This window comes from Callospermophilus lateralis, chromosome 2 (genome assembly GCF_048772815.1).
Source record: "Callospermophilus lateralis isolate mCalLat2 chromosome 2, mCalLat2.hap1, whole genome shotgun sequence".
NCBI lineage: Eukaryota > Metazoa > Chordata > Mammalia > Rodentia > Sciuridae > Callospermophilus > Callospermophilus lateralis.
This window is the reverse complement of record NC_135306.1, coordinates 192050163-192611522: the sequence shown is the minus strand read 5'-3', so window position 1 is coordinate 192611522 and position 561360 is coordinate 192050163. Positions and strand designations below refer to the sequence as shown.

Below are 561360 nucleotides of genomic sequence, written 5' to 3'. Positions count from 1 at the left end.
AAGGGCCTCTGCGGTGGGGTGGTGGCGCACGCCGGTGATCCTAGCGACTTGGCCGATGCAGGTGGATCTCAAGTTCAAGGCCAGCCTGGGCAATTTCTCTAAATTAAAAAAGGCGGGGGGGCAGGGATGTAACTCAGTAGTAAATCTCCCTGGGACAGTACAGGAAAAAGGGAAAGATGGGCTGGGGGTTTAGCTCAGTTGTTAGAGTGCTTGCCTCCCATGTGCAAGGCCCTGGATTGAATCCCCAGCAACACACACACACACACACACACACACACGCACGCAAACAAGGGAAAGGGAAAGAGAAAGAAAGAAAAGACTCATGGTCTAAGGGTGTAGTTCAGTGGTAAATCACTTGCCTGGCATGTGCCAGGTCCTGGGTTCCATTCCTTGTGTGGCAAAATCAAAACAAAAACCACCTTTTATAGCAGTTTTATTGAGATACAATTCACGGGCTGGGGATATAGCTCAGTTGGTAGAGTGCTTGCCTTGCATGCACAAGGCCCTGGGTTCAATCCCCAACACTACAAAAAAAAAAAAAAAAAAAAAAAAATACAACTCACATACTATAATAATTCAGCCATGGGCTGGGGTTGTGGTTCAGCAGTGGAACACTGAAGTGCACGTGTGAGGACCTGGGTTTGCACCACCTAAAAAAATAAATACATAAAATAAAGGTATTGGGTTCAACTACAACTAAAAAACAAATATTAAAAAAATTCACCCATTGGGCTGGGGATGTGGCTCAAGCGGTAGTGCCTGTGCGGCCCAGGTTCGATCCTCAGCACCACATACAAACAAAGATGTTGTGTTCGCCAATAAATAAATATTAAAAAAAAATTAAAAAAAAAAAATTCACACATTAAAAGTGTACAGTTTAATGGGTTTTGGTTGTTGCTGGGTTTTTATTTATTTTTGTTTGTTTGTTGTACATGGGAACAAATCCAGGGCCTTGAGCATGCTAGGCAAGAAAGCACTCTACCACTTAACTATGTCCCTAGCCTTAAAAGGTGAAAGATTTATGTAATCTAAAGACAAACCTGAGTGTTCAAAGGGTTTGGTATATTTGTAATCATCACAGTTAATTTTAGAAATTTTAATTTTGCCAGTCTGGTGTGGTGACACACCTGTATAATCCTAGTAACTAAGGAGGCTGAGGTAGGAGGATCGAAAGGCCAACCTCAGCAATTTAGTGAGTCCCTGGCTCAAAATAAAAAATAAAAGGGATTAAACATCTGTGTTTAATCCCTGGTTAAATAAATTTATATATTTTTACAATAAAAATTAAAAATAGGGACTGGGGTTATGGCCCAGCTGTAGAGCGCTCGCCTCGCACATTCAAGGCCCTGGGTTTGATCCTCAGCATCACATAAAAATAAATAAGTAAATAAGATAAAGTTACAAAAATTAAAAACAATTTTGGGGTGTGTATGTGGTGCTACACAAGCGTGCTGTACCGCTAACCTATGTTGCCACCCCCAACAAAATGGTTTTTATTTTTTTTTTTTTTTGAAAATTTCAATATTTATTTTTCAATTTTCAGTGGACCCAACATCTTTGTTTGTATATGGTGCTGAGGATCGAATCCAGGCCGCACACATACCAGGCGAGCACGCTACCACTTGAGCCACATCCCCAGCCCACAAAATGGTTTTTAAACACATAAATACATATACTTAATAAAAATAATGAATAAAACAGGTGGTCTTTTATGACTTTTTAATTAAAGATTTAACCACATTGTTGTGAAGTATATATTGGTCATTTATTTATTTATTTATTTTTATTTTTAGATACAGATGGACACAATACCTTTATTTATTTTTATATGGTGCTGAGGTTCAAACCCAGTGCTTTATGCATGCAAGGCAAGTGCTCTACCACTGAGCTACAACCCCAGCCCCTGGTCATTTATTTATTTATTTTATTTTATTTTATTTTTTTTTTAAAGAAAGAGTGAGAGAGAGAGGGAGAGAGAGAGAGAAAGAATTTCTTAATATTTATTTTTTAGTACTTGGCGGACACAACATCTTTGTTTGTACGTGGTGCTGAGGATCGAACCCGGGCCGCACGCATGCCAGGCGAGCGCGCTACCACTTGAGCCACATCCCCAGCCCGTCATTTATTTTTAATGCTCTATAATCATCCGTGGGCTGGGGATGTGGCTCAAGCAGTAACGTGCTCGCCTGGCCTGTGCGGGGCACTGGGTTCTATCCTCAGCACCACATAAGAATAAAATAAAGATGTTTTGCCCACTGAAAACTAAAAAAAAAAAAAAAAAAAAAAGAATGAGCGAGCAATCTATAATCATCCGTTTTATATGTATATATATATTTTTTAATTATAGTTGTAGATGGACAGCATACCTTTATTTGTTTAGTTTTTTATGCAGTGCTAAGGATTGGACCCAGTGCCTCACACATGCTAGGCAAGCGCTCTGCCATTTAGCTACAGCCCCAGCCCCCATTTATGTCATGGAATATTTACTCATTCTCTTGAGATAGAAATTTAGGTTTATTCTAGTCTATTTTATCAATTAGGAATGCATCAGTGGTTTCAACTTTTTTGAGGGAGAAGGGAGGTTATCAGGGATTGAACTCAGAGGCACTCAACCACTGAACCACATCCCCAGCTCTGTTTTGTATTTTATTTAGAGACAGGGTCTGACAAGTTGCTGAGGCTGGCTTTGAACTCCTTATCTTCCCGCTTCCTCCTCCCGAGCCACAGGGATTCCAGGCATGAGCCACTGTGACTGGCTGTTTCGACTTCTATGCAATTTTTTGTTAATTCCTCCACGCCTGGTTTTGTTTTATAAGTTTTTATTATAATGGTGACAGGTTTGTTGTAAAAAATAGAAACACATGATGGCACATGCCTATAATTCCAGCAGTTCAGGAGGCTGAGGCAGGAGTAGCGCGAGCTCAAAGCCATCCTCAGCAAAAGTGAGGCGCTAAACAACTCAGACCCTGTCTGAGATGTGGTTCAGTGGTTGAGTGCCCCTTAGTTCAATCCCTGGCATGCACACAAGCACGCACACACACACACAGAGACAGATAGACAAATGGAAGCACTTCAAAATTACATAGTGTAAAATAAATTAAGGCCTCCTGAATCTTACCTCAGGAGCTATCAGGAGTAGAGTTAGGTGCATATTCTCCCAGGGGTTTTTCCTTTTGCTTTCAGGGACTGTTGTTAACTGTCCTCCAGAATCCTTTATCTACTTCTTCTGTAGTATCTGAGTAGCCATATGCTCAGTGTCCCTTGTAGTTAGAGGGAACAGTGGACTCCACTTTCTCCAGTAGAAGGTGAAAGTTGCAGCCCTCATAGGGCTAATAAGCCTGGTCCACAAAACCTCCACCAATGTCCATGCCTTGTTTGTCTTCCTGTGGGCTAGAGTGGGGATTATAACGCCTTGAAGAATCTCAGTAGGCATGAATAACAGATGGCACTGTTCCCTTTGGTCTGGGTCACTAAATAACTGCCTAGAGAAGCTACTTCTTTTCATTTCTCTACTAAACTGGGAACATCCACCCTCATCTGTAAAGAGAGAGAGAAATGGATTTCTCATCAGGTGAAGTGGGGCAGATCTGAAATAGCAGGGACTCAAGGGGCTGAGACAAGAGTTTGAGGCCTGGATGTGCAATTTAATGAGAACCTGGCTCAAAATAAATAAAAAGGATTTGGGATGTAGCTCAGTGGTAGAGTACCCCAGTACTGCTAATTAAAAAACTTTCTATTTTGTTGCAGCTATTGAATTTAGGGCCAAATGCTACAGTAGTTTAACCTATACTAATATATTTGTGCATTAGTCAGGATCTGAGTTGTAATGTGACACCAATTTAAAAACTTGTAGTAGGTGCTGGGGAGATAGATCAACTGGTAGAGTGCTTGACCATGGGCTCAATCCCCAGCACTACACACACAAAATTAATAATAATAAAATAAAAAATAAAGACTTGTAGTAAAGGGCCAGGCATAGTGGCATAGCCTATAATCCCAGTGGCCCCAAAGCAACTCACTGAGACCTTATCTCTAAATAAAATATAAAATAGAGCTGGGAATTTATTTAGTTCAGTGGTCGAGTGCTCCTGAGTTCAATCCCCAGTACCAAAATAAATAATAATAATATGAAAATAAAAATTGTAGTAAAATACATATGTTACAATATTTTTTATTATTATTTTCTTTCTTTTTTTTTTAAAAAAGAGAGAGAGAATTTTTTTTTTTTAAATATTTATTTTATTTTAGTTATCGGCGGACACAACATCTTCGTTTGTATGTGGTGCTGAGGATCAAACCCGGGCCGCACGCATGCCAGGCGAGCATGCTACCACTTGAGCCACATCCCCAGCCCCATTATTTTCTTTCTTTGTGGTGCTGGGGATTGAACCCAGGGCCTTGTGCATGTAAGGCAAGCACTCTGCCAACTGAGCTATATCCCCAGCTATTATTATTATTATTATTATTATTATTATTAGCTCTGGGGTGTTAACCAGGGGTATTTTGCCACTCAGCCAGTTCTTTTTATTTTTATTTTATATTTTCAGACAGAGTCTAAGTTGCTCAGTCTAGCCTCAAACTTACAATCCACCAACTTCCACCTCCCGAGTTGCTGAGATCATGGGTGTGGACCACCATACTTGGCTCACAATTGTTTTGTGCTAGTTTTGATCTGCCAGCATTTAGTTATTGAGTTGTACCCTCACTCCCTTAACTGTTTCCTTATTGATGGGTGGTTAGGTAGCTACTGCTGCTGCTGCTTTTCCTTCCTCTCTTTTGGTGGTGCTGGGGATGGAATCCAGGGCCATGCATGGGAGATAAATGATCTACCACTGAGCTATACCTCAGCCCCTCCCCCCCTATTTCTTTCTGTCTTTCTCTTTCTTTCTTTCTTTCCTCTCTTTTCTTTCTTCATAGCAGTTCCCTACAGGCAGAGGCTCTGTCTACTTATGCCTGTAACCTCATAGTCTAGTGCAGTATGTGACATACTCAAGAAACACTTGGCTGAATCAAAGAGTGCTGCAAAACAAACAAAAAACATCCTTGGACACACTTCACCCTATTATTTGTTTGTTTGTTTGTTTCTTTTTTTTTTTTTTTTTGGCACTGAGGAATGAACTCAGGGGATCTTAATCATTGAGCCACAACCCCAGCCCTTTTTTAGCTTTTAATTAGAGACAGGGTCTTTCTAAGTTGCTTAGGACCTTGTAAATTGCTTAAGCTGGTTTGAACTTGGAATCCTCCTCCTTCAGCCTCCCAAGCCATTAGGATTACAAGCGTGTGCCACTACACCTGGCTAGGATTTTATTAATAAGTCTGCTACAAGTCATTCTTCATATATATGTGTGTGTGTGTCTCTATGTGTGTGTGTATGTGTGTGTGTGTATCTTTTAGTTGTTGATAGAATTTTATTTTTATTTATTTACCTGTGGTGCTGAAAATCGAACCCAGTGCCTCACACATGCCAGGCAAGCACTCTACCACTGATCTACAACCCTAGACCCTGTAAGTCATTCTTTGGGTGAAAAAAAGTACTCTTTCTGTCAGGAGTATAATCGCTGCATCATAGGGTATTAGATTATTTTGTGTGTGTGTGTGTCACTGGGGATTGAACCCCAGTCACTCTACCACTGAGCTGTATCCCCAGCTCTTTTAATTGTTTTATTTTAAGACAGGGTCTCCCACTAAATTGCTGAGGCTGGCGTCAATTTTGTGATACTCCTGCCTTAGCCTCCAGAGTTGCTGGGAATATGGGCATGTGCCACTGTGCCTGTCTAGGGTATAGTCTAGTTGTTTAGCTTTTTAGATGTTGTCAGGTATCCTTCAGTATTGGTTGTACCAGTTTTTCTTCCTAGCAACAAAATGTAAGAGTTAAGGGCTGGGGATGTGGCTCAAGCAGTAGCGCGCTCGCCTGGCATGCGTGCGGCCCGGGTTCGATCCTCAGCACCACATACAAACAAAGATGAAACAAAGATGTTGTGTCCGCCGAGAACTGAAAAATAAATATTAAAAATTTTTTTAAAATGTAAGAGTTAAAAAGAAAAGCTTCACTGTAAATCTTAATAAGGAAATAATGATCTCTTCAAATAGTGTATCCACTATCACTATCAATTGGGTATCCACATGAAAAGAAGTGAGAAATGCCAGTGTGATGGCTCATACCTGTAATCCAGCAGCTTGGGAGGTTGAGACAGAAGGATCACCGGTTCAGAGCCAGCCTCAGCAACTTATCAAGGCCCTAAGTAGCTCAGTGAGACCTTATCTCTAAATAAAATACAAAATAGAGCTGGAGATGTGGCTTAGTGGTTAAGCACCCCTGGATTCACTCCCCATTACTAAAGAGAGAGAGAGAGAGAGAGAGAGAGAGAGAGAGAGAGAGAGAAAGGAATGAAGGAATTTGACTCCTATATCATACATAAAAATTAGAGCTACATCATGGATGTAAACAATTAAAATAATGAATTTTTATGACCTAGGCGAACAAAATTTCTTAAAGGGAACACAGAAAACACTAACCACAAAATAAGGATTGAGGGCTGGGGATGTGGCTCAAGCGGCCTGGGTTTGATCCTCAGCACCACATACAAACAAAAGATCCTCAGCACCATATACAAACAAAAGATGTTGTGTCAGTCAAGAACTAAAAAATAAATATTAAAATTCTCTCTCTCTTTAAAAAAAATAAGGATTGATAAATGGGACCTTGTTAAAATTAAAAACCTTGTTCATCAAAATAAACCATTAAAACAAGAGAGAGTAGAAGGTAATCCACACACAAGAAGTAGATATAAGTAATACAAACACACCCACAGAACTTGTTTTCAAAATACATAAAGAGCCAGAAGTGGTGGCAACACTAGTAATCCCAGCAATTTAGAAGGCTGAGGCAGGAGGATTGCAAGTTCAAGGCCAGTCTCAGCATCTAAGCAGAGCCCTAAGCAATTTAGGGAGGACTGGGGATATAGCTCTGTGGTTAAGCACCCTTGGTTCAAACCTCAGTACCAAAACAAACAGCAACAACCAAAAAACCTGAAGGACAAAACAAAATGCATAAAGAATTCCTACAAACCTCTGAAAAAAGGAAGACAGCCAGTAAAAATGATGATGAGTGTATGGAAAAAAGGTTTGAGCAGGCATCCACAAAAGAGAATGTTCACATGGTCAATAAGCTATGTAAAGGTAATGAAAACCATTGGCCATTAGGGAAAGAAAGTTAAACCACAATAAAATGCTGCTACATCTCTATCAGAATTACTAAAATTAAAAGGGTTGATGCTGTGATTTGGATATGGCTTGGGTGTGTTCCCCAAGGATTTTTGTGTTGAAATTTAATCCCCACTGTGAGGTATTAAGAGGGTGGAAACATAATCTGGTTTTGGTGTTTAGAAATGGGGCCTTTGGAAGTGATTAGTATTAAATAAGGTCATGGGCAGAACCCCCATAATTGAATACTAGTTACTTTCCAAGAAGAGGGTGAGAGACCAGAATGCATGCCTCCTGTCTCTTGCTGTGTGAGACCCTGTGCAACCTTAGGCCTTTGTCAGCAAGAATGCCACCACCAGATGTAGACCCTCTACCTTGGACCAGAACTGTGAGCCAAAACAACTTCTCTTTGGAGGGTGATGCTAGAAATTGAACCTAGGACCTGTGCATGCACCAGCTCTTTTAGTGAGCTCTACCATCAACCCAACCTCTTTTTTTTATAAAGTTATTCAGCCTTGAATATTTTATTATAGTAATGAAAACCAGATTAATAAAACCTAATATCAAAGATATAGAACATTTTTTGCACTTTTTCTAATATATATTCTTTCTGTTTTTTTTCCTCTTTCAACATATATACTCCTTGTATACCTATTAATACCACCTGTTTTATTTACTAAGCTTGTATCACAAACCTTTTCCTATAACTAAATTTTTTATTTGTCATTATTTGAAATTACAGTGTCCTAGGCCAAGAATACACCATAATTTATTTTATCAATCTGCTTTGGTATCAAATTTTATGCTATTTAAATTATGTCTAAATAACAATCTCTGCAAGCCAGGTGTGGTGGCACATATCTGTAATCCCAGAGACTCGGGAGGCTGAGGCAGGAGGATCACAAGTTCAAAGCCAGCCTCAGCAATTTAGCAAGACCCTGAGTCTCACACACACACACACACACACACACACAAAAAAAAAAAAAAAAAAAAAAAGGTTGGGGATGTGGCTCAGTGGTAAAATATCCCTGGGTTCAATCCCTAGTAAACCCCCTGCCAATAACAATCTTTTCACTTACATGATTATTTCCTTAAGATAAATTCCTATAAATGTATGTAAAATTCTAAATTTATCCTGATAGATTATCTGAATTTTATTTCCACTCATACTCAGAGAAGGCTTGTTTCCCTGAACCCTTAGCCACACTGGCTATGTTTCAAAACAAATTTTAATCTAATCCTTTTTTTTTTTTTTTGTACCAGGGATTGAACTCAGGGGCACTCAACCACTGAGCCACATCTCCACATCCCTGGTCCTATTGTGTATTTTATTTACAGTCAGGATCTCACTGAGTTGCTTAGTGCCTCACCATTGCTGAGACTAGATTTGAACTCATGATCCTCCTGTCTTAGCCTCCCAAGCCACTGGGATTACAGGCTTGCACCACCGCACCTGCACCTGGCTATGTGCTCTTTTTAATCTCACAGTAGATTTTTTTTTTTTTTTTTTTTGGTATTTGGACTGAGTATTTTGTTTATACTGCTGAAACCCTTTGAAGTTATAACTCATTAGTGCTTTTCATGTTATTGTTCTGCTCCCCAACTTTGGGCTAATACACCTTGACCTGCCTTGGTAACTAGATACAATAGTGATACTAGTTCCTTGCAAGGAGCTCCTTTGCTGCAAAGGCACTCCTTAGCCAAGGGGCAGATAACATAGGGAAAGGTTTTTGGTTGCCCTTCAAGAAATATCTATTGAGCCAGACACAGGAAAGCACTGGAGATAAGAGAAAATAACAAGATGGGTGTTCTCTCTGCCCTTATTTACTTCTTGGATGGTAATTAAATAAAGAAATGCTTCTAAAGTCTAAACAATTCATTCTTTCTTTCCATACCCAGTACCTAGATATGCCTGTTTATTAATTCAACAATATCAAGCACCTAGTATGGATTAGGCATTATCTATGCCCTGAGGATACAGCAGTAAATAAATGGTTGAAATCACTATCTCTGTAGAATTTATCTTCTAGTGGGGGGGAGGCTATAAATAAAACAAATAAATAAAATATGTTAATAAAATTATGGTATGCTAGATGGTGATTAGTGTTTTGATTAAAAACAATACAAGAAAGGGAGATTGGAATTGTGTGTATGCATATATGTGTGATTTTAAGTAGGGTGGTAAGGAAAGGCTGGACTAAGAATGTGAAATTTAAGTTAAGACCTGAAGGAAGTAAGCCACACAAATATCTAGATAATTCTATGGACCACAAAAGAAGACAGATTCTTGGCTTGGACATTTCTACAGCTGGGAGATAAATATATAATTAATCATGGTCATGTTTGTGATGGTATTCTGTAAGACTTAATGGTCTATAAATACAGAATGTTTTCAGTATATTACACATATGACTATTTACAAGAATACGATCATATATTGGCACTATGAATATATATTAAACTATAACACAAGGAACTATGATAATGTGCAAGTGGGGGGCTAATTGTTCCATTCTATACTACCAGAAAAACTGTGGTTAGTATTTTTTCCTTAAAGGGGGAAAGGATGCTTCTCCCTTGAGGCTTCTGCTTGGGAGCCCACTTTTTGTTGTTGTTGTTTTGTTTTGTTTTGGTGTGTGTGTGTGTGTGTGTGTGTGTGTGTGTGTATGTGTGTGTGTGTCTGTCTGTGGGTGTGGTAAGTAGGGTGTAATCATTATTTGTGGGTATAAAACTTCCTTGCTCTGGAAGCCAGATTATGTTACAGAAAAATCATTTGCAAACCCATGAGTTATTTGTAAATGGATGGAGCCCAAAAGTACCAAAAGTAAGTTTTCTTTTTCAGTGTGCATTTCACTAAGTCTAAAAGCTGAGGGATAAACTGCTGTTTGCAATCCGTTTAGACCCCAGCACTCCGAAAGAGGTCTTTATTTATACCTGGGATTGAATCCAGGGGTGCTTAACCACTGAACCATATCCCCAGCTCTTTTCATTTTGGATTTTGAGACAGGGGCTGGCTAAATTGCTTAGGGCCTTGCTCTCTTGCTGAGGCTGGTTTTGAGCTCGAGATCCTTCTACCTCGGGCTCGGTAGTCCGAAAGAGGTCTTTAAAGACCTGGGTTTAAAAAAAAAAAAAAGTTATATTATTATTATTTTTTCTGGGAAAAGTAGGTTAGCTTGGGCAATCAGTCTCTTAACATAATCCATATGAGTTCCTGGTGTTGCAGGGATTTTGCCAGGTTGTGCGTGCACACTGCTGATCACCATGCTAGAAGACACTCACCAAAGTCTGAAAGCTTACAACACACATTCTACATGCCAACAAAGAAGGAAGAAAGCCTGGATGCTGTTGCTTGTGTGGTGGTGCAAAAAGGAGGGCGTGCCCTGTGACCAATTCTGGCCAAACACTATTCATTCATTCATTCATTCATCGGATATTTTATTAAGTGTACATTCCATGTATGCACCGCTGCTTGCCCACCGGGGTCATTCAAAGCCCTGCGGGTGCGGTGCACAGAGGAGAGAACTGTATATTCTCAGCCTGGGTCTACCTTCCAGTAGAGCTCCTAGACAAAGAGATGCTACCCTGCAGCTCCCTAGGTTGAGGGCTCCGCCCGCGGTGGCGAGGGGGGGTGGGGGTGGGAGTGGGGGTGGCGGTTCGGCGCGACTGCTTCTCCACTCCCCAGCCCGAGGGGGCGCTGCAGCGCCGACTCTCGGCCCGCCCCTGAGCCGCGCTTCACTCGGCCCGCGGTGGTACGTTCCCCCTCGCTGTCCTCCCCCTCCTCTCCGGCCCTCCCCGCTGGTGGTAGGTGCCGGAAGTGCCGCCATTTTGGGGTGTTCTGCTCTGGCGGCAGCGGCAGCGGCGGCGGGACGCGGAGGCTCCCCCGGGACTCGGCCTCAGCAGCGAGGCGGCGGCGGCGGCGGCGGCTGCGGAGGCGCAGGCAGCAGCTGAGGCAGCGGCAGGCTCAGGTGCAGCCGCTGGTGAGTGTGGGGGCTGGGGAATAACGGGCCGCGGGACGGAGGGAGGGAGCGGAGGCTGGAGGGAGGCGCCGTGGGGCGGGTCCGGTTCGGGCGGCAGCGGGTCACAGGGCCCTCCGGGTGCGGTCGCTCCTCTTTCCCCGCGCCCCGGAGGCAGGGCCGCGATCTCCCGCGCGTCGGGGTCCCTGGCATCCCGGGTCCCGCCGCGCTCGCCTGGCGCGTGCCCCTTCGCGGAGAGAGACCCGCCTTCCTCGTGGCCTTACACCTCTCCCCGCGCCCTTTGCCTTCATCTTCCCAACCTACAGCGGTTAGTTACTTGCCCAGGAGCAGTCCCGTCCTCCTTTCCAGCCGCCTTGCCGGATTCAGGCTGCTTGCCCCGCACACCCCTTTCCTGACCCTTCCTCCCCACGTGTTCCTTGTCCCCTGCCATGGGGCACCCCAGGATCCTCCCCTTAGAGGGTAGCCCTTCTCCGAGCCTCGAGAGCCCCCTGTTCCTTGCCCCAGATCGGCTAGCGCCTTGGCTCGCCCTCCCCCCAACATCAGGTGCTCACCCAGTCATGGCCTAGTAGTCGAGCTGGAAACTCGCACCCGGGGACGTGGAGAGCACATTAAAGCGCTTTCTTTGCCAGGGACCTGGCTTTGGATATCAAGTCGGGGCTGTCTTGGTTGTGGTCCTTCGGGCAGGATGTTGTTTTAATTCTCTGAGATCATTGCATATTCTCTAAGGAGCGTCTTATTGGTTTGGGTTCATTCCCATAGTTGAGGGGAAGGTGGTGAGGTTTTGATCGGAGCCTGTTTGAGCAAAATGGAATCGCTTTCTCGTCAGCAGAGTTGATGCTGTACGTTCATTACTGTGGGGTAAAAAGGCTGTTTAACAGTTTTTGAGAGAGCATGAGATGCTTGATGATATCTGTAGTTTGAGAGGTTACAAATACCCAATGAATCTTTTATAGGAACTTCGCGTTTTAAAGGTCTTTTCACTGTCTTTGGTTCTCTGTGAATTGGAGAGGATTTAATTGCATTCTTTCACGTTTTTCACAAGTGTTGTACTCTTAAGTTTCAGGTTCTCTGCAAATCCTTGACGAGAATGAAGGGGTCTCCTTATAGAATTAATGATGGTTTTTTCCGTTTTAACATTAAAGTTCACTTTGAAAATCACGGAGTTAAAATAGCATGCACTAACTATTGCTGTAGTGATTTTTCTCCCCAAGGTAATTTTTATATTTTTCTAGATTTACTTAGGGAGTGTGGGGTTTCTAATCATGACTTTTAGCCAGGATAGAAGCAGTGCTGTTGGTAAAGCAAATCTGGAGCTTCCAGCTGTTGCTCTAACTAGGAAGCTTATGGTTCCCCTAGTGGTTCTTTCCTCATGACTGTCCACCACCTGTTTCCATTAAGAATGGTCCTTGGCCCCAGAACATAGGCCTCCACTTCTCTTTTAACATTCATTTTTTCCCTTTGGGTTTTCTTCTCTGAAGATAGCATCTATATTTGCGATCCATTAGCAGGAGGACTATTAAGAGATGTTTTCCAAACCTTTCACTTTTCAGAGGAGGAAATTGAGGGCTTCAGAAGTAAGGGACTTACTTGCCCAAGGTTACATAGCAAATGTTCTTAAAACAGTCTTTTAGCAGAGGTTTGTTTTGCCTTTTGTTTTTAAAGTATCATGAGAAATAATGCAAATTGCCCTTTGAGATATGATGGAATGGAAAGGGCTCTGGGCTTAAATTTAGAAGACATGCATTGTAATCTTATGTCAGTTACCCCAACCATGTTAGTCAGCTATTTGGTTTATTTTAATATGCAATATGAAGGAAATGGTGTCTGTCTCATGGTGCTAGTTCCCCTTCCATGCAGTAACATGTGAAAGTATCTGTGTTATGATAGGCAGACATTGAAATTGGGAGCCCGAATGATTTTTTTCTTACTGCAGAAGTTACAGGGCTGGGGCTGTATCTCAGTGGTAGAGCACTTGCCTAGCATGTGTGAGCACCACATAAAAGTGATAAAGTAATAAAGGTATTATGTCCATCATTAAAAAAAAATTAACAAGTTACAGATTCATTATAAAAAGTAGAGATAAGTCAAAAAGGAAACTCAGCCATAGTCCCACTACTCAGAGGTGATTGTTAAAATTTGGTTTTTATCTTGTTCATCTTTTTTATATGCTATAGATGTGTTACTTACCAAAGTAGGCTTTAGTCAGAGTTTCATGGTGGGTTTTAAGATTTTTTTTTTTAGGTAGTGGGAAGTGAACCCAGGGGCACTTAACCATTGAGTCACATCCTCAGTTCTTTTTATAATTTATTTAGGGACAGGATCTCGCTGAGTTGCTTAGGGCCTTGCTAAGTTGCTGAGGCTGATTTTGAACTCATGATTCTCCTGCCTTAGCCTCCTGAGCCCTTGGGATTACAGGTGTGTGCTACCACACCTGGCATGTTTTAAGATTTAATAATAGATATTAAATTTGTTTATTTTTTAATTTGGTTCTGGGGATTGAACCCAAGGGTATTTTACCACTGAGCTACATCCCCAGCCATGAATCTCCCCTTTTAAATTTTGAGACAGGGTCTCACTAAGTTGATGAGGCTGGCCCACAACTTGGGATCCTCCTGCCCCAGCCTCCTGAGTCGCTGGAATTACAGGCATGTGCCACTGTGCCCTGCTCTGTGGAAGCTATTAAATATAGAATTCCATTTTGAGTGGTTGCTAAAACAAACCATGCCATACCTGGGCATGGTTGCACATGCCTGTAATCCCAGTGACTCCTAAGGGGCTGAGACGGAGGATTGCAACTTTAAGGTCAACTTCAGCAATTTAGCAAGGCTTTCAGCAAGACCTGTCTCAAAATTAAAAAAGGGATGGGTGTGTAGCTCAGTGATAAAGCACCCCAGGGTTAAATCTCCGGGACTAAAAAAAAAAAAAAAGATCCACATATGAGTGAGGTAGATGGGTAAAGCAGCACAGGAACAGAGAAATCCTTTTAAACATGTGATGGGCTTCAAGAGGAGGAAAAGAAAGTGGCACAGACCTTATTGTGTATATGTGTTGTGTGTGTGTTTTTAATAAAGATTTGGGCTCTGCTACTAAATGTAAAGCTTAAGTACTGAATTCCTTTCCCCTTTCCTTGACTGCCACCGCAGCTTCTTTAACTATTTTCCTGTGAGTCTGAACCTAAATAGGAACTGGGCAGTTAAAAGATGATAGTGGTGGAAAGAGAAGAACTGTCACCTGGAAGAAGCAGGAGCATAGGCTCCTCTAAGCAGGGTTTTGTGTACTTATGACAAATTGCTCTGTTCTCTTTGAACCAGTGAATGATAGCATTTTGTGAAGCACTTTTTTTTTTTAAGAGTTTTATTGAGGGCTGGGTTCGATCCTCAGCACCACATAAAAATAAATAAAGGAATTGTGTCCAACTACAACTGGAAAAAAACCCAAACAGCTGGGGATGTAGCTCAGTTGGTAGAGTGCTTGCCTTCCATGCACACAAGGCCCTGGATTCTATCCCCAGTACCCCACCCCCCCCACCCCACACACACACAAAAAAAAAAACTTTTGAGATACAATTCACCCATTTCCTTGGAGTGGTGAATATGCCTGTAATCTTAGCAACTTGGGGTTTATTTATTAATTTGTAATTAATTTATGAATAAAAATGCTTAAGAGCACGATGTGCTTTATTTTATTATTTGATACTGGGGATTGAACCTTGGGCACTTAGCCACGGAGCTAAATGCCCAGCCCTTTTTACTATAAGACAGTGTCTCCTAATTTGCTTAGTGCATTGCTAGGTAGCTGAGACTGGCTTTGAACTTGTGATTCTCCTACCTCAGCCTCCCAAGTTGCTGTGATTATAGGTATGGGCCACTGCACCTAGCTTTCCTAATCATTTTAAAGTGTACAGTTGTGTGGTATTAAAGTATATCCACGGGCTAAGGTTGTGGCTCAATGGTAGAGCACTTGCCTAGCTTGTGTGAGATCCTGGGTTTGATCCTCAGCATCACATAAAAATAAATAAAACAGGCTGGGGTTGTGGCTTAGTGGTAGAGCACTCACCTAAGCACATGCAAGGCCCTGGGTTCGATCCTCAGCACCACATATAAATAAAGAAATTAAATAAAGAGATTGTGTCCAACTATTACTAAAAAATAAATATTTAAAAAAAATAAATAAAACAAAAAAGATGTTGTGTCCATCTACAACTAAAATATATATATATATATATATGTATTTTAAAAAAAATACATTCACATTGTTGGCAAAAAGATTTCCAGAAGTCTGGAAAGATCTTGTAGATCTGAAATTGTATATCCCTTTGAAAAAAACTCTTTTCCTTTGCCCTTCAGTCCCTGGTAACCACTTTTCTTTTTGTTTCTATGAATTTGACTACTTTAGATACCTTATAAGTGGAATCATAAAATGCTTTTCTTTTTGTGATTGATTTATTTCACATAGCTTGATATCCTCAAGGTTTATCCATATTGTAGCACTTGACAGAACTTTTTTCTCTTTGAGACTCCATTATATGGATATATCACTTTTTGTTTATTTGCTGCATCCATTGATGGAAGTTTGAGTTGTTTTTGCCTCTTGGCTATTATGAACAGTGCTGCTATGAGTTCTTGGTGTGTGCCACCACACCTGACTTCTTGTTTTTTAATCTTTTTGGTTACAGGTTCGATATTCCTTATGTAAATGCTTGGGATCAGAAGTGTTTTGTGATTTGGACTTTGGATTGATATTTGCATACACATAATGAGATGTCTTGGGGATGGGATGTAAGTCTAAACATGAGATTTTTTTTTTCCCCTTTTGGTACTAGGGATTGAACTCAGAGGCACTTTACCACTGAGCCACATCCCCAGCTCAGTTTTCTTTACTTTTTATTTTGAGTCAGGGTCTCACTAAGTCACTTAGGGTCTCGCCAGTTTGCTGAGGCTGGCCTTGAACTTATGATCTTCCTGCCTCAGTCTCCTGAGTCCATTTATGTTTCATATATACCTTATCATATAGCCTGAAGATAATTTTACACATTTTTAAAAAATATTTTAGTTTTAGGTGGACACAATGTCTTTATTTTTATGTGATGTTGAGGATCGAACCCAGTGCCCTGCGCATGCCAGGCGGGTGCACTACCGCTTGAGCTATATCCCCAGCCCAAACACATTATTTTTATAAATAAGGTGTGCCTGCATTTTGATTGTGATTTATCACACCAAATTAAATGTGAAATTTTCCACTTCTGGTGACATGTTGGCACTCATAAAGTTCACAGTTTGAGCGTTTTGGCTATTTGGATTAGGGATGTTCAACTTGTATATGCCAGAAAATGAAATTGCTGGGTCATAGGGTAATCCTACTTGAACTCTCATACTGTTCTCAATAGCAGCTATAGCATTTTATGATCCCACTATCTTGCACAGGGCTTCCTAATTCTCCATATCCTCTACTTATGTTTCTGGCTTTGTTTTGTTTTGATAGCCATCCTAATGGGTGTGAGGTAATCACTCTGTGCAGAATTGCGGAGACTGGCCTTGAATTTGCAGTAATCTGGGTTAGCTTCCTGAGTCACTGGATTACAGGCATGTGACACTCTCTTATGGTTTTGATTTGCATCTCTGAAGATAAGTGATATTGAATTTGAACTTTTTGTTTGACATCTTTTTCTTAATATTTATATTTTAGTTGGAAGTGGACACAATATCTTTATTTCATTTTTATGTGGTGCTGAGGATGGAACCCAGTGCTTCATGCGTTCTAGGCAAGTACTCTACCACTGAGCCACACCCCAGCCGTTTTGTTTGACATCTTTAGAGAAATGTCTGTTCAAGTCCTTTGCCCATTTTTAAATTGTATTATTTCTCTGGGGATATAGTAAGTTCAGTGATAGAGTGCTTGCATAGCACGTGCAAAGTTCTGGGTTTGGTCCCCGTCACCACAAGGGTGTTTTTTTATTGTCGAGTTTCAGGAATTCTTATTTTCTGAGTATTATATTAACCCCTTATGGTTATATAACTTGCAGATTTTTCCCCCCATTCTTTATTTTTGGTATCAGGGATTGAACTCAGGGGCATGGACCTCTGAGCTCTATTTTGTATTTTATTTAGAGATAGGGTTTCACTGAGTTGCTTAGTGCCTTGCTTTATTGATTGATTGATTGATTGATTGATTAATTGCTTGATTGATTGATTAATTGCTGAGATTGGCTTTGACCTTGTGAACCTCCTGCCTCAGCCTCCCTATCTGATCTGAGCCACTGGGATTACAGGCTTGTGGCTACTGCTGGGTTTTTCCCCATTTGGGGGGATGGGGGTGAACTCAGGGTCACTCAATCACTGAGCCACATCCCCAGCCCCATTTTGTATTTTATAAGAGATGGGGTCTCACGGAGTTGCTTAGTACCTCTCTCATTGCTGGGCTGGCTTTCAACTTGCTACCTTACTGCCTCAGCCTCGAGAGCCCTTGGGATTATAGACTTGCAGAGGAGGCTGTTTCCCCCCATTCTTTTTTTTTTAAATATTTATTTTAGTTGTAGGTGTACACAATGACCTTTATGTTATTTTTATATGGTGCCAAGGATTGAACCCAGAGCCTCACATGTGCTAGGCAAGCGCTTTACCACTGAGCCACAATCCCAGCCCTTTTCCCCCTTCTTTCAGTTGCCTTTTCATCTGTTGATTTGTCTTTTAATACACATAGGTTTTTAAGTTTTGTTCTGTTTTTTTGGTCCCTAGGGTTTAATCCAGGGGCACTTAACCACTAAGCCACATCCCCCGACCTTTTTTATTTTTTATTTAGAGACAGGGTCTGGCTGAGTTGCTTAGGGCCTCACTGATTTGCTGAGGCTGGCCTGGAACTTGGGATCCTCCTACCTCAGCTTCTTGAATTGGGGGGATTATAGGCTTGTGCCACCACACCTGGCAAGGTTTTAAAATTTAATGTAGTCCCATTGTTAATTTTTGCTTTTGTTGTCTGTGTTTTTGGAGTCATATCCATAACAGCATTACCAAATCCAGGGTCCTGAAGTTTTTCTTTTTGATTTTCTTTTCAGGGTTTTATGTGTTACATTTAGTTCATCTTGATCATTTGAAATGTACAATTCAGTGACATTAATTAAATTCAATTGTAAAATTATCACCATAAACAGAAACTCTGAAACCATTGCACAGCTCACCGTCTTTCTCTTACACCAGCCTGTGGTAACCTGAAATTTATTTTCTTTCTATGAATTTGCCTTTTCTAAATATTTCATGTAACTAGAATCATGCATATTTGTCCTTGTTGTGTTTGGCCTGTTTCATTATTATGTTTTTCGAAGGCCTGTGTATGTTGTAGCATGCATCTAGGCACATTCCTTTTTATGACTGTGTTGCTTCTTGAAGTCAGGGAGTTTTTTTTATTTTGCTATCTTGCTTTCTTTTGTAGAGTTTATAAAGATTATTGAGTTGATCAGAATTAATTGTTTTCGTATGGATTGCCAATCCCAGAGGAATGTCCACTGACATATTCAAACCTGAAAATTCAAGTGTGTCTGTGTAGAAGTACATAACAGTAACCCAAATAATAGTTTATAGCATACTTTCTAATTTCTGTTTCAATGATAATTGCCAATCTTTGAATGTGTAGTGTTTTCAAAAAGTATCAAGAGAACAAGAATTAACAAGTTTCTGCCTTTGTTTTATAGCTGTGTGAATGGAATTTATTTTATTTTTTGGTTCTGGGGATTGAACTCGGGGCCTTGCATATGCTAAGCAAGCTCTCTACCATGAAACTATAGCCTCAACCTCATATGAATGGATTTTGTAGGAGGGGTGGACTGATCTCAGGTATTCCATGTTATTTACAGAACCTTGGCATTAATGGCCTAGTTAGAATTAATAATACTTCTAGGTTAAGAGCATTTTGAAGATAGTCATAAGCTTCTGTTTGTTGTAGTATGAACAAAGCTGTTCAGAGTATCCTCCAGTTATGTAAAAGACTTTGGTTTTTTTTGGGTGGTATTGGGGACTGAATCCAGGAGCATTCTATCACTAAACTACATCCTCAGCCCTTTTTATTTGTAACAAATTTTAAAAAATTCTTTTTTAAAATTTTTATTTATTTTTCTATTAGGGATTGGATCCAAAGTTGCTTTACCATTGAGCTGCTTTCCCAGTTCTTTTTTATTTTTTGAGACAGGGTCTCCCTAAGTTGCTGAGGGTCTTACTAAATTGCTGAGGCTAGCCTCAAACTAGATATCTTCCTGTTTTAGCTTCCCAATAGGCATGTGTCACTCCACCCAACACCTTTTCTATTTTTTTTTTATGTTGATGGGCCTTTATTTTGTTCATTTATTTATATGCAGTGCTAAGAATCAAACCCAGTGCCTCACATGCTAGGCAAGTGCTCTACCACTGAGTCGCAACCCCAGCTCCTTTTCTTCTAATTTTTATTTTGAGGATCTTACTAAGTTACCCAATCTGGCCTTGAACTTTGTAGATCCTCTTGCCTCAGTCTCTGAGTAGCTGAAATTACAGGGGTGCATCACCATAAAGAGAAAAAACTTTTTTTTTTGGTACCAGGGATTAAACACAGAGGCACTTAACCACTGAGAAGCACGAAACCACGAGTCACATCCCCAGCCCCTTTTTTTGTTTGTTTAATATTTTGTAGATGGACATGATAACCTTGTTATTTATTTATTTATTTAAAAATGGTGCTGAGGATTGAACCCAGTGCCTCACATATGCTGGGCAAGCACTGAGCCACAACTGCAGACCCCCAGTCCTTTTTATGTTTTATTTAGAGACTGAGTTGTTTAGGGCCTTACTAAATTGTGGAGGCTGGCCTTGAACTAGAGATCCCCCTGTCTCTGCCTCCTGAGCCACTAGGATTACAGGCATGCACCACCATGCAAGGCTAAAATAAGACTTACTTCTGGTTTTGGTCTGCTTAATTGTTAATGCTTTTTGGATCTGGATTCCCCTTCCAGTTTCCTCCTCTGTAGTAATAGTGGGAGTTTAATATGAAACCTCAGGTCTTGGAAGTTTAATTTCATTGACCCTTTAGTCCCATAGAGGTATTATAGCCCTTAGAGTACTTAACACATAAGTCTTTATTTTAGTGTCAGGAGAACATAATACCCTTTTTTCAAATAGCCTTTGGTTAAAAACTATTCTTTTATGCCTGATTATTTTTGGTAACAGTTAGAATGTATCATGGAAGTTCAGGTATTTCACAAGTTTAATTTTGACTAGAGATTAACTTTGTAGCCTTTCTTTTTTTTAGGGCGGGGTGTACCGGGAATTGAACTCAGGGCCACTTGCACTGATCTATATCCTGAGCCCTGTTTTGTATTTAATTCAGAGACAGGATTTCACTGAGTTGTTTAACGCCTCACTTTTGCTGAGGCTGGCTTTGAACTCATGATCCTCTTGCCTCAGCCTCCTAAGCTGACTTTGTAGACTTTCTGGGAATGTAATATAATCATAAATTTATGTATGTATTTTTGCTACAGGTGCTGAGGTATACTTGACATGGTCAAAAGGCAAGTCAAGTAGAAACAAGAAAATTTTTATTAAAAATCTGAGGAATTATCAGCTGGGATTGTGGCTCAGTGGTAGAACATTTGCCTCGCAAGTGTGAGGCACTGGGTTTGATCTCAGTACCACATATAAATAAATGAATAAAATAAAGGTCTGTCAACATCTTAAAAAAAAAATCTAGGGAATTAGCTGGACACAGTGGCACATGCCTGTAATTCCCAATGGTTCTGGAGGCTGAAGCAGGAGGATCACAAGTTCAGAGCCAGCCTCACCAATTTTGTAAGGCTCTGAGTAATTTACTGAGACAGTCTCTAAATAAAATATAAAAAGGGCTGGGGATGTGGCTCAGGGGTTAAGTGACCTTGTGTTCAATCCTCAGTACTTAAAAAAAAAAAAAGATATGACTTGAATGGGGTTTATAAACATCTGAGGAAGGTTAGCATAGTAGGTTTAATGATTGTATTACCAACGGGACCTTAACATTTCTGGGTCTGTTTTCTTCTCTTTAAAGTGGAGATGCTTACCTGACATGGTAATGGGAGAATTAATTGGAGGGAATTTATGCTAGGCACTGAATACTGGGACAGTGTTGGTACTGCTATTTTCTTTTTCCATCAGTTACAGTAGACATACTGCTTACCTCATAGGTCAGTAATGTGGTCAACCAGGTAAAAAATAAATAACATTTTTAAAAAGCCTAGCAGTGCCATATAGAAGAAGTAAAATTTCCCTTTTGGGTGTTGTGTGTGTATGGATTAAACCCAGAGTTACTGGCCCATTGAGCTATATGTTTAAAGGATACTTGTTTCTTGAAGTCCAATACATTCATCTGAAATATTTAGCTAAATAAGTTATTCTTCCCCATAGAATCTTTTTTTTTTTTTTTTAAAGAGAGAGTGAGAGAGGGAGCGAGAGAGAGAGAGAATTTTTTTAATATTTATTTATTTTTTTAGTTATCGGCGGACACAACATCTTTGTTTGTACGTGGTGCTGAGAATCGAATCCGGGCCGCACGCATGCCAGGCGAGCGCGCTACCACTTGAGCCACATCCCCAGCCCCCCCATAGAATCTTTTTAAATTTTTTTTTATTAAATTGTGGATAGACACATTACTTTTTTATTTATTTATTTTTATGCAGTGCTGAGGATTGAGCCTAGTGCCTCACACATGCTAGGCAAGTGCTCTACCACTGATCTACAACCCCAGCCTTCCCCATAGAATCTTTTATCTCATTGTTCTTTGTGGAATACTTGATGATATGGTTTTCTAGATTCATCATCATTGTGTCTTTTTTTCACGTGAGAGTCTACTAAATAAGCTTCTGTGTTTAAACAAACAAATGAATGAATAAATAGGGTTTCTAATAGAGGCTGGTCTCAAACTTGAAATCTTCCTGTCTCAGCCTCCTAAATTGTTGGGACTACAGGTGTGCACCACTATGTTTGTTCTTTTTTATTTTTTATTTTGAGACTAGGTCTCTTCCTAGTTTAATTAGGTGACCAGAATTAGGTCACATTTAGAGTTCAAATGTAAATGAAAATTTTAATTTGTTTATTTAAATTTATTTGTTTTGTAAATTGTATTTTATCAATATTTATTTTCCCTCAGTATAAAGATTTGAACCCAGGGGCACTCTACCATGGAGCTGTATTTCCAATCCAATCCTTTTTGTTTTGAAACAGGCTCTCATTAAGTTTCCCAGGCTGACCTTTAATTTGTGATCCTTCTGCCTAGACTTCCTGAGTATCTGAGATTACAGGCATGTGCTGTATCAAGAATCTTTATCTGAGTTGTGTAGTTTACTAAGGACAGTTTTTTCTTTTTTATGTACCTGGGGTTGACACTTAACTACAGAGCCACATCCCTAACCCCCGACCCCTGCTTTTTGTTTTTATTTTCATTTATTTATTTTTTAGTTGTAGTTGAACATAATCTCTTTATTATTTATTTATTTATTTTTATGTGGTGCTGAGGATCGAACCCAGGACCTCTCACGTGCTAGGTGAGCGCTCTACTGCTGAGCCACAACTCCAGCTCCCCACCCCTGGTTTTTTTTTTTTTTTTTTTTTAATTTGTAGTTGTAGATGGACAGAATGCCTTTATTTTATTTGTTTATTTTTATGTGACACTGAGGATCGAACCCAGTGTCTTACACATGCCAGTCAAGTGCTCTGCCACTGAGCTACAGCCCCAGTCCTCCAGCCCCTTTTTAATTTTTTGAGGCAGGGTCTCGCTAAGTTGCTTAGGGCCTTGCTAAATTGTTGAGGCTGGCTTTGAACTTGCAAACTCCTCCTGCCTCAGCCTCCTGAATTGCTAGGATTACAGATGTGCACCACCACACTAGACTAAAGACAATTTTCTTTTCTTTTTTCTTTTTTTTTAGTTGTAGATGGACACAATACCAATTTATTTGCATATTTTTTTATGTGGTGCTGGGGATTGAACTCAGTACCTCATGCATGCTAGGCAAGCGCTCTGTCCACTGAGCCACAACTCTGGCCCCTAAAGACAGTTTTCTTTTTCTTTTTTTTTTTTAATATTTATTTTTTAGTTTTAGGTGGACACAACATCTTTATTTTTGTGTGGTGCTGAGAATTGAACCCAGTGCCTCAGGCATGCTAGGCGAGCACTTAAGCCACATCCCCAGCCCCCTAAAGACAGTTTTCTTAATAAGATCTTTGTGATTGTAACTTTGTTCTTGTCATAAAATTAGTGCTGAATGTTTTCTCTGATATAAGGGGGGTGACTCATAGTGGGGTAAGGAGGGAGAGCATGGGAGGATTAGATTAATTCTAGATGGGGAAGAGGGGTGGGAGGGAAAAGGAGGGGGAAGGGGATTAGCAAGGATGATGGAATGTGATCCTTATACAATGTACATGTATGAAGACTTGAATTGAGTGTCAACATACCTTATATACAAACAGATATGAAAAATTGTGGTATATATGTGTATTAAGAATTGTATTGCAAAAAAGTACATGTATGATGGCATAAATTGACGTGAACATACTTTATATACAGAGATACAAAAAATTGTGCTCTATATGTGTAATAAGGATTGTAAGGCATTCTACTGTTGTTGTGTATTTAAAAAATAAAATCAATAAAAAAATAAAATTAGCTATTAGAACCTCCTTAAACTAAAAATTTTCATATGGAATTAACTAGCAGTACTGTTCTGGAGTATTCTGTAGTTATATGCTGTGGAAGCTATGTGTTTATATTTATTTTAAACTTAAGTGAGTTCCAGACTCGTAAACAGTTTTAGTTACGTTTTATGTCCAGTAGACATGCCATTTTGACTTTCCATATTCTTTTTAAATACTTTTTTAGTTATTGATGGACCTTTATTTTATTTATTTGTATGTGGTGCTGGGAACTGAACCCAGTGCCTCACGCATGCTAGGCAAGTGCTCTACCACTGAGCCACAACCCCAGCCCATGACTTTCCATATTCTTTCTGCTAAGGAACTTCCCCCGCCCCTTGCAGTACTGGGAGTTGAACTTGCGTGCTTTATCATTCAGCTGTATCCCGGGGCCTTATTTATTTATGTATGTACGCACAGTGCCAAATTGTCAAGGCTGTCCTCACTTGAGATCCTCCTGCCTTGCTGGGATTATAGGCATAAACTACCATGCCCAACTCTAAGGAACTTCTAAAATTTTCTCTGGGAAGTAGGTTATGGGTGATTTTTTTTTCCCCTTCATATTTATTTTCTAATTTTTATACAGAGACCATGAATCCCCTGAATGAAAAGTTGTATTAAAATCGTGGGGGCTGGGGATGTGGCTCAAGCAGTAGCGCGCTTGCCTGGCATATACGGGGCGCTGGGTTCGATCCTCAACACCCCATAAAAATAAAAATAAAGATATTGTGTCCACCTAAAAAACTAAAAAATAAATACTAAAAAAATAATCGTGGGCTGGGGCTAGAGCTCAGTGGTAAAGCACTTACCTCGCATGTGTGAGGCACTGGGTTCGATCCTCACACCACATAAAAATAAATAAAGGTACAGTGTGTTCATCTACAACTAAAAAAACATTTTTTAAAAAATTGTACCTTGGGCTGGGGATGTGGCTCAAGCAGTAGTGTGCTCGCCTGGCACGCGTGCGGCCTGGGTTCGATCCTCAGCACACATACAAACAAAGATGTTGTGTCCGCCGAAAACTAAAAAATAAATAAATAAATATTAAAAAAAAAAGTCGTACCTTTTTTTCCCCTTCAAGGCATAAGAAAGCCTAATTAAAGGAGGCTGAATATATTTCAGTATCCTAAATTATTTAAAGCATTTTAACTCTTAGAGCTTTATGAAGTTCTATGTGACACTGAATTGACCAACCTTGTCTCCCTGCCTTATTAGAAATGGACTGATTTTTCAAAACGTCTTTAATACGTTGATTTTTCTTTGCCTCCACTTTAAAAAAATGGTAGCTGGGCTGTGGTTGTGGCTCAGTGGTAGCATACTTGCCTGGCATGTGTGAGTTACTGGGTTCGATTCTCAGCACCACATATAAATAAATAAATAAAGGTCTTTTGACAACTAAAAAAAAAATTGTTTTAAATATGTCAGCAAATGTGAAGTAGAATGGTGAGTTCTAGTTTAGTGGTTGCATTGAGATACTGGAGGGATTTCACTTAATTGGTTTGAATGTGCCATCTTTGTGATGTGTTCATAGGTACAAGAGTGTGGCTTTAGAAAGATCTGTTCACTAACTTTGTGATAGCTATATTCACCTTTGATGAAATGGGGTTGAGTAATTTTTACTTACCCTCCCAAATTAACATTCCATTGAAACTTTATTTTTGAGGGGAAATGACTTTAGTTTGGAGGTTGTACAAAATGAAACTTTTTGGTTTCAAATCTGTTTAATTTTGTAGTGTTATACTTTTTAATTTTGAAAGGTCAGTAGTTTAGATTTACAAGCATTACATTTTGTGTTTAGGAATGTTCTTTACCTCCTCTCTGCTCATGGTTCAATTCCTATTTGTCATAGCTATTTTTTTTTTTTTTTTTGGTGGTGCTGGGGATCGAACCAAGGGACACTGAACCATTGAACCCAGTCCTTTTTGTTTTTTTAAAAATTTTATTGTTAGTTTTTTTTTTTTTTTTTTTTTTTTTTTTGGTACAAGGGATTGAAAGGTCAGTAGTTCAGATTTACATCTAAACATTGCTATTCTTTAGCAAAAGATTGCTAAATGAGAAACTGTCACCATTTTTTCTGTTCTTTTACCTGTTAGACTGATGCAGGCTCTTGCAGAGACTGTGGGAATGTGTAATGTTTGGTAATAATGTGAGTAGACTTTGTTTTGACCCAATATTATTTGGACATCTGTTAAAGTTTTTGTTAGTTTATATTTTGTACAGATAATTTACTGTAGGCTTTCCCCAGTTTTATTTGTGTTTGCAACTTTTGTGTGTGGGAAACAGTCTTTTTTCTGCACCAGTGCCCTTCTCCCACAGTGCAGGCATGTAGTATAGTATTTCTTTCTGTCCTGGGGTGATGCTGCTGCTGACTTACCATGCTAGGTTGGATGAGTTATTACTAGTGAGAAACCTTTGCCATTTGTTGGGTTGCCTGATTCTGAGTGCTGTCTGAGTAAGAGTTCTGTGGGGGCCAGGGAGAGAAAGGAAGTCAGAGTGGTGGTGACAACTTGATGCTTATAACTATTTGACATTTGTCTGCTAGCTGGTTATTTCTGCATGATGAAGTAGGACTGTTTTGTAGCCACATAGTCATTTTAAGCATTATGGCAGACTTTCAGCATGGGTATTTAAGGTGGAAGCTGATTGTGGTGAAAGATTATATTCCTTAGGTCCATATTTCTCAGATGGCTAAAAACAAAAGGAGTAAGCATTAACATTTTGTGTTTAGGAATGTTAAGAAGCCCCTCTCTGCTCATGGTTCAATTCCTATTTGTCATAGCTAATTTTTTTCTTTTTTGGAGGGGGGATCAAACCAAGGAACACTGTACCATTGAACTAAATCCCTGATCCTTTTTTTTTAATTCATTCATTCTTTTCCTTCCTTCCTCCCTCCCTCTCTCTCTCTCTCTCTCTCTCTCTCTCTCTCTTTCTTTTTCTTTTTTTCTTATTTTTGGTACCAGGGATTGAACTCAGGAACACTTGGTCACTGAGCCACATCCCCAGCCCTATTTTGTATTTTTATTTAGAGATAGCATCTCACTGAGTTACTTAGTACCTTGCTGTTGCTGAGGCTGGCTTCGAACTCTCTCAATCCTTCTGTCTCAGTCTCTTGAGCCACTGAGATTACAGGCATGTGCCGCTGTGCCCAGTTTATTTTTTATTTTGAGACAAGTTCTCACTCAGTTACCCAGGCTGGAGTCAAACTTGTGATCCTTTAGCTTCAGCCTCCCAAGTCTTGGGATTACAGGCCTATGCTCCCATGCCCTACTCAGCTTTTCTGTTCATTAATTCCACTACAATTTATAGGACTTAGTATTTTATTTTATTTTATTTTTATTTATTTATTTATTTTTTTAAAGAGAGAGTGAGAGAGGAGAGAGAGAGAGAATTTTTAATATTTATTTTTTAGTTATCGGCGGATACAACATCTTTGTATGTGGTGCTGAGGATTGAACCCGGCCCGCACGCATGCCAGGAGAGCGCTCTACCGCTTGAGCCACATCCCCAGCCCGGTATTTTATTAATAATATCTCTCTTTGTTTTTTTTTTTCAGTGAGATTTCAAGCTTTTTGAGGATGGAAATAACCTTATTGCTTAGTGTATTTTGCATCTTTTTGGGGAAGATAGGCATAATCCCTACCCCTATTATACTCTGATCTACCCCCACTTTTTTTTTTTTTTTTAAGTTTTGTTTTAGTTGTCAGTGGACCATTTTTTTTTATTTTTTTATAATATTTTTTAGGTATACATGGACCCAATATCTTTATTTTTGTTTATGTATTTTTGTGTGGTGCTGAGGATTGAGAACCCAGTGCCTCACACATGCTAAGCAATCACTCTACCACTGAGCAATAACCCCAGCACCTTTTCCCTACTTTTTAACATCTTACTGGACCTGGAGTGGGCACCTCAATGCAGGCTGGGCAACTCAGATTCTTCTAGGAATTTGAGATTGGAACTGAGATTCAGGTCTTTAGGGAACAAACAGGTCCCCTGAATTCATAGAACTCAGGACACAAATTTAGATGGTGTGCTCTAACATCCTTTTAATTAATTTCTGTTTTTGGTTAAGCTAGTTTGAAGGAGGTTTCTGTTATTTAAATCCAAAAGACCTTTAAATAAGATTTAGTACAGAGCTCTGCATAACCCTTCTTAAATTCATTTGAGTTTAGAATAGTGATGTCAGAGATCATGGTCCTTTGGACGGGAGCCCCCTTTCCTCTCACAGTCTCCTTATTGCCAGGCAAAAGGATGCTGGGGATCTTGGCTTCAGTAGTGTAGATATTTGCTTGTGTTGTTGCTTTTGCTGTACAGAGTTCTTTTCTTTGATGCTTTGTCAAATCAATATTTTGAGTTTTCTTTATTTTTTTAATAAAACAAATTTTAATGATTGTTTATAACTAATTTTCTTTTTAATTTTGTTTTTGTAGTTGTAGATGGACAGAATACCTTTATTTGTTTATTTTTATGTGATACTGAGGATCATATAACCCAGTGTCTCATACATGCTAGGCAAGCGCTCTGCTATAGCCCCAGTCTTTTTCTTTTTGTACCAGGGATTCAACCTAGGGGCACTTTACCACTAAGCCACATCCTTAGCCATTTTAAAAAAATATTTTATTAAGAGATAGGGCCTTACTAAGTTGCTGAGGCTGGCTTTGAACTTGTGATCTTCCTGCCTCAGCCTCCTTAGCTACTGGGATTATATGCATGCCTCACCTTGCCTGGCCTTTTCTTTCTTTTTTTGGCAGATAAGACTGATAAAATAATACTGCTCTTTCAGATAGAAAACTTAAATGAGCCATCACTTTAAAAGAATTTTTGTTTGTGAGGCAAATGAATTTGGTCTTTTCTTCATTTCTAGTTAAGCAACACATTTGTTTTAGTTTCCTGATTGTTTCCTCTTAAAAAAATGTTATGGGCTTGAGTGGAACACAATAATGTGGGTTGAATGGCAGTTGAGACTTTAAACAAAGGGTAATGGTGAGTGGCTGTGTGCCCAGTTGATGGAGTCTGTCTGGTCTGGCTCAGTTGGTAACTTCATGAATGATCTGTAACAGGAGCATCACAGTGGTATTATTCCTCTTTGAGAAATGTTAATGAGGAAGAGAGGCAAGCACCAAGAAAGACAGTTTAGTACTTCTAATTTGATTGTTTTTCTTCCTGTGATCATTTGGTTTTTGTCAAGCTGAAAGACTTTAATTCAGAGAAATGTAAAATTTCCCTGTTATATTAATGAGCAAGAATTAAAAAGAGTCAAGAGCTAGCTTTGAAATGTGGATTTGTATACAACCAGGAAGAATGTTTGTAAGGTAGAAAAATTATAAAGTTGTTATTTGATATTAGAAATCAAATTGTGATTTCATGTATGTATGTATGTAAACAGTATATGCCTTCATATGAGTGTATGGTATTGATGTGAATGCAGTACACAGAGGACATTTTATAATCCATATTGTTTACCCATCTTGGGGCCTTGCATAAAGTAGATACTTAGTATTTGTTGAATATTCTATCTGGTCCAGTGGTATTTTGAGTTTTGTATTAAGGACTAGGAATAGGAAGAAAACCTAAAATCGAAATTCTGTGAATTTGTTTGTCATTATCTTTTTTTTTCTTTTAAGTTGTAGATGGACACAGTACCTTTATATTTATTTTTAAAGTTTTAGAAAAATTTTATATGTGGTGCTGAGGATCGAACCCAGTCTGTGCACTTGCTAGGTGAGCACTCTACCACTGAGCCACAACCCCATCCCTCTGTCATTGACAAGGAGGTTTTTTTTTTTTTTTTTAAATGTAAGCAGACTTCCATTGAAATACATAATGTTGGTAAAGATTAAGCTTTGTGAAGCTCTGTGATCTTGAAACAGATTGTATATTGCTTGAACAAAGAAGGCTCCTAGACAATCCTGATTTTGGCTGTTTTCTGTAGCTCAAAAGAAAAAGAGAATCCAATACTGCTGGCAGTCTGGTCTTTTTAGTTTTTTTGGACCAAGACATGCTTTTCCATGAAATCAAGGAAATTGGAAACTAGTAGTAAAAATGAATAAAGCACCTAGGAATTTGCATTCTCTTGTGTCCTGTGGTATATAAGTCTTTCCTTTTTGCCTCTAGGCTGTCTGATATTAAACTAATGTAGCAAAACTATCCTCTGGGCTTTGTTTCCCACTTCCCTTTAAAAGTTTATGAGAAATAATCATGGAAAGACACAATGTTTGTTACATAGTCATTGTTTTTATTTTATACTGTTTCTATTTAATAGCTTCTGGGTACATTATAAGTGCAATTAACAGAAAGCTTGCAGGGCTGGGGCTATAGCTCTGTTGGTAGAGTACTTGCTTTGCGTGCACAAGGCAAGGTTTGATCCCCATCATCAAAAAAAAAAAAAGCTTGCAGATCCTCTTTATTGAATTAATTTAGGTTACAGGCGGAGTTAAGGAACAAAAACAAATCCTTATGGGCACATAACAGGAAAGCTTAGGTGAGTAAATGTCACCAAACCAGATATAACATCTTGTGGACTCTTCCAATGCCTGTTGCCTATCTTACGTTTGACCAACAGTGTATCCTATCTATTTAGACTCATTTTTCCCTTTTTGGGTTAAGATTACTGTTTTGCTTTTATAAAATGATTAAGAATTTGATTTTCAATGTATTTTCTTATGGTATTTCTATTTAGGCTTTGCAGTTGTTAATTTTTGAGGTCAGTGGAAGACTTTTATGAATACAGGGACGTTTTTTGAGCTTTTTTTCTGGAGCTTTCTAGGTCTCAAGTTATTGTGGATCAGCCTAAGAGAACTGATTGTTATTATACGATCAAGTGCTATTTTTGTTTATTAATGTTCATTTGTCTGGTGTAACTTTGTTTTGGGCTAAGACTTTTTCATATAATGACTTCAGTCTGTTCCAGGAAGCTTACAACTTAGAAAAATATTTTCAATTCTGACTGATTCCCTTCTCTGACAAACCAGATCCACATATCAGATTTGTAAATGATTTTATCTTTCCTTCAAGATATCTGCTTTTATGGGGGGGCGGGTCTGGGGATGGGAAGGACAGTGGAATGAGCTGGACATTTTTATTCTGTATATATGTATGATCACGCTACTGGTGTGACTCTATTCCATGTATAGCCAGAGGAATGAGAAGTTGTGTTCCATCTGTGTACAGTGTCAAAATGTATTCTGTCATGTGTCACTAATTAGAGCAAAATTTTAAAAATGTTCATTTGAAAAAAGATATCTTCTTTTGGGGAGGCACTGGCAATTGAATTCAGAGGCACTTATTCCTTTATTTTTTATTTTAAGGCAAGATCTCACTAAGTAGCTTAGAATGTCACTAAATTGCTGAGGCTGGCCTCAAACTTGGAATCCTCCTGCTTCAGCCCCCAGAACACCTTGCCTAACATATCTTTTAACTCTGGTCTCTGGTGAGATAAGTGGCTACACACTAGCAGAGTGACCATTCATCTTCCTGAATTATATCACCTTTATCTAAATTTGATCTTAACTTCTATATTCCAATACTGTCAGTTTTGTTTTTTATAATTTTGTGTGTCTAATATATTTCTAATGTAATAATGTGGGAAAGCCCAATATTTGTTAAAGTTCGGAGAACTTTTAAATCTTAATTAGAAGAATACTAAATAATAAAATTTATACAGTTTGGTAGTTTAGAAAGAAATAACAGCATACATAAATTCTTGAAACTTCATTTGAGTTTGTATTTTAATTGTTTACGAATAGAGAGGGGACTATTTAGCTTTTTCAAGAGAGAACCAATAAATGGTTTTTCACATTTATTCAGAATTGTATATGGGTATATGGTAATATTTCCTGAAGGCAACTTGCTGAAGAAAAATCAGATCATCTTTTTTTTTTTTTTTAATATGTTTTTAGTTATTGATGGACCTTTATTTAATTTATTTATTTGTATGTGGTGCTGAGAATTGAACCCAGGGCCTCACACATGCCAGGCAAACACTTTCCCACTGAGCCACAACCTCAGCCCCTAGATCATCTTTCTGAATTGTCAGATTTAGAATATCAGAAAGTGTTTTGACCAAAAAAAAAAAAAGAAAGAAAGAAAGAAAAAAAGAAACAACTCTGCTGGATCCACCCCAGAAATCCAAGTGAGTCCCTATGGTAACATACTCCTTGCTTACAACTTATCACTGTTAAAACTGTCACTGGAGTTCAAAGAAAAGCCAGTATATCAAGAACTATGTGGCATTAACTACTTCTTGATAAAATGTTGCACATTTTGCAGTGAGCAACAAATAGAAAAGAAAGTTTAAGGTTTTAATTTCTGTGTTTCATTAATTAGAGGCTTAAAAAAAGCTGCCTAATTATGGTAAGGTATAGCAGTGGGAAAGTGGTGGTAGGTGGCATAGGAGGAAGAGGAAGTAAGCCATAGGATCAGAATGTTTGAAGCCTCAGATTTTCCTTCTCTCATTTTGATTTTATAAATGAGCGAAATATAACTCCTTAAGTTCACTTTAGAAGCAGAAGCCCAGGCCTTTACATTTTCCCAACTCTGTTCTGCTGCTTCCATCCACACATTGCCTCTACTTTTTAAATGAAATCTCAGTTCCTGAGGTTAGGAAAGGACCGGAAAGGTCATGGAGGGAAACTTGTCTACCCAATGAAAGAATCCCTTCTGCATCATCCTGGGCAGGCATCTGGTGCCTCTTCCCTCATGTGGAGGTACATGTCTAGTTGGCAAATGCCCCATTGATGGAGTTCTTGGAGAAGATGGTTTTACAGTAGATTTCAAATTTTAAAGAGATGACTCCCCGCCCCCCATCATTTTATAATGATGGTTGTAAATCAAAACAATTCCCGAATGTTTTTCATTGGCCTGTTTGTCTCCATTTAAGTCTTGCTTATCAGCCATGACAAGACAGATCATTCCTTCAAGGCATTTTATAGTGCCTAAACCTTATCTTTGAAAAGATAATGCCATACTTGGAACAAACTAGTCCTTTAATAAGTGGGAGAGAAGAGATAACAATAAATGCTATATTGGGTCTGACGTACTTTAAAATGTGCTTAATAAGGAGAGATGATTGTGAGTTAAAGAATATCAAAGATTTCAAGCTTGGTGTGTTGTGACACATACCTGTAATCCCAACAGTTTGGGAGACTGAGGCAGGAGGATCACAAGTTCGAGGCTAACCTGAGCAACTTAATGAGATTCCGTCAAAATAAAAAATTAAAAGGAGCTGGGAATGTAGCTTAGTGGTAGAATGCCCTAGTACCACCAAAAAAAAAAAAAAAAAAAAAAAAAGGCTTCAAAAATATTTTGAAAGAATCAAAAGCCAAAGAGGCAGGTTGTTTTGTGGTGTATTTGTGAATGCTTTTGTCATTGTTTAGAGTGGATACATGGGCTAGGGCTGTAAGCTCAGTGGCAGAGAGCTTGAGTAGCATGTGTGAAGTGCTAGGTTAGATCCTGAGCATCAAATAAAAATAAACAAAATAGAGTGGATACATTTATACAAAAGTGAATTTGGGGATTATACTAACATTATTTTGGTAATTATTCTTTGTATCTACTCACTGAAAAAGGATTTTTAGTTTCTTTTTATTGTTATTGTTGTGTTCTACCACTTAAATTGGCCCTTAGCTATTTTTATTTTATTTTGAGATAGGGTTTCCTTTAGTAGCCAAGGTTGGCCTTGAACTTAGAATCCTCCTGCCTCAGCCACCGGAGTATTGGGATTATGGGCATGTAGGTCCACTTTTTTTTGAATGTCACGTTGCTCAGTGTTTCAGTTATTTAATACTAGTGAGTATTTAATTACCAGTGAGTGCTTCAGTTTTTATTTTGTGTTCTTTCAGAAGTGCTTGAAAAGTAGTTGTGGATTATTATAGTTAAGGTTATTAGCTAGAGGTTTTTAAAAGTACCTTTTAGTTTAAGTCCACACATACATTTTCTTTTTTCTTTTTTAAAGGAAGAGTGAGAGAGAGGGAGAGAGAGAATTTTTTAATATTTATTTTTTAGTTTTCGGCGGACACAACATCTTTGTTTGTACATGGTGCTGAGGGTCGAACCCGGGCCGCACGCATGCCAGGCGAGCGCGCTACCACTTGAGCCACATCCCCAGCCCTACATTTTCTAATAAGATATGCAGAAATGGGCTGGGGTTGTGGCTCAGAGGTAGAGTGCTCGCCTACCAAGCGTGAGGCACTGGGTTTGATCCTCAGCACCATATAAAAATAAAAGAGAATCCTATAACTAAAAAATAGATATTAAAAAAAGATATGTAGGAATGTTTTTAATTTCTTATAATCACAGATTCCTTTCCTTGAAATGTCCCTAAAATGGGACTTTGGTTCCCAATATTATTTTTTATTTTTGTCTTACTAGAAAATTGCTGTTGGCAATGTTTGTAGTCTTTGCTGTCTTGTCTTCAACACAATAGAGAATGCTATAGTGAAAATGTGGCTGAGTTTTTAATATTATAGAATTCCATAGCCACCAGTGCTATTTGTTGTACATCCAGGGTAATTAATTGAATCAGATATTTTAGTCATTAGCAGATATGATATGTTTCTGAAAGAAATATTTCAATCCCAGCATTAATCAATACCATTCCCTTTTCCTCATTCATTCTAAAACATTTAGTCATTATTCTTGGTGTTAATTTGATGAGTACATTTTTGCATAAAAATTAATTGTATGGGGCTGGTACTCAGCCGTAGCGCACTTGCCTGGCACATGTGAGGCACTGGGTTCAATTCCCAGAACCACATATAAATAAATAAATAAAGGTCTATTAACGACTAAAAATATATAAAAATAATTAATTATACATATTTGTCATTGATAAGAAAGTATGCTAAGGTATAGTGTGATGAAAGAACTAGCACTAGCTCTGTTGGATCTCACATTGACATAGACGTACACACATATACACACATGTATAAGCAAGAGAGTAAGAGATGGCTGCATACCACCATTTTATAGACCGAGGAAACTTCAAGTTAGGAACCTCAGCAAAGATAGTAACTTATTTGAACCTCCTTCTGTTAAGTAGCAGGACAATGCTATGCTCTTTTTTTTTTTTTTAATGTTTATTTTTTAGATGTAGTTGGGCACAATGCCTTTATTTTATTTAGTTATTTTTATGTGGTCCTAAGGGTCAAACCCAGGGCCTCACACATACTGAGCCACAACCCCAGCCCCAATGCTGTGCTCTTTTCCTGCTTTTAGAGACTCAGTCTCATGACAGTACTGAAGTAATTTTATTTTGTAAGCAATTCCTTTCATGTGGTAGTATGACTTTTTTTTTTTTTTTTTTTTTTTTTTTTGTGATACTGGGGATTGAACCCAGGGCATCATGTATATTAGGTAAGTGCTCTACCACTGAGCTACATCCCCAGCCCTTTTATTTTTATTTTTGGTAATAGGGATTGAACGTAGGCTTGCTTCACCACTGAGGTACATACCTATCCATCCCTTTTTTAAATTTTTAATTTTGAGACAGGGTCCCAGTAAATTGCTCAGGGCCTCGCTAGGTTGCTTAGGTTTGTCTTAAATCTGTGATCTTCCTCGCTGGATTGCTGAGGCTTGTCTTAAATCTGTGATCCACCTTCCTTGGCCTCCCAAGTTGCTATGGTTACAGGTGTGTTCTACCCTTTATTAAATTTTGAAACAAGGTATGGTTAAGTTGCCCAAACTGGCCTTGAAATTTGTGGTCCTTCTGCCTTAGCTTACCAGGTAACTGGGATTACAGGGATATGCCACCATGTAGGCTCATGTAGTAGCATACATTTTTTTTAAGTTGTTGATGGACCTTTGTTTATTAATTTATACATGGTGCTGAGAATAGAACCCAGTGCCTCACACATGTGAGGCAAGCACTCTACCACTGAGCCACAACCTCAGCCCAGTAGTATACTTTTTAACAAGTTGTTAATCAGCGATGTAAACTCAGTGTCTCATTTCAGAAATTCTTTTAGAGAGTTAGGAAGATAATCACATTCAAAACTATTTTTATTTCTTATTGAAAAGTAGAAATTTAACAGAACAGTTTAACAATTTAACAGAAATGGCCTGGATATGTGAATTGTTTTGTTTTCTTTTTTGATACTGGGGTTGAAATCCAGGGCATATGCTAGGCAAGTTCTCTACCAGTGAGCTAACAGAAAATGTGTTTTTAAGGTAGGGAGCAGCCGTAACATCTTAAAATATTTTCAAAAGAGATGCATGGGTCAAAACGGAGCTTTTATGGGCAGATAGGTGGAGGTAACCTTCCCACAGGTCATTTACTGTCTGAGAAAATTGGGTATTACATCTTCTTCTTTTGTGTGTGTGTGTGTGTGTGTGTGTGTGTGTGTGTGTGTGAGACATAATCTTGACATCTCTCTACTAGTAGGTTTGTAATTCTAATTTTTCTTCCTAAAGTCTGGTTTTCCTCTCACAATCCCCAGACACCACAGCCATCCTTTTGTTCTGATATTGCTTCTTAGTTTTAAATGGCCATGTTCTATGAACTCATAGAAGAGAGAAAGAAAACACTGTTCTCTTTAGACTGCTGTGCAATCAGTGCCACATTTGCCAAACTGTCAGTTCTGTGACCATGTCCTCTTTAGACTAAGCTCACATAAAGGAAGTTCCCAATGCTATCTTGATGTATGTCTTCAGAAATCTTACTTTTTAAGCCTTTATTTACAGGTTGATTCACAGTGGGAGACATGTTCACATTTTTTTTTTCCTGATAGTCTGAATTTTCTTCTTGTCTTTCATCTCTTTGTTTCTATTTATATTCTTTGTACCTTTTTTTCTTGAGCTTACACCCTCTCCATAGTTGACTCTATTATATCATCTTTGGGACTGCAAATAAAATTTGGAAGATTTTAAAGTTAAAGTTCCCAGAATAATGTTGTCGCCCACATTGCACATATGTCACATTTTGAATTTACTAGTTAAGCCTCTAAATATGTGCTTTATATACAGTATGTGCAGTGTGCTGACTTAGGTTGCCATGAGAACCTAAAAATTTTAGACTTAAGTGGTTCAGTGATGGGCACTTTTTTCCTTAGGTGAAGGCTAGTCTTTTTTTTATCTAATATTATTTTTTATCAATTGAGGTATAGGACAGTAGCCATTCTCATGTGCCTCTCTTACAGCTTCTTTCTTTGCCTGCCTTTTATCAGTTTTCTTCATTTTAGTCTGCATGCTTTAGATCTCTTCCCGCTCTGTACCTGCCTCCTGTTCTTTAGGTACAAAGTAGGATTAGAAGTAGGACACTGGAAGCTTTACCTTTAAAAATAAAAGAAAATAAAAAAGAAGAACCTGGCAAGAAAAGAAACTGTCTGGTGGGATATCTTTCAACACACTTAAGAAATTTTTTTTTTCTTTCCAATAGTGGGGATTGAACTCAGGGGCACTCTACCCCTGAGCTACATTCCCAATCACCACCACCATGCTTTTAATATTTTATTTTGACTTATGGTCTCAGTAAGTTGCTGAGGCTGAGATGCCACCGTCTCTGGCTGTGCTTCCACTTCTGGAATCCTGCTGTGTTTCTTTTCTTTTCTTTTTTTTTTTTTCTTATAGGGCATTGCCAGGGTTCTCTGTCTTGCACTGGGAGACCTGGGTAGTGTAATTGAGAATTCAAGTTTGCTGGGTTTTTTTGGGGGGGGGACAGGGGTTAACCTGGGATTGAACTCAGGGTACTTGACCACTGAGCCACATCCCCAGTCCTGTTTTGTATTTTATTTAGAGATCTCACTGAGTTACTTAGCGCTTCACTGTTACTGAGGCTGGCTTTGAACTTCCTTAGCTTCCCGAGCTGTTGGGATAACAGACATGTTAAATTCCTGGCTTTATCTTAATACTTTTTTCCTTTTAAGTTTTAAGTAGTAGCCAGGCGGCAGTGGCGTATGCCTATTATCCCAGCAGCTTGGGAGGCTGAGGCAGAAGGATTGCAAGTTCAAAGCTAGCCTCAGCAACTTAATGAGGCCCTAAGCAACTCAGTGAGACCCTGTTTTTAAATAAAATATAAAAAAAGGGCTGGTGATGTGGCTCAGTGGTTAAGTGACCCTGGGTTTAATCCCCAATACCATAAATAAATAAAATTTAGAATATATTGTTGGAGCTATTCAGGATATTTGTGTGTTTATGCCCCCATGAACTTGGGATGGTGCACACACAAATACCGCATGCTTCCCTTATTGAGAGGAGCTGATCAATGCTTTTTTCTCAGGAGCTCCCTTTGATGACTGGATGATGTAGCAGTATTTCCTAATCAAGGATCACAGAGTATATCAGCATCATTTCTAGTCCCACCATTTGTTTCCCTATGGCATATTTTTGATTTTATTATTTTTTAAGGAGTAGTTTAAAATTTGTTGAAAAGGCTGGGCAGAAATGTCTGAGATAAAAAAGTGTTTTCCAAGGAATGTAACGTGAGAGATGTTATAGTGGATGTTAGTTATGGTCTGAATATTTATTTATTTATATTTTGTGCCCGAGATTGAATCCAGGGCCTAATGCATGCTAGGCAAGCACTCTACAACGAAGCTATATCCCTGATCCCCGTTTTTTTTTAATGTGGGGGCGTGAGGTTTGAATGAACTCAGTGCCTCACGTGTGCTAGGGAGAGCACTCTACCACTGATCCCCAACTCCAGCCCCCTTGACCCCAGTTTTTAACATTCTTTAGAATATATTTTCTCTAAAGTAGGCAGAAGTAGCCCTGTGATATTAATTTTATGCCACATGAAATGTTTTATGTTGGAATTACAGAAATTGGGAGACCTTAAAAATGTAGTCCAAATCCTGTATTGATGATGTCACAGCTGAGCTTAGAGTGTAAGTAGTTAGGACCCACAGAAGGTCTGGGTCTGAATATCCTCACTCTCCTGCTCTTAATATGCATAGTATTGATAGTTTGTGCTCCACAGTTTAGCACTAGTCATGTATTGTGAACCATTATTATCTAATAAGGTCATCTTATGGAGGAACAATTTTAGAAATATTCATTGGTGCTGCAACCCCTGTTCTATTGAATAGATACATAAATAGCACACACTGAGTATTTGATTAATTTAGTTAGAACTGGAAAACAATCCTTTTAGCCAATCAACTGATTTTTCTTATCTTTGAAGAGCTTAATATGGTCAGAAATTAAACTTTTCATGTATTTCTCATTGAGATGAAATTCCTGAATTGTTCTAAATAAAATAATTTGGAACATAAATTATTGACTTTTGGTTACATAAGCCAGTACCTGGGAAATAATTTTAAAAGTTATATCAGAATTTATTTTAACTTATACCAACTGAGAGGTTGGGAGGGGCCCCCAAACATTCTGAATTGGAATGAGACCTTCATTCTGGAGGCAGCAAAGGATCAATAAAGATTAAGATTGCTCATACAAATGAGGAACAACTTTTTTTGCACATTAAATTGTAAGATTTAAATGATAAATTGAATCTCATGGCTATTGCTGATCTAGTAAGAATCTGACCTAGTAAAGTTTTTCCATTTCCCATGGCTGAGGTAAGTGACTGAAATTATTGAGATATTCTTTGACTGAAATAGATTCTCTCAAACCTTCCTTCAAGTGCCAGCCTATGTGTTTCTGCTTTTTGTCCAGAGCATGTGAACAGAATGCATGTGTGTGAGATAATTGGGCTTTCACTAATGGCCCCCTTTTAGCAACCATGTATGGGAAAAGCTGTTTGTTCCCTGCTCCTCCCTCTGAGCATGGAGCAGAGTCTGTTCTGCTGAAGCTGCTGTTCCACTTTTTAGCTTTCTATATTTGTACAGCAACAGCAGGAGCAGCCTACCAGCTAGGCCGTGCGGCTGCCCTGTGCACCCACGTTGCCTCAGACCTGCTCAGGACTCATCCAGGGCTCACAGTTTGTGTTCTTATGTGCATCCATCTGTCTGTCTATGTACATTTCTGTGGAGGACTAAGTTTTCAAGTGAGAGAGGTGACCTACCTGTTTGTCTTTTTTGTTTTGTTTGGATTCATCATTTGTAAATTATAGAAAATGTCTCAGAATCTAGGGATGAGCTGGAGAGGTGAAATTTGTATTGTTTTAATAAAATAACAACCTGGGAAGACAGTGCCATGCTGTGTCAGAAGTGGTCTTTGGGGATGGGTTGAGATTGTGGCTCAGTGATAGAGTGCTTGCTTAGCACTTGTGAGGCACTGAGTTTGATCCTTAGCACCACGTAAAAATAAGTAAACAGAAAAAAGGTATTGTGTCCATCTACAACTAGAAAAAGAAAAAAGAAATGGTCTTTGGGTTCCCTTAGAAACCATTTCATTGAAGTGGTAGTGTTTTTTCCTTTTTTTTTTTCTTTTTTACAGTTCACAAATAATTAGCTTTTGAGGTAGAACTGAATTCCTGGCATATAAATTTCATGATATAAAACCTGAGGTAAAAAAAAAAAAAGATAACTCCTCATTAAGAAGATTTCTTTTTTTTTTTTTTTTTAAGAGAGAGAGAGAGGAGAGAGAGAGAGAAATTTTAATATTTTTTTTTTTTTAGTTTTCGGCAGACACAGCATCTTTGTTTGTATGTGGTGCTGAGGTTCGAACCCGGGCCGCTACCACTTGAGCCACATCCCCAGCCCCAAGAAGATTTCTTAAGAGATATTAGTGTACTTTTTTTTTTTTTTTTTTGAAAGAGAGTGTGTGCAGTAGGGGCTATTGACTGGGTGCTTTTCTGGGAAGGGAATTGTGGGGAGTGCCCTTTTTGGGCTTTGTAGCATCCTTTGCTTTTTGCTCCAATTTGTATGCCTTGTCAAGTTTGGCCTTATAAAGGCCTTTTATTGCCCTTTGGTGTCCTGTCTATGTAGGGGATATGACAGATAGATTTTAGGCTGTTTTCAAATGCTATTGTGTTAGTTTCTGTATTTTAAAAGGATACTTTCTTGGCTTGTGAGATTTTCTAATTCCATTTAAGTCTAAAGTCAAGTTTGCTTGTTTTAAGTTTCCTTTTATTCCCCTCTCCCAGCCCCATGAGTCACAAGCATGCAGAGTGGAATAGAACTTGTCATCTGAGTGGGGATGAAACATGTTGGTAACTTTGGTGGTTAAGGAGAAGAAAGGACTTTAAATGCTGGAGAAGCAGCTTTACTGAGGCAGGTCCTGTGTCTGTGTGATATGGATATGGGGTTCCATGGTATTACTTGCTGATGTATTCTGGCTCTAATGAACAATTAGGAATCTATTCTGTAACTTGCTCATTGTTGGCTTCAGATATAATGTGTTTAGGGCCTAGGGTCTGGGTAGCATTACCTTCAAGAGGCAAAAAGAGTATTTCAAAATTCCAAAGAATTAATTTGCTGATAAAAACATTAAGTAAGGGGCTGGGGATGTGGCTCAAGCGGTAGCGCGCTCACCTGGCATGCGTGCGGCCCGGGTTCGATCCTTAGCACCACATACAAACAAAGATGTTGTGTCCGCTAAAAACTAAAAAAATAAATATTAAAATTTTCTCTTTCTCTCTCTCTCTTTAAAAAAAATATTAAGTAAACACTTAATAGGTAGGCCACTTATAGCTTAAGAATTTGAATTTTTTTCTTTGTAAGTTTTACAGAGAGCATGTTGGGAAACTGTCCAGGATATTTGTGTATTTATGCCCCCTGAGCTTGGGATGGATGGGTTCTGCACACTTAAATCTTTTGTTTTCCCCTCTGGTGCTGGGGATTAAACTCATGCATGCTGGGCAAATACTGAGCTACATTCCCAGCCCTTTTATTTTTCATTTTGAAACAGGTTGGCTAAGCTGGCCTTTGATTTAAGATCCTCCTGCCTCATCTTCCCAGGTAGCTAGGATTATAGGTGTGTGCCACCATGCCTAGCATCTCCTTAAGACTTACTAAAACTGGGCTGGGGATATAGCTCAGTTGGTAGAGTGCTTGCCTTCCATGCACAAGGCCCTGGGTTCGATCCCCAGCACCACAAAAAAAAAAAAAAAAAAAAAAAAAAAAGACTTACTAAAACTGTTGAGTGTGGTGTTGTGTTAGCTTCATCTTCTGGACTGTTCTTAGTACTTGACTTATATGCTATGAATATTGTATGTTCTAGATAGGGCTGTCATTGATGGTTAAATTGAATGACAGCCTTTTGATTTTGTAGCTCAAGCAAATGACACTATGGCTGACACATCTATATTTCAGTTTTCCCTTTGTTCTTGTTCTTGCCTAGCACTTGTGAGGCACTGAGTTCGATCCTTAGCACCACATCTTGGGCTCATTTTATTAGTTTATGTTTTTCTACTATATCCATTTTGAAAACATATATAGATCTTTTTTGGTATGATGAGGGGAATAGATAAGTGTTTATACATAATGTTTTTAGAATAAGTGGTTCAGTATTCCATATTGAAAAGTTCTGTATATTTATTTACACTGGCCACTGAAAAGGCCAGTGGGAGGTTGATCTGTTATCCAGTCACTGCTTTATTACCTCCTTTAGGAAATACTTCCCTGATATTTTAGGTGACACATTTTGAAGAGGTATAATCATTTCTAAAAGAAAACTCTTCTTTGGGACTCATACTTTCCCAATATAGGTACCAAGCTTAGTGCCTGGAATTACAATAACAAAATGTTTATTGAACACTTTGTTTGCGCCAGGAAGTGTTCTAAATGCTCTTTACCCATATAAATCCTTAATCCTAAGAAATATCCTGTGTGGTAGGTACTCTTTTTGTAACAATTTTTCACACAAGAAAACAGAGATGTAAAGTTTTAATAGTTTGTTTAAAGTTACCTGGCTAGTGAGGGTTAAAACTGGTATTAGAAAGCAATAATAATATGATTCCAAATCTGGGTTTGGGTACCTAATAGACTTGGAGTAAATATTTGTTTTTGTTTTGTTTTGTTTGTTTATTTTTGGTACCAGGGATTGAGGCACCTAACCACTGAGTCACATTCTCAGCCCTTTTTATATTTTATTTAGAGACAGGGCCGTGCTAAGTTGCTTAGGGCCTCACTGATAGCTGAGGCTGGTTTTGAACTCTCTATCTCCTGCCTCAGCCTCCAGATCTACAGGTATTACAAGCATGCGCCATCATGCCTGGCTAAGATCATAAACTCTATAAGGACAGGAGTTGCATTTCTGTATGTATATGTGTGTGTGTGTGTGTGTGTGTGTGTGTTTTCATCCTCTTTACTTCTGGGATTATAAATGTGAATTTTTTTGGTTGATCTTCCATTTTCTAAATATCTTGTTTTTGTAAAACTGAAATCAAAGCACGGACAAGTTCAATTTTGTGAAACAGTTAAGATTATTTTTTTAGACGTGATTTGAAGGAGAAGATGGAAGTCATATAAGTGGGTATTTAAATGTGAGAAGCTCTTTTATGAGCACAATTGGAGAGTGAGGAAAGCATGATAATTGAAATCACTTTTTTTTTGGTTAATGCCGATTGAGCCCAGGGCTGCTTAACCACTGAGCCACAAGCCCAGCCCTTTTTATTTTTTATTTTGAGACAGTGTCTTGCTAAGTTGCATAGGGCCTAAGTTGCTGAGGCCTGGCTATGAACTTGCAATCCTCTTGCCTCAGCCTCCCCAGACACTGGGATTACAGGCATGTGCCATCGTGCCTGGCTGAAGTCATCTTTTTAAAAAAGTGGTAATATGTAGATATTTAAAATTGGTCCTTGGGAGTCAATGAAGCTATACTTAGGATACTCCCTGACTGGCTGAACCAGAGGTAAGTTTTTACTTTCTGACAAATAACCTGTCTCAAAAAAGTATCTGCACAGAAAAGTAATTTTTGGTTTTGAAGTATTAAGAATATAAAGAGAGGGCTGGGATCCTTGCTCAGTGGTAGAGTGCTTGCCTCATGTGTGAGGCACTGGGTTCTGTTCCCAGCATGGCATATAAATAAGTGAATAAAATAAAGGTTCATCAACAACTAAACAAAAAGAAGAAGAACAACAACAACATAAAAGAGACTGAATGAAGTTTCCTGCTTTTCAACACAAGACAAACCTCCTGAGATAATACCATATGGATACATCCTGCTTGAGTGGCCACGTGTTTGGGGTGAAGTTGGGGCAGATGGTACAGGCAGGGTTCTTGGCTGCTTGGTTAAGGATCTTGGAGATGGAAGATAGATAGGTGCTAGGTGCTATGGAAGGACTGGTATATATTATCTGTGTTAGTCATGTCTTTCTAAGAGGTGACTGAGCATTTTGCAGCAAATGTTGGGTAGTGTGGGGGTAAGATAAGGGAAGAGGCAGGGGAGATGTGGTCTTGGAGTGATAAATTCTACAATTGGATCAAGCCTCCTTCTCAGATTAGGGAGACGGAGAAGAGATACAGTGTGAGAAACAAGATTCCAGATCCTGGGCCTCTTCTCCAGAGCTGTCAAGTAAGACATTGCAGGACTGTAGGATTTTTCTCTTTAAGCTTGAAGCTGTTTTGATTCCTTTTTGAGATACTAGGCCAAAAGCTGTATTTATAGAACTTGTTTTGACATATTATCTCACCCTGTCCCCCTCCTTCCTTACTGGAATCCAGCTAATGTTGCACTCTGCCTTGGCAGAAAAGGTTGATTGAAGAAAATGTACACATAGATATGCAGCTGAGTGATTGAAAATAGCCTTAAACTTTTAAAATAGGCCAGACAAAAGATTTGCAGTCTGAGCTGCATGAACATCATTTGAGTTGCTTGGGTAATTTTAAATGGTATGATATAATTATCTAGCTCACATGTAATACATTCCTGATTTACCTGGTCAGTAGCAGTTCCATAAAATCATTTAAGGCATAGGAAGAAAAAAGAAATTACAAAAGTAATCCTAATGCTTGTTTTGGAACAGAGCACAGGTTGAGGTGGGGGGTTGTTTGTTTTTTTGTTTGTTTTTACTTAATGCTTTGTAGTTTCAAGAATTTTCTCTAAGAAACTTATGTAGAATGGTAACATCCACATGTAAAAAATTCAACCAATACTCTATGTATAAAACTGTGGTGCAGTTATTTCTTTATTCTTCCCAAGATTATTCTGTTCCTATACAAGCCATGTGTAATTCCTTTCTTATTATGTAAAGATACCCTGATAAACCGGCTGCCATATTCTCTTTAATAGCTACAAAGTGTTCTGTTGTATGGTTATAATTTATTTAGCCTCCAATCAATAGGCATATGTTTCTCGGTTTTGCTATTACAATCTCTCTTCTTATGAATGCCCCTTTACATTCTTTGTCTATATTATATACAGATTTACTTGAAGTCTGTATTTTTAAAACTGGAATTGCTGTATTCAAAGGACATGTTCTTGGGCTGGGGCTGTAACTCTGTGATAGAATACTTGCCTAGTATGCAGGAGGCACTGGGTTCGATCCTCAGCACTACATAAACATAAGTAAATAGAATAAAGGTATCATGTCCATCTATAAGTAAAAATATTTTTAAAAGGACATGTTCAATATTCAGTGTTAATGAGTACTTACAGTCCCTTTAATATTTTGCAATTGATATTATCCTTTGAAGAATATTATTATTCCAGAGGGAAGTCTTAATGCAACAACAACCACCTTGTAACAGTTACTAGAATGAGCATAGGACCTGAAGTATCTGGATAATTTGAGAAACCTTCTTTGAAATTTTTTATTTCTTATTTTTACTTATACATGACAGTAGAATGTATTTTTTTAAAGTATTTATTTTTTAGTTATAGTTGGACAAAATACCTTTATTTTATTTATTTTTTATGTAGTGCTGAGGATCAAACCCAGGGCCCTGCACGTGCTAGGTGAGCGCTCTACCACTGAGCCACAATCCCAGCTCCTAGAATGTATTTTGACATATTATACATACATGGGGTATAATTTCCCGTTCTTGTGTTTGTACATGATATGGAGTTACATTGGTCATGTATTCATAAGTGAACATAGGAAAGTTATGTCTGATTCATTCTACTGTCCTTAGTTTCACCCATTTCTGATTTCTATCAATTAGAAAAATATTTAGGGCCTATGGGTCAATTCAGTTGTTGTTACCTAAGCTACTCAGGCAGATATCATGAAACCATTTGGTCATAATCACCTTGAAAACAACAGCTGAGCAAAATGGTGAATACCTATAATCCAAGCTACTTTGGAAGGCTGAGGCAGGCTCTTTCAAGTTCAAGGCCAGCCTGGGCAACTTAGGGTGACTCTGCTCAAAAGGGGTGGGGATGGATATAAAGCACCCCTGGGTTTAAATACCACTGCAAAAAAAAAAAAAAAGAGTGTGAGAGTGTGTGTGTACGTACACACACACACACACATATATATATATATATATAGAGAGAGAGAGAGAGAGAGAGAGAGATATTCCCAATTAAAAAAGTATTTTATAAACTGTGACTTATTTTGCCTTTTTTTTTTTTACTGTGATTCAAGAAAGTCCAAGTTGCAGTGACTGGTTGTGGAATTGGGATCAGTTAATCTATTCTCTTCATTTTAGTTTCCTTATCTGGAAAATGGAAGTGGAAATACTGAAGAACCTCTTTTGAGCACCCAGAAAAATAATTATAAAGTAATTTCTAGAAGGTTATGTGTGATAGTGACTCTTCAGAGGCATCAAGATTGTAAGGTAATTTTAAAAGTAACTCTGACAGTGTTTTAGGAAGAAAATTAGTCACATTCTGCCTACATAGTACTAACATATGGTGCATCCCTGATGAGATGCACAAGTGGGCTGAAATCAAAATGCAGTTGGAGAGAGGAACAGTAGTGACTCACTAGAGGAGACAGATTTGGCCTTCTGGCAGGGCAGTGAAGCTGAGGAGGAATTGGTGGCCTTAAAACATGCCAAATTTGAGCAAGTGGCACATGAATATTATGGAAGAGTTGATTAACCACTCTCTCGTGTTTAGATTAGGTGCCCTATCTGGTGTCACAGTTCCTCTGTGGCTTTAGAGCCTTTACTTCTGTTTCCCCTAGTACTAGGGATTGAATTTTACTCATATGAGGCAAGTATAGAACCCCTACTACTGGAACAGTAGGTTTAAACTAGAAAGATACATTCTATTCACAGTTCTATCCAGAGATAACTGCACATTAGCTTAGCTACCACCACTTATAAATTGCTACTGCTACATCCAACAATTTATTGCTCTCCACCAATAGTGCTGCTGTGGGAAGGAAACAGGAGGAGCTCTAGAAAGAAGGAGATTGCTTTCCTTTTCCTCTTTTATCACCCTTAATCCAGCAGGGAATTGTGTGGGGAAGAGAGGAACTGCTTAATAAGGATTTGAGAAATTATTTTGAGAGTATTTGAGAAAAAGTAGGAAAAGAGACTTTTTTTTTAATAGGAAAAGAGGTTTTATTTTATTTTTTTTTAATTATTGTTTTTTTTTTTTTTAGTTGTAGTTGGACACAATACCTTTATTTTACTTATTTATATTTGGTGCTGAGGATAGAACCCAGGGCCTCACATGTGCTAGGCGAGTGTTCTACTGCTGAGCCACAACACCAGCCCAGAAAAAGAGGTTTTAAAAATGTATTTTGCATTCCCTGACTGCTTCATCTGAGCACTTGCGAGGCCTTGGGTTCAATCTTGGGTTCAATCCTCAGCACCACATAAAAATAAAGATATAAAGCAACTTAAAAGGGCGGGGTGGGGAGAGTTAAGTATGTGGTTCAGTGGTTAAGCATCCTTGGGTTCAATCCCCAGTACCGAAAAGAAAAGAAAGATTCTGGTAGGAAATAACACAAAATGTGTTTCTCTATAAAAATAAACAGGCCAGGCTTTGTGGCTCCTGACTGTAATCCCAGCAACTCAGGAGATTGAGGCTAGTCTCAATTTAATGAGGCCTTGAGCAACTTGGTATGGCCCTGTTTCAAAATAAAAAGAGCTGGGATGTAGCTCAGTGGCAAAGCGCCCCTGGGTTCAATCCCTATCACCTCCAAAATAAATAAATAATAGGACTGGGATGTAGGTCATTGGTAGAACTCTTGCCTAGCATAAGGCCCTAGGTTTAGGTTTAATCTCTACTAGTGAGGGGGCAGCATTTTGTTTTAAACATGAGGGCTATACACATGCTAGGAAAACCATTGAGCTGCACCCTCAGTCAACCCCCTCACCTGCTTTTTTGCAGTGCTGGGGGTGGAACCAGGGTGCTCTACCACTGAACTACATCCCTGACTTTTGTAAATTTTATTTTGAGACAGAGTCTTACAAAGTTACCCAGGCTGATTTTGAACTTAAGGATCCTCCTGCCTTAGAACTGAGGTTAAATAGTTGTAGCTATTTGGAAGGCTATGACAGGAGGATCGCTTGAGTCTAGAAGTTCCAGATCAGCGTGGATCACAGGCCACATAGCAAGACCCTGTCTCCAAAAAAAAACAAAAAGAAGATGACAAAAGAAAAAAAAAATGTCTATATCCTGGAAAGTTTTAAGAATTAGTAGGTGAGTGTGGGGGTTAGGTTTAGTTCAACAATTGAAGGTCTAATGTGTGTTATCTTTATTCCTGGTGTTCTGGGGATATAAATATAAAAGAGAGGAGAAACTTGTTGCTAGTTTACAAAATTGTAACAGTTGAAATTTTCATTTCATTAACAAAAATTTAGAGCTGAGGTTAATACTGAGTCTTTTCCAAGTGTATCATATATATTGTAGGCACTCAAATAGATAACTGTTTGAAATCTTTTCAGAAAAAGCATAGTTATATTTTTAGATGATTTAGTGATAGTCTAGTCCTATACTCTAGGGAAGGGAGGGAGTTACAGGGATAAATCTAACATTGGTCATGAGCCCCTAAGAGAATCTGAAGAAAGTTGTGAGTTTATATTTGTTTGTTTATTTGTTTATTTTCAGGAAACCTTAGTGTTCATCTTCACACTGTTTAGATTAGATAAGGTCATAGACCTCTTCCAGTTTCAAAGAGATGAGAGTAGCAGATTAAGAATTTTTGTGAACCAAGTGTGGTGGCACACACCTGTAATCCCAGCAAATCTTGGAAGGCTGAGGCAGGAGGTTTGCAAATTCAAAGCCAGCCTCAGCAAAATCAAAGTGCTAAGCAACTCAGTGAGACCCTGTCTCTAAATAAAATACAAAATAGGGCTGGAGATGTGACTCAGTGGTCGAGTGCTCCTGAGTTCAATCCCTGGTACTTAAAAAAAATCCTTGTGAAAGAAGAATGCTTTAAAAATTGTAGCCACATTGCACAACAGTGTGATTATCACAACTTTTAAAGAAGCTGAGAAAAAAAAAAAAAGTTGCCACTACAGACAGGTTCAGGGTTCTGAGCAGTGTGGAGATGAGGTTAAGATCTGTTTTTACTAGGGTCATGGAGAGGACACACATAGATGACTCATTAGTCAATAAGGAGTCAAAGCCCCAAACTTAAATCTGAATCATGGAAATTGACTAGGTAAGTAACTAAAGAGCAAATACAAGGAAAGGGAAGGGGATTATTTTTGGGGGGTGGCACTGGGGATTGAACCCAGATATGCTTAACCACTAAGCAACATTTCCGGCCCTTTTTATTTTTTATTTTGAGACAGGATATCACTGAGTTTTGGGGGGCCTTACTAAGTTGTTAAGTTTGTCTTTGAACTCACGATCCTCCTGCCTTAGCCTACCGATTCGCTGGGATTACAGGTGTGCAAAGTGTTAAGTCTTATCCCTGTTGACCAAGACAAGTCAGAAGCCTGATACAGTTCAGGACCTAGATTGTTCCAACAAGCACAGCTTACTACAGTGGAAGGGGGTATTCTGGAAATGGTGGGACAAGAAAGAAGGGAATTTATTGTGTGCTTTATTGTACCTGCTTAACTTACCCATTCTCTTTGGGAACCAACAGTAAGGGTATGGGTGTTGCCATCAGATTCTAATCCAGGATACTAGGTGCACACACTACCACTAATAGCAGATTGACTACCTCAAAGGCTGATATAATAAATAAAATAAGATGTGTAAAAGCGCCAGCACTAAATAGGTGAAACCCAGAACTAAGCATGCTTTTTTAAAAAAAATTTTCATTTCTGTTTATTTTAAAAATTGATATTTAAAAATAAACTAAACCTCCACAACAAATGAGTTATACAAAAAGTAAAAAAAAGAAAAGAAAAATTGCAATGAACTAATGATTAAGAATTTACATACATAAGCATATTTTAATCATTTGGGAACTTACTCTGATTAGTAATTTCCTTACACTTGCATAATGAAAGACACACATTGTGGTTCTAAGATGTGTATATTAGTTTATACTATGAATTTTGGTATTGTGTCTACATATGACAGCTTATTATTGGAATCAATAATCACTCCTGGCTTTCTATGTAATACAACAATATCACCTTTTTATAATTTGGCAAAAGCACAAGTTTTTGTTTTTTTTTTTAAGAAGAGACAGAGAAAATTTTAATATTTATTTATTTTTCTTAGTTTTTGGCGGACACAACATCTTTGTTTGTAAGTGGTGCTGAGGATCAAACCCGGGCCGCACGCATGCCAGGCGAGCGCACTACCGCTTGAGCCACATCCCCAGCCCCACAAGCACAAGTTTTAAAAGGTCATTTCTATTGCTTATTTCTCTGTTCAAAGTTTGTAGTGGCTAGATTGTAATTTAGGCATCTATCTGGTCCATATATATATGTAAATGTACATATATACATATATATGTAAATATAGTTTAACTCCTTACAGGTAAGGGAACTGACACAGGTGCTAATTAACTCATTGTAAGTCATACCTCTACCTTGTAATAGTAGGAGTTTCGCTATCCTTTTTTTTTTTTTTTTAAAGAGAGAGGGAGGGAGGGAGAGAGGGTTTTTTTTTTTTCAATATTTTTTTTTTTTTTTTTTTAGTTTTTGGCGGACACAACATCTTTGTTTGTATGTGGTGCTGAGGATTGAACCCGGGCCGCACGCATGCCAGGCAAGTGCGCTACCGCTTGAACCACATCCCCAGCCCCGAGTTTTGCTATCCTTAATCATATTTCTTTCTTTATTTTTATACAGTGCTAAGGATACCATTGTGCCTCACACATGGTAGGCAAGCGCTCTGCCACTGAGCTACAGCCCCAGGCCCTTAATCATATTTCTTGAAAAGACTTATAATATTTGAGATTTTGTATATTTGTGTACTTGGAAGATTCCCTTAGAAAAATAGTCAGACTCAACTTTATGGTCCTTGCCATTTAAACAGTCTTTTCTTTGGTTTATATGTGTGAACTTTCTTGGCAATCGCTTTGGAGTTTTTTCTTTTCTATTTTTTTGGGGAAGGGGCCATTCAGTCTGCCAAAGAACTATATACTAGCCCCTGGAGAAAGCTTTTTTTTTTGGAGGGCGGGGGGAGGTACTAGGGATTGAACTCTGGTGCTCAACCACTGAGCCAAATCCCCAACCCTGTTTTTATTTTCTTTAAAGACAGGGTCTCACTGAGCTGTGCTCAGCACCTTGCTTTTGCTGAGGTTGGCTTTGAACTCTTGATCCTCTTGCCTCAGCTTCCCAAGCTGCTGGTATTACAGGCCTGTGCCACCGTGCCCCACTGGAGACAGTTTTTAACCCCGAAGCAGGCTTTTCACCCAGTGGACCTGACTTTATATACCAACTCTGTGATTGCCTGGATCTCTGTGTTCTTGAAAAAGTTACTTCATCTCAGGGCTGGGGATGTGGCTCAAGTGGTAGCGCACTTGCCTGGCATGTGTGCGGCCCGGGTTCGATCTTCAGCACCACATACAAACAAAGATGTTGTGTCCTCCGAAAACTAAAAAATAAATATTTAAAAAAAAATTCTCCCTCTCCCTCTCCCTCTCCCTCTCCTCTCTCTTTAAAAAAAAAAAAAAAAAGTTACTTCATCTCTGTTTTTATTCATTTGAAAAAATGAGAATAGATATGAGAATGAAATATAAAATACCCAAATAGATCATGGCATACGCTAAATGCTCATGGAAATTTCTGAAAATTTCTCCTTACTTTTAGGTGATAAGGGTATACAAACTTTAAATATCATATTCTATCAATTAGAAGATATATATTTATTGATGATATATTTACATTTATTGATGATAAAGATAGAAAAATGTACTACTAAAAACTCTATTCTGGGCTGGGGTTGTGACTCAGCAGTAGAACACTCGCCTAGCACATGCAAGGCCCTGGGTTTGATCTTTAGCACCACATTAAAAAAAAGAACAAAATAAAGGTATGTGTACAACTAAAAAATAAATATTAAAAAAAAACAAAAACCAAAACCACTATTCAGCTGGGCTCAGTGGTGCATGCCTGTAATCCCAGTGGCTCAGGAGGCTGACGCAGGAGGATCGTGGATTTAAAGCCAGCCTCAGCAATAGTGAGGTGCTAAGCAACTCAGTTAGACCCTGTCTCTAAATAAAATACAAAATAGGGCTGAGGATGTGGCTCAATGATTGAGTGCCCCTGAGTTCAATGCTCAGTACCCCCCCCCCCCAAAAAAAAAAAAAAGGAATGTTCATCTCAACGCTGGATATCAAATTGGTGAGTTATCTATTGTTTTGAATTATCCATGTGAGTTTTCACAATTCTCTCAGGAGACTTAGCCCTGTGAACCTGGAGAAACAGACAGTTGGGGCCTGTCTTGCTCTTCTTTGTCTTCAGCCTGAACAGCCTCATGTTCATGTTTCAAAATCACTTCTGCTTTTGAAAGTATTTGAGGGGCTCAAGCGGTAGCACACTCGCCTGGTGTGCGTGCGGCCCGGGTTCGATCCTCAACACCACATACAAACAAAGATGTTGTGTCCGCCGAGAACTAAAAAATAAATATTAAAAAATTCCCTCTCTCTCTCTTTCTCTCTCCCTCTCCCTCTCTCTCTCTCTCTCTCTCTCTCTCCCCCACTCTCTCTTTAAAAAAAAAAAAAAAAAAAGAAAGAAAGTATTTGAAAATCTCTAAACGGGATAGTTGTTAAATCTTCATTGGCTTCCTATTGCAAATCAGAAAAGCTTTTCAAGGAAATTATTGAGAGGGCACTTACTAACATTTTGATATGGGGGAAGGGGGTGGACTGGGGATTGAATCCAGGATTTTTTATTTTTTTATTTTTTTTTAAAGAGAGAGAGAGAGAGAATTTTTTAATATTTATTTTCTAGTTTTCAGCGGACACAACATCTTTGTTTGATCTTTGTTTGTATGTGGTGCTGAGGATCGAATCTGGGCCGCATGCATGCCAGGCGAGCGCGCTACCGCTTGAGCCATATCCCCAGCCCCAGATTTTTTATTTTTAGACATGGTCTTGCTAAATTGCTTAGGGCCTGGCTAAGTTGTTGAAGCTAGCTTTGAACTTGTATTCCTCCTGCCTTGCTGGGATTATAGGCATGTGCCACTGTGCCTGGCTCCAACAATTGTTAGTAAGAATAAGTTTCCTTAATGAAGCCTAGGTCATAGGTTCAGGACTCTCATGTGGTTCTTTTAACTATTACTGTACCAGCCTTGTCTCTGGAGTTTGTGATCCAGTACATGCTATCTAAGAGCTGCTGATTATGACTGAGTCAGTGGCTGTCTTCCCAGGGACTTTTTTTTTTTTTTTTTTTTTTTTTAATCAGGTGCAATTTAAGAACTTCTGTATGAGGTCTTATTTTAATTTTCTTAAAATACTGTTTGTTAACCTTTGGCTAACTTGTCTTCTTCTACCCCACACCCTCTTTCGGTGCTTCTTTTCCACCTTAGCTTTTGTACCCTTCTTGGGACATGCCTTTATACCTCTCCATTTTTGCATGATAACATTAATGGAAACAGACATCTTTGGGGCTCTAAGGAAATAAAGCATAAAAAAATGTAGTTCAGTTCTCCGTAGAAGTGAAAGGAAAGATGTGTTTAAAAAAAAATTAAAAAAAAAAAAAACTTCAAACATAAAGCTTTTCATTTCCATTCAGCTCTCCTTTTTACCCAAAAGCATTTCTGTTTTCTTACAGAATAGGCAACAGAATGTAGGGTAAATCAAAACTGAAAAATAAAGCTTTTAAAGAAAATACCTTTTAGTGTTTTAGACTACCTACTGTTGTTGTCTTCCAAGTGACAAGGGCCACTGTGGAGGAATACAGTATTGTTCATTCTTTTTTTGTATGTGTGTTTTCCTTTAAAAAATCTTTGGAATTGGTTGTGGTGGTGTACACCAGTGACTCAGGAAGCTGAGGCAGGAGGATCTCAAGGTTGAGGCCAGCCTTAGCAAGACCTTGTCTTAAAATAAAATGGATTGTGGATGTAGCTCAGTGGCAAAGCACCCCAGGATTCAATCCCCCCTAACCCCTTACCCCCTGCCAAAAAAAAAAAAAAAGTTTTTGGAACTAGGCATGTTGGGACACACCTGCAATCCCAGAAACTCTTAAGGCCAAGGTAAGAGGATCACAAGTTCCAAGGTAGCTTAGGCAGGTTAGTGAGACTCTGTCTCAAAAAAGGGGTGAGGGTGGGGCTGGGTATGTAGCTCAGTGGTAGAGTTTGTCTAATATGTATGAGGTCCTGAGTTCAGCATGGGGTGAGGGTGTCTTTGGGCAATTTAGGAGTAGGATGATTACTGTCCTATTGATGTGGATTTTGTTGTTGGAGGTGTGTAGGATCAAACCTGGGGCTTTGTGTAATGCATGCTAAGCAAACACTTTATCTTGAGACAGGTTCTCACTAAGTTGCTTAGGGCTTTGCTAAGTTGCTGAGGTTAGTTTTGAATTTTCGAACCTTTTGTCTCAGCCTCCTGAGTTACTAGGATTATAGGTGTCCACTACCACTCTGGACCCTTCTTCCCTTTTTAAAGGCATTCATTTATCTCTTTCTCTTGGCTAGGCAACTAAGGTGTTCCTAGTCCCTTAGGGGCTACAGTGTTCTTTGAGACTTTAGTCTATGTTCTTTACCGTTTCATATATTGGCCTTCCTTAACAACTCCACACCTCCTTTTTGCTCTCCTAGTCCAACGAGATTCCCTGACCAGCATGCAATCTGAGTCTGGTTTCTTAGGGTGGAAGAAATGATGCCAATAAAAACTAATCACATAGTGGCAACGTTTCTCAAACTTTTCAGTGCAACATAGTTCCCTGGTCTTCAATTATTATTTTTTTTTTTCTCTTTGGTTTGGGGTTTGTGGGGTTTGGTGGTGGTGGTGGTGGTGGTGGTGGTGGTGGTGTTTTTTTTTTTTTTTTGTACTGATGATTAAACCCAAGTTCACTTTACCATTGGGTCATACCCCCAGCCCTTATTTATTTATCTATCTATCTATCTATCTATCTAATTTTTCATTTATTTATTTATGTTGGTGCCAAGTATTGAACTCAGGAGCACTTGACCACTGGACCTCATCCGCAGCCCTATTTTGCATTTTATTTAGAGGCAGGGATGCTTGGTGCCTCACCATTGCTGAAACTGGCTTTGAACTCCTGAGCCACTGTGCCTGACTTTTATTTTTATTTTGAGACAAAGTCTTGCTGAGTTGCTTAGGACCTTGCTAAGTTACTGAGGTTAGCCTTGAACTTGTAATCCTCCTCCCTTAGCCTCCCAAATCACTGGGATTATAGGCGTGCACTACTATACCCAGCTTCCATGGCTTTTTACTAATCTTCCAGAACAACTGTTTTAGTAGAAGTGTAACTTGCTTTCTATGCTGCACTGTAACCATTACTTAGAGCCCTATCAAGACAGATATACCATCACAATAAAAGTTGGTATCTCCTACATGATGGTCATATTTCTTGAGAGACAAAATCATGGGCTCTGACTCCCATCTGGCAGACCATGTCCAGATTCTCTTCCTTAGCATCTGAATCCTTAGAGTAGTCCTTACCTTAAATGGTGATAATGATAAAGGATCATTGTGAATTCACACTGTGAATTAGTTAATGAAAGTTCCTTTTCTCTAAATAACTGTTTTAATATAGTTTATTAATAGCATGCACATGCTGAGAATTGAACTTAGGGTCTCACACATGCTGAGCATGTACTCCAGTCCCCACTTAATAATTTCTTTTCCCCCTTCCCGATGCTGGAGATGGAACCCAGGGCATCATCATGTTAGGCAAGTGCTCTACCACTGAACTACACCCCCAGTCTTCTTGATTACTTTTGATGGTGTAGGTAGTCCATAGTAAAGCTTTTACAAGTTTTTTGTTATAGACTTACTACCAAAATTGGAAACCAGTTAGGACAATATGAAAAGTCAGTTAACTGCTTATCCACCTATTTTATGCTAGTTGAGAAACATTCTTGGCTTCAGGGAGGGTTTGTGTCATTGCAGTTAGTTCTGGGTCTGACTTTGTCTTTCAGAATTCTTATTCCTTTCTAGTGTGGACCTTGTCCTTATGACTTTGAGTAGTTGTCTGAGGTTTGGGCCAGACAGAAGTAACAGCCAACAGGAGTTGTTAATAGAAGTTTGTAGGAATTTGAGTGGCTTTATAGAATCTTTCCTTGCAAGATCGTTCAATAATGTTTAAAAATAAAACAAATTGGTTTTGTGGTTTCTTCCTTTGCTTTTACCTTCAATTAACTTCCCCATCTTCTGTTTCTTTTTGGTTTCAATGGTTTACCACCACAATATGGCCACCAAGATGCATTTTCAGAGGCAGGAACTTAGTTGCCTTTGAAGAATTTCATGCCTAGTACCTACCTTTTCAGAAAGATGGCTTTGGGTAAAGAGTGTGACCTCTCCACATTAATAACAATTCTTTTTTTTTTTTTTTTTAAGAGAGAGAGAGAGTTTTTTTTAATATTTATTTTTTAGTTTTCGGCAGACACAACATCTTTGTTTGTATGTGGTGCTGAGGATCGAACCCGGGCCGCACACATGCCAGGCGAGCGCGCTACCGCTTGAGCCACATCTCCAGCCCCAATAACATAATTCTTAATTTTATACACCCTTCAGCTTTTTGTAGTCTCTTGTCCCAAAGCAGATATTACAAATGATTATTTTTGTTACCTGAAATTCAGCCTTATAAATCGTAAGTCATTATTTTGCTCTTTGTTGTGATATTTGGGGGCAAACATTTTTAAGCCTTTGAGTACTTCACTTCTCCATTTTTTAAATTGATGGTGTTTTAATATTAACTTTGAGATGTTAAATGCAGATTATCTTTAAGGTATTGTGTATTTAAAAACTGAGAGGGAGAAGTCTTTTTTTTGTTGCGGTGACATAGGGACCTTTCTTTGGAAAGAAGCTGCATATCTGAAGTCCTGATAAGAATAGGCATGACCCATTTACTTTTCTTTCCTTGGATTTTTAGAGTGAAGACATAGTCCAGAGAGGGAGGTATAAAGCTACAGGTATGAGCTAACTGCTGAATGGGTGTGCTGTGTGGCTTTTTAACCTTATTGCATGAGGCCTGTTGTGCAGATATATATATCTATATATATCTATATCTTTATCTATCTCTCTCTCTCTCTATATATATATATATGAAAAAGTTGCTTTCATAAAGGCAATGGCTTCTTTACTACATTATGAGATACAATTTGCAAAACATCTGTTCCAAGAAAGCTAGAAGTATTTTCTTGCTTGCTTGCTTCCTAAACTGGTTTGGGACTTGAAAATATGACTTGATTTGAAAGGTGGTCACAATTTGACAAGTCTATTATGTCAGGGTTAGTCACAGAAACTCCAGGGGAGGCTCTGAGCTTCTGCTTCTGCTGAGGAGACTAAATCACCGAAGAGGGTCTGTTTCTGGGTCTGTTTCTTTTTGCTAGTCGTTCTCTTTGGCACTGATGGGGGTAGGTAGGAATGGTTAAGCATGGGGAAAAGTGTAAAACTTTTTAGCTTTCAAGGTAGATCCTGGTTTTCCTTCCTTTGACCTTGTCATGCCCTCTCACTATACCATATGTGATAATTTTACTCGAAAAGCAACTTACAACAGATCACTAACACTTACTGCTTTAAAAAAATATATATATATATATATTTTTTAGTTGTGGTCGGACACAATACCTTTATTTATTTATTTTTATGTGGTGCTGAGGATTGAACCCAGGGCTTTGCACGTGCTAGGCTAGCTCTCTACCACAGAGCCACAACCTTAGCCCATAATTACTGCTTTTTAATACAGTGATTTTTTTTTTTTTTTTAAGATTTAGGAGAGAAAAAAATTTTATAATGTTATTTCTATACTTTTTACCTGCTCCCTTCAGGTTCAGAAATTTTTTACATTGTCTAGATATACTGATAAAACTCATCAGGGTTTTTTGGTTTAAGTTTTTCTTTCCTGTCACATTTTTTGCAACAACAAAAACTCCTACAAAGCAGGTCTTCACAAAGGTGATTACCAATTTGGGTCATTATATTTTGGCATATACCACAAAGCACTAGGTTGGGAGCTCTATTGACCCACTAATTATGTTAAAAGTACTCGATTTGGGGTGCTGGGGATATAGCTCAGTTGGTAGAGTGCTTGCCTAGCATGCACAAGGCCATAGGTTCAATTCCTAGCACAACAAAATAAATAAATAAAGTACTACATTAAAAAAAAATTAAGTTGTCAATGGACCTTTATTTTATTTATTTATATACAGTGCTGAGAATTGAACCCAGTCCCCTGCACATCCTAGGCAGATGCTCTATTACTGAGCCTCCACTCCAGCCCCTGTACTCAATTTTTGAAATGAATTCAAGTTCATAATTTTTAAAATGTTTTTTAGTTGTCAATGGACTTTTATTTCATTTATTTATATGCGGTGCTGAGAATTGAACCCAGTGCCTCACACATGCTAGGTAAATACTCTACCACTAAACCACAACCCCAGCCCCTCAAGTCCATAATTGTTTTAAACTAAAATTTTAAGTAACTCTGGTTCGTTATTTTCAGCTGGATATCAATTGCTTACTTTTCGGTATCCCATCTTGCATCTGTCAGCACCATCAGGGAAAAAATACCTAGTCTGTGGTTCTGACTATTCCTCCAGGTTTTTGCACTTTTGGTTTCCATATCAAACTTCTTTGATACTGGAGGTTGAATCCAGAGGCACTTTACCACTGAGCCACATCCCCAACCCTTTCAATTTTGAGCCAGGATCCTGCTAAGTTGCTGAGGTTAGTCTTGAATTTAGGATCTTCCTGCCTCGGTCTCTCAAATTGCTGGGATTATAGGAATAGGTCATTGCGCCCAGCTCATAGGTTCTCTTTTATAATTCAGTATTACACTCTAATCTCTTCTGTTCTCATATAACCAGACTTTGTTATTTCCCTTTACAAATGCACTTAGATTATTTGGGTGGATATCTAAAATCTGTTCACCTGTAATTGGACTCTGGTTACTTTAATCAAGACAGATTTTTGCACATGCTGCGTAGCCTTTTTAACTCAACATGCTTTTCTCTGCTGTTTCACCCTTTTGGCAAAACAAATGCCATAATTTCTAGCATTTCTCTCTTCTAGTCCAGTTTTACAACATTTTCCTGTTGAGTGTATTCCATTCCTATCTTCTAAATGCTATCTTACTTATGCTAGTAAGTGTATTTCTCATATCTATACAGTTTCTTTTTGATGACTTCCATATACACTGAACTCATAGTCTTGGGCATACTAGGCAAGTGCTCTACACTGAGCTACAGACCCAGCCCAATGATTCAGGTTTTTAATGTTATATCAGGCTTTTGTTCCTACCCTCTCATAATCAGGCTTTGAATTGTGATCCTTAAAAACAAGGTGGAGAATATTCAAGAAAAAAGAAAACTGAGGTAGATAACCAGAGAAAGAAGAATGAATTATGAAATTAAATTCAGAGCAAAAGGAAAGGTAAAAAGAGACTAATGGAAAGTTGAGGCCGCCTTTTGCAGCAAATCACTGGTTATAACTACTTCTGCCATCTCTTTTACTTCTGCCATCTCTTTTTTTCTAATGTGTTCTTTGTGGGAAAAGCCTGGAATGTATATCTAATTAAGAAATTAAAAAAAATCTTACAGGTAATTTTCTGTGTAACTGGCTTTTAATTCTACTTTTAAATTTCCCTTAATAGCTACATTTTTGTATTCCCACAGTTGTTTTTATTATTACTTAACTTTATAATCCTTTTCTAAAATTGAGTGACTTACGATTAATTTCTGTGGTTTCTTATCCCACAAGCATGCTAAATTTAATTTTATACTGAGATAACCCCTGTGATCTGCCTAAGAGATGTACTCTTCTTTATGTAATAACATTTTCATCTTATAGGTCTTTAAAGCAATTTTGCTTTATAAATTACAAAGTGGATTTTTTATAGCAGTATAAACACAGAATGTGTGGAACTCTATTCCCACTCTTTTAAAAACTTTTGTTTTTTTCCCCAGCAACCAAAAAATTTTATTCATTATAAGTAGTTACTCATAATATTGGGGTTCATTATGACATAATCATAAGACATGGAATATAATTTTCTACCCTTCAGTCCCTATTACTTCCCCTTCCCCTCCCCTAAAATGGTTTTATAAATTGGTGTTTCTGGAGTTTGAACCCATGCTAGGCAAGTGAACACATGAACACATGCCAGGCAAGTGAACACATGAACACATGCTAGGCAAGTGCTGTAGCTATATCCCCAGCCCTTGTAAATGTCTTTTTAACAAAAGTTCGGAAGGAGAAAAAGAAATGGCTTCAGTTTTCTTTTTTCTCTTTTTGGGAGTAGGCGGGGGGATTACAGGGAATTGAACCCAGGGAGTGCTTTATAAACATTGAGCTGCATCCCCAGCCCCTGTTTAATTTTTTTATATTAATATGGGGGTGTCTCACTAAGTTGAGGAGACCGACTAGTCTTGAACTTGCAATCCTCCTGCATCAGTTTCTGGAGTTGTTGGGAGTACAGGTTTCACCACCACTCCTGGCTTGAAAAAAATGTTTTTAAAATTTTCCTCTAAATCAGTGTTTCTCAGCTTGTGGCTTAGTAAATTATTTTTTTAAAAAAATATTTATTTTATTTTAGTTATCAGCGGATACAACATCTTTGTTTGTATGTGGTGCTGAGGATCGAACCTGGGCCGCACGCATGCCAGGCGAGCGCGCTACTGCTTGAGCCACATCCCCAGCCCAGTAAATATTATTATTAAGAAGTTTGCATCCTTTTATACACTGGGCATTGCCTGGTGACAAGAGTTAAGTCTCCCATGTTTATTCTTTTGTTATGATGTGATTCTGATTAATAGAGATATGATTAGAATTTAAGTGTTTTTAGTGAATAATTTAGGAATTCTTTTTCCAGGGCCTTATGTGTGATAGGTAATGCTCTACTACTGAACTACTGGGGCTCCAGCCCTTTTAAAGGAATTCCTAAATAAAACTAAGTTTGTTTTTGACTCACAAAGTTACAACTTGGTCCAGGTAGCTTTCTATAAGAGGGGTTATATCATCACCTGCAGTGTATATAGAAGAAACTAGGACAGACCTACTAGTAACCTAACCAGTCCCAGCTAGGGTTACCACCTTATGCCTGACAGTCAGGTCTGGGTGAATTGTACCATGTGTTGATCAGTTTCCTCTCATTTGCAATTTTTTTGTTTTTGTTTTTGTTTTTAAATAGAATGGAGGAGAGTTCTTCCTGTTTCTACCTCCACAGCAGCAAATCAACTGGGCCCAAGTCTCTGATAAAACAGAAAAAGCAGTTAACCTTCTCTTATAGTTCTAAATTCTGGATGTTGGAGAGAAGAACCAGCTGGTACCTTCCCAGGTCAGGTGTAGACAGGTGTCAACCATTGTTACACAGACCAGAACTTTTAGGCCTATGCCATCACATGTTGCCTTTTATTATTTTTTAAATTGTAACTCTGTATAGAACTAGGAATGTAGCTTTATAGCCTGCTTGCCTAGCATGCTGGAGGACCTTGGTTCTATCCCCAGCAGTTCAAAAAAGAAAAACTAACAAAAGTTCTATATGTTTAGGAGTTTTTTCATTACTTTTAAAATTATATATATATATATATATATATATATATATATATATATATATATTTAAACATATTAATGGACCTTTATTTTATTCATGTATTTATATGCAGTGCTGAGAATCAAACCTAGTGCTTCACATATAGTAGGCAAGTGCTCTACTACTGAGCCACAACCCCAGCCCTCATTACTTCTTTATAAAACTGAACATAACTTTGTTTTTGTTTTTTTAAAGTTCCCTATGTTGCAAACTGAGTTTGGGTCAAATGAAATATTTGCAGTAAGGCAATCCTGTGAATAAAAATGGAAAGAAAGCCTATGAAATTTGGGAACCTTCAGAAAGTTTGAAGTCACTGCCTAAATATTGAAATGCCACCATTTGTTGTTTGGAGGGATGTGGAGCTAAATTGAGAATGGGAGCACACATCTGCCTTGACTGCTAAGTATATCCATCTCTATTGCTCACCCATAATAGAATTTTGATGTGTACATTCATTTGTCTTGATTTTAGCAACAGTTCCCCCAATTTGGTGCTAGGGATCAAACCCAGGGCCTTGTCCATGCTTAAGCTCTATCACTGAGCTATATACTCTGGCCCTTAGCAGTAGTTTAAAGAGGGAGAGAATGAAGAGACTTAGCCTATATTTCTTTGTCCTTCCTGTTTATGTTTGAGTGTCCCTAATAGATCCAGTTCTTTTTCATTATTATTACTGGTGGCTTTTGTTTTTTGTTTCTTTAGAAAGATCAGTGAAAAACTGAAAAGACATTATTTTCTAGTATATTGTCAAGAAAGAGGAAGAATATTACTCTTCCCTTTTTACTTTCTGGCAAGTAAAATGATTTAGTAAAGAAATTTTTGCCTGTACCTGTTACTGAACCAAATAACACTGAGGAAACAACCATCAGGACACTTTAGTCTCAACACTGTGGAGAAAACAGGGTCAGTCCAGTTAGAGGTAGTTGTATGTGAGCAGCAAGTTTCTGGCAGCCAGTTTTACAACCAGCTTGGCCTCTATCCTGCTTCTCATGGCCTTACCTTCTTATGTGACTGTTCTGAGGTTAGTTTGGATCCAAACACTGTGCTCATTGCTGTCTTTGGCACATGGAAACTAAGTTTAAAGCCAAGCCAACAACTCAGTTCTTTAAAAATGTTTTCAGACCACACAAGGTGAATTGTTCATTTTCTTCAGGTAGTTTTAGGCTTTAGGGGACTTCATAAAATTATTCGCAGGGAGGAGTTTGAAGGATGTGGAACAAGTTTATTTCTTCTGCTCTGTTGGCCACTGCTATCTTCATGGATCTGACACTCTATTTATCTGACAGTGCACTTAGTACTGCTTCGCCAGGGAAAATCACACAAAACAACCCTGGCGCATCAGCACTTTCATTGTGTGCTGGGCTGAGCTTCCCTTCACATGGTCACATCCCCATTTTAATCCAGTACTCCCTTTCCGTGTCCCTACCCCAGACCTGTCTCTGTGGTACTTATTGCTGGCTTCCCTGAGCTCCTGTTTCCACTTTGTGTTTTTTGTGGAGCCCAGGAAGCTAAAGCTGTGTGTATTTGTGGATCAGACAAGTGCAGCAAGTTAATATCATTGGCTTCTGAAGGGGAGAGTGAGGTGATGGCTGCGTTTAAGTTGGATTTCCTTCCAGAAATGATGGTGGATCATTGCTCTTTGAATCCCAGTCCTGTGTAAGTATTTTTGTTGTCTAATTTTTATCATAAGCAGAGGAAATGGGCTGTTTTCCCCCCTCCCTTTCTTTTTAAAAATTTGATAAAAATGGTCACTTTTCTTAAAAGAGGGAGTAAAAATTTGGGAAATAAGCCAAAAATCTGAATTCTCTCATGCTATTATTTTCTATTTTAGTCTGATTTTGTCTCATAACTGCTAATTTCCTCCAGGCTATAACTAAGTTCTTTGTATATGACTAGCAACATCAGCTCAAGTGTTCTGGCTCCAATCTTTCAAGCTGTGTAGTGTTTCCACATATGATAGATTTCAAGGCTTTTTATTGTTTTGTTTTTTAACTATGGCTTTATTGCTTGGTAAGGGCATGCAGTTTCATTTTTGGGGGGAGGGAAAAGAAGAGTTTTACTTAAAACTTTTTAATTATCAAATTCTTAAACTCCTGTCACAGGGGAGACTAGTAGTTAGGATGTTTTTAGTACTATATATAGCATTCTGTATTGAGATGCAAAGTGTAATACTAGACCTTGATATCCCCCCCAAGTTTAATAGAAAATAAGGCTTATTAGCACATGATTTCAGGAATCTCAGATTTATCTCTATCTTCCAAAAAAAATTTTTAAAGTGGATTAATCTCAGTTGTCAGTTTGCCAAATAAATTGTGAATGTGGGAATGAGAAACTTTGTTAGTTTGTAAGAGTGCAAGAACTGCATTGTACAGAGCTAAAATGCTCACTTGATCCTGAGTTACAGGGAACCCGAATTCTGGACTTGGCAGAGAACTGTCCATTTCCAATCCCCTGAGTTTGGTCAAAGTCTATCTTTAAGATTTTACTCACTTTAGGCTCAAATAAATGAGCTGGAGGTTATTCAAAGCCAAAAATATTAAATGATAGATCATTCCCTAAATAACAGGTGTTAGGGGGCTGGGGTTGTGGCTCAGTGATAGAGCACTTGCCTAGCATGTGAGAAACACTATGTTTGATCCTCAGCACTGCATAAAAATAAATAAATAAAGGTATCATGTCCAACTACAACCATATAATATAAACAGATGTTAGTGCAAGTCTGTGAGGTTAGGTTTCCATGTGTGAATCAGTCTGACCTGGGACTAGGAATAACAAGTGTGGTTAATAGCAAGATATGTTGTGGAATAATTTTGTGGGGGTCTCCAAGTTAGCCATCTTGCTCTTTTGAAATGGATCCTGTGCCTTCTCTGCAAGTTTCCTAAACAATGGTAATTTTAATGTGTCTTTTATTACAGGTCTTTACTACCAAATGCTATTTGGTAATGAAAGTACGGTATCATCATAAAAACATAGTATGTAGTAAAAGGATATTTGATTCCTAGAAAGAGGATTTTGTGGCTCAAATTGTCTTTGCATTGTAACACTTTTTCTATATGCTTTGCCTCTGTCTGGTGTTCAGTCTCTCAGATGCAGTTTTTTTCTCATCCAGTTTTCTCATCTTTTAAGAATTTGGACTGATTAAGTATCCCTGAGGTCTGGACCATGGATCACTGCATGAATATCACCTGGAACTTAAAAATCTAAGGATACTTATGTTAGAGTAGGATTCAAAACTCTGTATTTTATTATTTATTTATTTATTTGTGCTGGGTATTGAACCCAGGGCCTGGTGTATACTAGGCAAGCACTCTACCAACTGAACTATATTCCCAGTCCCTAAAACTCTGTATTTTAATAAGTATAATGTGAAGTTTTAATGGACACTACAGTTTGAAACTAATGGCCTTAATACAGGGATTCTGAGTTAGAATTAACTGAGAATGGAGTGTCAATATTTTCCCAGTGCATTTGCATCTGTTTTAGTCCTCCATTTTCACCAAAACTTTGTTAGATTAATTGGGCTTAGTCTGTTGCTTCTGTGTTAAGGAAGAGGAAACCAGTTAAGAGAGAGACCCAGTTGGCTCGTTTTAGAATAACTGATATCAATTTTTGGCCTAAAATATAAGTTTAATGATACCTTTTCTAAAATTTTTGCTCACTGGATAGGTTAACCGTCAACTCTTCCCATTGTCACAAGTCCTTGGACCCACCCACTCCCACAAGAATAGTACACAAAACCACCACAAAGACAGTAAGTTGCCTTCAAGAAGAAAGTGTTGTTTTGTTGCTTGGGGTTGAACCCAGGGCCTCATGCATGCTAAGCGAGCACTCTACCACCATGAACATCCCTAACACCAGAAGAAGGTTCTTGAGGATGATGTGTGCTTACAATCTCTTGGATTCTCTTTTTTCTCTATTCAGTAAAGCACTACTTTAGCTGTAAGCTAAATCAGAGTTTTTATTGCTGAAATGATTTTGTTGGAAATATAATAGAGCTTGTGTCTTAATTCAGAATTCCTTTACAATAAAGAAGCAATGAAGGAGCTCTAGAAGCTCCTGGGAGCCTGGGCCCTTATTCCTTTCTTTTTTATAATCAATATCATTGATTCTACTTTGGTAACTCTTAAGCTTCCACTGATTCCTCTTACTTTTCTTACACCCTAGGATATGGATAGTTTCCAAAAGTTATATCTCAAGCCTCCCCCACCCCCCCCAGCTCTCCCACTGCTCAAAGGAGCACTGATCTGTTTCTCTGCTTCTCAGATCTATGACTTTTTATAAAAACCAGTGGAGTGGAGGATGGGGATAAGGGAGAGGGAAGAAGGGGGGAAAATTAAAAAAAAAATTAGAAAAAATGCCTTGTGCTGGGGATGTGGCTCAAGCGGTAGCGCGCTCGCTTGGCATGCGTGCAGCCCAGGTTCGATCCTCAGCACTACATGCAAAGATGTTGTGTCTGCCAAGAACTAAAATAAATAAATATTTAAAAATTCTCTCTCTCTTTAAAAAAAAAAAAGAAAAAGAAAAAATGCCTTGTGCTGGTAAGAATATATCACAATGAAGCCCACTGTTAATGTATAATTCATCAATAAAAAGAAAAAAGAAGAATTAAAACAGCTTATCAAACATTTCCATCAGAAGTCTTCCTCTCAAAAAACAATGTCCCAAAGTGCCTGAACTAGAACCCAAGTTATACTGACCTCTTACTCTTCTCAAGTCTGTTTTTTCCCTTTCTAATGTACGCTATCTCATTCCTCCCCTCTGCGCTTGGACCTTATCAATTTTTCATCACCCTTTAGGCTTTCATTTCTCATGCCATATAATGCTTCCCAGTTTCCTAGACCATTTGGCTTAAATGCCCCCACACACCTTCCCCCTCCTCCAAATAAAGTAAAACTATATTTGTCACATATTTCACAGAATTTTTCTACATTTGTTAAAGGATTCTTGGAGTCTTATAGTTGTGTCCTTTGACTTTTGCAGTGCCATTGTCTCCAGGGTAGGTATTGCTCAGTTTTTTTTTTTTTTTTTAGAGCTTAGTAGTGGGTAGAATCTGGTACTATAGTAAGAACTTGGAAAGTACAGTTCATCTGTCTACCCTTTGAGGATTTTGTTTTGTTTGGGTAGTAGATGATTGCAAAGATTTTCTTTTACCTCAGGGGAGAAGGCTGAAAACCTTCAAACGCATGTAGTTGTGCTGTTATTGGATGTGAACTTAAAAACCTATGTGAACTGGGCATATAGCTGTAATCCCAGAGGTTAGGGAGGCTGAGGCAGGAAGATCGCAAGTTCAAAGCCAGCCTCAGCAACTTAGAGAGGCCCTAACTCAGTGAGACTCTGTCTTTAAATAAAATACAAAAAAAAGGGTTTGGGATGTGGCTCAGTGGTTAACTGCTCCTGAGTTAAGTCCCTGGTACCCCCCAAAACAAAACAAAACAAAACAAAACAAAAAAACAACACCCTATGCCAGTAGCATTAACGTTATATCCCACATGACAGAAAGGTCTTATCCAAATAAAAATTACTTTTTTTATAGAATATACAAATATTCTGTCTTGTTCTCACTAGAGAACATGTGGAAAGAAACCTGGGCCTGTGTTTCTGGGGTCCTTTTATTTGCATGCATTTCTCTCTCAGTTTTTTCACAGCCCAGTATGTGAGCCATAGGGATATATCTGGTGGTAGGTAGTAAGTGGAATCTGGAATGCAGTGAGTGTTATGCCTGTAGGAGGTGGAGCGATTGGTTGCTCTCTGAAAATTTTCTGTGTGAGTAATGAGTAAAGAGAAATAAAAAGTTAACAAGAGAGTGGCAAAATAAATAATGAAAGGTCTCAGAAATTTTATGTATTTATTTAGCACTAGGGATTGAGTCCAGGGGCATTGAACCACTGAGCCACATCTTCAGTTCTTTTCATTTTTTATTTTGAGATAGGGTCTCACTAAATTACTTAGCACCTCGCTAAGTTGGCAAGGCTGGTGTTGAACTTGTGGTCCTCCTGCCTCAGCCTCCTGAGTAGCTGGGATTACAGGCATGTGCCACTGCATCCAGCCAGAAATTATTTTTAAACAGGTGTGAAGGTCATATTTGTTAACCCTTTGTCTGGAAGGAGGACAGATCAGACACCCACTCAAGTTGACATATACCAAGGGATTTTTGAAGGACGCATGTAGAGTATAATGTAGAGTATATGTAGAGTAGAGTATAATGTTAATTAGGAGCTCTGCATCTGGAAGACCTGGAAACCCCATGTATCTCACCCCAGGATACATGTTCCGCTCACTTTGCATGTGCTGCTGCTTCTACTCTTTTTTTTTTTTTTTTTTTAAAGAATGTGAGAGAGGGAGAGAGAGAGAGAGAGAGAGAGAGAGAGAGAGAGAGAGAGAGAGAATTTTAATATTCATTTTTTAGTTATCAGCAGACACAACATCTTTGTTTGTATATGGTGCTGAGAATCGAACCCGGGCCGCACGCATGCCGGGCGAGCGCGCTACTGCTTGAGCCACATCCCCAGCCCCTGCTTCTACTCTTTACCCGACTTATAACTTCAGTTTACATTATGGCTTGGCTTTGCTGTCATCCTTCCATCCTGTCTTAGGGTATGGAATTCACATACCGTAAAAGTTACCCTTTAAAAATTATTTTTTAAAAAAGTAGGTTTTTAAAGTGCATTTACAAAGTTTTAAAGTATATTCACAAATTCAGCTCTAATTTCTTTCTTTCTTTTTTTTTAAAGAAAGAATGAGAGAGAGTGAGAAAGAGGGAGAGAGAGAGGATTTTTTTTTAATATTTATTTTTTAGTATTTGGCGGACACAACATCTTTGTATGTGGTGCTGAGGATTGAACCCGGGCTGCACGCATGCCAGGAGAGCACGCTACCGCTTGAGCCACATCCCCAGCCCCAGCTCTAATTTCATTCTCATCACCCCCGAAGCCCTAAACCCATTAGTAATACTGATGTAAAAATCATTAATTTTCCTTCCTCTTTTTTTTTTTTTTTTTTTTTGTACTAGGGATTGAACCCAGAAGCACTTTACCACTGAACTATATCCCAGTTCTTTTCATTTTTTATTTTTGAGACAGGGACATGGTATATTACTGAAGCTCATTTGAACTTGTGATCCTCCTGGCCTCAGTTTCCTGAGTTGCTGGGATTACAGGTGTGCATCTCTTTGTACAGCCTCACTCCCCTCTTCTTCCCATCCCCCGTTCCTTGAAACCACTAATGTATTTTCTGTCTATACATTTGCCTGTTCTAGACATTTCATGTAAATGGAACCACATAATACACGTTATTTGTCTCATTTATTGCTTCTGCTGCTAGAAGCAGAAACAAAAAGATGGGGGTTGCTGTCATGCCTTTCCTTTCCACCTTTTCTTCTCCCTTCACTGTTGTAGAGCCTGATTTTCCTACATCAGGGCTGGCACTACTACCAAAGAAGATAAGAATTTCAGTCTTGCCTCTTAGAAATAACAGGGACACTATAAACACATCTCCAGGGGTTGCTAAATTCACTGACTCTTAAATGGGCATAATAAGTACACATAATCCTTCACTCTGTATATTCCATGGAGTGAGGAGATAGGCACAAATTTGAGAATGTATCTATTGAGAATATATCTGGTGATATATAGAGTAAATTGGCGATGTGGAATTCTAGGCAGTATCATACTCAAGAGTCTTATCTCCAGTAGCTTTTTTATTTTGTGATTACTTTGAACCTTAACAACATGTATACTGAAAGTATGTGGAAGAGGAGAATGGAAAGCATTATTGCTCATCTCTTTATGCAGTTGAGGTTTGTAGCAGTTGAGAAGGTTTGTGGCTGTTTATACTCTGTGCGTGTACAGGTATGCATGTGGTTGCTTCTCTCTCAGTATGTCTATTGCCTGTAATACTAATATAAAAATCGTTAATTTTCCTATATCGTCTTTTTTTATCTTGGTGTCACCTTTATTTTTTAACCTCTATTTTATTTATTTCCATGTGGTGCTGTGGATCGAACCCAGCACCTTGTACGTGCTAGGCAAGTGCTTTACCACTGAGCCACAACCCTAGCCCATCTCTTTCATTTTTTTTTTTTTAAAAACAGTACCCGGTGCATTATTATTTTTTTTCTATTTATTTTTCAGTTTTTGGTGGACACAACATCTTTATTTTATTTTTATGTGGTGCTGAGGATCGAACCCAGCATCCTGCACATGCCAGGCGAGCGTGTTACCGCTTGAGCCACATCCCCAGCCCCTTTTCATTTTTAACTCATGAACTCCCAAGAAAATACTGTGTTTTTCTTACTCAGATGTATACCACATCAACCAATGTATAAGTAAGTGCCCAGTATTTATTGGAGGAAGGTATAAGTCAGTACCCCAGCTGCATAATATTCACAGCATCGTGAGCCTGTATGATTTGCTGCATCTGGGCAGTGCTTATCAAACTGGTGAGCCATCTCATTTCTCACACCCTTGTAAAATAAAATGAAAACGATCAATGCATGAGCTTTTATTTTGTATTTATTATCATTAGATTGAATAACGTCTAAAATGTCTCACCAATTTTTATTAAAAATTTTCTAAAGGATTAATTTGAAGATTATTTCTGTTCCTTGGACCTAGCTTTGAATAACACTGCTCTAGGGGATTCTTCTGACTGTTGAGTTGGCATATCAAGGTGGAAGGGTGGTTCATAGAGTAGGTGGACTTTAAGAAATAGAGATTTGCAGAGTAAAAGAAGAGAAAATGAGAACACATGTCTAGAATCCTGAGTCTTCATTGATTTTTGAATAAACTATTACATTGTCTTTCCTTTTGCACTAAACGAAGATGTAGAAAATTTAGAAATAACACACAAACACAGAAGCAAAGGACAAACCAGGAGATTCTGCCTACAGTGTAATACAAATTAATAAATTCCTGCCTAGGGCTGGGGTTATGGCTCAGTGGTAGAGCACTTGCCTGGCATGTGTAGGCACTGGGTTCAATCCTCAGCACCACATTAAAATAAATAAATAAAATAAAGACCTATCAACAACTAAAAAAGCAAAACAACAAACTCCTGCCTCTTTCGAAATAGCTACTAGCTTCCTTATCATTGTAATATATTTGAGCACCGTTGGGATTCTCTGTTATCCCTCCCTAGAATAGAAATATGAAGAAAGAATAGCAATATTTAATAAAATGCTATTAAAACTAGTAATTAAAGTTGTTCAGGGCAGTTTATAGGAAATGATACCCATTGTGGTTTCACTAGTCATGGGGCTGTTTTCATCAGTGTAGCCTGGTTTCTTTTGGAACATTAAAATTAAACTTCTAAAAGCAGTTACATTATATTTTTGCAGTGACTTCCAATACATGGGGTGGGTTTTTTGTTTGTTTTGTTTTTTCTTCCGTGTGTGTGTGTGTGTGTGTGTGTGTGTGAGTGATTTAGTTATTTGGTATCAGGGATTGAACTCAGGTGCTTAACCACTGAACCACATCCACAGCCCCCTGCCTTTTTGGTGGGGGGATACCAGGGATTGAACTTAGGGGTACTCAACCATTGAACCACATCCCCCCAAGCCCTATTTTGTATTTTATTTAGAGACAGATACTCATCGAGTTTCTTAGCACCTCGCTTTTGCTGAGGCTGTCTTTGAACATGCGATCATTCTATTTTGAAACAGGGTCTTGCTAAGATGCTTAGGGTCTCACCAAGTTGCCTAGGCTGACCTCAATTTTACAGTCTTCTTCCCTCAGGCTCCAGAGTTGCTGGGATTACAGGCATGCACCACTGTGCCTGGCCAACACATAGTTTTTAAAAACAAAAACAAAGGTGCTTTGGTCCTGTGGCAATCAAATAATCACAAGATATGATCACTTCTTTTAAATTTGAGAGTCCTCTTTGTGTACAACACTCATTTTGGCAGGTTTAATTGCTTAAACAGGGAATTGTGATGAGTAACAAGAAATTCCTCCCTTCCTACATCTGAATGCTAACTTTGAACCAGGCCCCATGCCAGATGTGCTATAAGAATGAATAGGAAATAAGAACCTTTCCTGCCTTCAAGGAGCGGACAGTCCTTGGGAAAGGTGAATACAGGCAGATAATGCAAAAAAAAAAAAAAAAAAAAGCTGTTAAATATATATAGTAAAGATGGAAATTTAGTGCTGTTGAGTCCTAGGATGCACCTAACTAGTTAACCTGCAAGAATATGGGAATCTTCACAGATGTAAGAACAAGAGTTGATCTACAAGCCATTTATAGTATTTGACATTTAGTTAGTGCTAGATTACTAGCAAAGGGGATGTGAGAATAAACCCTGTGGGTGTTCAGTTATATGAGATCTGGCATTTATTAAAAGAGGTTGAACTACTTTTATAGATTCAGCATTCTTAAGGATCTTCAAATACTATTCAGAAGATAACAGTGGTAGAAAAACTTATAAAGAAAACTAGCATTTTATTTAAGATTGGGTGTTGAAACCTGAAAAATTTGAATATAAACTACATAGTTTCTGGATTAAGCAGTAAATACTAAAAGGAAAGCTTTTTTTTTTTTTTATTTAAATTGTTAATGATTTGGAAAAATGTTAAGAGTAAGAAAGACCTCTGAACAGTGGTAGGAGGACTTTGAAATAGATGGTTCCTTTTTTTTTTTTTTAAAGTGGTCCTGAGGATCAAACCCAGGTCTTATGCATGATAGGCAAGCAAGAACTCTACCTCTGAGCCATATCCCCAGCCCTTGAGTTGGAAATATTTATAAAACAAGAAACCTCCTAGGTTCTTGGCAGTGGTAGGAATAGAAGTGAAGATAGGAAAACAAGATTGTTACTAGTTTGATGTAGTAGGATGCAGGAGGAATTTATGGACTTGAAAATGGTTGCAGTTGGTAAGCAAGTCCAACTTGTAGGAAGAGTACTATGTTCGGTAACTTCGGAAAAGGCTAGGATGATAGCAGCTTTGTTTATATTACAATCACTTTTGGAAATTTAAGATGCAGAGCTTTGTTTTGGTCCAGGAACCTAACTCAAGAGCAGTAGGATTAAGCATAAGACAGCCAGCTTTCTCCTTTCTTCCGTCCTTTCCTTCATATTGAACCCAGGAGTGCCCTCTTTATATTTTAAGACAGGGCCTCACTATGCTACATAGATCTTCACTACATTGCTGAGTCTGGCTTTGAACTGGCGATCCTCCTGCCTCAGCCTCCCAAACCTCTGGGATTAAAGGCTTGTGCATTTGTGCCCAGCTTTGAATGCTGGTATGTAGTCAGTTCTAGTTTCGGCCTTAGAAATCAGGTGCTTCTGTTTTAACATCTCCTGAAAGAAGACTTTAACCTGACATTTTATACTTTGAAGAGACCTTACTTGTATCTGTAACGAATAGGCTTTTGTTTTTTTATGGACATTTTAAAAATGCTTCTGTTTAACTATGCTTAAATGTTATTAAAACTGGATTTTGCTTTAGGAGCTTTACCTGGTAAGTTCTTCTGAGAAATGTCATGCTAGATCAAATATAAGTGATGTTTCAGTTCCTAGGTTTTAACAATCTAGAGGGTCCTAATCAGAGCATTGACTTAAGTTTGGCATCTAATGTAATGGGGTAGCCGTGTTGAGGGTGGACCAGGGAGCTCTAGTAAGTTGAATAGAGGTAGTGAACAAAGTAGAATTTTTTTCCTCGTGCTTTTTCATAACGTAGTTGAGATCTCTGAAGAAAAGATAACTCCCTCCTGAAAGAACTTGAATATTTAATAGAAATTTCATTTTTCTCTCAATGTAGCTCCAAGAAAATGAACGGCACCCTGGACCACCCAGACCAACCAGATCTTGATGCTATTAAGATGTTTGTGGGCCAGGTTCCGAGGACCTGGTCTGAGAAAGACTTAAGGGAACTCTTCGAACAGTATGGTGCTGTCTATGAAATCAACGTCCTAAGGGATAGGAGCCAAAACCCTCCTCAGAGCAAAGGTGAGGGCTTTGGGTTTTTACATGTAAGTCCCACCATGTGCCTTTTATCTCTCATTGCCAGAATGCTTCTGTGATCATTTAGGGGAAAAGACTGTCCTTTTATTAGGAGATCTATTTTCCAATGCAAACACATTTAATAGCTTATAAATAATATTAAGGTAACATCATGAGAATAAACTGAATTTTAGGTCTGTGCTGTCCTTTGTGAGAACTCTAAATTCAAGAGACAGATCTGTGTGTCTCATTTGATCAAATAAAAGTCAACCAGCCACGTAAATTTTTTTTAGTGCTTTGACTTGAGTAAGCTGAAAGATACTGTCCATGTACCCAAGGATTTCTTGTTAGTATTATAGAGGCCATTCAGGAAGAACTTGTTTAGGCAACTTGTTTGTTGTAGCTTATAAATGTAGAGGGAAAAAAAATGGCTACCAGAAATACCAGCAGAATGAACATAAGACTGATGGTAGATGGGCATTAACTTCGCTTTATACACACAGACATTTCTTATTTTCCAAATGATCAATTTCAGAGTAATTTTTTGTGAAAGCTATTCTGTGGTGCAAATGCAAGCAAGCATGATTGTCATGTTTGAAACTAGCTTACTATATCTTAGGATCTTAGAGCAGAGGAATTATTTCTCTTTGTGACATAGTTAACAAAAATATAAAGTATTGTATTTTCTGAAAATGACTGGCAATATAACATTCAGTAATTTTAAATCTTAACTACACCATGATTTCAAAAAAAATCTTTTTTTGTATTTTGGCTGTACTGGGGATTGAACCTGGGATGCATGCTAGGCAAGCACTTTTCCACTGACTGAGTTATATCCCTAGTTACTCTGTATTGTATTTCATGGGAATATGGGAGCATCAGAACATTGAAGCCCAAGATTTCCAAGATATACCTTCCCACTCTCCAATAAAAACAAAGAACAAAATTTATAGATTTACAGACAGCATCAAGTGCTATTAAAAGCTTAATTATATTTAATGAGAACTAAGAGTCCCCCTGCCCCCCCTCCCCCCACCAAAAAAATGTTACGGGGTCCTTGCTCTTAAGTCATTTTAGAATTTAATGAATGTATGAGGCATGTGGTAGCTACTGGCGATGATGTAGGGAGAATGACTTATTCTTTTTTTTTTTTTTTTTTGAGAGAGAGAGAGAGAGAATTTTTAATATTTATTTTTTAGTTTTTGGCGGACACAACATCTTTGTTTGTATGTGGTGCTGAGGATCGAACCTGGGCCGCACGCATGCCAGGCGAGCGCGCTACTGCTTGAGCCACATCCCCAGCCCCGAGAATGACTTATTCTGAGAGTGTAAGGAGAGGAGTTCTAGCACCCTACAAGCTTTAGGAGTATGGGTTCCTGCCTGTCTGATTTATGCCTAATTCTTCTTGCCCAGCTTACTACCCAGAGCTCCCAGTAGGGTGGGTTAAGGGAATGGATATTACCTTTGTAAGGCAAGCTATCTTTCCAGGGTTGTTGCACAGGCAACTAAATAGAAGACTTATTTAATATTATTATTGGGAGACTAAATGAAGGAAATAATTAAAAAATAATTCCAGGGCTGGGATTGTGGCTCACTAGTGGAACACTTGCCTCACATGCATGAGGCCCTGGGTTTGATCCTCAGCACCACATAAAAATAAATAAATAAGTATAAATATTAAAAAAAAAAAAAATCCCAGTGCCCTAGGTTCTCCTCCTTTCTCTCCTTGCCAGTTTTACTAGACCCAGCCTCCTCTTAAAGTTTCACCCTGCCAATGGAAGGAAGAAGTGCTTTAAGAATTGTCAGTTTTCAAAGCACTAGTTTGATTCTGTAAAATCTTGGTTAATTGCAGGGTGCTGTTTTGTTACATTTTACACCCGTAAAGCTGCATTAGAAGCGCAGAATGCTCTTCACAACATGAAGGTCCTCCCAGGGGTAAGACAACTTCTAATACATGACACTGGTAGTTTTGATGCATAGGACATGGTTATACATACCAGGAACACCCTGAAAATCATTTTGGGGATAAGCTAGTTGCTGTGGAATTTAATGTAAAGGAGTACTTAAAGGGAGCATTTCAAAGAAGATTAGACTGAAAGTACTTCTCTTACAACCAGTAGTCTTGGATATTTTGACTACCTGACTCATGGTCTTTCTGTTCTTACATTTTGCCAGAAAAGATCATGTGTTCAGAGAGAACTCTTATGGCCCTAGTTTTGGCATGTCTTTTAGAGTCTTCATTTATATTTTTGAATGCATCAGTATGGATGTATGGATGTATGTATGTATGTATGTACAGATACTCAATAACATTCATGCTATGACTTTTTAGATGCATCATCCTATACAGATGAAGCCTGCCGACAGCGAAAAGAACAATGGTAAGAAAGCATACCAAATTTTCATGTATTTATTTCTACTTTATTTGCTGTTATGTTCTCTAGATTGAATTGTGCTCCAAGAAACCTAATTTGTCATTGTCTGTTTGTTTTTCCCTTGTAAAATAAGTATAAATAGAGAGATGAGAGGCCTGGGGTGTGGCTTGGTCAGTGATAGAGCACTTGCCTAACACATGTGAGGCCCTGGATTCGATCCTCAGCACTGCATGAAAAATAAAAATAAAATAAAGGAATTATATCCATCTACAACTAAAAATATTTTTTAAAAATAAATGAGACTGGATTTAAAAGTAGGATATCAAAGTAGGGTTGACTGGAAAACATTACAATAACATATTAGAATGATCTGGAATGTCCTTCAAAAATATAATTTCTTATGGGCAGGAAAGGGGAAAATGAACAAATTGGGAAGGAGAACTTAATTTTCTTGATATCAGAGTTTTCTTGATATCAGAGTTTCCTCAGCTGGCACTCAACAAGGATAAGGCCATGTTCAGCTCTCTCATCAAAATCCCATGGGAAGAAGCTGGACAGACAAATTTCAGTCCTCTGGCATGTCTCGGGCATGTCTAGAGATGCACTCAGACCTCAACCCTCAGCTTTAGGAGCTGAATGTCACAGGAGCCATAGAAATTGAAGTTAGTGAGCTGGGGCTGTAGCTCAGTGGTAGAGCTTTGGCCTAGCATATAGGAGGCATTAGGGTCGTCATTACCATATAAAAATAAATAAAGATATTGTGTTCATCTAAAAGAAAACAAAAAGAAATTGAAATTTCTCAATTTAAATCTTTCCAGAAAATCTAAGTGAAGCCAGGTACAGTGGCACACACCTGTAATTTCAAGGATTTAGGAGACTGAGGCAGGAAGATCACAAGTTGGAGACCATCCTCAACAACTTACCAAAATCTGTCTCAAAATTAAAAGGGCTGGAGATTTAGCTCCATGGTAGAATGCCCCTGGGAATAGAAAATCCAAGTAGTACATGAATTTGAGAAAAAGTTCAGTGGTAAATCTTTGATCTTTTTATATATATATATATATATATATATATATATGTTGATGGACGTTTTATTTTATTAATTTATTTATATGTAGTGCTCAGAATCAAACCCTGGGCCTCACACATGCTAGGCAAGTGCCCTACCACAGAGCCACAACTCCAGGCCATCTTAATTTGGCCTTACCCAACTTGAAATAGCTGAATGAAAATAAGCAAAAGAGTCATGGGTAGCTGGGAGTGGTGGTGCAAGCCTGTAATCCCAGCAGCTCCGGAGGCTGAGGTAGGAGGATCACAAGTTTAAAGCCATCTGCAATGGCAAGGCCCTAAGCAACTCAGTGAGACCCTTTCTCTAAATAAAATACAAAATAGGTCTAGGGATGTGGCTCAGGGCTCAGTGGTCAAGTGCTCCTGAGTTCAATCCCTGGTACCCCCTGCCCCCCAAAAAAGAGTCATGGGTGGTGTAATCCTTGTGGACTTGGACTTACCAAATGAAATTGTAAGCAGGAGAATCTGCATGAAACTGGATGGCAGCTGGCTCATAATTTCATTTGGACAAAGCATAGTAGCACAGAGCAGAGCACAAGGTCAAAACTTATTTATTCGTTCATTCATTTACGTGCTTGGGATTGAATCCAGTGGCAGTTGACCACTGAGCTACATCCCCAGTCTATCATAAAAATGTTTTATTTTGAGACAGCGCCTTACCAAGTTGCCAAGCTGGCTTCAAACTGGTGATCCTTTTGCCTCAGTCTCCTGAGTTTCTGGGATTACTGACATGTGTTTACAAGTTGAAACCTTTTTATCCTTGCTCAAAGTCAGGGGTATTAATTTTGACTTTGCAAAGTTTGAGTTTGAAACTCAAGTGCTAAAGTAAAAAAATAAAGTCCAAAAAGGTAGGTAGACAGTCTGTTCACTGAAAAGTTGATCTTATTCCTCTGGTCACATCAAAGTTGTGATGTTCCTCTTTCTGTAGTGTTGTAGTATTGCTAGAACAAACATACCAAAGTAGTCATCTTTATTAATCAGATAAGGTAACTGACACAAATTAGTTAAGTAACTTCAACAAGAGCATGAAGCTGTTAAATTTCATCTCAGTACTTCCAGTTACATATAATTTTAAGATGTCTTTGGTTAGAAGAAATGTAAAATTATGGGGGTGGTGGGATAGTATGTCTTGGGATCTGAAATGTGGTATGAGGCACAAAGCCAGGTTTCACACCCAGATGATCTAGCTCCTGAGTGTGTGCTCTACTGCATTTTAGTAATAACATTCAAGCCTTTTTGTGTTTTACTCTCTTAGCAGTGGAAGACAGGAAGCTGTTTATTGGTATGATTTCCAAGAAGTGCACTGAAAATGACATCCGAGTCATGTTCTCTTCATTCGGACAGATTGAAGAGTGCCGGATATTGCGGGGACCTGATGGCCTGAGCCGAGGTGGTACAATTTAAAATATATGTATCTATCTATCTATCTATCTATCTATATATATATAGTTTTTAGTTTTAGTTGGACATAATACCTTCACGTTATTTATTTTTATGTGGTGCTGAGGATCAAGACCTCGCACATACCCGGTGAGAGTGATCTACCGCTGAGCCACAACCCCAGCCCCCAAGGTGGTACAATTTTAGCTATTAAAGATAATTCTCTTAAATTTGGAGTTTCTTTTTAATTGGCCCAGTGGAAATCAGATTCCTAGCCACTATAGACCTGTCACCATGAAGAAGTTAGGCCTGCTGCTTTGTTCTGTACATCTGGGTCCTATCAGCCTCCTCCCATGAGTTGATCCCCTTTTGTTTTCCTATCCTCCCTAAGGAGTCAAATCCTGCACTTCAGTGTCATGTATTAAAATTTTCTCATTTGGTGCTTAAAGATCTTGATACCAAAATAGAAACATTTTCTTCTCTCATTTTCTTTTCTTTCTGTGGGGAACTAGGGGATATGATTCCTTCTTTCTCTCTCAAACACCTTTTTTCCTATCTGTGGTACCCTGATTTTTCATTAAATCAGTTACTGCACTAGTGTGGCATATCTGTCTCTTCACCAACTCATGAGCCCCGCCAAAGACAGGGACCACATTTGTATCACTATCATGATAGTTGGCATCATAATAGGGGCTTAGCTAGTTATCAGTAAATGTGTAAATGAATGAATGAGTTATTGACTCTTCTCTTATCAGGTTGTGCATTTGTGACTTTTACAACAAGAGCCATGGCACAGACAGCTATCAAGGCAATGCATCAAGCACAGACCATGGAGGTAGGGAACAGATAGGTGTAAAGGGGAAATTCCTTAGCCTGTGAATACTAGGACAGTTCGAACAAAATTCAGTTACATGTTCAGCATCCAGTTGCCCTAAAACTTAAACAAATTGGTTTCTTTACAGTTAATATGTTGGGGAAATAAATAAAATTAACACATTGGAGAAGGGTGTAGTGATATGCACCTGTAGTCCCCTTTACTCAGGAGCCTTGAGGCAGAAGGACGGCTTGAACTTGGAGGAGTTTGAGTCCAGCCTAGGCAACATAATAAGATCCCATTTTTAAATAAACAAGTAATAAAATCAACATTGGAAACAGTTGCTCTTTTAAATTGCCTTTGTTTGCCAGCCTCTATCAGGAAAGTCAAGTGAAATTAGAATACAGTCTGCATATCTTCAGAAAGGAGGATTTTCCCATTCACTCAGAAGGAGGAGTTTGACGCTTTGATCTTTGGTGTTTTCATAGGGTTGCTCATCCCCCATGGTGGTAAAATTTGCTGATACACAGAAGGACAAAGAACAGAAGAGAATGGCCCAGCAGCTCCAGCAGCAGATGCAGCAAATCAGCGCAGCATCTGTGTGGGGAAACCTTGCTGGTCTAAATACTCTTGGACCCCAGTATTTAGCAGTGAGTCTTTGTGGTTTGCTTTCTGCAGACTGTGCAAGCTCCCAGCTGTTTCTTCTTCTGCTATCCCTAGCTAACACACACAGTGGCATTTACAGTTTGTGGCATATAGAGATTTTGAGTAAAAATTTAGGCAAAGTGATATTTTTTTCCTATAAATCAGGTTAGTCTGTCTCTCTTTCTTGGTCTCTCTCTGGTCTTGTGTCTTTGCTTATTTCTTGAGGCTTTTCCCAAAACTAAAGTGAAATCCTAATTATCTGACTTAAGATTGAGATGTTTCCCTGTCTCCAAGAGCAAAATTCCTAAGGGAATCTTAACTACCAAGCACCATTTTCCATATATCTACCAGATGTAGAGGGGATCATTAAAATCCTTATTGAGGGCTGGGGCTGTAGCTCAGTGGTAGAGCGCTTGCCTAGCATGTGCGAGGCACTGGGTTTGCTCCTCAGCATCATATAAAAATAAATAAAATAAAGGCACTCTTGTCTATCTACAGCTACAAAAAAAAAAAGTTATTATTGAATCTTAGGAGAAAGCTTGATAAATGTTTTCTTCAGTGAACTGAAAGATCAAAAGATTAACATTATGAAGTGAAAATTATAGGTGCATGCTTACTCACCATATTGTAATAGATTTCCTTTTATTTAATGTTGAGTCTGAATCATATAATCCAAAAAAGTGTCCAGTCCTAGTTTGTTGTTTAGAGTAGGTCTACAATATGTGTTACAGGGAGTTACTACTGCTTTAACTCTTAAAATAAGACTTTTAAAACTGTCTTATCTGTGAGTAACCAAAGGTAACGTCTACAGTTATAAATGATAAAACCACTATATTCATATGGATAGTCCATTCATATGGATATCCACATAGAAATAACTAGTGTACTTATTCATTCCTCCTGTTTTTTGTATTGCTGAGGATTGAACCCTGTGCCTTGTGCCATATCTATATGAATATAGATGCAGAATATAGTACCACTTCTGAGCTATATTCTGAGCCCTCTTTCAGATATTCTTAATTGAAACAGAGGAAAAGCAGTGATTTCTGTCCCTTAAATTGTTTCTTAGTGTTAGAACATTGCTTATAAGTTCAGATGATTCAAAGAGATTCATCTTGTGCCAAATGATGATGTTTTGAAAATAAGCATGATAATCCATTTGCTCCTTACAGTGTTTGATCCACATTTTAGGGAAAATTCCCACTTTTGCTGTCATTGCCATACCCAGCAAGTGCATAATGGTATTTGCTGAGAGCTGTGGTCTCTTTATTTCAGTTAGACATGATCCCACCCTAAGAGCTCTTCTCATTTAGGGAGGAAATGGAGGTGCCAAGTACAGTAGAACAGTTCACCAGTTAGAACTGTACACATTGACCAAGGTATTTAAGAAGAGAAAAATGAAGACATGTGGGTGCTAATGGACTGTGTAAGTGATAGTAAATCATCATTAATTATGAGGGTTTTTTCCCCTGGAATATGTGGATTTGAACCAACTGAGCTATAATAGACTAGAATAGTGGTTCTTTGTGGAGTTATGGACTCCTTCGAGAAGTAGTAAAAGTTGTGTGTCTTTATTTTTTCTTCTTCCAATTCTCTTTCTGGAAGTTTGTCAACCCTCTGAAATCCATCCATGAACTCTGCCCTAGAAGAATTTATGATGACAAAGGAACTAGGTTGGAAGTTTATAGGAATGGGAAAGGGTTGAGTAAAGGATCTAGTTCAAGAATACTGGTTTTCTAGGAATAGCAATTGGATTTGAATGGAGGAAAAATTTCCAGCAAGTTGATGAGAGAAAGGTTGTGGTTTGCCAAGATACAGAGTATACAGGATAAGGCTGTAGAGTTCCATAAACTCACATTTGTTTTGATGATCACTGAAAGAATATACAGTGAACCTGGTCATGAAATGATCCATCAATCATTTGATCATCTGCAATAGTAAAGACCAATTTGAAAGGAAGAAAATAAATAGGGTTGGATAGATACATAACTTGGAAGCGATTGATTAGTTATGAAATACTTGTGCAGTGGTAGATAATGATATTTGAATAGTTGTATGGAGTAGAAATCGAGTATCCATATGGAAACACTTTTGGAATAAGATATGTTGGCCTCACTAAGGAGAGTTTAGGAGAGAAACTAGAAATGGCAGTCATTTGTACAGACAGTAAGTGCTATCAACCTTGCAGCTGCTTCAATTTTGCTTATTTCTGTGCACTACTTCTTGCCTTTGCTGTGCTTCATTCTCTTGCCCAGGAACTTGAGTTCAGCTCAGTATCAATGAATATATTATCTTCTGTGCCAGGACTTTAGCTGTGTTGTATTGTCCTATGCTGCCATAAGTCTTTTATTTCTGTTGTGTTGGCTTGGGATCTTGTCTTCAACTTTCTTCTCTCTGGGGGCCTCTGCACTCTCGCTTTGCTGTGCTGTAGAGTTATCCCAGATGCAGAACCAGCCCTCACTCTCACTCTTGTTCTGTTTTTTGGTGTAATGTCTAGCTTTATTTGCAGCTCCTTCAGCAGACTGCCTCCTCTGGGAACCTCAACACCTTGAGCAGCCTCCACCCAATGGGAGGTAAGTGTTTCACTGCTGTGGAGGAGCAGCAGCACCCAAGCCAACAAACCCAGCTGCCAGCAGTCTTGAGAGTTTTGCCCCATTGATGCAAAAAAAAAAAAAAGTTTACTCATATATAAAGCCAACCTAAGGTGAACATTCTAGAACTCAACTGCCTTGTCTCTGTAAGGTGCCTGTATTGTCAGTACCACATTACTCCTGAGGTTGTCTGCTGTCTCCCATCACTTTGAGTTACTGTTGAGGAGGAAAATGTGAAATTGCAGCTGTTAGCACCTAGGGACTATCTGTGGCCATTCTGTCTGATAAGGAGAAAATTGTAGGATCTCTTGATTTCTACAATAAAGTAATTTTCAGTGACTTCGAAGAAAGACCAAGGATGGCTTCCATGCAGATGACTTAATCTGAGACTGCTAGAACTGAGAAAGTTAGTTGACCTGTGTGGTCCTATACATGTTATTTTGTAAGGGAATTCCTGTTGTTTTTTTTGTTATGGTACATGGAAAACTTAAATGAAAAATACCGGGGTTTATAATGACATGGGGCCCTTCAACACATCTGAGCCTGCGCCTTCAGAAAGGTCAGTGAAGGTAGGGAGTAGGGCATTTCCAAAGCTTCCTATGCTATATCTTCTGGCAAGATAAGGCTGAGCAAGTACATTTGAGAAAGGGGTAGTTGTCAGAGAATTGCATTTTGCATTTGAAAATTTTTTATGGTGGTTCACATTGTCCTAGGGAATACTATGTTTTGAAAAGTTAGTAGATTCTAATTTGTATTGTGTTTTTTTTACTTCTTCCACCTCTTCCTCTGATCTACCTTTCCATCATATAGTAAATGGTTGGCAACATTTACACCATGATTCAGGTTTCTCCTCTCAACTGCAATATCTGGGTTCTGCTTTCAGGTCTTTCCATCTTCTGATAATGATTAATCTGCTATGGGAGTGACAGTGGGTTATTTTTTTTATTGTCGTTGTTGTTGCTTTCTCCTCTTGATGTTTTCTCCTCTTGATGTTTTCATACATGTTCTCTCCTGTCATTCCTCCTGGGCCTTTTGGGTCTATTCTATGTTTTCCGCTTATTCCTTGTTCCCCTCCATTGCACAGAGCAAGTCCCCTGTAAAGTTTGAGCGATGGATTTAGATGCAGTCCTATTCTGTACCATGATTGGCATTGTTGTTTCCTTGGGTTCCTGGCCTCATGGTAGGCTGCACACACATTCTTCTTTCAGTCTCCTGATTGCCCACCCCTTTATTAATGCTTACATGGGGTGCTATGCCATTGAATTAATTCTTCTCTGAATAAATTATAAAGTATTCAAGTTTCTTTCTTCACCATCTTCTGTTTATTTATTTATTTTTATTTTTTGGAGGTGGGGTATGGGTGTTCTGGGTTGAACCCAGAGCCTGACACATGCTAAACATGCCATCTACTACTGATTTACATCCTAAGCAATTTGTTTTCTTAATGAGTGGTATCCTGGGCACAGTGGCACGTCTGTAATCCCAGCTACTACGGGGCTAAGGCAAGGTCAAGGTGAGACCTGTCTCAAGTTTAGAAGAAAAAAAGATGGGGTTGTAGCTTGGTTGTAAATGGTTTCTGGGTTCAGTCCTTAGTACCTACCTGCTCCCCCATCCCAAAAAAAGGATATCTGATTTTTTATTTATTTTTTTTTTTTGAAGCCCTATAATTTTGCTAGTAAGGCTTATCTAGTTCTTTATCTGGGACCAACTTTCTGTCATTGCTGAAGTAGATATCAGAAACCCTTATCTGCTGGCTAATCTCTTGCTTTGGATGTTGCAGGGTTAAATGCAATGCAATTACAGAATTTGGCTGCATTAGCTGCTGCAGCTAGTGCAGCTCAGAACACACCAAGTGGTACCAATGCTCTCACTACATCCAGCAGTCCTCTCAGCGTACTCACCAGTTCAGGTGAGCATGATATAGGAACTATTGTGCCATTGTGTGCCTTGGGCAGATCTTCTGTTTTGAAAGCAGAGTCCAAAGAGAAGGCTATATCATCCTGGAAAAGAGTTACTACCTATATTCAGAGGAGTTGGATTATGAACAACAAATTCTCAAATGTCTTTTTCTGACTCAAGAAAAATCTTATAATTTTTAATGTGCTGTAACTATCATTTGTCTTTGTCCTACAAGGACAGTTATCAGTATTAGTGACTGAAACCTTTGCAAATAGAATAGTTGAATAGTATCCCTTTTGTGATTCTATTTACAAAAATAGGCAAGTAATGGCTTGAGCTTAACTTCTGAATTTCTAATAGCAGGGTCTTCACCTAGCTCCAGCAGCAGTAACTCTGTCAACCCCATAGCCTCACTTGGAGCCCTGCAGACATTAGCTGGAGCAACAGCTGGCCTCAATGTTGGCTCTCTGGCAGGTAAGGGGCAGCCCCTGGTTGTCATCAGGCCATTTCTTGTGTAGTAGCATATCTTAAAGCAACCCTGGTAGGGGCACCACTAGAATTGTTGGAGTGGCTTAAAAAGGTTAGAAATAACCATGGGATTTCAAATCTGACATGAGTAAAATCCCATCTCTGTCCCTTACCTAGCTGTAGTCTTGGACCACCTTTTTACTTTCTCTTTCTCTTCTATGAAATAGGAGTAATAAAATATTTTGAAGGATTCTTAAGAAGTTAAGTGAAGACGGGCATGGTGGCATACACCTGTAATTTCAGCTACTTGAGAGGCTGAGGTAGAAGGATATGAAGTCAGAGCCAGCCTGTTCAACATAGAGAAACCCTTTCTCAAAATAAAATATAGATTCCTGGGGATGTAGTTCAGTGGTAAAGCACTTGCCTAGAATGAGTGAGGCCCTGGGTTCAATCCTCCCCCTAAAGGGTAAGTAAAGTGCTAATGGGCACATTGCTTAATGTAGTGCCTTGCAACATAGAATCTACCCAGTAAACAACGTTACCTGCGGTTTTGATGATAGGCTTTACCCACATCTAATTATAGATCACATGTAATCCTTTTAGTCCACAACCCTGGGATTCTTGTTTTACTAAATTCCAGCTCTGTATTAAAAAGTGGCAAAATAGCCAAAGAGTCTGGCATGTTTAGGTGGCATCAGAGTTCTTCCAAAGGTTGGAAGAAAGTTATGGGGAGAGCCACGCCTAGGTATGGTATATTTTAAATGTTCACATTAGCTGCAACAACTGACAAATGTCCTAAAATCAGACCAGTCAGTTGAGTATTCCTCAGGGAGAAGCTAAGACAGAGAGGAAAGGGCAAATTTGGGGTTTTCCCTATTCTAGGTGTCTCTAAGTATACCTGTCTTTGGCATCAGTGGAGTCTTTCTTGTATATTAATCCTGTTTTTCTCCAACCAAGGGATGGCTGCTTTAAATGGTGGCCTGGGAAGCAGTGGCCTCTCCAATGGCACTGGGAGCACCATGGAGGCCCTCACCCAGGCCTACTCGGGTATCCAGCAATATGCTGCTGCAGCGCTTCCCACTCTGTACAACCAGAATCTCTTGACACAGCAGAGTATTGGTGCTGCTGGAAGCCAGAAGGAAGGTAAGTGCCAAGGGAAATTAGGGGCGGGGCTGAACATATCACTCCCTCTGCACTAGAACTAAAAGGCAGGACAAAGGTTGCAAGGTGTCAGAACACTTTTCTGACCAATGACAAGAGTAAACTGAAAAACATTGCAATGTGTGATGTTTTTGGAGTGTTTTCTGGGTGTAACTTATGTCAGATCATCTGTACACCCTCCTGGGGTAAGGGTTATAGTTTTTTAACTAAAGAAACAAATACTGGCCTTATTGCTTCTGAAATAATTTGACAAGAATCTGTTTTTGTTAGGATGTCATCTCTCTGGGTTGTACATCTGTCAAAGTATCTTCTGTCCAGGTGTCCCTTTTAGTTATATCATTTGGTATTTTTTTCCTTCACTTTCTGATCAATGCTTGTTCTAATTGAGGAGAAACTGAGAGGTGATGGGACCAAAGAAGTTATAGCCAATGGGTTGAGAAAGTGGCAAGTCTGTACTTTGACATAATGGAAGTAAATTTGATTTCAATGAAATTAAATTTAGAAGCTTTCCAGACAGAGGCCTGATGGTGATTTGTAGAACTAGAAAGTTCTGCTGTCTCCTTAGTGCCTGGATTTGGCAGGGTTTTTTATAATCACAAGCCAGCAAAGTTTAAGCACTAAAGTAGGAAAGTAGGAAAGATAAAAGTATCATCTCGCTGTAGCCCCAAGGAGTTCTGCTCTAAACCCTCCTCATCACCTCCTCTGAATTAGATACTTCTCTGCCCTGGAGATGTGGCAGTGGGGAAATACTCTGAAATTAGAACTAGTATTTTAGTGGAAATTACAGAGATAAACAATAAAAAAGTTGAAAGCATGAAATGTTTTAGATGGCTTTATGAAGAGTGACCAATAGAAAAAGGGATAATGAGTGCCAGAAGCATTGCATGTTATGATGAATAGCCAAAGAAAGTCTCTAAATTGACATTTAAATAGAGATCTGAAGGAAGTGACCAAAGGAGTACCTAGAAAAAAAATAATGGGGAGAGGGAAAACTGCAAGTGCAAAGGCCCTGAGGCAGTCACATTCCACCTTATTCTATCACAACAGTGAGGAGGCCAGGATCATTGCAGAATGCAATTCTGATAAAATCTGTTTGGTTAGAAAGTCACTAAGTGTAAATGGATGGATAAAGAAAGCATGTTCTATTTTTTAGCTTAATGTTAATCAGGCATATTTTTAAAAAATTCATTTTACTGGGCTGGAGATGTGGCTCAAGCAGAGCGTACTCGCCTGGCATGCGTGGGGCGCTGGGTTCGATTCTCAGCACCACATAAAAATAAAATAAAGATGTTGTGCCCACTGAAAACTGAAAAATAAATATTAAAAAAATTCTCTCTCTCTCTCTCTCCTCTGAAAAAAAACTTTTTTTTTTTTTTTCATTTTACTGCTGAGTACAGTGGCACGCTCCTGTAATCTCAGCTACTCAGAAAGCTGAAGCCGAAGGTTCACAAGTTCAAGGCCAGTCTTGGCAGCTTAACAAAACTGTCTCAAAAAATAGAATGGGCTGGGGCCATAGCTCAGTGGTAAAGCACCTCTGGATTCAATCTCTAGTACAGAAAGTTTATTTTTACATAGGCACAATTTATACATGGCTTAGTTTACCCATATTGGTATATAGATCTGTGAACTTTGACAAATACATATAGACATACAGCCACCACCATCACAAATGTAAGCCAGTTCCATCATCCTTCACGCGCTTTTGTAGTCATTGGCTGCTTGCACTCTTTATTCTGACAACTACTAGTGTGCTTGCCCTCTCTATAGTTTGTAGACATAATTTTGCACCTTGTTTCAATTATAAGTTTTCTGCCTCCTTATCTTGTTCCTCTGTGGCCTCAGTCTCTATTTTTCTGCTCCACAAAGTTCTTCTCTCTAGTGATTGCCCTTTGCTTCCCTGCCTTATGTTTGGAGAATTTGTTTAGCTCCCTCAAAGAATCTCTGTTTTTTGGGATCATAATTGTTTTGACATAGGTTAAAGGAATGAAAGAACATTGATGCAGGGTGATGAGCATGCTTGACACTGACACTTTTCTAATCATTGGGTATTTTGAAGGTCCAGAAGGAGCCAATCTGTTCATTTACCACCTGCCCCAGGAGTTTGGAGATCAGGATCTACTGCAGATGTTTATGCCCTTCGGGAATGTCGTGTCTGCCAAGGTTTTTATAGACAAGCAGACAAATCTGAGCAAATGTTTTGGTATGTTACTTCCCTTCTGGTGTTAGGGTGGGATTAAATTTTTCACCACTGAGAAAGACAAGGGGAAAAGCTGGATTTGAGTTTGGGCTGGTGTTTAAGTTAGTCTTGGGCAGATCACCTAATCACATTTTGAGCTTCAGTTTTCCCATATCTGTTAGGAGGTAATGATTTCTGCCCATAGTACTGCTCCAAAAGGAAAACTAATTTATGAAAAATGGCTTGCAAAAGATCTTAAAGTACTATATAAATATCAGATGGTACTATTATTAATAATCTAACTTATGGGCCAGATGTGGTCATGCTCATCTGTTATCCCAGGAACTTGGGAGGCAGAATCAGGAGGATCTTTAGTTCAAGGCCATCCCCAGCAACTTTCTCAATAAAATTTATCAAGGGCTGGGGATGTAGCTCAGTGGCAAAGTGTTCCTGGGTTCAATCCTCAATAGCAATAAAATTAAAAAATAAACAAGGGCTATGGATATGGCTCAGTGGATAAATACCCTTGGGTTCAATCCTCTGTACCACCAAAAAATAAATTTAAAGAAACCTAATTTATTTCATGTAATATTGTTTCCAGAGTGTATGTCCCTGCTGAGAAAAATTGGGACTTGAGACTTAAGCACATAAAACATCTCTTGCATAAGGAAGACTGAGACTCCTTGCCTCATCGTGTCCCTCACTTAGATTTCTTCTTGGACACACAGGTTTTGTAAGTTACGACAATCCTGTCTCGGCTCAAGCTGCCATCCAGTCCATGAACGGCTTTCAAATTGGCATGAAGAGGCTTAAAGTGCAGCTCAAACGTTCGAAGAATGACAGCAAGCCCTACTGAGCGTGCTCCCCTCTTAGACTGGAGTGAGAGGGTCTTCTGGTAAGTGGGGGAGGAGCACCCTTAATGATTCGAAGCCCTAAGGCTGTGTGTTGACAGCCCTGGACCCTGATCCCTGCCACTCTCGCAGGCACAGCTTGCCCTGAAGACTCGGCTACTGCCTTCTGTGGGAGTTTCGCTTCGTACAGAGGACAAGTTTGTGCTTTGGTTTCCAGTGTTTTACTTTGGAGTTTAGGTGCCATATCCTGAGTTTCTTTTTTCTCCCCCCTCCTTTATTTAAAGTTTGCCGTGTTTGTAACCAGTGTGTGTTGAGAAGGACCAACACCAAACCAGCCTGGGGGAAAGGGAATGGGGAAATATTTTTAAAAGATAATGATCAGAATTTTCCCCAAACCACCCCAACAGAAGACTAAAAGTAAAACAAAAAGTTGACCCTCAGAATCTCCCCAAGTGCAAGGGTGAGTGAAATGAAAACTGACATCCAAGAGTTGCAGGGGTGGAGTGGTGGGTTGGCTTTGGAGGAGAGGGGGTGATTTGACACCTAATGCTTTGGCAGCTGGAGCCAGAAACACTTCCACAGCTGCCTTCTGTACAAATATTTTTGCCACCTTTTATTCAGATTCTTGTCCTGGATTTCTGCCTCCTTTTTTTCTAAAAGGTGTCACCAATTCTCTGGAAATAAAGCACCTCTTAAATTAGCCTAACATGCAAAAAGTAGGGAGACATCACTCATTGCTGTTCTTCCCTGACCACCACTGCTGTTGGATTGCCCTACCTAGCTGGTGGCCATTTGGGATTAGCAGCCAAAGAGGTCATTTTTATTTTATTCCAACCTCAAATTAGACAGGGGCCCATTTCCAATAGCTTTCTTGAAAGAAGGCCTCTGTGGAAGACATTGCCTGGTTTTCTTCTTCTAGTTCACCACAGCAAGGAACATCACCCCCATCCCAAGCCACAATTTTCTCATGAGGGCAAATCCAAAAAAGTCTTGCAGCATCTTGCTGAAGGGGGCACCTCTCCTGGGCAGAGTGATCAAAAGCCATCTAGTTGGAGGAGGAGGAGCCTGCTTCTTAATATACCTGAATCAGAAGGTCCCTTCAGATCAGGATGTAGCATTTGCCAGTGGCCAGAACTTAATACTTAAGAACATGAAGAGGTCCATGCTTGCCTCTTTGAATGAGGTGTCCCAAAGGTAGTATTCCCACAGAGGTCTGGCAGGCCCCTCTTCTAACCACTCCAGCCCTATCTTCTGCCCTTGGGGACAGAGGAGACAACAGGATGTTTACAGCCTCCATATGGATTTAGTGTTCATTTACCTCAGTATTACTGTGTTCATTTTGTCCTCATGCTTATAGTTAGCTCCCTGCTGCCTCCCACAGGTCTCACTCCAGCTCTTGCCTATGACCCACACAGCCTCTGGGCTCTGCCTCTGCTCTATGAAATGCGGTGGGGGTGGAAAGCCAGGAAGGACATGCTGTTGGGAATGTGCACCTGGGCAGAGGTAGCCCCATTAGGATATGACTATCAGCCACAACCAGGGACTGGATCCCTGAGTCCCTGGAAGCTTACACCTCACAAATAAGAGTCCTGACCCCTAGAAGCAGAGATCAGAGTAATGTGGTTGGTTTGCTGTTAAGTTGGATGGGGGCTCTCTCATTGTCATGCTGTCCCTGTGGGTAACAGAGATTGACTGTCTTGCTGTTGTACAGTTAGTTCGTGCTGTTGGATTATCCCATTGAAACTGGGATGGCTGTTCCCTTCTCATAGTGATAACTTGGGTCTGTTGTCCTCTTAAGAAATGAGAAACATACACTTCTTAAGCTGAACCACGTAAACTTGAATTCTGCGCACTGGGAGAAATGTGTCCTGTGTTTCAAAGGATAAAACTGTTCTAAAGGCTTCCAGGGTCATGATGGGATTTTTTTAAATAAATGCAAAAAATAAAAATAAAAAGAAAAAAGAAAAAAGAAAAAAAAAAGAAAAAATGCTAGGTTGGGGAGACGCTGTTCTGAAACCCAACCGGCTGGAACCAAGAATGTCGTTTCTATTTTTATAGAAGTTTTATACAGCTCCGGGGTGGAGAATATTTATTACCTAAATTATATCTCTGGAAAAGGCCAGGATTTTGTAGAATCCAGAATGTGATTGTTGTACACACAGGGTGCTGTGTATGATTGAAACTACTGACTTTCTGTGGCCGATTGCAGCCCAGCTAACCTGCCCGAGGGGAAGGTGTTAATGCTGTGAATTGGCAGAGGAGAGAGCTGTGCTCCACAGGGTGCTGCCGGTGCTGTGCTCCCTAACCTTCTGTTCTGTCTTCCTTCTTGGCCAGAACTCCACTCCCTTCCCCCTTCTCCCTTTTTCCTTATCCCTGCCCCTCCCACATTTCATCGTTTGTCCATGGATTTGTTCTGGGCTCTGGGACCTTATGAACCGACTTTGCTAATGACATGAGGCAAAGGTGCAATCCACTGCCTTTGATACAGGACCCTGAGGCTTCATACCTGGTTTTGGTTCTCTTTTTGTAAGAGGAGCACATGCCCCAGCAGGGTCCTGGGCTGCTAAGGCAGCCAACTGGTGAGATCATGCACTTCTGTTCTCTCCTCCCTCTGCCCAGTGCGTTTGCACCGCAGCAGCACTGCCCTTGAGTACAGTTCTTTCCCCAGGCCAAAGATGGTTTTGTGAAGAAGCTGCTCCCCTACAAGTCTCATGGTGTGAAAGGGCTCGGCTCAGCTCAGCTCGGAGAGTGGAGACTCGCAGTCAAGTCTTAAGCAATCCTTTTCTGTTGTGTGGAGGTTTCACTTACAATGTGTTTTTTGTTTTGTTTTGTTTTTTTGTTTTGCTGTTGTTTTGTTTCATACTTGGGTTACATCATGAAATTGATTTGCCTTGAATGCAGCCAGACCACTGTCTCTCCTGGGTTCCATTTGAGTGGCCAGGACCTGTGTGGAAGCTAAGGGCTTGGATTTCTGGGAACAAAGGCGGTCCCCATAGGTTTCAAGCAGAAATCCTGTGCCTCTACCATAAAGAATCTTCCCCACCCCAGCCAGTGTCTTCTGCTGCCCCCTGCCTCACTGAGTTTTGGCCCGGGAATGGGAGAAAGGCTGAGAGGCCCTGTTCCCCAAGAGACTCTTATATGTTCTCTTATATGTTGAGTGCTTCGTGGGAAATCCAAGCCTTAGGTTCCCTTCTGTCTCTGGCAATTGGATGTTTTCTTGGTGTTCTCCATGTCCTTTTTGACTTTTCCCTGTGTCCATTGTTAGCATGTGCAAAAGTTCCCTGTCATTACCCACCCCCTGCCCCGCCCCGCCTCCTCATTTCAGGGCTGTACACACAGTGAGTGTCCTGTTCTCTCTCTCTGTTTGGATGTATTGCTCTGTGTAACTCAGTGGGTCTCCCTCTTTCTGGTTTGTTTTTTTTTCTAGATTCCTGCCGTTTGTTCATCGTTGTGCCTAAAGCATGTCGATGTGGCGTCAAGTACATCGTCCAAATCCCTGTCTCTTCAGCTTCTCTGATGCTTGAACTCTCACCTTTGACCTTGTGTTGACCTTTGATGCTGACGTGTATTTTTATTATGTTTGTTTCTTTCTTTGTTTTTTTCTTTTTTCTTTCCTTTTTTTTTTTTTTTCCCTTTTGTGCTGCCAAAATTGGTTTTGCTAGAACGACTGCTGAAGGGGAAATATTTAAACTTGCATTTGAATATAAAAAATCTATTTTTCTAGAACTTCATAAGATAACCACTTGATTTTGTGATTCCAATTCTTTGTAATTGTCTTCAGAGCAGCCCTACTAGCACATACCGCGTGGTGTTTGTATTTCTGTGAACACACAGCCAGTCCGTTTCTAGGCTTTGTTTCTCTGTGTGCTTAGTTTTAAAGACAACTTTGAAGTAAACAATGAAATAAACGATGTCACTAAAACCTTTGAGGCTCCTGAGCACATTTTGCTGACATAGTTTGTGGGGCTTGAGGAGACGCATGTGTTGCTTTTATTTTTGTTTTTCTGAGTTCTCAACTGCAGCAAACACCTGAACCCCCCCACCCCTTCCTTTCTGACTGCAGTTTGGGCCCCAGCCAGCCCTTTTTCTTTTTCTTTTTTCTTTTTTTCTTTTTCTTCTTTTGTGGTTGTTTCCTGGAGCTACCCTGCGGGGAGCTTTGGCTCCCTCTTGCCCCTTCCCTCAGCCCCACAGGGCTCTCCTCCATACTTGTACCTACAGTCTCCACAGCAAAATGTGATGCTTTTTGTTTTGTTTTGTTTTTGTATTGTTTTTGTTTTGAAATTTTTTCTTTCCTACTAAGATTATGCCCAGAAAAAAACAAGTTTTGCATGTGTCCTGCTGTTTCTTCACACCTTCGTATATATCACCTTCACCTCTCTGTTTTCTATAGTTTGTGCAAAAACTGACCGATTTAAAAGGGTTTCAAAGAAGCTGTTTTAAATTGTTGTGGGGTTGATTATTATTTTTTTTTCCAAGATTGTACTGTTTTATTTTGAAGTGGCAACTTTCTCCTCTATTGCCCTTAGAGTGTTTGCCTGTGCACTTAGACTGTCACCTCATGCGGCCTCCAGGTCTCAGCAGGGCTCCCAGGAGGGCTGCTCTGCTCAGGAGTGGGAAGACCCAAGAAGCAGAGCTGGAACCCGAAGGTGGCTATGGGTGGACAGGAGGCTTAGCACAGTAGGGCTAGCACCCAGCAGAGGGAGGGTGCTCCTAACCACCAGAGGATACCGTCTGCACACTAAGCGGCTATACATCTGCTGCGCTTTTCCTAGGTGACAAGCACAATACTACAGTCTTCACACTGTTTACAGCCCTGGGCACAAACCACCCCACACTGGCTCTTCACCATAGCTCTGCTCTTGCTTAGCTAGTGGGGTGGGGATAAGGGCGGGGATTTGTTTTTTAAATTGGGTGAAGAGTCAAATAGCTACTGTCCCTGGGTGCCAGGCCAGCTAGTTCTTTGGTTCCCTAAGGGGAACTTTCCCTCTTCTCTTGTGGCACCATCCAGCCTCAGGGTCTTGAGGACTTGGGGAAGAATGTGAATGGAGGGGGAGAAGCCAGAGGAGATGAGAGGGCAGGGGTGGATCTGTGGAGGGGAGAGGTAGCAGGGAATGAGTTTATAGCAGATCCCACCCAGACCTACATGCTGGTGGGAGGAGGAGCTGGGAAGCAGAATTGTCCAGGAAAGGGTGGCAAGGGACCTGGGGGTGGGTGGGTTAGAAGCACTGTTTAGCATCATTCACACTGGGGTTGAGGGAGGAAGGGATCCTGTCAGAATTTCTGCTCTGGGACCCAGCAGTTTGCCCAGTATTATGCTTGAGGCCACTCTTACTAGGAGGAAAGGGCAGCCAAGCGGAGGCCCAGTGTATGGTAGGCTGCTTAATTTCCTGGAAGGGGTGATTGGATGGAAAAGGCCAGAAGCCCCAGCCTGAGAGACTGCTGTGCACCCCACAGTCTGACTGCACAGAGCCGCCTCTGTTGGCAGGAGGCACTGAGGCTCCCCTTCCTGTGTATTGAGAAGCCTTGTTTGCCAATATATTTTGCTTTCAATTCCAAGAGGAGCTCTGGGAAAACCTGTGGATAAAACCAAATGCCAAACGTTGGACGTTGTTTCCTTTTCCTTTTCTCTCTCTGATTGTTTTAATTGTTCTGTGGTGGTTTTAATGGATTTGAGACCCTGGAGCGGCAGCTGCCTTTCTGATTTCCAGCTGCTTTTTGTGAATAATTTAAAAAGAAAAAAAAAAAAAAGAAACTTTACATTTTGGAGACAAACCTGTGTGAGTTTTTTATTGGTACAAACGTTGTATTTAACACTAGGGGTTTTGTACAGTTTTTTGCCTTTTCTACTAGAAAACAATGTAAAGTGATTTCACAATGTGAAGAGAAAAAAAATTGCCACTATGACCAAACGCACAGTCTGTTCTGCAGCAACAACGGGATTCAATCAACTCAAAGTCGTGATTCAGCCGTAGAAATGCTTTTCCTTGACCTTGTTTGAGCTTTCCTTTCTTTCCTGTTTGATTTGCAAAAGAAAATGTCTTTTTTGTGTGAACTTGTGTTGTACTCTGTAGAAAATTATGGATTTTACTTTAATGGTTTAAATAAAGGCAAGAAGAGCCCTTATTGCTTTTCTTACCTAATCACAGAGTTTGTGTAGTGGATTAAAAAAGAAAAAAAATTGTTACAAGTTTGGAGCAAGGGAGTATGTGTTTAAAAGGACTCTCCTTCCTTTTTTTGTGTGTTTTTCCTTTTGTCCCAATGGGGAACCTAAATCTGTTTTAATTGCACAGACACACGGACAAAAAGTCATTTTGTATCTGCCAAGTGTGGTACCTTCCTTTGTTTATTTGCTATTAAACTGTTTGAGAAGAACTGATGTTGTCTTCAAGAGTTTTTGATTGCTGGGGATGGATGGGGATCCCTAGAGGGCTGGGGTTGGTGGTGTTCCTTACACAAAGCAGACATATGGTTTTATCTTGATGGTGTGCAGCTGAACCCACCAAAGGTCCTGAAGGAAACTGTAATTTATCTTAAGAACACTGCCTGCTTGGTATTCTTTTGTGTTCTGCAGGATCGCTGCTGATATAGAAACATCTTTAAAACTTTTGGGCAGCCTTAATTCTCTTGTGCTTCTCCCATTCTCAATAGTGGCTCCCTATCACAGAACTGGTCTATACCTACTATTGCCGAAGTCTCTCTTTTGGTGCTTCATAGTCCCTGAGAGTCAGTAGTGGCCAGCACAAATCCCATACCTTGGCTGCCTGGGCCTTCCTCTCTAGACCTTTGAGGCACTGGCCCAAAGCAGTTACTCTTCTTTTATTCCTTCAGTTTATAACTTGGTGATTCCAGATCTCTCCCCAATTAAGGTCCTACACCTGGGGCTCCCCTTAGACCTCTGAGAACTCAGGTTCAGTTCTCAGGAGTCTCAGGCCTTCTAGCTAAGAATAAGCCTTCTCTTCCTTGTCCAGTCCTTTATTGCCACTGCTGTCCTCACGTGGAGACCTCTGGGTAGGCCAGGCCTTACCCCGTCCTCGCTGTCCTTCCGAGTGGGGTGAGTCTGTGGAGTAGCATTCCTCGGTGGGGGTGCATCACGCTCTAGCTGTGATGTGTTCTGTGAAGTAAGGGTTCTGACCACAGATTTGGGGGATATTCTCTTGCCTTCTAGCACCTAGTGGCATATTCAGGACTCTGAGAAATCAGACACTGAAGGAACCTCTTAAGTTTGATTTAATGCAGTATCTCCCAGACTGAACCCTGTTTAATATTGTCCACTTGCTCCCCTCAAAAATTTGATGGTTGTGGACCTTAAAAGATCTTGTCAACTGAACTGGGAATGTAGCTCAGTGGTAGAACACTTACCTGGCATGCATGCATGTGTCCCTGGGTTTGAGTTCCAATGCTGCACACACATACACACACCAAAAAAAAAAAAAAAGATTTTTGTCAACCAAACTTTCTCTTTAGTTGCTGTTTTATTCATGTCACCATTTTTGTTTTGTGTAGATTTTATTGCAATGCTAGAGATCAAACCCATGGCCTCATGACTGCTAGGCCTTTGCCACTGAGCTTACATCCCATCCTCATATCTCCATTTATGTTTATTAAAAATGTTTAAAATTAAAACTTTGTATTAGCATTCAATGCATTTATCTTAGCTAATGTCCATTGATAGTCTACTACAGTCTTGTGCTCTGTGAAAGTGGGGATTGAACTCATGGATGGTCTACCACTGAACTTCATCCCAAGTGGTTTTTTGTTTTGTTTTGTTTTAAATCTTGAGAGAGGGTCTCACTAAATTGCTGAGGCTGACTTCAAACTGGCGATCCTCTTGCCTCTGCCTCCTCAGTTGCTGGGATTATAGGCATACACCACCACCCCCAGTCCTTCCGAAACTTTTTATACCATTCCCCATTCCTGGGAGATGGCTATTGTTCCCCTCCCTATTTTATGGATGAGCCAGCAGGTTAGAAGTTAGGTGGCCTGCTACAGAGTGCTATATTTGAATCCTGAGTCCATTCTCTTAACCACTATTGGTTACAAATTACTTATTGTTTTCAGTAACCTGCATCTTCTCATAGGTGATTGCACTCTTTAGCTGGGGATTGAACTCATGGCTTTGTACATACAAGGTAAGCACTCTACCAACTGAGCTATATCCCCAGCCCTATTGCACTCTTTAGCAAAAAAGGATTTAGGGGGTCCTGTGACTCTCGTGGCTCCCCCAGGTGGTGACTCTTTGTCTTTGCCTCCTACCTGAGGCCGTTTTGGTGTTGGAGCAGCTCGCTGTCATTCAACACTCCTACAAAAGTGCTGCCACCTGTACATAGTGGGGGCTCCTCAAAGGCACCCCACTCCATACTCTCAGTTCTTTACTAGATCTGGTACTGACTCAGCTGTTGTTTACCTAATGTTTATTTTTTATTATTAATTTAGGGGCATTAAGTTCATTTACAATATTTGTGTCTCTATTACCACTTAGATTTTTTTTTTAAGAGAGAGTGAGAGAGGAGAGAGAGAGAGAGAATTTTTTGATATTTACTTTTTAGTTATCGGCAGACACAACATCTTTGTTTGTACGTGGTGCTGAGAATCGAACCCGGGCCGCACGCATGCCAGGCGAGCGTGCTACCACTTGAGCCACATCCCCAGCCCACCACTTAGATTTTAAATCACCTTTTCAACTTCATTCTAACCACTAATAATTTGTAAAATCAAGTTTGATATCCTAATTATTATATTTTGGAACATACATAAAATTACAGAACTATTAACATGAAATGTCCATTGAATGCCTTTATCTGGGACTGGGGATATAGTGTGGTAGAACACTTGTCTAGCATTCACGAAGCCTGGGGGTCAATCCCCAGCACCACAAAAAAGAAAACCCCCAAAAAAGAGTATGCATGGGGTACAGTAGTGCACAGTGCACACCTGTATTCCCAGCAACTCAGGAGTCTGAGACAGGAGGAATAGTAGGAGGACCCCAAATTCAAGACCAGTCTCTACAACTTAGCAAGACCTATCAAAAAACAAAACCAAAAAAAAAAACCTGGGGATGTAGCTCAATGATAGGGGTATCCCTGGGTTCAATCCTCAGTACTGAGGGTAGAAAAAGAGAGGAGGAAGAGAAAGAGAGTATGCCAAAAGTAGTTATTTGAGCTTTATGTATTTATTTATTTGCAGAACTAGGGATTGAACCCAGGAGCACTACTGTACCATTGAGCTACTTCTCCAGTCTTTTTTTTTTTTGGAGATGGTCTTGCTAAGTTGCTTGGGCTGACCACAACAGATTTGACTCTCCTGCCTCAGGCTCCCCTGAGTAGCTGGGGTTATACTTGTGCACTGCACGTAGTCATATCTGGCAGCTTCTGGCAGGGGGATCATGTACTAGGGATTGAACGCAGGGGTACTTAACCACTGAGCTACATCCCCAACCCTTTTTATTTGTTTTAACACAGAATCTCTAAGTTGCTGAGGCTGGTCTTGAACTTGCAATTCTCTGCCTCAGCCACCTGAGTCACTGGGATCTCAGGTGTGCCTCCATGCCCAGCTTAACCTTTTTTAAATTAGACTTTTACATCTTTATAATCATAAAACTGTACCTTAAACAGTTTGTATTCCTCTTCAAAGCCTTTCTCCTTGCTACAGATGGATCAGCACTTACTTTTTGCCACATTGCTGTTTCCTGTCTGCAGTGACTGTAAGTACATGGCTTTTTATAACTCACATATTGTATTCACCTGAGCGGCTCAGTCTCTGATGAGGAAAAAGAATGGCTCCGATGGGAAAGGAATTAAAGACCCGGTTGCTTTCACCTCTGGGAACATCAAACTCTAATGTCTGGTAACATTTTCCTCAGGAGAAGTCATAGAGGGCTTTGTCTTGCACCTTTACCTTCTTCAAGCATTTTCTTTCCTTCAGAGGAATCCTCTCCAGCCCCTACCATCTGGTGTTAATTTAAGGTTCTTGTTTTTCTAAATCAAGAGTCAGTCTTGGGAACGAAAATTGAATATATTCAACTCGGAAAGGCCACCCTGACACTGCTGAAACCTTTCACTGTCCCATCCCCACTCTCTGAGAGTTCCACTAACTTGAGGTTACTTGAAATGTGGGGGAAAAAAAGAAAAGCTTTACAAGCCAGGCGTGATGGTGATGGCACACACCTAAATTCCTAATGACTCAAAGGTAGGAGGATCACAAGTTTGAGGCCAGCCTGGGCAACTTAGCAAGAGATCCTATCTGAAAATTAAAAAAGAAACAACAACAAAAAAATGCTTTACTGAGATAATTTACATACACCTCAGTACACCAATGGATCACCTATGTAAAGCATATCATTCATTGGTTTATAGAGTGATGCAGCTATTGCCATAGCCTAATTTTTAGATCATTTTTGTCACCAAAAAGATTCCATATCCCCTTTCCCTGCCCCTGGCAATCACTAATCAACCGCTGGATCTATTCTGGATGTTTTATGTGAATGCAGTCAGAAGACCTATGGCCTTTGTCTGCCTTTCAGTTTGCCTACCTCTTAAGGCATTTTCTCCTTTCTTCTCCATCCTGAAAACGAATCACATCATGGTCCTTGTACCATCCACCTTTCTGTTCCTAACCCTTCTGAGCTGGTCTCCCTGATCTCATCTCGTTTCTGCAGCCCTTCTCCCACTTCCTGAGCTCCCATCTCTTCCTTATGTGACATGTTATCTGCCTCATCCTGAATCTTGCAGCCCTTGTCCCAGATGATTATCCATTAGCCACTGAAGCTATTTAAGTTCAAATTAAAATGTCAGTAGCTCATGTTCACTAGCCACGTTTCAAGTGTTCAAAAGCTGCATTTGACCACGCTATCTTATTGGACAGGGCCAACATAGAACATTTTGATCATTGCAGTGGTTAGGACCATTTAGACAGTTGGCTTCCTTTTAAGAAAACAAAATCACCACTATTTACTGATCTTAGCCCCAGCTCTGGTACTCCCAGTGGCTAGGAGCACAGAAAGGTAGAGACTGAGGCACAGAGAAGATGCAGCTCCTTCCTAACACTTGGATAATAGTAGGAGAGTTGGATTTTTTTCTTTTTTTAGTTGATGGATCTTTAATTAATTTATTTATTTATATGTGGTGTTGAGAACCAAACCCTGTGCCTCACATATACTAGGCAAGCACTCTACTACTGAGCTTCAACCCTAGCCCCGAGAATTGGATTTTAATTCAAGAGGCCAGGCTGATTCCAAAGTCCCTGTAGAACATGTCCCTTTGGGGTCTCATGATGGGCCCTGGGGTGCCCAACTTAAACTCTACCTTCAGAATGGAGCTTCAAGAAGGCAGGAACCATGTTCCTACTGGCTGGCAGCTGAGTATTTAGTAAACATTTGAAGAGTGAGTAAATGAACAAACACCAGAAGATGATAGGTGCTTTGTCCATGAGCTTTCTGGTGGCTTTTCTTCTCAACCATATCAGAGTTATATGCAGTTTGATCTTTTAGATATTGCTATCTTCATAATGACATTTTTGCATCCAGTTTACAGATTCTTAGCTACCAGTTAGTATCTGAATTCATAGACCTTCTGTGGCCTTGAAACAGAAATGACGGCCACGTCCCTCAAAGGTGCTTTACAAGAATTCTGGAACTACAACTTTGAAGGCTGGCAAGGCACCTCACCAGGGTCTCTACCCTCTAAGGAAATTGATGCTGGTCCCATCCCCTGTTTTTCAGGGCCTTGCGCAGTTGGTAGTTCCCCTTGGCAGTCAGGGAAGTCCCTGAGAGAAGGGAGTTTACTGTGGCTCTTCAGCCCCAGGAGTACTAACAATAAACTGTGTGGATGGCACATGCCTGCAATCCTAGTGACTTGGGAGGCCGAGGCAAGAGGGTTGCAAGTTTAAGGCCAGCCTTAGCAACTTAGCAAGGCTCCAAGTAACTTAACAAGAGCCTGTCTCAAAAAATTTAAAGGGCTGGGGGTATCAATGATAAATCATCCCTGCATTCAGTATCCAGTAACACACACAAACACAATTCTCCATCTTGTAGCCCACTGATAACTTCAAACAAAGGGGCCAGGGTGAGGGCAGTGGTTATGCTGTCGGGACATTTTCTTAAATGTACAAAAATCTGTACATACATAATTTTTCTTAATGAGATCATAATACAGAATGTTTTGTAGCTTACTGTTTTCAGGTGCTGGATATCATCTCTTGCCAGAGAGGTAATATCCCCCATTTTATAGCTGGGGAAAATAATCTAGGAAGGAGAGACTTTTCCACATATCTCACTAATCTTGGTGGATAGGTGGCTGGCTGGGCCAGTGAAAGGTGACCAATGTAAGATGAAAGTTGGCGTGTGACTTCAGTGTTAGGTTAAGAATAGGGAGTGATGGGGGCTGTGGATGAAAGAGACATTAATTAAGTCTCTTAGGGCCAGACACCAACAACTTGAAGTGTTAAAGTGTAGCCACACGCCCAGGGTTGTGTGAGCTTCTGGTCTTGAACTAAAGCAGGAAATGCACATTATACATGAAATATCTCGGTAAAAAGTGTTGCAAGATCATGACCCCTGCTTCAGGCCTGAATTTAACTTTTTTTTTTTTTTGTCCTGATTTATAATTTAATGGGGGTACGGGGGCGGGGATTGGTTTTGTTTTCTGAACTTCTTGCCTCTTATTTATTTATTTGTTTGTTTGTTTGTTTGTTTATTGGCAGCCCTGGGGATTGAACCCAGAGCCTCTTGCATGCTAGTGAAGTGCTCTACTTACTACTGGGCCACACCCTCATTGTTACCTTCTACCTGAGCAAGGCATGTACACAGTGGCCTTGAATGAGACAAAATTCCTACTTTTGATTCTAAAACAGGAGTCCAAAATGTGAGCTTTATGGCTGGTATTTAATGCAGCAGATAATTAAGAGCCCCCAAGGCCCCAACTGTTCTGCAGCCCTGTGAAGTTAAATGGCCCAGAAAAGATCATTTTTGTGGCTTTCCACCATACAATTCCCAGTGGCCTTTTGTCCACTGGGCACTGGTGAGCAAGTCTTGACAATTTTCACCTCTTCCCCTATCCATGCTGTTGGCTAGAACCCAGAGCCTCGTGCATGTCAGGCAAGCATTCTACCCTCTGAGCTACATCTCCAGCCCTGCTTCCCTAATACAATTCTGCCCCCAGGCCACAGTTTTGCCTAATATTCCCAGTGACTTTATTGTGTGTCAGGCAGACATCGCTATAAATTCTCAAAATGTGTCCAGCCCCACTTTTCACTTTTCTCGTCCTTCTCCGTTTTCCTCTAGGAAACCGTATCCTGGTTAGGAGTGGGACTCCTAAAGCCACGTTACTTCTGTTCTAGTACCAGCTGTGTCTCTAGATTGCAGTGTGTTCTTTCACTCTCTGACTTGGGTTATCTATAAAGTGAAAGGAATGCTTAACTCAGAACATGTAGTTGGATTTCTTTTCTTGGTCTCCTCTCAGTCTGCCTGTGTTCAGTAACAGAGATAAACCACAGCCCCGCCCCCCCAAAGGAACATGACCTCCATCCAACTAGACCGTAGCTGAATTCTGGAAAAATTACTCAGAAGTAAAATTTCTGAAGGAAACAAGGTATTCTATCTAGAACAAGCAGGTGTGGCAGTCCCTATCATGGAAGTCGGGGGCAGGGGAAGCCTTTATCCTGTCACTAGAGTTCCCCAGGTACCTGGAAGGACAGTACTGGCAGCCCATCCTCTCCTTCCTGCCAGACTTGTGCCTGGACTGCTGAGTGGAGGGAATCTACTGGCTCTGCAGCACTTTGCTGTGGGCTCACTAAGATGAAAGGAAGGTCCAGGAGTTCTCTTGCCACCAGCAGCTCCCGACCGGCCTCTGAACCTCCCCTCTTGCAATTTCTTTCTCAGCTTCCAGTGGCCCAGGCCTAAGAGCACTTTCCTCATGGGGAGTTCCACTTTCCTCATGGTGAGTTCCGGTGACCAGGCCAGCCACCTGACCATGAGCCTGCTCTGATGTCCTCTCTACTTCTGCTTGTATAGGGACTCTGGACCATTGAACCCTGAGCCATTCACTTCTGGCTCCCAAATTACCCCTCTGAATCTGTTTTCCTCAGTTTCCCTGAGATGGTGCAGGCCATGGAAGATTCACTGCTAAGCCTGCAGCATTTGCTTCCACTTTCAAACTTAAAACAGTGCTTCCTTCCCTTCTCCCCCATTCATTCATTCGGCGTATTTATTGAGTGGCCACTATGTACATGCCTTGCTCTGGGGGTACAGTCCTTGGTGAATGAGACACTAAGTTCCTGCCCCTGCATTTGAGTGGGAAAAAAGACATTAAGCAAATACATTTACTAATGAATATATAACTAGAGATAATTTTATAAGAATGAAGTAGAATTCTGAGAGAATAATAAGCTGATTCATCTTAAGTAGGACTCTCACTAGAGCATATGTATGGAGGATGAAGGGAATCAAGAGGTACGGTTCAGCAATTCTTCAAAAAGGTCATTGTACAGTTACCATATGACCCAGAAATTCCCCTTCTAAGCATATATCCAAGAGAAATAAAAACATGTCCACACACAAATTTGTGCATGGATACTTATGACATCATTATTCATGACTATTCATAATGGCCCCAAAAGTGAAATAACCCAAATACCTATCAGCTGACACAGTGATAAATAAAATGTGATCTATCCATACAATGAATATTAACCAGCTCAGTGGTAGAGCACTTGCCTCGCAAGTGTGAGGCACTGGGTTCAATCCTAGCACCACATAAAAACAAATAAAGGCATTGAATCCATATACAACTAAATAAGTAAGTAAGTAAGTAAGTGAATAAAGAGAAGTGAAGTATCGATACATAAAACATACATGACCCTTGGAAACATTTTGGTGAATAAAAGATCCATGAACACTGAGTGACTTAAACAACAGAAATGTCTTTTCTCACAGTTGCAGAAGCTGAAGTTCAAGGTGTCGGCAGCGGTGGTTTCTCCTGAGGCCTCTCCTGGGCTTGGACATTGCCATCTTCTACCTTCATGTTCACATGGTCTTCTCTTTGTGTCTGGGTCCTAATCTCTTCTTATAAGGACACCAGTTATACTGGATTAAGGCCCACCCTAATGACTCACCTTTCTATTTCCAAGTATAGTCACATTCTGAGATTCTGGAGGTTAGGACTTCATATGAATTGGGGTGGAGGCACAATTCAACCATAACCAATGGGATGAGAGTAACTGCCACCAGACTCAGGTCATCTTCTGGGGATGATGACAGTGTTCTGAAATTTCTGGCACACCTTTGTGGATACACTAAAAAAAACATGGAATTATCCACTCTGAAAACAAACAAAGCTTCGCCCTGGGGCAAGAAGAAGCCTGGGAACAGAGGAGAGAAAGTGGGGGGTAAGCAGAGGCCCTACCACTGGGGCTCCTCTTTCAACTCAAGAGCATTAGTGCTTCAAATATCTGCTCCCTCCCTAAGACCTCACCTTTCTCCATATTACCTGGCATTAAAGCTCACTTTTAGGGACCCATTCAAGAGAATGGGACTGGAATTGGGATACTTTTCAAACTTCAAAGTGGCCTGTGTGCCAGGTGCTAAATCCTTGTCAACTAGTACATCATTTAGTTCTAATGATCCCATAAGCTCTCTGCTGGCACTCTTCCTCCACAGATCCAGGTAACTTGCCCAGAGTCACACTGTCCACATGGCTAGCACAGAAAGCAGCAGGATCCCAAGGCTGCCAACTTGGCCACATTTTGTGGAACTACTGCGGGGATTGAACCCTGGGGCACTCTTCCACTAGCTACATCCCCAGTCCTTTTTATTATTTTAATTTTGAAACAGGATCTGGCTAAGTTGCTGAGGCTCGCCTTGAACTTGCAGTCCTTCTGCCTCAGCGTCCCAGGTTACTGGGATTACAGGCGTGCACCACCTGCCCAGCTATTATCCTTACCTTGTAGTTGACATAACGGAGGCCTGGAGAGGTGAATGACTTGGCTAGGGTCCTACTGTGAGTGAGATCAGGCTAGAACGTAGGCCTCTAGCACTGGCTCGATGTTGGGAGTGGTGTGGACACGTGCAGGGTAAGTGACCACAGTGCCCAGTCAATCAGGAACAACACCAGGAGAGGGGCTGGGGGTTACAGTGTGATGGGGAAGCAGGCAGGACACTTGCCCCAGCCTCCCTGATGCCTGTGTGTCCAGCCTTGTCCCTGTTTCCTCCCCACTGGCAGCCCCTCCTGGTGCGAGGCCTGCCCAACCCCTCAGTGGCTTCTCCTTGGCAAGGTTTCAGGGAGGGCCCGCACTGTCAGAAGGGTCAGGGTCAGTATTAGAGGTGCTGAAGATGCCCAAGGGGGTGCCCAGGTGGCAGGGTGACTATCAATGGGGAAGCCGCCTTCCAGCTTTGGGTGGGTGCCGCAGAGGCCCGCGTGACCTTGCTGCTGACATTCCTCAGAGGCCACGTGGCCCCAATTGGCAGGGACAGCTGCAGACAGGGGCCGAACCAGCTTTGTTACCAGGGTGGCGCCCGCTCTCCATCCAGGCCCTGTTCAGCTCCTGCCCAACTCTGCTTTCCTTCCCGGGGCTCAGTGGGCAACCGGCACTGTGGGTCCTATGCCATGAGGGCCTAGAGGCACAGAGAGCCACCAGGGTTCCCCCGTGAGCCTCAGGGCTTTGAGAAAATGGGGCAGGACCAGACAAAGCAGCAGATTGAGAAGGGGCTGCAGCTGTACCAGTCCAACCAGACTGAGAAGGCGCTGCAGGTGTGGATGAAGGTCCTGGAGAAGAGCTCTGACCTCGTGGGGCGCTTCCGTGTGTTGGGCTGCCTGGTCACAGCCCACTCGGAGATGGGCCGCTACAAAGAGATGCTGAAGGTGGGCATACCCTCCCGGGGAGGTGTAGGCTGGCTGGGGCCAGGGCTGGATGGCTACCAGGGCCCCTCGCAGCCTCCTTAGGCTCCTCTGTGTCTCATAGGCAAGTGGCTGGAACCTGAGGCTTGAGATCCTGAGACTCAGATGTGGGCCTGTGGCCTTGAACTTCAGTTTTCTAACCCTTGAGTCTGAGGTCTTCAGAGATCCCCCAGACCTTGGCTGCTGGATTTCAGCCTGCTGTTGGGGGTACTAAGTGTGCGCCTGGGGCTGTGGGCTCTGAGTTTGAGGCGAGGGCTGGTGGTCAGTAGAGACTTTAGACCTAGGCAGGGGGTGCAAAGCTGAAGGCCCTGAGTGAACTGAAGAGCTGAAGCTACTAGGCTGTTGCTGGGACCCAGGATCGAGTCCGAGGCTGATGGGTGGGAGCCGGGGGTCTGTTGCTTTGGCTGTAAGGCCAGGGCTGGGTGTGGAGTCTGCAGGTCTGAGGGTATGTTATGTGCCTGCCACCCCGGTGGACAGTTTGCCGTGGTCCAGATCGACACTGCCCGGGAACTGGAGGATGCCGACTTCCTCCTGGAGAGCTACCTGAACCTGGCACGCAGCAATGAGAAGCTATGCGAGTTTCACAAGACCATCTCCTACTGCAAGACCTGCCTCGGCCTGCCTGGCACCAGGGCAGCCGCCCAGCTGGGGGGCCAGGTCAGCCTGAGCATGGGCAATGCCTTCCTGGGCCTCAGCCTCTTCCAGAAAGCCCTGGAGAGTTTCGAGAAGGCCCTGCGCTACGCCCACAACAATGATGATACCATGCTCGAGTGCCGCGTCTGCTGCAGCCTGGGCAGCTTCTACGCCCAGGTCAAGGTGGGCCTGGGCCCCAGGGGGAGGGTAACGGGGATTCCCTGAAAGCCTCCCATGAGCCACATGCTTGGCTGCACTGTCTTGTCCAGCCATTCTTTTAGGTAGGGATTAGGGGAAAGAAAGTTGGAAAACACTGAGCCAAGAAGGGCAGAGCCAGGATTCACACCATGACTGACTTCCTGGGGTAGTGAAAGGTCCTGTGGGAGGACAGCCCATGGGCCTGCACGACCACAGATTTGCTGTGTGATCCTGGGCAAGTCACCACTCTCTGAACCCCAAGACATATGTCCATCAACTAGGGAGACAGAACTCAACAGCAGGGATGTAAGGATTGGTCCGTCAGGTATTTGTTGAGCATCTACTATATCCCAGGCACTGTTGAACTGTTTCTCTGTGGCAGTGGAAATAACAGCAAGGTTCCTCATGAAGCTTGCCTTCTGGCTTGGGGGAAAAGGACTGTCAACATAATCTGGAAGTCAACTGGATGGCATGTTAGAAAGTGCTTAGGAGAAAATAAAGGGCAAGGAGGTGATAGGAAGGGGGTGGGGGACACAATTTCAAATACAGTGGTCAGAAGGCCTCAGGGAGTGACCTCTGGTGATATGAGGTAGATGAGAGTGTGAGCTATGCAGAAATCTAGAGGAAAGTTCTCCAGGCAAAGCCCTGCCCTGGGTGGGAGGGTGGGGACCACATGCCTAGGGGACCACAGGTGAGGGAAGCTGAGGGTCAGTGACTGCAGCTTCTCAACATAACCTTCCCAGCAACCCGGCTGCGTGGGCCATCAGGGATTTGAGTGCCTGGCACATAGTAGAAACGGTAAATCTGGGGGTAACTGACTGTATCGATGCAGCTGGATGAGGAGTGGGGAGGAGGAAATGAGGGGCATCGAGGACTCTGTTTTCAGGAACTAGATGCCAGTCAGTGCAATGAGATAGGACTGGGGAGGGATAGAGGTTTTTAAAAGCAACCCTATGTGAAAGCAATAATATAATGAAGTCTTGTATGCGCCCACCACTTAGGTGGAAAAATTATTCCTATTTTTGCCATGTTGGCTGTACACATTTTAACCTAAAGTGTTGTGACCGAAAATTGTAGTGATGACATTTTTTACATCAAAGTAGTTCAGATGCAACCTTAAAATTTTAGAAGCCATTTTGTTTCGTAAGGACACTTTCTAATGTAATCACAATATTATTATCACACACTCCAGAATTAATAGTAATCTCTGAAGAGCATCTAATGCCCAGTCTATATTTAAATTTCTCTATTTATCCTAAAAATATATCCTCACCCTCCTCAGCTTGTTTAAATTGGAACACAAACAAAAGCCACACAGCAGAGTGACTTATTGTGTCTTTCATGCCTCTCTCAATAGAAAATTCCTTCCCTTCCTCTTTATTTTCCATGACTTGTTGAAGAAACCGATCAACTAACCGCCTTGGAGAGTGTCTCTCTCTCTCTCTCTCTGTTTTGTTTTTGGGGGGTTTTTTTTTAGTTGTAGTTGAACTCAATACCTTTATTTATTTGCTTTTATGTGGTGTTGAAGATTGAACCCAGGGCCTCCAACTCCAGCCCCTCCCTTTTATTTTTGTTTTTGTTTGGGCAGGGAAGAAACTGGGTACTGAATTAGGGGCACTTTACCTCTGAGCTATATCCCCAGCCCTTTATTATTTGTTTGTTTGTTTGTTTTGAGATAGGGTCTTGGTAAGTTGCTGAGGCTGGCCTTGAACAAGTGAGATCCTCCTGCCTCAGCCTCCCAAGTCACTGGGATTACAGGTGTGTGCCACTGAACCTGGCTCTTTGTCTTTATAAATATTGTCGTACTATGGATAAACTGTCCTGGTACTTTTGTTTTACGGTCTTTCAAAATATGGTTATATTGGTTCTATCCTGGGTTTCAGCACCAAAAACAGAAAGAAAGATGGTTATATTAATATGATGTTCAGGCAAGGTGGTTTATGCATATAATGCCAGCTATTTGGAAGACTGAGGCAGGAGTATCACAAGTTCAAGACCAGCCTGGACATATAAATAAATAAAAAGAGCTGAGGATGTAGCTCAGTGGTAGAAAATCCCTGGATTCAGTCTGTAGTATCTCACACACACACACACACAAAAAAAAAAAAAAAAAAAAAAAAAAAGAAAGAAAGAAAAAGTTAAAAAAAAAAAGTAAAAATAAATATAATATGTAGTCTGAATCATTTATTTCCATTTTTATGTTTTTTTGTACTGGGAATTGAACTCAGGGGTGCTTAACCACTGAGCCACATCCCCAGCCCTTTTTATTTTTCATTTGAGACAGAGTCTCACTGAGTTGCTTAGGGCCTGAGGGCCTTGTTAGGTTGCTGAGGCTGGCCTCGAACTTGCAATCCTCCTGTGTCAGCCTCTGGAGCCACTCAGATTATACCACACCTGGCTTTAGTTTTTAAATGAAGTAAGAAGTTGCACACTGTCGAGGATGATTCAGTAGAAGAAGAACTCAGTGATGCAGACACTGGGGTCTGGGATGTTCTGGCGTTTGGAGCAAGGACAGAATGGAGGCAGAGTGGGACCAGGTGGTGGGGAAGGGGACTCCTGTGATCCTCCCTTTTTCTAATGGCCAGGAGGCAGGTTGCCAGCTGATAAAAGAGAAGGAGAAAAGGCCTTTGGAGGTTTGAGGAGAAGGTGTGAGAAAATTATCTCATTGCCTCGCCAAGTCTGTTCCAATGTTCTTTTGAGCCAGTGGTCCTGGAAATCTGTCATTGAGCCCTCAGGGAACAGCTGCTGCTGAGCACCAGCAGGCAGACTCTAGAAGGGGGCTCTAGTATCCCTTGTCCTGTGTGGCTGTGAAGCTGAGGAGGCTTTGGGGGCTGGGTGCAAAGAAGAGCCAACTGTTTCCTTATCTTTTCATTCATTCATTGAACAAATATTTATTAAGCATCTACTAAGTCCAAGAACAGTGCTAGGCTCTTGGGATGCAACAGCAATCCCAGTGAATCCCTCTGCTCCTGGAACCCACACTTTGCACTGGCCTTCCTCTACCTGCATCCCTCTTCCCCGGGAGCTAGAATAAATGAATGAATGAATACTGGGACTCTTGGCAGCCAGAGAAGCCAGCCCTGGAGCCCTCTGCTGGGAGCAGTTCCTGCCTGCCACTCAGTGCGACCCCCTCTCATTCTTTGTCCCTGCAGGACTACGAGAAAGCCCTGTTCTTCCCCTGCAAGGCCGCGGAGCTTGTCAACGACTATGGCAAAGGCTGGAGCCTCAAGTACCGGGCCATGAGCCAGTATCACATGGCCGTGGCCTACCGCCTGCTGGGCCACCTGGGCAATGCCATGGAGTGTTGCGAGGTGGGGCAGCGGGGAAGTGGGCAGGTGGTGGTGTGGACCAGGGTCTGAGGGTTGAGGTGCAGGACCTCCTGCTTCCAGATCAGCCCGTGGAGGCCCTCGAGGCTTGCCTGTGGCCCAGCTCTCTATGTAGCCCCTGAAGGATGTGTTTCTTACCCCCAATCTGTTCTCAGGCCTCATTCTCAGAGGAGCGTGTTCTCTTAAGTTTCCTCTGAGTTGGGCTCAGATATCAGCTTTGCCACTTACTAGCTGGGTGTTTTAGGCCACTTCTCTGAGCCTGTTTCCACCTGTCAACTGACAGCTGCCTCGCTGGGTAAAGTGGCCTCTGCGGTTCGATGCAGGAAGCCTCAGCACCATGATAGATGTATTAGGCTCTGAGGATACTGATGATCCTTGGGTTGTCCCTTCAAGGGGCCTCCGGGTGGAGGGTGTCCCAGTGGTGGGCTCAGATGAGCAGGCCTGAGCCACCCACTCTCTCAGGAATCCATGAAGATCGCTCTGCAGCATGGGGACCGGCCGCTGCAGGCACTCTGCCTACTCTGCTTTGCTGACATCCATCGAAGCCGTGGGGACCTGGAGGTGAGGTTACTGGGCTGGGGGCCCAGGGGGTCTCAGGTCTGGCCCAGCCTGATGCCCCCTCCCACCTGGCTCTGCAGACAGCCTTCCCCAGGTACGACTCTGCCATGAGCATCATGACTGAAATTGGAAACCGCCTGGGGCAGGTGCAAGTGCTACTGGGTGTGGCCAAGTGCTGGGTGGCCAGGAAGGCGCTGGACAAGGTGAGGTCAGGCCCTTTTCTACGCCCCCAGCACTCCCCAGCGCATCCTGCTTGGAGCCACTCAGTCAGCTGACAGGCCGAGGTCTAGTGCCTGACAAGGCATTGTCTGCCCCTGTGTCTAACACCAGCCTCATCCTGTTTCCCTGAGGCCAGTTATTTTCCAAGTTCTAAGAAGGCCTATAACTTGCCCAGGGGCCCACAGTTAGTAAAGGGACAGGGCTGGGGTTTGGACCTGTGGTAGCGTGACTGCCTCCATGCTCTCATTAGCACCCTGTGAGGCATTTTCCACCTGTTCCATATTTGCACAAAGAGGCAGGAGGTGACTCGTCACACAGTCCTGACACAGCCCTGGCAGCCATGCATGTCCCTTCCCACTACCTTCACACATAGGAGCCTGGCCCTAGCCCTACTGGTCTCTGCAGGCCCACCCTCCCCACCCCTTTCTTTGCTGTCAGCCAAGGCCTCTGTCAGACACTCTGCCTGCAAGCCTGACCTCTGCTCTCCTTCCAGGCTCTGGACGCCATCGAGAGAGCCCAGGACCTGGCTGAGGAGGTGGGCAACAAGGTCAGACCTGCGTCTGTCTCCTAGTCTATGGTCAGCAGCCAAGTGGTGGGGAGCATGGGTCTGAGGGAAGGCCCCTGGGCCTGCTGGTGCCCTGAGCCCTTGCTGATCCTCTTGAGCTGCCTGTGGCGGTCCCCAGCCTCCTGTCTCCTTCCTACCCAGATGTCACTTCTGGGGGAAGAGCAAGAGTTGCATTATTTGGAGGGTGGCAGATGCCTTAGACCCTTTTTGACATTCATTGAAACTCCTCCACTCCCTAAGAGCTGGGCACACCCAGGTCCTTGTAGGTATTGGTTCCGGTTCTCTTTTTTCATATTTTTTTTAGTTGTAGTTGGACACAGTACCTTTATTGATTTATCCTAATGTGGTGCTGAGGATCAAACCCAGGGCCTCACACATGCTAGGCGAGTGCTCTCCCGCTGAGCCCCAGCCCCAGTTCTCTATCTTCCTGGGAGGTGGGCACAGGGGCCTCCTTGGAGAGGTGAGGAAAGTGAGGCTCAGGCTCAAGGTCTCTCACCTACTAACTGGTCTATCTTAATACCAGGACCCATGTTCCCTCCATAGCATAATGCAGCCTCTCCAAATTTATAATCACACCCAGGTCTTAAAATATTGGAAACAGGCTCAGCATTTCTCAGGGTCTTTTAGCAAATATGCATTTCTCTGGGATCAGATGCACAGTCCAACTAAAATGTCACATGTATTTGCTTTGGACTAGATGATGCCCACTCAGGTTTATCCAGCTATCAGGCTGATCAGAGATCCTTTTTTTTTTTTTTTTCTTTTAAAATCAGAAATGCTGATGAGATGTGTATATTACAAAAAAAAAAAAAAAACAGGAAAGCAAATCATTAGGGAGACAGTGCAGTGAATTTGGTCAATAAAGTTGCTCAAAACATGGAGTCCCAGGGAGATCTAGGCGTGAAGACTGTGATCTGATCTCACCAACTCCTTCATTCTACTCCAAGGGAAACAGGTTCCGAAAGAGCAGGACATTTTTCCTAGGTCCGTCAGCAGAGCAGGGAAATGGCTGGGACTGGTCCTCACCAGTATGTGACTTTGGTCTCTGTTCCCACTCTGTTCTCCTGTCTCCCATGCCCCAGCTGAGCCAGCTCAAGCTGCACTGCCTGAGCGAGGGCATCTGCCGCAGCAAGGGGCTGCAGCGGGAGCTGCGAGCCCACGTTGTGCGCTTCCACGAGTGCGTGGAGGAGACGGAGCTCTACTGCGGCCTGTGCGGGGAGTCCATAGGCGAGAAGAACAGCCGGCTGCAGGCCCTGCCCTGCTCCCACATTTTCCACCTCAGGTGAGGACGCCTGCACGGTGGCCAGGCAAGGGCCCCACTGACTGCGTCATACTAATAATACTAACAGCAGACACTGGCCTGATGCTTTCTGGGGCCCAGGTGTGTTCTAAGAACTCCCCATCTGACTCCCTGAATCCTTCCAGCAGCCCTGCGTGGCAGCCATTGTCATTATCCTTATCCCAAATTTCTTCAAAGGGGTAAGAATAAGTTTTCCAGTTATCCCAAAGGGAAGTGAGAGGCCTCTTAAAGGTCATCGGATCAGAGAAGGAGGCCAGCCCTGCCTCCGCGTCACGGCCGATGCTAGCTCCATCCCAGTCTTGACCCTGCCCACGCCCTCTGCCTTGAAGTCTCCTGGGGCAGAGCAGAAGCTTGGGGACCAAGGACCTTCTGGGGACCTTCCTCTGCTGCCAAATGGCCGCAGGGATACCTCCCCGCCCTGCAGCAGGAAGGGGAGGAGGAGACAGGGCCTAGGACCCGAGTGGAAAGACAGGTCGGGGGGTGAGTGGACAGAGCCCTTTGCCTCCTCAGATGCCTGCAGAACAATGGGACCCGGAGCTGCCCCAACTGCCGCCGCTCATCCATGAAGCCTGGCTTTGTATGACTTGCAGCAGCAGCAGTCTGGTCTTCCCCACAACTCCCTTTGCCCTCTACCATCAGACTGAAGGCCCAGGTTTGCTCCTGGAGCAGCCACAGGCCTCTTCAGTCATAGCCAGGGCCTGGGCCTGCCCACTGCTGCTCCTTCGGGCCCAGCTGCCCTCCCCTGCCTCTTTGTACTTTGCTCTTTATAGAAAAATAAATGGTTTGTACCTGATCCCACTGATTGGCTTTCCCTGCCCACGGTCTGAGCCGGTGGGGAGAGGGGGAATGAGGCACTCCATGTGAGCTTCCTGGAGCACCTTCCCTCCATTCAGGACTCCACAGTGAGCCTGCAAGGAGATCCCTGCTGGTGGCACACTGATGTGCAGGGGGCGGGGTATACTGCACATAATGAACATGATCAGTGTGGACGGTCTGTTAGGACGCTCAAACTCACCTTTAAAGCCCTAGTCAGCAGGGCTGCGAACACCAAATGCCATACACTGGGTGGCTTACACACAACAGAAATTTATTTCTTACAGTTCTAGAGGCTGGAAGCCCAAGTTCAAGGTGCCAGCAGATTGGATGCCTGGGGACGGCCCATAGTCTGGTTCTCCATGAGACCTTCTCTCAATGACTTCACACAGTGCCAGGGCAAGATAGCTCTCCAGGGTCCCTGACTAGGGCACTGTCATTTGTTCCATCTTCATGGCCTAATCACCTCCCAATGTCCTCATTCCTAAAATAATCACACTGAGGATCAGAGTTGTTTTGTTTTTTTTTTTTTAAGTTGTCAATGGACCTTTTTATTTTTTATTTATTGATACACGGTGCTGAGAATTGAACCCAGTGCCTCGCACATGCTAGGCAAGTGCTCTGCCACTGAGCCACAACCCCAGCCCTGGGGATCAGGTTTTAATATATGAGTCTTGGCTGGAGGGGTGGTGAAGGGTAGGACAGGTGTTTGGACTATGGCAAAACCTAATCCCCAGTCTGAGTGTCAGGGCCTTGAAGGAGATATTAAGGCCAATTGAAGTCATTAGGGCAGGAACTAATTCAATGGATTGGTGTCCTTATAAGAAGAGGAAGAGGGCTGGGTGTGTGGCTCAGTGGCAGAGCGCTTGCCTAGCATGTGTGAGGCACTGAGTTTGATTCTCGGCACCGCATATAAATAAAGGTCCATCAACAACTTAAAAAAAATTTTTTAAAAGAGGAAGAGGCATTAGACACTAGAGAGTTGGGTTTTTTTGTTTGTTTGTTTGTTCTGGTAACAGGGATTGAACCAGGGGTGCTTAACCACTGAGCCACATCCCCAGCCCTTTTTCATATTTTATTTAGAGACAGGGTCTTGCAGAGTAACTTAGCACCTCCCTAAATTGCTGAGGCTAGCTTTGAACTCGCAATCCTCCTGCCTCAGCTTCCCAAACTGTGATTACAGGCGTGCGCCACTGGACCCAGCTAGAGGTCAATATAGTTATAGATGTGAGTGTTCACCAGGCTGGGGCAGTGATGTGCACACCTAGCTTCTAAATACTGTGGCTTCTAAATACTGTGTTCCAAAAAGGAAACAAGGCTGTCAAAGGAAAAGTTCTGATTCTAGGCCTGGGCCATGGAAAGTAAGAGACTGGAATATCTTTTATCAGAAAGCCAGGAAATAAGGAATGATGAGGATAACAGGAGACATCTTGGTTGGGCTCCTGCAGCTCGTGAGTAATGAGTGATCACGATTGTCTCATCAGTACAGGCTGCCATCACAGAGGGCCACAGAATAGGTTGTTTGACAACCACAGTTTTGGAGACTCAAGTCCAAGATCAAGGTGCTAGAAAATTGTAAAATCTGCCTTTTCACTGTCTCCATACCTGACCTTTCCTCTGTGCTCCTGCAGAGAAAGAGCTGCTCCTTCTCCCTTCCTTGTCCTATAAAGGTATTAATTCCACCCCGAATGCCCCATCTCATGACTTCATCTAACCCTAATCACCTCCCAAGGGCTCCATCTACAGATAACCATCACACTGAGAGCTGGGGCTTTGACATATGGGTTCTGGAACACAAATTTTCAGTCGAGAGCAATGATACTAACAGATTTTGTTGAACTAGAATCCATACTGATATAAATTTATTATTTATGAGAAATGGGATATCTACATAATCCCAAAATTCTCACCCACAAAATACATCTTTTAACTTTAAGAGAAAAAGAGAGCTAAGACTTGGTTGGAAGGTTGACAGAGTCCAGCTTCATCAAATGAGAAAGGATAACACCTCCAGGAATGAGTCACGCTCCACCTGCAAGAATGCAGGGCAGAACTCCACGCTGCTGATGGGAAATGCCACCAAGGATGTATAGCCCAGGACCGGGATCAGGAGAACACTCGAAGTGAGAGCAGCCTTAGAAACATCTCAGAGGAACTGTGGTCTTCAGACATGTCAAGGTCACGAAGCCAAGGAAAGTCTGAGAAATGGTTCCAAGGGAAAAAAAGACTTGATACTGTTTGTTGTTGTTGTTGTTTTTAATGAATGAATAGCTGGCTTTATTTATATTTTTAAATATATTTTTAGTTGTCAATAGACTTCAAATCCCATACCTCACACATGGTAGCAAGCACTCTACCACTGAGCCACACCCCCAGCCCTTGATAATGTTTTTTTATTTTTTATTTTTTCGTACTGGGAATGGAACCCAGAGTCACTTTACCACTACGGTACGTATGAAGGTCCTTTTTAAACATTTTTTTATTTCGAGACAGGGTCTTGTGATTTGCTTGGCATCTTCATAAATTGCTAAGGCTGGCCTTGAACTTGCAATCCTCCTGCCTCAGCCTCCTGAGTATCTGGGATTACAGGCAGTGACACTGTGCCAGGTTTATACTGTTTTTGTTTTGTTTTGTTTTGTTTTTAAGGTTATAAGGGTCATCCAGTGGATAATTGAAGAGATTTTAATGAGGATCATATCTTGGGGATAGGGATATAGCTCAGTTGGTAGAGACAAAAAAAAGGATTATATCTTAGGTATTACTTCATCAATATTGAATTCCTTGGGTATGACCATGTATTATACAATGCATTGCAGTTATATATGAGAATGTCTTTGCTCTTAGGACACATAGGCTGAAATGCTTAGAGGTAAAATGTCATGAAGTCTGTAACTTATTTTTTGAAGTGGTTCCAATAAAAAAGTTCATGTTTACACACAGTCACAGCAAAAGCAAATGTAGCAAAATGTTGTCAACTGGCAAATCTAGGTGAAAGGTACAGAGGTTTTCACTGTTTATTCTTTCAATTTTTGTATCTTTAACATTTTTCAAAATGCAGTTTTTTTTCAGAAAGATTTTAGAAAGTATTGTCTAGAAACAAATTGTGTGTGTGTGTGTGTGTGTGTGTGTGGAGAGAGAAAAAGAGAGAGAGAGATTTGTTATAAGGATTGGGCTCACAGCCCAGGTGATTATGGCATCTGGCAGGTCCCGGGGTCTGCAGGGTGAGTGGGTAAGCTGGAGACCCAGCAGAGAGGGCATTTTAGTTCCATTCTGAGCATGAAGGCCTGGGAAACAGCCAAGCCAGTAGTGTAGTTCCCCTCTGAAGGCTGTCCAGCTCAAGACCCAAGGAGATTTGATGTTTCACCCAAAGACAGGGGGTAAAAATCCTTTGCCTAGTTTGTAGGTAGTACAGCAGGAAGATCTCTCTCTTACTCAGTCTTTTTGTTCTATTGAGAACTTCAACTGATTGGATGTGGCCCTCTCCCACTACAGTTGGCAACCTGCTTTTCTCAGTCTAGTGACTTAAATATTAACTTAAATATTAATCTTTTTTTTTTTCATACCAGGATGCTTAACCACTGATGTGCTTAACCACATCCACAGCACCTTTTTATTTTTTATTTAGAGTCAGGGCATCACTAAGTTGCTGAGGCTGGCTTTGAACTTGTGTTCCTCCTGCCTTAGCCTTCTGAGCTGCTGGAATTACAGGTGAGAGCCACTGTGCCTGGTTGTAAATGTTAATCTTACCTAAAAACAAAATCAGAATGATGTTTGGCCAAAAAACCTGGGTACCCGATAGCCCAGTCAATTTGATATACAAAGTTGACCATCAGAGGAAGGTTAAGATAGAAACAGGGAGGCCCAGGAAGAGGCCTCTGTGATAATTAAAACATGTACTCAGGGTTTTGTTTTTTTTTTTATATCAACCAAATAATCACACAAGAGCCTAGTAATCAAATCAAAAAAATCTAAATCTGGTAAGTGTCCCAAGGGGAAGGAGTCGGGGAGAAAGAGCAAGACTTGACCTGGTCTTTGGGAGTCAAGGAGAGCTTTGGAGCTGACTTAAATAAGTCTCTGGTTTACAGTGGGCCTGTGGCTTTCTGGGAAGAGCAGATGTCAAGCCCTAGAAGCAGGAGGTGTTACTGGGGCCTGGGGGTTCCCAGCACTGTGGGAGGGCCTGTGTGCAAGTTGCACTATAGCTGCTGCCAGGGGCCTGACCACAGGACTTCAGTGTCTGACCTAATAACAAGGGGGAAGTCTTCAAGAGGGGCCTTGGGGTGTTTCTTATTTGTTGAGAGAGTAGGGTACCATGGTCAGATTTGGGTTTGGACTGATTATTCTAGGGAGAATAAATTAGAGGAGGGGGCTCTCACCCACACTTGATGCTGAGACAGAGCCTCCATGTACTTATCTAGAAGTGAGAGTCATGGAATCTGTCCCTAAGGACAGGATTTTTGAGAGGATGGAATAACATACCGCTACCTCAGAGGCTTTATCAACCTAAATGAACGGCTATAAACGTTGATACCTACAGAAATAAATTTCTGCCTTCAGCTTAATTCCAAGACACCTTTTCACCAATTTTATTGAGTGTGATGGTTTGATTTACAATATAAACTATGTGGCTTATGTGATTTTCATTTTAAGGGGGCTCCAGGGATCTCAAAGAAATAAGGAGAGATCCACGTAGGAGACACAGGTACAACAAATCAGTGTTATATGATCCACAGACCTGCCCTGCTCACTGAGTTAATTAACCACGGATGAATCAAAGGACGGATTAAAGCCCCGAGTTAGGTTTTTAACTGTACAGGCTAATTGTTAACTGAACTCTTCCCACGTGCACAATTCCATGCATTAACATTGGTAGTAGCAGCAACTTCTCTTTAAAACTGGTTAATGAACCTGGCGTGGTGGTGGCTTGAGAGGCTGAAGCTGGAGGATCGCGAGTTCAAAGCCAGCCTCGGCAATTTAGCGAGTCTCTAAAACTCAGCAAGACCCTGTATTTAAATAAAATACCAAAAAAGGACTGGGGATGTTCCTCGGTGGTTAAGTGCTGTGAGTTCATTCCCTGGTACCAAAAAAAAAAAAAAAAAAAAAGGAAAAAACAAAACTGGTTAACCTTTCTTTCCAGTAAACCTGGGTTTAAATAAATAGCTGTAGATATGAGTCCGAAGTGGTCATGCCCTTTGCACACGGCTCGATATGTTGTTTACGGTTTGGAGAGCAGTGCCAGGGTACAAAACCTCCCCACCCCTGATCAGGCAAGATTCTGAGGAAGGAGACCCGGCTTCCAAACAAATGCCCTTTCAGTTACCGACCAAATTAGAACCACATTTCCCACGGTCCCCAGCGGCACCCGCCTTTCCCCCGCCCCTTCCGGCTTTATACCAGGCCCCGCCCCCTGCGCTCGACGGCCAATAGCAACTCAACCACGCCCCCGGCACAAAAAGGACGAGGGCGGGAACATTTCAGGAAGCTGGGGTGTGTTCTGTGGCCCGAGTTTGGTCTGTAGGGTCGGAGCAGCAGATTCGCTCCGGTGGCGTGGTTGGAGTTGACTCGACCAAGAGAAAGGATTTGCGGGAGACGTTCGCCATTAGTGACGAAAAGGCGTTAAAAGGAACGGTATTAATCTCCCGCTGCGGCTCCTGCCCTTTCCCTTCTTCGGCCTTTTCCTCTAGGAAATGAATGTGCTGCCGCAACTTGAGAGCCCAGTGACTCGGCAGGAGAAGATGGCGACCGTGTGGGATGAGGCTGAGGTGGGTGCCTGGAGAGTTAGGGGTCGCGGAACTGGCGCCAGCGGGGACATGTCCTTGTCAGGAGGGGAGGTGGTGGCTGGGGGTCAGGCCTGATCCGAGGATGGGGCCGGGGCCGCTTGGAACGTGGCAGTGGTCCTGACTCCATCCTGGAATCAGGAGGCTCGGGGATCGCGGGATGCCCCCCGTGAGTAAAAGTAAATAAGTAAATAACGTCAGTTGTTTTTTCTTGAAACAGCAAGATGGAATTGGAGAGGAGGTGCTTAAGATGTCCACGGAGGAGATCATCCAGCGCACACGGCTTCTAGACAGCGAGATCAAGGTGGGCGCTGGGCCCCCGTGCGGCCAGTGGAGACCTCATAGGCAGGCCCTGGCCACTCTGTGCCCTTCTGCTCCTTCTTCGCCTCGCTGGAGGAGACATGGGGCCTGTGGCTTTCTCCTGGGACCAGGAAAAGAAGAAGAAAACTAAGCCTTAAAAAGGACAAGAGGAGGGACTGGGAGGTGGGGAACCAGGCCTGAGATGAGGAGTTATCAAACTGCCTTTTCCAATGAAGTCTTTATTCCTCTCAAAGATCGTCCTTTTAGTAAATCCCCATTTTACAGGTGGGGAGACTGAGGCTCGGTGAGATTTTTTTTTTTTCTTCCTACCACCACTGTGGCAGCCCTTTCCAAGAGATGAAACTTAAAACCTATTTGCCAGTTTCAAAGGCCTGGTCTTTTCCCAATTCTACATCAACCTCCCTGGGAGGTTTCCAAACTGACCTCTTGGCTTGACTTCTGTGGAATGTAAATATAGACAGGCTTAGCCTTCAGAAAGCCTTTGATTTGGGTGGAGAGATTCAGGAGGGTCCCCATGGGCAGCCTGGACCTCACCAACTCCAGGGCCTGGTGCAGGCAGAGCCAGGGTTGAACATTTGCTTCCATGCATCCTCAACCCAGATCATGAAGAGTGAAGTGTTACGAGTCACCCATGAACTTCAAGCCATGAAAGACAAGATCAAAGAAAACAGTGAGAAAATCAAAGTGAACAAGACCCTGCCATACCTTGTCTCCAATGTTATCGAGGTGTGTGTGTATGTGGAGGGGAAGAGGAGGTCAGTGGGCCATGGAGATAGCCGGAGGTGGGGCCAGGGATAGAATAGGTAGAAATTCGGAGGCCAAATTGCATGTTAGATCTGCATCCCCCAGTCTCCTTTTGTAGATTTGGTCCTACAAAGACCCAGTAAGTCTCAACATGGCTCCTTTTTTATTGATTTTTCTTGCTGGAGTAGATGAGCTTTGTGCAAAGAAGTAGCACCTAAACTCAGATCTTACCAACCTTCTGGCTTATCAACCACCCATTTGCTAAGCTCAGGGCTACTTTGAGGAGTAAGGTAAGGGCCAGGCAACCCTGTGAGTGTTGGGAATTGTCTCAGCTTAGCTTTAGAAGCACTGGGCTCTGGGAAGTTCAAGGGGCTGAGCTTTATCCCTTCTCAGCTGCTAGATGTTGATCCCAATGACCAAGAAGAGGATGGTGCCAATATCGACCTGGACTCTCAAAGGAAGGGAAAGTGTGCAGTGATCAAAACCTCCACACGACAGGTAAGGCTGGCTTAAAAATAGAAGAGCAGAGGATTGTGAGGCGTGGGTGTGGGACAAGACTTTGGGGCCTTATCAAGTACAGTAACAGAGACTGCACCTTTAATCTTTCCTATAGACATACTTCCTACCTGTGATTGGGTTGGTGGATGCTGAAAAGCTGAAGCCGGGAGACCTGGTGGTAAGGATTGCCTAAGCTTAAGCAAAGCTTTTCCAGAGTTTTTCCAACTAAGTAGCCCCTCCTCAATTCCAGGTCTCTGTTGCCTCTGAGTCTCAGTAGAGCAACCCTGAGAGTCTGAGAATTTGTCTGCTTGCTCTTTGATTCTGTGTTGCCCAGTCCTGTAACTCTCCTTTCACTGTACAGACTGTCACCCAGCCCATTAGGTAGGCCTAGAGATATATCTGAATCTCCCATGCTGTGTCCTCAGGGTGTGAACAAAGACTCCTATCTGATCCTGGAGACTCTGCCTACAGAGTACGACTCACGGGTGAAGGCCATGGAGGTAGATGAGAGGCCCACGGAGCAATACAGTGACATCGGGGGCCTGGACAAGCAGATCCAGGAGGTAAGAGAGACACAGCAGCTGCCAGCAGCCTCACCAGCCTTTTGTGTTTCTCCATCTTGTTGAAAGAATGCATCCCCTTACTGTATATCTCCTCTTCGCAGCTGCCTAGGGGTGGGGGTGGAGGGTGCCATGTGATATGTTAGGAGGCCGAGGTCCAGAGAGATCAAGTGACTTAGCCAAGGCCCAGAAAGTTAGAGCTAGAGATAGGACTGGTACTCGGTCCCCTGTTCTTGGCTCAGGGTCTTTCTACCATATCCTGTGTTCTGAGAGGCCAGGGCCAGCCTTGGTGAGGATGAACTTTCTGTGCTTTCTAGTTATGGGGGAAAGAGGGCAGTGTCCCTGAATTGCAATAGGAGGGGTAGAGATGGGGGTTGAAGTCATTTAAGGGTTGGGCTGTGTGGGATCCCTCAGGGCTTCACTCTCCTCACCCAGGACTTCTTCCTGGCAGCTGGTGGAAGCTATTGTCCTGCCGATGAACCACAAAGAGAAGTTTGAGAACTTGGGGATCCAACCTCCAAAGGGGGTGCTGATGTATGGGCCCCCAGGTACAGGGAAGACACTGCTGGCCCGCGCCTGTGCTGCACAGACCAAGGTGTGTTCTTTGGGAGGGATGAGGAGGTGGTGGGTAGGAGTCCACCCTCTCCCAAATGGGCTCAAGGCCTGATGACCCCCACCCTGCCACCTCCTCTTCAGGCCACCTTCCTCAAGCTAGCTGGCCCCCAGCTGGTACAGATGTTCATTGGAGATGGTGCTAAGCTGGTTCGGGATGCTTTTGCCCTGGCCAAGGAGAAGGCACCATCCATCATCTTTATTGATGAGCTGGATGCCATCGGCACCAAGCGGTAAGGGAGTACTGGGGGTTTCAATGGGACTCTGTGGCAGACTTCAACCTCCCAATTGCACTAAATTTCATCTCTTTCCCACTCTACCCCTTCCTCCCCTGGGACAGTAGCTACTCTTAATGTGGTTCTGATTTCTAAATTCTCAGCTAAATAACCTGTTTTCTCTTCATAACTGCCAGCATGTTCCTTTGTTTTTTGTTTGGTTTTGGCAGTACTTGGGGTTGAACTCAGGGCTTCATGCATGCTAGACAGACACTTTACCACTCAACCACAACCCTAGCCAGAAATGTTTCCTTACTCACATGCATCCATGGTCCCTCACGAGATCTTATTTAAAACCCTTCCTGCGGGGCTGGGATTGTGGCTCAGCAGTAGAGCACTCACCTAGCACGGGCGGGGCCCAGGTTCGATCCTCAGCACCACATAAAAATAAAGGCATTGTGTTGTGTCTATCTACACCTAAAAAATAAATATTAAGAAAAAAGCAAAACAAAAAAACCCTTCCTAGACCACCTCATTGCTCCTTGGCATTAAGTGTTGGACTGAACCAAGGCCTTAAGTAAGGTCTCACATGTCTCTACCTCCCTCTCTTCCTCCTTCACCCTCTTCCTCCCCCACCAGATCCAGACTCCCTCCTCAATTTTCAGCCCCACTTGTCTTTTCCTGTTTTCCACTTGGGGTTTGCTTAGCTAGTGTGTTTGCAGTCTCAGGGATGCTTCTTAGGGATGCCTGCCTGGAATCCCCAAGAGTCCGAGCCCAGGCCAGGCCCCTGCATTTCTGAGCTCTAGCTTAGTGGGCAGTCATACGTTCCTCTGTGACAGCCCATGCCATGGCTGTTTTTTGCTCACTGTTTATCTTCAGCCTGGCATCTGATCCCAGGAGTCTCTACAGGCTCTGAATGTGTAGTCAACAATTAGCGACTCCTTTTATATGTTAGTCTCTAGGCAGGTTTGGTTAGGGTTCTTGTGGGTAGAGAGGGGAGGGGTCTGCTCAACCTGTGGCCTCACGAGTGTCTTGGCCTCCTGTGCACCCCAGCTTTGACAGTGAGAAAGCCGGGGACCGGGAGGTGCAGAGGACCATGCTGGAGCTTCTGAACCAGCTGGATGGCTTCCAGCCCAATACCCAAGTAAAGGTGAGTGTTTTCATTCTTTCCCAGTGAAGAAAATGAGGTTCAGAGGTAAGTGGCACCTTCTGAGGTCACCCAGCTAATTAATGGTTGAGCTAGAATTCAAATTCTGATCTGCCTGTGCCTTTAAGGTCCCCTGCTTACACACACTCTGGGCTGCCTTTTACCTTTTATGACTGTGCTTGTACCCATCAGTTCAAGTTGCTGCTTCTCCCTTTCCTCAGGTAATTGCAGCCACTAATAGGGTAGACATCCTGGACCCTGCCCTGCTCCGTTCAGGTCGCCTGGACCGCAAGATCGAGTTCCCTATGCCTAATGAGGAGGCCAGGGCCAGAATCATGCAGATTCATTCCCGGAAGATGAACGTCAGGTGAGCAGAGCCGTGAATGGGCAGCAGGAGAGCATCTCTGACTGTCCATTCTCCTAACAGCTGCCTGTGCTAAGCTTCCCCAGCCTTCATGCCACCAGTCCCTCCTGCAGGCACATGCTAGCTGCCTGAGGTCCAGGCCCTGATTCTGGTTGCTCTGCTCCTAGAATCATCTGCACCTTGCCCTCTCCTGCCCAGGGCATGCTGCAGATGCTTTTTCTTGGCCTCCACAGCCCCACAGATGAGCACAGCTCAACCAGGTCCCAGGGAATCTAGGCAGGGGCCAGATGACCTGTGTTTACTGTTGTAAGACCTTCAGCATGTGGCAAGACCTCTCTTTTTTGGCGGGGGGCGGGGTCTGGTTTTGGTACTGAACTCAGGAGCACTTGGCCATTGAGTCACATCCCCAGGCTTATTTTACATTTTATTTAGAGACAGGGGTCTCAACTGAGTTGCTTAGCACCTCGCTTTTGCTGAGGCTGGCTTTGAACACACAATCCTCCTGCCTTAGCCTTTTGAGCCAGTGGGATTACAGGCATGTACCACTGGGCCTGTCTGTGTCTCAGTTTTCTAATTTGGGCCTTGTGGATAGTAACCCTAACTTCATGGCCTTGTGGGAACGATTAGATGTGACAGTGTCAAGTATAATGTGTGGCACATAAGGACGGTGGTGCTAGCACAGTGCTGGCCGATGCAGGGCTGGCTCTCTGGGGGAATGTAAGGCCGTCTTTTGTCTCCACCCACCTCCTGTACCCCTCCCTCAAGCCAAGTTGGTCCCTAGAAAGCTAGAGCACCAGAGGTCCTAGAAATAACCTGGTTTGACTTGCTCCAGTCCTCTACCTGTCTTGTACTGAGAGGAAAAGAAGGCATTTGCTGTCACAGGGCCAGTTGATTTTACTGCTGGGTGGCATGGTGGGACATCTGCTATCTCCTGTCCCCTCATGAGTAACTGAGCTCTGTGGTGTGTCTCTCCTCAGTCCTGATGTGAACTACGAGGAGCTGGCCCGCTGCACTGATGACTTCAATGGCGCCCAGTGCAAGGCTGTGTGTGTGGAGGCGGTAAGTGGCGGAGGGGTGAGAGGATGTCTTCAAACCTTCTTGTCCCTTCACTAGACAGGATGGGGTGTTTGGCTGGTGGAGACTGCTGGGGGAAGGGGCTGAGAAGGCCCACACCTCTGGGAGCAGGGCTAAGGATGTGGGGAGGCACCTTAGTCCATTTGTCTTGGCTGCAGGGCATGATCGCGCTGCGCAGGGGTGCCACCGAGCTCACCCATGAGGACTACATGGAGGGCATCCTGGAGGTGCAGGCCAAGAAGAAAGCCAACCTGCAGTACTATGCCTAGGGGCCCCAGGCCCAACCCTTAGTGCTGCTGGTTAGAGTTTGTAATAAAAGATGGTTTGGCTCACTGCCGCCTGTCTCACCTTCCCTGGGCTCTGGGTAGAAGATATAGGACATACACAGGAGGCCCCTTCCCCATGGGCTGCAGCCTGGGAATCTCTGAGACAACATCAGGGTGAGCCCCTGGTGCTCTGCATGGCGCCGCAGCTGCTGCCTAGTCTTCTGCCTCTCTCATCTCAGGTCCCAGCACAGCCCTCTTGGTGTGCCCTGCCCTTCCTCTCTGAGCTCTTACAGATTGTGTCCCTCCAATTCCACAGGGCAGGGCCTAAACAGAAGCCAACCTTTCCCTTTTCCTGTATTTCTGGTGCTCTGGCCCTAGTCCTTATTGCTGTCCATGTAAAGCCTGGTTTGGGGTCCTGGGTCCCTGAGACTTCCCCCTTGTTTGCTGGCTTGTGTGCCTCCTGTTTCTCTATAGGCCCCTCCTGATTTTTCCACGGGTCCAGTAGCTCTTTCAATCCATTTCTTCTGACTGAAAAATGAGCCTTAAGCAATATCCACTCTGGGAGCCTTCCTAAGCCTAAGATTCCATCAGACTGTCCTCTCCTGCCTCCATCTGCCCCACACCTTTCAGTTTGCTTAGGATCTTGCTGGGCCTGTCCTACTATAAGCAGCTTCCCACCTCTCAACTGAGCTAGTATGGTGGCTTCGTGGAGGGCGTCCTGGAGGTGCAGGTGTGATCACTTGAGTGCTTGTCCCGGGATGTGTGCTTTATAGGCCTTAATGCATGTGTTATCTCATCATCAGATAACCACCAATAGGGCACCCCCACTTTATAGATGCAAATGAAGCGCCCCTGCCTGCTCCCTTTTCTCTTCTTTCTTTCCCCATGTGACCACAGCAAGCTATTGTCTAACTTCCCAGACAGCCATCTCCTTTCCAGCTCTTTTTACCCTCTTGTGTCATCCTCCCCAAGTGTCTGAGTCACCTGGGTATCATCCTCTGCTTGGCCTTCCTGCTGACTTCCTGTCCCCACTGCTCCAGTGGCCCAGCAGCCCAGCCTCTGAAGTGATTTTGTCTTCTGCCTTGACTTGGCTGTTCCCACTCCTTCATACCCTGTTTCCCTTCTAACTAGACAGGATTCACCCTTGGCCATGACACCGATTGAGCCCACAGGCACTATCCTCATCCATTCTTGGTTTCTTCATCTATAAAATGGAGTCCCTTCCTCTGCCTCTCTCAGTGGACTGAGATGATCACATGTATCTGTCTGCTACCTCACAGGGCTCAATACCACAGCTTGTAGCTAGGGGCATCTGCTGAGCTATGGGTGGGGCCAGAGAGGCAACTGTGGGTCTATTCCTTGGATCCTTCAGGCCTGGACTAACTATAATTAGGTCCTTGAGACAGTTTTCTTATTGGAGAAGAACAACCAGGTAGAGCAGATATTAAGTCCCTTTTAAATGTTTTGCCTGCATTTCCAGGTAAGCAGGTGCTGACTTGGGTTCCCACTCATCTGCACCAGGCTCTGGCCGCCACCACTGGTTCTGGCCAGCAGGCTGCTGTAGGCTGTGCTGTTTGGCTTGGAGAGGAAAGAGGTGGACAGGACTCCTTCCCCCTTCTGCAGTCAGCTGGTGGCACCATGGGGAAGCCCTCTGTGCCTGACTTGTTCTTTTTTTTTTAATCTTTATTCATTTATTTATTTATTTATTTTTATGTGGTGCTGAGAATCAAACCCAGGGCCTCACATGTGCTAGGTGAGTGCTCTACCACTGAGCCACAATCCCAGCCCCCTGACTTGTTCTTATACTCAGCTCATTCAGAGGAAGGGATGGTTCCAGTAAGGATCCTCTCTTTTTCTCTTTGAAATGAACAGTAATTTCAAGTGGGTCAAACTTGGAAATGATTTTGTGGAGTTCCTTCCTTGATTAAATTGTTAAAGAGTGCAGAGGCAGACAGTGAAAAAAATCCTTGCTTACAGGCCCATAAAATAAAAACAAAAACAGGGCTGGGGTTGGGCTCAGGGGCAGAGTGCTCACCTTGAGGCCCTGGGTTCAATCCTCGACACCACATAAAAATGAATAAATAAAGGTATTATATCTAACTATAACTAAAAATAAATATTAAATAAATAAAGAGAACATACTTGAGGGCATTGAGGAGCTAAAGAGGCCCTGGGCCAGACTCGTGTCAATGCTCAGCTGTTATTGGGTTAGAAGCCTAACAACAAAACTGAAGAAAATAGGAGCACCATGAGGGTAACAGGCAAGGACATGGCTACAGCCTTAGCAGAAACCCCGGTGTGCAGAACAGAGGCGGCCCTTCTGTGAAGAATATTTATTCATATCTATAGAACAGGTATTTACAGATACAGATGGTACCACAGTACGATAGCTGTAGGACCATGAGAGACCCTCTCCACGGCCACTTCTCTAAATATCCACAGTCTAGCAGCAGGATTGGATCCTGGCTGTGGAGTGGGCCAGCTGAGTACCTGGGCGCCAGCCAAGGGAAATAGCTGGGGATTATGGCTTCAGCATTCTCCCAGAGCACATTCCTGAGCGCTGACAATGTGGAGCCTTCGCCACGCCCACCTTACCTCCATGGGCAGAAGAGAAGGGGCCAAGCAGGGAAGGGCAGCCTGGCTCATTCCTCCTGCCCCAGGCATGTCTGTCAGAGCCTGTGTTGGCAGGAGCATCCCTGAGCTGGACTGGGAGGCCTCTGGCCAGTTGGGGCTGCTTGCTGCCCTGCAGGCTGCTGTTTGGCAGCTGGAGGTGGCAAGAGCTGCCAGCACTGCCAGGGAGCATTCACCGGGGAAACAGGAGCTAGTCTGGGCAGGCGGCCCTGAAGGAAAGGTCCTCCAGCTCCCTGCTCAGTGCTTGGAGGGGTAGGATCATCAGTGCTAAGTGGGGTTGGGGGCTACAGGAAAACCTGCCTCCCCTTTCTTTGGCTGTCGAGGTGGCAAAGGCAAGGCCAGGAAAATGGACACAGCAGAGAGAAGCTACCCCAGCTTAGGCCCCTAGGCTTCTTGGGGCTGGGCTGCATGAGCACAGGGTTGCCCCCTCAAGCCAGAGGCCCCAGGAGGCCCCAGCAGAGGCAGTATAGCTTTGGGGTTCCTTGCAGCCTGGGATCCTTGGGCTGCTCTCACTCCTTTTGGGGTCCTGGCAGGGAAGGCCTCTGCTATTCCTCACTGTTCACTCCAGCTGGTGCAAGACAACAGGGTGGCAGGGAGAGGAGGCTGCAGCAGGGCAGGGGTAGGTGCAATGCTGGGCCCTGCGCACGGAGATCACAGTGTCGGTCTCACACACACACCTCTGACCACATGTGCACACCACACGCACCCTCCTGTCTGGTCAGAGGCTGGTTCTCTCAAGCACTCGCCTTCTCTGCTTCACACACAAGGTCACAGAGTGAATCCGAGTCTCTTATTGCTGTATGGGGTAGGGCACCAGCGGAGGTTACTCGACGCAGAGTGAGAGCAGCGCCATCACCGTGATGCCAGAGCATAGCAGGAGCACCTGCTGCAGGGAGCGCCTGTGGGGAGAGCAGCTGGCTCGTGGGCAGCTCAGAGTGGGCAGCAGAGGCCAGAAGCCCCCCCACCCTGCGGCCCCACTGTGACTGCCAACAGTGGGTCACTCACCAAGGGTCATCTTCCTCCAAGAGATCAGGCAACACGTTCACCAAGGCGATATAGAGAAAGCCACCAGAGGTAAAGGGCAGGATCCAGGCCACCGTTTCCTCTGCAGGCGAAGAAGATGCCTGACTGCTGAGCCCAGGGGACTCATCTCCCATCCCTCCAACGGGCTGTGGAGGGAAGATGAGAGAGACCCCAGCCCCACGCCTGCAAACCCATGGCTGGCCCTCCTCTGTCCACCACCATCACCCACCAAGCCCGTACCTACTCCCTTGGGGGACTGTGTACAGATGGCAAAGCAGGCGCCCAGAAGGCCCCCCAGTGCTGTTGAGAGCTGCAGCTTGGCTGCGCTCCATCTGTCAAAGCCGGCCCGGAGCAAGATGGCAAAGTCGCCCACCTGGGGGGAGGAGCAGATGTTTGCCATGGGCCTCAGCTGGGCCAGATCACCTGAGTGCCTCAGGTTCGGACATGCACACCCAGTCCCCTGCTCCCAGGGCAAATCCTGAGGAGGCTGTAGTCTCCAGCCTACCACTGCAGGGCAGGCCCACCCCAAAGCCTTTCCCAAGCTCCAAGCAAGCCCCTGCTGAGCATGGGAACCCTTCAGACATAGGCCCTTGAGGTAACCCTCTGGGCACTCACCTCGTGGGGGATCTCATGCAAGAGGATGGCCATGGTGGTCAGGAGCCCGATCTGTGGGGAGGGGAGGGTCTGCAGGGTCTGTGCTGAGGGTCTTGGTACTCCTCATGCCCACCCACTTTACAAATGTTTGCTCTAGTCTGGGCAAACGCTACTGGAAAGACAACAGTGACTAAAAGCAACAAGGAGTCTGCCTCTTGAAGCTAACGGTCTAGGGGGAGAGACAAGGACTGCACACATGACACCTGTGTGGCCCCTCCCAGAGCAGCTCTGTGAGGGAGAGGGTGGACCAGGTGCTATGGGGCTGGGAGGACAGGGACCAAAGTGGACTGAGGAGCTGGCAGCAAAGGCCTCTTTGAGGAAGTACATCTAAGCCAAGGTCCTAAAGATGAGGAGTCAGCTAAGAGGGAGGAAGAACATTTCAGGCAGAGAGCAGAGTGTGAAGTGGGAAAGAGTTAGGCCAGTTCAAGAGTAGGCAGATGAGCACTGAGGCCAGATCACCCAGGGAGGAAGTAAAGGAAGAAGCACCTAGAAGCAGGCAGTGGCCAAGCCTAGCAGCTTGATAGAGGCACCCCAACAAGGAGTGTGGGCAACAAGAACACAGTAGGGGCTCATGAGTGAAGGCGCTGGTAGATGAGGAGGCGGCCATGGCAACATCCAAGAGAGCCACAGTGAAATCGGAGGCTTAGATGAAGGTACTGATAATGGAAAACACAAGGAGACAGACCTGGCATATTTTGGAGGTGGAATCACACTGCTACCATCATCCCCCTCAAGCCAGAAATACATGAGACCTGCTGCCAAGCCTCAACTCACCTTCTTGCTCACAAGGAAGCTGGCAGCCACGGCCAGCCCGTGAGTGAAGTTGTCTATGGTGTTGGCCAGCAGGTTGAGATAGCCACTGACCTGGGTAAGGGGAGAGAAAGCCAGGCTGAGCCAGGCAGGAGGGCTGAGCTGGGCTGGCCACTCAGCTTTGTGGCTGTAGGAAGGGGGCCCGGAGTGGGCCACTCACTTTGAGGTTCCGGACCACGGCTCTCAGGCCGGGCTCTGCAGCCGGCTGGGCCAGACAGTGGCCTCCATTGAGCGCGGCAGCAGTGGGGTCTTTGCTGGGGGCCTACAGCCAGGAGGAGAAAGAGGTGATATTAGATGCCCCCCACTCAGGGCAGACAGAGGGGAGAGTGAGATGGAGAAGAGACAGGGAGTAACTCTTATCTGGCTAGGCTTCTCGGCCATTTGATCCACTAGGTGCCCAAAACAGCCAACCCTCGCTCCCACCCGCCTGTCACTATCAGCACAAGCCAGGGCAGGGGTTGATGCTGGCACTCCCCAGATCTTCCCAAGGTTGGTCCAGCCTCCCTCCCCAGATCTTCCCAAAGAGGGCCAGGAGACCACTATTTTGAAGGACTTAATTCAAAATTTGGTCCAGGCCCTGAGCACCACCCCAGAACAGGCTGGCATATCCAGGCTCTAGGATTCAGGGCTCACCTGGTTGGCCCCCTCCTTCTTGCTGTCCAGGAACATCTTCTCCAATGCGAGGAAGGTCAGGAAGCCAGCGATGACCCATAGTCCTAGTTGCTGTTGCTGCTGCAGGCTCTGGCCCTCACCACCTGCCGGGGGAGCACAGACCATGCCAAGGCCAGCACCATCAGAGGGGGTCATTTGGAATGGGGCCTAGTCTGGGACAGTGACAGGGTCCGAAGACTAACTGGCCAGGCAGCTGATCTCAGGACTCCCATACATGCCAGGGTACTGGGACCAGGGCAATGACCTTCCCTCTCCGGCAAGTTCCTTGCCAAATCCCTCTCCCAGTCACTCTGACAGCAGGCAGAGCCTAGACCAACACTGGGCATTGGCACCAGCTCCCTGCTCCTGCCCTCTTGCCCCCAGCCTGCAGCCTCACTCACCAGGGCTGGAGCTGCATGTGTAGGCCCATGCCTCAGGCAGCAGGTGCAGAAACACGTTGCCTAAGAGTCCCCCCAGGGCAAAACTGAGCAGTTGCTTCAGGCGCCGGGCCCCAGCTACAAGACAGAGACACGGGGTTCTGAGGCCGAGCCACTGACCTGACCTCTGTTTGCTCAGCATATTGGGCTTTCTGTTGTCTTGGCCAGACTGCAAGCTTCAGGAAGGCTGGCTATGGGCTGCTGTTCTGACAGGCACAGCAAAAGGCTGGGTGCTCAGCAGAGACACACTGTGATCTGTTGGCCTACCATGAGTCAATAGTGCATCATGATTGCAAGGCTGGGCTTTGGAGCCTGATAGGTCCCAGCTCCCCAACCTAATACCAGGTGTCCTTCAGAGAACTTCTGAGACTCAGTTTCCCTGTCTGTAAATTGAATCTTGTGGTAATTAAAATGACAAATGCTTATTAAGTGGAAATTTCTTCTGTGCTGACACTCTCATAAGAGTTGCAGATTTGGGAACTTTTGCAGACTTGCAGCATCCAGATTTGGAAGGGCCCTACAGGAACCACATTCAAGTCCTTGGTTTGATAGAGTAACTGAGGCCTAGAGGGCAGAGGCAGCTGGATAGTCGGGTGGCATCCCCAGGAAAGCTGCTATTCTAAGCTGTGCAACCTTGAGCTGGTCAGAGAACCTCTCTGTGCCTGTGAAATGGAACCCATAATCCAAGTGCTCCCTATGTTGACCTTGGATGAGCTGATACATGGGCATGATAGGGCCCCACAAGGATTCTGTTCACAGGTGTAGTGCCAACCCCCAATCCAGAACCTGGCACAGAGTTCTGGAACCATCTGGTAAATAAACTGTTCCTGAGCTTAGCAGGCAGCACAAACCTAATGGGTGCTCTTTTCTAACAGTCTCCTAGGGCCCCAGTCCTGCTCTAAGAGGTCACTCTTGGGGTGCTTTTTTGTTTTGTTTGGTGTCACTGGAGCTTGAACCCAAGGACACTCTACCACTGAGCTATATCCTAGTTCTTTTTTAATTTTTTAATTATTGCCAAGGCTGGCCTTGAATTTGTGATCCTCCTGCCTCAGCCTTCTCAGTAGCTGGGATTACAAGTATGTGTCACTGCACCCAGCTAGGTCACACTCTTGGGCTGGGAAATAGGCACCTCCATTTTTTTTTTTTTAAGAGAGAGAGGAGGAGAGAGAGAATTTTAATATTTATTTATTTATTTTTGAGCGGACACAACATCTTTGTTTGTATGTGGTGCTGAGGATCGAACTCGGGCCGCACGCATGCCAGGCAAGCGTGCTACCGCTTGAGCCACATCCCCAGCCCATCACCTGCATTTTTAGTAGCTTCCCATATAATCTTTTAATTTTTTTTTTAATAGGGGATTGAACCCAGGGCCTTTGTGCATGGTAGGCAAATGTTCTATTACTACCACTGAGCTGCATCCCCAGTCCTTCTTATCTTTTATTTTTGTTTATTTATTTTAGTTTTAGATGGACAGAATACTTGTATTTTATTTATTTATTTATTTATATGTGGTGCTGAGGATCAAACCCAGGCTCTCTTGCATGCTAGGCAAGCGCTGTACCACTGAGCCACAACGCCAGCCCATTATCTTTTATTTTGAGTCAGGGTCTCACTAAGTTGCTCAGGCTGATCCTCCTGTCTCAGCCTCCCAGTTAGCATGACAAGGCCTGTGCCATGTAACCTTTTAATTTTTTAATTATAACATGTTATCTATGAACAGGCAGGCAGTGCATATGGAACAAAAGTGTAGTTTAGCGAAAGCCCCCCATCCACGCCTGGCCTCATCTCCCAGGTCCCTTCCTGGAGGCAGGCCCTGCATCAGCCTCCTGCATATTCCTGGGAAAGGCAGTTCCTGGCCTAGAACTCTTCCACACCATGAGCTGAGACTGAAGGGAGAGGTGACGCTTCTCTCACCACTGCATCCCAAAGTTCAGCATGAGTCATGTGAACACCCAGCCCTTTCCCCACACCAACCAATCTGAGTGCTCTATGTGTGACAGTTCATTTACTCTTCAAGGTAGAAACAAATACTATTATCCTCATTTGGGGGAAGTTGCTGGAGATCAAACTCAACTACTGAGCCACATCTCCAGTCCCATTACCCCATTTTTAAGATTGGAAGACTGAGGCAGGCGGAAGTGAAGTAAATTGCCCTGTACTATTTAGCTGGTAAGTGGCAGAGCCAGGACTTAAGCCCAGGTAGCCTGGCAGCCATATTTCCAACCACTGTTCACATTGAGTCTAGTAAATGTTTGCTGACTGAAATAATAAACAGATGCCTGGATGAATGAACAAATGAACACAACACCCTGTGCCCAGAGGACTGAGGTGACCCTGCCCTCCATCTCAGTCACACTGTGACCTAGTACCTGAGACCAGGGGTCTTCCAAGAAGAGCAGCAGCACATTTCCCACCTGCTGGCTGCCCACTGGTGCCCCTGGAGGGTCACCCACCTTCTGAGCGAAGCATGGTCCCCATCTCCAGGGGAATAACAAGCAATGGGAAGACCCCACTGAGTCCCACCATGAGTGAGCCCAGGAGGGAGCAGATCCAGGTGTCTAGCCTCTCTGTGCTCAGCAGGGCCCCCCAGGACTCGCTTTCATTGTTGTCCAGGCGACAGGCTGCTGCAGCTCCCCAGCTCCGGGGGGCTGGCTGGGACCCCCCAGCCCTTCCCAGGAGCTCTAGGGCAAGGGCAGTGAGGAAGAGGAGCCTTTGGCCCTCCATGCCACAGCCAGAGTAGGGACATCCAAGCATGCCGCGTGCTGAAAAATACAAAGCCATTTACATGAGTTGCCACCTGCTTAGGAAACGTGGCATCTCCCTCCTCCTGTCCCCTTAATGGCCATGGCATCCACCTTCTTGCTGGCTCTACCAAAGGCATTGGAGGATCCCTTTGGTCAGAGCAAAGGGGCTCTCTCTTCCATACTTCCTCTCCTAAGGACCACACATTTTTTCCTTCTGAGCTGATTCCAAACTGTGTGTCAGCACGTCCGCCTGAGGCTAAACTTTCCCTAATGACTGGGTGAGGTGCTGGCTGGGCTCCCTTCAGCCACCGGCAGGCCCAGCCCAGCCGGGTGTCTCTGGCTGCCAGGAGAGGCTTTGCAGTCAGGATGTGCGTTGGTGAGGACACTCCAGGAACTGAGGCCAGCACTGTCTAGGTTGATGGGATGGCACTGGGGGCTCAGGTGGAGGATCAGAGCAGAGGAGCTAGAGAGAACCAACACAGCCTTTTCCTAGGAAATGAACCCAGTGTTCCTGGGGCACAGGGACAGACAGGAGATCTGACTAAAGGATGCTTTAGTCAGGAGATGCACAGATGAGGGGCACTAGCTGTGCAGACTGGTTAACTTGGTGCTCTGCACTTTCAGCTGTCTGACTATGGGCAATTCTTGAAGCCCCCTCTGAGCCTCAGCGTCCTCATTCATGGGATGGAGCTAGATCCTGCCTCCCTCACAGAATTGTGAAGACCAGCCCAGCTTGATAATGCAGGTGGATTCCTGGCAGGAGGCAGCACAGGGGCCCTCCTTATACTGGGGGAGGAATGTGCCCTGCTGGAGGATCACAGGATGAGGTTGTGAGTCAACCAATGGAAAAGTTCAATCTGGAAACTCAGGCATGAGGTTTAATGTGGTCTGCCCTGCCTCATGCTGGCTGTGACCTTGGGTTGCCTCAGTTTCCTCATCAGCTGATGGAAGTGGGAGGGAGATAAAGCAGCTGCTTCTGGATGGTGGGAAAGATGCCCACCTGGGATCTCCTGGCCTTAACTAACCTAGACCCCCTGGAAGCAGCTGTGCTCCACTGGGACCAAGACAGGACTGGCCCAGGCCAAGTCCTTGGCAGGTCATATAGAAGGGCAAGGACCACAGGTTGGGAGAGGGGCTGGGGCTCCAGGGAGTGTTCATCAGAGAAGAGAGGGAAAAGAGCCAGAGGCAGGGGGTCAAGAGAGCCGGAGTGGATGGTGGCGGAGACAGCGCCCAGGAGGGCAGCGAGGGAGAGATGGGGGCCAAGTGTGGGACGACAGGGAACAAGAGTCCAAGACGGGCAAGTTCAACTCCCAGGTTCTGGGAGAGGGGCCCATGTTTGACCGGGACCAGAGGGACGGGTCAGGGGATTAGCCGGGTCCTTCCCGCCCGGACGGAGCCCTGAGGGTCCGGAGGTCACTCACCGTGCGGCGGCAGCGGCGGTGGCGGCGGCGGCGGCAGCTGCGGCGCTCCGGGCGGGCCCGGCCATCCAGCAGCGATGCCGTGCCCCGCCCCGGCTCTGCCCCGCCCGACCCCGCCGCCCGGCCCCCGGCCCGGAGCCGCCCCCGGCGCGCGGCCACGTCACACGAGGCCGTCCGGAACCCGATGCGCCGCGCTTCGCGGGGCCAGAGGGAGTAGCGGCGGGGGGCGCTTCCGCCTCATGGCCATGGGGGACCGGCGCAGACAGTGCACTTCCGTTCGGGCCGGACGACGGGGCGGCAGGGAGGGCCGGGCGGAAGTGGGAGCTCCACGGTACCGCGACGAGCCAAGTTGGGCAAGGGCGAGGGTGGCGGCCCGCGGGGACCGCGATCGAGTGGCGGCTGGGCTTGCCGGCGGGGCCGCCGCTTCCTCTCCAGTGATGCAGTCCCGCCCGTGGCCGCACGGGGGCGCACTCGACTGCCAGATCGCGCTGCCCGGGCCGGGCCTGGGGCGGGGATGGGAGGATGGTGGATGGCTGTGGCTCTCCTGCTGTGAGTCAGCCGAGCCTGGCTCCTCCATGAACAAGGGAAAGGGGAAGTGCCTGCCGCAGGGAGGGGCCTGGCCCCGGGAACCTCAGAAGAGGGAATTTTATTCTTACTCATCGAATTATTTTTATGCTTTGGTTTTTCACTGGGAACCTCAGGCCACTGTCTCCAGGACTTGTAACCCTTTGGGGTCCAATGCATAGTGGCTTCTCAGAAGTCCAAACCTACGGGACTCTGCTCCCTTCACCTAGCAGCCACTAGACCTGAACTCTGAAGTCTTGTATAGCAATGATTATAGTAATTATTACAGCAGTTATTACAGTAACTAAGATTTACTGAACATCTACTCCGTGCCATTCTCTCTGCACTGCCTCACCCAATTCTCATTTGATCCTCGAGGTGGGTACTGTTAGCTTAAGGTAACACAGTGGCACTGATGGCAGAGCCAGAATTGAAACTTGGGTGTCCGTCAACCCAGAGCATGTAATAGCACGTCTAACTTCTCAGCCTGAACAGCAGTGCAAGTGTGGTCTGGCTGTTCCACTTTGCATCTTTCTGGGCATAAGAGAAAGCATGGGAGAGTATTCAGGAAGGGGAATGTGGGTACTGCATTTTGGCAGAGATTGTGACAAAGTTGGGGTCTCTTGAGTCTCAACCTCATTAACCTCCCATGGGATCTCTCAGCCTCCCTATTTGTTGTTCCCCACTTTTTTCTCTGCTGAGGGACTCTGAGGGCACACTCAGCTCCCATGAGTTGGCATCTGATGCCTGTCCTACTTCATACTTTTAATGTCTGCCCTTCCCAGACCCCCAGCTTCTTCCAGGTGGGCAGCTTGTCTTCTGTAAGTTCCCTGTCTACCCCTCCCAGGCCTATAGCTCTGCCAGGACATCCTTCTGAGTTCTGAAATGGAAGCCCGGATTAGATTCTTGAGAAGAGGAGAAGACACTCAGTGATGCTGCCCTGGGACCTCTAAGGTGCCCCTCTATGCAAATCACTCCGTCCTATGCAAAGCACTTCACAATATGCAAATGATTTCACAATAACATTGTCAGCATTCCTGCCTCTGGGGGCTGAGGGTTTCTGGTCATCAGGCAAGGGAGTGGGCAAGACCCCCACAGAAATGCCACTTGCTGCCTACTCACTACCCTTTCCTGGGACTTCCACCATCAGACTCCCTAATGAGTTAGAGAGACAAGCACGAGAATCAGGTGAAAAAATACAGTTGGCAGACCCGTGTGCGGCTGTTTAAAATACTGACTTGGACATGGAAACTCAAAAAGCTGACCTCACAGAAGTAGAGAGTGGACTAGAGGTCCCTAGAGACTGGGAAAGGGAGAGAGGCACAGATAAAGGGAGATACTAAACTACAGTTAGAAGAAGTTCTAATGTTCTACACATAGCTGGCTTTGTGTACAGTTTTTTAATATTTTATCAAGACAGAGTCTAGTTATGTTGCTCAGATTGGTCTTAAACTCCTGGGTTCAAGCAATCCTCCTGACCAGGCCTGCCTAGTAGCTGGGTCTAAAGGTGTGCCCCACTGTACCTTAATGATGATGATGATGATGATGATGATTTTGTGGTACTGGGGATTGAACCCAGGGCCTTGCATATGCCTGGCAAATGATCTACCATTGAGCTACATTCCTAGCCCTTTCTATTTTTTGTTTTGAGACAGGGTCTCACTAAATTGCTTTGGGCCTCACTAAGTGGTTGAGGCTGACCATGAACTTGGGATCCTCCTGCCTCAGCCTCCCAAATCACTGGGATTACAGGCATGTGCCACCATGCTTAGAAAATTTGTTTTATATTTTGGTACTGGGGATTGAACCTAAGGGTGCTTTACTACTGAACTCCATTTTGGTTTTTTTGTTTTTTGTGTTTTTTTAATATTTTTTATTTTTGAGGCAGAGTCTCACTACATTGCTGAGACTGGCCTCAAACTTGTAATCCTCCTGCCTCAGCTTCCTGAGTCACTGGGATTACAAGATGCACCACCACACCCAGCCAGAAATGATAAATTTTTAAAAAAAAATATTTATTTTTTAGTTATAGGTGGACACGATGTCTTTATTTTGCTTTATGTGATGCTCAGGATTAAACCCAGTGCCTCCCACATGCTAGGCAGGTGCTTTACCTCTGAGCCACATCCCCAGCCCTATTTTGTATTTTATTTAGAGACAGGGCCTCACTGAGTTGCTTAGCACCTCACTGTTGCTGAGGCTGGCTTTGAACTTGAACTTTGAACTTTGGAGCCTCTAGGTTTATAGGTGTGTGCCACCATGCCCAGCATGTTTTATCTTTTATTTTGAGACAGGGTCTCACTAAGTTGTACAATCTGGACTCAAACTTGAAATCCTCCTGCCTCAGCTTCCCAGGTATCTAGGATTACAGATGTGCACCACCATGCCAGGCTCAAAAGAAGAAATTCAAATGACAATAAATATGTGAAAAAATACTCAACGTCTTTAGCAATCAGGGAAATGCAAATCAAAACCACACTGAGATTTCAGGATTGGGGGCTATAGCTCAGTTGGTAGAGTGCTGGCCTCAAATGTGCAAGGCTCTGGGTTCAATCTCCAGCACCACACACACACACACACACACACACACACACACAAACTACACTGAGATTTCATTTCACTCCAGTTTTAATGGTAGCCACCAAGAAAACATGTTAATAATAAATGCTGACAAGAATGTGGATTAAGAGGAACACTTACACACTGTTGGTGGGATTGTAAATTAGTACAACCATCATGGAAATCAGTATGGAGTTTCCTCAAAAGAACAGGAATGGAATCACCATATGACACCAAGGAGTTTTAATTCAACACCACATATAAATAAATAAAATAAAGGTCTATCAACACTACAAAAATAAATAAATAAAGGAATACATTGGAATAATCTGCCTTTTTGTACACTACGGAACCATTCAAAGTGTAATGGGAAATAGGCTTTTCGGAATATCCACAAGAATGTAAAATAGCTAGAAGTAAATTTGTTAATAATTATTCAAGACTCCTAATATGAAAGAAAATTGTAGAGCTTTTTTAAATAAGAAAAAGCTAAATCAAACAAAATATTGCCTAAACATACATATATGTGTGAGAAAACTCAAAAAGAAGATCAGCCCGAGGGTGTGACGGGGTCCTTTGCCGGCTCTGCTGAATGGTGTGCCATTGTTTGAGTAAATCTACTGTAATAAAGAGGAACAAAATTATGCCATTTGCAGGAAACTGGATGGAACTGAAGAGCATCATTTTGAGGCAAATAAACCAGACTCAGATAGTCAAGGGTTGTATGTTCTCTGTCATATGTAGAAGCTAGAGGGAAAAAATAATTTTAAAAGGGCGTCCATGGAAACTAGTAGAGTAAGGGATGGAGGTCAGGGGGAGAGAGGAGGGAAAGGAGGAGGTTACTGGGGAGGGAAGTTGACCAAATTGTGTTATGTGCAAGTAGAAATATGTCACCATGAGTCCCACTGTTATGTATGATCATAAATAAAAATGTAGAATAAATTAAAAAATTTAAAGTACAACAAAAAACATTCTGGTGTCAGATTTCTGGGGGGCACATTATTTAATGTCTATACCTCACCCTTCTCATCTATAAAATGGATTACTGTATTAGATTGTAGTGAGGATTAAATGAATGAATACACACAAAGCATTTAACACTGACAATGGGAAGTTTCCTAGAAAGGTTAGATATTAATAATAATATCTTCTCCTTCTCCTTCTCCTTTTCCTTCTTCTTCTGAGATTGAACCTAGGAGCACTTAACCACTGAGCCATATCCCCATCCCATTTTGTATTTTTTAATTTTGAGACATATTTTCATTAAGTTGCTCAGGGCCTCTCCTAGTTGCTGAGGCTGGCTTCGAACTTTTAATCCTCCTGCCTCAGCCTCCAAAGTCACTGAGATTACAGGCCTGTGTCACTGCACCTGGCAGCATACTAATATTCTTTAGGTGTGTGGATATATGGGTATAAAGAAAATGTAAAAGTAACAAAAAGAATAGATAGATCCATTAGTCAGGGTTGGGTCACCATCTCCTCTCCCTGCTAAGCACAAATGAGCATTTTCTGAAACATTTATCAAGTGATTTGGGGGCCTCAGGGATTTCCTGGATTGAGGTGATGGGATGGGCCTAGACATGGCGTGACTCTGCATGGTGTCTGGGATCTGGAAGTTGGAAATCCATTTCTTCACTCCACTCTGGGATGCCCGGATCTGAATTTAAATGCTGTTCCTTTCTCCGGCAGCTTTACTGGGGATCTCTGGGGGGCAAGAAGACTTCTGCCCTCGAAAAGGTTCCCAGAAGGTGGACCACCCCTGAGCCTGCTGACCAGACAGTGGCTGTGAGAATGCTTCCGGAGTATAGCCTCCCAAGAGAAAGCAGCCCACCTTCTTGTCTCAGGGCTTTCTGTGGGATCAGCAGGTAGGTGGCAGTCTCTTACAGAAAGGCACCTGGCTCTCAGAGAGGTGAGCCAAAAAGAGGCACAGGCACGCTCTCCCCCAGGACTCCGACTCGGCCTTTCTGAAAGGGATAGGCCTTTCTGGAACCTTTCTCAGGTTGTTCTTCTTGGAGGGGCCTGGCCATCCTCCTGCATTCCTGGGGTGCTTCCTCTCCTGAATCCTGAACCAGACATTGCCCAGTGACTCTGCAGGCCCCCGCCTCTCCCCCTGCCACTCAGCAACGGTTCCATGATGCCTAAGACCTCACACTACTTGCTAAGGCAGGCTCTCTGCTTTTGCAAGTAGTGGAACCCCCATCTCACCCCAGGCAGGCCTGGGAAGTGCTCTTCCAGCTCTGTGAATTGAAATCCTGCCTCTCCCTGAAGCCTTCCTGGTCCACGCAGCCTGAAGACCCTCAGTGCCTGTGTGTCTTTAGGGCCCTGTATCCATAGGCTTCCCCTTTGTCCTGCCAGCGTGGGCTCTTGGAAAACGGACAAGCTTTTGCCCACACTCTGAATAAAAGTCTATACACATCCATTCAGTCCTCCCTTTCCCAGGCGCCTATCACAGGTAGGCAAATTGGTGTGACATCCTTGTGCATCTATGCCACTCTCATCTTGGCCCTTGCGGGGCCCTTTTTAATTTAATTTCTGTGTTTCTTTACATATTTGCTCACTTGTTATTGGCCCCCACCCCCAATCTCCTTGACTCCTGTTTGAGGGAACCTGAATTTTGGGATGATCTGATTGGTCCTTCACTTTCTTTTCCAGTTCTGGAGGGGGGACCCATGCATCCTAGGCTAGTGCCCTGCCACCGAGTCACACCCTCATGCTGTTTTCTCACACATAGATGTATGTTTAGGCAATATTTTGATTTAGCTTTTCTTATTTTTAAAAATAACTGCTCTGCAATTTTCTTTCATATCAGGAGTCCTGAATAATTATTAACAAATTTACTTCTAGTTATTTTATATTTTTGTGGATATTTTGAAAAGCCGATTTCCCATTACACTTTGAATGGCTCAGTAGTGTACAAGAAGGCAGATTATTTCGATGTATTCCTTTATTTATTAATTTATTTTTGTGGTTGTTGATAGACCTTTATTTTATTTATTTATATGTGGTGCTGAGAATCAAACCCAGTGTCTCACACATGCTAGGCAAGTGCACTACCACTGAGCCCCAGCCCCAGCCCCTTGATGTATTCCTTTTATACCTTATAAATCAATTACATTTTCAGGGTCTAATAGTTTCTCAACAGTTAGCCTTGAGTCTTTTAGACTCAAGATAATCATCTCCTCCGCTAATAGCAAAAGTACTGGAAGGAACCACACTATTATTCATAAAGATACGATTTGGCTTGGTTTTGAACTTCACCAGAAGGAGACCTGTCTTCAGGAACTGACTTTCTCCCCTGCATACTATGGTACTGGGTCACTCCTGATGTTGTGTGCCACGTGGGTCCTTTGCTTGCTCTGCTGAATGATGTGCCATTGTTTGAGTCAACCTACTGTAATTTATTTATCCACTCTCCTTAATGGGCACTTAGTTATTTCAGACACTTATTCAAAAACATGCAGCTGTGAACATTCTGGTCTGTGTGTGTTTCTCAGAGTATGTGCAAGAGCCTCTTTGGATTTTATGCCTGGGAGAGTTTGCTGGGTGACAGCCTCTGCTATCTTTCAGTTTTGTAAGGTACAACCAGATTGTTTTCCCCAGTGGTTATCTGGAGTTGCGCTCTGACTGGCAGCGCAGGGCCCTCCTGTGCCCCGCCTCTTCTCCAGCTCTGGGTGCTGCCAACCTGATTACTCTTGCCCTTCTAATGGTGTAAAATAGCATCTCGAGGTGGTCTTCATTTGCATTTCCCTCCTCACTGGGACGTTGAGCATCCCTAAGATGTTTATTGGACAATGTGTCTCCTCTTCTGTTTCTGCCTCCTCGTGGCTTTTGTCTGTGCTTCTCTTGGATCCCTTGCTCTTTTTCTGCAAGATGGGCAAGAACTCTGCATGGATTTCGGGGTGGACCCGCCCCCCTGGTGCAGGGCTCGCATCCTAGTCTGTGGTGTGGCTTGCTTTTCACTTTCTCTCAGGTGTCTTCACCTTTCTCTTTCCCCTCCCACTCGGAAGACCTCGCTAGTGGACACAGTGTGTGTGTGTGTGTGGGGGGGGTCTTGGGCCCCGAGAGCAGGTATAGACGGACCCCCTCCTCGTGTCCCTGGGGCTTCAAGGGACCCCTCCCACTCCACTGGGGCGGGCGGCCTGGCCGGGAGCCCTCGCGGGGCTGGGGTGGGCATCCCGGGCAGGGAGGGGGCGCCCCGGGTGATCACTTCCGCTGCCCACCTGGGGGCCGGCGCTGTGCGCTCGGCTGGGCAGCAGCGGCCGCAGCTCGGCTCCCCTGGGCCCTGGGTCCGGCTCCGGAGGCGGGGGCGGGGCCAGGCCTGCGGCGGGCGGGGGCGGAAGCTGCCGGAGCAGATAAGGGCCGAGGTCGGTCCTGCGGCGAGACGGTGCGGGGCGTCGCCTCCCCGCCCCCGCACCTCGCCCGGCGGAGTCCCCCCACCCCAGCTGGGCATCCTGGCCCGGGAGCCAGGGGAACGGTGGGGGTGGGGCCAGCCTACCGCCCCGCTCGCCCCGCTCGGGACAAGTGACAAGTGACAGCCGGGCTCCACGCCTCGGTTATCTCGGCGGGAAAATGGGGGTAGGAGCCCTCCCCCACGCCGCTGGGATAGAACAGGGGCCGGCGAGAACAGGCCTCTGATCAGGGATGTGGTCCTGTTCTGCACGCGAGGCACCAGCCACTCACGGCCAGCCGCCCCCTCCTGGCTCATTCCCAGAAGGCCCTTGAGCAGCTCCTTCCCCGACTCCCTCACCCGTGGAGTGGGAGTAATCCAGGTCAGAGCTGAGAGTGTACAAGGAGGGGGACCAACCCTGGGCTGTTGGAAGCCAATGTCCCTCCGGCAGCATCTCCACACCAGGGCGCTCACTTTTCTCCTCACATTAGGGTCAAGTCCCCCATCCAGTGACTCTGACATCCAGATGCAGACCTGGGATTGAAACCCGCGAACATTCGTCCCCCGTTCTAGCCACAGGGAATGCTGCTTTGTCACTTTTGAGGTTAAGTGCTACTGGCCCACTGTGTGCATGCCCAGGGTGGGGAGCCAAGGGCATAAACCAGCTCACCTCATAAACAAGCTCACCCTTCTGGATTTTATACTCTGTTCTCATGGGCACCTGAGGCTGGAGTTTTTCCAACTCTGACATCCTCCAGCTTGTATCAGGAGAAGTCGGAGAATCTGGAATGAGTGCTATGGTTGAGAAGCGGAGTGGCCAAGGGCCTGGGTGGTAGTGACCCTCCAAAAGTTCCAAGTTGCTCTCCAGATGAGAAGAGGCACCACTCTACTTATGGTTCACATAGAATCTCTGTGCGGCTGGCTGACTGGAGAACTGAGTTCTCATTTGAAAACTGCTCCTCTCTAGCCAGATGACCTGGCACCAGCCACTCTGAACCCCAGTCTTCTCATTTGAGAAAGGCAGATAATCTTGCAGATGCAAAAATTAAGACATTGCCTGATGAGTCCACCAGCTGTTAAAACAGTCCTGGCTGAAAGGGGCAAGCCCTTGCCAGGGCAGAAGTTGGGGCCTCCAAAGTTTTTGTCTCAAGGAGGGAGTCTCTTGGGTGAGAGCCGAGAAGTTCAGCTCCAGCATTGTCCCAGACTAGGAAGGGTCAGGGTGAGGCCAGGGGCCCTGGGGTGCTAGAGAACAGAAGGGAGCCAAGGTTCTCACCTGACTCAGGCAGGTGAGAGGGAGCAGAGGGAGGAAGTGGGGACTTCTGGGAGGAGGCAGGAGGGGGACTGTGGTGTGATGCTGGCCACACGATCACCCCAGGCCCCATTCCACAACCTCTCATTTGTCCCTCATTGCAGACTTTCAACTTAGGCATTCGAATGGGGAAAACTGAGGCTCAGACAGGTGAAGTTGTTTGCCAGGGTCACCCACTACACATGCTCCAGAGCCTGGACTCCTGTAGTCACTGCCTACAGTGGTGTGCTCCCTGTCCTCGACTAGGAAACAGAGCCTCAGGGTGTCCTCATGCCTGCCACACCCTCCCAAGAGCTTCAGGCTGGTGGCACTTAGGAGATATCATCAGGAGGAGAGGTGGCTCAGTGAGAGCAGAGAGCTGGAGTGAGGGAGTGAGCTCACCATCTCAGGACAGCTTCAAGTAGAGGCATCTGGAGCCTCCATCTTTGCTTGCCAATAGCCAAGGAGCAGGAGGAATGTCTCAGGGGCATAGAGGACATGGTTCATAGTGGTCCTAAAACTAGCCAAAATTTGTCTGAAATTTCTGATTTTACCTAGAAACTCACACACGTTTTCAACCTTTTCTTTGATAGTGGGATCCCCCGACCCCTTTTTAAAAAAATTTCCCCTCTCCGTCTTCTACCTGAGTGGACGCTCCAGGCCAGGGCAGCAGGCCGTGGTTCTGTTCTGTAGCTGTGTATACCCCGTGTGAGCACTGTGGACCACAGGCCCCCAGGGCTTGGGAGAAGAAGAGGGACAGGGCTGAGGCAGAGACCCTGCCTGTTGTCACAGTCCGGGGCCAGCCCAGCTTCTGCTCAGAGAAGTGCTCTCTTCTCCCACAGACACAGGTTCACAGCCCCGAGAGTCTCATAGCAATTCTCAGATGCCCCTCCCCTCCCTTCGTCCTCTGAGGGTCTTTGGTTCATAGTGGTCACTATCTTCATACCTCTCTGCTGGGCAGCCTACATTCATGTCCCCTGACCAGCACGACCCAGGGATTTTTGTGTCTCTCAGGAAGAAAACTTGAGCACAGAGGCACCTGGTCCAGGGATCACCGTGAACAGGTCATTGGATGCCCAGGGAGGGTCTCTGGGCAGGTGGGGCACCTGCGCCAGAGGAGAGATCTCGGTGCTGGATAGGGAGGCAGGAGGAGGGAGGGAAGGTCTTGGGGTGTCTGGGGGCTGCTGCCTGGCAGGCCCCTGTGCCCAGGCTAGGGAAGTTTCTTATTTCTCCTGTTCTGACTTCCCCCTTTGATTTATTATAGCCATGAAATGCTCTGCTCTCTTCTCTTTTCCTTGCTGTCCCCCGGGGCTGGAGGAACACAGGCCTCCCAGGCACCCGGTCTCAACCTTGCTGGACTCCTATCTCCTTCCAAGGGCTGGGCCTAGGGGCCAGAAACAGAGGTGAGTTGGGCAGCAAGGGGAGGAAGGGGAGGGACCCAGCTCTCAAAGGCAGGACCTTCAGGGGCAGGCAGCGTCTTGCCTGGGCAGAGAGTGAGGCAGGTGTGGATTTGGCAGCAGCAGGCTCCCTAGGGTGCTGGGGGTGGAGGGCTGTGGGTCAACGCCTCAGTAAGGCTTGGGAACAGGCCTTGTCATGTCTGAAGGCCTGGCAGCCCTCAAATGCCAAATAGTAGGTCACAGAATGGTTTTTCTGTGACCCCTGACCCCGTATTTGGATTAAAGGGTAGCCAAAGTAGGCCTGGCTTAGGCCCATCTGGGGATTGGGCTGAGAATCCAGAGGAAGGAAGGCCTGAGGCTCTGGTCCCCAGGTAGATTCCGGGCTCCTCCAGGTGGCAGCTGGACAGCGCTCTGAGGCCTGGCCCACGGGGGGGAGTCTGTCCAGCTCCTTGGCAGGCAAGGTGGCAGGAGCATTTCTCCTAGCCCCTGTGCGGTGCCTGTGGTAATGGGGCTGTTGGCATTTTGCAATGGGCCGGGGGTGGGGAGGCAGTGCACACATGCTTCCTGTGGTGACTTAGCGCTTCCTGTTTTCTCAGGCGCCGGCCTTGCTGCTGCCGATGTGGAAACAGGGGCAGCTGCAGCCAGGGCGGCTCCAGGCTGGGCACCCTGACCCTGCCCAGAGGAGCCTAAGTGGGCCCATAACCCCCCAGGCCCCAGACCTGGGCAGTAGATGGCCTGAGTTCCCCCCACATGAACCCCCTAACCCTCCCTTCCCCAACAGCTTCCACCAAGGGGAAGGGGCCAGGCAGGGCCGAGCAGTGGTCCAGGAGGCCAGAGGTCCAGGGGTGAGAGCTCCAGGCTGGGAGTCAGGGCACGTGGCTCTGGGCTCGACTTTGTCTGGAGCTGAGCGCCGCTGGCCACCTCTCACCCACTCAGGCCTCTTTTTCCTTTTCCAGTACATGGCACCAGGAGGTAGAATCCTAGCCCGTTTCTGCCCACTCATTGAACTTTACTTCCCAAGAGGCGAAACTTTGGGGATGGCACTGAGGCTGGGCCTCCCAGGTGGGGTGTGGGGAAGACCTAGGGAGGGGGACTGGAGAGGCTGGAGGGGGTAGGAGAGCACATGCCAGGTGGGGGCCAGGCTGAAACAAGGCTTGGCAATGGGGGCCAGGACCAATGTGAACAGAGAGAGTGGAGGGACAGAGGGACATAGCGGGCGACAAGTTGATTCAGGACTCAAACATGGGAGGAAGGTTGTAGGAACCTCTTCATCCCTGCAAACCCCAGGAAAGGGTCTGACACCCCACCAAAGGAAGACTGGAGGTCATGTGCAGGGTGGGGGCAGGGCCAGGCCCCTGGAGTGTGACAAGGGGGCCTTGGAAACCTGTGCCTTCCCCACCTGTCAGTCTGCCTAGAGGGTCATCATTAGGGTCAGGTCTTGGGATTCAGTGCTGCCGTCTTCCTGAGTCTGTTTTGTTTTGTTTTAAGCTGATATTGCAAGAAAGGGAGGGGAGATGACTCTGCTTCTTATTGAGTTTGCTGACGGCGTCTGGCCTTTGGAGGAGGAACATCTTCGCAGAAAGGCCAAGGCCCCAGCAAGCCCCTGGGGCCTGACCAGTCCACTGATTGAGTCAGCCACCCCTTTGGTCCAGGATGTTCTGAGATGCCTGCCCCACGAGGAGCTCCCCCTAAATCCCAAGATCTACCATCATAGCACAGGGACCGGGCCCAGCCAAAGAGGCCTCAGAGGTCCCACAGATCCTGAGGCCCAGGCTGAGGGGCCATTGGGCCAGGCTGGCCCTTACCATCCTGTGCCCGCGGCCAGCCTGAGTGCTGAGTCTGCGGCACAGCAGCTGCTTCTGGCCACAAAGGCCCAGTTATAAATAAGCCCCATGTGGCCAAGTCATCAATTCTGCAGAACTCTGGCCCAGCTGCATCACTTCAGTGACCACAGGTCGGGCTGCCCAGGGTGGACCCCAGAACCCACCCACCCAGGCCAAAGGCTAATAGACTCAAAGCCTCCTGGGGTCCTCAAATTTCTGTTTGAGCATCTGCAGCTCTTGAAACTTGGGCCTCCCTGGACACGGGCCACAGAAGGGACAGGGCCCATCCTGCCTGCATAGAGCCAGCAGCTATTTACAAACCGAAACCCGGAGAAGTGAAGTAGCTGTGGCCAAAGTGGCTCCAGGCCCCCAGCCCCCACTCCCACTCCATCCCCAGCAGTGCCCCCCCATGGCTTCCTCTTTCCTTCCCACACAGCACCCCAACCTCTTACTGCCTAGCCAGCTCTGGACAACCTGAAGCTACCCCATGGTGACCCCCAACCCCACAGCCACCTGCCCAGGGCTCCCCTGCTCCTCTTTACCCCAGGACCCTGTAAGTGTGAGCTCCTTGAAGCAGCTCCCCCCCGCCTCCCCCCGCCACACACACTGGACCCAGCCCACCCCCGTCTGCACGAGGCACATTCCCACAGTTCTCAGTTCCCCTTCATGACTGGAAAAGCTCCAGCCCCAATGGGCGCCATGCTGCTGGCCCTTGCCTGAGGGCGGCTCCTATGGCTGCCTTTGACCTTCACAGCAGACAAGTAGGGGGTCAGGAGATGGGGTGTGCTTCTCTGGTATCTGAGGGTTGCTTCTGGCGGGAGGCCATCACCCTACTCGTTGTCAGCCCCCTCATCAGGCAGGTGTGGGTTATAGGCCCCTGTGCAGGGCAGATTAGGTGGGGACAGATGGACACGGGTGGAGACCACAGCTCAACACTGCTTAGGAGCTGGCGGGTCGGCTGGTGCTGCAGCAGCGACAGGGAGAGATAGCATATGACCATCCCTGGTGGCAGTGTCCCTCGCGTCGACACAAGGTTGACAGTTCCCCTCCATCTGTATTCCCCTCAGAAAAGGCCTGTCCTGTCATCTCCGTCATAAGATGGAAACTGAGGCTCAGGGGGGGACTATGGGTCTGCGGCTAAAGGGTCTGGACTGAGATTCTAGATTCCACAAGGAAAATCTAAACCCACGGCCTCGCTCTTCTGACCCCTGGCTCCACTGTGTACCTCAGTCTCTCTCCCAGAAGGGTGGACACTTCCCAGCACTGTGACAAGGATGGAGCAGAGGGGTCTGGAGCTCAGGCCTCTGGCCACATGGCCTTCCCTGGCCCCGCCATCAGTGCCCACTGGCCCCTGCCTTTGCCACAGGCCCTGCTCCATTCCTTCCCTCTGGCCACATCCCAGCCGAGGGAAACCCATGGGTGAGCGCCTCCTGCCGCAGCCAGCTGGCCCACGGAGTCCCACCTCTCCTCTCTGAGCCGCAGATTTCAATTTTGTGAATTGTCACAAATACCTGGAGCCAGGCCGGTCCTGGGTGTGAGCTGTCTATACAGCTAGGGCTCAGCCCTTGCCCTTGGGGAACCCATAGTTCTATGGGGACTGCAGACAAGTCCTGTGAGCTTCAAGGGAGAAACTGAGGCCGTGGGACGCTGCCTGGGAGGGGGAGCACTGCTACTTGGGATGGGCCCTGAAGGACAAGAAGGAGTTCTCCAGCAAGAGCAGGGTGGATCGGGGCTCAGTGCTGAGTCACAGCCCCGTGCCTTGGCTTCGTAGGCTCCCATGGCCTAGAGGGCCCGTCCCTGCTGTGAACTCCGACCCATCTGTCAAGGCCCATGGACATGCCATAGCACGACCAGGCTTCGCCTGGCCTGGTGGCTCCTCACGTCCACTTCTCTCCTAGGGCCTGGAACAGACCCAGAGGTGAGGCTTCCTTGGTCCTAATACACTTGCCAGCCCCACCCGGCCAGGCGTCTGCTCCCGGGCTCCAGCCCCCGCTGTCCTCTGCTCCGAAAAGCACCGTTTCCCTTTTCTGGGTGACCACACACGCCATGCACAGGGAATTTCCATCGCAGCCTGCGGAGCCTCTGATTCACTCAGGCCCCTCATGCAGTTAACTCCTCCAGGTCTGGCCTCCTGCTCCAGCACCCTGGCTGCCCCCAGCCCTAGCCAGACCTCTGGGCCACTCTGCACTGACCTTGGGCCCTGTAGACTCCAAGATGAACTCGGCAACCAACTCAGTGGCCCACTAGAGTCCGCTCACCTCCTCCACACACATAGACCTAAGGCAGCTTTGGGCCGCACTCAGGTTTGCGGGTAAGACAAGCCTGGGCTTAAATACTGATTCTGGCCCTTAGTCCCTGTGTGGCCTGGAGCACATGGAAGCACCCACCCTGAGCTGGTTTCTTTCTTTAAAATGGAGCTAACTCCTGCCCGTGGACTCCGAGCCTACAGCGGAACTCAGTAACTCTTAGTTTTTTTTTTTTCTTTTCAAAGAGCTTTGCTTGTCCTACCACAGGGTCCCTACCCTGGGTCCTTCTCCTGGGCTGGCTCTCTCCTCCCAGTAGCTGGTTGCTCAAGGAGGGCGAGAGAGACGTGCAGCCTTGACCCCCAGGGTGGTGGGGCCTTGTCCAGTGGCAGAAAGGCTGTCTCAGGCCTCTGCTCTACCAGCTTCCTGGCTCCCCACATTTCTGCTTTTCCCAGGAGCAGTGGAGAGGCCTGGGGTGGGAGCTCCCAGGGGCTGAGGACTGAGATACTGAGCCCTGGGGACAGGGCTGAGCTTCCTTCCCTCTGGCAGGCACCTGGTCACACACAGACATCATACCTGCGTTCTCACAGGCCCATGAGGTGTGTCCCGTTATTGTTCCCATTTTGCAGATGAGGAGACTGAGGCCCCAAGAAGTGTCTTGCCCTCAGCCACAGAAAGAGAGAGGAGGGTCAGGGATAGTATTTAAGGTCTTCAGAGGTGAAGACCTACTCTCTGCAGGGCTCAGTAAGCATTTGTAAAGGCCAACCGAGGATGGACTTTAGTTCCAACATGCACTAATTGGAACCCTCCTGTATACCAGGTAAAGGCTTGCACAGAGTAGCCTTTAGCTGACCTAGCACCGCTCCAGGACCTGTAGAACAGGGTGCCTGAGCTCTGGAGAGAGGGACGAACTCCCCAGAGGCCTTGTGGCCAATCCCTGGGGGGAAGATCCTGGTGAGCATAGAGACCAGGGGACCTAGAGGGCAGAGGAGGGCAGAGGGGGCTCCACAGAGGAGGGTCTGGGTGGGGAAGCAGCTCCTCCTCAGTGAGCTGGTGTGGTGCTGCCCGTGGTGAGCAGACGGAAGTCGCTGTGGGTGGCGGTGGGTTTGAGGTGCCGGAGGCTGAGTGATGTGGCCAGGAGGTGAGCGCCCCATCTGTAGGCCTGGTCAGCCCGAGACAAGGGTGTGGTGGGGGGGGGGCTTCAAATCCCAGCGCCTGGACTCTGAGGAGGCAGGACTCTGAGGAGGCAGGTGCTCTGAGGGTTTGTGCCTGGGGCTGCAGGGCTGGGGCACCCGAGTGGAAGGAGAGACTGAGGAAAGATGGGGCAAACCGGGAAGGGGGCAGTCTGAGGAGGCAGCCTGAAGGAGGTGAGCCTTGAAAGAGAGGTCCCGGGGTGTGGAGGGCCGTGGGCCTGTGAGCCAAGGCTGTGGGAGATTGAGAAAGAGGTTCTGGGAATGTTGAGCAGCGCCTTCTGGCTGGGGTGGGGTTGGGGCTGCATGGGGTGGAGGAGGGGGAGGCCGCCAGCTCCCGTGTTGGAGGCCCAGCGCAGGCTTAGAGGCCTGAGAGCTAAGGAAGACTGCTGGGGAAATACCCGCAAGAGACCCACAGGCTCAGCTCGAGAACACAGGCCCTCGGGCCACTCTGCAGCAGCTCTGGCCCCACTGCCAGCCACGTGCCCTTGGGCAAGCCCCGCCACCTCCCTGGGCCGCATCTCCCTCATCTGTAAGGTGGCACTAATCAGGTCTGCCCCCCAGGAACAAGGAAGGGGAAGGAGCCAAGGCAGGTAGGCAGCAGGGGCTCAGTACGGGCCAGCCTGGCTTGCGCTTCAGGAGCATCTGCCGTGGTTGCCAGCGAGGGTCAAGGTCTCAGGCAGACCTGAGCGTGCATCTCCCTGAGGCCTGGATTGACTGAGCCACTTCTGAGCCTCGGTGGCTGCATCTGTACCCAAGGGATGATCATGGCACCAGCTTCAGACTCGGATAGGAGCGAACACACCCTGCAGTGGGCCCTTTTACCTGGAGTTAAAACCAAATCCCACACTCCCCCCTTCAAGGTCCTACCCGACCTGGCCCTGTCTGGCCTCACCCCCTGCCATTTTGGCTCTGTTCCCAGGGACCACCTCACCCTCCTGGGACATGGGCGCTAGCTGGGCCCTGCTTGGAACGCTCCTTCCAGACACGGCCGGGTGCCCTCCCCCAGCTGCCTCTAGGGTTTGCTCAAAGGTGACCTTCTGTGCCCCAGCCCAGGCTTCTCCCAGCTGCGAGGATCCCCCTTCCCGTCATGGGGTTCCTCTCTAGTGGCATTACTTTCTGGCGTGCGGGGACACACGCCATCTACTGTGTCCCCGCTGGAGAGCAGGCACCCTGAAGGCAGGGAGGCAAAGACCTTCCTCCCCCGTCAGCCGGCATGTGAAGGCCCTGCCAATACCTGCTGGCTCCATCTAAGGAGCCAGCCCAGTGCTGTGACCAAAGTTTGGGGAGCGCTGAGGGGCCCTAGTGACCCAGGCTGGGGCCCCAGGGTCCTTTTCCCAAGTGTCTCAACCCTGAGAGGAAGTTGCAAGACAGCCATCTCGGTGCACGCCAGGCTCAGCTCGGTTGGGCCGACTTTCCCAGCCCTGGGTGTGAGGCCTGCGTTTTTGAACATGCGCCGTCACAGCTCCTGGGGGACGGTTCATAGGAAAATGGGAGGGGTGACATTTCCTCATTTCCCAGCTCTTTTAGGCCGAGGGTGAGGGGTCTGTGAGGTCCGGGGTCAGGTTCCCCTCTGTGGACTCAAGCTCTGGGGACGCCTGCCCGTTTCCGGTTGCTTGCCTACCCTGCAATTGCATTAGCACCCAGCCAGCCCCCATTGGCCACCAGCCCAGTGGGGGCAAAGGGCCACCCCACCCCAGGCCTGCCTGGCCTCCAAGTCACTCTGCAGGTCACCCACTTGTCCAACAGGGTGGGGAAAGATCACCGACATGCACTGCTGGTAGGAGGGTAAGAGGTGCAATGTTATTAAGGTCATATGACAATAGCTATCTCCTTACCTGTCATCAAGTTAGAAGTGCACAGCCCTTCAACCTGGTGATTCAACTTTTGGAAATTTATCCTAAACATAAGCCTGTTATGTATAAACCTGCACGTGTGTAATTCACCACATTTTATTGGTTGCAGCCTTATTTGCAGCAGCAGAAGACTGGAGACACCCACGTGCCCATCAATAGGGGACTGATTACAGAGATTATGACCCTGGAAAAGGGTCCAGCAATGAGAGTGGAACACAGCAGGTTGTGACAGAAGAAGCCGGACCCCAGAGGCTGTGCACACCATCCTTCTCTTCCTCTCAAGATTCAAATCTGTTCAGATAAAGACTAAGATACAACGTTAGAGTTGCTCATAAAGAAAAATAAGGGGTGGGAGCGGAGGTGTAGTTCACGGGAGGGCTCCCGGCTGGCACGCACCAGACCCGGGTTCTGCACCGTACCAAGGGGGGAAAGTGTAAGGAAATAATTTCTAAAAAAAAAAAGTTAGGACAGAAGTAAGGGGATGTTTGAGGTGCTCTGGGTCCTGGCAATCTTTAATTTCTTTCTTTCTTTTTTTTTTTTTAAAGAGAGAGTGAGAGAGGAGAGAGAGAGAGAGAGAGAGAGAGAGAACGAATTTTAATATTTATTTTTTAGTTATCGGCGGACACAACATCTTTGTCTGTACGTGGTGCTGAGAATCGAACCCGGGCCGCACGCATGCCAGGTGAGCACGCTACCACTTGAGCCACATCCCCAGCCCAATCTTTAATTTCTTTTCCTAATTTATTTTTTAAAATTTTATTTATTTTTTTCCTTTTTTTTTTTTTTTCCTTTCCCCAGTGCTGGGTCAAACCCAGGCCTTATATATGCTAGACAAATGCTTTCCCATTGAGTCACACCTTCAACTCTTCTTAAGTTGCTTAGGGTCTTGCTAAATTGTTCAGACTGGCCTCAAACTTGAGATCCTCCTTCCTCAGCCTCCTGAGCTGTTGGGATTACAGGTGTGCGCCACCATGCCCGGCAATGTTTTCTTTCTTTCTTTCTTTCTTTTTTTTTTTTTTGGTGGTGCTGGGGATTGAACCCAGGCCCTTGTGATGTGAGGCAAGCACTCTACCAGCCGAGCTCTATCCCCAGCCCAATGTTTCATTTCTTGACCTGGATAATGTTCACATAGTGTTAGCTTTATAATTAAATTATACATAAATATTTTATGTGCCCTTTTTTATGAATGTGTCTTTCATGATTTAAAAATCTCACAGCCTAAGGAGGGGACACACACTTATAGTTCCAGCTACTTAGAGACTGAAGCAGAAGGGTCTCTTGAGGTAAGAATTAAGAATAGCCAGACAATACAGCAAGACACTGTCCCCCAAAAACATCACAGCACAGATGCTCCTCCGCATCCTAGTAAACTAAGTCAAAAATGCAATTGTCCTAGCTCCGCAACACAGTGCACTGTAGCTCAGCCTTCACCCTCAAGATCCTGTGGTGACCGAGGGCTGTGGTGGCTGTCACTGCAGCATCTGGAGAACCTCGGATTGCGTATCACTAGTCCTAAAAACGATTCCAAATTCTGGGGCTGGGGTTGTGGCTCAGGGGTGGAGCGCTCGCCTAGCACATGTGAGGCCCTGGGTTCGATCCTCAACACCAAATATAAATAAGTAAAATAAAGGTATTGTGTCCACCTACAACTAAAAAGTAAATGTTTTTTAAAAAAAGATTCAAAATTCAAGCTGAGCACCGTGCACACCTGTAATCCCAGCTATTCTGGAGGTTGAGGCAGGAGTATCACAAGTTCAAGGTCAGCTCAGCAAATTAGCAAGATCCTGTCTCAAAAACAAAAAGGAACCAGGGATGCAGCTCAGTGTAAAGCCCTCTTGATTCAATCCCCGACACAGGAAAAAAAAAATAATCAACATTTGAAGAACTTCAGTAGAAATTTCTACTGAACGCACATCCTTTTCATACCATCGTGAAGTCAAAAAATCCCAAGTCGAACCATTAAATCAAAAAATCCTAAGTTGAAGCATCATCAGGAAGGGACCTTCTGTACATCTAAATAGTGAAATACTATACAGTCCTTAAGAAGGGCAAGACAGCTCTGTAATCATTAATGTGGAATGGATTTAGGGGGGAAGAAACAAGGAGAAGTGTAATGTGTTTAGTGTGATTCCTTCTGTATAAAATAGAAAATTGACTTTATCTATCTACATGCTTATGTCTGCTTAGACCATCTCTAAATGGACACAAGAGGACCAGGTAACGGGAGACCGTCTGTGGAAGAGGAGCTGAGCACTTGCTGACCTTTGTGCTCTTGGTATTTTGTACCACGTGTCTTATTATCTATCCCAAAAATAAAATAACGAAAACATTTTTTCCTCCTCTGTTCCCTGGAGACCCCAGGATTCTTGGTTCCAAGCCAGTTTCCTTCCGACCAGAACAAGTCAGAGCCACATTCTGGCAAGGTGTACCCGGTGACGTCTGGCGAGTCACAGACCCCGACTCCCACTCGCCTCACTGTACAGGAAGGAGGCTGGGGCCCTGCCCTGGGTGCCACCGCCTCCTGGCCTCTGCTGTCCGTGTCCCCCACCTTGCCTCTTGTCCCTTTCCTGCTCTCTCCCTGCCTCGGCTTCTCTTCCTTCTGCCTGCCTCCCTCCCTCCCCGGTGAGCCCTGCCGGAGTCTCTGCAGGCTGTGGGACTCTGCTGGGGTCTCTCATCTCCTGGGCCGTGAGGTCCTGAGGGTGGACGCACTGGCCTGTCAGGCATGCAAACAAGATGCCATCCTTTTAAACCCTGGGGTGGTGGATTGCCAGAGTCTCCTGTCTCTCAGGATGAAAAGTGTCACAGAATAGTGTTCCAGGGTGTAGGATGCGGTTACGTCCCGACAGACCTAGCCGGAAAATATCTGAAGTCAAAGAAGCTCAGCTTCGTGGGCTCGGGCTGGGGGTGGCCCTGAAACCCCCCACGTCCACCGCCAGGATCTACTCGGAGTTCCTGGGAATCTGGATCCTGCCCTTCCCAAGGATTTGAATAGGAAGGAGCAGGTCCCCGGGGATATGGGGAAGAGGCCTCTGTAGTCCTCCAGGAGGCAGGAGCTGGAAGAGGGCAGGAAGGTTGCGTGGCCACAGGGGGGAGCAGCTCGCAGGGCGCAGGGCGCGGGGCATTCTGGCCCCTTCCAGAATGTTCAGCCCTGAGCTTCTCTCTCCCAGAACCTAGGGCCGCGTGCCTGCTGAGCTCTGGTCTACCTCAGAGCCACCCCGGCCACCTGGGTGTCTCTTTGGGCTGCCTCACCTAGGCTCCTTGGGCTTGGCCAGACTTGGGACAATGGACTCTTTCTTCCCCTTGGACCTCTTGAATCTTAATCCTCCTGGAAACGTGGCCTCCTGTCCACACCTACGGGGGCAGAGCTCTGCCCTCGCCCTGCATGTAACGAAGCCGCTGGGCTTGGCCCTCGAGGCTGTTGGCCTTGCTTCCCGCCACAAGGACCGCAGCTCGCTGTCCCCATGTTCTTTTCCGACTGCTTGCCCCCACCCTCCCCTGGCCACCCTACCTGTGACAGTGACCGCACTCACACCTCCCTCTCCTGTGCTCTCCTCCACAAAGACCCCCAGTGTGCCACCACCTCTCCAGGCCCGCCCAGCATGTGGGCGACACGTGATAAAAGCGAGTGAGTAGATGACAGGCAGGAACAGATGAATGGATGATGGAGGGGACGACCTTATCCCCCACCATCTCCTCGCCTGGGGCTGGGCCTTCCTGATGAGGAAGTGAGGAGCCAGGACGGACGGACGGACGCCAAGCCAGCTGTCCCCCTCCTGAGAGACAGGGAGGGGCCTTGGTCAGGTTCCTAGGAGTTCTGAGGACTTGTGACCTGGACCTGTGGAGAGTCCCAAGTGCAGATACCAAAAAAAAAAAATCAGTGAAGATGGAAGGGAGGTTGACCTCGCCGTGAGCCCCAAGCCTGACCCCGGGTCTTTGCTGACAGTGAAGGAACTTTCAGGGCCCTGGGAATCCATGGGCAGGAATGAGGCAGGCTGTCCCCAGAAGGGAGGGGACCTAAGGTAAAGGATGAGGTTACACAGGGGAGACAAGAATACTCAAGTTCTTTGCCAGCAGAGTGGACTCACCAGAGGTCACTGGTGAAAATCGAGGCCTCTGTTCATCATTCTGCACCCCCCAGACTAGATCTCTGAAGGCAGGAAGCTAGAACAATGCCTTTCTGTTTCCTAGCACTTGGCACGGAGTCTGGAACTCAATTCACATTGGGAGGATGAATGGACTCATGGCTGATGGGTTGGATAAGTGGATGGATGAATAGGTGGATGAGTGGATGGGTGGATGGGTGGATGGGTGAATGGGTGGATGGGTGGATGAGTGGATGGGTGGATGAGTGGATGGGTGGATGGGTGGATGGGTGGATGGGTGGATGGGTGGATGGGTGGATGGGTGGATGGGTGAATGGGTGGATGAGTGGATGGGTGGATGGGTGGATGGGTGGATGGGTGGATGGGTGGATGTATGGATAGGTGGATGAGTGGATGGGTGGATGGGTGGATGGGTGGATGGGTGGATGGGTGGATGGGTGGATGAGCGGATAGACCAATGGATGACTAGATTGGTAGATGGATATATGGTGCTAATAAGTTCTGATACATAGTAGGTGGATGGGCTGATGTATAGACATATAGATGAACAGATAGATAAACAGATGAATAGGTAGATGAATTGACAGATAAATCAAAAACCTAGTGAACAGTTGGATAAACAGGTAAATAAATTTATGGTTGGCTTGATAGGTAGATAAATGAATAGGTAGATAGATAGATAAATTAGATGGATGGGGAAATAAATGATTGGATGGACAGACAAGAAAGGTTTGTAAATGCTGGGGACAGTGGCACATGCCTATAATCCCTGTGACTCAGGAGGCTGAGGCAGGAGGATCACAAGATGGAGGCCAGCCTCAGCAACTTAGCGAGACCATGTCTAAAAATAAAAAAATAAAAATGGGGACATGGTTTGGTGGTAAAGTGCTCCGGGGTTCAATTCTCAGGAGAGAGAGAGAGAGAGAGGAGTGTGTGTTAGTTCAATTTTCAGTACAAAAGAAAGAGAGAGAGAGAGGGAGAAGGAAAGAAACATAAATGTAAACTAGGAAAACCAAACCAATATTCAAGCATTGACCAAGGGTCAGGAAACTGAGACTCCTGGGCTGGAATAGAGCCCTTAGGGATTTGGGAGGAGCTGTGGGGCTCAGGAAGCTGGCAGGAGACCCTCGGGATGGAATGGAAGTCAGGTGAAGGGACTCCGAGGGAAGAGGGTGAGCAGCGATACCCTGAAGAGCCTGGAGCCCAGCCCCAGGCCAGGAGGAACCCGGCGGCCGGGGTGCAGGCCACAGGGCAGCCCGCCTGCAGTCAGGGGCTCAGAGTCCAGCCCGCCAGTCTTACCCCAGAAAGTACAGGCCCCAAGATGCCACCCCCTGGCCCCAAGGAGCTAAACGTCGGCCACATAGGGGCCTCACAAGAAGTAGACGGACTGGGCTGCGGGACAGAGAGCCTCCGCAGGGCCTGAGCGAGGGGCGGCCGGGCCTCTGGTGGTGGCCAGGCTTTCTCTTTCCCAGCCCCAGCTTCCTCTGGGCAGGGGGCCTGGCCCCCATGGCCTCCCAAGCCAGCCCCTTGAGCACCACCTGCCCCAGCAGGCCAGAGACTTCCTGTAGCGCAAGAGATTTATGCAAAGGGCTGGGGTGGTGATGTCACCCCAAGGGGACTATCTCCCAGCGGCAGGCCCTTCGATAAAATCAGGAACTTGCGCTGGCCCTGCAATGTCGAGGGAGGGGGCTCACCCAGGGCTCCTGTAGCTCAGGGGGCAGGCCTGAGCCCTGCGTCCGCCCTACGGCCATCCAGCCCCCCGACGGGGCACCCCGTCCTGAGGGGCCCCGCGCTGGCCCCCACCGAGGCAGGGGATCTGACAGGCTCCGAGCTCGGCTGGATGTTACAGGCGTGCACAATGGAAGGGTTTCCCCTCGTCCCCCCTGTGAGTACTGGGACTCCTCCACTGGCCCAGCGGGCCCTCGGAAGCAGCCCGCCAGCCCACTCGAGGGGGCCGCTATCAGTGGGAAGTTGGCGTTTCCTCCCTGGAGCTCCTGGCCTGAGACCTGTGGGGGGCCACTGGCTTCCTCTGGGCCTGGCGGGCTAGGCTGGCCCACCGTGGGCTGTGACCGGTGGGGCCTGAACGGTTATTTATAGCAGGGCTTGGGTGGCAGGCCCAGCTCCAGGGCAGGGGACTGGGCTGAGGATGGTGAGGGTGGCAGCAGAGAAGTACAGAAGGAGATGGGGACACTGGCCTGGGGGAGGCCAGCCCCCCAGGCAGGAAGGGGTCGGGTGCCTGCTGGAGGCAGCAGGCAGAGGTCTCAGCCCAGGGCCCACCGACTTCAAGAGACCAAGGATCCTGGAACTCTGGGCCCCCAGTGAGTCCCCAACGCCTAGTCTTGGGCCTGGCCAGAGGACGTATCTGTTGACCAAATGGTCTGGGCCTATAGGTCCCTGAGAGATGGGGGTGGGGGCCTGGACTGGGCCAGGGGCTTGGGGCTGGGCTGGGCAGGGCAGGAGGGGCTGAGCAGTGACACCGTAGCTAGGGTTGAGCCCGCGCTGGAGTTAGGAAGAGGCAGGGACAGGGCTGGGACCAGGTGGCAACTGAGATTGGGTCTGGGGTAGGCCTGGATGAGCGTCAGATTGGAATTAGGATGAGCCCTGGGTCTGGGGGTGGAGGCGCAGAGTCCCAGGAGACCCAGGGAAGCCAAGGGCAGCGGGAGAGCCGGTCTGCAAGGCTCCCCGCTCTCAGTGACAGTTGCCCCCGAAGACAGGTGTCAGGGTCCCTCTGAGAGGACCCTTCTCCCTTTTCCCATCTCCTGCCCGATGGGGAGGCCCAGGGTGGGGGGACTGGGAAGGGCAGGGCTTGCCCCCTGACTCAGCTTTCCCGGCCTAGCGGCAGTGCCCCTCCCCCTCCCGCTGCGGCTGGGAGCCCTGGAGGCACCCCGGCCTGACATCACAGCCAGCATCCTGGGCTGGCTGCCTGGGACCCGGGAGGCAGGCTCAGGACTGGGCTCCCCTTTCTCGGCCTGAGGCAGATAGTGCCCAGGGAACTCCTTCCCCAACCTGGGACTCAGCAGGTGCTGGGGGCAGGGAAGGATGGAGGGGGTTGTCCCAGCAAGAGCCCATTCTGCCTCAAGAAAGCCCCAGGCCCAGGGGCTTGGCCCTACTGTCTCTGACCCTTGACCTCTCAACCCTGGACTCCCTGACAGAGCTGGGTAGGGAACAGATCCTGGGTTTCCACCTTAGACCCCGGCCCCTCTCTTCAGCCCCAGGGGCCACTCTGAGTGTCTCTGGGGACAATGGGTTCTCAAGACAGCCCTGGTCCCCCATGCCAAGCCCTAAGGGTCACGGTAATTGTTGTGCAATCCTTGGGCACAGGCTGCGGGGGTGGGGAGAGGCAGAGGACTTCTGGGGAGGCAGCTTGTCCCTGTGCCTGAGCCAGTAAGCTGGGGGTGGGGAGGGGGGGAGAGGAAGAGGAGGAGGACTGGGAGGAGGGGGGGAGGGGGAGGAAGGTGAAGGAAGGAGGAGGGAAGGGAGTATCCAGTGAGGGGAGGGGAAGGGGGGATCCAGGCCTCTGTCCCCTGTCCCCGAAGGCCGCCTGCCGGGATGACTTCTGTACAAACCATTAGTAAGATGGTCATCACGGTGGGCCTGAGTCTGTCTGGGACCTGGACACAGGCTGTGAGGGAGAGTTGGGGTGGGCAGGGAGACTGTGATAGGAGGACCCCAGTGTGGTGGGGAGCATGCTGGTGAAATGTGGGAGGTTGTGGGTGTGACCGTCGGTGGCTGGAATGCAGTGGGTGTGCATGTGTCAGTTCATGCAACTCTGCGTGTGCCCACAGGGGTGAGTGTACAAGGGTGCATAGGTTGTGTGAGTGGGTGTAAAGGTGTGTGTGGGTGCCAGGTATGATGGCACGTGCCTGTAATCCCAGCAGCTTGGGAGGCTGAGGCAGGAGGATGTCAAGTTCAAAGCCAGCCTCAGCAACTTAGCCAGACTCCTGTCTCAAAATAGAAAAATAAAAAGGGCTGGTGAGGTGGCTCGGTGGTTAAGCACCCCTGGGTTCAAGGTTCAATCTTTAGTAACAAACAACAACAAAGATGAGGGTGTCAGCCTTTACATGCATGGATGGGTACAGTGGCTGAGAGAGTGAGAGGCTGAGCCGTGAGAGTGAGCCCCCAAGTGGGATTGGGGCTGTACCAGTGTCACAGGGAGTGTGTGTGCGTTTGGGGGAATGGGTGCATCTGTGTGGATGTGAGAGGTGAACATGTGAGACCATGATCTGGACCACACAGGCGTGAACATGAGTGTGAGCGTGAGGGGACTTTGTTAGCTTTTCATTGCTATGACAAAATACCCAAGAAAAACAGCTTAAAAGAAGAAAGATTTATTTTGGCTCACGGTTTCAGAGGTTTCAGTCTAGGGGTGGCCAACTCCGTTGCTCTGGGCCTGTGGTGAAGCAGAGCATCATGGGGAGGAGGGTGTGGTGGAGCAAAGCCGCTCACCTCCTGGCAGCTGGGAAGAGAGAGAGCTTGGAGGAAGGGACTGGGAACAAGGTAGACTCCCTAAGGGCACACCCCCAAGGACGCACTCCCTTACAGTTTCTATCCCGTCCCCAAAGTACAATCAGCTATGAATCCATCAATGGAGCAATCCTGAGGTCAAGTCCTACCTCTGAACACTGCTGTACTGGGGACCAAGCCTCCCACATGAGGCTGAGGGGGACATTTCAGATCCAAACCAAAAAGAGTTGTGGGGCCCAGCCAAGCGGGGCGGGGGGCTGCACCTTCTCCTCTGTCCTCCTGTGATCTCTGACCTCTATGGCCCCCATCACTGCCTTTAGCTCTCCAGTGGTCCCGCCCCTCTCCCTGTGGCCCTGACCTTGTGGATTTCAGGCCGAGGGAGAGCTGCGGGGCCAACAGGGTGGCTTGGTGAGGGAAGGTGTTGTGGACTCAACACACTGGGGGCCGCAAACCTGGCTGGGGCCTCCCCACCAGCCCAGGCCTTGACACCCTCCTCTCTCAGCAGCCGACAGAAGACCTGGTTCCCTATGACACGGACCTGTACCAACGCCAGACGCATGAATATTACCCGTATATCACCAGTGATGGAGAAAGCCACAACGGTGAGTTCAGGGCCTGCCGCCCCTTCCAGGCGTGGGTGGGCGCCTGAGCGCCTGGGGGGCCGGGGTGTGGGGGGGAAAGAAGAAATGGCTCCGGGCCTTCCTTGGAATTCCAAGGTCAACTTAGCTCTGGGGGAAGTGAGCTACTCATCCCTGCATCCCCCACCCCTCGTTGATGAGCCTCTTCCGTGTGGACCAGGTCAGCTTCTTGCACATTTATGTCAGCCAACCGTGGACTTCAACACGAGGATGCTGAGGCTTAGGGAGCAAAGTGACCCAGGGAGCAAAGTGACCTGCGCAAGGCTCCCACCCGGCCAGTGGGGCCCGGGTCGGTTGGACCCAAGGCCGGCGCTCTGCACACACGCCGCCACTCCCCCAGACCCCCCACCCCCCGCCAAGCCCTTCCTCAGTTCTTCACTCTCTTTCCCTCAAACTCGCCCCCACCCACAGTCCTACTCCCCGCTGTGTGTGTCTAGCAGCTTCTCTGCTGATAGTTCTGTTTGGGGACTGTCCTAGGCACCAAAAGAGGCTTAGCAGCATCCTCAACCCAACCCTGCTCCATGCCCGTACACTGCCAATCATGACAACCAAGTCAGTCTCTTTACGTGTTGCTAGTTTCCCTGGCAAAACCGCATCCATCTGAGCACTGCTGGATCAGGGGGAAGCCTCTGAGGACCCTTGCTCAGCAGAGGCCGAGGGTCCCAGTTACCGCAGAGACCTGGGCCAGAAGATTCTTTTGTCTGTCTACCCCAGGGTCCAGCATCCTTTCTGGAGCAGATTGGCCCCAGGTGCCTGGGACCTGACAGAGGACTGTGGAGGTCACCCAGAGGGAATCTTGGTGTGTTGATGTAGACCTCCCTGAACCAAAGGTCAGGTGCCCAGTTAAGGGACTGAATCCTCAGTGGGGGTTCCCCAGGGTGTCTGCGGCCCCTTGAGGCAGAGACACGGAGAAGACTGGAAGCCCCGGCACCCAGGGATGCCCTGTGCAGGTCCGTTTAGAACCCTCCCATCGGGGTGCCTGAACTCACAGCCGGCATCTATTAAAGGACTCCACCTGGAAGCTCTCGAGGTAGGGTGGCGTCCCCTCAAGACCAACTTTCAGGCCCCAGGGCCAGAAAGGCCCCCAACCCAGGAAATACCATCTTTGGTTTTGTTGCTGTGTTTCTTTTGGTGCTGGGGATGGAACCCGGGCCTTGCTCCCGCTAGGCCAACGCTCTAAAACTAAGCTGCATCCCCAACCCTTTAAAAAGTTTTATTTGGGGACAGGGTCTTGCTAAATCGCCCAGGCTGACCTTGAACTTGTGGTGGAATTGCCTCAGCCTCCCGAGTAGCTGGGATCATAGGCGAGCTCACCTACCTCTTTTGTGCTTTTAAGCTACTGTGTAATTACACTAGAAACACATCCTCTTGGTAGAAAATTCACACGATGTAGAGAGGGTGTCTCTCTCACCAACCCTATTCCCAGCTTCTCCTTCCATGGGTGTGAGTGACCCCAGCTCCACACACCCTCCCTTCTACCATCACCAGTCGGGCTTGAGGAGGGCGCCCCCTGGTGGCTTGGTCCTGCAGGCTCTGCGGGCGGCCTCCTTCCTCCCAGGGCTTGCTTTCCCCAGGGCCAACTGGCTTTCCACCCACGGTTTGGGGTACTTCCTTTGGGTCTTGTGTGGCCTCAGATTTCCTTCCTGGAGTATGAGGGTATGGCCCACATATCTAGAAACCAACTAGGCCTGGGGCTGGGCCCACGGAGTGAGAATTTCAGAGGAAGTGCTTAGATCTGGGGAATGACTCCTGGTTGGATGCCTGAGCACCACAATTTGGGCCCCCAGAGTCTTCAGGTGTTCAGGACCTGCCCACCCCCTCCAACCCTGTCGGTCCTGGATCCATGTCCTCGCCAGCTGTGTAGCTTGGGGCAAGTAACATAACTTCCCTGAGCCCCCCACTTTCCTCGTCTAGAAACTGAGAGCCTGAAAATACTTGAGCGTCGTGATGATTCAACGAAGTGGCGCACAGGGTCTATAAGGCCAGGTACTGTGCTGAGAACAAGGCCCGGTGAACTGGGAGGGCCTCCTTAGCTTTACTGCATTCCCAAGGCAGGAGGGAGGGAGCAGCTGGGGGCGTGGAGAAGCACACCCTTCCACCCCCCACCCTGCATCCACCCCTCCAGCCGCCCAGGCATCCATCCTTCCAACCGCTGAGCACGGAAGCCCCTCCCGCATCAGTTCAGCATTGAAGGTCCTCTGCTCTGTGTCAGGGAGCACAGTGTTGCAGGCACCTGGGAGTCCACGAGGAGCGAACCAGCCAAGCCCTGCTCTCTTGGAGGGAGGGAAGAGAAAATCCGCAAACACACACACACACACACACACACACACACACACACACACGTAATAAGTCCTATGAGACCCAAAATGACATAGTGCGGGATCCGGGAAGCTCAGGGTGAATGTCACTGAGTTGAAATCTTGAGTGAAGGAAGGTAGGGAGGGGAGGGGTCCAGGCAAAGGGAGCACAAGGAGACCCTGACAGAGGCCCCCGGAGGCTGCTGAGAACCAGACAGTAGGGACGGTCACACAGGCTTAAAGGACATGGAGGGAGAGTGGATTTTATTCTATGGAGAGTTTTTTGTTTGTGGGCTTTCTGTTGCTTTGTTTTGCTGTGTGGGGGATAGAGCCCAGAGCCCCAGACACACTGGGCAAGAGATCAGCACTATTTTGGAGAGGTTTTGTTTTGTTGGTACTGTGAATTTAATCCAGGGGTGCTTAACCACTGAGCCACATCCCTAGCTTTTTATTTTTAATTTTGTGACAGGACAGGTTCTCACTAAGTTGCTTAAGGTCTAACTGGCAATCCTCCTGCCTTGGCCTCCCAAATTGCTGGGATTATAGGCATGTGCCACTGTGCTCGGCTTTTGGAGAGTTTTGAGCAGGAAAATCACATAATCTAAAGTGTGTGTATGTATGTGTGTGTGTGTGTATGTGTGTGTGTAAATCTTTAATGTTTAATTATTACAAAATACTCATTGCTAAGACGTACGAACTACTCCAGCACCAAAAGAGAAACATTTGGTGAGAAACATTTCCTTCTTTTTGTTGGGTGTGGGTACCATGGATTGAACTCAGGGGCACTCTACCACTAAGCCACATCCCCAGCCCTATTTTGTATTTTATTTAGAGACAGGCTCTCACTGAGTTGCTTAGCACTTCATGTTGCTGAGGCTGGCTTTGAACTTGCAATCCTCCTGCCTCAGCCTCCCGAGCTGCTGGGATTACAGGCGTGCACCACCACACCTGGCTCATTTCCCTCTTTTCTATCTCACTCCCACTAAAGGTACCTTAGACATCATTGCAGACTTTTATTCTGTGTCTGTAGCCCTGCATATTTATAAATATATACCTACATACATGGAGATTCTATTCATTCAAAATGGAATTACTGGGGCTGGGGTTTGATACTTTTTGTAGTTGTAGATGGACAGCATGCCTTTATTGAATTTGTTTATTTTTATGTGGTGCTGAGGATCGAACCCAGTGCCTCATGCATGTGAGGCAAGCACTCTGCCACTGAGCTACAGCCCCAGCCCTACAAAAAAAGTTTTTTAAAATGAAATTACTGTATCATGCTGTTCTGCAATTTGCTATTTTTTACTGAAGCCTGTTGCGGATATTCCTCTGTGACATAGACCTGTGTCCGCTGTTTTACTAACAGAAAGAAGGATTTCTGTTGCAGCACTGTCTGTCTGGGCCTGTGAGGGTGTGAAATAGAGCCTTAGAACATTATCCATCCACCAACACTGGCCGAGGACCTTCTGGAGGCTAGGCAGAGGGGGATCTGGTTGGTCTGTCAGGCGGGGAGATCACCTATTCACTTCTCTAGGAGAAAGGAGACCCTGACTCTAGCCAGCCATGCCACACCCGCGGAACACCTGTGCACGCTTCCCAGGGCAGTTTCCTGGTAACTTTCGTTAAATTGGTATTTGAAATTTCCACTATTATGACCGAGGCTTGCCTCTCATTACCTGTGCTTTCTCCGCCCTGTGTTTCCGAGGGGCAGTGTCACAGGACGGAAAAGCCCTGATTCTGGAACTAGACACAGGGATTCATCCCCCACTCTCCATTGCTACCTGGAGTGACCATGGGCAAGACGGTCAACCTCTCTGTGCCTTAACTTCATAATAACACCCACTTCACCAAATTGTTGTCAGGATCGAGTGATATAATACATGTAAAATAACCAGAACAGGCGGGGCAGATACTGAATTTCTCTAAGGAGTTGTTACCTTACCATTATAATCTCCAAGGGAAGGGTGTGTGGCAGGCAAGGTTTTTTTTTTTTCTTTTTCTTTTGGTACTGGGGATTGAACCCAGGGTTACTTTACCACAGAGTTTTACTCCTCAGCCCTTATGATTTTTTATTTTCAGCAGGATCTCACTAAATTGTTTAGGGCCTCAGTAAGTTGTTGAAACTAGCCTCAAACTTGCCATCCTCCCATCTCAGCCTCCTAAATTGCTGGGATTACAGGCATGTGCTACCATGCCCAGGTTTTATTATCATTGTTGTGCTGGGTTGGGTTTGTTTTACCTCCTCGTGCCTTCCAGCTATTCTGTTATCACATTAACAATAGTTCAGCCATGTTAGGACTCCAGGTTGAGAATCATTTTTTCCTTAGGAATTTGAAAACATTTCTCTGTGTCTTCTGGTTACTAGAGCTCTCTTTGTGAAGTCAAAGGCCCTTCCACATTCCCTTTTCCGAAAGTAACCTGATTTTTTGTTTACATTTGCTTATTTTTTTTCTGTTTGTTTTGTCTCTGGAAGTTTTTAGTATCATCTTCCAGTGCCTAGTTGTTCTACCAAGTAGACTTCTTAAAAAGCCTGTCTGAGGAGCTGGGGATGTGGCTCAAGCGGTAGCACGCTCGCCTGGTGTGCGTGCGGCCCGGGTTCGATCCTCAGCACCACATACAAACAAAGATGTTGTGTCCGCCGAGAACTAAAAAATAAATATTAAAAAAAAATTCTCTCTCTCTCTCTGTCTCTCTCTGTCTGTCTCTCTCCCTCTCCCACTCTCTCTTTATAAAAAAAAAAAAAAAAAAAAGCCTGTCTGAGGCTGGGCTTGTGGCTCAGTGGTAGGGCACTTGCCTGGCATGTGTGAGGCCCTGGGTTCAATCCTCTGCACCATATAAAAATAAATAAAATAAAGGTATTGTGTCCACCTAAAACTAAAAAATAAATATTAAAAAGAACCCATAAAATTGACCATCTTAACTTTTTTTAACCTCAGTACTGGAGACTGAACCCAGGAGTGCTCTACAACTGAGCCTACATCCCTGGCCTTTGTTATTTTTGAGACAGGGTCTTGCTACATTGCTGAGGCTGGCCTTGAGCTTGCAATCCTCCTATCTTGGCCTTCCAAATAGCTGGGCTTACAGGCGGTTGCGCCACCAGGCGTGGCCATCTGGGTGGTATAAAAAAATACAGTCACACTGTCATGTAACCATCACCACCATCTCTCTCCACAATTCTTTTCATCTTGCAAAACTGCAACCCTCCAGCCACCCGCTAGCCTCTGTGAACCTGACTGCTCCAGGTGTCTCATACCTGGAACCACACCACATTTGCCCCTTTGTGACTGGCTCATTTCCCTTGGCACGGTGTCCTCGAGGTCCATGCATGTTGCTCCACCTGTTGGAACCCTCCCCACTAAAGCTTGACTACCGTCCAACTGGATGCACACACCACCTTCGCTTCTTCATTCATCTGTCCACGGAGTTGGGTTGCTTCCAACTATGGGCTGCTGTGAAAAGTGCAGCCCCCTGTGAACTTGGGTGTACGGATATCTCTTCAAGACTCTGACTTAAATTCCTCGGGAATCTATACTAGAAATGGAATTGCTGGGTTATATGGTAGATTTATTTTTCATTTTTAAAAAGAACTCCCATACTCATTCCCACAGGGGCTGCACCGTGTTTATATTCCTACCATTGGTGTGCAAAGACTCTAATTTTTTCCACATCTTCACCAACACTTGTCATTTTCTGTTGGTTTGGTTTTCGTAGTAGTCATCCTAATGGATGTGACTGATTTGCTGCTTGCGATGGGACTGGTGAAGGAAAGAGTTCCAAAGTATGGCTCTTTCTTTCCATCCACCCATAAATTCATCCATCCCCCCATCTACCCATCCCCCCATCCACCCATCCACCCATCCATCCATCCACCCATCCATCCACCCATCCATCCATCCATCCACCCATCCACCCATCCATCCATCCACCCATCCATCTACCCATCCATCCATCCACTCATCCAACCATCGTCTACCCATCCACCCAGATGTCTGCCTACTTCATACCACAAACCATCTATGATTCACCAATTTGTTCACACACTCATCTAATCATCCACCCATCCCCCCTTCCAGCTGTCCTTCCCTCCACCTACCAAACCTTCCATCCATCTTGCACTGAGCTCCCTAATAAATATTCTATTTTACATGCCAGGCACGTTGCTGGATGCTGAAGGACACAGGTCCTACTGGATTCATTGTTATAAGAGGGGAAACAATTAAAACTCTCATAATTAGGATACAAGGTAGAGAGTAGCAAATTCTCTGAGACTGGCAGTTCTCTGGGCCTCAGTTTCCACATCTGAACAATCTCCAGGGAAGGCTGGGCTCCAGCCACCTATGTCCAGTGGCCTGTGGTTTCCTGTGAAGGGTTTTTTCCTTGTCTCCTCCTCTCTTGATTCCTCATCTTTCTCCTCAGTTTTGGTTGTACTTCTGTTCTCCTGGGTAGAGCCCTGGGTTTGAGGCTGAGCTTTCTGTTCTGGGGAGATAAGGTCAACTGAATGACTCTTAAGGCTGAATTTCTGTGTGGAGTTGTTTTGAATCTCACTCTATTTTTGTCCTGGTGACAAATGAGTAAGAATTGGAATGTATGGGCAGGACTTTGGCCCCAGGTCGAGAGCTGGTTTAAAGGGAGGAAATGAGTGATCAAGGCGAGTGAGTTATTTCTGGCTGTCTGGGTGAATGATGGATGATTGATGAGTAGATGATGGATGGGTGGATGGTGGTTTAATGATGGATGGATGGACGGACAGATGATGAGTGATAGATGGATGGTGGATGATGGGTGGGGTAATGGTGGACAGATGGATAAAAGCAGTCAGATGCTGGGCACGTTGGCACACGCCTGTAATCCCAGCAGCTCAGGAGGCTGAGGCAGGAGGATCACAAGTTCAAAGCCAGTCCCAGAAACTTGGAAAAGCTCTAAGCAACTTAGTGAGACCCTGTCTTAAAATAAAACATAAAAAGCACTGGGATGGGGCTTGGTGGTTAAGCGTTCCTAGGTTCAATCCCCAAGTCTCTCAGGGGCCATCCCAGGTTTTACTGAGAGCTTTCATTAAGTGTCACCCCAGGTCTTAACACTTTCAGTCTAGCTCCTCCAGGTGATGTGGTATGGTGCTGAGAGCTCTGTCCCTGAAGTTACATGCAAGTGGGTTTGGAGCCCGACTCCACCAATGAGTGCTGTAGACAAAGGACGCATTTGTCACAGTCTCCAAGCCGACAAAGGGGAGATGATACTATGGTGGCCACCTCCTCAGAGTTGGGGTGAGGATTAAATGAGATCACCTGGGTGACCCAGTGAAGGGACAGAAAGGATAAAGCACTGCCATCATGAAGGGTGTCCAGATGTAAGGCCAGAGCGCCCAGGGTGTGGGCTTTGGAGGGAGGCCTGCACCCTGGGCACTCTGGCCTTAATCTCCTGAGCACCAAACCAGGGCCAAAGGCAGGTTTCTGTTGGGACTTTTGAAACCTTCCTCGTGCCTTAGTCTCCCTTGTTATAAAATAAAAAAGGGCTGGGGACAGTGCTATACCTCTGCTACGTCCACAGCCCTTTTTATTTTATCTTTAAATTTTGAGACAGGGTCTTTCTAAGTGTCTGAGGCTGACCTCAAATTTGTAATCCCCCTGCCTCAGCCTCCTAAAGGGCTGGGATTACACGTGTGAGTCACCAAGTTTGTTTTTCCTTTCAGGTTTACATAACTTTGTAGAAAGAGTTATTCAGAAACCAAGATTCTTTTGTTCATTTGCTCATCTGCTCAGGACATGGCTGTTTATGTCTGCTATGATTAGGCACCAGGAACCCAGAGGGGAACAAAATCAGTCCCTGAAAACACTGGCACTCCAACTTCAGGCTCTGGGGAAAAGTGACAGGTCCCCAAAAAGCTGTTTCTCTGGGACACTAAGGTGGCAGGGAGCAGGGAGATGAGGAAATGAACATTTTAAAAGCAGCTGCTGAGCCAGGCACCAGGATGCATGCCTAATAATCCCAGTGGCTCAGGAGGCTGAGGCAGGAGGATCACAGATTCAAAGCCAGTCTCAAACAATTTAGCGAGGCTGTAAGCAACCTAGTGAGACCCTGTCTCAAAATAAAAAGTAAAAAGGGGATTGTGGCTCAGTGGTTAAGGGCCCTTGGGTTCAATCCCTGGTACTAAAATTAATAAATAAATAAGCAAAATAAAGTGGCTACTGAGTTGAGCATGTTGCATACCTGTTATCTCAGCAACTTGGGAGGCTGAGACAGGAGGATGGCCAGTTTGAGGCCACATTCAACAACTGAATGAAGTCCTAAGCAATTCAGTGAGATCCTGTCTGAAAATAAAAAATAATAAGGGCTGGGGAGTAAAGCTCAGTGGTAAAGTGGACTTGGGTTCAATCCACAGCACCAAACAAACAAACAAATACACCCCCCCCCAAAAAAAAAGAATGACAGCTGTAAAGCAGGTGTGGTGGTACATACCTGTCACCCCACTACTGAGGCAGGGGGATCACAAGTTCTAGGCCAGCCTTGGCAATTTAGTGAGACTCTGGCTCAAAAACTAAGAGGGGCTGGATTGCTCACTGGTGGAGCACCCCTAGGTTCGGTCCCCAGTCCCTAGTACTGCATGTTCAAGAGATAATGCAAGCTTTTTTTGGGGGGGGTTGTCTGGGAGTCTCCCTGTGTTACCCAGGCTGATCTTAACACCTGGCTTCAAGTGACCTTCCCTCCCCTGCCTCCCAAATGCTGGCACTACAGAGGAGCACCACACACCTGGTTCTCATGCCGGCTCTTTAGAATAAAATATTAATACGATGATGCTGATAGTGGTTCATGCCAAGTGAGTCTTACTTTGCACCTGGTTCTTTTCTGGGCACTTTGTAGGCATTAGCCGCAGGCCTGGTGAGAATTTGAACCAGCTCTGCCTGAAATTGTGGGCTTTCTCTTTTCCAGTCTCCTAGAGGCAGGGCTGGGCTGTCTGGGTTGTGGGCTCGCACGACTTCACAGGTGCACAGGACCTCGGTAACTAGCCACTTGCATCTCTGACTTTCCAAATGGGGTATCAGGCTCAGGAGGAGAAAGATCTTGTCTGAGGTCACACAGCAAAGCCACCACTTAGCAGGATTAGAAAGCAAGTCCTCAGATATTTGGTCGAGAGCTGAAAAAAAAATCATTTCTTTTCTTCTTCCTTCCTTCCTTCCTTTCTTTCTTTCTTTCTTTTCTTTTTTTTTTTTTTTTTTAATACTAAAGGTCTGGGGATTGAATCCACTAAGCTATACCCCAGCCCTTTTTATTTTTTGAGACAGGGTTTCCCTAAATTTTGGAGGCTGGCCTAGTATGTTCAATTCTCCTGCCTCAGCCTCCTGGGACGCTGGAATCACAGGCATGGGCCACTGTGCCGAGCATCACACTTGATTTCTTAGGGATTCGAGTGTATGAGTTCCTGTGAAAGAGGAAGAGGGAGAGGAATGCAGGCGATGACAGACATGTGTGTACAACTGCATGTTCATGAGCCTCTCTCTCTCTCTCTCTCTCTCTCACACACACACACACACACACACAGACACACACATATAGCTGTTAGAGGACGTCCCAAAGACACTGCCCAGACTGGCTTCTCATCCACTCCTTCTTTGTGCCCATGAACAAATCCATCCCGTCTCTACACCCCACTTTCTTTCGGACCAAACGCTGCTCAGGAAGTCCCTCAGACGTGGGCAGTTTTTGTTCCTGGAAAAGGTGCCCAGAGAAACCATGCTGAAAATCTGCCCTGGCCCGGAGACGGGCTGCGGGGGTGTGTGGCTGTTCCCCAGACTCCAGCCAGCCACCGGGGCTTCCCAGGGACACTTGCAGTGCTGCCCCCTCCCTGGAACAGTACTCAGGCCAGGGCTTGGAGGAGCAGCACCGCGGTCTGGACGAGCTCTGGAAGTGTGAGGAAGGTCAGCCCTGTGACGTGTGGTCGTCACACCTTGGCCATGTGACAAGGTCCTGTGTGTGACTAGGGAAGCCAGGGACCTCAGAAACGGGGAGGTCTGAGGTGGGGGAAGGGAATCAGAGGCCAGAGGCTAGGAATTTTTACAGATGAGTTCTCCTTTGAACCCTCCCCAGAACAATGACCCTCATTTATGGCCAGAGGGACCCAGGCTGGGCCCGATGTCTCACTGCAAGTCAGTGGCAGAGTCAGGACTTAGACTTGGGGACCAGAAGCCTGCATCCCTGTGACTGGACAGGAGGCAGGAGAAAGTGGGTGCTGAGCACAAGGGCTTTGCTTCAGGCCTGGGTTCTGGCTCTGCCATGGATGCTGCCCTTGACCTTGGGCGTGTCTTGTAGCCTCCAAGCCTCAGGGTCCTCCCTATAAAGCAGAAGTAGGAGACAGGAGCATCAGTGAGGGGAGCCCTGCAGTCTGGATGCAGAGCGAGCCCCCTGCGGCCCCACATGGCTGTTTCTGTTGCTGGCACTCCCCCCGCCCTGCCCACCGGGGCTCACTGATGGCCTGTCCCCCCACAGACCACTACTGGGACTTCCACCCTCACCACGTGCACAGCGAGTTCGAGAGCTTCCCTGAGAACCACTTCACGGAGCTGCAGAGTGTGCAGCCCCCGCAGTTGCAGCAGCTCTACCGCCACATGGAGCTGGAGCAGATGCACGTCCTCGACACCCCCATGGCGCCAGCCCACACCAGCCTCGGCCACCAGGTGCGTGCTGCTGGCTGTCCTCTGTCCTCAGGACCACGCCAGGCCTGTGGTGAAGCCCGGGAGCTTCACAGGAAGCTGACACAGGCTCTTACTCAACGTGGCTTCCTGCCCCACCGCGCCAACGGTGGCCGGAGCCCCAACGGCTGCCACTGACCCCCCAACTGACCTCGTGGCCTGCACCCCTTATCTCCTCTCGCTGGAGATGGACAGACCCCAGATGATCTCAGAACCCCCCATCTTTGGCTCCCCACCCCATGCATGGTCCTGTGTCTTGGGGACCCTCACAGACTGCAAGGCCTCATTTGTGGGCCCCTCGGATGTCCAAATCATGAACCTCTACAGGGCTCTTCCACACCCACTGACCACCTTACCAAACCCTCTCTGTCCCAGGGGCTGTAACCCCAGTGACCTAGTGACCTCCACCACCGGTTCCCTCACTCGTCACTCACTCATCAAACCCCATTTGCTCCGGATCAGCCCCCTCCACATCCCCCTTCTCTCCCAAGGCCACTGTCATGCCAGACAGCACCTTTGGGTGTATGAGAATAAGGTGCCCTTTCCCCAGGGACCTGCCCTGAACCAGGGGGCCCAGGTGGGAAGGGCAGTGGGCTGGATGTCACTGTGACCTGTGCCCTGTGTGGTTGTGGCCTCCACTGGCCTCCAATTTCTCAGCCTTCTCCCTAATCTTCCTGCCTCTGTGGCCACCTGCTTCCCAGCACTCCCTCTCCTCTTACTGAGCCCTGAGCTGTCCCTTCCTGACCTCAACTCCTTCCCCGACCTTTCCAGGTCCCCTACCTGCCCCGGATGTGCCTCCCATACCCATCCCTGTCCCCACATCAGCCCAGCTCAGATGAGGAGGAGGGCGAGCGGCAGAGCCCTCCACTGGAGGTTTCTGATGGGGAGGCGGATGGCCTGGAGCCCGGGCCTGGCCTTCTGCACGGGGAAACAGGTAAGGCCCAGCCCCAGGCCCTGACCCAGCTGGGCCCAGCCCTCTGTCCCTGCGCCTTCTACACCCCAGCGGAGGCTGATCAACCCAGCAATCAGGCTGGAGGGCTGTGTGTGTGCGATCCTTCTGCAGAGTCTCTGAGCATCTCTACCTGGGCTCTGTGAGCACGTGTCACCAGTGTCTCAGGGCTCTCCCCAAAGTGTGCTGTGTACGTGCATGAGCGTGTGTGTGCATGGTGCGTGCGCGTGCCAGTGTGCGCCCGGCAGCTGGGGGAGCTCTTCCCCTGTGAACCATCCCGCCACACGGTCCCCGGTGGGGTGGACGGTCCCTGAGGGGTCCCTGTGGCCTCCACCCCACGCGCCCCTCTCCCACAGGCAGCAAGAAGAAGATCCGCCTGTACCAGTTCCTGCTCGATCTACTTCGCAGCGGGGACATGAAGGACAGCATCTGGTGGGTGGACAAGGACAAGGGCACCTTCCAGTTCTCGTCCAAGCACAAGGAGGCGCTAGCGCACCGCTGGGGCATCCAGAAGGGGAACCGCAAGAAGATGACCTACCAGAAGATGGCGCGCGCGCTGCGCAACTACGGCAAGACGGGCGAGGTGAAGAAGGTCAAGAAGAAGCTCACCTACCAGTTCAGCGGCGAGGTGCTGGGCCGCGGCGGCCTGGCCGAGCGCCGCCACCCGCCGCACTGAGCCCGCAGGGCCCCCAGGCCTCCCGCGGGCCACAGCATTAACCCCCCGCCGGCCCGGACACAGGGAGGACCCGGGGCCAGGGCAGGACTGGCGGCCACCCTCCCTCGCCTCCCCTCCAGCCCCGCTTGCCCCAGGGGACCCCAGCCCGGAGGTGCCCGCAGGCCGCCCGGGCGTCGGCCTCGTTCAGTGGCCAGGGGGCTTCCTTGGGGCTGTCTCTTGTCATTTCTGTAGATGGATGCTCCTTTCTAAGCATCGCCTTCTCCCACCGCCCTCACCCTTTAGGAAGGAAGTAAAGTCTTGTTAGACACCATGCTTGCAGCCACAGAGTCTCTTTCAGAATGTGCCCCTTGTCTGTCCCCTCCCCCTTGGGCAGGGACATGGCTGGTTCCCTCATTTAGCCATTAGGTGTCTACCCAGTGCTGGACCCTGGGCACGCAGAGACAAATGACACACAGACAAATGACACACACCGCCTGAGCCTGGAACAAGACCTTCATTGTTATTAGCAGAGTACACCAAAGTAAAAGGCCTTCTGCACCCCAGGGGGGTGTTTGAAGCCTCAATGAGGCTTGAATTCACCATCTTCTGAGTTAAATATGGTGCAAATGATGTCCATGAGAAGGATGACCATGTTAACAACACCGGATTTTCTGGTCATGCAGTACTGAGATGAGGACTCTGGTGTCCTCCCATTCTATAGAATGGGACACCGAGGCTCTCAGAGGTGGAATAATTGGTCCAAGTTCTCACAGCTAGCTTGTGGCCAGGCTGGATCCACTCCAGGTCTACCCCACCATGAGGTAGGAAGCATTACTTATCTGGAAATAGATGTCTTTACTGTGCAGGAGCAGAGGCTAAGCCGCCTTCTCACAAGATTCCAGCCCTGCAAGACCTTGGGCCGGTGATTCAAGTCCCCCTCCTGCAGCCCTTTATCCTGAACACTTGGCTGGCGGACTCCCACCACACAGCAAGGCGCAGCACACACAGTCAGCAAGGAGCCTGGAAGAATCTTGCTTTAGCAAATAGCGGGTAGTGGCAGCAGACAGCCTGGGAATGAAGAAACTTCCGGAAGCTGTCTGCACACCTCAGAAAACCCAGGTCCTAGGACCCTTAGCATTAAGCATTAGCTTAGGGAGGAAGACCCAGAGGGCTGGAGGCTCATCACAGCCCAGTCATGGTGCTCCCAGCCTGACTGCAGAGCCCCCAAGAGAAGGTGAGGGCTGGGGTGTGACTCAGTGGCAGGGCACTTACCTGGCATGAGTGAGGCCCTGGGTTCATCTCCAGCATGGCAAAAATGGTGTTCAGTGTCTTCTTTTAAAGAAGGCTCAGAAGCAGGTGATATGGTTAAAAAATGGAAGAAAATAATGGATTTTGATATATAAAGAAATGGCAAGTTTTTATCATCTGGAAAATGCTTGTGTATGGAATTCCTTTTCTGATGGTGGGAGATAAATGATCTTTCCTGATATTGGGTTTTGTTTAGGGGGGGGGTCCCAGATAATTTGCTTCTTTCTGAGGCAATCCGTGGCCCTGATGTGATGGAAAAAGTGTCCAGTCCCATTGGCAAGAGGTCACAGAGAAACAATGGAGGGTGGGAGGAGGGGATTCAGAACATTCTGGCATTAATCATTGGTTAATCTTGGTGATGTGAGCAAGAGCTGACTTCATTCTGTCTTCTACTTTAGGGTGTATTTAGAGATTTACCCGCACGCCCTTACCTGCAGGCTTCCCCAGCCCTTCCCCTTAAGTGACACCAGCCCCCCCACATTCCCTCCTTCCAACCTGGCCTTGGACTAAGTCCATCCAAGATCCACAGCATGAGACCAGCTCTGTGCCTCATGAGCTGCGATAATGTGGGCCAAATCCTAAGAGCAAATATCGGCTCAGCGTGTTCCACATGCCAGGCAGCGCCTAGCGTTTCCATATGTAAACCTGGCTCATGTGGTAACAGCCCTGTGCTGCTCTTCCCAGCCCCACATTACAGATGAGAGAACCCCGGTGCTGCAGAATTAATAGCTGCCAGGTCTCAGGGCGGCCCAGGGCCTGTGGCCACCACCATGGACGGCAAGGGTGCCATGGATCAATTAGCCTGGGGTTACAGGCCCCGCACATGCCCACTGCAGAGCCTGCGGTCGGATGGACATGCAGACAGGGATTGGGGTACCCCTGAGGTTCACCCAGGGTTGAAGAGGCAGAAGCCATCATATGGCACTGGGGGTGGGGGGGGAGGGACAGAAGCCAACCAGAGAAGACATGGCCTTACCTTCTCCCTAGAGGGACCTCAGCTCCCTGGAATTTGTCTATATTTAGCAGGTGGCTGGGCAGGAGGCAGATAAGCAGAGCTGGGGAGGGGGGAGGTCCCCATATATAGCAGAAAGGACAGGACCCTGCTCAGTCCCTCCTTAGGTGGCCTGCGCTGCTTGGTGTGGGTGTGACCTCTCTCGAGATGCCTGAACCAGGGAAGAAGCCAGGTAGTCCCAGGCAGGGGGTTGGGGCTGGATGTGGGGGCAGGGGGTCTGCACAGGTGGAGAGCAGGGGTGGGGATAGTTTTTGAGGGGGGGTCAGTGATCCCAGATTGGAAGGGGACAGTCCTCTTCAGTCTGTTTTTCTGTTTCTCTTTCCAAGCCTCTGATGAGGCTGAGGATTAACCCAGCTTCTCCTAGGCAGGAAGTGCCTAGGGCCATCACTCCATTCTCAGAGCCCCAGGGGGTCCCTCTCTGTCTTCCTCCCCCACTTTGCAGTAAGGGTCTCTGCCAACAGGAGCCCAGTTTAAACAAGACTGGAGCCAGCCCCGCTGCGGGCCTGCATGCCGTGGGACCCTGCCTACCCTCTCTGGGTCTTGATTTCTCCTAGATGCAGAGAGGGATTGGGCAGGTTCCTTGCCGCTGTGGCATCACCTGCTCTGTGAGCCTGCGCCCCTGGAGCGCTCACACCAGGTGTGAGCTCCCCGCTGAGTCTGACGCAGCCCCTCTTCCCTGGGAGAAAACAGTCAAGAGGCTCCAATTCCAGGACAAGGGCAGAGAAAAATCACAGCCCATGGTCCTGGACCAGGGCTGTGTCCTTGCTAAGGTCGTCCAGGGCAGGGATCCAGGCCCCCAACCCCTGCCCCTCCCAGGCCAGCTTTATCTCAGTTGCTGGTTCTCAGCCTGAGGCCCTTGAAGGACCAATTTAGCCACATTCCAAGTAGACAGAGTACTGGCCCCCTGCCAAGGGCCCCTGTTGGTGGGGGCTGGGTTCACTCTTGGTGTCACCAGGCAAGAAGGGTGGGGGATCCAGGGACAGTCTTGTGTGGCGGTTAGGACCACAGCCCTGTCTCTTTGCCTGTTGGCTGTGTGATCCTGACTTCTCTGCGCCTCAGTGTCCCCGTCTGAGAATGAACGTGACCGCACCCAACTCGTGTTAAATGAGGAGGTCCATGGAAAGTCGTGTCGCGGGGTTTAGTGATAGCAGCTGCAGGGTGCACAGCGAGCCAGGCACCCCTGTAGCCTCCGACTGGCCTTTCAGCCTCTGCCTTCAGCAAGAAGCCGCGGTCAACGGAAGTGGCCGCGGGCAGCCCTGCGGTGTTTGAGGCGGAGACAGAGCGTGCAGGAGTGAAGGTGCGCTGGCAGCGAGAGGGCAGCGACATCGCCACCAGTGACAAGTACTGCCTGGTGGCCGAGGGCAGGCGGCACACGCTGACCGTGCAGGACGTGGGCCCCGCTGACCAGGGCTGCTACGCCGTCATTGCAGGCTCCTCCAAAGTCAAGTTTGACCTTAAGGTCATAGAAGCAGGTAGGAGGAGCTTGGTGGGCCACCCTGGGGGCACCGGAGCTGCCCTGCTCTTGGCCTTGGCTGCCCGCTCCCCTCTCCACACCCCAGTGCCTCCCCGGTCCCTTCCTGCCATTGCTGAGGTGGGAAGGAGGCCCAGCCTGCCCTCTGTGGAGCCGCCTGGCCGGGGCCCACACACAGATGGCCACTTGGCAGGCCCCATGCTGGCAGGGAAGCCCTGGAGGTGGGCACCCGGGGAGCCCAGCCCAGGCTGAGGGAGGAGAGCAGGGTGGACCTGAGGGCCGTGCTGGGCGCTCAGTCTGAGGGTGAATGAAAGGCAAGATGCAGGCTGGCTCCCGGGGCCAGGCTGTGCCACCTCTGGGAGAGGCCCAGGGGACAGGAGGACGTGGCCCCAAGGGATCTGGACACTATCATCTAAGTGAGAAGCTTCGCAGACTGGGGGCTCATGGGGCTGATGCCAGGAGACATGGGGGGGTCCCTGATTAGAAACCAGGCCTTGACCCCACTCTGCCCCCTCCAGAGAAGGCAGAGCCCCAACCAGCCCCTGCCCAGGCCCCTGTGGAGGCCCCAGCAGCCCCAGGAGAAGCCCTGGCTACTGAGCTGGAAGGAAGCACCCCGAGTCCCGAAGGTGAAAGGGGTTGGACAGAGATGGACAGGGCCAGCGGGAAGGGGTGTCCCAGGGCAAGTCTCAAAGGCCTCTGCTCACAGGGTCAAGCTCAGCAGCCCCCCAGGGCCCTGCTGCTGGGGGCCCTGGAGCCCCTGATGATCCCATTGGTCTCTTCGTGATGCGGCCGCAGGATGGCGAGGTGACGGTGGGTGAGTGTGGGTGGCTCTGCCCAGGGCTGATGTGGGAGGGAGGCAGCAGGGCACCCCAAGCCCAGCGCATCACCCTCTCTGGCAGGGGGCAGCATCACCTTCTCAGCTCGAGTGGCCGGGGCCAGCCTCCTGAAGCCACCCACCGTCAAGTGGTTCAAGGGCAAGTGGGTGGACCTGAGCAGCAAGGTGGGCCAGCACCTGCAGCTGCATGACAGCTACGACCGGGCCAGCAAGGTGGGAGCCCGAGCTGTGGGAGGCTCGGGGACGGCACTGGGGACACTGGGCAGGGGACCTGGAGAGCCCCCGGGGGGCACAAGGGGTACAGGGGACAGCATGAGACTGGGAGGTGCAGGGGTCAGGGACCAGGGCACACAGGGAGCACGGCGAGATTGAGAGAGGTTGTGGGGGACTTAGGGGACCCCTGGGAACTCAGGAAGGCTGGGGAGTCCTGGGAACCCCAGGGGAGACCAGCTTGGGAGCTGGTCCAGTCCTTGGGTGGATGGGTATCAGAGCTCAAGGGACTGGCCAGAAGCATTCCTCATTAGACAAAGAAACCAAGGCTTGAGAGGCAAAGTCATTTCTCCAAGGTCACCCACAGGCCTAGAACCTTAAGCTCCCTGTGCTTTGACTCCTAGCCTCTGCTTCTTTCAGTCTTGCATAGTCCACCACTGACAAGGACGACTCTAGCAGGGCAGGGCCAACATGTCCAGCTGTACAGGCTGTGCACTGCCCCAAATGGCCTTATTTTAAGTGGCTACCGTTGGCCTTGTAGCCGCCTCACAGTCTTGAGAGGTGGAGCCTTTTTCTAGTTTATACAAACTCCACAAGGGTTATCTGACCCTGGGGGCATGAAAAGGCTGGGAAGCATTGCCATGCGCCCAGTCTGCCTTAGGGGAGAAGGACAATATCTCCTGGCCCCAGTCTCCTGTGTCACCTACCCCACAGGTCTACCTGTTTGAGTTGCACATCACCGATGCCCAGGCCAGCTCTGCTGGTGGCTACCGCTGCGAGGTGTCCACCAAGGACAAATTTGACAGCTGCAACTTCAACCTCACCGTCCATGGTGAGGGGCGCCTGGTGTCTGTCCCGGGCTCGCAGTCCCCGTGGGCCCTGGCCTCCCATATCTGCCTCTGTTTCCCAACTCTAAGGAGGGTACCTGGCCTTGGCCAGACACCAGTGCTGACCACACCCCCAGTGCTGACCCATCCCCGGGCGGCTTGCTCACGGTGTGTGGGACCTCCACAGAGCTTTGGGGATGGGCTTGGGACAGAGTCCTGAAGTCAGCTGGGGTGGACTCTGCTTCGGTCCTCTTGGTGTCCCTGGCTCTTGGCACAGAGCCATCGGGTGTTGTGGGGGAGGCGAAGGACAAACTGAGGTGAGGTCAGTGGGGCTGCCCCTAACGGGGTTGGGGACCATGAATGTCCCACTCCCTGGTAACTTGACCCGTGGAAGGTGGAGAAAGTGGGGTCCTGGGACAGATGCCCACCCTCAGGGGGACCTGGGTGGGCAGATCTGTGGATACTCAGACCCCAGGGAAGAGCTTCCCCAGTGCTGCCCCCTGAAGCTCCTTCTCCTGTCTCCTTTGTGGTCCCAGAGGCCATGGGCCCCGGAGACTTGGACCTCCGATCAGCTTTCCGCCGCACGTGAGTGGCCGTCTCTCCTAAGGGCCTGGGGAGGCCAGTGATGGAGGCTGAGGCCTGTGGAGTCAGGGTTGGGGGTGGGGTGGGGGAGGGGACACAGTCCAGGGAGGTGGGGGCCGGTGAGCTGCCCTGGCAGGTGAGGATACTCTCTGATCCCCACAGGAGCCTGGCCGGAGGAGGTCGGCGAACCAGGTACCCCTCCCCAGCCCCACCTGCCTGTACACAGACCCTGGGGGCCTGGGATGGGCAGGGAGCCCCATCTGGCTAGCCTTTCTTCCTCCCGCACACTCGACCCAGCTGCCTCCAGTCCCCTCCACTGAATCCTCATAGGGATCTCTCTCCGTAGTGACAGCCTCGAGGACGCTGGGACTCTGGACTTCAGCTCCCTGCTGAAGAAGAGGTAAGGCCCAGGGAGTCATCTCTGGTGCAGGTATTGAGGTCCAGTTTCAAATCCCAGCACTGTGGATTTCTAGCTGTGTGGCCTGAGAAACTCACTGCGCCTCTCTGAGCTGGTTTCCCTGTCTCTCCAGAGGAGTGGTTCCTGCATAGGCAAGAGTTAAAAGTCTGTGCAGATGTGTGAACAGCCATCCTCAGTGTCCTTCACAGTGCACTGTAGTAGACTCTTAGGACCCAGATAGGCTGGGAGAGGGTCCCTGAGGATGCAGGAGTTGTCCCTCAGCCTGGCCCTACTAACCTGTGCTCTCTCTCTGTCCTCTCCCTCCCTCTCCTCCGGCTCCTCCATTGTGGCTGGTGTCTCTGCGGCCCAGAGAGTAAGGACCAGGGTCTGGGTGCTGTGGGGCAGCAGGGTGCTGGTGGGCGTTGAACTGACCCTCTGGGGATCCACACGGTCTCTGCCAGGGTTTGGTGAGAGACAGACCAGGGCGAGGCTCCCCACTGCCTGGGGTGAGTCTGCGGAGGCCGATGCCACCCAGGTGTCTCTGGGACCTTAGGGGTAATGTGGAAAGGCGCCACACAGTGGAGGGTCTGCCCGGTCCCTCCAGCGCACCATTGGTACCCCATAAATGTTGGGGTGCGAGTGTGGGAGGGGGTAAAGGCCCGGGTCTTGGTGGGGAGGTGCCCAGACCTCTAATGTGTCCCTGTCCTTTCCGCCCCCCCTGGAGCAGCAGTTTCCGGACCCCGCGGTGAGTACCCCGCAGCTCAGGTCCCCTCCCCGGCCTCAGCCTCCCAGGCCCCACGGACCCCCAGACTCTGCCCGGACCCCGCAGAAGGGAAGGGGCAGAGGGCAGGCGCCGCCCGGCTCCTAGGTCCTGGGTCCCCAGAAGCCCCACCCCCCAGGCGACAGGGGATGCCCCGACCTCTCAGCACGGCCTGCGGGACACAGGGACCCAAAGCTGGAGGCGCCCGCCGAGGAGGACGTGTGGGAGATCCTGCGCCAGGCACCCCCCTCCGAGTACGAGCGCATCGCCTTCCAGCACGGCGTGACCGACCTGCGCGGCATGCTCCGGAGGCTCAAGGGCATGAAGCGCGACGAGAGGAAGAGCACAGGTTGGCCCTCCCCGGGGCGGCAAAGGAGGAGCCTGGCTCAGCCCAGAGAGGGACACGGGAGGAGGAGCCCGGCTCAGCCCAGAGAGGGACAGAGAAGGAGCCCGGCTCAGCCCAGAGAGGGACACGGGAGGAGGAGCCCGGCTCAGCCCAGAGAGGGACACGGGAGGAGGAGCCCGGCTCAGCCCAGAGAGGGACACGGGAGGAGGAGCCCGGCTCAGCCCAGAGAGGGACACGGGAGGAGGAGCCCGGCTCAGCCCAGAGAGGGACACGGGAGGAGGAGCCCGGCTCAGCCCAGAGAGGGACACGGGAGGAGGAGCCCGGCTCAGCCCAGAGAGGGACAGAGAAGGAGCCTGGCTCAGCCCAGGGACGGACAGAAGGAGGAGCCTGGCTCAGCTCAGAGAGGGACAGAGGAGGAGGAGCCCGGCTCAGCCCAGAGAGGGACACAGAAGAAGGAGCCTGGCTCAGCCCAGAGAGGGACACGGGAAGAGGAGCCCGGCTCAGCCCAGAGAGGGACACGGGAGGAGGAGCCCGGCTCAGCCCAGAGAGGGACACGGGAGGAGGAGCCTGGCTCAGCCCAGAGAGGGACAGAGAAGGAGCCTGGCTCAGCCCAGGGACGGACAGAAGGAGGAGCCTGGCTCAGCTCAGAGAGGGACAGAGGAGGAGGAGCCCGGCTCAGCCCAGAGAGGGACACAGAAGAAGGAGCCTGGCTCAGCCCAGAGAGGGACACGGGAAGAGGAGCCCGGCTCAGCCCAGAGAGGGACACGGGAGGAGGAGCCCGGCTCAGCCCAGAGAGGGACAGAGAAGGAGCCCGGCTCAGCCCAGGGAAGGACAGAAGGAGGAGCCTGGCTCAGCTCAGAGAGGGACAGAGAAGGAGGAGCCTGGCTCAGCCCAGGGAGGGACAGAGGAGGAGGAGCCTGGCTCAGCCCAGGGAGGGACAGAGAAGGAGCCTGGCTCAGCCCAGGGACAGACAGAAGGAAGAGCCTGGCTCAGCTCAGAGAGGGACAGAGGAGGAGGAGCCTGGCTCAGCCCAGGGAGGGACAGAGGAGGAGGAGCCTGGCTCAGCCCAGGGAGGGACAGAGGAGAAGGAGCCTGGCTCAGCCCAGGGAGGGACAGAGGAGAAGGAGCCAGGCTCAGCCCAGGGATGAGGCTGAGGTCAGCTCAGAGAGGGCCACAAGTTAACCCTCCTCACTGTGGCAAAACTAGGTGGCCCCTTCTTTCTCCGACCCCCTCCCCACCCTGGGAAGAAGAGGGAAGAGGCTGCCTTAGCCCACACAGCTGGCCGCCTGGTCCTCTTCACAAAGCAGGAGGCCATGGGTTAGTGCATCTTCCTTCCAGACAGGTCAAAGCAGGAGGGCCCAGGCTAGCCCTTCCCCATCATCTGATGGACAAAGGCTGGTGTGAGCAGGACAATAGTGGCCGTGCTGCCTGCTCAACCCTGTGTCCTCAGGGTCCACTCTGTAAGGACCTTCAGTGTCCAGGTAGGGTCATGGAAAGTGAGCTCCTCCCCTCACACACACACACACACACACACGCACGCACATGCTTCTGGGGAGCTGGTTCATTCCTCCCTGGCTACCTGCCCAGGGTCCCTGAGCCACTGCCTCTCAGACTCGGTTGCATGGACGGGGCCCAGCCCTGACCTGCATGGTGGCCCCCATTGGTATCGGGAATCTCTTGATGATGAACCTCTGAGCTTCTGGCCAAGGCCTGCAGGGGACTGAGGAGCAGCAAATGGGCAGAGGAAGTCCCAGGGGACAGGCACATCTTGTAGTGAGAGTAGTAATAGTAACAATAGTAAAAAACAAAACAACGACAACAAAAAGCCCCAAGGACCTAATAAGCCAGATGCCAAGTGATTTACATGAATACCTTATTTGCTTCTCCCAATACCCAGACATAGGGGCCATTATCATGTCCATTTTACAAGTGAGGAAACTGAGGCACGGAGAGGTTGGTTAAGGAGCTAGCTCAAGACCACAGAACGCCAGGCAGAGCTCTGCTCCTGCCCCAGAGGCTCCAGGCCCAGCCAGGGCGTCTGAGGGCTCGGGATCCTCCTCTGTGCGGCAGGTGGAGCCCGGCTCCCTCGCGGTGCTGGGTTTATGATCCTGACTGCAAGAGGAGGCTCATCGTGGGCCAGCCCTGGGCTCCAGACCCAGCTCGGCCACATACCAGTGGGGCTGGTGGCCTTGGGCCAGTCATCGTTGACTCCTGTGTCCCTCGTGCAGCACAGGGCACAGGACATTGGCCTCGAGAGCTGAGCTGGAGAGCGCTGGGTGGGGTGCACCCGGTAGGAGTGCAAAACTGGGGTTGCTGTTAAAACAGGGGCAAGAAGAAGAGGAGGTCCATTTTCCCATCCCTGGCTTTCTGACAAGCTTCTGTCTTTCTGGAAGCTTCTAATCCTGTCCCTAAACCAAGCAGGTGGAGAGGACCTCAAGGAAGACAAGACGAGAGAGAGAGAGAGAGAGAGAGAGAGAGAACAGAGATGGCGAAACTGTCATTGTAGAGACACAGAGGCAGAGGCAGGGAGAGACGTGAGGCTGGCGAAGGACATGGGTGCCTGCTGCAGCCACCATGCTGTGCCTGGGGGAGCAGGGTGTGGGCAGCAGGCTGGCTGGGGCTGAGGGGTGGTGCTCAGCCTTTCAGAAGAAGCTGCAGCCAGCCTACCAGGTGAGCAAGGGCCACAAGATCCGGCTGACAGTGGAGCTGGCTGACCCTGACGCCGAGGTCAAGTGGCTTAAGAACGGACAGGAGATCCAGATGAGCGGCAGGTGCGTCAGGGTGGGCGCAATCCTGGGCTGGGGCGGGTGGGCGCAATCCTGGGCTGGGGCGGGTGGGCCATCCTCCTGCCCACCCACCCCTGTGTCTCTGTGCCGTCCCCCATGGCTCCCTCCCTGGATCTACTCCCATCTTTCTGACTCTGCCTGTGTCTCCTCTTGGTCTTCTCTGGGTCTCACTTCCTCCCGTGGGGACGCTCCAATGGCCCCTTCTGTTTCATAGCAAGTAAGTCCCTCCGGCTTGGGCAGGGGGCATGGGATGGGGCATCCAGGCTGGAAGGCGTCTGTGGCGCCCCCAGCACTCCCCTGTGGCCCCTGCGCAGGTACATCTTCGAGTCTGTTGGCACCAAGCGCACCCTGACCATCAGCCAGTGCTCGCTGGCCGACGACGCGGCCTACCAGTGCGTGGTGGGCGGTGAGAAGTGCAGCACCGAGCTCTTCGTCAAAGGTAGGCTGGGGACCCGGAGGCCCAGGGAAGGGAGCGATGGCTGTGGGGGTCTGGCCCTCATGCTGTCCTTGCCTGGACAGAGCCCCCTGTGCTGATCACTCGGGCCCTGGAGGACCAGCTGGTGATGGTGGGGCAGCGCGTGGAGTTTGAGTGCGAAGTGTCCGAGGAGGGGGCCCAGGTCAAATGGTGGGTCCAGGGGCCTGGGGATGTGGTCAGGGCGCGGGTGGGGTCCTCTTCCCAGAGGAGGCCACAGCCCTTACTGCCCACCCATCCGGCCAGGCTGAAAGATGGGGTGGAGCTGACCCGGGAAGAGACCTTCAAATACCGGTTCAAGAAGGACGGACGGAGACACCACCTGATCATCAACGAGGCGACGCTGGAGGACGCTGGGCACTACGCCCTGCGCACCAGCGGGGGCCAGGCGCTGGCCGAGCTCATCGTGCAGGGTGAGGCCCAGCGAGGGGTAGCGGGCCCTCAGCTTCAACCCCACCCAGCCTCATGGAGCGATCAGGCAAACCTGGGGTCGAGGCCTGTGTGACCTTGAGCTGTCACTTGGCTACCTGTTCCTTGACTTTCCACCTGTAAAACAGGATTACTGAGGAGCCACTTCTGAGGGTGTTGGGAGGGCCAGCTGGGCTGGGCAGCTGAACCCCAGGTTCCTTGTGTACACGGCACCACCAGGTACACCGCGTCACACACTCGTGTTCACGTACTGGCACCTGCCAGACGAGCACGCGGTACTCGAGCACCCGCAGGGATTGACCCCCGCACCCGACCCCCTCCCGGGCTCACTGTCCCCGCCTGCCCCCCAGAGAAAAAGCTGGAGGTGTACCAGAGCATCGCGGACCTGGCGGTGGGCGCCAAGGACCAGGCTGTGTTCAAGTGTGAGGTCTCCGATGAGAACGTGCGCGGCGTGTGGCTGAAGAACGGGAAGGAGCTGGTGCCCGACAGTCGCATAAAGGTGTCCCATATTGGGCGGTGAGTGCATGGGGTGGGGGGCGGGGGGCAGGCAGACGGAGACACACAGAGATGGGGAGAGAGACAGGCAGAGACAGAAGAGACGGTGAGAGAGGAAAAGAGACGGGAGGAAATACCGAGGCAGAAAAATAGGGAGAGATGGGGAGAGTCCATCAGAGACGCAGCAGGACCAAGCAGTACCAGATCCACAGGTCAGAGCCCAGGCCCTGCCCCCCACTTGTGACCGGAGCCCGGGGACAGGCTACTGCGGAGGCGGGCTCTGGCCAGAGGCCTCCGCTCTCCAGCCTCTGCTCCTGGCTGCGCATCTGGGCTGCCGTGCTGGGCCCGAGGTCACAGAGATTACCGACTAGCCCTGCTTGGCCTCTAGGGCCCGGCCAAGGGGACACTGTGTAGAAACCACTGTCATGCCGCCCACCTGTGAAAACGGTCCAGGGAGCTGGGAAATGTGAAAACGGAGAAATGGAGCATTTTAAAGAGCCAGAACACAGAGGAGCAGGGTGTCTGTGGGGCCAGGGGTGCGTGGCCCAGTGGGGTCCCTTGAGCCACTGCTGCCCTGCAGGGTTCACAAGCTGACCATTGACGATGTGACACCTGAGGACGAGGCGGACTACAGCTTTGTGCCGGAGGGCTTCGCCTGCAACCTGTCAGCCAAACTCCACTTCATGGGTGAGCAGCTCCAGGGTGCGGTGGGGGCAGCAGGACCAGGAGTTCTCGGGGCTGGTCCCTGCCCTGGCCCTGGTGCCATTTACTCTTCTTTCTCTTGCAGAGGTCAAGATTGACTTTGTGCCCAGACAGGGTGAGTCCCGGGGTCCCTGTGCTCTGCCCACTTCCCCACACCCAGCCATGTCTCCCCTCTACTCCAGACATGGGGAAGAGCAAGGGTCCTGGGTGGGGGGCCTGAGGACCAGCTCTAGCTCTGCCACTCGTCACCATGGTCAGTTATGATCTCTCTGGCCTCAGTTTCCTCAATTCTGAAATGGGGGTGTTGCTGGTGCATCTTCCATAGCGTGGTTATGGGGATAAGAGACGGTGCGAGATGTCAAAAGGTGTTGCAGATGTGAGGTTTTGTTATTACATCTCTATACAATTAATTTTTTTTTTTACTTTTAAATGGACATAATGCCTTTATTTTGCTTGTTTGTTTATTTACTTATTTGGGGGTACCAGGGATTGAAGTCAGGGGCACTCGACCACTGAGCCACATCCCCTGGTCTATTTTATATTTTATTTAGAGACAGAATCTCACTGAGTTGCTTAGCATTTTGCTTTTGCTGAGGCTGACTTTGAACTGGGTGATCCTCCTGCCTCAGCCTCCCAGACCTCTGGGATTACAGTAGTGCACCATCACACCTGACTTGTTTATTTATATTTTATGTGGTGCTGAGGATTGAACCCAGGGCTTCACACATGCTAGACAAGTGCTCTACCACTGAGCCCCAGCCCCAGCCCTAGGTTAAGCCTTAATCAGATATTTTAGTGTTCTAACTTCAGAATAGTCCAGGAGGAGGCCTGCTCTATCCAGCTCCCTGCTTTCCAAACTGGGTTCAGTTAACGTTAACTCATTGAAAAAGGGTTCCACGGTGAAGTAGATTTGGGAAACACTTAATTGATCCACCTCCCTGTCAATTCAGAAGGTCAGTGATATGTTAAAGGCTCTGAGAAGTTCTGCAATAAGGAAACACATTGGACTTGATTTCACTCAGGGCTTCCTAATTTTTTTGGCCATGAAAGCTGTTTTTTTTGTGTGTGTGTTCCCCCAAGCACAATGCTGCACCAGGGTGACCTGAATGTTAAAAACATCCCAAAGAACTTCCTAGGGCAATGGAATGTTCTAGATCTCAATTGGGTTGGTGGTTACACAAATGTATACATTTGTCAAAACTCATAAAACTATGCTCGTATCTGTTCATTTAACTCTGCATAAATTACACTTGAGTAAAATTGATAAAAACCCAATAACGGCCTGAGATTGTGGCTCAGAGGTAGAGCATTTGCCTAGCACATGCGGGTCCCTGGGTTCGATCCTCAGCACCACATAAAAATAAATAGATAAAATAAAGGTATTGTGTCCAACTACAACTAAAAAAAAAAAAAAAAAAAGTATCTTAAAAAAACCCAATAACATAGGCCCCAGTGCCCCCTCCCAGTGACCTGTCTCCTCCCTTGCCCCTCCCCATCCTCTGACCTGTGCCATTGCACCCTAGAACCTCCCAAGATCCACCTGGACTGCCCGGGCCGTACACCGGATACCATTGTGGTTGTGGCTGGGAACAAGCTGCGCCTGGATGTCCCAATCTCTGGGGACCCTGCTCCCACTGTGATTTGGCAGAAGACCATCACCCAGGTACTGTGGCTCCCCCTTACTTTCCCATCTGTAATGGTGTGTGAGACCATCCACCCCACCCCACATGGGGCCGGCCACCCACTGGGAGCTTGGGGTTCTGCTGGACATGAGGAAAGACTAGGCAGGTGTCAGGTAGCGGGCAGGAGGGGCTGGGGATGAGGAGGCCCTCTGTTCCCTACTCCCATCTTGCTCTGTCCCCAGGGGAAGAAGGCCCCAGCCCAGCCAGCCCCGGATGCTCCAGAGGACGCAGGTGCCAGTGACGAGTGGGTGTTTGACAAGAAGGTGAGTGAGGCTGATGTAAGGACATGACTCATTGTTCTCCGTCATTTCTACCCACGTGGTGTCCACTCGGGCAAAGGTTCCATGGACCTCCACACCTGCCAGATATGTACCTGTACCTGCCCAGGCAGGGTCTCCATGGATGGACCCTCACACCTCAAGGTACACTTACACTACGGAGTAAGTAACTGACCAGGCCCTCACAAAGGCGTTGCTGCCCTTGACCTTGACAGGAAGCCCTTGTGATGGGACTGCCAGCTCCCTTGACTTGGGGCTTCCTCCCAGCGAGGAAGTGGGTTTCCCTAGCATTCCCCAGTCACTGCAGCTGCCTGGACCCAGGTCTGCTTCACCCCCAGCCCTATTTTGTATTTTATTTAGAGACAGGATCTCGCTGAGCTCCTTAGCATCTTGCTCTTGCTGAGGCTGGCTTGGTCTCCTGGCCCCTGGGATTACAGGCAGTGCCACCACTCCTTCTGCACCTGGCATCTTGATGGATCCTTACAGTAGCTCTGTGGGATGGTATTATTCCCAGTGAACAGGGAAACTGAGGCACAGAGGTGTTTGTCCAAAGTCCTAAGACAAAGCCAAAGCTAGAGCTAGACCCCTTGGCCCAGTGTCCTACCCAGTGTAGGTGCCATGTGAAGGTCGCGAACTGGATGCTTTCCTGGGATTCTTTCCTTCAGGCTTGGACTTCCCACGGATCTGGTGCTGAGTTCCTCCCCACCTCAGGGTTGTTGGCTATTGCAGAGGCTGGAGGGGCCTCAGGGGGCCTCTGGAGTCTGATTTGGGCCCCTCTCCCCTTCTCCTCCCCTTCAGCTGCTATGTGAGACCGAGGGCCGGGTCCATGTGGAGACCACCAAGGACCGCAGCATCTTCACAGTTGAAGGGGCAGAGAAAGAGGATGAGGGTGTCTACACTGTCACAGTGAAGAACCCTGTGGGCGAGGACCAGGTCAACCTCACAGTCAAGGTCATCGGTGAGGCCAGCAAGGTCCAGGCCAGAGAAGACGCAAGAGCAACCCTAGGGAGGGCCCTTTCACTTATTCAGTCCCTCAATGAATGTCACAGGACATGTGTTGGGCTGGGCCGTGTCATAGATGGAGCAGGTTTTGCTGCCTGCAAGGAGCCTTGTGCTAGGGGGAGATGGAGCAGAAATGCCATTTCCTGCGACATTACTGCTTGTGAGCCGAGTTTGAAGTGCTATGGGGGTGCTGAGATGCAGCAATCCCTTGTGCCTGGAGGCAGGGGGTGGTAGAAGGCTGAGAAGATGGGGTGGTGGGGGAAGGAAGGCCAGGCAGAGGAGACTGCAGGGGCAGAAGGCGTGGAAGGCTTTGGAGTATGGAGGATGGATGACAGGATTTGTCCTAGGTGGAGGCCCCGGGGAGGTAGAGAATAAGAGTTGGGATGGGGGTGACTCTGGGAAGCGGGGAGCCAGAAGGGGCTGAGTGCAGGCCTAAGACATCATCAGAAATGCATTCTAGAAAGATTTCTTTGGCTTTAGGGGAGTGGAAGCAGCCTGGAGTTGTTGGTTGGGATGGTCAGGGACTAGCAAGCCTGCGCCGGGCAGGGCTGATGTGGGTCCTCCCTCCTCTCCAGATGTGCCAGATGCCCCTGCAGCCCCCAAGATCAGCAACGTGGGTGAGGACTCCTGCACGGTGCAGTGGGAGCCGCCTGCCTACGACGGCGGACAGCCGGTCCTGGGTGAGCACCAGGGCACAGGGGTCAGCCAAGGGCAGCGGCCCCAGGATGCTTGGGCCCCTGACCAGAGATGCACTTCACCCTGGCCAGGCTACATCCTGGAGCGCAAGAAGAAAAAGAGCTACCGGTGGATGCGGCTCAACTTCGACCTGCTGCGGGAGCTCAGCCACGAGGCCAGGCGCATGATCGAGGGCGTGGCCTATGAGATGCGCGTCTACGCAGTTAACGCCGTGGGCATGTCCAGGCCCAGCCCTGCCTCCCAGCCCTTCATGCCTATCGGTGAGCCTGCCCTGCTGGCGCAGTCCCCAGTCCATCACGGTCAAGGGGCCACGTAGTCGCAGCTGCTCTGCTAATAGGCGGCCGCCACGCTAGACATTTACTTACATCCTTGGTCTCATTTAATGTGCAGTCGGGGAAAATCTGTCCCGTTTCACAGATGAGGAAACTGAGGCTGGGAGGAGTTCAGTGACCTGCTCCAGATCCCCGACCTCAGACTGTTGGCTATTGCAGATAGCTGTGGGGGTGGAACTGAGCCAAACCATCCTGACCCTGGCTCCTTTTCCCAGCCTCACTTTCTGCATCTGCACCGTGAGCTGCTGTTAGGGTGAAATGTGGTAATACGGACAGGGTGCCTGGCATACTGCATTGTCTTCTGTTGGCCACTCCCTTTAACCCAGGTTTTTCATGTATGGGCTGGGGCAAGAGAAGTGGGGACCTGAGGAGTCTGAAGGGCATCTGTGTGTGGAAAGAGCCCTGGACCAATAATCGGAGGCGTGTTTTGCAGAGACAGCTCCATGGTCCCCAGGAGGCCATCTGGAATCACTGTCTCCCTGAATCCTCAGTTTTCTCATCCGTGTAATAGGCAGCTGGGAGGGTGGGACAGATGCTGGAGGATTGTGAGGACACCTCCTCTTCAAGAACCAGCTGTCTGTGGCAGGGCAGGCAAGGCATCCCTGGGCCCAGAGAGGAGCCCAGAGTGGGGAGATGACAGGAATCAGGTGTGTCTGTCGGGAGAGGGTCCAGGCTTTCCTCTGAGACTGACATCTGATTTGTGCAGCTCACTGAATCATATAGGATATTCTGTTTTATATCAGTTTTTTTTTTTTTTTTTTTGGTACTGGGGAGTGAATCCAAGGTTGCTCAACCCCATCCCCAGCCCCTGCTTTTTTAAATATAAAAACACCGAGTAAAAAACTTTTATTCCACTGTCCTGTCATTTAAAATTACAAGGATATGAGCAAATACCATTCAATGTCAGAAAAGATTAAATGTGATCACCTGTAGTATTTAGGGACAAATTAATGGTGTTTTAGCAATTTTTGAGTCATTTAAAAAATGGTCAAGTTTTACTTAAACAATAATCAGGTTTGGTTTTGTATAATTAAACTTTTGTTTGGCTTTTACCATTCCATTTTCTCCAATTGGGAGCTGTGTAGGTTCAAATCCTACTTTCTTCATCGATAGAGCAATAGCAAGCAGTCATAGCTTTCACACCTGGTTTTAGCCTTCTCCCCTGTTTCTCCCCACACCACCCCCGACACACTCCATGGTGCCTGACTGCACAGGAGTCGGGTATTCACTCATTGCACGGGCCATTCGTTCTTTGAGGTCTTTTCCTTCAGGTGTATTCTCAATAATAACACTAAAATATAATCATATCTAAAATACCCTCCTGAGGTTTATTTCCTTATTCTTTTGATCATCTCTTGATGTGTAATTTTAAACTCTTGTCCTGGAAAGAGGAGAGTGGCCATGACAGAAGCTTTAGGGAGCATATGAATCACTGTGCCTGCTTCTCTCATTGTGTAATCTTTCAATAAAAGAGGAGTGCACTTTTTTTTTTTTTTTTTTTTAGCTTCTTAGATGCTGGAAGTCCACTGATATCCTGCTCATTTATATCACAAACGCATCTTCCGGCTGAATTCATTCCTTTTGCACTCCTGAAGGAGCAATGTAGATTTCATTGCTCCATGGACAAGTGGACTCATAGATCTTTGGTGTAGGAAGAAATTTATGCAGTCCCATGCTTCAAGCTAATTCCTCCTCCAAGTCCCAGTGACCCAACCCAGATGGTAAAACTGTTTGCAGAATTCTGGGATCAGGGGTGCTGATGTCCATTGTCCTGTGAGCTGCATCGCTGCAAGCAGCAGTTTCCCTCTGGAGCGTGCCGGCCAGAGGAGAGGCACCCATGGTTTCCCCCTGGCGCTCCGCCCAGTCTACTTCAGCCCCAAGGCCTCCTTTGTATTTGAGTTAGATTCAGGGTCTCATTGAGTTACTTAGGGCCTCACTAAGTTGCTGAGGCTGGCTTTGAACTTGCAATCCTCCTGTCTCCACCACCCAAGCCACTGGGATTACAGGCATGCGCCACCATGCCCGGCCAACTTTTTTTACTATTATTATAATACTGCACTTATAGCATTCCAGACACTGACAGAGGTGGCTCCTCGTAAGCAGCCATGTGTCCTCTTGGCTACCTGTTCCTCTTTAGGCCCTTCTTTTGTAGTTGCTGTTTGTTTGTAGGCCAGCCTAGAGATCTTTTAAGGCAGTGGAAATATTCCTGAAAGTGTGTGAAAGCCAGCCGAAGGGCAGCCCTTGAGGGTCTGGGTCATGGGTCTCCAGGTTTCCTGGACAGAGCAAGCTCACTCAGACCCTCTCTGTCCTCCCTTTCCCAGGCCCTCCTGGTGAACCCACCCACCTGGCCGTGGAGGACGTCTCGGACACCACAGTCTCTCTCAAGTGGCGGCCTCCAGAACGCGTGGGCGCGGGTGGCCTGGACGGCTACAGTGTAGAATACTGCCAGGAGGGCTGTGAGTGCTGCCTGGGGTGCTGCCCCCTGCCCAGGCCAGCATCAGCACCCTGCTAACCCCCAGACGGCCTTCGGAAGGGTGGGCAGCAGGGTGGATATGACACAGCCTGTGGCCTGACCTCCCTGCCCCCTCCCAGGCTCTGAGTGGGTGGCTGCCCTGCAGGGGCTGACAGAGCGCACAGCCATGCTGGTGAAGGACCTGCCTACCAGGGCCCGGCTGCTGTTCCGTGTGCGGGCACACAATGTGGCAGGACCTGGAGCCCCTGTCACCACCAAGGAACCTGTTACAGTGCAGGAGATACTGCGTGAGTGCCACTCATCACAAGACCTGCTACTGACACTCCAGGCCCTCGATGTCCTGTGGGAACAGTCAGGGAGACTGTCAGAGAAGGGGCCAGGTCTTCATCCATGTCTAATGGTCCTGTTTTTTCCATGTCAGCTGACCAGTTCTAGAACAGGGAGAATATAGGCCACAATCTCCAAGCTCTGTGCTGTGAGTTCCTCATCTCCACAGGAATGTATTTCCATGTCCCCAGGACTGGGCACTGGGCCTTGGGATCAGATAAGGTCATCTGGGATCCACTTTCTATTCCTCTATTCCTTGTCCCAACAAAGGATCCATCATGTAAGAATTGGTTCTCTAGATGGAGAAGAGGCAGCAGAGAGCATAGTGTCTCAAAGTCTGTGATTTATCAGCTGTGCAGGCTCAAACAAGTTGCTTACCCTTTCTGATTCCTGCCTCTTGAAGCAGTGTGGTGAAGCTCAAGGGAAACAGGAGTTTTGTGAATCATGTAGGGCTGAGTGGATTTGGGTTGCTCCGCCCAGCAGGCAGCTTTTTCTTAGCTGCAGCCATCTGGGCCCTACCTCAAGAGAGAATGGGCTTGGAGCCCCTTAGGGCTGGGGCCATTAAGGGCCCTTGCTCAGACACCCCCTCTGTACCTAAAGAACGGCCACGGCTTCAGCTGCCCAGGCACCTGCGCCAGACCATCCAGAAGAAGGTCGGGGAGCCTGTGAACCTCCTCATTCCTTTTCAGGTAGGCTGGCCCCATTCCCTGTCCCTGAGGGGAGAGGACACTGTGTTATCCACATCCAACAGAAGGATGGCTCAAGACTGACCAGACCCGGCGGCCTCACCCATGTACTTGAGGCTGGGGTAGGGGCCAGCCCTTGGAGAGAGCCAGTTCAGGGTTAAGCAGTCCTTCCCACTAGGGCAAGCCCCGGCCTCAGGTGACCTGGACCAAAGAGGGGCAGCCACTGGCAGGCGAGGAGGTGAGCATCCGCAACAGCCCCACGGACACCATCCTGTTCATTCGGGCTGCCCGCCGCATGCATTCAGGCACCTACCAGGTGACAGTGCGCATCGAGAACATGGAAGACAAGGCCACGCTGGTCCTGCAGATCGTGGGTGCGTGGCCCCGGGACCTTCCTCTGAGCCCAGTTGTCTCTCATGCCTGAGCTGGGCTGTGGGGCCCAGGCCAGGCCTGGAGACTCAACCCACAGCATCCCACTTTCCATCCCTGCTGAAGGTCCTGGCTGGCAGAGGGAGGGACTCCCAGGGGCTGGTGCCACCCGCTCTTGCCCAGGCAGCATCAGAAGGTGCAGTGATCCAACCAGATCTGTCTCTTGCAGACAAACCAAGTCCTCCTCAGGATATTCGGGTCACTGAGGCCTGGGGCTTCAATGTGGCTCTGGAGTGGAAGCCACCCCAGGATGATGGCAACACAGAGATCTGGGGTTACACAGTACAGAAAGCTGACAAGAAGACCATGGTGAGCCTAGGCCCCATGGGTCTCCTGAGGTCCAGCTGTCCTTCCCTGTCCTTACCACTCGTCCCCTTTCACCTCTGCTGATCTGGCTCCCTTCACAGTAAGGGTGGAGTCACCAGGGGTTCCCAAGAGACCCCTGGCAGGGGGGACCCAGACATCCCTCCCTTGCCTCCCGCCCCCCAGGAATGGTTCACTGTCTTGGAGCATTACCGCCGTACCCACTGTGTGGTATCCGAGCTCATCATTGGCAATGGCTACTATTTCCGGGTCTTCAGCCATAACATGGTGGGTCCCAGCGACAGGGCAGCCACCACCAAGGAGCCTGTCTTTATCCCCAGACCAGGTGCTGTACCCTCACTCCCACCCCGGGGGGAGTCGTGTAGGGAGGGAAGCCTAGCTTGAGGTGGCTTTCTTGGTACTATTCCTATCACCAACAGGCATCACATATGAGCCACCCAAATACAAGGCCCTGGACTTCTCTGAGGCTCCTAGCTTCACCCATCCCTTGGCGAACCGCTCAGTCATCGCGGGCTACAATACTGTCCTCTGCTGTGCTGTCCGGGGTAGCCCCAAGGTAGGGACTGCGGGCCCTGGTCCAGGAGGCAGGGTTGTCTCCCCAGCCCGCCTCTTTCTGCCTTTGCTCTCCCAGGGGCCTATCAGCTTCCTTCCCCTTGGTACTCACTTTGGCTCCAGGTTCATTCCCAGCCTTGGGAGTAGTTTGGGACTCCAGTGGAAGCCCCCAGAGCAATGCCAGGCTCCCTGGGTTCCTGTCCGGTCCCCTCTTGCCTGAGATGCTTTCTCTTCCTCCCTCCCTCCCTCCCTTCTTCCCTCTCCTTACCTGACTTACAGCCCAAGATTTCCTGGTTCAAGAATGGCCTGGACCTGGGAGAAGATGCCCGCTTCCGCATGTTCAGCAAGCAGGGAGTGTTGACCCTGGAGATTAGAAAGCCCTGCCCCTTTGACGGGGGTGTCTATGTCTGCAGGGCCACCAACTTGCAGGGCGAGGCACAGTGTGAGTGCCGTCTGGAGGTGAGAGGTGAGGAGCCTGAAGGGCCTGCTCCCAATCACTACTCCCTAAGCCTACCCAGAGCCTTGGAGGTGCAGAAAGCAGGGCAGGGGTGGGGACCCTGGGCTCAACTCGGCCATCCTGGCCTAAGTGCTTGCTCTGACTCTCAGAGCACTGGCCCTGTCATGTCTGATGGGTCCTGACTTCTGAAAAACTGAGAAGACTCAGGTGGTATGGGCTCCTTCTCTCCTGCAGTGCCTCAGTGACCAGGCTGGCTCCCAGGGGCAGCCAGGTACGTATTCCAGACCACCCTAACACCCAGGGCTCAAGTAAGAAGCTGAGCCTTGGCTCCTGTTCCAGGGGTGGCCATCAGGAAACCTGTCTACTCAAAGGGAGCCTGTGTCACAGGTACAACCTGATGCCAGCCCACATGCCAGGAGCCTGGAGAAGCGCTGGAGGAGCCGTCTTCTTGCTGTTGTGTGTGTGTGTGTGTGTGTGTGTGTGTACTCTGGGCTGGACTAGGGAGGGACAGGAAGGGCAGCAGTTAGGTGGGCAAGCCTAGTGGGCTCTGCACAGAGGAAACTTTGATAGCTGCTGAGGGAGCTCTCAGATCTCTGGAGTAAAAAGTGGGTAGGCTTAGGAAGTGGTGATTGGGAGCAGGCCCTTCAGGAGGGCACATCTTCTCCATGTACGAGAGCAATAAAAGACGAGTGCAGTCACGGGACTGACTCTTCTTGCCCTGTGTGCTTATTTTCACAGAAATACATAGGGGCATGCACTTGATCTTGGCAGGTATTTTAATTCCCTGATGATGACATAAAGCCCACAGTGGAATCCTGAATCCATAAAACACACAAGAGGGACCTTGGTCCTCCCTCAGGCATTCACTCCTCAGCTGAGGCAGCTCAGGCTGTGGTGAGGAAGGTGGCAGTAACGGCTGGACTCACGCTTTCCTTCCCAGAACCCAGGGCCTGGGGCACTGTGCAGCCTAATGAAGTTCTGTGCCCACGAGGCCTGTGAAGAGAGTTGCTTTGGCGTCACAGTGAGCAAGGAGCCCATCCCCACCTGTCACTCATGTGGGAGACGGGGCCTATCCAGAAGCTGGGAAGCAGGCGGGGGAAGGGCCAGGAGCTTCAGCACCATCAGGCCTGTTTCCCTGTTGGAGGGGGAAGCTAGCAGGTCTCAGAGGTGGCCCGGCAGTGAGGGAGTGCCAGTTTCCCCCATGGCATAGAAATTTTACAAAGGCTGGTCCTGGGGTTGTTTCTTAGCGTTTTAACCCACGGGAGACACAATGCTGGCCAAGAGTGGCCCAGGCCATGTCACAGTATCTCTCTGGACTCTAGCTGTACAGGGGACAGAGGACCATGGGCTTGGCTTTTCTGTCATTGTTAAATTAATTTGTTCACATATCAATGACCAGTTTGGCTGCTCCCTCTAGTGGCCAGTTCACAGCGTCCCAGCCCCCACAGGGGCCCCTGGTGCTGCAGGAAAAAGGAGCTTCCTCCCACAGCCTCTCTCTGGGATCCCAAACCCAGAGAGTGGGAGGCAGGAGCCGGGGCCTCATACACCAGTGCCCGGTCATGGATGACCTTATCTCCTTCATTCTTTTACTCCATGGTGGTTTCTTAGAGTTCAGGGACAGCCTCTTCAGCCCTGGGCCAAGAGGAGGCATCATTTAACACAAGGTTCCTCAAGCCTGGGCTGAGAGGAGGTGTCAGTTAATGCAAGGCAACCAAGGACCAGGGGAGTTAAGGACATTTATTTCACATTCACACAGCTGTACATTTTCTATAAATAATGAAGAGCTGAGATATTTACAATCATCCCCCCACCCCCAGGCCATCTTTCCCTCCTGGCACCTGACACCAGGAGACACTGCCTCATACAGGCATTTACAATGAACTTGGTCCTGGCCGCCTCTCCCTGGTCCCTGGCAGAGCAGCCAGCAGTCTCTGGGACTCTATTGCCCCAACCATTCTGTCTTCTCATGCCAAAGGCCAGGCTGACCATAGGAAAATCGCTGCTCGGCACACAGTGGCCCCTCAGTGCTGCCCTGCGGTGGCAAAGGAGCTGTGGTGGGCAGCAGCAGAGCTCGCGGCCACAGGCAGGAGCTGCCACTGGGAAATGCACAGGGAAGCTGGGAGGCTGAGACTCACTCCAGCTGCCCCGGCCTCTTGCTTTCCTTTTCCTGCCCACCCCTCGTCTGGGAGGGCAGGCCAGGTTTCCCTCACTGCCCAGAGTGGAACTGCCCAAGGCGCCCTGTCATGCTAGATCACAAAGGACGGGGAGCAGGAATCCTGCACTGGAGGATCATGATGCCGAGGACGAGAAACCACAACACAATGTCTGAAGGACACGCAAGGGTGGACTCACACTGTCCCCCCCAACACACTCTTGAGCCCTGAGGGAACAGTAGGCTGGTCTTCTGGGTAAGGACAGGGAGAAGTTGGAAGGGACTAGCTTAGCTCTGTCACAGACACACGCAAAGACACACTCAAAAGACGTATAACTGGGGACCAGCGAAGCCACAGCGCAGGGCTGGCAGAACGTACACCCGTCATCCCCTTCTCAGTCACGGTCACTTGGTGCACTTGGGAGCAGCAGGAGGCAAGGGGTGAGCCCTGGGATGGGCCAGCTGCTTCGCCTGCTCCATCAGCTGGAAACAGGCCGGGGCGGAGTTCTGAGGTCCTCTTCACTGCTACGGACTGCAGCCACATACGAGAATAGACACAACACAGAGTAGCAGATCTCGTGGGCCTACAGAGGACAGGAAAACAGGGAGATCAGTCACTGAGACTCCCAAACTACACAGTGGAGGGTCTGCCAGGCAGGCAGCTCCTGCCCTAGCTCTGGGCACGGCCTCTGGGCTCCAGGAGCCCCAGGCCAGACCTCGTGTGTGTCCTGCTGGGAGAGGGATCAGTACGCGTGTGTTTATCTCCCAGAGTGGCAGACTTGTTCCTGCTTCAGTTGAATCTTTGCATCTAGACCAAGTCCCCAAGAGAGCCCACCCCTCCTGTCCTAGGTCCCCAGGGAGCCCTGTGCACTGTGGCCACCAGGCTGGGGTGGCATACTCACCATTGGTGTCTTGTACTTGTGGCTCACCACTTCTTTAATTTCAGGAACTAAAACCGGACAGGCAAGAGACAAAACAGAAAGTTCAAAACTAAGAGCAACAGTGCCAGTCCCCCAGGCGGCGGCGCCCGGCACCAGGGTCCCCTTTCCCTCTGTGGCCTCTCACAGTGGCTGTAGCAGCTAAGGCTACGACAGAGCAGAGGCTACGGGAGGCTTCTGTTCAGCCAGACTCCTCGTCTAGTCCTCTGAAGTCTGCAGTGGCTTTTTACTTGATGGCTGTGTCCACCCACTTTGGGAGCCCGGGTGGCAGAGGCTGGCCTTTCTCCAGCCTTGGCTGCTGTCCAGGCCCCTGTGGAGCTGCAGTGGGGCAGACATGGTCGCTAGCCTCTGCCTCATGGTGCTGAGGTGCCTGTGAACTCAGCCCTGACACCAGCCCGCAAATCTCATGTTAAACATAGTCCCCTTCACTGCCAGCCCCTACAGAGGTCCTGAGGCTGGATGAAGAAGGAACATGACACTAAACCCATAAGATCTGGAAGTGTCCTTCCCTGAGTGACATGAGAAGCCCAGGCCTGCCTGTGTGAGGGAGAGCGTCAGAGGGCTCTGGAGCAGACACACCGAGCAGGAGACAGCGAGTACAGCACCCAGGAAGGGAGGTGACAGGGAGCATCAGGCAAATACACACATGTCCACAGCCCAGAATGCAAGACTAGGAGTCCCCCTGCCCCAACCATGCAGGGGCTCTGCTTGGCCAGAGGAAGGAGTAGGGCCCCCAGGAGACTGGGAGGAGGGACATGGCATCCCCTGGAGGCCAGACAAAGTCGGATGAGAGTTGGCCACACCTTCTTCTGACCCTGGGAGGTAGAATTCAGGCACCCAGGGTTAGCAGGGACTGAACTCCTTAGAGCAAGAAGCCCTGGGTCATTCTCCTAAATTGGAAGAGTCCCCACACATCTCTCTGGCAGAAGAGAGAAGGGAGCACAGAAGGGAGAGAACTTGGAAGAGTGAGCCAGCACGAGGGGGTGGAAAGGAAGAGGCGGGAAGAGAAAGGAAGAGACAAACTGGCAATGTGAGCAGCCGGCTGGTTGAAGGGAGCCCGCCCACCCCTGCAGGGCCCGAGGCAGGGGCCTGGGAGGCAGCACGAGCCGAGGTCACTTTACCTGCTGGAGAACGAAGGTTTTCATAGCAGCGATGAGGGGCACAAAAGAATGAAGCACAAACACAGCAGGAACTCAAAGCCCCGGGGAGGACCGCTACACCTCTCCTCAGTACTGCCAGGGCAGCCGGCTCCAGCTTTTCCTATGACTGCCCCTCTGCCTCGAGGCCCACTAGGCTTCTCTGTCCCTTAGTGAGTCTACCTGCCACTCCCCACACCCCCTCTTGCACAGAGGCTAGGCGGAGGGCAGAACGCCAGGGAGGCTGGTGGAGGGCTGGGCAGCTAGAGATGGCAGCAGGCGACATGGACACAGCAGAGCTTGGGAACTGCCAGTCTGCTCTGCCCCAGAACTTTCTGACCACTGGCCGGCAGAGCAAGGGAAAGTGGTGCTAACGTCGCTGAGCCTCTGCGTCTAGACTCTAAACTGGCCTAAGCTCCTCGCTCTCCTGTGGCTGCTGCTCTGCTTTCCTCCTCCTTCCCTCTCTCCTGAGGGCTCCTTCCTCCCTGACACTTTGCTCCTCCTCTCCTCTGCAGAGGTGGTCTTTCCCTGCCCCTAGTCCCTTCTCTGGAGCTCCAAGGTTTGAGTTACTGCCATGTGAGTCCAGACCTAAGAGCAAAATAGTGTAATTACCAAATTCCTCCAGGACAAAGACGCCTCGAACTGTATTGCACTTTTTAATGTGATTCAGCTCTATGAAAACCTGCAAGAGAGGGAGGGAGGGCGGGGTAAGGCCCAGAGGCTCCACCCCTGCCCTGCAGAGCCCACTCTCCCAGCCTCAGCCCCACCCCCACACAGGAAACCTAGCTCCCAAAGGGAGGACAGAAGAATTCACACACACACAGTCAAAAGCGCTAAGAAGCGAAGATAGCAGAAAGGGCATGTACCTTCCGCTCCTGGCCGGAGGAGAAAGCATGGGAGAGAAATGAAGGCGTTAGTTTTAATGGTCAAACCCAACCCAGAGGCCCTTCTGCTGGCCTGGGCTACCCACCCATACCTTCTACCCAGGGCAGTGCTCATAGGACACAGTGCCCCCGGAGTCCCCCATCTCAGCCCATAGGTCTCCACCCTTCCATACATCCTCCTCCGGCGCAGAGGGCTGGCACGGGCACAAAGCTTCCCTCAGACTGTCCTTGGGGTGGGAAGTGTTGGTATCTTCCTTGACACAGGATCCAGGACCTCCCAAGAGTGTGTGGTGACAACAGCAGCAGCTTGCTGAGTACCATCTGGGAGGTTTACGAACACTACTCCTATGGCTTTCTGGGTGGCCCACAGTTTGCCCCCATCTTACAGATGAGGAAACAGGATCAAAAAGCATATTTGCCCATATATGAAGCTGAACTTCAGATCCAAGCACATCTTGACTCCAAGTCTGTACTTCTCCCAAACACTGCTGGGAGGGTCTGGCGCTTCCTCTACCCCAACTGCTTGCAATACAGCAAAAGACGGCTGCAGGTCACTTCCCCATTATCAGACTGTGAGGTCGGACCCAAGAGTCACAGCCTTCACTCCTGCTCTCCTTACGATGCCTCTTCTAGGGACCTCAGTTTTCACCACTAAGCAGTCGGTACAGGCTAGTAAATGTCATACTACATGGTGTACCCCGGGGGCGCCCCAAGGGCAGGACAAAGAGATAGGCAGAGCATCTGGGGGTAGTTTAACAAGAGCTGTCTTCGAAGGGGAGGCTGCAACACTGAAATGTGGTCAGAAGACCCTCCCCAGAAGTGCCAGGACCTTTGTGGTCAGAAAGTACTTGATTAACCCCCTCTTTGGGCTGATGGGCTGATTCTCAGGTCTTTAGGGCTACTGCCAGTCCAGGCCCCAGACTGGAAATACACTCAGGGGCTGCAGGAAGCCTGTGCAGCTGTTTCTATTACCCCAATCTGCCCAGCTAGACTCTGAAGAGTGAGAACTAAACTGGCGAACAGATGGAGAGAGCCATGGCAGTTGATGTCCACCTCCCCTGAGTGTCTGCTGCTTGGCCAGGGGTTGTGGGGCCTCATGTTGGGATCTGGCTCAGAGCCTCCGGAAGAGGACATCAGGGAAGGGGAGGAAAGGCACTTGGGTGAAGAGTCAGAGCCGGGAACGGACCTGGGATGTCGCGCTGGCCTCAGAGGGAATTAGCTTAATGAATGTCCACTGAGAGAAAAAGTTAGCATTGTGTTAAAAGACCGAGAGGGGGAAAAAGTCAGCTCCGGGGTGGAGTCACAAAGAGGGAAAGATGATCCCGAAGTGCTCTCCATCAAAGGGAGGGGCCTGGGGCCTGAGGAATAGGTCCCAGAGTGGGAACACTCAAAGGAAGAAAAAGAACAGAAGAATCAGCAGAAAGAAAAAGCAAGTGAACACACACGCTTAGAGGACAGAGGCGCCACACGCACACACCAGAAATCCGTGAGATGAGCCAGTCTAGACTCCCAAAGCAAAACCATGGAGCGAAGCACACCCTGGGAACACAGGAAGGCAGAGACACGCAGAGGGCCAAGTGAGACGCTCCCACTCACACTGTGTGAGTCTAATGGAGGGGGTGGCATAGCCACCACACCTCATGCTCTGTCCCAGCTCCCCACAGGCTCCCTGTTGCACCTTCACGGAGCCTGGTGGTCTCACCAAGGTCACTGTGCCCTCCCTCTGATTTCTCTCTCGGCCAGCTGTCCAGTCCTCCCTCTGGTCCAAGACTCCCTTCGTGCTCACTGGGACAGCACTGGGACCTGGCCACTGATCCTTATTGCAGGTGGAACAACAGGGCCAGGTAGCCTTGTGCTGCTGCTTGCACCTACCTGGTTATGCATGAACTTGAGATTGATCCCTTCCAGGGTGACCTGCAGCAAGCCACCCTCGCCTGTCTTCATGTCCTGCACGGGGAACTCGCCGCCTAGTTCAGGCCCTGCAGTGAGGAAGGAGGTTATCAGCTAACCAGCGAGGCGGTCAGCTCACTGCAGCCCGGCTCCTGGCCAGGCCTCCAGCACTCTCAGGGAGTGTCCTCTCCTCACCGGGTTTGATGCTTTGTTGTCGGGCGGCAGCACGCTCCATGCTGTCCTTCACGCAGTAGTACAGCTCCCGACACTGTGGCACAAGGGGAAAGAGCACCCTGTCATAGCAGCCTTCAGGGTTCACTGCCCCCTGCTCTTGGATGTCTGCTGGTGAGGCCAATGCCAGGACTCAGGGACAGCTTTAGTTATCCCACACAACAGCTGGGGCATGGAGTTTGGAATTTTAATTTCCCAGAGAGATGCTCAATACTTGGCCCTCAACGCCTATCCGATCCCCAACCCAGAGATCCTGTGTACCTTCTTAGTATAAAACTTGTTCAGCTGGGTCTCAGAGCCATTTCTGCGCCATAAGCACAAAACCTTGGTCTTGGGACAGTAGGTCATGTTGATGAGCTTCTCATACCACCAGCGCTCATACACTGTCCCGATGTTACTCCGCAACACCACACAGTCATCGCACACCTGGAGGAGTGCACAAAGAGCTCAGCGGGTCTGCTCTCTGACAGACTCTTCCATCGCAGGCCACATGGCATGTTTCCCACAGGGAAGAATGGGAACACTGATGCTGGGAGCTGCCATGTCAGGTTTTCTGCCTCAAATCTAGGTGGGGACACAGAACTGCTGGATGTAAAGTCTTCTAGAAGAACCACTGAAAAAAATGGAGTCACTGAAAGGATCCTGTGCACAAGGAAGGAGGCCTACTCTGAAGGCCATGGGTGTATAATACTTCCTGTATCATCTACAAAGTGTTCAGAGGACATTGCATGCTGCCTCCTTTTTTTTTCCTTTTCTCCTTTTGGTACCAGGGATTGTACCCAGGGGTGTTTAACCACTGAGCTACATCCCAGCCCTTTTTATTTTGTTGCTTAGGGCCTTGTTAAGTTGCTGAGGCTTGTGATCCTCCTGCCTCAGCCTCCCAAACTGCTGGGATTACAGGCGTGCGTGTCTTCTCGTGGCTGTGTATAGGATTCAGCTCTGTTGACAGACACAAAGGCAGGTGATTATGGCAGACTTAACCAAGGAGAAAAAACTGGAGCTAACATATTTTCTAATCCTGGTTCTGCCCTAATCCTATAAAAATATCCTTTAAAATGAGTTACATAGGCTGGGCATGGTAGCACATGCCTGTGATCTCAGCTATTCTAGAGGCTGAGGCAGGAGGATTGAAAGTTTGAGGCCAGCTCAAGCAACTTTGCAAGGCCTTGTCTCAAAAGGCTGGAGATGTAGCTCAGCGGTTCACCTCTGGGGTCAATCCCCAGTACCACACGAAAAATAATTAAATGAATTACACATATGACACATGAACAATGCTTATTGCATAAAAATTATTTTAGTACAGGATGATATAAGTTAAAAAGCAAAGTCCCCTTCACACTCTCCTCTTGTACAACAGTCTTCCTCAGGTAGATTTATCTGTTCTCATGGCTTTAATTACTGTGGGGAATAATACAGCGTACTGGTTAGGGACGCGGATCTATGGTCAGACTGCCTGGGGTTTGCAGTTTTACAGTATGAGGGACCAACCCAGGGCCCTACACATGCTAGGCAAGTGCTCCATCATTGAGCTCTGCTCAGCCCGACCGCCTGGGTTCAGATTCCATCTCTCCCATTGCCCGGCTGTGTCACCTTGAGCAAATTTACCTATCTACATCTCCTCATGTATAAGGTAAGGATCATAAGAGTAACAACTGCACAGAGCCACTGTGAAGACTAAATGAGTTAGTTAATGGCATTTGTGGTGTGTGTGTGTGTGTGTGTGTGTGTGTGTGAGAGAGAGAGAGAGAGAGAGAGAGAGAGAGAGAGAGAGAAGGGAATAAGCCACAAGTGTTCTACTGCCAGCCTGTTTCTTTCTTTTTTTTTGGCAGTTCTGGGGATCAAACTCAAGGCCACTTTACCAATGAACCATATGCCCAGCCATTTTGATTTTTTATTTTGAGACAGGTCTTGCTACGTTGTGGAGTCTGACCTTGAACTTGCAATCCTCTGCCTCAGCCTCTTGAGTAGTGGGATTATAGGTATGTGCCTCTGTGCCTGGCAATATAAAAATTTTAATGTGCGAGGCCCACAGAAGTACCCCAGTTAGCTGCTATAATAACATAAGAAATATAATTATTATTACTACCATGTTGATAGGTTTTTGTTTTGTTTTGGTAGCAGGGATTGAATCTAGGGGAGCTTAACCACTGAGCCACATTCCCCAGCCTTTTTTTTTTTTAATATCTTTATTTTGTTTATTTATTTTTATGTGGTGCTGAGGATCGAACCCGGGTCTCACACATGCAAGGCTGAGCCACAACCCCAGCCCTGCTTTTTTTTTTTTTTAAGAGAGAGAGAGAGAGAGAGAATTTTTTAATATTTATTTTTTAGTTCTCGGCGGACACAACATCTTTGTTTGTATGTGGTGCTGAGGATCGAACCCGGGGCCGTGTGCATACCAGGAGAGCGCGCTACTGCTTGAGCCACATCCCCAGCGGGCCCCCCCCCTTTTTTTTGAGACAAGATCTCATTAAGTTGCTTAGGGCCTTGCTAAGTTGCTGAGGCTGGCTTTGAACACACAATTCTCCTGCCTCAGCCTCCCAAGATGCTGGGATTATAGGAGTGTGCCACCAAATGCAGCTTTGAAGGTTCTTAAATCTCTCTATATGAGGCCTGGCCTCCTGAGCTCTTGACCTGTCTTTATGTGGATATCTCATATGCAGCCCTCAAACTCACCTTGTCTAAATCTGAATTCAGCATCTTCTCTTGGACAGATCTTCCTTCTAAGTTCCCTACTGCCATAAATGACACCATCATTCACCCTGCTGCTCAAGCCAGAAATGAACAAGTGATGCATAAATCTTTCCTTTTCCCTATCACTACATCCATCATTGAATCCCATCATTCCATCTTGAATATCACTGGACTGCTCTTCCCTTCCCTCACTGTAACTGTCACTCTTATTCCTCCTTCAAGTGTATGATCAAAGATCACTTCTTCAGAGGGGCTGTCCACAATTCCCATACTCTCTACTACATATTCCAATAACTCCTGCCCCCCAAACATCTTCTCTTACAAAGCTCATTCTACAACATTCTTTGTTTAGTTATTTAACTTCTCCAATGGTTTGTCAACTCTAGAAGGGCAACAGTCATATTTACTACTATAATCCACACTCAACACAGTGCCTAGCATATATTAAGTGCTTCATAAGTATCAGGTCAATGAGTAAGGAATACATGAGACTATCAGGTTTAAACTCCTACACAAGAGATTACTGGAGTTCTAAAAACTTTCTAAAGAAAGGACTGAGCCAGGTACAGTGGCACACACCTGTAATCCCAGCTACTCAGGAAGTTAAGGCAGGAGGTTGGTAAGTTCCAGGCCAGTCTCAGCACTTAGACCCTGTCTCAAAATAAAAGAGCTAGGGATATAGCTCAGTAGTAGAAAGCCCCTGGATTCAATCCACCAATAACCCACCCATCCCCGCCCCTGCCAGCAAAAAAGGTGGGGTTGGGTGGGTTATTGGTGGATTGAATAGCAGAATAAGAATTAGAAATGGGTTCTAGGCCAGTAGGACTCCCAGTCCACCTATGCTCCTGGTGGAAATGTAAACTGGTAGTCTTTGGGATGGCAAAAGGGCAGACTCTACTAAAATTTTAAATATATATAAGCTTGATCTGGAAATTTCATGTCTAGGAATATATTCTATAGAAATTCTCACATCAGTGTGCAGAAATATATGTTAAGGATATTCAATGAAGCAATGTTAAAAAAAAAAACAGTGGGAAGCACTAGTTAAATAAATTATGGTATAGCTATATAATACCAAAATGGCTAAGCATCCATTTAAAAATGTAGAAAGATGGCCAGACACAAAGATAACACCAGGGAGACTGAGGCAGGAAGATCACAAATTTGATGCCAGCCTCAGCAATTTAGCAAGACACTGTCTCAAAAAAAAAAAAAAAAAAAAGAAAGAAAGAAAATAAAAGAAGAGAAAAAAGAAATGAGGATGTTGTTCAGAAACAGAGCACTTCTGGGTTCAATGCCCAGGACTGAAAAAACAAAAACAAACCAACAAAACAAAATGAAAAACCATGGAAAGATGTTCATGATAATATTAAGTGGAAAAAAAACAAATTGGGACCCAGGTACGTTGGTGCATGCCTGTCATCCCAGCCACTCGGGAGTCTGAGGCAGGAAGATCTAGAGTTCGAACCTAGCCTCAGCAACTTCGTGAGGCCCTAAGCAACTCATCGAGACCATGTCTCTAATAAAATATATAAAAGGGCTGGGATGTGGCTCAGTGGTTAAGCTCCCTGAGTTTAATCCCTGGTAACAACCACAACAACAAAAAAGTAAACTGTGGGGTGAGGATGTAGTAGCTCAGTTAGTAGAGCTCTTGCCTAGAGTGGGTGAGACCCTTGGTTCAATCCCAGCACTGCAAAACAAACAACAACAACAAAAAGAAAAAATTATATATTAATGTTGGTGGTTTAATACCACTTTTATTAATTCTAAGCAAATAAGTTGTATTTATACAAATATGCAATTTTTAAAGTCTTAACTTTTTTTTTTTTTTTTGGTATTTGGGGTTGAATTCAGGAGTGCTAAACCACAAAGCCACATCCCCATCCTATTTTTTTATTTTGAGACAGTGTTTTGCCAAGTTGCTGAGGCTGGCCTTGAACTTGCAATCATACTGCCTCAACCTCCTGAGTTGCTGAGATTATACCGTATGTGCCACTGGACCTGGCATTTAATAATTTTAAAAAGTCTTCCCAAATTGCTGTCTGATGGTGTGGCCAGCTCACTGTGCTGAGAAAGGCTCAGAGCCTCTTGGTAGTCAGTTGGTAACAGGGTGGCCAATGTGCTCTCTTCCTTGACATGGCAACACTTCAAAGCAGAGGCATGTAGGAGGGTAAGGCATCCTGCTCCAACTCCAGAGACTCAGCATGAGGCTTGCTGTATAGTGCAGTCTTTTTTATTTTTTATTTTTGAGGCAGGGTCTCCCTAAGTTGCTGAGGCTGGAAGATCACAAATTTGTGATCCTCTTACCTCATCCCCACAAGTAGCTGGAATCAGAGGTATGTGACACCATAATGACTTGGCTATATTTAAGAGAAAAAGAAATGAATCACCTGCCACCTCTACTGTGGTGCAAATGTCTTAAATTAGTCCTCAACTCGGAGAAACTCCCAACCAAATTCTTACACCTCAAATGGTGACATGAAAATGACTCTTCTCAAACACACTGACACATACCCTCCTGATTCCAGAGTACACACTCCTGTGTTTGGTGAACAACCTGTTCAAAAATCAAATTCAACTAAACCAAAAGGGAACAGACAACATGTAGACTGTTTAATTTTAATAACTTACATAGAAGTTGTACCCAGTCTCTAAAATTACTTATAAGAGTTCTATTTTTTTTATTTATTTTTTTAAGAGAGAGAGAGAGAACTTTTTAGTATTTATTTTTTTAGTTTTCGGCGGACACAACATCTTTGTTTTTGTATGTGGTGCTGAGGATCGAACCCGGGCCGCACATATGCCAGGCAAGTGCGCTACCGCTTGAGCCACATCCCCAGCCCCAAGAGTTCTATTTTTATTTTATCAATTTATTTATTTTAAATATTTTAAAAAATATTTATTTATTTTTTTAGTTGGACACAGTATCTTTATTTATTTATTTTTATGTGGTGCTGAGGATCAAACCCAGGGCCTCCCACCTGCTAGGCAAGCGCTCTGCCGCTGAGCCATAAACCCAGCCCTTTAAATATTTTTAATGTATATTTTTTAGTTGTAGATGAACACATAGTATCTTTATTTATTTTTATGTGGTGCTGAGGATTGAACTCAGTGCCTCATGCATGCGGGGGCAAACGCTTTACCACTGAGCTACAGCTTCAGCCCCCATTTTATTTTATTTTTAATTTATTTTTGCAGTACTGGGCCTTGAACCAGGGGCATGCTACCACTGAGCTACACCCCCAGCCCTTTTTAGTATTTACTTTGAGACAGAGTCTAGTTAAGTTGCCCAGGCTGGCCTTGAACTTGGAATCCCCCTGCCTCAGTCTCTAAAGTTGCTGGGATTAAAGTCATGAGCCACGGCCAGGGGAATTTCCATGTTTTTAATTCTAAAAATAGATCTTTTCTGGCCAGACATGATGGCCCACATTTGTAATCCCAGCAATTTAGGAGGCAGGAGGATTCCCAAATTCAAGGCCAGCCTTGGCAACTTAGCAAGATCCTGTCTCAAAATAAAATAAAAAGGGCTGAGGATGTAGCTCAGTGCCAGAAGAACCTGGGTTCAATTACAAGTACTGCTAAAAACCAAAAACATGGAAATGAAAAAAACACAGACAATTTCCATGAAAACCCTGAAGTGGAGAATGCTTTTACTAATTATTAATCAAAATCCAAAGCCATAAAAGCATTCTGTTAACAAATTTACATAAAAATAAAATATTTTTACATGCAAAAAAATACCATACATAAAACCAGGAGAAAATGAGGTACTTTACAGTGGCTGGTTTAGGCTGCCCACATCTGAACCATAAGAGAGGACCCTACGAGGCCACAGGAAGTAACTATATAACACCACCTAGGAAGTATTCTTGCCAAAATATTGATTTTAAACATTTTTAATTTTTATTTATTTAACTTTAAAATATATTAAAAGGTAAAGAATCATACCAACCAAAATTACAAATGTTTGTCCCTTTAATCCAGCAATCTCATTTCCAGGAACTCTTACAGATACAACTGCAATGTATGAAATTAAGCAGGGGTTGAACCTAGGGGTGCTTAACCACTGAGCCACATCCCCAGCCCTTTTTATTTTATTTTTAAATTTTGAGATAGTGAAGCCCTGAGCAACTGAGTGAGACCCTAAGTTCTGAGGCTGGTTTTGAACTTATGATTCTCCTGCCTCAGCCTCTGGAGCTGCTGGGATTACAGGTGTGTGCTACTGTGTCCAGCAAAATATTGAATTGAAAACTGATCAAATCTCTAGAATGCGCTAGTAGTTTGTAAAAGATACAAGACATAGAGAAACAGCAGCAAGGAGATACAATCAGCAAGAAGTCTAAAATGTGAGCTACTCCACAGAGCCAATGATTCAATTTCTTCAACAAAATAAGTAACAAGCAGGTAGAATATATTAAAAGGTAGTTAACAGTCATATCAACCAAATTTACAAATGTACTGTCCCTTTAGTCCTGCAATCCCATTTCCAGGATTCTTATAGACACAACTATAATATATGAAATTAAGCAGGCACAATGTCAATCATAGTAACACAAACTGGATGCAACACAAGGATCTATACGTACTGACTGGCTAGATAAATTGTGGCACACTTCAGATAGAGCCCTAATATCCAGAGTATACAAAGAACTCAAAAAATTAAACAATAAGAAAACAAATAACCCAATCAACAAATGGGCCAAAGACCTGAACAAACACTTCTCAGAGGAGGACATACAATCAATCAACAAGTACATGAAAAAATGCTCACCATCTCTAGCAGTCAGAGAAATGCAAATCAAAATCACCCTAAGATACCATCTCACTCCAGTAAGATTGGCAGCCATTATGAAGTCGAACAATAACAAGTGCTGGTGAGGATGTGGGGAAAAGGGTACTCTTGTACATTGCTGGTGGGACTGCAAAATGGTGAGGCCAATATGGAAAGCAGTATGGAGATTCCTGGGAAAGCTGGGAATGGAACCACCATTTGACCCAGCTATTGCCCTTCTCGGACTATTCCCTGAAGACCTCAAAAGATCGTACTACAGGGATACTGCCACATCGATGTTCATAGCAGTACAATTCACAATAGCTAGACTGTGGAACCAACCCAGATGCCCCTCAATAGATGAATGGATAAAAAAAATGTGGCATTTATACACAATGGAGTACTACGCAGCACTAAGAAATGACAAAATCATGGAATTTGCAGGGAAATGGATGGCATTAGAGCAGATTATGCTAAGTGAAGCTAGCTAATCCCTAAAAAACAAATGCCAAATGTCTTCTTTGATATAATGAGAGCAACCAAGAACAGAGCAGGGAGGAAGAGCAGGAGGAAAAGATTAACATTAAGCAGAGTCATGAAGTGGGAGGGAAAGGGAGAGAAAAGGGAAATTGCATGGAAATGGAAGGAGACCCTCATTGTTATACAAAATTACATATAAGAGTTTGTGAGGGGAATGGGAAAAAAATAAGGAGAGAAATGAATTACAGTAGATGGGGTAGAGAGAGAAGATGGGAGGGGAGGGGGGATAGTAGAGGATAGGAAAGGTAGCAGAATACAACAGTTACTATTATGGTATTATGTAAAAATGTGGATGTGTAACCGATGTGATTCTGCAATCTTTGTAATGTTTTGAATAACCAATAAAAAAAAAAATTGTGGCACAATCACACAGTGGAAAAAAGGACATAGAAAGAACAAGAAATCTCTTTGTTCTGTTAGAGGACTGCCAGGATGACATTTAATGAAAAAAAAAAAAACAAACACTGGTATAGACAAGTGAATATAATGCGGCATCTGCCTGTAAGAAAGGGGAAAAATAAGAATTTACCCCCAGATCTGTTTGCATAATAAAAAACACTGGAAAATACAAAGGAAGCCAACAAAAGCGGTTACCTACAGGATGAAGAGGAAAGGTGAGTGGGGAATTGAGTAGAAGAGGACCAGGATGAGTGCAAGACCTCCCAATATATGCTACTTCATGGATAATGTGACTATATCATCTATTTAAAAAAATACACAGACACACAGGAAATGGTGGGGAAAAACCTATCACATTAACTTAATTATTTGCAATAATTTAATAACTGGATTATGAAGATAAATGAGATAAGTGGGAAAATTATTCTGGCACCAGTCCTAGGAGCTCCTTATGTCTTTCAAATGTTCCTTTGGGTCCCCAGCATGAACCAGTACCTACCTCCATGAAAAAGATATCTCCATTTGTGTCTGTCCCTGCATGCACCACAAATGTCTGCTTCTTCATGTGCCGGCTGCCACTGGATCGAATAGAGAGATCACGTCCATTCTGAGGAAAGAGATTTTTAGGGACATTCATACATCCCTTTTATACATGGCTCTGGGCCAACAATATCCTGTTCAGCAATTAAATTAACATCATATCATCTTTCAACACCTGACCACCAGGAAAGTAAGTGTTCAAGAACTTTTTGTTGGGGGGGTGGGGGGTACTGGGGATTGAACTCAAAGGCACTCGATCACTGAGTGACATCCCCAGCCCTATTTTGTATTTTATTTAGAGACAGGGTCTCACTGCTTACCACCTTGCTATTGCTGAGGCTGGTTTTTTTTTTTTTTTTAATAGAGAGAGAGAAAATTTTAATATTTATTTATTTTTTTTAGTTTTCAGCAGACACAACATCTTTGTTTGTTTGTATGTGGTGCTAAGGATCGAACCCGGGCCACACTCATGCCAGGCGAGTGCACTACCGCTTGAGCCACATCCCCAGCCCCTGAGGCTGGTTTTGAATTTTCGATCCTCCTGCCTCAGCCTCCCGAGTGGCTAGGATTACAGGTGTGCACCACCACACCCAGCTCAAGAAGTTTTTGGTCTCAGAACTTCTATACCTCTTAAAAATTACTGAAATTGGAAATACAGTTCAGTGGTAGAATGTTTGTCTAGTACTCTCAGGCCTGGGGTTCAATCCCCAATACTGTAAAAACGAAAAAATTTCTATGCTATGTGCTAGCAAATTTAGGCTGAGGCAGGAGGACTGGCAGGAGGCCAGTCTCAGCAACTCAGAGAGATCCTTAGCAACTTAGTGACTGGGGAATATAGATCAGTGTTATAGCATGCCTGGGTTCAATCCCCAGTACAACAACAACAAAAAATTACCTGTTAGTCATTCTTTCAAGTAAAAGTAGTGATCCATGAACAAAGCTAACATTTCATCTAGGAATTCAATCTGTTTATCCTCAAAACATTCATCATACTTACATTTGCAACAGAAATGCAGTATGTATACTTCCCATTTTGTAACCCAGAATATTAAAGACATATGATCAGTGATAAGAGGTTTAATAAAAGCAATGGTTTTCATTGATTTATCAAGGACATTCACAAGTGACAGATCATGGAGGTGAGGCTGGGCTAGCACAGTTTGGAGTCAGGGTGTTAAGGCGTCAGCAGTTTACACATCACTGCTTTTGCAGCATCAGTGAAAATGTAGAGCCAGGAAACAGGCATTTTACTATCATAATGAAAACAGTTTTTACTTTGTAGATTCTCAGGAATCCAAAGATCACATGTAGAAACTTCTGCACTAGGTAGTTTCAGTATAGAATCCTAGTAAAGAACATAAGGGCTAAAACCTCATCTAGACTACTGTCTTATCCTCAAAACTAGGGCTGAACTGGATTGCACAGTGACACAGACGAGAAATGGCCTTGGGGAAACCTATGCATTAGGCCAGAAGCCTAGCAGGGAGGATGGCAAGTGATCAAAAGGAGAGCCAAGGGGAGGGTCGAGCAATGCTCACCAGGTTCGCCAGCTGATCAAGCACCTCGTTGATTTGCTGGCTATACACAAGTCCAATATGTGACTTTCCCATCAGACGTCGCACCTTCTTTCGGATGTCATTCTTGTTCACCTGGAAAACCAAGATAGAATGTTAATAAAGGATCTGCTCTACTACTTTTAACTGAGGTAGAGACAAAAGAATGTACAAGTGAGCTTCCTCCTATCTGACAGAAAGTGGGATTCTTTTCTTTTTTGATTTTTTAATTTGTTTTAATTAGTTATACATGACAGTACAATGACTTTGATATATCATACATTTGAATCAGATGGGATATAATTTCTCATTTTTCTGAGTGTACAGGTTACAGAATCATATTGGTCATGCAGTCACATATATACACACAGAAATAATAATGTCTGTTTCATTCTACTATCTTTCCTATCCCCACATCCCCTCCCCTCCCCTCCCATCACTTCTCTCTGCCTAATCTAAAGTAACGCTATTCTTTTTTTTTTTTACATCTTCATAGATGTATTTTGTATAAAGAAGTGGGATTCTGAAAGAACACATCTCTGAACATGGAGAATGCTTTTGACTGGGTGTTCTGCCAATGTACCAGGGAGAAAAGTCCTGGTTCTATCTCTGGTTAGCTCCTGCAAAAAAGTGGCTCTGAGAGTGGACAGGCTTCAAGGGGACACTTCCTGTCATCCCCAACAGATAACATTCACCCCTAAAGGGCTCCTCAGAGCATAATGTAGAAATAATGACTCAGAATGGCAATTCTGAGACTGTAGTAGCTGAGATCCTCTGAAAGTTAAGAATCACCATCTTTCCCCAACCAGTCAACTGATGCCCCTGGAATTCAAGAGTAGAGGGAACCTTACAACAGAAAGTGAAGCAACCCAAAATTCTCTGCATTTGATTAACTGATCCCTTCAAATCTAAGGAGGCTGGGAAGAGCAGGAGGAAAGCTTTTCTCAAGGACTCATTCTCAAACAACTCTCTTCTACCCACCAACCCCAAAATTATGTTTCCCTATCAGAGCAGGACTTTTCATCTGGTACCATACTTCTTCCACAGCTATAAAATCCAAGCACAACCATATCAAACATTACTTTGCTAATGGCTAGCTCTTTTTATAGTTGTTGAAAAATCCTATATGAAAACAGGCTGCTGCTGAAAAGTAAATTCTGAGCATCCTTTCTAAGGTTTTAGAACCTACTATGTAAAAAATAAATGAATAATCCATTGTATTATGTGTGGAGCTCTACTGGCATCCTAAGACTACTTAGGAGAGCCCACATAAAATTCAAAATAAACATAGTATAAAAGGGTCAATTACCTTTACAACACCCATTAGCATAAAATCCTGGTAGTTTCGGCTAAAGAGATCCTATGCAAGCTGATTAGAGAGGAATCAAACTTTTCAATCAGAAAGAGATCCCCTGTAAGATGCTTTTTATCAGAGGTACCAGGGATTGAACTCAGGGCCACTTGGCCACTGAGCCACATCCGAGCCCTATTTTGTATTTTATTTAGAGACAGGGTCTCACTGAGTAACTTAAGGCCTTGCTAAGTTGCTGAGGCTGGCTTTGAACTCGTGATCCTCCTGCCTCAGTCTCCCAAGCCACTGGGACTACAGGCATGCACCACCTCACCCAGCTCCCCATAAAATGCTTTAATAGCTTCCCAAGGATACCTGAATTTAGGCAATAGAAACAAACCTCACCCTTCCAACATCAGTAACAGCCAGACATAAGCAAAATCAATATTACCTTCATCAGCAACATGTAGGAGATGAGGTTGTGCAAAAGGGTCGATAATAAGCGATCTTCATCATCTTCCAGGCGCTTCCGGTCATGTTCTCCCAGGGACAGGTACCTAAGCAGAAGACCAGGCAAAAGTCAGCCCTCAGGTAGGAGACCACCGAACTAACAGGGAGAAGGCTGGATTTGCACACTCCCACAGGTTTTTCAAGCTTCATACCTGTCAATCATTTCCTGGGGACCCTGATCCATACCCATCCCTTCTCTCTCTAACATCACAGCATCTAAAAACGCATCTTCCCAGAATTGCATTTGGTCCCATAAAGTAGAACGCTCTTTGCCTGTGTAGAATAAAGACTTTTTAGAGAATATTTAACATTGAAGGAATACAGCTGCCAAACAAAAATAAAGAGAGTAAACCCCAGACCAAAGAGAGTGATTCCAATCCATGGGAAACATGAACCTCTACCCCAGATCTAACACTCCTGCCACCAGACCCAGATGCTACCGAGTAAGGCCCAGTCCCTCCCAAGCCGGAAGCATGAACACAGCACACAAAGAAAAGTGGTTACTTATAGAAAAGGTCTCCATAGCAGCATCCTCTAACTGGTCCCACATCGATCCTTTCTCCCTTCCTGCCAATTGTGAGCAGGAAAGACCATGGCAGCAAGAAAGTAAAGAAAGGAACACAGAAAGACAGCTATTGATTAATGCCAAAATCCAATCTCATCTAGTTTTCGCCTACTGCTTGTTCCAGACCCAATAATTTGCTTCCTTCAGAAATGAAATTTTATCCATTATTAGCACTGAGATCAGCAAAGAGCCAAGCAGCTACTGGCCAGTACTACCCTCTCCTCTGGCTGAGCCCAGCTTTCTCTTTCAGTGTGAAGGGCCTTCCCAGTCCACTTCTCACCTAGGAGTCCCTCGTAGAGATAGACGCGCTGGCTTACATCTTCAGAAGAGCGAACTGGGCTGCCTGCCAGCTTTTCCTTTGGCTTCAGGCTGTGGGCTTTACCCTAGAGAGACAAGGTGATAGGTCAGTGAATAGGGACAAGGTAAACCAAACATCTCACCAAAAGACTCACATCAGGCACCATCCATTAGCAACAAAAATTCCAGTGGCCTTGCTTGCCTCTAGGATTTGACTAAAAATCAATCTGAGAACCCTGCTTTCTGTTACTGCCTCCCAAATCAAGTGATCAACCTTTCATTCTGACTTATCTTCACTCCTTACACTCTGTATGACAACTTTCTCTTAAAAAAAATAATAATAACCAGGCAAATTCTCTCAAGAGATTAGTAGAAAGCGAATAGCAGCACAACATAGTAGAAAGAACACAGGTTTTTCCTCATCACATGACTACAGCAAGGAATAAATTTAATTTTTTTCTAGTGCTAGGGATTGAACCAGGGCCTCATACATTTCGCCACTGAGCTACACCCCACAAGGGTTAAATATGAAAAGCACTTAGCAGTGCCTGGTACACAATTGGTAATTGATTTAAAATGTTAATTTCTTCTATCCTACATCTCTTACTGCCTCTGAGAAGTATCACTAACTTCATTGGTCACTTTCGAAGTATTAGACTTTCTATTGAATCAAAAACATTTCTGCCTAGGTAAGAGGTAAGTAATACCATGCCCTTTCGTAACACAGGGACAGAATAAGCAAAGGAGCAACTGATCAAAGGTTATTGGGCAATATCTAATTAGTGTGACTAAATGCCAGTTTCCTAGTTCACAGCCCAATACTTTGCTCAATGGGCCATACAGAGTTAGCATAATTTATTCTTGTTAAAACAGCTCTTTGAACCAAGAAATTTAGGTGACTGCACTCAGCAACTCAACTGTACATAGATCCCTTGCACGAGCTTAGGACAAGTAAGAATTTGTCTCAGGAAGGTCTAGGAAAGGTAGCACAGAGCTGAATGAATGGCTTTCTGAAGACTGATATTCCATGATATTAATTTTAACATCCAAGACAGAAGCACATTGGAAGGATTTAAAATATTCTTGCTAAAACATTACTGAGCTCAGAGTTAAGGCCCATTAACTTGAGGGACCCTGATTCCCAATCCTATCCCAACCTTCACTCTGGGAATCACTATTAGAAGAAATACATCTACAGAATGTCTTGGTAACCAGAGTTAAATAATTGATTTCTTTTAAATTTTATTTTCCATTCTCCCCACGGACCAAAGATAAGGATCTATGAGCTCTTCTACAGAATACTCATTCTCTTCTCTAACAAAGAGGCAAGTGTATCAGAGTATTTAATGCATATAAAGAGGCACACATACACTTGCCTTACTTGTCTAAGGCAAAGACTAAAAAGAATTCATTTCATTACAGTTAGCCAAGAACTTTGGGTGACCTAGGGCAAGTTCTTTTTTTCCTAAGGCTTTGTTCCCCTTGCCTATCAGAAGAGACTATTTATAGCAATCTGTCGAATTACAAATTTATTGAGAGTGAGAATCATGCCTTATTCCTCTCTATTCCTTTAGTATGGAATCTGGCACTTATTAATCACTTCACACATGTTTATTAATGAGTAAATATTTTAAATGTTAGTAATGAAATACTATTTTTTTTATAACTTTTTAAAGTTGTAGATAGGTACAACATCATTTATTTTTTTATTTTTATGTGGTGCTGAGGATCAAACCCAGTGCCTCATACTTGCTGGGCAAGCGCTCTACCACTAACCTAAAACCCAGCCCCAAAATATTGTTTGAAGGTACCAGATAGAAATAGAGCAGTAACCAAAATAAAACTGGACTGATCCACAGTTAATATGTAGACTGGCACTAAATGAGAGTTACAATTTTCCTGATATCCACAAAGGTTTTGCTTGGTCCATTTTAAATATGAGGATCACAGACTATGCCATGTGCATGCATGAATACATAACAATGAACTCCATTTTTATGTACAACTATAATGCATCAATTAAAAATTAATCAATTTTAAAATATGGAGATTATTACTACATATGATTCAAAGCTCATATCTGATTGAGAAGGACACTTAACTCACCTATGATTAAGGACAGGGTTCTAAAAGTCTAGATCTTGGAGTCAAATTACTGACAAATGCCTTAAAAAACATTGTTCTTAAAGCCAAATATTATCTATACCTTACTTTACATTTTCCTTTTCTTTTTTTTTTTTTTTTTCTTTCTGGTGCTGGGGATGGAACCCAGGGCCTTGCAACTATAAGGCAAGTGCTCTACCACTGAACTATACCCTTCCCCAGTTCCATCTTTTCCTTCTTATTGTATCTCAACTTTTCATTCTTTTCTAGCCTATTTCCCTCCCCCATTAAAGAAATGGTCTTCTTTTGTTAGTAAACAAAGCTTACAAAGATGGCACTTGTGGCAGAGTTGGTCTCAATTTCACTATCAGACAAAGTGCCCCGGGAACTTGCCAAGTGGGCACTGCCCTCGCCACCTGGTCCATCACCTGCATTGCTGCTCAGATCACTGTCTGCACCAAGCGTTTCTCCAGAACTATTACTCACCTGGAAAGGGAAAAGAGGTAGTAAGAGATACTCCCCAGGGAAGGGCCCCAGAAATGTTGAGCTCTCTGCTACAATAAGAAAGCATCAAATTTTACAAGTGAGTCAGGTGGCTTCTCTAAGTACTTTCTTCATAAGATGAGGAGAAGCCCTGTGAAATCCTGTATATGTGCACCTATGACAGGTACCTATCTCCACCATGAGACCCATGCTGACCTGAGACTAAGAGCAGCCTCCAAAGAGAAAGAAGCCCCCTTTTCCAAAGGGGGAACCCACACTCCGCCCACCAAGATGCCAGTGTGGTGTTCCCCTACCACGGTGCTAACTTCAGAATCCTGACTTGAGCTGCGGATCATAACAGGTGGACTCACACCGATGACTGAGTCTTGATCAGTTCTCTGCAATAAGATACAGAGACAGACATAGTAGGAGAGGTGTCCTACCTGCTCTCGGTTTCCCTCAGAAATACTGTACCTTCTTCCTTCTCCCCTCCCCACCCTTCTGATATCAGCTCTAGAGAGGTCATGAGCAACTTCTTTTTTCTTTAAATATTTATTTTTTAGTTGTAGTTGGACACAACACCTTTATTTCACTTATTTATTTTTATGTGGTGCTGAGGATCGAACCCAGGGTCTCGCATGTGCGAGGCGAACGTTCTACCCCTGAGCCACAACCCCAGCCCCTTATTTTTTCTTTGATAGAAAATTTATGACTTACATAATGAAAAAGAAATAATACACATTAAAAAATACACACTCATTGCAGAAAACACATGAAAGAATAAGGAAATAAGAATAAGCCACAAATCTGCCACCCACATTAACCACTGTTTTTCATAATTTCCTTTTAGTCTTTTTCTAAATACTTTTTTTTAATGTCTTTATTTTATTTATTCATTTTTTTTTAATATGATGCTGAGGATTGAACCCAGGGCCTCATGCATGCAAGGCAAGTGCTCTACCACTGAGCTAGAATCCCAGCCCTCTAAATACATTCTTATAATAAAATTGAATTAATATTGTATACCTAGTTTTGGAAATATTTTCCTATGTCACTAAATTTTTGAAGGCACAATCTTTTTTTGGATTGGGGATTGAACCCAGGGATGCTTTACCACTAAGCTACATCTCTAGTTCTTTTTCATTTTTTATTTTGAAACAAGGTCTTGCTAAATTGCCCAGGCTGGCCTCAAACTTGCAATCCTCCTGCCTCAGTCTCCTAAGCTACTGGGATTACAGGCGTGTACCACCACACTAGCTTGAAAACACAATCTTTAATAGATATTAATATTGTATCTAGTATACTCATTAAATCATTGCTCTATAATCGGATATGTTGTTTTGAAGTTGTTGCTTCTTTTTTGTTGTTGTTTTTAACTGAAGTTAAAATAGGGGCTGAAGGTGTAGCTCAGTGATCGAGTATTTTTCTAGCATGTGTGAGGCCCTGAGTTCAATCCTGAACACCATAAATAAATAAACAAATAGAAATGTGCTGTGAAATAACAATTTTTTTTCTTTTTCTTTTTTTTTTTTGGTGGTGCTGGGAATTGAACTCAGGGGTCTTGTGCATGCAAGGCAAGCACTCTACTAACTGAGCTATGTCCCCAGCCCGAGATAGCAAATTTAACCTTGACGATTTTCAACAAGGTTGCCACAAACCTGGGAAGCAGATGTCAGGCTCACACCACTATCTGCGCTGATCTGTGATTTTTTCTCCTCTGTTTCACCAAAGTCAAAGGTAGGTTTGATTACGTCGGGCCCTGAGTAGGGGAAAACTTCTGTTACTCACACACAGAGGCTCGGGGCAGGCTGGTGAAGGGAGTGGGACAGCAGCACAGCCTGGTCCAAGACCTGTTCAGCATGTCCCAGTCACCTTTCCAGGGACTGCCCCTCCACCCCCAGGAATCACTGGAGGAAGAGGTCCCCAGGTACAAATTAGACCTAGTCTCAAGGGACTTTGCAGCCATCGTCTCAGTCTGAGAAAATTCTAAGCAAATCATCCTAAAACAGAGAAGTTTCCACAAACAAACGTCTAAACCACATTCCATGGCACCCAGAATCAGAGCTTCATTGATGCCGAGATCATTTAAGGTCCCCAGGTCATTCAGTGCTTCCCACACAGATGCACCCAAAGGGGCCAGAAAAGGTTAGGCTAAAAGAGAGAGGAACACTCACCTACCCCATCCTATAATGCCTACATTTGAGAAAAAAAAAAAAAAAAAAATCCCATTCTACCCCACCCACCCACAATGGTATGGCAGAAAGACAGAATGACAGAAAGCCAGAAAGCGTGCCTAGGCAAGCCACCAGAGGGAGAGGTGGGCAGCTACAGACTCAACACAGAGGGACAGCAACCATCTCTGCCAACTGTGCCCACAGGCCTCCTAACGGTGAGGGAGCTATCAGCCAATGAGGGACTCTGCAATCAGCAAAGGTTCTCCCCACCAACTCTGCCACAGTAGAAAACCAGTCTAAGGGATTTTACTCAGTCGACACCCTCACTGCTACCTACAAGGGGAGGGGCAAGAAGCAGTCTACAAGCCATATACCTCGGAGTCACACACCACCTACCTGCTTTCAGTCCAATATCCCCCAAGAGTAAATTTGGGGTGGGGCTGACAAACGGAGCCTGCCCCAACTGGGCCTGGGAAGTTGGCAGGTATGGGAGACTTAAGGACAGGAAGGGGCATTTGTTCCTTACTCTGTTTTTCCAAAGCTTTTTGCTTTTTCACTTCCTGGTGCTTGTTCCACAATTCTACCCCAGATGCAATGCAAGCAGGAGAGAAAGACAGAGAGAGTCAGAAGCTGGTCAGATGACGAAGTGGAAACCCACCCACCCAAGTTGCTTCAGTCTCAGGCACAGGATTACCAATCAAGAGATACAAAGTATTTTTATTTGGGGGCAGGGAGGAAGAATCAAGAGATTCCAATGCCTTCCCCCAAATTCAAGAAAAAAGACATCAACTTTCTAAAACTAACCCCAATGTGCCAACAAAAACCCTGTACAATATTCGAGCTGAAGGGCCCTTCATCAAGCTCCTTCATTTTGGCATGAGGAAACGGATCCTAAAGAGTCTGGAACATGTGCTCGAGAGCGCATAATTTAGGATCAGTTTGACTTCCATCACACCACGTTCTCTGCCAAACAAGCTGAGAACAGCAGCTCTTACAGACAACAGATAAGAGAGATGATCATCTCAAGCAGTCAAAGGGGCTCAGAAGCAGCAGCACCCATCTGTTTGACTCACTGGATTGGACAGAGGCCAACTCATGCAGGCAGTCAGCATCCCTCCTTCTTGCTACCCAAAAAACAAACTCCCCATCAGAACTAGAGCCTGCCCTACCAAGAGACCATTCTTAGCCAGTCCTCGAGGGAAATGCCTCTGATAGAGAAGACAAAATGGTGAGACAAGTGTCTCAGTAGGGCAAAGCAGAAAAAACACCAATTGGTACAGTTGTGTCCCTGGAAGGAGCTTTAGAGTTTACTTAGTGTGACCTTCTCATTTCCTAAAGGAGGAGAGAGAGTCCCTGTGAGGGAAGTTATTTGCCCAAAGTCTCATTCCTAGTTGGTGGATGATACAGGACTAAAACTCCAGACCTCCAGACAGGCAGGTAGGTACTTTTTCTAGAACATCACACCAGGCAGGAGAAAGCCAGGACTGAATGCCTCTAGGAGAAAGTTATGCTAGCTAGTGAAAGGAGCTCCCTGAAAAGGGAAACGGCTCCTCTTTACCATTTATGCAGACATAGTGCCAATCACTAACGGTTGTGGCAAAGAGGCATCAGCTGGAAGCATAATGCCCAGGCACCTAGAATCAGAAAAGACACAGCCTGGATGATGCAAGGTGAAGTTGGGAGTGAGCCAAACAATGGTGCTACCAGAGAATGAATGGAAAACTATCAAACAGGAGAAAGCTTTTAATGAAGTCCAGGAAAGGAAGGGTTTAAAGAAGGCTGACACAGAAATATAAACCTCTGAGGTCTAGAACCCAGGGAAACAGAGTCACTGGACAGGCTTCAGAGGCGCGAATTCCAGGGCAGTGTAATGCTTTGGATGGGGGAAAATTGGCTTCAGAGACCCAGAAGACCATAGTTTTATAGCCCAAAGACGTATCTATAAGCTTCCTTCTAGCATCTAGGAACTCACATGGTCTATTTGCTATACGAAGAATTCAGATGTAAGTAAAAAGAGGGACCAGGAGTATAGCTCAGACTCCCTGCACTAAGCCTCACAGGGACTCTAAACAAAACCTCTGTTCTTCCTCTGAGATGTCAGTGGGGTGGCTACAGACAAGGCATAAGGGATAGAGAAGCATAGAGGAATGCACTGGAAATAGACAGACTTATCTCCCTCTTTAGAAAGCAAAGCATGGGGAAGAGAAAGGCAGGATTCTGGATGGATAGAAAGGACGGAGGGATATTTAAGAAGCCAGAACCCCTCAGCACACCAGACACCATGATACGTACCGATAGAGGCTACAAAATTCTCTTCCTTTAAACTTCTAGTGTCCACTTCCTTAGGACCCTTTCCTGTAGCACTTGGTACCCGAGGTCCCAGCTGGGGGACTCTCAGTTGTGCCATAGCCTTTGGGTCCCCCCGCCCAGCCAGACCAGGATCCTTGCCAACTGGGGTATTTACACTTTCTGTTGGACTTCTCTTCCGCTTGTCTGGTTCTGAGAAGAGATCAAATACAGAAAGAGGTCAAAAAAGGAAGAGAATGGGAATAGAGGCAGGGAAATGAGGTAGGAGAAGCCAGGATATGGGAGGATGTGGAATAGAAGAAGTTCAAGGAAAGAAAAGCCAAGACCTTATTTTTCTAAATACCCACTTCATAGAAACATGCACTAGAAAATAAAACCCCAAGACCTGATGGGAAGCAGCGAGGCACTGGGAGACTTGCCATGGGGACAATGTGCTGACTCTTTCTGACAAGTGGGGCTGTTGCAGAGGGCATGTTGCCCAGCAGGTACGATCCCTACCTTTACTATAGTAGTGTGTCTGGGCAATTTCCAGAAGGCCAAAGATGCTGGCCATGCCACCCAGACCTGCATGGGCATAAGACTGCTCCAGGCTGAGGACTGTGCACTTGAGGAGATCTAACATTCCCTTGTACACTTTTCGACTGATCTCCTGCAACGACAACCCAGGTCCTAGAATTAGCAAATTCCCTTTGGTAGCCACAGCTCTCTGCTTAGTCTATTCCAACCCCCTAGCCCAAACACTGACCACATCTGGGATGATGTCCTGCCGAGCATCGTCTTCTGACTGCACGGTGCGGTTCAGCTTGCTCAGGACAAAGACTCGCAGCTGCTCACTCTCCAGCAGCCGGCGTACCTTTTTCATGTTGAGCCAGCCCACTCCCTGGCCGTCCAGCACACTGTGTACCACCTCCTTCAGGAATTGCTGGTTCTCACTATAGGGTCCACACACCACTTCTGTGGTTATCAGCTTCTTGGGAGAGCATCTCCCCTTTCACCAGACCATATATTTGCCTCCCGGGGCAAAATGCAAAGCCAAGTCTCTGAATTTCATCAGCCTCCACATCCCCCATCTCTGCAGATAACCTGGTTTGCCAAGTCCCACCTCAGCAATTTCACCCTCTTCAACACTGCAAACTGTTACTGCTGCAGTGGATTGGATCAGAAGTGCTGGCAGGAAACGGATTTCATTTACCATCCTTAGAGCTTCTTTCCCAATCCTGAGCATCCCTCAAGCTTTATACAGGAATCTATCTCCACCTGAGAATTTTTAAAACAGCTCTGCATTTATTACCTAGAATTGCTGGATCGGCCCTGGGGTGATGGAGGTTCTCTTTTCACTGTTGGACTGTGTTTAATGACAGATGACTTTTGGTCCACTAATGCCCTCCTGTTTCCTATAAGCAGGGAAGGCAGAATGAGAGACATCACTGTCATAGTCCAGAAACTCACAGTAGCACAGCCCTGGGTCACCATGTTCCATGCCCATTCCCCAGCAGGGCTGGGTGGGGGTGGCACCAGGGCATCACACACAGGCAGAAAGCAGCCATGGCAATGTGAAGGAGGTGGGGATGGAGACTCAGGCCACTCCACATGCACCAGCAGCCTGCCCTGTGGGCAGCATGGGTGTCATGGGGGATAGGCAAGGCAGGTCACTCATGTGATGCCTCTTGCTTCATGAGGAGGATGGCCCTCAGGCAGGCACGGAAGATGCTAGGAAAAAAAAGATCATGCACAGCTCACGGGCAAGACCCACCTTCACCACTCCCGGGGCCGGCTTCAGTAACAATCTCCATTAGAGTATTTAGCCCAAATACTGGGACACAAAATACACAATTAGTAGATGCACCACAATACCGCATCCCCTTGTACCCATCGATGGAGAGTAAGTCAGATCATCCAAGCATTCTCCCAGAGCTTAAATAGTGGGCACATCAGAGCTGGAAGCCAAGTGACCAGGAGACAACCAAGGCTCTATGGAAGACCATCCTTAAAGGGAAAACTCTCAAAGCCAGGGCTGGGGTAAATGATATGGAGAGCCTGAGGTGCTAAACAGGCACATGCATGAAAGAAGGGCCACTGGTTTTCATGAAACATCTAGCACAGGGGTCTAGAGAGCCTGTGGGCATCCACAGGGGAGAGACTCATCTTGCTGATGCTATCATGGGAAGTGGGGCAGGAGTGTGAGGATGGGAAATTGGTAGGAGAGATAAGTGCAGCAAATGAGACGAAGCATCAACATGCAATGAGAGTTCCAATTGTTCTTCCCCTCAAATGTATCAAATGGAAAGCCAGCAACACTAACACCTTTCCACCTCTAACCTACCCAGCCATGTATGGATGCACAGGAGCAGCGCTAGTGAGTTCTCAACACTACCACTCTGAAGTCATTTTTGCCCACATAAGGCATTTTCCCATCACCACCAAAGACTCCTGATCTTTTTAAACCCTAGGAGTGAGAAGTCAGTTAATATAAGGAGTTGCTTCTCACTGTACTTCCTATTAGGATTAAATCTTTCAGCACAATATCCAGAGAAAACAAAAGAAAATAAAATTAAATTCAGAAGAGCCTCTCAAACTGCCAGAGATCACAAGTGAACTGAAACAAGGTGTTAATGGGGTCCAGAAGCCAACTAATACTACCTGGCCCACTCACAGCCTCCAGGTTGACATGAAGTCATAGTAAAAGGCTGGACACCATAAACACTGCCAGGATCTCCACAGCCATTCTTCTGTGGGCCAGTTCCTTGGGATGGAGTTCATCCTAAATTCACACAGTGGGAACCTGCCCTTGACTAGGGGCAGCTGATGATCCCTATGTTAATTGTGTACCTTTGACAAGGTCCCCTGCCAAGAGCGACATAATCCCACAATTGCCACTATCCTCAATAATGTAACAGGGCCTTTTCTAGCTATAGATACGGTCTCCATACGACAACCATCGAGAGCCCATGATGTGCAGTGAGAGCCATGAGAAGCAATATGAAGGGCAACAGCCAAATCCAATGATACACGGTACACAGGGCTCCTGACAAGCACCCATAGGCCTGACACACCTTCTAGAGTAACCTAGTTTGGCAAAAGAAAGTTGTAGTTACCTTTCAGACTGGGGAATGGTGTGGTCTTCTCTCGGGCACCTTTGGTGGGCAGTGTAAGGTTTGAAAGGCTGAAACTTGTACTGTGGTTCCGATATAGGCTGCCTATGAGGGTGGGGAGGGTGAGAGCAATGAGTTAGCAAGACGAACAATCAAAGCATCTCCTCCAGTGACTGCAGCACTGTCTTCGTCTCTCTCCTTTCAGGCAGCATCCCAGTGTGCTAGATCAGACAACCTACACTGTCTAGAAGGCACCACGTCTAACTTAGGGCACACAAAGGAGCCATTTCCAGGAATGCTCAAAACCCAGTACAACCTTCTCTGGCTACCTCCCACAATATCCGTGTTTCTCATCTCCTTCTATCTGCATGAAAACTGGTAGTTAATATGCTTCTGGTCTGAAGTGGGTGCAGTTCCTCCCTGGCATATGAAAAACCTCACAAAATCACAATTATCTCTCTATTGACCCTCTGAAGTCCTTAGTCTAGAGGTCTATCTCTAATCTTTAAATGATACCACCCCTCATTACTAGAAATTCTCTAAGTAAAAAAATCAAAAATCAATCCCGGAGCTGGGGAAATGCCTCAGTTGGTAGAGAGAGTGCTTGTCTCACATGCATAAGGCCCTGGGTTTAATCCCAGCACCACCAAAAAAAAAAAAAAAAAAAATTCAATCCTGTATAGATTTCAAAGCATGTTCACAAAAGGCCCTCACCAGGCAAAGAAGGTATCATATCTGAAGCAATATTGACCAGAATATTCCCATAAGTATACGAGTAAGTATGTGATTTTGAATTTTTTTTTTTTTCTGGTATCTGGGATTGAACTTGGGGCACTCAACTACTGAGCCACATCCCCAGTCCTATTTTGTATTTTATTTAGAGACAGGGTCTCCAATGAGTTGCTTATCCCCTTGCCATTTCTCAGGCTGGCTTTGAACTCGCAATCATCCTGTCTCAGCCTCCAGAGCTGCTGGCATTATAGGTGTGCCCTACCTCGCCCAGCTGATTTTGAATTTAGTGCTTAATTTATGGTTGACCACTCATCTGTCTTGCCTGAAATAAAACTAAACTTCCAGGTATAACAAAATAATGACTAGTCTTTTTTTTTTCCTCCCAGGTATTGGAGATTGAACCTGGGGCCTTGCACATGCTAGGCAAGAGTTCTACCACTGCGCTACTTTCTTTATTTTTTTTTAATTTAATTTATTTATTTATTTATTTATTTTTTTAAAGAGAGAGTGAGAGAGGGGAGAGAGAGAGAGAGAGAATTTTAATATTTATTTTTTTTAGTTATCGGCAGATACATCTTTGTTTGTATGTGGTGTTGAGGATCGAACCCGGGCCGCACGCATGCCAGGCGAGTGCGCTACCGCTTGAGCCACATCCCCAGCCCCATAATTTTATTTATTTTTTAAAGATAATTTTTAATATTTTTTAAGGTGGACACAATACCTTTATTTTATTTTATTAATGTGGTGCTGAGGATCGAACCCAGTGCCTCATGCATGCTAGGCGACAGCTCTACCTCTGAGCCACAACCCCAGCCCTACTATCTTTATTTTGAAGAAGTGACTTGCTAAGTTGCCCAGGCTGGACTAGATAGAACCTACCAGCTTCCCGAGTAGCTGGGATTACAAGTTTGTACCACTGCACCCACATTTTTACTTTGTCATCGAAAAGTACTTTATTTAGTATCACCCAAATAATCTGCATTAGAGCCTGGTAATGCCAACCCAGCCCACATCTCAAATTCTAAGACACATCTGCCATAGTTAGACCCTACCATAGAGAAAAAAGGAAGAGAGCAATGAGAGAGCTTAAGGCACTTACTGGCAAAAGACATGATGCCCCCGAAGCCCTCGGTGCTGTTGTTGGAGATGGTGGAGTTGGGGGAGCTTGCTCGGGAGTCTGACTCTGCTTCGGAGTCACTTGCCAGTTTCAAGCTGTTGGGCCGCAGCAGCTTTTGAGCCCTTGAATGCACAGTGGCACCTATGAGCCCCAGGCAGCGGTACCTAATCTTGGGAGTGTGGTCCTTACACTACACTGCAGTCACTGCTTCCTTCCCACAGCTAAGCCCCTAGATCAAAGAACCACCCTTTAGGGATGGCAGAACCATGAGAGCATTTAGACTCTCAGACTCTCTGATTAACCCTTGCCCAGGGTCCACTGGAGAGAGGTCCTTCAGTCACCCATCTAGAAGGAATCCCCAGGCTCTCACCGATTGCCATTGACATGTTGGCTGAATCGGGGAGTGTAACTTTCCCCCTGCTCATCATCATCTTCCTCAGGGGGAAAGCCATACTGGGGCTCGAAGTATGGATTGTCATAGGTTCGCCGGCGCACTGACCCCTCTCCAATCTCTGTCTGGCGTCTGTCCGTGTTCGATTTGCCAATGCTGGGAGGCACGGTAGGGAGGGGCTTGGAGACGCCTACTGCTGCCTTATTATCCATCTCTGTAGACTCAGCAGGTTCCTAAGGGCCATATTAAATTTAAAAATATGGTCACATGGTGCCTAGTGATGCCTTCCCTTATTCTTAGTCTGGCAGGGCCAGGCCAAATCTATCCCATTCCCAGCCTATAGAATGTGTGGGAAAAAATCTCTGTGGCACCCTGTTCTCTGTCCCCATAAACTGTACCATGAGCATCTTTGCTACACCCTGAACAAAGCCCAGTGACCTCCCTCTGGGGTCAAAACTATATCTCAGAGGCTCTAAAGTCATAGGGCCTCTGAAGGGGAAGATGGGAAGAGTGTGAGGAAAGGCAAATTCACAGCTATAGCATGACCTTCCTAACAGAGACAAGGCCCACACTCCCACCCACGGTTCTCATCCACCCACCCCTCCTCATGCTCACGTACAGAGCTGGCTCCATGGACGACGGTGCTAGGGCTGCTACAGGCAGTGGTGCTGGAGCTGGAGCGTTCTGGGGGGTTTTCCTGAGAGTTCTCACTGTCTGGGCCAGGTTCCTCTGATTCCTTTTGGTTCTGCAGGTCATCAATCTCCACCTCACTGGCATCCCCAAGTGCTGCATGCGTCAGAGGGTCCACATCTGCCAGAACCCAAGGGAGACAGGTATAGATCATCTCATCCCCAAGCCTAACCCCTGTTTAGAGCAGGCCAATCTCGCCAAAGCACACTTACTGGGAGTATCACCATTGATGTCACATTTCATCATTTCACTGACAAAGTCACCCAGGGAGGAGTAAGAAGAGCTTGAGTCATCATAATCCATACTATCGCTGCCACTGCAGAGTGGAGGGCATTAAAAAAAAAAAAAAAAAAAAAGAAATAAACAAACAAAACCAGAAAAAGAGAGGGGAAAAAAAATCTGCAATCAGAACTTGGAAAAACAAAAATGGAGCACACTTTACCTCAAGTTCAAGAATAAGATAAAATAAGGAAGTCAAGAAAAACAATCAACCAAAATAAAATACCAGGCTTCGAAGACTTGACTCCTAACTCCTAAGAGGTTTTGCCTCCCACTATGTGCTGTGGAGAAGGGCTAATAAGAGGGACTGCTCACCTGTCATCAGTGGGGTCAGAGTCAGAGTCACGCTCTGGTGGTACAGTCAGTGCCTCAGCCAGCTGGGAGTTGCAATCATAGACTCGATAGTGGATGGGCTGCAGCTGGTGGGCATACCACTTTGGCTTGTCACCAATCAGGGCTGGATCAAACATATCTACCCAAGGAAGAAAAAGAATAGTTGGGAGCAAGGGGTAAAAGGCAAGTAAACACAAAAAAGGAAAAAGTCTAAAGCAAAACAAGAATGGAGGGCTGGGGTTGTGGCTCAGCGGTAGAGCGCTCGCCTTGCATGTATGGGGCCCTGGGTTCGATCCTTAGCACCACATAAAAATAAATAAAATAAAGGTATTGTGTCCAACTACAACTAAAAAAATAAATATTAAAAAAAAACAACAAGAATGGAGCCAAGCATGGCGGTGCATGCCTGTAATCCCAGCAGCTCAGGAGGCTAAAACGGGAGGATCATGAATTCAAAGCCAGCCTCAGGAAAATCGAGGTGCTAAGCAACTCAGTGAGACCCTGTCTCTAAATAAAATACAAAATAGGGATGGGGATGTGGCTCAGTGGTCCAGTGCCCCTGAGTTCAATCCCTGGGACCTCCCACCTCAAAAAAAAAAAAAAAAAAAAAAAAACAGGAATGGAAGGGACAGGTAAAGATTATTAAAGAACAAGCTAAAGGAAGGGCCATCAGGAGCTCAAAGATAGAAGGTGGAGCAGAACAGAGGGCAGGTGAACTCACTGTTGTGAATTCGCTGAAAGGCGTAATTGGTGGGGTTTAGGATCCATTCTCCAAAGTACTCCACAGCCTGAGTCCTGGCCAGTTTCTCAGCAAAGGGAGTCTGCCTGGGACGTGAGGCTAAAAAGGAACCAGCTTGGAAAGCTACCACAGGCCGAGGAAATAGTCTCAGGGTGCGGGTGTGCATCTGAAAGCCCTGCAGCATGTTGGCAGAGTTGAAGAACCGTACCATGGCCACTCTGGGGAAGAAGATGATGCTGAGATAAGCTGAGAACCAACCATACCCTGTAAAGTGAGGACTCCACAATCCACGGTGTTAACCACCTCCCAAAGCCATTTTTCAACAGATTTCCAACATCCAAGGGAGAGATATCTTTCATCTATTTTTTGTTTTGTTTTGTTCCACTTTGCCTTACAGGGATTGAACAAGGGGCCTACCATTAAGTCACATCCCCAGCTCTTTTTTTCTATTTTTTATTTTGAGACAGGGTCTTGTTAAATTGCCCAGCCTGGCCTTAAATTCATGATCCTCCAACGTCAGCCTCCCAAGCCACTGGAATTATAGGTGTACATCATCAAGCCTAGCTTGGAAGAGATTTAGAGAATCATTGGTCTTCTTCTTTCTCTCTCTTTTTTTTTTTTTGGTACCAGGGATGGAACCCAGGGGGTGCTTAACCACTGAGGTACATCCCCAGCCCCTTATTTATTTGTCTGTCTATTTTGAGATAGGGTCTTGCTAAGTTGCTGAAGCTGGCTCTGAACTTGCAATCCTCCTGCCTCAGCCTCCGGAGCTACTGTATTATAGGTATGTGCCATCACGCCCTGTGGTCTTTTTCTTTATCCTAAAAAGGTGATAAACTATTCTCTTTGCTTTTGTTAAGGTGGAAAATATAACAAAATATCAAACACATTTTATACATAAAGAAACTCTGGCTATGGGAAGTAGCTAGCCCCAAACCCAAGGGAGCAAAGAAACCAATTTAAGAACTCAGGATTTCTTTAGTTTGCTTGGTCTTACCTGGTTGCAACATCCACTGAATCCACATCATTGCCATAGATAAGCGGGTTGAATTCAGTGGAAGGTGTGGACTGCAGGTCATTAGAAGGCCTTCCCAAGAGAAGTGGGATCTCCTGGCCTTCATGAAATTTCTCCAGATTGAGGATGGGCTGGGTATTGAGACTCATGCTGGCTAGGGCCTGAGGAACAACAAAAAACTCCTCATATAAGGTATCTGGGCAGTTAGCCAATCTCAACTCTAGGAAAGAGCATTCTTAAAGTCTTCTATATCACACTTTCTGACCAAAAAGTTCTCAACAGAGAACTGTGCTCTGCAAATCACAGCCAATTCATTTCAGAGCCTTCATCTTTGAAAAAAGATTCCAAATATTTTAACCTTTAGAATACTGCCTGAATTATGAAGCCTGAATATCGCTCTCAATCAACCTAGCTCAAGACAACTTGATCAAATCTGACAATAGTTTTCTATATTTATTTTTTAATGAACAGTTTTTCAAATTGAAATCTATATGGAAACATAACTGAAATTTAAAAACAGTTTCTCTGAAGGAACCAGAGCTTCATGTATTCAGTGTACCCAGTTGAAATCAGCCCTAGGAGGCTCCATGGGGCAATCTGAAAATCACTGGTCTAGATCAATAATGCTTTTTAAAAGTTAGTGAGCACAGGAATCACCTAGGATGTTGTTAAAATGCAGATTCTAATTTTGTATGTTTGGGATGGTTCTGAGGTTTTGTTTTCAGTACTAGGGATTGAACCTAGGTGTGCTTTATCACTGAGCTACATCCCAGCCCTTTTTATTTTTTGTTTTGAAACAGGATTTTGCTAAGTTGCCCAGGCTGGTCTCCAACTTGTGATTCTTCTGCTTCAGCTTCCCAAGTAACTGGGTTTACAGGTGATGCTAATGCTACGGTCCATGGACCACACTTTTGAGAAGCAGTGGTCAGAATACAAAAATCAATGAGCTCAAGGATCTTAGTTCCTATAAACATTTAAAGTAATAAATTGACATAATTTCTTATATCAAGTTCTCCATCTCATCAGTCATACTTAAGCAATTATCAATAATGAAAACACAGCAAATGAAGACAGCTAGAAGTTTCTGAACTTGCAATCCTACCAGACTCTGCAGCAAAGCATCATATTACATCAGCAGTGATGAAGCAAGGGAGAGTGACAAGGATACAAAATGACCCATTTAAACTCAAACATATACCATCTAGAGAAACTACTGAGTACTTCAGACAACACAGGAAAAAAGATTTCTAAAGACCTTTCAAAAGAGAGTGGGATTAATAAAACTAAACACAGTGCTAGCTACTGCTTGTCCTATATAACACATACAGCAGGGGAAGGGAATGTAGCCTTATTGTGTTTTACCTCCAGGTACTGTTTGGCATGCAGAAGGAGAAGAAAATGAACCAGTGAAAAACAGATGTAAGGGATTACACAAAGAAAGGATTTTTTGGAGGGGGAAGAGGTGCTGGAGATTGAACCCAGGGGTGATTTACCACTCAGCTACATCCCAGAACATTTTTCATCTTTTCCTATTTTGAGACAGGGACTCACTAAGTTGCTAAGACTGGCCTTGACTTATAGTCCTTCTGCCTTAGCCTCCTCCTGAGTTGCTAGAATTACAGGTATGCATCACCACACTCCCCTCCAAAAAAGGAATTTTTGAGGAAAGGATTCTATAGGGACTATAGGATCAATTCAAGAAGACAGTATAAAAGGAGCCCAGCAGTCCAAGCCTGATGGTCCAAACTGCAAACTCCCATCTTAGAAAATTGAGAGAATGCTCTAAGGCCATAAAGAATGGCAAACATGACAAGAAATAGAAAGTAAAAATCATTTTATACAGCATCATACAGTGACAAGGCATACAACAAATTAGAAGGAATCCTTTTGAGATTCACCCCTCCCACGCAAAATTGGATATTCCTCTTCTTGAACCCAACAGAGGCAAAGAAAATCTACTTTGTAAAGTAGTGAAAATCTACTTTGTAAAGTCTAAAATGAAACAGGGTCTTAGAATAGCTGCCTTCCTACAGCAACCCCAGGGCATCTATTACTCCCTTTCCTTTCATTCACTCTTCACCTACCTGCTTTAAATGTTTTTTCAGCTCTAATGATTCTGGCTCTGGCAGGATGGGGAGCAATTCTGCATTGGTTGGGGCAATCACCTGTACCAGAGAAAAGATAAAAGCAAGACCTTAGAATAACTAATCAGAAGTTTCACTTCCATAAGGGTAAAGAAGATAATAGGAAGATTTTATGTGTATAATATTATCACATGTTACACACACACACATCTGAAAAAAATATATACCTAAATGTTATTGGTGACTAGATAATAAGGTTACAGTTCTTATTTTTTTCTCTTCATGTATTTTTGTTTTCCAGTGAACACTTATAAAGTTTTTCTAAAGTTTTAATGTACTCATGCTGCAAGATGTAAATATAATGTTTTTTAAAATCTGCCCTGAAAGGGCCATTTCTTACTGGAAACCATATCCCAGGAAAAGCATCAGGAGATCTACACCATATAATGATACCTGGGCCAGGGCTCTATCTCAGTGGCAGAGCACTTGCCGAGCACGTGTGAGGCACTAGGTTCAATCTCCAGCACCACATAAAGATAAACAAATAAAATAAAGGCATGCTGTCCATCTACAACTACAAAAAAAAAAAAAGCGCACTGTCCTACTGCTCTTAGAGAATGCTGGAAGAGCACTTAATTCTGGCAAAACTAAATCCTTTAAATCTAACCATGGGCCTATCCTGACAATAAATAAAAGCTGCATGAGTAAAAGTTGTTTAAGAGTATCACAACAGAAACACCTAGAAAAATGGGTGTCACAGGATTGGGTCTAGAACCTAATCTTACTCTACAATGCCTCAGCCAGAACCTTACCCTATTGCTGTCGAGATCCACTAGCCATACGTCATCAGGCATTTTGAAGTCTAGTTTGTAGAGGAAGAAGCTGGCAGGGACCCCAATGATGTAGGGGGTTGGGGCCAACAGCAGCTGTAGAAAGGATAAGAAGATAAGAAACAAAATTCAAACCTATTATGAGCACTTATCAAGTTAGGATTTTTCTAGATTAGGAAATACAGACTCAAAATCCTGTTTTCAAAACCCTTAAGCTGGTCTGGGGCTGTGACTCAGTGGTAGAGCGCTGAGGCTTTAACTCTGATTTTAAAGAGAAGAAATAAAGAAATTATAAATAGCATAGGTTTTGTCACTAAGTCAGTTTAAATCCATCAGTCATAGACAAATAAATTATAAGGGATTGAGGACCAGTATTGACTGACAGCTTCTCTGGGCATGGATACAGGTTACAAAGCTAGAAGACACCTTGAGACTCACCTGCTCTGCCGATGCCATGCAGGTGGGAAGCAGTGGGATGACAGGAAACATGTACTCAAGGGGGTAGATCATTGCCACAAATGCCATCACAGACATAGAGAGTGCATTGTAGTCTCGGGACTGTAGCACCACCTGCAACAGCCACACCAGCAGAGTCACTCAACAGCATAAAATCAGGATGACAAGCTTTTGTAGCTTTCACTACTACAATTTAATTCTCTCACCATGTCTATAGCTGCAACTTAGCTTCCATAATCATCTCTGTCCCATGTGCTACCATGTCTGCCACCTCCCTAACTAAGCACTGAAGTAATCTTCACTTGAATCATTACCTTCCTAGTTCTTTTGCTCCCTCCCTATCCCAAAAGTGAAACAGGACTACTGATATTTCCTGAGAATTAAGTCAGTGTAATTAAGGATAATTCAACTGAATGACAAGCCTCTGAAAACACCCTACATGATACCAGTACCTTAATTCAACCCACATCTAATGAATACCTGCCATACATCTGGCATTGTTATTCCTGGAAATGAAAAGATGAAAATATCAGTCCCTGTCCTCAAAGAGCTCATTGTCTAGCCTCTGCCACAGTGTCAAGCTCTTTCCCTAGAAAGTCTGTGCAGCTGGCCCTCTCACCTTGTGCTCCAACAGGATGCAAGTTAGCACCTGAAGACAAGCATCTACACCCAGAAGTTCCAAGGGAAGGTGCAGAGGGAAATCCACTAGGGTGAATCGAGAAGGGTCTGGAAGAGCAAAGGTCAAAGCTGGCTGGAGCTCCTGGGGAAGGACTTCAATGTCTACTCGCTTCTGCCCAGAGACAGGTACTGGGGAACGCAGCAATCGATAAATCCAGGCCTCGATCTCTCGAAGGTCATGCAGAAGGGCACTTGACTTCTCTTCCACTAGCAGTGATCCAGTAAAGATACGCCACATGGTGTCCCTAAGGAGCACACAGCAGTTGTCAGACATAAGCATTAGGAGCTGATACCTCATTGCAACCCAATATAACTATGGAGGGTATAATGACAATTGGAAAAGGACTACCATTAGAAAATCCCACTCTTTGAGCTCCATTGGGACCAGAAGCTATTTACATAAGGGCAAGAACAACTGTAAAATGCATAGGTAGTAGGACTTAATGACATGCCCACCATAAAACATCAAACTCCTCGGTATTATTCCAAGTCCAATTATGATAGGAGGTTCAGCTCGGCAGCTGTCTTCTGCTTAGTTAAGGGCTAATGTGTTTAAATAGGTTTAAAGCGCCTGCATAGGAAATTTCTCATGCCCCTCACAGACCAATTATAACCAACCTCTAACCGCTTCCCCCTCTTCCGAGCATGAGCAGCAAACTGTACCTTTGTACACCTCGAGGGATGCCCAATTTCTTGCCCAGCAGCCGTTCACTACAGCAGTCCACCAGCCGTTTGAGGGTATACAGACACTCTCGGAAGGTGGAGAAGAAAGGGTAGTGGCTGAGAACACACAGGGATGTCAGAGTACTGTTGCGGGACCTGCTGCCTGCCTTGGCCCGGCGTTTGCCCCGAGGAGACTGGTTCACATCGGGGGTGGAGTCAGCACTAGGAGGCTGCAGGGATGAGCCACTCTCTGAGCTTTCTGTGCCAACCTCTTCTGAGGCACAGGTGGTACCAGTCCCTTCCTTCCCACGGGACCCTGCCCCGCCTTCCCCCTTTTCCTTAGGCATTCGCTTTTGGAAGGAGCGGTAGAAATTAACACAGATGCCATAACGTGTGACACCAGTGTCCTTGTCAGTGAGGGTGAAGACAAAGGAGGTATCATCCCGAAGGCTCATGCGCCGCTGCCGCACACTCAGACAGCCCTCTGGCTGGCAGAAGAACACTACATCTGGAGGCAGGGGAAACTCAGGGTGGTCCTCTAGCGGGTATCGCCGTAGCAATTCAGGAGTCTGGGCCACACTGTCACTGCTCGGGTGCCTGAAGAATATAAAGACAAACTCAGCAGCCTGAAGAGATGGAAGATGCTATCAAATTTTAACCGCAGTCAACAAATAAAGCTCAGAATGTCCTTGTGGATAAAGTAACCCAACTGCAGGACCTTGGAAAACATTTAGCTGGCAGGCTGAATGCAGTCTGCACTGTCATGAAGACACATACCTATCCTGAAAAAAGTTTCAACAATAAAATGATCACTAACACCTTATGACAACACCTTTCAAAGAGTATTAGATAACGAATTACCAAAAGAGTAGATTAGGAGTGCAATGTACTTTTGCTTTTTATAAAATAAGAAAATTCAGATATAAAAAATTATATTTGCTCAAAATCACAAAGATGTTAATTAAGAACAGAGTTTTGCTCTGTTTCTGTCCAGACCAACACTCTGGATCTATCCAATGTGTTGTTTTCCCTATGGGCATCAATGCTCCCATAAGGGTAAAATAAAAGGAAAAACTGAGATATGCAAAGCAACACAGGAACAGAGAAGAATTGCATATTTTGTGGCTATTCCACATGACAAAACAAAGATATCTCTTCTTGGTTACCTGGCCCCTACGATCACTAGATAGTCAAGTAACCGGGGACAGAACTTCTTCTTTTGCACCATGGTTCCAATTCATCAGTTCATCTCAGAGAAACTTCAGGGCACCAAGCAAGGAGTCGCATTCCCAGGAAGAATTCTGTTATTATCTGATAATCCAAGTCTAATAGGAAAAAAGGACTGATAAGATTTCATTGCTGTGCCTGAATGAGTCATCCCTCTGGCAACTTCATCCCAATCAGGGGCACAGGTCAGAAGAATTTCCACTTTAGTACTAAAGACAGGAGAACTTGACACTTGTCTAGCCTAGTGTCTAGGCTTATGAGTTCACAGAGTCAAATGACTAGTAGGATAAGGAGCTGGGGATGTAGTTCAGTGGTAGAGTGCTTACCTAACAGGGCCAAGGCCCTGGGTTCAATTCCCAGCACCTAAAAAAAAAAAAAAAGAAAAGAAAAGAAAAAAAGGAGGAGAAGGAGAAATAATGGCTCCTGTCCCCATCACTATCAAGTATGGCTCATTTTCAGTCTAGCCCCTGGGGCTCTGTTTCTGAAAAACAGACCTGGGCAGTGTAATACTGACTCAGTCATTATGATAACAAAAATTAAGTCACTTTCAGGACTGCTCCAAGGATGATTGGGATCAAACCAGACTCTTCAATCAGCACTAATCTGTATTTCTAGGTCTAGATGGAAACCTAATTATTCTGTTTCAACAATCCTCATTTAGCTTGATGAGAAACTACCATATAGACTGTCTAGTTAATTGCACTCAGACAATAACAACAGCTGGCTATTCTAGCTCATGTGATCACAGATGAAGAATGTCCATATCCCAGCTGCCCCATTTCAACCATTTTTCTCCTCCATCAAGCAAGAAAAGGGCCCAGTGGCCATGGCTACTGGCTCTGCCCTTGGTGCTGAAGCAGTTACTCTCTATTCTGGTCTCAAGATCAGAATCAGTAATACAATACATACAGATGAGGCCTTATTCTACTCCTTTTTTTTTTTTTAATATTTTTAGTTGTAGATGGACACAACATCTTTATTTTATTTATTTTTTTATGTGGTGCTGAGGATCGAATCCAGCACCTCCCATGTGCCAGGCAAGTGCTCTATCACTGAGCCACAGCCACAGCCCTCTACTTTATCTTATAGAAATTATGAATTAAGTGTGACATGTTAGGATTTCTCCAGTTTCAAGGAAGGGTGTTCACAGGAATTCCTAAACTATAGTTCTAAAATTAGGAAAAGTTGCCAGACACAATGGCACATGCCTGTAATGCCAGCGCTCAAGAGGCAGGAGGATCACAAACCAAAGCCAACCTCAGCAACTTAACAAAGCCCTAAGCAACTTAGTGAGACCCTGGCTCAAACTAAAAATAAAAAGGGCTGGTGATATATCTTGGTAGTTAAGTACCCCTGGAGTCAATCCCTGCTACCAAAAATAAAAATAAATAAATAAAAAGAAAGAAAGAAAGAAAAGAAAATTAGGAAAAGCTTACATGATCCTAATTATCTGTTATTTCCTGTTGAGTCTCCATACATACTTCTCTAAATAAAATGTTTCACTCCACTACAAGGTATTTCCAGTGCTCCACAATTTTGCCTTTGCTCTGCACACAGTCACACAGAGAATCCCATTACACTACAAAACACACACACCACTCCTTCATCTGCTGCTGTGTGCACTCCCATACATATAGAAACACACACACCCCTAGTTTGCTTAACACCCTATTTGGTTTAGATTATGAGTAGAAGTTCTATCTTTTTCTCCCCTACCTAATAATAAACAAGACCTAGTTGCAATGCCTCATGTCCTCAAAATATTGGTTTTTTCTCTTGCTCCCAATGCAGGACCTACAGGTAATAGGATTCAGTTTTATCTCCATAGTGACTCTTGCTCCTAGCACTATTTATAGAAGAGTTACAGCCCCTCCCCTGCTTGGTGACCGCACAGTGCTCTAGCAGCTGCTACTCCAGAGCCGCCAGGGCCCATAACAATTCACTCTCTGTAAACCTAGAGACACCTCTTCCATGACAGCACCTGCTAAAAATTAGGTTATCTTTTCCCTTGTCTGCCACTAGTCTGCACTTTTCCACAATCCTGGCTTTTGATAGAGATATCCCCTCATCACCAAGTTCCCGAGAATGTCATACACTCACTCATTTCTGGGAATCACTAGTGTTTAATAACCCCAAACAGTCCTTTGGTTCTCCCAACTGCTGGAGTCATGAGCATACTCCAGAAGGTGGGGCATTATTATACAGCTGAGCTCAGCTCCTCCTAGGCAGAATGAAAAAGGCAGAGAAATGGAGAAATGAAATGGGATGTGGATAAAAACAATTCATTATATAAAGAAATGTGTAGAAATGTTTAGAGTAAAAGCCAAAGTATCTTAAAGTAAAACAGAATTTAGCTGGTGTGGTGGCACAAGCTTGTAATCCCAGAGGCTTAGGAGACTGAGACAGGAGGATCACGAGTTCAAAGCCAGCCTCAGTAATTTAGGAAGGCCCTAAGCAACTCAGTGAAAAAAAGTAAAACAGAATTTATAGGACTGGAATTCTAGGTTAAGCTTTGAAATATAGGTTTACATAGAAAACCATAAGATCTTTGTGGCTAAGATCTCATCCATCAGGCCTGAAACATCTCCTACTACTAATTAGACACAGGGCCTCTCTAGCCTTGGTGAAATATCAGATCCTCTCCACTGAGAACCATTTGAAAAAACTCAAGTCATTATCACATTCTACAGTTGGTATCTCCTTCCAGCCACAAGGGCTCTGAGATCTGTGATTATCCACATCTCAGCAACAACCATTGCCTTCAGTTATTCAGATTGCAAAGATAAAGGCTTTCTTCTCATTCTCTCCTCTCACTCTCTTTTCCACAGACTTTAAATTTTCTACCACCATCTATAACGCACACTCTGTCTTCAAAATAGGCTAGGACTCCACCTCTTGCCTCAACCCTATTTGCTAAGGCAGAGCACCAAGCTCCCATCTCCATATAATCCTAAGGCATCAAACTCAAAACATATATCTTTCTATCCTACATGACCAACATCTAGAATCCACAATCCTTTAGGTTATCCATGCCTTTTCAGCCTAAAATGGCCATGCTAACCAAACGTTTAGATTTGTCCTTTGGTTTGGGCAGGATCTCATAGTAAAACCACAGGAACCCCGAGGGCGATATGACATCTTTGCTGACGTGAGCACCTCCTCTCCTCCCCCTCCCCAGGCAGTGACCTTGCAAGCTCATCAGCACAGACTGGTAAGGGAGAACTGGAGCAATGAGGCCGGCGATAGGCAGGGTGGGGAAGAGGGGAGGGCAGGAAAAGAAGCAAGAATTGAGATGCACGAGCCTGGAAAGGGGGAGGAGTTGCAGGAGAGATTAAATGGTGCCTCTACTCTCCCTACTCTTCAGCAAGTCAATTTTGAAGCATCAAGTTCAAAATATACACAGATATATTTGAGAATGTATTTATTTTAAAGAAACAAATGTGGTTCACCAAATCCTCACCAGAAATAAGGCACACGCACTCACACACACGCACAAGCACACTCATGCCAGGCGCGAGTGCCGGCTGGGACCCGGGCTGGACACTTCTGCCCGCCCCCTCACCTGCTGGACAGTTCCCCACCCCCGCCCCGCAACCAGCGCCGCCCGCAAGGCAGGAACAGAGCGGGGCTGCTCTCATCCCGGAGCCCGCACCCCCTCGGCGGCCGGAGCGCCCACACCTCTGGCTGCTGCCCTTTCTCCTAAGACTCCCCAGTCCCTCTGGACATCCATGACCCTTTATCTTCCTTCAGTCCTTCCTCAGAGACCCTTTCTTCACGGAGCCCGTCCCTCTCAGAGCCCGCTTCCCCCAGGAGTCCCCAGATGCCTGTCCAGGACCCCCAGTGGCCCGGACTGTCCTACCTCCCGAGCCTCGGGGGACCTGCCAGGCCGGCTGGACGTCCCCCAGCAGCCGAGCGTCAGTCGCTGCCTCGCGAGGCGCCGCTGCGAGCGGGCTCCAGTTCCGCGTCCGCACCGGGGGGCGCGTACCACTCGGAGCCGGTGCGGAAGGGGGAAGCTGAGGGGGGCTGGGGCTGTACCATTCGCCCCGGGGGCAGGGCTGCACCAAGCCAACCGCTGAAAGGTGGAGCCGACTTCGGAAGAAAGGAGGCTACGCACACACCTATCCGTGTGCGAGTGGGAAGGGATGGGAAGCGCTGGGCCAGCCCAGCGCCGCTGCGTGCTAAGGGGAGGATCCAAAGGAATACCTTTTGTTTAGGTTGCTCAAATAGATTTTAATTAGGCATTGTCATAGAGCCCATTTCAAGGAAATGTTCATTGACCTGAAAGTGACTTCTCAAGATAAACTGCTCCTGAGACTTCCTGACCGTCTCCCCGCACCTCACCTTGCTACCCCCACTCGCGTTTTGGAAGGGTCCGGCCGCCTGAGCTGGAAAGCTGGCTACCCAGCCGGTGGAGTCTACCAATTCCGGGTGGCGGGGGGACTGGAGGCTGGAAGGCGCGGCCGCGGTTTCACCTAAACCGGGCACGCACGGAAGGGGGCATGAACGGTGCCGCGGTGCCCGCTGGGAAATGGAGTCCAGTCCTTTTGAATGCTCAAACACAACCCTAGGCAGCCTTCCCAGGCCCCAAGGGACTTTTCTTCCCGTCCCACAGATCCCTGGGGGCTGAAAGGAGGGGATACCTGGCCCTGGGTCTTTCAGGTTGCGTCCTTTTTATCAGATGCCAAGGGAAAAACTAAGGCTTTAGACACATACGCGTGAAAGGTGATTGGCTGTTAAGTACAGCTCCTCTTACCCCTACAGAAAGACTACTCGCTCCCACCTGCATTACTATTATTGGGGAGAGGGTATCTAAGCCTCCGCATTTCATTCACCCATATGGCATAATTGGGGCTAGTAAAAGAAGGTCCCCCTCACTGCCAAGATTGTTACTTGTGACATGCCTCCCTCCTCTAAGTCTGGAGGCTGATCCTAAAGGATGAAGGCTTTCTCCTCCACTGCTGTAAGCCCAATTCAGAAATTGTTTTCTCTTGCTCTGTAGCTTCTTGATCTCCCTCCAACAAACAGGGTGGGACCTATCAGCGAGGCCACCCTGAGGTATTTATGGCCAAGCCACAGAGTGACATTGGAGAATTTCTTTTGGGGCCCTGTGGGGAAAAACAGGAAGTGGTGGAGGCAGGGCCTTGGAGAACTCTGTGCAAAGTGGCCCCAGCTTCATCCATTTGGTTGGGTCAGTAGGTCTTCAGATGGAGCACAGCTTAGCAGGCCCCCCCACTGCCCAGCAGCCACAAAACTCCCAACCCTTTGACTCTCCTTTAATGCTACATGAGGATCTCCTTCGCCCAACTCCCAGGAATGTTTGCCCTTCTCAATCTGTTCCACTTCCAGGAGGCAGCCAAGGGGCCTCAGCTGTGCTGCCCAGAACTCAGGAGACATGGGGAAGAACTGTCATTCATGCACATCCCAGATCTCAGAGAGCAGTGGTGGAAGCTTTTTGTCCTGCAGGCGCAGCGCAAACACTTGCTCTGAGTGGACACTGCTCAGGGTTCGGAGGCTCACCAGTTTCATTAACATACGTGGGAACATTAGTCGGTCCTGGGGGAAGGAGAGGGACAAACTAAGCCTTTGTTTCTCCCCAGGAAAAGGGACAAAAGCAAGGGAGTTGTGGAAGAGGTAGAGAACTGTCCGTGCTAGATGTAGGCAGAGGGATTCTTGAGGGGAATATAGATGTGTCAGGGAACAGGCATGGAGCAGAGGAAAAAGGCACCTGGGGAGACTCACATGGGGGTGGTGGATGGAGACGTAAGCATGCAGGGCCTCCACATATGTGTGTTGCAGCCTCTCTACTTGGAGCTGGTCCTGCACATTGGGCCGGTCTATAGGTCACCAACAGAGTTTAGGAGCAGGTCTGGCCAGGGCCTCAGTCCCCTACCCCAGATCACTGCCCCAAAATAGGGATGTATCCCACAACCTCACCCATCCCAAAATCACAGCAAAGGGCTCCACCCGCACAATCCTGCCCTGTAGGTAGGTCCTGCAGTCCTCTGGGGTGCAAGTCTTACTGGTTTCCCACCTGCCCCTCCACACACCTGCAGAGAATATGCTGATGGCAATGAGCAAAGCAAACTCAGCATCATTGAGTTGTAGCTCGTTCATGGCTCTGGAGAACTCAAAGATGGGGTTGATGAACTCCACCTGCAGCCCTGGGGAGGAAGAAGGGAGGCTAAAGTGTGTGGCAGGAGCAGCAGGAACTTCCTTCTTTCCTCCAGTGCCTTATCTTGGAACAACCAGGAACTCACTAAAATGTCTCCAGGGTTCTGCTGTGTAAGGCAAATTTCTTAACCTAAGTCTCCTCTGTGAAATGGGAATCCACAGCTGAATCTATGAGGTTGTGATGGTTAAATGTGAAAGCATGATGCACTTAGCACGGTAGATAGGAGGTTTTGAATTAATAACAATTCTGTTATTAATTTTTTTTTTGCAGTACCCTAGTACTAGATCAGGAGTGTCCTACCCCTGAGCTACATCTCCAGTCCTTAATAATTTTTGAGAAAAGTTCTTGCTAAAGTACAGAGGCTGGCCTCAAACTTGTGATCCTCCTGTTTCAGTCTCCCGAATTGCTGGTATTACAGATCTGTGCTACTTACTACACATGGCTTGAAAATATATTTTTATCTTCCTTTTTAACCAAAGGAAGAGATGCTTCTATTTCTAGATACACAGGGCTCTCAAAAATTCTAATAACAAGCCAAGCGAGGTAGTTCCTCCCTACATCCCAGCAATTAAGGAGGCTGAGGCAGGACTGCAAACTGGGAGCTAGCCTCAGCAACTTAGCAAGACCTTGGTGGGGATGTGGCTAAGTGGTAGAGCACCCCTGGGTTCAAACCTCAGTACCACCAAAAAAAAAGGAAGAAAGAAAAAAAGAATTTATGATCTTTCTGAGTACAGCAACTCAACAGGTCAAGGCAGGAGATTTCAAACTTGAGACCATCCTATGCAATTTAGCAAGATCCTGTCTTAAAAGAAAAGAAAAGCAGGCTGGAGGTGTAACTTGGGGTAAAGTGCCCCTGGGTTCAATCCCTAGTACCCACAGGGGGGGAAAAAGATTTTTTGCTGACAAATGATCTTATCTGAATATGAGGCATACATTTATATATATATATATATATATATATATATATATATATATATTTATTTATTTATTTATTTATTTATATATATATATATATTTATATATACATACATACACATATATACATACATATATATATATTATTTTAGTTGTAGATTGACACAGTGTCTTTATTTATTTATTTTTATGTGGTGCTGAGGGATCACACATGCAAGGCAGGTGCTCTACCACTGAGGCATACATTTCATATAGCACATCCCAGAGGGAACACAGCAGTGTGGTTAAGGGTGTGGACTTTGGTGCCAGATTGCCAGGATTTGAATCCTAGCTTTACCATTACTAAGTTATGTGATCTTGAATAAATTTTTTGTTTGTTTGTTTGGGTTTTTTGTTTTGTTTTGTTTATTTTTTTAGTTGTAGATGGACACAATACCTTTATTTATTTATTTATTTTTATGTGGTGCTGAGGATCAAACACAGGGCCTCACAGATGCTAGGCAAGCACTCTACAACTGAGCCACAACCCCAATTCCTTGGGTAAGTTATTATGTCTCTCTGGGCCTTGGTTTTCCTATCTGTAATATAGATGATAACATTACCTGCTTCATAAAGTCCTTAGAATATATGTGACATAGATGTATCTACCATGTAAATGTTAGTTGGAATTTTTAAAAAATTTTATCTTAATGGAACCAGTCTTCTTAAAGAAAAAAAAAAACTAAAACATGACAAACTGTGACCTAAAGCCACTACACCTAGTGGACACTTCTCCCACACACATTTTCAAAGTCTTTGCACCCACACTGTTCTCTAGGCTTTCTCAGATTTCTTTTAGCAACCATCTGCTACACTTTTCCATTGGGAGGCTTCTTGATTAGTCACTTCCTGTACTTTCACCCTGATGTTTATCAAATGCTGTGTTGATCCATTTAATGGGCAAACCCTATTTTATAAAGCATTTCTTGGTGAGGTTTTAAGCCCCCAAGTGTGTCCCAAAGCCCCTCTAAACTAGATGAACAGCTCACATAGGATCAGTCCACATCCTTAGTTTTCTATCATGGGCAGCATATGGTTGGAGATGCAGAGGAGGAAGGAGACCTAACATAATAGAGGCCCTGAAGGAAGAAAACAACAAGTAACAAAGAAAAAAGAAAATAAATAAATAAATAAAAAATAAATAAAAAAAAGAACCCCTAGTTCCTTCTAAAACCTCACTTCTGATGAAATGAGAAATTAAAAGCCAACTTGATGACATCAGAATGGCTTATATAAAGAAATCTATAAATAGGTACAGATTCAGATAGCTCAAGTCACAGGGCTGAAGGGACACAGAGATATTAAAGCTGGAAAGGGTTCAGGAAGGAGGGTGTTCTAAAGGAGAAGACTAAGAGGTCTGGGATAAAAACAATTTGGAGAAAAAGATGGCCTGGTAGAGAAAATAGGCTTTACAGCTAGATAAAGACCTCTAATCACCCCAATCAGGTGCCCGTATATTCCAGTGATATACAGAAGGCAATAGGGGCCAACACAGCCCAGCCCTGCCCTACAGTTAAGGGAGGCCTTCCTAGAAAGTTCACTGGGTGGCCCATGTTGAGATAAGAGACACATGAAGTGTCCTGAGTCACCAGAAACCAGGGAAGGACTTATGAATTTTGGCCTAGAAACCAGGATCTACCAGCCCTGAGAATGGAGTCATAGCATCAGCCATATGTTACAGACCTGCTCTTTGTTGTTAAGCTACTTGGTCTCCTACTGAGCCCCAATTGCAGTTCCTCCAACATTTCCTCCGTGGTCTTCCATCTTTTCCCAACCCTGCTTCCCCACACAAACATTATCAGTAGCTAAAAATGAAGAAAACCTCTGCTTAACACTAAGCCAGCATCAGACAGAAAGCAGCAATGAGAATTAATTTTTTTTTCTTTTTCCTGCAATAATGTGGATTGAACCCAGGGACACTCTACCACTAAACCAAATCCCCAGCCTTTTTTTTTTTTTTTTTTTTTGTAGTTGTAGATGGATAGAATGCCTTTATTTTATTTGTTGATTTTTTTTAATGTGGTGCTGAGGATCGAACCCAGTGCCTCATACATGCTAGGCAAGTACTCTGCCACTGAGCTACAGCCCCATCCCCTCCCTTTTAAAAATTTTTTTTAGTTTTAGGTGGACACAACATCTTCATTTTATTTTTATGTGGTGCTGAGGATCAAACCCAGTGCCTCATGCATGCTAGGTGAGCACTATACCACTGAGCCACAACCCCAGCCCCCAAATCCCTAACTTTTTTAATGTTTTTAAAGTTTTGAGACTGGGTCTTGCTAAGTTGCTGAGACTGGTCTCGAACCTAGTGATCCTCCTGCCTCAGCCTCCCAAGTCACTGGGATTACAGGTGGGCGCCACCAAACGTAACAATGTAAATCAATTCTTAGAGAAAACTCTCCAGATACAAGATGAGGATGGAATTGTTTGCCTTTGTCCTACAACTGTGCCATCTGGGTACCTTTGTCATGTTTCAGCTCCAGTTCTGAGGGTCAGCAGAAAGAGCAATTGGAAAATAACAGGGGAGAGAGCCCAGCCATAAGAGCATTCAGTGACACAGCACTTGCCTAGCATGTGTGAGGGTCCTGGATTGATCCTGAGTACCAAAAAACAAAAAAAGTTGGGGGCAGTCAGCCCACATGATCCTTAAAGAGCACATCTGAAAAGATCTGTTCATTTTTGACTACTAAAAGGCTTGGTTCAGCGGGGCATGGTGGCACACGCCTGTAATCCTAGCAGCTCAGGAGACTGAGGCAGGAAGATCATGAGTTCAAAGCCAGCTCAGCAACTTAGGGAGACCCTAAAGCAAGTTAGCAAAACCTTGTCTCAAAATAAAACATTCAAAAAAAGGGACTGGGAAGTGACTCTGTGGATAAGTGCCTTTGGATTCAATCCCTGGTACAAAAAAATAAAATAAAATAAAAGGCTTGGTTCAGTGGTTTTCAAACTTTTTTTTTCCTAGCTATAAAGTCTTTTCTTCAAGGAAAATGCTATGCAGAACTATAATATCCAGTGTAGATTTAAATAGACCTTCTTATTTGGTTAAAGCAAAGATGAAGGACATTCTTCTGCCTCCCTGTATCTTCTCTAAGGTGACTTCCAGAACCCCTCAGGCTATTTGAAATACAGTTCCAAAACAATAGACCTAATGCAGCCGAGGACAGAGGTCTATTTGGAGCAGTTGAAAGAGGCCTTTCAACATTCTAACTTTTCTCTCTTGGACAAACCATTGGCCTTCCCTTCGCAACCACCCAAACCTCAGCCCAGGCTCTGAAATCACAATGGGCTCCGTGACAAACAACACCTGTCCATCCAGCTCAGTCCCTCTGTGATCTCAGCTCTCACCTGCTTTGGCAAAATCTTCCCGGTTATAACTGAAATCCTTGAGGAAGGTGATGCTCTCGCTCCCAGGGTTGTATCGCCGAGAAGTCTCCAGAAGCATCACCTGCGCACAAGTAGCAGCCCCGCCAGAGAAAATGAGGGCTGATCTTGAGGGACAGTTGAGTCTCCTTCTCCCTACTTCCCAGTGGATTGGGCTCTCCCTGCCAGATGCCTGCATGCCCCCCCAGAGACAATGCTACACTGATTCTCCCTCCATCCCTTGACCTGTCCAGCCACCTCAATTGCAGAAGTCTTCAGCAGGGCGATCTGGTCCTCTCTGCTGAGCTGTAGGAAGCCTGGGAGCTGTTTAGCAAAGTCGACGATCTCTTGCACAGACACAATGGCCAGTTCAGTGAAGTGGGCAAAGCGCTGCTGACGGGCCTCCCGGCTCTGGGGGTCCGGGGCCATGGGCCAAGGCTACCCAGGGGGGCAAGGAGAGAAAAGGCAAAGCACTTTGATTCAGACATCCAGAAGCCAGCTGGTGCCCTGGCCACCTCTCCCCAGGCCCATCAAGTACCTTACCGTCACACGAAGTCGGTCTGAAAAAGAGCGCCTGTTACACTGTTGCTGGGCAGCGACCAGCTTCTCGATCATGCCCAGTTGCTCTGGACTGAGCTGGGGGAGCACTTGGGGAGGTGAGGGGGCCCTCGGGGGCACCGATGTGGCCTGAGCCTGTTCCTCTTCTTGCCGTTTCAGTTTCTTCAGGCGGATCTGTTCTTCTGAAAGGACACCTAAGGACAGGGCCAGATGTGAGGAGGGGAGAAGTGGGGCGACAGGAAGCAAGGATAGGGCAGAGGGGGTGGTTTGAGTCTCCAGAAAAGCAGACAGCATTGGGTAAAAGCCAGGAAGAGATTTGAATCTATCCTCATGGACTGGGTAGGAAGCCCCTGTAGGCATGGGCACCTTCCTGCCCTCACACCAGGCTGCCCTCTTTCCATCAGTGTCTCCCCAGCCTGCCCCCCCACCACACTCACACTCCTCCCGCATGCCTGCCTGGCGGCATTTGCGAAGCCGACACTCCTGGCACTTGCGACGCATGTAGGTATCCATGGGGCAGTGGCCACCACTGTGGCAGACATAGCGAGCTCCTTTGATGACACTGCGGCGGAAGAATCCCTTGCAACCCTCGCAGCTCAGCACGTTGTAGTGGAAGCCAGAGGCCTTGTCCCCACATACACTGCACAGCTCGTTCCCCAGCATTTTGGGGGCTGGCCCCTTTTTCCGCTTTTGTGGACGGAGCTCTGGATACAAGGAAGAGCCTTAATATTCTTCCTGACTCAGTCACTGGGCACTCAGTGACCTTAATTCCCTTCATTATATGAAGTCTAGTCTCTCTTTTTGGAGACAGGATTTCACTGTTTCCCCCACTGCCTCCAACTCCTGGGCCCCAGAGAACCTCTTGCCTCAGCCTCCAAGTAGCTGGGACTACAGGTACCCCCAGAAGGAGTAACTTAGACTATTTATCATAACAACAGTAGATCTCATTTGCCAGGGCCATTATGTCCTAGGTACTGTATGAGCCCTTTATAGGTATTGATCCTTTAGATAACCATAATTATTAATCTCACTTTACAAGGTTCAGAAAGGCCTAAGGTAGAAACAAAATTCATATTTAGATCATTTGGATCTAGTTGATGCAAAGTCTTTTACCATAGTATTATAAAAAAAAGGGCCCCAAGGTGTCCCTCCCATATCCAGGGAGCCTGCACCTCCCCCAAACACAGAAGCTCCTCACCTGTGGTCTCTGGAAGGGACTCTGTCCTGGGGAATAGGGCTGTGGGTTCTGCTGACTCCAGCCCCATCCCCTCAGCAGATTGGGGCACCCTGGCTTCCTCCCTAAGGACGCAGCTACGGCCTCCCCGAGCCTGGCTGCTTGCATCTTGGACATCTGGATCCCACAGCTCCACGGCAGAATCTGAACCAAAAGGAGAGGCACAGAGGGGTCCCGTGTCCCATCCCAGCTCCACTCGCTAGCGTCCTAGCTGGGAAACTGCAAACCTATCTCCACCCTTGGAGGGCAACCACACCCCAGCTCATGCTCTGTGACTCCAGGACCAGTCAATTGTAATCCATTGCACATCAAGACCTTAAACAAAGATGCTAATCTTTGGGACACCCATTTCAGAGATCAGACAGAACTCTCCAAAGCCAAAGCTGGGCAAGCAACAGAATGCCAACTCCCCCCAGCAGCAAGCCCAGATTGAGGAGCACTGGGCAGGAGTTTACAAGGGCCAGAGGGCCAGGTACCAGAATCAGGGCAGAGGTGGTCAGGAGAAGAGGCAAGCAATACCAAGAACAGCTCTGGACTGCTCTCTGTAGGAGGGCAGAATGCAGGTAGCAAAGGAGGCTGATTCCTGAAAGAAGAGAGAAGCCACCAGAGGAGTTCTGGCTCAGGTGAGAGGACTGGATTAAAGAAGCTTACCAGGAGAAACATCAGGCACAGGGGCCTCCAGCCACAAGGACATCTCTTCCTGGAGCCCTGGACATTACCAAGACACTGTCCTGCAGGAACGACCAGGGTTATATTCTTTTTTCAGTACTAGGAATCAAACCCAGGGTCTCATACCTGCCAAGCAAGTGCTATGCCACTGAGCTACCCCCTGACCTACAGGACTTTTTTAAACCCACTTTGCAGATGCAGAAACTGAGGTTCAAAAAGATTAAGTAAATTGCCTACAGTCACACTTTTAGATGGTGGTAGAGCCAAGACAGTAGCCCAATCTGACTCCAAAGTCTAAGCTCTTGACCACCATGCCACCTTTCTCTCCCTAGTTCTCCTTTGGGCCATCAGGGAATGTCTGTCAGAGCCCTTGCCACCTCACTCCAGTTTTAGGAGAGCCAAAGTTAGGTAGCGCTAAGAGATGGGATCAAGGCTCACTCCCTGAAGACAAGCACTTTGTCAGAAAATCTCACTCCCACTGCTTTCTGGGATCTGGAGCAAGGCTCCTCTGCTCCAAGAGTTTCTCTAACTCACACCATGACCTCCTCCCCAGCTCCCCTCAGGAGTCCTGCCACCTAACAGAACCCTGCCCCTGCCCCAAGCCCCCATCACCTTCACCCGGCACTTTCCCCAAGAGACCCTTTTTAAGGTCCTTAGAACAACCCACCACCCGACCCCAGACACGCATGCAGCCCCAGGCCACTGCTGAGAAGACCCACCGAATCCCCAGGCCACCAGACTTCCTGGCTGCAGTCTCTGGAGCCCCCTTGCTGGGAGAGGAGGATGGTGCAGTCCCCTGTCCCGAGGCCGCGCGGCCAGCCGGCGACTGGAGCTGAGCAGAGGGACCCGGAGCCTACTGTGGGGAAAGACTGAGGGAGGAACTAACAAGGGTCGGGCCACCTCTCCTCCCGCCGACCAAACGGAGCCTGGCCTCCTCGCCCCCGCCCACGGGGTAGCTTCCCCACAGGCCGACTCCTCCCCGGCCAGCCACCCCCTCGGCCGGCGCCACCCCACCGGCCCCTACCCTCAACCGAGACAGTCGCATTTCCCCACAGACCGGCCCGGTTCCATGTCTCTCCCCTTCCTCTGTCCACCCTGGAGGCTCTTTGCTCTTACTGAAGGACTGCTTCCCAAGCACCCCCACCCCAATCCCGGCAGCCTCCAGAGTCAGCGTTCCCTCCCCTCCATAGACACCTCGCGGAGCAAAGGTCTCGGCTCGGCCCAGAATTGCGACACCCAGCCCCAGCCTGCGATCGCAGCCTCCCTCCTCCTCCCCTGCCTCTGGGAAGGGGCCAGGCTCTCCCCACTAGCTCCAGGACAGAGCCAAGCTGGTAGAACTCCAAGGGTGGAGAGACGCAGGTGCTGGGTCTTCCAGGGAATCTGTCTGTGGGTGCCCTTCGGGTCGGGGTGGGGGGACATAGGGGAGAAAGCCAGGAGAGAGAGGCTGGTAGGAAGTCAGCCCTGAACAACCGCAGACCTGGGACAGTGGTAGGGGTAGCAGATAACAGCAACACAGGGAGCCTAGGTTGGACCCAGGAAGGCATGCAAGTTGCCTCATCCTGGGGATGGTCCCATTGAGGTGGTGGCAGGCTCCATTGAGCCTCACAGCATAGCTTTCCTGCCTGGGACACAGATCCACCCCTGAAGGAAGACACCGTGTTTCACTGATTCTCTCTCTCCCATAATCCCTGAAACAGGAGCTGGCATAGAGGAGACAACAGAGTAGGTACTGTGATCTTGTTTGATAAATGGATAAGAAGAAAAATATGATCTTCCGTATCCCATACTTTTTGGCTCAATTTCAACTAGGCATTTGGGGTCTGGGATGAGTCTGGGTTCAAATCCTCATCCTGCCTCCCTTTAGCTGTGATTCCCCCCACCAGGTGCTGGGGATCCGACTCCATGTATCCCATGTTAGGCAAACTCTCTACCACTGACCTACACCCCCAGCACAGATGTGTGATCTCGATCAAGCAAGTTACTTATGTCTGTGAACCTCTTTGTGTCTTTAGAATGGAGGGCTGGGGATGTGGCTCAAGCGGTAGCGCGCTCGCCTGGCATGCATGCAGCCCGGGTTCGATCCTCAGCACCACATACAAACAAAGATGCTGTGTCTGCCGAAAACTAAAAAAGAATAAATAAATATTAAAATTTAAAAAAAAAATAAATAGAATGGAGATAACAGTTTTGCCATGTAAGGTGGTTGTGAGAATTAAACACATCATAGCACAATGTACGTGTTTAAGCAGATAGTATCAGAGCAAATATTAAATGTTCAAGAACTGGCAGTGTTTATCCTTACCACGCCAATCCTTTTAGATATAGGTCTTCCTATCCACATGAAGCTATACATCACTCTCCAAGTCCTTGTTTCTATATAAGTCCCTCACCATCTTGTTCAGTCCTCAGAGCACTGCCAGGAGGGAGGGAGGGTAAATCAACTCCATTTTACAGGGAACACTGAAGCTCACATGAGGGCCTCGCAAGACCACACACAGCGGCTGATCTGGGATCAGAATCCAGATGTTCCCACTCCAGTCCCTGTGCTCTTTTTCTCTTGGCATCAGAGTGCAGGATGTTCTTGTCTTGTTGCCTCTCAGGTCTGATGAGCCAGTGAAGTGAGAGGGAAGGAGCCAGGGCTGGTGGGCTGCAGGGAGAGGCCCAGAGCACTGCAGATGCTTTAGCTGGGATGCGCGAGGCAGGAGCTGAGGTTACTCCTGGTTGTTCACCCCCTGACCCATTCCCAGTTTCCTGCTCAAGGCTCTTCCTGTTTTGCTGTGAACTTCAGTTCCCATGGGCCTACATTAAAGCAGAGGACAGGGGCCAGGGCAAGCTGCCAGAGGGACTGAAGCAGACATGAACAGGGCACCAGGGAAGAGGAGAACAGAGGAACAGGGAAAGAATGGACACAGGGGGTGGGGGAGGACAGTAGGAACAGGAAGGGAGAAGGATGGGAAAGCTGAACAAGAGAGGGGGTTTGGTGGAGGATGGGAGGAAGCACGGGGTGGGCAGGGGAACCGGCAGGGGCAGGGACACATGTGAGAAGATAGCAGGCGGGGTTGGGGGTGTTGCAAAATCTGCCTGTGTATTCATTTTCACATTTCAGAAAAGCCCCTCTGACGGCCCTCATCTCAAACTTCTGCCTCCAGCTTTTGCTCTTGTTCCCTCTCATCACAAGGTTATCCCCTCACAAGGCCCCCACCCTGCTCTGGGCATTTCTGAGTCATGAGCACAAGGCTCTCTGTTCCTCTCATGTGTTCCTGCTCTGATTTTCACAAAGCCCCCTGCTGTCCTGGGACAGTAGAAACCAGGGACACCAGCCGCTGGGGCACTGGAGCTGTTCTGTCCCATCACCCATCCAGATCCTCCCTGCCAAGCTCCAGTGTAGCAGCATAGTCAGAGCTGTCCTGGAGACACCTGGTTTCAAGGAACTGGGGATATAACATGGTCTGGAGCCTGGTGACACATTTTCCAGGAATTAAGAAAAGCCTCAGGCTGGGGATGTGGCTCAAGCTGTAGCGCGCTCGCCTGGCATGCGTGCGGCCCGGGTTCCATCCTCAGCACCACATACAAACAAAGATGTTGTGTCCGCCGAAAACTAAAAAATAAATATTAAAAATTAAAAAAAAAAAAAAGAAAGAAAAGAAAAGCCTCCTTCATCCATTCCTGATCCTCAACTTCTACTGACACTCTAGTGTCCCTACAGGTGGCTTCCCAGGACCCAGAGCATACACAAGCCCCAGCTAGAGGCCTCTTGCCCAAAGTAGAGCCAGTAGATCACAGCAACCTCTCCCCCAAGGCAGGGAGTCAGCTCAGCCTGGTCTCCTCTAGGGGAGAAAGCATTTGCTAGCACTTCACTGCCAGAGCTATCCCTTCAGGTTACAAGGGGTTAAGGAGTTCCCTGCAACGAGGGGAAGGGAAAGGAAATGGGAGAAGACCAAAACCTGTTGGCACTCTTTCCACAGGATGCTATCTTCTGGAGACCAGTCCCTGGCACTTCAGCCCCAAGCCAGGGCAAGCAGTCAGGCGATCCACAGCTAGAATCCCATGTTCTGCTTTGCCAGCCCCTCTTCATGACACAGTCCCTTCAGCCCACAGGCTTAGGGCCAAGCACCCCAGGCCTAGAGTCCCTTCCTGTCTCCTTGGCTCCTGCAGGAGGCAGCATTCCTAGGAACATACTTGGGAACCTCCTAAGTCACATTTCTGACCCCCCAAACCCCCAGAGGCTTCTTCCAGCAGCAAAGGGAACATAGAAGCAGAAATAGGAGCATTCTCCAGTCCCTGATCACATGCACTACTGGATAACTACCCCAAAGGCACTCATTCCCACGGAGTAGGCCACAAGATTGGGTTTGTAGAAGGGACTGGGGCAACTGCTTCTTGCTCCTTCCTTCACTGTTCTGGAAGGGTAGAAAGGGTGGGGATATCTTTCAGACCACCAAGTATCTACTCAAATGACTTCTGCCCAACCTCCCAATGACAAGATAGAAGAAGTCAGGAATAAATTCTAAGACCTATAAATTTTAGAGATGACACAGAGGGCAGAAAATGAAGAAGAACAATAACATTTACTTAGTTTCATGTACACAATTTATCTTTACATGCAATGTTTCATTTATTCTCACAATAAATATAAAAAGACAGTTACCAGTAAAGTACAGAGCACCAAATTTGAATACAGGTAAAGCTGACCCAAAAGCTCAAGCTCACATTCAAATTAAAACAAAACATAGCTGGGTACAGTGGTGCACCCCTGTATTCCCGGGAATTTGGGGGACTGAGGCAAGGGGATCAAAAATTCAAGGCCAACCTCAACTACTTAGCTAGACTAACCCAAGATAAAAAATAAAAGGGCTGGGGATGTAGTTCAGTGGTAGAGCATCCCTGGTGAAATCCCCAGTACCACAAGATGATGATGATGATAAAAAATAAAACAAACCCCACTTTACTCCATTACACAAAGCAGCCTCTCCAAATGGAAAAAAAACAGTTAACTCACCCGGATTTAGGTTTGCTTCTGCCAATACAGAGTAGAACAATGATTTCCAAACCTGGTCTTATCATGCTTCAGAGCATGATTTTAGTCTAGGGTATGCCCATATATCCATCTATCTATTTATATACATGTCTCTCTCTCTCTTTTTAATCCGTAGTTAGGAACCAAGGTGTGAAGAACAAAGAACCATCTGGTAAAAAAATATGCAAAAGCTGGGGAATCAGGAAATCAAGGCTCTGCTCTAGGTTCTACCATCTCCTTCTACTCTCCACCCTTCCTGGAATCATTTCTCACTATAAAAATTAAAATAACATCTGCTTCATCAATCCCTCCTACATGGGATACTTGTAAGCACCAAGGATATAGACATTTGAGCAAGTGGGAGGAAAAGCAAAAGATGGATTTTGGCAATTTTTTGTTCTACTTGCTGAATTTTGGTGATCTGCAGATCTAGCTGGATGCAGTGGCACACAGTTGTAATCAGTTATTTGGAAGACTGAGGCAAGAGGATTGAAAATTTGAGGACACCTGGGCAACTTTATGAGAACCTGCCTCAAAATTTAAAAAGGGCTGGGGTGAAGCTCAGTGGTAAGTTGGGTTCAATTCCCTGTGCTGAAAAAAAATTAAACAAAATAAAAAAGAAATAAAAGGGGCTGGTAGTGTACCCTTGGGTTCAATCTCCAGTACTGCAATAAATAAATTAAAACAAATAAATCAAAATAAAAATCTAAAAAGCCTAATATTTATGCAGCATTTTGCCAGTTAGTCATGACCCACTTAATTCCATTAAGGAGAAAAAGTTTCTTTTAATAGAAATCTCTTTATTAAAAGTACTCTGGAGCTACCAAATATAGTTTAGCAAAGCATTTTGAGTAGCCTGCATGCAGTTTGCAGCCTGTAAGAAACAGCCCATTACAAAGACTATTTAGCTGGGAAGAGAAAATTGAATTTGAATTCATGCTTCTGAACCATGTAAACTTTCTGAACCATGTCACTTGCCTCTCTTAGTTTTTTCCTAATTTGTAAAATAAGAGGACTAGGTTAGATCAGGGATTCAGAGATGCTGGTTTATAAAGCTATGAAGTGTCTTTGTGAAACTCTTGAGATTATAAGCAAAATTCTAATGTATGTTTTATATGTGTGAACATTTTTATGGAAGGCAGAGGGCTAAATTTTCATCCAATTCATAAAGGGGCTTGTGACTGAAAAAGGTTAAGAGCTATTTGCCTACCTAACCTTCTTATCCTATTTACTCCTCAGCCTCCTTCATGACATTTCTTGAAGTAAAGTTTAGATGTGTGTGTGTTGAATCTGGGGTCTTAGAGCAAGATAATAACAGTTCTGATCAGTTTTATTTGTCAATGATGAGGTGAAGTTGCGTCTAGTGGGCAGATCTGAATCAAAGCATCCCAAGGGTCTATGATCTATCCCTCAAAACTGTGTCACTCCAAGCTCAGAGTCACAACAAAGTCCTAAGGCCAAAGTGGCGGCACCTGAATCCTAAGAGACAAAGCCAAGAGGGTCTCCGATTCTGCAGAAACCCCACCTACTTTTACTCTATATTATGTGCCTGCCCCAAAAATCTCTCTCCAAAGGTCTGAAATTCTCCTTTATGGATTCATTGGTTTGGGTTTGGAAAGTCTGAACATCCCGCGCAACCCAACTCCTTTGGGAAGAAGTATGACGTCTTGACTCTAAACTGAAACTTGTAAGTAAACTAGAGGAAAGACAGGGAAAGCACTGGAAAAAGCAAGTGAGAGGGCTTCTGAAGCTTTGCTCCGGGCAGGCATGAACAGTAGACTACACTGGGACCAACCTCAAGGGCACAGGGAGTCCAAAGGGCTGTTTACACGTTTTGCCCTGCACCTCTCCCGGGAAATGCGGACCGAGCCAAGGCTCAAACTCCACCCGAAGGCCAGGGGCGTGGTGAGGGACGCCCCATATTTCCCTACCCTTCGCTCCAATTCAGCACTCTCGGGCTCTGGGATCAGGACCAGCTGCACCCCGGCCTGAGGGGGCGCTCGCTCTCCAGGCCACGGCCCCGCCCAAGGCAAGTGCCACCTTAGTACGGGAAGGGGCAGCCCTGACCCCGTGTGCTCTTTACCAAGACTAGGTCTTCAAGCCCTTTTGCCGCGCAATGTCGCCCTACATTCCTACGTGTGTCCGCCACTGCCAGATGGCGAAACTCCTCTACGTATTCCCTTCCAAATTCTACCATCCCTGCTCCCCACCCCTTAGTAAGATGGCGGCGAGCGCACTTCCGGCGTGTGTCCTTTCGTGTGTGTCCGGGCGGCTGCAGCTGGTGCCACTCAGCACGTTCCGCCCTCTTTGCGCGCACACACACTAGAGCGATGATGGCCGGCAGGCTGCACGGCTGGAGCTGGGCGGCTTTTCTCCAGCTCCTTCTTGGCATGAACCTGATGGTGATGCCACTCACCCAGGCCCGGAGTCTGCGCTTCGTTACCTTGGTAATGGGCGACAGTGTCACCAGAGGGTTTGCTAGAGCTAGAAGGGCAAAGGCCTGCTGGGAGGGAGGGGCAGGGCTTGTGATGGGGGTCGAGGACTAGAGAAGATCTGGTTTAGTAGACCACTGGCCTGGGGAGCTCGAGGGGCTGGGTTCAGAATTGATGTGGAGCCCTGGGTCATTCTGGGGGGCAGGGCGTTCTGGTAAGGAGTTCTGTATCAGCAGGTAGGTGGGATGAGTCTTCTCTGGGACAAGGATGTGATTAAAAGGTTAAGAGACTCGCCAATAAAGACGACTTTGGTGATTTTTTCCCCCTTCAGTTTTACCCACTGAAAGCATTATTCTCACTGTTTTGTTTTTGTTTTTGTTTTTTTCTTCCCACTTGTGACTTTGGCTTCCCCATGGTCTCCAGTTACATTGCTTAGTCAAGTTAGCATCCTCCTGAACTCTGGTTTTTTGCAGTGGGTAGTAGTGAGGCTTCCCAGAGAGAGTGAGGCTCCCTTTCCCCAACTCGGGGCAGAGGTGTGCTCTGTGTTCCTATCAAGGAGACCCTTCTGACCTGTAGGCAAATCATTTTGTTTCCTCAGCTTTACCGACATGGAGACCGTTCACCAGTGAAGACATATCCCAAGGACCCCTATCAGGAAGAGGAATGGCCTCAGGGGTTTGGTCAACTAACCAAGGTGGGTCAGAAGCCAGCTCGCCCTCAGGATTAGCTGTAGAATGAATAACCTTTGGCCAGGCGTGGTGGTGTCACAGTTCTGTAATCCCAGTTACTTGGGAGGTGAAGGCAAATGATTGCAAATTCAAGGCCAGCTTGGGCAATTTAGTGAGACTCTGTTTCAAAATTTAAAAATAAATTAAAAAGATCTAGGGATGTAGCTCCCTGTTTGAGTGCCCCTAGGTTTAATCCCCAGTACTGGAAATAACAACAACAAATGAATGACCTCTGGAGCAGATTACAGAACTTGGGGCCCCCTAAACTGCCAGTTCCCACATGGGTATTGACTGACCATATTTTTGTTGTTGTTGTTTTTGTGATGCTTGGAGATTGAACCCAGGGTCTCACATGTGCTAAGTACACACTCTACTACTGAGCCACATCCCCAGCCTTGACTGAGTTTCGTAACCTTACATTACTGTATGCCTAGGACAATGCCACGTATAGCTGGCCACTTAATAAATGACTCCTGGGATTAAAATAGCCCATTCCTACTTCTAGCCAGAAGTATACTTATAAAGCAACAGCATCTAAAATCCATAGGGTTTATAAACCATTCCTTCCCTCTGAATCCTTTTAACCCTTGGACTTGCCCACAGGAAGGGATGCTACAGCACTGGGAGCTGGGCCAGGCTCTGCGACAGCGCTACCATGGCTTTCTAAACACCTCTTATCACCGTCAGGAGGTAAGCATGGGAACTTAAGTGACAAGAGGAATGGGATCTATTCTCATTCTTTTCCTTCAGAAAGCTGAGGATTAGGCTGAACACTCTGGCCTTCCTCCTGCATTTTTGGTCATGAGACATCTAAGAACCATCTAGAACATACTCCTGGAGGCTCAGTTGCCCCTGCTTGGTTGGAAAGAGGCAAGACTGATCAAGCACCCAACTCAGACTTAAGGGCCTGGAAAAGTTGTTTTTGGCTGTGAAGTAACAGGCTTTCCCTCCAAAACATATTATTGAGTACCTTCTGTGCTAGTGTTTTGCATACAGTTGTGCACCACACAGATACAATGTCTGTTCCACAAAGCTAAGAGTATACTGGGGGTATCAGATGATAAACCAGGAAGACAAGGTAAAGGGAACAGGGAAGAGTGGCACAGATGCTGCTCCTCAGCTCCTCTCCCCACTCGAGAGATGGTGGTAGCTATAGCTGTTCCTCTGGTTACCACTCTCAGCACAGCTGTCTCAAGAGTCTATACATTTTATTTGTTCCCTGAGGCCCAGCTTTATCCTGAGCTTGCCTTTCCCCAGCTTCTTCCCCATTTTCAGAAACCCTCTCTCTGTTCCTTATTTTTCCCCACCCCAATCTCTGAGCCAGTTTATAGAGAATGAGACTCTGCAGACACCAGAGTATCAGAATGAGAGTATTCAGAAAGACCAGGGACAGCCTACTACTGACTAAGCACTTTTGACTAGGAAGAAGGGACATTTGCACTAGAGCTATTCCCACAGTCTGAGTTCTTCACACAGTGCTGATAGTCCCAGCTGATATTTGGGGCCTTGAGGGAGGGAAAGGCAAAAGAAGGGGATGATGGTGGGTTTATAATTTCTGGGTGGCCATCAAAAACAAGTTCTCTCTTTGGGGCCCCAGTGAGGGGCCAGAGTGCCCCTACATGTATACACAGGTGAGACTCATGTTGCCATCTCTGCAGGTGTATGTGCGAAGCACGGACTTTGACCGTACTCTCATGAGTGCTGAGGCCAACCTGGCTGGACTCTTCCCTCCCAATGGAATGCAGCGCTTCAACCCTAACATATCATGGCAGCCTATTCCTGTTCACACTGTGCCCATCACTGAGGACAAGGTAAGACTGGCCAACCCTTCCCTGGAAGGGCAAGGGGGACAACTGTGGCCATGGGATTGCTGGTCTCAGACTTCTCTGCCTCTCTTTCCTTCCTTTGGCCTGCAGCTGCTGAAGTTTCCATTGGGCCCGTGTCCGCGTTATGAGCAGCTGCAGAATGAGACTCGGCAGACACCAGAGTATCAGAATGAGAGTATTCGGAATGCAGTGAGTGGGGGCTGAGCCGGAGGTCATCAGACTGCTCTTTCCCCAGAGCAGGACTGATCCCCTAATTCATTTTTCATAGCAATTTCTGGACATGGTGGCCAATGAGACAGGACTTACAGACCTGACTCTGGAGACTGTCTGGAATGTCTATGACACACTCTTCTGTGAGGTGAGCCCACAGAGGTGCCCAGTGGGATTACCTCTCTCTCCCCCTCAGCAGGCCCAAGTCACCAGGATGGTAGAACACAATGCCTGAATACCACCATGCCCACTGGGGAGGTCCAGCAAGCTGCTGCCTGTGAAACACGGGAACTTCCCCCACGGATGAAAAGTCTCAGAGTGGGAAATATTTACTAGTGGTCAGCAGTTCCTACTCCTCTCCACCCAGGGCTCTTGTGGTATCAGGCGCCTTTCTGCTGAATCTTGCTCTTTGTGCCTGAGCTTCCTCTCCTGTGTCCTGCAGCCCCAACACGGCCTGCCATTCCAGCCCCTCCGCCTCACCTCCCCTTCCCTCACACACAGGCACCTTCCCTCTGGGGAAGAGAGCTGCCCCCAGAGAAGCTCTGGCCTAGGCCTGGGGAGTTAACCTGCCCCATACAATACACAGCAAACCCATGGGTTACTCCTGCCACCCTGGGCCTCACCCCAAACCATGCAGCGTCTGAGCCAGCTAAAGGACTTCAGCTTCCGCTTCCTCTTCGGGATCCATGAGCAGGCAGAGAAGGCCCGGCTTCAGGGGGGTGAGTGACAAGGACAGCATGTCACTCCCCTCCACATTGAAAATCTGCTATGGGGCTGCTCATGAAATAGTCTCTTTCAAAACCAGGTTTCCCCCTTGTCTTCCCTTTTAGTCATCCAGCTGTCTCAACACCTAGCCCTGTGACCAGTCAGATTTACATGCTTCTTTTTTGTCATACTTACTAAATTTCACCCATGTCAGAAGACCTTCCCTCCCCTGACTGAATACTTCCTCCAGAGAACTGCTAGGGCTATTTTGAGGGAAGACTGAGAATAATACTGTGCCAGCTTCCATGCTACAGCACCCAAGAGTGTGCCAGCTGTCGAGTCTTTGACACCTCAGTAGTTTTCAGAACCTACATATGGCAGTCACCCTGGCATGGAGCCACCATTTTGTGTGTTGTGGAGCAGTCTTAAGTTTACATTTTGTTCCACACTGGAGTAATCAAACTGGGAAGGGCCTCATAGCTCACTGATGAAGGGGCAGCTTTCTTCATCTTTGTTTAAGTATAGATACCTTGTTTTATCTTGCTTCCCTCTGTAAATTTGAAAGTTCTTGGAGGGCAGGGAGTGGTTTAGAGTTCTGACATGGGCCTTGTGAACCTGGGTTGGTGATTAGAACCAGGATTAGCAGAGCTTGAGAGGAGCAAATGGGTCTGATCCAATGATAACGATGGCAGCTCTAGCCAGTGACACTGAGGACTTTTCTTCTTCAGGAGTCTTGCTGGCTCAGATACGGAAGAACCTGACCCTAATGGCAACTACCTCCCAACTCCCTAAGCTGCTGGTGTACTCTGCGGTAAGATCCTGAACTCCCCAGCGTGCTGACACCAAGCCAGTGGTTGGATTTCATCTCTACTCAGTGCCTGGGGGTGTTGGGGAGCAATGCTGATGGCCATCTCTCTCACAGCATGACACTACCCTTGTTGCTCTGCAAATGGCACTGGATGTCTACAATGGTGAACAAGCCCCCTACGCCTCCTGCCACATATTTGAACTCTACCAGGAAGATAATGGGTAAGTCGAGCTACCAGCGTGACCTCTGGAGAGGCACTCAGGTATGGCTGGGGGCAGCCCAAGGACTCATTTACAGGTATGGTGAGTAGTTCCCATCGCCTGCTGTCAACCCCCAGGAATTTCTCAGTGGAGATGTACTTTCGGAATGAAAGTAAGGCGGCCCCCTGGCCACTGATCCTGCCTGGCTGCCCTCATCGCTGCCCACTTCAGGACTTCCTTCACCTCACAGAGCCCGTTGTGCCCAAGGACTGGCAGCAGGAATGCCAGCTGGCGAGCAGTACTGCAGACACAGGTGAGCTGCTGCCTGCCTCTGTGCTAGTCACATCCCAGGTCACATCCACAAATCTTGAGGGAGCTGTCACACTTCCAGTCATCTTACTACATCTCCTTGGACATTTCCCTCTTCCACCCTGAGAAATTTTACCCCTTCTTCCCACTCCACCTTCAGGGGATGCACTCACTTATATCACTGAGAAATTAGAGCAGCCAGGAGAGAGCACTCGTTCTCCCACCCTCAGACCTACGGGCTCACAGTTGGCTTTAGCCAGGAAGCAGGGGCAGCTGCTCCACTTTGGATCCCTCGCTTCTGCTCTTCACGAGGACCTCTGATACCTCAGTGTTCCCTTCTTTCCTGGATAGTCGTATCTCAGAGCCTAACAGAGACCCCTGAAGCCCATTCCTCCAGCTCCCCTGATTCATTTGAGGGTAGAATTCATGGAAAAGTTGCCTAGACTCTGGCTTTACTTCCTCACTACTTGTTCTCTCCAAGTGACATTAGATAGTCTCATGTCACCTTCCACTGCACTGAAGCCACCCCTGTCAAGGTGACCAGTACTTAGCTTCTCTCCTCTCAGCAGCATTAACATACTTGATCACTCCTTCCTTATACACTCCCTTGGGGCCAGAGGTGTACCTCAGTAATAGAGCATTTTTCCAGCATGTGAGAAGCCCTGGGATGATCCCCAGCACTGCCAAACCCTGCCACTGCAAGGTGGGAAAAAGAACTTTCTTGGTTTCTCCTGGTTTTTCTCCTACTTATAGGCTTCCCTCCCCACTAATAAAACGATGGCCCCCAGCTTTTCCCAGCCCTTTTCTTATTTATCCTGACCCCTGAAATGATCTCAGCCTCGTGGCTCCCATACACCATCTCCATGCTAAGTCCTGTTCTTTATGTTATGACTTGCAGATGCGTGACATCTTCTCTGGGCTAAACTCATGTCCAGCTGACTTGAAGTTTCTACATGGACGTCCGATGGGGCTTTTGGGTTGACATGTCTAAAACCAGATGCTCTTCCCCTCAAATCTGCTCTTCCTCCAGGCTTCCCCATTTTAGTAAATGCCTAGGCAATATTTTTCTCATAACCCACATCCAGCCTACTAGCAGATCCTGTCAGCTTAGTCTTTCAGGTGCATGCTCTTCCCTCCTTAGTCCATGCCATCAGCTCTTGCCTGAATTGAAAAGTCTCTGGTTCTATTCATATCTGTGTTGATCTCTCATCACGTCAGAATCTTCCAGTGGCTTCCTAATCCATAGAGAATGAAATCCAAGTTCTCGACAGGACCTCCCGGCCCTCCTTAGCCTGGTCCTCTGCCCCATCTCCTACTTGCCCCTTGTTTACTTTGTCCAGTGAGACTGTTTTGCTTATCTTGGAACATGCCATGTTTATTCCCATATATTGGGGCCATCTTAGTTGCTTCCTGACCCCTACTCTGCTCTTATATCTTTGTCTCACTCGTTGTCTGGTCTGACTTCTTCATTGATGCCTTCCCTGACTGACCTTCTTATAGCACTTATCACTAACCTGTCATTCCTACCATTTGCTTGTTTATTGGATCTTTCCTCCTAAAACGTGAATTTGGCCTGGGGATGTAGCTCAGTGGTAGAGCACTTGCCTCCATATGTGAGCCCTGAGTTTGATCTCCAGCACTGGGAAAATAGAACCCATGTGCTAGATATAAACTCCATGAGGGCTGCCTGTATATCCTCTGTTTGTCAGAACAGTACCTGGCATATGGTAGATGCTCAACATTTGTTGGAAGAATGCTAACTTTACCTTTCTCTTCCCCTCCCCCTGCCCAGAGGTGATCGTGGCCTTGGCCGTCTGTGGCTCCATACTCTTCCTTCTCATAGTGCTGCTCCTCACCGTCCTCTTCCGGATGCAGGCCCAGCCTCCTGGCTACCGCCACATTGCAGATGGGGAGGACCATGCCTGACAACCACTCAGCCCCCTTCCCTCTGCCTCCTAGGGGAGGTGGGCTGGGCCCTGTTCCTGACTGTTACTGCTCCTCAGCCTATGGACAGGAGACCCTGGGTTGGGCCTCCTTAATTACACCAGCCCAGACGAGAAACTGTGGCTCGGCTTGGCCCACGGTACCTGTTCACTCAGCATTCACATGCCTGATGTTCACCAAGTACTGTGTTGGACATTGGCTTTCTTCAAACAGGATTTGCCTCTTCCATATTCCCCAAGGACCTGAGATGTAGACAAGCATTCGGGTTTCACTCAGGACCTGGGATAAAAAAAACTGAAGGAGTCGGTGCTTGATCCGCCTTGCTCTTCCACCAAGCCCTGCTCTTTATCTTCCAGCCTGGAGTCTTTGGCAAATGGGTCACCGGACATCATCTTGCCTCTCAGTGCTTATTTAGAGGGAAAAATTGCACAACTCTGGGGGTACACAACATTTGCTACCAAGGACCTGGATTCCCCAACAACCAGCCAACCAAGTTTTCCTTTGTCCAGCTGAAGCTACCATTAGTCTCAATGGTTCAGGCACTTCTGTCACCCCTTGATGACTTGAGCAGGTCTGGAAGGGGGTTTGTATTATACTGGGGAGGGAGTTGGGGGAGGTGGGAGGGAGCAAATCATATAGAATCATGAAAATACTCCCTCAGCTGGATTGGGCTCTCCAGGGACCTGAGGTAAATGTAGGTGGTGAACTGGATAGCTCGACTAGCACAGAATAAGGCTGAGGTAGCTCCCGGAGAATGAAGTTTTGGACTGTGAATGCTGGTTTTGTGCCTTTTTTTCATTTCTGAGACTCCAGTACCCCTTTGACCAGGTCAGTGCCATATCTACTCAGAAGCTCAGTTGGATTTGGTTTTATTGGCCTTGTCAATAGTGAGTACAAACCAAAAAAAAAAAAAAAAACACGCCCTGATCACTCAGCCACCACCTATCAGAAAGGAGAAAAGTACTTTAGCTTCAGGGTAAGCTTGGCTCCAGGCTAGATATAACAGGACTCTTAGGGCAGCTGGATCACCCTAAGTTTCTGGAGCTGTCAAAAGCAGTAACATTCCAATGTCCCAGTCCCCGTCCCACAGTGCCCGTCTTCAATCCTAAGACTTGGATACTTTTGGCCCGGTAACAGGTAGCTGCCTCTTCATAGCACTCATTTCCATTTGTGGCCTTGTAGCTGTTGCTTTGCCCACACTTTCTTCAATGTGTCTCATTTTCATCCCACGGCTTAGCCTCCTCCTGGCTCCAAATGAGAATGTGATAACCTAGAAGGAATAAGAACAGTCTGACTTGAACCTTCCACTATCAGTCTGAGAGCTCGGGGCTGGTCCAAGGAACCTAGGTCTTGGTAAGGAAATGCTAGGAAACTAGACAGCAACCAGGCATTGCCATGACCATGACAATGCATGAGGGAAGAGGGTCTGGGCCAGAGAGACCACTGTATCCCAGTCATCTTCACTGGCTACTGCCCTGAGGTGAATGTGGAAGGGCTAAATTGAGCTTAGCTTGCACTGAAACTTGGGAAGTAGTATTGGGCTTAGCCACTCTGAGATATACCTGCTTCTACTCACCCATGGCAGAGGCCAGCGTGTCCCCTATGGGGTTGAACTCGTTGAGCTGCAGAGACAAGAGTATCAACATGAAGAGAGGGTGAAGGTATTGGTAGAGACAGAAGGGCACAAAGGACTAATTTCTGCTGAGGTGTGGTGAATTCCTGCTTCCCCCCCATCATTTGAGTGCCCAAGCCTCACCGAAATGATACCAGAAGATTCTGGGTCATAAAGCTGACACATCATCTTCCCAGAGCTTCCATCAAACACATCAATCGTCCTTAATTCATAGGGGGCACAACTTTTGAAATTAGGATCTGGATATCGTCCCACAACAATGAGGTTGTACCGAGGATGCCAGGTTGCCTAGGAAATGGAGAGGTTGGCCACAAAATTAAATACAGAACCTCGTTAAGAGGGGCATTAAAAGTATTCTTTGTGGGGCTTGGGGTGTAGCTCAGTGGTAGAGTGCTTGACTAGCACATGTGAGGCCCTGGGTGTCATCCCTACTACTGCAAAAACAAACATATTCTTTGCCACTAACAAGCCTGTAACATAACTAATGGGAAGTAAGATTTATTTGAAATTACAAGGATGGTTTTCAACTGTGTGTGCATCTACCTTTGCAAATTTTTAATTTCTAGGTGGCCTCCCTTGCCTTTAAGACACTTTCATACCTTTAATCTCTTTTGCATGTCTTCAGATAATTTCAACTGATAAATGTGGTTTTCTTGTTTTCTTTCAGTGCTGGGGATCAAAGTCAGGGCCTCATGAATGCTAGGGAAGTACTGTACTACTAAGCAACACCCCCAGTGCTTGATAAGTGTTTTATTTATCAGCTTGGCCCAGGCATTAACCTAGGAAGTGATCCTATAACAAAGCAAAAAGCCTCTGGTGACCAAAACCAAATAGGATGTAAGTTCTAACATAACCCCACTATTAAACCTCCTCTAGACACACGAATAAGAGTATAAAATTGATAGTGATGCCAAGTAAAGTGGCACCTGTCTGTAATCCCAGTCACTCAGGAGCCTGAGGCAAGAGAAGTTTGAGGCTAGCCTGGGCAATTTAGCAAGACCTGGTCTCAAAATAAATAAAAATGGCTGGGAATGTAGCTGAATGGTAGAGTGACCCTGGGTTCACTCATTCCCAGCACCAAAGTAGGATAGGATAGGGTAGAGTAGAGTAGGGTAGGGTAGAGTAGAGTTTGGTAGGCTAGGATAGAAAAAATTACTAATGACTAAAAAATGAGAGGAAACCCATTTTCTCCAATTTGCCTTACCTGAAACAAATCTGATATTCGCTGGAATGACAGAATTGGATTTTTTTTTTTTTTTTTTGGTACTAGGGAATTTGAACCAGGGGTGCTTTACCACTGAGTCACATATCCCACTCCCCCTTTTTTAGTTATTTATTTTTATATTTTATTTGTATTTTTATGTGGTGCTGAGGATAGACCCCAGTGCCTCACATATGCTAAGCAAGTACTCTACCACTGAACTACAACCCCAGCCTCCTCGGCCTTTTTTATTTTTTGAGATAGAGTCTTACTAAGTTGCTAAGAGGCTTGCTAAGTTTCTGAGGCTGGCCTTGAACTTGGAATCCTCCTGCCTAAGACTCTGGAGTTGCAAGGATTACAGTTGCCACCACACTTGGGTCATGGAGGTTTTGAAGGAGGAAAGACATGTTTGTAAGAAGGAGGAAATGGATATGCAGTAGCTTGGAAATAAGTCACTAACAAATCACAGATGAGAAACTGGCCTGGCAGAATATAAGAGAGATGAGGACAAATTATTATTAGCAAGAATACCAACTGCTGGATGATTCTTGATGTTATTTATTACTGGATTTGACATGGGGTACTAAATCATCATTACTAAGTACTCACCAGGTGCTAGGCATGGTGTCAAGTGCTTTAAGTATATTGATTCATCCTCACAACAACCCTATCAGTTAGATACTAGTATTCCCTTTTTACAGATGAGGAAACGGAGATCCAAATTGGGAAAGTAAGGGACTTATTTCTATTATTAGAAGCCACCTAAACCTGCAAGACAAACTAAGAAGGTGAAGGTTAGTTTGTGGATCAGCTGCATACACATGTAACTGCAACAGGACAGAACAGAGGGTCAGTATCATAGAAAACGCCCAGTCAGATCAGGATTGGGCTGAAAAGAACTCAGAAAAATAGCTTGTCAGAGATACATGAACAAAATTCAATAAAATGGAATCACAGGAGTGAGAGAGAACCAAAGGGTTAAGAGTCTGCTTTTATCAGAATAAGAAGAGATCTGGGATTGGGCAGACCTTGTCTGCCCCAGTGATCACAGCTGTCTTCCTTCCATCACTCACCTTGATGGGTGTTAGGTGCTGGAAGTGACGGTGAGGGTGTGGGATCAGGTCCAGGGGACAGTCCCACTGGGAAGCAGAGTAAATCCGGATCTCACTCTTCTGATCAGTGGTCAGGAGCCGGGCTCCATCAGGGCTGAAACAAGCTGGCAAAGTAAAAAGCCCCTGAGCTGACAGAACTCAAGCCCCTTTTATCCTGGCCTTTGAAGGTCTTCTCTTGCAGGGCACCCTGTCTCTCACTCTTCTCTAGATGGGTGGCAGAGAGAGGTGAATTGGCTGTGAACAAAAATATAGAAACTCAGCAGCCAATGGAAAGGGCCAGAGCCAGAAGAGTTCCTAGATATCAGTTTGGTAGATGCTATGAGGGTAAAAGTCTGACCTAGCACCTTCTAAACTTTGAGAAAGAACCCCAGCAGTGGTGGGATAGGCAGGGTCACAGGAAAGCTGAGACGTGGGCTGCCGTACCTGAGTTGACAGGATGCCTGTGTGGCAGCGAGTAAAGGAAGCTGGCTTTCCCTCTAATCTGGCGCAGGTCCCAGAGTTTTACTGTTTGATCTACGGAAGCTGTGGCCAGTAGCCAGTCACAGCAAGGGTTTAGAGCCAGATGGGTCACTTTCTTTTTGTGCATTCGGAGATTCCAAAGCTGCAGAAGAGAGCCCGGTTCAGGTGGGGACACAGAACTGAGTCAGGGGCAAGGGAGGGACAGGGAGGACCTTGGCTACAGAGAACGCACCTCCTTGCCATCTGTGTTCAGCAGGATCACATGCCCCACGTTGTCTCCTGTGACCACCATTCGGCTGTTGGCAGACACATCCAGGCTGCAAAACCAGACGCTAAAGGGAAAGACTGTGCCATCAGACTCTTGGGGCCTGAGACAGGTCCATTTATTCACTGTTACAGTTCCAGTGTCTAACCCACAGTGGCATTCAATAAATAAATTGTTGAATGAATAATTGTCTTGCCATGGATCCCCAGTGAGGAACACTCAGACTTGTCACCTTCCAGAATGAATGGGGTACTAGGGTTTAGAAATGTACCCTGTTAACTGCTGGCCCCAGCATCCTGGGCTAGAAAGTCAATGACTTCATATTCATAAGGCAAGTCCCAAGGCTAGCTTGCCTAAGACTGCCCAGGTTCTAAAGAAGCCTCATTTCCTGTTCTCTTCTCCATCACTTGGTAGAGGGAGATGGTAGATTGGGGCCAAAAGAGATGACAAACCAAACAGGAATTCTCCAGCTTTGTTCCTCATAGCTGTCTAGAAATGAACGTCTGCCCCCTTCTGAGCATTTAGGGAAAAAGCACACACAATCCAGAAGCTCTTCTGTGGATGACTTGAGGATGAGGGCTTTCTTTGGGAAGGGTTCTTCATGGATCCCAATTCCCAGCCAGGAGAGCTCCAATTCACATAGTTCTTCTGAAGCCATCAAATTCAATCCACATGGCCTTTTTTTTCTTGATGTTTATTTTTCAGTTTTAGGTCAACACAATTTTATTTGTATGTGGTGCTGAGGATTGAACTCAGTGCCTCATGCATGCTATTCAAACACTCTACCACTGAGCCACAACCCCAGCCCAAACCACATGGTCTTTTGCCACCCTTGCCGACTATCTGTAAGTGGAAGGGCTTCTTGGGAAAGAATAACCTGGAGCCTTGTGTCCAGTCACCTGTCATGATGGCTCATGTACTTCTCACCGTGTGGGGTAGCTCAGGATAACACCTAATGTTATTTAGACTCTACATCCTCACTAATTCCTTAGGGAGCAGTCAGAGTCATGCCTTGGGCTGGAAATCAAAGTAACTTACATTTTCTAGTTTCTCCAGCCATTTGCTCTTAGGAGAGGATTGTATCCATTTAAGCTTCCACCAAGGAGCTGGCCAGGTCATTACACTCTAGTGAATGAAGGGCATTAAAATTTTCAGTTCTTAGTTCTTGTTTCACTAAGAGGCTTTCTAGGCCCTGTCAACTTGTCATGTGAGAGTCAAGGTCTAGTGCAATATGGGAATGAATTATAGAAGAGCTGAAGTCAGGCTGGGGATATGACTGATTGGTAGAGTGCTTGCCTAACACATATGAGGCTCTGGGTTCGATCCCCAGCACCACCAAAAATCAAAAAACAAAAATTGCTGAAGCCCTTCCTTCACTAAGAAGGGCTGAGGTTCTGGAACACCTTCCCAAATCAATAACCCACCTGGACCAAGGTCAGAAAATTTAAAGAGTTTGAGGAAGAAAAGGAAGGGAAGGAGTGGGAGAAAGTGGCTAACACCTTCCCTTTCTTCCATGTACCAGCTCTGAGTAAAAAAAATGGGACTAAGATGCTCTCGCCAGTTTGTGGGTGTTGTGGCGCACAACTATAACCCCACTATTCAGGAGACTAACAAGGCAGGAGAATCAAGGCTAGCCTGGAACTTGACAGTGAGACCCTATCTCAAAATAAAGAGCCAAGGATATAGTAGTAGTACTGTACCCCTGGGTTCAATCCCCAGCACGACCCCCCATAATTATATAAGATACCTTCGACATAATGACACCTGAAGTTTAGAAGCTCTTTCCCTTACTAGTTAAACTACTCACTTGCAGGTATCTGAGCTGGTAAAAACTCGGACAGTGTTGCCTTTAAAGTCTTGCAGCCTAGTTGTTCCCTCCATTGAGGAGGCAAAAAACTGGTTGGTATTGAGAAGGTTAAACTTCAGCGCAGTGATGCTCCCTCCAGCTCCAATCTAACAGAAGGAAGGAAAAAGTCAGTGAGTGATGATGGACCAGGAAGTGAGGACCTAGGCCTGGGTAAGCATACCCCACTCCAACTGAGCCTGGCCAGCTGAGACACCTGGACAGCAGGATGCTCTCCACAGTCTTCTTTGAGACTTTAGTTATATAGTTTTATTTTATACTTTAAATTAATATATGGTAAATATGACTTTTTAGTATAGAGTTCTATGAATTTTAACACATACAGATTTGAATTACTACCACAAAAATCAGGATGCAGAACAGTTCTATATCACCCCAGAAAACGCCCTCATAAGGGAGGTGGGGTGTCATATGCCTATAATCCCAGCTACTCTGGAGGCTGAAGACAGGAGGATTGCAAGTTTGAGGACAACCTGGGCAACACAGCAAGACCTTGTTTTATTTTTATTTTTTAATACCTTTATTTATTTATTTATTTTAGGTACCGGGAATTGAATTCAGGATACTCCACCACTGAGCCACATCCCCAGCCCAATTTTGTATTTTATTAGAGACAGGCTCTCATTGAGTTGCTTATCACCTCACCATTGCTAAGCCTGGCTCTGAACTTGCGATTCTCCTGACTCAGCCTCCTGAGCCACTGGGATTACAGGCATGCACCACCACACTCAGCTAAGACTCTTTTTAAAAATAAAATAAAAAGGGCTATGGGTATAGCTTAATGGTAGAGCATTTGCCAAGTATGCACGAGGCCCTGGGATCCCCAGAACTATAGAAATAAATAAATGAATACGTAAAAACATTAATAGCTTTGTCTTATTAAGTGCTCAATTTATAGCAGGCACTGTTTTAAGAACTTTTTATTTCCAAGAGCTCCTTCTCCACTTCTGCCTTATGCTGCTACTATCCAGCAGGATAGGCAGGAACAAGATCTCCTACACAACAAGCACTGAACTAACCCAACACACTAACTGGCACACCTCCCTGCTCTACAGAACATTCTAATCAGTGCCAACGGTCTGCCAAATTCTCACTGCTAGTACCGCAATCTTCTGTTCCTACCAGCTCTCAGGCTTCACTATTTCATGTCCTAGGACACCACAGTGTACCACTGTCCCTTGCCCCTGCATGCATGGATGCTGCTCTCCTTACCCTACTTGGGTGCTGACTCTATTGCTAAGATGCCACTCTGTCACCATCTGAAATGACACCCACCTCCACTTCATAGGCCCCAGCACCTGACACCAGGCTACCATTCTTCCCCACTATGTAAGTCTCTCTTGCTGGACCCTACTTAATAACTTTTGGTTTGAAGTGTTCAGGAAAGTAAGGAAAGAGGAAGATGAGGAAACGAAAGAAGAGCTATTAGTCCTAAATTATCCACTGACTAGAAAACCGGGAATAATTCCCAAGCTTATGAGACAAACGTAACCTTGATGCTCAAATCTGACAGGGACGTATTACACACACAAAAATCTCTGGCCAAGTGGCTCAGGAGGCTAAGACAGGATTGTGAGTTCAAAGCCATCCTCAGCAAAAGTGAGGTGCTAAGTAACTCAGCAGTGAGACCTTGTCTCTACATAAAATACAAAATAGGGATTGGGTTTCGGCTCAGTGGTTGAGAGCCTCTGAGTTCAATCCCTGGTACCCAAACAAAAACAAACAAAATCTCTGGCTAATTTTACACCCAAACACAGATGCAAAAATCCTAAACAAAATATTAGCAAACTCAATGCAGTAATATTTGTAAAGGATAAATATATCATGACCAAGTTGGGTTTATTCCAAGGTTGGGTTAAATGATTAAAAATTAGTCAAGCATCAAATGAAACAATCCATAGAGTGAAAAAGTAATTTATGAAAAGGGAGAAAATTTTTCCAAGTTATAAATTTTACAAGAGGTTATAATATCCAGAATATATTTTTTTAAATTCCCACAACAACAACAAAACCCCTAAATAACCCAACTAAAACTAGGCAAAGGACTTGAGTAGACATTTTTCCAAACAAGATAAACAAGAAGTCAAAAAGCATATGAAAAATGCTCAGTACCACTAATCATTAAGCAACTTAGCAATACCCTGTGTCTCAAAATAAGGGCTGGGGATTTGGCTCAGTGATTAAGCACCCCTGGGTTCATTTCCAGAACCAGATAAATAAATAAAATTTCTGAAACCTTTCATTATTCATTTTGCCACTCTCTCCCCTCCCATTATCTTTTGTTTTCTTTTTAAAAATTTTTTGGATGTTGATGGACCTTTAGTTTATTCATTTATTTATATGTGGTGCTGAGCATAGAACCCTCACAAATACTAGGCAAGTGCTCTACCACTAAGCCACAGCCTCCTCCGATTACCTTTTGATTTCTCTTTGCTCATTATACAAAGAGAAAAATATCAAATAGCTACTCATCCCTTCACCTTCCTACAGACATAAACACTCGTTGCATTCCATGTGCTGGGGATGCACAAGGCCCTGAGTTCAATCCCCTGCACCACACACACACAAAAAAAACCATCTTTCAAAGATTGTCACCCTACAACCCAGCTATTCTACTCCTAAGTATTTACCCAAAAGGAAAACATGTCCATAACAAGTACTTATACATGGATGGTCATAGCAGCTTTATTTGTAGGCATCAAAAACTGAAAAAAAAATCCAAATGTTCTTCAACAGGTGAATGGATAAATTATAGTAACTGTTATAATGGAATACTACTCAAAAAGAAAAACAAACTACTGATACACATAAAAATGTAATCTCAAATTATTATACTGAGTGAAAGAAGTAAGACCAAAACAAACATATATTACATATTCTATGATTGCATATATATAAAGTTCTAAAAAATAATAATTAATCTATAAGGATAGAAAGCAGAGCAGTAGTTTCCAGGGGACAGAACCAAGGGTAGAAAAGGATGGATTATAAATGGGCATTAGGAAACTTCTGGGAATGATAGATATGTCCATTATTTTAATTATGGTGATTGTGTGTACATATGTCCAAAACTCAAACTGTTGACTTTAAATATGTAGTTTACTATATATACCACAATAAAAATAATATTAAAATAAGAAAAACTCCAGGCCCAAGTGAATTTGAAGTGAATTCTACAAAAATTAAAGGGAGAACCAATATCAATTCTATCTACACATTTTTCCAGAAAATAGAAGCAGAGGGAATACTTTCCAACTCCTTTTATGAGGTCAGCAGTATCCTGATACCAAAACCAAAGGCATTACAAAAAAACAAAATTACAAGATATTTTTAAATGGTCTTCCTCTGGTATGGTATAATTAAACAAGAATATTTGATGTAAGTAAATCACATCAGATTCTATGATAGAACATTTATGTAATAACAGAAATAGGAGAATAGAATGGCTGGGGCTGGGGCTCAGTGATAAAGCACTTGCCCATCACGTTGTGAGGCACTGGGTTCGATCCTCAGCACCACATAAATAAATAAAATAAAAGTATTGTGTCCATCTACAACTAATACAATACATTAAAAAAAAGTAATGGGAGAATGAATTGTGTAACACTATATACATGAACAAAGACATGCTGAAAATGGGAGTCTGGGATCATATTTACTTTATTCTTTATACTTTACTCTTACTCTTTGAATTTTTATGTTAAACATAAATTGTATAAGAATAGCCAGGCATGGTGGCACATGCCTATAATCCCAGCAGCTTGGGAAGCTGAGGAAGGAGGATAGAAAGTTCAAATCCAGCCTCAGCAACTTATCGAAAAACTAATCAATTCAGTAAGAACCTGTCTAAAAACGGCTGGAGGGCTCAGTGACAGAGCACTTGCCTAGCATGTGTGAGGTACTGGGTTAGAGCCTCAGCACCACATAAAAAAAATAATTAATAAAGGTATTGTGTCCAGCTACAAGTAAAAATATTTTTTTAAATTTATTTTAGGGGCTGGGGTTTTAGTTCAGTGGTAGAGTACTTGCCTGGCATGTGCGGGGCCCTGGGTTCAATCCTCAGCACCATATATAAATAAATAAAATAAAGGTATTTAAAAAAAGTTTTAAAAAATTTATTTTAAAAAAAAAAAAGGGTTGGCTGGAGATGTGGTAAATGCCCCTGGGTTCAATCCCTGGTACCAAAAAAAAAAAAAAAACAAAAAAACAAAACCCAAAAAACACAACATAAATTGTGTAAGAATAAAGTAAAGCTGTCTTCATTTTGAAAATGTAATATGTGTTCCCTAACCAAGGGGCCTGAAAAATATGACAAGCACAGCCAAGGTCAGATAACTTAAGTAACAAAATGTGGCATGGTTGATCCCCTAGTAACTGGTCTCAAATCAACTTTCTGCTGTTCACATCTGGGATAAAAAATACATTCTCTAGATCAGTATACCCTTCCTTTATGCCAAGCTAGCTCCCCACAAGTCACAAAGTTCAAATGCCCAGGTCAACCTCTGTGATGGCATAAGGCAACTTTAGTTACATGCACATAATAGCAAAAGGTGTCATCAGGAGCTAGGGATGTAGCTCCACTGCTAGACTGTACTTAGCACACACAAGGTATTTGGTTTGTTCCCTAGCACCACAGAAAAAAAAACTGTGATGCAAAAAAAAAAAAAAAAAAAAAAAAAAGCAGCCAGCCTCAGTCTGGCACAAGTTCAAAGTAGCTGTCATTTCCCTTTTAGTTGGGACCCACCTTCCCCTATATCTTAGACTGCTTCTTACCACCTCTAGGCTTAACCAAATTTCTCTATTTTCATGTCCTAGATTCTTGGAAAAAAATAAAACTCTTTTTGCCAAGTTCTTAGTTCTGACTTCAATTTAAAGCTCCCTTCCTAGTGGTCACCTGCCTTATTAGAGGGGCAGGCAGGAAACCCAACAAGTTCTGTCCTCGACAATTCTCTGGCAGGCTCTCCTTTGGCTTTTGACACTTGTTTTCTTTAACAACCATTTCATACCTTGAATCGCAACCTCCCACGCCTGTCTAATCTGGCCTTTTTGAATGGGCTGTTCCTCAAACCCTTCCATTTATGAGATCTCATACCAGATTTCCCTTCATTTCCTCCAACTCTAAACCAGAGCTGAAGCTGGGCATGGTGGCACATGCCTATAATCCCAGTGATGGGATGCTGAGGCATTGAGAATCATGAGTTCAAAGCCAGCCTCAACAAATCAGCAAGGCCCTAAGCAACTCAGCAAGATCGTCTCAAAATAAAAAAATAAAAAGGGCTGGGAATGTGGCTCAGTAGTTAAGCAACCTTGAGTTCAATCCCCAGTACCAAAAAGAAAAACACAAGAACAGTTGAAAAGTGGGGAGCTGATGTTCAATCCAGCTCAGATGTGTGCTCAGTTAGTCCCAACATTCAAAAAGTATAGCAAATGATTACACAATTTACTTATTGCCATTGAACTTCCCAGCTACTGGGGAGGCTGCACACCTAAGCCCAGTAGTTTGAGACCAGCCTGGACAACATAGTGAGACCCTGTCTCCAAAAACAATTGATTAAGATGGTAAATTTTGCCGGGTATGGTGGCAAGAAAGACAAAGTCCCTTCCCTTATAGAGTCAACTTTCCAGTGGGTAAATACACACAAAGAAACACAGTATTTTCAGACACCAATAAACATTTGAGGGGGAACGTGAAGCAGGAGAGTGATCAGGTGGGGTAGGGTCTACGTTCTGAGTAGGAGAGACAGTGAAAGCCTCTTTGAAAAGGTAGATTGAGAAGAGACCTGAAGGATAATAGGGAGTCAATCATAAGAAGCCCTTGGGAAAAGCACGTCAATCAAAGTTTCAAGAACAGAAATAGCTGGTGTGGCTAAACACAGAGTGAAAGAAAAGACAGACCTAAGAGATATGGACTTGGTGATCATTAAATCTATACCTTTGAATATCTCAAGGGCAGGCATTCAATAAATATTTGAGTTCATTCCCATTTATATGTTTAAAAGTGCCCAGTTACTTTTGATCCCAAACATCTGGCTACTTGATGTCAACATTCCTTTCATTCCTTCATCAAATAACTCTTCAGTACTACCATCTGGCACCTGGAACTGCTTACCCCTTTAATGAAGGTGGGTTTTTCCTTTATGCCAAAGTTCCAGAGCATGATATCTCCCCCTTTGGAACCCACAGCCAGGGTGCTGGGATGAGTCGGGTGCCATGCCAAGGATGTAGCCCTTCTGTCAAAGGGAGCAGCCTTTTGGAATATCCGGTAAGAAGCCAGAGAGTGCAAAAAGGACTGCTGAAGACCCTGACACAGAGAAAATAGAATTAAGTTGACTTGAAACCTCTGTAAACTACCAATCTCTTGGCTCCTTCATAGATGAGTCTTAGAGTCAAGTCTTCCCACCAAAGGAAAGCTGCCTGGCCCTGTGCATGAAAATATCTGCGTTGTACATGAACTACAATGTAGTGTATTCCAGCTGAGACCTTTACAATGTAAGATTTTTCTCCCTGGAATGCCTAGAAGGCCAGATGGAAGGGTCAGGGTGATCTGATCACTCTGACAACCTGCTAAACCAACCCAATATCTAGTGTTGGAGTGTCCAACAGTAAAAAAAGCATCATGCAAATCCTTGAGCACTTCAGCTAGGAAATGCCTCACCTGCTGTAGTGATGGCCAGGCAGCTTTGCCCAACTTATACTGGTGGAGGGCCCTGACGATGCTGCTGCTTGGTGGCGGGACCTGCAGGCTAGCCAACCCCGCCCAAAGGCAGCCTGAGTCATATCTCCTGCTAGAACCTGCCAAGAAGAACAGACACATATTTTCCTCTCTGATCTCAGGGAAGGTTTTTCAGCTGAAATCCTATAAAGAAAGCCTTACTGTTTCATTCAGCGTGGCCAATCTGTCACATCACTTTTCTATAGTCTGTTTAGTCCCATTCAGCACAAGAAAGAAGAGAGGAGTAGAAGCTCACTCCTTCCCCAAACTCCCCCAAACACTAATTTTTAAGTGAAACTAAATATGATTTTGCAGGGTTCCTGAGAGCTGAGCCAAACAAATACATAAGAATAGCTGGGTGTGGCAGCACATACCTCTAATCACAGCAACTGGGGGGTGGGGGCAGAGGCAGGAAAACAGCAAGTTTAGGGCTAGCCCAGGCAACTCACTTAGTGAGTTCCTGTTCTCAAAATTTAAAAAAAAAAAGGGGGGGGGGCTTGGGGTGTAACTCAGTAGAGGGCTTGCCTAGCAAATGTGAGCCCCTGCGTTCAATCTCTAGTGCCATTAATCAAAAAGAGGAAGAGGAAGAAGAAAAAAGAACATTTTCCACTGTGGGGATGAGTGCTAATCTTAAAATCACATAAAATGCACAATAAAAGGACAGCACAGAAGCAGTGACTGTTTAGGAAAAGTTTTTTTTGTTGTTGTTTTTTTGAGGGGTGTTGGAATGGAACCCAGGGCCTGGTGAGCTGGCATGCGCTTTACCACTGAGATGCATTTCCAAAAAAAAGAAGCATCTTTAAATCCTGTATTACAATAATGTTGAGGTGACAATGTATTAGTTTCAAATTCTATTGGTTCTCCTGGAAACCAGCAGGATTCATACAGTCTGGAATAGCTCTATATTTTAAAAAGGTTATTTGGGGGAGGATGTTAAACAATAAGAAAAAAGCAACTCTGGATCGCCAGGATGTATTGTACCCAAACTCTAGACAACCAATTCTTTATTCTCATGGACAAAACCCACTTGGTTCACCCCCTAGTCTTTTGAGCCGCCCCTGCTCCTTATACTGCAGGTTGAAGCCTCTGAGAATGAGCTTTCTAAGGCAGGCAGGAGGGATGGATTGCGGGCTCTCGCAGCTGAAACCAAGGACATACAGCTAAAGGCCCTGTCGAAATGCAGCAGCGGGCGAGCCAGGAAGGCTAGAATTATTCCTAGGACCTACAGGAACGTGAAAGCCCATCGGCTTCGTCCTGCCACCGGGGGGCGGGGATTAAGCTTAAACTCTCCGGCGCTGACAGACGCACCGCCCGGCGAAAAGCACCACCTGCGGCACCGCGACCTGGGGCTGCCTCAGAACCTAAGGGCGCCCGACCCCACGCGGGCCTCCCAAACTGCGGAAACATTAAAGCAGCAGGCATAGGCAGTACCGGAGCCCTTCACCCTGAGCTTCTTGGCCTCGGGCTCCAGCTCCCGGGGACTTCTCTTGCTCCGGAGGCGCGCCGCCACGTTGGGGGTCTTCTGGGCTTCCGGGCGTTTCCTGGGAGCCATCGCGTCCTCCGAGGGAAAGGCTACTATGCCCTACGCAGAGACCATGGAGGGAGGACTGAGAAGCTTCAGGGAGAGACAGGGCGGAAACTGGAAATCCCGCGCAGCCACAGGTAGCCGGGGGAAGCCAGCCTCCCGCCAAATACGCCACAGGCCGGTTCGCGTCGCGCCCCAGCCCCGCCCCCCTGGCCCCGCCCTTTCCGGGGAGGCGGGGCGCGCGGAGTGCGGGGACGTGCGTGGGAGGAGGGGCCGGCCCCTCCCCGCGCGGCGCAGGCCGCTGGCTTTTTTTCTCTGGCTTTCCCCTGGGCATTGCCATTGTGATGGCCCTGGCAAAACCTGGTGGCTTGTGTCTGAACACAGGCAAAGATAGGAACATTGTCCAGGCTACGCAATTGGCCGAACATCCCCTGTTGGGGCCAATCACAGCTCTAGCTTTGTTTTCTTCTTCTAGATAGATTTCATTAACGTCACTACGGAGATTAGATAAGAACGAGAAGTGTCGGTGTACTATCTACTGCGCAGTAGGGTGACTATAAATAGCGACAGTGTGCCTTATGTTTAAAAACACTAGCAGAATTTCCACCCAACACAAGTCAAACCCTATAAACCCTTTTGAACACCCTCTAACAGAGATGTCCCACCTTTCTGATTGAAAAGAGCAATAAACCCATGTACCTTTCAACAACAAGAGAGTGTGACCAGTGTGGGGGGAGAGGAAGCACAGGGATGGGGAGGAAGGGGCACCAAAAAGGTACACTTTAAATCAGCTTGGAGTAAAGAAGAGGCAATGTCAAGAAAGTCTTCCCAAAGACAGTGACACTTAAACTGAATCTTGAGAGATCGAGTGAGGGCAAGGGGAGGGCACTCCAGGCAGAGGGAGCAAGGGATACAAAGGCAGAAAAGTGACAGTGAGCTATAATGGATTCATGAGTAAGGGACATGTTCCTGCTTAATGCCAGATTTTCCCAGAATCCATTTTTGGATCAGGCAGATTTTCCATGGGTCAGAAGGAACTACATATGAGCAGTGGAAACCTGCCTGTTCACACATTTATTATGTATAATTTTGTTTGTTTTGTGGTACTATGGATTGAAAGGGGTGCTTTACCACTAAGCTCCATCCCCAGCCCTTTATTTATTTATTTTACTTTGAGATAGGTCTTGATAAATTGCTAAGGCTGGCCTTGAACTTTCCATCCTCCTTCCTCAGCCTCCCAGCCTAATACATATATTTGATAATGCTTATCCAATAAGGCATGAATGATGCAGCATTGCTCCAGTTTCATGTCATGGAAACTCTGTGCCATGAAACTCCATTTACAGATGTTTTGGTCCTGCTTGTGATAACTACTTTTGACATAAGGCATCACAAGGTAACTCATTCAAAAGCTGCTGGTGACAGCAAATGAAGGTCTCGTGTTCACACTGGAAGCTGGGCAGACCATGAGCATGACTCTAAATAATGCCAGTTTCTTTGATCTGCAAAACAATATGTGGCTTTATTGAAGTGTTTTCTGGAACAGATAATATAGTATAATAGAAAGAGCGTTGTACTTAGGCTATGTGATCTTGGGCTCATCATTTCGCTCTTCCATGCTTTAGTTTCCTTGTTATAAAATGAAAGAGGAGTAGCTGAGTGGGCCTCAGGATCCCTTTCAGTCTTGAATCTGTGATCTTGTGACTTTCTGTAAAAGTAGCAAAAACCAGCCTTCAACTCTTTAGTGGCCTCGTGGGAAATTTCCGTCTGGTTGGAATCATTTTCCTCATGCAGGCTGATACTTGACTCTGATTCTGTTCAAGCTGTATGGATCCACTTTGCTGAGTCTGCAAAACCGTCCATAATCCACACAGATGATATGTGCAGGCTTCCCACACACGGTTATTGCATGCAGTGGTTTGCAAATGACAGCCTCAGGGTCAGGGATTCTGCAGAGCTTGCAGGGAACCGAAGTCTAAATTCCTCCAAAGGATTGGAAACAGATTGAATAGAACTAAAGCATCCAGAGTTCTTGTTGCTTGGCATCTCCAATAAAATGCCCAAATATGAGCAAATTCATCATAATGTTAATTGAAGGCATGACTCCTACCCTCTGGGAATACTGAATATTATACTCAAAAATATAATTTGGGGCTGGGAATGTAGCTTGGTGAGAGAGAATAGGCTTAGAATACACAAGGTCCTGGGTTTGATCCCCAGAACCTCAAAAAAACCCTATGATACATGTATAGAGTTACATACAGAATAATATATATATACACATATATATGTAAATTTGGGGTAGTTTTGGAAGTATCACACAACTATGTAAGTATTAAAACAAGCAAACAAACAAATACCTTCTGTCCTTACTATGGGGCACAAGGCACCATCCAAGCACTAAATCAATATCCTATTTGAAATACCATCTGTCCAGGAGGCCAGGCATCTTTTCTAGGCAGCCAGATTCACACAGGAATTGTCAGAGTACTGAAATAATCTATGTGAAATGCTTTGCAAACTATAACATGTTCCACAAATAGGAGTTGTTATATAGTCTCCTGGCAATATGTTATTTATCAGTAAGATCTGATAAAGTGGAGAAGAAGCTCTTGTTGGTCTCAAGAGCCCTGACCAGTCAGATAGCCATCTTGGAAAGAGCAGGCAATCAGAGAATTAGAAATCAGGGGTTTGAGTTCTGGAAATGACTTCTACTGTTTTTTCCCAAAGGTCTTCTCCAAGGACTACAAAAATCCCAAGTGGCAGAAAAAAAATGATTCTCTGTGTTACAGCCAAGCCTGTTCTCTACGGGTAAATGAGTCACATGTTAGTGAGGCTGAAAGAACTACATTTACATTCCTTTACATTCCCCTCTTCCCACTCCCCTTTCTACTGCTTTGGCTCCTGTCCCACTATGACATTGTAACTACAGGAGCATTATACTGGAAAAAAAAAAAAACCCAGCTATGGTGTGGAAGGATGTGGGATGAGCTGCCTGAGCAGCTGTGGTTTTTATTTGTGAAGCCAGGGGCCTGGTCTCTTGGTGTGTTGGTACAGTTCCACACATGTCCTGCCCAACACTCTGTGCTCTAAGTAGGCATCCTTGCAGACACATTTATTGTGCATACCCCCTCATGCTCAACTACCCCTGTGTCATAAAGCTGCAGAATCTGAGGGTTTTGTCATAATTATAGGCAATCTAGAAGATCAAGCCACATTGGTGTTAGCAGCATGAGGGCTGCTGATCCGTTCTGTAGAGAGGCATATTTATGAAACTGGATGAAGAAAAACTATGGAAGGCTGCCTATTTAAGCTCAAGAAGCATTTTGTGAGATTTCTGAAGCTAACAGCTGTGGTCTGCTCCCTAGTCTGGCATAGTAGGTTGCCTTATGAAAGTGAGGCAGAAGAAGATGAGATGCAGACACAGAGAGAAAGACACAAGAGAAGACCCTATGAAGATGAAGACAGAGATTGGAGTGATGCAGCTGCAAGCCAAAGGTTACCAAAGGTTTCCAGATCATTAGTCACCACCAGAGGCCAGATGAGGAAACAATCTCTCCCAAGCCTGGAGAAAGTGTGTGGTCATACCCAAACTGTGATTTGGGATTTTAGGTTTTGGATCCTCTGCAGAACTGTGTGAGAATCAATTTCTGTTGTTTTAAGCCACCCATTTGTGCATTTGTGGTAATTGGTTACTGCAGCCCTAGTAAACTAACTCACCGTTCTCTGCCATGGGTGCTCATCATTACCAAAGGGGAAATTTGCTCACCAGTGGTGGGTTAAACAGCACTCTCTTCCCCACTTCCTACCTGTGTCCTTGTGCATCTCATAGTACAACTCTTTCAGTTTTCCCCATTGTAACATGGGATGAATAGGTGGCTTGCCACAGATTTGTGAGATTCACTATTGCTGAGCAGAACACCGTGTGGACCACAGACAAGACCTGTGCCTGAGTTCCTGTCCTCTCTCCTCACTTCTCAGTCCAGCTCCACCTCAGGCATTGCACTCCCGTTGCAAGGTTGAGGACCATGTTTTCTATATCTTCTCCAGGTCTCCAGCTTGCCAGTGATGCCCAGAATAGCACACGCCCCTGCCTTCCTATCCATATGGACATCACATACATCAATGTTTCAAAATGTATCTAAAATTAAAAATTTTTTTCTTCAAAATGAGATCTTATTATGTTGTCCATATTAGTGTTGAACTCCTGGGCTCAAGCAATCCTCCTGCCTCAGCCTCCCAAATAGCCAGGACAATAGGCATGTACCACTGTACCCAGTGTTAAAAGTGAACTCTTGATCTTAGTAAATGACATTCCCATGTAGATGTTCCACTTTAATAGCTGGGAGTCATTGTTTTTCTTTATCCCTAGCCCTATTTTTTTTTATTATTTATTTGTAGATGGATACCATACCTTTATTTTATTTATTTTTATGTGGTTCTGAGAATCGAACCCAGTGCTTCACAAGTGCTAGGCAAGTGCTCTACCACTGAGCTACAACCCCAGCCCATACCTTTATTTTATTTATTTATCCTATTTTTGTTTTTTAACTTTTCTTTTGAAACACCTTCAGAGTTGCAAAAAAGATTAAAAGAATTTCATTATACCTTTGCTGAATTCTCCAAATGTAGCATCATCCAGAGCCATAATTATCAAGATGCAGAAGTTAATACTCATAATACTATTATCAGATCCCACAAATCTTACTCGAATTTTCCAAGAGTTCAATTAATGGCATATTCTGGTCTAGGATCCAATCCAAAATCACAGGTTGGAAGGTTTTTTTTTGGTGTTGTTTTTTGTTTTGGTACTGGGCATTGAACTCTGGGGTGCTTTGCCACTGAGCTATATCCCCAGTCCTTTTTATTTTTTATTTTGAGACAAGGTCCCACTAAATTGCTCAGGTTGGCCTGAAACTTGCGATCCTCCTGCCTCAGCCTCCCAAATTACTAGGATTATGTGCATGCACCACCACACCTGACAAATCATTCTGAAATGTATCTGTCCCTTACCATCCACCTTCAACCCATCAGCAAGTTCTCATGGCTCTTTACTCAAATGGCTTCAGTTCACAGCTTCAATCTCACACTCCACAGCAACCACTGTAGAACTCATCCCACCATCACCATCTCACCTTGGAGTACTGCAACAATCTCCCATTGTTTTTTCCTGCTGTTTCTCTCTCTCTAATCCATACACCAGCCTAGTTTTTGTGCAAAGGGACAGATAATAAATATTTGAGGTTTTGTAGGGTACACGATCTGTTGCAACTACTCACCTTTGCTATTGTGGTGACAACAACTACAAACAATTCATGAAGAGATGAAGTGTGGCTATGTTCCAATAAAACTTTATTTATAGACACTGAAATGTTAATCTCCTATAAAATATTCTTCTTCTTCCCCTTTTTTTTTGGTACCAAGGATTGAACCCAGGGTTGCTGACCCATATCCCCAGCCCTTTTTAAAATATTTTATTTTGAAACAGGGTCTTACTAAGCTGCTTAGGGCCTTGCTAAGTTGCTGAGGCTGGCTTTGAACTGACAATCCTCCTGCCTCAGCCTCCTGAGCCGCTGGGATTACAGGCTGCGCCACCATGTCCAGCTGCTTTTTTCCCAATCATTTAAAAATATAACAACCATTCTCAGTCTGTGCGCTGTGTAGGCCATGGTTTGCTGATGTCTCATCCTGGCCCATTCCTCACACAACATCCATTCAGTTCACTCCTCCGCTTACATCCCTCCGAGGGCCTCCGCCTGCACTCCAGAGAAACTCACAAAGCTTGGCAGTGTCTGGGTGCTGCTGGCCTCTCTTACCTCATCTTGGGCCTCTCACTCACCATGCCCTACCCACTTTGCCCTTATTCCAGAGGTCAGGCTCCCACTTCAGGATCTGTGTGCACATGGGTTCTTCCATTAGATTGCTCTTCTGTAAGTTCCCTCTTCACCTGGCTCCCATTTGCCTTTGGGGTCATTCGGGGAAACTTAAAATTCCGGAGAAATCTTCTCTGATCCTCCCCCCAATCTAAATTATGTCCCCCCCTCTTTTTCTGTCTCAGCACTCTGTGCTTTTATTTTTGATTTTGGGAGTGTTCACCTTCACACATGTGAAGCACACTAAATACTGGGGATTGAACCCAGGGCTGACCTACCACTGAGCTACATCACTATCACTGCACCCTGACTCCCCTTTCCCCACTCCATCATTTGAACATTTATCACAATAGTCTAGGCAATGGCACCTCCTGGGGCACCTTTATTCAATTTTAATGGAAAATTCCATGAAGTTAGGGATATTGTTTGTGTTCTTCAAATTGAGGACTGAGCAGGCAGCATGGTGTCTGGCACACAGGGTTGTCCCCTGAAAGCCTGTTAAATGAGAGGACCCTCCACTAAAACTCCTCTTTCACAGGCAAAAGAGGCTCCAGGATGGACCAGGGCTGACTTCCTGAGCAGAAGCCTCCCAGCCCACAAAGCTGAAAGGTGGATGTCCAGTGGCAGCTCCGGCATTTTGTGCCAACTCTGTGGTTCTTTCCAAAGAATCTGCCCTGGGCAAATTCCTGACCTGGGAGAAGTTTTCTCTGTAGCTGCACTCAGAAACCTGCTGTTTTCACTCTGGTGCCTTTCTGTTCTTGCCTTCCAAACTCAGAAACAGCCTCCCCTACTGAGGTTAACCCCTCTGGATAACTCAGACCAGTTTTTCCACCTGGGGTTCCCTGAGATCTTAAAAACAGAGCTGTTAAATCAGGACACTTTACTCAGCTGCCTGCCTGGAATGCTGGGGCAATGTCCAGAGGCTAAAACAGGTAGCCTTCAGAGGACTCTGGCCCTGCCTGCAGCTCTCTGCTGGCTTGAATTTACTCTCCACGAGGCTGACAGAGTTCTTAAAAAGAAGAAATCGGTGCTGGGGACATACGTCAATGGCAGAGAGACTGCTTAGCATGCATGAGATGCAGAGTTCAATTCCCAGCACACCAATCCCCTCCCAACAAAACCACAGATAATAAAATGATAACTCGGGTGCTGTGGTGCATACCCATAGACCCAGCTACTAGGGAAGCTGAGGTAAGAAGAGAGATTCCAGGAATTCAGGGCCAGTCTGGGCATAGAGAACCTCCCCTGCCATCCAAAAAAAAAAAAAAAAAATCTATTCTTCCATCACACTAGTTCTTGGTAGCCTCAAGTGACTCATCATTATCACATTGAACAGCACAGCTATAGAACATTTCAACCATTGCAGAAAATTCTATTGAACAGCATTGTTTAAACCCAACTCCTACTCACCCCTCCCATTTTTCATTTTAATTACATAACTTACATATGGGTACATTCCTATTATAAATTTTTGTTTTTCATTTTTTTTGGGATGGAACCTAGGAATTTGTGCATTCTAGGCACGCACTCCACAACTGACCTACATTCCATGTCCTTGCTGTAAATTTTCTTTTCTTTTTTTGCGGGGGGGTGGTGGTGAGGGGTACCGGGGATTGAACTCAAGCCACATCCCCGGCCCTATTTTTCATTTTTATTTAGAAACAGGGTCTCACTGAATTGCTTAGCACCTTGCCTTTGCTGAGGCTGGTTTTTAATTTGTGATTCTCCTGCCTCAGCCTCCCGAGCCACTGGGATTACAGGTGTGTGCCACTGCACCTGGCCTCACCGTAAATTATCTAATATTACAAAACCCTCCCTTTCTAATTTGAGATCTCTCCCTAGAGATAACTACCCCAAACAGTTTGGCATATCTTCATTTTGCTTCCTTCCCTCAACAGTATCCTGGGTCTTCATTCAAGAATATTTTTCTCAGCTGGGCGCAGTGATGTGCTCCTGTAATCCCAGCAGCTCCAGAGGCTGAGGCAGGAGGATCTGAGTTCAAGGTCAGCCTCAGCAATTTAGCAAGGCCCTAAGCAACCAGCGAGACCCTGCCTCTAAATACAGTATATAAAAGGCTGGGGATGTTGCTCAGAGGTTAAGCGCCCCTGGGTTCAACCCCTGGTACCAAAAAAAAAAAAAAAAAAAAAAAAAAAGTCTCTCATTCTCACTATCATCCCAGTGATTCCAGAGGCTAAGGCTGAGGCAGGAGGATCTAAGTTTGAGGCCATCCTGGGCAACTTAGGAAGACTATGTCTTAAAAACAAGAAATAGAGTGAGAGGAAGAGGGAGAGGGTCAGGGAGAGGGAGAGGGTGAGAGACAGGGAGAAGAGAGAGAGGGAGAGAGAGGGGAGAGGAGAAGGAGAGAGAGAGGGAGAGGGAGGGAGAAGCAGAGGTTGGGTACGTGTAGAGAGAGAGAGAGAGAGAGAGAGAAGGGACTGAAAAAGGACTGGGGATGCACCTCAGTGGTAGCATGGTAAAGTGGCAGAGTGTTCTTTAGTTCAATCCCCAGCACCCCACCCTCCAGAAAAAGAATGCATTTCTATCCTGGGCTGGGGGTGTAGCTTAGTGCTAGAGTGCTTGCCTGGCATGCACTAGGTCCTGAGTCAATCTCTGTTCAATCTCTCTCAACCCTGTTCTTGAGTTGTTGCAGAGTAATTCATAAATAAACTTTAAGTTATTTAACTATCTCCTTCATGATGGACATTTGTTTTTGTTTTTTCATGATGGACATTTGTTTCTAGTTTTCCCGACAGCAAACAATACTATATGCAAACATCCTTGTAATTCTTTCTGCACCTGCACACATGTTTTTCTAGGGTAGATAACAAAAAAACAGAATTGCTAGGACACTAATACCCGGAGGCTTGGCACACCCTGATGCTCCCGCCTAGAATGCCTTTCCACATGACTAATTCCTTCTCTTCAAGTCCAATTCAATGTCATGTGAAAGGTGGTCTCTCCTGCCTGTTTTGCCATGGTTCTTCACATCTAGGTTGTATCAGTGTTATACACTTAAGGCTCAGCCTGGTTTATATATTCTAAATACCTTACATAGGGTTTAGCAAAGAGTAAAAAGTCACATGTTTTCTTGGCTGGATGCATGAATAAATAAGCAAATAAATAAAAACACAGAGGTTAGAACATTCCAGAAACTAAAGGTGAGTCTATGAATGTCCTGATATTTGGCTACAGACCAAACTGCCACCTGGTAACGCCCCCTCCCTGTGCTAGGGTGCTAGGAATTGAGTCCAAGGCCTCCCACATGCTAGGCAAGCACTCTGCCACTGAGCTACATCCCCAACTCCAACCTGGTACCCGGAGCCCACCCACCTCTCTCTAGTTTTCTGTCTTTATTGGGCCATCTGGCCCTGAGCATCTCATCTTGAACTCTATTTAGGTTGCGGATGGCACTGATGGAGCAGTGTGTGTTAAGGGACCTGGCTACAGAGCACAGAAATTTGAGCTCTGGGGGCAGCACCCACTGGGAGTTGGTTTTCTAAGACTATGTCTGTTTCCTTTCACCTTTGAAGGAGCCCAGTAGGCTCTGGGTTTTGGTTTATTTTATTTTTTCCCTTCCAGCACCTTAGGGACAATTAGGATCAGCTGCAACATTTCTGCTTTCTGCTTCCAGATCTGAACCCAAGGGAAGCCAGATGTTTTCCACTCCACCTCCCCTTCTCCTTGTGGTCTTAAAAACCGCCCTCTTTTCTAAGTCTCTGTGGCCTAGCTTCCCCAAATCCCAGAGCCTGGTTGCTAACTTTATTTTTAATGAGCTTTTAATAGGCGACTCCTGTAATTATTTCATTCTTATATTTTCACAATTTCTGTCTAGGTGTCTAAAGGCCCCCAGGCACTGTGTAGGGTGTTAACTGATTTAAAATAATACAAAACACTATGGCTGTCATTAGACATTTCTCCAGTCCCTCTGATTTGCAGTTGTTTTACAATATTAGCTGGGGCCCTTGACTCAGTGGAAGGTCAGCCAGTTCACCTGTCAGGTTTTATAGAGGTAAGAACAGAGAAAAGGAGAGAAGGGACGTCCCAAGCCCCGGGAGACAGTGAGTTCTGAAAATGGTTTCAGAAGCTACATCCTCAGATCCACTACTCAGGCGTATTTGCCAAACGCGGCCAGAGTCCTCAGGCCAAAGGTGACTCGTTTTAGGTGCCTCACAGACATCTTGAGGCAGTTTCAAGCTCCCATATTAGCCCTCATCAGCTAATGTCACCTCTGAAATTACCTCCATTCATTTTCTCCAGGCCTCCTTTCCATTTTGTGAGAGGATTTATCTGCATAAAGATAATTCTTCCCGGATTTAGAAACAACTTGATTTTGCTATTTTTAAATCTGCCTTTTAAAAATCCGCGCTCACGTACTCACTCTCCTCAAGGGAGTGGGGGCTGGGTTGGAAGAGGCCTTGCTGGAGAGAGAACAGCGGAGCCCACCGGCTTCCCAGAGAGCGCGCCATCCCCCTGGGGGCGCACTTCTTGGAGCGCGACCGGGTCTCTCCAATCCGGAGCCAATCTGCGCCGCCTTGACCCCTGGAGCCCCGAAGATTTAGCTGGCCCGCGCTCGCGCAGGTCTCCGGGGCGCCAGGCACCGCCGCTGGGTCACCCGGCCCAGGAGGGAGAGGGAGGGGGAGGGAAGCCAAGCAGGTGGCGATTAGGTCAGTCTGGGAATATTCGTGGACAGTTCCAGTGGATATAAATAACAGGCAGGCTCTGAAAAATCCCGAGGGGCTTGGGAGGGAGTGAGGAAGAGGGATTTACTTAGGGTGGGGTGGCAGAGTGGCGATCTTGAAAAAGCTACTACGTTGATAAGAAGGTGGAGGGGAATAAGAATTTAAGAATTAATTGTGCAAAATCTGGGAATAAAAACACGGAGGGGGCTGGGGTTGTGGCTCAGCGGTAGAGCGCTCGCCTAGCACGTGCGAGTTCCAGGGTTCGATCCTCAGCACCACATAAAAATAAATTAATAAATATAGTGTCCAACTACAACTAAAAAAAATAAATATATTTTTTTAAAAGAACATGGATGGGGAGGAGCTCGTGCCTTTTTGTCCCACCCCCACCATGTGTTTGTCCCAAGCCTCAGAATGCGCCCCAGATTAGCACACAGAGCTGTGCCTAGATATACCACGGTTTTGAAATCGGGCTTTGCCGGATTGGAGATCACGGGCAAACCTCTGACGGTTTCTGAGCGTTAGTTTCTACCATCTATAAAATGGGAATCCTAATGCTAGAGGGTAGGCGTGAGCCTCCCCCAAATTCTAAGAAAACCGCGCTCAGCAAAGAATGTAAGACAGAGAAGCTCTCCGCCCCCTCCACGGGTTCCCCTCCAGAGGGTGCCGGTGCAGACCCGGTACTCGGTCACTCTTCCAAGCCCTGCGGAGGGGCAGAGCCGAAATCTGACTCCCTGAAAGCCTGGCGGCGCCACTCTGGGGAGTCGATCCTGTGTTCCTCGCCCGACGGCGGACCCCACGGTCCACGCCCCCAAAGTCGTGGGTTTCGGCTGTGGGGGGCCGCGGGCTGGTGAGGTTGGGGCTGCAGCGCGCGGAGAGGGCGGGGCCGGGGGCCGGGCTTCCCGGGGGAGGGCCGGGCGCGCTCCGGGAGGCGGCGGCCCGGGCGGGGAGTGGTAGGACTCGGGCCGGAGCGTGGCCGGACCCCCACCCGCCGAGGGGCCCAGGGAGGACGCGGTGAGTGCCGTGGAGGGGACGCGCGGACACGCGGCTGCGGGAGCAATGGCTCCAGCCTGCCCTCTGGTCCTTGGGCTCCTGAAGTTTGCAATGGGACCGACTCCCGCTCCGGGAGACCCCAGCCACCCGGCTCTGCTTGGAGCCGCGAAGGGCTGCGGCCGAGGCGAGGGGGCGTCTCGTTCGCGGCGCCGCCAACTCCGTGATTCCTCAGGCCTACAGGGGATTGGGTAACGTCGGGGCTGGAGGATCAAACCATTTCCCCAGGCGTCCCAAATCGCCCTCCCTGCGTTTGCCTTAGGGCCCCTAAAGGGGCCTCACTCTCCGGCGACCCCTGATCCTCTTCAAAGAGCCCCAATTCCTGGGGCGGCCGCGCAGGGCTACCATCTGGAGTCCATTGCGGTGCGGGCCCTGGCTGGGGGCTCCCACTCTCCTCCTCGGTGACGGGCTGGCCCCACCCCCGCCGAAACCAAGTTCAACAAGTTTGGCCAAGAAGTCCTAGAACCTCCATGGTTAGGCCTGGCCATGCCGCCTCCGCGTGGGCTTCACGGGCTCAGAGTTGTGCAGCGCTGGGCCGAAGCAGGGGTGGAATGGGGTCTGTCGAGGGGCTCTGTCCCGTAAGGGTTGAGGCCAGAGACACGCAGGCCCTGGGCTCCAAGATTTGATGTGGAGTCTCGGGTTTGGAGTGCGTCATCAAGGCGCAGGCACCTCAGCCGGCAGGTCGGGTTTCCAAAAGAGCCCCTTTGTTATGCCCCTCCCTGGCCCGGCCTCCTCCCCCTTTCGCGGCGCCACCCCCTCCCCCAGCCTCGGAGCACTCAGGCTGCTGGTGCCAGACCCACGGGCCTCAGCGCCCCTTTCTGGCTAGCGACTGCCCGCTCCTGTGCCTTCAAATCCTAGGGCTGTGGGCTGACTCTGACCGGGAGGGCCTGCTGGGGAAGAAGCTTTTGGGCGCAGCCTGTGACTCAGGACCTAGCGCTGGGCAGGGCCGGGTGGCTGTGCTCCCTCCCAGGGGCATGCCCCCAGCTTCTGGTAGGGGTGAGGGCTGATGTGGGGCCCGGCCACCTTCCAGCCTCAGTTGGGGAAAGTGATTCTTCCCTGAAATCCAGGACTCCCTACCTTGGCCCCAGCAGCTGTGAGGAGACCCTGCCAAGCTGCAGAAGACTTCTCTGGGCCCAGTAGGTGTGCTCCCTTGGCCTGGGAAGATTTTCTTACTTGCTTTCTGAGCTCTTGCCTGTTGCAGAGTGTTTGGCCTGATTTGGGTTTCTGCTGAGTTCACCTTGTGCCAACCCTTCTCATCAGGGACTAAGGCCCACCCCAGGAGCTAGATGAAGCCCGGCTGTGGGGCCTGGCTGTGCCTGGGGCTTGAGCTTGTGTTTTCTCTGCGACGCCCTGGGGAGCTGTGCCAACCCTGTACACACAGCCTGCTCTGTTCTGGGGCCAGAGAGGGAACTAGTGGGGGGCAGCTCTCTGGGGAGCAGGGAGCAGGGAGGCTGAAGCAGGCAGGGGCTGCCCCAGCCCTGATGGCTCATTGGTTTAGCTCCAAAGACCCTGTGATTTATGGCTGCAGATCTCTTTCTCTCTCTCTCTGGCTGGCAAGTCCTTTTTGGATAAGTGGGGCCCACTTAAGAGGAAGCAAGGTGAAGAAGAGCCTTGGTGAGGCAGCTGCTCTTTGCTCAGATACCTCCATTGCCTGTAGCCCTATGAGGTCTCCAGAGAGGGCTGAGCTGTACCTCCTGCAATTGGAGGCAGGAAGCCTCCAAGGCCAGGCTTTCCCACAGCTGCTGAGGCCGGTGGGTTTCCTGGTTTTCAGGTGGACATCAATCATTTTTTCTTTTCTTTTTGGTACTGGGGATTGAACCCTGGGTCTTGCACATGCTAAGCACACGTTCCACCACTGAGTTAGTCCTTTGTTTATTTTTTTTAGCTAATTATTTCTGATTCCAATGCCTGGGAAAACACAAATTCAGAACTGCTGAAGTCTGTCAATGACAGGGGACAGATGTCCTGTCAGTCACATTCCATGGGATATATGCCCTGATTGAGGTCTTACAGGGGTTGTGGGAGTCCAGAGGATAGAGGGACAGAGGGGAGTAGCTATGGATATGATGTCCCCATTTGAGTTTTGAAGGATGAGCAGAGATTCAGTAGTTTGAAGGAAGCATTTGACAGAGCCCCGCTTTGGGCCAGTAGGCACACACTCTGTCCCCCAAGCCTAACTGTCCCTTGGACCATGGGCTTGCTTAGAGGAAGCTGTTTCCTTCTAGGGGCTGTGAGTCAGTGCCGGGGACAGCTGAGATCCTGTCCAGAGGCGGGTGCGGGAGTGGTCACATACCCCTGTGCCCTCTCGTCCCTCAGGTGGTGGCTGCGGGATCAGAACTCGCCTTGCCCTCTTTTGCCATTCTGGAGAACACTTTTTCTAACTGGCTAGTGGCCTGTCTGGCTTCCTCATGTTGCATCAGACTCTGGGCTTTTTGAGGGCAGGACTGTGTTGTTTGTTACCCATGGGGCACTGAGGGACCTCTGTGGATGTTGGGGAGGGGAAGGAGTATCTCCTTATGACTGCTAGGACCCTGGCATTTTTCATTCATTGCCGTGTTTGAGTCTTGCACTACCCTGGCATGGAAGCTTATTGGGGAAAGGGGTTTCCACCTTAGAGAAGCTGACGCTCTTGTAGGACAATAAAATGCACTTGCCTGCGCTTCCTGGCCAAGATGGGATTAGGCCTCTTGGCTCCCTTTCTGCTCTTGCCAGCCCAGGCAGCTATGGGACTGTGGCTGGCCACCCTCTGACTTGGCCTGGTCTGCTAACGGGGTTGCCTTATTCAAGGGGAGGCGAGAGGAGCCCTGGCTCGGGTAGGAGTCTTCTTCTCTCATCCAGAATGCGGGGAGTGGGGCCTTCTGCCCACCACACACCCCCGCCTGCCACCTAATCCCTGGCTGGATCGTGTGACCCGCTTGGCATTCTCCTGCCTGGAATCTGGCTTCTGACAGCAGTTGCTATATCGGGGAGCGGGCACCGCCCTAGACACGCTAAGCCCCCACCCTTACCCCCTGCTTTGCTCTTATTCACTTCAAGGCAGATCACAGTGGCAGCTTGGAGCTGGACATCTAGGTCCCTGAAGTGATCTCTGGGTTCCAGGTACATGAGAGAAGGGCAGACCTAGGGCAAGTGGAAGAGCTTTGAAATTGCCATCTTTGACCCTTTAAAGGCTCTGCTTGGGGACTTCCAGCCCCCTGCTTGCTCAGTCCTAGCTCTGATGGTTCCTGGGTGGTGGGGATGAGAGTGGGATAAGACCCAGAGATAGCAGAAGGTCTTTTCCTAGCTCCCAAAGTATAGGTCGAGCTTCCCTATCTGCCCGTCTGCCCTCCACAGCCCCAAATCTGCCACCATTCCGTGCTGCGGGGACACCATGGCTCCAGAAGAGGACGCTGGAGGGGAGGCCTTCGGGGGCAGTTTCTGGGAGGTGAGCAGCTGGGGCCTGGGTTTTGGGTGGCACTGAAATGCCCCCTGTTCTCTGGGCTCAGCGCTTGTCCAGAAGAGGAACCTAGCTGTCAACCTCAACCTGAGAGGGGGCTTCTTCCTGTGAAACTGCCCTTCTCATGTGTCCCCAGGCTGGCAACTATAGACGGACAGTGCAGCGGGTGGAGGATGGGCACCGGCTGTGTGGAGACCTGGTCAGCTGCTTCCAGGAGCGTGCTCGCATTGAGAAGGCCTATGCCCAGCAGCTGGCTGACTGGGCTCGTAAGTGGAGAGGCACCGTGGAGAAAGGTGAGCCATCCGCAGGCCTAGCAGGGTGCAGAGAGAACTGTGAGAGTGGGACCCTCAGGGCGGCTTCTTTTTACACTTGTGGAAAGTTCAGGGCTTCTACTTCTGCCCTCCCTTTAAATTCCTGGTTACCTACATAGTTGTGCCGTTGGAGTTTGCAAAGTATGTCCGTGAGTTACTCTGATATTTCTAACAAATCTAGGATAGAGATGGTCCATTTTATGCATTTTTCTTTCTTCTTTTTGTTTTAGTGCTGGGAATGGAACCTAGGGCCTTGGGCATGCTAGGCAGGTGCTCTACCATTGGGTTATACTACCAGTCCTCTGTGCATTTTCTAGAGGAGAAACTGGAAGTTCAGAGAAGCTGTGGGACTTGCCTTCGGCTTCACTCCGTGCTTTGGGCAAGTTAAATTGACTTCTCTGGGCCTCCATTTCTCTGGGCCTCCATGTTGGTAATGACACTGTATCACAATAGTGGTAGAGACAAGGATTGAGTAAGATTTGCCCACTCAGGGCACAAAATTGGCATTTTGTAAGCAGCAGCTGACATCACTGCATTCATCTTTGCACCCCGCTCCCCTGCCTTTGTGCCTGGCACCCAGAGTAGCACCAGTGAGAGGGGTTGTGCTGTTTGGGGTGACACCCCCGCCTGGCCTAAGCTCCATCCATCTGCAGGCCCCCAGTATGGCACGTTGGAGAAGGCCTGGCATGCCTTCTTCACCGCAGCCGAGCGGCTGAGCGAGCTGCACCTGGAGGTGCGGGAGAAGCTGCATGGGCCAGACAGTGAGCGAGTTCGCACCTGGCAGCGGGGGGCCTTCCACCGGCCAGTGCTGGGTGGCTTTCGCGAGAGCCGGGCTGCAGAGGATGGCTTCCGCAAGGCCCAGAAGCCCTGGCTAAAGAGGTTGAAGGAGGTGAGGCTGGGTTTCGGTGGGGATTGGACAGACCCCTTCAGGGTCTGCATAGGACTCAAGGGGGACAGTACATGGTGTCTAGGGTCAAGTGTTGTTCCCACACGTGTCAGGTTGAGGCTTCCAAGAAGAGCTATCATGCAGCCCGGAAGGATGAGAAGACAGCCCAGACCCGGGAGAGCCATGCAAAGGCAGACAGCGCCACGTCCCAGGAGCAGCTGCGTAAACTGCAAGAGCGGGTGGGACGCTGCACCAAGGAGGCAGAGAAGGTACAGGCGTGGGGCAAGGCTTTCTCAATGAAACTTGCCCCCTGAATGCTTTTTCTGGTCTCCAGCGTCTTATTGCTCTAGTCCTTGTTTGCCTCCCCTCTCTCCAGGTGATCTTTTAAAGGAAGGACCTGAGAGAAGGTGATACTTTGTCTAGGGGGAGAAATGGGGGATTTCAGGCAACTGGGGTGTCTTTAGCCATTAAGAACTTCTAGCTCCTTTCCTATTGAGTGCCACCTGGGACTGGCTCTCAGATTGCCCCCTCTGTCTGGAGTGCCCTTCCCTCCAGTGCTACGTATCTAGATCCTCCCCATCTTTTGAGGTGCTATTCAGTTTCTACCTCCTCCAGGAAACTTTTCTGATTTCTCACACCCTTTCCTGTAATTGACCCCATCTCATTCTCCACCTGACTCTTACAGATACTGTGCCTGGATGTCACCTCCCTTGTTAGGATGCTGGGGTCCTTGTGGACAGGAACTGGGTCTCAGGCCCGATTGTCCATGGTAGCTGTGCCTGGTAAATGCTGGTGGAGTTCTGAGTGGAGAGTGGTCCCATCCTCACTGGAACCTCCCTTCTCTTTCACCTAGACAAAAATGCAGTACGAGCAGACGCTGGCTGAGCTGCATCGCTACACACCACGCTACATGGAGGACATGGAGCAGGCCTTTGAGAGCTGCCAGGCTGCTGAGCGCCAGCGACTTCTCTTCTTTAAGGATATGCTACTCACCTTGCACCAGCACCTTGACCTCTCTAGCAGTGACAAGTATGGCCTGTGTGGTGGGCTTCTGGTCCCCTCTGCTTCTGCCTCCTCGCTTTGGCTGGGCTGAATGTCATTGGGAGTACAAGGGCCTAGGATTCCCCATCTGATGGAGTGTCTTGGGCCATAGGTTCCATGAACTTCACCGAGACCTGCATCAAGGCATCGAGGCAGCCAGTGATGAGGAGGATCTGCGCTGGTGGCGCAGCACCCATGGGCCGGGCATGACCATGAACTGGCCACAGTTTGAGGCACGTGTTGTAGGCTGGGTGGGGCTTAGAGGTGGGCTGAGTTTAGTGTGGGCTGGAGGAGAGAGGCCAGCCTTGGAATGAAGTATGGTCATTGAAGGTGGTCTGGATGGCCCTGCTGCCACTACAGCTGCAGCCCAGCCTGACCTAAGCACTGTCCCCACAGGAGTGGTCCTTGGACACACAGAGGACAATCAGCCGGAAGGAGAAGGGTGGCCGGAGCCCCGATGAGGTTACTCTGACCAGCATCGTACCTACAAGAGATGGCACTGCACCCCCACCCCAGTCCCCTGGGTCCCCAGGGTGAGAACTGGGAGCCTGGCTAAGGCAAAGAAACAGCTCTGCTCCATCTGGCCTTTCTTTCCTTTGCTTCCTCCCTTCACGCCTGAAGTGGGTTGAAAATTGGTGCCAGGGACCTAAGGGCCAACTCGGGAGAGGGAATGATACTAGGTTTTGCAGAGGTTTAGATTTTCCAATCAGTTTCCATGTTCCCTCTCACTTCTGCTGCACCTCAGCTGTGTGTACAGGAATTGCACCTGAGCTCACAGTTGTGAATGGCGGAGGTGTGACTAGAGTCTTTGAGCTCCTCCCTGCCTGCCTCTGCAGCATCCCTCCGAGGGATGCGCCCTTTGCCCTGAGTCCTGGGTGAGATCTATAGCCCAAGGTATTCTGGGACCTGAGCTGTTGCTCCTTTTTGCCTCCCCTTTCCAGCAGTGGACAGGATGAGGAATGGTCAGACGAGGAAACTCCCCGGAAGGCTGCCATTGGGGTGCGGGTGCGGGCACTCTATGACTACGCTGGCCAGGAAGCTGATGAGCTGAGCTTCCGAGCAGGTACTTAGGGGCCCCTTTCCTGTTTCTTTCAGGCTTCAGTCCCTGCCTTACTTGCCTGAGCAGGGGTGTGGAAAAGGGAAACCAGATACTTCATTCCCAAGAGCCAGTTCTTTGGCCATTCAGGCTGTTCTGGGTCCAGCTAGCTGGGGCCTGATTGTTGCCTCTGGGTCTGGGGTGGGGCAGCTTTCTGGTTTCCATGGCCTCCCCCAGCCTGAGCCAGGTCTCCTGTAGCTTGCTGTCAGGCTCTTATATTACCCCATTCCCCTCAGTACTTGACCCAGTTGTGGGAATGGCTGGGGGCCAGAACACTTAGCAGTGACCAATCCCCCTTCCTCCAGGGGAAGAACTGCTGAAGATGAGCGAGGAGGATGAGCAGGGCTGGTGCCAGGGCCAGTTGCAGAGTGGCCGCATTGGCCTGTACCCTGCCAATTATGTGGAGTGTGTGGGTGCTTGAATACCCTCACAGTCCTTCTGCGATGTTTCTCCACTCTGGGTCAGAGCCCAGCTGCTCTTGGACAACCGGACCTGAGGGCCCTGAACCATCTTGCTGCTGCTGTCCCTCTGCTGGAGGAGGGAAGAAGTCCTGGGACCCAGGGAAGGGAGGGGCCTGTGTCTAGGATGGGACTGGTAGGGAAGGGCCAACTGAGTATAGGCAAAGAGCAGGATGGGAGGTCAGAGGTAAAAGAAGGGTTTAAGGATGCCTGGGCCTCCCCGGGAGCACTTTGGTCTCTCCAAGAGCAGAGGATCCAGCTGCTGGACTGTTTGGGGGCTCTTGGGGGTTGGCTGGGGGTGAGCATAGTTCTGGGCTTGCAGTACCCTCTTTTGTGACTTACTCTAGTGTGTATTAAACTTGATCAAAAAAAAAAAAAAAAAAAAAAGAAAGAAAGAAAAGAAAAAAGTACCATCAGGCATTGTGTGCATTTTTTGATACTCTACCCTTGCAACTGGAGGGAGGCTCTGGGGGAGATCTGTGGGCATATCGTGTGTTATGGGGCAGAGGGCGCTAGGGCTGGGCAAAGGTTTGCCACCTGGTACCTCCCTGGAACTTAAGAACTTTAACCTGGGCTGGAAGGGATTGGTGATCAAGCTTGGTGTTAGCTGGCCAAGGCTCGAAGTTGGGTGCTGGGTTGTGAGTTGAGCGGAAGCTCGGCCGGTGTGCTCGGGCCGGTGGGACAAAGAACTTGGGAGGGTTGTTAATCATTACTCTTGGATTGGTAACAGGCCAGAGCTAGGGTCCCCAGTTCCCCTGCTCGCCTCCAGCAGGCAGCTGGTGGCAGGCAGCTCCGCCCCCTGGCGGCGTTCTGGAGGAAGTTTGGGCCTGCCCACGAGCCGTCGCCCGCCCCGGCTGCGGATTGGCCTGACGCGGCTGGGCGTTTACATCGCGGCTGCTAGTGATCGCTGCTGTGACGTCTCGCTCCCGTTCATCCGGCTGTTCATTGGCTCAGATCCGTCCCAGATCACCCCACCCCTCAGCTGGTCTGAGTGCCGCGGAGGCCGGCCGGCTTAGCCCGCCTTCCCAGCCGTCGATTGGCCCGCGACAGAACCGGCTGGTCGCGGTTGTGTCTGGGAAGGAGAGAAAATGGCGGCGGAGCCGAGCAAGACCGAAATTCAGACCCTTTTTAAGAGACTTCGAGCAATTCCAACTAACAAGGTGCATGAACGGGAGGGGCGCGGGGTCTGGCACCTGCCGAGAAGCGATATCCCTTCCCCCGAGGCCTGAGAGAGGGAGAGGGGTCGAGGTGGGCGGTATTGTTGGGATGTCAGTGCCCGGCCTCAACTCGGGCCCTGACCGTTCGCTTATTGCTTCATCCTCTCAGGCCTGTTTCGATTGCGGCGCCAAGAGTCCGAGCTGGGCCAGTATCACGTATGGTGTTTTCTTGTGCATTGACTGCTCCGGGGTGCACCGCTCCCTGGGCGTCCATCTCAGCTTTATCAGGTGGGTTCTCCGCGCCGTTACTGTGCTTCCACCAGGGCTGTGTGGTCAGCAAGAGAGAGTGGCTGCCTCGACTTTGACCATCCTGAATTCGGTGTTTGAAACCTCTGGGCCGGGCAGGGGTCCAGTAGCCTTTTCGGGCCTGGGTACCACCTGTTTGAACCCCTTGCCACATAAACGGTCCTCTCCGCGTTTGGATCAAAACTTTCTTCCTTCTTCACGGTCTACCAACTTGAGACTCTCAGCGTTATTTTGGGGAAAGAACTAGCCTGCATTGACCTTGTTTTTGCAGATAGCTTGGCTGAATATGTCCTTAGTGAGACTGACCATTTTTCAGGGTAAAGTCAAATCCAAGCTTGTGTGCCTGAAAGTGGGACTTCCTTTCTTATCTGGGGAAATAATTAGCAAACTTTGAAACAGGTGAATGAAGGGCAAAGCACAGGGCAGAGTGGAGGAATTGGGGCAGTGACTAATTAATGTTTCCTGTGTGCCTGCAGCAGCCACACATCAAATAACATGTGTGGGCCTGCCAGGGAAGCAGGTCTCCTGTTATTTGTTGGTAAGTGACACACAGCTCTTGTATATAGGTCCACAGAGTTGGATTCCAACTGGAACTGGTTCCAGCTGAGGTGTATGCAAGTCGGTGGGAATGCCAATGCGGTAAATTTCCTTTAATTTCCCTCCAGTCTCCCATAATTTTGCCTGGGTACTAATTTTGCAATTATTTCCTAGGGGGCCCTATTTTCTGTTCAGAGGGTCCCTTGATCTACAACACCAGCATAGTATCTCTCAAAGGGGCTTCAAATTCAGACTAAACTGAGAAAAGGCTGAGGAAGTTTGACTGTCACCAGTCATTGAGTTCTTGTGGGCCTGCCTGGATGGAAGATGGATAGAGTGGGTATGGCATGCTGTCCTCAGGAGGAGTTAAGTGAGGGCTGGGCTTCATTCAGTCATCTCTGAGAATGGGATGTGGCAAAGTATTTTTTGCAGGAATTTCAGAGGAACTTTACCTCTGTGAAAAACTACTGGTGTCAATAGTGCATCAGTCTGTATAAATAATAACAGGGATGTTAAAAGGGGATGTCTTCTATTGCCAGTAATATTTTTTGCTCTGGTGAGAATCACTTGCAGCAGCACACTCCATTCTTTTCTTTGCTCTCTAGACAGCCTTTTTCCGCCAGCATGGATGCACAGCCAGTGATGCCAACACCAAATATAATAGCCGAGCAGCCCAGATGTACCGAGAGAAGATCCGGCAGCTGGGGAGTGCAGCCCTGGCTAGGCATGGCACTGATGTAAGTGCCTGTCCCTGGGCTGGGGCAGTGGGGGAAAGGGTGTTCAGAGCCCTGTGTTTTATACCATCTCCCTTTTAGCTTTGGATAGACAACATGGGAAGTGCTCCTAGTCACTCTCCAGAGAAGAAGGACTCTGATTTCTTCACAGAACACACTCAAGTGAGTACCCCCAGGGAATATTTCCCCAATTGTCCTTGATAGGTGGTTTATTTACTAAGGCCAAGGGCCTTCTATTATCATGGCATAGATTGCCTTGGTATGATACCTCAGAGAATGTCTGTTCTCCACTGAGTTGGTAACTGCTAGCCACTGGTTAGGCCAAGGTGTTTTATTCTTTAGGTAAGTAGAAGGGTGATAGAATCCTCCTTAGAAAGGAACCCCTAGGAACTGGGGAGGTCGAATGTAAGAGAAGCTTCTTCCAGGCTTAAGAAGTCTCAGGCCCCAAATAACTTTTCTTAGTTTCTACCCCTATAAGAGAGGCGTTGTGCTTGGAGACTTTTCTTGAAAAGATCCCCTCTCCTATGGTCCACCTTGTGAGAAAGGCTTCCCTTCTGTTGGCACTGGGTATTGAAAATTGGATTCATTAGTTTTCACCCTTGCCTCTCCACTTGGCATTTCTGTGATGTGGCCAAGTCACTTAACCTGCCCAAACCTCAGTTTCTAAAATGGAATGTAGCTACCTCAAAGGGCTGATTGTGATAATTAAGTGGTTTGTCTATGAGGAGCCCTTAGCCTTGTGCCTGGTACATGGAAAGTGTCTAGTAGTTGGGTTTTCTGTTAGGGGAATGTGCTCAGGCTTTAAGTAAACAGTGGAGGGAGGGAGGGAGGGAGGGAGGGGCCTGCTGGTTTCCTGTGTCTTTCTGGTGAATAGCAACTGAAATTTACTTGCTGACCTCCCGTTTCCATTCCTTATGGGCTAGGAATAGGGCCTTGTACCCTCAAGGTACTTGCAGGTTCTTGGCACTCCTTGCTAGCAATAAGTGGCTCACTAAGGCTTCTGTGATCTGACCTCCTTTTCAGCCCCCTACCTGGGATGCACCAGACACTGAGCCTTCAGACACCCAGCAGCCTGTCCCGTCTGCAGACAGCAGTGGCCTGGCTCGTGAGTTCAACCCAGATTCTAATCAAGTACCCTGGTCCTGGGAAAGGATTTGGAGCTATGAAGGGGATACATGGCCAAGGAAATAGAAATGAGTCTGTGTGTGTGTGTGTGTGTGTGTGTGTGTGAGTGTGTGTGAGAGAGAGAGAGAGAGAGAGAGAGAGAGAGAGAGGTGTCTTCCTTTAGCCTTGGGTGGGATGGAATTCATCTGTAACTTGGAGGAAGTGGTGGGAATTTTTCTTTTGATGGCAAGCTAAGGAAAGCCAGACACTCTTGATGTATCACTTTCTTTGAAGGGAGGTTATAAGATGCCAAGAGCCTTATACCTAATGCCTATCATTGTATCTACAGAGCCAGAGCAAGGCCCGAACACCGACCTGCTTGGCACCTCACCCAAAGCCTCTCTGGGTCAGTATGCCAGCTAGCAGATGTGGGTGGCTGGGAGAGGGTGGGCATCAAGTGTTCTTTACAGATACCTGCTGCCTAGTCATGAGAACTGAGGCCATAGGAGACTGAACACCTGACCTGTCTGGGTTTGGGACTCTAATTGAAGTAGTGGCTGCAACATTGACTTCAGAGCTGGGCTCTTTGAATTGACAGACCAGGGTGGGCTGCCTCTGAGTGTGGGACTGGATCTAGCCAAAGTGTGGGGAGGCCATTGAGAGACTGGACACCTATCCCTGGGGTCAGGTAGGGCTGGCTTGTCTGGTCCTGTTGAGGGTTGGGGGACAGCTCTGAGCTGCTCATGGCTAGAGGCTACATTGTCTTTTTGGTTTGGTCCTTCAGCTCTTTTCTACTTTCTTTTGTGGCCTTAGAACTTGGTTAGAATAAACATTTCCTTTGCTGACCTTGGTTCTGTTGACTCTTGGGGGGTTGGGGCAGGAACCCAGCAGAGTAACTAAACAGCTGATCCCTGGAAATTTTGGCTTGACTGGGTCTAAAGCAGGCTCTGTACAGGCCTCTGGGCTGGGAAGGCATATGGAGGCTCTGGGGCAGGCCCCTTGTTAGCCACAAGTCTGTTTCTCCTCCAGAGTCCATGTTTCTATCAGCTAAAGGGGCCCCTCCAGCCAGAGGTAACCTGCAGCTGCTTGGGGAGCCTACCTTCTGCACACAGCTCTCTGCTCTAGGAGCTGAGGCTAGTGTTTGGCATCTAACCCCTGCCTAACGGTCTTCACTTGTGGCTCAGGGACTTTTGTCTCTGGTGCTTCAGGTCTAGGCTCCTGCTGCAACTTGCTAGGAGTCACAAGGCTCCCCTAACCTTGTCTTTCATTCGCTTGGATGCCATCAGTTGGAATTGGTGGTGGTAGCCTGGCCTTCCCCTGCCTGAAGCTGTTTTTAGATATTCTTGCCATGAAGCATGGTGTGGACTGAGCTGCTGCCTCTGACCTTCCTTTCTCCTGCTCATGCCCACCCTCTTTCTCACACAGAACTGAAAAGTTCCATCATTGGCAAGAAGAAGCCAGCTGCAGCTAAGAAAGGGGTAGGTGGGGAGAGTAGTGTAGAGTGATTAGAAGCTGGAGTGGGACTGCCTGGGTTTATGGTACTTAAACTTGTCTCATTTAAAGGTGTCCATCCTCAGGGACTTGCTGTGGGGAGACAGACTGAGCACATCTAGTGCTTGGCACATAGCAGATCCTAGTCAGCCTTAACTACTGTCCTCATTCTCTGAGGCCTCTGCTGGGATTGAGTGAGCCACCTCATGCCCAGCTACGGCAGAACCATTGTTCTGCCAGCCATGCTCACTGGGCTTCTATTTCTGACCCTAGACATTAAGGAGGACCTCTTCCTTGTGGGTATAGCTAGGGTATTGATGCCTGGGAGGGAGCGGCGGGGCCTCGTTGGCAGGCCCCATGTCACATGGTTCTCTCCCCAGCTGGGTGCCAAAAAAGGACTTGGAGCCCAGAAGGTGAGCAACCAGAGCTTCAGTGAGATTGAGCGGCAGGCCCAGGTGGCAGAGAAACTCCGTGAGCAACAGGCAGCTGATGCCAAGAAGCAGGCGGAGGAGTCCATGTGAGCAATTGCCACAGTGGGCCTGGTTGATGGTAGGGGGTGGGGGTAGCACAGGTGCCAGCTGCTGATCCCTTCACCCCTGTAGGGTTGCCTCCATGCGTCTGGCCTACCAGGAGCTCCAGATTGATCGGAAGAAGGAGGAGAAAAAGCTACAGAATCTGGAAGGGAAGAAGCGTGAGCAGGCTGAGAGGCTAGGCATGGGCTTGGTAGCCCGAAGGTGAGGCTCAGCCCAGGGTATGGCAGGGAAATGCCCTTGTTTTTCTGAGAACCCGTGCAGGGTCTTCCAGCAGTTCAGGATTCATGCTTAGTTTTCCTCTGAGGTTGGATACATGATGTTATTTATTGTCTTAAAGCACCTACCACAGTGCTTGGCATATAGTAGGTATGTGCTTATTAAGTATTTGTTACATAAGTGAAATAGGATCAGGACTAAATAAGATTAAGATCAGGAGGCTAGGGTGGTGTTTATTAGAGAGGCTGGGACAGTTCTTTTCTGAAACCTTCTTGAGAACTGCCAGGCATTTCTAGTGTCTACACATGGTTGGGCAACATGCCTTTCTGTTTCAGAACCACTGGGTTTATATTGTTGTTACCTTTATAAGCAGAACAGCTGTGATGCATTTTGTGCCACACTTAATGCAGAGACTTCAGGAATAGATTTTTGGTCTCTTAAAAATTGGAATATCATGCAGGTTCAGTGGCGCATGCCGTTGGCCTGGGAAGTGAGGCAGGAGGATCTCAAGTTCAAAGCCAGTCTCAGCAACTTAACAAGGCCCTCAAGGCTGTATGCAACTTAGCAAGACCCTGTGTTCAAAAATAAAAAAGGGCTGGGGTGTGGTTTGGTGGTTGAGTGCCCCAGGTTCAATCCCCAGTACCAAAAAAGAAAAAAAAAAAAAAAAAAAGGAATATTTAATAGTGCATGGGCAGGGGAAGAAGGTTCTGAGTGGTGCCTGAGGAAGCATCCAGCAGTTGGGTAGCTGCTCTTGTGCTGCAGTGTCAGTACCTCCAGCTTCATGCCAGCTTCATTTTTCTGCACAGCTCTGTCTCCCACTCGGTGCTGTCTGAGATGCAGGTGATTGAGCAAGAAACACCAGTGAGTGCAAAATCTTCTCGTTCACAGCTGGACTTGTTTGATGATGTTGGAACTTTTGCCTCTGGACCCCCAAAGTAAGACTATTGCTGGGGCATAGACTTGGCTACCATGTCCCTTATCAGATTATTCTGAGCCACTCTGCTGTCTCCCTAGGTACAAGGACAACCCCTTTTCCTTGGGGGAAACTTTTGGTTCCCGCTGGGACACAGATGCCACCTGGGGTATGGACAGGGTAGAAGACAAGGAGCCAGAAGTGACCATCTCAACCATCCGGCCTATTTCAGAAAGGTAGAATCTTCTAGGGTATCTGTTAAGTAGAACTTTCTGCAATGATGGAAATGTTCTATGTCTGTGAAGTCCAGTATGATGGCTACTATAACTACTGGGCCCTAAAAATGTGACTAGTAAGCAATGGACTAAATTTCTAATGTAATTTAATATAATATTAGTAAATGTACATAGCCACATGTGGCTAGCTCATCAGACAGGGAATCTGGCTTTGGTTTGAGCTGTGCTCTGTCACAGACAGCCTGACAGCCTGTTTTATTTGGGATCTGTTTCTCTGGTGGGAGAGGGCTGATTTTAGACCTCCCTTCCAAAGGCATGTCCCTGGTCATCTTATTGATTGATTGTGGTGCTGGGATAGGACCCAGGCCCTGCATATGCTAGGCAAGTTATTCTACATCTGAGCTATACACCTAACTCCTTTTTATTTTATTTTCTTAAATCTATCCATCTTAATCTGGGTAATGTTTTACTGGTAAGTTTTTTGAAAGCACTGATTTATAAAATGGGGACATAAATAACTAGGTCACAGGGTCACCGGAAGGAGTAAATGAAATGAGACTTGTAAAACCCCTAGTCTAGTGCCTGGGCATAATCAGTGCTGGAACAGGAATGACCATGCCTGTTCATCAGGATGCATCTGAGAGTAAAAGGGTGGTACAGTTAATCATGACAGAAGAGTGTGTATAAGCTCAGGAAAACAGACGTGATTACTCCAGTGTTAGGCAAATTATAACTAGGAGTAGAATAGTAGCAGTGACAACATGGCTTCCTGGACCTTGATGAAGTGGTTTGGGGTGGAACCCTAGGCTCCTGCAAACCATATTTCTACCCTGAGTAATGTGATAACTCAGGCTGTCAGTGACTCAGTTCCAGTGTGAGAAAAGAAGGGGCCTCCTGGTATCCCTTTGGATGCTCCTCACCAGGGGAGATGGACCCTGAGTCTTAGAACCACAGACAGAATAGGGCATGGTAAGCCACGGCCAGAAGGCCATTGGTGCTTTTTGGTTTTTGGCCTCTGTACTCTGCTTCTCCCAAGAGAAAGGTCAGAGACGTTCCACTTTTACCCCTCAGAGCCACAAACCGGAGGGAAGTGGAGAGCCGGAGCTCAAGCCTCGAGTCCAGCGAAGCACGTCAGAAATTTGCAGGAGCAAAAGCCATCTCATCTGACATGTTCTTTGGGCGGGAGGTGGATGCTGAGGTAAGTGGAATTGTCTACCTGAGGCTGGCAGCAGCAAACAGAAGCAAGAACTTTCTCCCTGCCTCTACTTTGGGCTTTAGTAACAGAAGGGCTCATCCTATGAGTTCCTCCTGTGTCATTGGCCAAAATATCTCCAGATCTTGCCTTTTCTTCAATTTAGTATGAAGCCAGGTCTCGGCTACAGCAGCTCTCAGGCAGCAACGCAATCAGCTCTTCGGACCTCTTTGGGGACATGGATGGAGCTCATGGTGCAGGTAGGGCCCAGTAGGGTGGTGGGCACTAAGCAAGGCTTGAGAGCACAGCTGGGAGGGGCCCTATTTTGGGGAATGGCTTCCTGCAGGGCTCTGAGTCACCCCTTTCCTTGCTTCTTACAGGAAGTGTGTCTCTGGGGAATGTGCTTCCTACAGCTGATATTGCCCAGTTTAAGCAGGGTGTCAAGTCTGTGGCTGGCAAGATGGCTGTGTTGGCCAATGGCGTGATGAATTCTTTGCAGGTGAGACTGGGCTGCTGAACCTGGGGAAAAGGTCTGAAGAGTAGTGCCTGGAGCTTTGCCTTCACCATATTCAGACATGCCACTGTCAGCCTTAAAGAGAGCATTTCCTTTCAACTCTGTTCCAGATTTGGGCCTCTCTCTAAGACAGTGCTGTGTCTTGTGTTGATTCCCCCCCCCCCCCTTTTTTTTTTTACTGGGGATTGAACCCACGGGTGCTTAACTACTGAGCCGCATTCCCCTCCCTTTTTATATTTTATTTTAGAGATAGGGTCTTACTAAGTTGCTTAGGGCCTTGCTAAGTTACTGAGGCTGATCTCCTGCCTCAGCCTCCTGACCACTGGGATTATAGGTGTGCACCACCATGCCCAGTGATTTTTCCCATCTTGTCAACTGTACCACTCTCCCAGCTGTGAGGTCTAGCTCCTTGGATTAGTGTCCATGCTCCCCTCCCCAGCTCTCATCAAGTTTCCTACCTGTGGGGGCCTAGCCCTTTGCTGCTAGAATTCTACTGTGGGCAGACTGGGGGAAGCAGCGTGTGTCCTGGGGAGTTGCTGCCATGTAGATGCTGACTTTCTTTTTTCTTCTCCCCTCCCCCCAGGATCGCTATGGTTCCTACTGATAACAAGCTCCTTGCTTAGGCCTCTGGTGGTGACAGAAGCAAGAACTCATGATTCCCAGGCCAGGGATACCTGCCTTGTGGAAGCTGGGAGGATTTGTTACTTTCTGTGTGTGGTGTGTGAGTGGGGTGACTTTGGAGGATCTTGGGCAAGGGGAATGGTCAGCACCAGCCCTTGTCCTCTGCCTGTGGATTAAGCCCCTATTCTGGTCCCCTCACGCCCCCTCCTCTGTGCTAGTGTCCTTCCAGTCCTGCCTAAAAGCTGCTGCTCGCTCGGCCTGCAACGCTGGGAGTGAGGGGGGAGTTGCCTCTGGGTGACTTATTCTGGGTCCAGCCCTTCCACAGGTTGGGAACGTGAAAGCCTAAGGCTTTGTGGGCTTTAGGATCCTTTTAGGTGGTGGGGGGCTTGGGCCTTTGTCCAGTGGAACCAGGGGGAGGCCTAGCAAGAGTTATGCTGTAGACCAGCTCCTGGGGAGAGGCTCTGGACATGCCACTGCTGCTTTTACTCTTCTGGAGGCAGGGGAGTGGAAGGTCCTTCTTCTAGGCCTTACTAAGGACTAGAAACTATCTGGCACCTAAAGGTTTCGTTTGGGATCAGCCTGGAGGCCTGTCTCACTGCCACCACAGAGGCTGACTTCTGCTAGATGTCCCTGAACCCTTCCCTATCATCACTGGGTCATGGCACCCACTGTCTGCGCCTGGGACTCTGTCCCTTCCCCTGGTTGATGCCCACATTGGGTCTCATCTGCCTGTGTCCTGACTGGAGGCGGTGGGTATGCTCCTAGCTGGCTGAGGAAGCGGAGGACATGAGGGACAGAAGCAGGCTCCTTGGGCTCAGCTTCCTTCCTCTACATCATCCTGGGCTGAGGAGGCCTGGACAGCCCCCCAATGGCCTGCAGGCCTCACCTCTGGCAGCTGGGCCATGCACTGTGTCATCCTTGGTGCCATCTTGCCCTGCCATGCTGGCAGTCTGGACCCAACCCCTACCTGTGGGTCTCAGGTTGGGCTTCCAAGCAACACAGACCACTCTTCCCTCTTCCCTTCCCCAGAGGGACATGACTTTCTTTCAGGACTGTTTGTATTGAAACAAAGTGGTGTCAAAATAAAGCCCCCATGGGGCCCTATGGGTCAACGTGAAGGAGTGTCCTCCATCCTGCCTCCCTGCCCAGTGTAGCCCCTTGCTCACTCTCTGGGCTCCCACCGATACTGGTTGGGCGTCGTTGCTGAAGCCAAGAATACTCTCTCTGGGGCCTCCAGCTTGTCTCTTGCCCCTGTGCTGCCGTGCAGTCCGCTGCAGCCTCGACCTCACCACCCTGTTGCACGCGGAGGAAAGAGCTGGTATTAGTTGGCCCTTTAGCCCATCTGCAGAGCCTAGGGCTGAGCAACCGTAGCAGCCCTATTCCTCATGACGGGGCTTGAATAGGGATGGGTCTCAGTACTGAGTTTAAATTAAAAAGTATATATATATATATATATAGGCGTAAGTGGGACCATTTTTAATCCTGAAAGCGTGGATGCATTTGTGTACACCCCCCCTTGGCTTGGATCTCCCTTTCCTGACAAGGGCCCCTGAAACATCTCTGTGACCTTTAGAATCCTCAAGTACAGTCAGAAACTACTGGTCTGGGAGGTAGTAGAGGCTTAGGATGGGTAGAGCCATAGGGCTCAAAGCCAGTGACTTCAAGTGTGGTTCTGAGGTTCCACTTTTGGAATCCTTTCAAGTGTTCATAAAAATTCCCGATTTCTACGGGGCACAGTGGCGCATGTCTGTAATCCCAATGGCTTGGGAGACTAAGGCAAGAGGATTGCTTGTTCAAAGCCAGCCTCAGTACAAGTGAGGTGTTAAGCAACTCAATAAAATACAAAATAGGGCTGGGGATATAGCTCAGTGGTCGAATGCCCCCAAGTTCAATCCCTGGTACCAAAAAAAAAAAAAAAAAATCCTTATTTCTGATTGGGCATGGTGGCACATGCTTGTAATCTTAGTGGCTCAGGAGGCCAAGGAAGGGGAATCATAAATTCAAGGTCAGCCTCAGCAACTTAGAAAGGCCTTAAGCAACTTAACAAGACCCTGTCTCAAAATTAAAAAAAAAAAAATAAAAAGGTCTGGGGACATGTTTCTGTGGTTAAGCATCCCTGGATTCAATCCCTGTGGCTCCCCCCACCTCAAAAGAAGAAAAAAATCCTGATTTCTGGATCCCCATCCAGAGTCACTCTGAGACTTAGGAAGTAGCTGCATTGTGATTGATGCTCACTGGGATTGGAGAAAACTCAAGGGCTGGAATAGTTTTAGAACAGGCCTCCCAGGCCTGGCCTGAGTATTGCAGGACTTCAGGAGCCATTTCTTGCAATTATCCAAGAGGAGTAATGAGGAGCCTAGGAAAGTGCTTAGTAGTAGGGACACATGTTTCAGAAGAGGCAGCCTGCTTTGCTTGGGCCCCTTGGGCCCCCACCCCAAAAAAGTTAAGAGACCACCTGCCTTACCTTCCTCCCATCTTAGGGAGCTTGTACACCTCAGGCCTGTTTTCACAGCTGCATCCCTGCCTCCCTAACCCCGAGCAGGTCCAGTGTTTCAAGAAGGTTGTGCAGTGCCAGCCCTCTGTAGCCAGGTCTAGAAGGCTATGGGAACCTGTCCCTGAACCCTCTGAGCTTTTCTGAAGGCCATTCCAGCTGCGTGCACCCCTCCTTTGGCTGCTCACATGCAGATGGACCCCTGGCAACCTCAGCAGGTCTCCAGGCATGAGGGGCCCACCAGCCCCACCGCCCCTCGTGCCAGTAAAGCACTCAAACCCAAACTTCCCCTTTCCCTTCAGCCTAATGGTTTTAGACTCACTGCTTATCGGACACAAGGGACTTTATTTCAGACTTAACTATTAGATACAGGAAACCCAAAGCAGATTTTGAAAGCGAAATTATCTTCTTGCCCACCCTTCTTCCAATCATGGCTGGTGTCTGATTCCTCCAGCAGAAGCCACAGTGGTATGTCCTCCTAGTACTTGCTCTTAGGTGTCACCCTGACCATTCATGGCCCTGCATAGCTATTCATGTCTCCCCCTTAATGGAGCTGCTGTGAGGAGATGACCCCGATCAGGGCACTAGCAGAGGCTGACTGAAAAGAAACTGCTGCTCTTAATAATTAGAAGGACTAGTCAACAAAAGACTAAGGCCAGGTCCCCTTTCCAGTGATGAGGAGGCCTCAGAGCAGTCCATAGTTTAAGGTCTGACGAAACCCCAAGGGCTGACGGCCAAGGAGAATGGGCTATTTTGTTTCTAGGGTCACTGCTCGGCTTGGCTGATTACTGAACTGGCCTTTGGCTGGGGCTGTTACTCAGCCTTTTTATCAGGAGAGGGCAGCACAGCAAGGTGTGGAGAGGAGTTCAGTGGAGGTGCCATGGGCTGGAGTGGGAGAAAGTACAGGGCACAGGCGGGGCCCTAGAGATTGCTCAAGTCTCGGACTCGTCTGTCTCTTCAGTGGAGCCATCGCTTTCTGCATCCACTTTGCGGGAGTGATGGAGAGGTCTCCATGGGGAGCCAACCCGGGGAGGGATCCGGGAAGGCAGGCAGCTGGCCTCTGGAGTGGCAGAGTTGACCAGGCCTGGGACCTGGACTAACCTGAAGAAGGGAAAAAGTCCGGAGGGCAGCATGGTGCCACATGTCCGGAGCCCAGGACCTCCATGCTCGCTCGCTTTTGGATGAACCCCCAAGGACTCAGGATAGCTCAGGCCTCTGCTGGCCCCCAAGCCCTTCTTTGACCAGTGTGGCATGTTACTGACACATGCTGTGTGACCTGTGATGGGGCACAGCCATGTCTGACTCAGATTTGGCTCCCACAAGAGGGCAGCACCTTCCCACTTGACACTTACAGTCGTTCCAGTTCCTCGTCCATGGCTGGGTCATGCATCAGGTCCCCTTTGTCAGGCAAAGCTCCTAGGAGATGATAGGGGGCAGGGACAACAAGACAAATTGAAGGTCTGTTGGCCAGGCAGCAGATGCTTCCATGTCCCTCACCTTCATGTGTGCCTATTCTGCTGACCCTGGGAGAACTGACCTAAAAGACCTGGGGACTGCTACAGAAATCCCAGACAGTGATGGGGCAGGATGTCCTGGGTGCCACTTGGTAAATTTAATGAACCCCTGTGCCCTCCATCCCTTATTTGGAGCAGACACAACAGCCAGGGAGACATCTCTAAATAGGCTCGTGAGCTGGTGCTAGGGGTTTACTCCCTGAGGACCAGATACTGGACTGAAAGGTATATGACCCAGGCTAACTCCAAAGGTCAGAAATCACCCAATTTTATGTCCCCAAGTATCCCATTTCGGAGACAGCAAAAAATGCTGACTCTATCCAAGAGATGATCCATCCCATCCTGAGATCTCTCCCATCTCCAGTCTCTGCTGGTTTCCTTAGCTACAAACTAAGAGGGGTTAACTCTTTGATATTGGGGAAAGGTGAGAGGAGAGAGTTTTAGATGCTCCCAGGAGTTCTTTACTCAGGTGCGAAGGTGAAGCTGAAGTTTGCAGGCAGGAAGATTCTCACTAGCAAATTGTTGAAGGAAAAGACCTCATTGGTAGTTTAGAACCTAGTCAAGAATGCTGGTCTTGGCAGCTGGGGGCATAACTCAGTTGGTAGAGTGCTTGCCTGGAATGCTGCACAAGGTCCTGGGTTCAATCCCCAGTATCACCAAAGAAAAAAAAAAAAGCTTGTCTCCAGAAAGATACAATCTGGCACTAATTCAGTTTCTGAATTTTCCAAATCTTTTCCAGATGATGCCTCTTGGCTCCCTTTGCTCTAAGTTAGTGGTTTTCAAACTATGTCCCATGGAACCCTCTCATTTTTGGGTGTGCCCTGTGGTGGTGGGGGCTCTCCACTACTGGCTTCAACCAAGATATTTCTAGCTTTCTAGCTCCTACCCTGGAGACGCAGGCGTGGGCAGAGACTATATGCTTCGTTTTGTCTTTAACTCAACTTAGGAACAGTGATGGGTCACAACCAGGATCCAGTGACTGATGAGCTTTTCCTTTTCCTTCTTAGCAGCTGCCACTAGTGGAAAGGGAAGATGGACAGTGACCTAGGGGTGGAAAGGACACCTAGCAAATACCCGCTCTGCTCCCTTCTCTCTCAATTTATTTATTTTTAATGTGGTGCTGGGGATTGAACCCAGGGCCTTGTGCATGTGAGGCAAGCACTCTACCAACAGAGTTCTATCCCCAGCCCCCTCTCTCAATTTATGACTGCCTTCTTTCTAGTCCTAGTCCTGCTGCTGACCTTGGCTACCAACCTCACTCAATTGAAGGGTCCCCGATTCAAAATAACCAGACTGCCAGGTGGCCACATGGAGAGTTAGCATGGGGGTTAGCACCCACGTGTCTCCCAGAGAGCCCCTGGCAGGGGATATGCTGTGGACACAGCCCCTTGATCACTGTGATGGGCATTAAGTGAATGTCAACTTTTGCCACCCCCCCGCCAGCCTCCTCCTTCAACTGGCGAAACTTCCTTCTTTGAGACTCTGGAACCTGGATCCCAGCACATGAGGAGGATTTCTTGAGGAGACACAAATAGGAACCCTTAAAACTCCAGCAGGAAGGTAGCTTGCTGGCTCTTCCCCTGGGGAGCAGTGGCTGAGGGCAGGGGTGGGTGGAGGAAACCAACGCAGTGACAGGAGGAAAGCTGGGCCAGTGCAGCCTCCCCTTGCTTTTTTTTTTTTTTTCTCCTTTCAGATTAATCAGATTTTTTCCTCCCCACTGGGAAAACAGGCCTCCTAGTCACACCTCTGCCCTGTTTCTAAATGGGATTCAGACATTTATGATATGAAATCTCCAGAGCCACTGAGTCAATAGCCCTGTGTCATCCAACCCGCAGTCTACTCCCTCAAGCAGAACTGGGGAGTCTACAGGGAGGGGCTGGGCACGCCTTTGCCATGGAGAGGTTCTCCCTTAGAGGCAGGAAGGCTGTCCCTTGCACCGCAGTGTGAGAGGCCTATGAAGGCGGTCTTGCGTGGAGCATACTCCGGCTCCCTAGGACCCAGAGGCTGGCTCTGCGAAGTCAAAGCAGGTTAAGATACTGCCTATCCCCATGGGGCCATGGCTGCCCACGGAGGCTAGCTGTGGGGGAAGGTGCTGGCAGTTAGCACTGGCTTACCTAGGGCCTGGTTGATTCCATGGTGCTTCGAGAGGGCCACAAGAAATCCATAGAAGGTCAGTCTCTGGACGTTGCTTAGGACCTCTTTGACAAGTGCTGGGGGTGGGCAGCTAGAAGGGAGAATACAGATGGAGTGCCATCTTTTCATCCATACCTTTGGGCTTAGAAGGATATCAAAGTCAAGACCCAGAGACCTGTTGGGGGGCCCCTAAGGCCCAGGAGGAACATGGCAGTTCTTTAGGAGAAAGGAAGGAAGGGCTGGTGTGTTCACAGGGATTTTTACAGAGGGGTAAAGGAGGGCAGGGAGGAGGAAATTGCTACTGGTGACAGCCAGTTCTAGGAAGAGACCAAAACTGACTGCTGTTTCTCTCCTGGGACTTTGCACCACACAGGACAGTTTAACCTCCCCTTTCTGTGGGGAGAAGTTAGGAACAGTGAAGGCTCTTTCCTTTTTAAGAAATCAAGGCCAGTCTGTCTCTTGGCAAGCTGGTCAGCTATGGTTAGTCTTGCCCAAGTGAAAAATATCCTTTCTACGTGGGCCAGGGGGAAGGCTTTTTAGTTATAACCTGGTTTCAGGGCAAATGGCCCTGTTATGGTTTATATCAGGACCATCAAGGGCCATAGAAGCCCTGGGCCAATCAGAACATCCCATCAGAGACCTGTTCCCAGGCCAGCAGCCTGTGGTCCCCAAGGCTGAGGTGGGGTCTGCAGGCCCACTTCCCACCTGTACTTGTGCCGGTCACACAGGTTTTCCAGGCACTGGTAGAACAGCGACGCCTCCACTCCCTCCAGCATGCCAGCCTCGCCCAAGGCAGGTCGCTGGCGGTGCTGCCCACTGAATGATGTTGGCACAATCACGGTATTGGGGTTCTTGCCTGACAGCAGGTCCTGATAGATGGCAGCCACGCTGTCCAGGAATTCTGGTGCCGTGGGGGTAGGAAGACACAGTTCATTTCAGGGAGGACATATTTGGTCCTTTCACTGTGTCCTCCCTTCTCTGCTGACAGTCAGCTTCACCCCAGCCTCCATGTGCAGTGCATGGCGCCCCAAGAGCAGAGCGTCCCAGCACAGGGTTTGATTGCCACCCTCCAGAGCTCAGAGGTCCTACCCTATGGGCAGTTGTTCCCAGACTAGGCAATATCCCCACTGCGTACTTTCATAGCACCCTATACTTTTTTGCTAGCACTTATCCAATGACAAGTTTTCAGTGCAGTTACTTCGGTTAATCTGTCTCCTTGCTGGAATGTAAAGTCCTTGTTTCAAGGCAGGAGTCATGCCTTATTTCTTCCCTGTTCCAGCATTTAGCACTGTGGCTGGCACATATTAAACATTAGAAGAACTGTTTTGAAACAATGGTAAGCCCTATCTTGTGAGGCCACCTGCCTCTTCTAAGAAAGCATGCTGGAATCCCAGTGAAGAACGAGAAGCCTCCAAGTCGCTAACCTAGTAAATGCTTGAAATTGTTTTCAGATTTTCATAGTTGAGTCATTGTTAGTAATCAGTGACTTGCAGCCCATCTTGTCACTCACATGTAGCTCTGCAGGGTCAGGATGCTAGAGACCCAAGTGGGCTGCCCTGTCCTTCTGGGAGTGCTGTGAGAGGAGGGCCCTGAAGGCAGTGAGGGGAAATGGTTTTCCCAAACATGGCTGCTCCTTCTCTGGGACCCAAGAGCTTTAGAGAAATTGGAAATAGTTGCCTGGTGCTGCTAGGAGCAGGTGGCAAGACCCCAGGCTTCAGCCCCTGCCTGAATAGCCCTTGGGCTGCCATCAAGTAAACAGAATGTGGCGCCTGAGTTCAGGGCTGGCTGGGGCCACCAGTTGGCAGGACGGCCATCTCCAAGCTCCAAGGACAGCCTTCTATTTACTGGAAGAGCCTGTTTTAAACAAGTTTGTTTGTGGACACAGTCAGCAATTTCTAAACCCCACATTCCATTTGATGTTGCTTGTATATACATTTGTAATTATTCGTCTATTTTTATGCCACCTGATTCCAGAAGGGATTTAAGGTCGTGGCTGGTGTGTGTTGGGTAGCAGAGTGATTTGTGAGATAGAACCGCTGTGTGCTTATTTAAAGCTATGAGAGTGGTAGGATATGTGTCCACACATGTGCCCAAGGGCCAAGGCAGCGGCTCAGAGCTCAGGATTTACAGCCTGCCTCTGTTCAAGTCTGGGCTACACCACTTATTAGCTGTGTGACTTTGGCTACTTACCTCTGTAAGCTTATCTCTTAAAGGACCTATCAGGGTGTTGAAGATTAAAGTTCTCAGGGCTATGCCTGAGACATAATAAGCATTCAGTAAGGAGTGGATGCTATTAATGTTGTTATTGTCGTTATCACTTAAACAGATTTGTTGTGCTGCTGGCTGGAAGCAGTGTGGTTTTCAATGTCTTCAGGAAGTAGGCTCTGCAGACTGAATCTGGTGATCACCAGTGTGGATTAGACATCCTGTTAGCGCCCGCGGTGCAGCACACCCCCAGAGGAAGTGGGGAAGGAAACGTGTGCCAGGCACACAGATGGAAAGAACGACAGGGTGGGAAAGGGAGCCATGGCCTAGACAGGAGCCACATGGGACCTGGAACACTCTCACCTGAGTAGTAAAACTGGATCTGGAAGGCAAAAAGGAAATCTGAAAAAGACATCAAGCAGTCCATGGCATCGTCCATGAGCACGATCCTGAAGGGAGAGAGAGACAGCTGTGAGACACAGTGTGTGTGAGCGTGAGAGAATGCACAGGGGTCTCCATAGGCCACTTGGGAGAGGGCTCCCTAAAGCAAGCTCCTCCCAGTCACCTGACTTTTTCTCTATCAATTGGACTCTGCCACCAAACTGAGCTGACTGTACTGCACCAAGAGTGGGTTCCCAGTTCAGTCTCAGTGGCACCAGCCAGCGGATGGAGCCTGGGCAGAAAGGTGGGGGTGGGCCACAAGAAGAGGGTCAGCTGTAATGCAGCCAGGATTTCTTTTCATATACTTAAGCAGTAAGTCCTTTCATTCTGCAGTGAGGACCATTTAGTTCAGAATAAATACAGCTGATCAGAAAAGGCAAAAAGAACAGCCGAGAGGTTTCAAGGGGTCTTGGCAAGTGGCACTAAGATTTAATGAGCTACCAAACGGCCAGAACAGCAACAGGCACCTCCACCCTGGGACACAGATGGCAGAAGAGAGGGCAAAGAGCTATTGGGGGCTGCACTTGAGAGGGTCAGACAACACATCCCTTCTTGGGGTGCAGTGGAGGCTGCTCCCCCTCTCCCTGCTTTAGCGTGTGCTCATGGGCACTGTCCCTTGCTGTCTGTTCTCATAAGTTGACCACCTCTTGTTTTTCCCCTGACTCTAGTCCCTCCACTGAGCACCCACCTCACAGGAAGAAAACCATTTGACTAGTAAAGGGATCAGACCAGGCCATGTTCATACTCTGCTCAGGGTCACATCTGATGGGGGACAGGAAGAGAAGGAAATTAGCACTTGCTGGGCTCCATCCGTGTGCCAGGCAGGGTGCCAAACTCCTCTACTGGAGTGGAGCTGGGCCCCCAATCTGTTTCTGACTGTGCCCTTCTGGCTTTATGTTTTCTTTTTAAAAAACTGCTTGACTGTATTTTTCTAATTCTCTATTTCCCTGTCAGAGGGCCCTCAAACTGGCAACTGGATCAGCTCCATAGAGCCAGTATCGCTCGCCTCTCAGAGAAGCGGTTTTTTCGAACACAGTGTGAGTGGTGTCCCTGCTAGAGTTAGGCAAGTCAGCTGGACTGAGCTTCAGATCTCCCTGAAGAGAGAAAAAGTTTCCTAGCTAGTCTTTAGTTGTAAGTATGATAATAGAAACAGGCACTATTTACTGAGTGCCCTACTTTAGGCAGGCACTGTAGAAGGTATTTAGCTACATTAACTAAATTGTATCCAAGATATCCTATCAGGTTGTTCTTGTTATTAACTCCATTTACAGGTGAAGAGTCTAAGTGGCAGAGTAGTCAGTTTGCCAAAGTTCTACATGGCTGATGAGTTTACACGACTCCATAGTTGGGTACTGTCAATGAGTCACACCACCTCTTAAAAATTTTATCTCTTAGCTTCTGTGGATAATTTATGTTCCTTCTTTTTTTTTCTCATCCAGATCTTAGGGCTTTAACTGTTTCTTATGTGCTTCTTGGGGAGGAAAAAAGCCACCTCCAAAAAAATACAGGCTAAAGGGTAGCAATGCTGCTGAGGGCCACAGGAGGGCACTCTGTTCCCTCCATCAGTGGCTCGTGGGATTACACAGGCCAAGCAAGTAGTTACCCACCTCTTATAACCTAAGGAAAACCAGGGCAGGCAAAAGGAAGATAGAGGACACTGAGCCCAGTTCTGACATCTGGATGGGGAGAGAGAAGTAGAGGGCAGCGAGGTAGAAGGTAATGGAATAAAGGCACAGAGGAAAAGGGAGCACTCCCAGGGCGCTCAGGGAGGAAGAGTCGCCAGCACCTCAGGAGAAGAGAAGCCAGAGACCTTCCTGCCCCACACCCAGCACCCCAATAGCCCAAAGCTAATGATTTCAGAACTGCATCAGGCTGAGAGCAAACCCTTCAGGAAAACAGGAGGGAGACTCTGAAGCCTTTGAAATTGATACATGCTTCTCGTTTATCATTAACCTGGAACCCGGTTGCTCCTGTTTATAGCCATTACCGCCACTTCTTTTTTTATATTTATTTTTTAGTTTTTCTTAAGTGGACATAATATCTTTTTTTTTTTTTTTTTTGGACATAATATCTTTATTTTACATTTATGTGGTACTGAGGATCGTACTCAGCACCTCAAGCATGCTAGGCAAGCGCTCTACCACTGAGCCACAACCCTAGCCCCTTACGTCCATTTATTATTTGTCTTTTTATTTATTCATTTGTGATGGAATTCATTTGTGATGCAATTAAAATGAAATAAAATTCACCCTTTGAAAATGTATAATTTTAGTGCTATTCAAAGTTTTAGTATTTCAAAAAATTGTGCAGCCATTACTACTAATTCTAGATGTCACCTTCCTTTGTAATCCCCATTCATCAGCATGCTCCCGAGACAGGTCCTGTCACTAAGGCTTTGAAGAAGATTGCCGCGGGCATCTTCCTCTTTCAGTCACAGGTTGGACTATAACCAAAGTCATTCTAGGATGACTTTGCCCTTCTTGGAAGAAACACTATGAGCATGTGCAGCATAGTAAGATTTGTGGCACATCAGCAGCGCTTCCAACTCCTTGACTTTTCTGGAAGGCACTGGGCAACATGTGCTTGGTTTTCTCGTTGCTCCTGTAACCAATGCTGGGCATCAAGATCTGACCCTTGAGTCTCCTCTGCACTCTGCAGTTGATACCTCTGGGTTCCAGGCAGTTATGCTTAATTTTTCCTTTCCTACAATGCTCCACCCCTGCCCCACCTTACTCCTGCCTGCACAGCCTGAAGTGAGAGAAGAAAGTACCTGCCAGACTACGGCGGGCCTCCCTACTGCCGGCTTCTTTCTGCAGTTCTCCACAGACAGCTCTTTCAGGCTGAACTCAAAACTCCTCATTACCTGCCTTTGCCCCGGGACTGTAAGTTCCACCAAGTGACAACTCTGTCTCCCTGCTCATTGCTTGACTCCAGGGTCCAGCATGTTGCCTGGCACAGAACAAGCACTCAGTAAATATCTGTTAAATTCATGAACAAGTAAGAAAGTTTACACTACTGCTACCCTTTTATTTTCCCCTGGCTAGATGACACCCTGACACTACATTCAGTTCTGGACAGTCCATTTAGGAGGATAAACTAGAGTCATGGAAAAGGGGGTCAGAGTGGTGCAGAGTCTTAAAAACTATGACATCAGACAAATGGCTGTGTTTAGATCCTTTGGCTTAGCAGAGAAGGCTCAGAGGAAGTGAGGGCTGAGACCCAACTCTTTTTTTGTTTTCTTTTTGGTACTGGGGATTAAACCCCATGAGGGTTCTACTGCTGAGCTACGTCCACAATCCTTTTTTGTTTCTAGATAAGGTCTTGTTACGTGGCTAAGGGTCTCACTGAGTTGTGGAGGCTGGTCTTGAACTTGCTAGCCTCCTGCCTCAGCCTCCTGAGTTGCTGGGATTAGAGGCATATGCACCATTGTGCCCACTAACCCAATTCTTGGAGGGTCCCTCTGAGGAAGATATCACAGGGATATTGAGTTTGGCTCTAGAAGACGTTTTCAAGCTTCCCAGGTTCAGGATTATGGCTGCTTTGTGAAGAGTGAGCTTCTTGTTGCTGGAGAAGTTCATGCAGAAGCTGAAAGGCTCATATATCCCAGATCGTTTGCTCCAATCCCGGCAGAGTGGACCAGAACCACCAGTGCTCGTTCAGGTGGGGGAAAGTTGGCTGTTCAGAGGCTGTGACTGCAGCAGATGCTGAAAGACTTACATAAAGGTGCTTTTAAAAAACACCATTTACTTCACTATCCATCTCCAAACGAATGCTCTGACCCATGGAAGTTCTGGGCATCTGCATCTTGCTTGGAAATCCCAGCCAAATTGTGGGGAAATGCAGGCAGGAAGCTACTGGTGCATCTTTGTCTTCTGTAACAGGGACAACCTCAGGTCAAAGGTTGTCCATCTCCACAGACAGCTCTTTCAGGCTGAACTCAAAACTCCTCATTACCCACACCACCACCCTCAGGGGGCTCAAGAAGGAATCTTCTCAGAGACAGGTCGTCCACATGTGCTGTTTTCCAGTGGATGGCAGTTGGCTCAATAACCCTTCCTGCCAGAGGCCTTTTGCTAACATGCCAGCTGCCTCTGACACCTGGAGGAGCCTGACGCCCCTGCTTTGAAGTGGCGCCAGCAGGGAGCTGCTGCCAACAAGAGTCTGTACAAATCTATTGGATCATGGAGGGCTCCTTGCAGGCCATGCCCCAGGGCTCAAGAGAGGGCCTCTGGGAGAGTAATAAAGGCATTTGGGTTCAGGCTGGCTCTAAGCAGAACCATGTATAGGGTGGAGTCCAGGGCAGGCAACTGGAATGAAGAAAGAGCTCTTGGCAGGGTCCGAGCTAGTCCCAAGGGGTCTGGCCACTCTCTCCCTCCCTTGCTGACTTCCAACAGCTGGGATTTGCTGGCCGGCTGGGAGGTAAGTGGGTGCCAAGGAAGCAATAGCTTCCATCCGGAACCTACTGACTTGCCAACTTCCTCTTCACCCCTAAGGGTCAGCTTCCCTGGTCTAGTGGCATGAGCTGCACCTTTTTTTCTGAAGTTTTAGGTTAGCTGAACCTGAGATCAAGTCCTAGTTCTACCACTCACCTGGGAAATTACCTTTTCTTTTTGTGCCACAGTTTCCTCATCTGTAAAGAAGAGATAATTCTAGTGCCTATTCCATGGGACTCTAAAGAACTATCAGTGCAATGATGCCTTTTGCCTAGTGTATAACAGGCACTCAAGGTGAGTGTTAGTTACCATCAGGAAGTACATTTTACCTGATTTAACGTGCACAAAGAGCCCCAAAGAGCAAATAAAAACAGCTCAGAGGAAGTCAGTGCTGCCAGCTCTTATCCAGGCAGAGGTCTCAGGTGGAAGCTAGCTATTTAGTTTCAAGTCCACTTTGGGGGGAAACCAGTCAGCAGCCAGGTCAGAAAGAAGGCCACCATTCATGACTGAACTTCTTTTGGGAGAAAGACTAGTGTCCTTCATGGGAGTAGATGAAGTGTGTCCCCATTTTGGAGCTGGTGGTGCATCTCTGCAATCTGTTTTACTGTCAGGGCCATGAGAGGGGCAGTGATGAGACCACCTGGGGTTGCCTTCCCAGGTGGGATGAACAGGCTGCCATGAAGGTTCAGGACACTTGCTGAGGGCTGCCCCTCTTCCTCACTGCATCAGAAGCATGTGGGTGCTGCACAAACTGCCTCACTCCAGTTCAGGCTCAAATGGCACAGGATGTCCAGGTCATTGCCCTCCCCTGACTCTATCCTGTGCCTCCAGTGCACACCAAACCCCAACTGCCCTCTCAGGCCTAAGAAACCTGCCACAGGGTGTGGGCACTGTTCATGATGACAATGATGGTTAATATTCATTAGGGGTTTACTCTGCTGGCACTACATATTCTCAAGTTCATTTTCATCTCATTAATCCTGTGAGAAAAGCTCAGTGACTGTCTTTGCTAGAAAGCATAGCCCAGCGGGGCAAAGAAATTTGACTAACATTATAAGCTAGAAGCAAGAAAGCTATAATTCAAATTCTGACCACAGGTCCCAGACCACTTGGAGCTGCACCTAGTAAGAAAAAATGGGCTTTGAGATCTCAGGCGGTGATAAATCTTCCTGCCGGGGTCTCCATACCTGCTCCTGCCCTCGGTTTTTGAAGAAGGGCTGGAGGCTCAAGGCCCGATGCTGCATCTTCCCTGCAGACAGGCCTCATTCTTCTGGAGCCTCCCAAGAAAACTGATAGCTGGGCAATTGCTAGGCAGGTCTTGGCAGGATAAAGACCTAGACCAAGGTGTGGTCTGGAAGGCCCTCCCTTCCTCCTTCTGCCCCTGAAGGCCTCTAAATCCAGGCCTACTGGCCTCCCAGTTCCTTGAAGGCATCATTGGTGAAAGTCTGGTGCTTTTCCATTATGATACTCACTTTCTCCAGAATGCTATTCCTCTCAATGCTCTCCACCTCAATCCTACCCATCCTTTTTGGTTTACGTGAAGTATTTAAAATCTCAGACGATTATAGAGAAAAGCATAACACCTGTATTGCCAGTAGACAGTTCTACTAAACCTAAGACTTTACCATCCTTGCTTCAATTTTTAAAAGTTTTGTAAAATATTAAAGATGCCATTCAACCCCTGCATACCCCTTCCTCATCCCAATTCTTTTCCAGGACCAGCAGGATTTATGGGTTGGGGGTTTAGCATTTTCTGCCTGTTTTTATACTATAGTAACTCATACAAAATGTCTATATTCTTTTTTTTTTTTTTTTTGGTGGTACCAGGGATTGAACCCAGGGGCACTTTACCAAGAGCCACATCCCTAGCCCTTTTTAATATTTTACTTAGAGACAGGGTCTCACTGAGTTGCTTGGGGCCTCACTAAGTTGCTGAGGCTGGCTTTGAACTTGCAATCCTCCTGCCTCAGCCTCCACAGCCACTGGGATTACAAGCATATGACACTGCACTCAGCCATATATTCTTTTTTTTAATATTTATTTTTTAGTTTTAGGTGGATACAATATATTTATTTTATTTTTATGTGGTGTTGAGGATTGAACCCAGTGCCTTATGCATGCTAGGTGGGCACTCTTATCACTGAGCCACAACCTCAGCCTAAATTCTTAAAACATTATATAGTTTTGCTTTGCTTGTTTTTCAAACTCTATGTGTTATTCTGTAACTTCAGATTTTAAGATTTATCAATGTTGATGAGATGGAGAGGGAGAGGGAGAAAGAGAGGGAAAGGGAGAGTGAGGGAGAGAGAGTTAATCTATTGATTAACTGCTGAATAGAATTCCACGAGTGAGTGTGAGGACCCCACACCTCCTTTCTTTCTGTAGAGACACACAGTTGTTCCAGTGGGAGCTATTAGAAACAATGCTGCACATTTCCTTATACCCAGTATAAGGAAAAACACCTCTTGAACTTTTTTAGATTTGTACAAATTGTCTCAAAGTGAGCATACTAATTTACACTCCCATTCATAGTTTTTTAAAAAAATATTTATTTTTTAGTTGGACACAATGGTTTTATTTCGTTTATTTTTATGTGGTGCTAGGCAAGCGCTCTACCGCTGAGCCACAACCCCAGCTCCCATTCATAGTTTTGAGAGTTCCCACAGTTCTATAACCTCACCAATACTTGTGTCATCAGCTTTTTTTTTTTTTTTTTGGTACCAGGGATTGAACTCAGGGGCACTCAACCACTCAACCAACTGAGCCACATCCCTAGCTCTATTTTGTATTTTATTTAGAGACAGGGTCTCACTGAGTTGTCCAGCGCCTCGTTGTTGCTGACACTGGCTTTGAACTAGTGATCCTCCTGTCTCAGCCTCCCCAGCCACTGGGATCACAGGTGTGCATGGTGCTTACCAGACTTTAAAATTTCTGCCAAATTGATAGGTGTGAAATATATCTCAATTTAATTGGCAGTTATTTATACTAGTGAACTGGGGCATGAAAATATGCCCCAATTTTTATTAATGTTCTTCTGTGCCTGTTGATGTCTTTACACTATCTTTTTAGTGGGGTTCTTCATCTTTTTCTTGTTGGCATGTAGGGTTTTGTTTTTTTTTTTTGTACCAGGGATTGAAATTAAGGGTGCTTTAACCATGGGCAACATCCCCAGCCCTTTAAAAAAAAATTGAGATAGACAGGGTCTCAGTAGTTTTCTTACATCCTTGCTAAGTTGCTGAGGCTGGCTTGGAACCTGTGATCCTCCTGCCTGTCTCCTGAGGCAGTTGCTTAGAGTTGCTGATTAGGTGTGTGCTACCATGCCTGGCTTGGCTTGTAGGAATCCTTTTTTTTTTAATATTTATTTTTTTAGTTGTAGTTGGACATTGGACACAATACCTTTATTTTATTTATTTTTATGTAATGCTGAGGATTGAACCCAGGGCCTCACACGTGCTAGGCGAATGCTCCACCACTGAGCCACAGCCACAGCCCCTTGTAGGAATTCTTTACAAGAAAAATTCTTCAGACTAAAAATTTCAAGAGACCAATCTCTTGAGACTAAAAAATTCCAGAAGATGGGCTTAGGGTGGAGCTCAGTGGCAGAGTGCTTGCCTGGCAAGCATGAGGACCTGGGTTCAATCCCCAGCCCTGCACAAAAACAAAAACAAAATTCTTGGAAACATACTTGATAAATATCCTTCTATAGTCTTGGTTTGTCTTTCAACTTTCCTTATGGTATTTCATGTAGAACAAAACATTTAAATTCTTAATTCCCTGGTCACCCAGGGGTTAGGGTTTGACATCTTCACTCCTGTGGCCGGGTTTTGACTTGTCATTATAGAATTCCTGCCTCCTACTGGCATTTCTCCTCTCTCTAGGGTGTCCACACCATGTTCACAGCTCCCTCCTCAGCACCTGGAAGAGTGCTGGCAAGTGGCAGGCATTCTCCATGAGCACTGATGACTGAGTGAAGGAATGCAACCTTCACTCAGAAGATTGCAGTCAATTATGTCATGCTTTCCGAGTGGGCTTTTTGTATCTTTTCTTGGTGGGGGCAATAGGGATTGAACCTATGGTGCTTTACAACTGAGCTGCATCCCCAGTCCATTGTTTTCTTTTTTCTTTTTTTAAGATTTAAAAAAATGTCTTTATTTTATTTTTATGTGGTGCTGAGGATTGAACCCAGTGCCTCCTCACGCATGCCAGGTGAGCGTGCTACCATTTGAGCCACACCCCCAGTCCCATTTTTTTTTTCTTTCTAAATTTTATTTTGAGATATAGTCTTGCTAAGTTGCTTAGGGCTTTGCTAAATTGTCAAAGCTGCCCTTGAATTTGTGATCCTCCTGTCTTAACCTCCTGAGTCACTGGTATTACAGGCATGTGCCATCATGCCCAGCTCAAATAGCAAAAGATTTCTTAAACCAAATAAGCTACAAAAAGCCACAGTGCACAGTGATGGACGCCTATAATTCCAGCAAGGAAGGAGGATCGTAAATTCAAGGCCAGCCTCAGCAGTTTAGTGAGATCTTGGTTCAAAATAAATAAAAAGGGCTGGGGGTGTGGCTCAATGATAGAGTACTCCTGGGTTCAGTACCTCATAATGAAAAAATAAAATTCTTTTGCTATCTGGTAACCATAAAAATATTTTCTTTTATTCTCTTTATGGGGATTACAGCTTTGCATTTCACATTTCATAGGTCTGTGATCTATGCGAAGTTGACTTCTGAGTGTGGAACAAAGTAGGGATCTAATTTAATTTTCTTTTATGTGGCTAACCATTTGCTCCTTCATCACTTCTTGAATCATCTGTTTTCCCACTGTTCTTCAGTACTACCATTTTATGTATAAAGGTGGTGGTGGTTATTATTATTATTGTAGTGGGGATTAAACTCAGGGGCCCTTTATCATTGAGCTAAATCCCTAGTCCTTTTAATTTTTATTTTTTAAATTTTGAAATAGGGTCTCACTAAGTTGCCCAGGAAGGCCTTTAATTTGCAATCATCCTACTTCAGCCTCCTAAGTAGCTGGGATAATAGTCTTGTGCCACCCTACCTGGCTCTACATCAAGTTTTTATCAATAAGTGGGTCTATACTGGCCTATCTAGTATGCCTGTTTGTCTATTGTTACTCTAGTACCATACTTTTTGAATTATTATGATCCCATAGTAAGTCTGGATATCTCATAGGCAAGTAAGTTCATCTCTGTTAATCCTCAGGTCCCACATTCAACATCTCTTCTTCATGGAAGAGCCCTCCATGATTCTCCAGGTTAAGCTGGTTCTCCGGGTCTATGTTCCTACAGCACTGAACGCTGCATTTATTTAATGTCAGCTGCTCTATCTAGTTTGTAAATTCCACAAGGGCTGAGACAACATTTCTTCTGGTCACTGTCATAGCCCCTCCACAAAGCACAATGATGGTGTGTAACAGTAATTCAATAACCATTTGGTAAGAATGGGGAAGGAAAAGATCGTCTGTATTGGGGAAAGACCCTGTGGTACAACAGTGACGGGCACCGACAGTTAGGGAAGGATACCATGGATAGAGGCAGAAAGAGACACCAAAAAATCTAAAGCTGGGGCATGGCACAAGGAGTCCACATAGGAATGAAACATCATTCCCCATTCGCAACATTATAATTTTAAAAATAGGTAATGGGAGGGGCTACATGGCAGGTATTTTAATGGATTGTGTCATTAAATCCTTAAAACAACCGCATTAGTAGGTGCTACAATCATTTCCATTTTATAGATGAAGAATTTGAGAGTTAGAGAAGTCAAGCTAGTAAGTAAAAAAATTGGGATTTGAATCCAGGGCTATTTGGTTCCAACATGTGAGTCCTTCCCTGTTAGACAATACTGTAGCTTTGCAACACAGGGACCAGCTAAAAAGTGACTCTGCAATGGAGAGTCATAAAACTAGAATCTCTAGATGGTTATGAGACTCGACTCAAGACGTGTATTTATAACATAATCATGATTAACAGAGCTTTTCCTACTAAATATGTAGTACTCACCATGGCTGCTGGCCTTTGGTGAGGGAGAAGTTAAATCGTGTTTCAGATGACAAAAGAGAAGGGAATGTAACTCATTTTAATCCAGCCAATTTTAAAATGCCAGAGTGAGACTGGCAGGCAACACTTTAAATCAGTGGTTCTCAAAGTGTGGTTTCCAGACCATCAGCATCATCTGGGAATTTTTTAGAAGTATGAGTTCTTGAGCCCCACCCCAGGCCTCTCAGCTCCGGGGATGGGCTGCCATGTGTGGTTTAGCAGGCTCTGCAGGTGATTCTGATGCTGCTCCAGTTTGAGAACCACTGCTTTCAATCTCTATCCTTGAAGATGTCCCAACCCTGTGACACTTAGATCTCAAATAATTTGTATGTGTGATGGTCCCCTTAGCCCATCTGGGGAGAAGGCCAGAACCTGCAGGCCAACCACAGCCAGTCTTGTTTTTACCCAATGTTTTTGTTATATTTTATTTTCTGAGTGTTGTGAAGTAAAAAAGTCCAGAAGGCACTGCCTTTGGGAGCCCAGGAATATTATTTTTAAAAATCTGGTAATAACAATAGTACCAACATTATTATGATAGCAAATGGTTATTATTTATTGACTGTCTGCAATGTGCTAACCAATTGACATATTTCTGTTGTTGAAATCTCACCAATACCCTATAGTTATTTTTATTACTATTATACTCATTTTACAAATATGGAAACAGTACTCAGAGAAGTTAAGAGATATCCTCAAAGTCATCTAATGATGGGGCAGGTGGAATGTACAACTAGGTCTTTCTAACATCATGGTGCCTGTGTTCCTATAGGTCATGGTTAATACTACTACTTCTAACATTTAATTGTAAGTTTATTTTGTGCCAGGGACCCCTTTTAAGCATATTACATAATTTTCCTTCAATTATTACAACTATTATTATTCTCATTTTACAAATGAAGACACTGAGGCCCAACTAAATTACTTTTTCTTAACCATCAGGAAAGCTTCCCAGCTTGGAGAGATGAAGATGCAGTGGTGATCATCTGGGGATACAATTATTTAACTGTCCCACTGTTGCAGGAATACATGAGGTGAAGGGGATCTGTGGCTGGGGCTGCCGTTGTGGAGTCTGTTTGTTCCTTTTATATTTCCAGCTCACACCTGCTGCCCTGATAGCCAGCCCATAAAGCAGGCACATGTGGAGACACCATGCCCGGCACAGGCTCTGGTATACAGCTGCCTGTGGATTACATTCTTTTACTTACACATCATCAGACTGGAGCCTCCTTCTGCAGTCTGTCCCCAGACCTCAGGGCTCTGATTAAATAAGCCTGGCAGTGGGATGGGTGAGGGCACTTCCTCTTCTAGCAACAATAACTGCTTTGCAGGACTAACCACCCCAATTTGTGATTCTGGTTAGATGCCTGGGCATGTGTGTGGGGAAGTTGGATCTTGACCTTTGGGACACAATGAGAATAACTTAAACAATCAGATGGAATTTTCTGGGATATCAGAGTGGAGTAGGGAAAGAGAGACATTGAGGAGGTCGGGGTGAACAGATAATACTGATATTCACACCCAGGGAGAAAACAAAGATCCCTGATTCCCAATTCATCTCTAAGTTTGCAGCCAGTCCCCTGCAGATTTTCTGAGGCCCTTCTGCCATTTCTACTTGCATTCCCATAATCCCGTCACACTACTATTGACAGAGCTGGCTATAATGCTTCCTCTTCAAACCAAAAAGTGTTTTGTTGTTGTTGTTGTTGTTGTTTTAAGTCAGCAGATAAGCTTCCCACCACAAATAAAGGAGCAGCATGCTAGAAACCCCTTTGTATCAATGAGGATGCCAAGTAATATTCAAACTTATTAAGAATTTGTGGGTTTTTAGAAGACTCTATCATTTATACCCTAGTCTTGCACTACTTTCCTATGTCAGATGGTTTGCAAATGCCTGGAGAGATGTGTGCGTCAAATGCGTAGCCCAAGCTGGTGGGGTTAAGAATCAAATAGAAGACTCACTCTCATAACTTCACTTTTACCTTTCCAATAAGAGAAAGAGTGGATATTCTGAAGTGACAGAAACCAAGGTGATGTATCAAAAGAGGTGGTAGCCAGTGACTGGTACCCAAGGGATTCCCTTCTAAATTAAATGTTGCTCCACGAATGGCAGGAATGATGTCTTACTGGTGACTGTATCCACAGTGTACACAGTAGTTCCTTGCACAAAATTGGCACTCCAGAAATATTTGATGAAATGAAGTACTGACACATGCTACAATATGGATGAGTTTTGAAAACTTCATGCCAAGTGAAAGAAGCCACTAGCAAAGGACCACATACTATAATCCTATTTACTTCAAATGCATGGGATAGATGAATCTATATATAGAGAAAGTACATTAGTGGTTGCCTATCGCTGGGGAGGACAGGGGGTTGGAGAAAAATGGCTAAGGGTTACATTGCCTTCTTTTCTCCTCTCTTCTTTTCCCCATCCCTCCTTCTCTCCCTCCCTTCCTTTGCAGGATTGAGGGGTGAACACAGGGCATCACAGCCTGAACTACAGCCCCAGCTTTTTGTTTTGTTTTGTTTTGAAACAAGATCTTGGTAAGTTTTCCAGGCTGGCCTCAGACTTGCCATCCTTTTGTCTCAGTCTCCTGAGTAACTGGAGTTTTATAGTTGTGTACCTTGTACCTGGCTAGGATTTCTTTTTATAGTAATAAAATATTCTAAAATTGATTGTGTTAATGGATGTACAACTCTAAAAATAAACTAAAAGTCACTGAATTTTATACTTCAAGTGGATGGTATGTAAATAGTATCCCCCCCAAAAAGAGATTGTTAAAAAAAGAAATATTTGATAAATAAGCAAGTGAATAACTGAATATAAAATACAGTTGCTGGCTCTTGTTCTTAAAGTTACTTAGAACCATGTAAAATTTCAGACAAGGGTGTGTGTGTGTGTAAGCAGTAGACCACTTGTCTAGCATGTGTGTGAGACCCTGGGTTCAATCCTCAGCACTGGAAAAAAAAAAAAAGACACAGAATATTCATTCACACATTTTTCACACATTCACTTATTCAGCAGACACCTTCTAGCATGCATTGAGGTACTATGCTAAGTGACAGGATCTCAGCAGTGAGCAGTACTGGTTTAGATCCTGCCTGCTCTCCTGGAGCACACACATGCACATGTGTGGTTCTTTTCTTTATTTAGAAATTCTCTACATAGAGTTGTCCTTTTTTTTTTTTTTAATTGAATGATAAATGGATTGAGACAGGGTCTTATGAAGTTGCCCATACTGACCCTGAATTCACCATCCTCCAGCCTCAGCCTCTCCTGAGTTGCTGGGACTATAGAAATGTGCCGCCACACCTTGCTCATGCTTTTATCCATTAGTCTAGTCTTTAAGAATGCTGAATTCACCCCCGCCCCCATTCTGAATCTTTCTTTACATGATCTGAACCCAAAGGGAGCATCATGGAAACCTGAAGCTAACTCCACCTGCTTGCTTTTAAATTAGAAGAGATAATCCCTCCCTCCTTTTCTTTTCTTTCTCTCTCCTTCCTCCCTCCCTCCTTCCCTCCCTCCCTCCCTTCCTTCCTTCCTTCCTCCTCTTCAGCTAAGAAAAAAACATCCAAATCTCCTTTCCTTTGGATACAGGTAAATAAAAATGATAAAACATGATCTAGAACTTTTACCCGTGGCTAGCTGCCACTGGGATAAGTATGCACTGAACAATAAAGAGGGAAGAAAAAAAAACTATAAAATTTTGGATATGTGATCACTAAACAGGTTTCTCACATGACCAGGAAATTAGTTAATGTGAACAGTGGACATCCTGCCCCAGTGGGAGGCTGGTGTCTCCTGCTGGTAGCAATGGACTTCCCATCATCCAAGTCAGCAGAGGGGTTGGCTGGCTCAATTCGGAAGGAGTGAGGTGATTCTTGGTGCAGTACAACTGATGCACCTTTGGTCTTAAGAGGCCCAGACAAAGCAGAAATGATGTCACGACACAGAGGCAGGAGTGTGGGGACTAAGCAAAGCCTCTGGATTCAGGGAGACTTGGGTCCAACTCATGCGTCTGCTGCTTACAAGCTTTCAATAAATCTAGTCAATGTTATTTATCTGTTTGAGCCTTATTTTCCTCTTCAGTAAAGTACGATGTAACAGTTTTTATAAGGATTAAGTGAGATAGTTAGGTAAACAAATTTAAATGGAACAATGAGGTAAATGCCTTCAATATGATTTAGGGAAGCTGGGCATCTTTCAGAAACAAGATTTCTTTCTTTTATTTTTTTAAAACTATATCTCCATTTGCATCCCTAGTTAATGTTAAATATGTACACATTAACTGAGGCATAGTTCAACTACTTCATTTGGTTAAAACATGTGAATGATAGTAAAACTGAACATAGAAATGAGGGCTCTTAACTATGTCTGCCAAGTCCTACTTTTGGACTAATCTTGAAAGCCTTCTTCTGGCACACATAATACCCTTCCCTCAATTTGTCCTCCCCTCAATTGGAGTTTTATCACCTTCATGCCTTTCTAGTCCCCAACATTCTTCATCATGAGTCACTGCCAACTCTTGCCCCCTCTTTTCTCAGAATATCCTCTTGTGTGTGTATGTGTGTGTGTGTGTGCACACGCGTGCGCACATGTGTTTTGTGTTTGGATTTTTTTTTCTTCTTCATTTCACCATCCTCCAACTGTATCTTCAGACCCTGAGGCTCCCCACAGAAACCACAAAGGATCATTTGGCTTCCCTTAAGAAACGCAGAAAGTATTGTTTTGGGGCAAACCCCAAATAGACCACTCTCCAAATGCCAATTTTTCCCCTAATGACTTTTTTCACTCATACATGGTTCAGGTTTCTCTAAAAAGCCCTCGTCTGGAAGGCTCAGCGGGCTGCAAGAGCCCCTGAGACATACCTGGCTGCTTTCTGAGTGAGCTCCAGTGGGAAATCCGGGCATAGTAACTGCAGCAGACAGTGATATTCTTTCATCGTCAGCAAATCTGGAATGGAAATAGAGAGAAGTACATTAGGTCTCTGTATTTCAAGTCACTGCCTTCTCTTGGTCATTTCCTGGTTACAGATCCAGTCTTGGTAGAGCTGTTCTTTTAAGGGGTGTCAGTGTTACAGTGTGTAGCCATTAACCTCTGGGATGAAACTTTAAGATTAGTATTTCTACAAAGCTTGTCCTGGGTGGAGGCACCCAGTTACAACCACTTTGACCAAAGGAGCTTTTACTGATTTGAGGAATGGTCAGGTGAAGAGAAGAAACAAGATAGGGAACTTCTTCAGCCTTCCTAGTTTGGTTTTCCTCATGTATAAAGATTTGGATGAATGAGTCATTCGTCATTGGTTAAATCTGTTGAAATTCTCTGGCACGGTAATATTCACCACTGCATGCCCAAAGATCACCCGCAAAATATCTGGAGGCATGACCGAGGCAAACAGTCTTGCATATATGGAGAAGAGTATCACACAGAAACCCACAGACCTTATTACTCTGTCATCTGGGATCACAGGAGGCTGGCTTCTTTTGGATTTCTGCACACAAATCTGGTCATCCTATTATAGGAAGCCAAGACAAAGGTCCAAGAAATACAATTAGGACAACCAAAAGATTCCTGATATACAGAAGCAGTGCTGGGGAGAGAGGAGCCAGGAGGCTCTGTGGTCCAGATTTGCCAAAGAGGCAAATTTCAGAGAGGTTTATAGGATCTCAAGGGAGAGAAAATAGGCTGGTGCTTTATAGTTGTTCTGGTATTGCATGTACTAAAGCCAAAAGATTTTGGGTCAGCCAGGCAACAGCAATCTGCAAGTAGTCTCATGTACCAAAGCCTTTCAAATATGGAAGGACATGCTAATGGTCAAAGAAGAGCAATCCACCCTAAAGCCATCCTCCCTGGGGGAGGATGAGTGAGAAGGGAATCCAGAGGGCATGGCTACATTTGGGGAATGAAGATGATGATCACAGGCACTTGGTTTCTTTGGACCTAAGTTAGCCCAAGCCACAGGAATCCAGATCTCCTGCCCCTGCTAGTTTGGTTGATGCTTTTCCAAGACAAAAACCCCAAATCTCCAGGGAGAGGCCTGGGTTCCTACTACTTTTTCATCAAAGCTCAATTCAAGGTGGGGGCAGAGAGTTAAACTAACCACACTGCCAAAGTCAGGGACACCAAAGGAACACACTCAGCATCAATATAGGTCAAAGGATCAAGATGGCTTTTGTGGCCTTCAGCTGGCCACAGTGGAGGGGGCACTTTCCTCTCCTTGTTTGCCTGACCTCGGGCACAGCCTAGCAGGAGGTCTTGTTCTTCAGGGAGGGAGTAATAGCCATAGTCTCAAGGATTTGGAGTGAGGAACAGGAGAGGTGAGGTAAGGGAGAAAAGTCATTGAACCTAATGAATTTCCCTTTATTCTCACCAGGACTTTGTATGGAGAGGGAAGTGCTTTCTGTCAGGGAATAAATAAAAGAAAGTTAAATCTTCGACTCACCAGTGATTTTGTAGGATAAACTTTGGCAAATATATCTGAGACCATTTTTGAGAGCAGGGTCAAAGTGTTTCACAGGAATTAACATTTATCCCCCAAATTACTTGGAAAATAATCTTGGGATGATAAACAGGGTGAAAGAAAATGAGAGGATGCACGAATGAGTGAGAGAAAGAGAGAGAAAGGAATCCCCCTATCTAATATAAAAAAGTGCTTGGAATCAATCTCAGCCTCCTAGTTTTTAGAGTCTAGGCCCTCTTTAGGTTCTTGATTTTTTTTCTCTAGTTTTAATTTTTTTTCCTTTTTTAAAATTTGTTTTAATTAGTTACACATGACAGTACAATGATCTTGACATATCATACATTTGAATCAAATGGGGTATAATTTCTCATTATTCTGAGTGTACAGGTTGCAGAATCACATTAGTCTTACAGTCATGTTTATACATACAGCAATACTAGTGTCTATTTGGGTGCTGGGGATGGTACCCAATGGTGCTTTACTACTGAGTTACACCTCCAGCTCTTTTTATTTTTTATTTTTCTGAGACAGGATCTTGCTAAAATACTGAGATTTCCCTCAAACTTTTTATCCTCTTGCCTCAGCCTCCCAAGTTGCTGGATTACAGGTGTGCCCCACTGTGTCTGGCTGGTTTCTAATTAAAACACTTCAAATATTCACTTCCAAAGGGCAAAATAATTTATAAAAATCATTTCATATCTAATTGTGCTTGTCAGATTTTTGTCACTGTGACAAATACCTGAGAAAATCAACTTAGAGGAGAAAAGATTTATTTTGGCTCTTGATTTCAGAGGTTTCAGCCCATGGTCAGCTGACTCTATGGCACAGTGTGACAGGAAAACTGCTCAGTCCATGGCAGCCACAAAGCAGAGGCAGAGGGAGGGGCCAAAGACAAGATATAGTCCCAAGGGCCCACTCCTTCCACTAGACTCTACCTCCTATAGATTCCTCAATATTCCAAAAGTCAATTCAGATTATAAATTCATCAAGGGATTAATTCACTGATGAGGTCAGAGACTTCATGAACCAATCACTTCTCCAAAGCCTCACCTCTAAACATTGCTGCATTGGGGACCACACTTTCAACACGTGAGTCTTTGGGGGATACTCCAGATTCCAACCCTAACACTAAAGCAACACAGAGCTCTTGAAAATCTGAAAACAGAGGACACCCTGCCCAACACTTCTGGAACTTGACTCTCTCAATTATTAAGTGAGGATAGTGGTCATATAAAGAGATTCATGAAAATGCAAGTAAGCAAACAACTTTTAAGAGAGAGTGAATGAGGAGAGTGGGGCACACGAGCGAGCGCAGTTCTGATTCTATTTAAGAAGTGGCCAGATAATGTCAAGACCAGATGACTCCAAGGAAAAGCCATTCTGGTGGTGAACAGGAGCCACTCCTGCATCTGTGGGGACTGTAGTGAGATTAATTCTAAAACTGAAACACTAATGAGCATATAGGTGCAGTCCCCTTTCTGCCCCATAGGTGAGGCTCCAAACTAGGCTCTACAATTTACCAGGTATGTAACCTTGGGCAAACTGCTTAATCTCTCTCCATCTCAGCTTCTCATCTGTAAAATGGGAATGATAATACCTGCTTTTCAAGACTGAAATGAAGTAAACTGTCTACAAAGTACTTAGCAGAATGTGTAGAATTTAGTACCACCAAATAATGGGAGTTATTTTGTTTTTGTTTTTAAATCCCGAGGGTAAAGACAGTAGAGGAAAGGAGAGCAGGGAGGTATTTCTTGCTGGGGGCGGGGAGGCGGGGGAATGCCCAAACACCTACCTGTGTTTTGCCTTGAAAATTATCTGCCAGGCTGCCTGAACAAACTCATTTCTGAACGCTCTTCTGCTCTACCCAGTCACCTAGCATCCCCATGCGTCTCCTGCATTCCAGGTACAGAATTTCAGCCAGGAGCAAGCCAGCAGTATCCCAGCTCAGAGGCTCCCACTCAGGCATGTGTTAACTTCAAATGCTGCTGTGTATGATGGGCTCTTTGGCTCTTAGTGCTCTAAGATTTCAAAGGCCCTTCCTGGCAGCCTTTTGTGCTGCAGGAACAACAGTAGTGAGAGTGAACAGTCTTTGAGCACAGTGCTCAGCACTTGAAAGAGTGCACTTAACCTTTGTGGCAACCTTATGAAGCAGACCTCATTATCCCAAGTCCCATTTCACAGATAAGGACTTGGAAGCTTAGAGGATGAAATAACCTAGTTAGGGGAAGGCCTAGAGTGTGGGGGACAAGAAGGGGACTATCTTTCCAGAAAGAGCAAGATCCCAAGTTGGTAAGAAAGGAAGGGGGCTGATAGCTAGAGGGGCTTAATAATGAAAATACTACCCGCTAACTTTGTTACTGGGGATTGAACCCAGGGGCTTGTGCATGCACACCACAGTGGCATGGATTTTAGAGTTAAGAGTGCCTGAGTTCCAATCCTAGCTTTGCCATTGACTTCAAATTACTTGATGAATTAATTCCATTGCCTCGCTTTCCCATAATTAAGTGACCTTACAGACACATCACAGAACTGTTGCATTAAGGTGAAGTACTTAGAATAGTGTCTGAGCCATTGTATGTGCTCCTCAGGCTTTATGTGTGTTACCCCATTGAATCTTCACTGTTTTTATTCCCACTTCACAGACACAAACTCAGATTGTGCACGCTTGTGAAGTGTAACTGGAATTCAAATCCAGGCAGCTTACCCCCACCACTCTGAGCACCTTGATCTTATCAACCCTAATGTGTGAAGGCTTAGGAGCTTGTTTTCCCCTCCAAACAAGCTGCAGAAACTAAATAGCTCCAGGTGAACTGGATCAAGGAGACAATCCAAGTGAATTGGGATTTTTCACGTAAGAAATTGAGGCTGAAAGGTTCTAATTACCGTCAACAGGAAAGATTGAAGCTCCAGCAGCGGAGGGAGCTGGGCTGGCGGCCACAGGCGGCGAGGGGGGTGGAGTGTTCACCTGTGCTGCACCGTGCAGGCCTCTCATCCCCGCCCACCTGCAGCCCTAGGAGTCCTGGCAGGTGCCGAGAAGGTATGTGGTGTGTGCTAACAGACGCCTTCTCTAAAGGAATCCCCCACAATTAGGAAAGCTCAGCCAGCAGGTCCTCAAAGTTCAAAGGCAAAAACGTAAGAAAGTTTTGGTATAAGATCAAAAAATCACAGCACTCTCCACAAATTGGTGCTTCTCTTTGTGTGGGTGGCCAGAGCTATTAAACTCTCTTCTTCTAAACCTTGGAATAGTCTCACCAACTGGGTGCCTGGCTCCAGACCAGAGGTTTTTACACCTTGATCCTATTACCTCCAGAGGCAGTACAGTGTATGGATTTTAGAGTTAGAGTGACTGAGTTCCAATCCTAGCTTTGCCACTGACTTCAAATTACTTGGTGAAATAATTCCATTGCCTCACTTTCCCCATATATAAAGTGACCATACAGAAACATCACAGAACTGTTGCATTAAGGTGAAGTACTTAGAATAGTGTCTGAGCCGTTGTATGTGCTGTTTGTATTTCCTATTACTATTTCAGAAAGAAACTAGGGCTCAGAGAGATTAATTACTTTCTCAAGAAAACAGGTGGTTGGAGGGCTGAGCTTCAGACCCAAGCCTATCTGGCTCCAAAGGTCCTGTGAGTTCCACTCTGGCAGGTGGGATCCAGCTGATCTGTGGAGGACTTAACTTCTGATGATAGGATTGTTCACACTAAGTGACTGACAGTCTGTATCTAAGTTAAATATACAGATACCTTTCAGGCGGGTCATATTAAACAGGGCAGGGTAGATGGGCAGGGCAGTTGTATTAGTGCAGAGCACAGATGGTCTTGTTTCGATACCTGCCATTAGTACCACTTGGACAAGTTATATCACTTCTCTGAATCTTGGTTCCCTCGTCTAAAAAGCATGAATAACCACAGTATCTACCAAATGGGATCACTGTAAAATATCAATGGTAATTTATATATAAGATGCTTTTCTAAGAAAAATTAGCAAAGTGCTTGATAAGTGGCAGTATTATTTTATTCATTAGTAACCGATTAAAAATTGACATCCTGGGGCTGGGGTAGTGGCTCAGTGATAGAGAACTTGCCTAGCACGTGTGAGGCACTGGGTTCAATTCTCAGCACCACATATAAAATCAAATAAATGTCCATCAATGACTAAAAAAAAAAAAAATTGACATCCTGAAATTAAGAAACCTGTGGACTGAACTAGAGCACTTAGGACTTGCCTCACACCAGTTGAAGGAATGCATGAATAAAATGCGCATCACTCAGTGTCCGAGTCAGAATTCATAGGGACAAAGTTTTGGCGACTGTATGAACAAAGAGCTGGAGGATCTCCCAGCACAGGAGACTTTTTTTCCCTGCAAATTTGGGTGTGTGTGTGTGAGGAGAAGCCAGGAGCTATAAAGAGCTGAAAAAGGCAAATGTCTTACCTGGCAGTACTGCAACTCTCAGCAAACACAATAAACCATGGCAGGTGTACTCCAGCTCGTGGACCTATTGACTCTAGAATCTTCTCACCAAGTGCTCAATTAATTCATCTTGAATATTTATTTTCATAGGAATGAATCGCCAACTTTACTATAAAATCACAGGAAGCCTAGGGTTCACTTCCTGGAAATGCACTTCACCCCTGCTACAACTCTAGTGCAAATACCACCACTTTTATGACAAACAGGGCTGGACTCAGAATATTCTTTTTGGGTAGCTATCTCCACTCTAATCTTAGAGAATGATAGATGAGGTTGTTTAGCCAAGATAATTAACCTAGGCAGAAATTACTGATGTTCAACGTAGTCAAGGACCAACTCATTCTCGTTTATAGAGAAAGGAGGATGTCTTTTCTACATCTGGTCTGCCTTCTTGCTATGGAAATTCCTGCCTCTGAAGTTCTGTGGGGGCAGCTTAGTCATTTCTATATCCTTTCTGCAGACCACCATGTGTGTCCACAACATTTACTCACAAGAACTGTGGCGGTATGTGGTTGTATACTCAGATGCCTCTGTTCTTCCCAGGAAATGGTGCCTTTGCCAAGTCAGAGTGGTGTCACTAAAGACCAGTGGAGGAGTGCCGGATGGAAGGACTTGGTGCCATATCTTTGTCCCTTCCTTGGAGAAAGCACTCCCCAATGTCGGAATCAAGAATTTTTTGCTCCAAATGTGGGAGATGAAATGGGTTTAGTCTGAACTCATTTGTAAGTGCCTGAGTGTTGGCTGGGTGAGCTGGTGCTAGACAAGGGCTGGAGATAATGAAATGCTTTCAAGCCATGGGAAACCCAGAGGACCCAACAATCTCTACTTGGTCAGCTGCAAGATTTCAATAGAAACTACCACAGAGGCCAGAGAAAACCACAGTCCATGAGTGAACTTTCCAATTTTCAGTTGCATTTGTTTTTATGTTTCTTTATGCAGGGGTTGTGAAGGCTCACTCTAAATGACACCCTCAGTCAGGCTGCTCTGCCAAGAGATGCTCGGAAGGACATGGATAGTTCAGGGCCCAGCCACACCACCCCTTCCCATTCCCAGGGCATGGAGGCTTTGTTACCAGGCCACAGCTGAGTAAATATGTCTCAGTGCTACTCTGCAGAGGAGGGGGAGGGAAGTGAGGCAGAGTGGGGAGAAGGGGGAAGAAGGAGGAAGGACATATGACAGCTTCACTCCCCATGGAGCACTTGGTACCACAAGTCACAGGAAGATTGCTAAAGTTCTAAGGGCCATGATCCTGTCAAGCAAAGTCTCAGAAGAGCAGTTTATGTTTTTGTATTTTTACCTTTTTTGGCAGCACTATTGTTTTATATTATAAATAGAAGGAAATAATAATTAATTTACTGAAAGGGAAATGATCCCACAAAAGGAACGAGAAGCAAAGGCTTCCAATGATACCCGCGGGTAAAGTACTGGGGCCACTATTAACATTATCTTTTGTCAACTCATATCTCCCTAGAGCATCTTTAATGTGTTCAAAAAGGGCAGAATGCCAGACACTTTAGTTTTTATATTTTATTATGACTAAGCCCAACACCAAGTTAGAAATGCATTTAGCCTATTTCTGTTTGACTAGTATACATGTTCTAGGAAAAGTATTAGATAAGACATAGTAACAATTTCAAGGCAATGTTTAGAATGCACAAAACCAACTCCCCAGGAACTGTTAATGTTAGAAAAAGATTTAAAGGTATGTGGGCATTTTTAATAAGGACCTGAAAATTACTCCTTAGGGATCAAATATGATACATCATGTCAATCTGGTCCGGTCTGTAGGCTGGTCTGCTTTGACAGGAAACCTCTATATATTGCATCAGATTAATGGCTGTCTTCTAGACTGTTGAGAGTTGGATGCAAAGTGTTCTGGGAGAAGCCACTGTCTCAGAAATCTTTTTAAAAATTTTTTTCAGTTGTAGTTGGACACAATAACTTCATTTTATTTATTCATTTTTATGTAGTGCTGAGGATTAAACCCAGTGCCTCACACGCTCTAGCCAAGTGCTCTAACACTGAGCTACACCCCCAACCCCTAAGAAATCTTTGAAGACATGAAACCCAACAGGCCACGCATGCAGGGTGGGCGGCATACAGCACTGTGGGAAGGAGGCACCAGTGCAGGAGAGGAGAAAGCCTCTCTAATAGTAATGGGGTTGGCTACTCTGACAGGGCACACAGTCTCCTATCCATTTATTGAGGAAATGGGAGGGAGTTTTGGACACTAAGATGTGGAGCAGGATCTTGGCACCATAAGCTCCCAAAGGGTCCAGCAGCCCATCAAGGAAATAAAACAAGCCGAGCCATTTGCACCATGGCTCAAAGGCTTGTGCAGTTCCATCAGGAGTTGGTAGCTGGTGTTTTTGTTTGGAAATAGGATGGCAAGGTGTGCCCTTTGAAAAGGACCCTCAGGGCCAAGGTACAACTGCCCTCCAGGCAGAGGCCTGTGTTGTGGAGTGTCTGTGACCCATTCCTGCTCTTATGGGAATAGCAGTGGTTCCACAGCAAAAAGATAAAGAGAAGGCTCCCTAGTCCCTCCTCACAGTGATTAAAGGTGAGAGGAAACACCCTGCCCTCCCCACAGAGACCTGTCGGATAGGCTTCACTCAGCCTATGACAAAGAGGCAGTATTTTAAATTTCCTTACACATGTTTTTATGACCAAAACGAAAGTTTTCATGTGGTTTCTGAAAACAAAAAGTCTGTTCTACCTCAGACACATGATAAAAAGAAAACCTGGTCTAAGTTCTGCCAAGCACTGATTACATTCCTCTGGACACAACTTTTCTAGGCCTGTTTCTCACCTATAAAACAAGGAGTTTATAGCATAGGAGGATAAACAAATTAAGAGAGATATTTTTTTAAAAATGTAAATCTTATAAGGAATCTTAATATATACCATAGATTAAAACAAAGCCTTTCTGGGACTGGGGTTGTGGCTCAGTGATAGAGTACTTGCCTGGCACCTGTGAGGCACTGGGTTCGATTCTCAGCACCATATAAAAATAAATAATAAGAAAAAATAAAGGTATTTGTGTCCATCTACAACCACAAACAAACAAACAAACAAATAAATAAATACAAGTAAAAACAAAATCAAAGTCTTTCTTACCCAAATTTCTCTTTAGTAGCCCTCACTCAGGCTTGAGTTCTGCCAAGGGCAGTCTAAAAACACCTGCCCTAACAAGTGGTAGGGATCACCTAGTGCCAGGCTGACAGCGCCGCCCCTGAATCAGCCAAATCAGGTCCTCGTTCTTCAGCTAGCTAGCCAAGGGGCACTGTGCAAGCCAATGAGAAATGAGGGTGAATAATAACAGTGCTATAAATGCTATTAGTAGTATGAATAATGATAGTACTAAGAGTTTTCAAGAAAATTAAGAGTTGATTACAAAAAAAAAAAAAGAGAGAGAAATGATAATCAAAGTATTTGATTACAGCACAGGGAAGCAGTCAATGAGTAATACCTGCTCTGTTACTCTTTTCCTACATTCGTGGCAAACAGGTGGGATGGCACCTGCTCACAAAAGGCACAGTTCATGGAAGTTCCCGTCAGCCCAGGCCAGTGGGTGGCTGAACCAACCTCACTCCTTATCTCATGATTATTTTATCATGCCTTTGTTCTTTATTGATGAGTAACAGACTTCCTGCCTGAGGCAGGTGCACACCATTTTCCTTGATCACCAATGTACTGCCAACTCTCTGTCACCCTACTTTTTTTGTATGTGGTGCTGGAAAGCTGAGGATTGAACCCAGGGCTTTGTGCATGCGAGGCAAGCACTCTACCAACTGAGTTGTGTCCCAGCCCTGTCACCCCACTTTTAATAGTGCTAGTGGCTCCTATTTGTAGAGAGACTGTATAATTGTGAAAACCATATTTGCACGCATGATCACTTTTAATTCCCATAAGCACCTTGTGAAGCAAGGACAGGATAATGGCATCAAAGCTTTACCTCTTTTTTCAGAGCTAGGGATTGAATCATACCCAGCTCCCCCCACCTCCCATTTTTATAGACAAGGAAAATGAACCTCAGTAAGGGACAGAATCACCAAGCGGTAGTGACAGAATCAAATCAAGCCTTTTCAGCCCAGGGCAAGGCCTCTTCCTATAACAGAGGCAGGAACTCTATGATGTCCTTTTCTCTTTGGTCATAAGTCCATGGGAACTCGGCTTGCTTTTATTTATTTTATGGATAAAAAATATGTAGTCACAGTGAAGTCCCACAATGAGAATTCAGAAATATTAGCTTCAGCTATTATTTTTTGTTAACATTTAAATCTGCTACCAGTGATTCTATCTCTATTATCTTTCTTGAAGGCTGGCTCCAGGGTCAGATGAAGTCTGTCTCCCAGCTTTCTTGCTGCCCACCCACCCCAAACGAATTGACAGAACTTTTCTATTTTAAGTGGCCTGCTACTAATACCTATAACAAAACAGAGAGTAGCAAAATTAATAAACGCTTCAAGCCATGATAAGCCTATGTCTGCCATTTTATAGGATTAGACACAGATTAGCAAGAGAAAAGTCTATTTAATATACACACACGCCCCTACACACTTCCAACTATCTTTTCCTTTCCAATTTAAGACCAGCTCGACAGGATGGAATTTTATAAGCTATCAGCAAAATTGTCTGATGGGGGCTTAAGAAAGCAAACCACAGAAAACAAAAACTAATAAAAAGTTATTTCTCTAAGTTTTCCACTGTCTAAAACAGCCACAGCGTAAACAAGAAGTGGGCCAGATTATGTATTTGATTTGCTTAAAATGCAGTTTCCTTCTTTTCCAAATAAACATAAACAGAAGCAATGGCTAGTAGGGTTACTCACTGAGGGCGAGTTGAACCAAGACAGACTAAAAATAAAAAGACAACCACCTAAGTTCTCTGGTTCCCAGTGGGTGCGCAAGTAGGAGATGGCTGCTGCCAGCATGTAGGCGGATTTATAAAGAGTGCAGCCTGTCCCCTCGTCAGAATCCACTAACTTCCACCAATGATGATGGATTTATGGATACCCATTCACTAAAAAACAGACTTCAGAACCAGAAACAGCAAGAAGTAAGAAGAGGCTGGATACAGATAAATACATACATCTCTTTAGATGAATCCACCTTTGTCTTTCCTGCTGTTTCCTGACTCTTGTGGGCATAGGCAGTGTACCATGTCTATAATTATATGTGCATGTGTGGGTAAGAGGAGAGGCAGTAGACGGGGACGAGTCTGACGCTTGGGGACTGGATGGGAAAGGAAACTGATGTTAGCAGTTACTGCTCCTTAAAATCATCAGCTTTGTTTTTCAAAGTATGGTTTTCCTGGTAAAGGATCCTTTGCCTGGAATGTGAGTGCATCACTCATCTTATTTTAATAAAAATGTGAACCAAATGGTAGTGTTGTTCTTCCTGGGATATGACACAAAATTTCTGAGGCCCTGATCCTTATCTTTCACTGGGACTGGCAGGTATACAAAAAAGAAAATGAAAAAGATAAAAAAGGCCTCAGTGGCATCAAAGGATGAACCCACCTGATTTCTTTTATATACAAATATTCTAAAAGACAAAGTCTGGTCTCCTCATTGGGGTCTGGATCTGGTACCTGGTTTCATCACTAATGAATGACTTTCAACTGGGTAATAACTCTTTGTGCCTCAGTTTCTTCCTCTGTCATGCTTCACATATAATGATCAGAACTGATTAGCTAAGTAAAATATATTTTAAAGGATGCTAGATTGTGTGCCCTTTGACCTTCTGAATTTTGTCAAGTTCAGATATAATCTATTTTAAAACTTAAGAAAATAAAGCAAAAGTATGAGCAGAAAGAAGACATCAAAGTGTCTTCAAAGAGCAAGACCAGGATTTGGGGGATAACTCAGTGATATGGCCCTTGCACATTTGAGGCCCTGGGTTCCATCCCCAGTACCAGAAAAAAAGAGAAGTGGGGGGGAGAGAGAAAACACCATTATTTTTTAAATGACCAAAATCTTTTATCTCAATAATCCCCCAGGTTCTTTGGGTCTAACATTCTATGATTCGTCAACTGTGCTTCTGTGGTGGAGGCAGCAGCATGTAGACCAGGAAGGGCATAATTTGAATCCATGTAGCATGTAATTTTCTAGAAGACTGGAAATGCTGTGAAGCCCACTAATGCTTCCAGTATAGCATCACAGGGAAGACAAGAACATAGGACTTGAAATTAAGATAGGCCTGCATTCAAAATGTTTCTGCTGCACACCACCAGGGATTTATGAGGTGGAGGCAGGATGATCATGTTTGAAGCCAGCCTGGGCAACTTAGAGAGGCCCTGGCTCAAAATAAAATTATAAGGACACATGATGTAGCTTAGTGGTAGAGTGCCACTGGGTTCAATCCCCAGTGTCAGGAGAGGTGGGCAGAGGAAGCCTCTACTACTTCCCAGCTATGTGAACTTAGGCAAACTTCTTTGAACTAATTTTTTTTCATATGTAAAATGTCATAAATCATTCCCTTTCAGACTCTACTCAATGGGGGCTCTTCCATTGCCTTGGTTGCATCTCCTTCTATTTACCCCTTGCCCAGAATATTCCAGCTTTGCTATTCCTTGAACATGCTCTTGCCTTAAGTTTGTTTTATGGTGCTGGGAATGGAGCCCAGGATCTTGTGTATACTATCCAAGTGTTCCTTCCCTGAGCTACACCCCAGCCCCTGTCCTCAGTCTTTTGCACCTACTGTCCCCTCTGCTCTAGATAACTATATACCTCTTGCCTCCTTCAGGTCACTGTTCAATTGCCATCTTATAAGGAAAGATTCCCTGACCATGGTATCTAACACAACTCTCTTCCTCCTTTCTCATTTTCTTGCATATCACTTATTGTATAATCCACTACATACTTTTAATTGTGTTAGCTTTCTATAACAAATACATGAGATAATCAATTTGATAAGAAAAGAGGATCATTTTGGCTCACAGTTTCAGAGGTATCAGTCCATGGTCATTTGACCTTGCAGCTTTGGACCTGTGATGGCACAGTCATCATGGTGGGAGCACATGATGGAGGAGGACTGCTCATCTCATGGTGGCCAGGAAGGAAAGAGAGAGGGGAAGAAAACAGAATTCTAATATCCCCTTTAAAGGCATGCCTCAGTGGGCTAACTTCCTTCTACTAGACTTCACCTCCCAAAGAGTTCATTACTTCTCCACAGCACTAGGGTCTGAGGACCAAGTCTTCAACACATTGGCCTTTGGGGAATATTCCAGATACAAGCGATACTAATTGTATTACCTGTCTCCACACTAGAATGCAAGATCTAAGAGGGCAAAGATTTTGACTTTTTAAAAATTTTTTTTTAGTTACATTGGACACAATACCTTTATTTTATTTATTTATTCATTCATTTTTATATGGTGCTGAGGTTCGAACTCAGGGCCTCGAACATGCTACTGAGCCACAACCCCAGCCCTTGACTTTTTTTTTTTAATTGATTGCTAGTTCTTTTTTATGGTGCTGGGGATTAAACCCAGGGCCTTGTGCATACAAAGCAAGCACTCCGCCAACTGAGCTATATCCCTAGCCCTGATTGCTACTTCTTAATAAATGTTTTAAGAATGCAGCTGCTCTGAAGAGTGAGATAATGCTTGTGAAGCTCTTAGAAGTTGTTGTCTGGGACAGAGAATATGGTTGGTGGATAGGTTTTGTTCAGCTTAAACTTTAGTCTTGTTTGGTTTTAAAAAATCAGGGCCAAAACATTAAATAATCAGGATATTTCCCACAATACAATTTACATTTCAGGGGTCTTTTTTTGTAAGAAACAGAAGACATGGCAGTACTTGCCCAGCATTCCTGCAAACAACTGGAGCTAGGAGGAAGATGCCCTTGCCAGTTTACCGCTGAATGACACCTGTGCTTCTTATATACCTGCCTGGCCAGCACAGGCCTCTAAATTTTCAACCCCAGGTGAAGAATTTCTCTTTGGAAGCTTTCACAATAAAGATTTAATGAATCTGACTAAACTAGTTTAAGACAAAAATAAAACAGATGACTTTATGATATAAACAGAAAATTATTATAGAGTATGATGTCATCTTTGCTGATAGACAGAGACAAAGAATATAAATTTGTATAGGAAAAAGAATGGAATGTACCTAAATTTTAACAATGGTGATTAACTTTGGGTTTGGGAACTACAAACAATGTGTACTTCTTTGAAATCAGAAGAATAAAATTATTTAATAAAAGCTATTCAAATTTATGATATCTAAATAATAATTCAATGAAGCTGTCTTAAAAGGAAAGGAAGGAAGGAAAGAAAGGGGTTGGGGTGGGGAGTAAGGAAAGGAGGGGGAATGAAGGAGTGAGAGAGAAAGAACACCATCTAGAAAGATTAAGTTTTCATTTTCCTTCAGAAACCTGTTTTCATGTCCTTCATTCTCAATGGCTTTATCTTCCCTCTCTAAGTAACCTGAATGTCATTTAGATTTTTCTCCTATACCTGTTTTGTCCATAATGAAAAGAGGTCCAAAGTTGAAGATCATCTTTTAGAATGCTTTATATGCTTTTGGATCTTAACATGATGTCCTTTGGTTCTCCCTTAAGTACTGGTCAGGCTCAGGTGGTACAGTCAGGCAGCACACCCTTCCAAATGAAGAAAGAAGTGAGAGGAAAAACACTTACCAAGTCAGGGCTCAGGAACAGACAGTTACCATAATCCCCATGGATTCCATTTTTTTAATCTTTAGCCATATTTATGGCTGGTTTCCCTTCTTTTCCACAGCTTAACACAATTGTTTATACTTGGGAACGGTGTGATTGAGCAGAAGGGAAGGCACAGGAGACTTGAAATCCTGCCTTGACCTCTGCCAGTCCACCCCACTTGAGCAGGCTACTTACTTTTCAGGACTTAGTTCCTTCATCAGCACAATGGAGATGATAATCAATTATTTACTGAGAGCAAAGGCCTGTGATTCCCAAGGCTCTTTTAAGTTGTGAAGTCACAAAAATGAACTAACTTCCAAGGAAGTTGAGAACAATGAAAATGATTTTTTTCCGGGTTTCTGCACTGTAAACAGTAATATCTAGTCCATTTCAAACTGATGCAGGCAATCTCAAATACTTAAATTCCAATAACTCTCTAGGCAAAAGAGTGTCACAAAGTTCACACACAAAACTGATATGGCAGGGCTGGGATTGTGGCTTAGTGACAGAGTGCTTGCCTCGCATGTATGAGGCACTGAGTTTGATCCTCAGCACCTCATAAAAATAAATAAAATAAAGATATTGTGTCCATCTACAACTGCATTGTGTCCATCTACAAATATTAAAAAAAAAAAAAAAAGCTGATGACACTCATAGTTTTAAAAGGCTTGGACATCTTGTTTCCCAATACTCCATACAGCGCAGACAAAGTAAACTGGGAGAGGAAAAGGAACTGTAAAAGACAGGTGCAAGGACAGCAGTGAGAAACAGGCATTAATAGAATTACAGAACAGAGATGCAGTGTTTGCTTTAGCAGCACATACACTAAAATTGGAACATACAGAGATTAGCACGGCTCCTGTACAAGGATAATATGCAAATTTGTAAAGTGTTCAATATTAAAAAGAAAAAATATAGAACAGAGGCAGTAGGGAATGTTGAAAATATAGTCTGGATGCATTTAGAAACACTTCAGTGGATAACAATGTCTTCCAGCATAGTAAAATAATTAAGATTATAAAGATGATGTTTAGATGCCAAGATAAGTTACATTATATAAGAAAGCAAGGAATGCTATTGTATGTATATTTAAAAGATTTCAAATTTACAAAGTCAGATTTGTAAATTATATTAAAAACAACAGGAAAAATTAGTATCCAAATTAATTTTACAGTAGGCTGTAAAATTCTCCAGTCTCTCTATATTTACTGGCTCTAAACTACTCATTTATCACTGCTTATATACTGCCTTGTGGGTGTGTTATCTGTTTTTAAGCTACCTTACTAAGTGCTGCCTATCAGAGCTGGAATGTAACTCAGTGGTAGAGCAGTTGCCTAGCAGGTGCAAGACCGGGGTTTACACATGGGATTTCCTGCAGAAAGAAAGAGAGAACAAACAAACAAAATGCTGTGCATCATGACTCTTATCTGTTCCCTCAAAGCAGTCCTGTAAGATAAGCATTCTTGTTTTAGTTGCAGACAAGGAAAGTGAAGTAATTTACATAACTAGTAAGCAGCACATTGAGACTTTGACTCATGGGTCTGCTTGAATCCAAAGCATGTGATTTTAAGTATTCCTCTACTTACTGATGGTTGAATTACTGACTGACTTGTCATCTGTCTGCCCTATCACCACCCCATCACTGTTCTCAGCATTGGAAGTTAGTCTATTTTGGGACTTCACAACTTAAAAAGAGGCCTGGGAATCACAGCATCATAGATCTGGCCTTTGAAGATCGCAAGCAATTGATTGATGATTATTTCCATTTTAGATGAAGAAATTAAAGCCTAAAAAGTATGGAGCTTGTCAAAGGAGACAGTCTGGCAGAATCAAGGCAGGGTTCCAAGGTCCTACTAGATCAAGTTTTGAGGTAGGGACCCGCAATCACTTGCCTTTATAATATCACGGGGACTGGTACAAAGTAGTCTAAAATGTTCAGTGAATTTCATCTGTGCCTTACTATGTAGATGCCAAACCCTTAAAGGCAATGTAGTATATCCTAATGGATCTCAAAGTATGCTTCATGGATTATCTGCATCCCAAACCTATAGAAGCAGAAGCAGAATCCTTGGGGTTATAATGTGAGAATCTGCATTTAAATGGATAGTTTCTGTGAGTCAGGATTGGCCTTGTAGTTGAAAGTGTACTTTTTGGAGTTAGTCAATCCTGGATTCATGTTCCAGCTCCAGTACTAACAAAATGAATAATCTGGGGCAAGATTGTTTCTTAAATCTTTGAGCTTCAATTTCTTCATCTTTAAAATGAGATAAGAGAAGTAATTACCTCACAGCTTTATTATTTATATTTTTTCTTTTTTTATATATTTATTTTTTTAGTTGTAGTTGGACACAATACCTTTATTCCATTTATTTATTTATTTATTTATTTATTTTTATGTGGTGCTGAGGATCGAACCCAGGGCCCCGTGCATGCTAGGAGAGCGCTGTACTGCTGAGCCACAATCCCAGCCCCATATTTTTTCAAATATTTATATTCTAGTTGTAGTTGGACAAAGGACTTCATTTTATTTATTTATTTTTACGTGGTGCTGAGGATCAAACTCAGTGCCTTGCGCGTGCTAGGTGAGCACTGTATTGCTGAGCCACAACCCCAACCCATTTATTTTTGTTTAAAATTTTTTTTCTTTTAGTTGTCAATGGACCTTTATTTATATGCAGTGCAGAGAATCAAATCCAGTGCCTCCACATGTTAGGAAAGTGCTCTCCCACAGAGCCACAACCCCAGCCCTATTGTAATTTTTTTGTAGTAATGGGAACTGAACATGCTAGACAAATGCTCTACTAATGAGCTACAACCTCAGCTCTTTTTATTATCATTAAATTGCCCAGGTTGGCCTTGAACTTGCAATCTTCCTACTTTAGTCTCCTGAGTAGCTGGGATTATAGTCATGCTTCACTGCATCTGGCTCTCACAGGATTTTAAGAGGGACAAAATTCATTAATTCAATAGATATTATGAAACATCTACTATGTGCCAGATCTTGATTTTTAGGCTTAGGATATATTTGGAAACGAATAGGCAAGCTCCTTGCCCTGATAGAGCTTATCTTACAGTGGGGAAGACAGGTAATAAATAAACAAGTAAACCATATAGTAAGTATAATGGAAAAAAGTAGAACAGAGCAAGCTGGCTAGGGTGTGTGAGGCGGGAATGGTAGTACAATTTTATATAGAGTGGTCTAGGTAGGTTTCATAGAGAAGGTTAATACCTAAGCAAAAATTGGAAGGAAGTTAAGGAGTAACCAATACAGACATCTGAGGAAGAGCAGGTGGAGGGAACAGCGGCTGCAAACACCTTCAGGAGGTAGTACACCTATAGACAGGAAGAACAGGCAGGAAGCTTGTGTGGCTGAAGCCAAGAAAATAAGGGGGAAAGGAATGAGAGGGTCAGAGAAATGACTGGGGCAGTTCACGCATGTCCTTTTAGTCCAATGAGTGAAGGTTAAATGAGACTCATTCACAGTATATAGTACATGGTAAACATTTAACAAATAGTACCTACATGTGTCTGTATTTATTGAATATCTGCTGGTCTCTAAGCAGAGCTAGTCTAGAAGGCCAGGCTGCAGGGACTACAGCACCTTTTGTGTACCTTGGTGAGGTTAGAGAGTCCTTCAATATTTCCCAAAGTACAGAAATCAAAAAGATCAAAGGCCTGGGTGATCCCCAGCGCAAGGAGAGATGGTTAATTCTCCGCAGGTGCTCAGAAAACTGAACTAACAGAGGCATGCAAAGTCAACACAGTATCAATAAAAGACAGGGCAAGAGATGGGTGTGGAGTGGAGTGGGCTTGGCTAAAGGCTGAAACCAACAGAAGAGCTGTTGGCCATGTACAAGAAAAAGCAGTGGAGCGTGGAAGCGTCCCCTACAGCTATTGAAACCCATCCTAATATCAATGAGACCACAAAGTCATGATAATAATGACTACAAACTGCTGGGGAGTAAGCCAGGGAACCCACAACATGAAAGCGCTTGTATGGGGAAAAAAAAAATTAAGAGATTCAGGCAAAAGTATCCCTTTCCCTTGTGGAGGCTCTTTAATCTTTAATCTCTGTCTCTTGACACTAGGCACTGGTCTTGCCCTAACAAGACAAAGGTAACTTCTGAGAAGCGAATACTTCTCATTTAGGTGAAGGACTTCAGAGGAGATGAGTGCCCTGTGTCTGCCAGACTAAAAGGAAGTTTTCCTTTGTCCATACTGTCTCACACTGGGCAGGAGGGGCAAAGGCACTCTCCACCCGCCCTCTGTGGCTTTCCTGACAGAAGGTGCTGTGGGCCCCTCACCTGCACACAAGAATGTGGTTTCTTTGGTAGCTGGAGGCAGGCAAGGTCATAATAAAGGCTGGATGGAGATACCCAGGCCAGGCTTTGAACTGCTTTAAATTGTGCCAGCTTCTTCTGGCTCCTGCCCTATGGAAAGCAAAGCCAGGCACTATCCAGTGGAAATTGGAAGTGGGCAACCTTTGTGGCCTTAATTATGCCAGCTTGGCAAGAATGTCTATAGCACTTGGTCTCCATGACCCTGACTTAACCTACTCAAGAGGGAGCAGTTTAGTGTGAGTTAGAAGCAATGCAGAGCAACTGAATGCATGGGACCATCCACGCAACACATTTTATTTGTAATTAAAACCATTATTACAATCAGCATATGAAAATTTGTATTTCATTCATTCCTCCAACAACATGTCCCTCTGCCTTTACCATTTCCTGACAGTAACCGTGTATATTTGCTGTGGAGTTCTTCATTGCTTTTTTTCCCCTTTTCTTTCTGTGGTCCTGGGGATTGAACCCAGGGGTACTCTACCACTGAGCTATATCTCCAGCCCTTTATTTTCTATTTTAAGATGGTTTCACTAAATTGTTGAGGCTGGCTTTGAACTTGCAATTCTGCCTCGGTCTCCCAAGTCATAGAAATTCCAGGTGTGTGCCACTGTGCTGGCCATTGCTGAGTTCTTACCTATTTATTCAGTGTGAACTGTGTGCCAGAGACTATGCTAGGTTCTGGGGAAAGAGCCAGAGATAAGACAGACAAAAATCCCCATTTTCATGGTACTTACATTTTAGTGGGTGAATGTGAAGCCAGGGGAGACAGACAATAAATAAGTAGACAAATAAAATACTTTCAGAAGGTGATAAGGGCAATGAGTTAAGTAAAAGAGTGTGGTAAGACAGAGTGATCGTGGGTAGGACAATATTTGATGGCACAGTGGAGGACAACCTCTTTGAGAAGGTATCACTGGAGGTGAGAACTGACCAGATGAGAGGAGCCAACCCAGCAATTCAGCAAGAGAGGGACTAGCGAGGGCAAAGACCCTGAGACAGGAGCCAGCAGCAAGTGTTTTCTTCCCTATTCTGCACACAAATGCTATTTCTCTGTCTCTGGTAAGTCGCAGTCTGTTAAAGAAATTGCCCTATGAGGCCTGGGAAAGGAGCAGTATTGAATGAAACAGAATCCAGGGACTTACTTATTGAGACATTCTGCCATGGGGGAGGGTGGGGACATGGGCAGGTAGCTGTTTCCAGAATAAAGTTAAGGTAAGGGCTGTAGAAACTTCCCTTCCCCCATGCTGCCACCTTTCACTGCCATGGTTAATTGGCAAAGTAGTCTGTGTGAACGGAGCGCAGGATGTCCAAATCGCAGCACTGTTTCACACATCATCATTTCAAGTCACCGACTGACAGAATTTAGCACTCTGTGTCTGCCAGTGGCCAGCAGTGAAGCAGAGAGAATTCCACCGGATTATCCAAAGCATCTGACCCGCAAATGAGGAGAGAGGAGAACATTTTTAAAAAACAACTCCTGAATGGTTCAGTGAGCCAATTCGACATCGAACAGACACACACAAACATCCAGCCGCCTCTGAGGCAAAAGGTCAATTTCTTGTGCTTGTCCCGGATCTTCAGAATCCAAGTTCTTGATCTGAGCTCAGTCCCTCATTCTCCTAGTCAAAGGGGAGGATGTGAAGCAGAGACAGGCTGGATGGGGTGCTCTGGGGCAACACTTCATTGTCTGAATGGAGGGCCGTTCATTATAGCTGGAGTGGCTAAGAGCAGGGTCAGTAGGAGAGGAAAAGGGTGCAGGACATGTCCTTTCTCTGAAGACACATAATAATTGTACATATTTATGGAGTCCAGTGTGATGATTCAATACATGTATACAGTGTGTCATTACACATTGGCTTCCACAGAATCAAGGTAATGAGCATTTCCATCTCCTATTGTTTTTTGTGTTTGGAGCCGAATTTGGGTAAGTGAACTTTTCTGCTAGAGAAGCTGATATCTGCAGCCAGGTCTTATCTTTGGTGAGCGTATCACAAATCCTAGGTTTGGAAGGAGAGGTTAGAACGATGGACAGAAGTAAATTTCCATCCTACAAGACGTGGATAGAAGTGAAGTGCCATTGTTTTGTGGATAAATGAGCTTTCTAATTCTCCTAATCAAGTCCCAAGTCCCTCCCACGCCCCATCCTTCTCTCCTCCAACCCCTCCTCACACAGCTGTGAGGGTAAGATTTACTGGATGGAATGTGTTTGCAAAATCTGTTTTGTTCATTGGAACATGTTTATCAAAAAAGAAAGAAAAAAACTCTGTCCCTTCTCACTATTTACTTTTTGGTGACCGCCTTGTGGGATTTGGAACTGGATAAACAGATGGACTTCACGGAAGGAATCAGGCGTGACGCCAGGCTGTGTGTATACATCTTAGTCTCAGTGTATATATGGCAAATTGTCTTCATCCAAACAGCTGTGCCGGTTTTGGAGGGAAGCGAGGGGACAGCATCTTTTGGACTCCCACTGCTCCAAGGTGCACCTCCCTGATGGAACCTGGGGCTACAGGATGCCAGATAGTTTCTAGTGTTCTCATCCCAGATATATGAACCAATTTCAATTTCTGGCCTCTGGCTGTGGCAATTAAAGATTGCTCCAGATTCAAAACTATAGCTTATCACTTATACTGGGTTTGTTTGATACGTATGCATAACTATCCTGTGGTGAGTGCCTGCACTGACTACAGTACTGACTGACCTCTGACTCCTTTGCAATATTCTGGAGGGATATGTTATACGTGTATGAGTGCATGCACGTGAGAAGTTTTAGAAGACCTGAAAGGCAATATTTAAAAGGAAAAGTATAAATACCAGAAGGAGCAGGAACATTGACCACTCATATGCTAGCATGCTGCTGCTGAAGGGGCATTGGGAGAGATTGTGGAGAAGCCATCACCCTCCTAATTCTTTTGGCCACCTTTTCCTATAGAAATCTCTACTACGGTGGGTGGTAGTGGAGGAAGCACTTACTAACTCAACCTTTTCTCATGATTCAACATACTTCACTTGCAAGGTCTGAAGAAACTTCATTATATCTAAGGAAAATCTTTCAATAACAAAATGCATCTGTTTGTTTGCTTCAAAAAATAGGGTTCAGGGGGGATGTTTCCTCCCCTCCTGGAAAAATTCATTTTAAACAACCATTTAAAGATGAACAATACTGCCTAAAGAGGGAACTGGTGCCAAATAGAGCCAACATACAAAAAATTAAATAAATAAAACAAAACAAAACAACTCCCTGAGACAGAGTGTACTGCATTCATTAGTTTCAGGTAGCTCAAAGACAAGAACATTAAATAATTAGAGTGCAACGGACCAAGGTGCTGTAGGTAATGGGACCTCATAAAGACAGAACAAAAGACTCTGTTTCTAACAAAGGTTCTGCAGACCTTTATACTAGAGTGAGCAATGAGCGAGAGGGATGCTGCCCAGGAAATGAAAGGCCTCAATGGTTCCTCTTCAGTGAGCAGAGCCCAGGAGGAGTGTTCCAGGGCGCTCTCACAAACACTCTTTAATAATACCATCCAGAGCCTTTGATTCAAGGAACATGCTGAAGAATAAACAGCCTATTAATCTGAGTTTTCTGGTGTGCCTGAGTATACAAAGCAGCAATGAACTAACCCCTTGGCTCTTGCAAACATCCCGACTGCACACCATCCACTATTCCACTGCTCAACTCAGCTCCTCCTTTTACCACTGCATGCAATTTGTCCCTGGAAAAGCTTCAAGGTTTGGGGGTCCTGATGGGTTTCATCTCAGGATGTCCAGACTAAATCCAGAGTGCAAAGAATGGAAACAGCCTATCCTTGTTTGGCTATAAGAAGGCATAGCCATGTGACCAGGCTCAAATGAGAACTGTGTGGTAGTGTGACTGGGTGAGGAGACAAAGTCATCAGTCTGCTTCTTTCTGAGCCAAGTTGACAGTCACAGGCCTGGGAAAGGAAGGCCCAGTTTCAATTGCTTCCTACTCTTGGTTACCTTGGTGGCAGGAAAGGCTCCTGCATGGGTGGGCTTTGGGTGCCATTCTGTGGAAACACTGCTGGGTATTTTGCTGAAATAAAAATTAACAAGTAAGGTCCCTGGGTTTTCAAAGAGGAAAGCAGACAACAAAATGGCTGTTTCACCCTCAGATCCTTTCACTATGAGTTGTCTTTAAAATTATCAGGTGTGGCTTTTGTGATAACAATCACTTGATGAAGCATCAGGTTCTCCTTCCCACCTTGAAGGAAATCATAGATAAGGGGTGGAGAGCATGAACTTTTAGTAATAAACTAGGGGTTCAATTGTTGAAATAGTGTAATTAGGGCTAGTCGAGGTCAGTCATAGGAGCCAGGTGGCTTCTCTGGATTCCATGGTCACTGCCTCATAGAAGGTGTCTGCTTTTAAAAGGAACTAGGGTGACAAGATACATAAATCAGCATTGAGGCTACCCAACACACACACACACACACACACACACACACACACACACACACACACGTGCGCGCGCATGTACACTCTTAAAGCACATTGCTTCTGACCCTAAAGTTATATACATAGAAAAGCATACTTAATATGTTTCCTTTCAAAAAATAATTTCCAAAAGGTGCTTTGATTCTACTTTCAGGAAGCAACTTTGTGTTTAGTCTCTTCAACTGGAGAAGGATATGCAGGAAGGAGCAGCATAAAAGCTTGCATATTTTATGTCACTGATTGAGACACCATGGAGGGTGGTGACTAAGAGCATGGGCTCTATGGTCCAACAGATCTAGATCTGAGTTCCTCCTCTGCCACTTGTGTATTCTTGGACACTTTACAGAAAAATCTCTGAGTTTCCTCATCTATAAAGTGGGAAAACCCCATGAGGTTACTGTGAGGGGCACATAACATATCAAAACTGTTAAGTACAGTTCCTGGGATGCAATAAGTGCTCAATAAATGATGACTGTACTTATACTCTATGACAGCTCTAGATACAGGCATGGGAATCAAACATGGTTCTGTGGAGGAATCTAACTGGTGGTTAGCACCTGAGCTACATGAAATGGAAGTTTCTTTGTTAAGCTGGGCTTAGAAGGTATCCAGATCTTCTTTCAGTGATTTGGAAACAAAAATTTGGGTTTCATGGGGTTATTGATCAAAGGTGGTAAGAAATTGAATTCTGGTACTCTGGGGACTTTATTTTTGATTTGGGAACTACACTGACCTGGAATATTCCCACCCCAGATTCTGGCTTATTGGACATATCCTTGCTTCTTTAGGTTTCCACCTGTTGAGACAAACAGATGTAATCTGAATAAAGGAGGAGCTCACAAGCACAGATCTGATATCAGACAGCCTTTCTCTGCAGCATTCCTAGGGTCATGAAATGACAAACATTCCAACAGGCTGAATCTGACCCTTCTTGTCCTGTAATTGGAGCCTTATGAAACTACTTCTTGTGATTAGAGCCATTGGTACCTCACTTCAAGGCTGAGAGGTGGACTTCATTAATATTGATGAGCTGTAGCTCGTTAACCTCATTTGATGTTTATTTACAACCATTCTTCTCATATGCTAATAAGTGACACTGGGCTCTTCAGATAGAAAAGAGGGAACTGGATTCTCTCTGCCAGCATCTCCTTGGCAAACTCCTGTCCCTTGAAACAGAAGTTTGTACAGAGGGAATGAAGCCAAATGGAGGGAATGCAGCAGAGAGGACAAAATGATGTGAAAAGAATGTCGGCAATGCAACCGGGAGAGAGGAGCCCAGCTGCTGGGCCCCGTGTGACAGAGGCTGGATACACCCGCCTAGTGGGTAACAAAAAGAAGCTGAAGGGAGGAACCATGAAAAGGACAATGTGTTAAATTTTGGAATTGGGGAGAGGGGTGGAGATGGGTGGGTGACAGGGAGCTTGAAGGCCTCTCTAACATTCATTCCATTTTCTTATTTGATCTAAAGAGCTCCCTAGGCAGAGGATGGAGTGAGTTTCCATAAGGCAGTTCAATGCCCATAGCAATGCTTAGCAAATGCTTGGCTTGGAGAAAGAATACTCATTGTCCTGAGCCTCACTGTGACATGGGAAAGCAGGAAGAAATCATCGGTGTTGCTCTTTCCTCCAAATTATGGTTATGTACATCAAAGAATAGGATGAGTAAGCTGCAAGGAAAGGTCCAGAGGCTGGAGAGAATGTCCGTTTTAGTACTGCTATTCTATGGTTTCGAGGCTGCTAAGAGAACACATAGGATGGGGGCGGAATGGAAACTACTTTGATAAATAAATGTTTACTAATACTGGCAGCAACAACAAACTGCACATTTAGGTATATGTTTTTGTTTTGCTTTTGCAGTCCTGGGAATGGAACCTAGGACCCTGTGCATGCTAGGCAAGTACTTCTACCACTGAGCCATCCCCAGCCCTCAACATTTCTTTAAATTCTTAAATGTTAATTCCCACCAATTCTCATGGAAGCTTCATACTTAACATTACTACTTAGACAATTATTCCTGTCCTGCCTTTGGGGACCACACCTTCTTTGTTCTCCCAATCTGGCTTCTTCTGTGAAGCTCTTTGAAGATCATTCCTATTCTTGATGTGCCTTTCTGTAAGGCTAAAAAGGCAGGAGAAAAAAGAAAACTCTTACCTTAAAGATTTAACCGCATTTTATTTAAGTACAAAGTTTTGGTTCTAACAGGCAGATTTTACGTTTAAGTTGTTTGTCTGAAACCATTACCCCTTAGGGTACAAATTTCATCTTCTTTCAAGTTTTCTATGTACTCAGTTCCTCTCATAATGAAAGAATAATCAATAGCAATCTGTATTAGACCTGACAATCTGCAGCTTGCCTATGCTTAGGGACAAACATGTCTGAAAAAGGAACTGACAGATACATTCTTATTATAGACTACAGCAATGTTTCTCAACCTTTTTTTCCCCCATTATCTCCACACCCCCCGCCCCGCACCTGAGCCTTTTTAGACACTTTTCCTATCTATCTTCCTCCACTGTGAAATTTTAATATCCTAGGCATTTTATATAACTTTTTTTGGTACTGGGAGCCACAATTACACACACACACACACACACACACACACACACACACATTGTTTTACCTCCCAAAGGAATAATTTCTGCCCTTTTGGAGGCAATATTGTCTCCACTGAGAATGCATATTCTAGAAGTTTTTTTTTTTCATAGAGGGGCTTGAATCCAGGGACACTTACCACTGAGCTACATTCCCATCCCTTTTTGCTTTTTTATTTTGAAACAGGGTTTCACTAATTTGCTCAGGCTAAACTTGTGATCCTCTTGCCTCAGCCTCCCGAGTTACTGGGATTTCAGGAATGTGCCATCATACCCAGCTGTTCTAGAAGGTCTTAAAAAAGAGTAAATCATTTGATTTAATGAGTTCCAGGACTGAACCTAATATTCTCCCAAAGCGAACCATCAAACACAATTACACTTCTGTTTTGATTTTTTTTTTTTAAGAAAGAAGGAAAAAGATATCTTTGTATCTATCTAGTTAGTGATAGTTTCTCCAAAGAAGAGATCAAAATCCTTTTTCCACACATGACCTGATCTATCCAGAATAAATGGCTTACTTTTTGGCAGTGGGTTAGCTTTTTACAATAGTCCTATTTTAGTGCTGGAAGAGGTAATAGATTTTTCAGGCCCCTTGGGGACCCCCAAATAGTTCATTCTCTTGAAAGTCAACAATATGTTCCCTTGTAAGAGTAGAATTAAGTAGAACGGAGTTCATTATTTCATTAAATTTCTCCCAAACTCCAGAGGAAGATTGGTATTGCTACTCCCCCCCTACGAGCACAGAAATGATGGCATTAGAGATTAAGTAGCTTAATGTAGGTCCCAGGGAGTGATGTTTCTTCATATAAACATCTTATCTGTCACACAGGGTCACTCTGAGGACTTCTAGACACCATGTCTTCTGTTTCCTACTTTAACCCAGGATGATGGTACTCTGCTAGACAGGAGTTTATAAAGGTCTCTCTACCTCGGAGATAACTTCTCTCTCCACATGACAGGAGAAAGGTAAAGAAGGTGCTGAGCGAGATCTCTAAGCATTGGAGAGATGGGGAGAGACAAAGAGAACTCAGGCTATTGTTCTAAAATTTATTGTTTTACAAGCAAATGGCTTAAATAGTGCCATTTAAATAATCGGGTTTTTTTTTAAAGAATATTTTTTTCTAGTTGTTGACTGACCTTTATTTTTATTTATTTATATGTGATGCTGAGAATTGAACCCAGTGCCTCACACATGCCAGGCAAGCACTCTACCACTGAGCTACAACCCCAGCCTTGCAGAATCTTGAATGGGGAGGAATGCAATCTTTTGTAAAGTAAATATAACTATTATTGTATATTTGGATGAGAAACATTAAACTAGAATGTGCTCCTCAGAAAATACAAAGACCCAAGTCAAGACCCACAAATAGCCTTCAAGGAATATGAGAAATTCATATTTTATTTAGCAGTCATGGAAACTGACTCTCCATTAGTGAGTGGGAATTAGAGTTTGGCAAGCCAAATAAAAAAAAATCTATCTAAGAGGGCTTTTTCTGTAAATTGCATCAGGCTCTTTTAATTCCTCCAATTAAATCAGTGTTAAACTTCCCACAGAATAAGATACAATTACTTGTTCCAAAGAATGACTTTAAGAGTTAACTTGTCATCTTAGACTTTCAAGTAGATCTGTACCTAATCCATTCCTCATAATGAGTATGTATTCTATTAAAAATGAAAACAACTTCAGGGAAGGCTATTCTGCAATACTATTTAGAAACCTAGCATTAAATAATCTCATGTCTAATAAATTTGCTCTCATGTGGGACTTAAGTCTTTCACACTACGATAGAAGTTCATTTCCTCTTTTTTGAAGAGATGCAGATGAGCTGGGGAGGGTTAAAGGCATTAACTTTAATTCAGAATACCCAAAGTCAAAATATACAGCCTAGATCAATCTAAAGACATAGTAAGAGGAGTATCAAAGTAATACATTTAACTCGATTAATTTCTGATACAGAAATGCTATGCCAGTGATTTCTTTTGCTGTGAATAAATTTGAATAAATTAAAAAAAAATAAATTTGGCCCTATCTCAAATTTATTTAAAAGTGAATAAATTTGAGGTAGGGCCAAAAAATAAAATCTTCATAACCTGTCTTAAGGAAAATGAAATTACAATCATTTTGCACTAAAAATAGAAACTAAGATATACAAGGTATAGAAATCTTAAAGGTGACTCATGTTATAGAAGAGGTATTTTTTAAATAAAAAAAAATCTTACTGGATGCTATAAAATAAGAATGATTGGGGGGAAGAGGCAAATTCTTTAAAGTCCTGGATATGGTAGCACAAACCTATAATCTCAGTGACTGGGGAGGCTGAGACAGGAGGGTCACAAGTTCAAGGCCAGTCGGGGCAACTGAACAAGACCCTGTCTCAGAATAAAATTATAAGAGCTGGAGGTATAATTCAGTGGTACAGCATTTGCCTAGCATGTGCAAGGCCCTGGGTTTAATCCCTACTACTACCAAAAAAAGAAAAAGTCTAAACTGGGTGGGGTAGCACAGGCCTGTAATCCCAGTGGCTCCAGAGGCTGAGGCAGGAGGATTGAGAATTCAAAGCCAGCCTCAGTAACTAAGCAAGGCCTTAAGCAACTTAGCGAGACTCTGTCTTAAAATAAAAATTTTGGGGATGTGGCTCAGTGGCAAAGGGCCCCTGGGTTCAATCCCCAGTATCAAAACAAAATAAAAAGAAAAGAAAAAGTCTTGGACATCAGAGCAAGGGAACTAAACTAAAAATATAAGTTGAAATAGATAAGGAGAGAAAGGGAGCCTAACACAAACCCATTCATACTGTTTGCAGCAATTATCAATGAATTGGAAAGGGCAGTGAGGAGAAATGTGTTACCATACTCCAATACTGATTTGTCAATTTCAGTAGTATCTGACTATCTTGTTCTACCAATATATCTAGTCAGGAAAAGACAAATCTTTTTCATTGTCAGGTGGCCAAAGAAAACACTTTCTCCAATGAACAGTATAATAAGGCAATAAAAGCAAGACTGTAGTTACCAAACATTTTTATTTGCAGTACTCAAAACATTTGCAGTATGAATACCCACTTCCCATTTTCCCTTCCCCACCTTCCTCACAGCTTTGGGAGGAAAAGTAACCTTGTTAAAGGAAGAATATCTTTCCTGCATATTGGTGTATACCTGAATGCAACATTAGGAAAAGGACTTCCCAAGGAGGGTGTGAGCGGGGCCCCCAAGTTTCCAAGGTGCTGATCCTACAAACACACTGGTAAAGGCTTTGTTCTACTCCTTCAAAGGCTGCATGGCAGTGTTCCTTTTGGTAGCCATGGATGCTACACTTCTTTGTTTGGGCCAGGAACCAAAGGGAAAATTCAGAAGGAAAAATTGGAAGGCATTTTCCCTTCCAGATATAAGTAGTCACTAATCCTTTTTGGTATGGGTGGCATTATTATCTGAAGTTATTTGTTCAATGAATAATTGTATAGAAAGCTACATATGTAATATAAATATTGCTCAAAGTTACAAAGTAGATCTGTGCCAGAGAGGGTTCAGTTCAAACAGGGTTAGACCTAGGTAATTAGAATAGCCTTTAGAGATTTGAGACATAGAAACCTGAATACATTTTTTTTTTTCAATAGAGAAAAGGATTGGGTAGGAAGATCTATCATCCAATGGTTTATTACAATACTGTGGTCCAACCTCAGGGACAAAGATATAGAAAATGATTTACAATTAGAGGTTTAAGTGAGTAACAGGTAATGCTTTTTATTCCATAGTTTTGTACAAACATAATTAGGTGTTGCCAAACTATGTTAGTGACGGATCAGACTTACAGTCAAGCAGGGAAGGTGGTGAGCATGTCACAGATAGATAGCTTTAAAAGTTTAAGGAATATTCTTTAAAATAAACAAAATAGTCACTTCCTTTGTTCTATATGCCAAGTGGCAGGTGCCTGAAGGCCTGCTCTAGAAAGGATAGACTTTTTCCCCAGAGTAGTACATGAGGCCTAAAGAAGCTTCCTGCTACATAGGAGATATAAAAGAAGTTAAGAGGGTTAGAGTCGAGTACTAAATTATGTAACAGATGACTTATTTGTTGTGGCTTTTAGTACATTCTGTGAGTGTGTGTATGTGTGTGTGTGTGTGTGTGTGTGTTGTTGTTGTTGGAATTGAACCCAGGGCCTCATGCATTCTGGATAAATGCTCTACCACTGAGTACATCCCTAGCCTCTATTTTGTTTAAAAATTTATTTTTAGTTGTAGGTGGACACACAATATCTTTATTTCATTTTTATGTGGTGTTGAGGATCAATCCAATGCCCCATACGTGCTAGGCGAGCATTCCACCACTGGGCCACAATCCCAGCTCCCCAGCCTCTGTTTTATTTTATTTCAAGACAGAGTCCAAGTTGCCTAGGTTGACCTTGCACTTGTGATTCTCTTGTACTTCACTGGTGATATAGGTGTGTGCCACTGTACCCAGTTCAGAAGTAGATATTTTCTATAAAAAGAAACTAAAAAGCAGCAATTCCTCTGCTTTTAAACTTTTAACCATTTTGATGGTAATTCTTTTTCTGCTAGGCCTTATTACTGCAGAAACAGCTTAGAATGATAAAATTGAGAAGGAGTTTTCAAAAACATGCTTTAAATTTTATGAGAAAATAAGACTGAATATCTACTAAATGTCAGTAACCATTTTGAATGAATAAATTCTATAAATGAACACACAGATCAAAATAAAAATAATTAGGATAAAGGAGTCTTTACGATTCCATGAAACCAAAGTTTATAAATAAAGTTTTATATTGCTTAAGATAAATCCAGTAAATGCGAACATGACCTTGACTTTTCCTGTTAAGGCACCCAATTAATGCTTGCTTCCCTTCACTCAGACGCATGCCTCCAGGCAAGAAAATAATTAAACTTTTGTTAAAAATAATTTTAATAATTTTAACTTCTGTTAAAAATCAATTATATATTCACTTATAATAGGTACCTAGAACAGGTAAGTTCACAGAGTCAAAAAGTAGAATAGAGGTGAATAACAGTTACTATTAATGGGTACAGAGTTTCAAGTTGGGATGAGGAAAGGTTCTGTAAATGGGTAATAATGGTTGTACATTATTGTGAATGTCCTTGATGCAACTTTAAAATGGCAAATTTTATGTTACATATATTTTACAATAAAAATATGTGTTTTAAAAATCTTTTACAAAATAACGCGTAGCCTAGGGCAGTTCCCCAAATTTGCCTGTTCATCAGAATCACTTGGAGTGCTTATTAAAGTATAGATTCTATGGCCACCCCCCAGACTGGCTAGTTGTTTTCTTGTTAGTCAGTTCATTTTGTGTATCTGATTGTAAGTTAACAGGAAACAGGGTATCTTTAGTTGTGATGTAGTTTTTTACTTAACCAAGTAAAATTGAAAACAGCTTGGCCCCTGCCAATCTACAGTTATTCTAAACCGAAGCCACAGAGACACAAAAAGCTCTGGTCTGCAATGTTACTATCATCCATAAAAGTACTGCTCTTCTGTGTTATTTCTGTTTCCCCAGGACACTACTCCACAATACAGAAAATAAGCAAATAACAACATATTTGAAAAGGGCTAGGAATGTGTACATGTTAGTGGAGATACCAGGCTTCATTTTTGGTACAAGGAAGATATGGGAATTTTGTATATAGCAGGTGATGACAAGGTGCTATAATACCCAAGAACACAAAATTAAAAAATAAAATATTCTGTATGACTCAAAGAATAGTTTGGAAGAGATTTTCTTTCAACTGGAAGTCAAAATATATACTACATCATCCAGGCAGGACTGCTGTTAATGATCATTAAGCTTCAATGAAGCAAGTATCATTTAAGGCTTTGAAGGGCAAGAAAAAAGGGTATTTCAAGTCTCTCAAACAATTTACTGCTCTAGTATTTCTAATAATCACATTTGTATTTTTTCTTTAGACTGCAGAGAAAAGCAAAAAGAAAACCTGTAGAAACTGGAGTTGGACAAGAGAACAAAGTTCACAGATGAAATCCTCTCTAATATCAGCAACTGAAATGAGACTCAGCCCTCATGTCCGTTAAACCACTGGCCCAGCTCAGCCCCTTTTCTTCCCCTCAGTGATTTTTAAGTGTCACAAGAGCTCTTCAGGCTAAACTAAACAAATCCGAAGAAAGTTTGGGAAAAAAATGCAACAAATAATGTACTTTGTCTTGGTCATGTCACTTCTTGGCCATTTCTCCTTAGATATTTCTCTAATTAGAGTGATGAGTTGACAGGAAACAATTCTTTTTTGGTGTATGGTACTGGGATTGAACCCAAAGATGCTCTACCACTGAGCTACATCCCCAGTCCTTTTTTTTAAAATTTATTTTTTAGTTGTAGTTGGACACAATACCTTTATTCTATTTATTTATTTTTATGTGGTACTGAAGATTGAACACAGGGCCTCACACGTGTTTGGTGAGTGCTCGCTCTACCCCTGAGCCACAACCCCAGCCCCCCCAGGTCCTTTTTATTTTTTATTTTGAGATGGGGTCTTGCTAAGTTACTCAGGGTGGACTCAAACTTGTGATCCTCCTGCCTCAGTTTCCTAAGTTGCTGATATTACATGTGTGAGCCTCCAATCGCAGCCAAGAAGCAATTTGAGGGTGGGGAGAATACTGGGGATTTAACCCAGGGTCAATTCACCATTGAGCCACATCACCATCCTTTAAAAAAACATTTTTTTTAGTTGTACATGGACATAATACCTTTATTTTATTTATTTATTTCTATGTGGTGCTGAGGATCAAACCCAGTGCCTTACATGTGCAAGGCAAGTGCTCTACCACTGAGCTACAACCTGCACCCCACAGCCATTTTCATTTATTTATTTTGAGACAGGGTTTCACTAAATTGCTTAGAGCCTTGCTAAGTTGCTAGGGCTGGCCTTGAACTTGTGATCCTTCTGTTTCAGCCTCTTGAGTCACTGGGATTACGGGCATGTGCCAGCCTGGCAAGAAGCAATTTTTAAGTCAAATTGATAAAATAAAAACACCTCCAAATGATACAAGTTTTGTTTCTGTGAGAACTATCCTTCCTTTATCCTGAAGTGAAGCAGTGACTCTCTCTCTACTACACACAGTTAAAAAATATGATCTTTAAGAATCTATAAAGCTCAAGCTTAGAATGGATTTTAGAAGTCACCTAATTAAACCAACTCTTTTTTTTTTCTCATTTTGTGTCTGAATTTCCTCCTTAATGAGTGTGTTCAGTGATTGAATAGAAAAATACTGCCCAATAGAACTTTCTGTGATGCTGGAAATGTTACTTTGCACTGTCCTACATGGTAGAAGCCACTAATCATACCAGTTTGTGAGCACTTGAAATTTGCCTAATATAACTAAGAAATTTTGATTGTATTTACTTTAAAAAATCAGACTTATGATGATATAACTGACATACAAAAATCAGTGCATATTTAATATGTGCAATATGAGCTTGGACACATGTAAATATTCCAGAAAACATCATAATGATCAAAATAACAGACATATCCATTACCCCACAAAATTTCCTTGTATACTTTGTTTATGTATGTGGTAAAAGCACTTAAAATGAGATCTGTTCTCATAAAAATATATAAAGGGCATAATACAGGTTCGTTGACTACAGGTACTATGCTGTAGAGCAGATCTCTAGAACATATTCACTTTGCCTAACTGTAACTTTATACCATATGGATAATAACTCTCCATTTCCACTTCTTCCACCCTTTGTTAACTATTGTTCTATGGTATGCTTTTAAAATTGTATATAATTACATTTCAATAGCCACAGGGGACTACAGGACACCATATTGGATAGTGCATGACTAGTATCTGCTCTATCACTTCTTTTTTTTTAATATTTATTTTTTAGTTGTAGTTGGCACAAACCTTCACTTTATTTATCTTCATGTGGTGCTGAGGATCCAACCCAGGGCTTCACATGTGCTAGGCAAGCGCTCTAGTGCTGAGTCACAACCCCAGCCCTGATCTATTACTTCTAATGACAGAAAATCCATTGCCTCCCAAGCAGCTCTTTCAATTTATGGACAATTCTAATTGTTAAAAAAATTTTCTACATTGTGATTTTGTCTTCCTGATAATTTCTACCCACTGGACCTAACTCTGTTTTCTGGAGTCACATAGAATAAGCAAGCCCCAGTCACATGTTATGTCATCAAATATTTGAAATCAGTAGTCATTTTTTTTTTCTTTTCACTTTTTTTAATGCTCCTGGTTCTTTAAATATTCTTCACCATTTGGTTCGTGCTTCAGTTAGTCAATGTTAATAAAGATGAAAATAACAATTAATATTTATCAAGAATCTAGTGAGTGCCAGTTACCATGTGAGGCAATTATCACACTTTACCATTTGAGTCCCTTTCCTGGCTAGGAAGCTAGTACTGTTATTTGCCCGGACTTTACTCAGGAGAAAACTCAGGTTCTGAGAGGTTAAGAAATTTATCCAACATCACTCAGACAAAAAGTATACAGCTGAGTCAGGTTAGTGCTGCATGCCAGTAATCTCAGCTACTAGGAAGCCTGAGGCAGGAGGATCACTATATTTGAGGCCAGCCTAGACACCTTAGAGAGACCCTCTCTCAAAAAACAAAAGAAAACAAAGGCTGGGGTTGTAGCTCAGTGATAGAGCACTTGCCAAACAAGCATGAAGCTCTGGGTTCAATCCCCAGTACTGCAGAAGTATACAGAAACTACTGCTCATTACCATAACGCGATGTTGTCTCCCTGTGAAAGCACAGTGCTCACAACTAAACTCCTATTGTGGGTGTTGTTTGACATCATTGTATGTTAAGTTCTGTGTGGTCAGGGACTTTGTTTAGTTCAATTCTAGGTATATAGTACCACAAACTGGCATAAGGCAGGTATTCTATAAGTATGTGTTGAATAAAAAAATGAATGAATAAAAAAATCACCTTTCTTCATTATGGCCTCTATTCTCTTTTTTTTAATATTATTTTTTAGTTGTAGTTGGACACAATACCTTTATTTTATTTGTTCATTTCTATGTGGTGCTGAGGGTCGAATCCAGGGCCTTTTATGTGCTAGGCAGGTGCTCTACTGCTGAGTCACAACCCCATCCCGGCCTCTATTCTCATATCCCATAAAGTTAATTTCACTTCTTGCTGGTCACAGCACCTGTTGCCCAATACTCAGTTTATGTCTCTTGTGGTTGGCTGTTCAAGGTGCATGCTCTCATGCTTCTTTTTCTTGACCAACTTTTTTAGTTAGATATTTTTTAACTTCCTTCCTTCCTTCCTCCTTTCCTTCCTTCCTTCCTTCCTTCCTCCCTCCCTCCCTCCCTCCCTCTTTGCACCAGGGACAGATCCCAGGGCCTCACATATACTAGGTAAGCCTCCACCACTGAGCTACACCCCTACTCCCCTAACTCAATTTTTATTTACACTTATTACATTTATATTTTCCCATTTGATTTTTCAAATGAGCCTTTTGCTCAAGCCTGGAACACATATGACTGTAAAACAGAGATCAAAGTTACACACAAACAATAACAGATTAGATTCTCAGCAACTTTGGCATCTTCTAAATCACCTTTTATGGCACACATCATACATGTATTAGTCATTCACTCATCTATTTTTTTCAACAAATATTTACTAAGTCCTACTAAATGACTGGCTCCGTTCTTCATGTTAAAACTGAACAAAAAATATCCAAATCCCTTCCCCTCTGAAGTTTACACATTAGTGCAGGAGGGTCAGGCAAAATATAAGTTAAAGAAGCCAATGACACATACACACACACACACACACACACACACAAAATAGTAGGGGGTCTGTTCCAGATTAAAAGAAAATAAAGGACATTACCAAGTATAATATATAAACCTTGATTAGATCCTGGGTCAGAAAACAAACAGTATCTGCTCTATCACTTCTTTTTTTTTAATATTTATTTTTTAGTTGTAGTTGGGCATACCTTCACTTTATTTATCTTCATGTGGTGCTGAGGATTAAAAATATTTGGGAACAACTGGGGAAAGTGTAATTTGTACTGGATGTTAGGTGATGTTATAAAATTATTGTCAGTTTTCTTAAATGTGATATTGACATTGGGGTTATGAAGAAGAACAAGAGAATGTACTTTCTCATAAGAAATAAAGGATGGGGAGGTAAGGCACCACGATTCCTTAACTTAGAACAGATTGTACACACTGTGGTGCTGAACAAGCACACTTTGGGTATAACTGTTCCATCAGCCTATTGTCTTCTGCTTCTTCACAGGATACACGGAAACACTGTCAAGGTCTTGTTGAAATCCAATCAAACTCAACAAATATACTAAATATAGCTATACTAAATACAGATTCCTCTCAATTTAATAGTCCAATAATCTCTTCCAAAAGGGTAATAAATTCCCACGATTGTTCTTCCTTCTCCTTCAGTATTACTCTCATTACCATCATTTATCATCACTGTCTTCACAGTTATTATTGATTTTGATAAGCCCTATATACATTATTTGATTTAATCCTTAGGACTGAGCCAAGCACAGGGGCACATGCCTTTAATTTCAGCTACCTGGGATGAGGCAGGAGGATTACAAGTTTGAGGCCAGCCTTAGCAATTTAGTAAGGCCCTGAGCAACTGAGACCTTGTTTCAATTTTTTTTTAAAGTTGTAGATGAACACACAGTATCTTTATTTTCAAAATTTTAAAAATAATAATAATAAAAGGGATTTTAAAAATAATAATAATAAAAGGGATTGTGGCTCATTGGTAAAGTGCCCCTGCGTTCAATCCCAGTACCCACCCACCCCCGCGTGCGCACGCGCACACACACACACACACACACACAAATAAAATTTTAATAAATCTTCAGAACTAATCCCAGTGGCTCAGGAGGCTGAGGCAGGAGGATCATGAGTTCAAAGCCAGCCTCAGCAACTTAGCGGGGCACTTAGTAACTCAGTGAGACCCTGTCTCTAAACAAAATGGGAATGTGGCTCAGTGGTTGAGTACCCCCTGGGTTCAATCCTTAGTACAAAAAAAAAAAAAAAAAATTCTTCAGAACTACCTTATTAAGTAGGTTCTTTGTTTATTTCTATTTTTACCAATAAGGAAGTTATTATTAACTTGTCCCATGTCATTTTACTAAGAAATGAAAGGAGCTGGGATTGAAATGAGGTCTTCTTTACCCACCAACCCTGGGCTCTTTTCCTCTTCCCTCTCCTTTCTTCCTCTTTCTCCTCCTCATCTTCTATAAATTCTGATAAACTCATAGTGATCACAATTTCGTTTCCTGAATATTTAAAATTTATTCCTGCTAATAAACAGTTGAAGACTCTCACTAAGATAAATGTCAACATCACCAGCCTTCAGTCTTCTGAAAATTGGCTTCTTGACTCCAATCCTCTGAAACTTCTCTCTACCCCTACCTACCCCCGTTTCTCCTCCTGGTGCGGTGCTCACTCTTGACGCCCGCCAGCCAAGGCTCAGCCACTCATCCCCTAGTCCTCAGTACCTTGGAATGTAAACCAAGTCAAGGAACGTGAGCTCATTCAAAATGGTTAGGTGATCTCTTACAATCTCAGCTATGTTTGATTTCATTCCCTGGAACCAGTGTTTATCTTTTCCAATCCAAAGAGCATTCTCTTTGACAGAGAAGACTAAACCAAAACAGAAGTGCGTGCTCTATTTTTTTTTTATTCATTAATATTTTACCACCCACCTGGGTCTCATTGTTCTTTTTGCTCCCAATGTACTTTTTTTCTTTTAAGATATAAGACAAAATTTTATTTAAAGATTTCAGTACCACTGAATTTTTAAAAAAACTCATTAAAATTTTTAAGCTCCCAAGTACTTTTAAAAAGGAAAACTTTTTATATTGCCTTTGGTATTTTGTCACAATTCTCAGTTTTCCTAGTCTCTTATTTTCCCTTTAATTTATACAATTAATATTTATTTATATTTACTTGAACTAGGCACTTGGCTAGATGCTGAGAATACAGGGTAACAAAGACAGATAAATGTTCTACAGTCTAATGAGAGACAGAATGTAAGCAAATAATTATATATGTGAAAATTGTAAGAAAAAGAGCCAGAAAAATATATTAAACTTAATTTAGAACTCCAGAAAATTCTGTAGAAAAGAGACATTTATAAAAAAAGAAATATTACCAATCTCACATACACTCTTTTGGAAAAGGAGGAAACATTTCTTTCTTTTTTTTTTTTTTTTTTTAAATTTTAGTTGTAGATGGACCCAATACCTCTGTTTTATTTATTTATTTATTTATTTTTATGTGATACTGAGGATCAAACCTGGGCCTTACACGTGCTAGGTGAGCGCTCTACCACTGAGCCACAGTCCCAGCTCCAAGAAGGAAACATTTCTAAATTGATTTTCAGGCCAGCATAATCCTGATACTCAAACAAGATGATCTATATTACAAGAAAAGAAACCTATAGCCTAACATATATCATGCAAGATAGATGCAAAAATCACTAACAAAATGTTAGTAAAAGAAATCCAGCAATATATAAAAAGGATAATATCACAATTAAGCAGAAAGGAGAAAATCCATATGATCATCTTAGTAGATGAAAAAAATAAACATTTACCAGATGCAAGAAAATAAACATTTACAAGTTCATTCTAAATATTATAAATGGTAGGAATCTTGAATGACCAAAATAATCTCAGGAAAGTTGAAGGGTGCGCACTAGATCAGTGCAACAGAATCCACAATCCGGAAGCAGACATGCACATATATGATTGACTGATTCTTCTGAACAAAGGACCCAAAACAAATGAGTGGGGGAAAGAAAGTCTTTAAAAAATGAAAGAAAGAAAGGGTCTTTTCAATAAATGGTGTTATATAACAACTGGCTGTCCACATGGGGAGGGATGAATATGGGAGAGGAAAAAAAACTTGACCCCAACTTCAAACCAACTACAGAAAACAATTCAACATTAGTTATAGACCTAAATATAAAACCTAAGACCCTAATGCTTTTAGAATAAAATACAGGTTAATTTAGTCACAACATAGGGAAAATGAATATTTTTTTAGATTGAATCCAAAAGACCCTAACTCTAAAAGAAAGAAAAAAAATTCTGAAATGGGCTTTAAAAACTTCTGCTAAATAAAAGACATCATTAAGAAAATAAACTACAGATAGAATATTCATGATACACATATTTGAACATATGAGAACATATAAAGAATCCCTATTACAGACAAAAGACAAAAAAACAATAAAAATTGGGCAAAAGACTTCAAGAGGCCCTTTACAAAGAATATGCAAATGGCCAATAAACAATTTAAAAAGTGTTCAACATTATTAGTCATCAGGGAAATGCAAACAGAAACTACAATATCACTTCATACCCATTAGAATGGCTAAACTAACGAAAGACTGATAATACCAAGTGTTAACCAAAAAGTGTAATAAATGGAATTCTCATATACTGCTGGTGGGAAGGTAAAACATTACAACTTCTTTGGAAAGCAGTCAGGCAGCTATTCTACCATGGGTATTTTACTGAAGAAAAATGAAAACATATGTCCACAAAAATACTCAAAAATATTCCTAGAAGCTTTATTCATATTAGCCAAAACTCTACATAACCTACTGTCCATTAACAGATTAACAAAAATACTCAGTTAAAAAAAAAGAAAAAATTACTGACACATATCACAATGTGGATGAATATTTCTCCAAAGAAGATGTATAGATTGCCAATATACACATATAAATATGTTTAATATCATTAGTCATCAGGGAAATAACAAATCAAAAGTATAGTGAACTTCCATTTCACACCAAGATGGTTATAATTAAAGAGACAGATAATATCAAGTGTTGGTAGGAACACACATTGCTGATGGGAATGTAAAATAGAGCAGCTGCCTTGGAAAACATAGAAGTAATGTATGAACCAGCATTCCATTCATAGGAATATATGCAAAAGAAATGCAAACATATGTTCACACAAAAACTTGTGCACAAATGTTCATAGCAACATTATTTATAATAGCCCAAAGTGAGAACAAGCTGATGTCTATCAATGGATAAATAGATAAATGGCTAAAACGTGGTAATATTATAGAAACAATATGAAATATTATTTGGCCATGAAAAGGAATAAAGTACTAATCCATATGATAACATGGATAAAACCTTGAAAATAAGCAAAGAATCATACCCAGAAGACCACACATTATATAATTCCATCTATATGAAGCTTCCAGAATGGGCATTATCCATAGAGACAACAGGCAGATTAGTGGTTATCTAGAGTTGGGCATTAGTGGGTGGGGAAAAGTTACTGACAATGAACATGGAGTTTTTTCCTGAGGCCAGAGTTTGAAAACCACTGAATTAGCCGGGTGCAGTGGCGTATGCCTGTAATCCCAGTGGCTCCGGAGGCTGAGATAGGAGGATCACGAGTTCAAAACCAGCATCAGCAAAAGTGAGGCGCTAAGCAACTCATTGAGACCCTGTGTCTAAATAAAATACAAAATAGGGCTGGGGATGTGGCTCAGTTATCAAGTGTTCAATCCCTGATACCCCACCCCCGCTCCCCCCCAAAAAACCCACTGAATTGTACCTTTAAGTAAGTAATTTATGGGACTGACCCTGGAGCTCAGGGGTAGAACACATGCTTAGCATGCATGAGGCCCTGGGTACAATCCACAGATCAAAAAAAAAGTAAACTGTATTGTATGTAAATTATATCTAAATTAATTTATTAAAATAATTTCAGAGGAACCATTTACTGTGAGTTCTAATTTTCTACTGAGTCTTTACTATTTTTGATTATGGGTTTTGGGGACTTCTATATGTAAAGCAATTAGTTCTTCATCAGTGATGAGTTGTAAATATTTCCTTCCTGTTTACTGTTAATCTTTTGTTCTTATTTATAGAACTTTTTTGTCAAGCAGATTTTTCCCCCCCTTTTTATGTAATGAAATATATCAATTTTTTCTTTTATGGGCTTCTAGGTTTTTGTCGTACTTAGAAACACTTTTCCTTCTGTGAGATTTATTTTCATGTTAGGTGTGAATAAGGAATTCAACTTAGTTTTTCAAAGATGGCTACCGTAGTTGTGTTCATTGACTTAAATGCCTTCCCCAATCTATATTAAGTTCATTTTCTTTTCTTTCTTTCTTTCCCTCTCTCTATTTTTGGTACTAGGGATTAAACCCAGGGGCAGTTAACCACTGAGCCACATCCCCAGCCCTTTGTGTTTTTTAGACAGGGTCTTGCTAACAAGCTGTTTAGGGCCTGGCTAAGTTGTTGAGGCTGGCTTTGAACTCTCAGTCCTCCTGCTTTAGCCTCCCAAGCCACTGAGATTACAGGTATGCACCACAGTGCAGCTAATTTCATTTTCTTTTCTTTTTTTTTAATTTTTTTTTGGTAGTTGTAGATAGATAGAATGCTTTTATTTTATTTGTTTATTTTTATGGAGTGCTGAGGATTGAACCTAGTGCCTCACGCATGCTAGGCAAGCACTCTGCCACTGAGCTACAGCCCCAGCCCAGCTAATATCATTTTCATACTTGAGCCAATTTGAGCCTTCTGATTCTAGTCTACTAATTTTTTGCCCATCTGTTTATGTGCTGGTGATGCACAGAGTAGTGATGGGCTGGGGCTATAGCTCAGTGGTAATCACTTCCCTAGCAAGTGTGAGGTATATGAGTTTGGTTCCCAGCACCAACTAAAGAAAACAAAGTGTGGTGATGAGCATGTGCTCTGGAGCTAGCCACCAGGTTCAAATCTACACTCTGCCATTTATTGGCAATGTGAGTTGCAGCAAGTTAATTTGAATGGGCTGTTGTGAGGATTAAATGAACTACTATATCTGAAGTGCTCCAAACAGTACTTATTTCATCCTATTTTGTGTTAGCAATTACTAGTAGAATTATTATAACAGATCTAATCTTCTATTTGTAGGGCTAGTACCCTCATTATTTCTTTTCTTTCTCAGGATATTTCTGTTTTTCCTGCATCAGCTTTATAATCAGCTTATCTCTACAAAATAAGCAAACAAATCAAATAATACTATTTTGATATTTTTTACCGGGACTATGTTAATTTATAAATTAAATTAAGGATCACTGACAGCTTTATGCTTTTAAGTCTTTCTTTCTAGGAACATAGTATGCCTTTCTATATGCCCAAGTCTTCTTTTGGGTACATCTATAGTATTTTAAAGCCCTCTTTAGATAGTTCTTGAATACTCTTCTTAGGTTTATTGTTAGCATTTTGTCCTTGTGCTATTAAAAACAAGATCTTTTTCTCTTGTTTGAATTTATGAAGTCTATTATTTTTTAAACAAATTATTGATTTTAGTTCATTTTGCCAACCTATCTTGCTGAATTTTAATGTTTATAATAGATTTCAATTTGATTATCTCGGGCATTCCAGGTAAGTATTATGTCTCTAGCAATAATCAAATTTCCCCCTCTCTTCAAAATTTTATGTCTCTTATTTCTTTATCCTGCTTAATCATTGATTGGTACAATTAAAAAATGTGAGTATTAGTAGCAAACAGTAAATGTGAAATTGTTTTATAATTATATCTAGATATTCTAGCTCAAATTTCTTCCATCTGAAAGATGACATAACATGAAGGCAAATCAAAAATTTAAAATAATTTCCAATATATATGAGAGATACATAAGAAAATATACATAAGAAGATGATTCTATGTTAAAAAAAGCAGGTTATGCAAATATATAGTCAGCATAATTTCTACTATGCAAAAACACCAATGCATAGAAAACACTAGAAATGAGTAGCAAGTATTTTAATGGTGAAAGCTGTGGGTGGTTGGTTTATGGGTGATTATTCTGCTTCATTACACTTTTCTGCACTACTACATTTCTACAATAAGCAAAAGTTTCTTTGATGATCAGAAAAACATAAATAAACAAGGGGAAAAAGGAATTAATCAAGTATACTGTTTTTTGGCTGAGTGCAACTTTGAGCTTATGTCTTGATGTTTCAAATCCCTATCACAGTGCTCTCCTGACTCAAGCCAGTTTTGTGATCTGCATCAGGAATGCTTTATCTATTTCTTCCATCTGGCTAGGCAGCCTACAGTGTAATCCCAAAATGATGTCACTTCTCTTTTGCTCTTCTTTTATCTGAATCCAGATGTTCTCCAACATGCTCCCACCCTCAGATTTGTGTCTAGATATCCAAGCAGCTATAGATCTTTTTGATACCAAATGGCTTTGTATCTCTTAATACCCTTAAATATATTTCTTTTTCCTTGTTCATGATTCTTCCCGCAAGACCTCTGGACGACCCACATTGAATTATTCCACAAGGAAACCTGTTTTCTGGTATTACTGAGCAGCAAACATTTTCTAACATTTTTTTTTTTTTTGAACCCTGGGATGTCTTAAGAAATTCCAAGGAAATGCTATCCAAGCCAAGGCAATGATTGATAGAACTTTTGGAGATACAGCCTTCTTGAAGGAAGTCCAGAAATCATATTGATTGGCTTTATTACAAATTTGTACTATCTAAACCTCAACTGGATGCTCATGGCTACTGGTAACTCTTAGTCATCTCCTTTTGACTTTGTATCACATTCCTTAGAACAACTGCTCCAGACACTTTCCATTCTCAAATTTCCAAACCAACCCTATGCTCCAGCCACCAACTCTCAGCAAATAACCCTTTATTTTGTTAGAAAGATTGAAGCCATATGATTTCTTAAGTTCTTTTGATTTCCTTACTCTATGTAACTTTTTTAAAAAAATCTTTTTAGTTGTAGGTGGATACAATACCTTTATTTTGTTTATTTAGTTTTTTTATGTGGTGCTGGGGATCGAACCCAGTGTCTCATGCATGCTAGGCAAGTGCTCTACTAAGCCACAACCCAGCCCTCCTCTATGTATCTTTAAAAATAAAAATAAAAATAAAAATTTAAGTTGTAGATGGGCACAATTTATTTATATGTGATGCTGAGGAATGAACCAAGTGCTTCACAGGTACTAGGCAAGCGATCTACCACTGAGCTACAACCCCAGCACCCCCCCGTGTATCCTAATATTTCTCTGCATCTTCACTTTTCCTCCAGTTTTTCCTTCTCCTAAAGAAATCTTTCCCTTTTCCAACTAAGATGAATCTCTCCGTCTGTTATCAGGTCCACATCTCAACCTCTCTGGGACCTTGCTCCACCAATTATGCCCATTACACTTGCATTTTGATCTTGCATCTCCACGAACTACTTGCCATCTACCCACACATGCCTAAATGGTCCCTTAAACTAAAAAAAAATATTTTATAGAAGAAAATAACTCATTAAAGTTATTTTCTTCCCCCCTCAACAGGTGCTGGTGGGGATCAAACCCAGGGCTTCATGCATGCTAGGCAAGCACTTAACCACTGAATTATGTCCCCAGCCCTCTTTTTGTTTTTGAAGCCAAATTTCTCAGAAGAGTGTGATATATTCTCCCTTTTTACCATCCATCCACTCATTCACTAAGTCCTTCAATGATACTTCCATTCCCCAACTAAAACTGTTCTCTTGGAAGTTATGAGTGATCTCCCAATGAGTATAACTATGTAGCGAAGGATCTTTTCTTAGTTCTGCACCTGCAACAACTAATGCTGTTGCCCATCCTTTCCTTGAAATCCTTGTCTGTTGGCCCCTGCACTGCCACATTATGCTAGTTCTGAACATTCTGATAACTTGTCCCCAGATTTTTCTTCCTTCTCTTACCCTTTAAATAAAAGGATTCCCTGTCAGGAAAGAGAGAGGTCAGTTGACAGTTACCAGTAACTCTAGTTAGAGTTTACAGTTAGAGGAATTAAGTTTTAGTGCTCTACCACATAGTAGTAGGATGATTACAGTTTATAACAGTTTATTATTTTATAAAGAATTAGAAGAGAGGAATTCAAAGTTTCCTAACACAAAGAAATGATAAATATTTCAAGAGATAGAGATGACTATTATCCTGATTTGATCAATACACAATGTGTACATGTACCAAATTATCACACTGTACATCAGAAATATGCACAATTATTAATTAAAAATTAAAAAATCATTCCTTTATCCCTCTTTGACCATATCTCTCTCTGTGTGTTCTTCTTTCTTTCTTTTTTTTTTTTTTTTCGGTACTAAAGATTGAACCCCGGTGCACTTAACCACTAAGCCACATCCCCAGCTATTTTTATTTTTTATTTTGAGACACTGCTTTGCTTAGTTGCTGAGGCTGGCCTTGAACTTGAGATCCTCCTGTCTCAGCCTCCTGAGCTACTGGGTTACTATATTCCTCTCATCCATGTGATTTAACTATCATCTGTATTTCTACCTTTATTTTGTTTATTTAGTTTTTTTATGTGGTGCTGGGGATCAGTCTTGAATCCCTCCTATAAAAGTTCATTTGAAAGATTTTCTAGCTTCTCAAACTCATTTCATCCTAAACTAAACTACGGTAGAAAATCTTAACCAATCCTGCTTAACAAATTGAGTCTTCTGGTTTTCATTCTGCATTTTTAAATGCTTATGTTACTGTCTCATTTATTAAATTTTAGACATCATTTTTGAACTCCAAGTTGAAAAGGATAAATTATCTTTGTCTCTACCCACACATACTTTCCCTCTCCCACGCTTTCAATTAATGGATATTGTACTGATTTGAGATTACAAATATTTAGTATTTATTTATTCATGACTACATAAATATAATTCACAGCCAAGCCATGAGATTTATTATTATTATTTTTTTCTTTCTTAAACAACTTTTGTTTTTCTTAAAATCATCTCTTTCTTGGATTGCTTGGAGTTTCTAAGTATTGATCACTTCTTCTTCAACTCAAAGATCAATCTCTAATCTTCCACCTTAAGTGGTCCACCACAAGAGACTATCTGTCAGTTTTAACCTTCCTGTACACATTCCTCCTGAAGCGTTCAGTCCTGCCACTTCTGTCTGAATTGGTTGCTTTCTAGCTCTCCTGCACAAACAGCTGTCCTGGGACTATCCTACACTATCATTCTAATAATTCTCTCTCTCTCTCTCCTGGGTTGGATCCCTTGTTTCCAGATCCTATTTCTCTTTCTAGATTTATTCTCATTTTTTGATGAAACCCAGTAGTTTCATGAGAAAGGGTGCAAGGGAGTTAAAAATTTTAAAATCTTGCCCACTTAAAAATCTCTTCTTGGGGCTGGGGTTGTGGCTCAGCAGTAGAGCAATTGCTTAGCACATACGAGGCCCTGGGTTCGATCCTCAGCACCACATAAAAATATAAACAAATAAATAGATAGATAGATAATCTCTACCCTTGGGGCTGTGGCTGTGGCTCAGGGGTAGCACACTTCTTAACACTGCATATAAATAAATAAAATAAAGGTCTATCAACAATCAAAAAAATATTTAAAATAAAAAATCTCTATCCTTGGGCTGGAGTTGTAGCTCAGTGGAAGAGCACATGCCTAGTATGTGTGAGGCACTGGGTTGGATTCTCAGCACCACATGTAAATAAATAAATAAACAAACAAACAAATAAATAAAGGTCTCATCGACAACTAAAATAAAAAAATATTTTTTTAAAAAATTTCTATCCTCATAGGTGATTGGTATAGAATTCTATGTTGGAAATAATTTTCCCTTAGAGTTCTGACAGCATATTCTATTGTCTTTTAGCTACCAGTGCTGCTATTGAGAGGCCTGACAGCATACTGGTTCCTTTATTCACTCTTTCTAGAACTTCAGGATTTTAGATATTATATTCCTGTACTGGTTCTCTAATTTTCTTATAATTTTTCCCCTATTTTCTTTTAATTGGCCTTTTCTGGACAATTTCCCTAATTCTGTCTATCAGCCTGTCTAATGCTTTCTTTCTGCTCTTGCAATTTCTAATTTCCAAGAATTATTTCTTGGAGCCCTAGTACAGTGGCACTTGCCTGTAATCCCAGTGGCTGAGGCAAGAAGATCTTGAGGTCAAAGCCAGCCTCAGCAACTTAGTGAGGCCCTAAGCAACTTCGTGAGAACCTGTCTCAAAGTAAAAAAATGAAAAAGGGCTGGGGATGTGGCTCAGTGGTTAAATGCTCCTCGTTTAATCCTGGTACCTGCCCTCCACCAAAAAAAATCATTTTGGGAAAATTCTTGTTTTCTTTTTTGGTACCCAGGTGTGCTTTACCACTAAGCCATATGCCCAGTCTTTTTTTTTTTTTTTTTGAGACAGGGTCTCACTAATTTGCTTAGGGTCTTGCTAAATTGCTGAGGCTGACTTTGAACTTGTAATCCTCCTGTCTCAGCCTCCCCAGCAGCTGGGATTATAGACATACACCACTGTGTCTGGCTCTTTCCTTTTTTTTTGAGGTGGGGTCCCACTAAGTTGCCCAGACTGGTCCTAACCTCCTGAACTCGAGTTCCTTCTGTCTCAGCCTCTGGAGTAGCTGGGACTATAAGCATGCTAAACTGGGAAATTCTTTTTATTTATTTTTATATGTGTGTATATATTTATTTTTATTTTTTATATGTCAATGGACCTTTATTTTATTCATTTACTTACATGCGGTGCTGAGAATCAAACCCAATGCCTCACACATGCTAGGCAAGAGCTCTACCACTGAGCCACAATCTCAGCCCTGGAAATTCTTATTTAATGGTTCAGTATCTTCTCTTTTTTTTCCTGAGGATATTAATGGTAGTTTTCTTCTGCTCCTTTATTGTCACTGCTCCTTCTGAATTCTCCCCTCCCCTCCCCTGCTTGTTTTGGCTCCTAGCTATCATGTTAGAGACTTTCCCCAAATTTCTGGTGATCCTTGAATGACCCTATTCATATTTGGAGAGGGGTTATTTAAATGGATGGGGTACATTTATATTGAGTTTTGTTGTAGAATAAATGGGTGGAATTGCTTGGTGCAACTCCTTGATGTCAGATTTGTGGAAACTTCTTCTGCGGCTACTTCAGTTTTTCCAGAAAATACTTTAGACTCCTTCCTGGGGTTTGGGGGCATCTATCAGGAAATCAGCATTCTGAGAGCAAAGCAGGAGTGGAAGTATGGCACTTCACCTCTGCTCTGTGGCTGGTATTCCTGAGTGGTGAGTTCCTCCAGTTAATTGCTCTAGTCTTTTCCTGGGGTGAAGGAGGAAGTGACCACGATACTTGAAGTTAGGAACAGAACTGTTCCTTATAAAGATTTTCAACATTCCAGGTGCAGTGATGCACGCCAGTAATCCCAGCAACTCGGGAGGTTGAGGCAGTAGGATCACAAGTTTGAGGTTTGCCTCAGTAATTTAGTGAGGCCCTAAGCAATTTAGTGAGACTGCCTAAAAATAAAAAACAAAAATGGCTGGGGATGTGGCTTAGTTGTAAAAGTGCCTCTGGGTTCAATCCCCAGAACAACAACAACAAAAAGTTTTCAAAAAACCATCCTGTTTTTAGTTTCCTGCATACCCCCAATTTCACAGCACCCGATACCTCCAGTTCTTTAACTCTTTAGACTTCTATGGCACAAATGGATACCTTTCCTTTTGTGTAAGAAGTAGTCAGCTGTCTCTGCTAAATCAGTTCCTCCTTATCCATGTACTGCCCACCTTTTAAAATTTGGTTGACATCTATCATTTATTATCATTTCCTCTTTTGTTTTCTTTGTCCTTTTCCCTTAATCCTTTTCCCTCCATTATAATTTTTGGATATTCTACAGGAAGAACAAAAAAATATATATTTGCTTAACACTTTCTACCATTGGGTTGAAATTATTTACATATACATTTTCTTTCAAACTGGTCTGTGAACTCCTTAAAAATAGAAATATATCATCCTTATTTTTTAGGGGGGGTACTGGGATTGAACTCAGGGGCACTCAACCCCTGAGCCACATCCCCAGCCCTATTTTGTATTTTATTTAGGGTCTCACTGAGTTGCTTAGTTCCTCACCGTTGTTAAGGCTGGCCTTGAACTCGAGATCCTCCTGCCTCAGCCTCTCAAGCCACTGGGATTACAGGTGGGCACCACCATGCCCGGCATTCTTATCTTTTTTAATAGCAGCACATAGAATAATATGTGGCACAGAGGACACATCAACAATTATTGTTGAATGAATGAACAGATGAGTGAATGAGTTCTTTGAATACCTTTCATTTAGCACAGTGTTCCAAACATTAAATCATTTAATAAAATACACAAGAAAGCTTTATGAGTGTCATTTTGTGTTTAAAATTTCAAGTATGTGGTTTTCAGAAAGACTACTATGCATAAGTATAGATTACATGGCTACAGTATAGGGGGTATACTACACACTTAATGTGTCATTTGTGTGTGTGTATGTGTGTGTGTGTGTGTGTGTGTGTGTAGTACTGGGGATTAAACCCAGGGGTGGTCTACCACTGAGCTACATCCCAGTCTGTTTAATTCTTATTTTGAGAAAAGATCTTGCTAAATTGCCAAGGCTGGCCTTAAACTTGTGACTCTCCTAATCTCCTGAGTTGCTGAGATTATAGGCATTTGCTACCACACCTAGCAACCAGGTAATTTTTGAAAATGAATTCTGAATCCTTTGTTTGAAAAGTTTTAATGTCGTTTTAAAAAATAAACCTTTTTTGTTTGCCCCATTCCCTGCCCTGCTTTTTGATTGTTTTAATAGAAGAAAAGTATAGAAACATATTAACCATAAAGTAAGAGACTATAAAAAGCCACTGTTTGGGGCTGGGGTTGTGGCTCAGTGGTAGAGCACTTACCTAGCATGTGTGAGGCACTGGGTTCAATTCTTAGCACCCCATATAAATAAATGAATAAAACAAAGGTCCATCATCATCTTAAAAAATATTAAAAAATAAAGCCACTGTCTGATGAGAACAAGTTATGGGCAGATGGCAGGATTACAGGGCAAAGGTATTGAAGTCCATCCCAATACACTAAAATAATGAAATTTTAACAGCAGTTTCTAGGATATACTTTAAAAAATTTTTTTTACACAATACCTTTATTTTATTTGTTTATTTTTTATATGTGTCAGGGATAGAACCCAGTGCCTCACACATGCAAGGCAAGTGACCTACCACTGAGCCACAACCCCAGCCCTCGGATCTATGTTTAAAAATGCTCTCAAATATACTAAAATACAGTTCACAATATGTTTTAAAAATATCCTATGAAAGAAACAATAACAAAGCAAATTTCTTGGCCAAAAATCATATTTGCTTATTATTCTAGAAAAGTTGGTTTCCTCCTTATTTCTCTGTCGTTCATACTAGGGATTAAACTCAGGAGCATTTGATTTCTGAGGTACATCCCCATTCCTTTTACTTTTTATTTTGAGACAGGGTCTAGCAAGTTGCTGGCTTCAAACTTGGCAATCCTCCTGACTCAGTCTCCTAAGCTGCTTGGATCACAGGTATGGGCCACCAAGCCCAGTACCTCTGTATCTTTTCAAACACCATTATTATTGTCATCACTTCAGTGCTCAGGTAGCCTCAAATGACTTCTTTCCCCCCCTATTCAAATTCTGCCTGCCTTTCAAGGTTCAACTAAAGACTCATCTCTTCAGTGAAAGTCTGCACATGACCTCTCCTCTTCCTGATTCCTGCAGCATTTCTCTGCATCACCAGTGTGACTCCTAATGACACTCTACATTGTTCCATCCCTATCTTCCAAGACTGTAGGCATCTTGGAGGCTTGGCCACAGCCTTCTCCTCTATACTTTATAACTCCCAGTACCACTTCAGACACACAGCAGGTGCTTAACATATTCTTTTTCTCAGAATAAAAATAGTTTTATTTTATAGTGATGATTAAAAAAAACAAACCCTCAATGGGCTGGGGCTGTAGCTCAGTGGTAAAGCACTTGCCTCGCATGCGTGAGGCACTGGGTTTAATCCCCAGCCCCTCATAAAAAATAAACAAACAAACAAATAATTAAATAAAGTTACTGTGTTCATGTACAATTAAAAAAATATATATTTAAAAAAAACACACCCTCAAGCAAGGGACTAGGGGTGTAGTTCAGTGGTAAAGAAAGTGCTTATTATATGCAGGGCCCTGGCTCATGCCCCAGCACTGTAAAACAACAACGACAAACTCAAACACTATTAAAAAATGTGAAGAAAAAAACCAAAGTCTCAGCACTTAGAGAAAACCATTAGTAACATTTTGGTATATACCTCTTTCCAACATTTTTGTATGTATATAAACATATAAAGAAATAAAGATATATAATATTGTATAAATAGTATTTTAATGTTATATTGTTCTACAACTTGCAACAATAAATATAAGTGTCCAGCAAATATTGATGTATTTGCCCATCAATACAAATTTCCTGAATTTAATATATATTTTAAAAGTAAAAATGTGTTTCCAAAGAATTATTAACCCATTGGCCCATCAAACAAAGTTCTGAAAATTGGAATTATGTATTTTTCAGACAGCTAATTCTGTGGTCCTCAAATCCATTATAATTATAATATGGTTAAATTCATTTATTCACCCACTGATTTTAAGATATTGGTCACCCACCTGGTAAACACTACCCATTAATCCTTATCTCTTCTGTCATACATCTTTCCTGAGCTTTCAACCAGCTATTACATCCTAACATTCCTCCTGCAAGTGGCAAGGTGGTAAGTACTCTCCCAGGTCAGCTTCACTTCACTTGGACAGTAGCTTGTTTGAATGAGTATTGTGATGGCAAAGCCTACATTGTATTATTTGTCCATATAAAATCCATCTTATTGGGGTTTTTTTTTGTGTGTGTGTGGGGGGGGAGGTTTGTTTATTTGTTCTGAGTACTGGGGATTGAACCTAGGAGTCTTTATGACTGAGCTACCTTTTAATTGTTTAGTTTGAGACAGGATCTGGATAAGTTGCTAAATTGCTGACACTGTCCTACTGCCTCAACTTCCCAAGTCACTGGAATTACAGGTGTGTACCACCCACCTCACCAGGCCATATTGAGTTTTTGAGAAATGGTGATTTAAAGCCCTAATGGTCCTTTTGGGTCCTATGTATGTAAAAAATGGTTTGCAATCCACTTAGTTCTTTCTCATCGATCTCCATGCCAGATGAGAATTTGCAAAAGTGTTTTTTAAATCAGGACAAGGGGGAAAGAACAGGGCAGGGAATCCTTGGCTGCAACAGCCGGCTTCAAAGAATTCAGTGTGCTGGGAACAGCAGCCAACTGGGTGCGACTGACTGCACCCTTGCACCAAAGCCAGAGAACAAAGATGAAGGGCAAGGAAATTAGGGAGATTCTTGAAGTGACTTCCCAGGAGGAATCTCAGACTAGCCACACCCAGTCCCTTCATCTTAGTAAATAATTCAGCAAAACTGCAAATGGGCTTAGCTGAATCCCTGCAGGAACCTCTCCCAGGGAGTGGGGGATTTCTGCCTCACTGTTGCTACATGCAACTTCCCAAACGGAGCTTGCCTGCAGGGGAAGTGTGTGCTCTCCCCAAGTCACGGCATGTTTATCCTAAGATGAACAAACAAACAGCAAATAGCTGGGGAGGGTTTTCCCCATTTCCTGGCAGCAGAAGGAGAGCAGCTGTCTCCTGGTTATAGTGGGGATTTGGACTTTTTAATACAGTTTTTAAAATCTCTAGTAGAGATCCTACTTTGTCTATATTTGATGGTTAAATTGAAATCTGAACTGCTCTTTCCAAGACAGCCTGAACTGATTGGAAATGGGCTATAAATAAGCACAGTCCAGCAGGCATTTGTTAATTTATTCACTCATTTATTGAACACATACAATAGGCAAGGTACAGAATGGGGATTCAAAATTAAAATATGTGGTCTTCATGCTCAAGAAGATAAAAATGATAATCATCACAATGACAAAAGCTACCGAATGACAGGGCAGTATTATGTGCTCTGATTACTAGATGCTTTAGGTTGTCCAATTTCATTTTCCCAACACTGAAGTACTATAGTCACTATTTTTATAGATACAAAAAGGAAGGCTTGGAAAATGAATCTCACCATGGTCACACAGCTATATCCAATAAAAAGGATACTTGAACTTAAGGCCGCTTGACTCTAAAGTCCTTTTCTTTGGTACCTCACACAGAGATAAACAGATGCTTGATTTACACATAGTCTAGATGGGAAGGCAGCAAAGACAAAAACCCATTTATTCTTAACCCTATACGACTTTTAGGTAAGAGATTATGGTGTTTTCCAGTAACTAACCCTAAGGTATGATAGAACAAATGCCATAGGAGGGATCACTTTTGAATGGAGGTCAGGGAAGACAAAAAGGGAGGAAACAGGAATCAAAATGACTTTGAAAAGACACAGTACTCTAGCTGGGGCTATTTGAAGATGAGCATGAAAGTGACATGGAGAAAATTCCTCACTGAGGGAGAAGCAAAGACAAAGGTATGCAAGGGGGCAAGCATAACGAGTGTCTGGAAAAAGCGGTGTTACTGTGTGGCCAGCATGTGGCTGAAAAGGCAGCATCGGGATCTTGAGAGACCTAAAGCATATTCATGGGATTCATATTTCAATAGTAGGCAACACAGCACCAGCCATGTTCTAAGCAGGGTGATAAGGCAGTGCTGTGCTATAGAGAACTACATTTATAAAAGGTTCTCAAACTTTGATGTATATCAGAATCACCTGCAGCATATTTAAAATGCCTGGGCCCTGACCCAAGATTCTAATTAAATTGGTCTGGGTGGGGCCTGGGCATAAGTAGTTTTTAAAATCTCTTTAAGTGATGTTAATACGTAACCAGGATTGAAATCTCTTATGTAGTGCAAGAACTTAGAGCAATGAAAGAAAGTTAAGAAGTTATTCAATGTTTCTCAAACTCAGAGGATCATAAGCATCACCTGAAATGCTGATTAAATAATAAATTCCCAGACCCACTGACTGCTAACTGTGATAGAATAGGTTCAAGACGGGATCAAGGACCTTTTTAAAAAATGTTTAGTTGTAGATGGACACAATACCTTTATTTTATCTATTTATGTGGTGCTGAGGATCAAACCCAGTGTCCCACACATTCCAGGCAAGCGTTCTACCGCTGAGCCACAACCCCAGCCCAAGACTCTGTCTTTTTAACAACCTCTCCAATATGTTTAATTAGGGTCAGGTGGCGGCAGTGGGGATACAAAGCAAGTTATGCCAAGCAAAATAAAACTGGAAAAGATTAAATTTTCAACACTATTTATACTTACTTTTATATACTTCCAGCTTAAAACCCACCAAAACAATCAAATTTGAGTGTGGTTTATTAAACTGACAACTTTAACCTAGGTGGTTTTATTGTGATTCCTAGTGTATAAACTCTAATTTAGTCATTTACTTTTGTTTCTAACAGAACCACGAGAGCAAGAGATTTCAGATACATAAGAGTCATCATTTATTTTCTGGTAGATTTGCTTTACAGAATGGGTTTAAATAATATTGCATGTTAAAATCTCACTTCAGTCTAGCTCTTTAAAAAAGTTCTTGGGTGTATTTTCAACTTCCAGACTTTGCTTATTACGTCCTTCAAAGCAAGAAACATTTAGTAAAGCAAGTACTATACTTTTCCCTCTATAGTAAGAAGAGATTTTTAAATATTTATTTATTTGTTTAGGCATTGGAGACTGAACGCAGAGGAGCTTTACTATTGTACTACATCATTAGTCCTTTTAGTTTTTATTTATTTATTTTTGGTACCAGGAATTGAACCCAGGGGCGCTTAACAACTGAGTCACATACCCAGCCCCCCCTTTTAAAAAAAATATTTATTTTTTTAGTTTTAGGTGGACACAGTATCTTTATTTTATTTTTTGTGGTGTTGAGGACACAATATCTTTATTTTATTTTATTTTTTGTGGTGTTGCACATGCCAGGCAAGTTCGCTACCGCTTGAGCCACATCCCTAGCCCATATCCAGCCCTTTTTATATTTGTGACAGAGACTTGCCAAGTTGCGTAGGGCCTCACTAAATTGCTGAGGCTGGCTTTGAATTCACGATCCTTCTGATTCAGTCTCCCAAGCTGTTGGGATTACAGGCATGTACCACCACACCTGTCTAGTTTTTATTTTGAGACAGGGTCTCTCTAAATTGCTGAGGCTAGCCTTGAATTTGTGAATCTCCTTCTTCAACCTCCTGAGTCACTGAGATTACAGCAATGTGTCATTGTGCTAAGACTTTTTATTTTAAATGGAAGTGCAATAACTTTTTCTCTTGAAGACAGGTAAAACTTAAAACATGGAACTTAAAATTAAAGCTACTTTTCTTTTATCTGTGCAGCAATGACAGAAGATAAAATATCACAAACAATCGCATTCTTATGTCTTAATTTAATCAGATTAGATTTGGGGCTAGAAAATCATATATTCACGTCAAAAACGTAATGGTACAAAACATATTTATTTTTACTGAGCAGCACAACATAAGGTAAGAGAACTGGTCTGAAAGTTAGAATACCTGAATTTAGTCCTCGTTCTATAACCAACTGGCTAGGAGAACTTGCCGTCAATTTTTACATCTATCCAATAGGGAAGGGTTAAAGTAGATTAGCAGTTTTCAAATCATGCTCCTCCACAAAAGCTTAAGCTTTTTCAGAGACCCTTATAAGGTCTTATAAATGTTTAATTTCAATTCTTTTTATTTTTTATTTTTTTGGTATGGGGGATTAAACCTACGGGCACTTAACCACTGAGCCACATCCCCAGTCCGTTTTTATATTTTATTTATAGACAAATTTAGGGAGCTGCTAAGGGCCTCCCTAAATTGCTGAGGCTGGCTCTGAACTCATGATCCTCCTGCCTCAGCTTCCCAAGCCATTGGGATTACAGTTGTGCACCACCGCACCTGGCTTAATTTCAATTCTTACTAAAAAGATACCTTTATTTAAAATCTATATGACTAGCGATATAACTCAGTGGTAGAGCGCTTGCATTATTCACAATAGCCAAAATATGGAAGCAACCCAAATGTCTATCAACAATAAACAAAATGTGGTATAGGCACATAAAAATGATTAAGTTTTGATACATAGTAAAACATTGAAGGACTTTGAAAACCTCACACTAAGTGAATAAACTAGCCACAAAAGGATAATTATTGTATAATTCCAAAATACAAAGTACCTAGAATAGTCAAGTACCTTAGGACATAAGTAGAATGGTGCTTTACAGGGACTGGGAAGAAGGGGAAATGGGGTTTAATTACAGAGTTTCAGTTTTGCAAGAATGAAGAAAGTTTTGAAGTTGGATGGTGGTGAAGCTTCTACAACAGTGTAAACGTCACAGAGCTATATGCTTAAAATGGTAAAAGGCAGATTTTATGTTACTTACATTTTACCACAGAAAAAGTTTTTTAAAGTATGCTTTTTTAAAAAGACCTAGTTTCAAGATGAAATGCTTTCTTTCACTTTTTCTCTCCTTCTCTTCTTTATTTCTTGTTGTTGAGGCACTAGGGATTGAACCCAGAGATACTCTACCACCGAGCTACATCCTCAGTCCTTTCTATTTTTTTTATTTTGAAATCAGGTCTTACTAAATACTGAGGCTGGCCTCAAACTTGTGATCCTCCAGTGTCAGCTTCTCCAAGTTACTGGGATTACAGGTGTGTGCCTCCACTCTTGGCTAAGATGAAATGACAGAAGATCTCTTTTAATTCTAAAATTTTATGAGACCCTCTGAAAACAAGAAGAAAAGAAAGGATCTAGTTGAGAAACAAGCTCATGACTCTCCGTGATCTGAATTAAGAGTGTAACTCTACCTTTTAGCGATTATACATGGACCTAAGAAGCTCTAACAACAGTAGCAAACTCAAATGCCTACAGAGGCCAGGCAGAAAGCATAAGCAGGTGAAGCGGGGCAGCTGGGGATGGTGGTAAATCTGAAGCCATATGCCCTAACAGGAGCAGCTGCATCTCCACCCTGATGAACTGTCTTCTTGCAGGAATGTGGGCATGGTGTTGGGAGGATTTTCCATTCCTCTAGTGAAAATGGAATTGAGATTTTTATATGAAATGTTGGCATCTAATTTTAAAAAACTATTTTTAACATTACCAACCAAGGAAACATATCTGGAGGCCAAGGTACATAGCCAGCCAGGCACTAGGTTTGTGATGTCTTTCATAGAGCAAAGGCTGGACTCAAGAATACAAAGAAGGAATGGAAGTACTACTTGCCAGTGTTTAAAGTCTACATTCAGATCATATCTAAATCTTTCAAATCCTAATTTGAGAGTATAAGTTGTTAGTAAATATTATCCAAATTTGATATTATTTAAGATAGTATATCTTTGATTAGGCCATTATTAGTGGGGTACTTTGAACATGAAGTTTAGTGCCTAGCAAATACTAGGTGGTTAATAAGTGTTAGCTATTATTACTTTTTTGTTTTGTTTTGAGATGGGGTATCACTATGTTGTCCAGACTGACCTTGAATGCCTGGGTGCAAGTGATTCTCCTGCCTCAGCCTCCCAAGTAGCTGGGACTATAGACACCCACTACTATGCCCAGCTTATTATTACTTCAAATAAAGGCCCCTATACAAATAGAAAATTAGTGTACATCAGATTTTCAAAACCAACTCTCCCTAAAATAAAAGAAATGACAATATAATCCTTTCAATTATCTACCCCTGGATGGTGACTGGGAAATGGTGAACTTTCATGTTAATTAATAAAAGAGAAATAATCTACCATATTAGATGTTAGGGATATAGTTACTGGCAAAACAAACAAGGTTCTTGCCCTCATGAAGCTTACAGTCTAACAAGGAAGATGGACATCAAATAGTTATTCAAATAAACACCTAGTGAAGAAGTGTAATAAATGATATAACAAAAAAATTACAGGATGATTAGAAAAGGAATAATGGAGGGAACTAATTCAGATGAGGAAGTCAGAGAGAAGGCCCCTTTAAGAGCTGACCTTTAAACTAAGACCTAAAAGGCTGAAGGGAGTTAGCAACCTAAGGGTACTTTGTATGGAGGGTGAGGAGGTTAGAGTGGGAGAGTAGTGTATGACAAAAGCATTCCAGGAATGCTTGGGTGACAGCCCCAAATAATTGAAATGGGGGAGGGTTGTTAAATAGAGGGAAAGATTAAAGTTATTGGAGAAAGGGAAGTGAAAGATTTGAGGAGACATAAATTGTCAACTTTTTTTTTTTTCTTGGAGAAAATAATTTGAAGAAAAAAGGGAAATTGGTAACTAACTTAAATGAGAACTGAAGAAGTTGTTTATTGTTCATGTCAGGTTTCTGAGAAAACCAGGAGGAGGAAGGCCTGAGCGAAGCAGGTGACAGTTACTGACTGACTGGAAGGGTCCACAGCAGCAAAGGGACAACATGGTGGGGTTTTTGCTTATGGAAAAAATTACAAAAGTAACATTTACTCTTTTATCATTCAAACAAGACAGCCACCCTACTCCTGAAGAAAGTGTGTTGATCCTCAAAATGGTTTTTAATGAGGAGGATGAGGATTAGTGACAAGCAAAATCGAGGGGAAGTTTGAGGCAATTATGAAGAAAAGTCAGGCCAAATGCTTTATTTGAGCCTAAACTGTCTGCATCTCCCCTTGAGATCATTTCATCTACTCTGACATCAGCTATTTTAGGGAAAAAAAACAACAGACTTAAAAAAAAAATCACATAATTAGATCACTGATTCCTAGAATGTAAGCTACATAAAAGCAGGGTTTTTTGTTTTTTGTTTTTTTCTTAAATCAGTTCTCTAATGATCAGACCACAAATCCCATGAGAGTAAGAATTTCTGTTTGTCCCAATCATGTTCTTGCTCTGTCACCAGCATAAATGTTTGCTGAATGAATGAATACACCTAGACTATGAAGATAAGACCATAGTGAATTCAGAATGAAACATTAAAAAAGGTGAAGGAGGGCTGGGTTGTGGCTCAGGGGTAGAGCCCTTGCCTAGCATGTGTGAGGTACTGGGTTTGATTCTCAATACCTCATATAAATAAATAAACAAACAAATAAATAAAGGTCCATCAACAACTAAAAAAATATATATTTTTTTAAAGTGAAAGATCAATTTTATTTCTTCTTCTGTTAAGTGTCTGTTCAGTTCCTTGGCCCATTTATTGATTGGGTTATTTGGGTTTTTTTTTTTTTTTTGGTGCTAAGCTTTTTGAGTTCTTTATATATCCTGAAGATTAATGCTGTATCTGAGGTTCATGCGTTAAAGATTTATTCCAATTCTACAGGCTCTCTCTTCACATTGTTTTCTTTGTTGAGAAGAAGCTTTTTAGTTTGAACCTGATTTTACTTCTTATGCTTTAAGAGTCTTGTTAAGGAATTCAGATCCTAAGCAGACATGGTGAAGATTTGGGCCTACTTTTTCTTCTATTAGGCACAGGGTCTCTGGTCTAGTGCCTGAATCTGATCTCCTTTGTGTTGAGTTTCATGCATGGTGAGAGACAGGGGTTTAATTTCATTTTGTTACATGTGGATTTCCAATTTTCTCAGCACCATTTATTGAATAGGCTATCTTTTCTCCAGTGAATGTTTTTTGGTGCCTTTGTCTAATATGAGATGATTATATTTATTTATGTGGGTTTTGTCTCTGCGTCTTTTATTTGGTACTATTTGTCTACTTGTCTGTTTTGGTGCCAATACCATGCCATTTTTGTAACTATAGCTCTCTAGTATAAACATATGAAAAAATGTTCATCATCTTTAGCAATTAGGGAAATGCAAATCAAAACTACTCTAAGATTTCATCTCACCCCAGTCAGAATGTCAATTATAAAAATACAAACAATAATAAATTTTGGCAAGAATGCAGGGAAAAAGGTACTCTCATACATTGCTGGTGGAATGCAAATTGGTGCAACCATTACGGAAAGCAGTATGGAGAGTCCTCAGAAAACTTGGAATTAAACCACCATTTGATCCAGCTATCCCACTTCTCAGTTTATACCCAAAGGACTTAAAATCAGCATACTACAGGGACACAGCCACATCAATATTTACAGCAGCTCAATTCACAATAGCTAAACTATGGAACCAACCCAGGTGCCTTCAACAAATGAATGAATTAAAAAATGTGATGTGTGTGTGTGTGTGTGTGTGTGTGTGTGTGTGTGTGTACACATGATGGATATTACTCAGCCTTAAAGAAGAATGAAATTATGACATTGGCCAGTGAATGGATGGTAAATGGATGGAGCTGGAAAATATGCTAAGTGAAATAAGCCAATTCCCCAAAACCAAAAGCCAAATGTTTTCTCCTACAGGAAGATGCTAATTCACAATGGGGCAGGTGGACTAGGGAAGAATATAGTTACTTTAGATTAGGTAGAGGAGAGTGAAAGGAGGGGAGAGAGTTTGGGGGTAGGAAGGAGTAGAATGAATCAGACATTATTACCCTATGTACATATAACTACACAACCAGTGTGATTTTACATCATGTACAGCCAGAAGAATGAGAAATTATACTCCATTATATATGATGTATTAAAGTGCATTCTACTGTCATGTATAACTAATTAAAACAAATTTATTTTTTTAAATTAATTTATTTTTAAAAAAGGTTAAAGAAAAAAAGGTGGGAGGAATGAAATTAACAATATTAGATCCTGGTGCTCATTTTTAACTTTTTCTTCCCACACTCCATACTCATCAGCAAATACTGTCAATGTAACTCCTTAAACAGCTCTTCATCTTCATGGTCACTTCCTGTTCTGTTAGCATAGTCCTGTCTTTAGTCTTACCTGTTTTGAATTCAGTTTTCTGTATTTTTGGTCAGTGTCACATGTGAAAACAGTACCCAAATTGATAAGGTTCTACTAACTTCAGGAGAAAACACAAAGCCCTTCATTACCTGAGGCAACATGTATTCTTGCAGCCCAGCAGAGCTGGTACAAACACGGACTTTGTGAACATTTCGGTACAAACATGAGCTGTGCTACTTTCATAACTTTGTGGCATTGTGCAAGTTATTTCTCTTTCTGCTTCTTATCATATAACACAATAATAATCATACCAACTTATATATTTGTTGTGAGAATTAAATGAATATGTAATGTACTTTGCTCAGTAGCTGTTGCACAGTAAGAATTCAGTATTATTTACTTTTAATCTATAACAAAGTTCCTTTCTTATATATTAAGCACCAGCCAGTGAAAACTTCTTACCTTTTTCCAAAGGAGTCATGTTTTTTCCACTTTCAAAAACCTTGTTTTCTTGTTTTAGAATGTACTCCATTTTTTTTTTTTTTTTTTTTTTTGCTTCATAGTTTTCTACACCCCAGGATCCATACCTATTGTCTTTGCTCCTTTACAGCTTTTCCCTATTTTTGCAGGAAGAATTATTTCCTCTCTTGTACTATTATTGAATCTTACACTGGCTCTAATGATCACTTAAACTCTTTGAAAACTGTTTGTGGACCACTTTGTTTCTTCTCATAGAATGTAAGCTCCTTGAGGTCAAGTATTGCCACTTCGTCATCTGTATTTCCAGCATTTCATACAGTGTTGATGGAGAACACAGGGAAACAATAATACACTCTGGAATCAGGCTTTCTGGCTGGTCACTTACTAGAACAATGACTTACAGCTAGTTATTTAACTTTCTAAATCTTAATTTAATTTTCTATGCCATGGAACTAATAACATTATCTACCTGAGACAGGATTATGTGAAGAAAACAAGACAATCTATATAGAAGCATTTAATAAATGTTCATTGCTATGATTTTCCTTATTTTCTCTCAGATATTGTAATTTTCCTCTCTGGAAATTATATTTGGATTTTTAAATATCTTCCATTTCATTCCTCATCATATTCATGTTTTCCCTTACATTTTTGAGCATGTTTAAACAACATAAAGTAACTATTTAAGGGCTGGGTTGTGGGTCAGCGGTAGAGTGCTCACCTAGCATGTATGAAGCACTGGGTTTGATCCTCAGCACCACATAAAAATAAATAAATAAAATAAAGGTTTGTGTCCAACTACAACTAAAATATATATATATATATATATATATATATATATATATATATATATATATATATTTTTTTTTTTTTTTTTAAATAACTGTTTAAAGGTTCTTGTTATTTAATTCTATCATCTCTGTCATTTCTGGGTCTGTGTTTCTATTAATTCTTCTCCTGGTTATGGGTCCTACTCCTTTTACTGTCTGATAATTTTAATAGGGTGCCAAACTTTGTGAATTTTTCATTGTTGAGTGCTGGATTTTATTGAATTCCTGTAAAGAATATCAAATTTTGTTCTGGAATACAGATGAACCTCAACTTAAGGTGGGGTTTTGTCCCAATAAGTGTTGGTAAGTAAAAAATGCATTTAATACACTTAGCAACACAGTAAAACATAACACACCATAGATGTACTGGTTGTTTACCCTAGTGATTGTGTGGCTGATGGGAGCAGTGGCTCTTGGCTACCACCCAGCAGAACAAGGGAGTATCCTGTCACACCTTACTTTCTCATGAAAAGATTCAAGTTCAAAACTGGATAGTTTCTAATGAATGTGTATCAGTTCTGCACCATGGCAAAGCTGAAAAACCATTAAATCAAACTTACAAATCAGGGATCATCTGTCCAGCTAAATTCCTTATAGATAAGCTTAATATTTTTTGCTTTTAAGCTGCCGAGGACTCCATCTAATGCCTGGAGGGTTTTGAGGTCTCTCTCCTCTGGCTGGTAGGAGGGTGAGCTATCCCCAGCCTGTGTATGCTCTAGGAATTGTTTGGGCCACTGTTTTCAGGTGATGCCTTTTCTTTCTTTCTTTCTTTTTTTAATATTTTGTTTATTTAGTTGTAGTTGGACACAATACCTTTATTTTATTTTTATGTGTTGCTGAGGATCGAACCCAGGGCTTTGCACAGGCTAGGTGAGCCCTCTACCGCTGAGCCACAACCCCATCCCTCAGCTGGTGCCTTTTCAACCCCACATGTACACAGTTTGTAGCCTGAGATTCACAGGTCTGGAGTTCACTGAGCAACCCCTCTTCTCTGGTATTTGGCCTGTAAATTCTGGCCACTTCTGTCTCCCTAAACCCTGATCTCTGCCTCCTTAACTAAAAAACAAAAAACAAAACAAACAAACAAAAAGAAACCCTGTCAGGTCCTTCGAATCTTCCTCCCTGCACTGTTGATTGGAAACCCCTCTCAGGTCTTACAGTCACCATTGCCTGGCTAATGTCTGAAAACAGTTATTTGAGATAATGTCTGATTTTCTTGTTGTTTGTGGCAAAAGGACAATTCCCTTAGTAGGTACTTCTTCATGGAGAAAAGAAGAAGTGTCTATCACTATTTTATTAATTGAAAAAATAATATATATATATATACATATTACATATGTAAATATATGTCCGATAAATATATTTCTATTGATAAAAGCACAAAGTCCAAAATTAAATTCTAACTGAAAATACATTGTGGACAAAAAGCTCTTTTGAGTTGATACCCCTAACCAGAAGTGAAGATTTACTTCAAAGGAATTTCAGTCTTTGTCAAACTTGGAAAATTCAGATTAATCTTTCAACACTGAAAGAAATACCAAAGCGAGAAGTTGAATTTTACAGGCTTTTTACATTTGAATAGATCTCTTGCTTCTAAGAGTCTAAAGTTGCCTAGATAGCAAGAGGTTCACTATAGTGTTCGTGAGATTATCTGAAACTCAGACATAGGAAAATTAGCATCATTCAGTACCCAGCCATGCAGAAATGACATTGCATCCCTGTGTTTGCTAAAAACTAGAAGAAAATGTTTCTTGCCAAAAGAGATTAGGTCCTTAGTTTTCTACAGGTGGCTTCATTTTTAGATATGTTTTTCTATAACACTTCTTCTTCTTCTTCTTCTTTTTTTTTTGCAACCTCCCAAAAGAGTAAGTTTCCTCTTGATAACATTAAAATATATACATGATATTCTAAGGAAATTATCTGCCAAAGAACAACATAGTAGCAGCTCCAAGTAGGCACTTGGCATTCTGATTGAAAAAATGGAACTTAATAAATCTTCCTTTCAAACCTTGCCTCCAAAAGCTTTTGCTCATTCTGGATTAAAACTGGGACTCGACACATTCTGGGACTGAAAAGCGTTTCCAGTTTCCTGGAAAAAACGGAGAATATATTAACACTATTTAACTAAAGATTTTAAGATCACTTAGACACAAATGTTGCATTTAGTCCTTGAGAAATCAGCCAGCTGTGGTGGGGCATGAATGCAATGCTGATTACTTGGAGGTTGAGGCAGGAGGATGACAAATTGAGGCCAGTCTGGGCAACTTGGTGATACTCTGTCTTAAAATAAACATAAAATAAAATAAAAAGACCTGGGAGGTAGCTGAGTGGCAGAGCACCCCTGGGTTCAATCTTTAGTACAAAGTATGAAAGAAAATCATCAGAGGCTGTATGATTAAGTAGCCTAACAATAAATATCCAGTAAAAAGCTTAAGTTTTGTTTATGGCACAAGAGAATCAGGGGGAATTTGGAGCCCTTTCCCCTTAGCAGCTGGATGGATCACTGGCAGCTGCTAATATAAAGATAAAGAAAGAAACCCACATCTGTGTGGAATTCAAATGCAATATGAATCCCTTGTGCTAGTAAATAAATTCTTGAAGAGGCTCCACTTCTAAATCAGGGGGGAAAAATTAAGGCTACTTGAAGACTATTTTACATAGTTATCTGTGCTATACCACAAAAACAGCTCTAGCTGTATATACCATTCTTCAATAATATAATAGATATTAATAAATATTTTCTGATTAAGAGACAAGGAAAACCAGGCTTAATGGTACATGCCTATAATCCTAGTGGCTCAGGAGGCTGAAGCAAGAGGATTGCAAGTTCAAAGCCCACCTCAGCAATTTAGCGAGGCCCTAAGCAACTTAGGATGACCCTGTCTCAAAATAAAAAATAAAAAAGTTTGAGGATGTGGCTCATTAAGCACCCCTCAGTTCAATCCTAAGTACCAAAGAGAGAGAGAGAGAGAGACAGAGAGAGACAGAGAGAGACAGAGAGAGACAGAGAGAGAGAGACAGACAGACAGACAGACAGACAGACTAGGGAAGGACTGGAAAAGACAGATTCAATGAAATAGTACAAACTTTACCTGTAAACTCACAGTGTATAGATGTTTATGTAGATACAAATTTTGTTTACATAGAGACCAATGGAATAGTTTTTCCAAGCTAGTTCATTTAGAATTGAGTTCATACTGGGCTGGAGTTGTGGCTCAGTGGTAGAGTGTTTGCCTGGCATGTGTGAAGTACTGGGTTCAATACTCAGCACCACATAAAAATGAATAATAAAATAAAGGTCTATCAACAACTAAAAATATATATGTATAAAAAATTTTTAAAAAAGAAAAGAATTGAGTTCATATTGTTTTTCACTTATTAGTGCATACATCCCATTAAGGAAATGATGCTATTTTCAGTACACTAAATACTTCTTACACAAGAGTGAAATAAAGATGGATAATCTCTAGAGTCATATGTCAAAGAAACTGTGATAAAAGTAGAAATAACACATTAGCAATTCTGAGTTTTATTGGCAGCCTTGCAATTAACTCATTGTGTAATCCTTCTGCAAGTTACACAATTTAATTCCTTTTACAATAGGCACGTTATTTATTTGTTAGAATAGTTGAAATAATCTAGTAAAGTACTGGATAAAGTTTCTGAACATTTTTTCATAGCTATATATAAAGTAAAGGCGCACCAATTAGAGAAGAGTAGGGGATCTTGTAAGTGTAGCAAAGGCAGGCAGAGCATTGTACCTGTCCACTATTCCAACCTCAGTGGCAGGCACATGATAACTCTTCCAGAAATATTTGTTTTGAATGGATGAAGAAATGCTTTATGTCTTCCCTTTCTTTCAGGATCACTATAGAAACTGTCTTTGACATATTAAATACTTACTTGGAAAACCACATAATATGAAAATGAGAATAAGAACAGATCCTTGAGAACAGATGTTAAAGAAGATTTTATGCAGAGATTCTAAATCTAAAAAAATTGGAGCAATTTAAACTTCTTTAATTTTCTGAATGTAAGAATCTACTGACACTTTTTTAAAGCTCCCAATGGGAGTATTTTCACCTTTCATCTCACCAACATATATCTTCATATGGATATTTTCAAAATATGTTTTTAGTTGTAGATAACACAATACCTTTATTTACTTATTTTTATGTGGTGCTGAGGACTGAACTCATTGCCATGCTCTACCACTGAGCTACAACCCCAGCCCAACATGGATGTTTTCAATCAGTGTCTTTCTTATTATTTGCCTTGAAATATAATCATGAGATGCCAAACCAACAGTTTTCAAGTATAAAAATGACTTGCATTTTCTAGTTTACATTACTCTTCTCTCAGGATGCTTTGAAAGACTAGTAAGCTTCACTCTACTTCCCCAATCCTTTATTTCTAGAACCTGACCTATACTTCCTGCTGCCTAGTGAAATTTTTTTAGTTGAATCCCAAAGAAATATCAACTTTTCCCAAACAACATATCACATTATTCACAATAGTCAAAAGGGAGAAGCAACACTAGTGTTCATTCACAGAAGAATGGATAAAATGTGATATACACATAAAACGGAATATTATTCAGCCTTAAAAAGGAAGAAAATTTTGACACATGCTATAACAGGGATGAACTATGAATATATTTATGCTAAGTGAAATAAGAAATTCACAAAAAACAAATATTATATGATTCCACTTATATGAGACAGCTAGAGTAGTCAAATTCATGGAGACAGAAAGTGGAACAGTGGTTGTCAGGCGCTAGAGGTAGGAGGGAAAGGGGAGCTCTTGTCTATGAGTACAGAGTTTTCGTTTTGCAAGATGAAAAAGTTCTGGAGATGAATGGTGATGATGGTTGTGGAATGCAGGAATGTATGTAATGTCATAAAACTGCACACATAAAATTTATGTTTATATTTTATCACAATTAAAAAAATAAACAACATATTTTCCCCAGTAAATCTATTTCCCCTCCAATATAAATTTCATTGGTCATCTAACTCATTTTACATTCCAATCCAACCACCAAATTCTTAGAGTCTCTTTCCAAAAGTTCCCTTTCCATTTCCAAGGATACTGCCTAAGTTTGATTCTTACCTCTCACCTCCGCTACTATTTTCCTAAGCCATCCTCCACACTGCCTTTAGAATGGTCTTTTATAATACAGATATCATCACACCATTCTCCTATGTAAGAACCTTAAAATAATATTTATAATAGTAATGTTCATAGAACAAAATCCAACTTCTTTTTAATAGCAAAGCAAAAACTAAAAACAAACAAACAAAACAAGTCTTCAGAATAAGATTTATTCTTTACAGGCTCATCTTTCCTAACCTCCTTCATAAGTGCTAGTTATTCTGATCTCCTTGGTTCCTTGAACACTCCATGTTCTTTTGTGCTTCAGCACACACCCTACTTAGAATGCCCTTTTCTCCTTTACTGATATGGATAGTTCCTACTTTTCCTTTCCAACTTAGATCCAACAGCCAGTTCTCAGAATCTGCTCTAATCCACTATTCTCTTCCTACTACTGCAAGGGCATCCTCATTCTACTTCTACTCCTACTATTCAGGAGTTTTCTTCTTTGTACAGGCATCTCTCAGAGATAGTGCACATTCAGTTACAGACCACCTTACTATTGTTTCTTCCAATAAAGTGAAACACACAATTTTTTTTTTGGTTTCCTACTGCATATAAAATTATGTTTAAGATGGGCATAGTGCACATGCCTATAATCCCAGCTACTTGGGAGGAGGCTGAGGCAGGAGGATCCCAAGTTCAAGGCCAGCCTAGGCTTGGAGAAACCCTGTCTCAAAATAAAATAAAAAGGGGTGGGGGAGACTGAGGATGTAGTTTTGGGAGACTGGGGATGTAGTTCAATGACCCTGGGTTCAATACGCAGTATTGAAAAAAATAATTGTATGTACACTATACTTTTGTCTATTAAATGTACAAAAATATGTCTAAAAAACAATAAATACCTTATTTCAAAAATATGTCTAAAAAACAATGTATATACCTTATTTCAAAAGAACTATCACCGAAAATTGTTAATGTTCATCTGAGCCTTCAGTAACTCATAATGTTTTTGCTGGTGAAGGGTCAGCCTTGTTGATGGCTGCTGCTGGTCATGGAGGGGGTGCTGAAGGTTGGGGTGGCTGTGGCAATTTCTTAAGACAACAATGAAGTCTGCTACATTAATTGACCCTCCTTTCATGAAAGATTTCTCTACAGTATGTGATGATATTTCATAGCATTTTACCCACAGTACAACTTCTTTCAAAATTGGAGTCAATCCTCTTAAGCCTGCCATTGCTTTATCAACTAAGTTTACATAACATTCTAAATCCTTTGTTGTCATTTCAACAATGATGATGTTCACAGCACCTTTACCAGAATATATTCCATGTCAATAAACTTTCTTTGTTCATCCATAAAAAGCAACTCCTCATTTATCAAAGTTTTATCATGAGGCAGCATCGATTTAGTCATGTCTTCGGGTTCCATTTCTAGTTCTCTTGAACTATATAGTGCACATGTGCAGTTACTTCCTCCACTGAAATCTTGAACCCCTCCAAGTCATCCATGAGGGTAGGCTGGAATCAGCTTCTTCCAAATTCCTGTCCATGTTGTTATTTTGACCTTCTCCCTTAAATCACAAATGTTTTTAATGACATCTAGAATAGTGAATCCTTTCCAGAAGGGTTTACTTTGCCCATATTCATCAGAATCACTACTTCTGGTAGACAATAGCCTTAAGAATGTATTTCTTAAATAATAAGACATGAAAATAAAAATTACTACTAGATCCATGGGCTGCAGATTGGATGCTGTTTAGCAGGCAAGAAAGCAACACAACACTAATCTCATTAAATAGCTCCATCAGAGCTATTGGGTGATGAGGTGCACTGTCAATGAGTAGTAATATTTTGAAAAGAATTCTTTTTTTTTTTTTTTTTTTTTTAGTAAGCAAGTCTCAACAGTGAGCTTAAAATATTCAGTACACCTTGTTATAAACAGATGTGCTGTCATCCAGGTTTTGTTATTCTGTTTACAGAGCACAGACACAGTAGAGTTAGAATAATTCTTAAGGGTCCTAGGATTTTCAGAGTGATAAATGACCACTGGCTTCAACTTAAAGTCACCAGCTGCATTAACCCTTAATATGAGAGGCAGCCTGTTCTCTGAAGGCAGCCATTGACTTCTCTCTAGCTAAGAAAGTCCTAGACTACATCTTTTCCCAATAAAAGTTGCTTCATCTACAATGAAAATTTATTGTTTAGGGTGGCCACCTTCATCAGTTATCTAAGCTAGATCTTCTGGATAACATGCTGTAGCTTCTACACCAGAACTCACTGCTTCACCTTGCACTTGTATGTTGTAGAGTTGACTTCTTTCCTTAAACCTCATGAATCAACCTCTGCTAGCTTCAAACTTTTCTTCTGCAGCTTCTCTTAGCCTTAGTAGAATTGAAGAGAGTTGGGGTCTTGCTCCACGTTAGGCTTTGTCTTAAGGGAATGTTGTGTCTGATCTGATCTTTTATCTAGACCACTCCATAGCAGCAATAAGGCTATTCTGTGTTCTTATCATTTGTATGTTCATTGGAGTAGCACTTTTAATTTTCTTCAACTGCTTTTCAACTCTGCATTCACAACTGGATAACTCTGGAACAAGAGGACTAACTTCTGGCCTATTTTAGGTTTTGACATGCTTTCTTCACTAAGCTTAATCACTTCTAGTTTTTTATTTCAAGTGAGAGACATGCAATTTATCCTTTCATTTAAACACTCATTGTAGGGTTATTACATTGCCTAATTTTAATGTTGTGTCTCAGTGATGAGGAAGACCAAGGACAGGGAGAGAGATGGGGAACTGGTCAGTTAGTGGAGCAGTCAGAATGCTCATAACATATCCATTAAGTTTACTGACATATGGGTATGGTTTGTGGATATAATTACAAAATAATTACAATAGTAACATCAAAGATCACTGATCACAGATCATCATAACAGATATAGTAACAAAAAAGCTTAACTATTGCAAGAATTACCAAAATGTGACATAGATGCACAACATGAACCAGGCCTTTGGAAAAATGATGCAACACACTTGCTTAATGTAGGATTACCACAAACTTTAAGTTAGTATAAAAAGCACAAATGTGCATAGTACAATAAAGCAAAATGCAATAAATGAGGTATGTCTGTATTCACATTATTCTTTGTATTTCCTGTACAGTATTTTAATATTTGCCAAGAGCAAGGGCTCTGAAGCCAGACTGCTGTGGTATTAATCTGAACCCACCATTTACTAGTAACCTTCCAAGTTATTTAACCCCTTTGATCCTCAGTTTTACTAGTTATAAAATGAGGATTATAGCATCTGCCATGAAGAGCTGGTGTGAGGATTAAATCTTATGAGGATTAAAGCATTCAAAACCATACTTGATTCTTAATAAGGTATAGCTAGTGATGGTAGTGGTGGCAGGAACATTTCTGACACAATACTGCCATCTCCTCAAAAGCAAGATATTCCAAAAGCCTTGAACAGTATTTACAGGAACTTAAGAAAGAGTTTGGAAGGAAGAACAGAGGGAAGGAAGGAAGGATGAGAAGAAGGAAGAAAAGAAAGGAAGGAGAGAAATAGACAAAAACAAATAGAATTGGGAAAGACTTACCACCATTTTTGCCCACAGTTCGAAAGCATCTCCAGAAGGCCCGTAAAAATGATGCCCTATTGTGGGGGGTGGCTTGGATGAAGCTGAATTCTCGAAAGAGAATATGAGTTCCCTGGCATACACTGGTAAAACTGCAAAGACAAAAATTAAATCATCATCAGATGGAATTCAGAAAGCTGCATTCAGAATGAAAATTTAATACCAGAGAGAACCACTGCCAAAGACGTGGGAGAAATCTATCTTTTCCCCAACAAAACTTGGAAATACAGATTAGACAAAATCCTTCTAAAGGGAAGTCTCTTCAGATAACCACATCCCTCTGAAAATTCTTGAGTCCAGTTCCTCTGAGTACTTCCTGCCTACAACATGTACACATTGAGGATATTTTAATCAGTCAATGGAGAGTTCCCTCTTATTAAGGGAACTCTTTCGATCTTTACCTGGATGATACAGGCACTCTTTTTTTGGAGAATATTTCTCCTTCTATCCCATTCGGAATTATGCTTCCCTAAAGTATTCTTTCTGTACTGCCCTTGGTCTATAGCAGCTGTCCTAAGGATAACATGGCTTATGGGGAGGGTAGTGTCTGTTCTAGTTTAGGGTGCTGCTATATACCTCCCTGACAGTAACCCCAGAGACAAATCATATGTGGAAAAGGACAGGAAAAGTTCCAAACAGTACACTAAAGGCAAATAGGAAGAACAAGGGTAGAAAGTGGCCCCTAACTAGAGAATGGAGCAAAGCCCCAGGGCCCAAGTGAGTCAGTGTTTAAACTGGGCCAGGGAAGGGAAAAAACACACTCCACTGCCTTTGGGTTCCCTGCCAAAGAAATAAAGGCTGTAGAGCTTGGCGTAATCTAAAAATGGAAATTCCACAGAAGAAAAGGCAATTATCCAGTAATCATCCCTACCAAGGGCCAACTGCAGGTTCCAGAAAACTCCTAAATTCTCTGACAAGTAAATCACGGGTGGAAAACATGTTAATCTTTGTGGAGAAGCAGACACTAAACTGAAGATGGCAAGCAATGGAGGGAACAGTGGTAATTCCAAGCTCCAGTTTGCATCTGATGACCATCTAAAGCGGGTGGGGATCTGAATCTCCAAACTGAACAGGAAAAGAATCTCACTGTCCTTCTCCTAGACCAAATTTAGGGGAAAGTTTTTACTGTCTTTAACAGAGACTATGCTACCATTTAGGATAAAATCAGCCTCTTCCTATTAATATTAACAGTACTATAATAAAAAAGCAAATTGCACACTCATCTTTTCTCTTAGAAAACTAGTATAGAAATACACTTTTAAGATACTATAAGAAAGTATAAGAACAACATCTGTCAAAGGATTGTGTTAGAAGAGAGGTTTTTAAAAGTCTGTTAAAGTGTTAAACTACCCATGCCGTTTATGGCCTACACAGGAAAATGAAAATACAGCAAATGAGCTGTTCCAGGTAAATGGGTCAGGCTACATTTCCAGCAAAAGAAGCCTAAAATGATAACATTGTAACCTACATTTATGAAGCAATCCCACAAAGAATTAGGCCCAAAGTGTGTTTCATACCCTAAGGGGAAAAGGCAGTGTTTAGGCTGTGGTCTAAGCAGCAAACAACTAATAATAATGAAACTATATCCTTTTAATAGCTTTCAATGCCACATTTTGCATAAAGCCTTTTCCCCATCCTATCCCCTACCTCCAATCCCCCTCTTATCTCACTTACAATTCTCAAAAAAACACTATTTCATTGTTTTATTTTGTTTTAAAGTCCTTTTAGACTGCAAGTTCATGTAGTAAACAATTGGGTTGTACTCATCTTTGTCTCTACTGTTACCCAACACAAAGATACTCCATAAATGTTTGTGGTAGTTGATTTTGAAAGATAAGAAAAAATTAGTAATACCAGATAGAATGAATATCTGCAGCTCTCTATAATGAAATACTAAAAGTCCATATTTTATAATGTTTTTAAAAGTCTAGGCCTTTCTTCTGGTATTGTAATGTTGCAATTGGCCTTCTTTTGATTAGTATTTTCCTGGTGTATCTTTTATTATTATGTACCTTTTATGACTTTAATTTTAAATTTTCCAGATCATTTTGTTTTAGGTGTGACTCTTATAAATAGTATATAGTTTAATTTTGTCTCTCTATCCAAATTTACAGTCTCTATATAGTAAAATATGTATTTTAAGTGTATTTAATTAACATCTGACATTTATTTGGTCCTTTCCGTCAACTGTCTTCCTTTGCCTTTTCCCCTCTTTTCTTGCTTTCTATTTTGTTGGTACAGTTTTGTGGGTTTTTTTCAAAAAAATTATTTCTACTTCTTTGTTAGTAAAGGTATAGACAGAATCTGAAATCTTTTAAATATTTTTTAAAATTTAGCATACTTACATTTATTTATTATATTTAGCATATAAATATTTATGTGTACATTTTTCTCAAATGTTGACAGTTACTCATTATCACTCTAAAACAAGACAAGGATCAAAGCATCCTTGAAGTTGCTGAGGCTGGCTTTGAACTTGCAATCCTCTTGTCTTAGCTTTCTGAGCTGCTGGTATTATACGCCTGTGCCATGGCTTCAAAGCACACTTTGAATAATTTACACACAATTTTCACATTTTCTATTATCTTTTAGAATTTTACTTCTACATTTTTAAAATGGAAAACTTTTTAAGGTAGTAAAATATATATAATTTTCATCATATTAGCCATTTGTCAGTGTGCAATTCAGTGGCATTAAAAATATTCACAATAACCAGGTGTGGCGGTGCACACGTATAACAACAGCAGCTCAGGAGGCTGAGGCAGGAGGACTTCAAGTTCAAAGCCAGCCTCAGCAACTCAGTGAGACCCTGTTGCCAAATAAAAAACAAAAAGGGCTGGGACGTTGCTCAGTGGCTAAGCACCCCTGGGTTCAATCCCGAGTATCAAAAAAACTCAAAAAAACTAAAAATTCATAAAGCTGCACAACCATCACCACTATCTATACCGAAAACATTTTGTCATCTCCAACAAAAACCATATATCCATTATATAGTAAATAATGTCTTTTTTTGGCCTCCCACTAGACTTTGGTAACCTCTATTTCACTTTCTGTCTCTGTAATCTACCTATTCTAGATACTCATATAAGTGGAATCTTACAATATCTGTCCTTCTATGTCTGGCGTGTTTCACCATGGATAATGTTTTTTAGGGTCCACACATGTTGTGGCATATATCAAAATCTCTTTTTAAGAATTAATAATGTGTGGGGCTGGGGATGTGGCTCAAGCGGTAGCGCACTCGCCTGGCACGCGTGCGGCCCGGGTTTGATCCTCAGCACCACATACAAAGATGTTGTGTCCGCCGAAAACTAAAAAAATAAATAAATATTAAAATTCTCTCTCTCTCTCTTTAAAAAAAAAAAAAAAGAAGAAGAAGGGATCCTGAGCTTATGGAGCCCAAATATTAAAAAAAAAAAAAAAAGAATTAATAATGTGGGCTAGGGCTGGGGCTGTAGCTCAGTGATACAGCACTCATCTAGCATGTGTGAGGCCCTGGGTTCAATCCTCAGTACCACGTAAAAATAAACAAATAATAAAAGTATTGTGTCCATCTATATCTAAAAATATTTTTTAAAAAGAATAATGTTTCATTGTATGCATGTACAATATTGCACCTTACTTCCCCCTTTGGTTATTGTGAATAAAGCTGCTATCATTGGTGTACAAGCATCTGTTCTCATTTTGCTTTCAACTCTTTTGGATATATACCTAGGGTGCAATTGCTGGGTCATATGATAATTCTATGTTTAACCTTTTGAGACACCACCAAGCTGTTTTCCAGAGTGGCAGTATTATTTTACTCCTAGCAGCCATGCACGAGGGCTCCCACTTCTCTGAGTCCTCAGCAACATGTGTTCTTTTCCTTTTCTTTTTTTTCTTTTCTGATAGCCAACCTAGCAGGTATGATAGTATCTCATTGTTTTGATTTGTATTTCCCCAATACCTAATGATCTTATTGAGCATCTTTTTGTATATTTATTAGACATATATAAAATCTTTGGAGAAATGTCTATTCAAGTCCTTTGGCTCCTCCATCCCCAGCAACTCAGGCTCTTGGTGCTGGGGATCCAACCCAGTGCCTTGTGCATGGTAGGCAACACTACCACTGAGCTAGACCCCTATCTCTGGTCATTTTCCAATTAGATTTTTTGTTTTGTTGCTACTGAGTTGTAGAGGTTCTTTATATATTCTGTATATCAATTCTTTATCAGATAAAGATTTGCAATTATTTTTTTCCTATTCTGTAGGTTGTCTTCCCTCCGCTCCCCCCGCCCCCCATAGCTCTGTTAGACCCAGGGCCTGGCACCTGCTAGGTAAGCACTCTACTACAGAGCTACATCCCCAGTTCTTTTTCTTCTAAGACAGGATCTCACTAAGATGCCAAGGCTGGCCTTAAATTTCTGATCCTCTGTCTCAGCCTCCTAGGTAGCTGGGATTATTAACCAAGCCAGGTTATCACTCTTGGCTTGGATTATGATTTCTCAGTAGTTATAAACCTTTAGCTCTATCAGCAAAAGCCTTGAGGGGTGAATGCTCTGTTTGCATCTGCCTAAAAATATCTATCTTCCCTTCTGGAGAGAGATGGTTTATTCAGTGAAAAATTCTGGGTTACCACTTATCTTTTCTTAGCACTTTCAAGATACTACTCCATTATCTGGTACCTATCATTGTAATCAAGTCCACAATTTGTCAAACTCCTGCCATCCCTTTGAGTTAATCATTCTTAATTCATATAAGCTATTGTCTTTATTATTAATATCCTGCAGATTCTACCATATCGATTTATTTTGGCCCTGCACAGCATTTTAATCTGATATTTTGGGGTCAATTCTGAGAAATTCTATCATTATCTTTTGAAATATTGCTTCTTTACCAGTTTATCATTTTGCCTCCTATCATATATATATATATATATATAGATAGATAGATAGATAGATATAGATATAGATATAGATATATATCGCCACTCAATGTCTTTTGCCTGTCTTCTCATAGTTTTTATCTTTGTGTTATAGTTAGTATCTTCCATATTAATTCTCTATTCTATTATGTTTTATCTAGATTTTATTCTACTGAATTTTGGTTTTTCTTAATTTCAGAAACTTATTTTATCTTTGCAGGATTTATCCTTTAAAGAATACACATAGTTTTTTCTTCATTTTGCACGTTTTTATCTCCCAATTTTCTCTTCTTTTAAAATAAACATCAATACTCTCTTTAGCTCACTAAGAATCCTATACATGTTTATTGGGTTTACTGTCTGGCTTTCTTAGCATTAGTTTCCCTTATATAGTTTACAATTTCAGTGTACAGGCTTATATTAAGTGTGAGACTTTTACTGTCTTAGGGAACAAAACTAGTGTAGAGTTAGTTTTTTATACTGGATGACTTGACTCCATTCCTGATGTTATTGGCAATATCAAAGAGACAGTCATTCAACCCCCAAGTGACTCAGACCACTAGGTCCTGGCTGTAAGGCTCTGCTTCCTCATACACTCCAGGTTTTATATAAGCTATTTCCCAGGTAGTCACCATAACTTTTTTTGAGTCTCTCTTCAAAAGGCAGAGATGAGGCTTGCTCCAGGTGTCCTGCTCTGAATGTGGCCTTTTTAGCATCTACCATTTCACAAGAAATGAATTATCAGCTACCCCAGACCCCTTCTAACCCAGAGTGCAGGAGGTCTGTGGTTTTAGACCCATTTGCTGCATTGTAGTATTGTTTAGCTTCTAGTCCATAGATGAATTTATATTGGTTTTACACATGGCTATATTCCTTAAATTTTCTCTTTAGAAAATATGTTTCTGGAATGAATTGGAGGCCCAAGTCATTAATCCTACAAGTCATCATGATCAGAAACTAAAATAAACTTTCTCCCTTCCAAGCCCTAAAAATGTGTATTCATGCTAATTTTCCTTTGTATTTAGCCAAATTAAAAAGTTCTTTAGTAGACATCAATCTTTCATCTAAAATACAAAATGTACCTAAAAACATCTTAAAGGCCATAGAGGTATGCCACATATCTGTCTTAAACTGCTTTCTCTAAAAGCAAGCCAGGCATGATGGTGCACAGCTGTAATCCCAGCTATCCAGGAAGCTGAAGCAGGACAATTGCAAGTTTGAAGCCAGCCTGGGCAACTTAATGAGACTCTGTTTCATACTTAAAAAAATAAAAAGTGCTGGGGGTATATATAGCTCAATGGTACAGCATTTGCCTTCCACACGTGAGGCCCTGGGTTCCATCCTCAATAGTACAAAACAAACCAGTATTCAAACGTCATTGAGCAAATTCTTTCTTTCTTTAACTTCTTGGAGGTTTTCCTTGAAGATTTTAATTTTTTAACATTTTGACATGATTCCAAATTTACCAAAAAGAATTCCCAAATACACTTTGCCTAGATTACTCAAAAGTGACTATTTTGCTGTTTATTCTAACAGGTTCTCTTTCGGGTTCCTTCCCTTCCCTTTCCCGCTTCCTGCCCTCTCTCCCAATACATACACACGCATGTACAGATATTGTCAATTGTTGATATGATGCTCATTTACCTCTACAGTGTGTGTTGCCTAAAAACAAGGAATTTGGTTATATAACAGCAGTTCAATGATCAAAATCCAGAAATTAAAATCGATACGATACTAATACCTATCTATAGATCTTATTAAGATTTCATCAATTGTCCCAATAATGTCCCTGTACAACAAAAAGAGAATCCAAGATTATACCTTGATTTCAGTTGTCATTGGATCTTTAGTCTGAAACAGTTCCTGAGTCAGTCTTTGTACTTCATAACATTGACATTTTTTTTTTTTAAGTACAAGTTATTTTGTAGAACATACTTCACATTGAGTTTGTCTGATGTTTATTCATGATTAGATCCAGGTGAGTATTTTTGGCAGTATTATCACAAAAGTGATGATGGGTTTTGCTCTGCACAAAATCAGGAGGCACTTGCTATTAAGTAGTCTAGTTACTGATCATGTTAACTTTGATCGTTTGGTTAAAGTGCATCTGCCTGATTTTTCCATTGTAAAGTTACACTTTGTAGTAAATAAGTATCTTGTGGGGAGATATTCTGAAGCTGTGGGAATATACTGTCACTCTTTTCCTTCCTTCCTTTTTGGTACTAGGGATTGAACCCAGGGGTGCTTTACCACTGAGCTATGTCCCTAACTCTTTTTAATTTTTTTTTTTTTTTTTTTTTTTTTTTTGAGACAGGGTCTTGCTAAATTGCCCAAAGGAGTCTCAAATTTGGAATTCTTCTGCCTTAGTCTCTGGGATTATAGGTGTGTACAACTGTGCTCAGAAAATATCATCATTCAAAACAACCTTTTGCTGCTTTTATATACAGAACAAAAATGAGATCTTCATTGGGGATCTTCATTTTGTGGAATATGTTCTACTAATAGGTTTTCAAACTGAATTTTTTTTTTATTTTTTATTTTTTGGCAGACACAACATCTTTGTTTGTATGTGGTGCTGAGGATCGAACCCGGGCCGCATGCATGCCAGGCGAGCGTGCTACCGCTTGAGCCACATCCCCAGCCCTCAAACTGAAATTTTATTCTGCAAATAGATATCTTTCCATAGCTTAAGTCGGTCCCCTAAACTAACAAATCTCTGGATTTTTTCCTTCTTTCCTTGTGAAATCTGGATAAAGCCTGAAGCTCTTAAATGTTTTCTTTCCACTGATTATCTGCTATAGAATTTGGCAGTGCTAACTTGATGAGAGAAATCAGTGGGACAGACAGAACCCTGAAGTCATTTAAACAACATACTTGAACAGAAGTTGCCTGGCACCTGCTTCTTATCTAGTGCTACCAAAAAAAAAAAAATCTACACAAAAGATTAAAGCAGCATTTTTACAAACTTCTCCTTCACTATTGTGCTGTAATTATTCCCCATTCTATTGTTCAACCATGCAGTACACCCACTACAGGAAAAAGTGAACAATATGATCCTGTGTTCAAGGAGAAATTTGACAAATTTGTTTTGTGGTGTGTGTGTGTGTGTGTGTGTGTGTGCGCACATGCACATAGGATACCGGGAATCAAACCCAGGGGCACTCTATGAGCTATGTTCCCAGCCCTTTCTATTTATTGAGACAGTGTCTCACTAAGTTGACAAGGCTGGCCTTGAATTTGCAATCCTCTCATCTCAACCTCCCACAAAGTGTGGTTTTAGTATATGGCTTGCAGGAAGGCATCCATGCTCACCACTATACCACAGTGCTGTTTAATACTTGGTATATTCGGAATGAGCTTCAGCCCATGGATATACATCAGGTGAATTTTGGTTTCAGTGATTATAGGTTCTCTCTTGGCCATGATGAAATAAGAAAGTGGTATTAGAAAATAGAAACCTGCTACACTATTGGTGAGTGCTCAGTCTTCTTCATCTTCTTATTGCCAACACTGACTCACAATTATCCAAGACCTTCAGCTTCTAAAAAACCCCAATTTTGGGGCTGGGGTTGTGGCTCAGTGGTAGAGCACTCACCTAGCACATGTGAGGCCCTGGGTTCGATCCTCAGCATCACATAAAAATAAATAAATTAAATAAATGTATTGCGTCCAACTACAACTAAAAAATAAATATATTTTTTAAAAATCCCAATTTTAGGAAGAAATCCAATAAGGACCAATCAATCTCAGTCACTATGTAGAAACAGATAAGCCAATTTGGGAGATCTGAGCTGCCATTGTGGTAAATGGGATTCATAATTTATGCAACAGCAAAAAAAAAAAAAAAAAAACAAGCAAACAAAAAAACCCCAAACCAATTTTATCAGTTTACTTTAGTGCAGCACTTTCATTTCACACTTAAGATTTTTTTTTCTGCCTAAGTAATCCTCAGTAGTAGAGCTAGTTTTCAGACCATGACATCAGTGAGATCATATTTTATTGCATTATGAAAAGAAAAACTCACAAGATAGATCACAGGCCCTGGGAGCCCTGCAATGGGAAGCACACATAATTCTGCAGTTTCTTTCCTTGGTCACTTCACCAAATGCTTTTCTGTCACCAGATCTCATAAAGAGTCTTCCTAAAATAGAAGTGGAACAGAGTACTTATACTAAGCGGGACTGTTGCTAAGGGGAGAGGATAATATTTTCAGAGAGGTTGATCACCAAGCAAATTCCCCCCAACGAGGGTAATAAGCAAAGGATCTAGTTCTCACATATTGCTTTTCTGAAAGTAAACTATCCCCCATTGAATCTTTGTTTATAATTCAGTCAAAATCCTGCCAGAGTGTAAAGGAATGCTTCAAACTCCTTTTTGAAGCCCTCTAACTTCAAAACTTATTGTTGAAGGCCTGGAATGCTGTGGTAAATCCCCAACTGACTAGCCAGCACATCAGTTCCTTACCCATTGAGTATCCTGGAGGAGCAAGATGATTCATTATCATCTGTTTCCCCTTTGCAGCTTTAAATGTGAAAGAACATCTCTTATAAGGTTGGTTATTCCAGGCCAGTAGGAGTAGGATGGGAAAGCAATGCACAGAACCCTGGGAAAGCTGGACATGGTAGTGTGTGCCTGGAGGTTGAGGCAGGAGGACTGCAAGTTTGAGGCCAGCAACAGTGAGAGCCCATCAAAAGTGTTGGGGCAGGGAGCAAGCACTGGGGAAACGTTACCTGATTCATACTCTGCAGAGTATATTAGAGATTTAAATTTTTATAAACAGTACAGTAATTTAGAAATTTTTTCATATGCTATATTTAAAAAAAAGAAAGTTGCCATAAATCTCTCGTTTGTTGCATTGTTTTGTTCAAGGTTCCTGAGCCCTTTCCCCCAGGCCTCTAAGCAGAGCTCTGGAGAACAGAGCTTCCAGAAGCCTGCCTGAGTCATTGTATTTCCCTGGTGTTTCAGGGGAATCATCCCCTAGCTCCATAGGAAGAGTTTCTGGACAAAGATTGTCTCTCTTTCCCAGTATTTGTTACATCTCCTCTTCTGCTACCTGTTACATCTCGCTTCTTTCTTATGCAGTCTCTAAGCCTGTCCTCTGCTCTTTCTTTCTCTTACCTCTTTGAACCCCATCTTTTGTTTGTTACCCAAATCACCCTGTCTGGATTGTTTCTTCTTCTAGGCAGTATCTCAGGTTATATTGTCACAACTGAGGATCCCTCAGTCACCCACAGATCCTGCCATTCCCTCTTCATAAAGTGACTCCTCACTACTGCCAGACATCACAGTAGCTTTCTTCTGTTTCTTGCCAGCTCACATGTCATATTTTCATCTAATTTCTTGTCTGATTTCTTGTTTAGTTCTTTCAACTCAGTACTAATTTGTTTCTTGGTTTTGTCCATCTGCTACATATCTCATCCAAAAAAATCTTTTCTTCCAGTGCTGGAGATTGAATCCAGGGCCTCCAGCATGCTAGGCAAGTGCTCTACAACTGAGCTATTATCTCCTTTCCCTAAACAACATTTTAAAGTAAATCTTATTCTTTTTTTTTTTTCTTCTTTTTGGCTGTAGGTATAGCAAATAGGTCCTTTTATGCCATCGGTTTTGTTTGTTTGTTTGTTTGTTTTTCTTCTTGGTACTAGGTATTGAACCCAGGAGTGCTTAACCACTATACCACATCCCTAGCCCTTTTTAATATTTTAATTAGAGACGGGGTCTCACTGAATTGCTTAAGGCTTTGCTAAAGGCTGGCTTTGAATTTGAGATCCTCCTGCCTCAGCCTCCTGAGTTGCTGGGATTATGGGTGTGCACCACCATGCCCAGTGATGCTTTTCTTTTTTTTCTTATTATGATCCCGCAAAAGGTTCCCATTAGTATTCTCTGCAGATCTCACTAAAAATCCAACACTATTTTTATGGGCCCCCTAAATGTTACAAACCCCTTCCTCAGTACCATCTCATTTAAGAGCTGGAAGTTTAATTAAATTTATCAGTTTCTTAATTTAAATTCCAGCAAGTAATTTTCAAGTTATATCATACTTTGTTCTTACTCATGATGACATAAGTTAGGTTAAAAGAAGACATTCATATAAATACTTTGGTAATAGGCCAAGTCTTATTGGCCTTGATTATAATTCAAAATGATGATAACACTCAAAGGGATTTGGGCTGTAGGGTTTGTTCCTTTAGATCCACCATGTCAGACTTGTTAATGCCGATTCCATTCTCCTCTCCCTGGTTATCATTTCATCATGCCCTGTGTTACCATTATTTCCAGAAGTGTATTCTTTCATTTTATTAGTATTATCTCCAAGTTGATCCCACTTTTTAGAAAATAAATTGTTTCTTTCAGTAGCCACATGTACTTCATTTTATTAGTATTATCTCCAAGTTGATCCCACTTTTTAGAAAATAAATTGTTTCTTTCAGTAGCCACATGTACTTATAAACTTACTGATAAGTCCACATATATTTTCAAAATATTTATTGCCTGAGTTTCCATGTACATTTACTTGAAACTCCTAAAATAACAGTGCTATAAAGTTTAAAGGTTAAAGTTTTGTTTTGTTTTTGTATTGGGGATTGAACTCAGGGACATGTAACCACTAAGTCACACCCCAGTCCTTTTTATTTTGAGACAAAATCTCCCTAAGTTGCCAAGGCTGGCCTCAAACTTGTGATCCTCCTGCCTCAGCCTCCCAACTTGCTGGGATTATAGGCATGTGCCACCATGACCAGCTAAAGTTATTATTTTTAGGCTCCAGTGCAACTCTTAAAAAATAAAAATAAAAAAACTGATATAATTCATTACATCTTACATCATAATGGAATGAAATTAGAAACCAACATCAAAAAACCCTAAGAAATTATATAAATACATGGAGACTGAACAATACACATTTGAATGATGAATAGGTAATAGAAGAAATTAGGGGAGAAATTTAAAAATTCTTAGAATCAAATCAGAATGGTGATACAACATATCAGAACCTCTGGGACACTATGAAGGTAGTTCTAAGAGGAAAGTTTATAGCTCTGAGTGTCTATATAAGAAAATCTGAAAGGGGGCTGGGGTTGTAGCTCAGTGGTAGAGTGCTTGCCTAGCATGCATGAGGCACTGGGTTCAAGCCTCCGCACCATGTAAAAATAAATAAATAAAATAAAGGTATTATGTCCATCTACAATTAAAATTAAAAAAAAAAAAAGAAAAGAAAAGAAAAGAAAATCAGGGTTGGGACTATAGCTCAGTGGTAGAGCACTTGCCTCCCACACGTGAAGCACTGGGTTTGATCCTCAGCACCACATAAAAATAAACATATAAAAAGATATTGTGTCCATGTACAACTAAAAAAATAAAATAAAAAAGAAAAAGAAAATCAGAAAGACTCCAAATAAAAAGCATAATGATGCATCTCAAGGTCTTTGAAAAAGAAGAACAAACCAATTCCAAAACCAGTAGAAGGAAGGAAAAAATTAAGATCTGAGCCCAAAATAATGAAATCCAGAATTAAAAAAATATACAAAGGATCAATAAAACAAAGAGTTGGTTCTTTGAAAAGATAAACAAGATGGATGAGCCCTTAGCCAAACTAACTCAATGAGAAATGACACAAATTAATAAAATTATAGATGAAAAAGGAGAAATCACCACAGACATTGCAGAAATCCAGAGGCTCATTAGGGACTATTTTGAAAACTTACACTCCAATAAATTTGGAAAACCTAGAAGAAATGAATACATTTCTAGACACACACAATCTGCCAAAACTGAGTCAAAAGGACATAGAAAACCTAAACAGACCAGTAACTACTAATGAAATAGAAGCAGTAATAAAAATCATCCCAACAAAGAAAAGCCCAGGACCAGATGGATCTTCAGTTTAATTCTACCAGAACTTTAAAGAACTAATCTCAATGCTCCTCAAATTCTTACACAAAATACAAAGGAATGGAACACTTCCCAATTAATTCTATTGTAACATGAGTAAGGCAGTCGGGTTCTTTGTCTCTCAAATTCAAGGAATGAAATCCACAGACACAAGGGTGAGAGCATAGAAAGAGGATTTATTGGAGTACAGAAAGTGGAGCTCTCAGAGGCAAGCAGCCCCAAGAGAGGGATGCCCACAGATGTCTGTTGTCTAGGAGTTCTTAAAGGCATGTCTGATGGCCAGCACAGGTGATTGGTGGGGTGAGGGATGCCAGCATGGACCAATCAAGCTCTTCAAGCTTGGGGCTTTATAAACCAATCAGAAGGGCATAATTTCAATCCCTATTTATATAATTAAGAGGCCAAGTCTTCCCTGGTGATTTTTGACACATCTATTAGAAAGGGGAAGCAAAGGGGTCTGCTTGTGTCTGGCCATGGCTAGGTGTCAGGGCAAGGATAACTAAGGAAGGGTTACTGTGGTTGAAGCTGTGAGGAACAGAAACAGGATTGCTGTTAACACTGGCAGGAAGTAGCAAGTCACAGGATATCTTTCAGATGTGCTGTCTCCTTTTCAGGTTGGCATTATGACCTCTTTCCTCCTATCCTTCTCCAAGGCCCTTATCCTGGTTGCCTATGTGAGATCTATCTTCCTGCTTCACTATGAAGCCTTCATACCAAAACCAGATAAGGACACATCAAGGAAGGAAAACTCAGATGCAAAAATACTTAATATTAGCAAATCATACTCAATAATATGTTAAGAAGATTATATATCATGGACAATTTGGCTTTATCCCAGAGATGCAAGATGGGATATCCCCGAGATATCCCAGAGTTGCAAGATGGTTTAACACATGCCAGTAAATGTAATTATCAATTAAATAGAATTAAGGACAAAAATCATTTAGTCATCTCAATGGAAGCAGAGAAAGCCTTCAACAAAACTCAGCACCCATTCATGACAAAAACACTAAAAAAACTAGGAATAGGAGGAAATTACTTCAACATCATAAAGGCTATATTTGAAAAATTCAAAGCCAGCCTCCTAGTAAATGAGGAAAAACTGAAAGCATTTCCTTTAAAATCTGGAACAAGACAATGATGCCCATTCTCTTCCCTTATTTAGTATGTATTAGGAATTATACAGAGCAATTAGGCAAGAAAAGGAAATAAGAGGGATAAAAATAGGAAAGGAAGAAGGCAAATTATGACTGTTTGTAGTCCATATGATCCTATACTTAGAAGATCCATAAAGCTCCACCAAAAGACTGCTAGAGCTAATAAACAAACAAGCAAAGTAGCTGGACATAAAATCAATATACAAAAATCAATCGCTTTCTTATATATCAACAATGAAATTGCTGAGAAAGAAATCAAGAAAATAATCCCATTCACAATAGCTTCAAGAAAGAAAGAAAGAAAGAAAGACCAACCAACCTGGGCTCAGTGGTAGAGCACTTGTTTAGCTTGTGTGAGGCACTGGGTTTGACTCTCAGTGCTGCATATAAATAAATAAATAAATAAATAAATAAATAAATAAATAAATAAAGGCTCATCAACAACTAAAAAAATATTTTAGAAAATAACTAGGAATAAATCTAACCAAGGAGGTAAAAGACCTCTGCAATGAAAACTAAATGAAAGACCTCCCATGTTCATGGATAGGCAGAATGAACATTATTAAAATGGCCATAGGACCAAAAGCAATTCACAGGCTCAATGAAATCCCCATCAAAATACCAATGACATTCTTCACAGAACTAGAACATACAGTCCTAAATTCATTTGGAAAAATAAAAAATTCAGAAGAGCCAAAGTAATTCTAAACCAAAAAAGCAATGTTGGAGGTACAATACCTGACTTTAAATCATACTATGAAGCTATAGTAACAAAAACTGAGCAGTACTAGCATAAAAACAGACACATAGATCAATGGTATAGAATAGAAGACACAGAGACAAACCCACACAAATACAGTCATCTGATCCTTAACAAAGGTGCCAAAAACATACATTGGAGAAAAGACAGCCTTTTTAACAAATGGGGCTGAGAAAATTGGTTATCCAAATGTAGAAGAATAAGACTAGATCCTTACCTCTCACACAGCTCTAAAATCAACTCAAAATGAATCAAATACCTAGAATTAAACCAGAAACTATACAACTCCTAGAAGAAAACATAGGGTCAATATTCCAGTTAGGCACAGGCAATGACTTTGTAAATAGAACCATTAAAGCTTAGGAAATAATGCCAAGAATTAATATACAGGATGGCATCCAATTAAAAAGCTTCTGGGCCATGTGCAATGGTATATGCTTATAATCCCAGGAATTTGGGAGGCTGAGGCAGAAAAATCATAAGTTCAAGGATAGCCTCAGTAACTTAGCAAGGACCTAAAGAGAAATGAATTTTTTCAGCCATAAAGAAAAAAAAATAAAATAAAATTATATCATCTGTTGAAAAATGGATGGAACTTGAGAACATATGGTTAAGTGAAATAAACTCAGAATGCCAAGGGTTGTATGTTTTCTCTCATATGTGGAAGCTAGAGGAAAAAAGGAAAGGAAAAATGGGGGGATCTTATGAAAATTAAAGGCAGATCAATAGAATAGAGGAAAAGGACCAGGGGAGAGAGGAAAGGAAGGAAAGGGGAAATGCTATGGAATATTGGCCAAATTATATTGCTATAATATGTGCATGCAAGAATATGTAACAACAGGCCATTTTGTGAAGAGACGAAGGCTGAGCAGTCGACTTCTTCATATAGAATCTGGGAGTAGGAGATTCAGAATCGAATCTCTTCTCCCTCCCCTTCCTGGTTACAAATCACTTGAAATATATAAGTTAGTGGATCTTTGCTGAGTGAGATTTTTTTGATCTTCAGCTACATTCTTTGGCCTTTGTGAGGAACCTTATCAAACACGATGGCTAGCAACGTTACCAACAAGACAGATCCACGCTCCATGAACTCCCGTGTATTCATTGGGAATCTCAACACTCTGGTGGTCAAGAAGTCTGATGTTGAAGCAATCTTCTCCAAGTATGGAAAAATTGTGGGCTGCTCTGTCCATAAGGGCTTTGCCTTCGTCCAGTATGTTAATGAGAGAAACGCTCGGGCTGCTGTAGCAGGAGAGGATGGCAGAATGATTGCTGGCCAGGTTTTAGATATTAATCTGGCTGCAGAGCCAAAAGTGAACACAGGAAAGGCAGGTGTGAAACGATCTGCAGCGGAGATGTACGGCTCCTCTTTTGACTTGGACTATGACTTTCAACGTGATTATTATGACAGGATGTATAGTTACCCAGCACGAGTTCCTCCTCCTCCTCCTATTGCTAGGGCTGTAGTGCCCTCTAAACGCCAGCGTGTTTCAGGAAACACCTCCAGAAGGGGCAAAAGTGGCTTCAATTCTAAGAGTGGACAGCGGGGATCTTCTTCCAAGTCTGGAAAGTTGAAAGGAGATGACCTTCAGGCCATTAAGAAGGAGCTGACCCAAATAAAACAAAAAGTGGATTCTCTTCTGGAAAGCCTGGAAAAAATTGAAAAGGAGCAGAGCAAACAAGCAGAGACGAAGAATGATAAGTCAGAAGAGGAGCAGAGCAGCAGCTCCCTGAAGAAAGATGAAACTAATGTGAAGATGGAGTCTGAGGGGGGTGCAGATGACTCTGCTGAGGAGGGGGATCTACTGGATGATGATGATAATGAAGATCGGGGGGATGACCAGCTGGAGTTGATCAAGGATGATGAAAAAGAGGCAGAGGAAGGAGAGGATGACAGAGACAGTGCCAATGGCGAGGATGACTCTTAAGCACATAGTGGGGTTTAGAAATCTTACCCATTATTTCTTTACCTAGGCGCTTGTCTTAAGATCAAAATTTCACCAGATTCTCTCCCCTAGTATCTTCAGCACATGCTCACTGTTCTCCCTATCTTTGTCCTTCCCGTGTTCATTAATTCATATTGCCCTGCGCCTAGCCCCATTTTTCACTTCCTTTGACGCTCCTAGTAGTTTTGTTAAGTCTTATCCTGTAATTTTTGCTTTTAATTTTGATACCTCTTTATGACTTAACAATAAAAAGGATGTATGGTTTTTATCAACTGTCTCCAAAATAATCTCTTGTTATGCAGGGAGTACAGTTCTTTCCATTTATACATGATTTCAGTAGTTGCTTCCCTAACTGCAAAGGCAATCTCATTTAGTTGTAGCACCTGAGAGCAGTTTTGAGTTTTAGAGGTATGTGTGTTATCCCCCACATAATAGTCCTGTGTGGGGCTGTTCAACACAAAAGTAACAATGTATTTTTGTGAATGAGAGTTGGCATGTTAAATGCATCCTCTAGAAGAATAATTAGTGTAATAGTCTTTATTTGTTTTCTAAAGTTGATACTGTGGGTTATTTTTGTGAACAGCCTGATGTTTGGGACCTTTTTTCTCAAAATAAACAAGTCCTTATTAAACCAGGAATTTGGAGAAAAAAAAAAAGAATATGTAACAACAAATGCCACCATTATGTACAACTATAATGCACCAATTAAAAGATATGGAAAAAAGTTATTATCTTAATGATTCAGTTCTCTAGAAAAAAAAATCAGTTTCCTCCTGATACCTTTGTAAAAACCCTTCAATTTTTCTTACTAGCTCTTTCAATTTAATTTGCTTATTATTTCCAACAGGAAATTTAATTTATTTTTGGTAGTTATAAATGGACAGAATGTCTTTATTTTATTTGCTTATTTTTATGTGGTGCTAAGGATCAAACCCAGTGCCTCACACATGCTAGGCAAGCCCTCTGCCACTGAGCTACAGCCCCAGCCCAGGAAATCTTATTTCTAAAGATACATAAGAAAAGAACTTCTAGATATCTGGCAGGATCATTTTTAAAAAATTGTTCTAATAAGTTAGACATGACAGTAGAATGCATTTTGACACACTGTACAACAATGGAGCACAACTTCTCATTCCTCTGGCTGTACAAGGTGCAGAGTAACACTCATAGTGCAATCACACATGTATATAGGGAAATAATGTCCAACTCATTCTACTATTCTTCCCACCCCTATACCACCTACCCTCCCCTCTGCCCCATCCAAAGTTCTTTCATTTTTCCCTGTCCACCACCTCATTATGGATCAGCATCCACTTATCAGAGAAAACAATTCAGCCTTAGTTTTTTGTGATTGGCTTATTTTGCTTAGCATGATATTTTCCAGCTCCATCCATTTACCTACAAATGCCACAATTTCATTCTTCTTTAAGACTGAGTAATATTCCATTGTATACCTGTACCACATCACATTTCTATATGCATTCATCTGTTGAAGGGCATCTAGGTTGGTTCCATAGTTTTAGCTGAATTGAGCTGCTATAAACATTGATTTGGCTGCATCACTGTAACATGCTGATTTTCCGCCTTTTTGGTTCTATTCCAAGTTTTCTGAGGAATCTCCATACTGCTTTCCATAGTGGTTGCACCAATTTGCAGACCCACCAATATATGAGTACCTTTCCCCCCACAGGCTTGTGAACACTGATTGTTTTTTGTATTCTTGATAATTATCTGGTAGTGTTACCGCTGTTGACCGGTGATGAGTCCTTGCTTCCCCAATGTTGAAGAATAACCCCAGAGAAGCACGCCGAGGCAAGGTCAGAGTAGAAATTAGAAGTTTATTAAAGGACAGCAGAAAAGACTTCTCCCGGAGGAAGAAGGGAACCCAAGAGATGGGATCCGTGGAAGTGCGGTTGTTTCCCTTTTTATAGTTCTTTCAGTGATGGCATGTAGGTGGGAAGTCACAAGGGGTGGGACACAGGTGGGCCAAAGAAGTAATCTGGGCAGGAAGGACTTCTGAGTCAGCATCTTCAAGTTTACTGGGTAGGGGCTGTTCATAAACACTTCTTTGGGATGGGCTCTGGCCTTGGGCTTTTCTCAGACTTCATTAACACTCCAAGAGTTGTTCAACTTTTCCCGGAATTCATTCTAAACATGGCCTCCATTTTGGATCTTACTCCATATTAGACCTGATTTACCTAACTACACTGACTACCTAACTTTAAATCTGGCTTCAGTAGGATCTTGCACCAAACCCTTGTCAGCAAACAAGAATCTAATGTGTTATTTAATTATTAAAGACTAGAGAGAAAAAGGTGTCACAATTTCTTAAGATCCTGAAAGAATTGTTCTAGAATTTTTAAAAATTTTTTCGGCTGGGGCGGTTAATGAGTATTGAATCCAGGGGTGCTCTACCACTCAGCTACATCCCCAGCCCTTTTTATTTTTATTTTGAGACAGAATCGTGCTAAGTTGCTGAAAGTCTTGCTAAGTTGCCAAGGCTGGCCTCAAACTTGCAAACCTCCGCCTCAGCTTCCTGAGTTCCTGGGATTGGAAGTGTGCACCACAAGGCTGCTTCAGGAAATCCTAAAGGAAGAAAGTGAAGTCTGAAATTCTTTCATTACAAATTTTCCCTGATATAAATCATCTTAGTGTTGGTTTATTTTGGAACATGAATGTTTTCTAATTATATTTGGTGTCATTTAATCTATTACCAACTCTTGGTAAAGATGGCGCCCAGACTGCTTCTCTTCCGGGAGCTCAGGTTCATGACACACTGAATAGCGCGTGAACCGTCACCTCCAATCCCTGTGAATGGCGGGAACTTTGAATGATGCATCTCCAATATTTGAAGTGGCACAAACTCTCGGCCAATGAGGAAGTAACAGCCCACTCGCCTTGCTCCTCCTCATCCTGTGTTAAGCCCATAAATGTCAACACCCTGTTGATGTGTACTCTCTCTCTCCTCCTCTCACCCTCTCTCTCTCTCCTCTCTTACTCTCCCCCTCCCCCCTCTCTCTCCTTTCTCTCCCCTCTCTCTCCCCCCTCCTCTCTCTTCCCCCTCTCCTCTCTCTCCCCCCTCTCCTCTCTCTCTCCCCCTCCTCTCTCTCTCTCTTCCCCCTCCCTCTCTCTCTCCCCCTTCTCCTCTCTCTCCCCCTCCCCTCTCTCTCCCCCCTCCCCCTCTCTCTCTCCCCTCTCCTCTCTCTCCCCCCTCTTCTCTTCTCTTCTTGTCTTCTTTCTTCTTCTTCTTCTTCTTCTTCTTCTTCTTCTTCTTCTTCTTCTTTTCTCTCTCTCTCTCTCTCTCTCTCTCTCTCTCTCTCTCTCTCTCTCTGTCTCTCCCTCCCCCCCCCTTTCTCCTCTGCGACTGGCCACTACAGTCCTGCTAATAAAATCACACAGGTAAACGGTTGTTTTGGCTTGAAGAGTTTATGGAGCTTACACCAACCTTCTAAGAATCCTGAAAAGGACTTTTCTCAATACTCTTTTATGAATTATTAGAACCACAAAGCAAGCCAGGCTTGGAAGGTGAAGATTATAATCACCTATAATCCTCGGCTTCTCTGGAGGCTGAGGCAGGAGGATCAGGAGTTCAAAGCCAGCCTCAGCAATTTAGCAAGGCCCTAAGCCACTGAGTGAGACCCTGTCTCAAAATAAAAACATAAGGGCTGGAGTTATAGCTCAGTAATAGGATGCTTGCCTAGCATGTGTGAGGCACTGGGTTTGATTCTTAGCACTGCATATTAATTAATAAGTAGAGGTCTAGCAACAGCTTAAAAATATTTTTAAAAAATAAATAAAAAGGGCTGGGAATGTTGCTCAGTAGTTAAGTACCCCTAAGTTCAATCCCTGATACTTCCCCAGCACCCCCCCCAAAAAAAAACCCATAAAGCAGCTATAAACAATAAATCTTAATGGAAATCCACACTGAAAACTAAAACTCACGTTTCCTGCCAAATCTTTAAAGATTTACTTTAAGTAAGGAATGTTAAAAAAAAAAAAAAAAAAAAAAAAAGCCAGGTGGGGAGAACACAGAAACAAAGCAAAGTAAGATATTGGTAGAACTGTAGCCAGCATTAGACAGGCAGTCAGTATAGATAGGTAAATCAAGTCAGGTCTGATCAAGGAGGCCAATTTTGAGTGAGTCTGGGAAGTAGAAGACTGTCCTCTGAGGGATGGAAATGTTAATTCCTTCAGAGCCCTTCCTCCACCCTTATCAAGAAAGAACCCACTTCAACCTGTTGGTAAGGTAACCTGTCCCAGGAACTGCCCCTCCCTACAGGGAGCTATAAGCTTGTTAATGTGTCCTTGGCTACTCCAACCTGCCCTTCCTCCTAAAGCCCACCTGTTTTTTCCCACCTTTGGGCCATCCCACAAGCCTTCCTGGGCCTAGTCAGGTATGCAGGAAGGAGAAAGATAAGGGGGAAAAGGCAGGAGAACAAATGAAGCCAAGGACATATAAAAAGGGCAGAACACCTTCTTTTTAATTTTTTTTTTTTTTAAAGAAAGAGTGAGAGAGGGAGAGAGAGAGAGAATTTTTTAATATTTATTTTTTAGTACTTGGCGGACACATCTTTGTTTGTACGTGGTGCTGAGGATCGAACCCTGGCCGCACGCATGCCAGGCGAGCGTGCTACCACTTGAGCCACATCCCCAGCCCAACAGAACACCTTCTTGGGATACCAGGATACCAGCTATGGCCCCCTTCTCCCTCGTGGGAGAAGTCTATGTTACCCCTTTTTAAATAAACCCTGCTTTATATGCTTGCCTTAGCATGCTTCTCTAAATGTGGGGAAGCAGGACTCCTCACTAATAACCAGTGGTATCAGAACTACCATATAATTCAGCAGTTTCATGTCTGGGTAGTCAAAAGAAATGAAATCAGGGACATACAGATATTTGCACATTCATGCTCACAGCAATCCTATGCAAAATAGCCAAAAGGTGGAAGCAACTCTGATCACCAAAACGTGGTATGTAAATATAATGGAATATAAATTTAGCTTTTAAAGAAATTCTGAAACATGGGCTAGGGATATATCTCAGTTGGTAGAGTGCTTGCTTTCATGCACAAGGCCCTGGGTTCAATCCCCTTCACTGCAAAAAAAAAAAAAAAGAAAAAAGAAATTTTCCCTGATATAAACCATCTGGGCACATTCTCTTAAAGGAAACTGTGGAATTCTGGTCTTTCCCTCTTTCTTTCATGTCTAGGCCATAAGGTGAGCAATATCCCTGTCATGTGCAAAAGCAATGGGGTCAACCAGCCATAGACTGAAACTTCCAAAACTATGAGTCAAAATAAACTCCTCCCAGCTCCTTGTGTTTTGTTTTGTTTTGTTTTTGGATACTGGGGTTTGAACTCATGGGTGTTCTACCATATCCCCAAAACTTTTAATTTTTGTATTGAGACAGGGCTTCACTAAGTTTCCAAGGCTGGCCTTGAACTTGTGATTCTTATGTCCCAGCTTCTAGAGTGATTGGGATTACACAACCACACCCAGCTAAAACTTTTCACTTTATAAACTGACTTGTCAGGTATTTGGTGTTACAGTAATAGAAAGCTGATTAATATATTAAACATGGATGAACCCTGCAGATATTATTCCAGATGAAATAAGCCGGTCATCATCTCTAGCAGTCAGAGAAATGCAAATCAAAACCACCCTAAGATACCATCTCACTCCAGTAAGATTGGCAGCCATTATGAAGTCAAACAACAACAAGTGCTGGCGAGGATGTGGGGAAAAGGGTACACTTGTACATTGCTGATGGGACTGCAAATTGGTGCAGCCAATCTGGAAAGCAGTATGGAGATTTCTTGGAAAGCTGGGAATGGAACCACCATTTGACCCAGCTATTCCCCTTCTCGGTCTATTCCCTAAAGATCTAAAAAGAGCATGCTACAGGGACACTGCTACATCGATGTTCATAGCAGCACAATTCACAATAGCAAGACTGTGGAACCAACCTAGATGCCCTTCAATAGACGAATGGATTAAAAAAATGTGGCATTTATACACAATGGAGTATTACTCTGCATTAAAAAATGACAAAATCATAGAATTTGGAGGGAAATGGATGGCATTAGAGCAGATTATGCTAAGTGAAGCCAGCCAATCCCTAAAAAACAAATGCCAAATGTCTTCTTTGATATAAGGGGAGTAACTAAGAACAGAGTAGGGACGAAGAGCATGAGAAGAAGATTAACATTAAACAGGGATGAGAGGTGGGAGGGAAAGGGAGAGAGAAGGGAAATTGCATGGAAATGGAAGGAGACCCTCAGGGTTATACAAAATTACATACAAGAGGAAGCGAGGGGAAAGGGAAAAATAATACAAGGGGGAGATATGAACTACAGTAGAGGGGGTAGAGAGAGAAGAGGGGAGGGGAGGGGAGGGGAGGGGAGGGGGGATAGTAAAGGATAGGAAAGGCAGCAGAATACAACAGACACTAGTATGGCAATATATAAATCAATGGGAGTGTAACTGACGTGATTCTGCAATCTGTATACGGAGTAAAAATGGGAGTTCATAACCCACTTGAATCAAAGTGTGAAATATGATATGTCAAGAACTATGTAATGTTTTGAACAACCAACAATAAAAAAAAAAAAGAAAGAAGCCGGTCATAAAAAAGACAAATGCTATATATACATCCACTTATATGACTTAGAATAGTCAAATTCATAAAGAAAGAATGTAGAATGTAGTAACATGGTAGTTGCCAAGAGCTGAAGGATAGGAGGAAATGGGGAGTTAGTGTTTAATGGGTGCAGAGTTTTAGTCTGGGAAGATAAAAAAGTTTTGGTGATGACAACTGCAGAACAATGAATGTTTTTAATGCCACAGAACTGAACACTTAAAAATGGTTAAAGCCATAAATTTAATTATATATATAAATATATATGTATATTAAATAAATATGTATATTAAATATATTATACATTTATTATATATTTTACATATGTATATAATTAATATATATAATATTTTATTATGTATTTATATATGTATCTAGGGGCTGAGGTTGTGGCTCAGCGGTAGAGTGCTCACCTTGCACACGTGAGACGCTGGGTTGGATTCTCGGCACCACATAAAAATAAATAAAATAAAGGTACTGGATCCAACTACAACTAAAAAAATAATTTAAAAAAGAGATAACTATAAAAAAGGATATGTAAGTGATAATAGTTTGGCTATATGTAAAAATTATATAGAAGGGCTGGGGTTGTAGCTCAGTGGTAGAGCACTTGCCTCACATACATAAGGCCCTGGGTTCAATCCTCAAAACCACATGAAAAATAATAAAGAAAAATAAAGAAAAAAATGATATATAAGTAATAATAATATAAGAAACAGAAATGATTTTCTTCAGGAGACCTAGTACAGAAAAGGAGAGGTATCAAATTCATTCACAACAAGACAGTTATTTTGTTGTTAAAGAATGGGAGGACTATAAGTTCATAGTATATGAAAAATATAAGTGGAATGGAAGTACCTTTTAATGATATGATAACATGTTTTAAAAATATTTGGGGGCTAAGCAGAATGTTTTTCATGTACCTTAAGTTCCTTCATGGGATACTACCTTTCAGTTTAACTATCACAAATGTATTTGACTTATGTGATAGAAGACCACATATTTAGCTGAGAGAGTGCTATGGTTTTAATGTCTCCTCTAAAACTCATGTTGAAATTTAATTTCCATTGTAACATGTTGAGAGGTGGGCCTTTAAGAGGTAATTAGGTCATAAAGGCTCTGCCCTCATGAGTGGATTAAGACCATTATCACAGGAGTGGGTTAGTTATAAGGCAGGGGAGGGAGGTTAAGCCCCCTTTTCTCCTCCTGCCCCCTCCCCCTACCACGCCCATGCTCTTGCCATGTCACGTGTTCTGCCATGTTATGATGCAGCCAGGAGGCCCTCACCAGATGTGACCCTCAATCTTGGACTTCCCAGCCTCCAGAACCAAGAGCTGAATACATTTCTATTGTTCACAATTTACCCGTTTGTGGTAAATTATAGCAGCAGAAAAGGACGAAGACAGGGAGCAAGGTAGAAGAGGGCGAGATACTGACAAAGTGGGGAGACAAAAAAGGACAGCTCCCAGGCCCCCAGGAGCTGCCAGCACCTGGGCCACAATTCTCAGATGTCATTGAGTTCCTAACCTAATTTCTTTGGCAGGAGATCTTTCCCTGTCCCAGAAAAGACTGGAGGAGACAGAGGGGATTAAAAAAAAATAATATTGTTAAGAAGTGAGGTTGCTGGGCTTGCACTTTACTAGCCGGAATCCCTTTATCTTTCTTGAGAGCCCCCCAGATCTCTTTTATTCTAGGTCAGTAATTTAACACTCTCAGCTCTCAATTCAAAGCCTGTAATGACCTTGCTGTGCTGAATTATTAGCCCAGGATATAGAAAGAGAGAGAGAGGGAGGAAAAAAAAAAACCCTAAAAACAACAGAGGCCTTTTGATCAGAGCACCGAACTGCAGCTTGCTGTAACTCAAGCTGCCCATTCTTATATGGCAGGAATTAAGGACTCCCCCTGCCAGGCAGGACCCTATTAAAAGACAATAGCTGTTTGAAAAGGGTAAGCAAGTTGATATGGATATAATAGGCCACATATGGGGGCCCCTTTCTACTCTGGAATAAAGCTCCTTCTTAGACTTGTGAGCTGGGAAATCCAGTATTCAGTAAGGCAGTAGGAGGAGGTATAATCCAAGACAGTGAGTAGCCAAGCAGAAATGTTTGAAGGTGCTTCAGAAAAAATGGAAGAGCGCTTTGGGGAGCCTGCAGAGATGAGCATCAATCACTGAGGATGGAGGCTTTCAGAATGACCAGGTGCTTTCTGGTCCCCAGGAGACCTTAGGGCTAAGGAGACAAAGATCTGGCTAGAGCCAATATAATAGTTAATTTCTCTAATGGTATATAACAACAAAAGCCCAATAAGCAAAGAATAAGTTCTTATCAGAAATGATGCAGTTAGTAAAAAGCAACACTTTCTACCTTATTTTAAACAATCTAACATGTCAACATCCTAAACTCCTGATGATTACCACCCAGCATCACTCAATGTTCTTGTTATCTCTCAGAATTTTTTTTGAAAGCCTACAAAACAGAGACAGTGAACCCTAAAGAATCTCTTGCTTGCAGACTCATCCCTCTGCAGAGGGTGTTAACCCCAGGACACAAGATTTCTTACTCTGTTAGCTAACTCATGTTTTCCTATCACCCCAAACACTCTATTAGTGGGTGATGTTTTTGGAGGATCTTTAACCCACAACAGAATTTCCCAACCACTGTTTCAGCTATCTCTAAGATCTTGTTAATATGTTACAAAATAAGGAATAATTCAAGGTGTTTCAACACATAAATCTAGTTGTTTAAAACTGACCTCTGAATTCCCAAATTCCCAAATTCCTAAGCAAAAATATCAGAAAGGTATTTTTCTTTCCTCTACTATCCTTTGCTAGTTACCAAATAAATAGCTCTCCAGTTCTCATCCACTGCAGCTAATAGGCTTGCCTGATGGAATTTATAACTAAAGAAAAACACATGGGATCTCCAGCACTTGCTTGTTCCATTGAGTGGTCAAGATGGCACAAAACTGATCGTGGTCAAGATGGCACAAAACTGATCTTCAGCAAAATTAAATGGTTTGGCTGATTAAAGAGAGGAGCTGGATTCCTAAGGGGGAAAAAACAGGTATTTGTTTACACTACTAAACTTAAGTCCCTAAAATAAATACATTATTTAATTTTTTAATATTAGAAATAATTATTTCCATGAAATATTATTTTGTGTGTGAAAATATTTTTCCCATAAATCTTGTATTTCTTAACTATTCTCCAAAAGGCACTATTTATTTACTTTTAAATGGGGTCATCATGTAGAAAGGCAAGGATAAGCAATAGAGAAGGAAGGCATCAAATGCCATGCTCGTTTCTCAATTTATGCCTTGGCATATGGCCACAATACCTTCAGAGGTCTAAATTGGGAAGCTGGGGTTGTGGCTCAGCGATAGAGCACTTGCCTAGCATGTGTGAGGCTCTGGGTTCGATCCTCAGCACCACATAAAAAGAAATAAACAAAATAAAGGTGTTGTGTCCAACTACAACTAAAAAATATTTTTTAAAAAGTCTAAATTGGGACATATAGTATTAAAACATTTTATTTGGTATATGTAATGCTTCCAAGTGTGAGAAGCAGCTAAAACATACATACACACACACACACATACACACACATATACTACAATGAGTAGGTGTGTTTCAAGGTTTTATTATTTGATATATCTTAAAATATATATAGGCTATGCAATATGACATAAAATTCACTATACAAAATTTTATGTGTAGTGTACCACTTACATAAATCTGTTTGTCAATGGGTGTACATGTAAGTAGATGAGATGTCTGGAGATGGTCACCAGGATGGTAATAGTGGTCCTCTTAAAAGTGATATTTCAGATGAATTGGGTTTTTTTTTTTTTTTTAATTATGGTGGACACAATCCCTTAATTTTATTTATTTATTTTTTTAAGGGTGACTAACTATTTTTATTAGTACAATTATCATTATTAATACTGTATTGTTAACATGCATTACTAGTACAAATAAATGGGTTTCAGTGTGACATTAACATACATTATGTGTCATGCCTTCATCATGTCCACCACCTTCCCTTCTGTTATCTTTTCCCTTACATTTACCTGCCTAAATGTCCCTCTTCTACTCTTAGACCATTTTATATATTTTACTTATTTTGCTTTATATGGTATCCTCCCATTCCAACCATTTCCTGCAAATTACATGATTTTATTCTTCTTGATGGCCTTAAAATATTCCATTTATTGGATATAGTACCATATTTTTTTTATCCTTTCCTTTCTTGATGTACATCTATATCAGTTCCATATCTTAACTACTGTGAACAGTGCTACTGTGAACATTGGTATTCAGGTGTCATTTTTTTGTACACTGACTTCGTTTTCTTCAGGTATACACCCAGGAATGTGAAAGCTGGATCAAATGTTGCTCTACTTTTAGTTGTTTGAAGAACCTCCATACTCTTTGTCATAGTAGCTCTACTACTTGTTTTCCTAACAACAGTGTATAAGGGTTGCATTTTCTGCACATCCTATTCAGCATTTTTTACTCATTCATTCATTCATTCTAAAAGCTATTCTGATTTGAGTGAGGTGGAATCCCAAAACTAATTTTATTTATTTATTTTTATGTGGTGCTGAGGATCGAACCCAGTGTTTCACACTTTAGTAGACAAGTGCTCCACCGCTGAGCTACAACCCCAGCCCTCAGATGAATTGTTTGTACCATTCTGAGAGGTGTGTGTGGAGTGTGTATTTGTGTGTAATGACACACTGACTGCTTCTGCATTCAGACCAAAATAGTTATTTTTTTAAAAAAATGATTGTTGTAAAGTACATATAACATAAACTGTAACATCTTTTTCATTTCTCTTTTTGTTTTGTTTTGATAGGAGTTCCACTATGGGAGCTGGGGTTGTGGCTCAGTGGTAGAGCGCTTACCTAGCATGCATGAGGCACCAGGTTCGGTCCTCAGCACCACACAAAAATGAAATAAAGATATTGTGGCCACCTACAACTAAAAAATAAATATTTAAAAAAGTCTCACTATGTTGTCCACGTTGGTCTTGAACCCCTGGACTCAAGTGATCCTCCCACCTCAGCTTTCCAAGCAGCTGGGTCTTGGGTACACATTACCATGCTCAACCCATTTTCACCATTTTTAACTGTACAGTCCAGTGGTATTAAATATACTCATAAAGTTGTGCAATCATTTCCATCATCAATTTCCATAACTTTTTTCATCTTGTAAAACTAAACTTTTATGTCTTTGTTCATTTGACCTAAGCTGTTAAATTTATTGGCACAAAATATTTTATAATATTTCCTTATTACCTTTTACTATCTATAGTTGCAATGATGTCATCTCTCTAATTCCTGGTATTAGTAATGTGTATTGTCTCTCCCTTTTGTGATTAGTCTAGCTCACTCTTTTTCTTTTTTTTAATATTCAGTGATTTTTTATTGGTATATTATAATTATACACAATAGTGGGATTCATGTGACATATTCATACACGCATATAACTTTGTCAATATCAGTCTCCAGTACCACCTGTTTTCCTTCCCTCATCCCTCCTCTTAGCCCCTTCCTCTATTCTAATATTATTTTTTTAAGTTAGTGCATTATAATTATATATAAAAGTGGGATTCACTGTATAGTCATAATGGTCAAATGCGTTCCCTGCTATCTCCCTCTCCCTCTGCCCTCCCCTCTTGGTTCCCTTCCTCTACTCTGTTGATTTCCCTTCTATATTTGAGGTTCAAAATTTTTCAATTCTATTTATCTTTTCAAAGAACCAGCTTGGCTTTATTCTCTATTGTTTTTCTTTTTTCTTTTTCATTGTCTTCTACTATAGTTAATATTATTTACATTTTCCTCATTTTTAAAAATTGCTCCTTTTTCCAATTTCTTAGGGTGGAACCTAATATCTCATTGATTTGTTTCTTCTTCAAATTTCTTGTTATAAATTTCTTTCTAAGAAATTAATATTGCTTTAGCTACATCTTTCAAGTTTGGATACTTTTATTGAGTTCAAAATATTTTCTAGGGCTGGGGATGTGGCTCAAGTGGTAACACGCTCACCTGGCATGTGCAGGGTGCTGGGTTCGATCCTCAGCACCTCATAAAAATAAAATAAAGATTTTGTGTCCACCGAAAACTGAAAAATAAATATTAAAAAATTCTCTCTCTCTCTCTCTCTCTCTCTCTCTCTCTCTCTCCTCTCTCTCTTTAAAAAAAATTAAAAAATAAATAAATTTAAAAAATAAATTTTTTTTTTTCTAATTTGTCTTGATTTCTTTTTTGACCTATGGATTATTTAGAAGAATGTTAAGATCAAGTTATATACCCCACACATCTAGTATGTACAATGGTGACACAGGAATAGGATAACTGCAATAGATTTTCATTTAAAAAGAGGGGGAAAGAAGGCATATAATAATCACTAGTCCTTGCAATTATGAAATCCATCCAGGTGCATATAGTCAGTTATTGATCAGAGCCCAATACCTCTAATACCTCTCCCTGGTAACAATTCCCCTTGGTTCCTGACTGTACCTTAGGTTGCTGAACCACCTTCTGAAACATTCTTTCAGTTACACACACACACACACACACACACACACACACAACATAAATGGCTTCAGTTTGTTTGCATCTGAGTAGTTTTCTCAGTCTGCTTCTTATCCACAGAAACCTGAAGATCAAAAGGCCAAGTAAGTATAAAGGTAAAACTTTGTAGATTCTTAAATAATTGCTGTGTAATAAGTATAGATATAAAATATACAGATAAAACAGAGCAAAAAAGCCTGGGAGAGATTCTGCGTCAAATTTTATAAAACTAAGAAAAAGGGATGGGGATATACCTCAATAGTAGAGCTCATATGCAAGGTTCTGGGTTCAATCCCCAGAACCGCAAAAACAAACAAAATACCTGAGAGAATCTGAAAAGATACCGGCTATTGAATATGAACTGTGACCTTCATAGGGACAGAGCCAACCCCAACGTACTGCAAACTCACATGAAGAGAAGCAAGTGAGCACAAACCCAGATCTCACTCTTCTGCCCATCAATCTCCTCCAATACACTCAAATTCTTTAACCCAAATAGATGCCTGACGGTAAGAGAATTTATAGATGAAACTCCAAATATGTCAGCCCTCCAGAGTAATGTGGAGAGAGGATCTTCAGAAACAAATAGAAAATAGACAGTGTTACTATTGGGAAATTTATTCAGTGGATAGAGTTTGGAGACATATTGGTGATAAGTTCATAGAACATTAACCCAACAAGAAAAAAAGCAATCTCAAGGCAAAAGGTTGTGCAATATGGCTCAGGTATCAATAGTGCTTATACAGTGATAAAATGTAAATACTGAATATGGATATAGCAAAAATCATGATATAAGTATATTAGGAAGTTGGGAGGTAGTAAAAGTACAAATATGTGGTAAGAGAGCTTAAAGGAAATTAGATATATATTTTACACAGTAAGGAGGCAATAGATAATGCCTGAAACTGAAAAATCAAGCAGAAACAACGTAAGCAAGTCATTTAGAAATTTAAAAATAAATGTCAAACAAAAAAGGGGCTGAACATGCTTACCGCTAGGAAATAGAAAATTATATTGAGAAAGCTGGGGAATTACTATTTTTTCCCTACCAATTCTTATAGAACTAGTTCCCCCTTTAAACAGTATGAACGTATAACTTTGATTTAAAGAAAAATAAATTAGGAAAAGAATGCTCAGCTTTCAGGGCTACCTGCTTAAAGGGCTACTTCCCTGACACTTCAAGCTTAGTTAAATATTATTCCTCTGGACGATTCTTAGCACCTTGGGCCTCTATTTAGCTCAAATCTCATGGAATTTTATTATTGGCCTATAGGGCTGAGAACCCCCTCAAGACAAAGTCTGTACCTTATTAATCACTGTTCCAAGCTCCTGTCATAAGTGTAGGCATACAAGGGGCATAGAAGAAATATTTCCTGAACTCTCTTAGTCAACAGCACCAATATCTTACCAGTCTCATGGGAGAGTAACGTACCATGACTACACTATCTTTCTAACCCTTCCTCTTGAGCTCTATGACCTGGCCATAGATTTCTTGCCATCTTTGAAATGTACCAGGTCTTGCTCATGCTGTTCCTCAACTACAGATGCCCTCGCTGCTCCCTTCCCATTCTTTATTATTCCTTTTAGGGTCCTCTTGAAGTTCCTCTTCTTCCATGGAGCTTTTCCCAGGTTCCTAGTCAGAATAAATGTTTCCTTCCATTTATCTCAAAACACATTGCCTAAAACTCTACTTGGCACAATTTAATAGCATCTTAATAGTTATGCCTTTTTTTTAACCTTAATTTTGTTTATTTAGGGTTTTTTTTTTTTAAATGTGGTGTTGAGGATTGAACCCAGTGCCTCATGCATGCTAGGCAAGTGCTCTACCGCTGAGCCAAAACCCCAGTCCTAATGACTTTCTTATTAAGTACATAAATCCCTCAAGTTCAAATGGCTTAGGCATCACATGTGCTTCACTAGCATGATGTCTAGCATATAGCAGGTCCACAATCATTGCAGAAAGATTTTTTTAGTATGTATACTGCTACTTTTTTCTACCTCCCAACATCCATGTTCTTTTTTTAAAAAAAATTTTTTAGTTATACATGGACACAATATCTTTATTTTGTTTATTAATTTTTATGTGGTACTGAGGATCGAACCCAGTGCCTCACATGTGCGAGGCAAGCACTCTGCTACTGAACCACAACCCCAGCCCTACCCATGTTCTTTTGATAATAGTACTTTAATTTTCTGAACCCACTATTTACAATGTGATTTAAATAGGTAAACCCAATTCATTATTAAGTGAATTTAACTGGCTCATATAACCAAAAAAGCCCATGCATGAGCAATCTGGTTTCAAATAGGCAAAATTCAGGTATTCAAATAATGGTTATAAGACAACCAAAGGTGGGCACAAGTGCCAGGCCAGTCTAATCAACCTTTTTCTTTTGCCTGGTCACTAACAGATTCAAATTTGTGTATGTGATAAAAGAGTCCAATCAATGTCAACCCGAGGGCATTGTTGTTGTCATTGCTGTTGTTAGAATTATTGAAAGAGAAGCTCTTTTTCCATCAGAATTACTGTAATCATAAGATACAGGCCCAGCGCTGCTAGTGGCCATCTTGAAATGAGCTAGCTTTGCCAAGAAAGAAAACTAAACAGAGAGAAACAAAAGCAGTTTGCTGGTACTTGACTTGAATACTTGAATTCAGCCCCTTTGAATACACATTACCTGACATTGACAATTTTGATTACAGGAGTCAGTTAATTTTCTATTTACTCATATTCCCCCTACTCTCTCCCATAAGCCATTTTAAGTTGGGTTTCTATGATTTGCAATCACATATATATTCCTATTACTGCTTATTCTTGAAGAACAGAGTATGTGAGTCTTTTTATTCTTCACACCACCTAGCACAAAGATAAACATAAAGTAAATTCTCAATAAAAATGAGTTGTAGAGTTAAAATGTAATAATTGCCATTCTTTGTTCAAGTGTCATCACTATAGCAAGAGAACAAGAAGTCAAGTTTTTCTAAGTAACAAAAGATCTTTCTAAATTTTTTATTTGAACTTTAACATTTCACCCAAGGATATCTGACTTTAGTAGCATCAGAAACACTCCTTCCCCTTTTGTTACCACATAGGATAGAAGGGAAAGAAGACTTCAGTTCTTGGCTCTTTTAAAATTTATGACAATTCTGATCTACATAGAAAGGGCCTCAGAGAAGATATAATGGCACAAATCTAAAAGAATCAGTTCCCAGAGTAAACACAATCATACTGTACACCAACTTCTATCATCAGCACACCCTTAAAATGGAAGTAAATGGTCAAAAGCTATTTACAAAGCAAATAAAGTACAAGCTCAAATTTCCTCTCATTTTCTTTTCATTTCACATGTACAGCTGTGAGTTGTAATATTTTTGCTCTTCCTCATCTTTCTCCATTATCTTAATTACAAATATGCTTTTTAAAGGACCCCCTCTTTCTTTAATTCATTTTGTCCCATCATCCCAGATGTGGAACACCTATAAAAACTTAAATTGAATAATAAATATACCACTTATAGAAGCTTTGAAAATAATTATTATGCCCATAAAATTAAAAACTTGAGACTTAATACATTTTAAGCAAGTATCAAAAATAGAAATTGCAACAGAAGGCTTCAGTGAGGCCTTCTCCGACAGCCCTGTGAAAAGTAGCTTTCCAAGATGGCCTGCTGGCATACATAATCCCAGTGCTAACTGGGAGGCTGAAGCAGGAGGATGGCATGGTCAGCCTGGGAAACTTACAAAGAAACTGTCTAAAAAACAAAACAAAACATTAAAAAGGACTAGATAGGAGCTGGGGTTGTGGCTCAGTGGTAGAGAGCTTGCCTGGTGTGAGGCACTGGGTTTGATTCTCAGGACCACATATAAATAAATAAAGGTCCACTGACAGCTAAAAAAAAAAAAATGTTAAAAAAAAAAAAGGCTTGATAAGCCAAGTACAATGGCACACGCCCGCCCGTAATCCCAGTGGTTCAGGAGGCTGAGGCAGGAGAATTGCAAGTTCAAAGCACGACTCAGCAACTGTGAGGCACTAAGCAACATAGTGAGACCCTGTCTCTAAACAAAATAGGGCTGGGGATGCGGCTCAATGGTTGAGTGTCCCCGAGTTTAATCCCCAGTACCAAAAACAGGGGAGGAGGGGCTGAATACCCTTCCTCCCTTCTCCTCTATCTTTTCTCCTCCTCCTCCTCTCCCCTCCCCTCCCCCTCCTCCTCCTCTTCACAAGCTCTCTACCATTGAGTCATATCCCCAGTCCCCTCCCTAATTTCATAACAGAACTTTATACTATCTGAAATTGCCTTACTAATTTATTTAATTACCTATTACCTGTCTGGAATGTTGATTAATCCACATGCTACCATGTTACAACACATTAATATCAACTTTTATTACTAAAAAACTACCTAATCCATTTTGTGATTAAGAAAAATATAGGGATTTCATAAAATAAAATGGGTTGAAAAACCTGCTAACTAGGGAATTAATGATGGAGATGAAATAAACCAACTGGACAATGAAGTTAGAAGTTAAAAAGCCATATAAGACAAGCAAATCCACAATTCTGAGGGGAAAAAAAAAAAATGAAGTGTGACAAGGATGAATACATGGTCTACGTTTCAGCTTTTTGCATCTAGGAGACACTGTTCTCAGTTTCTCCTTCATTTCATTCCTGAGAAGCACAATAGTAGATTATACCTTTGAAATCATGCCCACACCTCAACACTCACTGCCTTCTGTGGCTCTGTTAAATTACAGGGGTGCCGAAAGGAGAAAAATCTGTATTCCCACTTCCTTTTTTTTTTTTTTTTGTGCTCTATGTATGTACTACGAATTGTAATATATTCCGTTGTCATATATAACAAATCAGAATAAAAAAACAACTTCCTACAAGTTTTTACTACTAACACTTGTTACAGAATTTTTGATTTTCACATATATGATGGTTGTACCATTCTAATTTACATTTTTTTAAATTGGTTATTCAAAACATTACAAAGATTGCAGAATCACATCGGTTACACATCCACATTTTTACATAATACCATAATAGTAACTGTTGTATTCTGCTACCTTTCCTATCCTCTACTATCCCCCCTCCCCTCCCCTCCCATCTTCTCTCTCTACCCCATCTACTGTAATTCATTTCTCTCCTTATTTTTTTCCCATTCCCCTCACAAACTCTTATATGTAATTTTGTATAACAATGAGGGTCTCCTTCCATTTCCATGCAATTTCCCTTTTCTCTCCCTTTCCCTCCCACTTCATGACTCTGCTTAATGTTAATCTTTTCCTCCTGCTCTTCCTCCCTGCTCTGTTCTTGGTTGCTCTCATTATATCAAAGAAGACATTTGGCATTTGTTTTTTAGGGATTGGCTAGCTTCACTTAGCATAATCTGCTCTAATGCCATCCATTTCCCTGCAAATTCCATGATTTTGTCATTTCTTAGTGCTGCGTAGTACTCCACTGTGTATAAATGCCACATTTTTTTTTATTCATTCATCTATTGAGGGGCATCGGGGTTGGTTCCACAGTCTAGCTATTGTGAATTGTACTGCTATGAACATCGATGTGGCAGTATCCCTGTAGTACGCTCTTTTGAGGTCTTCAGGGAATAGTCGGAGAAGGGCAATAGCTGGGTCAAATGGTGGTTCCATTCCCAGCTTTCCCAGGAATCTCCATACTGCTTTCCATATTGGCCTCACCATTTTGCAGTCCCACCAGCAATGTACAAGAGTACCCTTTTTCCCACATCCTCGCCAGCACTTGTTATGCCTAGTCTCTTTTCAAAAAACAAAATGGGCAAGTAAGAAGCCAGTACTTCTCAGTTCCTCTCCTCTGATCTGCATACCCAAATCCTTGTCTTCCAAACTCCATTCACCTTTCAATCTGTCAATGTCAGAGACCTCTTTTCTGAAATTTCTACCATCTGGCATATTTCTCTGATTCATAAGAAAAATGTAATAAAATATTTTTTAAATGGATCATCCCCAGGATTTTTTTAAATATTTATTTATTTATTTATTTTAGTTTTTGGCGGACACAACATCTTTGTTTTTGTATGTGGTGCTGAGGATCGAACCCGGGCCGTACGCATGCCAGGTGAGCGTGCTACCGCTTGAGCCACATCCCCAGCCCTCCCCAGGATTTTTGACAAACACAGTTTGACAGACTTGCACAAATGTCTATTTTTTGACTAACTGTGGTCAATAACTGTTTCAATAGGCTTCAACTCCATTTCTGTCACCATTGGAAAATTGGTTTTAATATGTTCATTCTTCCTTAATCTTAAATATTTCAACAATATATTGGGAAGTATTTAGGGGGAGGGATTTTATTAGCCCTCAAGGAACTACTGAACAGGAAGACTCCCATCCAGGGAAACTGATTAGGTGTTCTTTCCTGGAAACTTCCAATACTTAGTAATATAGCTTTTCTACTGACAGTTTCCAAGATTTTCCTAGGAATCACAGTGAAGTTAAAAGAATAAAAAAGAATTTTACCAGTGGTATAGCAGAATTATTCCTCTTCCTTTTTCATTACAAAATGAAAATCACCACATAAAGTTTCACATGGTAACTAATATACTCCTAAAAGACCCATGAATGCACCAAATAATAATGATAACAATAATAGTAACACTCAGGGTTCTTCGTTGCAAGCAACAGGAAAAAAAAAAAATCTGGCAAAAGGGGCCTCTGCTAGAAGGGTTCATAAAATCCACAGGTAGTTGAAGGACTAGGCTTGGGAAAAAAAAGACAAAATCAGACAAAAATCCAGGAAGCTTTGGAAGCTATAAGCCAGAAAACTAAGCAAAGGTTTCATAACAATTCGATCTATAAACAGTTACTGCAACTGACACATCTTTCCATGAGAGATTCTTTCTACACCAGTCATAGAGTGGTGCATGCCTGTAATTCCATGTACTTGGGAGATTGAAGCAGGAAGATCAGTTCAAGGCCAGTCAAACTTTATAAGGGTTGGGGATGTAACTCTGTGATAAAAAGCCCCTGAGTTCAATCCTCAGTATGGACCAAAAAAAAAAAAAAAAAGAAAGTTTCTCTTTGCTTAAGATGGCTAGAGTCACCTTCTGTTGGTCTAGCCAAAAACCTTTACTGCTGCAGAATTTATATAACTTGAGGCTCTTTAAAGAAAAGCCAGTCCCAGGCTGGGGTTGTGGCTCAGTGGAAGAGCACTTGCCTAGCATGTGTGAGGCACTGGGTTCGATTCTCAGCACCACATGTAAATAAATAAAATAAAGGTCCATCAACAACTAAAAAAAATATATATATATTTTTTTAAACAAAAACTCGGCTGGGATTGTGGCTCAGCGGTAGAGCGCTCGCCTAGCACGGGCGGGACCCAGGTTCGATCCTCAGCACCACATAAAAATAAAGGCATTGTGTTGTGTCCATCTACACCTAAAATAAATAAATAATTTTTTTAAAAAATTAAAAATTAAAAAAAAAAGAAAGCCAGTTCCATTCTTTGGAGAAATTTTATTTCTCACTATGATCTCCATTCTCCCCACCCCCAACTTTCCTTCTTACATTCAGATCATACCAAACTTATCTGCGTTTTCAGTTCTACTCCTTTCCTGTATAGTCCTCTTTTCCTGGAGTTCTGTTCTCCTTTCTTAGTCTTCTAGGCTAAGTTAAATGTTATTTCTCCAGAAACTGTTTCCTGACTTTGTACAATTAATCATTTCTACAAAAGTTTATTCATTAGGACTGGGGTTGTGGCTTAGTGGTAGAGCACTTACATTGCATGCACGAGGCACTGAGTTTGATCCCCAGCACCACATAAAAAAATAAATAAACAAAATAAAGGTATTGTGTCCATCTACAACTAAAAATATATTTTTAAAATTTTATTCATTAGTCCAATATTTCTAATGCTCTATCTTAATTATATTGATGTTTATTATTTTCACACAATAGTGAATTCTTTAAAGACCATGTCTGGCATACAGTAGGCACTTAATAAATGGATATGAATTTCAAAAATTAGAAGCGGAGAGTTCATTTCTCAGCATTTACAAGACACTTTTCTTTTACTTTGTTTTTCTTTTTATTTCAACATCATTGAGCCCTCCACAAACTGGTCCTATCCTAATTATATATTTTCTTTTTCTTTTTTGGATACAATACAGATTTACTGGTGTGTATGAGATTAAAGAAGGGGACAGCACAGTAGAAGCCTTCATGAGTACAGGGCTCACCACTTGTACAGGAGACCACGATTGGGATATATCTGACCCCAAAGCCATCAAGAATGAGCCGCTTCTCAGCCACCATGTCTTCAATTTCATCAGCATTAAACTAGGTAAAGCCCCATTTCTTTGAGATGTGGATCTAGAGATGTAAAGTGAGTCAGGAGGACTGGGGTAAGGAAAGGTAGGAGAAGGGAGCTGCATCACTACCTTACCTTCTGGAACCGGGGAACTTGAACTTGGCCTCAATCATTCGTTCCTTGTTCTGCAGCATGGTGTGGATAGACATGATGACTTGTCTAATATGACCCCTGGCCACTGTGCCCTGGGGTTTCCCAAAGGCACCCCACATCCTGTCTGGAGCCTGTTAGAACCTGCACAGTACGACATCTTGAAGATTTGGATGACATGGAAAGGGTGGGGCCACACTTGGATATGAAAGCCATCTTTGCCACAACTTTTTACCATATACTTGTAGCCTCCAATAGCTGCTCATATTCCTCAGTTACCAAGTGGCCACAGAGTGGGAATTCATCCACTTTTGCCTTTTTCTGCCCAAGGTCAAAGATGTGACTTTTGGCATCAGGGACACTCCAGCAGAAACAAAGACTTTGGGTATAGCTTGTTTTTACAATATGGCCCATGGTGACACCAGGACCTTCAGTGGCTCGCCAAAGGAAAAGAGACATATTTTCTATTATACTTGTGTTTCATAAATCAGATTATATTCCTTCATAACCCCTTACAGTGTATGGTATTTTCCACTTCTGCTAATTATATTCCACTAGAATGCAAGTTCTAATAGAGTTCCTCTTCAACAGAGGTAGACTAGATAATTCAGACTAACCTTCCTGGCTGAAATTTGTCAAATGAATTATCAAAGGCATATGTTTGAAATCATCACAGAGCTATTCTAAAGGAAATAAAGAATAGCTAGGACAGGTTATGAAAGCACAAATCCCAGGGAGGTGAACCCAGCATGAGGTGCCACATGGGCCAGTTCTAAAGGGAAGAGTTAATGAATTAAGTTATCCATAAACTTGTATGATAATTTTTTTCTATATTTTTACTAATTTCTTTTTTTTTTTTTTAATATTTATTATTTTTTTGGAGGGGTTTTTGGCGGACACAACATCTTTGTTTGTATGTGGTACTGAGGATCGAACCCGGGCCACACGCATGCCAGGCGAGCGCGCTACCGCTTGAGCCACATCCCCAGCCCCTTTACTAATTTCTAACTGAAATTTAGCATTTCTTTTAATTATAAATATAAGCACAGTAGATTTGGCAGCAACAATATAGAAATCTCAGACATTTTCATATCATATTGCAGTTGTACTAGATATTTCACAATATCACTTATACTCACCACCATTAAAAAATAAGGTATTATTATATTCCTTGATAGTTTCTAGGGGCCTCTGCCAGTTCCGGAAGATGCAACTGATATATAGAGTAGGTAAGAGTTTTAAATTGAAGTTAAGTTCCAAAGATTTTGAATGACTCTTGAGACTCAGAGGTCAAAAAATTGGATCTAGGTTGGGAAGAAGGATTCTGATGTACCCCTGAGACTCTTTTGGCACCCTGAAGAGCTCCCCCCCGATACTTAGGGCTAGCTTCAAATCATTCCAACCCCTGAAGGACTAGGTGATTCAGGATTACTAGTGGCCATAATGCCTGCCAGAAGGAAGCATAAATCCTCTCTGAGGAAAGATAATCTAATTCTAGGTCTCACATCTCTCTAGTTTTTCATATACCATGAACATCTCTCAAAAAAGAGGAAAAAGGTATAGAACACAAGATAAGGCAACGGAATGAAAAAAAGAAAAGAGGGGCTGGGGATGTGGCTCAAGCAGTGGCACGCTAGCCTGGCATGCATGCGGCCCGGGTCCGATCCTCAGCACCACATACAAACAAAGATGTTGTGTCCACCAATTACTGGAGAATAAATATTAAAATTCTCTCTCTTTCTCTCTCTCACTCTCTTTTTTAAAAAAAAGAAAAAATGAAAAGAGAGAACAGATAACAAGGAATCTAGATGATAAACTGTGGATTTTGTAATTACCATGTATTACTATGTTCAAACAAATAAAAATAAGATTTAGCAAAGAAAAAAAAAAACTAAGTAGAAATTTTTGAACTAAAATATACACTAGAATAAGAACTCAGTGGATGGGTTTAAGAGTAATTAGACCCAAATTAAGAGAATTAAATAAAACGAAAATAGATCAGAAGGAAATATCCAAAAGAAAAATGATAAAAAGTGCAAAAAAATAAAAGTACAAAAGAGACCGGGAATAAGGGGTAGTGGCTGGGGCTGGGGCTCAGTGGCATGTGTGAGGCATTGGGTTCGACTCTCAGCAACACATAAAAATAAATAAAAAATAAAGGTCCACTGACAACTTAAAAATAAATAAATAAATATATATATATATATATATATGAATGACAGGGGTTACATGTAAAGTTATGACATTTGTGTAACTGGGATCCCAAAAGGAATAAGAGAGTAGAACAGAAGTAAATTTGAAGAGGTAATAATTAAGAATTTTTCAAAACTGATAAAAGACCTTAAACTATACAGTTCAAGAAGCACTAAGAAGGGCTGGGGATATAGCTCAGTTGGTAGAGTGCTTGCCTAGCATGCACAAGACCCTGGGTTCAATCCCCAGCCCCACAAAAAAATAAATAAATAAATAAATAAAAGAAGCACTAAGAACACTAAATAGTTCACACACACACACACACAAACCAAAGCACATTATAGCAAAACCAAAGACCAAGGACAAATTGCCAATAAGTAGCCAGAGAAAAAAGATAGTTTGTTTTCTAAAGATCAAAAACAAGACTAAAAGCTGATGTCTCAACAAACAGTGGAAACCAGAAGTGGAAACGGAATGGTAAAATAACTGCCAACCTAGAATTTATACTAGAAAAACAAATATCCTTCAAAAAATAAAGGTGAGAGTTATGCTCACTGTCACACACCTATAATCCCAGAGACTCAGAAGCTGAGGCAGGAAGATCCCAAGTTTGAGGCCAGCTTCAGAAACCTAGCAAGGTTCTGTCTCAAAATTTTAAAAAAAGAGCTAAGAATATAGCTCATGTAGAGTACCCCTGGGTTCAATCCCAGTAACACAAAAAATAAAATAAAAGTCAAGGTGAAATGCTAGTGCAGATACAAATACATCACAACGAATTCTACTTTTATGTATAACTTTAATGCATCAATTAAAAATAAATAAGTAAATAAAAGAAAGAGAAGTAAAGGAAGAGGATGGGGGTAAGGAGAAGGGGAGGGAAAAGGGAAGTATTAGGGATTGAAATGAAATAAACTGAATTTAGAAATAAGTAAAAATGAACCCCCTGCTAATAAAAACATTTAAAAGTGAAAATTCAAATATTAATCTATGGACTAGTAGTTATTTCTGTTTTCTTTTTGTTTTGCAGTGCTGGCAATTGAACCCAGGGTCTTGTGTATGCCAGGCAAGTGCTTACCGCAGAGCATAGCCTCAGCCTCGTAGTTCTGAATTAATGTTAAGGTCCTTTGATAATTTTACCATGATTACAGAAAATGTTAATCTTTTTTTTTTAAATAATTTTATTTACATTTTGGTTTTTGGTGGGCACAACATCTTTGTTTGTACGTGGTGCTGAGGATCGAACCCGGGCCGCGAGCATGCCAGGCTAGCGCGCTACCGCTTGAGCCACATCCCCAGCCCCAGAAAATGTTAATCTTAGTGGAAGCTGCATGAAAGGGATAAGGGAGCTCTATATTACTTATGCAACTTTTTTGTAAGTCTAAAATTATTACACACAGATGGAAAATGTGAAATTAAGATAATTTCAGAATGGAAGCTCCGTGAGGGTTGGGATTTCTCATTTGTTTTTTTTTTTTTTTTATCCCTACCTAATACCCAGAACACTGACTAAGATATAGGTACTCAGTAAATATTTGTTGAATAAATCAATAAACACCATCAATAGCAGCTACCATTTATTAAACACTTACTATATCTTGAATAGAATGCCAAACACTTTATCTTCATTATTCTCATTTAATCCTTTGAACAATCATGTAATGTGGAATCTTATATTTTATATATGTGTCTTCCTAATTTATAGATGAGTCTAAGCATTTTCCTGAGATCATGTACTAGAAAGTGGTAGACCCTCAGACACAGATTTATGTGACATCAAAATGTATGACACCAAGCTACAGTGCTTTCATGTCACATAAATAATGTCTCCTTTTTTTCTCCCCCTATTCTAATTCTATTCATCTTTCCAGGTTAAGACAAACTCCTCTAGGATGTTTCTTTAACTAATTATCATTATTTCTCCTTACTCCTTCCCAGCATACTGGGCCACACAACTTAATGTATTGTTCTCTAATTGTTAACGAGTAAGCATTACCTCTTCAACCACCTTACGTCTCCTTACAGGCAAGTGGCCATATTTTATAACCCTATTGATATTATAGCTTATGGCACATATCAAAATTCTATAACAAAACTTAATATTTGGTAAAGGGATGAAGAAAAACATTTAATTTGGAAAAAAAAAAAAAAAAAAAAACCCTGCAAGAAATAGTGTTTTTAGATGCTTTAGCCATCAGGCCTGTATGTTTAAAATTCTAAGCATCAAATCTGATTCAGAAAAACACTACCTTTAAAAGGTAATTTTTACATCAAATTTTCTATAGTATCTCTTGGTAAAACCCTCTTGAGAGGGCATTTGTATTACATAGAAGGTCAAGTATGACAGTGTACAGATAAACAGTTATCCCCAGACATGTAAACTGTAGCTTGTGTGGTGTAAATATACTCTCCTGCGTGGAACTGCCTGGGTAACATTCTCTCTTTGGACTCTGTGGTTCCTCAATACATTCCAACTGTTCAGAGGCCAGAGTGTGTCTCTACAAGCACAGAAAAACAGCTTCCTGGAGCAGGCTGCCGGCATGAAGAGCAATGACCTCAGCAGAGAAAGTCTGTTTTTCATTACCCTGAGCCATCACTGTCCTGGCTAGATGGAAGAGTAGGAACGATGCAAGGTGGATAGACTTGACTGACCCAGGTCTCCTGTTACACCTTTCTAATTTAGGAGTCAGGGAAAGGAAGTACAGATGGGAGGGGAGAAATGGCTTATAGCTGAAGAAGAAAAGGCAAAAGTTTGTTAAGTTATTCTCTGAATGAACTAAATGAAAAGTAAAGCGGTCAAGATAAAATAGCTAATAAACATGCAGGAGGAGGTCATCAATCTATGAAGAAGACACAAAATGCCGGGTAAGTAATAAGTGTACAGAAAACAAGAGAGAGATTGGGCTGGGGATGTGGCTCAAGTGGTAGCGTGCTCGCCTGGCATGCGTGCGGCCCGGGTTCGATCCTCAGCATCACATACAAACAAAGATGTTGTGCCCGCCAAAAACTAAAAAATAAATATAAAAAAATTCATTCTCTCTCTCTCTTTAAAAAAAAAAAAAGAAAAGAAAACAAGAGAGACTAAAAAGTCCTCAAGATCTTCAACTCTGAGACAATTTAAGGAGAGAGAAAACTATCATTTTCCTAGAGATTCACCAAGTAAGAGATGAAAAAATTCCAGAAAACTAAAGCTAAACTAAAAAAGAATGATGACACATAATGCAAATGAATTATATAGAACCAAATACTTAATTCATGTCATTTCATCTGATTCGCATAACAATCCTTTGAGATAGGTTATATCATCCCTAGCATTAATCTAGACCTGGAAAATTATAATGCAAGGACATTAACAAAGACATTTATTGTTGATATTCATTGTCAATGAAAAAGGAATGAATTCAAGGGTGTTTTTATGGTCACCCAAGAAATGATGTTTTACCCAAACTGCTTTCATCATGATATTTTCTATTGTTATAGCCTCAGAAGTCAGCAAAATTGGAACCCATCTGTCCTATAATAAATTTACATGCTCATGACATGTTCTGATAAGATGTGTTCCACTGTGCTTGTCAGCATGGCATCTGATAGTTGAAAAAAGCAATCTTCTGGCCTCAGACGGGAAATTAGTTGGATATGACACCCCTTGAAGGAACCTGAGAAACAATTTGTTTTGTGGGTAAGTCATTGACTTCAAAGATGTATCTGCCATGGTGCTGGAAGCGAAGAAATAGACAAACATCTTAGCAAATCATAATGGCAGAGGTAAACCTCATTTCTTTCATTGCACTTTTTTTTTAGAGAAGAAAAAATCTTGGCACGGCTGCCAAAATTCTAACTGCCCTTCCTCTTTCTCCTCTATCCCCTCCATCCCATTCTAGTTCATTAAAGACCTTCTGGTTAAGGTGCCAAATCATGTCACTTTTTCCTGTTCTTGTGCCAGGCCTATGCCACCAGCACCACAGATCTTCAAGAATTCTGAACAAATATTGGAAGAAATTAAAAGTACAAAAAAATTTAAATTGCTATATTATTGATGAAATCAGCATCTTAACTTCTGATGAGCTATTTTACATTACTAATAACAAGGCAGAATTTGAATTCACACTTGTGGTTGTCTACTTGATTGCTAGAGGAACACTGAAAGAATTATCAGAGTGGTAGATGACAAGGCATATCAGGGTGTGGCCAACTAAAGATCCTTTATATTATTTATAGATTGAAATAAATCAAATTAGTTCTCCAAAGAGAGATATTTTAGGGTGAAGAATTATACATGAGTTTTATATTAGCTAGCTGCAAGAGCAGCTCCCATGAAAACAGAAATATTATTACTGGGTCTTAAGAATACTTTGGCCAAGGATGGATAGAGTTCCTTCATTTCCTCTTATTGAATGGTTTCACAACAGCTAAGTTTCTCTTAACTTGGAGAAAGGAGGGCTGGGGAAGTAGGGTCTTTCCTGACAGGGAGATTCTAGGCCCAATTATTACTTCTGTAACCTTTAACTCTGACTTCTGAATGAATCACAGGACCAGTGGACTGTGAAATCGCTTCCTCAGTTACCAGGTTAAGTGCTGCTGGATGGTTTCCTGTAACCATAACACGAAGGAACTGAAAAAGAAAGATGGATTCTACACAAATAGCAGTTCCATGTATCCTCAATGACCCTGTACTTTTCATTGTCAATATAGATTTTGGTGACACTTAACTCACTGCTATGGTTCCCTGGAGTCCTTCAGCTCTAATGTAGCTCTGCTAAATAAAAAAGAACCAGAATTCTCTACAAATTTCACAAATTCATGGCTTAACAGAAATGTCTGGGCCAGTAACACTGAGGACAGGATTGCTTTAACTGAAGGCAAAATCTTTTCCTGGCAATTCCCTGTGTGTGAGAATCCAGATGCTGACAATGAGAAATGGGCAAATTTTTTTTGTTACAATGTGTCAACTCCAGCTAAGAACTGAACTATGGAAAAAAGGCAGGAGGGGGCAGGCTGCAGGGAGAAGCACTACCCCTTTTGAAGAAGTCTATAATAGGATTAGTCACCATTATTTCACCACACCACATTTTGGATCAATTTAACAACAATAAATAGGGAAAACATGGAGCAGAAATGGCCCAGAGAAGTCTCAAGTCCATTCCTCAGTCAAAATGGCAATCCTGGAAATTGGTGAAGTCCTGGTTTGCTCTGTTTCTTGCTGCCCCAATTCTCTGCTCCTTCATTACCATGGACACCAGAAGAACTCAAAATATTACTTAAATGTTAGATGGTGGATGATCCTAAAAAAAATCTGCCAACTTTAGAACTGAAAGTTTACACCCCAATTGTTCTAGATTATGTAGGGAAGAAGTGGATCATCTCTCATAGGGCTTAGAAGACTTGTTTTAAAAAAGAAGAAACAATCCATATTTTATAATCATGAACTGTTTTCACTAGAGTTAAAATTTAAGTGATTTACGAATAATGTAATCTCTTTTCTCCAGAGTGAATTAATGAAGTTCATATTTCATAGATTTATTCTTATTAAAGAAATAAAGAGGGAATTTCATGCTGAAGCTTTTTACTGCAAGAGTATATACCAAAAAAGAATTCAACTTTCCAATTAAATTCTGATAATTGGGCTGGGGTTGTGGCTCAGTGATGGAGTGCTCACCTAGCACTGGGTTCAATCTTCAGCACCACATAAAAATGAAATAAAGATATTGTGTGCACCAACAACTAAAAAATTTAAAAAGAAAAAAAATCTGATAATTACTATGTCTCAGAATGAAATCAATGTTCCTTTTCTAAAAACAATTTATTTAAATAAAGTTTTCCATCTCCATATTTATTCCACATGGTAGATAGCAAGGCATGAGGGAGATCAGTAATCTATCTATAAAGTAGCGTTTTTAGGAACACTGATCATTAATGGTTCTCCATTTTGAACAGCAACAAATAAAGTCCATCAAATTATCTCTTTTTGATACCGTCAGCCTAGATGATTGAGGTAGACAAAGAGAAAGAGAGTGGTCCTCTGAGCTAAGTCACTGACTTTCTGATGGGATGAGCATCCAAATGTCATCTATTCTGGCCATTCTATAAATCACATTGCCCTGGTTATTTTCTTGTTCTATTTTATGTTACAGTTGTCATCTTGTAATCTTAAGAATATTACTTCTATGTGCCTGAATTTCTAAATGTGTAAAATGTGGATACCACTAATAATCTATTTCATAGTTTTGTGAACATTAAATGAGACAATCTACATTATATTCTTAGAACAGTGCCTTACACATAGTATTTATTATGACAACTATTCTCATCATCATCAGTTTGCTTGTTTATTAACTATCTTTCATTAAAACACTAGATCCATGAGGGCATATAGCGTATTTGTCTTGTTGCCTGATTATTCCATTGCCTAGTACAAATAGGCACATAGTAGGTGCTCGAAAACTAATTACTGAATGAATTCTATCTTTTTGTTTATTTGTTTGATTTGGTTTCGTACTGAGACTTTAACCTCGGGTCACTTTACCACTAAGCCACATACCCAGTACTTTTTATTCTTTATTTTGATACAGGGTCTCACTAAGTTGCTTAGGGCTTCACTAAGTTGTGAAAGCTGGTTTCAAACTTGCAACCCCCCTACTTCAGCCTCTGGAGTTGCTGGGATTACAGGCATGAGCTACCACACCCAGCTGTCTGTGTTTTCATCCTTAAAATAAACCTCCATCAATGAAGGTAATCTGTGTACTTCTTTTCCTTGCAACAGTCATCATCAAACTTTCACCAAGAAACTAAAATCCATCATTTAAAAAAACAAAAACAAGATAACTTGATCATAAGAAACAGCCCTCCTGGGCCCACTGACCAAGACCACAGAGTAATCACTCTTTTCTATATTAGTATGTGGAGGTCAAGCTCCCTGATGCCACAGGGTTATAACTATCAATTTAGCCTGTGAAGAATGCTTCCCAATTCTGATAGGAATTCTCAGATTTCAGCCTGTTTTTCTCCCATCATTTTCCAATGTCTTAAAAAGCCACAAGAACCACAAGAACCTAGTCGTACTCTGCTGTGGTCTCTAAGTCACAGCCACTCCAGCCTCATTTTCTTGGATGAACTCCTTCAGAGGGCCTGACCCAGCACTGACTTGGTCTATTCTTAGAGTAGCACCTCTAAATATTAATTTCTTTTACCTTCCCCTGGTTGAAGGACAGAACTCAGAAGTAGAGGTTACATATAACATAAAAGAAAATGCTCTGGGATTTAGTACCCTTCTCTCAAGAGTGTCCAGAGGAATCTGACCTGCAGACCTGTCTTGCAGACATACACATAGTGCTGCTCAGCCCCTTGTGTTTTACATTTCATCCATATTTGCTGGAATAATCATGAACTTGTTTGGAAACACAAACAACCAAGGGATAACAGCAAAGGTGAGAGGGCAAGCACTTTAAAGAAGAAAATCAACAAGGCTGGGGCTGCAGCTTAGTGGCAGAGCACTTGCCTAGCTGGCATGAGGCACTGGGTTCGATCCTCAGCACTATGTAAAAATAAACGAATAAAATAAAGGCATTCTGTCAATCTACAACTACAAAAAAACTTTTTTTTTAAAAGAAAATCAACATAAAAACCCTCCAAAAACAATTTCAAGGAGTAACTCTGCCATTGTTCAAAGGTTAAATCACCCATCATTAAATGTATGAAAAGGCATGAACTTGAAACTGCAAGAAGTGTACAGTTAACATTTTTTTTTTTTAAATCAAGCTTCCTGCTATTTAAAGATAGGTCCAACTGTATCCTCCAAAAGGCCAATGCTAAATATTTAAATGGTAATGAATTGAAGTCTCTGGACAAGGATATGAGATAAGTTTACAGACTATCATTCATAGGGAAAATTCAAGAATTGCAGAAATTATACCTAGCAGAGATCTCAAATTTATCAGGGTAGGCCTCCAGCAACATTAGGCACTAAAATGATGTGAAGGCAGTGGACAACAGTGGAATTTGCAGGCAAACTCCTAACTCTGACACTTACTAGCTTGTGAACTTGAAGAAGCTCTTTAAAGCATTACATCGAGGAGTCTCAGTTTCCTTATCAATGAAATAGAAATAATAATTGTACCAATACCTCAAAGAATTGTAGTAGATGAGACATAGCATGAATTTAATAAAAACTGCCCATTATAACATGTAATTATTATATTATTAATATAAGCATGTAAAGCTTTATTAAACCTCTTTCATAGATGAGGCAACTGAAGCCAGTTTTCAGAAATGTGCCTAAGGGCACAGAGAATTTATAGGAATAAGGAGCTCACCTTTTTCCTATGAATCGATACAAACTGGGGGCCTGAAACAGAAGGATTTTCACTAGCTAAATCTTTATAGTCAAAAGTAAAATCAGGAGCTTCTAACAATCAGGATCCCTTGCTTACCAAATGCTATTTCTTCTACTTCCCATTCTGTCATATAGCTAGAACTTTTTAGTATTAAAAAAAAAATGTCTTTGGTCAGGCACAGTGGCACATGCCTACAATCCCAGTGGCTTGGGAGGCTGAGGCAGCCTCAGCAACTTAGCAAGGCACTAAGCAACTTAGTGAGACCCTGTCTCAAAATAAAATAGAAAAAGGGCTGGGGATGTGGTTTAGTGCTTAAGCACTGCTGGGTTCAATCCCCCGTACAGGGGGAAAAAAATGTCTTTGTAGCTTTGATGCTGGCATGCCTTTCACTTCTCAAAATAACTTAACCTCAGGCCAATCTGATGTCTTAGAGTTATAGAAGTGTCAGGTATGTGCCACTCACATACATTATGTAATTTTTAGTTTCCTGGGGACCAGAAACAGCTTACTTGGCAACTAGATTTCTCTCAGTAGTGTAAAAAATCTTTAAAAATTTTTCAGTAGTATATTGGCAGATGAAAAGCTATCTATAGTTAACAGCATTCTAAAACAGCTATAAATCTCACTACTAGTTCTCTAGAGTTCAGTATCAGTTACATAGACCAGTGGGGTTCACTTGCAGTGCTAGTCACAGCTTCCTAAAGAGCAGAATACAGTGTTCTACTCCCTAAAATTAACAACAGAGAGGGGGAAAAAACAAACAAACAAGAAAAATAGTCCTCATTATAACAAGATCAAGAAAAAGAATAGATAACATGTTATAGCTTAAAATGAAGATACAGTTAGAGCAAGAAATATTTACCTAACATTTATTACATGTTATGCACCACACCAAGTAGTAGGCAAACAGAGATGAAGAAGAAATGATGCCAGCCCTTAAGGAACCACAAGAGAAAAGACTTATAAAGGAGGTGGGGTAGGGTGGTTAAATGAAAAAAAGGCCTGGGAGAAGCCTTACCCCCAGAAGAATCATATTTCACTTGGCAAGGAGCCTCCTGAGTGCTGGTACAGATTAAATGGCCTAGAAACTTGACCCCTGGCTTGTCAGTTCTGTAAAAGCAAGCAAGGCTATTCAATCTTAGCCTTTATTCCCTGCCCACCTCACTTGCTTTAGTCCACACCATGAGAACAAGATTCCTTTCTGTATTTTATCCTCCTTTAGAAGGTTGGGAGAAGCAGCTAGCCCTCTGCCCAGAAAGTTTGTTTTCCCAAGAACTTAAAATTCAAATCCATTAGAGCTCCAGTTCATTATTCTGGAGGCTGAGGCAGGAAGATTACCAAGTTTGAGGCAACTTTGGGCAAGTTAGCAAGACCTTGTCTCAACATAAAAAAATTAAAAAGATCTGGAGGCTAGCTCAGTGATAGAGTGTCACTGGGTTCAACCCACAGTACCAAAAAACAAAAAGCAAAAGAAGGGCTGGGGTTGTGGCTCAGTAGTAGAGCGCTTGCCTTATGTGTGAGGCACTGGGTTCAATTCTCAGTACTGCATATAAATAAGTAAAATAAAGGTCCATTGACAATTAAAATAAAAAGACCTAGGGAGAGTACAAGTGTCCTTCTAACAGAAACCCAAGTATAGACTTTAATTTTAAATAAATTTAAGAACTTTTAATTTTAAAAAGAATAGCTGTCTAATCCCCAATGAGAACCTGGAGGACAGATGCGGCGGGGTGGGGGGCGGGGAATCTATGGTAAAGGAAGATAGACTTCTGTTCATAATTCACCTTAACAGGAAGCCTATAGAGGTTATTCTTCCTGTCTTATAATGTTCCCAAAAAGCCAGGAAAAAAAAGAAAAGAGAATCCAAGAGATTATATTATATATGATGGCATATTGGCCATAAAAATAATGGTTTGTATTTCCTTTTTTTGGTACCAGGGACTGAACCCAAGGGCACTTAACTACTGAGCCACATCCCGGCCCCTTTTTTTAATTTTTTGAGACAGAGCCTCTCTAGGTTGCTGAGTCTGGCCTTGAACTTGTAATTCTCCTGCCTCAGCTTCCTGAGCCACTGGCATTACAGGTGTGAGCCACCAAGCCAGCTAACACTTTGTATTTCTTTAGCACATCTTCTCATGAAGATTAAGAGATTTTTTTGTTCATTAGTTTGTTTGTTTGGTGTTGGGGATTAAACCCAGGGACTTGCATGTGCTAGGCAAGTGTTCTACCACTGGGCTACATTTCAAGTCTTATTGAAAATCTTTATTTTAATAGAAACAGGGTCTCACTAAGTTGCCCAGGCTGGCCTTGAACTTCAGATCTCTTGTCTCTACCTCCCAAGTAGCTGGAATTATAGGTGTACACCAATATGCCTGTCTAAGATTAAGGTGTTTTTAAAAAGTGATTATCTCATTCAGCCTAAAAACAGTTCTGTGATATTCTAAACGTAGTAACCATTTGACTTTTCCATAGCTCAGTCATAATTTTTATTTATTTATTTATTTGCAGTACTATTTACTTATTTATTTATTTGCAGTATGAGAGACTGAACCCAGGAATGTTCTACCATTGAGCTATATCCCCAGCCATTTTTATTTTATTTTGAAAGAGGGTCTCACTAAGTTGCTGAGGCTGGCCCCAAACTTGTGATCCTCCTGTCTCAGCCTTCTGAGTCGTTGGTATTAAGGTGTGTAACATTGCACCCAGCTCCAGGCATATTTCACCTTGAAGCATGACTCTTCAAACAATATAATCTATGAAAGATGTATCCCTCTAGAAATGCTCATAAATCATTAAGTGATTTGTATGACATTCTACAGAAAGAAAACTGCACAGGAACACCATTTTAAATAATTTCATGACAAAAGTAAGCCATGAAAAAGAGAGGCTAAAGGATCACCACCTAAAGGAAATCAGAGTGAATATTATGAATAAAGGAGAAAATTTAAAACTATAAGAGGAACCTGAAGAAACAGATTTAATAGATCAAACAAGCAGTTGTTAACTACTATAGTCATAACCATCCTCAAGACATAAGAATGGACAAAACTAGCTGCATGAAAGGCACGCTCCCAAACATGTCAGGCAGACTTCAATCAACCTTCCAGAACTAAACATTCGCTGCCACTACATAATCATCATTGTTCTGCTCTATTCTTCATGTATCCTGCCTGCTTCCAAGTACCTCTTTTGGGTTCGCCCTTTTAGCAAAGCATTCATGTACTTACTATTCAGTGAAGAACCTGGCAATGCCATACTGGCTAATATCCTCCCTGTTCTCTAGCAGTTGGCACACTGCATCCTCCATGTACGTGAGGACATGTCGCTGGGCTGCAAACAAAAAGCAAGAGAGAAAGAGAAAATGAGAGAGATTTTTTAAAGATCAGTAACGTTCTTCCAATCCCAGTAGGAGGCCTTACAAATCAATCAAGGTGAGCTCTACCCTAGGAAGTGGACTGTAATAGGCAGAGCAAACTTGCTGGCCCTAACTGAGCTATGATCTCAATGGACCAAATAGGGGATGAACAAACGTGAAGAACACAAGCTACTGCCATCTGGCTCATGGTTAGTATCAGCATCAACCTTTCATTCTTTCAGTGAGGAAGATGCTTCTTTCAGTGCTGAGGCGCTTTAGCACCGCTTAAGAAATACACCTGGAAGTTCTTTTCTTTACTCCTACTTCCATCAAGTTCCCTCTGCCACTTCTGCATGTTCAAAACCTTATTCTAGGAATTCCATTCCTGAAGCCAGGATGATCTGACTGTAAAGAAAACTTAGTTCTTTAATTTTAAAAAAGTTACCGAAAAAGGCTAAAGACCGTGGAAATTCCAAAACTGTGGGTGTAAGTTATGACACTGGTAAATAACAACCGCATGAAATCTGGGTAGCTCAATTTATTACATATCATATTTTCTACGTTTGTTGTGACTGAGAAGTGTGTCAGTTAACACTGGGCTTGTAATACAGAATGTGAATATTACAGCTAGACAGACTTGGGTTATTTTTTATTGTTACATTATATCTAATAGTGGGATTCATTAAGTCATTATCAGATCTGGGTTGAATCATGGCTCTTTTATAACTTAATCTGGGATAATTACTTTATCTACACCTGTTTTCTTATATATCAAGTGTGAAAAGCAATATAATTGCAATCTATTTCTCAAAGTATAATCAATCACATCAATCTCTTGATCTGACTAGGATTCCCTATTAAAATGCAGATTTGTAGACTTAGGGATCATAAACTTCTAACTGGATCCCAGTAATTTTTAATAAATACCTTTGGTGTTTCTTATGCGCCCTGAAGCTTAAGAATCATTGCTTAAGAACATGGGCTTTGGAGTTCAGGGAGACCCAAGTTCCATTTTCAGTCCTACCATTTCCTAGCTGTGTGACATTGAACCAATTATCCCCAAGCCTATTTCCTCCTTGTAAAATGTGAATAATAATCCTACCTCACCTGCCAAATAGGGTTTTAAAAATTAAATAAAATAAGGTATATAAAACACCACAGTGCCTAATGCGTACTACATACTTGATACATTTTCTTAAAAGTCCATCAGAGGGACTGGGGTCGTAACTCAGAGGTATAGCACTTGCCTAGTATGTGTGAAACACTGGGTTGGATCCTCAGTACCACATAAAAATAAATAAATAAAATAAAGGTATTGTGTTCATCTACAACTAAAATAAATTATTTTTTTTAAAAAAAGTCCATCAGAAGGGCCAGGATTATACCTTAGTGGTAGAACATTTGTGTAGCATGCATAAAGTCCTGAGTTTATTATTATTACCCAGGAGGAGCAGGGAGCAAGCCTATCCGAAAGGGTTATTGGGATTTACTAATAAATAATAAAAGCTGGAGCTTCCTATATAGCAGGGCTCAGCTAATGCTTTTTCTACTTACCCTGAATTTTATCTTTAGTTATGACAATGGTATCCTGACATACTTTTCAAAAGAGCTTCCAATTCATGTTCACATCCGTCACCCAAAAATTTAGAAAAATACTTTATTCTGGAGCAATAAGACCAATCCAAAAGTAATGAATATCCTGCCAAAAAGCAATTCTAAGAAGTTGCTGCCAAGATTGATATTTGCTTAAGTATAGTTTCATTCCTCAGGAAAATATGGAAAGATTACCTAAAATTTGCAAAAATGAATGCTTCAAAAAACTATTTCTGTGGGGAAAAAAAAATCTTTACCACATGTATCTAAAATAGAGCAATAATCTCCAGGATATATAAAGAACTCAAAAAACTTAACTCCCACAAAACAATCAATACATGGGCTAAGAAACTGAACAGACACTTCACAGAAGAAGAAATACAATCAATCAACAAACATGAAAAAATGTTCATCATCTCTAGCTATTAGAGAAATGCAAATCAAAACTACTCCAAGATTTCACCTCACTGCAGTCAGAATGGCAATTATCAAGAATACAAGAGGACTGGGGATATAGCTCAGTTGGTAGAGTGCTTGCTTCGAATGCACAAGGCCCTGGGTTCAATCCCCCAGCACCACAAAAAAAAAAAAAAAAAAAAAAAAAAAAAAACAATAAGTGTTGGCAAGGATGTGGGGGAAAAGGTATACTCACACAATGCTGTGGGACTGCAAATTGGTGAAAACAGTATGGAGATACCCCAGAAAACTTGGAATGAATCCACCATTTGATCCAGCTATCCTACTCCTCATTTTATACCCAGAAGACTTCAAATCAGCATACACAGTGATGCAGCCACATCAATGTTTATAGCAGCTCAATTTACAATAACTAAACTATGATACCCTTCAACCTAGATACTCTTCAACAGATGAATGGATAAAGAAAATGTGGTACATATACGCAGTGGAATATTGCTTGTCCTTTAAAAAGAATGAAATTATGGCATTTGCAGGTAAATGGATGGAACTAGAGAATATCATGCTAAGTGAAATAAGCCAATCCCCAAAAAACAAAAGCTGAATGTTTTCTCTGATAAGCAGATACTGATCCATAGTGGGGTGCAAGGATAGGGAAGAATGAAGGAACTTTTTAGTTTGTGTTGAGGGGAGTGAGGGGAGGGGTGGGGCTGTGACGATGGGAAGGACAGTAGTATGAGACAGACATTACTACCCTATATACATGTATGATTACATTACTGGAGCAACTCTGTATCATGTACAGCCAGAGGAATGAGAAGTTGTGCTCCATTTGTGAACAATATGTCAAAATGTAGTCTACTGTAAATTAATTTTAAAAAAACCCAAAATACTATTTCTGAAGTCCTGATAGTCTAGTGAAGTTCATAAAACAAATCCACCAAGCCTTCTTCATCTGACAATAGTGACCCAGGGTTTCACCATGTTTGAACCAGCCTCAAGTCCAGAAAAGCAACATGGTTACATTTTCCATGAGTTGTCTTTCTTACCTGTATGAAGTACTTCCCCAAACTAACAACTATCAACCACTGCAAACTGCCCTTCCCCCAATAAAAGGATGTCAAAACAAACAAACAGTGCTTCATCGACTCAATTCATCCAACAGGAAAACTGTTTCTTTAAGAAATGGCCCAAAGGGATGGGGACAGAGCCCAGTGGAGAGAATTTACCTAGCATTGGGGAGGCCCTGGGTTCGATTCCCAGTACTGCAAAAACATAGCAACAACAACTACAAAAAGGCCAAAACTGGCAGCTGGGGGTGTAGTCGGGGGCAGGGCATGCACTAGCACGAATTAGGCCCTGGTTCCATCCCCAGCACTAAGAAAAGAAAACAGTAAAAAAGAAAAAAGCGCCAAATCTGAAAATGAATCTGTTTGACAAACGTGCCAATAATTATTTTCAAAATACCTATCATTATAACTAAATAAATATTAAACTGGGAAGAAAACATGGCCAAACAGTAAAATCAGCTGTATTTTCACCTCTGTGCGCCCCTTCCTTCCTCTACCCACGTACCCTGATCTGACAAAAAAAAAAAAAAAAAAAAAAATTCCTTCCTTGGGCAATATGGCATTTTTTATGACTTACCTCTACCTACGGCTAGTACAGGATTTTTTTTTCTTTTTTCTTTTTGATGGTAGAAATGAAAGAGATCCACTTAGAAGCAAATCCTGCTGCTTCTCCTCCCTTGCTCGGGGGACTAAAAGTTAGTGTGAAAGCCCTTTACATAGGAAATGTTTTAGAGCAGTTAGAATCAAAGCACTTTTGTCATCCCAGAAATTAAAAAAGGAGGTATTTTTTGGAAAATAGTTAACACTAAAAAAAAAAAAAAAAAAAAAAAAAAAAAGAGAGGAAAGAAAGAAAAATAAAGGACTATACCTGTTTCACTTTTATTTGCCAATCAGACATTTACTTTAATATTACAATAACAGCTGCCTTTTTTGAGCCCCTGTGCAACTTATTGAACAATGGGCCAGAAAATGTGCTGAATGTTTTATACACATTATTTAATTTTCACAACAATCATATGATAGGTATTTTTACCTTACAAATGGGAGAACTGAAACTTAAAAAATTAATTGGCTCAAGATTACAAAGCTAGCAGAGGGGCCAAGATTTAAACTAAGGCTTGTCTGATAACAAGAATCTGTGCTCTAATACACCACCTCATCATTAACACGTTATAATTCCATGAGGGAAGCAAAACTTATCTTCATTTTACAAACAGCACAAAGACAGGTATATACGGTAACAGTAAGATCATCTGAGATATACGATCTTTTTGTGTCTGTGTGAATTTATGCATGTGTGTATATGCATGTGCACGTGCATGTCTTTCTGTCCTGTCCCCACCGGCATACCATTTGTGTGAAGTTAGAACTTGTCCCCAAATTTCAAAGTTTTTTTACCCCACCACAAAGTATTCACCCCACCCATTCCCAGTTCAATAGAATGGAAATAGGAAGTCCTGGTGCTTTTTTAAGCTGTGGGTGGTGAAGAGAAGGAGCTATGAGCTGCTGCAAAGGTAGGGAAAGGCTCCTCTCAGTGAGAATTTCACACCAGCCAACAGCCAAGTGTGAAGCTCTCTCTAATTGCTGCTCCTTGGTGGTTTCTTTCACCTGCAGTTCTTATCAGTCAAATATTCCCTCTGTGGTTAAGTGTACCACCCAGCCCTGGAAAATCCTTACAGTTTATCAAACTTCAATGAGACAGAAGTTCAAAGCTCTTGCCTGGCAATAAAACATGGAGAGTGTCATTTTATATTATTTTTAAATGCAAAGGAATAGGATTTAATTTATGTGAATGATTAAAGAATTAAAACAGCACACCTGCACCCCTGGAGGGCAAAGATACCTGGCCACCTTAGCTGCCCTCTTGGAAAAAGGAAAAACATTCTAGATGGGCTTTTCCTCTTCAGCTTCACCTCGACTTCCACAAGATCAGGGTTAAATCTTCCAAGATGTACCAAGGAGGCGCTGAAATCCGCACTAATACCCAGCTGCACATGTCTTGCTCAGATATCATCACTGTCTGAGATAAGCATTTTATAGGTTCATCATACTACACTGAAAAAAAACTAAGGGAAATGTAAAGAAACACCATGATCCTTATATGAATCAAGCAAAAGAAGGTAACTGTAGATAAGAAACTTCTGGGTTCTGTTGATGTTCCCTATGCTGATCATTTAATCTCTTTATATCACAGTCACTCCTGCTTTAAAAGGGTTGTAATACCAAGATTATGTTTGACAATAAACAAGTGCCTTAGAAAACATCTAATAGGGCTGGGGTTGTAGCTCAGTGGTAGAGCACTTGCCTAGCATGTCTGAGGCACTGGGTTCGATTCTCAGCACCACATTAAAAAAAAGGAAAAAAAATATATATATATATACACACACACATATATATGTATTGTCTCCATCCACAACTAAAAAATACATAAAAAAGAAACCATTTTATATACACAAAAAGTAACATATTAATGATTGTATTATTGCTATATACTGACTACAGATTAAAACAGCATAGTAATTTATTGCAATGGTTAAGAACACGGGCCCTCACCTGTATTTACTTTCTAGCTCAGCACTTACTGTGTAACTTTATGCTAGCTATCCAATCTCTCTGCCCTTTCTGTGAAGTTGAGGCAATAATAATACCTACCACTAAAGATCGTAGTAAGGATTAAATTATCTACAATAACAATCCTAGCATAGTACTTGGCACATAGTAAGTGCTCAATAAATATTAGCCCCCTACCCAACTACTTAAAGTTCTATTCATCCAACCAATACTATTTCCAGGTTATATTTGGATTTTGTATAATCCTATGCCTATAATGACATATACCAATCACATACACATTTTAGCTATAGCTTTTAAACTTGTGGGAAGCATTCACTTATTAACTGTTAATTATTCAGGAGGCCCTAGATCATATGGGGAAAGTCCAAAACTATTTCCTTTTACTCTCTTCCCAAGCATAAATACCATCAAAGTGTAAGCTGTTTTATTTCGCAATTAAATAAAGGGTCCCATTTGGAAAATTTTGCTTGAGGGATCTAGAATTTCCACATGCAACATTAGTTACACCCCTTTTATATTTTAAATTATTATTTAAATAGAGTCTCAATGCTAGAATAAACAAGTCTCAGTGGAAAATATTCATGAGTTCCTAGATGTGATATTAACAGATACAAGGGCAATAGCAGTGTGAATGAAAATCAGAGTATATACATATATTCAACTTTAACTTTAAATGTGATTTTTTCCCTTACCTGCATTTTGCTTTTGGATTTTGTTGTTGTTGTTGTTGTTTGTTTGTTTGTTTTTGGTGATACTGGATATCAAACCCAGGGGTGCTCTATGACTGAGCTACATTCCCAGCTCTTCTTCATTTTGAGACAGGATCTCACTAAATTGCTAAGGCTGGCCTAGAACTTTCCATCCTCCTATATCAGCCTCCAGAGTCACTGGGATTACAGGCATGTACCACTGAGCCTGGCACCAGAATCTTTCTGAGACACATTTTGGTCTCTGAGGCCTCTTGAGATTCAGACATTGGCTGGCACAAATGAGTGTATGTTGAGCTAAATTAAAACTGTTCTCTAATATAATAAAAATAAGTCTATGAACCAAAATATGCCAGGTAAACTGCTTAGATGCTTCAAGTTCAATATCATTTATAAATCACTAGCATAATACAGTATTTGCTCTTGCGTGGTACAGATAGTGTAATAGTTTAAAAAGTTACTAGACCTCCTCCATCTTTACCAGTATAGTATGTCCAGGTCCAAGACAAGTGCATTCTGGTGAAACATTTTATCATCCATACAAGACCACCTTTGATCTTAGACCACACTAGCCAATTTCCCTTAACCAAAGGGGATGAGGAAATCAGAAAAATAAGAACATTTAGTTCTTAAACAACTTAATGAGGTATGTAATAGCTTTTTTGAAACTCAGAGAGGTTAAGGAACTCCTGCCCAAATTACTGAGGAAGGATTCAAACTTAGACTTGATTCCAAAGTCAGTGCCCTTCTACTAGAACTCACTACCTCTCAAAACCAAAAATAAAAGCAAAACAAAACAAGAAAAATACAAATCCTACAATGTGTCTCTTCTTACATGTATTATCTAGAAATTAGGGACTTTTTCTGTGAAGATTTAAAAACCTTAAATTGATAAATCTGACAAAGTATTGTCTTGATTGTTACATTATAACAAAATTTTCTTTTTTCTTTTTCTTTTGTGTGTGTGTTACTAGGTATTGAACTCAGGGCCCAGGGGGGCTCTACCAGAGCTACATCCCTAACCCTTTTTATTTTAGAAAAAAGGTCTCACTAATTTGCTCAGGCTGCCCTCAAATTTGGTATCCTCCCACCTCAGCCTCCTCCTGAGATTACAGGTATGCCCCACCACACCTGGGACAAATATTGATTTGTAATTACACACGTAATTATGTTTAAAAGTCCAAATGATACAGAAAAGGCTAAAGACCAATTCCAGTTCCCATAGATAACAACTGTTATCAGTAAGATGCATACTTCCAAATATACAGAAATACATAGTTTATAAGCCTTTTTAATATTTATTTCTTAATTTAGGTGGACACAATATCTTTACTTCATTTTTTTTTTTTTAATGTGGTGCTGAGGATCGAACCCAGTGCCCTACGCATGCCAGGCAAACGCACTACCACTTGAGCCACATCCCTAGCCCATAAGCTTTTGTTCTTGTTTAACGTTGTTTTTAAGCAAATGACCCATACTTTTCTGCATCGTGCTTTTTTTCACTCAAAAATGTCTGGAGTTCTTTTATAAAACAATATGAAACCAGCTCACCCTTTTGATACTTCCCAAAGGTAAATATTTTCCTATTAACAAATATTTAGGTTGTTTCCAGGTTTGTTTTTTTTTTTTTAATATTTATTTATTTTTAGTTTTAGGCAGACAAACATCTTTGTTTGTATGTGGTGCTGAGGATCGAACCCGGGCTGCACGCATGCCAGGCGAGCGCGCTACCGCTTGAGCCACATCCCCAGCCCTGTTTCCAGGTTTTGATTGTAACAAACTGTACCATGTTGAACATTCTTTTTAATTGTAGTTCCGAGGATGGAACTCAAGGCCTCCTGCATCCTAGGCAAGAACTCTGTCATTGAGCTATGACCTCAGCCTTGTTAAATATTCTTGAACATGTTTCATTTTTGCCTGTGCATATGTGCAAGAGTTCTTCCTCAAAATGGAATTGGCACTTCATAAGATGCACACATCTTCACATTTACTAGATATGGGCAATTGCTTTTACAAAGTGGTTATTACAATTTATACTCCTATCAGCCATCAGAGTAACTGTTTTCATTGTCCTTGATCTAAGGTTTTGTAATTTTGCCAATTTAATAGTCATAAAAATGCTTCTGTCGGGGCTGGGGCTGTGACTCAGCGGGAGAGTGCTCGCCTAGCATGTGCGAGGCGCTGGGTTCGAGCCTCACCATCACATAAAAATAAATAAAGGTATTGTTTCCAACTATAACTAAATATATATAAATATTAAAAATGCTTCCATCATTTTAATTTAGTTTATTTATTTAGTTATTCATTGGAACTAAGGATTGAATCCAGAGGTGCTTTCCCACTGACCTACATTCTCAGCCCTTTTTAACTTATTTATTTGAGACAGGGCCAATAAGTTGCTGAGGCTGGCCATGAACTTGTGATCCTCCTGCCTTAGCCTCCTGAGTTGCTGTGATTATACATGTGGGCCACCATACCTGGCCCTAATTTTAGTTTTCTTGATTACATGAAAATTAAATTGCAATATTTTCATATTTCTTTGTATTTCTTCTTCTGTGTATAATTTATTAGTATCCTTTGCCAATCTTCCCCTCTGGTTATTTTTTCTTCTTCTTGATTTGTAGACTTTTCCAATTCTGGATAAGTCATATAAACATACACATTATGACTTTTCTTTTAATTTGCTTGTAGTGTCTTTGATGCATAGAAATTTTCAATGTCAACACAGCCAAAAGTATTTATCTTTGGCTTTTTGTATATAATTTGTGTCCTGTTCAAAAGGTGTCCTCCAAATGTATAAACCTATTAGCCTATATTTTCTTCAGGTGTTATGTTTAGATTAAGCTAACCAGGTCCCTTACCAAAATTAAGATTTCACAATGGGGCTGGGGTTGTGGCTCAGTGGTAGAGCATACGCCTTGCACGTGTGAGGCACTGGGTTCGATCCTCAGCACCACATAAAAATAAATAAAGGTATTGTGTCCATTTACATCCAAAAAAAATATTTTAAAAAAAGACTTCACAATTAACACAGTGAGTACAATACTATACAAAAAATAAACTTAAAATTTGCGGGGAGGAAAATAAAAGGTATTAACCAAAAATCAGGACTCTCTTTAAAAGTACTAACCATGTCTGAATATAAAACAACTGTGAGTCAAGTTTTAACTTTGTGTCCCAGAAAAAAGTTACAAATGAATCACACATTGAAGATCAATATCCTAAGAAGCATGCTTGATATAAATGTGGGAGGCTTCACTCCTATAATGTTCTTGATGGTTACAAGGTTTACTTAATAGTAGTTAAACCTATAAATATAATAATAGCAAACATTTATTAAGCTTAATGTACTTAATAAGATACTAATCTAAGCTTTTTATGAGTATTAATTCATTTACTCCTCACAACAATCCTATGAGTTAGAGATTTTATTTTATCCCCATTTTATAGACAGACTATAAAATGGGGATAAAATAAAATTTCTAAGAAGACTTAGAAATTTAATTGAAATTGCTAAGGTCAAAGGGGCAGTAAGCAGCGGAATGCCTTTGGTCTGCACTGCAGACAACTGCCATGCTTGAAGAGATATGCAGTATGACAGGCATCAAATGGAGTTTTCTAAGAACAAATTTACAAATTAAGGAAAGATCTTTTTACCTTAATAGTTAATTATAAAACAGACAAAACTAATACAGTGCATCTGTTTAGCCAAACCATCAGAGTGCTATTAGAGTAAAACTCAAATATTAAAAGACATGCCAGAGGCAAAAAAGTTTACATATGTTAACAATCACCTGTGACACCCCAAAGACAAAAGGTGACTAAAGATCTTTATGTAAAGTACAAGATAAAAACTAAAGTCTAGGCTGGGGTTGTAGCACGTGGCAGAGCACTTGCCTAGCATGTATGAGGCAATGGTTCAATTCTCAGCACCATGTAAAAATAAATAAAATAAAGGTCCATCAACAAACTAAAAAAACAAAAAAAAATTTAAACATAGCTAAAAATATTTTTTTAAAACACGGCTAAAAAAAAAAAAAAAAAAAAAAAAAAAAAACCACAAAAAACTAAAGTCTACTTCCCCTAACCCAAAGAAGTACTGTACCAGTTAGAGGCTGTGCAAAGCTGAAAGTCCTGACATTCCAACAGTCCCTGGTCATCCCTTAATCTTCCCTTCTCTCCCCTTCTCCTTCCTAAAACTGGTGATTTTTAAATATTTTTGGAATGTCTATTAAGACTAAGTACATAAATCCTATTGCCTCAGTATTTCCAGCCTAAATCTCACAATACAGAATTAGTAAGTTGGAGTTCTATACTTTCAAGTGCCAGAAACTACAGAATCTCTCTCCCTCCCCACCTCCTCTTTTTTTTTAAGAAGACTTTCATAGAGGTTCAAACTGAAAGCACTCAGTTAGCTGATCATAACAAAATGTACTTCCTGAACCCCAGAGAAATCTAAAGTAGCACTTAAGTTTACCCACAGTTACAATCTAGGGGACACATAAAGAACCCAAGTAATAATTGTCATGACAATAACTCTGCAAAAATAGTTACTCATGGAACAGTGCAGTTATCAAATCAATTCCATAAACATTCACACAACTATTTTCCAGAAAGCACCACAGTTTTTAAAAAAAAATCTGTAAATTGAAAAACATATACCAATCATATGCCACTTACAATGTTATGTCAGATAGGGAAGTAGTGAAATCAAAGTGTAAAAGTTGTTATAGAGTAATAAAAAGTCATACTTTTTAGGAGCAAACTGTACTTACAGATTATAATTAAATTCACAGATTTTCACTAAGTTGATAATATGTCATTCAACTGTAATATGCAGATTAATGATACTAATGCAATAAGATTCTAATGCAATTCTTTATTTGGCATTTTAAAATACTTCATAAAAATTAGTTGACATTCACAATAACTGAAATGAGAGTAACAGGATCTCTCTCTCTCTCTTTTTTTTTTTTTTTTCCTAATGACAGATACAGAAGAGTTCTAATTTAAGGGAGCCGAGAACTCATGGGCTTAGAATCCCCAGTCCTTTCTTTTCTGGGTGATAATACCTCTGGATAAAAATGGAGATTATTTTTCAAATGAGAGTCTCACCTGTCAAATCCCCACTAAAAACTATGTCCACACCCTGCTTAGGGGATATAGCTATAATAATGCTCAATAATCCACTGAGTCTCAATTTTGGTTATAAAAGTAAAAGATGCTACTGTAGATATTTATAGATGCCCCAGAGGTCTAGGCCAAAGAGCAAAAAATCATATGGGATGAGTGACTGGAACAGCACAGGCCAGACGGGAAGGCCCCAGTTTAGTTTACACAGAAAACTCATGCCAACATTTAATATATCATTTAAGTTAATGGTGGTAAGTACCCTATAAAGATATATTTTGGATCTATTTTCCCAGAACACTAATTTTTGACTCTTCACTTTTAGAAATACTGTAATGTCCTTTTCTGCCAGGTCCAACTCAAATGTCACCTTCTTCATGAAACTTTTCCAGGTTCTCTCCTAGTCAAAGCAATCTTTGCTTTTTCTGAACTCCCTAAACACATATTTTAAATAATTCTGTAGCACTTTCTACCTTGATAAAAGAGTTATTTCTGTTATACGTGTACTTTCTTCTTTACTGGACACCCTGCTTCTTAGAGATAGACAAGTCACTTATCTTTTATCCCCTTTAACACTCAGAAGCATTCAATGTCTTCCACATAGTAGTCATTCAAATATTTACTGAATGAATACATAAACTGTATCGACTATTTTATAAACTGTGGTGCTATTCTTTATTCAACTCAACCATTTCAGGACTGTGCCTCCCAGGTGGGAAACACTAAGTACCAAAACACATTCTGTTACAATATTAGGGTTCTTACAGGAAGCCACTTTTATCCTGTTCTCAACCACTCTTTCTCTTGCCTTTTTACTGTTCCTTCTCTCTATTCCAATAAGAAGGCACTTGTTCCTTCTATTGTTACTAAGAGCCTCATTATGTTCAAGGCAAAGTGAAAAAATGCATTCGATGCAATTACCAGTCCTCACAAATTTGGGGGCTACTTGTCATTTCAACATCCAGGACTTGAATAAAAGAAAGTCCAAATTCTTTTCACTCTTAAGAACTATTTTCTTTTTTTTCTTTCTAGACAAAATGGAAGCACACAGCACAGGAAGCAGTCCTCAGTAAGCCACCGTTCATAAACAGCTTTGCTGAAAGCATAACAAAGGTTCTGTTGTGCTCTTGCATGGCAGGGCCAGTAAGCAGCAGGAGCAGATGAACTCTTTAAGAAACAAAGGTTCTGTCTTCATGCAAATGTTTGCATTAATAAAAAATGAAGAAAAAGATATAGAAAATGGAGGCTAGCCGGACATAATAGGTCTCTAAAAGGGAGGTTTTTCACATTTTCCAGGCGGAGTCAGCAGGTCTTTTAAAAACTTTTGTCATTCTGAACATTTCACAGACATCACAAGAAAGACATGCAAATAACAGAAGCAAATCAAAGGACATCCCGCTGCTATGCTGGCGCCTCCCTCATCCATGCCGGTTTGTCATTTTCTGTTAACCCTAGTGCTGGCTGATGTTTTGTTGAGGAATGGAGTCCCTAGCCCAAGTGGCAGTACATGTCCAGCCAGCTGGCCCCAGCACTGATAACATTACAATGCAAACCATGTACTACCACTCAGGGACACGTGCTGCCAGGCAACAAGTGCAGTGTGTGATTTTTACACATTCTCGGCTTGCAAATCTGCATGGGAAAGAGCCTCTAAACTAACCACTTAATAAGATGTGGTCTTCTTGAGTGTGAGCATCTCTGAGTAGTTCTCTGAAGACGGATTTGCTGAGGACCAGTGCTTCAGAGTCAAATACACAATTAAGGGCCTTAAAATAAATACAGAAAAAAAAAAAAAAAAAAAACCTTAAGGGGAAATGTGCTAGATATTATGTGCCACAGTAGTGTACTCTGTCATATTTAATCTTCACAATCACAATTTAAAGTAGATACTCATCACCATTTATAGTTGAGGAAAATGAGGCTTGGTGAGGATAGGTAATTTGCCCAATACCATACAGTTTAAAGTCTTGGCTTACCAGCTGTGTGATCCATTCCATATCTTTTTCTCATCCCCTATTTCTGATTGAAACTTAGTTTATTCTGAAAACATCACAATGAACATATTCACTGTAGCACCTTGAAAGTATCACTCTTCCTCCATTTTTAATCATTTGGGATCTTTATCATCTATTTTTATGAGTAAGTGGCTTTTTTGGTTAGGTTATGATACAAATCTGATTCACACTGCAGATATTTTCTCACAGAAAAAAATGGATACAATTTAATATATTTCATATAATAGAGCATTCAAGAATCTTCTAAACCGGGCGGCGTGGTAACGCATGCCTGTAACCCTAGGGGCTCTGGAGGCGGAGGCAGGAGGATCACCAGCTCAAAACCAGCCTCAGCAATTTATCGAGACACTAAGCAATCAGTGAGACCCTGTCTCCAATAAAATACAAAATAGGGCTAGGGATGTGGCTCAGTGGTCCAGTGCTCCTGAGTTCAATCCCTGGTACCCAACTCCCGCACCGCCCCCCCAAAAAAATAATCTCCTAAAACTCATCTACAGTGCCTCTGAAGGTTCACTGCCCATATTTCAGAAAACACCCCAGAGCCCTCATCTATTTTCCTAGGAACATATGGACCATTTTCTTTTTCTTTCTTTTTTTCCTACCATTACCCTTAATGTTGCTCTGCAACAAATATAATGACAACCCACTAAGCTCCCTGACCTGGAAATTCCTTGTTCTCCTCAGTTTCCATTAAACATACTATTCCTCTTCACCAGGATTCAAAATCAATTAAGTCCTACCACAGCCTCTGTGCCATTGGCCTCTGGATTGTACAATAGTCCCCCCTTTCCCTGATTTCAGTTAACTGCACAGGGCTGGATAAGTACAGGGTTTGACAGTCTTCAAGGTTTCAGACAACCACTGGGGTCTTGGAATGTATTTTCTGCAGATAAGGGGGACTACATTATTTAACTTGAAATAATAGAGTTACTTCATTACTATTCTCACCACTTCTCCTAAATTACAAAAACAAGAAGTAGAAAGACTTTAAGATCATATTATTCAACTCCTCTAATTTTATGGATAAAGAAATAGAAGTCTATCTTCATTTTTCCCTCTTGATTCAGTGATACAAAGTTCTTAGGCTTACTCAAATGCTAAGCTCTAAACTACAACCAAAATGCTAATTTTTTTCATACAAAGCAGGCAAAATAAATCATAGCAAAAACTGAATATTTTAAATTCCTCAGAGAACAAAAAAGGTAAGGAAAAAAGGAATTAAAGATAATTATAGATAAGAGGATTTGAATTAAACCAAAGTAGCCCTTATATATTTATAGGATTTTTCTTTCCTTTTTTCCTTTACTTAGTATTATGGGTTTTTTTTGTTTGTTTGTTTGTTTGTTTTTAATTTTTTAATATTTATTTTTCAGTTTTTGGCGGACACAACATCTTTGTTTGTATGTGGTGCTGAGGATCGAACCCCGGCCGCACGCATGCCAAGCAAGCGCGCTACCGCTTGAGCCACATCCCCAGCCCCAGTATTATGTTTTTTAAAACTTTAAAGAAGTACTCTTTTTTAAGATAGTAAATATTTCTTCATATAAATGTTGCTAAATTTAAAAATGTTTCCAGAATTTTAAGCTTTCCCCTAAAAACTCTTTTAACTTTTTAGTTTTATCAAATCACCCTACTATCTCTCTATGGACATAAATATTCTCTTTGATTCCATCTCTATTTTACCCAATCTCCTGATAGATACAAATTGCAGTATATTTAAAAAGAGAGACTGGGCTAGGATTGTGGCTCAGCGGTGGGACCCGGGTTCGATCCTCAGCACCACATAAAAATAAAGGCATTGTGTTATGTCCATTTACACCAAAAAATAAATATTTTAAAAAAAAGAGAGACTATTAGAGTTGGCAAAGAGCAGCCTGCGTCACAGCATAATATAATATGGATGCTTTCTGTATCAAGTACTCTCTCCTTTATCCCATGGGCATAAAGATCATCTTTCTTAGCTTCCCTTGCAGCTAGGCTTTACTCATGTGACTAAGTTATAAAATGTAGGCAAAACATTTTGTGGGTTTTCTAGAAGGCACTTAAATGGAACTGATTCTGCTGAGAGGTTATTTACCTTAAGGGACAGAAGGGACTCCTTCAGTTCTCATGAATCAAGAGGAAAAGAACAGAATTCCTGGTTAGGATGTTGGCACAGGAAAAGTGAAGCTGGAGGCCCAGACAGCACCTTGGAGTTCACCACACCAGCTGTGGCCAGTCTGTCTTCAGCCATTTTTTCCACAAAAGAGAAATAATGTTCTCTCTTGGCTAAACCATATTCTTTGAGATTTCTCTCTTAAATGCAGGCAAGCTTAAAATTAAATAAAGCATCTATATATTTTCCAGAAAGTATAAAAGAAGGGATCAAACCGGGCATGGTGGTGTATGCCTGTAATCCCACTGGCTCAGGAGGCTGATGCAGGAGGATCAAAAGTTCAGACTCTGCAAAGGCGAGGCGCTAAGCAACTCAATGAGACCCTGTCTTTAAAATACAAAATAGGGCTGAGGATGTGGCTCAGTGGTTGATTGCTCCAGAGTTCAATCCCGTACCAAGAAAAAAAAAAAAAAAAAGGGTGGGTGGGGTGGGGGGATGAAACTAACATGGCTGGCAAGTGTTGGCTCTGACAGCTCAGGGAACACTCATGATTCCAGGGGAATGTGCCAGGATGGGCCAGAGCACTTCCAGATACCATCCTGAAGAAGTGCACTACCATCTTCAACATTTGTTGCATCCTGAACAGGGGATTGATTCTCATTACTTGAACAATAACACTTGTATTTCTCCTGAAAGCTTGCTAAATATGTTCACATTCATTATCTCACTGAATTTATAATCAACCTAGGAGGCAAATAATGCTGGGAATAGAAATAGAGAAGAATCTGAATGATGCCAAGGTGGGAAGGGAAGACCAAAGAAACTTTCTTTTAATTCTATTTTCTTGAGATTACACAAACATGAAGCTGGGTAGCAATTTAATTTAATACTTTTTTACAATTAGAAGATCATTACTATTATTGCATTTTAAAACATCACTTAAATACAGATTTTTTTCTGGATTAATTTTGGGGTTTTTGTTTGGGGTTTTGTTTGGGTTTGCAGCTCTGGGAATCAAATACAGAGCCTCATGAACACTAAGCAAGAGTTACCACTGAGTGACATCCCTGGCCCATTACTTACAATGATGTAGCTATAAATATATTTGCACAAACCATTTCTTTTCTCTTATCAGTTACTTTCTTACTTATATTCCCATAAATAGGGTTCTAGATAAAAAGACATGCTCACTTTTATGGTTCTGGTTACATTCTAGAAAGTCTACACCAAATTATATCACCTCCAAGAAATCTTTGGAGATAGCCCCATATAAAGCTATTTGCTTTAACCAACTCAAAATATCATAATTTGCAATGCTTTAATTATAAGTAAGTCTGAACATTTAATTAGGTTTACCTGCCGCCACATAGACTTTAAAACATTTAATTTGTAAAAGCAATATATGAATATATAGGACAATACAAAAAGACATGAAGTAAAAAAAAAAACAGTAAGTTCCCTCTAAATCCAATTCCCCAGGCTATTCAATATAAATGGTTTTTATCTTCTAAAGCTAATTCTAGATGTGATCACACATACATTGCCAATGTTCATTAACTTGTGTTTTTTTTTAATAATGACATAGTACATAGAACTTTTTTTTTATTTAATACTTCTTGAACATCTTTCCATAATAACAGTTTTTGATTTTTTCCCCCAGGACTAGGGATTGAACCCAGGGGCACTCTACCACTGAGATAATTTTTTTTATTTTTAACATAGGATCTCACTAAATTGCTAAGGCTAGCCTCAAACTTACGATCACAGTTATAGGTAAACAAAATAGTCTATACTAAGGCCCAGAAATAAGAGAAAGCACTGTAAGTTCTGAAATTACAGGCTGTTCAGCACAACTGGAAAAAAACACATTGAAGACAGAACACTGCTAGATGGAGCAAAGAAACTAACTGTGCCATATGGCAAGTTTCGTATGCCATGCCATGATAATTTGAAGTGCTATTGAAAAATTTAAACCAAATATAATTTAGGTTTTAAAAAGATCACTCTGATAGAAATAAGAAAAAGAAAGGCAATGGGACTGACAGAAAACTGCTGAATCAGCCAATAAACTTATATTTTCCCTAAAAATTCACAAAGAAACTACCAGAATGACTTTGGATTAGGTAGAGGGGAATGAAAGGAGCAGAGCAGGTATGGGAGTATGAAGGACAGTAAAATGAATTGAACATTATTACCCTATGTGCATAGGTGATTACAGGACTGGTGTAAATCTACATCATGTACTCCATCTATGTATGATGTGTCAAAATGCATTCTACTCCATCTATGTATAATGGTCAAAATGCTTTCTACTCCCATGAATAACTAATTAGAACAAATAATAAAAAGTGAACCTAAAAAAATAAACTACCAGCAAAGTTGTAGGATACAAGCTCACTATACAAAATTCATTGTATTTCTACAGGTGAGAGCAATCAACTGTCCAAAAGTGGTATCCAGAATGGGCTGTCATATATTGTACTGCAATAAATTACTCACATTTATAGTGATGCTATTGCAAAGAAACCTACTGCAATGCCAGCTGTATGTTAAATGTAGCATATATAATTACAGTACATAATCCTTGATGATGATAATAAATAACTATGTTACTGATTTATGCACTTACTATACTTTTTATCTTTTCTTTCTTTTTTCCCCTTGCACTGCTAGGATTCCAACCTAAGGCTTCATCCATTCTAGGCAATTGTTCTACCACTAGCTACATCCCCAGCCATATATATATATATATATATATATATTTTTTTTTTTTTAACTGTACTTTTATATTCCTTCGACTTGTTAAAAAAAATTTTTACCTTGGGCTGGGACTGTGGCTCAGCGGTAGAACGCTCGCCTAGCATGTGCGGGGCCCTGGGTTCGATCCTCAGCACCACATAAAAATAAATAAAATAAAAGTATTGTGTCCAATTGCAAATTTAAAAAAATAAATATTTTTTTAAGTTTACCTAACATGTCTCTTGACTGCATCAAGAGGCCAAGTCTAGTGATTGACCTATTCATTTATATTTGTATAAGTACACTCTATGACTTACACAAACCTTTGCACAATAAAATTACCTGATGCATTTTTAGAACTCATCTCCATCATCTAGCAACACAAGACTGTATTTTGAAGTGTATATGTATTCCTATAGGGTTCTCTTTCTCTGAAGAACCCTAATATAATAGATATTTTAATAGTCAATAGATTTTTTTAAATATTCTTTTTAAAAATATTTTTTAGTTTTAGGTTGATAAGTAACTTTATTTTATTTTATTTTTTTTTAAGAGAGAGAGAGAGAATTTTTTAATATTTATTTTTTAGTTTTCAGCGGACACAACATCTTTGTTTGTATGTGGTGCTGAGGATCAAACCCCGGCCACACGCATGCCAGGCAAGCGCACTACTGCTCGAGCCACATCCCCAGCCCCAGAATCTTTATTTTATATTTATGTGGTGCTGAGGATCAAACCCAAGGCCTATGCATACCAGACAAGCACTCTACCATTGAGCCACAACCCCAACCCCTTAAAAATATTCTTATTGGAAGACTAGGAAGAAGGGAAGTTAAGAGAAAGGTTAAAGCTATTCACAGAATATAAAACAACAAAAGATAGAAAAGAAGGGCAAAAGAAAATTCAAGCATGAATCCATAAAGTGAAATATTTAAGTAAAAACAGTTTCAGAGATAAAGCAGAGAAAGCAGAGAAAAGACAATACCAAACAAGATTCAAAAAAACTTTTCAGGCCTGAAAAATAAGAATTTCCACATTAAAAGGGTCTCAGACAGTGAACTGAAAGAAGATCCACACCAATTTATATCTACATGAAATATCACAAGTCAGAAAGGCATTCAATCTCTCAAGAGCAACATGGAAAGTTAAGACAGTGGAGAAATGCTTTAAAAATTGCAAGAAAATTCTCTCCAACTTAAAATTTTATAACTACCTAAACTACCATTCAAGTTTGTATAAAAATATTTTCAGAGACACAATATTCCTCAAAATTTTACTTTGCATGCACCCTTTCTCAGAGAGCTACTGGAGGATTCTATTTTGCAAAAACATATATACACGGAGGTAAACACCGGCTTTAGGAAATATGGAATGTAACTTGAGAAAGACAAGTAATAAGTAGGATAAAGAATTCAGAGAATAACCACACCAGATTAGAGCAAGAGGACCAAGCAGGTAAAGAAGTAAATATATACCTAAACTACCATTTAAGTGTGTATAAAAATATTTTCAGAAATATATAAATATATATATATATATTTTTTTTTTTTCTGTATCTAAAAGAAAAGAAATTGAAGCTAATGATATAGGACACTTGATATGTTCACAGGAACTGAGAGAAAGACTTGACTGTTGGCTGGAAAGTTTAGAGATGAATGAAAGACAAGTTCAGAGAAAAACTGCACAAAAGACAGGCAATCATTAATTCCAGGAAGAAGAAAACTATGTAAAAAGGAGGAATATTATCATAGTATATTACATTATATATATAATGTATATAGTATATTACATTATATATATATATATAAATACAATAAACACTGAATATTGATTGGTTTAACCAAAAATTATAATTTTATTGGAAAACTAGGAGGTAGGAAGTTGAAAGATATAAAAGGACTAAATCTTCCTCTTCCATAAAGTCATTAGATAATATCTAAAACTGAAAAATCAAGAAGAGCAGTTTAAGCATGTTATTTTAAAATATGCAGCAAAAAATATTTTTAAACAGTAAAAAACCTTAAAATGGTCTCATCTGAGGAGTGGAACTTATTGATGAGAAGGCTGTGGGGCAAGCTATTTTTGTTATTACTGTTGTAGATCTATTTGACTTAAAATTTGGTAGCTAGGAAAAATAAACATCAAATTTAAAAAAACAACAACAATTCTCTGGACTTTCTTCTATAGCAGAAATGGAATTTTGTGCTATTTGGATCTTTCCTCCCCTTACCTATTATTTGTGACATCTTATTTTCCTAAAAGTTTGTTAATTGTGTCATCTCATTATTACTGTACAATATTTTGTACTTTTTCTTCTACCAATTTACATAGTCAGCTTTGTTCCTACTAACGTTCTTAGTTACTTCTTTTTTTCAGCCTTACTTCACGTACTTTAATGTTCTCAGAATTCTTATACTTGTTCTTGGTCAAGCCTTCTTTCTTCTTTTCCCAGTAACTAATAAAAACTTTCTTTGTTGTCCTTTTACTTCTGCTTGCCTAACTCAAGGGAGATAATCTTCATTCTAACTTCAAAGACAAAGAAGAGGTCATTAGAGAAAGATAATCAACTCCTAGATACATTTCTAAGTTTAAATATGTCTTTCACCATCTTTACTATGGTCTACCACTATTGTTCTTATAAAGCCATTCTATGACCATCTTAGAATCTGATTTCTCACTTGGGAATTCCTCCTACTGAGAAAAAAATGTTTCAAAAACAGTGAAGCCTTTGTCAATAGTAAATGTAACAATGAAAGTGATATTGTGTTAAATAGATACATAACTGAACATACTTTAAGGCTGATATATTTTTGTTAGAGCTCAGATAGTTCAAAGATCTCTTTGTAGGACCTGATTCTCATCTCCAAAACAGGCTTGCACAGCTACAATTTTTGTTTGTTTATTTGTTTGTTTGTTTGTTTTTGGTATCAGGGATTGAACCAGAAGTGCTTAAACAAACCACACACATCCCCAGCTCCCCGCCTTTTATTTTTTGAGTTAAGGTTTAGCAAAGTTGCTTAGGGCCTCACTAAATTGCTAGGGCTGGCTTAAAACTTGTGATCCTCCTGGCTCAGCCTCCAGAGCTGCTAGAATTAAAAGAGTAGGCCACCCCACTCAGTACACCTCTACCTTTGACCACAGAATTCTTCCACTTCTTCTGAAAATGTGTCCACAGTTGTTACTCATTCTTTTCTTCTCTTGGATCTTCCCTGTCTCCCTACACATATACGATCTCCTTTCCTTCAACATATTCAAGTCTCTCCCATCTAAAAACTAAAAAAATAAAACTCTCCCTCCCTTCTCTTGCTATCTCCTCTCCTCAAAATTAGCCAAACTTCTTGGAATGAATCTAGCCTAGCTTCCAGGCAAATCAGGCATCCCGCATATTATGACAGAAATCTCTCCTCAGCACTTTACCTGCAACCTCCTATAGCTCTTACCTTCTTCAACCTCTCTGAGAGGGCAGATCCCACTGAACATTCCCTCCATCTTGAAACTCCCCTTCCCTGGTTTCTGTGGCACTGTTCTTTCCTGATTCTCCTCTATCTCTTAGCAGTCAATCTCAGTCTAGGAAGAAAATATATTTATTTCCTGTAAAATTATTTGGTGACAGGTCTTAGGTTTTTATGATAAGTCTATACCCTGAAAAGAATGGAAAAAATAAAACAGAAGCAACCAAGCTCAGTGGTGGTAGGAGGTAGAAATATGGAGAATAGGGACATGGGATAAAATATCTTTCCACTTCAAGAGGTAGAGGTAGAAGAGAAAAAGCCAAATACCCACCGATACATCTGTGCTTTGCTTTAGAATAAGGACAAGCAGCTACCAATAACATTTCTTGAGTAGGAGAAACATCTCCACTGTATATAACCAGGTATGGTAGATTGTACCCCGCAAAATCTGTGCTCCCATTCTTCTTGTACACAATTGTCTAATTGGACTTCAATTCCCAGACTCCTCTGCAGTTAGCAGGGGCCTTATACTGACTTCTCACCTATAAAATGTGAGCACAAGTGATATTTACAACTTTTGTTTCACTTGCTTAAGGGTCCTTGCCTTGGACTCACACATTCCTCTTTTCATGGGGAAAAAAAAACAAACAAACTCTTTTCATTGTTTTCCAAGTGGCTATAATTGAGCCATCCTTGGAAACCATATATTTTATTTTATTATTATTATTTTATTTGTTTTTTTAGATATAGATGACAATAGAGTGCATTTTGGCAGATTATACACACATGGAGTATAACTTTTCTAACTCGGATCCTATTCTTGTGGTTGCACATCATGCAGAAACCATATATTTTAAATAGCTTGCCCAACTAGCCTGAAATCCTATGACTGCCTATGATAAATCTTGGCTTGGCTTGCACATCCTGGATTTAGGTTAAGTAAAAGAACAATAAAGTTCTTTCTTTTGTAAGCTACTGTACCAGGGTGGATGGACCAGGATGAAGTAAGGATGGATCTTTTTTATAACAGCAGCTTGACCCTCACCCTAACTAATCCCCTAAGAGATAAACCACACAAAACTAAGTGAGGTGCCAAAGTTTAGGAGACCTCAGTGGCTCACAAACCTAGTACAAAATGTAAGTCTGGAGGGAGAGGCATTATGAGTATGAAGGGGGTCTTATCATTAATAACTACAAAGTCATCAGACACTGTGGCACACGCTTGTAATCCCAGTTACTTGGGAGACTGAGGCAGGAGGATCATGAGTTTGATGTCAACCTGGGCAATTTAGCAATACCCTGTCTCAAAATAAAATATAAAAAGGATTGGGATTGCATTCAGAAGTAGAACACTTAATCTAAGGTGATTCTCTCTCCATGGGGCCAACTAGTGCCTCTCTCAGGAAAGTAGCAACTTGGAAGAAAACTTGTCATGCCTAAGGTCTTTGGGAAACAGAGGATACTTGATTTCTGTTGCCTTCCTTTGGCTGCCTACATGCATATTTACATCCCTCTGGATGGATCAATTCACAACATCCTCAATTCCCAGGCTAAATTTGCCATCTTTCTTTCTTTCTTTCTTTCTTTTTTTTTTCATCTTTCTTGTCATAGGCCAAAGGCATTGATGTGCAGCAAGTTTCTTTAGTCATCAACTATGACTTTCCCACCAACAAGGAAAACTACATCCACAGAATTGGTGGAGGTGGGTGTTTTGGCTGAAAGGTGTGGCTATTTACATGGTAAAAGAGGAAGACAAGATGACTCTTGAAGATACTGAGACCTTCTACAACACCTCCATGAAGAGATGCCCCTCAATGTTGCTGACCTCATCTGAGAGGGGCTGTCCTGCTACCTACCTCCAGCCAGGGCTCAATCCTGGGGGCTAAGGAGCAGCTGGAAGGGGGAGGGAAGGGATCCAGTGGATGGACATCTTGTTATTTTATTTTCTTTTTCTTTGAATAAATGCCTCTTTTTGAGAGAAGAAGAAGAAGGGGGGAGGGGGAGGGGGAGGAGGAGGAGGAGGAGGAGAAGTAGAGCCCTTACCTAGAGTATGCCAGGCTCTAGGTTCAATCCCCAGCACTAAAACAAACCAAAACTATGAGGTGGAATTTAACTAAAATTGATTGGCCCTTAAACCATTAAATTTGGAATCATAAAAATTAGAATCAAATCTTACCTCCACCAATTGCTATCTGCATACAAGTAGAAAAATTTACTTAAGTTTTTTGAGTCCTCTTTCCTCCTATGCATAATAAAAATAACATGTTCTCTCATGGGTAAATGTCATAACATATCTATGCACAGTATAATAAACTGTGTCTAAAATACCAACACTGCATGATGGAGAAAATGTTTAATTATGTATTTATATAATTAGTTATATATAATAATTTTATATATATATATATATATATATATATATATATATCTCCAAAGAATCTAAGGAACCTATAATATATTCTGTGAAAATTGTTGTTAAATTTAAGCTCTGATACACTTAAATCCTCATTGAACTTAAAAGGAAAAAGGATCCTTAGAAATAACAGGACCTGGGGCTGGGGTTGTGGTTCAGTGGTAGAGCGCTCACCTCACACATGCGAGGCACTTCGTTTGATCCTCAGCACCACATAAAAATAAATAAAATAAAGATATTCTGTCCAATTACAATTAAAAATTTTAAAAAATATTTAAAAAAAGAAATAACAGGAACTGAAAAAAAGCAAAGCAGCTAAAAACACTGGCTATAGATAACTTAATTCAAACTTCAGCTCCACACATATTAGCTCAGCAGCCATGGGCAAATTACATAATCTAAATCTTGCTTTCCTCAAGGAAAAGTAGGATCAGTCTGGTGCCTCCTCACAAATCTGTTGTGAGGGCTGAATGAGACTGCTGTCTGCTTCATCCTCTTGGATTAGAGAATGAATCAAGCTGGCACACTAAGAACATCTAGTTGAACCCATATTCCACTTAAGACAGTATTGGAGCAGCTGTGCTACTAGAAATTGAGATATTATCTGTGTGCATATGTGTTTTTGGGGGGGTTGTCTGTGTTTTGGGTGCTGGGGATAACCCATGTCTAATTAAGAGACAGGTCCCTGCCTGAGGATTTAGAATCTAAATGAAATAGCCTTTCTCTTTTTTGTGTCACTTACTAGAAAACAAAATTTGAGAAATGAAGTTACTTACCTAAATGCTATTAACCTCAGAAACAAAAGATGAAATTCTGAACTTGTAAAATTACCTAAGGAGTCTTCTCAAGTTTTTCTACCTAAAATCTTGTGAAAATATCAACAAAAATGGACAAAGAGATGTCAGTGATAATTCTGTCATTTAAAAATACAAATTGTGGGGCTGAGGTTGTGGCTCAGTAGTAGAGCACTTGCCTAGCACATGTGAGGCACTGGGTTTGATCCTCAGCACCACATAAAAATGAATAAATAAAACAAAGGTAGACATACATGGAGTAAACTTATTTAAAAAAATTCAAAGTGTGCTGGGTGCAGTGGTGCATGCCTGTAATCCCAGAAACTAAGGAGGTTGAGGAAGGAGGATGGCAAGTTTGAGGCCAGCCTCAGTAATTTAGCAAGGACCTGTCTCAAAGTAAAAAATTAAAAAGGGGGTGGGAGTAGTTCAGTGGTAGAGCAACCCTGGGTTCAATCCCTAGTAGTGCGTATACACACACACACACACACACACACACACACACACACAGGGACTCCTTCCACCTTTGCTCTTTCAGTAAATGTGTATGTGTTTGTGTATTTGTGTGTGTGTGTATGTGTGTGTGTGTGTGTGTGTGTGTGTGTAGTTTACTGGTATCCCTTCTTCTCTGACAATAATAGCCAGAGTTGTTTTTATTACTTGGATTCCTTTGAAAACTTTCCAGTTGGGCAGCCTGATGTCAATAATAGTTATTTTCTCTTACCATACTAGGAAAGATAAGAAAAAGTTCACAAAGTGAGACAAATCAACTACTTCTTTTCCTTGTAAGCTTGTTTCTGCTTTAGAAATATGAGATCAAAAATAAATATTTACTGAAAGAGCAAAGGTTGAAATAGTCCCTACTCCAGACATGGCAACAAAGATTAGCAAGACTCCAGAAGCTATTTATAGGCATAACCTTGAAGAGAAAAAAAAAAAAAAAAAAAGCCATGGCAATTCTCCCTGAAGATTTAATCTATTTTCTTCACCTATGTATTCCCCATCCTCTACCATGACAGCCCTTGAAGACAAGCCAAAAGACCGCACATGTGAGACTATAGGGTAATCATTTGTCTAAATGGCAGGTTTGATCGTTTATAGACTATCAAGAAAGATAATCAATTATAGGTCTCATTAAATAGTTTACTTTCAAGATACTTGACATATATTAATTAATTCATCTTCTCAACCCTCTGTGAGGTAGCTTTTATCAACTCCACTTGTTGGGGAAATTTGATCAAGGAGAATAATGATAATATTTTCTATTTATGAAACACCTTTCCTATAAAGAACTACAGTTTATCTTCTCAGTCATCTCACATTCCTCTGAGGTAGGTGGCAATATTTCCCTTTCCATTTTTCTAGGCAAAACGCTATGGCACAAGGAGCATAATAACTTACTCACATAGTAACCCTCAACTTTGTCCATTACTAGACCACACTGCTGGGACTAACACTAGACGGCAGACGCAAGCCTGAACCGCACGTAACTCTAGAGTACTGAGCTTCCAGGTTGCTCCACAGCCATCTTTCAGCGCATCACATTCCAAAAAGGACTGGGGTTTCTCAGGTTGTTTAAGCTCCTGTGTTTATAAAGCATAGTGTTATCACTTCTCTAAATTGGACTCTTTCAGTTTTGTCTAGATGCCCAAAAGCTAGGTTATTTTTTGTTTACTGTCTGTGCATTAGCATCGTAAATGATGTCATCAGGAATATACAAAACTCTGAGACCACGCTGCAGGGCCCAAACAAGCAACTCACTTAGGGAGAGGGCATTTCTTCTTTCCTTTTTATTTTTTTGTGTTTTTTAAGTAGCTAACACACAAAAAGATGACTCATTAAGCCCAAAGGAGGTGACTATGCTTCTTGTGTAGCTTCCACAAAGGGACCTGAGTGGCAGCATAAGGCCTCCTCTTCTGTGCATTTTCCTTCAGGCAGAATGTGCATTTGTGTGGCTACGTACACAATTATAATCTCCCTTGAAAGGCAATTCCTTCCATATGACAGGCTGAACAGTGGCCTGAGTGCTAGCCTCATGTGGCCCATGCAGTTAACATGCTGAAATACCAGACACATTTAATCTCTCCTTTTTGAAAAACTAAGATGGGACACAAGAAGCAAGCTGGAAAGAGCTCCACATGGAGAGAAAGGAGGCCGGCCCAAGTGCCCACACTCACTTTCTCATGGGCTGAATTTCTTTGTGTGTTGCCTCCTTATGTGTCAATTTGCAGCACTTTGGGGCATGAGAACCATGGAGCCGAGTGGTTCTGGCAGCCTCTTCATTTGACAAGTAAAGCCAAAGACATGTGACCTTTGGTACATTTCACATTCAAAGTGTTATTGTTTCAAACATGCCTATTTTAAAATATATAATTTTCCCATTTAGAGCACGTCGTATGTACGTTGGCCACAGGAGGAATTCTGCCACAGGATTTTTTTTTTTTTTTTTAAGGCAATGGGTCCTATTGAGACCTATCCCTGCCAGATACCTGTTTACTGGAGGCCAAGGGGGTTATCCCAGGTGAGAGAAGTATGAATTTAGCAAATACCTGATATGAAGTCCTGGGGCACAAGCAGATTTCTGTCTGAGATTACAGAAACTGAATCTTGTGTTTTATCACAATTACCTGTAATCTCAGGGCCAGATAATAGTATTAGCAAGACCTTGAGCTACACAATAGGACAGCTGGAAAAAAGGCTCTTACTCTCTCCAAAGAACAGTGCTTTTAAAAGCTAATTCAATGAAGAAAAAGAAAGGGCTCTGAAAGTGCCTTTTCAAACAATATTTACTTTTACTGGGTTCCTGCTAATCAAACAAAAGTTAGTCAAAAGCTTTTATGAAAAATACATTTGATGATTTCAGCAGTAATTGCTTTGTTTAAAGAAAGGTGCTTAAGAAAAAACATAGCTAATGGGATCAGTAATTTGGTAAGTTCAGATGTGTTTGGGAAAATCCCTCCTCTCTTTGATAAATCATTAAAATTCTGCTCAGATAAATGTGTTTTGACTTGAAATTCCAATCATAGAATGAGCTATTTCCTAAGGCTGCTAGGGAAGTGGTACAAGGGTGATACCAGCACAGAAGAGGTCCTGGGGATTAGTTTACAAGGGTAATTCCACTCTTAATCAAAGCATACCACTCTGCCCAAAGGACAGGATCTCACAGAGACACCCCAAAATTGCATAAAATTTCCTTCCTTCTTAAAATACCAGTTTTTGAAAAATGGATTAAATCTTACTCTTGTTCTACCAAAAGGTAAAAACTATGGTATCACCAAGAAATTAACCTTAGGTACAGAGTTTAAATCCAAAAGGATCCAGGGCAGATTTGAATCAATCGTCCATTTTTTTTCAACCATGAAAGTGGAGAAAAAACATAGTGTCTCTCACATGGTAGGAATTCAAGAACTATTTGTTAAACTGGATTCTTTCCCTCCATTTATTTTAAAATTTATTCTGCTATTTAAAACAGACCATTCATTCAACAATCGAGCACTTCACTTGGACCAACACTGTGCTAGATTTTAGAGATACTAGGAAAAAAAGCCTGCCCTCATGGCTGACATACTAAGAAGAAATAGACAATAACCAAGTAGCCAAGTAGAAAAACAAGGTAACTGTGGTACGTGGCTGCAGCTACAGACAGGATGATGAACTAGAGGGGCTAACACAGCATGTCTCTTCTGCTCTGCCATTATTACTTTCTTTAAACTTCAATTACTTATTCAGCCTCCTAGAGTCATTCACTAAGCAAATATTGTATTTGTGCAAAAAACAATGATCCTAATGTTCAGACAATATTTGAAGGAAAGATTTTAAGATTACTTGCATGTATAAATGATAAGCAAGGTCAAAAATTTAAAGAGCTACTTTTGGAATAACACAGAAATCACCCTGCAATTTATTTTGGAGAAATGGGAGTGGCCAAGAGTCAGGAACTCATTTGTTCTCCCCACACCCCAACAAAAAGCTTGAAGAGCCTACAGAGTCCTTGGAAAGGTGAAATAAAGAGAAGTCTAAGCTGAACTTTCAGAACAACTCCCAAAGGGCACACTCCAGCACTGGGCCACCAGGGGAACTGCTGCCCCTACCATGATAGAGAAGTTGCTGACCAAACTTGGAAAGAGCCAAGAGAGCTGCTGGCTCCAGAGCCATACAGCTCACACACTCCATATTGGCATCTCTGTGTATGGCCATTTAAGAATATGTCTTGTCTCCCACGTATGGCATGTTTCTCATGGTAAAAGGCCCCTTACATTCAGGCCTTGCTTTATATAGAGGGAAGGAAAGGAAAGGAAAATAAGGAGCAGGGAAGAAGAAAGAGATGGTTCTGTGAACAAGTTCATAACTATTTTAAAGTGATTAGTTTCACATATCATAAATCCAGTTTCCAACGATTTTGGAAATTATATTTATATTTATATTTTAGGGGCTGGGTTGTGGCTCAGCGGTAGATAGCTCGCCTAGCACATGTGAGGCCCTGGGTTCGATCCTCAGCACCACATAAATAAAATAAAGATATTGTGTCCAACTACAACTAAAAAATAAATATTTTTTAATCTATATTTTATCTCATTTCCTTCTGCAACAACCCCAACACTTTTAGGTCCTAAAAAGATTTCTGCTAATTTACTGCTTATTAATTAGCAATGTTTCCTAGGACACAATTGGGTTTGGAAAGTTCACTAATGATATTAAAACAAAAATAAGTTTATAGGGATCCATCCAAAAGCAAAAAATTAAAGTTGTGTCTAGCAGTCAGACTAGTAAATTTCATGTGTCATCATATCAACAAAGAAAAAAAATAAGAGTAGCAACACTTAAAAGAGTTATCCATCTGGAAAGAGTTCCATGTCAGAACGTTTGCCAAGACTTAAAGAAACTATCATGGCTGGCAGGGACTATACCAGTGACTGCTAGATGTACCTTAGTCCAGGTACTCTGAGAGCAGACATCAAAACAGGATCAGATACGCAAAAGACATACTGGGGGAAAGGCCCTTGACAGAAAATGAGAAAAGAGCCAAGGAGCCTAGAAAAGCTAAAAGACACATGCAGGTCTGACCCTAGGTAAAGAAGAAAGAAGGGCGGAGGGTCTTGGCAGTGCAGTGGGAAGGAGTCTTCAATGAAGTCAAAGTTGGCCACATCTTCTAGAAGTGGTTCTGTCCTGTCTAATCATTGACTGGAAATAGCCTGTGGGAAGTATGACCTCGGTGTGAACAAGTGTTAAAGGGGGGTTGGAGTCAATTTCTCTCTACTCCTTGTAGTAAGAAACTAAGAGGCATATTTTTGTGGTGACCACAGATATATAACATATTTTTATAAAATCATACTAATAGTAATAGCAGTTAATATTTATTGAGCACCTACACAGGTGCCCTAAAAGGATGATATTTTACTCTTTGTGTACTTTCTTTTTACAATGTAGATACAACATGGCAGCTGGGTTGTGTACTAAATATTCATATGCATGAGTTAAGTTCTACTATTATCCACATTTTGCAGATGTGGAAGCCAAGGCACAGAGAGGTTAAGTAACTTCTTCAAGGTCACACAGCTATCTAAAGTACACAAATTATTGTCAATACAATTATTTCAGAGGTTTAGAAGTTATCTTTCTTACTGTCTGCCTGAGAGACAAGTCCAGTGACAAGAGTGAATTGGAATTTTAATATTCCCTGATCTATCCTGATTCCTAGTTTGCCCCCTCATGGCAGAAATGTTAAGTGAAGCCCTTTGGAGTCAACTGAACTTAATCCAGGATCCAGGTATAGGTTAATATAATAGTTCAACGCCCCATTTTTTGAAGATGCTCAAAGTATTTATAGCACAGAGTTTAATCATGAGCTTGAATCAGACTTCTGGATTAGAAATCTGTTTCTATCCCTTACTACCTAGCTATTTAGTATCTTAGTGCTGTAGTATCTTCATCTGAAAATGGCAACAACAAATGAAACTATCTTCATGTGTATAAATATATATAGCACTGAAGATGGTACCTGGTGTAAGTTCTTAATAAGTCCTACTTGTTGCTGTTAGCTACTCACATTTGGGTACCCTAAGGCCAGATTATTCATGTTCCATTTAGCATATATGTATGAAGTATTTATATTGTGAAAGAACAGTATAAAATGATGAAAAGGTCATTCCTCATTTAAGAAACTTATTTGAAACTAGTGAACTATTCAAGAGTTCCATCCTTAACAGAAAAAGAAAAACCCCCATCCTTTAGGCCAATAGTTGATTTTATTTGTTTGTTTTTATCTTTTTGGTGGCAAGGAAAAAGCACAGGCTATGGAATCTGACAAACCTAGGTTTGAATCCCTGCTTTACAATCTAACATTGCTTATGTGACCACGTGCAAATAAATGTCTTTCCAAACCTCAGTTTCCTTGTTTGTAAAATGTGATACTAATAATAATTAAATGGTGCTAATAATAGTACTTATTTCATATGGTAGTTGCAAAGGTTAAACAAAATAAAACACAGTGCCCGTCATATACAGAGAGTGCAAAAAGTATAGCTAAAAAACAGAAAATAATAATCTAAAAAAGAAACAATTTTTAAAAGCTCAAACAAAACAAAAAGAAAAAAACACAAAAAGTAGAAAAATAACAAACTATAGCTTTAAAAAACCCTACCCAATTATTGTGATTCCTCTAACTGCACAGACCCCAAAGGAGAAGAACCATCTGGTCTCCTCAAGGTATCTGTTATGCCAACCAACTCCCAACCTGAATGAGAATGAGCAGGTTCCATGGAAACAGAGAAGCCAGCTGGGAGGGTAAGTGAAAGTGTGCACTTCACCAGATTAGGTGGAGTCAAAAATAAATCTCACACCCTCTTGCTTATACTCAGGTCAGCACGTAGGTAGTGTATTTTGCAAACCTAGGGCCAGAACAGGCTGCCCTTCAGCTCTAGAGAGTTCTCCACACCCAATCAGATTCACAGACACACCTCAGCCTCTGGCAGAAGCTTCCACTAAGTAGCTTCATGAGGCTGGAACTCTTTCATGGATCTTACACAAAAGGTTCTATACTTATGTCCTTACCAGACTCCTCTCTCTCTCATCAGGCCTGGGCATTAATACAATTTTTATCCCTCCATTCTGATGACTGCAGGCATGAACATTACTGAGCTGTTCTTCAATGATAATCTTCAAATCCTAAACCATTTCAGGCCATGGTTACAGGTTCCTATTCCACAAAGTCAGTGGGGAAAGGATCAGTTTACCCAATATGATGAAAGATTGTTTTCATCACTAAGACAAAAAGCCAAGTACAATCCCTGATTAGCAGGAAGAAAGGGAGACCATAGCTTGATAGTCATTGTATAGGTATCCCTGTAATTTATACATAATCCTAAACAGAGATTCTGGATGCACTTACCAAGGGCTACTCAACTTTACCTTTTCTGTTTCACTGAATGCCAAGGGCTTTTCTATCTCTGCAATTTTCTTTGCTCTTTACGTATTTTCTTCCCTAAGCCCTATACACATGCAACTGACTTTATAATTTGTAAAAACAAAATAAAGACAAATTTTAAAACCCACAAGCATTTAAATTTTTAAAGCAGGAAGTAGAATCTAATCTATAGGAAGTGGGGTTTTTAGTTTAATTTTGTTTTTTGAGTTTTTGAGATGGGGTCTCACTGTGTGTAGCCCAGGCTCACCTTGAACTCAAGATCTTCCTTCTTCAGGTTTAGGGAGTGGTTTTAAATGGTCATTAAATTGAGGGTGAATGTTTCAAAACAGTATGCCACTAAGAGAGACCAAATTGTAACAGACAGGGGTTGTTCTCAACTAAAAACAATGCAATTTAGCTGATGAACCACATGGGAGCCAGCCAGCGGCATAACTCTTCTAAGGGCACAATGATGTACTGACAGTTAGGACAGGGAGTTAAGACACTTGAAACTTAACTGCCTTTTTAAAGGCTAAAGGAATTTGTCTAGGATTCCAATATTAGGTGGGTGGTTGGACTCCATGAACACAGAAACTTTCAACCAACCTAAGACATTGATTCTGTTTGTAGATTCATTATCAACATTGCTATTGATTTAGTGTTCTGCCTAAGCCACCTAGGAAAAAATCACCAACTTCTGCTCACCAAAGCACCAGTATATCAAATACACCAAGTCACTCAAAGAGCAAACATCCAAGGAGCTGAACAGTATACTGCTAGGCTTTATTTCACAGGTTCATTGAGTACTGGGTAAATGAGATTAAATATACAAAATCCTTAGCAAAAGTCGAAGTATTGCTAGACACTGATATTGTTATGCATTGGATGCAAAAGTATCTGTGATATTAACTATTCCCATTTTGCTGATTAATAGATGTGATCAGGGGCTGGGGCTGTGACTCAGCAGTAGCACACTTGCCTAGCATGTGCGAGGCACTGGATTCAATTCTCAGCAACACATAAAAATAAAAAAAAATAAAGGTCTATCAATAACTAAAAATTTTTTAAAAAAAAATAGATGTGATCAGTCTCTTAAGCTATCTCTCCCTTCACCCCTCTTTCTCAATGTGTTTATGTGTATATATTCATATGTGTATATGAATCTTTCAAAGACCAAAACTTAAACTTGGTAAAAAAAAATTCAACTTCATAAAAGAAATGCACATTAAATATCCCCTGAGTATGTCATTTAACAGACTGAAAATAAATCCCAAAGTTTTGTCTGTTTCACTGGCCAGATTGTGAGGAAGCAGGCATTATGTTACACTGTTGGTGGCAGTATAAAATGGTACATCCCCTGTAAAAGGCAATTTGGCAATATAAATATTTCAAATGTATTGCACTTGACCTACCAACTCCACTTGTGAAATTCATTCTTATAGACATACTTATGAAGAAACAAAACTGCAGGTTTATTCATTGAGGCATTTTTAGTAATGATAAAAGGATAAAAAACAATTCATTATCTACTAATGAGGAATTGGTTAAATAAATTAGTCAAATACTATGTAGCTAAAAATAAATTTTAAAGAACAAGGAAGCTCTCTGTTGATACCAAAATAACTGAGACATATTTTAAAGTAGGCACTATATGCTCCTTTATGAACCTAATAAACTCTAGAAAGCTAGAAAGATACACAGGAAACCAATAATACTGTTTACTTCAGGAGTCCGGGTGTCTGAGGATGGCTGAGAACATGGCAGACTGGAGGAAAAAAGCTAGAAGAGACTTTTACTATAAACACTGGGATAGGTTGAACTCAGGAGCACTATATGACTGGGCTACATCCCTGGTCCTATTTTTTTATCTTGAGACAAGGTCTTAATCAGTTGCCTCGGTTGGCCTTGAATTTGAGGTCCTCTTGTCTCAGCCTCCTGAGTAACTGGGATTATAGGTGTGTGCCACAGCAACTGGGTGTGATTTTTTTGAATCAAGTTTCCATATTACCAATTCAAAAATCTTATCCAAGATTGGTTTTCATTAATAAATGTGTATGATACATGCATACAATGGAATATTATTCAGCAACACAAAGAAGTGAGCTGTCAAGCCACAAAAAGACACAGAGAAGCTTTAAATGCCTGTTGGTAAGAGAAAGAAGGCCATCTGAAAAGTTTATACACTGCAGTCCTCCAAAAGTACGATATTTTGGAAGAGGCAAAACTTTAGAGACAGTAAGATGATCACTGGTTGCCAAAAGATAGGGACAGGGAAAGGATGAACACATGAAGCACAGAGCACTTTTATGGCAACAAAACTATTCTGTGTGAATACATGACATTATGAATCTGTCAAAACCCAAAGAACTTACAACACAAAGAGAGAAGCCCAACATAAACTTTTGTTTATGTTACTAATAATGTATTATATCAGTTTATCAACTGTAAAAAATGTACTACACTAATGCAAGATGTTAGTAATAGAAGAAACTGAATGGGAGTGGGTAAAACAAGGAACTCTATTATCTGCTCAGTTTTCTGGAAGTTTAAAACTCTTCTAAAATTTAAGCCTATTTATCTCTGAGACATATTTAAAAAGTAGGCACTATATGCTCCTGCTAGGCTTTATTTCACAGGTTCATTGAGTACTGGGTAAATGAAATTAAATACACAAAATCCTTAGCAAAAGTCTAGACACTGATATTGTTATGCATTGGATGCAAAAGTATCTGTGATATTAACTATAAAAAATGCATGTCTGTATGTACATGTGTGTGTTTCGTGCAGCAAATGCTTTATACACTAAATGTGCTAAAGCACTGCACTGCAACTACAACGTTAGCTCAAGAGTTAAGTCATAGGTAAATCAGGTTCTGATCCTAGCACTACCGTTTCTAGCTGTGTGGTCTTATTTATGCAAGTTACCTCTTCAGTCTTAATTTCACCATCTGCAAAATGGAAGAAAACATAATTTCTTCTAGTGCTGTTGGGAAGTTTCAAAGAATACTGCACGTAAAACACTCCGCATAGTGCCTAATGTAAAAGAAAAGCTAAACTTGTTAGCTGCCACTGTAACGGTAAAATGATTATTCATGGAATGACTGACAGGACCCTTCAGGTTCCAAGGTTACTTACTCCACTACCAGCAGATCAATACTACCCCAACGTGTCCCTCTTTGAACACAATCCACCCCGTAAGCTTTACTCCCCAGCTGCAGTTTTCCCTCCCCGTTAGGCCTTACATTACACGCTCAGGCCCTGGAACCCCAGTTTCCCCGCCCCTTCCCATCCCACCCGGACCTGTTCCCACTCAGACCCCGCCTCCTCCCCACACCCTGGCCTAATTCGTCTTCACTTTCCTTCCCCAAAGTTGAAGGAAGCGCCTACCCAGATACTCGTAGTCGGGTAGGGCTAGGCGCTCGGGACTCAGCATCCTTTGACCCGGGTACCTTCCAAGCTCCAGCTCTCTGGCTTCCGGAACCCAGGTTGCACTCTCTCTCGGTTGCCATGGCACCCGTGGCGGGAGGCAAAACGGGAGGCGGAGGGGGTGTAACTCCAACAGTCTCCGGGGCGCAACGCTGAGTCCGCCACGAAAGTTCCGCAAGCAGTCACTTCGCGGGGGCCGAGGTTTCGTTGGACACGGTTCTTGCGGACTTGGTTTTAAAATCTGAGATGGAGAGTCCTTTGAATCTGTCATATTTTCTGATGTCAAAGAATTACTGTCAGCCATCCATATCTGCAATTTCTGAATTTCATACCTATTCCTGTTTATAAAGTTGTCACCGTGATTCTCAATAATTCCCACTCGTGAACTCCCATAAACATTCTCATTACCTATTTTTGTCTCCTTAGCGTGTTCTGTCTTACATTGCTACAAAGTGCTTTCACGTGCATATTGTAACGTGGCTACTTCTTGAAGTTAGGGATGTGTCTTTTAGCCTGCAACAGTGCTGGACACAACAAAAGGTGTTCATTAAGTACTCAGTCAATTGCCATTTCCTTTCAAATCCTCTTTTGGGTCCTCCTTCTACTATCATCCCTATTATTTCATGCCTTTCCTAAGCGTCTTTCCTTTTTTTTCTACCCAGACACTTTATTTCTTGAAGGTGAAGGGTGCAGAAAGTAAGACATGTATTAGATTTTTTTCTTCACTTGCCCAATTGCTTACTTCTCCTTTGAGAGGAGAGAATATTCATTAGTTTTCAGGTTCCCAGATATTTCTCTGTCTGCTCCTTTCCACTCCCAATAACAGATCTGTAGCAATTTTCACTGTTTAAATCCAGCAGAAAAAGCCACTCTGTCCTTGCTTTTTTAGTAAATGTCCCCCCCCCCCAACAAGGTGAGGTTTTGTGAAAAAGACAGAAAGAAAACAAAAATCATGCCATCAAAAGGACTTGGAAACCAATAGACCACCTACACTGGGAGGAGAAGGAAAGAGAAGGTTCTTCTCTTTGTGTTCTGAGTGTCCTATTCTTAGCCTCCTCCAGCAAGGAGCCTCAAACCTCCTAATTCTCCCTTTCCCTTAAAATTGTATATGTGTCTCAATTCTAGGCTCCTGTGAGTCACTCTCGAATTTGGATGTGGTAAGGAGAAAGGGACAAAGCCAAACTAGGAGCCGTGTTTAGTATTTTGAGGTAATGAATTTACTAATTTGGTATTTGATGAAAAGTCCTACAAATCTGGTTTTTAAAAACTTTGCCTTCTCTCTGCTCCACCCACCACTCTTCCCATGCAGCTTGAGGGTATAGGAGTTTCATAAGTTTCATACTTGTGGCTCATTACTGTAATATTAATAAAATAATAGGATAGTAATTATTAAAGATGATAATTTTACTTTATTCCCAAACAGCCTGAAGGTATTTGCAGATAATTTCATATGTGTTCATGAAAACAATGTAAGGCACTTCTCCTCTTTCTAAATAGGGAAACTGAGGCATGAGTCACAAAAGTGACTTGTCTAGTATCATCCATCCAGTCAGTGGGAGAGCTAGAACAGGATCTCAGCAATCCCAACATCCAGGTTACTGGTCTAACCACTAAACCACACAGCCTCTTTTTTTAGGGTTTGTTGGCTGGATGTTTATTTATTTATTTTTTCCTTTTGCTCTGTCCTGCTGGCAACTGGAAACTCCCCCCAGATAAAAGAAGAGAATTTCAAGACTAGGCTAAACATTTGACATCCTCTTATTTGTGGAGCATTATCCTGGGACATGGAGGGTGCTGCTACTGGGGTCTGTGTGGTAAAACTGGGAACCAGCCCCAAGAATATAGCTTTGTTTGGGCATTAACCCATTTGTGGTTATAATAATGATAAGTTTCAGCACCAGTGGCGCCCGACTGTTAATGACTCAAAGAAAGCTAAATAAGAACAAGATGTCATCTCTGGACCAATTTTTAGGTTTTTCCTACAGTTCTATCCCTTCCATAAAAATCCTAAAGACCCATGTATCTAAAGTTAGCCTTCCACTTTGAATGTTCTAAACAGTCTATTGAGGAGAAGGACTTAGGGGTAAAGAGGTTGCTAGATTAAGGCTTCAAGAAAATCTGGACCCGGGTGCCATGGCACATACCTATAATCCCAGAGGCTTGAGAGGGTGAAACAGGATGATCATGAGTTCAAAGCCAGCTTCAGCAAAAGCAAGGTGCTAAGCGACTCAGTGAAACTCTGTCCCTAAATAAAACACAAAACAGGGCTGGGGATGTGGCTCAATGGTCCAGTGTACCGGAGTTCAATCTCTGGTACCAAAAAAAAAAAAAAAAAGAGAGAGAGAGAGAGAAGAAAAAGAAAACCTAGGCTTTTGCAGAAATAACAGATGGTTTTCTTAGGTGGCACAATTACTGCTGCATTTCTCTTCTTTGTGTTTTTCTACATTCTTAAATTTTTTCTGTAATGGGCATGTATTATAACCTGAAAACAAACAATACATGAGTGGCACAAAAATCTTTAAAATATTTTTTAGGCAGATGTGATGATTTCCAGATAGTGTTTGTTGTTTGCAGAAGAAGCCACTACGTTTTAGATTTCTCTTTGGTCACAGATTATGTAATAATTGATTTTGGCAACACATCAACTGTAGAGGACATTTTTTCAGTGAAATATACACAACATCAGTCTTAAGAAGAATGGACATGTACACAAGTTCTTCAAATCATGTATATATATTTTTAATTTTTTTAGTTGTAGATGGACACAATATCTTTATTTTATTTATTTATTTATTTTACATGGTGCTGAGGATCGAGGCAAGCACTCAACCACTGAGCTACGACCCCAGCCCCCAAATCATATATATTTTTGTGATACTGTTGAATGTTAATGAAAGAAAAAAAAATCAGCCTTCAGGGGCTGGGGTTATAGCTCAGCGGTAAAGAGCTTGCTCCTCACATGTGAGGCACTGGATTCGATCAGCACCACATAAAAAATAAATAAATAAAATAAATAAAGATATTGTGTCCATAAAACAAAAAGTCAACCTACAGTTTAAGTCAACTTTTCGGGTTCCTAAATTATCATATTTCAAAAAAAAAATTTACGAAAACAAGTAGTCACCCAAGCAAATAAGACAGAAGACAATGCCACAATCCAGGAAAGAAACAAGTGATATGAAATTGATCAAAAATAGAACAGGAGATGTTAAAGGCAAGAACTACAGCATAAAGAATGAAGCATCGTACTCTGAACAACGGGGGAGACAGCCACAAGACAGAGGATATGCTTATACGTCACTATCAGATTATAATTTCTGATTTAAAAAAAAATTCGTAGTTGTAAATGGACAGAATGCCTTTATTTTATTTGTTTATTTTTATGTGGTGCTAAGGATGGAACCAGTGCCTCACACATGCTAGGCAAGCACTCTGCCACTGAGCTACAGCCCCAGCCCTATAATTTCTGATTTTATAAAGAGAAAATTAATAGACATCTCAGATATTACGGAGGATCTATTAGAGACTGACAGAGAAGAAAATCCTCCCTAGAATTGAAGACTACAGAAAAATAATCATGAATATACTAAATAGATTTTAAACCTCAAGGAAGCAATAAGGAGAGAACAAATGCAGATTGAATTATTGTTACAAAACAGGTTGAAGAAACTAGGACACGCTTTTATCAACTCATCAAGCAGAAAAGATGCTAAAGGCAAAGTAGCTACTAAGAAATGCGGGTCATGAAATTCATGCTGAGCCATGAGGCTCTTAAAAGACTTATCCTCCACAAGAGCAAAATAGAAACTAAGTGTGATGCCATTGTCTGGGATTAACATGTTCAAATTAAAAATGCTATCTATAGAAAAGTTATTTTGAACTGGCCACGTATCAACAGACCAAGCTTTGGGAACATTTGCAAATAAAAAGAAATGTTCACAAACTCTTGGGCTGTTAAGAATAACTAATGCATCCTAAGAAAATGGTCAAGAGGACATGGCTTAAATTTAACTGGAGCTCAAAGGCAATAACAGACTTGTACCTTCTTATTATTTCATATTATCAAAGGCTGCAAAAAATTGGGAATTACACTTTCATATAATTTGAAAGGGTGGATGATATCTGGTTTTTCTTTTTCCTTTTTTTTTTTTTTTTTGGTATCAGGGATAGAACTCAGAAGTACTTGACCACTGAGCTACATCTCAGCCCTATTTTGTTTTATTTATAGAGACAGGGTCTCACTGAATTGCTTAGCACCTCGCCATTGCAGAGGCTGGCTTTGAACTCATGATTCTCTTGTCTCAGCCTCCCCAGCCACTGGGATTACAGGCAAGGGCCAACACACCAGTGATTTTCTGATTCTTTGTGTGTGTGTGTGTGTATACGTGTGTGTATGGGGTGGTGGTGCTAGGGATCGAACTCAGGGCCTTGTGCGTGCAACACAAGCACTCTACCAACTGAGCTATATCCCCAGCCCGATTTTCTGATTCTTAATAGCCTACAAAAAATAGTTGTCTTCCCTATCCTAGAGTACACACTTTTATAAGTATTTATCTCTTTTTAAAAATTATTCTTTGAGCTAACTGCAGTGGTGCAGGCCTGTAATCCCAGCAGCTTGGGAGGCAGAGGCTGGAGGACTGCGAGTTCAAAGCCAGCCTCAGAAACCAGCAAGGCCCTAAGCAACCTAAGAAGACCTTGTCTCTAAATAAGATATAAAAAGGGCTGGGGAAGTGGCTCAATGTTTAAATGCCCCTGGGTTCAATCTCTAGTAATTTGAACTCTCCTACTAGATTGTGAGTTCCTTGAGGGCAGAGACTGTCTTCATTCATCTTTAAATTTCTAGGACTATGCATAAGGTCAGGCCCAAAGCAGTTATACCATAAATGGCTGTTGAGTGAATTTGCTTCCTTCTAGATTAAAAGTCTAGAAAAATGAAGGCCATCAAATCCATAGGATTTATGGTTCCCTCATAACAACCAACTCATAAAACAAATTAATTATAAACAAAAAGATCAGGAAGGGGCTGGGGCTGGGGCTCACTTGCCTGGCATGTGTGAGGCACTGGGTTTGCTTCTCAGTACCACATACAAATAAAATAAAGCTCTATCAACAACTTAAAAAAATATTTTAAAAAATTAAAAAATGTCAGGGAAATACAAGGGTATGGTAGTACATGTCTAACAGGAGGATTTGTTGAGCCCAGGAATTCCAAAAGCAGCCTGTGCAACATAAGTGAGACCCCCATCTCAAAAATAAATAAATAAATAAAAATTCAAGGCATCACCAGGTGCAATAGAGCACACTTGTAATCCCAGGGGCTCTACAGGCTGAGGCAGGAGGATCACAAGTTCAAAGGCAGCCTCAGCAACATAGTGAGGCCCTAATCAACTTAGCCAGACCCAGAAAGAAAGAAAATGCAAGCATCAAAAACCAATCAGAGCTGGTGTAGTAGCACATGCCTGTAATCCCAGCTCCGGAGGCTGAGGCAGGAGGATCACCAGTTCAAAGCCAGCCTCAACAAAAGCAAGGTGCTAAGCAACTCAGTGAGACCCTGTCTCTAAATAAAATACAAAATATGGCTGGGGATGTGGTTCAGTGGTCAAATGCTCCTGAGTTCAATCCCCAATACCCAAAACAAACAAACAATAAACCAATAAGAAAACAATGGCACATCATTCCTACATCTCAATACTGTGTGTGACAGACCACCATATTTTAAAAATGCCCCACCACCAAATATCAAGTAACTAAGCAAAAGTCTCAGAGACAAATCTACATGTAAACATGAGACTCAAATCAGGAAAATAAGAGGGAATATATAAAAAATCAGTAAGTCCACTTAGGATATGAACTGGCAGTCCCCAATTCCAAAATCTCAGGACAAACATTGGAGTCACCGAGTTATTCCCCAAGCTATTCTCTACATTGTTACAAGAGTTTATTGTTTATTTTTCTAAAATTCAAATGTGCCCTGTTACTTACATACTTAAAAGGTGTTGCCGAGTCATCATCACTAGGATGATGACATGCAGACATAGAAATCCCTTCACAGTTTGGTTCCAACCTTCTTTTCCAGTCATCTTGCCCCTCACTCCTTTCTAAAGACTTAACACTCCAGACATACTGTCCTATTTCATATCCCCAAACATATCACACTCCCTTGCTTTGGCATAAGCTCTCTACCTCTCCCATGTTTCCTGGAGGGAAAACTATACACCCTATAAGATCTACACTAATATCACCAGCTTCATGAAGCCTTATCCAAATTCCCAAGGAATCAATTACCACCTAATGTGTACCTGTATTTTAGTGTTTATTTTATTATATATTTATTCGTTTTCCAGAGTTTCTATTCTCATGGACTGTAAGTTAAGACCAGGGAACATGTTTTATTGCTGTCATAAACTTCCTCCTGCCCAGAAAGTCAGAATAAATATTTATTGAGGGTCAGGATGAAGATTAATAATTTAAGCTTGAAATCAATAAATGTAAGACAAATATTTTTGAAAACCATGTATTGACAGTAGTAACGTTAAGGGACTTGTCAAAAAACATACAGCTTCAAAATTGGCTTAGTTATGTCCTGAGACTATATAGTCCTGGAAAGATACCAGGATCAAGTGTGTTATACTCCTATGGTTTTGAGGGGGACACTGGAGAGCAACTCTACTTCCCATGACGTACCCATTAGGAATATCATCAGAGGCATAAAACCTAGACTTGATAGGATTTAGGCTGTGTCATGACTTTGCAGATTTTTTTTATCTTTGGGGGATATTTTCTTAAGGATATTTAAATTAACTTAATAAACTTCTCTTAGCAGAGTAAAATTTAAACATCAGTTAAAGAAAACCAGTTGTTAACCCACTACTGAGTCCCTCTCTCTCCCTAGAAAAGTATTATCCTGATTAGTTTAGAGTCAGAGGTACAGAAAAACAGAAAGATGAATTTAAATAGTAAGAATAATACAATCCCTCCCATTAACTGAGTTGTAAGAACTGAGTCATAAGAACTCAGTAAATGTTCATTGAATAAACAGATATAAAAGTAAATAAGGACATTTAATCAGGCACCATTTTCAGCACTGGGCACGGTGGCACAGGCCTGTAATCCCAGAAGCTTAGGAGGCTGAGGCAGGAGGATCTCAGGTTGAAAGCCAGCCTCAGCAATTTAGCAAGACCCTAAACAACTTAGCCAGACCCTGTCTCAAAATAAAAAACATATAAATGGGTCAATGTGGTTCAGTGGTTAAGTATCCCTGGGTTAAATCCCTGATACCAAAAAGAAAAGAAGAAACCCTTTCAGCTTTCCCCAACCACTCTATGTTCTTCTAGACACATAAAATTATTGGACCTTCTTTGAAGATTGCAACCACTTTTGAGACACTGAGTCTCTGCTTGTGGCATCCCTTTCATCTGGAATGTGCCTCCTCTTCCATTTTCTCCTTTCTTCACATAGTGAAATGTTTTCCACATTCAAGGCCCAGCTACCCCGAACTTACAAGTGCTCTCTTCTCTGTTTCCACAGTCCTTTATACATACTTCTATGACACTGTCATTGTTTTACAAGTCATCTTCTCCAGCAGATTCAGAGCTTCTTAGAATTAGGGACCCTATCTTACTCATTGCATTTCCCCAACCCTAGTACTCTGGTTTTTACTGATTTAAGAGAAGTCCATTGAGTAATATGCGGCAGGCACAATTTTAAGGTACTAGAGGCTAAAATAAATAAGATTCTGGAGTCCATTGGAGCTCATTATCTAGTGGTTGGGAGGTAGACAATAAACATGTAACAACAAAAAAAGATTATTTTAAATAATAAATATTATAGAGAAAGTCATCTAAGGTAAAGGCAGTGAGTATAAGACACATCCAGGGTGGTAAAGTGAGGCTTCTCTGAGGTTGTGATGTTGAGCTGAGATGACCAGAGGAATGATCTAGGGAGAGGAGATGGCACATGGGTACGTGTTAAGACAGAATGAGCAGTGAGGTGGCGCACACCTGTAATCCCAGTGGCTCAGGAGGCTGAGGTAGGAGGATCACCAGTTCAAAACCGGCCTCAGCAACTGCGAGGTGCTAAGCAAATAGTGAGACCCTGTCTCTAAATAAAATACAAAATAGGGCTAGGGATGTGGCTCAGTGGGCGAGTGCACCTGAGTTCAATTCCTGTTTCCAAAAAAAGAGAGAACAGAAATGATAGCATGCTGCAGAGCTGAAAGAACGCCAGCATGGCTAGAGAAGAATGAGTGAGGAGGAAAATTGTGAAAGTAGGCCAAGTTCAGATCACAAAGAACCTTAAAAGACCAGGCAAGAAGTAAGTATTTTAATTCTAAGTTTAACAGGAAGTCATTGGAAGGTTTTAAGCTTTTCTTATATTTTTAAAGAAGTCACTCTTCTGACTGTCTAGAGAACAAATTTCAAAGTTTGGGAAAATAAGTCATTCACGTGGATGCTTGATTCATATTTAGTATTGGTTATTTTATATATATATATATGTATATATATATATATATATATATATGAGAGAGAGAGAGATTTTTAATATTTATTTTTTTAGTTCTCGGCGGACACAACATCTTTGTTTGTATGTGGTGCTGAGGATTGAACCTGGGCCGCACGCATGCCAGGCGAGCACACTACCGCTTGAGCCACATCCCCAGCCCCATATATATATTTATTATTAAATGAGTATTTATTAATCATATGTTTATCCACCATTCTGAATTTATCTTTGCTGCTATAACAATCAAGATAAATGAGCTATTTGCTGTAAAGGCTCTTTTTATCTGTGCCAGAAGTGTAAATATCAAGCTTTCAGGAGATAAAAATATACTAAAAAGCCCCACCTTTTAGGGTGTGCCCCAATTTAGGCCAGGGAACAGAATCAACTACATGCCCCAGATCTTGACTTCAGTACCACTGCTAAGTTGAAACATGAAAAATGCTGGCAGTAGAAATGGTGGTATGGAGTGTTTGCAAAACAGATTATTTCCTGAGGATGTCATTGTTTCCAGTTTCCAGTAGTACCCCCAGAACCTAGGCAAAAGCACACCCATTGCTATAAGTTAGTGATACTTTTTTTTAAAGATGTTGGTGGACCTTTATTTTATTCATTATTTATTTGCAGTGCTGAGAATCGAACCCAGTGCCTCACACATGCTAGGCAAGCACTCTATCACTGAGCCACAACTCTAGCCCAGTGATAGCAGGGCTTATGTACATACTGTTCCTTCTGCCTGGAAGACCCTCCCCATCTGCTCTTAGCTTTTTTTCTTATTCTTGTGATGCTGGAGATCCAGCCCAGGCCTCATGCATGCTAGGCAAATACTCTACCACTGAGCCACATCCCCAGCTTCCCTAATGGTAACTCAGCTTAAAAAGTTAATACCTCTGACAGGCCTTCCTCAAATCAAATCCCAAACCTAAATTAAGTTTCTTTTCATAGAACCCTGTACTTTTCTTTCAATGTTTCTATTATTTGTAACTTTGAATTTGTTTGTGGGGTCATTCTTTTAATGGAGCTTCATACTTGCAAATCCTTGCAACCATCAGATTGTAAATTCCAGGGATCCAATAAATCCGTTCATCACTTCTTCCAGAGTGCCTGGTGCAAAATACCTTTAATGAATAGTTACCAAGTGAAAATATGTCTCCTTGTACCAGAGAGGTGAAGGACTCCCTTAGCTGTGTCGTTTTATAAAGTTTTATAAAGTACTCCTCCCCTGCACTTGCATTACCTTCAACAAGAAAGTGGAGTTCAGAGAGATGATGGAGCAATTCTTTGCAGATTCATGTTCTTAATCTTCTAGAGTTTCTTAATTTCATCACTATTAATCTTTTGGTCTGGGTAGTTATTTGAATGTGGAAGGATGTCCTGTTCATTATAGCATGTTTAGCTGCATCCTGGACCTTTATCCACCAGATTCCAGTACTCTCAAAAAATGTCTTCAAATATTGCCCCACGCCTGAAAAAAATCACTCCTGGTTGAGAACCATTATTTTAAAATGGGAAACTTCAGGCCTTTTTCTTTTATAGAAGAATTACATTTGGAAATTCCAGTTGTTGATTGATGCCTGGGTTACAAGAGAATTCTGTCAACCTAGTTAGATCAAAATCATGCCCATTTCTATCTATTTCCATAGCACTCCCTGTGTTTCCTTTGAAAGGGCCATTAGTGATGGTCTAATTCAGGGCAATATCCTGATCTTGGAAATTCAGCTCCCTGGACTGTCCTAGAAGGATGAAGGAAAGGGGTGGTGTTTCTGAGGAAACCAATGCTTCTGAGACCCCCTCGGGAATTGGCAGTCCCCTACAACTTTGCTAGGGGCATGTCCCAGAGGACAATAAAAGGGAGACAAACAGCCTATTCTGGCATGCTTTTCAGGATCTCTCACTCCAAACAAGAAAGTCTGAGAGGCCTGGTAAAAATAAATATGGCTTAGTCCTCCTGGCACAAGAGCAGTTTCTGACAGCCAAGACTTAACTCACTCTAGGGGGTGACCCCAGCAGGGACTTTGCACAAAGTTAGCTTCTACCCATTGATATTCCCAGTGACTCACAGCAGCCAAAGATGGCATGATGCACCAGAACTGTCCTGGTCCATGCCGAAGAACTTGGGATGCACACAGAAAACACAGTCCCTCTTGCCTGAGTTAGACAGGGACAGGCAGCCTCCTCCTTCCTCTCCAATTTCAGAAAAATAACACAAATCATGCCTCTGGAAAGGAACCTGTCCTTTGCATACAGAGTGGAAACTGTTTATAAATTCTTAATCCCCTGACATTGAAAGTATGGGGACCTTGTGTCCTGGCTTTTTTGGGGACAAATATATTCAGGCACATGCCAGTGGTTTTCATTTGGAACAAAATATGGTGTCCAGAATCACAAGGTCTTTCTCAACAGGTTTAAAAAGCAAGTCTTTATCAACCTAAGATCAACCACGAACTGTGTTAGAAAGGAAGAGAAGGCTAAGGAATTAGCCTCTATTTTCACTTTTTTCTCCTTGGATTTTAGGCTAAGGTGACCCATGTAGAATAGACAGGTCTGCTGTTTTTCCCAAGCACTTAGATCATACAGACCTGGCCTGACTCTACTGCCGCCTTCAGTCAGCAAGAAGAACTACAAACCCAGAAAATGCCACTGTATTAGTTACCATGGTGATGCTAGTTCAACCACATTGCATCTGGATAAAAATTTCAGGCAAAACAGTATAGAAAGGTACTGATTAAGAAAGAGTTAACATCTCTTTTATTGTTGTAACTGTCACAAAGTATGGTTAATGTTAGCTTTGGTCAAAGATGGTAATTTGGAGTGAGAGCCTTGAAAATTTGAAAATAAGCAAGGATGAAATGTCAACCCATCCATTTTGAAAAATATCCTAATTTCCATTTTGCACTATACCAAATTATTTTCAGCTCACTTGGTGTATCTGGATCTTTTTGGCACTATGGTGATAGGAAAGAGATTTAATGAAATCCACAGATGAGCCAAAGCCAGGAAACACTGGCATATCAGCTTGGAGGGAAAAGTGATACCTTGGCCTTAAGAAAGTTGGGGACTTGGGCAAAGATAACGAAATGAGATCCAACCTAGAAAAATCGAAGGTGGCAAAATTAATCCATACTGTTAATATTCATTAGGGAGAGGACTAGGTCACAAAACCCAGAGGAGTTTACAATTTATGTAGCAACCCGAATGTTAAAGATTGCTGGAAGTTCCTTCTGCAGTCAGAGGCTGGGAGAATGCTGAGGTCTTGGGGGAGTGCAATTCTAAGTAAGGACTCATTTCCTTACTCCCTCCCTCCCTTGCCAAGATCAGAAAGTCAAAGAAGGTGAAAAGGCTAACGACATTGATTTACAAAGACAGCGAGGAGGAACTAAGTCTGTCTGAGCCAAATCTGGACGTCTGAGCTGGGGCGACAGGACCCAGACAACTACCTCAGGAAATGAGTAAATGAAAAGGGGAGGTCGCGGAATTATTTAGCCCTAGAACAACACTGCCTAGACCAGAGGAGACGCGGGGGTGCAAGTAGAAAATCTCAGAAAAGGAATTTTGACAGTGAGAATGCTAGTTAAGAGGAGCCCGACAGGCCCCCTGATGGCCCTTGTTTGATGTCAATAAAGACCTAGAGGATTACGCCTTAGAAGCCTTCCGTATTCTAGGACATCAATAAAGTCTGGACTTGGGGCCGGTAGAGTGCTGGGGTCACGTCTAGGCGACTTGGGTCAGCCCGGTGCTCCTCCCTGGCGTGGAGCTAGGGTGAACGGAGTCTGAGAGTTGTGTCTAGGATAATAATAATTATTTTTTTAAAAATTGGGGACATTTGAGCAGTAGTAATGGGGACAGAGAAAAAGAGTCTTTCGATGGCTAGGAATGTGGGGGTGGCTTGAGGAGGAGAGGGGCCCGAGCCTGAGGTGCCCACGGGTGGGGTCTGAGGACTGGGGGGCGGGAGCCGAGGGCTGGAAGGGGCCGGGCCAACGTTGGAGGCGGGACCAGGCGCGGTGGCGGTGGCGGGGGCTGCGGCGCGGGGGGCGGGGCGGCAGGGCCCGGGACACCCCCTCCCGGTCCCCTGGCGGGGCGGCTTCGGCTCTAGCAGCACTGGAGGCAGCAGCGGCCGGAGGGCGACTTGCGGGGCGCGCGGACCGTGGCGGACCCGGGACGCTTCCCTCCCGGGACCCTCCGCTGACTCCCTCCGCCGCGCCGTCCCGCGGGAGTCCGCGGGACCCCCGGCCGGCAGGGAGCGCCGGCGGCGGCCGCGGCACCATGAGGCGGCTGTGGGGCGCGCTGCTGGTTGGCGCCCTGCTCTGTGCACACGGTAAGCTGTGTCGCCGCGCCCGCTCCGACCGGCCCATCGGGAAAGTTTGTCCCTGGGTCGGGCAGCTGCAGGACTCACCTCCCGGGAGCCCAAGGGCGCAGGCTGGGGCCTGAAACCCCTCGCGCTCACTCCAAGAAGTGGCCCTGAAATTGCAAGCTGGGGATGGAACCAGGAGCTCCCCCAGCTCCTCAAGTGCGAGAGGGGACAGTGGTGGAGGAGCTCCCCCGGGCTCCGGTCTGGGCCGGGTGGGATAAGACCGGAGGCGCTCGCTTGCCTTCTTAGCTGTTCTTTAAAGAGCTGGGGGCTGCTTCCCTTTCAGGTTAAGACAGGGTCTCTGTGTCCTTGGTGAGAATGAATGTGTGCAAAGAAAGGGAGGCGGGGAGGGCGGTCGCTAAACCCATAAATTGTAAATAGCTCTCCTCCCAGGGGCTGAGGGTCTCGTGTGGGTTGCGGAGAGGGGCCTCGGTGGAATCTAAGTACTTGAGCACCGGGAATTCCTCTACTCGGGAACAAATCCCCCAGACCCGGCTCTCACCGAGGGTCTTCGGGCATTGCTTGCTTGCAGCATCTCCCCTTAGTGGTGTTTTGGGTTCCCTCTCCTGGCTGCGGCCAATCAGCTTCCTGCCTCGGATCCTCCCCAGGGGAGGGGTGGGGGGAGAGGATTGGAAAAGGGGCTGAGGAGGAACTTTGGGAAGGAACTGCTGGAAGACTCCCGCAGATCCGTCCTGTCTGGGGCAGGGGGCAGGGGGCAGGGGGCGGGTGTTGCTGAACCTCAGAAGGCAGCAGCCTCTCGGCCCGCGCGGTGGGGCCTCGGCCTCAGGGGAGCTGGGCGGATGGGATCTGGACTGCTGCTTCATCTGCTCCTTATTAATAACGTGTTCGGTGCCCGTTCGCAACTGTTGGAGTGTGATTAGGACTCCAGTGGAATCTGCTTCTTCGCCGCCGCTTACGACCATGGGTGCACCCGGTGATAGAGCAGCTGCCTCTAAGTTTGTGCCCAAAGATCAAAGAACTTTGATCTCTGAGCCCCAGCTCATTCACCCACCGCTCTTCAGTGCGGGGGAGATCCGAATCTTCTAGTTCTCCTAGCTGCCCGGATGAGGGGGTGGGGTTCAGAACCCAGGGGTCTGCAGACTCTGGCCTTGCACCGCTTCTTTCTTTAAGGTAGAGGAGCTCGTGTGGAAACTGTGCAGATTTCGGAACTTGCCTGGCAGGGCGTGGAGATGTCTGGGCACTTGCTTTAAAGATTGTTTTATGTCCGGAATCCAAAACGGAGTTCTCGTGTCTATTATTTAAACTATCTGTGAGTTTTCAGTGGCTTTTTCCAATCCTCTCTAACGCCGATTGAGCCCTTTCTGAGAAGTGGTAGCCTGGCCGACCCACGTTCCTCTTAGCTCTGCGCTCTCCCCCTCCCGGGCTCTCTCCTAGAAGGTTATTTGTAGCCTCTTCGGCGTGTCGGGACAGCAGCCCTACTGGGGTAGGAATGTAGCTGTTCTTCCCACCACATGGGCCCCTTAAAGGGACAGCTATACTTTTTGGGGGGTTTCCCCCTTCGGGCTGCAAGGAAAGGGGATGGAACTTTCCTCCCGGCCCCCTGGAGGAAGTTTTGAAAAAGATCAAGGGAAATGGTTAGGCACTAGGACAAAAAAAAAAAAAAAAAAAAAAAAAAAAAAAGACGAGGCTGGCGGGGGGGGGGGGGGGGGGGGTGCGGTAAAACGGATACCAACAAAGCCAGAGAGGAGATTGTCGCCTTCTGCCCAAGGGAATGGGGAGCTGGAAGGTTCCCTGGCTGAGATGGGCCAAGAGAATTTTACTGCTCCAGAGCTGTCAAAACTGCACACATTGCATCCAAATAGAGGATGGGGGTAGAGAAAAATGTATATTTAATGTTTTACAGAAAAAGGGTGATAGGTTTCCCGAGCGCTGGTTTGGGTTCCTTTTCAAGTGGGAGAAAAGATATAATAGACATTTCTAAGTCTAGGGATTTTCTGTGCACATAGGGTAAGCAGAGGCAGGGAGATTTACATTTTTGCTGGGCCTGATATTGAGCCCTTCTGGGAGCCTGTAGGAGACCAGATTCTCAGTGAGACTGAGCAATTGCAGAGCCTAGAACCAGCACAATCAAAACTATAGCCATGAGGATCCCTCCCTGACACTAAATCCCAGGATCTCAGGGACACCATAGTTCCAGAAATGTAGTAATGGATCAGTTAGGCAGACCTGACCTCACCTAGAAGTGAACTCAGGACACTAAAATTTTAGGTGCTTATTTGGAATCTCCTAGTCCTTTGGGTTTTTCCTAGAGTCTCTAGGTTTGAGTTCAGCCTACATAACACTCCGCCCTTAAAGATTTTGGAAGGAAATTTGATGGCTGGGAATAGCTATGGCTATTTTCATCCTGAGGGTTATGACTATATGAAGAGTGGAAACTGTTTGTCCTGGCGGTTTCTTCTAGGTAAGCGAAAAGTTGAGAATTCTGCCATGAGCTTTTGGATAAAAATTTGCTTCTGAGGATGAGTGCAAAAGAGTTGACCAGAGACTGGTCTCCTTCCCATCTGTCTTTTGTCATGGTTGTCATGGTACTCGAGTCACCTTGTCCCCTGATCTCTTGGACTTGTGAAAGATGCTTGGCTTGTCACTGATTTTGGATTTCCTCTTCTGTCCCCTGTTGGATATCAGATAACATCTTTGGGACTGGCCCATGGTATTAAGAATGACAGCTGCAAGGGAACCAAGTCTGGCCATGTCTGTTACAGAGTACACTGGGCATGTTCATCTTCCGGGCCAGCACAGAACACAGGCGGTCACAGAGGACAGGGTGTTTTATAGCTCTTTGCTCACTCTACTGATCAACTGCTAGTCTTGATCCCTGAGAAGAAGGAGAATGGGAAGGATTATTTATGTTGCTGCTTCTTTAAAGAAAAAAAAAAAAAAAAGAATACCGAGAGGTTCTTGAATGGGAACAGAATAATTTCAGGGATTACTCTAAGAAATAGTCTTGTCTCTCTTGTGACTGGGCATATCTCATAATTACGGGACCGTCCCAGACTGTGTCGGTCAGCAATGGTCTCTCTACATTCCTTGATGTAGCTTAGCCACAAGTTTTGTCCCAGTTGCCTGGGCACAGGGCGTCTAGGTCCCAGGCTGTGTCTGAGTTGCCATCTCATCTTCAGCAGCCAAAGCCTTTCTCTTTTCAGCCTAGTGGGAGTCAGTGTCCTAGGGGTGACTAGGTGCTGACTGGTTGTCTGGCAGAGCCTGAGTTTGACCCTATAAATAGCTCTGATGACTGCCCTGTGCTTGTTGCTGTCCCTCCAACTTAGAGCTGGCAGTGTCAGGCTCTTTCTCCCTAGTACACTCAGGAGCATTTCCCAACCTGGGCCTTGTACCCATTCATTTGTTCATTCATTCAGCAAACATATTTGCCAAGTCCTAATCTAATGACTGTGTACATAGCTCAGTAATTAAGAAGCACAGGCAGACCTGGGTTTGAATTTTGGCTTTTGGTACTTCTTGGTGATCCTGAGCAAAACAGTCTCACTGAACATTAGGATTCTTATCTGCAAATGAGGGTGAGGTGGGGAGAGTGGAATAGTAGTCAATTTTCACTAAGAAGGCATGAGATAATAGTATGTTCAAACAATTCAGCACAACTACTGTGTTGTTGTAGAACTGGATAAATGTCAGCTGATAGCAAAGTTGCCTTGTGGATCAGAGATGGTTCTTGACTTTGGAATATTGGAGCTCAGTAAATAAATAATTATAATAATTATACTACAGTGTCATGTTCTAAAGTGGAGGCTTGATCCCTCTTCATTTCACTTTTTTTTTTCCTTTTCTCTTTGAAAGATCTTGCCTTTGCTCCCCAGCATTGCGCCCTTGAAAATCTAATGAAACCTAAGCATATTTCCTACCTGTCTACACTTCCTGAAAAAGAAGTCTGTTAAGCTATAATGTGAGTCTAGGGGAGCCTGTTCTGCGTTAGTTCTCTCAAGAGAGGTGCAGGCGATGGAACTTTTCTTTGAGAACTTCCCTGTTGAGTGGTCAGCAATGCAGCCCAGCAACCTCTCACCCTAAGATCGCTGTGACCCAGGGTGAGAGATGCTGCGGGAGGTCTCTTGTAGCTGGAACAGTTTAGAATTCCGAGCTCTCCCTCCCACTGGTCTAGGGAGAGAGTCAAGCCCCAGAGCTCATAAGGTAGTAATTGCCCCAATTTGGGGGCTGGGCTTTTGGGAGCCTGCTTCCCCCATAACGACCGTCTTCAATCCAAAATCCTGTCAATGTGAAGTGATTATTGATACAGACCTCCAGCTCTGGACTCCTCCACCCCAAGTTTGACCCCCATTGTCTTTGTTTCTTCTTTTTAAGTTGGTGTCAGTAATGCAATGTTTCTGGGAGCTGTGGAAAGTTGACTGTAACCCAGAGAAGCTATTTAAAAGAATGGGTTCTCTACCTTCCAGATGGTCCTTTGAATATTTTCTGTTCTGCATTTTCGATTTAGCAAGAGCAAACACCCTAGGTGCCCTTGGGCACCTCTTACGCCCATGGGAGCAGGCTTCATTCTTTCAGTGCACACAGGCATTCCCATTCCTGCTCACAGCTGAGCGCTCCCTGACGCCCTGCTCCCCCATTATTCAGGTGACAGTGAGGAGGGGAGGAGTGCTGCCTGAGACCCAGCTGGGGAAAGCCTGGCTGGGACTTGCTGCAAGCCCTGACTTGGCCTGTAGGAGCTCTCCCTCACCTCTGTGCAGAGCCCAGGATCGGAGCAGCAGCCAAGCCGGAAACAAAAGACTGGGAGCAAACCTCCCATCTGGCCGGGAGGCAGCGACACAAAGGTGCTGCTGCATAATTTATCACCGGAGGTTTGTACAGCCAGGAAGCTCCTGACTTCAGGCAGTGCCTTTTAGAGAGAGAGGGACCCTCCCCCGTCTGGGTATAGGGCCAGGCAGGTACAGAGTAGGGTACTGGAAGAGACACCCGATTAGCACGTGGAATGAAGAGGCTGTGGGTATCTCCAGTGATCTCTCTCTGTCAAGTCTCTGGGCGGGGCAGAAGTGGAATTGTGGCAATGGTTCCCTTTCCATGACCCCAGCCGGAGGGAGCTTGCCTGCCACCACCTTGGGAGCATGCATGAGAATGAGAGACAGTGTCTCTGTTGGGTTGACAGCCTTCTAGAGCCTTCTAGAAACCAAATGGAAGTGCCAGCTTGTAATATCCATAAGCCTAACAAATAAGAAAGGGGAGCTCCCTCTTCCTCTTTCCACCCTCCCCTCCCCAAGCAGTTTGAACAAGTTTCAACTATATAGGCTCAGAGAAGCAGTAAAACCCAATAGCTCTAAAAGGTGTGTCCCTCAAATGAGAATTTTCTGCTCCTATGGGAATGATCTCTGTCGACCATATTTGCACCATAGACTGGGACATGTAGTCTAAAAAAAATACAATGTTCTGCCGGGCGGTGGTGCACACCTGTAATTCCGGCAGCTACGGGAGGCTGAGGCAGGAGGACTGTGAATTAAAAGCCAGCCTCAGGGGCTGGGGTTGTGATTCAGTGGTGGAGCGATTGCCTAGTGCACTGGGTTGATCCCCAGCACCATATTAAAAAAAAAAAAAAAAATACAACTAAATAAACAATCCAGCCTCAGCAAAAAGCAAGGCACTAAACAACTCAGTGAGACCCTGTCTCTAAATAAAATACAAAATAGAGCTGGGGATGTGGCTCAGTGGTTGAGTGCCCCTGAGTTCAATCCCTGGTACTTCCCACCCACCGGCCCTGCCAAAATATAATGTTCTTCTGGGGAAGTTAACGTTTTTAAGAGCTTTGCTGTGTCTCTGGCACTGTGTATATTGTCACATTTATTCTTCACTTATAAGGCAGGCACTATTAGGTTCCTGGCTTAGAGATGAGGGACTGAGGCTCAGAGCAGTTTGATGTCACATAGCCACTGAGTGACTACATCAGGATTTGAGCCCAGGGTCTAAGCTAGGAACTCCCCCACCCTATACCTCATCTTAGATCAGAGTATCTGATACCCAGCCTGGCCCAGAAGATCTAGGTTGGAAAGATCTGCCCCTCAGATTAACCTTTTTTGTTATTTTCAGTCATTTTCTTAGGGAATCCCAATGCATTCAGAATTCTTTAGGCTTTAAAAGTCTCTTAGAAAATGTGGTCTGTCACTCCCCAAAGCCCTTTGTTGCTGGGTGGACCTCATTTTGACACGTAGGGGAAAGGATTTGTGAAATCTGTTGACAGCTTCTGGGGAGGCTAAGTAGAATTTTGAGAACCTGTATAGAGACAGCCTAGGATTATAGCCATATGACTGGGTTGAGAAAGAGAGTACATCCAGATGAAGACAGTGCGGTTAGCGATCACAGTCACAACAACGATAATAGCCGTTAACTTCATGTATTATCTCGTTTAAACCTCTTAGCCACCTTATGAAATCAATAGCATTACGACTCCCATTTTACAGAAGAGGAAACAAATCCATTTCTGAATTCGGTCTTCCTTACTTGCATCCTAGTAATTAGTTGGTAATAAATTAGGCCAGGATAAAGGATACCCTGTGCCTCAAGCTCCTCCTGAGAGAGACAGTAAAGCAAGAGCCTTGCCTCTTCCTGTGGTCATTTCTGCCACCACCTCAACCCATGGAGGTGGCACCACTGTTTGATACACAGTAAGCTACTCAGCAGGTATTGTAACCATCTCTATCTCAGAAGAGCAGGTCTTAGTAATGGGTTGGTTCCATAAGACAGTTCTGGGGTTAGTCAAATCTGTGATAGTAATAGTAAGGGCTATCATTTCTTTTTAATTTTATTTTAACTAATTAACTTATTATTATTTGTCATACTGGGGATCAGACCCAGAGCCTCTCAGCTGTTAGGCAAGTGCTCTACCACTGAGCTATCCCCTCCCCAGTCCTATTTTATTTTTTTTTTGTTTTTTAAAGAGACAGAGTCTCATGGTGTTACCCAGATTGGCCCTTAACCTGGATTCAAAGGCTCCTCCTACCTCAGTCTCCTGAGTTGCTAGGACTACAGGCACCTGTCACTGTGCCCATCTTATTTTTATTCTTTGTTTCTTTATTTTGGTGCTGGGAATCCAACCCAGGTCCTCCAGCATGCTAACTAAGCATGCGCTCTACCACTGAGCTCTACCCCACATGTTTATCATTTATGGACAACCAGTATATGCCAAGCCTGATGCCAAGTGCTTCTTATCAAGTACTTTAATTCTCACAGCATCCATATGAGGTAGGGGCTCTTTTTGCCCCAGTTTTCCTGCTGAGAAACTAAGATATGAAATTACTGCCCAGGGTCAGATAAGTAGGAACTAGCAGAGCCAGGATTTGCACCTTGTGCCGTATGCTTCCTGGGGTCCTAACATTATGCACTTCCGCCTTATCACTTTGCAGGCTGGCCATTAAGAGCTTTTTTTCTGTGTTTAAGAGAGGGCTGAGTTTTCTGGGACCAGTAATCATGTGTCTGATGCGTCCCTTTTGAGAGGGTCCACTAAGGAACCAAGTAAACCTGTCCTGTAGGGATCAGAGGAATAAAATGGACCAAGAGACAGAAACAAGTACAGCCATGGCATGTCCATTCACAGCCAGATAATGCAGCGAGTAAAGGAACTCTTATAGGAAGAGGGTATAAGCTTCACAGGATAGGACTAGGAAGCTGCTTGGGGAAGGAGAAGATTCTAGTTCTCTTGAGTCCTGGTTAGGTAGGAAATGACTACTTTTTGGGGGGTGGGTGGGTACCGGGGATTGAACTCAGTGGGACTCAACCTGAGCCACATCCCCAGGCCTGGAAATGACTATATTTATTTTTTATATTCTGGGCCTCTCTCTTCCTTTGACACTATCTCTCACAAGACTCTAGAGGAAAGTGTTGTTCATTCATTCACTGAAATAACAAACTTTTATTAGTCATCTAATACATACTAAGCATTGACTTATGCACTGGGAGTACAAACACTAAGCTATCACACTCTTCCAACTGCCAAGAAGCTGAGTCTACAAGTGAACAACACAAAGTGCTCTGATCAGGGGCTTCCCACTCAACCTGGGCCAAGTGGGTCGAGGTGGGAGTGTCAGGGAAGGTTTCGCTTTCTGGCCTTCTGCTGCCAACTGCTTACCTTTTTTTTCGGGGGGGGGGGCAGGGGTATAGGTACTAATGTTCCCTGGGCAAACTCCCCTCAGACAGTGGCTCTGTACGGGTCTCTTCAGACATCGTTATCTCTTAGATCTTTTAGATGAAAATAAGGTCTTCCCCATGTGGCTGCTTGCTGTCACTCCTTTAATTTTATCATTTTTATCTTGCTACATGGTGTCTCCTTCTGGGAAAGATGTCACCAAGTAGGCTTCCCAAGGAGCTGAAACCATTGACCTGGATGTACTTTAGAGAAATTTCAAATAACTTATTCTCATTTCCTAAGGTTGATAACTTTCCCATGGTGCCAGTGGACAGGAAGAGAGGGGTCTTCAGGAGGACGGAAGAAAGCATGCTCTTAGGACTGCCGCTTCCTGCCCTTGCCATTGTAATCCTAGTTCCTCCACACCCCGTAGCCAGAATCCTCCACAACACTCACTGGGCACTCCTTAAGCCTTCTTATCTCTGGTTCAGCTTGAAAAAGCTGCTTTGCAGCTGTGTGTAGTCACTGTCCTCAGTGTGCCTCCACGTGACAGGTGTGGCCCACCTTTAACTGAGCATTCCATGGCATGATAGAGACACTTGACTGTGCATTGGTGTCACCTGCAAAGCTTATTAAAAGTCTGCATTCTGAGGTCACACTGAAAGAATACTGGAATGCTGGTTTAAGAGTCAGACCAGGGCTGTTGGCCTAGTTCTACTTATGTCATTACCAACCTTGGCCAAAGCTAGTGACTTTTCCTGGTTTGGTTTGTTTGTGCTGGGTACCAAAGCCAGAGCCTTGAACATGCTTCCTAAGCTCTGAGCTACACCCTCAGCTCCACCTTATCTATCAAATGGGCACTACAGTAACTACTCAAAGTTACTGTGATGATTAAAAGAGAATGCAAGTGTTCACACCAAAGTAGCTCACCAACTCTAAAGAGAAACTGCAAAGTGTAATTATTTGTTGTCAGAAGTCCCTGCTCCTTCCTGGACCCACATAACACCGAAGTGCTGGTTCAAAAGGGATGGGACTCCAGATTTTTCCCAGCTTTACTACTTTACCTTAGGGCAAAGGAAATTGGTCTTTACCTTAGCAGTAACCAGAAGGAGAGGTCACTGTTTGAGACCCATTAATTCACTACAGATTTGCTACTAGGGGATATATGAGGGAGAGGAACCCAGAAGTTGTACTTTCCCCCTTTGACCTTTGAAGATTCTCATAATGGCAATATCACTTATTGGGAGGCAGTATAATCACCTTCCTGGGGATAAGTGCTGGCCCCAACCCTTAATATCCCTGTGACCTGTCTACAAACTTAACCTTTCTGCTTCTTGTCCTCTGCTATAAAGTGGTGATAATAATAAGCATGCCATCTCCAGGGGTTGTGGAGACCATTCAGGGATGTAGCAGATGAAAAGCACTTAGAGATGTACTTGGACAGCACCTAGTAAGTATTCAGCAAACAATGGTTTTATTATTATGAAGCTTTTGCTGTGTGAAAGCCTTGTGCTAAGCAGTTTACATGGGATTATTTAACTAGAGTTTCTCCCAACCCTTTGAAGTAAAATTGTTCTTCTACCCATTTTATGGGTGAGTGAACCGAGTCTTGGAGATATTGACTAATTTGTTTAAATATGTAGAATTAGTGGTGCTATCATGTTACATTGAGTCTGATATACTCGATGGGTATTTCCCTTCTCTAGTTCAAAAGAAAGCATTGAGAAATTGCTAAGGTGACTGGGGTGAGGAAGAGGAGATGTAAATAGTGAGGTTTTGGTTAACCTTTTAAGAAGATCCAGTGGACAGTTAACATATATCCCAAACATTAATGACTTGATCAGAGATCAGGAACCCTTTTTCTTGTTGGATTACTTTAGGAGAAGGGCTACTGCCAAGCCCCTGGGGGCCAGGGAGCTTGCAATGTGGCTGGCAAACAGCTTTCGAGGGCAGAAGCAGAGCTGACTATTCTAATTCAATACTTCTTAACACGGAGGCTGCCTTTGCCATCCACAGCCATTTGTTCCCTTTCTTCACTCTCCATTCTTTTACCTAAAAAGGGTTAAAAGCTGCCCTTTCGGATCACAGCCAGGACTTGACTGAAAAGGCAGAATTCCACCTCTGGGCATCCCAGAAGGGCAGCGGTTGTCCAAAAAAAGCTGGCCTTTTGGCGTCTAATGTGTCTGCTTCCTGTATGAATGCCCAAGTCGGGGGCTCCCGGGCTGCTGGCTGCCTGACCTTCACCACAGCGCTGACTTCAGATGTTGCTCTGACATGCAGGAAGTCGTGACTCTCAGCCACCTGCAACTAACTCGATGCCCACCCGATGGAATGCTTTGTTCTTGAAATCTGCCGGGAAATCAGGACTTCTGTTATCACTCAGCCAGAGGTGGGGGTGGGGCCCTCAGGCTCAGGAGCTGAGACTCCCCTGCCCTCTACACTTCTCCCTGGCATGCACACCAGGATGCTGCCCATCCTCCCGTCCCCGTCCTGGTACTTGGAGTCTTAAAATCGAGGCCTTTGGGGAACATGCGGGCCTTGTATCCCACACATCCAGTCTCCACTGTTTGAGCATCTTCAGTGTTCTTCCATCTTTATTTTCTTGTCCAATCCTGGTAGCACTGGGTTTTGTTTTGTTTTTATTATTTTTTTTTAAATTTTTTGTACAAATAAGGACATTGAGGCTTAAGGAGCTAAGTGACTTGCATAAGCCATCCAACTAATCGGTGGAACCCAGTTCTGTCTGCTGGGATCCAGTGTTTTCCCCTCTGTCCCCTCTTCCTTCCTGTTCTTGTTACCCCTTTTATCCCCTCTGGTGTGTCCTCATTCCCTGCTGTGTTGGCTAGCCATATTTCTTAACCTCTGTTGACATTTGCGGCCAGAAAATTAGGGAGCAGGGACTGTCCTGTGCACTGGAGAATGTTTGGCAGTATCCCTGACTTCTGCCTACTAAATGCCATCACCCTCATGACAACCAAAATGTCTCTGCGCATTGCCAAATATCCCCTGAGGGGCAGAATCATCCCTAGCTGAGACCCACTGATGAAGCCTTAAACCTCTTCACCAGGCCTCCCTATCAAGGGGATCTCTGTGTCAGAGCCTCATTGCATGAAGTTATTCTTTGCTGTTTAATCCAGCCATGGTTCCTTAAAGGGGGCCTGTACTGCAATGAGCCAGTGTTCTTCAGGCTCTGAATGAGAGAAGCTTTCCTCTCTTCTCAGCGCTCAGAACAGTCCAGAAAGCGTGGGGCTGGGGCAGCTGAGTCTTCGATGCTTCCCTGGGGAAGAATCCTCTGGCCTGCACTTGCAGAGAGAGCCAGAGAGAGCTCTGGGCTTGCAATGAGGCCCTCTTGTGAGGTGTGGGGAGATTCTGCACCTCCCAGATGGACTCCCTTGCCTTCTGCAGGAAATCCTGCATCTTTTCTAAGACAGCTGGTTCCCTTAGTATGAGGAGGGGGAGGTCCACACCTCAGTTGAGAATCTGGTAGAAATCTGTGGTCCCTTACCCCAGAAACGTACATTTTGCCGATAGCTTTAGAGGTTCATAGGTCCCAAAGGTTGTCCGTCTGTGCGTCCATCCATCCATCCATCAATTTGTTCATTCATGCATCTCAGATTAGGAGTGTGTGCCTTATGCTCACACTTACCCTGGGAGCTGAAGTGGAGAGAGATGGGTCCAGGAGTCTCTCCTAGCTTTTGGAGGGCTTGGTAATTTACCCTTTCATTCTGGGTCTTAATCCCTAGGTCAGGCCAAGTAATTGTTACGGGGAGTGAGGGTGATCATCAAGAAAGTGAAGCTGGGTCAGGTGAAGAGTAAGGAGAGGAGTGGCGTTTGGGAGCTGACTTCTTCTCAGTTCCAGCCCAGCCTGAGGGCAGGGCCTAGTCAAGGGGAGGAAGAGGAGAAGAAAGCTAGGGGGAGAGATGAGCAAGGAGCCTGGCCCCCTCCTTCCCCAGCTGCAAGCAGCCCAGCCAGCGGGCTAGATGAATGCTGGGAGGGGGGAAGTGACCCTGGCAGAACCCTTTGTTCCAGCTGAGGCTGGAGCAGGGGCACTGAGCCATTCACACGCCATCCCAGTGCATCCTGCTGGGCACGCTGGGGAGGGGGCACAGCAGCCGGTCATGGGACTTGGCCAGGCAGATAGATGGATGCTCAATAGGGAAGCCCAGCTGCGTGTTGCTGAGGCTGGGGGAGGGGCTGTGTCTGCCGGCCTTCCTCTAGGCCATGGCCCTGATTGAGTTGAGTTACTCTGCCCTGAGGTGGCCAGGTCTTCTCCCCCTCCGTCCCCTCTTCTCTTGGTCACCCTCCTCAAAACTAAGGTCTGACCACCTGTGCCTGGTACCTGCTGGACTCCTTAGCTAGAGTTACTGGTGTGGGGTTTCTTTGCTGCTTGAAAGAACCTTTACAATCTGCCAGGCATGAGGGTTTTTTTTTTTTTCTTTTGCTAAAGAGAATATCTATTTCCATAAATTCTTTCTGAGGATCCAATTTTACAGTTGCCTATTAATGTGAGCAAAAGAATTCCCCCCAAATTCTGCAGTGCCTTGATAATGTGGGTCCCAGTCATAACTGACAGACTGCTTCCCAAAGTCACCTTTCACTGGATGATCCTGGGAGGGCACGTCTTTTGAACTTATGGGGATCTGTTTCTTCCAGAGGTATTGGTTTAGTAACTTTGTCACTTTTAACAACTAAAATATGACTATTAAAAGGAAAGACCTTAAATGCCTTGAAGATGATAAAAGGATAGCCCTCATCTTCACTTGGTCTCACTAAAAACCCTCCTTTGCCTTTCCTACTGAAAGTGTTCTAGAAGAATTGGATACCGGAGTCAAAGGGCAGTGGGGCTCTTCAGACCATGAGCCCTGCCCATTTCAGGCCATCTCCAGGTAGCTGCAGGCTCCCAGTGCGAGCCATTGGAATTCTCACTGAGGCCAAGTTGTTTTAGGATTGCTTTTCTGTAGCATAATTTTGGAGTGCTCTTAAAATCTTGAGTCTTTAAATTATACCCACTGGGAAGTGAAGGTTACACTATAATCACTTCACATGTATCCTTCGGTAGGTTCTGCTTAATTTTTATTTCATTTTTGAGAGTTGAATGCCAGACTTTCCTTTAGAAGTGTCCAGTGTCCCGTGAAAGCAGACTCCCCATGCCTTCCATGACTTCTCCTGCCACTGACTGGGAACCTGCTTGAGCACAGGATGCTGACTGCCTCCCTGGGCTGGCTGAGGGTTTCATGTGGGTTCTTTTGGTGATGGAGATGATCATTTGACCTTGTGTGACTGTTGGGCATGGTTGTGTTTCCTGTTTCAGTCTGTTCTAGTTCCTTACACCTGATTATCCCCCATAATGAGTCTTAGCAGACACCAGATTCATTTAGAAGCCATGTGTGCGTGTTGATACCAGCTGCTGCATTTAATGTTTAACCTGGGCTCACACTGCATTGTATTTTTATGATCTTACATGAAGAGACTCTGTACTATGAGTAAAATTTACTCTCTCATAATGTGTGACTGTGGGTCTGTGTTAAAATGTCATCTATATTCATGCAAAAAATGACTGGGAATGTTTGCTTTCTTTACCCAACTTAGTGAGCTTTGCTTTCAGATAATCTTTTGTTCAAATAGATTCTAGTCAATCCTATGATGGAGTAGTTATTACAATAAATGTAATGAATATGTCTACTAACAACAAAAAAAGAGCAAGTTCTGACCGTGGGACTGGCCGGCTGCTTCCTGCTCCCTCTGTGACTTCTTTAACCTAATGAGGCGCCACTATTTAAACTCCACTGTTATTCTCACCCTCCCTGGTCAGCATGCCAGGGTCTATTCTTGGATAGAGGCAAAAGCATTCATATCTCAATCTAGTTTTAAAGAGGCATATAGAGACCTATCAACTTCACCTGTCTGTTCTCAGCCTTGCTTTTTCCAAGAATGTCAACCTCTAGGTAGCACCATTTGTCTCTGGGCCTCTGGAGGTGCTGTGCGAAAAAGCCCTGTCATGGACCCGGTCACCTGGGCTGTCTGTGAGCCCCAAACCAGAGGGTATCTTTTGGACCATTTAACCTCTGGATGGGGGGTGGGAGGCACAATCAGATCCTTTGCATCTCCTTTGCAGTGTCACCATGGCTCCCTGGGTGATAGTGACCAGCCATAGGCTTTGAAGAGCAGGAACCGAGTCCCCCTCTTTCTCCTCTGCCCAGGTCTGGCCAGCAGCCCTGAATGTGCTTGTGGTAGAAGCCACTTTACCTGTGCAGTGAGTGCCCTCGGCGAGTGCACCTGCATTCCTGCCCAGTGGCAGTGTGATGGAGACAATGACTGTGGGGACCACAGTGACGAGGATGGATGTAGTAAGTGCTGCCCCTGCTGTGGTTGGAGGTGGTGGAAAAGGGACCTGGAAGTGGGGCCAAGGACAAGGCTGATGAGTGTTCAGTGCATCTACTGCTTTGGACCAGGAGAGTTAGACTCTTGCTAGAGTGACAGGTATCGACCGAGCAGAGGTTTTTTTTCACAATATATATGCCTCCAGTTGTCCCATATTTGGGTGGTTCATGCCTATATGCTCAATAAAACAAACCTGAAACCAGTATACAAGAAAATATTCTTGAAACCATAAGTAGTCTCTTTAAATAGATCTCACTATATTTATATGATTTGTATGTGTGTTCTGCAAATTTGTACATTTAAAAATTTATGCACTGGGGTGGGGTTTTGGCTCAGTGGTAGAGTACTTGTCTAGCATGTGGGAGGCACTGGGTTCAATTCTCAGCACTGCATATAAGTAAATGAATAAAACAAAGGTCCATCAACATCTAAAACAATATTTTTTTTAAAAAAGGTACACGTTATACATGGATGTGGGTTATTTCCACATTTCTTGTTCTAGTGCTCTGTATAGTCACACCTTTTTTAAAATAACATTATAAGAAATCTTATCCTCTATTTAAATTTCCCTTTTCCCCTGGCATAGTAACATATGGACGATGGCCAGGGTGTCCTGTCTTGGATATATAAAAATATCACTGCTAAGCCAGTTTTCTGGGTTCAGGGATAAAATCTCTGACCTGCAGCCTCTGTGTCTGGGGGTGGCTAATTGGCCTAACGAGAATGAGCCTACAACCTAGACATCATTAACCCTAACCATTTTAGCTAATTGTGGTAATGATAAATGCTTCACTTTCATAGAGAACTTTCATATGCATTATCTCAAAAGACCTCTATGAGCTGGGTGTAATTATCCCCATTGTACCGTCGAAGAAACTACAGCTCAGAGAAGGTAAATGACCTGCTCAGTGTTATAAATAATGAACTCTAGAACTGGAAATTGAGCCCAGATGTGTCAATCATCATTTCATAAGAGTAAAAGACTTGCCATGTTTTTCTTGCTGCTTTCTTAGTGGCTTTGAGTTCTCTGGGTTCTTCTGCTTCTACCCTGTAGGTCTCTCATCACACTACTCTGTCTTCCCAGCTGCTTCGCTTCCCCATCAGTTAGAGGCAGGCGTGGGAGTCCACAGGGCAGGGCTACAGGACAGGGGATTTGGAACAAGGGTGTTGGGAAAGGATTTCTGGCTCATTTTAGCCTGCCTGCCTGACTCACTTTTCCATTCTTCTCCTGGGACTCAGTGCTGCCCACCTGTTCCCCTTTGGATTTCCACTGTGACAATGGCAAGTGCATCCGCCGCTCCTGGGTGTGCGATGGGGACAATGACTGTGAGGATGACTCGGATGAACAGGACTGTCGTGAGTGTTGGAGGGGACCAAACTCCACCAGGCTCTGTTGGGAAAGGATTTTTAATCAGAAAACGATGCCCCAGGCCCACATGAACTCTTGGGTTTTCAGCAGTTTGTCCCGACCTTTGACCTCCTTCTCTTGGTCAGATAAGCCCCTGAGAGGTGGCCACCTCCTCCTGAGCCCCAGGGGCAGCTCCAGGCACCTCACCCCACTGCAGCAGCCTGACTGCTCTGTGCCCACAGCTCCCCGAGAGTGCGAGGAGGATGAGTTCCCCTGCCAGAATGGCTACTGTATCCGGAGCCTGTGGCACTGCGATGGTGACAATGACTGTGGTGACAACAGTGATGAGCAGTGTGGTGAGTGGTGGGCTCTCTGAGGAAGCAGGCAGGGTTGTGGGGCTGGAGAGAAGTCTGACCAAGGGAGGAGATAGCAGCAAAGGCCCCAGTACTGCTGCAGGGATCTTGGAGGAATGCAGGATGGGGGAAGAGTCCAGGCTCCCAGGAATCGTGGCCCAGGAACCTGAGGCCAGGCTCTCCTGGCCTTGATGTCCTCCAGAGTCTGCACTGAATCTGTGGGTTCTTCCAGGGGCTTCATCAGACACCCTCCCCTAGGGCCAGCAAGATTTGGGGGTCAGGGAGGATGGTAAGAGGGGTGCCTGTGGGACTCTGTCTGTTGGCATGACCGTCCCCTTGCATTCCCCAGACATGCGCAAGTGCTCCGACAAGGAATTCCGCTGCAGTGACGGGAGCTGCATTGCCGAGCACTGGTACTGTGATGGTGACACGGATTGCAAAGATGGCTCAGACGAGGAAAGCTGTCGTGAGTGGCCCCAGACCTAAGGCCACTGGGCTGGGCGAGGGAGAAGGCTCCGTCCCCGGGCAGGTGGGGGATGCTCAGGAATCAGCTCCTGGGCTTACCTGGGGAGGCGTAGGTGCGCCAGGTGGTCCACCTGAATATGGCAGTCTGCCAGGGTCATCCCAAAAGAACCCCAGTCGTATCTCACTCAGGAAGTCACCCTGCCTGAGCACCTTGCCCTTTGAGGGGTAGGGACCCTTCTCCTCCATGAGAGCCTGAGTGTTTGCCCCCGCTCCCTGCCCTCCTTCCAGCCTCGGCAGTGCCAGCGCCCCCCTGCAACCTGGAGGAGTTCCAGTGTGCCTACGGCCGCTGCATCCTGGATATCTACCACTGTGACGGCGATGATGACTGCGGGGACTGGTCAGACGAGTCTGACTGCTGTGAGTGCTCTGGCCAGCCGGGAGGAGGGGAGGCCAGGCTGGAAGGAACTCCTCCAGGGGCAAGGCACAGGTGCCAGTGGGGGCAGGTGCTCAGGACAGGAGTTTCTGGATTCTCTGGTCTCTAGGGCAGAGTTAGAGGACTGGGGTGCTGGGAGGGGCAGGAGTTGGGCTTTCTGGTCTACCTTGGGACACTGTGTGCACAGACTAGCTAGAGACAGAAGATGTTTGTTTCCCCAGCCTCCCACCAGCCCTGCCGCTCTGGGGAGTTCATGTGTGACAGTGGCCTGTGCATCAATGCAGGCTGGCGCTGCGATGGCGACGCAGACTGTGATGACCAGTCTGATGAGCGCAACTGCAGTGAGTGGAAAAATGGCTCCAAAGCCTGAGGGGAGTGTTGTGGGATCATAGAGGGCATTATCAATAAAGTTTTTACTGGATGGCATGCAGGGTTGTATAAGTTGTGCACTGCAGTGGCAAAGGGATGTTAGCCACATAATAGATGTCCCTTTTATAGCAGTAAAATGCTTTGAGGAAGGGGCACCTTTTTTTTTTCTTTCTGATTCACACAAAGATGCCACATAGACCACACATGTGTCAAGAAGAGTGACATGGGTACTGATAAAAAGTGCAGCTCAGCTGTGAGTGGCAGGGTGAAGCTTGAGGCCACCCTTTCATTAGGCCTTTGCTTCGCCCAGCCACCTCCATGTGTACAGCGGAACAGTTCCGCTGTCGGTCAGGCCGCTGCGTCCGCCTGTCCTGGCGCTGTGATGGGGAGGACGACTGTGCAGACAACAGCGATGAAGAGAACTGCGAGAACACAGGTGGAGTCTCCCAGGGGCCCCAGATCCCCTAACCTACAGATGGTGGCAGGGGGTGGGGGTCAGGGCTGTCACTCCAGCTCTCCAGGCCAAGATGATGCTTCATTCAGATCCTTCCCGTGGCCTGGAATTTTCCTGCCCTTGCAAGTGACCGTGTCGCCTCTGGGTGCACTGTTGACTGCGGCCGCTCATGTACTAACTCACACCGCCAGTACCTTCCACCCTAGCCGAGAGCAGGGGAACCGGCTCTCCCCTGACACCCCGACGCCTGCTCCCCTGCCACGTCTAGCACTGCACATGTGTGTGCATTTTATTATTCTGTCCCACATCCCTCATCCGCTGTGGTGTCCTGGGGGGTGGGAATGCAGACGTCCAGCCTGTGTTGTCTGAGCTGTTTCCTGCCGTGGACCCCAACCCTCCCTCCTTGATGTCATCTGTCTCTAGCTCACCTTGGAAAATGACAGGCTTCCATCCCTTGTTGACCCAAGCCCTGACCCTCCCTTCCTCCCTCCTTCTCCCCCCTCTCTCTCCAGGAAGCCCTCAGTGTGCCTCCGACCAGTTCCTGTGTTGGAATGGGCGCTGCATTGGGCAGAGGAAGCTGTGTAACGGGGTCAATGACTGTGGTGACAACAGTGACGAAAGCCCACAGCAGAACTGCCGTGAGTGTCCCTGGTGGGCGGTTCTGGCCTGTGGTTTGTGGTTGAACCCCACCCATAAGGTTCAAAGGGAATCCTCCCTAGGGACTCTTGCACTTTGGGAGCTGTTCTTCATGGTCCAGGTGGAATGCCAAGTTGGCCGTCCGGGGGAGGATTCTGGGCTCAACTCCCAACTCTGGCTTGGCTGGCACAGGGCCCCGGACGGGTGAGGAGAACTGCAATGTTAACAACGGTGGCTGCTCCCAGAAGTGCCAGATGGTGCGGGGGGCAGTGCAGTGTACCTGCCACACAGGCTACCGGCTCACAGAGGACGGGCGCACGTGCCATGGTGAGCTGGTGTGGAACAGAGTCAGAATGCTGGGCAGGGACAGCAGATAGACAGCCTGTTTTCTAAGGGTCAGGCATTAGATGGATGTGACCTTATTTTATTATCACAATAACCCTAGAAAGTGGAGATCATCCCTCTCATTTCACAGATGGGGAAATGGAATCTCAGAGAGATTAAGTAACTTACCAAAGACTGCACAGCTAGTAAATAACAAAGGTGGAATTCCAGCCCAGGTTTGCATGGCCTCAAAGCCTTTAATGGCTTATTAAACAGCTTTCCCTGGAAAGTAGATGGGAATGTGGGAAAAAAACCAGCTAGTCAGACTGGGAATTGGGGCAGGAGGATGGCAGAAGGGGACCTCCTGACCCTGCCTGGCATTTGCAGATGTGAATGAGTGTGCTGAGGAGGGGTACTGCAGCCAGGGATGCACCAACAGTGAAGGAGCTTTCCAGTGCTGGTGTGAAGCAGGCTATGAACTACGGCCCGACCGGCGCAGCTGCAAGGCTCTGGGTAAGGGGTGTTTGTATTTGGCTGGGTGAGCATAGGGGGACTGAGCATGGAGAAGTGCCATGTAGACAGGCACAGTGGCACATTACCTTTAATCCCAATGACTTGGGAGGCTGAGGCAGGAGGACTGAAAGTTCCAGGGCAGTCTCAGAAACTTAGTGAGACCTGCCTCAAAATAAAAACTAAAAGGTCTGGGATACAGCTCAGGTGATAAAGCACCCCTGGGTTCAATTCCCAGTATGAGAGAGAGAGAGAGAGAGAGAGAGACAGACAGACAGACAGACACTGAGACTTCAGGTGCTCTGGAGCTCAGGGATTTGCTGAGAGGTGGAAAGATTGGGGTAGGAGAAGTTTCCACTCTTCTAGGATAGACGCCAGCAGCTTGAGGCATGCTTTAGTGGGCAAGGGGCCCCACCTGACAGTTGAGGACTTGGGGGAACATGTTGATGAGTATGTGGTAGCTCTGAAGCCCAACTCTGTTTCTATACTGTGTCCCAGGGCCAGAGCCTGTGCTGCTGTTCGCCAATCGCATCGACATCCGGCAGGTGCTGCCACACCGCTCTGAGTACACCCTGCTACTCAACAACCTGGAGAATGCCATCGCCCTTGACTTCCATCACCGGCGCGAGCTTGTCTTCTGGTCCGATGTCACCCTGGACCGGATCCTCCGAGCTAACCTCAATGGCAGCAACGTGGAAGAGGTTGTGTCTACAGGACTAGAAAGCCCAGGTAGGCAACAAGGCCCCCTAGAGAGGGACAGGGCCACACTGTCTGCAAAGCCATAGTGGAAGGGGCAGGATGGTGTTTGCAAACCTTCCACAACTGAGCATCTCTTCCTCCCAGTGAAGTGTTGGGTAGAACTCTGACATAGAAAATATTTGTTAGTATATATATATATAAAGTTTATAGGTTTAGATATAACATTTGGTGAATGTCATAACTGGAATTAGAAACTTTCGGACAGTTACAGTTCTCTATCAGCTTCAGCTCACTTCTAAGTTTTGTTTTGATTGCTTAGTATCAAGATTATTCTGATTGTTTCAGATAAGTATATCCAAATATTTTATAGATTTAAAAAACAGCAACATCTTACTTGGCAGTCTCAGGCTATTCTACTAAGTAGGTGAAGTGAGTTAGAATTTGGTATTGGGGGCTCAGGCTGTAGCTCAGTGGTAGAGCGCTTGTCTACCATGCAACAAGGCCCTGAGTTCAGTCTCTAGCACTGCAAAGGAGAAATGGAAAGAAAGAAAAGAAGGAAGGAAGGAAAGATTTGGTTAAGAGCAGAGTTGACTCAAATGCTTTGGGAACTTCTGAAATGCCTCTACAAAACCTTAGGTGTCAATTTGCAAACCCGACCTTGATGCAGTAGGGAGAACTGGAGGTGGGTCAGGAGCCAGAATTCAGCAAATGGCATGTGATTGACGTTGCACCGTGCCTTGACTTCTCTGTGCCTCAGTTTCCTCATCTTCATGGGAATCATAGTACCTAGTTCACAGATTTGTAATGATTAAATGAGTTATCATATGCAAGATTCTTACAGTAGTGCTTAGCCCCGGAAACTGCTTTAGTTTCTCTTGTTACTAAGGCACACAGGAGCCCCTGCACAATCCCTGAAACTTTTCTACTTTTTCCACCAGGGGGTCTGGCTGTGGATTGGGTCCATGACAAACTTTATTGGACTGACTCAGGGACATCAAGGATCGAGGTGGCCAACCTGGATGGGGCCCACAGAAAGGTGCTACTGTGGCAGAACCTTGAGAAGCCCCGGGCCATTGCCTTGCATCCCATGGAGGGGTGAGTAGGTTGGGTCTCAGGCTTCCAAATCCCTCTTGCAACCTGTAGGGGCAGTTCTCAGGCCACTTGAGCCAGTCTTCATGGGTGTCTCCTCAGAGTGTGGTGTGCATCTAGACACTCCAAAGTCTATGAACTGGCTCTGCAACAGCTGGCCATGTGGCCTTGGGGTTGTTCATCTCTTTCTGCTCCCTTTATTCATTTCTTAACTGATTATTAAGGAAAAATAAAATTCTGCCTCATAGTTGTGTGAAGATTAAATGAGAGAGGCATTTTAAATATAATACAACATACATGTTAGGTAAGTTTTTAAGTCATTAGTTTTTTTATTATTAGCTCATAGGGTTGAGCCAATTAATAAAATTTATTAATTTAAAATAACTAAAAAGCTAACAGAAAAAAACCTCATGAATCAAAGCCTCTAAAAATGGAAGTTCCTAGCTTCTGGCTTTTTTTTTTTTTTTTCTTCAAGCTTCTCTTTTATTTATTAACTTTATTTGTTTGTTTATTTATTTTTTAACATGGTGCCAAGAATTGAACCCAGTGCCTCACATGTGCTAGGCAAGTGCTCTACCACTGAACAACAACCCCAGCTCTGGCTTTTAAAAATTCAGTGCCATCAACTGAAGAGATGTCTTATAAGATCCTTCAGTTTCATGTTAACTGTTGTAGAAACTCTGCTTGTGCTGTGCATGGTGGCACACACCTGGAATCTGAGCTATTCCGAGCTACTCAGGAGGTTAAATCAGATGGTTCACAAATTTGAGGACTTCCTGGACAATTTAGTAAGCTCTGTCTCAAAATAAAAAATAAGGGGGGCTGGGGATGTGGCTCAAGCGGTAGCGCGCTCGCCTGGCATGCGTGCGGCCCGGGTTCGATCCTCAGCACCACATATAAACAAAGATGTTGTGTTTCCGCCGAAAACTAAAAAATAAATATTAAAAAAAATTCTCAAAAAAAAAAAAAAAAAATAAGGGGCATGGCTCAGTGGTAGCGCACTTGCCTGGCATGTGTGATGCATTGGGTTGATTCTCAGCACTGCATATAAATAAATAAAATAAAGGTCTATCAACAACTAAAAAAAATTAAAAATAAACCAGTATTAAGTGGTGGTACACACTTGTAATCCCAGTGAGTCAGGAGACTGAGACAGGAGGATTGCAAGTTCAAGGGCACCTTAGCAACTTAGCAAGGTTAGCGAGACCCTGAATTAAAATTTAAAAATTAAAAGGGCTGGGGATATAGCTCAGTGGTAAAACACCCTGGATTCAACTCCAATTAATTAATTAATCAAATCAAATAAAAACAGGTAGCTCAGTTGGTAGAGCACTTGCCTATAGTATGTATGAGGTTCTGGGTTCTACCATCAGTGCCAAGGGCCGGGTGCCGTGGTGCATGCCTGTAATCCCAGTGGTTCAGGAGGCTGAGATAGGAGTATTGCAAGTTCAAAGCCAGCCTCAGCAATTTAGCAAGGCCTTAAGCAACTTATTGAGATGCTGTCTCTAAATAAAATGCAAAAAGACTGGGGATGTGACTTAGTAGTTAAGCACTCCTGAGTTGAATCCCCAGTACCAAAAAAAAAAAAAAAAAAAAAAAAAAAAATCACCAGTGCCCTCTAAAATGTAAAGAAAAAAAAGAAACAAACTGGGCATGTAGATGTACATAAAATACAATGGCAGTGAAAGAAACTGAGAAAGATGAAAGTGCCTGTCCTAACTGATATTACACTATATTGTCAATTCATGAGCTTTGGGACTTTGACTTACATTGACCTATCACTGGTATATCTCAGCCTAAGATAGAACTGTCTTTTTTTTCTTTTTTTTTTTTTTTTTTTTGTCTAGAAACCTTTAAATTAGAATATTTAAAAAATACTCTCTGGACAAACAGCTGGAGTCCCTGGGTTAAATAGCTAGAAGCCTCTGTCTGATTATTAACCTGTTTACTACCCATCTGTCCTCTGCTGCCCACCTCTCAATTTCTTCTCTTCTTCCCAGTACCATTTACTGGACAGACTGGGGCAACACCCCTCGCATTGAGGCCTCCAGCATGGATGGCTCTGGACGTCGCATCATTGCAGATACCCATCTTTTCTGGCCCAATGGCCTCACCATTGACTATGCTGGGCGCCGCATGTACTGGGTAGATGCTAAACACCACGTCATTGAGAGGGCCAACCTGGATGGGAGTCATCGCAAGGCTGTCATTAGCCAGGGTGAGACCCTTCCCCACTCTCCTTCATCTCTCATGCTTTCCCCTATCCCTGCCTCCCGGAGCCTTGGCAGAGGGTGTACAGTTGCCAGGCCTGGGCCCAGGGCCATGCAAGACCATGTCTGGACTGAGGTCTTTCTGGACTTTCCCCAGGCCTCCCTCATCCCTTCGCCATCACGGTGTTTGAAGACAGCCTGTATTGGACAGACTGGCACACCAAGAGCATCAATAGTGCTAATAAGTTTACTGGGAAGAACCAGGAAATCATTCGCAACAAGCTGCATTTCCCTATGGACATTCATACCTTGCACCCACAACGCCAGCCTGCAGGTAAAAACCTTCACAACAGGTGAGGCAAAAAAGCCTCATGGATGATGTGGCTGCTGGAGCCTCTGAGAAATTTCTTGTAATTTGCAATTTTTGCCAGTGCTTCTGATGGGAGGAGGCAGGGACATTCAGGGCTGGCATTAACACGGGCTCATTCCTCCCTCTGCTGGACATTTAGGGTAGTACAATATCAAAACTCAGACTCATTTGGCTTCAGTGTTCCCATTTAATTCATGCAAACATTTACAGGGCCTCTTCTCTGTGTCAGGTACTCACTGTGCTAGCTGCTGGGGCAGATATAAAAAGCAATAAGATATAACTCTTCCCTCTGGGGAGTTTACAGCCTACTCTCTGGCTTGAGGGGAGTATGTTAGGAAATGGTTAGTCTTAACGGGACCCTCTTGCTCTGGGTTCTTTGAACAGGGAAAAACCGCTGTGGAGAAAACAATGGAGGCTGCACCCACCTGTGTCTTCCAAGTGCCCAGAACTATACCTGTGCCTGCCCTACTGGCTTCCGCAAAATCAGCAGCCACGCCTGTGCCCAGAGTAAGTGGGTCTGGAACACCAGCCTCAGAGGAAGTGCCTTGTGCGAGTGGGTGGAAGGAAAAAGACATGTGTTGGAGGGATATCCTGTCAGAGGAAGAGCCAGTCTCCTCAATAGCCACTGGAGAGGAAGAACTTAAGAGGCTGGGGGATCCTATATCAAAAAACTGAGGACTGAGGGCCCAGCAGTAGTTGCCAAAGGCTCAGTGACACCATCCAGTCAAGTATGAACACCTGCAACCAGGCTTATGTCTCATTTCACCAGGTAGAATGCCTCATCTCTAGGCAGAAAGAGGGTTTTAGGCTCTTCTAGAAAGCAGGGGAATGATTTCCAGCCTCTTTACTTTTAGACTCATCCCCAAAAGAAAGTTTTGAAACTTTCTTTCAGTGTTTAGATCAGGGAGCCAAAATTAGAACACTCAGAGGTTTCATTTCAGACACACTGATTGAGAACCTAGTGTTGTGCAATGCATTTTGCCCTTGCATTCTTCTTGCCCATCTCTTTCCCTGTTATCTTAGTAAGAAGCAAAATGCTTCCCCAAACACTTTTCTTTGAGGGTTTCCCAGAACTTGGAAGAAAAAAGATGGTAAAGTTAGGTTTTAGTTTTTGGGTTCTTTTTAGTTTTTTTTTTTTTTTTCTTGTTCTTATTTATTTATTTATTTATTTATTTATTTTGCAGTGCTGGGGATTGAACCCAGGCCTTAGATGGTAAAATTAGGGAGGAAGTGTCTTATGGGCAGAAAAGTATATAGTTGAGAATCTGTGGGTTCCACAATTACAGATTCAACCAACTTTGAATATACGTATTTATGTGTATATGTGTGTGTATACATATATGTGTGTGTATATATGTATATTCATGCAGGTACATATATATATGTATAAATTGTGTCTGTACTGAACATGTACAGACTTTTTTATCATTCTTCCTTAAACAATAAGTGTGACAACTATTAACATAGAATATGTTTTGCATTTGGAATCTCCAGCATCAAATCAATAATAAAAATATTGAATTAGGTATTTTAAGTTATCTAGAGATGATTTAAAGTATATGAAAGAGCCAGGCATGGTGGTACACACCTGTCATCCCAGCAACTCAGAAGGCTAAGGCAGGAAGATTGCAATTTTGAGTCTACCCACAGTAACTTAGGGAGGCCCTAAGCAACTTAGCAAGACCCTGTCTCAAAATTTAAAACAATAAAAATAAAAAGGACTGGGAATGGAGCTCAGTGGTAAAGTGCCCCTGGGTTCAATCCCAAGTACCAACAACAAAAACCAAAACCAAACAAACAAAAAAATCTGAAACTAAAGTATATGGAAGGATATGTGCAGGTATATACAAATACAATGCCATTTTATAAAAGGGACTTGCAGATTTTTGTGTCTGTGGTGTCTTGGAACCAGTGCCCTGCAGATACCAAGGGATGATTGTACTGGGAAAATATTCAGACAGACCAGAGTAAGGGTAGAAGATGGAGAAGAGTCTGCTGGGAAAACACTGTAGAGAACAGTGGGCAGCTCTTCCTCTGAAGTGGAACTGAGCCCCGCTCTGCTGTCTGTTGCTGTGAGATTCTAGGCAAGTTACTTGGTCTCGGTTAACTGAAGAGATGCTCATCTAGAAAATGAGAACAAGAATAACATGTACCACAAAGGGTTGGTGTGTCTGCCTGTCCCACCTGATTAAGTCCTTCAAGGACAAAAATGTGCCTCAAATCTTTCCTGAGAATTAAGCTCAATGCCTGGGAAGGAAGGTGCTCAGTGAATATTGGCTAAAACTGTGATGAGAACAGCTAGAGGAAGGATCTAGATGATAGAGGAGAATCAGAGCCCCCAAAACAGTGGAAGCAGAGCAGCAGAGCCGGCTGTTGGCAGTAATCCAGCCAGTACAGTGGAAGAGACCTGGCAAAGTCAGAAGAGAGAAAAACTTAGACGAAGCTAACAGACACATAAACAACATGTACTTCTGGGCCCTGGGTAGAGTCTGTTTCCACTGGATTCTAAGACTGATTCTGCCCAGTGCTCAAGGGGGCCTGTATTGTGAAGAGTAGGGGGCAAAGGGCACCAGGTCCCAGGAAGTGTGATTGACCAGGTGTCACTCAGGTGAGCGTCTGTGTCTGTCCCTGTTACTGGATTTAGAGCATTAAAAGAAGACCCCTCTCGGCCTTTGATCAGGTCTTGACAAGTTCCTGCTTTTTGCCCGAAGGATGGACATCCGTCGGATCAGCTTTGACACAGAGGACCTTTCCGACGATGTCATCCCACTGGCTGACGTGCGCAGTGCTGTGGCCCTTGACTGGGACTCCCGGGATGACCATGTGTACTGGACAGATGTCAGCACTGATACCATCAGCAGGGCTAAGTGGGATGGAACGGGACAGGAGGTAGGTCCCAGCATGGACTCAGGCTCTCAGGGAAGGCAGAAATTATGGGGTAGAATTCATCCTTTCCAGGGTAAGGGCTTCCCATACCTTGAGAATTTGTGGAGTTTGGGCTCTAGAGCTGGAGCGAAAATACCATTGGCGACACAATTTTGCTTCCTGCATAGGTGGTAGTGGATACCAGTTTGGAGAGCCCTGCAGGCCTGGCCATTGATTGGGTCACCAACAAGCTATATTGGACAGATGCAGGTATGTAAAAGGGGACCTATGGCCTGGCTGGCTGGGATTCCTCTTATATAAAACCTTGGACTCAGGTAAAAGAGCCCGGTGCCTCTCCTGGACTGTGTCTCTCTTGACCTGAAGTCCTTGGTAGGCAGAAGTGATAGGGCTGCTATAGAGTTAAAGCCAGAAGCTCACATCTGAGGTTAGGCATTTGTTAGGCAAATGGCAACTATATGCGTGATGTAATTGATGCTTGGAAATGTTTTAAAGCATTTCAGATGATGAACCAATGCCCTATAGTTTTCTTTTCATCATTGTCTGGATAAAACCATTTCAGGTGGGTATGAGAGGCAAAAGGAATGCCTTAAACCAATGCTACTCAAACTGTGGTCCCTGGACCAGCCGCATCAGCATCCCTTAGGAAGTTGTTAGACATGTGTATTCTGGGGCCTCACCCCATACTTACTGAATCAGAATCTTTGGGGATTGGATTCAGGAATTAGATTAAATTAGATTAGGTTCTGTAATTTAACAAGCTTTCCTAATTCTTAGGCATACTAAAGTTGGAGAATCATTGTCTCAAATTATAAGACAGAGTTGGTTGCCTAGGTTTAGAAATCTTGATTTTCTTTTTTTTTTTTTAATTTTTAAAAATTTGTTCTACTTAGTTATACATGTCAGCAGAATCCATTTCAACTTGAAGTCTTGCTTTTCTAAGAAATGAAACTGATCACTTCCTTGAATTTCTTTTTTTTTAAAGAGAGAGAGTGAGAGAGAAGAGAGAGAGAGAGAGAGAGAGAGAATTTTAATATTTATTTTTTAGTTATCAGCGGATACAACATCTTTGTTTTTTGTATGTGGTGCTGAGGATCAAACCCGGGCCGCACGCATGCCAGGCAAGCGTGCTACCACTTGAGCCACATCCCCAGCCCCTCCTTGAATTTCTTATCATAGTTTATTCACTAAACATGTTTTGTGCATCTATCACAAAATATTTATTGAGCATTTCTTGCATGCCTGCTGTTTGCTAGGAATGGAGGATAAGGTGAATGAATAAGACTAGAGTTCATATCTTTGCCCTTACTTCTTGGTAGGTACAGACCGGATTGAAGTAGCCAACACAGATGGCAGCATGAGGACAGTACTCATCTGGGAGAACCTTGATCGTCCTCGAGACATCGTGGTAGAACCCATGGGCGGGTGAGTGCTGCAACTTAGGAGCTCCATTCTCCCCAAGATCTGAGTACTAGAGGGAAGTCTGTTGATTAGGGAGAGAAGCCAGATTTGGGGCATATCAAAGATGCAAGGGAAGGGGCTGGGGTTGTGGCTCAGTGTTAGAGTACTCATCTGGCAAGTGCGAGGCCCTGGGTTTGATCCTCAGCACCACATAAAAATAAATAAATTTATAAAAAAATATTATATTCAACTACTTCTAAAAAATAAATATTAAAAAAAAAAGATGCAAGGACAGCTGTAGAAACCACAGAAGGCAGTGACAACCTTGTCTCTGGACAAGGAAACTTTTTTTTTTTTTTTTTTTTTAATATTTTTTATAGTAGATGGACACAATACCTTTATTTTACCTTTATGTAGTGCTGAGGATCGAACTTAGCGTCTCATATGTGCTAGGCAAGCACTCTACCACCTGAGCTACAACCCCAGCCCTAGACAAGGAAACTTTAAAATCTTTCTTATTTTTTGTAATTATAAAAAATACTTTTGTTTGCTTACAAAAGTAACTTGTTGTCAAGGAAAATTAAATCATAGAGAGTGAAAATTCTCTATCATCTCACTGTCTAGCAAACAACCACTGTTAACAGTGTGGGATATTTTTTCCATATTTTCTTCTAAATGTATATAAATACTTGGCGGTGGTGGTGGTTTTGGTTTTTTAAATATGGCATACTGTTTTTGGACTTGGGTATTTTTGTTTGTTTTTTACTTGGTTGAGCTATATATTTCGTATATATTTCCTTTTAAGTATATAGTTCTATCTTGTTCTTCATGGTTATATAGAATTTGGTTAAAATTATATACCATAATTACTTAGCCCACCCAAACAAGAAAGTGTTTCTTAATCCCTCTCCTCCCCTCCCCTTTCTTTATTCCCGAGTAGGCCTCATTTGCTGTGTACTCTTGAGCCATGGGGCTCTGCCTTTCAATAGTGATAGAAGACACAAAGGCCTCTGGGGACAGCTCTGATCCCAGAACTGGGCTGGGCAGTGAGTCAGGAGGCTGGGGCAGCTATTGTTGACAGAAACCCTAAAACCCTAGATATCCTGGATTCCCACTGGATTTTTTTTTCAAATATTTTTTTAGTTGTAGCTGGACACAGTATCTTTATTAATTTTTATGTGGTGCTGAGGATTGAACCCAGTGCCTCACATGTGCCAGCAGGCACTCTACCACTGAGCTATAGCCCTAGCTTCCCCCTGGATATTAATTAGAAAGCTTGTAAGACATGCCTTGCCTATGCCCAGGTACATGTATTGGACTGACTGGGGTGCAAGTCCCAAGATTGAACGAGCTGGCATGGATGCCTCCAACCGCCAAGTCATCATCTCTTCTAATCTGACCTGGCCCAATGGATTAGCTATTGACTATGGGTCCCAGCGGCTGTACTGGGCTGATGCTGGCATGAAGACAATTGAATTTGCTGGACTGGATGGCAGCAAGAGGAAGGTAAGGGTGTCAGTAAGGCCTCTTTCCACAGCCCCAACAGCCTTCAGGACAGACTCCCTGGCTGGCAGCTCAAAGGAGATAGGTAGGGGGACCTTGAAGTTATGAGATGAGCGTGGGGCATGTGCTGTTTCTCTGAAGCTGTGGCCACCCTCCAGAACTGGAGTAGGGGTAGGGGCTGCTGGTTGATGGTGAAAGCAAACAAGGGATTTGTGTGTTTTGTGGGCTGGGGGTATAAATGCACAGGCCTTCCTAATACCCATCATAGCTAACACTAATTAGTCTCCTAGTTGCACACCAGGCCCATGATTGATCTCTGTTTGGTATCATTCATTTTGTTATAATTCTGAATCATCTGTGATTAAATTGAAGATATCCTGCCCTTGATTCCAAAATATCCCAGTGCATATTTCCTAAGAACAAGGACTTTGTGTTACATAGCCATGGTAAAATTATCAAAATTGAGAAATTTAACATTAATATAATATTGCTGTATACTCCATAATCCATGATCAGTTTTACTATCAATTTCCCAATAATGTTCATTTTTTTCCCCTCCGTCTTTTTTTTCCTCCAGAATCCAATCCAGAATCATTCATTGTTTTAGTATTTAGCATCTTGTCTCTTTAATCTCTAATTTTGAATACTTCCTTAGCCTTTTTTTTTTTTTTTAAACTGGGACTGAAACCAGGGTTGCTTAACCATTGAACCACATCCCCAGACCTTTTTTGTATTTTATTTAGAGACAGGGTCTCATTGAGTTGCTTAGGACCTCTGTAAATTGCTGAGGCTGGCCTTGAACTTATGATCTTACCTCAGCCTCCTGAGCTTCTGGGATTACAGATTACAGGCACCACCATGCTCTGTCTTTCTTGACCTCTGATTGCTTGCTGCTTTTTTTTTTTTTTTAATATTTTTTAGTTGTCAGTGGATTTTTATTTATATGTGGTGTTGAGAATTGAATCCAGTGCCTCATACATGCTAGGCAAGCGCTCTACCACCAAGCTACAACCCCAGCCCCTCTTTCTTTCTTTCTTTCTTTGTGGTACTGGGGATTGAATTTAGGGCCTCTTGCATTTTAGGCAAGATCACTATCATTAAAGTATATCTCCAACCCAATCTTTGCATTTTTAAAGTGTAAAAGCCAATTATTTTGCAGAATACTCCTTGATTGAGTTTGTCTGATGTTTCCTTGTGATTGGATTCAGATTATGCATTTGGGGCAGGAATACTACATTTAGTGGAGTCATGTCCTAAGTTCTCTATGTGTCTCACCAGTAGGCACAGATGTAGGCTTGTCCCATTATCCTGATGTCTATTTTATTGCATGGTTAAGGGGGTATTCACTGTAAAGTCTCTATTTTTCCTTTGATTATATAAGCAATACTTGATCTTCTGAAATCATCACAAGACAACTGGAGCCATGCATGGTCATGGTTGTTATCACAGATTGGTAGATCAAGGTGCAGAGAGATTATGTAACTCTCTCTTGGTCAGGATCACACAGTAAATGGTAGCGGCAGAGCTGCATTTGACTCCATGCCCACCTCTTGACTGCTGCTGTGTAATGTCAGACCTTGTTGGGGATGACACAAGTGCTGGGTCCCTGGCAGGTGCTGATTGGAAGCCAGCTCCCCCATCCTTTTGGGCTGACTCTCTATGGAGAGCGCATTTATTGGACTGACTGGCAGACCAAGAGTATACAGAGTGCCGACCGGTTGACTGGGCTGGACCGGGAGACCCTGCAGGAGAACCTGGAGAATCTCATGGACATCCATGTCTTCCACCGCAGGCGGCCTCCAGGTGAGCAGCCCTTAGTCTGCCATGACTTCTCCTCAGCCCTATTATACCCTGGCCAGCCCCACTGACGTCCCTCCTCCCTATCCAGTGATCACACCATGTGCTATGGAGAATGGAGGCTGCAGCCACCTATGTCTCCGGTCCCCAAGTCCAAGTGGCTTCAGCTGTACCTGCCCTACAGGCATCAACCTGCTTCCTGATGGCAAGACCTGTTCACCAGGTGAGTAAAAGCATAACATCTGGGATGGAAAATGGCTTTCTTCCCTGCAGATATGCTCCAATGTGGTCTAGATCCTGGTACTTCTAGAAGCTTAGGGGAGAGACAGAACTTTTAAAAGAGGAGGGAGATCCAGGGGAGCACATAGACAGGGTCTCACTGCTTCTTACATGCATTTTAGAAAAAGATGTTCCTCTCTCAAGACTCTTTCCTTGCATCTGTTGTAAATTTGTAACATGCTGATTTGGTTAGAACAAGACACTTGACTTCCTTCTGCTCAGGTATAATAAATATAAACAAGTATCATATCTACGATATAATGATGTCCTCCCTAACTCCTTTAGATATACCACTTTTGCATGCATGACCTATGTGACAACCATAAGGGGGTGGTCCCAGAAGCAGGACCTGGCTACTGAGATGTTGGAAATCAGGGTTTTCCCCTGGGAATGCTGCATGGTGGGCTTCATTTGAATTCGAAACTCTCAAGGAATTTGTGTGCCTCAGTTATAAGCATACAAATTATAAGGTCCTCTGGAGTCCCTTTACTTCCTTTCTTAAGCTTTATGATAAAGGGTACTTCAAAGAGAGCTGCTTCCACATTATATTAGTAAAGAGATATCATTTACAAATACATGTGAGACCTAACGCTCAGTTGTTTGTGAACATGATCTCAATCTTTACAACCACCCTGTTATTATCCCGGTTATATAGATCAGAAAACCGAGGCTTAAATAATTCCAAAACTTGCCTAGGATCGCACAACTAGAAACTAGCAGGGTCAGGGCATGAGCTTCAGTTTGTCTGACTCCAGATCCTCTTGTTGGTTTTTCTGAATGATTGTCCTCTCTCCTCTTTCCATTTGAGCAGGCATGAACAGTTTCCTCATCTTTGCCAGGAGGATAGATGTACGCATGGTCTCCCTAGACATCCCTTATTTTGCCGACGTGGTGGTGCCAATCAACATTACCATGAAGAACACCATTGCCATTGGAGTAGACCCCCAGGAAGGTCTGTGTGGCCCTTCCTTCCCACCTGGTCTTCTGACCCTGCCCTTTCTTACTGTCCTTCCTTTCCACCTCCTTTGCGTCCTGCTAAGAGCCTGGGGCTGCCCAGCTGCCTCCCCGCCCCATAGCCCATGCTCCTGTCTCTGCAGCACTTCCTCTTTGATTGTGGAGTCATAGTTTGGGGCCCTCCTCTCTCCATCTCTTCTAAGAGTTATTCTGTTAGGATATTTCTTTGTTTCCCTTGATTTCCTCTGCTAGGGAGTGTGGGGGTCTCTGAGAGGCACTGGTGTCTCAGGGCATGGATCAGCTGTGTGAGCCATTGGGGGAGGGTGGGGCCTGGGTTGAGCCAAGCCTTCCCTTTCCAGGAAAAGTGTACTGGTCTGACAGCACACTGCATCGGATTAGCCGTGCCAGTCTGGATGGCTCACAGCACGAGGACATCATCACCACAGGTGGGCCTTCCTTCCAGCGCAGGGACCACCTGTCTGGCTACAGAGCTGGAGAAATATCCCATCTGTCTTAAAGCAGGAGCCAGTGTGATACTCTGACTTCCTGCAGGGCTGCAGACCACAGATGGGCTCGCGGTGGATGCCATTGGCCGGAAAGTGTACTGGACAGACACAGGAACAAACAGGATTGAAGTGGGCAACCTGGATGGGTCCATGCGAAAAGTGTTGGTGTGGCAGAACCTTGACAGTCCCCGGGCCATTGTTCTATACCATGAGATGGGGTGAGAGCTGACTCTTGCTCTGGGTAGCTGTATGGGCTGGCTCAGCTGGGGCTATGGACAGGGTGAGGTGGGCAGTGGAGAGCTGGAGAGCAGGCATGCCTCACAGGAACATTGTGAACTCTGAAGGTCAATGTAGACTGGCCTCTCTGGGACTGTTCTACTCCTCTGTGGCTCCTTCAGGGTGCCAGCTTAATATAGAGGTTACAAGTCTGAGCCTTGGAGTTGGAAGACTAGGATTTATATTCTTTCATCAAGTATTAGCTGTATGGGCTGGGGATGTGGCTCAAGCGGTAGCGTGCTCACCTGGCGTGCGTGCAGCCCGGGTTCGATCCTCAGCACCACATACAAAGATGTTGTGTCTGCCAAAAACTAAAAAATAAGTATTTTTTTTTAAAAAAAAAACCTCTCTCTCTCTAAAAAAAAAAAAAAAGTATTAGCTGTATCACTTTAAATCTAGTACTTAACCTCTCTGATCCTCAACTTCCTTACCTGTAAAAAAGGGATACATACTTTGTGGCCCTGTGAGGGTTAAGTGAGATAATGCCTGTGAAATACTTTGCAAAGGGTCTGACATAAAGTCTTCATGGTACACAGTGGCTGCCAGAATAATCAGCTATTATTCTTCCTCATTTAGGTTTATGTACTGGACAGACTGGGGGGAGAATGCCAAGTTAGAGCGGTCTGGAATGGATGGCTCAGATCGAATGGTGCTCATCAACAACAACCTAGGATGGCCCAATGGACTGACTGTGGACAAGGCCAGCTCCCAACTGCTGTGGGCTGATGCCCACACTGAGGTGAGAACTCTTCCCTGGTGCTTCACAGAAGCCTCGGAAGATGGAAAAGGCCTGTCCAGCATCTGCACTGAGGGTTCCCAGTTGACTGACAGCCACCTCCCACCCTCTTCCTCTCTGCAGCGAATTGAGGTCGCTGACCTAAATGGTGCCAATCGGCACACATTGGTATCACCAGTGCAGCACCCGTATGGCCTCACCCTTCTTGGCTCCTATATCTACTGGACTGATTGGCAGACCCGTAGCATCCACCGTGCTGACAAGGGTACTGGCAGCAATGTCATCCTGGTGAGGTCCAATCTGCCAGGCCTCATGGACATCCAGGCTGTGGATCGGACGCAGGCACTGGGTGAGAAGACCCCTCGAGCTTGGGTCAGAGTCTCTGGATTTCTGGGGCTCTCTCAACAGCAGAGCTATATTCAGAGCACAGAACTCCTTTATAATCAGAGAGACAATGATCTGCCTAAGCCCCCTCCCGGAACAGGCTCTATTCCCTCTAGGTATGACTGGGACTACAACTGCATGATGCTGTCACCTTTAAAGGACTCCTGGAGACACTCCTTCTATATCTGTCCCACTCCTGCCCTACCAGACACCAAATCCTGTCACATAGAACAGCAAGAAGTCAGCCACAAAAAAAAAAAAAAATGGAATCTTTATAAGAGTTGGGCAGTATTCCAGGCTGGGTGTGAAAGCTTGTGCTTCTCTTACCAGGTTTTAACAAGTGTGGTTCGAGAAATGGTGGATGCTCTCATCTCTGCTTGCCTCGGCCTTCTGGCTTCTCCTGTGCCTGTCCCACAGGCATCCAGCTGAAGGACGATGGGAAGACCTGTGACCCCTCTCCTGAGACCTACCTGCTCTTCTCCAGCCGAGGCTCTATCCGGCGTATCTCACTGGACACCAGCGACCACACAGATGTACATGTCCCTGTTCCTGAGCTCAACAACGTCATCTCCCTGGACTATGACAGTGTAGATGGGAAGGTGTATTACACAGATGTGTTTCTGGATGTTATCAGGTATGAATATCACTGAAACCTTCAGGGGACACAGACCTGCTTCTGATCCCCAGGAGTGAAGTGACATTCTGTGTTAACGTCTAAAGGGACTGAATGATTTGGCAATTTGGATAGTCAGTTCTAATTCTGACTTGTTCATTTTATAGTGTTATCATTTAGTGCAAAGTTCTAAACTTTTGTTTAACGATTATATAAATCTCAGACACTTAGGAGACTGAGGTAAGAGGGTTACAAGTTTGAGGCCAGACAGAGTAATGTAGAAGGACCCTACGCAAACAATAAGCGAAAATGAAGATTATGTAGAAATATGTAAAATAAATAAACAACAATACACACACACACACACACCAGATAAAGTTCTACCTACCACTGGGCCCTGAGGGAGCTTCAAGAACATCTAGGACTCATTGGGCCACATACATAGCTAGTATCCATATTGCAGTATAGGAGCCCTGGCCAAATGTCAAAGCTTACTGCAGTTGCAAAGTTGTTGTTTTTAATATTTTGGATTTTATTTTCATATTTTTATTTTATATTTTTATATTTTATGATGCCCTGCTATCAGTGCTAGTGGTTTAACAGCTGTAATCCCAGCTTTCAGGAGGCCAAGGCAGATTGCAAGTTCAAGGCCAGCCTGTGTAATTTAGCAAGATCCTGTCTCAAAAAATAAAAAGGACTGGGGATATGGCTTATTAATGGAGTGCCCCTGGGTTCTAGGCCTAATACCACATACACACACACAAAGCCAGGTGTGGTGGCACATGCCTATAATTCCAGAGACTCTGGAAGCTGAGGCAAAAGGATCACAAGTATGAAGCCAGTCTAAGGAACTTAGCAAGACCCTATCTCAAAATAAAAATAGAAAGGTTTGGGTATGTGGCTCAGTGATAGAGTATCCCTGTGTTCAATCCCCAGTAAAATTTCCAATCTTTACAGCAAAAAGTATAAGGAAAAAAAGCAGTTTACCATGGCTGATATTCTCACATGGGAACAGTGGGTAGGTATTTGCTTTTGTCTCCCTGCGTGTGTATTGGAATCTCATGCTGGGGGCAGGTGGGCTTATGCAAGAACGAAGTCCCCCAGGTGATTATAATATATTCTTCATCCTGAAGTTGAGTTCTCTCAGGTAGGGCTTTGGCAGGTTTTGACAAATCTGCCTTATAATTATCTCCTACTGATCATTGTCTCCTCCCAAAGACATATGATGGATGACTAATCTGTCCTCTAGCAAGACGTGAACCCTAAGGCCTGATGTTTCCAGTTTGCAGGAAATACTCTGTCCTCCTAAGAATTCATTCATTCATTCTGCAGATGTTTTATTGAGCAGCTATCATGCTGGGTGCTGAGGAATGTGCTAGTAGATACTTGGTCTCTGTCTCTGTGGAGCTTACAGTCTAGTGGGGGTCCAATTATGGATAAAAGGAGTTTCAGTTATTCTTGGTCATTCTGGTCACTCATCCAACCCTGGGCTCTCCCCAAGGCGAGCAGACCTGAATGGCAACAACATGGAGACAGTGATTGGGCGTGGGCTGAAGACTACCGATGGGCTGGCAGTGGACTGGGTGGCCAGGAACCTGTACTGGACAGATACAGGCCGAAATACCATCGAGGCATCAAGGCTGGATGGCTCCTGCCGCAAAGTTCTAATCAACAACAGCCTGGATGAGCCCCGGGCCATTGCTGTTTTCCCTAGGAAGGGGTAAGTTTATGGCCAATAGAAAAGAGATCCAGGGAAGAAAGGGTCTGGTAAGAGGCCCATGAAGAGTGCCTATATTTTAGGGGTCTTGGTGTGTCCCCATAGTCTGTCAGCTTGGCAGACTATGCCTTGGTGACAATGGCACTATTGTATCTCAGGTACCTCTTCTGGACAGACTGGGGCCACATTGCCAAGATTGAACGGGCAAATCTGGATGGTTCCGACCGGAAGGTACTCATCAACACAGACCTGGGTTGGCCCAATGGCCTTACCTTGGACTATGATACCCGCAGGTAGGAATCCTGCTCCAAATAGCCTCCTGGAAATTGGGTGGAGAGTGAAGCAGGGAAAATGAAAAGATGGAAAGCCTCTGGAGGGTGGGAAGAGGAAGCAATGAGAAGAGGGAACATACTCTTAGAGCAGGGGCTACTAAAGCCAGCCCCTCAGATGGCTTGTGTCTGCCTGGTTCTCGTGTTTTTAATTTGAGGGCCTTTAACATAGTGTGTCCTCTGCCTGGACCATAAGACCCACTTCCTCGTCTATTCAACAGCTGTTCTTGTATTTGTTACTCATCTGATCCTGTGGACACTGGAATTTGCAATACCTGGTCTAGATTTTAAAAAATGCTGGAGGGCAGGAAGGAGAGGGGAAAAGGCTCTGAAGCAGTCTGTTCCCCTTCCTAAAGAAAGAAAAGGGATCAAGGTCGCCTGGAGAGTTGGCAGAGTGCCCTCTTACTTTAACCTGGGTAAGGGCCATGTTGACTGAACTCTCTTCTTGAAGACCATTTGTAAGAATTTGGCCTAAGATTTTTGGGTAGAGATTAAAGGGTGATCAAGTTGCCAAAGATGAGGCTGGCAGAGGCCCCTCTGAAGTCACTAGCCTTTCTGTGCCTCCTAAGAACCGCCCTGGCCTCCCTACGTAAGAATCACCAACTTCCCTCTTTGGCTTTGGGACTTAAGAGTAGCCTCTCATCACAGGTACTTCTTGATGGCTGGCAGCACCTGCCAGTTCAGCTCTGGAGGACAAAGACAGGTCCTGAGAGAGAAGAGCTGGGCTCCTGGGGAAGCATTTGGAGCAGCCACCGTTCTTTCTTCTTCACAGGATCTACTGGGTAGATGCACATTTGGACCGGATTGAGAGCGCTGACCTCAATGGGAAGCTGCGGCAGGTCTTGGTCAGCCATGTGTCCCACCCCTTTGCCCTCACACAGGTACTGGCTCAGGAGAGAGGTAACTAAACCTCCTTGACTGGGTGTTTCCCTGGGGTTCTAAGCCTCCAAGTGCCTTGCTATTCCTGCTCCACCACTTCTATGTTCAAACAGTGGTGCACAGAATCAGCTGGGAAGCTTGTTAAAATTGCAGGCTCATGGGTCCTGGCTATAGAGAATCTGCTTGGTCCTCACAAAGGACAAAGGATTGGGCCCAGGAATATGCATTTTAATAAGCTACACCATTGAGCCTAACATTGTGGTCCCAGCATTGGAGCTCAGGCAGCTCTTATGTAGTGGTTAAAAAACAGAGTTTGGGGGCTGGGGATGTGGCTCAAGCGGTAACGCGCTCACCTGGCATGCGTGCGGCCCGGGTTCAATCCTCATCACCACATACAAACAAAGATATGTCTCCGCCGAAAATTAAATTTTAAAATTCTCTCTCTCTCAAAAAAACAAACAAACAAACAAAAAAACAGAGTTTGGAAGCCTCCAGCCAGTCAGTGTGTGCTACGCACCTTCAATGAGCCAAATACCTGAGTTCAGTTTCCTGCCTGTATTATTAAACAACTGCAACTTTGAGCAAGGAACTGAGCTTCAGCTACCTAAAAAAAAAAAAAAATCAATTTAATAATAGTATTCCCCTAATATATACACAGGACATTAGCACAGTGCCTGGCACAGGTAAACACTCATTGCATATTATCTCTAATCATCTTGTTTATTTTTAGCTGCCATTTTTGAGAATTGTAACACTGTAAGATAATTTGGAGAAAGAAAGAAGATCTACCAGTCTTAGGCTAAATAGGGATTCTTAGTCATTTAAAATATTTTCCCTTTTTGACAAATATCATCTCCTTGTATTGTTTCTTTCTTTCTGACTTTCTTTCTTTCCTGGGAATTGAACCCAGGACCTCAGGTATGCTCTGCCACTCAACTACACCCCACCCCCAGCCCTGTATTTTGTATTATATTCTATCAGCCAAAAAGATTTTGTCTGGCTTTACTTAACGATAGGCTAATACTGATAATGTTTTTTCAATCTACAAACTTCCCCTGGAGTTTCTGCTGTTAGACTGCTGAATGGGAGAAAAAAACACCTTCTTTGCCCTTCCCCACTCATGGTTGAGAATTTCACCATCAGTGCATTAGAAAGAGTCTGCAGAGGAAGTAAGCAGAGGATTTGGGTCAGGGCTTTGAGCAAAAGGCCCAAGAGAACAGGGACCTATGTAAACTCCAAGTCTACTCCTGTTTGCTGGGCAGGGAGCAATTCACACAACTGACTGAGGACTGAGTGTGGATGCTACAGACTAGAGATTTGAGGCACATTTTTGACCTTGAAGGACTTAATCAGGTGGGACAGGCAGACACATAAACTAATTACCATAAGAGGATCAAAACTCACATGTGGAAGTGACTGCAAGGTACAGAACAGTTTGGAGAACTGTATGGATTGGAGGGGATTTCCTGGATGTACCATATCTGGGGATGCACAGATGTTGACCTAGTGGATGAGAGAGGAAGAGGGCATTTCAGCAGAAGGTATAGCACATGCTGAGGCACAAAAGCTGCACTGAGGTCTGACTACTGAATGATATTTCCTCTTTTGGATTCCATATTGAGTAGCAGGACAGGTGGATCTACTGGACAGACTGGCAGACTAAGTCCATCCAACGTGTTGACAAGTACTCAGGCCGCAACAAGGAGACAGTGTTGGCAAATGTGGAGGGACTCATGGATATCATCGTGGTTTCCCCTCAACGACAGACAGGTGGGCCCCTGGGTACTGAGCCTGCTTCCTCACCATCAGTGGGATTAGCTGTTAGTGAACCAAGATAATTAGGAGCCCTGGAGAGCCTTTTAGCTCTCATTTGAAGCTCTTAGATCTTTTCAACCCCTGTGACTATTATTCCTTTCTTGCCCTACTGTTCCCGGGAGTGGAGTAATCCTACTTTTTGAGAAGTGTTAAATTGGGAGACCCAATTCTGTCCTAGACCAGACACTCATCTGCTTTCCCTCCAGGGACCAATGCCTGTGGCGTGAACAATGGTGGTTGTACCCACCTTTGCTTTGCCAGAACCTCAGACTTTGTGTGTGCCTGTCCTGATGAGCCTGATAGCCGGCCCTGCTCCCTTGGTGAGTGTACTGAATGGCTCCTGTAACAGTAGGGCCTCTGGAAGGGCAGGGGATCACCAGCCTCGACTTTGTCCTTCTGGGTGGTAGAATCCACCTTCCAAAGATTGTGGAGTGGAAAGACTGCCAGCAATGTAGGCTTTGGAATCATTCAGAACTGAGTTTGTCTGACCTCTGGCATTTACTAGAAGATAATCCAGGTCTCTTGATTCTAGATCTCTGCCATGATAGGCTGTGCTTTACTCTATCTTCCTGACCTTTATGGGCCATCCAGAACTATTAATTTTGAATCCAAATCTTTTTATTTACAGAATCAAGTGAGGGTACCTGAGATTAGGGCAGCTAAAAAATTGCTTTATCAAGTCTTCCAGCTGCTACTCTTAAGACCATCTGTAAAGGCTTTGGACTCCAGTGGCCTGCTCTCATTCTCTTTTCTCTCCAGTACCTGGTCTGGTGCCCCCAGCTCCCAAGGCTACCAGCATGAGTGAAAAGAGCCCGGTGCTGCCTAACACCCTGCCCACCACCTTGCATTCTTCTACCACCAGAACCCGTATATCTCTGGAGGAAGTGGAAGGCAGGTAAGTAGGATTAGTACAGGATTGAGGGCCCTTTGATCATGTCATCAAGACTTACTAGCATTAGACCATTATGCCAGTAGAATTAGACCATAATACCAGAAGATCACATTAACCACTGGTCTCCACTAATTAGGACAATATTTAGACTTGTAGATTTTGCAAATGATTCCCTTTGTAGCTCTGAGGGCAAGAAGCTTTAAGAACAGCTTTCAAGAGAAATCACTTGGGAAGAGTCTCGCACACGCATTCCTCCTTCCTCCTCTGTCTCTGTGACACTTGCTCTTGTGTCACGTTTAGTATTTGATCTCATTGTACAGTGATCTCTGCGCTCTGTAGCTTTATGACTTGGAACAAAAAGTTTTCCCAGAGGTGTGGTGGCCTTAGCTTATAATGACCCTAGCACTCAAACATATATGCATTTGTGTACACCATTATTAAATAAGCAAGTATAACTATACACAGGGCTAACATCAAGTATAAAATATTTCATTAAATTGAAAGTGCTATCAGTTATATAATTCATTCTGATTTGAGAAATTAGACTGAAAACATGAACAGTAGCAATTATTAGATACCACTAAGTCCCATTTCTTACTTCAGAGATGTTAGAATATAGGAAACAAGGCACATCTTAAAATTGATGTGATAGGGGGCTGGGGATGTGGCTCAAGTGGTAGCGCGCTCGCCTGGCATGCGTGCGGCCCGGGTTCGATCCTCAGCACCACATACAAACAAAAATGTCGTGTCCGCCGATAACTAAAAAATAAATATTAAAAAAAAAAATTCTCTCTCTCTCTCTCCCTCCCTCTCCTCTCTCACTCTTTAAAAAAAAAAATTGATGTGATAGGATGTTACACTCAATCTAGAGAAATTCTTCAGCATTTTTATTTATTTATTTTTAAAAAGCCTGAGGGGAGGGAAGGGAAGGGGGGGCGGGCATAGGGGTAGGAAAGACAGTGGAATGAGAAGGACATCATTACCCTAAGGTCATGTATGAAAGCCCGAAATGGTGTGACTCTACTTTGTGTTCAACCAAAAACATGAAAAATTGTGCTCTGTTTGTGTAGTATGAATTGAATTGCATTCTCCTGTCATATAGAAACTAATTAGAATAAATAAAATAAATTTTAAAAAATAAATGAAAAAAATTTTTTAAAGTCTGGAAAAACAGATTGGAATAAAGAAATAAGTCCCTGTATACCTGTGTGGAATTACTCTTCATAATTTGATATCTATCTTTTCAGACATTTTTCTAATTAGAACAATTTTTTCTTCACTGAAATATTCTGATGTCTTTATTTTATATCAACTATAGCTTAAAATGTAATTGACACTTAATTTCAATTCTGAAAGCAGAAGCATACTATTTCAAAATAAGTACTCTAAACTTAATGTCTCCCAAGTTTTAAGATTTGCAAATGATCAAGCACATATATTCTATGCCCCTCTCTCCCTTTGTAGTACAGTTTGTAATGAAAAGCAAATGCCTGAGGATAAACATATAGCTTTCTCACTATCTTTGAGGTTCTGTCAGTCATTATTTTTTTTTTTTTTAAAGAGAGAGTGGGAGAGAGAGAATTTTTTTAATATTTATTTTTTAGTTCTTGGTGGACACAACATCTTTGTTTGTATGTGGTGCTGAGGATCGAACTCGGGCCTCACGCACGCCAGGCAAGCGCGCTACCGCTTGAGCCACATCCCCAGCCCTGTCAGTCATTATTAATCTTGGATTTTCTTTGGTCCTTTTGGTTTTGTTTTTAAGTGCTGGGGATTGAACCCCAGGACCTCACCCATGCTAGGCAAGCACTCTGCCCCTGATCTATCCCACCAGCCCCTAGGTTTATTTGGAACATTTCCGACCTCTCCTCAGACCTTTCCTTAATGTAAGAGTACCATTTGAAGATTCAATGCCTCTTGGCTTCAGATGTTCTTGCAAATTTCTCCAGACTTGAAGGAGATGCCTTTAGTTGGCTGCTAATAATACCCCACAAAGCAGTTACCTTCTGAGCATTTTAGATTTGTTATCTGAGTGCTCCCTCTGGATGTTTTGTATTTTCCCTTATGACAGAACAAAGGGGAAACGAATATGTGTGTGTGGGGGGGGGTAAATATATTTTAAACCTTGAAATATGTGGATCTTGTGATAATCCTTAACCAATCAGATCTGCCTGGCTAGCAGCTGCTTCCCACTCATCCTGGTAGTTTAAGAAAGCCTAGAATTGCTCACCTTAGTAATCTTTCTGCAGATTTCCAGTTCACACTCAAACTGGAAAAAACACTTAAACATAGTTTATCCATTGGCTGGAAAATAGTAAGTCACATCGATTTCTCTATTTTCTGGTCCTGCCTCTCTATGCTTCTATATCTCCCACCTGTTACCTTCTCATATCTCTCCCCACTTTCCTGGAGGAAGGAGAGATTTTATTTGCATAAAAATAATCCTCATTTCAGTTTTCTCTGCCCCACAGATGCTCTGAAAATGATGCCCGGCTAGGCCTCTGTGCACATTCCAATCAGGCCATACCTGCTGTTCCAGGTAAGCCCTGAATACCCAACTGTTTTGACAGAGAAGATCTAAGGAATCTAAGTGTCTACTGGTATGTTCCATAACCTTCATGGGGCCTCTCATGAGGTTGATGAACTCTTTATAGAGTAGATTATAGATTATAATTAAAGCACTTACAGTGTGCTTTCCATATGCCAGGCATTTGGTAAGCCATATGTATGCCATATATATGTTTGTGTGAATACAGTAGCCCTCCTTTTCCATGTGAGATACATTCCAGGACCACCAGTGGATGTCTGAAACCTTGAGTAGTACTGAACCCCACATATTAATAATAAGTTTTTTCTTTTACATACATACCTATGATAAATTAAGCACAGTAAAAGACTGACAGGTAACTAATAATAAGAAAATTATAAAACATACTATAATAAATGTTATGTGATTGTGTTATCTCTCTTTCTCTCCCCAAAATATCATACATTCTCATTGACTCTAGTAATATTTTTGGGCTGTGGTTGCCTGTTGGTAACTGAAACTGTGGAAAGTGAAACCATGTATCAGGCGAGGCTAACTCTAAGAGTATACACTATCATTCAATCTCCACCAGCCCCATGAGCAATTTAGGATTCATATTTGAGTAATGAGAAAACACAGGCTTCGACATTAAACATCTTGCCTTTAAGTCATGTAACTAACAAGAGGTAGAACTGAGTTTGGAGATGCTGGCTGAATTATAGTTTTCTTTTCAGCCTTCTCACCCACCTCTTATGGCTCTCATCTGAGAACGAGGCCCTCAGTATTCTCATATGGTATGGGATTCCACACATACAAAAGCCCTTCGAGCCAGGAGCAGTGTGCACACGTGTCATTATAGTTACTTGGGAGGCTGAGGTAGGAGGATCATTTGAGCCTAGGAATTTGGAGCCAACCTGGGCAACGTAGCAAGATCCTGCCTCAAATAAAACAAAACAAAACAAAACAAAACAAAAACATATGGACCCAACCCTTTATCTTCCCACCCTTTGCACCAGCACCATCAGGATGATTATCAGTGATCCCAGCCTAGTGTGTCTCTGTTCTTCCTAGGTGAAGGACTTCATATCAGTTATGCCATTGGTGGACTCCTCAGTATTCTGCTGATTTTGGTGGTGATTGCGGCTCTGATGCTATACAGGTAATCTAAACTTTGCTACAGAGCCATGTGCTCTTTGGTCCTCATTAGCATATCTGGGATCTTCTGAAGCTCCACAATTCACTAAATCCAGCTCTAAGCAGCTTTGTTTCAAGGTTGGGTCCCTAAGCAGAAGGAAAGGATGGAAACCTGAATACTTACTCTTCTTCCCTGGTCACAGCTTATGCAGTTTCCTCATTTAATGACCACAGCAAATCTACCCTTGGGATTTTCATTATAGGCTAAGATGCTAAGATGCTTACTGTGTTACCCAAGGTCACACAGTAAGAGGCAAAGTGAACTAACTCTAGAATCTAGGCTTTTCATAACCCACCTTACCTCAAACCATTGAAATTGGAAACCATTTCCATCTACTCAAACATAATTCTTTACTACAAAATTGGTTGATATAGTGGTGCTCAGATCATCTTAGGAAAGTAGAATATATCATTTTCAGTTTAAGATCTTATATGCAGGGCTGGGGTTGTAGTTCAGTGGTAGAGCACTTGCTTAGCATGTGTGAAGCACTGGGTTTGATTCTCAGCACCGCATAAAAATTAAAAAAAAATAAAGGTCCATTGACAACTAAAAATATATTTAAAAAAAAGATCTTATGTGCTTCTTTCTTTATATTTTCCCCAAAAAGCTTTAATACAGACCACAGCAAAAATGTTTGGATTTTACTGCTGCTCCTAGTAATAATAAAACCACTTACCATTTTGTGGATATGTATCAATGTCACAACTTTATAACACAGGTATTATTCCTCACTTTATAGATCAGGATCTGAGACTCAGAAAGTTTAGATTATGTCTACCAAGATCCCAGGTAGTAACAGAGGTGGGATTGAATCTGACAACTGTCCTGATTCTAAAGTTCAGGTTATTAGTTATCCCCATTTCTGGATAACAGAACTGAGTGACTTAAAATGACAGCCATTTATGGTCTCACAGTTTGTGTGGATCAAAAATATGGATATGGCTTAGGTGCTTCTGCCTCAAGATCTCAACCCAGGTATCAGCGAGGGTTGTGTTCTCATCTGAGGATTTGACTGTGGAAGGATTCCCGACATCCATATGATTGTCGGCAGGATTCAGTTCCTCACTGGCTGTTGGTTGGAGGACTCCTTCATTAGTCCCTTGCCTTTTGGATCTTTCTATAGAACAATTTACACCATGGTAGGTTGCTCCCCTCAGAGCAAGAGCAAGAGAGAGCAATGGAGAGGGGAAATACAAACCCAAGAAGGGAGCTAGTTTCTAATGTAGTCTCCATCACTTTTGCATAATCTTTTCATTAGAAGCAAGTCACCAGGTCCAGCCTATATTCAACAGGAGAGGATTCAGAAGGGGTGAATACCAGGAGGCAGGGATCACCAGAACTTGTAGAGGCTGCCTCCCACATATAGGCTACAACTTCCCCAGGTTTTATCTCCATAAAAATATGAACTAAATTCTCATTTTTTCTCCTAAAGACACAAAAAATCCAAGTTCACTGATCCTGGAATGGGGAACCTCACCTACAGCAACCCCTCTTACCGAACTTCTACTCAGGAAGTAAAAATTGAAGCAATCCCAAAACCAGCCATGTACAATCAACTGTGCTATAAGAAAGAGGTAAAAATAGAAATTTATATTCAAGTTCTTTTCTGGGGGGAGGAGGAATTGTGCTCCAGTTACCTGAATGGATTAGTAAGGGATACTAGGTGGCTCCTTCTACCATTTTGGAAGTTACAGTAACAGAAGAACTAGATATAATTTGGATTTATGGAGAGATCTAGAATCTTTGAGGGATTCTAGAGCAAGATTAGAAAGATATCTTGGAAGATTTAGGTCTGAAAACAATGAATATATTATCTCCCTGCCAGGAGAGCTATTTCAGGAATCATAGGTTCTTTTCTTCCTAGAGTGTCATTCCCCTACAGTGAGGCTGTGTCCCTATGAAACAAGGGAGCTCTCCTAGACAATGCCCAGAAAGCCCAAGAGCTCTTAAACTCTCCCTTTTCTAACCTCTGATCCAAGGTGATGGTCAAATCTAGGGTTGGGAAGGGCTGGTTTTTCATTATCTTTCCTCTTATCACAGAGTCTTCAGAGATTTCTCTAGTATTCTAAAAATTTATGTACTTAAAAAAATTCCTATGCTACTTCAATGGAAAATTATTTGCTGAATATTTAGTCAATAAAAATAGCCCCTTTCCACAAGGGATCTGCAGTAATCTGGGATATTGTTTTTCCTAGTCTGATATAACCTGTGTTTTCTTCTAAAATCCTGTAACCTTCATCAGAAATTATTCCTTATGCTGGATGTAGTGACACATGCCTATAATCCCAGTGGCTTAGAAGGCTGAGGCAGGAGGATCACAAGTTCAAAGCTAGCCTCAGCAATTCAGTGAAGCCCTAACTAAGCAACTTAATGAGACGTTGTCTCAAAATTAAAATAAAAGGGCTGGGGATGTTTCTCAGTGGTTAAGCACTGCTGGATTCAATCCTTTGTACCAAGAAAGAAAGTATTCCTTATAAAGACCCTAATCAGCCTATTTCTCTGGCTTGTCTCTGGGCCAAACCTGCTCTCATACCTGTAGGGCTCTCAGGCATAATGAATACACTTTATAAAGAAATCTTGTGCTTTCTGGATCCATGAATTCCCAAGTTAGAAAATCTTCCATTACAAAAGTTACAAAGGAGAACCTGTAAGAACAGCTTGCAGTTTTGGGAATGATAGACTCCTCCCCAGTTAATATGGCTGAAAGAAAGATTACTGAATATTCTTGGGTTCATGGAGTGATGGATGCTTCAGAAAAGAAGCACAATGAGGGCCATTGGTTAGAAATGAAAAATGGGGCTAGGTACAGAGCTCAGTAGTAAAGAGTTTGCTTAGTTCCATCCCCAGCACCAATCCCCACCCCCCAAAAAAGAAAGAAACGAGAAAATAAAAATGATGTGATTCTTCTATTGTCTGCTTCTTCCTCAGCAGCTCTTTCACCCCTCAGATAGCCTTTCACCCTTTCTCTTCTGATTTCCTCTTGATTTCAGGTACCTGTTGCTGTGTGTGTGTGTAGGAGGGAATGCTGTCCCCAGAATTACTAGTGTCATATGCTACTCCTCTCCCTGACTTACCCATTGTCTCTATAATGAGAACTCTTAACACTAATTTCCGCTTGGAGGGTGTGCTGGGTGAATGGGTGTCTTCATGTGTGCTTGTGGGCTATCTGTATCCCTTTGCATGACTGAGGGAACTGTCACTTCCAGAGGACAGGGACCATCATTAAAGCATCTAATACGTATCCTATTTAATGTAGGGGCTTAATAACTGTCTATGGAATTGAATTGTTAGTAATAGAAAGCAATGGTTGCAAAAATCTGAACACAGCAATATACCAGAACCCAAGCTGTGGCCCATTTATTCCTGGCAGTGGGAGCATGTTGATTGGTATCCTCAGAAACCAAGAAAAAAGGCCACTCTTTGAGGAATCCATAAAGGAGGAAGCCTGAGCAGAATTCAAGGCTATCCCTGGAATGAACCCAGGGCTCATGGGAGCAGCCCACAGTAACCTACCCCGAAAGGTTATAAGGTTATGGGGCCTCATCAATGAAAATATAATGATTTTCTAGAGCCCTCCTATTGTACCTCTCAAGTTTTCTCCTTAGCAAAATTAAGAAGAGATCATTAAGAACAAATTAACATATATATAAAGTAGTTAAAATCCTGAATAAATGCATGTTGAATTGCGTTTGCCAATTACTTTTGGTTATTTATATCAGCATGATGTCCCATTAATAAACCACAGTAAAAATGTAATAGTAGCTAATGTTTTTAGTGCGACTTAGTCCAGCATCCTAACAATTGCATTTTGTGTATCACTTCATTTAACCCTCACAGTAATTGCTTGTGAGGTGCAGATACTGTTATTCTCCCCACACTGCAGATGTGGAAAATATGAGTTTTAGAGATGTTAATTAATTTGCCCAAGGTGATATATCCAGTGAGTGGCTGATGCAGGACCGGAAGCCATCATTCTCCACCCTGTATGATAATGGTAATAATCATCATAGCTGCCCCTCTTCTTAGGTGAGGCTTCATATATTTGCTGTGATCACATTAGTTTGTGGAGTTTTCTGCTCTTCATGCCCTTTTTTACCTCATTTACTTCCTTTCTACAAAGAGATCCTCTTTAGAGAGCCAAATGACTAAACATATGTCCCTCCTCTCCACCCTAGGGTGGGCCTGACCACAACTACACCAAGGAGAAAATCAAGATTGTAGAAGGAATCTGCCTCCTCTCTGGGGATGATGCTGAGTGGGATGACCTCAAGCAGCTGCGCAGCTCCCGGGGGGGCCTTCTGCGGGATCATGTGTGCATGAAGACAGACACAGTGTCCATCCAGGCTAGCTCTGGCTCTCTGGATGACACGGAGACAGAGCAACTACTGCAGGAAGAGCAGTCTGAGTGTAGCAGCGTCCATACTGCAGCCACTCCAGAAAGACGGGGCTCTCTGCCAGACACGGGCTGGAAACATGAACGCAAGCTCTCCTCGGAGAGCCAGGTCTAAATGCCTGGGTTCTCTTCCCTGCCTGCCTATCAGTATCCTCTAATGGACTTCCAGTCCTGTGCTCACTTGTACAGCAGGCCTCCTTCGTGTGTGCTCATCCTCCTCCCACCCCATAACTTCTCCTAAGTCCTCCACCGGAGCTGTTTTCCACCTGAGTCCATAACTACCTGGCTACAAGTAATGAGGGCACTTCTCAAGAATTTAGACCTGGATTTAACCATGAACCTCACCTCTTGCACTCCGTCCTGGGCCCCCTGAAACTTGGCTCAGTAACAATTCCTTGCAGGGTAGAGCTCCACCTCCCTTTCCCCTGGTACCCTCAATGACTGCCCCACAGCACCAATGGAGCTGATGATGCAAGACTGTCCTCTCACCTATCACAGCTAGCATGACGGCTTCTCTGAGAACTTGCCCACCAGGGGCTGGGGCAGGGGGTCATGGGTAAAGAGAGATGGACAGAGACTAGAAGAAGAAGGAAGAATCAGCCCAGCTGGTCTGGGCATCCTGGGAAACCCTCACCTTTGGGGGTTGGTAATATGAAAAAGCTTTGGGGATACTTGGGCTTGGGTGTCTTGTCCATTGCTGGCAGTGGACATCATTCTTGCCCTAGGAGTCACTGCTGTGTCAGCTACAGATACTGGTGAGACATGGATGTGGCTCAAGCTGTTCTTCCTCCTGCTGGAATGTCTGGAGTCTTTTCTACCTTAGATGACTGGGGGGTCCTCATCACATGGACACTGGCTGTTAGGAATTCTCTCCTGGTGCTGCCACTGGCCAATCCCTTTCCTAAGTCTTTTAAGTAATCAGGTTGTGAGCCAGTGGCTTCGTGAATGTTGGACCTGGGGGCTGGGTTTCTAAAATGTCTAAGCTCTGCCTAGACCAAACATAGCATCCCACCTAAATTTCAGTGTCCTGCCACTCTCCCCAATTCTCTGGGATTCTGCAGGAAGATATCCTATAATGGTAGTCTTTCAAAGGACTGGAAGTTTTCATAAATGATCAGGAAGAGAATTAGAGACATGGGAGACCCAGGGGCTAAAGAGAAATATCATGGGGTTGAACCTCCTGTGTTCCTTCTCAAGTACTCAGATATCTGAGTTCATGGACAGAGTGACTCTCAGGTGGTGTGGTTCCTATTCCAGAACTCTTCTCAGCTGTGACTTACTTTCCATGCTGAAATACCACCACTTGGTTCATGCTCATCTACATCAAGGGTATGTGTCTCAGACTTGTATCAAGGAATTGAGTTTTTGCTGCCCTGAAATTTCCCCTTAGTTCTTTACTTTTTGAGAGGCTTGGTTTGCTTTTTTCTGACTTAGCCTTGTGGCACAAGCAATCTCCAAAGTCCTGCACCGAGGAGGACTAAATGAAGATGCAAAGGGGTGAACATATAGTAGGATGGTAGAAAGAAACAAATGAAGCCCTCCCAGCCCAGGGCAGACCCAGGCCTGTTCTCCCTAGGAATTAAAAGCAGCAGGAGAGGATGATGGGGCTGAAATTGGAAGGGAGGGGTTTTAGGAGAAGTTTCTTGATTTGAAACATCTCTATGGTAACTAGTATTGAGAAATCAGGGGCCAAACTGTGGGTCAAAAGAGGACAAGATTAAATCTTTTCTAGTCAGTTCTTAAAAACAAACAAACTCTAGAGACAGATGCTGCGCCTTCAGCCATGCTCTCAGTAGCCAGCCCCAGGTCCGAACCTATACAAACAGCCAGGCCATGCCAAGAAGGCTTTCCCAGTGCATCAAGTGAAAAAGGTAAGGTGCCACTTCTGGGAGGAAATGGGGACATTTCCCAGGAAGTAAAAGAAGAAGCATTTGAGTCTTCAGATTCTTAGTTGGAAAGGAGGAGAAAGTAGAAAAGTGGTCTTTTCTTGATTGGACAGGGGAAGGTTCTTATTGCACTTGGGCTGTTCAGAATGTAGAAGGACATATTTGAGGAAATATCTATTTGAGCACTGATTACTCTGTAAAAAAGCAAAATCTCTCTGTCCTAAACTAATGGAAGTGATTGTCCTGTGCTCATGTGTAATGGTTTTAACGTTACTCACTGGAGAGATTGGACTTTCTGGAGTTATTTAACCACTATGTTCAGTATTTTAGGACTTTATGATAATTTAATATAAATTTAGCTTTTCTTAATTATCTTGCCTCGCTTGGAGTCATGACTAATCCTACACCGCTCTGTCTGGCAGACCCATGCTGTAGAAAACTTGATTTTCAACATCACCTCTGAGTTCTATGGGGGTTTGGGAACAGTGAAGAGCAATAAAGGGTATGAGGTTCCTGGTGGAGTTTCAGCTCAACTTGAGGAGACAAGTCCAGACAAGTTCTTCAACTTATAATACCCTTGTTTCTTCTAAAAGAGGGATGATAGGTTTCATCTAGAGTGCCAACTCATTAGTTGGTAGTAGCTGCCCTTCCACACCAATGGGAAGAGTGTCATGATCATTAGTGACATCTCTAGCACTGGAAGGAAATGTCATGGCATGTATACCATGCATCTTCTATTTCTGTTTTAGATCTTTGAGGACTTCAGTGTCACAAAACTTTGATCTTGGCACCTTTTGTAGTTACTAAGAATGGAACAAATGATAATTAAGATTCCATTTACTTGCCAGGTGTGGTGGCACACACCTGTAGTCTCAGTTACTCAGGAAGCTGAGCCATGAGGTTTGCAAGTTTGAGGCTAGCCTGGTGACAATGTCTCAAGATAAAAAATAAAAAGGGCTGGGGTATAGTTCAGTGGTAGAATACTTGCCTAGCATGTGCACGTGTGCAAGGCCCAGAGTTTGATCCCCAATACAAAAAAAAAAAAAAAATCCATTTATTTTAAAAAGCTGACATCTCATAGCTTATCCAGCATATCTTAAGACTAGAACTAGAAGTTAGGGATCCTTTCTGAGGTTCTCTAATACCCATCAGTGAAAATTGGGAATCACGCTAGTCTCAAGGCTAGGTTAGATTAGATTAGAATTTAATCTATCATAGATTAGAATTTGATGTTAAGTCTCAATAGTTTATTTTCTAAACCTAAATCATTGATAAAATAATGCCCCATTCATTCATTTCATTCATTCATTCATCCATCTCTTACTATAGGTCAGGCCCATGCCTAAACAAAACAGTTTTACAGAGCTTAAAATCTAGCAGCATCACTAACACTCCCCCACCCCCTGCAAAAAAAAGAAAAATAAGAAGAAAGATAATGAAAGCAAGAAAGACGAAGTCTCTCATATGAAGTGACAAGAGATCTAAGTAGAAAGTATAATTTTCCCCAGTTTTGGCAAAGACCAGGATGCCAAAACAAAAACAAGTGGAATAGTTCAAGGATAGCCATCTCTCTCACCCTCATTAATCTTTAAAAACAAAACAAAACAAAAACAACAGGAAAGCGGGAATCTTGAGGATAAACCAAGGATAAAACAAGGTCTGAGAATTCCTTGCCTGGTTCTCTGGATATAAACCTGAAACTGATAAGTAGGCAGAAGGTGGATCAAATCCTAAAAAAACTAGACATATTTTCTCAAACAAAATTCAAAATAAAGTCACTGCCTTTCTGTGTCATCTGAACAAATTGTGGGACCTAAGATAAAAAGATCTCCAACCCACATGTTGATGCTGACCAGACCTTGGCCTGAAGAAGACTAAAAGGCAATAATGAGCATGGTCAAGAGCTGGGTGTGCAATAGTTCTAAGTGTAATGCACTGACACTCAAAGGTATCAGCAAGCTTTGGTTCTCAGATTTCTATTTATGGGCATAATGAATGATAAATGAAATATGGCTAGGGATATAGCTCAGCAGTAGATGGCTTACCTAGCATGTGCAAGGCCCTAAGTTCAATGCTCACCCCACTGCACATACCACAAAAAAGAAATAAGTGGTTGGGTCCTTTTCACAATGAGGAAAGTCTATGTCTTTTTTTTTTTTTTTTTCTTTTAAATGGGAAGATGGCTCCACTTCCCATATGATCCACTTAATAGGATGTATGTTTAGGGATGTTTTAGGCAGTCTGTTGAAACAGTCCCTTACTCTCCTATTTATTTTCTCTCTGGACCATTGTCCTGTTAACCAGCTGGCAGAAGCTAACAAAGCTCAATATTGGCAATGGTTTTATATCTAATCAGGGCTTGAATTCCCAACTTTGGACTACTTGGCTTGGTGTTAAAACAGACCCAAACAACCTAATAAAGGATCTAAGTTGAAACCCAAGGCTATTAGTCCCAAGCTGTATAATCTGCTTGTTTCATTTTATAGACAGAAAGCCAAGAACTCACATATCCTGTGCTTCTCAATGGTTTCCCTTCCATTCTTAAAAGCTTGTTGATAGCCTGCTAATGAGGTCCCTATCTCTCCCTACTGCCTCCTTCCTCTTTGGTGGGGCTGATGTTTCTGTGGTCAAAGTTCTTGGACAGCCTGCATTTTGAAGGCTATGGAAAATGGGGAAATGGCTATGAGAAAAAAAAAAAAAAAAAGCTCCTCATTCTTTCATTCAACCACTACCTATTAAATGCAATCAAATGCAAGCTAGGATAGGTTGGAGGCCAGTTAAGGCACAAAACCATAGCCATTTGAGCTCTGTATTAATATTACCACTGCTATCTGCTGGGAATAATGCAGGGGCACTTGGATTGAAAAGTGAAAGGAAGTTTCATCACTGAAGCTGCTCCTCTTAAGCTAGAAATATGGATCAATGTCCTATGGTAGAGAAGCTTCAACAAGAATGCAGCAGGAGATTGCAGTGGAATAAGTACCTGTCCCAACCCTAATAGTGGCTTTTTTTTTTAAAAGAAATGTTTTTCAGTTACTCAGCAGCCACAATGTTTGACATCAGTTTCCTGCTTCCAGTTGCAATAATGCTGTGATCGCTAATGCCTACTGACCCATCCTCCTTATGTAGAATTATTGAAAGAACCCTGGAATGAGGAAGGCACACATGGCTCTAATAAATACACAGATAAATGCTCTTTGATAATAATCCTGGACTGTAAAAGATGACTGGCAAAGCTGGGCATGGTGGTGCATGCCTTTAATCCCAGCAACTCTGGAGGCTGAGGCAGGAGGATTGGAAGTTTGAAGCCAGCCTCTGCAACTCAGCAAGACCCTGTCTCAAAAAAAAAAAAAAAAAAAAAAGGATTGGAGATGTAGCGGAGTGGTAAAGCACCTTTGTACTGGTTCAATCCCCAGTATGAAGAACAAACATAAATTGAACACCCACTATGGGCAAGGTACTATATTAGGTTTCTATGAGGCCCTTTTCCTCCATTATCAGAATTCATCTCCCACTCCCTCTTTCTGCCTACTACTCTGTTCTAACTACACTGGTCTCTCAGACCTGTCAGACATGCTCTCAACATAGGGCCTTTGTATAGCCCTTCCCTTTGCCTGACACTTTCTTCCCCTAGATGTAGTCATGACTAACTACTTAGCCTTCTTCAGGTCTTTGTTCCAATCTCAGTGAAACCTAAACTAACCAACTCATTTAAAAAGTATATTCTTTCCTCCCCCATTTCTCTATCCTTTACCCTGTCTTATTTTTTCCCTGTTGCACATATTATCTAATAACATACTATATGTTATTTATGAATTGATTGTCTATGTCTCTTTACCATAATGTGAGCTCCATGAGTGAAAGGAAGTTTTGTTTTGTTTTGTTTTGGTCTATTTATTCACTGATTATTCCAGTCCTTCTATATACTAGGTACTTAATAAATGTTTATTAAATGAATGAATAAATAAATGGATTCAGGCATCTAATGCTCATCTTCTACTAGGACTACATCCCATCGGTTCAATACAAAAAAGGATTTTGCTGGGCTGGAGTTGTAGCTCAGTGGCAGAGTGCTTGTCTAGCATGTGTGAGGCACTGGGTTCGATCCTCAGCACCACATAAAAAATAAATAAATAAAATAAAAGCATTGTGTCCATCTACAACTAAAAATTATTAAAAAAAAAAAAAGATTTTGCCATCTTATTCTAAAATTCCCTAGGATCCAGGCTGCACACATCCTTTCTTAAGCAAATTACAGGTCACCATCACCCTCTCCTTAAATGTAATCTTCAGTATATTTCCAATGAAATTTAAATAAAGTAAACATGCCAATGGCCAATGACTGAAGAAGACTATTTCTGTAGAGTCCTCAAAAGTTTGGTTCCTCTCTTAAGTGTTAATCTGTCCTCATCTCCCATCTTTTCACTCTCTCCACTTTGTTTCCCCTTCTATAGTTTCATTCACTCTATAGAAATGATCCCCAGATATCTATCATTTGAGTCTTTATTTTCCCAGATTCCATCCTGAATTTTCTAGGCTTGCTTAGAATTGGTTCCATCTGAATGTCTCATTAGTACCTAAAGTAAACAAGTCTGAAACTAAACTCTCTGCCTTCCCCTTGGGACAGCTTCTCTTGACTTTCTCCTTCTATTTGGGCAATAACTGCCCTCCCCGTCCCTAGGCTCAAATCCTGGTACTCTTTTTGACTCATCTTTCTAAATGGGACCCATCCTTGCCTTTGCACCTAATCTAATGGATTGCTAAATCCTTCATTCTTTCTTGAATCTATTCTCATCCTTTTTACTGCTGTTATCTCATATCAGATTCCAAATTGGGCTTTTAGCTCTAACTCATTTTTGATAATCAAGCTAATTAATTTTCCTAAAGTACAGTCCTGATTTTTGTCACTCTCTTGCTCAGAAACCTTCAATAGATCCCCACTAGCTATTTATTTAAAGTAGAAATTCTTTGTCTTGGTATCCAAGACCCTCCAAGATTTATTCCTAAATTTCTCAATTTGTATTCCACTGTTTCCCACCATGAATCTTGTCCTAAAATCAAATCCACGTATTCAATCCCATATATATAAAATGCACTTTCTGTCTCTTGATATTGCTCTTTTTTTGTGTGTGCTACTAGACATTCTCCTTGCTCCATCTATTGAAAAAAAGTAACACCCTGATTGGAGGGGAAAACCCTTTTCCTACCTTTTCCTTCCTGCTGAATTCAATCCTATTCAGTTTCTTATAATTCCAGGAATGTTCTATTTTCAAGCATAAACACACATACATTTATAACTATATATATTAAATCATTCCACATGTGCTTTTCTGCAACTTGCCTCTTTTTCAATTAAAAATTAAAATATGTGCACTTTTTACTCCAGCACACATAAATTATTCTTTTTCCAAATGTTTCCTACAGGTGGACATGTGATTTCCAGGAGCTCCAGTAAACATTCTTGTGTACTTTTATTTGAATACTTGTATAGATTTGTACAATAAATGCCTAATAGTGGTATTATTGGCCAGAGATTCTGTAGATTTTACATTTTAGTAACTGCCAAATTGTCCTCCTAAAAGTTTTCACCAAAAGTTTGTTGTTCAGGGGATTGAACCCAGTGACACTGGACCACTGAGCGACATCTCCAGCCCTTTTTATTTTGAGATGGGGGTCTCCCAAGTTGTGAGGCTGGCCTCCTCCAGTCTCTAGGATTACAGGTGTGCCCCACACCTTGCTGCACCAGTTATACTCTTACCAATAGAGCATCTATTTTTCTACCCAAAGATTGTTGAATCTTTTTATCCTTGTCAATTTGATCAAAACAAAACAAAAATCGTATTATTTAACTTTTACCCACCCCACTCCATCACTTAAAGTGTTTGTAAACTATATGTCCTTTAAGTCTCCAAAGTCCATTTCTTTCATAGATCCTCTCCGTCAACTTTTCCCCTTTGATTAATATCCGTGGTTTTTCACTTATGTAGCTCTCATACTACTTTGAATTCTAGTGACTTGTCTATATGTTTTACTCATCCTACTACTGTAGATCGCAAAACTCCTTGGAAGTAAAGATCCAACCTTATAGAAACCTCGAAAGTACAGCTGATCCAGAATTTTGGAGACTGTATTAACCAAGCTTCTCATTATAATAAAAGGAGTATTAAGCATTTGCAGAATGCACTGCAGTTCATAAACCCCTGTCCCAGATATTCTATTTATTATAATAAATCCTTACGTTAAGTTTGTAAGGAAAATTTTGTTATTCCGTCTTACAGATGAGGAAGCTGAATTCCAGATTTACTGAGACAAGTGATTTGCTCAGAGCAGGTCAAAACTAGAACTCAGTGTCCTGGCTTCAGTGGAATCCACTGGAATCCAGTGTCACTGCTCTTTCCACTACTTCTCAGAAATCT

General features: G+C 43.8%; 14 protein-coding genes, 3 non-coding genes and 3 pseudogenes across 93 annotated transcripts; 13 read left to right on the top strand and 7 right to left on the bottom strand.

Annotated features, from left to right (window-relative positions):
• Positions 1-11033: 11033 nt before the first annotated feature.
• On the top strand, positions 11034-102908 carry Celf1 (CUGBP Elav-like family member 1). 14 transcript variants are annotated; one of them, XM_076847224.2, is made up of 14 exons: positions 11034-11180; positions 56995-57034; positions 73401-73588; positions 75435-75517; positions 75915-75963; positions 78281-78415; positions 79161-79240; positions 79708-79869; positions 82362-82437; positions 84236-84364; positions 84715-84828; positions 85780-85965; positions 88040-88183; positions 88888-95386. In XM_076847224.2, exons 3-14 carry the CDS (start codon positions 73411-73413, stop codon positions 89013-89015), a joined length of 1464 nt encoding a protein of 487 aa, XP_076703339.1. In that variant the 5' UTR covers positions 11034-11180; positions 56995-57034; positions 73401-73410; the 3' UTR covers positions 89016-95386. The 14 variants fall into 14 exon arrangements, with proteins under 14 accessions (XP_076703339.1, XP_076703340.1, XP_076703330.1 ...); XM_076847215.1 differs by lacking the exons at positions 11034-11180; positions 56995-57034 and adding exons at positions 63191-63306; positions 102884-102908 and having other exon boundaries at positions 88888-89054; XM_076847214.1 differs by lacking the exons at positions 11034-11180; positions 56995-57034 and adding exons at positions 63191-63306; positions 97069-97132 and having other exon boundaries at positions 88888-89054.
• Trnag-ucc (transfer RNA glycine (anticodon UCC)) lies at positions 41706-41779 on the top strand. Its single transcript has one exon. It is a non-coding gene; the product is annotated as a tRNA-Gly (tRNA).
• Positions 102909-105666: 2758 nt separating the features above from the next.
• On the top strand, positions 105667-113488 carry Rapsn (receptor associated protein of the synapse). 2 transcript variants are annotated; one of them, XM_076847227.2, is made up of 8 exons: positions 105667-105860; positions 106389-106712; positions 109880-110038; positions 110516-110614; positions 110692-110814; positions 111324-111377; positions 112478-112677; positions 113206-113488. In XM_076847227.2, exons 1-8 carry the CDS (start codon positions 105669-105671, stop codon positions 113276-113278), a joined length of 1224 nt encoding a protein of 407 aa, XP_076703342.1. In that variant the 5' UTR covers positions 105667-105668; the 3' UTR covers positions 113279-113488. The 2 variants fall into 2 exon arrangements, with proteins under 2 accessions (XP_076703342.1, XP_076703341.1); XM_076847226.2 differs by having other exon boundaries at positions 106374-106712.
• Positions 113489-118999: 5511 nt separating this feature from the next.
• Positions 119000-125153, top strand: Psmc3 (proteasome 26S subunit, ATPase 3). The gene is made up of 12 exons (XM_076844377.2): positions 119000-119267; positions 119503-119586; positions 120204-120329; positions 120741-120845; positions 120961-121023; positions 121271-121408; positions 121857-122000; positions 122102-122250; positions 123286-123382; positions 123601-123746; positions 124721-124802; positions 124976-125153. Exons 1-12 carry the CDS (start codon positions 119193-119195, stop codon positions 125084-125086), a joined length of 1320 nt encoding a protein of 439 aa, XP_076700492.1. The 5' UTR covers positions 119000-119192; the 3' UTR covers positions 125087-125153.
• Positions 125154-127401: 2248 nt separating this feature from the next.
• On the bottom strand, positions 127402-135557 carry Slc39a13 (solute carrier family 39 member 13). 5 transcript variants are annotated; one of them, XR_013090425.2, is made up of 11 exons: positions 135455-135557; positions 133743-134051; positions 131254-131367; positions 130835-130956; positions 130362-130463; positions 130166-130255; positions 129353-129421; positions 128978-129110; positions 128720-128819; positions 128461-128613; positions 127402-128352 (listed from the first exon to the last, which is right to left on the bottom strand). XR_013090425.2 is itself a non-coding variant. In XM_076847205.2 (10 exons), exons 2-10 carry the CDS (start codon positions 134041-134043, stop codon positions 128538-128540), a joined length of 1107 nt encoding a protein of 368 aa, XP_076703320.1. In that variant the 5' UTR covers positions 134044-134051; positions 135455-135557; the 3' UTR covers positions 127402-128537. The 5 variants fall into 5 exon arrangements, 4 of the variants coding, with proteins under 4 accessions (XP_076703320.1, XP_076703322.1, XP_076703323.1 ...); XM_076847205.2 differs by having other exon boundaries at positions 127402-128613; XM_076847207.2 differs by having other exon boundaries at positions 127402-128613; positions 129353-129403.
• A 22950-nt stretch (positions 135558-158507) lies between these two features.
• Spi1 (Spi-1 proto-oncogene) lies at positions 158508-175945 on the top strand. 2 transcript variants are annotated; one of them, XM_076844376.2, is made up of 5 exons: positions 158508-158746; positions 161831-161927; positions 172739-172926; positions 173713-173875; positions 174247-175945. In XM_076844376.2, the coding sequence occupies exons 1-5, from the start codon at positions 158702-158704 to the stop codon at positions 174564-174566; spliced, it is 813 nt and encodes a 270-aa protein (XP_076700491.1). In that variant the 5' UTR covers positions 158508-158701; the 3' UTR covers positions 174567-175945. The 2 variants fall into 2 exon arrangements, with proteins under 2 accessions (XP_076700491.1, XP_076700490.1); XM_076844375.2 differs by having other exon boundaries at positions 161828-161927.
• Positions 175946-177012: 1067 nt separating this feature from the next.
• Mybpc3 (myosin binding protein C3) lies at positions 177013-196660 on the top strand. Its single transcript, XM_077108601.1, has 33 exons — positions 177013-177037; positions 178071-178337; positions 178855-178962; positions 179043-179150; positions 179236-179384; positions 180096-180213; positions 180745-180793; positions 180953-180982; positions 181137-181190; positions 181912-181932; positions 182133-182296; positions 184932-185064; positions 185294-185296; positions 185394-185518; positions 185599-185704; positions 185798-185964; positions 186331-186496; positions 187056-187162; positions 187263-187292; positions 188701-188840; positions 189042-189122; positions 189936-190095; positions 190715-190819; positions 190907-191095; positions 193489-193623; positions 193760-193927; positions 194568-194656; positions 194832-195027; positions 195252-195391; positions 195572-195731; positions 195826-195962; positions 196238-196424; positions 196650-196660. The coding sequence occupies exons 1-33, from the start codon at positions 177013-177015 to the stop codon at positions 196658-196660; spliced, it is 3828 nt and encodes a 1275-aa protein (XP_076964716.1).
• LOC143392126 (methylthioribulose-1-phosphate dehydratase-like) lies at positions 191136-193274 on the bottom strand (annotated as a pseudogene).
• A 1477-nt stretch (positions 196661-198137) lies between the features above and the next one.
• Madd (MAP kinase activating death domain) lies at positions 198138-243358 on the bottom strand. Of its 40 annotated transcripts, XM_076847158.2 has the most exons (36): positions 242059-243358; positions 238526-238562; positions 238139-238297; positions 236973-237569; positions 236251-236554; positions 235614-235745; positions 235158-235271; positions 234346-234426; positions 232244-232422; positions 231229-231464; positions 230490-230646; positions 230108-230211; positions 229825-230015; positions 229185-229438; positions 228797-228936; positions 226969-227070; positions 225627-225686; positions 225165-225267; positions 224619-224805; positions 224372-224522; positions 223859-224065; positions 221051-221151; positions 219707-219790; positions 219237-219395; positions 216790-216892; positions 216449-216511; positions 216097-216217; positions 215886-215991; positions 214129-214239; positions 212550-212657; positions 203908-204072; positions 203611-203683; positions 203398-203504; positions 201254-201323; positions 199470-199516; positions 198138-199151 (listed from the first exon to the last, which is right to left on the bottom strand). In XM_076847158.2, the coding sequence occupies exons 3-36, from the start codon at positions 238198-238200 to the stop codon at positions 199047-199049; spliced, it is 4884 nt and encodes a 1627-aa protein (XP_076703273.2). In that variant the 5' UTR covers positions 238201-238297; positions 238526-238562; positions 242059-243358; the 3' UTR covers positions 198138-199046. The 40 variants fall into 40 exon arrangements, with proteins under 40 accessions (XP_076703273.2, XP_076703272.2, XP_076703275.2 ...); XM_076847157.2 differs by lacking the exon at positions 238526-238562; XM_076847160.2 differs by lacking the exon at positions 238526-238562 and having other exon boundaries at positions 219710-219790.
• A 98-nt stretch (positions 243359-243456) lies between these two features.
• On the bottom strand, positions 243457-252348 carry Nr1h3 (nuclear receptor subfamily 1 group H member 3). Of its 5 annotated transcripts, none has more exons than XM_076847201.1 (11): positions 252171-252348; positions 251866-252015; positions 251129-251208; positions 250442-250621; positions 249681-249947; positions 249229-249437; positions 248944-249123; positions 248671-248770; positions 244247-244360; positions 243939-244033; positions 243457-243752 (listed from the first exon to the last, which is right to left on the bottom strand). In XM_076847201.1, exons 3-11 carry the CDS (start codon positions 251169-251171, stop codon positions 243606-243608), a joined length of 1335 nt encoding a protein of 444 aa, XP_076703316.1. In that variant the 5' UTR covers positions 251172-251208; positions 251866-252015; positions 252171-252348; the 3' UTR covers positions 243457-243605. The 5 variants fall into 5 exon arrangements, with proteins under 5 accessions (XP_076703316.1, XP_076703315.1, XP_076703317.1 ...); XM_076847200.1 differs by having other exon boundaries at positions 251866-252002; XM_076847202.1 differs by having other exon boundaries at positions 251866-251999.
• Positions 252349-258485: 6137 nt separating this feature from the next.
• Acp2 (acid phosphatase 2, lysosomal) lies at positions 258486-270182 on the top strand. Its single transcript, XM_076847156.2, has 11 exons — positions 258486-258610; positions 259194-259289; positions 259927-260013; positions 260982-261134; positions 261240-261338; positions 261418-261507; positions 261946-262078; positions 262793-262875; positions 262987-263093; positions 263210-263385; positions 265174-270182. Exons 1-11 carry the CDS (start codon positions 258494-258496, stop codon positions 265305-265307), a joined length of 1275 nt encoding a protein of 424 aa, XP_076703271.1. The 5' UTR covers positions 258486-258493; the 3' UTR covers positions 265308-270182.
• On the bottom strand, positions 266188-280297 carry Ddb2 (damage specific DNA binding protein 2). The gene is made up of 10 exons (XM_076847154.2): positions 280003-280297; positions 278515-278651; positions 277969-278160; positions 271803-271948; positions 269963-270062; positions 269695-269872; positions 269233-269375; positions 267082-267246; positions 266902-266947; positions 266188-266595 (listed from the first exon to the last, which is right to left on the bottom strand). Exons 1-10 carry the CDS (start codon positions 280121-280123, stop codon positions 266531-266533), a joined length of 1293 nt encoding a protein of 430 aa, XP_076703269.1. The 5' UTR covers positions 280124-280297; the 3' UTR covers positions 266188-266530.
• Positions 280298-291400: 11103 nt separating this feature from the next.
• Pacsin3 (protein kinase C and casein kinase substrate in neurons 3) lies at positions 291401-299294 on the top strand. 12 transcript variants are annotated; one of them, XM_076847146.2, is made up of 12 exons: positions 291402-291498; positions 292766-292838; positions 294735-294797; positions 295032-295122; positions 295271-295427; positions 296099-296334; positions 296445-296600; positions 297185-297360; positions 297485-297605; positions 297769-297905; positions 298314-298435; positions 298774-299294. In XM_076847146.2, exons 4-12 carry the CDS (start codon positions 295069-295071, stop codon positions 298887-298889), a joined length of 1275 nt encoding a protein of 424 aa, XP_076703261.2. In that variant the 5' UTR covers positions 291402-291498; positions 292766-292838; positions 294735-294797; positions 295032-295068; the 3' UTR covers positions 298890-299294. The 12 variants fall into 12 exon arrangements, with proteins under 12 accessions (XP_076703267.2, XP_076703261.2, XP_076703258.2 ...); XM_076847143.2 differs by lacking the exon at positions 291402-291498 and adding an exon at positions 291565-291662 and having other exon boundaries at positions 292766-292834; XM_076847150.2 differs by lacking the exon at positions 291402-291498 and adding an exon at positions 291565-291662 and having other exon boundaries at positions 292766-292834; positions 294982-295122.
• Positions 299295-299899: 605 nt separating this feature from the next.
• Positions 299900-309931, top strand: Arfgap2 (ARF GTPase activating protein 2). Of its 3 annotated transcripts, none has more exons than XM_077108880.1 (17): positions 299900-300086; positions 300253-300371; positions 300956-301028; positions 301532-301663; positions 301742-301822; positions 302684-302765; positions 303114-303170; positions 303794-303835; positions 304190-304242; positions 304636-304772; positions 304858-304989; positions 305811-305939; positions 306019-306153; positions 307225-307351; positions 307512-307599; positions 307726-307844; positions 308443-309931. In XM_077108880.1, the coding sequence occupies exons 1-17, from the start codon at positions 300015-300017 to the stop codon at positions 308461-308463; spliced, it is 1599 nt and encodes a 532-aa protein (XP_076964995.1). In that variant the 5' UTR covers positions 299900-300014; the 3' UTR covers positions 308464-309931. The 3 variants fall into 3 exon arrangements, with proteins under 3 accessions (XP_076964995.1, XP_076703252.2, XP_076703253.2); XM_076847137.2 differs by having other exon boundaries at positions 299901-300086; positions 307512-307605; XM_076847138.2 differs by lacking the exon at positions 303794-303835 and having other exon boundaries at positions 299902-300086; positions 307512-307605.
• A 1372-nt stretch (positions 309932-311303) lies between these two features.
• On the bottom strand, positions 311304-491456 carry Cstpp1 (centriolar satellite-associated tubulin polyglutamylase complex regulator 1). Of its 2 annotated transcripts, none has more exons than XM_076847139.2 (9): positions 491358-491456; positions 455445-455547; positions 403354-403484; positions 332622-332706; positions 317187-317272; positions 315324-315519; positions 314600-314760; positions 312324-312387; positions 311304-312072 (listed from the first exon to the last, which is right to left on the bottom strand). In XM_076847139.2, the coding sequence occupies exons 1-9, from the start codon at positions 491401-491403 to the stop codon at positions 311904-311906; spliced, it is 1041 nt and encodes a 346-aa protein (XP_076703254.2). In that variant the 5' UTR covers positions 491404-491456; the 3' UTR covers positions 311304-311903. The 2 variants fall into 2 exon arrangements, with proteins under 2 accessions (XP_076703254.2, XP_076703255.1); XM_076847140.2 differs by having other exon boundaries at positions 314600-314709.
• On the top strand, positions 348156-348258 carry LOC143393209 (U6 spliceosomal RNA). The gene has a single exon (XR_013090516.2). It is a non-coding gene; the product is annotated as a U6 spliceosomal RNA (small nuclear RNA).
• On the top strand, positions 418973-420187 carry LOC143391619 (heterogeneous nuclear ribonucleoproteins C1/C2 pseudogene; annotated as a pseudogene).
• LOC143392125 (large ribosomal subunit protein uL16-like) lies at positions 441458-451840 on the bottom strand (annotated as a pseudogene).
• Positions 478721-478863, top strand: LOC143393246 (small nucleolar RNA SNORA67). The gene has a single exon (XR_013090546.1). It is a non-coding gene; the product is annotated as a small nucleolar RNA SNORA67 (small nucleolar RNA).
• A 12599-nt stretch (positions 491457-504055) lies between the features above and the next one.
• On the top strand, positions 504056-553719 carry Lrp4 (LDL receptor related protein 4). The gene is made up of 38 exons (XM_076844374.2): positions 504056-504210; positions 518539-518685; positions 519959-520075; positions 520310-520423; positions 520770-520886; positions 521174-521302; positions 521540-521659; positions 521998-522123; positions 522654-522779; positions 522970-523104; positions 523489-523614; positions 524110-524340; positions 525249-525405; positions 527400-527617; positions 527767-527943; positions 528364-528486; positions 530660-530868; positions 531033-531114; positions 532182-532287; positions 533568-533769; positions 535380-535569; positions 535655-535786; positions 536654-536794; positions 537156-537242; positions 537349-537520; positions 538155-538317; positions 538438-538663; positions 539029-539332; positions 540813-541031; positions 541187-541321; positions 542130-542238; positions 543862-544006; positions 544258-544371; positions 544811-544946; positions 547415-547482; positions 548542-548629; positions 550098-550239; positions 552841-553719. Exons 1-38 carry the CDS (start codon positions 504159-504161, stop codon positions 553171-553173), a joined length of 5718 nt encoding a protein of 1905 aa, XP_076700489.2. The 5' UTR covers positions 504056-504158; the 3' UTR covers positions 553174-553719.
• The last annotated feature ends 7641 nt before the right edge of the window (positions 553720-561360 follow it).

What these genes read in the sequence shown, in the direction of transcription:
- Nr1h3 (XM_076847201.1), bottom strand. Translation starts at nt 251,171, where the DNA reads ATGTCCTTGTGGCTGGAGGCCCCTGTGCCTGATGTTTCTCCTG. An exon ending in GGCAGGCATGCGGGAGGAGT is followed by an intron (nt 249,438 to 249,680) that starts GTGAGTGTGGTG and finishes CCCTGTCCTTAG; the next exon opens with GTGTCCTTTCAGAAGAACAG. An exon ending in TGAAGACTTCTGCAATTGAG is followed by an intron (nt 248,771 to 248,943) that starts GTGGCTGGACAG and finishes ACTTGTGCGCAG; the next exon opens with GTGATGCTTCTGGAGACTTC.
- Acp2 (XM_076847156.2), top strand. Translation starts at nt 258,494, where the DNA reads ATGATGGCCGGCAGGCTGCACGGCTGGAGCTGGGCGGCTTTTCTCCAG. An exon ending in CCTCTTATCACCGTCAGGAG is followed by an intron (nt 260,014 to 260,981) that starts GTAAGCATGGGA and finishes CCATCTCTGCAG; the next exon opens with GTGTATGTGCGAAGCACGGA. An exon ending in GAAGGCCCGGCTTCAGGGGG is followed by an intron (nt 262,079 to 262,792) that starts GTGAGTGACAAG and finishes TTTCTTCTTCAG; the next exon opens with GAGTCTTGCTGGCTCAGATA.
- Arfgap2 (XM_076847137.2), top strand. Translation starts at nt 300,015, where the DNA reads ATGGCGGCGGAGCCGAGCAAGACCGAAATTCAGACCCTTTTTAAGAGA. An exon ending in TGGCTAGGCATGGCACTGAT is followed by an intron (nt 301,664 to 301,741) that starts GTAAGTGCCTGT and finishes TCTCCCTTTTAG; the next exon opens with CTTTGGATAGACAACATGGG. An exon ending in GCGTGATGAATTCTTTGCAG is followed by an intron (nt 307,845 to 308,442) that starts GTGAGACTGGGC and finishes CCCTCCCCCCAG; the next exon opens with GATCGCTATGGTTCCTACTG.
- Psmc3 (XM_076844377.2), top strand. Translation starts at nt 119,193, where the DNA reads ATGAATGTGCTGCCGCAACTTGAGAGCCCAGTGACTCGGCAGGAGAAG. An exon ending in TGAAGCCGGGAGACCTGGTG is followed by an intron (nt 121,024 to 121,270) that starts GTAAGGATTGCC and finishes CTGTGTCCTCAG; the next exon opens with GGTGTGAACAAAGACTCCTA. An exon ending in AGCCCAATACCCAAGTAAAG is followed by an intron (nt 123,383 to 123,600) that starts GTGAGTGTTTTC and finishes CCCTTTCCTCAG; the next exon opens with GTAATTGCAGCCACTAATAG.
- Rapsn (XM_076847226.2), top strand. Translation starts at nt 105,669, where the DNA reads ATGGGGCAGGACCAGACAAAGCAGCAGATTGAGAAGGGGCTGCAGCTG. An exon ending in GCTACAAAGAGATGCTGAAG is followed by an intron (nt 105,861 to 106,373) that starts GTGGGCATACCC and finishes CCCGGTGGACAG; the next exon opens with TTTGCCGTGGTCCAGATCGA. An exon ending in GCTTCTACGCCCAGGTCAAG is followed by an intron (nt 106,713 to 109,879) that starts GTGGGCCTGGGC and finishes TTGTCCCTGCAG; the next exon opens with GACTACGAGAAAGCCCTGTT.
- Cstpp1 (XM_076847139.2), bottom strand. Translation starts at nt 491,403, where the DNA reads ATGCTGAGTCCCGAGCGCCTAGCCCTACCCGACTACGAGTATCTGG. An exon ending in GCCAGGTTCTTCACTGAATA is followed by an intron (nt 403,485 to 455,444) that starts GTAAGTACATGA and finishes TTGTCTTTGCAG; the next exon opens with TTTTACCAGTGTATGCCAGG. An exon ending in GATCCAGTTTTACTACTCAG is followed by an intron (nt 315,520 to 317,186) that starts GTGAGAGTGTTC and finishes CCACGGCACCAG; the next exon opens with AATTCCTGGACAGCGTGGCT.
- Madd (XM_076847158.2), bottom strand. Translation starts at nt 238,200, where the DNA reads ATGGTGCAAAAGAAGAAGTTCTGTCCCCGGTTACTTGACTATCTAGTG. An exon ending in ATCCCTCGAGGTGTACAAAG is followed by an intron (nt 236,555 to 236,972) that starts GTACAGTTTGCT and finishes TGTGCTCCTTAG; the next exon opens with GGACACCATGTGGCGTATCT. An exon ending in AGGACATCATCCCAGATGTG is followed by an intron (nt 224,523 to 224,618) that starts GTCAGTGTTTGG and finishes TTGTCGTTGCAG; the next exon opens with GAGATCAGTCGAAAAGTGTA.
- Ddb2 (XM_076847154.2), bottom strand. Translation starts at nt 280,123, where the DNA reads ATGGCTCCCAGGAAACGCCCGGAAGCCCAGAAGACCCCCAACGTGGCG. An exon ending in GCTCAGGGTGAAGGGCTCCG is followed by an intron (nt 278,652 to 280,002) that starts GTACTGCCTATG and finishes TCTTCTTGGCAG; the next exon opens with GTTCTAGCAGGAGATATGAC. An exon ending in CCTGGCCATCACTACAGCAG is followed by an intron (nt 278,161 to 278,514) that starts GTGAGGCATTTC and finishes TCTCTGTGTCAG; the next exon opens with GGTCTTCAGCAGTCCTTTTT.
- Spi1 (XM_076844375.2), top strand. Translation starts at nt 158,702, where the DNA reads ATGTTACAGGCGTGCACAATGGAAGGGTTTCCCCTCGTCCCCCCT. An exon ending in TGATGGAGAAAGCCACAACG is followed by an intron (nt 161,928 to 172,738) that starts GTGAGTTCAGGG and finishes GTCCCCCCACAG; the next exon opens with ACCACTACTGGGACTTCCAC. An exon ending in CCTTCTGCACGGGGAAACAG is followed by an intron (nt 173,876 to 174,246) that starts GTAAGGCCCAGC and finishes CCTCTCCCACAG; the next exon opens with GCAGCAAGAAGAAGATCCGC.
- Slc39a13 (XM_076847205.2), bottom strand. Translation starts at nt 134,043, where the DNA reads ATGCTTGGATGTCCCTACTCTGGCTGTGGCATGGAGGGCCAAAGGCTC. An exon ending in GACCATGCTTCGCTCAGAAG is followed by an intron (nt 131,368 to 133,742) that starts GTGGGTGACCCT and finishes TCTGTCTTGTAG; the next exon opens with CTGGGGCCCGGCGCCTGAAG. An exon ending in ACAGTCCCCCAAGGGAGTAG is followed by an intron (nt 128,820 to 128,977) that starts GTACGGGCTTGG and finishes CTTCGCCTGCAG; the next exon opens with AGGAAACGGTGGCCTGGATC.
- Lrp4 (XM_076844374.2), top strand. Translation starts at nt 504,159, where the DNA reads ATGAGGCGGCTGTGGGGCGCGCTGCTGGTTGGCGCCCTGCTCTGTGCA. An exon ending in TTCCCCTCAACGACAGACAG is followed by an intron (nt 544,007 to 544,257) that starts GTGGGCCCCTGG and finishes CTTTCCCTCCAG; the next exon opens with GGACCAATGCCTGTGGCGTG. An exon ending in GCGGCTCTGATGCTATACAG is followed by an intron (nt 548,630 to 550,097) that starts GTAATCTAAACT and finishes TTTCTCCTAAAG; the next exon opens with ACACAAAAAATCCAAGTTCA.
- Mybpc3 (XM_077108601.1), top strand. Translation starts at nt 177,013, where the DNA reads ATGCCTGAACCAGGGAAGAAGCCAG. An exon ending in CACCGAGCTCTTCGTCAAAG is followed by an intron (nt 185,519 to 185,598) that starts GTAGGCTGGGGA and finishes TTGCCTGGACAG; the next exon opens with AGCCCCCTGTGCTGATCACT. An exon ending in AGCCAAACTCCACTTCATGG is followed by an intron (nt 187,163 to 187,262) that starts GTGAGCAGCTCC and finishes TTTCTCTTGCAG; the next exon opens with AGGTCAAGATTGACTTTGTG.
- Celf1 (XM_076847215.1), top strand. Translation starts at nt 63,236, where the DNA reads ATGGCTGCGTTTAAGTTGGATTTCCTTCCAGAAATGATGGTGGATCAT. An exon ending in ATCAAGCACAGACCATGGAG is followed by an intron (nt 79,241 to 79,707) that starts GTAGGGAACAGA and finishes GTGTTTTCATAG; the next exon opens with GGTTGCTCATCCCCCATGGT. An exon ending in TGCTGGAAGCCAGAAGGAAG is followed by an intron (nt 85,966 to 88,039) that starts GTAAGTGCCAAG and finishes GGTATTTTGAAG; the next exon opens with GTCCAGAAGGAGCCAATCTG.
- Pacsin3 (XM_076847152.2), top strand. Translation starts at nt 295,069, where the DNA reads ATGGCTCCAGAAGAGGACGCTGGAGGGGAGGCCTTCGGGGGCAGTTTC. An exon ending in GCACCAAGGAGGCAGAGAAG is followed by an intron (nt 296,601 to 297,184) that starts GTACAGGCGTGG and finishes TCTTTCACCTAG; the next exon opens with ACAAAAATGCAGTACGAGCA. An exon ending in CAGTCCCCTGGGTCCCCAGG is followed by an intron (nt 297,906 to 298,313) that starts GTGAGAACTGGG and finishes TCCCCTTTCCAG; the next exon opens with CAGTGGACAGGATGAGGAAT.